The sequence below is a fragment of the Microtus oregoni genome, unplaced genomic scaffold (assembly GCF_018167655.1).
Source record: "Microtus oregoni isolate MIOR12 unplaced genomic scaffold, Mior012 000002F_ref0000024, whole genome shotgun sequence".
Classification (NCBI taxonomy): domain Eukaryota; kingdom Metazoa; phylum Chordata; class Mammalia; order Rodentia; family Cricetidae; genus Microtus; species Microtus oregoni.
In genome coordinates, this window is record NW_024543061.1 from 36,378,030 (window position 1) to 36,865,616 (window position 487,587).

The 487,587-nt window shown below is 41.6% G+C and overlaps 1 protein-coding gene across 1 annotated transcript; it reads right to left on the minus strand.

Moving 5' to 3' along the window:
- Positions 1-229,960: 229,960 nt before the first annotated feature.
- Suclg2 (succinate-CoA ligase GDP-forming subunit beta) lies at positions 229,961-486,886 on the minus strand. Its single transcript, XM_041639888.1, has 11 exons — positions 486,754-486,886; positions 425,928-426,069; positions 359,601-359,700; positions 358,499-358,589; positions 349,426-349,578; positions 347,584-347,673; positions 340,751-340,847; positions 330,985-331,146; positions 327,772-327,914; positions 252,154-252,274; positions 229,961-230,997 (listed from the first exon to the last, which is right to left on the minus strand). Exons 1-11 carry the CDS (start codon positions 486,841-486,843, stop codon positions 230,882-230,884), a joined length of 1,305 nt encoding a protein of 434 aa, XP_041495822.1. The 5' UTR covers positions 486,844-486,886; the 3' UTR covers positions 229,961-230,881.
- Between the last annotated feature and the right edge of the window lie 701 nt (positions 486,887-487,587).

Consider the following 487,587-nt stretch of genomic DNA (forward strand, 5'->3'; position numbering starts at 1 on the left):
ATTTAGGTCTATTAACAGTTGAGACATTTTAGGTCTATTAACGGTTGAGACATTTTATATAACTCATGTTTCTGTACAATAAAACCTCTTCACATTATCTTAGAGTAGGTTGTCACAACATTTAATGACAGATAATTTAGCAATGTGGTTATAGGATTGAAGACTTTTAAAATACAAAGTTCTAATCATAAATGTACAAAACCTGGAAAAATTTTGCACCCAAATAATTAAAAAGTTTTTATTCTCTTTAGTTTGTCAATTTCTTATGACACACACACAGAACATTTTCCAAAATATTGCCAATTTACACACCCATGAGCCATCAAACAAATTACATTAATAATGAAGACAGGCTTGTACAAAGCATCATAAATGACGGTATGTCTCAATGATTGAGCTATTCATTTACAGAAGCAGAGGCAAAAATGCCATTGTTAATTGTCTAGCTAGGTTTGCTGTTGTTTTCGCTGATGGTAGTATAATATATATATATATATGTATATATATATATATATACATATATATATATATATATTACATACACACAAGACTTCTAAGAAAGTCAGGTCTTCAGAGGGATTACTTTTTGAATATATGCTGGGTAAGTGTTCCACCACCAAGCAGCACCTGCCCCAGGAGACTTCTGATTATGCAAAGGTAAAAGCTCATTGCTGATTGGGGATTGAACTGAAAATTGAGGGAGCTTGTCTGCTGTGATGAGTGCAGTACACTGTGTTGAGCTGCCCTTGGGTTCTTCTTAGCTGAGACATGAGAACAGAATCAGGGAGATGGTGAGAGGGCGCTGGCTTTCTCTTTCTCCCTTGACTGAACCAGGGATGGCAGAACCGTTGCCTTGGAGACTGAGGACTCTTAGATTTCACATATGCTGAGCAGACTTAGGGGTGTTACAAGTGAAACAAATGATCAGAAAATCTTGGCCTTTCAAGTTCCTGGAGCTTTGGATCTGCTTTGAAATTTAAGACAGACTAACTGCAAACAAGGTAAGCTATGCTCCTTGTCAACAAATATTAGGGAGCTAAGATTGCAGAGGCCTGATGACAAAAACATCACTTGGAGGATTAAAATTTATTTAGAATTCACTTTGATTTAAAGGGCAGTGTAGAAACTGTTTGAATGTCAGCTGACAGAGTTTCCCAGACTAGCATGCATTTCTCTTTGATAAAAAGCAAACCCAAAACCAAAAAGCTACGGAGAAACCCTGTCTCAAAAAAAAAAAAAAACCCAAATAATAGTGTCCAAAGCATTGGAACATGTTACAACATGGGATAGCAAGGTAGCCTTTGACTGTTGTTGGGGTTTCTGTCCTGCCTGGTCCCCACAGTCTTTATGTCCCAAAGAAATTACACAGGGTCTACATTAGTTATAAACTGATTGGCCCATTAGCTCAGGCTTCTTACTAACTCTTAACAACTTATATTAGCCCATTATTCTTATCTGTGTTAGCGACATGGCTTGGTACCTTATTCGACAGGGCAGTCATATCTTCTGTGGATGGGTCACAACTGCAAACAGAACTTCCTCTTCCCAGAATTCTCTGTTCTCATTGACCTGCCTCTACTTCCTGTCTGGTTGTCCCACCTATACTTCCTGCCTGGCTACTGGCCAATCAGCGTTTATTTAAAATATAATTGACAGAATATTGACATTTGTCTCATATCACTTGACCTTAGCTTTTCTAACAACTATGCAGAGACCTAATCTGCTCTTTCTAATTCTGCCTACCATGACAGATAGGAATTTTGTTCTATAGTGCCAAATCACAACACTGTATTTGCATTCAAAGGCAGAATGAAAAGGAAGAGATAGGTGCGGTTGATGTGTTTAGAGAAAAAGCAAACAGTCCTACATAGGCCTCCCCTATGAAAACATAATAACTAGCCATAACATTTTATATTCTCTCTCTCTCTCCCTCGTGTGTGTGTGTGTGTGTGTGTGTGTGTGTGTGTGTGTACACAGAAAAAGACTATGCCATGCCTCAAACCTTTTGTTGTTGGTACTCAGGTATGATACTGCCCTCCTGACTGGAGAATGTGTGGTTTTCCATGAATACTACCAGAGGATGGATAAAAGCTAGGACTTGAGAAGGCATTCTGAAGCAACCCTTGAAGAATAAAAACAACTTCATATGGAGAAAAAGAAAGAAAAGCACCAGGTATTCTGAGAGTGTGGGGGATGAAGATGGGGAGGCAGGAGACTGTTATGAACCTCAGTGAATGAAGAAGAGGGCAGCAGAAATGGAGTCACAAGAGTGTAGAATGGAGAGACACGGTCCTCCCAACACCATTTCCCTGGTTGTCCTAGAGCACACTGCAGTCACAGAGGATACATGCTACCAAATGGCAAATTCCAGCAGGAGGATACAATTATGGAGCTATAGTGGTTGGTATAAGGAAGGATACTCCACTCAACCGGTTTTCCATCTTTTTTTTTTTTTTACTTCTCAAAGGTTAAAGTAAGTCTACCCAAACAAGCTTTATGAGTTCAAGTAAGAATTCCACTAGGTTCCTACCATAAAAAACAGCCTAAGTCACATGGATCGACAATGACTGGATAGACACCCAGCATGTCACATGACTGGGGATGTAGCTCAGCTGGTAGAACACTTGTCCAGTACTCATTAAGCCCTGAGTTCAACCTTCATCCCTGTCTAAACCAGGGGTTAAGGTCCACACCTGCCATCGCAGCACTCAGAGGTGAGGGCAGGAGGATTAGAAGCCCAAGGCCATCCTCTGCTACAGAGTTCAAGGCAAACCTGAAATCTCAAAAGAAAGGAAAGAAAAAAGAAAGTAGGAACCCTACAAGTATAATAAAAAAAATGATTGAGTCAGGGAAAGATTGTGGAAATAATCAAAAGGCACCTTTCTCCATGGTGAATTCTGCTGCATAGAAAAACACCGAGGAACTTCGGCATGGATACAAGCTGCTTTGGGCTTTGCTTTTCCCCCATAATGTTCATAATTAATTTTGTTGACATAAATCCACAAGAGTGTACAGAGGAATGGCACTGTGCTGGTGAGAAGACAAACTCATGCTTGCCTAATCCCCGGGAGAAATACACCCAGATCACTCACCCATGTGAGAACAGTGCTTCTGTGCCTCAAGGTCAACAGAACTTCTGGTTAAAATCAAACGAGAAGCCAGTGCAAGATGCAAATACAGGAAGGTCACATTATGCATTCAGTTCGACCAGCACCGCAGACAAAAATCACATTTAAAAAATAGATGTGAAACTCAAAGAACTCTTTCTTGTGCTCTCTCTAGTTAGAACTACTTCATCCTCTGGAGAAAGTCCAGCTTTGAGAAAAGTGCATAATTTTCTTTGTACACACACACACGCACACACACACACTGGAAAGATGAGATGATTTCAAGAGGTACATTTTAAAATCCAAAGCTAGAGGGCTTGAGAGATAACTCAGTGGTTTAGAGCACTGACTGTCCTTTAAGAGGCCCTGAGTTCAAGTTCAGAACATCATGTTGGGTGGCTTACAAATGCCTGTGAATTCAGCTTCTGATGTCCTCTACTGGATTCTGAGAGTACTGTACTACACACACACACACACACACACACACACACACACACACACATACACACTAAAATTATGTTTTGAAAGCTATCTACATTTTGGGAATCCACAAATTAACACATTACAAATAGATTTTGTCTTTGTAATAAAAGCCCAATAAGTCAAAAAAGAGGACATTTTGGCCAATATTTCCATTGAAATTTTGACTCTTTTTTTTTCTCTTTATTTATTCTCTTTTTTTCCTCCCATTTCCCTCCCCCTCCTCCCACCCTTCTCCCGCTCCTCCCATCCTTCTCCCCCTCCTCCCACCCTTCTCCCCCTCCTCCCATTCCTCTCCCCCTCCCTCTCCAGTCCAAAGAGCAGTCAGGGTTCCCTGCCCTGTGGTAAGTCCTAGGTCCTCCCCCCTCTGTCCATATCTAGGAAGGTGAACATCCAAACTGGCTAGGCTCCCACAAAGCCCTCCCAGGAACCCAAGCCGAGGTCCTCAGTTAGTTCCTTGGGAAGATGAGGATAGGGAACCGGAAATGACCCTAGCCTATAGCAATACTGACGAATATCTTGCATATCATCATAGAACCTTCATCTGGTGATGGATGGAGATAGAGACAGAGACCCACACTGGAGCACTGGACTGAGCTCCCAAGGTCCCAATGAGGAGCAGAAGGAGGGAGAACATGAGCAAAGAAGTCGGGACCACGAGGGGTGCACCCACCCATTGAGACAGTGGAGCTGATCTACTGGGAGCTCACCAAGGCCAGCTGGACTGTGACTGAAAAAGCATGGGTTAAAACTGGACTCTCTGAACATGGCGAACAATGAGGGCTGATGAGAAGCCAAGGACAATGGCACGGGGTTTTGATCCTACGTAATGTGCGGGCTTTGTGAAATTTTGACTCTTTTAAAAGAAATTCTGAGATGATTTTATGGGATCAGTTCTTTTTTACTTGTTCTAGGAAAGTCTTCTATGTAAGGACATCATTACTCAAAGCCCAGTGGCCCCAGCCCCACCTTATTAAATAGACCATGGATACTAATTGAAAGACATGTAGTATCTTTGTACGATATGAACAGAAGTCAAGATATGTAGATACAGGGAAGTCAAATTTCCTCTGAGGGGATTCCCTGAATTTGTTCTGGGATCTAGGAGTTCATCCGAATAAAAGGCTCCCATAGTGAAGCGGGTGGACTCTGAATGAAGCCTGCAGGCCAGTTAACAGTAAGATATCAGTGTATCTTCTTTCTGATGAATGTACCTTGGCTATATGAGACATTTCCACTGTAAAGGAAATGACGAACAATGTGTGGGAGTCACTGTCTCTGTGCACAACTCTCCCTGCAAATCAAGCTAATCTCAGACAACAAGCTTACTTGAATATCTTCTCCCCAGTTCATTGATTTTTAGAGGATGTCTGGGCCATGACCTTGACAGAATGCATGTGTCACCATCCTACTGGGGTTATCAGGGAGACTTTTTTTGTTAGCATTTAATCAGTGCTCGCTGAATTCGATTCTAGGACAAGCACAACACAGGTACCCTGGTTGGAAATCTTGTGATTTGATTTGTTGCTGCTGAGATTTTTAGTAAGGTGCTTGGCCTGTCAGTGTGTGTCTCTCTCTTTATCTCTACTTCAAAGCCTCCTTGGAAGGGGACACCATCTTGATCATCTCTAGTGTTTACACTGGGACATCCAAAGGGAGCCTGGGAGGAGTGAGTGTGTCTGGGCAAGGGTTTGATGCTGCCTGATCTCAGCCTCTTTATCTACAGAAAGACCTGTGGGATGGTTAAAAGGGGAAAGTGTTGTAGCACATCTCAGGGCATCAGCACAAGCTGGGGGCTTAGCCTGCATTTTCTTTAAGCACATCTCACATGATTTTGTGTTTAATTTCAGCCTTGAAATACTTTCTAAATACTTATCATATATAATACCCAATTCTAGACATTTCTCAGTAGTAACTCATTGAATTACCAGGACTCAATTAATTGCTACTGTTACCCCCATTTTACAAATGAGAAATAAAGATACAAATAATTTGCCAATTTGAAATAGCTACCAAGTGGAAGAACCTGGAATTTGTAGCCTTACGGTCCTGTGCAACAGTCTACAATCTAGTAACAAACTGTACAAGAGCAGAGACAATGCTTGCTGTGTCTACCGAGCTCTCCTGGGTGTATTTAGCACACAGAAGGTGCTCACTCACATTCTGATTGACTGAATATATGTAAATGGTATCCCTTTGTGGATATATGCTGGCTTGAATATCTGCTATGCGATCTCCCAGCAGCCCTGGCAATGCAGAAGGGAACTAGTATTCTCTAGAGTTTCCTGTGTTTTAGTTCCTGTGTTTGAAACTTTTGACTCTCATCTAAGCCTTCAAATCATCTTGTAAAGTGCACAGTGGCGTTTCCTTTCCCTAGAGTGGTCAAAACCCAGAGAGGATGCTTGGCTTTTCCAAATCACAGAACTGGCCACAAGTCCAGCAGAACCAGACTCCTGTTACCAGAGGTCAGAATTTCCCCCGAAATCTTTAGCGTTCTTCATGTGCTCAGTACTGGGAATGTACCAAAGAGGGTCTTTCTGCCTTGGACATGGGTCAACTCTTCCGAGTGCTCCTGTACTCTTGCACTATAGTCCCTGGCTAGCCTTTCCCACTATAGTCCCTGGCTAGCCTTTCCCACTATGTCCCTGGCTAGCCTTTTCTTCTGCCATAGTCTTTTTAGTGCATTAATCATTTTTGACATCATACTACACTTGACTGCTTGCTGACTGTGCATTCACCCAATTGGTAAGTTCTGTGGAGTCAGGGAATGTGTTTGCCTTGGCGGCCACTGTACTGCAGGTACCATCACAGATTAGCATTCTCATGACAGCACAGGTATTCAGAAAATCATTCCTGCATCAGTGAATGGGCATGCAGGACCTTCCAGGAATAGTTTAGTATTACCAACCTTATAATGTATGATGAATGATAATAGCCCCATAGGCATAGGCTTGAATTCTTGGTACTGTTTCGGAATGATTAGGAGGTGTGGCCTTGTTGGAAAAGGCACATCACTGGAAAGGCTTTAAGTTTTCATACACCCATACAATTCTGTTAGCTCTCCTTGACTGTGCTTGTGAATCAAGATGTAAGCTACTGCTATGATTTGATGCTTCCTTGACTTCTGCCATGCTTCCCGCCATGATGGCCATGGACTCAAACCCTCTGGGACCATGAGCCCCAAATTAAATACCCTTTATGAGTAGCCTTGGTCATAGCATTTTGTCACAGCAATAGAAAAGTAATCTATAAAACAATGGTTAGAAGTGTACTCTTTTATCAGCAGGGGGCTAGGCCCAAAGGTTTAGCTATTCAATAAGGTAACATGGTTAGGAAAACTGAACAAAAAAATGTTGGTTCCAGCTAGAGCAAAGCAGGACAGCCAAGGGTCAGCACCAGCCAGATACTTGGGATAAGAATGTCCTTCAAGTAGTCCAAATAGCACCACCATCGAAGGCTAAACAGAGCCCTGGTACTCACTCCTAAGTCTTCCACAAGCTTAGAAACATTCCCCTGCTCTTGATCACAGGCTGCCATAATTTACCTCTCATTTTTCTATCAGGAAACAATTGACCTTGATTTATTTTTATCACTTTATTTATACATCTCCTGCAAGACTGAAGCATTGATTTTCCTGGGAGTTAATGTTAATAGGATCAATAAACCAGAGCAAACATGCATCAAAGTGTTATTTCTTCACTCTAACCCAGGGCAGGCGGCACTGCCGGCAGACAGATTGGTGAAATCCACCTTGTGAGGCCAACTGGGGAGGTGGTAGGAAGCATCTCTCCTTGTAAATCATGAGTGAGCTTGAGCACACTGCTGACAGGGAAAACACACCAACCGCAGAACACTGAGGGCTTTGTAGAGTCAGATTTGAATGATGTCTGCTTCTTTTTGTCTACATATGTATACATGCAGGTATTGTATTGTATGTGTGTGTGTGTGTCTGTATGTGTGTGTGTGCATGCTCATGCATGAGGAGCAAGACTTGGTTAACCTTGAGTATCATCTCTAATCGCTTTCCACCTTATTTTTTGAGACAGGGTTTCTCACCTGCCTGGGACTCACCAATTCACTTAGGCTAGCTGAGTCCCAGAGATCCACAAGTCTCTGCCTTCCAGCACTGGGATTATAAGTGTGTGCCCCCATGAGGAGCTTTTTATGTGGATTCTGTGGTTTCAACCTCAATAAGGTCAAGTATTTACTTACTGAACCATCTCCCTTGTCCTGAAAATTATGTTGAATAAGAGCCACTAAGGCTGGAACACAGGACAAAAGCACACAGATGCACGTTATTGGCACAGAGATGCATGTCATTGGAAGAACTAACTCCTTCCTTTGTTGGAATCCTATTTTGAGTGATGGGGGAGAATTGGAACAAACCAACTCCCAGGTAGCCTCAGCTTTCATCTACTTTGGGAAGCTTCTGGTCCCAGTCTGACTGTCACAGGCAACCACAAGGGAACCAGAGAGTCCACCACCTAATGGCAAAGTGAAGTAGGTTTTGTAGACCCCTTCCAGTATAAATATGTTTCCTTTCTTCTTTTTTCTAGACTCAAGTGCTACCTAAGCTAGAAGATCGCTATAACAAAGACATGGAGCAAATCCTTCACACTGTTGATATTGGCAGAATCTCTATCTGACTACCTTAGGGAACTAAGTCCTTCAATCCCAAGGCAAACATCCTTAGAAGCACATAAGAAGGGCACATGTGCTAGAACAGAGGGCCACCTTCCCATGTGTTGTACAGCAGTTTCCTCTGAGACTAAAATCTTCCCTCTTGGAAGGAAACCTTTTAAGACATGGGATCTGAACAGAGAGGTGAAACAGCAGGATGTTCTAAGGGGATATGAAATGCTCCATCCCGCAGGGAAGAGTTCCTGAAATTAACCAGATTAACTAGGTCCCTCTCCCCAATAGCATCTAAACAGTAAGAACTGCTGAGAGTCACTCTCAGAAAATCCAATTTGCTGGAAAGACTCTCAGGTAAGCCCACCTGCCACAAAAAGGCTCAGAGCAACTGAGCTAGCAACTGGAAAATTCCAGACTCAATAATAGGAGAAAGAAGAACCTGACATGTAACTTTCCCTGCTTCTTGACTGTGGGCACAGAGTGGCCAGGCACTGCTCACTCCTGCCCCCATACTTCTTCCTCTGTAATGAACAATATCTGCTCAAACTGTAACTCAAAACATGCACTTCCTTCAGTTACTTTTTGCCTTGCATTTTTCTCTCAGTGATGAGGAAAGTAACACACTCATTAATGTACTCTGGGGTGGCTACTACTTGTGTGACAGATAAGTAGTGCTACTATGAACAGCGAAGCATGAATCCCTCTTTAAGACGCCAGTTTCAATTCTTTTTAGATATTATCCTGCTATAGTTTGGACTTGAAATTCCTCCAAATGTTTATGCATTTAAGGCTTGGTCCTTACTGGTGGCACTATTAAGAAGTGAGTGGAAAAAAAGCCGGGTGGTGATGGCACATACCTTTAATCCCAGCACTCTGGAGACAGAAGTGGGCAGATCTCTGTGAGTTTGAGGCCAGCCTGGTTTATAGAGCAAGTTCCAGGGCAGACACCAAAGCTACACAGGGAAACCCTGTCTCAAAAAAAAAAAAAAAAAAAAAAAAAAACCTAAAACAAAAAAGCTGAGCAGATTATGAGGACTCTGACAAGATCATTGGGTTGATTAGGTATTAAAATTTCAAGAGATTCGCAAAACATTACAGGTTATTGCTGCTGCCGTTGGCTTCCTTCAAGATCGGTTGTGATCCTACAGGGGCTATAGTGCCCAAACCGCCTCTCTATTTCTATCCCATTCAGCTTACATCCAGATCCCCACACCCCCTGTCTCCCTCCCTCTCTCCCTCCTTTGGGGCATAGCGCCTCCCTGCCCAGCCTGCTAGGACGCTGGGACTGATCCGGGAGGACAAAGGAGTGGCCGGTAGCTCCTTTGTTCCCATAGCCAGCCCGCAACGAGCGGGGTGGGCCCTTTGTTCGCGAGCTAACCAGGCAGCGCGGAGTTTCGATCTGGGCACCGAGTGAAACATCATTGTGGAGAAACATCTCTGGGGAGTGACATCACTGGGAAGGTACATCAGCGGGCAAGAAGACCTGATCCTGTAAAAGAAGATCCAAAAGGGAGTATTGGGAGGAAGAGATGGGCAGACGCCAATGCAGGAATTCTCCCAACAATCTGAAAAACAACACGAAACCACCAGAAGCCAGTGACCCCACAACAGGAGGACATGAACACCTTATTCAAGAAGAAGTAGAAAAAACTGACTTCATGAAAGTGATTGACACCCTTAAACAACATATAAAAAAGCCCTTATGGAAATGGATGAGAAGTATAATAGAAAGTTCGAGGAATTGAGTAAATCAGTGAATGATACCCTAGGAAACCAAGGAAAAACAATCAAGCAGATAAAGGAAACAGTTCATGACTTGAAAACTGAAATGGAGGCAAAGAAGAAAACACAAACAGAGGGCCGGCTGGACATGGAAAATCTAGGTAAACGAATAGAGACTACAGAATCAAGTATAACCAGCAGAATACAAGAGATAGAAGAAAGAATCTCAGATTCTGAGGATAACATAGAGAAAATAAACACTCTGATCAAAGAAAACAGCAAGTCCAACAAACTCTCATCACAAAACATTCAGGAAATCTGGGACACAATAAAAAGACCAAACCTAAGAATAATTGGAGTAGAAGAAGGAGAAGAAGTGCAGCTCAACGGTACAGAAAATATACTTAATAAAATTATAGAAGAAAACTTTCCCAACCTGAAGACAGATGTACCTATGAAGGTTCAAGAAGCATACAGAACACCAAATAGGCTGGATCAAAAGAAAACATCCCCTCGCCATATAATAATCAAAACATAAAATATACAGAATAAAGAAAGAATATTAAGAGCCGCAAAGGAAAAAGGCCAAGTTACTTATAAAGGTAAACCTATCAGACTTACACCTGACTTCTCTATGGAAACCATGAAAGCCAGAAGGTCCTGGATAGATGTTCTCCAAAAACTAAGAGACCACGGATGCAAGCCCAGACTACTATATCCAGCCAAACTTTCATTCACTATAAATGGAGAAAACAAAATTTTCCAGGATAAAAACAAATTCAAACAATACGTAGCCACAAATCCAGCCTTACAGAAAATAATAGAAGGAAAATCACTAATCAAGGAGTCCAACAATGACCACAATAACTCAGACATCTAGAGACTCATCACCAGCGCAAATCAAAGAAGGAAAACACACAAACCCTACTACTAAAAAAGTGACTGGAGTTAACAACCACTGGTCATTAATATCACTTAATATCAATGGGCTCAACTCACCTATAAAAAGGCACAGGCTAAGAGATTGGATAAGAAAACAGGATCCAACATTCTGCTGTTTACAAGAAACACACCTCAACCACAAAGACAGGCACCTACTCAGAGTAAAGGGCTGGGAAAAGGCTTATCAAGCAAATGGACCTAAGAAACAAGCAGGTGTGGCCATACTAATTTCTAACAAAGTTGACTTCAAACTTAAATCAATCAGAAGAAATGGAGAGGGACATTTTATACTCATAACAGGAACAATTCATCAGGAAGAAGTCTCAATCCTGAATATCTATGCCCCTAATATAAAAGCACCCACGTACGTAAAAGAAACATTACTAAAACTCAAGGCAGACATCAAACCGCACACACTAATAGTAGGAGACTTCAACACTCCTCTCTCACCAATGGACAGGTCAATCAGACAGAAACCTAACAGAGAAATTAGAGAATTAATGGAGGTAATGAAACAAATGGACTTAACAGACATCTATAGATTATTCCACCCAAAGAGGAAAGAATATACCTTCTTCTCTGCAGCTCATGGAACCTTCTCGAAAATTGACCATATACTTGGTAACAAAGCTAACTTACACAGTTACAAAAAAATATTAGTAACCACCTGTGTCTTATCAGATCACCATGGATTAAAGTTAGAATTCAACAACAATGCTACCCCCAGAAAGCCTACAAACTCATGGAAACTGAACAGTCAACTACTGAACCATACCTGGATTAAGGAAGAAATAAAGAAAGAAATTAAAGTCTTCCTTGAATTCAATGAAAATAAAGAAACAACATACTCGAACTTATGGGACACTATGAAAGCAGTCCTGAGAGGAAAGTTCATAGCACTAAGTGCCCACCTAAAGAAAACAGAGAAAGCACATACTGGAGACTTAACAGCCCACTTGAAAGCTCTAGAAAAAAAAGAAGCAGACTCACCTAGGAGGAGTAGAAGACTGGAAATAATCAAATTGAGGGCTGAAATCAACAAAATAGAAACACAGAAAACAATCCAAAGAATCAATGAAACAAAAAGCTGGTTCCTGGAGAAAATCAACAAGATTGATAAACCCCTATCCCAACTAATCAAACGACAGAGAGAGAATTTGGAAATTAATAAGATCAGAAATAAAAAGGGGGACATAACCACAGACACAGAGGAAATTCAGAGAGTCATTAGATCTTACTACAAAAGCCTGTATGCCACAAAACTGGAAAATGTAAAAGAAATGGACGCTTTTTTAGACAAATACCATCTACCAAAACTAAACCAGGACCAGGTGAACAATCTAAACAGACCTGTAAGTCGTGAAGAATTAGAAGCTGTTATCAAAAACCTCCCTACCAAAAAAAGCCCAGGACCAGATGGTTTCAATGCAGAATTCTACCAGAACTTCCAAGAAGACCTAATACCTATACTCCTTAATGTATTCCACAATATAGAAACAGAAGGGTCATTACCAAATTCCTTTTATGAAGCCACAATTACTCTGATACCAAAACCACTCAAAGACTCAACCAGGAAAGAGAACTACAGGCCAATCTCACTCATGAATATCGACGCAAAAATCCTCAACAAAATACTGGCAAATCGAATCCAAGAACACATCCGAAAAATTATCCATTATGATCAAGTAGGCTTCATTCCTCAGATGCAGGGCTGGTTCAACATACGAAAATCTATCAATGTAATCCAGCATATAAATAAACTGAAAGAAAAAAACCATATGATCATTTCATTAGATGCTGAAAAAGCATTTGACAAAATTCAACATCCATTTATGTTAAAAGTCTTGGAGAGATTAGGGATACAAGGGTCATACCTAAATATAATAAAAGCTATATACAGCAAGCCGACAGCTAACATCAAATTAAACGGAGAGAAACTCAAAGCCATCCCACTTAACTCAGGAACACGGCAAGGCTGTCCACTCTCCCCATACCTCTTCAATATAGTGCTTGAAGTTCTAGCAATAGCAATAAGACAACATAATGGGATCAAGGGGATTCGAATTGGAAAGGAAGAAGTTAAACTTTTGTTATTTGCAGATGATATGATAGTGTACATAAGCGACCCCCAAAACTCCACCAAAGAACTTATACAGCTGATAAACAGCTTTAGTAATGTGGCAGGATACAAGTTCAACTCCAAAAAATCAGTCGCCCTCTTATACACAAAGGATATGGAAGCAGAGAGGGAAATCAGAGAAGCTTCACCATTCACGATAGCCACAAACAGCATAAAATATCTTGGGGTAAATCTAACCAAGGAAGTGAAAGATTTATTTGACAAGAACTTTAAGGCATTGAAGAAAGAAATTGAAGAGGATACCAAAAAATGGATGGACCTCCCTTGCTCTTGGATTGGGAGGATCAACATAGTAAAAATGGCAATTCTACCAAAGGCAATTTATAGATTCAATGCAATCCCCATCAAGATCCCATCAAAATTCTTCACAGATCTGGAGAAGACAATAATCAACTTTATATGGAAAAACAAAAAACCCAGGATAGCCAAAACAATCCTATACAATAAAGGATCTTCTGGAGGCATTACCATCCCTGACTTCAAACTCTATTACAGAGCTACAGTAATGAAAACAGTGTGGTACTGGCATAAAAACAGAGAAGTCGACCAATGGAATCGTATAGAAGACCCGGATTTTATCCCACAAACCTATGAACACCTCATTTTTGATAAAGGAGCTAAAAGTATACAATGGAAGAAAGAAAGCATCTTCAACAAATGGTGCTGGCACAACTGGATGTCAACCTGTAGAAGAATGAAAATAGACCCATATCTCTCACCGTGCACAAAACTCAAGTCCAAATGGATTAAAGACCTCAATATCAGCCCGAACACACTGAACCTGATAGAAGAGAAAGTGGGAAATACCCTACAACAGATGGGCACAGGAGATCGCTTCTTTGTATAACCCCAGAAGCACAGACATTAAGGGCAACATTGAATAAATGGGACCTACTTAAACTGAGAAGCTTCTGTAAAGCAAAGGACATGGTCACTAAGACACAAAGGCAACCTACTGACTGGGAGAAGATTTTCACCAACCCCACAACAGACAAAGGTCTGATCTCCAAAATATATAGAGAACTCAAGAAACTAGACTTTAAAATGCTAATTAACTCAATTAAAAAATGGGGCACTGAACTGAACAGAGAATTCTCAACAGAAGAAGTTCAAATGGCCAAAAGACACTTAAGGTCGTGTTCAACTTCCTTAGCAATCAGGGAAATGCAAATCAAAACAACTTTGAGATATCATCTTACACCTGTCAGAATGGCTAAAGTCAAAAACACCAAGGATAACCTTTGCTGGAGAGGCTGTGGAGGAACGGGTACCCTCATCCATTGCTGGTGGGAATGCAATCTTGTGCAACCACTGTGGAAGTCAGTGTTTCGGTTTCTCAGGAAATTCGGGATCAACTTACCCCTGGACCCAGCAATACCACTCTTGGGAATATACCCAAGAGATGCTTTATCAAATGACAAAAGCATTTGTTCAACTATGTTCATAGCAGTATTATTTGTAATAGCCAGAACCTGGAAACAACCCAGATGCCCTTCAATGGAAGAATGGATGAAGAAAGTATGGAATATATACATGCTAGAGTACTACGCTGCGGTAAAAAACAATGACTTCTCGAATTTTGCATGCAAATGGATGGAAATAGAAAACACTATCCTGAGTGAGGTGTCCCAGACCCAAAAAAGACGAATATGGGATGTACTCACTCATAATTGGTTTCTAGCCATAAATAAGGACCACGGAGTCTACAAGAGGTGTACCTAAAGAAGCTAAGTAAGAAGGTGAACCCAAGGAAAAACATATAGTTGTCCTCTTGGCTAAGGGAAGTAGACAAAATTGCCGGGGAGAAAATGGGATCTTGGGGATGGGGTGGGATGGGGGTAAAGGGAGATGAGGAGAGAAAGGGTAGAAGGGAAGGAGGGGGGACCTGGGAAACAGGAGAATTGGGATAAAGGAAAGGTGGATAGGGGAGCACGGAACCCCAATTCTTAGTTAAGGGAGCCACTTTAGGGTGGGCAAGAGACTTGACCCTAGAGGGGCTCCCTAGTGCCCAAGATGAGGTTCCCAGTTAGTTCCTTGGGCAGCTGAGGATTGGGAACCTGAAATGACCCTATCCTAGAGCAATACTGACGAATATCTTGCATATCATCATAGAATCTTCATCTGGTGATGGATAGAGATAGAGACAGAGACCCACACAGGAGCACTGGACTGAGCTCCCAAGGTCCCAAGGAGGAGCAGAAGGAGTGAGAACATGAGCAAAGAATTCGGGACCACGAGGCGTGCATCCACCCACTGAGACAGTGGAGCTGATCTACTGGGAGCTCACCAAGGCCAGCTGGACTGTGACCGAAAAAGCATGGGATAAAACCGGACTCTCTGAACATGGCAAACAATGAGGGCTGATGAGACACCAAGGACAATGGCAGGGGGTTTTGATCCTACTTAATGTGCTGGCTTTGTGGGAGCCTAGCCAGTTTGGATGTTCACCTTCCTAGATATGGACGGAGGGGGGAGGACCTAGGACTTACCACAGGGCAGGGAACCCGGACTGCTCTGTGGACTGGAGAGGGAGGGGGGGGGAGAGGAGTGGGGGGAGGGGGAGAAGGGTGGGAGGAGGGGGAGAAGGGTGGGAGGAGGGGGAGAAGGGTGGGAGGAGGGGAAGGGAAATGGGAGGCTGGGAGGAAGTGGAAACTTGTTTTTTTGTTTATGTTTTTTTTTCTTCTTTTCGCAATAAAAAAAATTAAAAAAAAAGGGGGGGGATGAAAGGATAATAGATTTGTAATTCTGAGTTACTGTTTTTAGACAAATATATTGGTATAGATACTTGTATATTGATACAATTTACAATAAATATAAATTTTATTTACTATTGTATGCATGCATGTTTCTACCTCAGTTTAAAACATTTTTATGTATTGACATATATTGTATTGATATATATATATATTGTATATATTTACCATATTGTAGTGTACATTTCTACCTCTGATTAAGATACTTATATAATGTTTATGTATTGATATATATTTAACTACTGCAATAAATATTTGTACACTGTTAAAAAAAAAAGATCGGTTGTTATCAATCTTTCTGAAGCTACAAACCTTTCACACAGTTCCTCATGTTGTGTTTACTTCCAACCTTAAAATTATTTTCACTGGTACTTCATAACTGTAATTTTGCCACTGTTATGAATCATTATGTATATATCTGATATTCAGGGTATCTGATAACATAGATACATAGTCACAGACCATTGTGAAAAGCTTTTTGACCTCTTCTAAAGGGAGTCACGACCCACAGATTGAGAACCATTGTTCAAGAGGCTGACAATATTGTCAAAGATACCGCATTCTTCATGCACAGGACCTGGAGGAGCTGAGCTGGATCTGTTGTAAAAGTTTCCTCCCTTAGGGCTAGCTCTCATAGTACTAGAAGGTGCCATGCAAGTTCCCAAGGAAGGGAAGCAATCAGCCATCCTATGCAGCTCTGATGCTTATGGACTGCACAAACAAGCAGAATGACACACACACCTTGGCAGTAGCCAACAGGTCTCTAATTGGACTCAAGGTATGTGCACCAAGATGAAGCCATGTCTAGAGTTGGAAACCTAGCCAAACATCCAGGGCTAGTGTCATCATAGATCTTGAATGAGAATCTACAACATCCCCTTTATGAAGCCAGAATGATTGCCAAGTAAACTCTAAATATTTATCCTTATAACTACAGATAAGTATAGGTCTCAACTCTCAAAAAAAAAAAGAAACATGTATTTGCATTTTAGACCATTATAAGAAACCACAACTAACAAAATGCTGAGAACAGTGATTATGTTCTCAACTGACACAGCTACAATATAACACCTGCAACCTAAGGCTCAGGCATCATAACAGAAAATAGGCAGAAGAATTTTAAAATTCGGAGGAACAGAACATTTGCTGTGAGATTGTGACTCCTAAAAATGTCAGAGAAGCTATGTCCATAAATTTTCACCACCATGACTGTCTAAATAAGACCCGAACAAAGATGACCCTAATAATTATGTTAATATGGAATAGGTTAATTTCATAAGGCCCAACCCTAGACAAAGAATGATAGTCAACTAAGAAATGCTGAGAGCAGGGGAAATAATCTTCCCCAGGGAGGAGCACACCAATTGGTTATCAAATACCAAGTGACCATCATTGAAAACATTGACACATAAATAATATTATATAAACTGAGCAGGTTATATTAATATATTTAGGTATATACAACACATTTAAAGAAAAAGAGGTAATGAATTTGAAAGCTAGGGGGTACATAGGAAGGAGTAGGAGAAGAAAAGGTGTGATTTGAATAGGTATGGCCCCCATAGACTCATGTGTTTGAATTCTTGGCCTATAAGGAATGGCACTATTAGGAGGTATGTCCTTATTGGAGAAGGTATGTATGGCCTTGTTGGAGGAAGTGTGTCACTGGGGGTGAGCTTTCAGGTTTCAGATGCTCAAGTTGTGCCCAGTGTGGAAGTCTTTTCATGCTGCTTTTGGATCCAGATATAGAATTCTGAGGTCTTTCTCCAGTACCAAGTCTATCTGTACACCTCCATGTCCTGCCATGCTGATAATAAACTATATCTATGAAACTGTAAGCCACCCAGTTAAATGTTTTCATTTATAAGAGCAGCTGTGGTTATGCTGTCTCTTCACAGCAATAGGAACCCAAGACAGAAGTAAAGGAGAAGTGGCAGTAATATTTTAATTCCATTTTTTTTCAGTTTTGATGGCCTTATTGGGAGATAGTAGAAATTAGGAGATGGAATGTCATTAGAGGAGGTAGACCAGAGGGGGAGATACCTTTGGGCATGTCATGTTTCTAGACCCTTCTTACTATTTACTTTCTTCTTAGACACCATGAGGTAAGCAACTCAGCCCCACCACACTTTCGCCACCACAAGCCTCATGCCTTGTCATAGGCCAAGCAAGGCCTGAGAGCTTTGGCCTGAATGCCAAATAATTATTTTTTTCTTTAAGTTGATTTCCCAGATATTTTGGCATAGATGTAAAACTGATTCATACACAGAAGTTAAAGAACTGTCTAGTATGGTGGTATAGGAGGTTATTCTTTTTATGTGTTGCTTTCATTGGTTGAATAAAGAAACTGCCCTGGCCTAGTTAATAGGGTAGAACTCAGGTAGGAGGGGAAGACAGAACAGAATTCTGGGAGGAAGAAAGCAGAGACAGGCAGATGCCATGAATCTCTGGCCTGAGAGGGATGTAGGTTAGAATCTTGCTGATAAGCCACAGCCACAGGGTGATACACAGATTTAATATAAATGGGTTAATCAAGACATGAGAGTTAGCCAATAAGAGCCTAGAGCTAATGGGCCAGGCAGTAATTTAATTAATATAATTTCTGTGTGGTTATTTTTGGTGTAAGCTAGCTGGGCGGCCAGCACAAAAAGCAGGCCTGCTTCTCCTACTACAGTATGGTTGTTATTTTTAATTTTTTCCCAGGAACTAGTTTATTGTTTTCCACAGAAACTGTATCACTAAAACCCAAGAGTGTACAATGATATAAGAATGAATGAATACTTTACATTGGTATGAACTTTGGTTTATTGATGCAAATTTAAGGTAAATTTTATTATATGTATATTTATATTCTTGTTTAAGATATTATGTTTATATAGATCATTAAAATGTAATGTATAATTAGAAATTATAGACTAATAATAAGTCATCTATAACAGTTAAACTTGTTTTCATGTTAGTTAGCTTTTCTAAATATACAGAGATATATTTTAAATGGATAGGTATTCTTCAAACCTTTCAAATACCTACAGAATATGGTGTTTAAAATGTTTTAATAACTTAGACTTTTCTCAACAGTGAGACATGTCTGCTTCTGGCAGCATCAATTACTTCAGAGAGGTTGACGGACATTGAAAAAACTCATTATGGAATTTGCCTTCAATGTAACAAGGAGAGCCATTTAGGCTAAAAACTGCTCTTGCCTGAACTGCTTAATGGTATGATATGTGAACTGGATATGCAGGACCCACAGAAAAGTGACTGTTAAACTTTCTAAAAGATGGGATGGTTTTTCAGGGTTCCTGTTTCACAGAAGAAACTGCCAGACATTCTGCAGTACAAAGAAGAAAGCAACGGATGGACTTTGGTAGTACAAGGCAGAACAGATATTCAAATTTCCTGCTTCACTGAAAACTCTGCCATATTTATAGAGCTATAGGATGAAGATGGATTCTCCAATGTTAGAAAAGAACTTTGGGTAAATATCCAGGCAATGAGATGTCTCTATCATTTCTAGAACTTTGGAAGTTGCTTATAATACACTTTCTTCTTACTTAGGTAATATTATATCCTTCTGGGGTCTTTGATGGAGTTGAAGACTGGATATTTATAATTATAGTTTTCCTTATTATGATAAAAGATAAATTAGATATCACAAAGATAGGATAGATGATAGAATCTTTTCCTTAATTTACCAAATGTAAATGGACTAAATATTGTAACTATAATTCTTGCATAACTGTTTTGTCTATGTAATTTTCTTCCTTTATAATTAAATAGAAAAGGGAGATGATGTGGGATATTCTTCTGAATATGTGTTTCTTTATTGGTTGATGAATAAAGCTGTTTTGGCCAGTGGCTTTGCAGAGTAAAACCAGGTGAGTAATCTGAACAGAGATAAAGAGAGAGAGTAGGTGGAGTCAAGGACATGTCATGTAGTTGCTGAAGGAGAAAGAAAATACTGCTAGATTCTATTGGATAAACTAGATGGCTTTGTGTCTTTGCCTTGTTACTATTTGCTTCTCTGATTCCAACTTTCTAATCTGAAAAGGAAGGGGAAATCATAACTAATGCTTTGTTTGAGGAAACTGTTGAATGAAAATGCTTAGTGTCTGAAAGTTCATTGTAAAGCTCTGCAATGGGAAATCATTGCTTTTACTTATCAGCATCTACATTAAAATCCATGTATTTTCTGAAACAGCATATCAATGAACAAAAATAGTTTTAGGTATGGAGCCCATCACTGTTTGGGCTATGTGATCTTAAACTCTTCATCTTAGTCTACAACACAGATGACAACTGAGGTTTCCATCACCTATATCATGTGCATGATGATCACTTGAATGTTGCCTGTGATGACCACTCACTCTGATTGTGTGACTTTTGCACATCTTGACTGTGGACTCCCAGCAATGAACATCAATGAAATGACAACGATAAGATGTCCAGAGAATAGTTGCTCAAAATTGCCCAGTTTCTTCTGCCTGAGAATCTTTTCTAGCTTCTATTAGTATACCAATCCCTCCTTCTGTAGTCAACATGATCATTGTGGAGGAGTGAGAATGTTGTCTGCCCGTCACTGATGAGGACCAACTACTGAAATAAGACAGGAAGGTCAGATTTAGACTTAAGGTCAGAACCAGCCAGTGACCAAGCTAAAGAGTGGAGTCATGTGTGCTGTGCCTCTGAAGATCAAAAGGGCAATGTATATGCCTTTTCTGAGCAAGGACAGCCCTTTGCATGTATTGACTCAGTGTTTCTCAATTGGAGGGAGAAGTGACCTATTACCCATGCTATCTCTCTTTCCCTCAACATTAAGTAAATACTGTTTTCATTTTAATTGTAAACAAAACTTGGAAATATATCATCACTGTAAAAATTGAAATGTGTAGAAAGTGGCATATAGAAAGAGTGAAAACTCTCTTCACACATGTCTCTTTTTTGTTTTTGTTTTGTTTTGTTTTTTTGAGTTAGGGCTTCTCTGTGTGCCCCTGGATGTCCCGGAACTCACTCTACAGACCAGGCTGGCCTCAGACCCACAGAGATTCGCCTGCCTCTGCTTTCTGAGAGTTGGGATCAAAGGCCTATGCTACCACTGCCTGGCCTGCCTCCTGATTCTTAACCTACTCCACTCCCCACTCAAGTTACTACAAAGAAAACTTCATCATTCCTCATTGCACCTTTGAATTTATTCATATAAATATGGTTTTAATGCATAAAATATTCATACTATACTTTTGGTTCTCCAATTTACTTATTTTAGTATAATACTTAAAAAATAAGAAAGTAAACATCTTTCAGTCTCTGCACCTGAAGATCCTAGTTGCAGCCGATATGCAATGTCTACCATGTGCAAGGAAGATCAGTGCTTGATGTGAGTTAATTAGTCTAATGCTCAAAATAACTGATGGAATTGGCTATGAATGGTAGACTCAGCACCCACCCAAAACGTTCAGTGACTTGCTAGAGCTTGAAAGCTATTAAATAGCATCACTTGTGACTATAGTTGATTTGGGATGGCCTTGACCTTGGCAGTCCTTCATTGGTCACTATTATCCTTGCATCACTGATCCTGCAGATTATCTAATAATATACACTGGCATTATGCTCATTTCCAAATGGGGAGACTTACACATCTCCACACTTTAGAAACATCTTTTCTGACTGAGATAGGAGAGGTTCTTACTCAAATATTTACATTGTTGATGCAATATTCCCAAGATATTCTGGAACTTTTGCATGGGTTCATAAATAAATAATGCTGTTCAGCCCCCTTTTAAGCCTATTGTGTAACTCATTATCAGTTAAATTATGATGCCTGTTTTAGAAGATATTTAAGACCTTACTTTCTCATTGATGTGAACTCTTTCCTTCATATGCAAAACAGTGAATTTGTTGTTTCAAGAAATATAAAAATCAATGAGAAAGATTTAAAGGAGCAATTAATGAGATAATGTCTAGAAAGCAGTTTGAACCCCTGGGAAGAAATGTTTTACATCCATAGAGTGTTCTTACCCTTCTGTTTGCTCAGGAGCCATAAATATGGTTGAATTCTTCTGTGAAACAAGCATGTGGAGGTTGGAACAAAGGAAGAATGAATATTTGGTCTTCAGGTGTCATGGGATTGTTTGTTTGTATCCATTTGAATATTTATTTATAGTTACATTAGTCTGTTAGATTCTGTTAGAAAGTTGTTTGAGAATTCCTAGGTTTAAGGAAAATAGCTTCTAGCTGTCACCTTCTTTGTCATCCCTGAGACTGAAAACTTTCCTATTGTTCTAAAATTAGATCATCATATTTAGGTTGACTTTAAGTCATTTCTCAAGAGTTCTTTAGTTGTACCATACATTTCTTTATTGACTTTGTGATTTATTTAATGGGCACAGGATTTCTTTATGCCATCCATCCTCCTGTCTAGGGCACTGTCCCTAAGTTACAGACAGATGCAGCAAAACCAAACAAGACACAAAATTCAGAATCAACTTGCCTGTTGATTTATCTTTATTTATATCTATCTATTTATATTTAGCTATATTTATCCATTATTCTTCATCTGCCCCAAACAAAGCAAGGACAACAAAGAATTGTGTAATAGCACCCTTCTAACTGTGGAAAATTCTCTGTAGACAAACCCTAATGAGGGATAGGTTGAACTATAGTCAAGAGCAGGGATTCTCTGGTTTTAACGTTCAAGCCAGCCATTCGGGGGGCTCATGAAGCAGGTGAATGGCATTCAGTTTGTCAGGGTAGAACCGGGACTATAACATTTCTAACAATCTCTCAGGAGAAGCTAAAGCAGTGGATTCATATGGCAGACTTCAAAATGCAAGCATCTAGAAATGCGTAAAATGTTTAGATGAAAAACATCATTGTTTTAATTGAGTTTCATGGTTGGAGAAAGCAAAGGTGTCCAGATTATACAAAGTTCACCTCAGAAGTTAGGATGCGCACCAGAGGAACTTTCCAGAGTGTGGCACTTAGAGCAGATTGCTTGCCAGATCAGCCCTTGAGCATGCATGTGGCTGTGGAGCTTAGGTGACAGTGGAGGGAGAATTTTTGGCTGCAGAACTCAATGCAAAAATTTTAATGACCTTCACAGCCATTGTGAAGTGTATCATAGGCTTTTTAGGGAACAAAAGTAACTGCTGACTATGCAAGCATTTTGTAAACAATCTCCACCAATTCGTTGTTAATGCTGTTTTGAAAAAAGATTCCAGCACCTCCTTTTAGCAGGCAAAGGAATATTGAGATGTCTGAGGCACCCGGTTACAGTTCGAGGAATCTGAAACTTCTTGAGTTGAGGAGTATTTTGATTTGAACCTACCAATTAAGGAGTCTCACCCAGTAAAGACCGTGGATGAAGTCCATATTTCCAAAATCCTGAGACTTAAAACACTCTGGTCCTTAGCATTTTAGATAAGGGGTACTCAGCCTGTAACAAGGGATGTAAAAATAAATCAGAAAACATGGAAAATGAAAGAAGGAAAAATCATTCCTAATGAAAGGCACCTGTGCGATTGTTATTATATTGTTTATTTATTTTTTCTCACATAGCAGGTACTGCATACAATAATCCATTAAAATTGACAACTTTTTAAGGCTGGACCTTAAATAGTCTACATATTTTATAACTTTAGACCTTAAGTGTTCTTTACAACCAATATTATTTGAAAGTATTTGTAGCATCAGGGTAGTTTACAAAGAATTTTGAGTGTTCCTTTTGTTATAATGGCCACATTTTCTGAGCTGTCCTGCAGTTGTAGTTAAATGATCGACAGTTATAACCTTTGACATATATTGACAAATTGCTTTCCTAGAGGGCTGAACCAATTTTTATGTCACTAGCAGCATGTGACAGCACCAGTTTTAAACTCAAATGTCATTTTGCTGTGTTCTTTTAGGGGCCACTAAGCTAGCCCTCCCCACTCTCTCTCCACTACATACCACTTTAGGTCTTGAATGACTTGTATGGCATCTGAAATTATCTTACTTGATGTGTAAACTTGTGATATGTCTCTCTCTCCCCTTCTAGAAAGTTCTCTAGCAGAAACAGTATTGACTGACAGATATGCCCACTTCAGCGGGAGGGAGGTGTGCTTGATTCTTCCCATGTAATTTGTCTTAAATGCTTCTGTTAGTTACCCATCAGTTCCCTTTCCCCTTTGTGAACTGTTTAAGGTAAGGCAAATGCGAATCTTAGAGTAAACATGTAATATAACCCATACAAGCCTCACTGTCCTGTGAGACACTGACTTGGTATGTTCTTGATATGCAGTGTGCCTAGACATTGAAGACATGCCTGCCTACCAGGGAGACTAGGGGTCATGAAGAAAAATGGATAAAATGAGGAAGGTGGAAGAAGAGCTATGTTTATAAAGAGCTTGAAAAACTGGGCAGTGGTGGCACACTCCTTTAATCCCAGCCCTCTGGAGACAGGCAGGTGGATCTCTGTGAGTTCGAGGCCAGTCTGGTCTATAGAGCGAGTTCCAGGACAGCCAGGGATACACAGAGAAATCCTGTCTTAAAACACTAAAAAAATAATGTTAGATAGAAGTTGAACACATGAGTTGGTTAGGGGAAAGAAAGGCAGGTGATATTGTCTCTTGTGGAGCATTTGATCATGGTCAGCAGATACTTTTACTGGTAGAGAGAGGCTATTCATTAGGTAGAAGCCAGAGACAGTTCTCAACAACACACTCCTTTGGTCTAGAGTGGAACACAGGCTTCATATTGCAGATAAATTCCACATGTGGCTCATATAAAGTGCATTCATGATTAAGAACCACCAGAGCTTGTGAGAAATGATTCTTAAATAAACGTTGACTAAAAATCACTTGGAACATTTGAAAACATAGTCTTATTCTCTGATCCTTAAATTATACTCCCGACTACAATTTCTTCATTTGAATCCATTGAGCTGCTGAAGTTGGCACCATCAGTTAAGAGCATTAGTGATGGTGTGTGTGTGTGTGTCTGTGTGTGTGTGTGTGTGTGTGTCTGTGTGTGGTGAGACTACTCCTGGGGAGTGTGAACAAACATCTGCTTACTCCAGACAACGAACTGACCACAGGGCAAGGTACAGATACCACCAAAGTCCATCTTGGTGAACCAGTGAGTTGTTTTATTTCCAAAAACCTTTTTATTTATTATTTGTGGTTTACACATCATGCATTTTGATCTCTTGCATTTCCCTATTACTTCAGATCCACCCCTCTGCCATGCCCCCCCCCCATAAATAAGATTTAAGAGAAAAGAAAAAAATAGAGAAATGAAGAAAAAGAGAACTTTCATTGTGATAGCTGTAGTGTGACACATGAGCCACACCATACACTATTTAGTCCATTTCCCATTACATTCAAGTACTCATTGCAAAGAGTCACTGCTCTGGTTCGAGGTCTCTGGTTTATGCTACTCTATCAATACTGGACCCTCACTGGGACTCCTCTTGGATATTCTGTTGCTCCTGGCACCATGGAGAAGCTGCAGCTTTGGATCTGTGGGACCAATGCCTTCATTTGCTTTAGAAGATCATAGATGAGGTGACTTGGGGATGGACCAACTCATAGCCCTGGTTCTGGGCTGGGTGGTTGCAGGGTTGATCAGCCTGCCAGCTGTCCCCCATCCTCACACCATCTCTCCAGTACTGTCCCAGCTAGTTCATCCTATGCAACAGGAGCAAAGGGTAGGGCTAGTTCGCCTGCTTTCACATCCTCAGGGCCGACTCACCCACACTTACACCACCAGGGCCAGCTCTGCTCTGCTGTCCAGGCAAGAGGTTGGGGCTTCTTTCCCTAGCGCTGTTGCTGGTTAGGGGCAGGGACAGCTTTCCCATGCTCATGACCTCAGGGCCACTTCCCACCTGCCACAGGTGGTGAGGGGGCCTCTCCCTTGCCCATGCCACCTTATGGAAGTTGAGGGACAGAAACAGATTTCTCATACTTATATTCTCAGGGCAGACTCACCCTAGGAAGGCTTGTGGGTCTCCTTCTTCTGCTCAGCCTGGAATCAGTGAGTTTAATTGGGGTGACTTACAGGAACAGACATGACTCAAAAACAGCTGTATCATCAAAGCCTACCCACATGGCTTCACAAGGGCTAGGAACTAGGAGCAGACTGCACAGTCTGCAATAATAAAAGATTGCTCAGCATTCGACATTTAGCAAACAGTAGAACAAGGTAATTTGCTTGTTCCTGGTTTACATCAACTTTAAATAAATGTTCCTGAAGAAAGTGGAAGATTTTCAATATGAATTAGGTAGGAGATGATACTGTGGAATTATTATTAATTGTACAGAAGGGATAGGGGAAATTTAATTCTATTTTAGCATCTATAGGTTAGATGTATACAGTACAATTGGAAGCTGTAGAATGATGGATCTGGGATTTGTACATCCAAATTGGGTTTGGTAGCTAGGTCTATGAAGCAAGCATGTCAAAGTCTGGATGATGATGATGGAAATTTTAAAGATTATCTAGTATACGTACTGAGAATGAGTTAGAAGGGCTGGTTAGCTTTCCATGGCTGTGACAATATAACTGAGTTAATAACTGACGGTGAGGAAAGGTCAGTTTAAACGCATGCTTTCAGGGCCGTGTCGTGGTTAGCAGCCCCTTCATTGTGGACCCATGGTGAGCCAGAGCAGGACAGTGGAAACCACAGGCTGTGTTTTCTCTACAGAACCACTCAGTATGATAGATTAACCTCACACACTGTAGCTTGTGTTGTCCAGAGAATTCACTGAGGGGAGACTCCGAGAATTTGCTTTTTTAAGCAAGATTCATGAACTCTGAATTCTTTTTAGGCTTCCATAGAGAAAGAGATTCTTTTTTTTTATTAAATTTATTTATTTATTAAAGATTACTGTCTCTTCCCCACCACCGCCTCCCATTTTCCTCCCCCTCCCCCAATGAAGTCCCCCTCCCTCCTCAGCCCGAAGAGCAATCAGGGTTCCCTGCCCTGTGGGAAGTCCAAGGACCACCCACCTCCATCCAGGTCTAGTATCCAAACTGCCTAGGCTCCTACAAAGCCAGTACGTGCAGTAGGATCAGAAACCCATTGCCATTGTTCTTGAGTTCTCAGTAGTCCTCATTGTCTGCTATGTTCAGAGAGTCCGGTTTTATCCCAGGCTTTTTCAGACCCAGGCCAGCTGGCCTTGGTGAGTTCCCAATAGAACATCCCCATTGTCTCAGTGTGTGGGTGCACCCCTTGCGGTCCTGAGTTCCTTGTTTGTGCTCTCTCTCCTTCTGCTCCTGATTTGGACCTTGAGATTTCTGTCCGGTGCTCCAATGTGGGTCTCTGTCTCCTTTCAACGCCTGATGAAGGTTAATATTCAGGAGGATGCCTATATGTTTTTCTTTGGGTTCTCCTTATTTAGCTTCTCTAGGATCACTAATTATAGGCTAAATGTCCTTTGTTTATGGCTAGAAACCAAATATGAGTGAGTACATCCCATGTTCCTCTTTTTGTGTCTGGCTTACCTCACTCAGGATAGTGTTTTCTATTTCCATCCATTTGCATGCAAAATTCAAGAAGTCCTTGTTTTTTACTGCTGAGTAGTACTCTAATATGTATATATTCCTTGAGTCTACTTCATTAATTGTGGCATAATAGCTCCTCAGTTCCTTCAGAAGAAAATAGTAAGTGAGTGAGTGTGTGTGTGTGTGCCCCAAGTGGTTACAGGGGTAAAGGGACATGTGTACTAATTTAGACTAAATGAAATCAAATTAAGATTGTTTTTCTGATTAAAATTGGAAATGGCTGAAGAACTCATGCTAGTAATTGGAGGACAATCTCATTGAGCATGTTTATTGTCAGCATCATTACTTTTCATCTGTGAAGGGGAAACATGGAACTTTTCTCAATTAATAAAGAAGCTAAGTTTCTACAGGGAGGAATGTGGCTTTAGTGAAGTTCTTTCCCTAATATGTACTAATATTAATGGAATATTGCCTATTTAGTGATATTGGTCAGAAAAGTTAAATCACTCAAAACCTTTTTAGTTTCAATCTCTTAAAGACTTCAGTCCTTCAAAAGACAAAGTGCAAGGGACTGGGGAGATGGCTCATTGGGCAAAGCACTTATTGTGCAAGCCTGGGGATTGAAATTGAATCCATGGAGTCCACATAAAGAAAAGAGCTATGTATATATGTGCAATCCCAGTGCTTTTGTGATCATGGGCAAGAGAACACCCTTGGAAGTTCATAGCCCCCCTAGCTTAGTACATGTGGTGATGAACGACAAAAGAGAGATTATGTCTCATACTCGGTGAAAAATAATCAATGATACCCAAGATTGTCCTCTGGCCTCTGCATGTTACACATGTACACACACACACACACACACACACACACACACACACTGCATACACACACACACTGTACACATATACTGAACAAACATACATACTACACACACACACTGTGTGCATGTTCACACACACTGTTGTGGGATGATCTTTCTGTACCAGCGTAAATATATATGTGCTGTGAATATGTATTCTTCTTATCGAGGCAGGATAAGGTAAGTTGGAACAATTAAACTGAGAACTTGGATGAGGAGGGGTGGAGTCAGGGAGATGTCAACCAGCTGCCAGAGGAGCAAGACGTATTAGAGCATAGGTAAAGCCAGGAGACACGTTGCAAAACACAGATGAATAGAAATGGGTTAATTTGGAAGTAAAAGCTAGTTAGTAATAAACTTGAGCTGTTTGGCCAAGCATTTTGTAATTAATATTAAACCTCTGAGTGATCATTTAAAAGCAGCTGAGGAATGGAGTAGGACAGAGAAACCCCCATTTACACACACAATACACACACACACACACACACACACACACACATGAAAATATTTATACTCACAAATTTTAAACATGTACCTTCAAGTTTTATATAAGTCAGTTTTCTTGTTGATTTGACCAGGTATCAGACAAGCAATTTAAGAGAAGAAGGGGGTTATTTTGGCTCACAGTTCAATGGACTCAATCCATCCATCATGGAGGAGAAGGCATGTCAGCAGAGTGTGAGGCTGCTGGTTACAGTCAGGAATCAGAGAGTAGACAGGAAGCAGGTGGGCTTCTAAGTTTTTATTAAGGTAACTCACTTTCTTTGCAAGGCTCCATCTTCTAAAGGCTCCACAGCCTCCCCAACAGTACCGCCCACTGTGGACCAAGTGCTCCATGAGCCTATGGAGGACAATTTTCACTCAATCTACAAGTATTCAGTCATTCTGTCTCTGTGAGTATTTTGTTTTAGATTCTATTTGATTTTTGTATTTGTGCTTGATGTGTGCTCTGGTTTGAGTGTGACTTATCACATCAAAGTCCAAGCCGAGGTTAGTTCCTCAAGACTACAGTCATTTGGAAGAAAGTTCAGTAGGTGTTTGGGTCAAGAGAAAGGACTTAAACTTAAAACCTGATTTCTAGCCAGGCTGTGGTGGTGCATGTCTTTAATCTCAGCACTTGGGAGACAGAGGCAGGCAGAACTTTGGGAGTTTGAAGTCAAGCCTGGTGTACAAGAGTTAGTTTCAGGACAGCTAGGGCTGTTGTTATACAAAGAATCCTTGTCTCAAAACAAACAAACAAACTTTATTTCTAGAAAAAGTGCTCTCAGTACTGATTTGATCACCACACAGCATGCTATTAGAAAACAAGGCTGCTCCTCCACTCATGTCATGTTCTTTAGGGCATGACTGCTTGCCCTTTACATGTTTTCACTATGAATCTTTTCAGTATCTTGCAAAGATATGCCAGTATCAAGATCTTAGACTTTCTGACCTCCAGAACCACCTGGTCTCAAGCATTTTGTTACAGTAGCAGAGAATGTATGAAGATAATGTAATTGGTTTAAATTCCAGATTCTATTCCACATGAATGAAATAAGCATTTAACATTGACTATAACAATATTTAGACATATAAATAGAAAAATTGAGCTATGGTGCTCATTCTATTTTATTAATGAGAATAAAATTACCCATGCAATTTTAAAGCATTCAGGATTTATTTGCCATGATGTGGGATGTCGTTCTGTATATGTGTTCCTTTTATTGGTTAAGAATAAATCTCCTTTGGCCTATGATAGGGCAGAATCTAGGCATGCTACAAGGGATATAGAAAGAGAGTAGGCATAGTCAGAGGGGTGCTATATAGCTTCTGAAGGAGGAAGACACCACCACCAGAACCTTAACAGTAGGCCACAGCCTGGTGGTGATACACAGTTGAACATAAATAAGTTAATTTAAGATATAAGAGCTGAGAAACCTCTGAAGGATTGGACCCAAACCAGGGACTTCCCTGGGAGCATACCTAAGCCAGGGACATCTTCAGGAACAGGCCTAAGCCAGTGACCTCTGCAGGAGCAGGCCTGAGCCAGCAATCTCTGCCAGAGCAGGCCTGAGGCAGTGATCTCCCCAGGAGCAGGTATAAGGGAGCAACCTCTGAGGGAGAAGGCCCAAGTCAGAGACCTCTGCAGGACTGGGCATGAGTCAGGGACCTCCAAGTGAGCAGGCCCAAGACAGAGACTTCTGTCAGAGCAGGCCTGAGCCAGTAACCTCTGCTAGAGTAGGCCCCAGGTAGCAACCTCAGCATGAGCAGTCCCAAGCCTGCAGCTTCCATAGGAGCAGGCCTGAAGGACCTCTGGGATTGCAGAGCAAAACCTGGGAGTGCCAAGCAACCACCGGAAACACCCAGTAACCTCTGGGTGACTGGAACTGTGGCCCTAACTGCACCATGAGGAGTAGCCATCTAAATCTTGGATCCACTGGCACCTGGAAGATTGATCACCAGATACACAGTCCAAGCTACAACGGAGAAAAAAATGAATAGACAATGTAAAAATGCACTCAACACCACAAAGAATAACAAGATACCAATGAAAACTAGTGGCTCTACAACAGCAAGGTGATTTCTCAGAAATTAGGAAACAACCTATCTCAAGACATAGCAATATCACTTTTGATATATACCCAAAGGATGCTTAATCATACCAATAAGACATGTGCTCAACTATGTTCATAGCAACATTATTTGTCATAGCAGGAACCTGGAAATAACCTAAATGCTCTTTGACTGAAGAATGGTTAAGGAAAATGTGGTGTATTTACACAATAGAGTACTACACATCAGAAAAAAATAATGACATCTTGAAATTTGTAGGCAAATGGATGAATCTAGAAAACATCATTTTGAGTGAGGTAACTCAGACCTAGAAAGACAAACATCATAAGTGGCTTTTAGACATAAAGCAAAGAAAAACCATCCTACAATTCACAATCCCAGAGAACCTAGATAACAAAAAAAGAGCCTAAGAGAGATATACATGGATCTAATCTACAAGGAAAGTAGAAAAAGACAAGATATCCTAAGTAAATTGGGAGCATGTGGACCTTGGGAGAGGATAGAGGGGAGGCAAGAGGAAGGAAGCAGAGTGGAAAAAATATATAGCTAAATAAAAACAATTAATAAAAAATATATAAGAGCTAGCTAGAAAGACTCCTAAGCTGTTGGTTAAATAGTGATCTAATTAATATAGTTTTGGGTATGGGTGGTTGGAAAATGACTGATCTTTCTCCCCCAATTTCATCATGCTTAGCTAAACTTGTTAATGTGGTTACCCACTCTACTGCATATGGCCCTCCTCTCACAGGTGACAATCTTCCCTGAACTTTTACCCACCTGAGAATGGGGCAGTGTGCATGGCTCGCAGAGGTGCAAATGGTTCCACCATGCTGGACTGGGCAGACAAGCAGGAAGTAGCGTATATAACATACTAATGGCACAGCTTAAGTTTTAAGAAGCACTTAGCATTCCTCATTGTCCGCTATGTTCAGCTAGTCCGGATTTATCCCATGCTTTTTCAGACCTATGCCAGCTGGCCTTGGTGAGATCCCAATAGAACATCCCCATTGTCTTAGTGTGTGGGTGCACCCCTCGTGGTCCTGAGTTCCTTGCTCGTGCTCCGTCTCCTTCTGCTCCTGATTTGGACCATGGGATTTCTGTCCGGTGCTTCCATGTGGGTCTCTGTCTCTGTCTCCTTTCATCGCCTGATGAAGGTTAATATTCATGAGGATGCCTATGTGTTTGTCTTTGGATTCACCTTCTTATTTAGCTTCTCTAGGAACATGAATTAAAAGCTCAATGTCCTTTATTTATGGCTAGAAACCAAAGATTTTTTTCATATGAGACTTGTGCTTGCTTGATTAAGGTTTCCCCAAAATATTTTGTATCCTTTTTGGTATCATAAAGGGTGTTGCTTCCTTGATTTCTTTCTCAGTCTGTCATTTGTATTTATGAAAGCTATAGAAATTTTGAGTCAATCTCGTATCCAACCACATTGCTGAAGGTTGTTTATTAGCTGGTATAATTTTGACTGTTGCTCACATATATGATCATATTATCTGCAAATAATGAGATTTTAACCGCTTCCTTTCCAATTTATATGTCTTTGATCTCCTATAGTTGTCTTACTTCTGTAGCTAAAATTTCAAATAAACAATACTGACTAGACATAAAAAAAAGAAGCACTTAGCATTCTAAAAAGTGCTCCAGGCAGAGGCGGAGCGGCGCGGCGGCCAGACGCGGCAGAGCGGCGCGGCGGCCAGACGCGGCGGAGCAACACCACATACAGGAAGAGGCTTTCGGGGACCAGCACAGCGGCAGACCCAAGCGGCAGGGACAGGCGTGCAATAAGGAGAGCAGTTCGCCCTACTACAATTGAATCAAAGAGGTAGGCTTTTGGTTGGCCAGGTCACTGGCACAAGGGGAGCCTGGTCCTGTCCTGAAGATCCTTTGGAGGGGTGAGAGGGTTCTTGGCCTGCAGCAGGAACCACGAAAGAGAGTGAGGGCATTTTGTAAGCGGAGCCCTTGGCCAGCAGGGAAACCTGATCCGGTTTTTAAAGGACCCATTGGATAGGATCAATAGGAGGAAATGGGCAGGCGCCAAGGCAAGAATTCACCCAATAATCCGAAAAACAACATGAAAACATCAGAACCCAATGATCTTACAACAGAAGTATTTGAACAACCTAACACAGAAGAAGTGGAAAAAATCGACTTTATGAAGATAATAGAGTCCCTTAAACAACATGTAAAAAATGCCCTTATAGAAATGGATGAGAAGTATAACAAAAAGTTTGAAGAAATGAGTAAATACGTACATGATACCCTGGGAAACCAAGAAAAAACCATCAAGCAGGTAATGGAAACAGTTCAAGAATTGAAAACTGAAATGAAGGCAAAGAAGAAAATACAAACTGAGGACCAGCTGGATATGGAAAATCTAGGCCAACGAGCAGAGTCTACAGAAACAAGCATAATCAATAGAATACAAGAGCTAGAAGAAAGACTCTCAGATGCTGAGGACACCATAGAGAAAATAAACGAACAGATCAAAGAAAACAGCAAAGCCAACAAATTCTCAACACAAAACATTCAGGAACTATGGGACACAATAAAAAAACCAAACCTAAGAATAATAGGAATAGAAGAAGGAGAAGAGTCACAGCTCAAAGGCCCAGAAAATATTTTCAACAAAATTATGGAAGAAAACTTTCCCAACTTAAAGAAAGATATTCATTTAAATATTCAAGAAGCATACAGAACACCAAACAGACTGGATCAAAGAAAAACATCTCCTCGCCATATAATAATCAAAACACAAAATATACAGGTTAAAGAAAGAATATTAAGAGCTGCAAAAGAAAAAGGGCAAGTAACTTATAAAGGTAAACCGATCAGACTTACACCTGACTTCTCGATGGAAACTATGAAAGCCAGAAGGTCCTGGATAGAGGTTCTGCAGAAGCTAAGAGACCATGGATGCAAACCCAAACTACTATACCCAGCCAAGCTATCGTTCATTATCAATGGAGAAAACAAGACATTCCAGGATAAGAACAAATTTAAACAATACGTAGCCACAAATCCAGCACTACAGAAAGTAATAGAAGGAAAATCGCAACCCAAGGAATCCAACACTGCCAACACTGCCTACAATAACCCAGGCATCTAATGACCCTTCACGAGCACATCTCAAAGAAGGGAGACACACAATCTCTACTACCAAAAGCAATAAGAATAACCGGAGTAAACAACCACTGGTCATTAATATCACTTAATATTAATGGGCTCAATTCACCTATAAAAAGGCACAGGCTAAAAGATTGGATACGAAAACAGGATCCAACATTCTGCTGTTTGCAAGAAACACATCTCAACCACAAAGACAGGCACCTACTCAGAGTAAAGGGTTGGGAAAAGGTGTTTCAAGCAAATGGTCCTAAGAAAAAAGCAGGTGTGGCCATACTAATTTCTAACAAAACTGACTTCAAACTAAAATCAATCAGAAGAGACTGAGACGGTCACTTTATACTCATAACAGGAACAATTCATCAGGAGGACGTCTCAATCCTGAATATATACGCCCCCAATATAAAAGCACCTACTTATGTAAAAGAAATATTACTAGAACTCAAGGCAGACATCAAACCACACACACTAGTAGTAGGAGACTTCAACACACCTCTCTCTCCAAGGGACAGGTCAATCAGACAGAAACCTAATAGAGAATTAAGAGAATTATTGGAGGTAATGAAGCAAATGGACTTAACAGACATCTATAGAACATTCCACCCAAATAGGAAAGAATATACCTTCTTCTCTGCAGCTCATGGAACCTTCTCAAAAATTGACCACATACTCGGAAACAAAGGAAACCTCCACAGATACAAAAAAATATCAGTGTCCACCTGTGTCTTATCAGATCATCACGGATTAAAGTTAGAAGGCAACAACCACGCTGCACCCAAAAAACCGACAAACTCATGGAAACTGAACAGTCAACTGCTGAACCACACCTGGGTCAAGGAAGAAATCAAGAAAGAAATTAAAGTCTTCCTTGAATTTAATGAAAATAAAGGGACAACATACTCAAACCTATGGGACACAATGAAAGCAGTGCTAAGAGGAAAGTTCATAGCACTAAGTGCCCACTTAAAGAAAACGGAGAATGCATACATTGGGGACTTAAAAACACACCTGAAAGCTCTAGAAAAAAAAGAAGCAGACGCGCCCAGGAGAAGTAGAAGACTGGAAATAATAAAACTGAGGGCTGAAATCAACAAAATAGAAACACAGAAAACAGTCCAAAGAATCAATGAAACAAAAAGCTGGTTCTTGGAGAAAATCAACAAGATCGACAAACCCCTAGCCAAACTAATTAAACGACAGAGAGAGAACACGCAAATAAATAAGATCAGAAATGAAAAGGGGGACATAACCACAGACACAGAGGAAATTCAGAGAATCATTAGATCTTACTATAAAAGCCTGTATGCCACAAAACTGGAAAATACAAAAGAAATGGACATTTTTTTAAATAAGTATCATATACCAAAGCTAAACCAAGACCAGGTGAATGATTTAAATAGACCGGTTTCTCGCGAAGAATTAGAAATGGTTATCAAAAATCTCCCTTCAAAAAAAAGCCCAGGACCAGATGGTTTCAATGCAGAATTCTACCAGAACTTCCAAGAAGAACTAATACCTATACTCCTTAATGTATTTCACAATATAGAATCAGAAGAGTCATTGCCAAATTCCTTTTATGAAGCTACAGTTACCCTGATACCAAAACCACAAAAAGACCCAACCAAGAAAGAGAATTACAGACCGATCTCACTCATGAACATCGACGCAAAAATTTTCAATAAAATACTGGCAAACCGAATCCAAGAACACATAAGAAAAATTATCCATTATGATCAAGTAGGCTTCATCCCAGAGATGCAGGGCTGGTTCAACATACGCAAATCTATCAATGTAATCCACCATATAAATAAACTGAAAGAAAAAAACCATATGATCATTTCACTAGATGCTGAGAAAGCATTCGACAAAATTCAACACCCCTTTATGATAAAGGTCTTGGAGAGAATAGGGATACAAGGGTCCTACCTAAATATAATAAAAGCTATTTACAGCAAGCCAACAGCTAACATTAAATTAAACGGAGAAAAACTCAAAGCCATCCCACTAAAATCAGGAACACGACAAGGATGTCCACTCTCTCCATACCTCTTCAATATAGTGCTTGAAATTCTAGCAATAGCAATAAGACAACATAAGGAGATCAAGGGGATTCGTATTGGAAAGGAAGAAGTTAAGCTTTCATTATTTGCAGATGATATGATAGTGTACATAAGCGACCCCAAAAATTCTACCAAAGAACTCCTACAGCTGATAAACAGCTTTAGTAATGTGGCAGGATACAAGATCAACTCCAAAAAATCAGTTGCGTTCCTATACACTAAGGATAAGGAAGCAGAGAGGGAAATCAGAGAAGCATCACCTTTCACGATAGCCACAAATAGCATAAAATACCTTGGGGTAACCCTGACCAAGGAAGTGAAAGATCTACTTGACAAGAACTATAAGTCTTTGAAGAAAGAAATTGAAGAAGACACCAGAAAATGGAAAGACCTCCCTTGCTCTTGGATTGGGAGGATCAACATAGTAAAAATGGCAATTCTACCAAAAGCAATCTATAGATTCAATGCAATCCCCATCAAAATCCCATCAAAATTCTTCACAGATCTGGAGAAGACAATAATTAACTTTATATGGAAAAACAAAAAACCCAGGATAGCCAAAACAATCTTATACAATAAAGGATTGTCTGGAGGCATTACCATCCCTGACTTCAAACTCTATTACAGAGCTACAGTATTGAAAACAGCTTGGTATTGGCATAAAAACAGAGAAGTCGACCAATGGAATCGAATAGAAGACCCTGACATTAACCCACAAACCTATGAACACCTGATCTTCGATAAAGGAGCTAAAAGTATACAATGGAAAAAAGAGAGCATCTTCAACAAATGGTGCTGGCAAAACTGGATGTCAATCTGTAGACGAATGAAAATAGATCCATATCTATCACCATGCACAAAACTCAAATCCAAATGGATTAAAGACCTCAATATCAGTCCGAACACACTGAACCTGATAGAGGAGAAAGTGGGAAGTACTCTACAGCAAATGGGCACAGGAGACCACTTCCTATCTATAACCCCAGCAGCACAGACACTAAGGGCATCATTGAATAAATGGGACTTCCTGAGGCTGAGAAGCTTCTGTAAAGCAAAGGACACTGTCACTAAGACAAAAAGACAACCCACTGACTGGGAGAAGATCTTCACCAACCCTGCAACTGACAAAGGTTTGATCTCCAAAATATATAAAGAACTCAAGAAACTAGACCGTAAAAGGCTAATCAACCCAATTATAAAATGGGGCACTGAGCTGAACAGAGAATTCTCAACAGAAGAAGTTCAAATGGCCAAAAGACACTTAAGGTCATGCTCAACTTCCTTAGCGATCAGGGAAATGCAAATCAAGACAACTTTAAGATACCACCTTACACCTGTCAGAATGGCTAAAATAAAAAACACCAATGATAGCCTTTGCTGGAGAGGTTGTGGAGAAAGGGGTACACTCACCCATTGCTGGTGGGAATGCAAACTTGTGCAACCACTCTGGAAAGCAGTGTTTCGGTTTCTCAGGAAATTCGGGATCAACCTACCCCTGGATCCAGCAATACCACTCTTGGGAATATACCCAAGAGAGGCCCTATCATACAACAAAAGTATATGCTCAACTATGTTCATGGCAGCATTGTTTGTAATAGCCAGAACCTGGAAACAACCTAGATGCCCTTCAACGGAAGAATGGATGAAGAAAGTATGGAATATATACATATTAGAGTATTACTCAGCAGTAAAAAACAAGGACTTCTTGAATTTTGCATACAAATGGATGGAAATAGAAAACACTATCCTGAGTGAGGTAAGCCAGACCCAAAAAGAGGAACATGGGATGTACTCACTCATATTTGGTTTCTAGCCATAAATAAAGGACATTGAGCTTATAATTCATGTTCCTAGAGAAGCTAAATAAGGCGAATCCAAAGACAAACACATAGGCATCCTCAGGAATATTAACCTTCATCAGGCGATGAAAGGAGACAGAGACAGAGACCCACACGGGAGCACCGGACAGAAATCTCAACGTCCAAATCAGGAGCAGAAGGAGACGGAGCACGAGCAAGGAACTCAGGACCACAAGGGGTGCACCCACACACTAAGACAATGGGGATGTTCTATTGGGATCTCACCAAGGCCAGCTGGCCTAGGTCTGAAAAAGCATGGGATAAATCCGGACTAGCTGAACATAGCGGACAATGAGGAATACTGAGAATTCAAGAACAATTGCAGTGGGTTTTTGATCCTACTGCACGTACTGGCTTTGTGGGAGCCTAGGCAGTTTGAATGCTCAGCTTACGAGACCTGGATAGAGGTGGGCAGTCCTTGGGCTTCCCACAGGTCAGGGAACCCTGATTGCTCTTCGAGCAGATGAGGGAGGGGGACTTGATCGGGGGGAGGGGGAGGGAAATGGGAAGCGGTTGTGGGGACGAGGCAGAAATCCTTAATAAATAAATAAATTTAAAAAAAAAAGTGCTCCAGGACAATAAAGAATTATAGATAAGCAATAAAGACAAATCCAGATGTGTCTTAGTGTTGGATAAATGTACATAGGCTTGGAAGAAGAAGAAAAAGGGTATAGAGAGTCATAAAATAAAGTTAATGCTTAAAAAGAGTAAAGTCTTTAAAGAGACAAATTACAGATAATCATAGATTAAAAGAAGTAAAGAAAAATAAGCCACATAAAAAGTGAAAATTCATAGAGAGTCTGGATTATGTTTATTATTGTGTTATCTTTGAATTTTTTGACTATGAAAGGAGCTAAGTACAGAGAGACATTTTATTGTATGGGCTGCTAAGCTAAACCAGCATGCATATTATAAATATATCTTGACTTCAGAATTTGGGTCTAAGGATATGTTGATTTGGAAATGAGATTCTTCTTTCATTTCCACAGAGGATGAGAACCTGTGGATTGCTTCCAGACAAATATGATTTGATGCACTGAGACCCTCTGAAAGGTTGCTATGAATACACCCCCAAAAATACTTCACCCAATAAACAGCAGGAAGAAGTTTGGAGGATAACTACTCCAATATTCCCAAATATTGCCTATAAATGTTTGTCTACATTTAAAGGAGGGCATGCTATAGAGATTTTCATTGGTATGGATCTTGGTTTATTGTAACAAATTTAAGATCAATTTTGTTATACTGTGTATATGTATTTCTGATCTTGATTAAGGTACTGTGTTTGTGCAGCTCATTTAGAAATGTAATGCATAACTTAAAAATATAGGTTAATAGATAATCATCTATAATAGTCAAGCTTGTAATCATGTTAGTTAAATTTTTTAGATGTACAGAGGTATATATTTCAGGTAGATAGGCATTCTTCAAACCTTTCAATGACTACAGAATATGGCATTTAAAAATGTTTAAGAATTTAGCACTTTTCATGACAGTGAGACACATCTGCTCCTGGCAGCACCAAGCTACTTCAAGAGCAAGATGGGCACCCAAGAGGCTCCCTTTGGAGTTGGTTAGCCATTTGGGCAAAAAATAGCAATTGCCTTAACTGCTTTGTGAACTGGACATGCAGGACCCACAGAGAAATGACTGCTGAGTTTGCCTAAAGGTGAGATGATCTTTCAGGGTTCCTATTTCATGAAAGAGTCAGCTAGATATTCTGCAGGAAACAGAAGAAAGTAATTGACAAACTGCCAATATAGGTGGAACTGTCTTTGAAATTTCCTGCTTTTGGAAAAGACTGCCACATACTTTGGGCCTGTAGGCTGAATATGGATTCCCCAATGATACAGAAGAACTTTGGGTGAGATGTTTCTGTCAATTCTAGTTTTCAAAGTTACTTACAATATACTTCCTGTTTACTTAGGTAACATTATATCCTTCTGGAGTCTTTGATGGAGTTAAAGAATTTATAGTTATATTTTTCCTTAGTTACAATAAAAGATAAAGTAGATATAAATATTGTAACTGTAATTCTTTCTTGATAACTGTTTTTTTATATGTAATTTTACTATGTTAAAGTTAAAGCCTTCCTTTTTGTTTAAACGGAAAAGGGAAAATGGTGTGAGAGGTCCTTCTGTCTATGTGTTGCTTTTATTGGTTAATAAATAAAGAAATGGCTTGGCCAGTTATAGCATGGGAAGAGGAAGGCAGAGTTAGGGAGACACCATGGAGCCGCCTCCAAAGAAAGATGTGCTTAAATTTTGCTGATAAGCCACGACCTCATGTGATATACAGATTAATAGAAATGTGTTAAATTAATATGTAAGAGTTAGCCAATAAGAAGCTAGAGCTAATGGGCCAAGCAGTGATTTAAATAATACAGTTTCTGTGTGTTATTTCAGGTCTAAGCTAGCTGGGCAACCAGGAACCAACAAGTGGCCTCCCTTCTCCAACACAAATTCTAAACAACCATCTATTGCAATTCAGACGCACCCCCTACAAAATCCTCTTGGACTTCCTCAGCCCAGTGTTTCTTCCCTCTGATCAATTATAAAGACATATACCCCCATCGTGAATTCCCTGTCACTGAGCTGATATCACCTTAGGCTGTTAATGATGTCAGAAAGCATGGCCAGTCCTGAGTTCATCCTCAGGATCTAGCATATGGGTAACAAATTACAGTGACTAATTAGCTTTTGGTTAGAAGTACAGATAGATGGACAATTAAGTCATCCACTTCACTAGACTGAGAGCGGCTTGATAGGAAGGGTCAGGTAGAGAATGAAGTTGTATTTGAGCTTAACACTTATTACCTGACAGATGCTTCTAAATATGATATTAAGACATGTACACAAAGATCTCAAAAAATTCCAACTAAAACCTCAGATTTAGAAAATCTATAGGTTAGCAGTTAATATTATAGAATAAGAAATTTAGATGATAGTTAATGCAATGTATTATATTGATTATACACCAGAATATGATCAATTAAAAATCTTTAAGGAGGGGGTTTGGGGAGAAGCACAAAGACCTGAGTTCAAATCCCTATGAAATCAGTCTTTGCTGAGTGCCTATAACCGTAGGCTTAGAAGATAAAAACAAGCAGATCCTAGGAGTTCATTGGACAGTTAGCCTACACAGAAAGGTGAACTTCCACAGACACTACCTCAAGACAGTAGGTAGGGAATAGTAGAAGATACCCAAACCCAAGACCCTGTTATGCCCTCTACGTATATTTCAAGTGATCCATGCACTCACGTGCATGTACCCACCTACCCCTACATTCCACAAAAACCACATACCAGGGAACCACCTGAGAGAGACAGACAGAGAGAGAGAGAGAGAGAGAGAGAGAGAGAGAGAGAGACTAAGAAGGTAGGCTGCTGGCACATGCCTGTTATTAGTGCATCCTATAATTCCAGCTACTTGGGAATTTGAGGCAGGAAGAGAGGGCTACAAATTTGACGTAGCGATGTAAGTCTTCCCTCTTCCACCTCAACATTTGTCACTGCCGAATCTGGTGGCAGCTGTGGGGAACCATATCAGTAAAGATCTGTAAAGACCACATTATGTAAAAAAAAAAAAAAATTCTTTTCTCAATTAACTTTGTTACCAACGCTATTCTTGTTTGTTTGTTGCAATGCTGGAAACTGAACCCAGAGTTCTTGAAATGAACTGTTTATTAGTTAAAATGATGAGAACATTTTGAGTCCATCTCTATTTTGCATTCTTCATTGAAATGGATTGCAGAATTGAGAAATAAGTTTCACCCTAACCAAATGGTGATGGAGCACACCTTTAATCCTAGTACTCTGGATGCAGAGGTAAACAGATTTCTGTGAATTTGAGGCCAGTCTAGTCTACATTATGAGTTGCAAGATAGCCAGAGCTGTTACACAGAGAAACCCTGTTTCAAAACAAAAACAAAAACAAGTAAACAAACAAAAGATTTCATTTTGTAGGATCATAATCCTTCATGTACTGATTTTTTTAACTGAACTTTTCAATAAATAAACATACAATTACAATGTGATCTACTATATGCCTGTGTGTGGCTATTAACTTCACAACCTTCGTTCATCCATTCATTCATTCATAGTGTACCTTCTGTGCTGCAAAAAATGATACATCAAAACAAAGGCAGATAAAGCTTTTAATTCACAGACAAGAAGACATCTAGTTTGATTTCATTTTTTTAAAAAAACAAACAAACAAACAGGGTTTCTTGGTATATTTGAAGACTGTCCTGGAACTAGCTCTTGTAGATCAGGCTGGCCTCAAACCCAAAGAGATCTACCTATCTCTGCCTCCAGAGTGTTGGGATTAAAGATATGCACCACCATTGCCCAGCTAAAATGTGTAGCCCAGGTTGACCTTGAACTCGTGATCCTCCTGCCTCTGCCTCCTTCAGTAAATCCTACTGGTATGTATCAACACAACTGGCTTGCTTTTCAAAGGACGTACGATACAGCTAAAATCATACGCTCTTGTTTTCAGAAAAACATAAATGTCACAGCATCCTGAGTAGAGAATGTAGGAAGGGGTAGAAATACACTATCAGGAGCACTGGTATTCTGTGTCAAGACATTCTCCTCTGACAATGCAGGGTGGATCCAATGGAAGTCATGGAATTTAGAAGCATTATGTATTTCTCCAACACAATGACCTTCTCACCAGAGAGCCCAGAAGGGAGGGCATACCAGCCTAGAGAAGAAGAATAAGGTGAGCCCAAGAAGGATGCGTTGGCCTGGTGATAATGAATAATATAATAGTTTAAACATGTTCCCCAGAGCTGAGCACCTGACAGGCAGCCATGCTCCGTCAGCGCAGAAGCAGGTATGAGCCAAGAAAGACATTCTGAGGAGTTGGCAGAGTCCCCCTGGGGAAAATCTGATCAAAGGAATGATTAAAGGGACTGCCAAGGGTCAAACTTTTAAAAATCACCCAATTCAGACATTTTTGTACAAGGAAATGTTAGCAATTAAATATGTATTTGCCTAGCTCAGTAGGAATAATTCCCTCTTAACCTTCTACACTCAGCGTTCAGGCTGTTTGAAGTCATAGGATGTCACTAAGAATAAACTTCATGGAGGTCTCATGAGCAAGCCTCCCCTCCCATCACGTACTGCAGCATTTGGGACAGAAACGAGGCAGAGTACAGTTTCACAGCCGCTGTACACATCTGTGCTCAGCACTCGTGCAAGAAAGCAAAGCTGACCTGAGCATAGCAGTCACATCATTTGGCCTAGTGCCCTGCATTTTCAAGCAGGAAATTTGAGGGCAAGAAGCCAATCATCTTATCCCAGTTTCTAGGGTAAAGCTCTAGCAACCTCAACAGGCTAGACTTGGCCACCTGTCTCCCTGTGTCAATTATACAAATAGGGACAAAGAGCAGAGAAAGAGAATCATTCTACGTAATAACACTGAGAAGGTGAGCAGATAAAGGGGTCCAGCCACTTTCAAGCCCATCTCCAGGAGTTTATGCTTAAGTAAAGGCAAAAGGCATGCATATCTGAGCAGTTCTGGTCAATGTGTGGTTCTGCCCAATGTCTACTCATCACTGACTCAGTCCAGTCTCTCCTGCAAGAGTCAACATATCTGATATGGTGATATGTTGTTGGAAGTGTGTGGCATCCCTTGGGAGGCAAGTTCCTCTGAGGCACAAAATTTTAGCTTTTCCCTTCCACCCAGCATGGAATTCCCAAGGAAATTTTAATTTTTTTGGTCTCTACGATTTCCCTTTCCCTGTGGGCACTGGTTTCTCACCACATCTTACCTTTCCCAAATCAAGATCAGAACCTGAGGACTATTAACTAAAGATTCATGCAGCTCTTAAAGCCCTGTCTTGAACCCCAAGGGGCCACCCTGCCTTCCTAGCTGACTGACCTTGTTTGAGCTCCTTCAATCTCAGAACATTTCCAGTACTAGAGAAAGTATTAGATTCTCTTATCATTAGCTTCACTTTGTGAGTGCCCGGATCATAACAATGCATGGGTTCAGATCATGAGGTTGTGTTTTGTTCGTCATTCTTCTCCTATTGCAGTGCTAACCCTGGATGCAGTATGGAAGGCAGATGGATACGGAAGTTACTGCTGGGTAAGACAAGACCTTCTTGTCTGGTGACAGCCGGAAGGAGGCCAGGCTCTGCTGGGAACTCCATCCTGCTCACACTGACCACAGAGGATGGGGCAAGGATTAAGGCAGGCAAAGTAAGAAGGACTAGATACATGCCATGCCAAAATATTGGAATTTTTCTTTTTCAGTAATGTGAAGCCACTGATTGCATTGCATTCACATGAGGATAAGAGGTGGCACCACATTTCTCCCAAAGGCAGAGGTAGCTAGTTTCTCTCAGAAAAGAGAACTCCATAGCTCATCAGCTTGGTGAATCAGACAAGGACGAGGCTTGATTATGAGAGCTCTGCAATCCATGCTTCCGTCATACCAGCCACCAAGAGGTGCTGCACAATGATTCTCAAGAAGCTGTCCCCGCTGGCCCTGGCGCGTAATCACAATGATTACAGTCCATCAGTTGCTCAAGGACAAGCCTAGTAACCTTGAGTTACGGGGTTTCTACACCAGAGCCCAGCTGGCATCTGAAGAGAAGTAACTGTCAAGGACAGAAACACAATCCTAATACAAGCCACCTCTTGGTGAATGCTGACCAGGTCCAATGAAACAGGCTTAACATTTTTTCAGAAATTAGCACATGCGAACCTCAAGGAGTTCTTAGGAGACAGAGCCAAAACTGTTCTAGTTTAGATGGTAGGCAAGTGAGATTTGGGGACCTTAAGTATTTTGCCCCAGGTCACAGAGCTAGTAAGGGAGCGAATGGAAACTGGAATCCACTGCCAGCTGCCTTTCTTCAAAGCCTGTGAGTACAGGCTGGTCTCAGCAAAATATGGAGCCTTCATTTGGACAGCATGCAGACACTCACCTTGAGCCTTAGTATTATTTTCCCAGCCCAGAAGTGACCCCGAGATGGGGAAGACCTGGGATGTGGATAGTCTTCAGCAAGCTAAGATTTGTGTTGGAAAATATCATGAGACTTTAGTCAGAGGTGGGTTAGTGGTTGAGATGTTGTCTCCCCAAGTCTCCTGTGGTGAAAGTCATGTCTCTGGGTGACAGTGTTGTGTGGGACTTAGAATTTAAACTGAAGCCACACTCTCCAAAGGGATTCAGATGTTCCTTATGGGAGCCTAGTAAGCACTTAAGAAGATGATTTAAGAAAAAAAAAACTGAGCTTGCCCCTCTACTCAAGCCTCATATTTCTTTATTCATGATTCACTTCCTCTGATTTTTCCTCCACACACCCTCCCATAAGATATTCACCAGAGCCGTGCAGGTGTCAGTGCCATCCACGCCTTTGGGCCTCCAGAATTATGAATCAAATAAACTTCTCTTCATCATAAATACCATGTCTCAGGTAATTTGTTTCCAGAACAAAAACCAGACAAAGAAAACAGTTTGTTCAACTCAGTTTTGTAACTTTCTGGCTAGACGTCCCTAAAGAGTGATTAGCATCTTCTGGACCTCAATTCTCTCACTTCCAGAATGGAAAGAAGGCAGTGTCTGCCCCAAGGAGTGGCTGAGCAACACAATCCATGCGCCAACCCCAATTCTCAGCCATATACTATATGCTAGATTTTAGTAGCAATGTCCTCAGTCAACGAGTGATAACTCTGAGGTCAGAATGACTTAGCTTCAATTCAGTTCTATCGAACTCAATTTATTTTAGCTGCTGATTCTTAGGTATCCAATATGCTACACATTCTAAGGACGTTTAGATAAACTCAACAACTTGTGCATTTTTCATTAAACTCCCTAACTTACCCATCACTGAAACCCACTGTCTTTCATGGAGGCAAACAGCTGATAGCACCAACATCCTACTTATCCCTTGGTGACATCTACAGTCCCCCCAAAATCCTTTTTCCTTGTTGCAGTTTCTCTTCACCAGCATCCTCCTCGTGAGCAATGCCCCACTTCCCATTCCTCCTCTTTCTATCTTTGGAATCACACCCAGGATGCCACAGCTGTCTAGGAGAGCCTTTCATAGCCCTGGTACAAAACCCCTTGAACTAGAAATCAGTGACCCTTGTGATTCTCATTCCAAGGAGTGCAGCCTTTTGAAAGCTCGAAGATGGAAGAGCTGGGACTATGGCTGTCCACGAGGGATTGGGAGTAGATGGCAGCTAAAAATGAGTCTGAGCATTGCTGGACACTCTCACTCTCGGCCCTGATAACTCAGGACAACGTGTGCTGTGAAACATCCCCCAGAGACCGGTAGCAGAGTTGTTCACTGGGCTCTCTAGCTAAAAGCCTTCCACTTGAGTGCTTTGGTTTGTCCAAGTTTGTTTAAGATGCATAATTCATAAAGGGTACATAGCACTACCCTTGAATAACTTTTCATTCTCCACCTGCTCAGAGGATTAGCTGGAGGGACTGAAAGTCACAATAAGATCACTCTGGAAAGCTGGCATTAGCACATTTATGGTCTCCACAGGGCCCCCGGCTGCTCATCTCTGCATTGTCTTGGCTTCCTGGGATCCCCAATAGACACTTTTAAATGTGTATATTCTCTGGCAGTTAATGTTCTTTATTCCTTGCACATAGCTTAAAAGAGCCTAAGACAACAAGGACAGCTCAGGATCCATGACTTGTTCACAGCTCGGGACTCATGGCTTGTTATCAAACTGACTCTTCTTGCAGGGGCACAGAAACTAACTCCCTGCAATGCTCTCATTTTTTGTGAAAGAGGCAAGGGCTTCTAAAGATAGGACATCAATTCAGCACTGCTCATAAGTACCTCTATATGGGTTGACACAAGCAAGAAAACTTTCTGCTTAGAATCCATGAGGTTAGCCTAGGTTATTTGTCATCCCCATGCCCATGATGACATAATAGTCAATTTACAGTGATTTGTGGTGCTCCTGGTAGGACTGGTAAGGAATAGCAGCACAGTGGGGTGACGGGGGCAAAGCACTCTCGATGCTCTAACGTGCCCCAAACATCCTTCCCTTGGTACACATTGGTGATTTTTCCCAGTGTGACAATAATAGCCCTCTTAGAACAATCCATCAACTGCACCTAGAAGATGAACATGAATTCCTGCCTTGTAAACCTTTATATCCTCCTCAGCCACTGGCTCTTTCTACTGCCCAACTGTGGTAGTTTTTGTACTTGCTCATTTTATTTAACATAGAATGGAGTCCTGGTCTTCATACCCTGGTCAAACATTCAAAAATGTAATTGGCAATGATGAAAAGGTAGCATTACGTCGTTTATGATCACCTACTATGTGTGTGTCTGTTGACTGAAAGAGCTGAATGCAGTATCCATCTAGAAGTTTCCTAAGACAACTCTGTGACTAGGCACCACTGCCACCATCATCATGGCCACTGTCATCATCATCGCAGTCTTTCAGACAAGGAAATTAAAGATTTGGGGAGGATAAATAATATACAAAAAACTGGTAAAGTGCAGAAAGAATTTGCTACAGATTTGACACCCCATCAATCCAAGCCAGACCTTCAGCAGGTCTGACACCTCATCTATGCAAACTAGACCCTCATCCACCTAGAGGGCTCTTAAGAAAAAAAAAAAAAGAAATCTTAACCAAAATGCAAGTGGCAGAAAACATTTCAAAGGAGACACCTTGCAGTGGAGGTTTTAGTTACTGACCAGCGACAAGTCACCAAATGGCTTGGACACCAGTAGCTTCTTATTTGACACTAATCTCTACAATCTAAGCAACTTCTGGTCAACAGATGCAGCCTGCAAGGATTTATGTTAATAGTGGCTTTACCTCCATCAATGCCTGACTTGTGCTGGGCCCCAGTCTTAAAGGAACACACACAAGGAGTTATTTTGCCTCTTATTAACCAAGTAGAGACTCTCTCTCTCTCTCTCTCTCTCTCTCTCTCCTTCTTTCTGTATATGTGTATGTGTTTGTTTGCCTGTTTTCTGTTGGACTACGTTTTCCCCAATTGCTCTGAGTTGCTTTTCTTCCTGCACAGCTGCCACTTACCATGTCCTTGCTCGTTGACAGGCTGTCTGCACTTAGAAACACTCTGTATATCTTGTCTTATTTGATCCTTAAGGCATCCCTGAGAGACATATTCCCTTATTGCTACTGCTTTTGCACTTTTCAGGAACCTGTGTTCATTTTTCCAAGATTTGTTTTTCAAATCTGATAAATTCTAAACGTGTGCTTACTTGTGTAAGCTGAGCAGTGACCTCCCATCTCCCACAGCTCCCACAGGGAGCAAAGTGAGAGGAGAATCAGCTAAGAACAAACCTTTGTGGTCCCACGGATCTTTAGGCTGGCTTCACCGAACTTCATCATGTAGAAAAAGATTACAAACTCTCAGATTCTATTTCTATTTGGGAGTATGTGCTCAGTCTAAATTGACCCAAGTATAGCCTCATCCATTTTTTTTTTTAATATTTTGGGAACACAGTGATCACAGGCTCTTACTTCAGTCAACAGACACTTTGCTCCTCCTCAGCATCTTGTCTTCAGCTTTCTCATCTGTGAAATGGGATTGTTCTGATGGCCATTGCAATAGTGCTGTGTATATATGTGCTTGTGTGTTACATATGTATGCACATTGGTAGAGGCCAGAGGTCAAGGTTGGGGATCCTCCTTAATCACTTACTGCCTTATTTTTGGACACAGGGTCTTTCATGAATCTGGAGTTCACCAATCTGGCTAGACTTGCTATCCAGTAATCCCTAAGGACCCTCTTGGGTCTGCCTTCCCAATCTGAGATTATAAACATGCACTGTACCCCACAAGCACACTTCCAACTGAGCTATTTTCTTTAGGCCCTGTTGAAATACTTGGAGTGCTTTTTCTGTGTTTCTTACTTGCTGTCCCTACTGAAATCCCACAAAGGTGATACCGTCAAAGCCTGTGTTCTGTAAATTAAGGAAGAAAGGGAAGTATGGTGGTTAGAGCTAGGGTCAGTCCAAACTGAAAATTGAGGGCCTGGGAGCCCAAAGTCCAGTCTTTTTTGTTCGTAACCTGAGTCCTACTCAGAATCACTTGGTATGCTGGTCCCAATGTATAAACTGACTCAATCCAAGATATTTATTATATATGTATGATTTCAATAAAGGTAAGGGCCTGTCACCAAGTTAGCAAGCCTCACAGAAACAAACACGAATTTAACTGAAGAAGCAGGCTGGCTAGTGTTCAAAGCTGTGGCTTTCCTAACGCACAGAAATGGGATTAAATGAGTGTCCCTCTTGCTACACCTTACAAGTAAACTAACTGAAATTCAGACTCATACATCTCTTAGTTTGGACCATTTCCTCCAAGCTTGGGAATCTGGCCTCTGCCTGATTGACGCTTTATGTTAAAAAAACAAAAAGCATAATTTTACCTTCAGGAAGAAATATGGATTTTTATACTGGGCCTCTCTGCTAATAACTGGTATTTAACATAATCCTATTGGGATAACTTTGCACTAAGATGAGCCTAGTGACACCATATGTGTGAATCACAAATATTTATGTGTTTTTCTGTAGGGACCACCCTCTCCTTGGTCTGGACTAGGTTGACTGGCAAGCAAGCTCGTGGGAAATGTGTTTCTCAGCCTCCCAGTGCTGGGATTATAAATGCATGACTCCACACCTGGCTTTTATATGTGGGTTCTAGGGGACTGAACTCGCGTCCTTATGCATACAGGGTTAGTAAGCACTTTACCTATTGATGCACCTCCACATCTTTGCCAAGCTGATCATTTTAATGAAAACCAGCACATAGCGGATTAGTAAGAACAACAATAATAGCTAATTTGAATCACACCCTGATTAAAAGCCTCCTTCAATATAGTAGGCAGTTTCTCAATATTTCATCAATTAATGACCTAATATCTCCTGGTAAAATATGGGAAAGCTGGCCCTCTACTTATTCATCCTTAAAGATAATACACACTAAAGCTAAATGTTCAAGGTCATCCAGAGTGGCCCAGCATTCCTGCCTGCTCCACAGAGGCAATATTCATCAGGAATGACAGGTAATAGTTAAAATTCATTTTTTTGCCCTTTCTTTGTTAAAGCATTTCACATGTGACCACTTTCCTTGACTGGTATTGGGTGGTGGCATTTATGTGCTGTAAATTATGTCTATTTGGAAACTGACTCCCCCACCCCCAGAAGCAGGCAGTATCATTTAAATGTACAAATTAGGCTCTATCCAAATGGGATGCTCTCAGGTCTTAGCAATCTTCTGTGAATCTCTCTCTCTCTCTCTCTCTCTCTCTCTCTCTCTCTCTCTCTCCCTTCCACCCCCTCTCTCAGTGTGTGTGTGTGTGTGTGTGTATGTGTGTGTATTTGAGAAAAATCAAGTGATCTGATAAAAGAATTATGGTGATGAGTTTTATAGTTTCCAATCCATGATTGTATGATTGCTTGGCCCCATGGCTTTGGAGTTGTGGCAGCACACAATAGCAAGAGAATGTGGTGAGACTAAGGGTTTACTTATTGTCTGACAAACAAGCAAAAGGATTAAGAAAGTATCATAGTGGGTACCACAATCCCATTTAAGGGCCTGGCACACTTGATGTATCTCAACCAGGCCCTATCACCCACTCCCAACAGCTCCATTCAGAAGCTCCAGTTCTCAGCACAAGGGCCCCTGAAGGACATGCAATAGGTGTGCAATCCTCTTTTTCAAGATCTGTTCCCTCTTAACTGAATTTTTATTAATTACAACTAGAAAAGCCTGAGTAATAAACAGTCTAGACAAATTCATGGACAATTAACACTAAATGAAAACAAGTAGAATTCCCCAAAATTTGCTGAAGGGAAAACAGATGCCTTGTTTTGTCTTTTACTTCAGATTTTAAATGTTTGATTGGAAACGAAATGCCATATTCTATAACATGAAAGGTCAACAAAGATTTTGGGTTTGTTGTCTTCCTCTAAGACAAAGTACTGAATACAATTTCCTTTGCTTGAGAGGTGACACGAGGATACATCAGTGAGAGCAGGAAGGAAGTGAGACAAGAAAGAGAAGGAAGCCAATGCAACATGTTCTACTGAACCACTTACCTTCAACAGGGAATTAAACACAGGGTTAGTGTAGACCTCATAGCTCAAAAACATCTCATGCAACAGGTGCAGGAGTTGGGCCCACCTGGACCGGGATGATACTTATGTTTTGTTGTGCCGGGTGTCTCTCCAGCAAGATCTCATTCATCCAGTTCCCCAGACCTTTAACCAGCTTGTGGTCCTTGGTGGCTCTTAATCTATGTGGTCATATACCATCTATCATGGATGCCTCCTATGTAGATTTTCCTATGTGTAGGCCTAGCCATTCTGTTAGACTGTGGTTAGTGTAGGGTCGGGTTGGAAGTAGTAGAAGTATACAGAAAAAATTAAAACAATTCAGTTATTTTATATATTTTTCACAGTTTTTGGCTTCATAGTCTATAAAATACTATGGTGTTCAAGCAAGACTTGGATGCCAGATCAATCCGAATCTTAACTAAATGTGTTTATAGCTTTAGGTTTATTTGTTGTTGGGAAGACTTTCTGGACCTAAGAGTTTGGTGTAGTTAGTATTCAGGAAATACTGAATGAATGAATGAATGAATGAATGAACGAACGAGAGAATAGATGAGAGGGGTAGACTAGGCTCTTCCTTACGTGTTGAGAGTTCAAGGAGCATGCTTAACCTTTAAAGTCTGGAGCCCAGGACAAGAATTCAGGTGACTGTGGCTCCATCCAACATTGTCAAAGTCTTGCATTGGTATACGGACTTCAGTCTGAACATCTATGCCCTGCCAACAGCAACCTCCAGTAGATAGCTTGGCCAAGTCTATGTCATCTTTGGGAAATAAATCTGGGGGTGGATGCTGTCAAACTGGGCCTGGAAGTGGGTTCCTTACCACTTGGGCAGAAGCGGTTTTCAAGTACTAGGAGAGGCTTGGGTATAGCGGGTGTATCTGTTCCGTAGCTTCCCTTCCTGAACAGAGGGTGCAATGGGAAGAGGGCCATGTAATGCCTCCAAAATCAGGTTCATTCACTTTGTGATTTCTTTCTAGGCAGCTCTCTGCTTTCATTTGTTCTGTATTCTGACAAAGGTTAAGCAGGAAGAAAGTAAAACAACCGGTAAATATTAACAGTTGGGGTATCCAGACAGTAGAGGTAAGAATATACCTGATAATTTGGTTTTTATTTTTGTTTTACCTTTTTGTAGGTAGGGTCTCACTATGCATCCCTGGTTGGCCTAGAACTTGCTATATAGACAAATTGTTCCTTAAACTCACAGAGATCCCCCTGCCTCTGCCTCACTAGTGCTGGAATGAAAGATGTCTGCTGCCACACCAGGCTAACTTTTTATTGGCCTATATTCATTGTGCATAATGAGGTGTTTCATAACAACAATTTATTAATAGTGTATCATATACTTTGACCAAATTCATCCTTGTACCTTCCTCTTTCTCTCCTCCCCTTCTTCACCTCTCCTGCCAGTGTTCCTTCTCCCCAAGTCTCCTATTTGCTTTTATATCATGTATTAATGTTTTATGAATCTACATAGTAAAAATAGTTATATTACCAAATGGTTTATTGATTCATTGCAACCCAAATACTAATTGGGATTGTCTAATGATACTCTTCACAGAAATAAAAAGAATTCTAAAATTCATAAGGAAGCACAAAAGGCCACAGATATCCAAAGCAGAAGGAGCAAAGCTGGTGGCATCACCATACCTGATTTCCAGTTATACTACAGAGCCATAGGAAAAAAAAAACTGGCATGGTACTCACACAAAAACAGACACACAGATCAATGAACAGTTGTAATGATAAACAATTGGAATGATTACAACAGTGGTAAGTGGTCTATGATCTCTGAGACCACAGATGTTACAACAAGAGAATATGTCCTAGAGAAAGGAAATGGTTGACTACCAAACCACTGGGAAACTTAGTGGGAATTAGTAAGAATGCCAGATGAGCAAATTCCCTGTGGTTTCATGGCTTGCAACTCTGTGGATGGCCACTTCATCAGCCATTGTAGGAACTAGAAGGAGATATGTTCCACCAAGAAGGTCCATGTCCAAACCAGGACCCTTGACTTAGTAAGAAGTGCAGTCCACATTCTCTTTAGGCAGCAGCCTTGTCTGAAAGGGGGAAGTAAGAAGTTGATGAAGGAGGAGGAGGAGAGAAGGAATTTTTCAGGCAGAGGGGTAAACCTCTTCCCCCATCCTGGGAGGAATGTGAGCATTAGAACATTACAACTAGGCAAGCCTGTTGTAACTTAAATACAAAGGACTAGAAGGTCTTTCTTTGTGCAGTCTAAGGCTGGAAAGAGAAGCAGGAGCATAAATAAAACACGTGAAATTAAATTCTACAATAATGCCTTGCAACATGCATGGTAAACCAGAAGCGCTATAAATTCCTAGTACACAGTCACACATGAAAGGCTAAGCTCTGCCACTGGCTAACTATGGCTTGGGGCTTAATCAGCCTAAACTTTCTTGCCTTCATCTCCATCAGGGAAATATTACCTCTGCAATTAAACCATTAGCTGCGATTTGTCGCATAAATATGTGGACCATGATATGTAATAAGATTACACTGCATTTATCATCATAGTTATTATTGTGCCCACCATTATTCTTCGCAGCATTTAGACATGTGGCACCATTTTTGTTGTTATAACACGACACAAACCACACTATGAGGTAGGTATTTATCTGAGTATTTTATCCACTAACTCGTTTGATTCTCATTACTGTACCCATTGTATCCATCATTGATGGGGAAGCTCAGCCAATCACATCTGGCTTGGGTGTGGCCACCTGGAGCCAGGTAGATAAACGGGAGTGGGGGATAGGTGCACGCCCTCTCTGCACGGTGCTGACCTGACCCGTTTGGACATCGAAACTTGTACTCCGGTCACGTGAGTTTCCCAGTTTTCAATTATTAAATTATATCTGTTGTTTTGAACTGGTCTGGTTATTTTAGAGTACCTATCGAATACGCCTTCACTTACAGATCATGGGACTGAAGATTGTTCAGTGTTTAGTCAACATCACACATTTAGAATATGGCTAAGCCATCATGTAAACCAGGCACCGAAATAACCAGACCAGAGTTTTCCATTTACAAACAGGGCAGGAAGGAAGAATGGGCAAATATAGAAGCCAGGAGCCTAAAGGATCTCTTGCACATCACAACAGCCCCCAGGCATAAGCTGTGGAAAGGAAGCATCATGGCAGTTACTCCGTTATGAGCATCGTTTGTGTGTATAAATCCCAGGGGCAAAAAAATTGCTTTGGATCTATCCTGCCCTAAAGCAAACCTGAGCTGAGAAAAAAAAATGAAATTAGCTCTTTGAGACCACAGCATCAATTTTTCACCAGCACCACTACTGAATGTCAGCATTGCAGAGCCTTGGGAAGTCCTGATCCATTGTGGGCTCTTTGGAGGACACAGGCTGTGGAATGAGCTCAGGGTTTCAGAGCATGAACCCATGTGAACTGATGGTTTCTCCTTACCAAGTTCTCCTCCTCGTCTTCTCCCCCCACCCTGCATTTCCTCAAGAACCCATTCAGCTGTACTGTATCCCCTTCCCTTTGAACTGCCTTCCAATGGACCCTTACTAGATTCTGAATACCGTGGGTACTCCAATTCAAACATGCATACCTGAAGATTTAAATCTAGTATCCAGCCACGTGTGAGGGAGAACAGGCAGCATTTGTCTTTCTAGGTCTGGGTTACCTCACAATGATTATTTCCAACTCCATCTATTTACCTGAAATGTTCATAATTTCATTTTTCTTTATAGCTAAATACTATTTCATTGATGTGTGCACCACATATTATCCATTCTGAAAATGGATATCTGGGCTCCTGCCATTACTATTGTGTCGAATGCTGCAATGGAAAGGGATGAGCAAGTATCTCTATAGTAGGATATAGAGAGATTTGGGACTACGCCCAGGAGAAAGATAGCTTGGTCATGGAGCAGATCTATTTCCACACTGATTTCCACAGTGGCTGCCCAGTTTTCATTCCCACCACCAAGGAATACACTTTCTGTTTCCCCCATACCTGAGCCAGCATTTGTTGTTTTAAAAATAACCTTAGCCATTCTAACTGGAATGAAAAATCTCTCAAGGGAGTCTTAGTTTGCTTCTTCCCAATGTTTAAGGAGGTGCACAATTTTTAAAGATACTTTTTCAGCCATTTGTAATTCTTTTCTAAGAACTCTGCTTAGTTCCATGCTCTAATTTTTAATTGGGTTGTTTGTTTTCTTGATTCTTTATATATTATAGACATTAACCCACTGTCAGATGCATAATTGGTAAAGATTTCTCTTCCACCCTGAAAGGTGCCTCTTCACTTTAATAATGTGGCCTTTGTCCTCAGAAGATGTTTAGCTTCCTGGGGTCCCATTTGTCAGTTGTAGATCTAACTCCTGCACTACCAGGGTCCTATTCAGAAAGCCCTTTCCTGTACTTATAATTTGTAAGTTGTAGATCTAACTCCTGCACTATCTTATAATTGGAAATGCAGCCCCTACTCTCTCTTCAAGGCTTGGTGTAGTTAGTATTAAAGAAATGTCTGGTGAATGAGTGAAGGCATAAAAGAATGAATGAGTGAAGTAGAATATGATGTCCCTTAAGTGTTGAGAAATTAAGAAACATGCTTACCTTTAATGTCTGGAACCCAGTGCACGATTCAGATGACTGTTATCTGTGACTCCATCCTATGATGTTGTCAGAGTCTTGCTTATATGAACCTCAGCCTGAATATCCATGCCCTACCAAATACCACCTCTGGGCCACAGTGATCGTCAGGCATGGGATAGCAGGGTCCTTTGGTAGATCTATTTCTAGGTTTGAAGGTCCTCCAGAGGCCCTTATGCTGGGGCCTGGACCTTCAGGATGGAGATGTTGGGAGTAGGTGCAGTCTTTAAGCGGTAGGGCCTGGCAGAGATCTTTATGCCGTGTGTGCCATGCCCTTAAAGGTGATTGTGGGACCTACAATGATACTTTCTTCATCCTTTGTTTCTTTACCAAAAGGGAAGATTCATCATTTCAGGTTTTACATTGAAGTCCTTGATCCCTCGGAATTTTGTGCAAGGTAAGTGTGGTAGTTTGAATGTAATTGGCCCCATAAGATCATAGGGTTGGCACTATTGGGAGGTGTGGCCTTGTGGAAGTAGGTGTGACCTCGGGGTAGAAAATGTGTTACTGTGGAGGCAGACTTTGAGGTCTCTTTTACTTAAACATTGCTCAGTGTCATGAGGAACTTCTTGTTGCCTTCTGATCAAGTTGTAGCCAGCACCATGTCTGCCCGTATACCGCCTTGCCCTCCGCCATGATGATAATGGACTGACCCTCTGAACTGTATACCAGCCACCCCAGTTAAGTGGTTTTTTTTTATGAGAGTTGCTGTAGGTCATGATCTTTTCACAGCAATATAAATCCTGACTAAGACAGTCATAGATAAACCATAGATATGGATTTAGTTTCATTCTTCTACATGTAGCTATCTAGTTTGACCAGCACCATTTGTTGAAGATTTTGCCTCTTCTTCAGTGTGTATTTTTGGTTTCTTTGCCAAAAATCAGGAGAGTATAGGTGAGTATACGTATATCTGGGTCTTCAATTTTATTCCATTGGTCACTGTATTTGTTCATAGTTTTGTAGTATGTGTTGAAATCCTATATGGTGATTCCTATAGTTTTTTCATTGTCCAAGATTTTGTATGTGGCTATAATCATTCTTTTGAATTCTTTGTCTTGTAACTCTTCTAGGTAATTCCTATTAGGGAGCATTATTATGTATGTAGGAGACATACTGTCTTGACTCCTTTGTTTCAGTGCTGGGGCTTGAACATCTAGAATTATTTGTTGATGCTTGAGGTTTTTTTTCCCCTCAAGTTGCCTTTCTTCTTTAGTGGAGGTGTTTATGATCAGGAGAGGACTAAGTTATAGCAGGGTCGAGATGCCATTTTCTTCAGTGAGGTTGGTACAGAAAGTTCTGGAGTGGAGCATCTAGCTCTGAGCAAGGGAATCTGGGGTCTTCTGTGTGCTGCAGGAGGTCAGGGGGATTTGGTGGAACAAGGTTTCTGGAAGTTATAGGAAAACCTGGTACAGGAGGCCATTGGCAACCTCCTGGGAGATGTAAGGTTGATCTTGATGGTCTACTTGGTAGGATTTACTATTACCATGGGAATGCACTACTAGGCTCATCTATAAAGGTGTTTCCACAAAGGTTTAACTGGGTGGGGAGAGGGGTATAGACCTGCCTTAAATGTGGGTCCCAGACTGAATAAAAAGTAGAGGTATGCTAAGGAAGCATTCATCTCTCCCTGCTTCCTGACTGCAGATGTCATGGGACCAACCACCTTAGGCTCCTGCTTCCATTCTTTCCTTACCATGATGAACTGTGTTCTTGAGCAGACCTTTCTTTCTCCAAGCTGTGTTTCAAAGGCATTTTGTTCCAGTGACAAGAAAAGTAACTAATACAATGGGCCTCCCAGAGAAGCAGCTTGCTATGGGGCACAGACTATAATGGTCTCTAGGCCTGGCATGCTGCCGTCATGTTCAAGAGGATGAACATTGCTCAGTATCATCTACGTGTAGATGGAAGTTTCTGTCCCTCCTGGTCCCACAGCCATTCAGTCCCAAAGAAACACACAGAGGCTTATATTAATTATAAATTGTTTGACCTATTAGTTCAGGTTTATTATTAATTAGTTCTTACAACTTAAATTAATTCATAATTCTTGTCTATGTTTAGGCGTGTGGTTTGGTACCTTCTTTCAGTGAGACATTCTCATATCGCTTACTCCGCACCTGGCTGGTGACTGTGTCTCTCCTTTCCTCTTCCCAGAATTCTTAGTCTGGTTGCCTCACCTATACTTCCTGCCTGACTATTGGCCAATCTGTGTTTTATTAAACCAATATGAGTCACAAATCTTTACGGAGTATAAAAGCATTATCCCGCAGCAGCTACAGTCATGTATGACCTGAGGATGCCTGGGAGTTGGGCTATCCAGGTTGCTCAGTCACCATGGAAGACTGAAACCCAGAATGGATCATCTTCTTACCTCCTCTCTATTTTTTCAGGATCATTCCAGTCCCATGCTTTGATAATATTTCATATTCTGCCAGACAGTTGGGAGAAATGTCTACAGGGTTCAGCAAGCATATCACAAGAGGCAGTGAGCAGAACTTATTGGAGCTGAGAAAAAATAAAGTGTTACATGTATCTGAAGCTTCTGGGTCATGCATAATATTTAGCACTGTGAGCCAGTGAGATGGTTCAGCTGATAAAAGTGATTGTTGGTTGTTATAAGCCTGGTGTCCAAAGCTTGATCTTCAGGTCCTAACTCAAGCAAATTGTCACCTGACCTCTACATAGTCATTGGGTGGCATGTATAGAACCACACACATACACATGATAAATAAATGTTAAAAATTAGCACTCTATGGCACTTATTTCTTTTGTGAATACCTCTGTTTATTCTGCCTTGTTTTTTTTTTTTTTAAGTAATAGATTTCCTGGTAGCTATGTGGATTGTGTGTTCATTCCTTCTTTCCCCTGGCACCATTGCACTTAAATCTTACAAGTGTATATGAGAGATGATGTATACAACTGATATTCAAGGAAAGAGCCCTATAAATTTCACAAAACAAAGAGTTTCGTTCAGTATATGTTCTGCCGGTACCATGCTTTATATACAGGAGACATTGCCAAATATCTAGTGAATGAGTGAAAGAATGAACCAATGAATCCTGCTTGGCTATGCTATGGGACATCCTGTTCTATGACAGTAAACAACTCTGGAAGCAACCCTGCTAGTTTGAAAACCACTGATTGTTAATACAAAGTGAGAAACTTGGCGCATCATGGGTTGAAAACCCCAGTGTAGTAGGAGCTGCGGGCTGTGTTCCTACCCAGCTCCTTCACGGCTAGCTTTACCCGAAATAATTACATGGAAACTGTATTCTTTTAAACACTGCTTGGCCCGTTAGTTTTAGCCTCTTACTGGCTAACTCTCACATCTTGCTTTAACCCATTTCTAATAATGTGTGTAGCCTACGAGGTGGCTTACCAGGGAAGATCTTAACCTGCATCTGTGTCGGGTGGCAGAATCATGGCGACTGCCTACTCTGCTTTCTTTCTCCCAGAATTCTGTTCTGTCTATTTCACCCACCTAAGGGCTGGCTTATCAAAGGCCAAGTCGTTTCTTTATTAATTAATCAATGAAAGCAACAGATAGATAACACTCCCACATCACCCCAGATTTATTACTTTCTAGAGATGAGACTAGATACCTCTGTCTTAGCCTGGCAAAGTGTCTCCTGGCTGGCTCAAAGGTTTCACACTCCTCTCTGCTTGGCATGAGCTAAGGCTTGGCTCCCCAAAGTTGTACCAATTTCCATATCGCAGATGTTCTCACAACTCTAGCCTCTGAATCTTTCTCCATCAAGGTGGCTCCTAAATTTTGCTTCCCAAGAAGTACTTTAATTAGGCAGTGTAACACTGGCATGAGCCAATGTGGATAGGCACAAAGAATAGGACTGAGAACCCAGAACTAGCATGTAAGTCATCAAATGATTTCAGGCAAAGATGGAGGGGAAAGTCCAAGCACAAGTTCAACCCATCACGATTCTCAGGTAGAGTTGAAAGTATAGAACTTTTATACGAAGACAAGAAAATCATTGCAGCTTTATGTTAGGCAAAGAGCTGTTAAATATAATGCCAAAAGCACAATCTACAAATGAAAATCAGGAGAAACAGGAATTTGTCAAAAATCCAAACACTTTGTGCTTCAGAGACTATCGCTGTGGAAATGGACAGAAAATGAGAGAACACCTGAAAGATAAATATCTGGCAAAAATATATCCAGAATACAAGAAGAACCCTTACACCCAAAAAGCACCAAGATAAGCAAAAGATATGAATAGATAGTTTACCATGTAAGATATATAAATGACTAATGGACACGTGAAAAATGTTCAACACCATTAGGCACTAGGGAGGTGACCATCTAAACACAACTACGAGGACAATAGTCACAAAAGTGGACCCCAGTGAGTGTTGATGGAGATAAGGAGGGGTTCTTCATGTGTGGCTGGTAGGAGGAGAACTTTCCATCCACTGTAGAAAACCATTTGGTGAGTTCTTAAAGAAAAGCACACTGCTGCCCTGAGACTCAGCAAATCCAGGCTTGGACAGAATGCATGCATGAGGAAAGGCTTCTATGTGAATACTTAAAAGTCAGTAGTGGATGGACAGATGAGAGTAACACAGACCCAACAGAATCCATCAAAAATACAGTTGAATTAATAAAGTACTAATGCATGCTGCAACATGGATGAAATCCCCAAAATATTGTAAGTTAAAAAGACAGTCAGCCATGAAAACAACATAGTTGTATGATTGCACTTCTCTGTAGTGTCCAGAAAAGGGAATCTGTAGAGAAATAATGTCAGTAACTACCTGAACTTGAGGAAGGGAACAAAGATTAGTTACAAAATAAGTGCAAGGGATGTGGAACAACAGAAACATTTTAAGAGAGGACTATGTTGTAGTGATGGTGTGGATACAATAAAATCATTTGATTGTTCAAATGTTCACTTACCTTTACTTCTCTAGTAGTTTCTCTGAGGAGTAGGGGAAGCCTAGGTCCTGATAATATCAGACCTGGGGCCCAATGCAGGTCCCCTGAAGTGCTGTCTCACAATCTAACTTTGTTGTATTAATGAGCGGCAGGGCTGCATCCCACCACCCAGCTAGCTTTACACCCGAAATAATTACATGGAAACTGTATTCTTTTAAACACTGCCTGGCCCATTAGTTCCAGCCTCTTATTGGCTAGCTCTTACATATTGATCTAACCCATTTCTTTTTTTTAATTAATTAATTTATTTAGTATACAATATTCTGTCTGTGTGCATGTCTGCAGGCCAGAAGAGGGTACCAGACTTCTTTACAGATGGTTGTGAGCCACCATGTGGTTGCTGGAAATTGAACTCAGGACCTTTGGAAAAGCAGGCAATGCTCTTAACCACTGAGCCATCTCTCCAGCCCAATCTAACCCATTTCTAATAATCTGTGTAGCCCACGAGGTGTCTTACCAGGTAAGATCTTAACAAGCGGCTGTGTCAGGTGGGAGAATCATGGCGACTCACTGACTCAGCTTCTTTCTCTCAGCATTCTCTTCTGTTTACTCCGCCTACCTAATTTTCTGTCCTATTAAAGGGCTAAGGCAGTTTCTTTATTTAACCAATGAAATCAACACAAAACAGAAGACTCTCCCCCATCATTTCCCCTTTTTCTGTTTAAACAAAAAAGAAAGGCTTTAACTTTAACATAGTAAAATTACATATAACAAAACAGTCATCAAGCAAGAATTACAGTTACAATATTTATATCTACTTTATCTTTTATCATAACTAAGGAAAACTATAACTATCCATTCTTCAACTCCATCAAAGACTCCAGAAGGATATAATACTACCTAAGTAAACAAGAAATAAGAAAACTCTAGAAATAACAGAGACATCTCACTGACTGGACAGTCACCCAAAGTTCCTCTGTACCATTGGGGGATCCATCTTCGGCCTTCAGGCCCATAGTATCCAGTAGACTTTTCCATGAAGCAGGAAATTTCAAAGACAGTTCAGTCATTTTTCTGCTGAGTCCTGCAGAATGTCTTGCAGACTCGTTCATGAGTCAGGAATCCCGAAAAAATCATCTCACCTTTAGGCAAGTTCAGCAGTCCTCTTTCTGCAGGTTCTTTGTGTCCAGTTTATGCAACAGTCCAGGCAAGAGCAGTTTCTTGCCCAAATGGCTATCAAACTCCATAAGGAGCCTCTTTGATTCCCGTCTTCCTCTTGAAGTAGATTGGTGCTGCCAGGAGCAGACATATCTCATTGTCCTGAAAAACCCTAACTCATTAAAACTTTTAAAATGCCATATTCTGCAGTCTTTGAAAGATACGAAGAATGCCTATTTAACTGAAATATATCTCTATATATCTAGAAAATCTAACTAACATGACTACAAGCTTGACTATTATTGATGATTATCCATTAGTAACCTATATTTCCTAATTATACATTACATTTTTAAATGAACTACCAATTACAATAGCTTAATCAAGATCAGAAATACATATAACAAAACTGACCTTAATATCCATACGAATGCAAATTATTCATATCTATATCATATCCCCCTTTAAATGTAAAAGAACATTTATAAACAATATTTGGGAATATGGGCGCAGTTATTTCTCTCCAAACTGCTTCCTGCTGAATGGGGGCGCTGTTAATCAGATCATTTAGGGTGTAACCTGTGTGCCAGGTTTATCTTAGTTGGCAGTTGAGAGAAGTAATTTTTTGAAGGTGTTCACAGCAACCTTTCAGGAGGTCGTGGTCTATCATACCATATTGGGATAGAATCAATCCACAGGGTCTGGTCCTCTGTGAAAACAAAAGAAGGACTTTTCCAAAGCATCATAACCTTAGATCCAAATTCTGAAGTCAAGATACATTTAGAACATATGTGCAGGTTCAGCTTAGCAGCCCATATAATGAAATGTCTCTCTGTATTTAGCTCCTTCACAGTCAAAAATTTTAAAGAAAACACAATGTACATAATCCAGACTCTCTGTGAATTTTCCATTTTTACGTGGCTTATTTTTCCTTATTTCTTTTAATCTATAACTATCTGTACTCTGTCTCTTTAAAGACTTTACCCTTTTTTTAGGGCATTAACTTTATTCTCTCTCTATTTTTTTTTCTCTCTCAAGCCTACGTACACTCATCCAACATTGTGATCCATTTAGTTGCCTGAATCTTTCCTATTGTGAATCTGTAATTTCTTTACTATCCAGGAGCATTTCTTAAAATGTTAAGCACTTCTTAAAAACTTAAGTTGCACCATGTAGGGGTAATACGGTACCGCCTGTGTCCTGCCCAGCCTAAACCTTAACTGCGCTGTCATTATGGTAATTATGGTAGTTCCTGCCTGAGACCAGCACAGTTCAGCATGGTGGAGCTGAGCTGCTCTGCCTCAGAGCCATTTGGTGCCCCTGAGCCACACAGAGTTCCAGGCACACAGCAGTCCACATTGCCATCAAGCAAGCCATAGCACTTTACTCCAAATGCTCCATTCAAAAGCTCTGTCTCCCTCAAGAGCCAGACAGAGATTGCGATGGCAGCACAGCCTGGAAAGCCAGCATTTTAAAACAGCCAGTTTTTTTCCGGCTGCTGAGTCAGGACAATTTCTCTCTGCAGCACGCCACCCACAAACAGCAAAAAGCTATCTTTTCCTTATTTTTAAGCCTTCTCAGGTTTTTAAATGGATTTAGTCCATCACATCGGGCGCCACTCTGTTGTATTAATGAGCCCCGCCACCCAGATAGCTTTACACCCGAAATAATTACACACTGAAACTGTATTCTTTTAAGCACTGCCTGGCTCATTAGTTCCAGCCTCTTATTGGCTAGCCCTTACATATTGATCTAACCCATTTCTAATAATCTGTGTAGCCCACGAGGTGTCTTACCAGGGAAGATCTTAACCTGCGGCTGTGTCAGGTGGGAGAGTCATGGTGACTCACTGACTCAGCTTCTTTCTCCCAGCATTCTGTTCTGTTTACTCTGCCTACCTAATTTTCTGTCGTATTAAAGGGCTAAGGCAGTTTCTTTATTTAACCAATGAAATCAACACAAAACAGAAGACTCTCCCCCATCATAACTTGCTACCCATCCTGCTGAGTGGGGTCTGATTTCATTCGGGTAACACTCTAGCAGATGCAGAGAGCATCTGTCTATTGAAAATGGTTCCTATCTTTTACCCATTGAAATGTTCTCAGGTCTGATACCACTGTGGACAACAGGAGCTTACTCCACTATGAGCTTGTGTTCACTTATGAGTACTTGTGTGTACTTATGTGTACTATGTACAGAACAAGATTCAGAGAATTGTACCTATGTGGGGCAAAGAAACTAGCATTTTCTACTGGTCTCCTGCCTTTCTCTGGCTGAAGGCTGCTTTTGGATCCATTAACCCACAGGACTTGTTGTTGTCAAGTATTGTCCTTTAATTGGGCAGGAGATAGAAAGGGGCAGAGAATTGCTCGTATTTCAGATTGAGCAACTTTCCATAGAAAGGTGGGAAAATGAGCGTTGGCTTACCTGGACACAGGACTGTCCTTCTTAGGGGGTCAATGAAGCTTGGAAGACTGAGAAGTTCTTATCCAGAGAGGTTCTGGTAAATCAGAAAAAAACAAATTTGCTTCCAAGAGGCCAGGTCAGTAGCTGAAGACCCGGAGAGACAGAAAATTGAATTAAATGGAAATGACATTTCATTTGCCTGGCCATCTACTCTGATGGCCACCTACTAGAGTTCTAAAAAAGTTTCTTAGTGAACCAGACGCAAACCTTAGCTAATAAATAATGTTGCAATTTAGCAGATGTGGCCAGAATCCTTATTTCAGGAATGTGCTTGTGGATGTGGCATAGCATATGGGGGTGGAGAGGTGAAGCAATCCACTTTGAGGCTATACGGGGAACCAGGACCCAGTCTGCTGAGAGCCAGTTACTGCCCAGATCGAAATCAGCCGAGCTATCCTATCATTTCAATGTGGCAGTCTTCCAGTTAAGGTCTTTGGTGGCAAATCAAATATTCTATTGCGTTATTTTCCAATTTCAGGCATTTCCCCAGCTGGGCTCTCAAGAGGTATATTTTCCAAAGTTCAGTATCATTGTCTGACTCACCATCTGCCTCGATGGCCTGACATATTGGACACTGACATGAGCACCAGCATATATGTGGCCCAAGGACACCATCCAGCCATTGGCTGATGGCACCTCAGGGACAGAGAAAACACAGAAGTCTCAACCCAGATGAACACCCCCACCCCAGGATCCATGAGAATGGCCTCTCCAGAATTGCTGGTGTTTCTTCAGTATTTGCTAGGTGAATGCAAATGACATTCACCTGAGAAATTTCACTGTCTCCCATTCTCCGATGAGTAATAAGACAATTTGGCCTTTTCCAATCTGGCTCTGCAGCATCTATAAGGTACTGAAGGCACTTACATACGGCATTTTAGTACCATTCAATCTGATTAGCTGTGCTGTCAATGATTGGGCCTTGAATCCTAAGCAGGCGGTTTGTTTCCTGTTCTAGCTGCCTCCCTAGCTCTCTTGTGAATCATTACCTAAATTTTAGGGAGTCAAATTTAAGAATAATTTATGTTCCTTAAAAGGTGCAACAAGGAAGGGACACAGCTGGAGCCAGACTTTTGCAGCTCTCTTAGGAGCTAGCCTGAAATAGCTGAAATGTAATTGAGCCAAATATTCTGCACCCATTAGCCAGGGTGATGGAATGTGATTAGCACTTAGCAAAACCATGACAACCTTCAAATTCTAGTAAGTCCCTGATCCCAGCTCCCCGTGAACTTACTCAGTTCCAGCTTCTCTCAACAACTCATGTCACTAGTTGGCGACACAATCCATCTCCATCAGATACTGCACCCTGTTCTTGCAGTTCCTTGATTGGTTCCTGGAGAGGTAGATCTGGGTGTGCAGCAGAGAAAGGAGAAAGAAAAGGGGAGGTAAGATGAAGATGTAGCTCAGCTCATCACCTTGGGAGATACAAGATGGGTTTCAGAGTATACTCAGTGTCATTTGGACCTGCATAGTCCAAAGAAGTGGGGATTAGCCCAGTTGAAAGAAAGTATTTGGGATTGGTAGAAACCAGCCATTGTTGGAGAAGCTGTTTGTTCATTCCTGGCTGTGCAGATTTCCAAAATAATCACACAGAAATCTATTAATTGCAATACTGTTTAGCCAATAGCTTAAGTGTATTTCTGGCTAAGTCTTATATCTTAAATTAACTCATTTCTATTAATCTTTGTATTGCCACATGGCTGGGGTTTTCCAGCAAGGTTCTGACTGGCGGCTCACATCTTTCTCCTCTGGCACCTACATGGCTTCTCCTTGACTCTGCTTTCTTTCTCCTGGCATTCAGTTTATTTTTCACACCTAGCAGTATTCTGCTAAGCCATTGGTTGAAACAACTTTATTTATTAGCAACACATCTACAGAAGGACTTCCCAAACAGTTTTCCCTTTTCTGTTTAAATAAAAGGGATTTTTTTAACCAATAAAAGTAACACATCTACAGAAGGACTTCCCACACCAGGCCATCAGTGTAATTCTGGTGAAGAGATGTGGTTAGGCACTGTCTCACACCATCCTAGAACTAAAGGCTGGAGAGCTGACCTGGTACATTTCTCCTCTCAGCCTAGAGCTATCTCTCCATTTCGGGACAGAAATCTGGTTCTGCTGTGTTGTAATAGGAGCGGCAGGGCTGCGTCCCTGGCACCCGGCCGCCCGCACGGCTAGCTCAACATTGCAAACGAGACTTTGGGTGATTGCCCGGGTAGTCAGTTGTCTCTGTCATTTGTTGCACATTTTGGATATCTCTCATTTGTTAAGTAATATTTATTCCCTTCTCAGATCTTTGATGGAGTTGAAGATTATTAAATTGTAGTTACTCTCTACATTATTTAGACTCCTTGAGATAGAATGTCTAGCAAAACTTTCATTCTCAATATTGTTTGTTATATTTATCATTTGTTATTATTGTTTATAGTTATATTTGATTTAGTTCTGTCTTATTTAGACAAAAGGGGGAGATGTAGGGTTAAGCCAGCCCCTTTAGGGGGCGGGTTTGCCTCGGGCGAGTGTATACTGATAAATCGGGCGTGCAGGAGGCAGCTCGTCCCTTTTCCTGCCTCCTGTGCTACGCAGGAACCTCGGTTCTGTAAGTTTATTTAACCATTAAAGCTGTATATATTCTTTAATATCTGCCTTGCATTTATTTACGCTGATACATTGCTGCTTCTTTAAGCAAAGGTGTTATGTTCAACCACTGTAAAGGGCAGGAAGTCAGTGGTTCCTGAAACAGAATGTCTGAAACAGAAGATAGTTGGGGCCGACGAAAACCAAGGTGTAAACCCCCAGCTTTGTAGCTCCAGTTGTGTGTGTGTGTGTGTGTGTATGTATGTAAATTAAGCTTTAATAACAAGAATCCAAAGAGTACGGAATGGATGAACCATCCCCATCTCTGTGAAAGCTCCTAGAGCTACCAGTTTGCAGTCCTGGTTCACATGATGGTAGGTCACCCTGCACTATTGATCCCATTCATTTATTTCTGTAAATATTTATGTATTTATTTTTCTTTTTCCCCTTTTATTGAAAATAGATTTTTTTCTCACACAATATATTTTTATTACAGCTTCCTCTCCCTCTACTACTCCAGTTCCTCCCCACATGCCCTTCTCATCTGGATCCACCCCCATTTCTGTCTTTCATTAAAAAACAAATAGGCTTTTAAGGGAAAATAAAATAAAACAAAAATAAACACATAAGAGTAGGACAAAACAAATGAATGGAAGGGAAAGAGTCAAAGGAAAGGCACAAGAAATAGACTCAGATACACACTTGTTTGTACGCTGAGAAATCCCATAAAAACAGTAAGCTGGGAACCATCTTATATATGCAAAGGTCCTGTAAGGTAAAAGGAGAGAATGTGTGTGTGTGTGTGTGTGTGTGTGTGTGTGTGTGTGTGTGTGTATTAAAATAAAAAATAAGTTTCTTTTTTAAAAAGGGAAAATCCATGACATGACGTTATGAGACAAAGAACCTCCGAAGATGCCACTGAGTTCATTTTTTGTTGACCATCTATGGCCTACCCTTGCCCACCCTTAAGAGTAGTTTGTTTGCCCAGTGAGACCCCCTTGGAGAAAAATAAGTTTTCATTTGCAAGTGGTTCTGGACTAGAGATGGAGGCATGTGTCTACTTCTTTCAGCTCTAGGACCCCCCTAGTGTAGACCCAGGCAGGCCCTGTGCATGCTGCCTCAGTCTCTGTGAGTTCATGTGTTCATCAGTCCTGTTGTTTCAGAGGCCTTATAGCCTTGGTGTCCTCCATCACCTCTGGCTTACACTCTTTGTGCCTCCTCTCCTGAAGGGTTTCCTGAACCCTGCAAGAGGGATTTGATGGAGACATCCTTTTTAGGGCTGAGTGTTGGCTCTCTGCATAGAGCCTGACTGTGAGCCCTGGACTCTCCCCTGCATAGTGCCTGACTGTGGGTCCTGGACTCTCCCCTGCTTCAGCAGGAAGCTTCTCTGATGATGCCTGAGCAAGGCTCTGATTTGCTTCCCTCGCTGGAGTCCATATTTATTTATTTTACAAACTTCAGCCATTTGAATTAAGGGCCCACTATGCCCATTGTGCTCTTCTCAAGAGGGGACAAGAGCAATCCTTTGGGAGGAGCCAGAGACAACTTTCCTTGCAGACAGCTCATTTTATCTATTACAGGACAAGACCGCTGTCTGTACCCCAGAGTCTCCTCTGTGAGGATTAAACAGTTCCATTCTCTCCCTGCAAAAAGTCAGGGCCTTCCTTTTTTTTTTTTTTTTTTTGTTTTCAGTTCATTAATGTCCCTCTTTAAAATGTGGTAAGACAAGTATAAACTATAAGTTATGAAGCCCAATTCTGAACATGTTCCAATTCATAAATTCTGTCAAATAATTTGCTGAGCATATGTAAACGCACCACTGTTCAGTATATCTGCTGCCTTTTATGGTTTATCTGGGTTTCGGTGGAGACATACATCTTCATTGCTTAGGATCCCAGGAAATAAAGAGCTTCGCAGAAATCTCTGCACAGAGCAAGTACAATTTATTTTCATACTCTTCGTCATTTAATGAAGCACCGTAGCTGCACAGCCGGGCTTCTTTGCTGCTCTTGGGCATGCATCTCCAAAGGTCACCGATTCCACGTGAAGGGCTACATGATAGAGGTCTTGCCAGCAGCCCTTGAGGAAAATAACATTAATTGCCTGAGACTTTAATTGGCGATATGACAGTAGTCAGGCTAGTGGCTGGGAAAAAGACACTCCAGCTGTCAAATAGACAACCTAGCAGGATGGTATCAAATGCCAACAGCCCTTCCCACCCAGAGCTGATATTTGAGAGGCACACAGACCCAGAGATCAGAAAAATCTCCCTCCACCTAGTGATATTTCAAATCTGCTTGATTTTCACTGGTGCATGCAAAACGTGTAGCTTTAGCTAGGACAGGACACAGCTGTGTTTGGAGTAGCCACACCCCCGAACTGGCAGTCAGTAAGTGAGAGTTTAGGAATGTGCCCACTGATTAGGACACAATTATATTATCTGTTTTGTAATTAGGGACAATTTGGCGAGGACCAAGTGAAAACCAACAACCTCCATCTGCCAAGAACACTAAGCCATGATGCTGCGGTCCTGGAGAGAGGGCCCTGGTTTTCCCTTTCTGAATAGTCAGTCATCCATAATTGGGCCCCAGTTCTGTCTGCTGTACTTCTTGTTTATAAGAGACGAAACCACGCAGGCCTGCGAGGACTACAAACAGCAGCGGCTAGTCATTACTGCTGACGGTTTGTGGAGATAAAGAAGAAGCAAGTGGAGAACTGGCAGTTAGGAGTCTGCTCTGGGACGGTATTGCTTGGTATTGGCAAGTCATCGACCCATCAATCAACATGATCTGCAGGAAAAAGTCAGGAACGTGTAAACAAGTAGGGAAAAAAATACAAAGCCCTGTGCCAAGCGTTGAAGAGCTGTCGCTGTAGTTCTATTTCCCAGAAGCCTTCACTCTAAGACCAAAAACAGTTACAGCCTGTCTCCCATGGTTCTCCTCTGCCTAGAACTCCAGGACCAATTATCCGCAGCCAGTTTGAGCTGTTCCCATTTCTTCACTGTTCCACAGGTGCTCAGTGTAGATCATTGGGGCAGACGACCCTACACAGCTGTTTTATTTGGCATGCAACGTTTTTCTTGGTTTGTTTTGTTTTGCTTTTTTAACTTCCCTTGCTTGTCAATATTTTAAACAGGAGCCGTTTCATGTAAGTACTTCCATACCAAATCCAGATCCCCTCAAAAAAATGAGAGGACCTGGCAGTCGTGGCTCGATCAGTCACAGCTGCAGTTGCTGGAGCCGAGGAGCAGCTGCCGGGAGCACACACTCTCTCCGCCCACTCCCGACCCTGTGCCCACCTGGTCTGGCTCTCCCAGTGCAGTTTCTGACAAAACCCACAGACATTTGGATTTCAATTCTAGTGTGTTCTTTTCTTCTCTTCTACAGAGAAAGCACTCTGAACTATGAGACAGGAGGGACGCCAAGAACACTGACGAGGCTCAAGAGACTGAACAGCCTGCGTGCTGGACATTTGGAAATAGAAGTTACTAGGAGAAGCAGTGGGGCAGAATTGTCAAAAGCATAAAAGAAACATGATGCTGTAGGCAGTCATGGCTCCAGCCTTTACTCATCTAGACGATTTTGAGCTCTCTGGGCCACTGTTTCTTCATTCAGAATATACGTTTAGTGGCTGGTGGTAGAACTTATTAAGTAAGCATTTTTAAACAACCACCGTGCCTCAGAGACGCTTGTGAACACTGGCGATAGAACAACAATCCAAACAAAGCCTGAACTTGTGTGGCTTATACGAAGCGACACCTTGTCAAACAGGACAATGTCTGATACACAATAAAACTCAATACATGGCAGCTATTATTATTCATAATCTGTTTTCTCTTCAGAAGTGACTACTTGTTGAAAGTCATAAATCTGTGTAAGCTTGTGTTTTACTTCCTGGTAGTGTGGACAGAACGTCAGCATTCAGAATGATCCCGAGGCTTGTTCAGACTTAGCAGAGAGGAACATGGTGACCAGTTATTGATATATGCACAATCTTGCGTTATGTGCACAGCACTATATCTGGAGGATTGGCCCAAACTGTTTAGAAGATGCTTTTATTTCTGGAAAATATACAGAATATGTCCTTCATTTTGAAAAATATCTAGAATATGCCCTTGTGAATATTCTTAATCTTTCTGAGCTTTGTAGTTCTGGGTAGAACAAAAACCACCATGCCCCAGATTGTTCCTTTTAGCAAACAACTCAGAAAGGCAAAGTCATGTTCTATAGTTTGGGCACCAGCAGAAGCCCAAAACCTAGAACCTAGGAAGGTCTGCGACCTAGACAGGTTTGAGAGAATGTCCCAGCAGCTAGCTGTAGAGGTGACCCTTGAAGAACTGCAAATACAACTCAACAGCCCCAAAATGCTTGCCAGCGATGACTAAATAGCTCAAAGAAAAACACCACAGCTCCAACAAAAGCATGTAAGCCCAGAGATCACTGTAATGCTGTCTCTTTAAGAGATAAGCCATGCCCACTCCCTGCAGCCTCTCTCCCTTCTCTCCATCTTGGCTGTCTCTCTCGGTCTCCCTCTTTCTCTTCTCTTTCTTTCTCTCTCTCTCCCCCCTTCTCCCCTTTTTCTCCTCCTCCATGACCCAACTAATAAATATTCAATTCTATTCTGTATGATGTGCCTGTCTGTGTGCCTTCCACCCACCGCCTGCCCACACTGCTCGCTAGGGACCAGCCACCTTGGTTTGTGGACCTGCTGCGTGGTCTCGACCCCACAGCAGGTGACTGGGGACCTGAAGCAAATCTATAACAATCACCCCAGGTAAGTTCTGAGGCTGGAATTCTTTCTACCAGTGTCTATCCACCTGGGTATCTCCCAGCCCCTGCTTCTCCTTGCTTGCCTCATCCCATAGGTCTTTGGTTTGTTCACAATTCTAGGCCTGACAGGAGTGGAAAGGCCCCACATGTTTTCTTCTTCAAAGATGCAAGTTGCTCAGGAGCTGATGTGAAATTAAACCCTTCCCAGCAATGTTAAATGGAAGTTTCCACCTGCAGCTCCAGGCTGGGGCCTTCTCCATTGGCATCATGTGTGGTCACTCATGGGGAAACAAAATTCACATCAGGCAGCTGTGGTAAAGACGGTCCTTCTGTGTTGGAAGAGAGGAAGCCTGCTGTAGCCTATACTTTACAGGTAGACAGGCAAGATGGCATGCTGTTATAAGAACTGCAGGTAGCTGTGCAGAGCCTGGGAGGTGGGCTGGTGTGCACCCATGCACCCTGGAGGCTGCATCTGGTATATTACCCTTTCCCTGCCTCCCATTCATGTATTGCCTTACATCCCAAGCTCCAAACTACTCTTTCCAGGCAAAACAAACCCTGAATTACACCAAAGCAGATGCCTTTCCTGAAAGATGTGAGGACACAAAGGTGCCTTGGTTTCCCACGTGACATGCTGGCATTTATTTCTTGCTGAGAGATCTCAGAAACCTGCCAGTCAGTCTCCCTGAACCAACCATTCGCACTTTGAGTAGACACAGACTGGATCCACTGGCCTTCACTCTGTCCCTGTGTTTTAGCTCAGAGTGCCATAAACTTTTCCAGATGGGCCAAATAACAAATGTATTTGTCTCTGTAGGCCACAAAACTTCTTGACCCTGCTGTTGCAATGGGAGAGTAGAGATTGCAAAGTGTAAACAAATGAGCTCAGCTGTGAGCCAATAGAATTTTATTTACAAAATAATGGGTTTGGCCTTGCTGGCTGATGATTGAAATGCCCCTAAGTAGCTATGAATGTCATCCAACATAGAATCACAGATGTAATTAAAATATTATGACATACTTTTGCAAATGTTTTTAATGATTGGATTGCTTGGTGCTCCATCATGAGCTTTGAAGATGACAACACTCCCTCTTGAGGTTGAAAGTCAGACATCCCCAGTCCCCCACATGGCTTGTTAGCCCTGATCTAGCCACTGCATCATTACCAAATCTACATTTAGAACAAAATAGAAAGGCTGAGTCTCAACAAGGACTGAAAGCAAAAAATGGTGTACCATGTTAGCAGCCAGGATGAGGTGCCCCAGGTGCAGAAGTGTGTGGGTACACATACCCTGCTTTTGGGCACAGACACTAAATCCAACAGTGGGAACCATGACATTTTTCAGAACTTTTGGTGTAGGAGGTCCTTCTCTCTATGTGTTGCTTTCATTGGTTAATAAAGAAACCTCCTTGGCCTTTTGATAGAGCAGAACTTAGGTAGGTGGGGAAAACTGGACTGAATGCTGGGAGAAAGAAGGGTAGAGGGAGGAGATGACATGGATCCGCTGGAGACAGACACTGGGAATTTTACCCGGTAAGTCACTGCCACATGGTGAAACACAGATTAATAGAAATGGGTTAAACTGAGATGTAAGACTTAGCCAACGAGAAGTTAGAAATAATGGGCCAAGCAGTGATTTAATTAATACAGTTTCTGTGTGGTTATTTTGGGGCTAAGCTAGCTGGGCAGCCGGAATGAACAAACACTCCCTGGGATTTCCCTAAAAATCCCAAGGAAAGTCAAAATTCCCACATGCCATGACCAGCTTTCCCAAGCTCCACTCCAGTGACAGATTTTATGTGGTCTTCTGGGGCATCCAATATGTACTTTTATTGTGTTCTGGTGAAATGCTGGTGAGTAGCCCCTAGTGCACTGGGAGACAGACACCAGAACCAAGTCTCACTTGCAAAGGAGATAGAACCTCTGACAATTTAAACTCCAAATTCAAAGCCAGCATTAGATGAAAAAGAAAATCTAGAAAAATTATCCTGTCTTGGATGTGCCCAATTTTCATTTTGTTCTAGGGAGTCCTGCCCAAATCCAAATGTTTATGAAACTCTTGAAACTGAGTTGAGTGGTCTTTGGCCTCTAACTGCACCATCAGACACCTTGCCCCCAAAGTGTATTAAGTAAGATTGCTTTGGGATACTTCATCTACAAAATTGCTGGGGGAAAAAAGAAGAAAGGCTCCCCATCACACTATTAGGCATCAAGCTTGAAAAATCAAATGAGACAACCAACGTGGCTGCTTACAAAATCAGCAAAAACTGTTTATGCAATTAATCTTCATCACAGTCCTTCAGTCATGACATTAATGGCAAACAAATGTGAAAATAAATGTAAATTGTAGGTGCAAATGAATTCACCCCGTGCATTCCACAGCAATTCCACTTGTCTACCTATACACACTCCTTGAGGCCTATGGTCTTCAGAAAGATGCAAGCTTGCAAACTGATCAGAGTTAAAAAGCAGTGACAAAATACCAATACCCAAACACCATCAGCATTAGGTAACGTTAACTGGGAAGGGGCCAGTCGGCAGTCCTCACCCTAGGGGAAATGGAAACCTGTCTACATGGCCTATCTCCCCTTTTTATTGCTCCTTGCCATCAAACTCTAACATTATGGGATGGGGCTCTTTGAGGGGGGGCCCAGTTTAAAAAAAAGAGTGCAGATTGGCTTATGATGCTAATTTCTCACTCCTTGGCACTGGAAATGTCTCCTGGGACATTTCATGTTGAGATGCACCTGCATGTGTGCAGTGCTCTGAGGACCTGGAAAAGTGAGAGTGACATCCGTGTGCATGTGTGTAATGTAGGTGCCTTTACCCGCATACTCATACTTCATGTCTGCCTTTCTGACTTGGCTCCGCTAGATGGAAGAAAAGGGCTGTTCGGCCTCTGACGAAAGCTTAAGTTTGGTCTCTGCTGCAAGTGGAGCTTGAATACGTGAGAAGGGTTGATCAGGCTCATCCTTTGGTCCTTCCTAGTCTCCCATGGGGACATCAACACTGGCTCTCTCCCAGTGTGGAACTCAAAGGATAATTCTTGTAGCCAGACCCTTGTGAGTAAAGTGTTCAGGGGAGTAGTGCTCTGAGTTCCCCCTCCTCTCCTCCCCTCCACTCCCATTTCTTTTTCTTTTTAAATTTACTTTTTGTATGTGTACGTGCATGTTTGAATGCAGGTGTCTTTGCATTTGTGTGGATGACATAAGTCAGCCTCAGGTGCTGTTCCTCAAGAACCACGCACCTTGTTTTTGGAGTCAGGGTCTTGGTGTTCATTGATTAAGCAAGGCTGACTGGCCAGTGAGCCCCCTGGGAGTCCCCCTGTTTCTGCCTCCTCAGAACTGGGATGACAGTTACAGTACCATCCTCAGGTTTTTATTTGTTTTGGGGGTTTGTTTATTTACTTGTTTGTTTCTCTAATAGGATCTGGGTATTGACCTGAAGTCCTATATTTGCACAGCAATCACTTTGCCTCCTCAGGTCCCTATGTTTTCTACAGAAGAGAGAGAAAGAGAGGGGGGGGGGGACCACATATGTATTAGGACTCAGATATGCAAAGGTAACGGAAAGAATCTCCTGTTGGCACTCATGATTGAACTCAGATTTAGATAAATGCAATCAAGACTGATTTGACTCTCCCTGGCTGGCAAAGTAAACTGAAAGCCGGGTGACTTCTTCCTATATGAAAATGGTTTGCAAAGGAAGAGAAACTGTTTTCAGAGTGTGATGGGACAGTACACTCTAGCTATGTGACCTAAGCAGAGACTCCGTGCCTCCTCATTTGCCATCTTGGACTAAGAGGTGACAATACTTGATGACTGTGATATGTGAGAGGAAATATTTCCCCTCCCCTCATCTGGGCTTTTCTTGTTGTTTTGTTAACTTTTTAGCCTAGAATATAAGTCATGATTGCTTTAGCTTGGTTATAAAGATGGTTGGTTTCACCAATCACTTTTTATAAAAGAATTAGGTAAACCTGACATCACATCTGTAAAGTCATCCCCCAAAAGATGCGCCAAGATTCCCTGTCACTTCAGTGCTGATCAGAGGCCCCAAAAGGGCCAGCAGGTGAGTCCAAGGAATTTAGGGTTAACACACAAACCGTTCTGCTTCTCTAGGTAACTTTAAGTCTAGGAAGTTGGGTTTTCCTGATTTCAAACACTATGTAAAGTTCAGATATGATACTGAAGAAGTCCCCATCATCTCTCTACATCAAGCACAGATTTCAAAGCTTCACTTTCATGGCTGCCACTGCTATTCATCTGTCCAGGAAACTCGGTCTTATCCCGGATATAGAAGAAGCAGTAAGGTCCGTTAGATGGCACGCTCCTGGCTTCATGCTTTTCAGTCCTCCACAAGTTTTGTCAGGAGCTTTCAAGCCTTGAAGGCCACTGTCTCCCTTGTCTTGTGCCTCATTCTCCTAAGTGAGTTTAATTATTAACATCTGCATTAATTAATCCCCTGCCTTGCACTTACACTCTTAGGAGAGGCGGATTGCAACTATCACAAAGAGATGGGTTTTTTTTCACATTTTAACTTGGAATCCGAGGGAAATCAAATATAATTTGTGAAATCAAATCTGATGGGACAATCTTGTTTGTGTCCTAGCTCTTTCCCTTACTGTTTACTCATGAAACAAGCTCAAATTTCTTAGTCTTCTCTTCTAACCTATAGTCGGGTAAACACCAGTAGTAGCTACAATGCCTACTACATAAGACTCATGAAAACTAAGTAGGATTCATGAAAACTTTTATCAGACTATAACATATTCACTATCATTAATTACCATAATATTTAATTCCCATTTATTGTTATCAGACCCAAGCTGTTGTTTGAATTCCGAAAGTCACATTGATAGCAGAAAATGTAGGTATGCTCACTACACAGCAGGTATTGTACTGAGCTTGTTAAGTGCAGTGACGTGTTTGAACCACCCAGCAACTCGAATGTATCGTTCCCATTATTTGGATGAGCAATATGAGACACAGAAAGGAAAGTGGATTTGCCTAGCAAATGAATTCAAACCCAAGTCCTCAGGGAAGGCTCTACCACTATGATACAAGTCTTAGGAGCACACTCTGCTTTGGGAGTACCAATGAAGGAATCCACCACCAAGTAATACCCAATTCAACTAAAAGAAGTAGGGCTTTTTTTGGTGGGCAGACTCCTCCCATGCTATGACTAGCACTGTGATTCTCCTATGAGGTTTGGTGGATGGCACCTCCAGGACCCAACTTATGAATACTTGTTTTACATGAATCATAAAGCAGAGTCGTATTCTAAAGAACTCATTTGGGAAAATGCTGCCATAGAAGGCATGATTTGAAATAGCAATATATCCTTGGAGGTAAAAAAGATAAATATAAAAACATACACTAACTTGATTCATGCACGATCTCTCGTTTGTGTTCTCCCAACCACATCAAGTTGTTACCCCAAAGTAAAAAGGTAGTGAGCCCACAGTCCTTTTTTCAAAAGGCGTGTGGAAAATAAGATGCTTTTGTTTTAAAGGAGCAGCAAGAGATGAGTTTTCCTCCCCCATCAAAGTAGTCTGACATTGGCATCTGGAGAAGAAAGGTCTCCAAAAAGAGCTGAGCACCAGTGAGATGCTGTAGATCACGGTAGGGCAGGGCAGGGTTGGAAGAACTGGAGGACCAGCTGTCTGCAAGTGATTAATGACAGCACCATGACCCGCTCACCTCTCCCAGGCACTTCTCCACCTGGGCATCTGGAATTATCTGCAGGACATATGGCAAGAGAAGGAGACAAGTTTCAAATCACCTAGGGCCAGTGGACACCTAACAGAGACACACACCCCCAAAGTCAATGAGTCCCTGCTTGTTGAATTCCCTCCTTTCTGTTAGGAACACCAATGTAGCCCCTCTCCAAACATCTCCCCATTGCACACACTGTTCCCAGGTGGGAAGGAATCACAGCCAAGCCATTGCTACTCCAGGTACTGTGAAGGCTTGAAGAAAAGGGATCTAATTGGCTTAACTGGTTATCACCAAGGGAATAGGTCGTGGAAAACACCAAATCAACCTACTTCTTAGAAACTCCAGACCTTTAAACACTGGCCGGGGTACACTAGGGTGTCAACTCTCCCTGGGACCATGACTAACATCCTCTTGTAAGTCACATGCCTGCTGTTGTATACATGGTGTAGCCACAGTAATGATAGGATATGGCTACCAGAGTAAGATTCCAAATTCTAAGTGTGGAGGCATGCATGAAATGGACCGTGGTATTTTGGACACATTAGGTCACTCCTCTGAGCAACGCAAATGATTTAAGGATTGATTCAGCTATTGTAATCTCTATTATTTTCTCTAATTATAGCAATTGACATGTTTATTGGCTTGGACGTAACTCACTCCATCTTGCCATTCATTCTCTGCCTCGGTTTATGAAACCTTCACTCACAGTCACAAGTGACAAAGGCACAGACAGAGTCCAAACTCTCAAATGCTTCCATTTGCAATCAGCCTGATGAAAATTCTGCTTCCCCTTGTGTGACCTCTCCTGGAACAGAGACAGATGGGCACCCTGTGGAATGGGCACCCTGTGGAGGTGGTGAGCTGTTTCCTTGAAATACTTTAGGAGATGGAGGTGGCACCTGTGTAGAAGACTGTTTTCAGTGGTACTGGGTTCAATCAGATAGGCACTATGGTAGCTGAAGAGTACTAGGCATTGGGTGCACTGACATTAGATGTTGACAGAGATTTCTGTCCCGTCCTCCCCCTTCCAGTCCCACAGCCAATCAGTCCCAAAGAAACACACAGAGGTCTACATTAATTATAAACTGGGTGGCCTATTAGCTCAGGCTTCTTATTAATTCTTATATCTTATATTAACCCATAATTCTTGTCTGTGTTAACCATGTGGCTTGTACCTTTTTTCAGTGAGGCATTCTCACCTTGTTTCCTCTGTCTCTAAGTGACGACTGCAGACTAAGTCTTTCCTCCTCCCAGAATTCTCCTGTTCTCTTTGCCCCACCTATACTTCCTGTCTGGCTACTAGCCAATCAGCATTTTATTAAACCAATACAAGTGGCAAATCCTTACAGGGTACACGACCATTGTCCCACAGCACCCAGGGATGAATCTATTAGGTCCATTGGTTCATAAGCTGAAATAAAATCGGATTCCTATGTTGAAACAAAATCTTCATCTTTAAAAGGTGTGTTTATTTTGTGTGTGGTTTTTGTGTGTGTGTGTGTGTGTGTGTGTGTGTGTGTGTGTGTGTGTGTGTGAGGGAGAGAGAGAGAGAGAGAGAGAGAGAGAGAGAGAGAGAGAGATGATGGGTGGGTAAATATTTGTTATGGAAGGGGCATGGAGGCCAGAGAGCAGTTTAATGGAGTCAGTTCCCTCCTTCAGCCTTTAGGTGGGCTCTGAATAGTAAAAATACATGCTCAAGCTTGCACGGCCAACACCGTACTGGAGGAATCTTCTCACCACCCAAAATTGTTCATCTTTATGGAAGGGTGACAGAAGCAGCCTGGAGAGGAAGTACAGAATGAGATCAGAATTGACATTTTCGGTTAAGTCTGTTATCTGTTTGCTCCTCTGGGAAGCATATGGTTAGCCTGGGTTAGAGGAACAGAAGCTGACCAGAAAGTAAGGTCTTTTTTTTTTCCATTCTTTTTTTAATTTTTTTATTGAAAAAATTCTGCCTCCTCCCTGCTTCCCATTTCCCTCTCCCTCCTCCCACTCCTCTTCCCCTCCTCCCATTCCTCTCCCCCTCCCCCCATTCCTCTCCCCCTTTCTCCCTCCCTCTCCAGTCTCAAGAGCAGTCCTGATTCCCTGCCCTGAGGGAAGTCCAAGGTCCTCCCCTCTCCATCCAGGTCTAGCCAGTTCATGCAGTAGGATCAAAACCCAGTGCCATTGTCCTTGGCTTCTCATCAGCCCTCGTTGTCCGCCATGTTCAGAGAGTCTGGTTTTATCCCATGCTTATTCAGTCCCAGTCCAGCTGGCCTTGGAAAGTAAGTTCTGACAGAGAAATGGGTGAAACTGAAGGTGGAGGAAGCAGATGTTGATGGGCCCTTCAGAAGACTCCTACATTTGGGCAGGAAGGTTAACCCATGACCACTATGTTGTTCAGTTGTTGAGTAGAGAAAGAGGGTGACCTTGACTAAAAGCTAGGGTGGCCCAGAAGGAGGTGACAGATGGAGACCATCACCTAACTATACATCACACCTTGCCACTTTTTTCAGAGAGATCTGAGCCTCACCAGGATGCCTGGACCCACAGTCTGCCCTCAGTTCCTCCCTCCTGGTGAAACAGATATGGGTTTGAGTTAATCCAGAAGAACCTCTAATGACAGGCTTTCAGCAGTGAAACCCTCACTCATGCAAATGGCCATAAATACAAACAGACATGCACACCATACCAACAACACATTAAGGATGGCCGCAAAGGTATTAGTGGTCTCCTGGAATTGCAAATAGAACTAAAAAAAAACAACTGTAGCTACTTGCCAGAAGAAGAGCTTTCTAGATATAGCCTATGGATTCTGAAAAATATTAATTCACTCTAAATCAATAATGTTGTAGGGTAAATTAACTGAAGCAATAACTGTCACCTTCGAAAACCAAGATCAGGAAATGGGATACGAGACGGGTAGGTTAGATCAATGAAGAAAGTCCTAAGGAAGAACGTGGTGAAGAACATCATCAGGAGACAGTTTTATCACCTTTCCTCTGGACACTAATAAATCAAGCTGACAAAATGATTAAAAGGAATAAAAGATCCAAGCATAATAATAAGTTTAACTTTTTTGTTTTTGTAGACACTACCCATAAAGAAGTACAAATACAGTAATCTGTGAATCTGTCACCATCTGGCCCCTGTGGTGGACATGTGCGCAGGTGTCCTCTCCTTCAGGCTTGTTCCAGATGTGTCACAGACCTTGCAGCCTATAGACCAGTCACACTCATGCACATGCCACACACAGGTATGTCACAGCAGCACTGCTGTGGTTGAGTAGCAGTGCCCTTACCCAAGTCACAGCTAGGACAGAGGACGCAGCTCACTTAGTATTCCTAAGTCTGACACTTCCATGTCTGATTACTTGAGTTCTGGGAGGCTCTGGGACACTTCTCTGTGTGCTTTTTCTCAAGTCCCGACCCATGTACATCAACCTCTGAATTTGACCAACTCCTTAGAACCCAACTGTCCACCATCCCCATTCTCCCTTCATAATAGATTATACTCTCTGTTGTTGGGGTCCAGGTCTGGGGTGGGGAGATGTATTTACAATTTCCAGTGTAGATCACTGCATCTCATGAGAGAATTTTTGTGTTCTAGGAACACTGGAAATTGAGGTTTCTTTAAGGATATCTCTTATCATGTCTGCTGGTAATTCTCATTTAGATTAATAAATAAAAACAAAGATTAATATAATCCATATAAAAATTTGTACTTCGCATCAAGACTATTGGTTGTTTTTAAACACTCAGGGATCATTTCTAAAGATGAACCATACTTCTAGATCACAAATCATAAAAATAATTTTTTTGAAAAACTCAAAGAAATAGTGCCCTACAGATCACATGCTCCTAATAATTGAAAAAGGTATCAATCATAAATGTTTAATTAAAATGTCCATACAGACACATTAGTAAGAATATTAGGCTCACAATGGGTAGAAGGTGGTTCATTTAAATCTGAATTATCTAAGAAAACTTCATTGGGAGACTCTTTATAAATTGTGGGCAGACATAGGAAGATCTCAAAGGGTAGTTTGACCCTCCGAGAATGGGTGTAGTTACTACTCCAAGACTTTGAGAAGCATGGTGAGGATGAGAAGAAAGGAGTCTTGTGGGAAAGGACCAAAGGACCAGGCTGAGGGTGCAGACCTTAAGCTCTAAAGAGTCAGTCACGTTGAATATTTCTGACCCATTGGCAGCCACTTCAGCAACTAAATCACAAACATGCAACGGAAAACCATGGCTCTTTGGAAGTCTAGAGGAAGGCTATCAGCTTCTTCTATTACCTCCTCAGTAGGTTTTGGCAGACAATGCGAATGTTAACTTTATTGTGTTCTCATCTCATCTCTCTCTCTTTTTCTCCCAGTTTCTCTCCCTTCCTTCCTTCCTTCCTTCCTTCCTTCCTCCCTTCCTCCCTCTTCTCTCCCTCCCTTCTTCCCTCCCTCCCTCTTCTTTCCAGCAAATGGAGGGGCATTTTTCTGACACCTGGAAAGTTTGATAAGGACAGGCTAAAATAATGGTTCTCACCCTGTAAGTTGTGAACCATTAAGATCACATATTGGATATTTACAGTACAATTCATAACAGTAGCAAAATTACAGCTATGACTTCAACAAAATAATTTGTGGTTGGGGATCACACCAAGGTGAGGGACCGTGTTAAAGGGTGGCAGCATTAGGAAGGGTGAGAACCAGGGTTCTAGGAGAACAAAGCTGCTACAGTTCTCTTGGCCAACTGCATCTAGGGCAGACACATGTTGGCATCTGGATTTAGGGTAAATACGTGGCTTTAGATTTCCCCTTCCAAGGTAAGATAGTCTGGATCATTTCTATTTTATCTTGAAGGAAAGTTCTCTTCCAGGCCTCTCCTACAAAACCCTGAACAGTCAAGTCAGACCATGAGACTCTTTTTTCTTGATCTTCAAACCTTCCACGCTTCCAGGTTCAGCTAAACACTGACTCCTAGGACAGCAGTAGCTTGGATATGCCACAGAGAACCTACATTCACATCCTACAAGGACAGAAGTTGCTATAAACTACAGTAGGGGGATGGGGAGGTGGCTCCGTCAATAAAGTGTTCCCATGCGAGCATTGGTCTGGATCCATAGTCCCCACATAAAAAGATGAGCATGGCAGCTCACCTGTAACCCCAGCAAGGAGGAGGCAGAGACCGGAGGATCCTTTGGGCTTGCTGGCCAGCCAACCTTGTCAACTGTTGAGTTTTGGCTTCAGTGAAAGACCCTCTCAAACAATAAAGTGGGAGTGATTTTTTTTTATTTTGTTTTTATTTTAGTGTATGGCTGTTTTGCCTGTGCGTATGTCCACCTGCCACATGTGTGCTTAGTGCCCAAGAAAGCCAGATGAGAGTGACTGTTTTAAACGTGCAAGTTTTAGCATTCATTTATAGCTTTGTCTCAGAGGTCTAACGAAAAACAAGAGAAACATTAAATCAAGAAAAAAGTTCTAGAGAAAATCAAGAAAAAATATTCCATCAGAAACAGATGTGAGAGAAACTCTCACTACTTTTGTTGCTTCAGATATCAAAAAGATCATGAAATTATGGGGGGAAAGGTTGTAGGATAGGGAGAGAGGCAGATTGAATTCCACTTCCTAGGTTTCAGGAGCAGAGAGAAAGCTGCCAGGAGTCTGACTCGGTCATGGTGGAAGAATTGCTGGAGTCAGACCTGACAGCTACTCAGGCCACCGCAGCAGCCTTAACAACAGGCACCCTCCTGAGGACCAGAGCCACCAGCTAACAGCCTTCGGGTGCCACGGTTGCTCACCTGGGGAAGTGAGTTTGACGTCGTCACAGAGGGTGTTGGTGGCTGCACATCCTGCTGCCCACCTCTTCTCTGCCTCTTGTCTAGGATTCTGAGAGCCTGGCTGCAGGTTTGTGCTGTGAAACTTCCCAAGCCTCTGTGGGTTGAAGAGCCAGCCAGCCAGGTGAGAAGTGTTTGCAGAAGACACAGAATATCAACCTCTGGCTTCCACACACACACACTCATGTGCATTTACACACACACACACACACACACACACACACACTCACACAAAAACACATAAACCCCTTGAACAAACAAAAAATAAAAACCCATAGTCAACTTTTCCATTGTTACTTCCAGGCATTCATAAAGCACCATTGTTTCCATTTCACCCAGCCACACTGACTCTCTGCAACTCCAGAAGCAGCCTCCCATCATTCCTAGTGCACAGCAGCTTGGAACATTCAGTACTAATTTTTTGCGTTAGTACTTAGCAGCAGAAAATCTTGACTCTTGGCAGCAAGAAGTAAATTATTCTTAGAGCACTATACTTAGATGCTTTGAGTTTAATTACCTTGTAAGTTTCAGGTCATGCTATTACCATGAAGTTGCATGACTTTGCAAATTTATTTACAGCCTATAAAAGGAAAATTACTTTGGAGATGAATGCTGCTAAATTGGTCCCTTGTAAGCAGCTTTTTAGTTGGAAAGAAAGGAAGAAAGGAAGGAAGGAAGGAAGGAAGGAAGGAAGGAAGAAATATTTTTCCAATAAGACAATGTGAGTTATTCAAATGCCCATGGTCTTAAAAGTTAAGAGTCAGAATAATCAAGTTAAATATGTGGCCCCCATCTTTATACAGTCAAGAAGACCAGCAGTATTCTAAAAAGAAGACATCTTTATTAAGGGACAAAGTCTGGATGTAAGAATGATGGTATATTAGAACTAGGAGTTCTGTAAAAATCTAACATATTGTTAATATTTAGGATCCAAAGACTATAAGTTGATACACAAAACTATCAAATTGTGTCTAATGTCAACTCCAAATGTGTGAGATGACTTGAACATTGTATTTGGATATTTATATTTGGTAGATGATTTTATTCTCTACACAGTGTGTTCAGAGAATGGAAGGACTGAGGTGAGACAATGTTGTTCTCTAGGATGAATCAAGATTGTTTTCCCCTTTCTTCACCTAACCTGATTCATAGTTCCTAGTATTGGTGCTGGTCCATCAGATTTTGGAGGGTAGCGTTTTCAGAGGGAGAAAGGTCATGGCTATGTGAGCATGGCTTCTTCCCTCTTTTCCTAGTTTCATCGGGAGATGGTAAGAGGCTAGCACTATTCCAAAGTTGTCTGGAGTCCCTGTGCTCTCTTAGATGTTCCTTCTCTTCTATGAGGTGGCTAGGGAAGGGATCAGACTAGGTAAGGATAGCCTTTTGCCTTTTTTCTGAGATACATGGAGCATCCCTTAGTTCATTGATGTAGAGGCTTACCTTGAGCAGTTCTGAAGCTAGGCCATCTCCACAACTTGCTGTATCTAAGGTTGATTTATCTTAACTGAATTTCAGTGGAGCAAAGTTCAAGAGGGACAGTCTATCTTATAAAAGCTCTTCCTTGGGGTTAGGTACAACCGCAGAAACCCCTAATCACCTAGACACTGATTACTGTCCCCAGAAATCTAGCTCTTGTGATGACTCATGGGAAAAAGGGTGGCTGTCCCAAGGAAGAATTAGTATAATTTTCCCCCATGGGACCAACATATACTATCTTATGTCCAATTGCCACTTGATGAGTGCCCAGCATATTCGTGGACTATCAATTTGTACAGATACATACCTTGTTTCTCTCCTAACTTCCAATTTTTCTTGGGAATCCCTTCCTCATAACCTTTGCCTTTAAATGCTGCTCTCCCCTTTCCCAATTATCCTTTCAATAGACTCTGCAGGGCCCTTCATGTACTAAGTTCCAGGCTCTGTTCACTGTCAACCAACCTGTCTCCCTTCCCCAGAGCAGCAGCAACAGCAGCTTATTCTAGCAGAACATCTTCCTGCCCATCTAACAGCCAAAAACCAGAATCTTAATCCACATTCAAAATGGCTTTACCATCAACCAGAACTTCACCATTCTCTGGCAAACTAAAAGGAATTCTGATGTTAAGAACGTTGGCATTTTTAAATTTTCCATAATCTTTTAAGAATGCAAACTCTATCTTTAATATACCACTGAGTATTGATAAAAGAGTTTTTAGGCATTTAAAAAATATTATGGAATCCAAATGTTGCCAGGTAGCAATTTAAAGCAAGCAAGTGTTTTGACAAACTGCTTTATTTACATTGTTCTGCAGTCTGGAAACTGCAGTCAGTCAGTCAGTCACTCAGTCCCCAGATTCAAGGCTGGAATCAAGCAGGCATGGCGTAGCTAACAGTTTAGTGTTTTACTAAAGCTCGTCCTGCTCGTGGGGGCTTGGTTAACTGAAGCTATACCTCAACTCGCTACAAAGTCTGCACACAGCTCTACAGCACTGGAGGCTAAAGAGCCATCCCGTGAATCCCCAGCTGTGAGCAGTGGTTATTAACTCTTGTTACCCTTCAGGCTAGAATTTCATTTGGGAGCTAAGTTTTACTCATGGCTGTTTATAGACTTTGCAATCTCTCTGCTTCTGAAAATGAACTGCCAATAAGACCAAGATTGTGTTTTACTTGACAAAAGGGTAAATTCTCTGAATGCACATTCATTTTGATAATTGATGTCCTCGGAGGTAGTGTGCCAAAGACAAGTGTGGACACTGAAGGAGAGGAGTTTTGAGTGGAGCCCCTGAGGACTGAAGAGGGAGCTTACCAGCAGCAAGGAGAGCTGTCCCAACTGTGAACGCCTTGTGGCCTGTTCTCTCACACTTAACCCCTTTAAAGAGAGCTATATGTGTAATTGTTCCGTTCAGACACTGAACCTTTTCACAATACACACTAGGCAACTACAAGTGCAAGCCACTTTTCCTAGGGAGCCTTGGGGGGGGTATGGCATTATCTGTTGTTAATGGTGAATGAAACACCTCACAGGATACGTAAGGTTTAGGTTGAGTCGTAAAGATTAGAGAGTGTCAGACGAAGAGAAACGACATGTTTATATCATGCACAAAACAAGGTAAAAAGGATATTTGTGAACAAAATTCATATTTTGAGGGTATTCTATTAAAAAAATAAATGACCCTTCCCAGGACAGGGTTCCTTTTAGATGATTTGCAATGAGACATAGCTTCTAAAGTGGCAAAACTGCACCTACTCCCTGCTCCATGTTTGCTGGCTGGATCAAGAATGAGTAACTGACCTACTGTTATTAATGAGCCAAAGAGATTGTCTTGAGGGACTTTGAACCGACAAACCAGAAGGGTCTTTGGCTGAATATTGGAGACCAGAGGGGCCACACTGAGCCATCTGTGGTGGCTGTGTTAGGTCATCCTCAGAATAACAAAACGCGAAACTGAACCAGGAATAAACAGGACCTTGCCAGATTCACTCCAAGGATCATGAAGAAAGAGACCACCTGCACTCTGTTGCCTGACAGGCTGTTGAATTAAACACAGTTCATCAAGATACACTGTATATGGGATGGTAAACTGTGGTCCAGGGGAGGATCCAGCCTGAGGCTGGTTGGTGCTCATCCTGAGTGAAGGATTATTCACACAAGCTTAAGAGTCACAGATGAGGAGGGCCAGAGACCCACACATCCTTCAAAGCTTTTACAGAGAGAGGGTGCCAAGGGCTGGCTGTAGTTACAGCTACCACTATTGTTGGTACTTTCCCCCGTTTCTTCATTATGGCATCAGATCTCAGGTTCAAGTTGAGTTGACTCAAAGTTCATGTTGAGTTGACTTTTGTGTATTATATAGAAGAAGGGCCCAATATCCTCCCCTACCAAGCACAGAGATGCCTACCCTTCCCCCAAGCACTTCAGTAAATCTCCTTTCCCTGTCCAACTATGTGTTCTTGAATCTTATGAAACTCTTCTTAATGTGACAGAACACCTGACTGAAGCACCACAGGGAGGCAAAGATGTCTGAGGGGAAGAGTCTATCGGAGCAGGAAGATGAATGCGGGTGGTCGCCTGGCTTTATCCTTCCTTGTTCAGTCTGGGACCACAGTTCACAAGATGGTGCCGCTCGCCATCAGGGTGGGTCTTCACTCCTCAGTCAAACTTCTTCGGAACTTCCTCAGACACCGGGGATGTGTCTCCTAGGTGACTCTAAACGGGGTGATAGTCATGAAGGCAGTTAGGCGCCACAGCAGCTCTGTCGCACAATGAGTGGTATGTTTATGTTATTTCTGGACGCTCCCTTCTGTCCTGGTGGTTCGCATGGGTCTTCAGGCCATTAGCGAAATGTTTCCACTCCTGAAGGTTTGAAAGAAGCTGTATTCCAGCTTTGTTTTTCCTATTCAAGATGGCTTTAGTTCAAGTTTCCATAGGAGTTTTCAGATGTTTCTATATCTGTTAAAAAAAAAACACCTCTGCAAATTAATATGCAAATTATAGGTACTAAAACAGAAACTAAGAAGTGGGACCACATTGAACTAAAGTTTTTGTGCAGCAGAGGAGGCAGTCAGCAAAATGAAAAAGCAAGCAATGAAATGATAAAAGGTAGTCATGGGTCATGTACCGGGTGAGGAGTAATCTTCAGAAAATCTGACGACCTTGTGCCATGCAGCAACCAAGTGACCACAGTGGGTAAGGCACCTTGCATAACCATTTCTTTCCTGGGAAGCCACACCATGACCATATGAAAACATGTGTACCTTGCAAGTCAAAACCACAAGGAGGGGTCACCTCACCCTTGCTGTGGTGACCATTATAGAAACATCAAGAAGAAACCAACTTCACTAAAAGCACAGAGGAAAGGGAACCCTGGTACTCTGTTGGCAGAACTGTAAACTGGTACTGCCATTATGGAAAGCCATATGGATGTTTCTCAAAAAGCTAAAAACAGAACCATCACATGCTCCAGCAATCTCATTCCTCAGTATAAACCCAAAGGGAATAAAGTCACCGTTTTGAAGAGGGATCTGTTGTCCCATGTTCTTAGCAGCACTATTCACAAGACCCAAGTTCTGAAGAGACCCGAGTGTCTGTTGGCAGACAGAGCAGCAGAGGAGTGTGATGTCGATGGAGAAGCAGACACACCCAGAGATGGGGAGGAGAGGGATAGATTTAACAAGAAGGCTTACATGGGAAATCCAAAGGAGGGTTGAACCCACAACAACAGGGGAATGGTGGTTACCTAGGGATAGGTTTGAAGTGCAGATGTTAGTCAAAGGTACAAACCTTTAGTTATAAGAGGGATAAGTCGTGGAGATGCAATCCAGAGACTAGTGGTGTTGGGTAAAGTGGTGTTCTATGGACCTGAAATTATGCATGAAATATACACAAACATGTACCACACATACACACACATCACACATATATCTCACATACACATACAGTACACACACACATATATATGTCCCACACACATGTATGCATATACTGCATGCACACACATATATACACACATGTTCATATGTACGCATACACACATATATATATATTTGCACAGTTAACTATGAGAATAATAAATACCTTAATTTGATTGAGGTAAAACTTTATAGCATGTAGGCATATATAAGAATACCATGTTGTGTACCCCGAATATAAAAAAAAATTGTTCATCAATCATACCTATATAAATCCCCAGGGTAAAGCAACTATGACTGAATCTTAGCAACTTATGGCTCACAGGGGAAAGGCTCCTGTGTCACCTGCCTCTCACCTTCAGGCTTTGCCTGCCTCCTCACCGAGGAGACTAAGAGCAGCCAGCTGCCATGCTAACACTGTCAGCCCTCGCCACAAGCAAAGATCTCCAGAAGGCCCTGCACCAGGAACAAGATGCAGCAGTTGACATTCATCATTGGAACTCTTCACACAGCCTGCCAACAGCACAGAGGGAAGACAGACCCACCAAGCCAGCAAGGCACAGGAGCCAACACACTTGGCAGACAAGGCTTAGTACCGAAAGACATGCTAAAAACCTGTGTCTGCGCTGACCAAACCCAAACAAGGTTCTGTTCCACAGAATTGCAAAAAGCTCTGAATGGAAGACTGTAGAAGAGGACTGGAAGAGAAGACTCGATTAAGCTTTGTTAAGATTTCCTGCTAAAGAGCTTCTTTTAGAAGTTTTAACACACTGCACCTGATAGGAAAACTGACTTCTATAGATTTTACCGGTGTCACACAACCAGACCAGCATTTAGTCTAGCTGCCACATGGACATGCAGACGGAAGACTTGTTGAATCAAGAATGTCCCAAAGTCAGGAGGTCAGTAAGAAAGCTACAGCAGAGGACAGGGTGTAAACTGTGCACTTAACATGAAGCGATGCTCTTTAAAATCAGCAAGCCAAGTTAGGTGCATGGAAAGTGCCTAAAGAGAATTCTCAGGAGTTGGTGTGAGAGAAAGTATGAGGCAAAGGAGGTAAGGAAAGCCTGTGATCGACAGTACAGCAGCCAAGTGACTGCTGAGATTTGTAAACTAGAGGGTAGAGGAGAAAGTGTGCCGTCTGGCATAACTCCTGGGTCAGCTTGTGATTGACAACCTGATGACATTCCTCCTAACCCAGAGAGAAATAAACATCATGTCCTTGTTTCCAGGTAGTCTTCCAGCCTTCGGAAGTGCTTCTGACATTGTTTTCCTATTCCAGGGGGATGTCGCTTCTAGATTTCCATGTTATAGGCTGCCATTTTGAAGTGGAGCAGAATTCCTGTCTGGCTTATTTCCTTCACTTGGGCTGGGGACTGGGGCCTGAATAGCTTGCCGTGATTTGAAGCATGTGAACATGGAAGTTTGCTCTGCCATAATTCCTCCCTGATTTCTCTCTGTACTAAATTTGATTTCCAAGAGTACATAATTAAATAAGTTAACAGAAAGAAATGTTCTTTATAGACTTAACACTTTCAAAAATATACCTTTTTAAAAACTTATTTATTTTTGTTTTATCTGTATGGGCATTTTGCCTGTCTATATGTCTGTGTACTGTTATGTATGGTTAGGGCATGAAAAAGACAGAAGCAAGCGCCAGATTCCCAGGAACTTTAGCTACAGATGGGTGTGAGCCACAATGTGGGCGGTGGAAATTGAACTTGGGTCCTCTGGAAAAGCAGCTAGTCTCTTAACCACTGAGAGACCTCTCTAGCTTAGCACACACACACACACACACTCATACACACAAACAGACACACACACACAAATACACACACACAGAGACATACATACAGGGACATTCATGCAGTGACAGTCAAATTTCTCAAAAGTTCTAAAGTTATTTGTCATCCCATATCCTCCGCACCGTCTGTGCCCTCCACACCCTCCATGCCCTCCAACAGTATCTAAAACAGTAGGGAAAGCTGGTGTGGCTTGGGCATCTGAAACATTGGTGCTTTCTATTGCAAGAGAAAAGGAAATGTAGAAATGGGTCACTTTTCCTAAAGCAGTCAACCCACTCACCTCCAACTTTCATGAAAAAGAAAGTGGAAATGGCAACCTAATCACCTAATCCATGCCATAGTTCATACCAACTTTTTCCTGAAACTCGCTCTGTAGACCACTTTGGCTTCAAACTCAGAGATCTGTCTGCCTCTACCTCCTAGTGCTGGGATTAAAACCACTGCCTATCGTGAAGTTCTCTCTCTCTCTCTCTCTCTCTCTCTCTCTCTCTCTCTCTTTCTGCTTAAATCTCAGTGAATTGAGTTTGTAAAACCAGATCTGCTCCTTTAATAAAGACATTGTTATGGAGGATTCTCATATAAAAATGTTTTTATAGACCCCCCCCACCACCACCACCCCACTGATCCTGTTAGCAGCCTGGGAGGTAGATAAAGGCAAACACTTACTTTGTTTCATCTTACATGAAGAAAACAAGGTTTCCAGTGTCTGGGAGACTTCTACAGAGCTACGTGGTCAGTGAGTGGCTCTAGCAACTCCTGGTACCTGGTACTTACTGTTGCTTTGATTGACAGATGCATTAAAATCACAGCTTGAAAACTCAGATACTTTGCTGACAGGACAAGAGAATAGATTCCAAGGAGCTCTGACAACTAGGTAAAGAAATAAGGTAAAAATGGAAGAGTTGCCCACAGTGGGATCTTTGATCTAAATGCATGCAAATCTCCTGGGTGTTAGTTACTCTTTTAAAGTCTAGACCTTTGGCTCTGAATTTCAAGGCCTGTGGCTCAACATCCTATAGTTTAACAAAGCACTTCATTTGAATAGATGGGTCAAGGACACCAAGCCTTCACAATTCTGCAGCAAGCTTTTATCTACTTAGGACTCGCTGGGAGTGGGCCACAGTTTTCTAACATAGCTTTGATAATATTACTATGGAATCGTACAACTATGCAGGAAGTCACATTGGATTCCCAAGACAGTAAGGTCAACTTTCAGACAGCTGCTTCTACTCCTGTTCTGCCTTCCCACTGGCTGGCTGTACTGAGACCTTTGAATTTAGCAAAGATGTTATTCTCCCCTCTTGAGGAAAAATAAAAGATTAAAACGAAACAGACGCCAGAGCCAGGCAACTTAACCCAGATTAGGTAATGCTTATTTTACAGTCCTACAAGAGGCATCAACAGATTGCTTCGACAGGATGCTGTTGACTTCCTGACTTAGAGCTCAATAATTTATTATCCATAACTGTCTCTCTTTTCTCGGTTTTGTGCTCATAAGAAGCATTCAAGTTCTCTCCTATCATAGGCTCAGTGTGAGGACATACAGATATGATGTGATATTTTGGCCATTTTTTTCTTGAGACTTTGTACAATGTCAAAAAGTGGGAGAGGACTTGGTTAGGGAGAGGCTGAACAGCCTGCTTAGGCCCTCTTGCCTTTCTTTTGAGCTATCCTACTCAGATTCACATTTTGTCCCCACTCTAGCCCAACTTCAAGCTCTTGTCCCTTCCTACTCTTGGCCTCAATGTTTTACAGGCTATGAATTATCTTTCTGTGGCTCTATAGAGGTGGGTTATCAGGAGGATATAATTGCAGGGACGCCAGAAGAGCTGAACAAAGGCAACGGAACAGGGAGATAACTGGAGAGTTAATGAGTATAAGATGCTATGATGCCTGACAGGTCTGCCAGGGCAGGAGAGGAGGCAGGGTCACACCTAGAAAGATCTTCAAGCCTAGAGGCAGATCTAGCCCAGAAGCCTGATGCTGTGACAGACAAGAGTTCTAGAGATAAGCTGCTCAGAAAGAGAGGGAGCTAAAGGAGCTATTGTCCAGAGGGAGCAAGGAAAGCAAGGATGTCGGAGTCCAGTAGCAGTAGAGACAATGCAAGAAACAAAGCCCCTGACACAGCTGCCTGGATAGGAGAGAGGAGCGAAGACCAGCCCCCAGGTGTTTCTTTCTGTAAGTTTCTTTTCAATGTCACCTCCCAATGGCTGAACTTAGCTAGAACCAGTTCACAAAGGAGCTGGGATTGTAGCACTCAGCTATACAGAGCAGAATGGGAAAAGTTAGTAATGGATCTGAGGGCAGCCAAGTAGCAAAAGGAAATAACTTCTGAACGACATCACAATGTTTATGGAGGAGGCAGAAATCTGGGAACAGAATATGCATAATCCTGGTTTGCAGATATGTCATTACTCTTAGACGTAAGTCCATTGAATATGTTCAGGACCTTGCCTCTGTTTAGTAGCTCAATGCCCTGTGGGAAGTGTCATGATAATTGTGAATGAATGGATTCCATCAGTCCTTGTACAGGCACCTGAAAAGTGTTGTTTACTATGATCTGAGACTCTGCTTTAATATTGCATACCATCAGTGTGTGTGTGTGTGTATGGAACAATAAAATGATGGAACAATAAAGGGGTATAGGTGAATGTCCGAACACTTAAGCGGTTCCTAAGATAGCCCTTTCCATACAGTGAACACACACAGTGAACTAGAAGGATGTGAGACCCTCCTCAACTAAAAAGGAGTGAGAGTAACTGAGAACTCGGTATTTCTTGCATTTATCCAGAGAGAGCAGCAAGCAAGCTTTATAACTACCTGCATGAACAATGGTCAAAGCCTATTTATTCAGCAGACTGTAGCCTGATTACATATTGTAAAGTCTTTGGTAATTCTGGAGTGAGGGGAAGTGGAAGACCCATATCAGGTTATATGGATGAGGCAAAGGGTCTGAATGCAGGCTTCAAGAGTTTGGCAGGTGTTTTTAGTATTAGCTTTTAAATTAGTTGATCTGTACTTATTTTACGTTTGGTAAAATAAGAGGTTTTTTGCTTTTTGTTTTTGTTTGTTTTATAGTACTAAAGACTGAAGCTTGGGTCTCACATGATAGACAAGTACTTCGGAGACAATACTTGCATAATATTACGTCTGATAAACGTCTTATATTCATACTATGCAAATAACTCAGAAGACTCAATAAGAAAACAAACAACTCAGTTTAAAAATGAGTGAAACAGTTAACTATATCCTGTCACTAAATACTGTACATGAATAGTGAGCAAATGAGAAAATCAGTATCAGACAGGATTAAGGATCTGTAATTTAAAGCGGCCATGAGATGTGACCACAACTTGACAAGAATGACAGAAAACCCTGACATGAGTCCCCATGGATGATGGGCACATCAGGGAAACCTGGCCATTGGCCATATGGATAGGGATGCAGGAGGTCACGAACACGTGGGATGACAGCCCAGCCATTTTTCTTTTAAATTCTACACAGTCTTAGCAAATCCCCCAGTTCTCACATCCCTGAAGTAAATGACTTCAAAACTTAGGGCAGAACAAAACTTAGACCTGGATGTTTATAGAATGTTCCCATGTCCAATCTTCAACTGCCAGCAACTGAAAAGAACTGGGAAGTCCTTCAGTCCGTGAATGGATACAGAAACTGTGGTAGGTCCACACAGCACAGCAATGTTCCTCGACAAAATAGGAAAGATATCAAGGCAAGCCCCCCAAAGATGTGGAGAGTTCTTAAGTTCATGTTACTGAGTGCAATGATTAACTTTATGGGTTAACCTGAATCTAGGCACGAAGTCCAGAGACTTCATTATTCTAGATATTTTTTTAGGTGCTACTTGAATGAAATTCACAGTTAGGTCAGTAGATTTTGGTTGAAGCAGGTTAATAAGAGTGGAGCCCATCTAAGCAGTGGAAGGACAGGAAAGATGGAGAACGGCCTTCTCTGAAGAAGAGGGAGTTTGCCAGCAGACTGCCTCTGTACTGGAAAAGCTCACCCGCCCCATCCACTCTCCAACAGGTCTCCAGCCTCTCAGGCTACCATGAATGACTGCTAATGAAAAGGGGGTCTAAAAAAAGAAAGACTACAGGCAGGAGAGCTATGAGAAACAGTAGAGATATCAGAAGCTGCCAGTTCTTTCAGGAGTGGGGCCAGGAATGACGAGATGAAGACAGGGTATTTTTAGGGTGATGAGAATAGTCTCTATTATGCTTTAATTGTGGATTCATGAATCCCAAAAAGTACATAGCACTGAACCTTAATGTAAAATCAGGACACAGGTTAACAGTGATGTGTCAGGAGTGGCTCACTGGCCACAGGCACACGGACACAGCCATTACTGAGAGGAGGGACAAGTGGGAAGAGGTTAGACAGGGCGTTTCTACTCAATTTTTTGTTAAACTAAAATTCCCCAAAGTCTTTTTTTTTTTGTCAAAAGAAAAAGAAAAAAAAATTATAGAACAATTATTACTTACTCTTGATCTTTTTTAATACACTACCTCTTGCGAAGGGTTACTTCTTGTGTGTTATGGGGCAAACGGGCTGGTGAGGTAAGAAAATGGTGAAGTCTCCTTCATGTTGAAAGAAAAAGACTTGCAATGTGGAAACTCTATCTGCCATTTGAATGGCTACAGATTCTTACATAGGTTAAGATCTAAGTTTATATTCTCTAGAAATACCAAAACAAGACTCTAAGGGTTGGTATGCAAATTAAATAAGAGACTGTGAGGAAGGTTCTAGTGGTTGAAAAAAGCCCAAATCAACCAAACAGCATGACAGATGAGTGTACAGGGATGGCTAAGAAGTGTGGCAGGGATAAACAAACAAGAGGAGGACACATGAGGGTTACAAAAGGAATATTGCAGACGTTTGCCATTCCAATTACTGTCATTGGAACCTCTACCTAACACTCTGGAGTCAAGCACAACCCTACAGGTTGGAAAAAGTGACAGCAAATTAAGCTGTGTTGGTGGGTGAAGCCTGTTGAAATCCCTCCCTTCTCATAACAAAGACAGAGGGAGGGGGGAAAAATCAAATCCCCACCTAAGCCGCCATTAAAAGGAAAAAATAAAATAAGGGGGGGGGGCATTGATGAGTGTCTCAGTTTCCAACTTCACTTTAAACAGCTCTAAAGAAGAGTTAAAGTCCAGCCCAAATTGGGTACTTTAGAAAGAATTACGATGTCAGCAAAGTTTCACTTGATTCTCTCACAGCTTATTTTCCTCCCCATGCTCAAACTCTGTCATACAGAAGCCGAGGAGCCAGGTAGATGGCCCAGTTTCCTCAACAAAGGCGAAGGCACTTTAATTGTCTTATGCGGAGTCTTGTGGCCCGGATCTACTGGCGGGCCTCTATTTTAAGCAGCTCTCCTTATTATTCTGTTGCAGAAACTTTTGCAAAGCTCTGATTTTGCCCAAATGCCAAACTATAGGAAGCCATATGACTGGGAGCTGAAGCTTCAGCATCAGGTTTTGTATTTAAAATGCTGCTGAAGACTTGGCATCTTCGTAGAGAAAACTTGGAACTGCATTACCTCATTTGACTTGGGGACAGAGGTGTTGTGATTTGCTCTGATCCTACTGGGACTATGTCCTACGGGAGAGTTTGAGCACTGACCCAGGTGACTTCAGACATTTCAGTTCTATTTTATTTTCTTTATTTTTTTAGAGAGAGCCATATGCATCAAACTTGGTAGGTAGTCAAGGATGTGTAGTTGGACCTTTCCATTGGGACTGCCAGCTCCCCAGTAACAACATAAAGATTTATTATTAATTATAAAAGATAGGTTGATAGCTGAGACTTGTTTTTTAATTAGCTCTTATAACTTAAATTAAGCCATATCTGTTCATTTACTTTCTGCCTCATGGCTTTATTGCCTTTACTTGGTATTTCCTTGCAACTCCACCCTTCTTTTCCCAACATTCTTTCTGCTCCCCAAACCCTGCCTAGCTATTGGCCATTTAGCATTTTATTAAACCAATCACAGTGAAACATCTCCACATAGTGTAAAGGAATATGCTACAGCAAGGTTGACCTTGAGCTTCTGATCTGCCTGACTCCACCTCCCAAACACTGAGCTGCCAGGCGTAACCACTTTGCTCTTCTAGTGATCTCACTCTGAGCCACCTCTCTCACTTTTGTGTTCTTGAATCTCAGTACCCCTGTAGTCCTATTACCAAGGTGAATCTGAGTCTAATGGAAAGAATTGACTTACAGGAAACCCCTTCTTGGTTCAAAACCATCGAGAGTACAGAAGAGTCTGAAATTTCCACACCCATCTACCTCCCACAACTTCCCAGTGGCCACTGTGAAGTGACATTTCCAGTGCTCCCTTCTCCCAGGATGAAGGACATCTGTCCGCCCACTTGGCTCAGCTGCACAAGCACGCATCTGTGGGCCTATATCTTTTCTCTTTCATTTTGACTTCTCTATTCCCACTCACCTCCTGGCCAAGTCTAGTCACCAAACTCCCTATGAAGGCTCAAAGAGCCAGTTTTGTGATATTAGGCATTTCTCATGCAGAAGGAAAGAAGCACTGAGCACTATTCAATCACAAATCAAATATCAGGATTCTGCCTTTTTCACACGGGAGCCAGCTCCCAAGTCAGGTGATCCATGTTGCTTCCTCTTTGATATCTCATGCACAGCTGACATCTGCTGCCCTGGGTCCTGCTTCAAGGGACAACCTTCTGCCTTAATGTATTTTGTGAGAGGGTTGTGGCCCCTCAGAAGTCTAGAAAACTCAGTTCCTAACAATGACCTCTGAGTTTCCACCAGCTACTATGTCAGGCTCAGCTTTCCAACCCACTGTGATGAAATACATCCCATCCCCATGGACTCTCCAAAGAGCACTGTTCCTCCAGCAGAAAGAGAGATACTCTCTCTCCACTTGAACCTGGCTGGACTTTCGTTGCTTCAACCAATAGAATATAGAAAGCAGAATTGACCTTGAAACGAGACCATGAAATTCCTGCAACTTTTTCCTTCCTAGTGGAGCCAGGTAGGATCTGGGGAATCCACAAGGAACTCCCATGCATCTCCATGAGAAGATGTGACACCCAAGCAGCTCTGGGAAGAGATTTGGAGACCCCAGCTGAGAACTGGCTTCATGTTGCTAGGCGAGTGAATGTGCCATTTTGGAAACAGAAATTTCCATGGCAGTCCAGTCTCTGGATAGCTATCCCCACCACCCCAACCCATACCATAACTCAGGACTGCAACTGCACACAATACCACCCACACCATAACCCAGGATGCAAATGTGAACAGCACACAAGGTCCCCTCTTCATTCCTTTAATAGAGAGAAGCAATATGTCACTATTGCTATTTTGAGTCAGTTAAGTTTGGGTGGATGGAAATCATCTGTAAACATCTATTCTTAAATCAGTCCCAGCATTGTGGGGGGGCCACCTCAATACTGTTGATGTGCCCTTGGGAAAGAAAGCAGTTCTGAAAGGTTAAGGTCAGAAGAGGGAGTGGGTTGTCTCATTGTCCCATTGGAAATGGCATTGGCAGCAAAAAAAAACTTCTTTAAAAACATGATTTCTGGGGACATCGCCCTGGGCACCTGGGAGCCACTCTAGGTTCAATTCTCTTGCCAACAATAAGGTGGCTCCCTTAACTAAGATATGTGCTTCCCTGCTCCCCTATCCAACCTTCCTTTATTCCAATCATCCCGTTTCCCCAAGTTTCCCCCCATCCTCCCCTTCTCACTTTTCTCTCCCCATCTCCCCTTACCCCCATCCCACCCCACCCCCAAGATCCCATTTTTTTTTTCAAGACAGGGTTTCTCTGTGGTTTTGGAGCCTGTCCTGGAACTAGCTCTTATAGACCAGGCTGGTCTCGAACTCACACAGATCCACCTGCCTCTGCCTCCCGAGTGCTGGGATTAAAGGCGTGCGCCACCACTGCCTGACTTTTGCCCGGCAATCTTGTCTACTTCCCATAGCCAGGCGGATAACTATATGTTTTTCTTTGGGTTCACCTTCTTATTTAGCTTCTTTAGGATCACAAATTATAGACTCAGTGACCTTTATTTATGGCTAGAAACCAATTATGAGTGAGTACATCCCATATTCATCTTTTTGGGTCTGGGTTACCTCACTCAGGATAGTGTTTTCTATTTCCATCCATTTGCATGCAAAATTCGAGAAGTCATTGTTTTTTACCGCAGAGTAGTACTCTAATCTGTAAATATTCCACACTTTCTTCATCCATTGTTCCATTGAAGGACATCTAGGTTGTCTCCAGGTTCTGGTTATTACAAATAATACTGCTCCCAGGTGCCCAGGGCGATGTCCCCAGTTAGTTCCTTGGGCAGCTGAGGATAGGGAACCTGAAATGACCCTATCCTATAGCCATACTGATGAATATCTTGCATATCACCATAGAACCTTCATCTGGTGATGGATGGAGATAGAGACCGAGACCCACACTGGAGCACTGGACTGAGCTCCCAAGGTCCCAATGAGGAGCAGAAGGAGGGAGAACATGAGCAAGGAAGTCAGGACCACGAGACAGTGGGGCTGATCTATTAGGGAGCTCACCAAGGCCAGCTGGACTATGACTGAAAAAGCATGGGATAAAATTGGACTCTCTGAACATGGCAGACAATGAGGGCTGATGAGAAGCCAAGGACAATGGCACGGGGTTTTGTTCCTACTTCATGTTCTGGCTTTGTGGGAGCCTAGGCAGTATGGGTGTTCACCTTCCTAGACCTGGATGGGCGGGGGGAGGACCTTGGACTTCCCACAGGGCAGGGAACCCTGACTGCTCTTCAGACTAGAGAGGGAGGGGGAGAGGAGTGGAAGGAGGGGGTGGGAAATAGGAGGCTGGGAGGAGGCAGAAATTTTCTTTTCAATAAAAAATAAAAAAAAATGATTTCTGAAAATACTTCTCAGTCCTGTCTAAGGGATTGTCTGAATTATCTAGGCTGTCATCAAATCTCCATCCTGTTGATCAAAAACGAAGGAGCAAAGAGGTTGATCATTGAGATATTTTTATTAGAGACCTGAATGGGTTTAGCATCAATCAGGAATTATGCCCATCCATACTCTATGAGTCCTTTCTGTATGGAAGAGGGATTGCCAAGCCCTTTGTAGTTGGGATTTTTTGGGGGACCACCAACCAGCTCCCCAATAAAGACACAGAGACTTATTACTAATTATCAATGCTCGGCCTTAACTTATCTTTGTCCTACTAGCTTTTTTAACTGAATTTAACCTGTTTCTTCTATTCATCTACATTTTGCCTTGGGGGAGTACTCTTCTTTTATTCTATATGTCCTACTTTCCCTCTTCTTCTATATCTGACTGGCTGACCTCTGGCATCTCCCTTGCATCCCTTTTTCTTTCTTCTCCCCCCACTCCACCCAACCTAAATTCCTCCTCCTACTTATTCTCCCTGCCCAGAAGTCCCACCTATACCTCCTCACTCTCTATTGGCTGTTCAGCTTTTCATAAGACCAATCAGATTCCTTAGGCAGGCAAGGTAAAACAGCAACATATCTTTACATAATGAAACAAATGCAACACATCTTTACATAGTTAAAGAAATATTCTATGACAGAAACAAATACAACGCATAATTAAACAAATGCAACATATTTTTTCATAGTTAAATTCACAACATCTCCTTTATTTGGAAGCAGAAAATATTTGTTTGGGCAAAGACTCATTTTGAAATATGTTTCTGGGCCAGTTTCATTCTTTTGTTTTCTTCCTGCCGTCAATGAAGGACCACCCAAGATTCCTTAAGCTATTGGTGGCTGTTACAAAAATCAATATGGAAATTAGTATGGTGGCTTAATAGGTACAGTTTGGGGTCTAGACTCAAAGATACAAGAACCATCACATGCCTTGATTTCCATTGAGTAAATCTTTAAAATTCATTCCTAGATGCTCATGACATGTGCTTCCTGTAAGATATAGCTCCCAGTGGTTAGCACATAGTTCTCACTTGCTACACACACACTTGTTGCCCTGGTGCTGGGTGGAGACATGTGATCCCTATCCCCTAATCCTAGTGACGAGCAGCCAGAACTGGTTCATAAGACTTTAACCCTCAACTTTAGGAGTCTGGCTTTTTAACAGAAATGTGCCCAGAATGGCTGATGAGAGTGTTCAATCTGTCCCAGATACCAGTGCTTAGAGATTGACTCAACTACAGAAAAGCTGAAAATAATAATTAAACTCCAAACCTACTTCTTGTTATTGCCCTGCCTTGGGGAATTGCTCCTGCTTCCCTTTTTGATGAGTGCTGTCATTGGAGCAATCAAATGCTATGAGGCTTGCTTTAGAAGGCATATTCACTTAACTCTCTCTTGCCACAGAAGGATCTCAACTTTTTGTTCATGAACAGCCTTATAACCTGTTATCATGAGAAAAAAATGGAAACTAAGTCTGACTTTGTGGGGTGACAGTCTGCTTGGTGCCAGTAATCTTCACTAGGCTTGTTACATGGAGCTTTCCAGTAGGCTGCCCTACTCTTGCCTAGAAAGTAGGGGGCAGGTCTCTCTCTGACTTGCCTTGCTGGTAACTCATCCGGAAGGAACTTCACTGAAGTAGGAGGCTGGTGTAACAGCTAGAGTAAAGGTTATCCTATGCAATAGAATTTCAATCTGTCGAGCACTTTTAAGGAGGGTAACTTAAGGAAGAGGAATGAGTCCTGCTGGAATGGCCCAGTAGATGGACTCTCTGAAATGCCTTTCCTTGTGGTTCTGGCAAGTTCAATAAGACCATGCCAGGTCAGTATCCAGAGTCAAATTCCCAAATGGTGCCTTGCTAAGAAAACTCCCTGACTGAAAAGGAAGACTGAATATAAACAGCCTTCAGAGGGTGCCTAAAAAGATAACAAAAGGGCTAAGTGACTTTGGTGTTGAAGGATACCTATTTCATAGATTAAGGCTTATTACCTTAAAGAATCAGTAAACAAAGGGGACAATAGGAACTAAAAGGAAGGGATGCTTTATAAAATGTGGTACACGAACCCACTATCAGTAGCTTCAACTGGGAACTTGTTCACAGTAATCTTTGCTGTTTTAATCAAAGGAGAAATTGGTGCTGTTATTACAGCAGCATCCTAGACAACACTGACAGATTTAAGGAGTCAAGATGAGATCAAAACCAGAGCTGGCAGGAAGTTCATGGCATGTGGTGTTCATGTAAGAAAATGAGAGATGCTTGGCTATCTAGGAACTAAACAAATAACTGAAGGAATTAGTAAACAAACAAGCAAAACAGAACACTGCAGACAAATTCAAAGAAAGGGCATTTCAAACGAAGTAAAACCAAAACAACGACAATGAAAAAAAAATGGCAGGAAAATAGAAATGATCTATGAGGCCAAAAGTCTGGCCTCTAAAAGGATGAGTAAGGACAGGGAAGATGGCTCAGGGGGTAAAATGCTCCCTGTGAAACACATGGACCAGACTTTGATCCTCAGAACTCATGGGAAAAGCCATGGTAAACTATCACGTGTATTCTGAGTCCTGAGAAGACAGGGAGAGACAGCTCTCCCGGCCTACTGCCCAGCCAGTCTCGCTGAATTGGTCAGTTCTAGATTCAGTGAGACACCATGTTTCAAAAGTTATTGTGAAGAACGAACTGAAGAAGACACCTGACATTAACCTCTGGCCTCCACATCTATGTATTTACATGTATACATACCTGAACACACACACCCACACCCACACACACATGCGGGAGAATTGTCTGTATTCTGTCTATCATATTTTAAATAAACGCTGATTGGCCAGGTAGGAAATATAGGTGGGAAAACCAGACAGGAAGTAAAAATGATGTAATGAGAACAGGAGAATTCTGGGAAGGAGGAAGTTGATTCCTCCCACTCCTGCCCAAACCAGCAAAGCAGCAGGATGTGATCTGCCCCACTGAAAAAAGGTACTGAGCCACATGGCTAACATAGATCAGAAAAATGGGTTAATCAAGATGTGAGAGTTAGCCAGTGAGAGGCTAGAGCTAATGGGCTGATCAGCTTATAATTTATGGAGACCTATGTGTGATTTTCTTTGGGGCTAAACAGCTGTGATGTACCGGGCAGGACAAAAACACCAACAAACAGGACCCCCTTCATGTTACACACACACACACAGACACACACACACACACACACACACACTATCAATCTATCTCTATTTCTGCAAATCCAGAGAAGAAAGGGGGATGCAAAAATATGGAGGGTAAAAATCATTTGGAATAGAAAAAGCCTGTGCTGATAAAGCTAACACAAACTAGATGCTCAAAAAAACCCAACTCATAGTGGCCTCAGAATGTGCTGTGACAATCTAGTCAAGGCCAGTTAACTCTAGCTTGGCTTGGAACTTTGTATTCCCACCCTAACTTCTAGCCAACTCACTTACAGATCAGAGATCATCATTTCATTTACCTGGGAAGAAAAATCATTTGCCTTTTATGAGTAGAAATGTTTGGGGTCACCAGCACTGATTGTAATGGGGAGGTGTTGCAGTCATGAAAAATAAAATTCACAGAAGCATTCATAACATACTATTATATAGATTAAAGGCAATAAAAATGAATATGCTATTTACATTTACACAAGAGAACAATGATATTTTGTGAATCGTGGGGAATAATAAATTTAAAAAATTCAGAGTAGATAACTCTAAGGCCATATGGAGATGAATTCAAGGGCCTTTGTATCCTATAGGGTTTTTTATTGTTTTCCTTCCTCAGGCTTATTTGTTTACATAGCATAGGACACAAAGCCAAGCATATGGCAGTCATGGAGTCACACTGGCCTTTGGTCCTTATGCTGGCCTGCAGAAGTCTTTCCAGTGGGGCACTCGCTGCTGCCTGGCTGCATTTGGAAGTTCAAGCTAGCGATAGAGCTGAATCTGTAGTTGTGCCCAATCTCTCACACTTTGCACCTATGAAGTGGGAATTAGAAGATAAATTCTACCTACTCGTTAAGAGAGTACAAAGGATGTTAGAACCAGAATCCCCCTCCCTACCACTACCCAAAGGTCCCTTCTGCACCCAGTCGGATTTCCCTCCTGCTGCTTCTGTGAGTCTCCTTGACCATCTGTAGCCAAACCTTCTCCCCAGTCTACCAGATTCAGCCTGGGTCCCACATCCAGTGTCCCGGTGTAATCTGCCCCCCACCCACCTACCCCTATGATTCTGCCAGGACCCTCCCTAATGGCCACCACCCACAGATTTCTTCTGTGTTGCACAAACCTCAATAGATCTCCCACATCCTTGTCCAGGGTCTATTCTGGGAAGACTCCTTAATCCTTCTTCTTCTCGTGTACTTCTGGATCCAGAGGGGTTGCATAAAGATGGGGACAGACGACCAAAGTCTAATAAACCAGAAGCAAACTTTATTCCAGGAAAAAAATTAAAAGTTAAAAAAATAAGTCTCCATGGGGCACAAGAAGCTTATCAGCCATCTGAGACCACAGCCAGAGATGGATTTGTAAGGCTGTGGCAAAGGACCAGCTTTCAAACCCCACATTTAATTCGGCAATAACAAAGGAACTTTTACAATCTTTTATTTATTTATTTATTAAAAATTTCCACATCCCTCCCTCCTCCCATTTCCCTTCCACTCCCCCCACTCTCCCTCCCTCTCTAGTCCTAAGAGCAGTCAGGGTTCCCTGCCCTGTGGGAAGTCCAAGGTCCTCCCCCCCTTCATCCATGTCTAGGAAGGTGAGCTTCCAAACAGACTAGGCTCCCATAAGGCCAGTCAATGCAGTAGAATCAAAACCCAGTGCCATTGTTCTTGGCTTCTCAGCAGCCCTCATTGTCCACCATGTTCAGAGAGTCCGGTTTTATCCCATGCTTTTTCATTCCCAGTCCAGCTGGCCATGGTGAGCTCCCATTAGATCAGCCCCACCGTCTCAGTGGATTGGCACACCCCTTGTGGTCCTGACTTCCTTGCTCATTCCTTCTGCTCCTCATTTGGACCTTGGGAGCTCAGTCCAGTGCTCCAATGTGGGTCTCTGTGAACTTTTACAATCTTGAGGTAAAACTTAGACACAAATTGCACTTCTTTGCAATTTTTAGTGATGGGGTTGTTCAGTTAAACTAGTGTTTGTATTTAGTCCATTGTTTGTTTCCTAGCATTCCTTGACAGTGTTTATCAAGGCTCTGCACCTCCCCTGACACTGCCAGTTTCACATGGCAGGGAAGGGTATGTGAAAAATGCACAACCAAAAGGTCAAAAGTCACATTCTTTATATCATTCATTCTCCAGAGGGAGGGGGAATGGAGTTGGGGAGGAGGGGGAGAGGGGGATGGGAGTGGGGGGTGGGAGCGATATGTGACAGGACGGGGAGGGAAATGGGAAATTTTTTTTGCAACAACTAAAAAAAAAATAAAATAAACAAAAAAAAAAGAAATCACAGGAGAAAAAAAAATAATTTCCTGTAGATTTTAACATAATCCTAAATTTCATTTGATCATAGAAATCTACATCTCTCTACAGGATCTTTCCTAAGTTATCAAAGATAAACAGAAGTTATAACTAATCTTTATAAGGAGCAACTAAATTGTTTCTGTTCTTTTCATAGGTAATTTTACAAAAATTTCATGTAAAGACCCAAAGCAAAACATGAATTTGTATGAATATACATATTCTGAGATGTCCTTGAAATGTTTGTTATAAAGTTGATATTTAGAAATCATCTTTTAACTTATCACTTTAGAAGTTGTAAAATAAGTTATTTGACTCTCTTTTAATTCACCCCAACTAAAATTAAATAACATGTTTCTAAAAAAAAAGAAAAGAAAATCGTATTAATATCAAACTGTTTTAAATTCATCGGAAAATAAAAAATAAGTTAACTCAGCTCACATCAATTGCTGGTCATGAATGAGCGTGTATCTAAAAGCTGATCCTCAGTTTGCAGAGTGACCCTCAGTTTGCAGAGGGCCACTTCAGCCTCACAAATAGAGCTATGGGTTGTAAAGCAGAGTAACCCCACTGTTAACAGTTAATCCTTAAGCTACTGAGAAAGCTGCAGACAGTCTGCTCTCATTCTCCTAGGCTTACAACTTTATATTTATTTATTTCTACATTCTTATTTCTGGAATCTACATTTTTTATTTTTATTCTTCGATTCCTCAGTACCATTCCCAACCCATGAGATCTAGCCTGGGTCCCACATCCAGTGCCCCAGCCTAGTTTAGTCAACCCTGCTTGAACTGCACCCAATCTCCAAGCCTTTGCCTGGACCAACACTACCTATCACCAGTCCACCAGCCCCTCCCACAACACATCCAACCTCCTACCCTGCTAGATCCATCCCCATGTTTGAGGTTTGAATCTAGAGGAACATCCTGGACACTGGTTCATTCCACTAAAGTCACTTCCAATGTCTAGGTCCGAGCTTTGAGAGCATTCTCTCTTCTGCCCAACCTGCTCTGTCCATATCAGAACTAACATAGATTCACAGATGTAATGACAGAATGAAAGATCCAGCCTGAATCCTGGTATTGTTTTAACAGCCTCGTGTTGCTCACAGGGTTGGACTCAGGCTTAAGATGGAGTCCTCGGCCACTGCACAGGCCTGGTTGACACACGCCTGTTGTCTGAAGGATCATGAGTTTGGGGCTAGCCTGGGCTATGTAGCAAAAGCCTGTTGGAGAGAAATGAAGGAGAGGAGGGAGAAAAGGTTCCAGTTTCCTGGTGTCTCTGAAGACACAGACTCAGGAGTGTAGAGAGAGAGCCCAAGATCATTGGTTGCCTTCTTGGCTAGCTAGCTAACCCTCTGAAGGACCTCACACAGTTTAGACTTTCCATCCTCGTTAGGAGCCCCTGCTGAAGCTGTAACACCCTGGGCATTGCTATTGTAACAAATCATTATGGGAGTTTCCCATCATCATGTAGGAAGGGCCAGTAGGGACAAAAGAACAAAGAGAAGAAACAGGAAAAATCAGGGTGTGAGCGGAGTGGCACCTGCTAGGTTTATTTCCTTCCAGGACTTCAGAGCCACAACGCAGTTCACTTTCCAACTGACTTGCCCATCCCAGAACTCATCAGCAGTTTTCTTAAGCAACAAGCAGGTCCTTCTTTGTAACGACATGAAGTCATTAACTTGTGCCCCAAGACCACTTTCCCCACTCCAAAGATACACTCTGGGAGTCCCAGGGAAAGAAATTACTTTTCTATATTAACACACGAACCAGGAAAAAACCCCAGTGTCTAGTTTCCTGTTAATTCTAGCCAGGAGAGACAATGAGCAATAAGAGTTTTATGGGGCTTTAGCTTTTGGAGCAATATTATTCATCTGGAACAGGCGATGAGATGTAAGCGCTGAAACGAAAGGCAACGCGGAATGGGCAAAACAAACAGAGAGGCAGCCAGCCCAGCTGAGGGGAGCTTTGGAAGGAAGTCAGAAAATGCACCCCAAATGCCTGAGAAGACAATGACCCAAAGGAAAGGGGCCCATGCAAGCAGTCTGCTCTCTGAGACTTCCAGGGCGAAGCAGTCAGTGGTAATAATTAAGAAAGCCGGCACTTGTTTTTTTCTATAATAAATATTTCATGATATGTCATCTGCTTCCGAGAGGAGCCATAACACGACATAGCCACTGCATACTTAGCAGCTGTGGGATGACAAAAACTGGGCTAATTATGCTAAGATAATACAAATTTAGCCACAAAGGCAGTGGAGTCTGACAGGCGGTGTCAAGGGCTATGAATTTGGGTTATCCTCAGAACTCCAGGAGGCAGCAGTGTCAGCTCCTTCTGCTCCAGCTTCCTGCGCTGGGGCAGCTCCCTGAGAGTTCTGAGAAACTAGGGGTTTTTTGTTTAGCTTTGTTTTTGTTTTTGGCGAGAACAGCACTTCAGAGGCAGTGTCTGAGCCCCTCTTTCTCTATCTCACAAATATTAACCTTGGACTGTCAATAGGCCTGCCTGCTTTGACCTCTTGAAGAGAGGGCAATTTCTCTATCTCTGAGGGTAGAGTTACTTATTCATTAATTCCAAATATTATATAGAGCACCTACTAAGTGTCAGGCACTGTACTTATGACAATGGCGCTGTGAATATAACCGACTGACAGCTCTTGGAGGTCAACTGCAGGGGATGATAGGTAAGTCAGACCTGTAGTAGTGTAGGCCAGTGATGTACTCTGAGGAAAGAAAAACTGGGGGTGGGAGGAGCAGAGGTGTTGTGTGTTGGTATTTTATCTTATTTTTATTTTATATGTGCATTGTGTAGTGATGAGCTGTGGGCAGCGGGCTGTGTCCCTGCCACCTGGCTCCTGGCCGCCTGGCTAGCTTATGCCCCGAAATAACAATACACAAATTGTATTCTTTTAAACACTGCCTGGCCCGTTAGTTTCAGCCTCTTTTTGGCTAATTCTCACATCTTGCTTTAACCCATATTTATTAATGTGTGTAGCACCATGAGGTGGTGGCTTACCTGGAAAGATACTAACCTGCGTCCATCTCGGGTCAGAGAATCATGGCGACTGCCTCACTTTCCTTCTTCCCAGCATTCTGTTCTGTCTACTCTGCCCACCTAATTTTCTGCCCTATCAAAAGGCCAAGGCAGTCTCTTTATTAACCAATGAAAGTAACACATAGACAGATGACCCTCCTCCATCAGCACTGTGTATGTGTGTGTGCATGCATGGGGGTGTGTGCATGTGTGCAGTTGTGTATATGGTGTTGTATGCCAGAGGCCAACCTTAGGTGTCTTCTTCAGTTACTGTTCACCTTAGTTTTTTAGATGGGGGTCTTTCTCACTGATTTGGAGTTTACTGATTTGCTAGATTGGTGGGCTAGCAAACCCCAATATCCTCTTGTCTCTCCCCCAGAACTGACCTTATAAGAGCTCACTAAAGATGTTTAAATTCAGACAGCAGAAAGTGAGGTGTGAACCTCTGGGAGCTGAAACTTCAAGGCAGAGAGAAGTTCTGCATCTGGTGTAGTGGAAGAAAGAGCCAGGATGAAAGAAGGCTGGAGAAGAGTCAGGAAGGGTGAGATTCATAAGAGAGGAGCCCAACAGGGCCATGTTATCCAGTAGATCACAGACTTCACTATGAAGAGAGGGACATCCATGGGGGGTGCTGGGGCATCATCCGACAATCTTCCCAATGCCCCTTGGCTGTCTGTTGAGAACAGACAGCAGAAGCCAGAAGCAGGGAGAGCCCAGTTAGAAGGCTCCTGCAGTAGTCCCAGGGAGACGTAACATTGGCATTCCCTAGAGATGGTTCCAGATGGCCACACGGAAGCACCTTGGAGGTGGGGTTAACACAGGACTTTGCCATGGTTATAGTGACCTCAAAGACTCTGACCTGAGCAATTTCAAAGATTCAAAGTTCATACACACTAAGTAGACAATAACGAGGACAGGGCACATTTGGGGAGGAATAGCAGGGCCTCAGCTAAGGGCATGCTCAGATGGCTGACCAGATTTAGGTGCTGAGGGAGCAGTTAAACGTGAGTATCTGAAGTTCAGGGGAGAGTCTGGGCTCCACATAGTAAGTTAAAGTTGCTGGGGTCATAGATCTGTTGGTAGAGCCCTTGCCTACCATTTATGAAGCCCTGAGTGTGACCCGCAGCACCACATAAACCAGGCATAGTAGTGTGTGCCTGTGTTCCCAGCACTCTGTCTGTAGAGGGAGGAGGAACAGAAGTTTAAGGTCATCTTCAGCTTCATAGTAAATTAAGAGCCAGTCTAGTCTTCCTGAGACCTTTTCTTAAAGAAGCAGTTAAGTTATCTTAAAGAAGCATTGGCATCTCAAAGGTATTTAAGGTCGTGAAGCCAAATGGCCTTAGCACGGAGTGAGTTTAGATAGAAAAAGAACAGAAAACAAGCAAGGGTTTCCATGGGTATCATGACACCCATAACATTTCAATACACACTGTGTAAAACATCAAAAGATGCCCTCTGCAAAGCAGAGGTGGTGGGACCCTACCTTGCCAGACTTTGGTAGGGAAGACAGGCAGAACACTAAGCCCATACGGCCCAGCACTCAGGGCAACACTAGGTACATTCAAGCCAATACAAACCATCCTGCTGAAGGCTATAGTAATTCTCATTAACCTAAGGTTAAAATGTGATTCTTAACCCTAGGAGCCTCTTGCCTGATGCTAAGCTGGTGAGTTTTGCAGATGAAATCAGAACCAGGTTTTCTAGCTCCATGTCAAAGTTTCCGTGTGTATTTGCTACATGCCTTATTGCTAACGATGGGGTCACAGGTCTCTATTAATGAACTTACTTCTTAGTGGTAGGAGAGAAAGAGCAGAGACTTATAAATCCTAAAATTTAAGTAGGACTCCATAATGGGGGACTTGTAGACACAGTGTGCTGGCAGTCTTGGCTGTGGGAAGCTGAGGTGCCCTCTTCATGATAGGACTGTGGACTGGGCTCCAGGCAATGCTGCTCTCTTGGTGTGGACCTCAAGGTAACTCATGGAGAGATTTCCCTTCCCAGTTTCTAGCACCTGGGAACCAACTCGGGCATGGCTCACCACGTTAGCCTAGCTTTTACCATGTGATCAATGTGCCCACATACAACCGCTACTTAGCCACCCCCTGCTTTAGGCAAGTTGAAAACCCTTCTCTTTTGTGAACAGAGAATCCCTTGGAACCCTAGTATGGAAAAGAGTACAGAGGAAAACTTTTCTCTTTCTTCTAGGGACAGAATTATTCTGACTTCAGGTGAGTAAAGTTGGTTAAAACAGCTTGCATTACTTGCTTAATTCATTGCTGTAATCAATAGCCCACCAAACCAACGTAAGGAAAGAAAGCATTTTGTTGTTGTTTTGTTTTGCTTTTGACCATAGAGCAAGGAGATATAGTCCAGCATGATGGCAGGAGTGTGAAGTAGCTGGACACACTGTGTCCACCATCAGGAAACAATCAGAAATGCATGCCAATACTAGCTCACTTTCTCCTTTTATTTAGTCTGGTTCTCCAGTCCATGGAATGGTGCTACCCATACTTAATATGGCTCTTCCTACCTCAATTAATCAGCCTATAAATTAATTAATATTAATTTATTAATATGAATCTATTAATTTGCCTCTCAGACAGACCCAGGAGTTTGTCTCCTAGTTCAATCCAGACCTTGTGAAGCTGGCAATATTAACTCAGTCCATGAACAAACAACCATTTCTCAGTTCTTACAACTTCTCCCATCCCAGGGAAATCACATAATAATGTCAATTTGGGTGGTAGAGGTTGTAGGATGGGAATTTATTTAGTCTCTTTCATTTCATGGAAGAAAAAAACTATAATTGAGAAATACTCTGTGAGTCACCACTTTCCCTAGTAGCTAGGAAATCATGGGGCCAGAATCTGGACCCAGACTTTGAGATCTTACATGACAATTTTGTACTGCAGTGATGTGAAATTGCTTTCAGTTAGCAAAATAATAAACCAACTTCTGATCCTACTTTGCCAGTATAATGATTCAGGGACATAAACTCACTCAGGATGAAGACATCTTTACTAAGGGCTTTTCTGCTCCAACTTAAATGCACAAAACAAACTATTTGAAGCTATGATCAACATAAGTAAGAGCATGTGTGTAATGGTCTGTCCTGTCCCTTTAAGAGACAAGCCCTGCCCACTCTCCCATCCGCTGAGGCAAGCAGATCTTCCTTCCCCTTCCAGACTGAGTTCCTTTCCTTTCCATGTCCCTCTTTCCTGAAGAGGCAGCTTCTGCCTCTCCCTTCTCCCTACTTCTCCCCTTCCCCCTTCTCTGTTTCTCTTTCTCTCTCTTCCTCTCTCTGCTCTTCCCTTTTCTCTCCTTACCCCCTTTCCCCTTCCCTTCCATAACCCACTAAATAAATACACACTTTCTCTGCATGGTACATCTCTGTCTCTCACCCACCCTGGGGCTCCCTGTCTGGGACCCGGCTGCCTTCGTGGCCCACCATGGTCTCGTGCCCGCTGTCCACTGCCACCACTCGGGTACCTGCATCATTTTACTTTTACCATAACAATGTGACATCTGTGTTCCTGAGCCTGTGTTACTTCACCCAGTATGACCTTCTCCAGTTTCACACATTACCTGTAGCTTCACTATTTCATTCTTGTTTGCAGCTGAGTAATATTCCATTGGGTATGCATACCACATGTACTCTATCCATTCATCCACTGATTGACATCTGGATTGTTTCCATTTTCTGGCTCTTATTAAAGAGCAGCAATGAATGTGGGCGGGAAATATTTGTGGGGTAGGATGTGAAGTCATTTGAGTGGACACCCAGGGGTCATAGATCTGGGGGTTCATGTAACTGTTCTAGTTCCAGTTTAAAGCACAGAGACCTCCAGACAGTCCTCCATTGACTGGACTGGTTTCTAACTGACAGTGTTTTTCCTGCACAGAAGCTCTTCAGTTTCATGAGATGCCATTCACCAAGCGTTCGTCATGATTCTTGCATTCCTTCCAGTGCCTTTCTCAGTTCCTTTCCCCAGTCTCAAGTTTTCACTGTGGGACTCTTTCATTTTCTTGCTAAGGTTTATGCCCAGGAATCTTATTTTGTGTGTTTCTTATTGTGAATGGGATTGTTTCCTGGATTTCTTTTTCAGCACATTTGTGTCAATATATAATAAAGCTACTCATTTTTGTGTGTTGATTTTATATCCCATTACTTTGCTAACTTTTTAAATCAGCTTTAAGGGTACTTTTTTTCTTTGTTTGTTTTGTTATGGTAGAGTTGCATTTCTCTCCCCCCGTCCCCCCATCTATGCTGTCATTTTGACTGGTGTGATTTTGTGCAGGTACCCACTGCTGCTGGGAGTCCGTGAGTGCAATAAGCACATCACGATCACGGGATGGCATTTCATAGCTCTCCTCCCCACCACAGTGAATCAGGTGTTGGTTTGTCCCACACATCTAATTTCTACATCTACAATTCAGCTCCGATGAAAGTTCTCAAATGTCAGCGGTCGCCTACGTGCTATTCAAATCCCCAATATACACTGATCCCACACTTTCGTGACTGCCTCCCACCCATGTCAGCATTCATTGTTTTCTAAATGTCCTTGTTAGAGAAGTCAAAAATAGGCAGCCACTCACAGCATCCCACTCGCATAAAATTTTCCTTTCAGCTTGGCTTCCACATAGGTATTTAAGGATTTGGGACCAAGCAATTTGTTTTCACTTGTTTTTCTGCTTCCAGATGTAACCATCACTCTAATGACTGGGGCATGATTGTTTAGGGTATTCCAAGTTGGGTTTGTTCTGTGGATTACCTCTATGGAAGTCGATTTGGGGGGGAGGGATAGGAATTGATGAAGGATTTGTAGCATGTTGTCAATCCCCATACCCTGCAAGTTACCCTGTGCTTTATAAATATTCTGAGGACAGGTGGGACAAACAGCATCCCCTAGTTATTTCTTCCCTGGCAACACTCCAGTGCTCTACAAATGGGTCAGAAAGCATCTTGGAGCTGATAATGTTGAAGCCCTACAAAGACACTGCAGGGTTATTCAATGCCTGCCAACTAACCCCTGAGCCTCACTGCCACTCATCGAATGAGATGGAGAATAGCTTGGCCTTAGGATGCTTCTGGATTGTGGGTGAACAGACACACTGTCATTTGCAGTGGAGAAGACAAGACATTGTCAACCTCTCTAGAAGCTCTGGTGTGTAGGATGGTGGGTTTGAAGTCTACTTTCCCCTCTGTGCCACCACCTCAACAAGTCCAGCACCAAGGACCCAGCATGACCACCGTTGCTCACATCCCCCGGATTCTTTGTTCTGCCTCTCAGATTCCCTCCTCTCCTGGGCTTTCCACAGACTTAACAGTTGAACATTATCTAGCCATTAAAACTCCCATTGTATGATTCAAAGCATTTATTAATGAGATGGGAAAAATTCACAACATACCATTTGTAAAAATATGTTTTAAAACACTAAGTAATATGTAATTCAAATTTTATAGTGGCCAGGGAAGAATATGTAAAGACACATCAAAACATTACCTAGGTGATCTTTTCAGACCTCATGAAGTCATGAGTGATCATGCTTCTTTTTGCTTAACCACATCCATTTCCATTTTATAAAAGAAATATATGTTACTTAAATGTATATATTATTAGGCTACTACAGCAGATTTAACAAACACTGGTGGGTAGCTACTAGATATAGGACCTCACAGCATATAGTGAAACAATAACAACACACACACACACACACACACACACACACACACACACACCTTCCCTCCTTCCCTGATTTCAAAGAACCTATAGCTCTCTAGTTACCAAAAGAAAAACAATATGGAGATGACTAAAATGTTATGTTATGAAACACTTTTAGTTTTAAATAAAATGTTTAAATTTTAATATGCTTTTAGTTACTGTGAAGTTGAGTTGGGCTGTGTGGTACACACCTTTAATCCCAGAATTCAGGAGGCACAGGCAGGTAGGTGTAGGCAGACCTCTTTGAGTTTGAGGCCAGCCTGTTCTACAGAGTGAGTTCCAGCACCGTCAGAGCTACACTGAGCAAATTTGTCTCGAAAAACCAAACCAAACCAACCAAGAAACCAACAAAAGATACTGAGAAGTTGAAGTGGCGGTATCAAATTTTCCCACAGACTCAACACTCGGCTTCCCTACTAACTTTGAATTTATATGATCAGGATTGTTTGTAACAATTATTTTGCTAGTATTGATATAGTATTATTAATTAAACGCCATACCTTGCTTTACCTTGCTGTTGCCTGGTGTCTTTTCCTGCTCCAGGGTCCCATCAAAGACTCCATATCAGATTTAGTCATCTTGTCTCTCGAGGCTCCTCCAAGACATGACAGATTTTCTGACTTTCCTTGTGCTTGGTAACCTTGATAGTGCTACCGGGGAAGGCATTTACAGATGTCCTTAAAATGGGCATTTGTCTGAGGTTTCCAGATGATTATGGAGTTACAACTGAGAGAAAGATCACAGGGGCAAAGTGCCATTTTCTCCACATCACGTCGAGGCTATATGCTATCAACCTGATTTATCTTGTGCCTGCTAACCCCAACACCTGGCTGGCTGAGTTATTACTCACCAGGTGTTTCCAATGCAAGGTTACTATTTTTGCTGTGTCCCTGTCCTACTCCTTGGAAGAAGTCACTAAGCACAGCCTGAACTTAAGGAGTAGGGAGTTGTGTTCACCTCCTCAAAAGTAAATTATTTGGAATCCTGCATGGGAGATGCCTAACCCATCCCATTTGTTTAATCAATCATTAGTATACCGTATGTATTCAGGGCTATTTACTTCATACTTTGACTCATAAACTGTTGGACTCTAGCATCCAAACACCGAGGAGGAGTTGCCTCCAGAGACCACCTCTCACACCATAGCTGATGCAAAAGCATGAGGATTTTATTAATTTGTCATGACAGGGTCCCTCAGCATTCGGGAAGCCGAGAGACCTCAAATAGCTGGCACAGGCTACTTTTAAATGAGAAGGCCACAGAATCAAGGGGGGTTGTGATTGGCTAATTCAAAAGGGCTATTACCAATAATTGGCTGGAGAGCTGTTGCCAGAAAAGATGAGGTAAGAGGTCATTTTGACCCTGTTTCCCAGGGGACTGAATCAAAACATACGTATATGGGTAATTGTTCAGGAACTGAGTACGTGCGAGTGTAGTTGTTAGGTCCTTGGTTCCCAGGGGAGGAGGGGAAGCACTATGGCACGGAGGCTGAGAGGATTCAGAATTGTCAGAAATGGCTTCAGAATTGTCTTAAAGTCTTACAAAACTAATGCTACTTTCTTCTCTTGCTCACATTTTCTGAGCTCTAATGATAGAGAACTCTTTTAGGTCTCCTTTGACATAATTTCATTGTACTGGGGTTTTGTATGATATTATTTTTGAACCTTCTTTACTATGACAGTACATGGTGCTGTAGGCTCAGTTCCTGTATGTTCTTTCGTCATTCTAAAATCAGTTATTTCTCCAAAAGTCCCTGGCCTTTATTGGAAAAGCCTTTTAGAACTCAGGATCTGGCTCCAGGTATGATCATTGTTACTGGGGGAGGGGCTTTTTACTTCAGCTGCTGTCGAGCCCCCAAAAATGTGACCCTATTTCCACGTTGTTCAAAGGTCAGAGAGCTGAAACTTACCTCTGTTCCTTCGAGGTTATCGTGTTTCTACCACAAACAAATGCCCCACCTAGATTTAGACCAGAGAGTTCTGCTCTCTCCAGGTTATTGTTCATGGGTGTGGCTAGCCAGACCTTGTATTCAAAAATAGAGAAGTAGATACGTTTCTACCTCAAACAAAAGTCTAAGGATCCAACTAAGGTTCCAGTTCCTTTAAGGAGATAACATTGGAAGTAGGAAGGTTGCCTACAGGATGTTTTGGTCTAGGGTGTGAGGGTGACTTATTTTGTTCTAGCAATAGAATGTTTAACTATGGACGTAGCCCATGATATTCAACTGATCTGTTCATTTTTTTGTGCCGTGTTAATGCAGTTTTTTGTCTTACTCCTTACCTTTTGGGGTCAAGGGTATTTTAAGCAGTTAGAAATTAAATGCAGGTGATTTCAGTATTCACTGGAATGCCCTCCTGATACTATTCTATGTTTTTCTGTTTTATTATTTTCACACATCTTCATATTCTTTACTAATATTTCTTTCTTTCTTTCTTTCTTTCTTTCTTTCTTTCTTTTTTTTTGAGACAGGGTTTCTCTGTGGTTTTGGAGCCTGTCCTGGAACTAGCTCTTGTAGACCAGGCTGGTCTTGAACTCACAGAGATCCGCCTGCCTCTGCCTCCCAAGTGCTGGGATTAAAGGCGTGCGCCACCACTGCCTGGCTCTTTACTAATATTTCTAAGTTCCCATGCCCCTACCCTGGAAAGTGGTATTTTTGTCAAGGCTGATTTGCAACATATGGCACCCCAGTGTGGGGCTAACCGGTGAACCCTGAAATGCACAGAAGTGTGGCCAGGCATACAAGGGAGTATGTGAAGGACCCCATAAGTAAACCTCAGCACAGGTGGAGAGGTGAGTAATGAGAACTCAGAGATAGTAGTAGATAATAAAAAAGGAAAGAGAAAGGCGGGGCAGCAATCATGAGTAAAACCGTAAATATTTGTAAATGTGGAACAAGAAAATAGTATTCAATTATCTGTGCAGTTGCTTAGATGTATTTTGATAGTTAGAGGAGCTGAAACTAATACAGAGACTGTTATGATTTTAGCCAAGCAGCATGGCTGGCACTTCCGGGTTCCAGGATCGGGCACTGTGGACAAACTCTTGGGCAAAAATATCTAGCCGCCCCAGGGACCTTAAAAGGCCCCCCGTGTGCCCCACATGCTGCATGGTTGCATCACCTACGTATGATGCAGCCACATAAGCTCTTGTGCGCATGCATGAGCTCCATCATCTGGGTATGATGTAGCCATGTCAGCCCCCTGTGGGCATGCATTAGGCATCCTTTAAAAGCTGGAGGCACCATCTTCAGCCCTCTCTTTCTGTGCACCGACTTCACCAGGCCTGTACATATTGTTTTTTGTTTGTTTTTTTTTTTTTTAAAAATGCTGCAAGATCCCTGCGGCAGTAGGCAGCAGAAATGCTGTAGGTCCCAAATGGTGGTAGCAGGCCATGTGGTGGCAGGCAGTGGGCCCTGGGAGCAGCCAGTCCCAGGCAGAGACGGTTGCCAGTCCCAGAGCAGTGGCTGGTCCCAGGCAGGGAGACACATGGCAGGCGGTCAGAAGACAGAGACATGGATAGATACGACTTGCAGAGTGAGGTTGAATATTTATTCAGGGGGTTATGGAAGGGGAAGGGTGAAGGGGGGACAGAGAGAGAGAGAGAGAGAGAGAGAGAGAGAGAGAGAGAGAGAGGAAGAAGAAGAAGGAGGAGGAGGAGGAGGAAGAGGAGGAGGAGGAGGAGACAGAGAAGGGGGAAGCAGAGAAGTGGGGAGAGAGGCAGAAGCGAAGCTGCCTCTCTGAGAGGAAGATAGAAAAAGAGCAAGCTTAGGCCAGAAGCTGAAGATCAGTCTGCCTCAGTGGATGGGAAGGGGAGTGGGTGTGGCTTGTCTCTTAAAGAGACAGAAAACCATAACACACGTCTCCTCTAATAAACTCCTAAGTGGGTTTATTGCGCCTTTCATGCTTCCTTCTCACTTGTGGCAAATAATTTCAGAGACTTTTAGAGTTTGTAAATATTATATTCCTGCACTCGTGCTGGCAGCGCATCCACTGCCATCTTCAGGCTGCTGTGGGACTTGGAGAGGCCACAGTGCAGCCTTGCCTTTGCCTCTGCAAGTGGTGGTGCTGTGGTCGCCTAACAGCAGCCTCTGTTGCTGCTCAGTGGGTGGGAAGAATGGAGTATGGTGCATGTCCTGGCAATGGCCTGGATTACCACTGAGACTGTGGCAGTCCACGCACACATGCTGTAGCCAGCTGAGTCTGACCCACGCTATCCACCTGGAGCCAGGAAAGGCAGGAGACAAAAATGTTTAAGGGGTTATACCTCCCATAGTCAGTGCCGAGTTGGTCAATGGAAATGCCTAGAGGCTATATGGCCCATGAACCAAGGGTCATATAATGGATAAATCTATGGCTTCTACAGAGGAGAGGATTCAGGAATTCTCTTAATTTTGTGATTACAAGATTTAAAATAAAAAAAAAGCAAGGATAGTAAGAATAGGTGTGGCTATACCTGCCTAAGCTTGTGGTCTCTCCTGGCAGTCTAAGAATAAGTGTGGCTATACCTGCCTAAGCTCGTGGTCTCTCGTGGCAGTCTCAAAGCCGCTGCAATGGCAGAGACCTGAGAACATGAGCTAAATTTGTCAGCCACCTCTAGTACTAGTCTATGGCCACTGAAAATGGCCTGTGCCCAGGCACAGCAAGCAATGAGGGCCAGGCCTCCTGGTCCCAAGTCCCCAGCAGAACACTGCAAGTGGAGAGCGTGGCTTGTGTCCCTCCATGCAGCCCAGTTTCAGCTGCAAGCTGAGATTCTGGGTTCTGGCCTGACAGCCAAACTGCAAAAAAAGTAGCCTCAGAAAACTGCAGTTTCAGACCAGTCAAGAGTCTGTGAAAATGTAAATGAGCAAATTAAACCTATTAGCTAGGCAGACTTACTACTCAGATTATAAAGATAGCTTACAAACTTTTAATAAAAGATTCATCCAATGGCGACCAGCTGCCAAAACAGAGAAGTATATGAATATACTTATACTTATATATACATAATATATAATATATATGTCTATAAATACTGCTTTGTATGTGTATATATGTGTGTGTGTGAGAGAGAGAGTGTGTGTGTGTGTGATATGTACAGGTGCTTCTTACATGCCCTTGTATGTGCAGGCTCATATGTATGTATGTGTATACATACATGTATTTATGTACATGTGTGTATGTGAAGGTCAGAGGATTATTGTGAGTGCTGTTCCTCCACGGGCACCATCCACATGTTTTTCTGAGATGATCAGAGGCCCACCTGTTTACCTAGTCTGACTGGCTAGTGAATCCCAGGATGTGCCAGTCTCTCCTTCCTCAGAATTGGGATCAAAATATGTGTCACTTTGCCTGTATTTTTATGTAGTTTCCGGGGACTGAATTCAGTTCCTCATGCTTGCACACGCCCTTTATCAACCCAATATCTCCATCGCTCTCTCTATACATATTTCCATAGGAAGGGACACTAGCCACTTGAGCAGTCAGGCCTTATCCTTCTCCCCATTTCTCTGACTTTCTAAAAACAATTAGATTACATTCCTAAAGCTAGCCCCCAGGGTCTGTTCCCTTATTTGGCCAATCTTTCCTCTTGAGGCTGACTACCAAGGTTTAGCTATCAAAGTATTGAAGTCTGGCAATCAAAACCCCCCCCTTGGCTCACCTAATCAACATACTCAATTAAAATAAACACCTCATCTTAACACAAGATTTTCAATTGTTGATGTAGGAGGGTCTTCTATCTATCTGTTGTTTCATTGGTTAATAAAGAAACTGCCTTGGCCTTTTGATAGGGTAGAATTTAGATAGGTGGAGTAGACCAAACAGAATGAGGGGAGAAAGAAAGCAGAGTCAGGCAGACGCCATGCTTCTCTTACCCAAGACAGACGGTGGTTAAACTTATGCCAGTAAGCCACAGTCAAGTGGCAATACACGTTAATGAAATGGGTTAATCAAGATGTGAGAGTTAGCCAGTAAGAGGATAGAGCTAATGGGCCAGGCAGTGCTTGAATGAATATATTTGTGTGTTGTTATGTCGGGTGTAAAGCTAGCCATGCGGGAGCCGGGTGAGACAAAAAGCAGGCCTGCTCACCTAGTCACTACAAATTGTACCTTTATAAACTGCCATTTTCCTATGTAGCCTGGCTGTCTTCCCTGTAACCAGAGGCAGACCCCCCAACATGAATACTCTGTCCCCTTTCCCTTGATTTTTCCTCTTCTTCTTCTTCCTCTATCTCCCTTATCTCTTCCCTCTGTCCCTCTTGGGTAAATAGATCTCCCTTGTGCTAAGAACTTGACCTTGGGCATTCTGAGCCAATTCTTTTCCTTTCAGCATATACAACTATCTATAAAGTACCAGTGAAATCTCTGAGTCTGATTAGTTACCATGTAAATAGATCTTGTTCTTCTCTTCTGATTATTTGTAATTTCAAACAGTGGTATGCCAGTAAAATTAGAATCTTTGAGAACAGAACCAGAGCATTACGATATTTTAAAAGTCCTGGTTATTGCAGGGTGGATCACAGCCTTGGTCGAATTAAATCATCTCTTGTTCTGAACTCCTGGTGCCTCTTCTCCTGAAAGGTTGTTTGAAGTGATGCTGATATGCTGTGAGCATAGAACAAGGAGGAGGTGAAGTTGTGAGTGGAACCAGAAAGGCTGGGAGAGCAGAACAAGAGAAACTGAAGAATCTGGAGAAAAGAGAAGGATGAAGCCATGGGCAGGAAGCACATGAATGGAGGGTGTGGAAAGTCTTCTGTGAGGTTTCTCCCTGACTCAGAGGCAGAGGAGAGGAGACAGCAGGCGCTGCAGCAGGCATAGTTTGCCACAGAAAAACTTTATCCCCACCAAGATGTAAAAATAGAGAGCAGTCTGAGAAACAGAAGCCTGTGTGAATCCATTAATAATGCCGCAGACATTGCTGCTGAATTAGGTCAGCTGTGAAGTGTGCTTTGGAAAAGGAGTCAGGACTTTTGAGAGAGTTTCTCAGCCAGGAAGCAATCAGGAGTTCTCACAAGAGGGATTTATAAGAAGGGCTGGTCACACCAAATGCCTCACCTAGCCTCACTCATCCAGAGAATGGCTGTGAGCCCCACACTCTCATCCTATGTTCCCATGAGAATGTAGAGTGCTACCCAGGTTGGGAAGGGTCTCTTGAATGTCTGCCTTGGGAGCATAGTCTTGTGTTACACCTTTCAGCTCAAATCCACCCATGCTGATCTTCTCACCCTACAATTTGGGCCTAAATATCACTTTTTCAGAAAGCCCTCCCTGGCAACATTTCCTAGGTTATACTCTTTTGTCACCTGTCCTTCTAGATCTAGAAACATATTCCTATCCTGTCAGCATTTATATTAGCATATAGGCAGCTGTCAATTTTAGTCTCTGGTTCAGCTGAAAGATCTTCGACCCAATTGCAAAGGCATCATTCTTGCTATTTATTGGTGCATAACAGATGAGACCAAATTTACGGTCAGAATTACAACCACCATCCTTTTCTCACGAAACTTGGTTTAGGTGGAGATGGCGGGGGCAGCTCGTCTCTTTTCCACAGGGCATCTGCCCCAGTGGAGCTGGAGTGGCATGCGTGACGAGATGGCCTACACAGTGACTGGTAGGTGGCTTGGCTAACATTTTGTCTCTGTATGGTGACTACGATACTGGGTTTCGAGAGTAAGTTTCCCAAAATACTGATGTGGACATTGCGTGTCTTTAGCACAGGACTAGGAACTGACAACTTTTCATCACTTCTGCCAAATTTTATTGGTCATTCAGCTCAGAAGCCAGATCCAAAGAGAAGAAACAGAGCCCGCCTTTTCTTCAATGCAAGGAATATGGTCTTAAAATCCCACAGGCACACTTTCTGGCCTATAGTTCTTTCTCCTTGTTTCCTAAGAATCCAGCACACAGTCTGGATGGAAGAAACACAAGATAGAGCAGGCAACTACATGTGTGGCATGTTCTGTCAGTTAGGGAGCTTGGCCACAAGGTTTCTGAGCCCACAGCTCCGTGACTTTCTAAATATTGTCTTTTAAAACAAACGCAAACCTGGATACCATCTGCAAGTTAGTCAATCCTCTTCCTAGCTTCCCCAACTCCCTTTCTTTCAGTTGTAAGGGAAGACTGCAAACAAATCACTCTCTCAATTAGAAACTGTGGCAATTACAGACACCTGCCTGAAAACACAGTGTGCCTTAAACGGGGTATGCATGACTAAGGCAAGTGACATTCTCCCACGGCACACAATAAATACACCACCCACGGCAGATCTCACAGCCGTCATGGGAAGCCACGGAGGAGATCAGCTCTGCAGAAAGCTTGTTTGGGAAGAATCTACGAGGTAAAATATGAAATGAAACCTCATTCATTCATTCATTCTTCATTCCAACCTAGATCCCTCTGCTCACAGGCCAGGCAATAAACAGAAAACAATGTTTAGCATCTACCATTTAACAGTCTCTATTCTGGATGCTTTATGTGTGTTCATTTGCAGAATGCTCACAGCAGCCCGTATGTCTCTTCTATGATTAGCATTTCCTGTGAGCTGTGCAGACATGACAAGGGGCTTGAGATGTTCATTTTCTGGAGCCCAGGCCTTCATGTGATGGCCTCCACTCTGGTATGCACAGAACTTTCCAGCCACTTCTAGCCAGGAACCTATGATGGAAGTGTTGAGATAGGTGATCACAGCACAATGCTCACACTGCCAAAGTCTCCCTCCCCTTCTGGCTCTGAAGCTTCTGAGGCCCACAGTCAGTGCAACACAGCTCCTGCCAACAAACCGAGTGAGTTTAGAAGTGGATTCTTGCCCATTGGGCCCCCCAAAGAGAACCCACCTCAGTTATAGCCTAGCAGAGAACTGACCTACACTGCATCTGGGTTGCTGGCCCATAAGAACTGTGGCTTTAAGAATGCAGTATCCACTAGCCAATAAAGGTCGCAGTGTTCTGTCTTGCAGCAGCAGTCAACTCTGTTTTATAATGAGGATGGTGAGCATGCTGCTCAAGGCAATCCTGAAAATTGAAATTGGTCCCACTCTCATAATCATAGGTGATGTTTTTGAACATTGATGGCATGATAGGTATTGTACCAGGTGCTTCATCCATGGTGTGTGTGCGTGTGTGTGTGTGTGTGTGTGTGTGTGTGTGTGTGTGAAGAGAGGGGGTGTATGTTCATATTTGTGTGAGTACAGGTTTGTTCATGCCATGCTGTGTGTGGAGGTCAGAGGACAACCTCAGGTGTTGATCCTCACTTTCCACCTAGTTTGAGACAGTGTTTCTTTTTATTGATTACTGCAATGTGCACCAAGCAAGCCAGCATAATATTTCTGTAGATTTGCCTATCTCCATTTCCCACCTCACTATAGTGTGCATTAGTGATGCTTGATACTATGCCTGCTTTACATGGATTCTGGGGAACTTGAATTCAGGGGCTTTCTTCTTCTTCTTCTTCTTCTTCTTCTTCTTCTTCTTCTTCTTCTTCTTCTCCTCTTCTTCTTTTCCTCTTCCTCTTCCTCTTCTTCCTCTTTCTCTTCCTCTTCCTTCTCTTTTTTCAAGAGTTATTTATTTATTTATTATGTGCATGGTGTTCTGCCTGCACAGCAGAGAAGGGCACTAGATCAAATTATGGATGACTGTGAGCCACCATGTAGTTGCTGGGAATTGAACCCAGGACCTCTGGAAGAGCAAACAGTGCTCTTAGTCCAGACTGTTGGCTCTGGAACTCAAAATTGCTCCAATCCAGAATTCCATTGCTTCCTGGAATGATTGTGCAAAGCACCTGAAACCAAATCCTGACAAGATGGGAAAGCATAGATCTCTTCCCAGCCATAGATCACTACCAGAGCAAAAAAAAAAAAAAAAAAAAAAAAAAAAAAAAAAAAAAAAAAAGCAAAGAAATGGAATATAAAGTGCAAAATGTCACTCAAATTGCAGAACCTAGAAGAATTAAGATAATTCACAATGGTGAAGTCACAGAGAATAACACAACCTGATCCAGTGTCATCTGCAAAGACTGAGCGAGGCATGAACTTGGACGCAGCATCTTCATCAGGATGTGCACAGGTATGGTTGCTGAGAAAGGAAGTACCTGAGGCTTTTATCAGTACATGTGCATCTGTCTAGCTCCACATGCTCATCCTTGGAGCGTGAGTCTGTGTCCCATGGGCATGGTAGGCTTGTTTAGAAGTACTCAGTATCCTGTCCATCATAGACTTATAAAACAGACAGTGGGACACTAGACCACATTCTATACAACACCCTTAGACTAGGGTGGCCCAAGACCAGCTTGGAATCTGCCACATGACAGGAAAACAGGGGCCTATAGGTCAGATGGATGAATTATCTGGTCCTACCCCTCACTGAATGCTGCAATAAGAGAGCTGGCCCTGACCCTCATGAGAGAGCAGCCAGTTCCAAGCTCTCTGAACCCCACCCCCTGCACTTGAGAGAGATGGCCCCACCCCTCACCACAAGGGGGTAGAGAGCTAACCCTGTAGGTTTAGGGGAGCTGGCTCTGCCCCGCCCCCCCCCCCCCCCCTCTCTCTCTCTCTCTCTCTCTCTCTCTCTCTCTCTCTGTGTGTGTGTGTGTGTGTGTGTGTGTGTGTGTGTGTGTGTGTGTGTCCTGTTGGAGCTTGTGAAGGGACTGGTCCTATGTAATGATACCCACAGGGTCTCCATGAATCATAGTGAGGATCCAGTGGTGACGGTGTACCAGAGACCACACAGCTTGAACCAGATCAGTGACTCATTGCAATAAGTATTTTCAAGGAAAACTAATTGGGCAAAAGGGTATGCTGTGTGACACATTTGCTCCCAATGCCACCAGGACAAATGAGGAGGTGATGAAGGGGTGGGAAAGATGGAAGAGTGAAGAAGGTTTTTGTTTTGCTTCCTTCTTGTTCTTTTGTCTTTTTTCTTGTTTTTCTTTTAGTTTGTTTGCTTGCTTATTTTGTTTTGATTTTTTAATTTTATTTGCAGGTCACTGCATGTGGAAGGGGAAGATATGGACAGACTGTGAGGTGTCTGGAATTGGTGTGCATGACGTGAAATTCCCAAAGGTTCAATAAAGAAATCTTAAATATAAAGAAGGACGAGAAGGTGGCCAGGTGGAAAGGGCCTCTTGGGAATGGCCATATCTCTGTCTTGACTCTTAACTCTGCGTGTCTTAGCACTGTAACAGGCTCTTTCCCCAAACATGAACCCTCACTGCCCCCCAAAGACCAAAGAAGCTACATTCAGAAAACACATAGAGGACACAGAAGCAGAAAGCTGGTAGGCTAATTTAAGCTAGAGTGAGCCCACACGGAATTGATAGGAGAAGGAGTTCCAATAGCTCCACCAGTCTGGAGAACAGAAAAGATTAGACTTAATTTTTTACCCTGTTTCTCAGAAGACCCTAGGTGAAGAAGGGTACTAAACAGCAGTGTATGTAAGGAGTACAGGCCATATGCAGGTTGCTGTAAGATTGCTCTTGAGGTAAAATAAATACCAGGAATGTACAGCTGTAGACAAAATTTCTGTCCTGCCTGGTCCCATAGCCATTTAGCTCCAAATAAGCACACAGAGGATTATATTAATTATAAACTGTTTGGCCTATTGTTTAGGCTTATTACTTACTAATTATCTCTTATAACTTAAACTATAACTTAACCTATGATTAATTTAACCTATAATTCTTTTTAAAGATTTATTTATTATGTAAACATATATATGCCAGCGTGCCAGAAGAGGGCACCAAATATTATCAAAGATGATTGTGAGCCACCATGGGTGGTAGATCTTGAACTCAGGTTCTCTGGAAGAGCAAGCAGTCCTCTTCCCAGAATTCCCCTCATTTGGTTGCCCAGCCTATACTTCCTGCTGGCTATTAAACAAGTAAAAAAAAATTTTTTTTCTTTTTTTTTTTTCTTTTTTTGGTTTTCAAGACAGGGTTTCTCTGTTGTAGCTTTGGAGCCTGTTCTGGAACTAGGTCTTGTAGATCAGGCTGGCCTCAAACTCACAAAGATCCACCTGCCTCTGCCTCCCAAGTGCTGGGATTAAAGGAGTATGCCACCACCGCCTGGCACAAGTGAAAAATCTTTACAGCATACAAGAATGTTATCCCACAGCAGTCAACACTGCATACCCAGGATTTAACATCCAGGAATTAAACCAGCCTCAGACTGAAAGCATTGGAGTCAGGGGTGGGGGTGGGGTGTAACTGCATTTGTACTAAACATGCACAGTTGTTTTTTGTTTTTGTTTTTTTTTGTTGTTGTTGTTGTTGCCTCTTGTGGTTATTTCCTAAACAATACGACATAGCAACTGCTCACACAGCATTTGCACTGAGTAGGCCATCACGCCTAACCTAGAGTAGGGTCCACATAGACTGTGTGAAAAGAGCGTAACTTGTCCACATAAGAGACTGAGCATCCATGGATTCCGCACTTCTCAGGTGTATATTAGGATACCAGAGGGCTGAGAAGTCCTGCAGGAGAAACCCTACCTCACTCTGCCGCATCTGGGGCTTCCTGTGCCTTCTGTTTCAGAATTTTCTCAACAAATAAATACACATTTATGTGCCTTCAAACTATAGGCCATATTGTCACAGGGGACAAATAGCAATCTACTTTCTGGTAATGAAGACCTTTCTTAAGAGGTGGCACAAGTTCTTCGTTACTCTTACGCAGAAATAGAGAGCTGTTTGTGTTGTTGTTTCTCCTGTTTACTGAGTGAGTTTGGCCAAATGAAATGAACTGAGAATGTCTCTACCAGGCAGGTTATCAGCTGAGGAAATGCTCTAGTGCGTGTGCCTTTTCTGCTTCGAAGAGCTGAAACCGGCCAGTTTTCATGGTTGCCTTGCCCACTTACAGGTCCCGGTAGCCTTGTAGATACAAGCATCAAAGTGTTCCACACTAATTACCAGTTCCATTTGACAGCCTATGGTGGCTTTGCAGCCTAACGAGTGGGACTCGGACAGATCTGTAAAAGCACAAGGCCTGATATAAATCAGCCCAACACTGCCAGTGGCTCTTCAGTGGGACCAGGAGGGTGATTCAGTCATTGGATGATTCCTCGCCACTTCTTGCATATAAGCACGCTGTGCTGAGTGGATGGATTCTTTCCCATCTATTCTGGGCAGCATACCCAAAGATACAGCCCAGAAAGGGAGCATAATTTGGCTATAAAAATGTTGTAATAAGTGATTTTTATGTAACTGAAATGCCAGATCCTTTACTATCTCCTCCCACTCATTTTACAACCAGTTAATATTTTTCTGAACTTTTGTGTTGTATTCCACGCAGCCGCCTCTGCAATCTTTTTTGCCTATTTTTCTGCCAGAGTCACAAGAATAAAGCTGTCAGATGGTCTGCAAAGCCATTTTTCTTGTCTGGCAAATTGTCGAGAGGCAGCCACAACCGCCTACCTGCTCTGCTATATAACAGGGGGAGCCCGTCTTAACAAAACAGAATTTAAATATTCCTTCAATCTATGTTATCTACAGGCATTGGGGATGGAATAAGTGAAAATACGTTTCACTGATGTTGTTGACCTTGGTCCAAGGGGAATAGGTAGATACAGGGCTCATTCAGTCCTATTACACCCTTAGAAACGTTATAAAGCTCACCAGCAGGAATCTCTCTCAGTATTAGATCTACAGTCATGAATGTGGCTGCTCTGGGGGAGAAGGATCGAGCAAGAAAGTGACCCAAAAGAAGATTAAGAACAGATGAGAGCTAGTGGCTGATGGTGGTTCGGCTTTGAATATGATGAGGATTTATGGTTTCAATTAGTGCCGGAGAGCAATTTTCCAAAGCTATTAGCAGGCAACTGGCATTCTCCAGGATGGCTCATTTGTGTATTGTACAAGATTACCTGGGTCTTTTAGTTGTTTACAAACACACGGTAGCAGTAGCTTGTATTCAACTTTGGAAGTGGCTGTGACATTACATATTCAAAGCTCTTTAGCCCAGATGAAGGCTGGCCCTTGCGTTTGTTATTACTCCTATGGGGGCAAAGTGAAACTCAATCTTGTGATATTTCTTCAGTTTAAACACACACACACACACACACACACACACACACACAGAGAGAGAGAGAGAGAGAGAGAGAGAGAGAGAGAGAGAGAGCCCACATATTCTAAACGCTGATATATATTTCACATGGATAGCTTCCTTATCTATGACACTCCCTCATATTTAAAATTTTGAAATGCCCCAAATACTCAATGTTGTGTTGTCTAGAATACAAATTAATTTTTAAAATCTCCCTACTGGATTGTTCTGCACTGAAACTCATAAATATTTATGTCAGATTATGCATATTTTCCCTTTTAAATTCTTTGGGGGTATTATTCATATGGTGGAAACATCCTCAGGTAGGTTCAAACCCTGACTGTAGCATCTGCAAACGTAACAGAATAATACTCAGTCTCAGGCATTGACAGTACCCCTGTTTTTCTCCACATTGAAACCCAGGGAAGGGATTATATCACTTTGACCCTGCAGGCCTTGCTATTAGTATCTCATTAAACATGAATACAGAATTCCCTCATAGGGAATACAAGGGAGCAAGACCCTCTCCCAAAGCAATATTAGTATGTCTTTAGGATGCCAGGCTTGTGGTGCAGGGTATTGTGGTCTTTATAAGAGAACAGTAATGGCTGGAGAGATGACTCAGCAGTTAAGAGCACTGGCTGTTCTTCCAGAGGTCCTGAGTTCAATTCCTAGCAACCACATGGTTGCTACAACCATCTGTAATGAGATCTGGTGCCCCATGCAGGCAGAACACTGTATCCATAATAAAGAAATATTAAAAAAAAACAAAAGCAAAATAAATGGTGTGATTGGAGTGCCAAATTGCATCAGGAAAAAAAAAGAGAACAGTAACATTTTTAAGGAACTTGGCTCATGTGCCTATTTGGTGTGTAATGATCTGACTTCAATAGTAAAGTGATTAAGAAATATCTGTCACTAGGGTTTGCAGAGAATAGAGTTTAGAGTTCAGTTCCTAGCATCCACAGACACATGTGTAAGCAAAATACTCATACAATACTCAAAAAATAATAAATATTAAGAGAAAAACATTTCCTTATTTTACTAAGTTTTTCAAAACCAAAATTACTTTTCATTGAAAAGCATACATTTTAAATAAAAATATTTTTCCTCAAATCAGGTGAATGTGTCAAAGAATGAAGAATTCCTTTATTCTTTGGAATGACTTTTGTATGTGACCTGGACTCTGGGGTAGAGAGCAGATGCTACAGGATCGGCTCATGTTGACCAACCCATTCCACGGAGGACTCTTAAAGTAGAGCTTTCTTCTACTTCTTGGTCAAGAAAGATTATAGTGCCATTGTCCTCTTGTTTCATATTTTGCCAGTGCCTAAATAAATCCAATAAGCTTGCAAACAAGAGGATCTCAAAAGGAGTTTTGTCTTTAGTGCTGTGAAACTCCTAAGGCAGTGAGACACAAACGATCTGTCTCCATGAGATGGAGGAGAGGATGAGATGACCTAGGCATGGTAATACCACGAGACCTATCATGCCTCCAGACTGCCACAGATGTAGCTCCATCCTTTACCTTTTCATTACTACCTGGAAAGTGAATTCCTCCTGGTATTGCGTTTCCTGTCTGGTGCTAGCAACATCACCCAGAGCCTTGAGTACTCGAAGCACACTCTACCATTGAACTATAATCCTGGCCCCAATTTCTGTTAACTCTGATGATCTTGGGCCCTAGCTGAGCAGACAGGACTGTTCTCCCAGCACATGAGAGAAGACTGAGAATTATCAGGAACTGAGGACCTGATGTTGGTGGTAGTTACAGTCAGGTAGCTATAATGCCAACCCCAGCCTGAAGGATTGATTGCGTGGGAACCCACCAATCAGATGAGCATTCTTAAAATGAGTTTGGTTAGATATTATATTGCTATATTGGCAAATGCTACTAGGGTATTAGTTCTTGAATTGTATAAATGTGGGATGAATTTATTAAACTAGTTGGAATAATTATTGAGTCAGAAATGATACTAAAAAATTCCTCCCAGAGAAGAAATGCAAGCCCACACTGCTCCAAGGAGATTTACAAGGCAAGTTAACAGTCATCTTCAGAGGTGGAGATGTTTTCTTTCATAGTGGAACAGTCAGTAGGGACTCCATGTGCCTACAATTAATCCCTTACTCAGGGTCCTATAAGAAACCCTGATAAAATGCAAAGAGTTGTCAAAACAAAAATAAAACATGTATAAAGATATCATTATGAGCCGGGTGGTGATGGTACACGCCTTTAATCCCAGAACTCAAGGAGGCAGAGACAGGCAGATCTCTGTGAATTTGGCTAGCCTGGTCTACAAAATAAGTTCCAGGACAGCCAGAGATACACAGATAAAACCTATCTTGAAAAACCAATAATAAATAGATGAAAAAAGGAGAAAACCTCCCTGAAGTCAGAGATGTTTAAAATATATAAATATATAAAATTGTATGAAATATATATAATATATATATTTTTTGTTTCCATTCCAATATATATATAGGAATGCAAACAAAATATGCTTACAGATGTATAGGTAGACAGATGATAGATAGACAGACAGAGATATAAACATTAGTGTGCACACATACATCCACCCAGAAGTTAATAGTAAATAGTGGCTTGACATAATAAATACAAGTCCATGTTCCAGCAAACTGTCAACTATGAGAAGAAAAATCTAGGTTTTGATCCAGAAACTCAGGTCAGTTGTTGTAGAAAGGTTCTGAGTTTTCTGTACTTGCAGCCCCAGAAGGTGCCAGTTAAGTAGGGTACTCAGACCAGAGAAATCTCTAAGGTAGAGAGGTCATGGTAGCTTACAGCTGAAAACCTGTTGGCCCACTAGCATGGAGTGATGAGTGCACATGGGCTTTGGACAGCCAGTGTCATCAATGTCTGCTTCAGTCTATTAATGTCATTCAAGTGGGTGCCTGCGCCACCTGACACCAATCAAAGCACAAAAATAAGGCAGGGAACTGCGGTTCCTCTGGGGAACTCAGGAGTAGACAAGAATGAATGTGGGACCTGCTGGTGCCACAAAACATTACTTCATAACCACAAAGCTGAGATCCCTTGAGCACAGGACTGTACCTGAGCTCGTACAATACCAGTGCTGGGGCATGATTTGATTTAATCCTTTACGCGACACAATCTCCTCTTTGAGGCAGTGGTTGAAGATCTCAGAAGAAAGAAGATTAAGTAGGTGCCCAAGAGACAAACCATGATGTTAATCATCAGCCTGTGTTTCTTTTATACCTGAAAGAATTGAAATGGTCAGTGGGGAGCCATGGGTGGTCTGTATACAAGATTAACTCTATTATGTAGTGTTAATGTCACAGCGATTAGAAACCACATTACTCTGAGGGAATCTCAATAAGGAGAACAAGAACCAATGGCTGATAGCACTGGGGACATCCAAACCCATGTTACTGTATCCGCCTGATGTCTGACCAACCCCAGAATTGGTTGTTTTGTTTCATGTAAAGTTGTTATCCAGGAATGAGAGTGTATGCATGTAATAATGAAGCAAGAGAATTGTGAATTTGAGACTAGCTTTTTCTACGGAGTTCAAGTCTCTCCTGAGTTGTTCAATGAAGCTTTGTCTTAAACACAAAGATAGATAGATAGATAGATAGATAGATAGATAGATAGATAGATAGATAGACAGACATGAGCAAACAAATAAATGTGAGCACAAAGTTCAAATCATACAGCTTATATTTTTTGAGCTGAGGACCAAACTCAGGGCCTTGCAAGTTCTCTACCTCTGAGCTTAATCCTCAATCCCAACCTTAAATATTTTTGAATGCTAATTTTCTTATACAATAAAGAAAAACTGTTTTATCATCTCCTTTTTTTTTAACCACTTCTAAGAAAATAATTGGTGCTCAGAGACTCTCAATGTCAATTCCATAGTTGACCACATTAGTTCAATATGTGAGAATCAACTACAGTAGCAACTACCAGTTGCCTTGGAAGAGCTCCTCCCTGGTTGCAAAGGTTAGCATGTACTGATATCCCACCTTTGTGCTGTTCTGAACCTGTGACCTTTGCTGAGGTGTGGAAGGTAGAGAGCAGGAAAAATGTGCCTTGACCTAAAAATGTTTACATTTTCTTTATTCCATGTATCAAGTTCTGATAAGTTATGCTTCCTGTATCAGAGTTAGCTCTATAATTTATGAGATCTTGTACTTCCCTGTACATATGCAGAGAATACTAACTCATATACGTTTGCTACAGAATCTTCTGCCTAAGCTACTGTAATGTGTGGCGTGCATCCATAAAAGAACTAAAAAAGTTGAAATCTAATGTGTGCACTCTGAATTTCAACACACAGGCAAGAGCAGGCCATCTACCCAGAAAAATTAGCTTAAAAAAATCAAGCAGTTAATGTTCAGGCAAATAATACATTATTATAATAATTAATTTACTCCCTCCCAAAAAGAGCCAGTTATCAAGAATTTTTGTTGTTGTTGTTTTGATTTGGTTTGGTTTTTGGTTTTTCAAGACAACGTTTCTCTGTAGCTTTGGAGCCTGTCCTGGAACTAGCTCTTGTAGACCAGGCTGGCCTTGAACTGACAGATATCCACCTGCCTCTGCCTCCTGAGTGCTGGGATTAAAGGCATGTACCACCCCCCCCCCAAGAGGTTTAAGAAATAGTGGCTGGGCAATGGTGGTGCATGCCTTTAATCCCAACATCACAGGAGGTAGACACAGGCAGATTTCTGTGAGTTCCAGCTCAGCCTGGTCTACAAGAGCTAGTTCCTGAATAGCTAGGACTGTCTCCTCACAGAGAAACCCTGTCTCAAACAAACAAACAAAAAAAACCCAAAAAAACAAACAAACAAACAAAATACTGAATTAGTTGTTTTGTTGGATTCAACCTCAAATAAAAGCTTACTAATTATAACTAAACAAGGGATGGTGTAAGTTTTTAATAACATGTTTAATTATTCTGATAATAAATTCAAGAAACTGTTAATGACAAATCTGAAGCAATTGGCTTAAAAAAAATCAAGGTAAAGAAAAGATTCCAAAGAGAAGATGCAGATGACAATTAGGGAAAATTAGAAAAGAGAAATGGGAGGAGAAAAGATGACGAGGATATGAAAATTACCTTCCTGGATTCTTTGTAAGAGTTCTTTTCTATTATGTTATGATTGGTGTTGTAAAGAAGGAAAGAAGGATTTGACTAAGCAAGAGAAATTTAGTGAGAAATCTTTTTGGGTTTAAAATGTGTTTAAAGGAAGAGAATATCAGTAACCAAGAAAAGGGGTGAGATAGATGTCCCCAAATATGCTTCTAGATTCTTGTTGTATCCATCCAGAGACCTTCAGAGAATTCTATCTGTAATGGGCTGGCCTGTCCTTTTAAGAGGAAAGCCCTGCCCACTCCCCCCACTCTTCCCTTGTGCTGAGACAAGCTGATCTTTAGCTTCCAGCCTGACTTTCTTTACTATCTCTCTCCCAAAGAGGCAACTTCTGTCTCATTCCTTCTCCCCTTCCCCCTCTCTGTTTCCTCTCTCTCTGTTCTTCTCCCTTCTCCCCGTCCCCCTTTCCCCTCCATAACTCACTAAATAAATATCCAACCACACTCTGCATGGCATGCCTATCCATCTCAGTCTCTCACCTGCCAAGCGGCTCCCTGCCTGGGATCTGCTGGCCCTCATGCCAGGGCTCCCTGCCTAGGACTGGCTGCCTTCAAGGCCCACCATGGTCATGGGACCTGCTGCTCGCTGCAGCCACTCGGGGAACAGGACCATTTTTTCTTAACCCATAACTCTATCCTACTTTCTACTGTGCACAGAACTGATAATCTTGATAATCTCTAATGTCTCTTCAAGCTGATAGAGCGTGAGCCTATTCAACATATATCCATTTTAAAGTTAATGTGTTGGAGTTCCAACAGAAGTCCTAAATCAGAGATTAGTGTATAATGCATATTGAATTTCCTTCATATGACAGATAAAATCAAAATAGAACCATCCTTTAATGTTCTCTCAAGCTGGTTGCATATTCTCCAGCAGTCCACTGGGTGAGATACGTTACTGAATGGAAATGAAAAGGCAATAACAAACATCTCTAAGAGTCATGTTCTTTTTGTTGATAAATGTAAAGGGTGTTTAGAGACAAGACAGTAGTAACATTCCAACTTTATTTTCTTTTTTCCTTCTTCTAAAGTCTATTAAGCTTCCTTTGCCTGTTAGGGAAGCTAATGTAAACAGAAGCTGCATCTAATTCTCACATGGCCAGCCCCTTTGTATGTCATCTCTGTGAACGAAATGAAGTCATGACCACTCCAAGTACGGTGGAGGAGGTTTTACTGCAGATAGAAGGGGAGCGTGCATACAGTCAGAGGCATCTGGAAGAGTCTACAGCAGGGAGAGAAAGGAGCAGACTAAACATGACCAGTAGAATAAACTGGGATGTGAGAGGAAAGAGAGGGGTGGAGGGCAGGAGAGAAGGAGAAGAGAAGAGGGTGGAGGAAAGAGAACCAAGAGAGCACATGGCTGAAATGGCAGCGTTATGTAGGAGTGAAAAGCTGGGGGATGGGAAGCCCATGAGCAGGAGAAGATCAGGGTTGGGGCCGATGAAAAGAGCTGAGAGCAGGCAGGATGCCAGCACCAGGACAATGAAGCAGGTACATGCTGAGAAAGTCTAGAGACTGGCATGCATTTTGGTGTGCTAGTAGGCATTTAGCCATTTGTACCAGGTTTCTTTTGAACCTGACCCTGTTCCAGTTCCTTTTGTGTAGGCCTGTGGGTCAGGGAGAACCACCTATTTGTTGCCTCCAGGTGCCAAACAGATTCAGACTGAAGGAACTTTGTGGAAAAACATGAAGTCCTTTAAAACAACCTCAGCTTTTATTTTGTGTTTCCTTCTTCATAGACTTAAGGAAAATCTGGACTTAATTCCAAGTGTTTGTGAGTCCATATTAAGTGGAATGGAACCATTGAAAGTTAAAAACTGATGTTTGGGGTCCTGAATTGTTTAAATAAGAAGGGGTGCTATTTGTGACCTGAGAAATACTATAAACAACAACACAACCAAATACCCCGAATCAAGTGACAGATGAAGGATAGTGAGTTACTGAATTTGAACACTTTAAAGACAAATGGGGATGCCCCAAGGGTATAGGAATCTAGAGCAGAGACTGTTGAGACCACAGTTCAGGAGTCCTTGATGTATTTGTTCCCTGAGTGAGAAAGTGTCTTTTGGGAAACCTCCACACTGGTTTCCATGATGGCTGTACTAGTTTACACTTTACGGTTAGTGGACAAGGCATCCTCTTTCCCCATCCTCTCACCAGAATTCCTTAGCACTTGTTTTTCTCCACTGTGCCTATTCTGATTGTAGTGAAATAGAATCTCCGAGTAGCTTTCATTTGCATTTCCCTAATAGCTATGGTTATTTATCATTAGAGAGGAATATTTATTGGTAATTTGTGAATTTTCTTTAGAGAGTTGTCTCTTCACTTTTTAGGCCATTTATTGATTGGCAATTTTGTTTCTTTGATGTTAAGTTTTTGCTGCTCTTTATGTATTCAAGATATCAACCCCTTTCTAAGGTATACCTGGCAAAGATTTTCTGTCATGTCATAGGCTGTCTGTTCTTTCTAGAGATGGTTTCTTCTGCTGTGTAGCAGCTTTCCAATTTCACTTGTGACTCCTAAGCACATACCCAAAGGATTCTACATTCTACCACAGAGACACTTGCACATCCATGTTTATTGCTGCAATTATTCATAATAGCAAGAGAATACTGTTATCATTATGCTGGCCTGCCCTGTCACCTAGGTGCCCTGTCCCTTTAAGAAACAAGCTCTGCCCACTCCCAATCCCCCCCCCCTCTCTCTCTCTCTCTTTCCCATAATCCCTACCCTTATACCTCCCAATACCCACTAAATAAACTCTCCATACCCAAGCTCTCTCTTCACGGCATGGCATATCAGTCTGTCTGTCACCTGCAGTGGTCTCCTGCTCACTGTGGGATCTGCAAGGGTCACTTGCACTGTAAATCACAACAAATATAACCAACCTAGATGTCCACCAGCAAATGAATGGATAATAAAAATGTGCAGATAGATAGATAGATAGATAGATAGATAGATAGATAGATAGATCTGACATGGCTGGAAAAATGAATTTATAAGATCTGTAAAAAAGGAGTTGATTTGGAAAGTATTATATTAAGTAAGGTAAACCAGTCTCAGAATGACAAAACTGCATGTTTTCTCTCATACGTGGATCCTAAGACTTAATGTTTGTATTCGTGTAAATAAGGTGTGTGAGAGAGTGGGTCCAGACTATGAACCTGGATAGGAGAGCACAGATGAGAGTCTGTGCTGAGAAAGACAGGTGGGAGGCGCAACAGACAAAGGTCTGATCTCCAAAATATATAGAGAACTCAAGAAACTAGACTTTAAAATGCTAATTAACCCAATTAAAAAATGGGCACTGAACTGAACAGAGAATTCTCAACAGAAGAAGTTCAAATGGCTAAAAGACACTTAAGGTCATGCTCAACCTGCTTAGCAATCAGGGAAATGCAAATCAAAACAACTTTGAGATATTATCTTACACCTGTCAGAATGGCTAAAATCAAAAACACCAATGATAGCCTTTGCTGGAGAGGCTGTGGAGGAAGGGGTACACTCATCCATTGCTGGTGGGAATGCAATCTTGTGCAACCACTTTGGAAATCAGTGTTTCGGTTTCTCAGGAAATTCGGGATCAAACTACCCCTGGACCCAGCCATACCACTCTTGGGAATATAACCAAGAGATGCCCGATCATATGACAAAAGCATTTGTTCAACTATGTTCATAGCAGCATTATTTGTAATAGCCAGATCCTGGAAACAACCTAGATGCCCTTCAATGGAAGAATGGATGAAGAAAGTGTGGAATATCTACACATTAGAGTACTATGCTGCGGTAAAAAACAATGACTTCTCGAATTTTGCATGCAAATGGATGGAAATAGAAAACACTATCCTGAGTGAGGTATCCCAGACCCAAAAAGATGAACATGGGATGTACTCACTCATAATTGGTTTCTAGCCATAAATAAGGGTCACAGAGTCTACAATTGGTGAACCTAAAGAAGCTAAATAAGAAGGTGAACCCAAGGAAAAACATATAGTTATCCTTTTGCCTATGGGAAGTAGACAAAATTGCGGGGAGAATAGTGGGATCTTGGGGGTGGGGTGGGTTGGGGGTAAGGGGAGATGGGGAGAGAAAAGTGAGAAGGGGAGGATGGGTGGAACTTGGGGAAACAGGATCCTTGGGATAAAGGAAGGCTGGATAGGGGAGCACAGAAGCACAATTCTTAGTTAAGGGAGCCACCTTAGGGCTGGCAAGAGACTTGAACCTAGAATGTCTCCCAGGAGCCCAAGGCGATGTCCCCAGTTAGTTCCTTGGGCAGATGAGGATAGGGAACCTGAAACGACCCTATCCTATAGCAATACTGACGAATATCTTGCATATCACCATAGAACCTACATCTGGTGATGGATGGAGATAGAGACAGAGACCCACACTGGAGCACTGGACTGAGCTCCCAAGGTCCCAATGAGGAGCAGAAGGAGGGAGAACATGAGCAAGGAAGTCAGGACCACGAGGGGCACACCCACCCACTGAGACAGTGGGGCTAATCTATTGGGAGCTCACCAAGGCCAGCTGGACTATGACTGAAAAAGCATGGGATAAAACCGGACTCTCTGAACAAGGCGAACAATGAGGACTGATGAGAAGCCAAGGACAATGGCACGGGGTTTTGATCCTACTTCATGTTCTGGCTTTGTGGGAGCCTAGCCAGTTTGGATGTTCACCTTCCTAGACATGGACGGAGGGGGGAGGACCTAGGACTTCCCACAGGGCAGGGAACCCTGACTGCTCTTTGGACTGGAGAGGGAGGGGGAGAGGAGTGGGGGGAGGGGGAGAAGGGTGGGAGGAGGGGGAGGGAAATGGGAGGCTGGGAGGAGGGGGAAACTTTTTTGTCCTTTTCTCAATAAAAAAAGGAAGGAGAGAGAAGGAGAGAGAAGTTAGGTAGATTTGGAGATGGGGTGAATCTGGGAGGAGTTGTAAGAATGAATATAAATATTATCAAAATACATTGTATGAAGTTTTCAAAGTTTTTATGAAAATGTTATTTTAATAAAAAAGAAAAGGCCAAAGAAATCCAAAAAAAAAAAAAAAAGGACAGGTGCGAGGGACAAGGAATACATGTAGCAGGAAAATGGAAAGAAGGATACCAGGACAGGAATGCAAGCAGAGAGGGAGGGGGGGTAAGGAAAAGGGAAATGAAAAAAAAAAACAACAGTAAAATATGCTAAGAAATGCCATAATGAAACCTAATATGTGTGCTAATAAAAGGAGGAAGTAAATGGGTTTGCGTGTAAGAATCTGAGCAGAGGCACCATGTGCAGATCTCATCAACACTGGCCTCACCGACACCCTGCAGCCGTGAATTCCCATGGGTGAACTTTTCCAACTTCCTCTCACAGACAATGAAACTAGGGGTCAGTTGCTCCTCCCGATCTTCCTTTTCTTATGTTACTCTTTCCACTATGTTTTATTAACTCAAAAACTGTGCATGGCTAGTCCCTGTCCAGCCTCCATTCTAATGAGACCAGCTCTGGCTAAATGGAGGTGGGGATGGAGAATTTGCCTGTACTGCCTTAGAAGACTGTGGTTTCTACCCTGGAGGGTGGAAGCGATCAGCACCGAGATCAAACTGACGGGAAGGAAAGCTACAAGCTGCCCACCTGAGCAGTCAGCTAGACGGTAAGCAGAGGTGGATGTTTATATTATTATATCTCATCTGTATTGGAGTCTTGCCAGGCCAATAGTTTAATTTTCCTGCAATCCCTTTTCTATTCTTATCATTCCATTTTCATCAGGTGCCTGTAAATGGACCTCTCTGCCATCAGAATTCCAATATCTCATGTAATTTTCAAAACCGACTTGGGCATCAGCATACCCCACCATGCTTGGCCTTTTCCTTATTGACCTGTCTGGTTCTCTCCTTCCTGTCATGTCAGCCTTGACACTAAATGACTGGGATGCTGGAAGCCATTCAGGGACGTATACATGTACACAGCTATTCCTGGAAACGTGGCTGATGGAGTCTGAATTTATGGAGAAAGGAGCTTCTTGTAAGTCAGATAACTATAACAAATACCACAATAACCTGGGGCCTCTGTTAAAAGTTCCAAGACCCAGACGGTCCCCATGGAAACAGGGCTTGGCTGTTATAGCTAATTCAGAACTCTGTTTAGTAAATATTAGATAATTGCATATCCTTTATTTCCATTGTTCTTCCACTACAGTGAAACCTAAGTTTCAAAGAGGGAATTTAAAAAAGAGGTAATGCTATTGATCCTGAATGGTGGGCAAGATACCTCCCAGAGGCCCCAGACAGCAAGGAGAGAGGCTGTAAGGAGAAAGTAAGAAGTGAAGGCTTCGAAACAAACAAAAATAGAAAGACTGAAGTACCCTTCTCTGTGGGTTTGTAACTTGCTAGTGGAACTGCACTCTGACTCACTCATTATCTTCCGGGCATATTTCCTGTACCCTAGGTATCAAGATTTGATACTATTCAAGGCCTTAGTTGTTTAAGAGCTGGCCATGAGGATGGAGTCTTGAAGACAGAAAGTATAATATAAGGTCTTGAGTGCAGAATCAGGTACAGTAGTCTCCACCTCATACACGGGGTTGCTACCCTCCAAACCCAGGACCTGCCTGCAGCCATGGATAGTGTCATGTAATGCAGGTTTTCCTGCTGTACAAGCTCCATGATTCTTTCCTTTTAATTAGGCACTCGTCACTATGGTCGTAACGTTTGCAACTTAAGGTAGGACAGCAAACCTCTCACAGATTCGTGCTCTTGTTTTGTACTTTCGAGACAGTTGATCTGATAAGCTATGGGACTATGGAGTATTGCTTTGTCCAGCGAGTCCACCCAGTATGTGCTGCTAGACTGGATGGGATAGAGCAGACACAGTAGAGAATGATGAATTGTTTATTTCCACAGTTTACTCTCTTCTAGGTGACCCTGGGTTATGACAAGTGATACTTCGAGCTAACAATTACAATATCCTTTCCTGCTATCAAAGCCAGCACTTCTACCTGCCCATAGGAGCTCATTGTCAGAAACTTCTATTACCATATCCACAAAGCAAATGTCAATTCAAACAAGCAAACAACCCTCCTCCAAATCCTTCCAAATCCGTGGGTGACCTCCCAGTGCTTTGGGTTGATTGTCATCCAGAAAACCAATATCCAACTGTGCCCAAAGTCTGGAGCAGATATGAAAACCTGGCTGAATAATCGTTTTTTATAGTTGGAACTCATGCCAAAAATCATCCCTTTTATGAAGAAATCCTAACGGTAGAATATTCTGGAAAGAATCGATCTCCATGTTTGAATTAGATGTTGCCAAGACTTTTCTCATTTTCCAAATAGTTAGTTTGGATTGCTTGCTTTTGTTCTCTATGGGAAGTAAAAATTGCATTGCTTCTCAATGTTTGTGTAAAGAAACTTCCTCAGCTGGAGCTGATCTTTAATTCAGAAGTTTGAACTGCCTATCAAGTAACTATGGAAAGTTATCAATTGCTCCTTTTAAAGACACAAATCAGTCTATTTGTTTACCGTGTGTGTGTGTGTGTGTGTGTGTGTGTGTGTGTGTGTACAAGTGTATGGAGATGCTCATGTGCATGGGTACATGTGCTTTATTCTCTCCAAACAAAGTTTTTCACTGAGTTGGAGTTCACTGTTTTCAGCTAAGCTGGCAGCCAGTGAGCTCCACGGCTCCTCCTGTCTCCTCAGCACCAATCACTGGACAATAATAGGTGCACATGAACACACTCAGCTTGATGTGGAGGAGCAGCAAGCTTTCCTATTGACTGAGCAGTAACCCTGATCCTTCTTACTGACTGACTAAGCCACATTCCCAACCCATATGTGGGTATTCATTGCCACGTTTCTTCCTAAAACAAGTCTTTGGAACTTCTAGATGTCTGACTAGCTGGGCTTTGAGGTCACAGCAGACAACAATAATCAAAGTGCTTCTTTGACAATGGGCTGGGTATGTACCCTCACTTGTGTTTGAGTAGAGGAAGAACGCGCTGACGAACCATGGCACCTTAAATGGGCACCTAGAAACCTCGAGGTTTGCTGCTTCAACATCTGTTTAAAAATAGGAAGCCAGGGGGCTTTAGATCATCCCCCAGTCTAATCATCACTGATCATGACTGGGCACTGCTAGCAGGTGAATTTAATGGGTACCGCCATCAGGTTTCAGTGTTGCTGTGCACCAAGAGTGGTTAGTTACTCAGGCATCATTTGGGAGTTATTCTTCCACCTGGTGCTCTACCCCTAAGCCGTCTTGGTGAAAAGGCTGAGATTTCTGTCTAGAAAGTTGGCTTAGATGGTAAAACACTGGCCACGTAGACATAAGGAATTGAATTTAGGACTCTAGAACCCATGAAAAGCTAGATGCTGTTTGTGAATCCTGTCTACACCTGAAGGGCTCCTACTATGAGAGGGATAAAACAGCAATATCCCTGGGTGCTCGTGGGTCAGCGAGTCTGGTAAATGCACTGCCTAATGATAACAGGAGACCCTATTTCAAATCAGGTGTAGGGTGAGGACAGATGGCTGAGGTTATCGTCTGACCTGCCTGCATGCACGCACACACACACACACACACACACACACACACACACACACACACACACGTAAAACCTTGGACTTCATTAAAACTTCCTAGAATCTCCAGCTTCCCTCAGTAGCTGTACAGCGTTGATGAAAATGTGCAAGGGGCGGCAGTCCCACTGCTCATTCCCAGACCAGGGCAGACAGTTGAGGAAAAGCTAATGGAGGAAACGGGAAGCTATCAAGCACTCACTGAAAAACACAAATGACAATCCCCCAATGCTCGGAACAACTCTGCAAAACTCTCATTTCAAAACCTGAGTCAATCATTTGTACAGAAATGCTTTTGACTTGGCATGGCTCCAGATACTTCTAGACCTGTCATCTAAGTTGTGAAATTAGCACCCAGGACATGGGCACTATATTGGAAATTTCAATGGGTTGCAGCGATCGAGAACAGATTCCTCTTCCTAATGCCCACTATGCAGAATACCTATGGCATTCTGGAACGCCAGTGGAATAGGAAGCCCAGATGCTCATTCATAAGAAGTTGATCATTGATATGAATAGAGGCAGGGGTGAAATACACACATAACCTGAGCAAGGAATAAGCAACATAAATTTCCCAGCATCCCCTCCAATCTGCGTGATTCTGTTCTTGAAGCTGCCATTGCTGTCAGAAAAAAAAAAAGTCTTTTTGTTTGTTTACTGACAAATAAATCTGCCAGAAGAGCACAACTCTAAATTACTGTTGCATTTCTGATGGAAAGCTGCCACATAATTTAAATTCCAGCAGCTCCTCTGGTCCCCATATTTCTTATTTGTGACTTGCCGCCTCACAGGCCAAGTGCATTGTACTATCATTTTAATAAATAGTTTTTGAGTGAAGGCCATTTTTCTTTGTGTCCAAATGCCATCTGTTTATTTATTTATTCTCTCTCTTTACGGACACATCTTGAGATCCAATAAAGAGCTTTGAAAAGCCATTTTATTTCAATGGTAGCTGACATGTTGCAACAGTCAATAAACCAAATGACCAAATGGAATGATATCTTCCAAACACCTAGGAGGAGAGGAAAAGGTGATTCTGGTCTGTCTGTTCAGCTGAGAGAAATGGCATCACATATTACTCTTGCTTAGCCTCTTAGCTGTGGGTTAAAAAAAAATCTCTTTTCTTGAGTCTTCTCATCAGTCAAGTATTTCCCCTTAACGGTAGATAATTACCTAGTATATTTGGGCAAATGGAGCTCATCTTAGGACGGAGACGGTACTTAGCTACGGATTGAGGGCAATTGGATTCACCACCCAAGCTATGAAGAAATGGATACCATGCGACTTTTAATCTTGTATGAAACAAAAAGATTAAACTGTCAATATTATGATGAGCAGCCGTGACGAGCCCAATGATGGACCCTCACTCTCAGAGCCGCTTCTAATGATATGTATGCAAGGAATAGATTTTTCCCGATAACACACGTAATGAGAATACAGAACAAAATGTTCTCTTCAAATTCATGACATGCCCAAGTAATAAAGGAAGAGAGGACAAAGCCCTTGCTGTTTATTTGCATGAAAAAGCTTCATCTAGGATATACTTTAGAGAAATTAGTTTTTAATCTAAGTGACTAGATGAGATTCTGACCCTGAACTGTTTTGTTTTTTTAGTTGACCTGTGAAAATTTATGCAGAAGTAAGGCCATGATGCGTATAAAGCAGACAGGTATTGCTTTATTTTTTTCATTAATTCCTGAATGTCTCATATTGTCACAGAAAAATTGGTCCTTTGAAAAGCCCACCTTGTGAGAATTTGGTTTTATAAAACATAATCAGCAGGCGCTGAGGGGAATTTGGGGTAGAAGGCATTCTTTTTTAAATTCAGATGTTCACGAAGGTAGAGGTATTGATTTGGCAGGGATGGTTCTCTGCTGGCTTGTATGAAGCATAAGTCCACAGTGCTATATTGTGAATAATGGGAGAGCCCTCCTGCCTTCTGCTGCCAGCCTTTCAGAGTGGAAGATGGGCCACACAACGCAGACCTGAAAGTTTTATACCATGTCTCTGTTTATGTTTCCACAGCAAAGATTCCTTGTCACATCAACTGAGCATATGCAAAAAAAAAATGTTTAGAAAAGGTTATCTTTGCCTTCTTTAGAAAAAAAAAAAACCACAATTGCTGATATCAGCATTACCTACAAAGCAGATAGGGTTATGTAACATAGCAATCCATAGTCAAGATGCAGTAAGGGCTGGGGTGGCAGACAGCTTGTGTTTCAGCATCACTTGTAGTGTGATACACAGACATGGTATGTACAGATTAGCAAGAGGCCTCCTCATGGATGCTTACGCCAGGAACAGGAATCATCTTTGCTCCTCTTTGTCAGCTTCCATCCAATCAAACCACCAACTGTCAATCTGCTCTTCCAACAAATAACATGAAACTGTCACTCTTTCTAGCCCCACCCTAGCTCAGATCACCAACTATGAATGTCTCTTTCATTTTTATTCTTTCCTTCCTTCTTTCTCTTTCTTTTTTGCTACCAAAATCTTTTATTCTTTCTTTAAAAATATAACAAGATAAAATGAAAACTATCACATTGATTGTTGAACAGAACAAATGAAAAGAAGACGTAGGATCAGGGACACAAGTGTTATCACACTCAGGAGTCCTGCAAAAACACTAAACTGGAAGCCAAAATAAAAACGCAGAGGACCTGATGCAGGCCTGTGCAGGCCCTGCACTGTTGTGGGACAATTGTCTTTTACCCTGTGAAGATTTGTCACTTGTATTGCTTTAATAAAATACTGATTGGCCAGTAGCTAGGCAGGAAGCACAGGCAGGGCAACCAGAACAGGAGAATTCTGGGAACAGGAAAGGTTCCATCTGCAGTCATCACCTAGACACAGAGGAAGCAGATGAGACTGCCTCACTGATAAAGACACCAAGCCATGTGGCTAACAGACAAGAAGTATGGGTTAATGTAGGATGTAAGAGTTAATAAGAAGCCTGAACTAATAAGCCAACCAGTTTATAATTAATGTAGACTTCTGTGTGTTTCCTTGGGACTGAACGACTGGGGGACCCAGTGGTACAGAAACCTCTGTCAACAATGTGTGTGCTGTTTTAGTCTCTGTAAGTTCATATGAGCTTTGGTCATGTTAATTTAGAGGGCCTTTTTGGCTTAGACTCTTTCTGCCTCTTCCATGGGGTTCCCTGAGCTCTGAGGGAGGGGACTTGATGAGACATCCCACTTAGGGCTGAGCGTTCTAAGGGGTCTCACTCTTTGTGGAACTATCTAATCTATGTAGTCACAGGTTCTTTGTCCCTCAAGCAGTGTTGGGAATGCGTTCCATCTGGTCAAGTGGGCCTTAAGTGAAATCAGGTATTGGTTGGTTACTCCCACAAGCTTTGTGCCATTCTTGCACTAGCGTACCTTGCAGATGGTACACCACTGTAGACAGAGGTTTATGACTGCTTGGTGTTTGTGGTTCTCTTTTAATGGTGTACAGAGCACCTTCCTGTGCCAAAGATACTGTAATGTAGCGATGAAGGCTCTATGCACATGTCCTAGTTTCTCTCCCCACAATCAGTGTCTTTTAAGCTGTCTTCCACAACAAAAGGTGACAGCCCTGCAGGCTGATGCTATTAAAGTCTCTTATAAAAACAGGATAGCGCCGGGCGGTGGTGGCACACGCCTTTAATCCCAGCACTCGGGAGGCAGAGGCAGGTGGATCTCTGTGAGTTCGAGACCAGCCTGGTCTACAAGAGCTAGTTCCAGGACAGGCTCCAAAACCACAGAGAAACCCTGTCTCGAAAAACCAAAAAAAAAAAAAAAAGAAATAAAATAAAATAAAATAAAAAATAAAATCAGGATAGCTGCGACAATTATTTTAGATCAGTACCAGAAAGATAAGATTTCTCATGGTACAGGAACAATCAAATTACATTGATTTAATTTTGAAAATCCTCCTATGGTTTTACCATTACATTTAGAATAAATCCACGCACTGAAAATTAGCGCCACCCATCTCTGACCTGACTTCTGCTCCTGTCCTGTTTCATTTCTCCTGAGAGACACCAGCAGTAGCACAGATATATGCCACAGCAACCCTCAGTTTGTTTCCTATTCCACAGCCTGCTATTCCCTTTGGCTAGACCATCCTTTGCCTTACTGGTTTTCTCTGTAATAGGCTAAAATACCACACTGTCTTATCGATTGTAGTATCTAGGCTATTTCTCCCATTGCTTAGCCATATGCTTTGCTGTATCTAACAAAATCTACACTCAAAGACATCTTTTAAGATCCACAACAAATTGGTTCCAGGATCTCCTGGATACTGAATCTTAGAGATTTAAGTTTCTTCTACAAACGGATACATTTCCATAAAATCTTCACATATATTCTGATTATTTCTAGATGACTTATTTATAGTAATAGAATGTAAATTCTACGTGAATAGTCTAGAGAACAATCAGAAAGTCTGTATATATGTTCAGTTCCGACAGCACCTTCCTCTTGTCATATTTTCCATCCAGTGTGTTGACTCTGTAGACACGGAACCTCAATTTTGGGAGCGACTGTATTTTGTTTGTGTCACTTCTTAGGTCTTTGTCCATCTCTTTACAACAATGTCAGCATCCTCAAGGTGGGGATGGTATCTGCCTTGATCGCTGTTATATCTAATTTCTTTAAGTGGTCCACAAATATTTCTTAACTGAATATATAAGCATATTACAGTGTAGCTTTTATAGATAAAGGCTGTAAGAATTCAGAGATGAAGATGAGTTCCAGGGGAAAACTGATTCTTTTTCATGTTCCAGAAACATGGGCTTTCTTTTTCTTCACCTACAGATAGATAAATGCGTACTTATATTAAATATTCATAAGGGGAAGTGAAGCTAAGAGCTCTCTCCTACTGCAGTCATAAAGCTTGCTCCAACTGACTAGATATACATATTTTTAATTTGTGATTGAGTGAGGCAGGCTTTTTTCCCCCTCTGACAGTGAGTTAAACCTTTCTGAAAAGAGTGTTATTTCTTTGGGACTTCTTAGGTAACAGTGATAGTTGTCAATTCATCCCCAAGTGCTACATTCATTGCAGAAGAACATGCAGAATGATTCTATCCACTGTATCTATGTCAAAGAACAAGTCATAACAAGCTTGTCAATGGTGAAAGCCCTACAAGCTGATGCTGTTAAAGTCTCTTATAAAATCATGATAGCTGCAACAATTATTTATATCAGTACACCAAGAAAATAAGATTTCTCGTGGTCATTCATATTTTAAATGGACAAAACATTTTACCATGTTCTCCTGTTATAACTTTAAATACTACTTTCTTTTTGCTAATAATTGTCTAGAGAAAGTTCAGGAAGCAAATAAAAAGTGACCAGTGACCAAACTCCTATTGTCACTATCAAACTGACATAGATGCCTAACATATATATTATATTCCATGTAACTGAAAACTTAAGAATTTAGTAAGCATGAACATACGGGTGGATAGAATTCAAACTTTCAAATTCCAAAATAGCCAAGTTAGAAGAAATCTGTTGGACTCCAGTGGCTATAAGCACAGTCTTGTCTGGAATTATGAATGATTTAATAATATTTGTAAACATGACTAAAACAGAAGTAAAAGCCATTCTTTCCCTGAAAATGAGGGTCAAATATTGCTGAGCATAATTCTCCAAGTCAAGGAAACTAGTCTGTCCAGTTGGGCCAAGTCCCAGAGTGCTGTCCAGAAAGTCGTAGCTACACCTGCATTTCATAGGGTTTTTCCCAAGTTTTCTTTTGGTACTTTTGGCATTTCAGGTTTCAAATTGAGGGTTTTTTTTTCTTTTTTTTTTATCCTTTTGGAGTGAGTCATTGTGAAATGTGATAGATGGGGGTCTAATTTCATTCTGCATATGGACATCCAGTTTTCCTGGCACCATTTGTTGAAGATGCTTGTTGTCTTTTCTCCAGTGTATGTTTTTTGACTTCTTTGTCAAATATCAGAAGGTTGTAGTTATGTGTACTAATATTTGAGTCTGTTTTACTACATTGGTCTACATATCTTTTTTGAAAGAGCATCATATTGTTTTTCATTATTATAGTTCTATAATATATCTTGAAATCCAGAACAGCAATTATTCTTGTGTTACTATTTTTTTTTGCTCTAGATTATGTAAGTTATTTGTTTTAGGGGGTCCTTATGAATTTTAGGATTTTTTTCATAATTTTGTGAAGAATGTTGGGGGCGTTTTGATTGGGATTGAACTGAATCTGTAAATTTCTTTTAGTAGGATGGTCATTGTCACAGTATTAATTTTACCAATACAGTAACATGGATGTCTTTTCATTTTCTAGTGTCTTTCTCAATTTGTTTCTTCAGAAACTTGAAGTTTTCACTGTGTGAAAGAGGTATTTCACCTCCTTGGTTAGGTTATTCCAAGATATTTTATTGTCTTTGATGCTATATTGTAAATGGTGTTTGTGTTAATTTGAGAGTAAAGAAAGGTGTGGAAGAGGCTGGAGGGAGAGGATGAGGGAGAGGTTGGAGAGAGGAAAGGCAAGAGATGTGATTTTATTTTAATTAAAATGTATTTTTAAAAGATAAGCCAGGTATATTCTAGCTTACAGGATGTTACACATATAAAAACAAACAAACAAATACATCGTCAAGTCCCAGAGCTGGAAGCAGGGCCAAGGAGATAAGAGCACTTGCTGCTCTTCCAAAGGACCTGGGTTTGGTTTTTAGGACCCATAGTTTGAATCTTACAACCATCTATGACTCCAGCTTAAGGGTATCTAGTATCTTCTTCTGGTGTTCACAGATACTGAACATACATAGTACACTTCACACATTAAACATAAAAATAAGTAAGTCTTTATAAAAATACTTTAAATCTCAATGCCTATAGGGCATTTCACATTACACCACATCAGTATGGACAAAGCATTCTTGTAGGAAGTGATCAATCAACATTATAGATTTGACAAACCTAGGTATGGTTCTCATCATTGTGGGGAGAGCTCAGTAATTTCCTCTCATTATGCTACCTCTTCTGTAGGAATGGCTTTAGACTAATGACAACAAGTGGTGGCTCACACACTGAGTTACTTTACAAGCTTGTTTTGTTCATTAAGTATTTAAGATGGTTAAAGCCATCTCTGCATGAAGTGGTTCTCTATAAAAATACTACCTTAGCCTTCTTTTGAAAACTTAAAAATTGTGGCAATCCTGCACACATGGTCACAAAAGGAATCAACGGTTGGAGCTGAGATTACAGTGTGTGGAGATCCCTTCAGTACCCACTCCTTCAACTGGTTGCCTCTTCAGTGTATGTGTGAATGGGGGCTAGCTGGAGTTTTGTCAAAATACAGAGAATACTCAACAGAAGCAAGATGAGGCCTGAGAGTCAGCGTTTCTAAGAAATCCCCAAAGTTGTTTCTTCTGTGAAGCACAAACAGCCTTTGACTAGATAGCCAACCACTGCCCTACCCACAAAGAAGTTCCAATATAGCTGAGAAAAACATCAGATTTCCAGTTACATGTGGATTTAACACAGAGAGAATTGCCGAATTTGGGATAATACTAGAATTTTTGTTACTCTGATATTACAATGTATGGGCATCATGTGTTGTCTAAGTTAGGATTTCTACCATGACAATGACAACCCTTATAAAGAAGTATTTAATTGGGGATTGGCTTACAGTTCAGAGGTTTAGTAAATTATTGTCATGGTGGGAAGCAAGGTGGTACACAGGCAGACATGGTGTTGGAGAGGTAGCTGAGAGTTCTACATCCAGATCAGCAGGCAGAAGAAAGAAGGCAAGACTCTGGGCCTGTGAGACCTCCAGCAATGCCACACCTACTCCAAAAATGCCACACCTCTTAATAGTGACACTCTCTGTGACCCTATGGGGCCATTTTCATCCAAGCCACCGCGTGTATTTTAGCTGTAATCCTATTTTGCCATCAGTCCTGTGCTCAGAATGCAGTCCACTTGAGTGACAGCTCCACAAATCTGAATTGAGCAGCCCTGGGGCAGGGGTGCGGTAGTGTGCAAGTGACTGAGCTCTCAACAAAGTGAGAAAGAGTCAAAGCAAAAGGAAAGATGGGTGGCAAGGAACTCAGCCAAGGTCGTTGCCCCTTGGCCCCTAGCTGTCCCCTGGCTCCAGAAGGCACTTCAAAGTAAAAATGACAAAACAGCTTTGGGCCCATTTCACAGCAAAGGGATAGAACTTTTGCCATTTGTGTCAGACATTTGTTGTGGGCAGCTCCCACTACTGGGAGTGACCTTCCAGGCAAGGTTCACTTTCTTTGGTGAGATTTCTCTGAAGAAGTTAAATGTCATCTACCAACCCCATCACCCATAGCAAACAGGAAGTGAATGACTCGTCTAGGAATGGGTAACTTAACAGTAAAGTATCCAGCCCAGATCCTCCAGTATGAGGAAGCCATGTGGATGGGTCTGTCATCACGTCATATTCACCATCGCTGCATTTGTATGTGATTTGAACAGCTCGCCAAGGCAGTTCCTCAAGCTCAGTCCTGCAGAGGCTCCTGCAGTCTGGATTAATTATGTACCACAAACACAGCTCAGCCCTACCCTCTGTTGTACATTTCTTAATAATTTACACACAACCTTTGTCTGTGAGTCAATCCAATTAAATTGAGCAAGCACTTACTATGTGCACATCATCATAACACAACATAATGGATTGCTTGATCTTCTCAAGTATTCTGTGGGTCTGAGCAGATGAGACACCCTCATCTTCCCTTCTCACACAGCGGGTGCAAAAGCACAAAGTGCCAGCCCTGTAAATAGTCTGCAGAGCCATGTGGAGGTTAATGTATTTCCCCAGTCGCCAAGGTGAAATGTAGATGATACCACAAACCTCCTGATGCCTTTTCTCATTCTCAATAAGTATTCAACGCAAGTATTCACAAGTGGGCACTTACAGATAATAAGCAAGCCAAGTACAGGAGAAATTTTTTAAAAGCAAATTTCTCTAGCAAGTTTTTTTTTGAAATTTCTTATGTTAAAAGTAACTAGATTTTCAATAAATTGCACGAATACCATAGGGAGGTCTCTTCCTTCAGTGCCAGTGCACATAATTTTTGTGTGATAAAACAAAAAGAGAGAGATTGGGGAGACGTGTGAGCACAGTTCTGCACCATTTGTCACACGCATGGAGTTGTGTGCTCACTATCACCATAAAGACACCAAAATATTCCTAGGGCTCAAGATCCCCTATGGCACCCCTACTCACTCTCATCTCTCATCAACCCTATCACCATGAATACAAGCATATCCTCTCCATTTTGTGATCTTGTCACTTCCCGATCTTAGATAAATGGAGGTAGGACCTACCATTAGAAGAGGCTGTGTGTGTACAGGTGGTAATGACTGTGGATGCCCTACTTTTGAAGTGAACCCCTTTGCTGCTTTGCCCTGTTCGGTGATGAGGAGTAGTTCTCAGCAACTGACACATATTTGTTTGGTTCAGTGAGTTTTCAGCTCTTATTTTCAGCTTTATTAATTTCCAGCTTACTCTCTCTCTCTCTCTCTCTCTCTCTCTCTCTCTCTCGGAGGGGGAAGTAGAAACAGATTTTATGGGTGGACTGGGGGCAGGTGGGCATGAAAATGGGAGGATCAGGTGGAGAAAAGGAAGAAAGTTTAAGTAGAGGGAGGTATTGAGGGGAGAGACAGCTGGAACTGAGGGACATTTGAGGGATGTTATGGAAACATAGCTCAGTGGAATCTTCCTAAAATATATGAAGATGATCTTAATGAGGTTTCCTAATAATGGAGATATGGAATCTTAATTGGCCATCTCTTTCTACCAAATGAGACTTCCAGTATCAGGACTGGGTTGCATTCTATTGAGTTGTTGACCAAGGGGGGGTCACACGAAAATCCACAAGCAACCCAGATTGTTGTTCAGACAGTGGGTTTCTCTCTACATATTGACGATGGGACCCTGTTGCTGAGGATCACACCCATGCAACTCATTGAACATGGAAAAATCAAGCTGGGGCCTACATGGAGCCTTCATTCCTGTGTTTTAGTATCTTTGGTGGAGGAAGGTACTCTGCAGACTACAGAGAAACTAAACACTAACACAGCCATAAAATCTTTGACCTAATCTCTCCTGCCTGCAAGATATGCTAGGGTAATGGTGGCACAGAACTTGTTGGAGTGGCAAGCCATTGTCTGATTTGTATATAAATTATAATTTTCAGCTTAGTATTTTATGGGACTTCTGAGTGTGAGAATGAATGGGTCTTAGATTCTTGGGCCTTCTCTTGGGACTCTTTTCCTCCTATTAGGTTGCCTTGTCAAGCCTTGATGTGATGGTTTTTACTTTATCTCATTATATTTTATTTTGTCATGTTTTCTTGTTACCTCCTAGAAGCCTGTTCTTTTTTAATGAGAGACAAAAATATAGTGAATCTCAATGTGAGGGCAGGTAGGGAGGAACTGGGAGGAATATAAGGAAAGGAAACTATAGTCAAGATATATTGTATGAGAAAAGAACTATCCTCAGTAAAAGATAAAGAAAGAAGAAATAGGGGCTGGAGAGATGGCTCAGTGGTTAAGAGCACTGCCTGCTCTTCCAAAGGTCCTGAGTTCAATTCCCAGCAACCACATGGTGGCTCACAACCATCTCTAATGAGGTATGGTGACCTCTTCTGGCCTGCAGGCATATACACAGACAGAATATTGTATATATAATAAATCAATCAATCAATCAATAAATAAATAAATAAATATTTTTAAAAAAAGAAAGAAAGAAGAAATAAAGACCACAAAAAATTAGGTAAATCAAAACAGAGTTCTAAAATATGTTCAAGTAACCTATATAAATACAGAAAAAACTAAAGCAGAGACATCAAAAACAGAATTAAGCATTAATATAACAATATTTACAGTGAGCATAAATTATCTAAACATATTTATTAAATGATAGATACTTGAAGAGTAAACTAAATATATGACCTAAATACATTCAGTCTATAATAAACTCCTCCAAAATTATGATATAGAGGTAGTTAATGCACAGATTTTTTTTTTGCAAATGTCAATCATACTATGTTCTAAACCAGCTCAAATTTGAATATAACCATAAATGTAAAAGAAAAAAAGAGAGCCAGCTATAGTGGCACACAATTGTCATCACAGTACTTGGAAGGTTAAAGAAGGAGAGTCAGAAGTTCAAGGTCATCCTTGGTTATCTGGAAATTTCAAGGTCAGCCTGGACAAAGTGAGAACTGTCTCAACAATAAAAATAAAAATCAATCAATCAATCAATCAATCCTTGTGGCCTTGAGTTAGGCAATGGTTTCCAAGTATGACATCAAAAGCAAATACTAAGCAAAAGTATATAAATTAAAGTTACAGATTTTTTTTTGTATCCAGTCATTTTGCTGGAGGTATTTATCAGATATAGGAGTTCCCTGTTGAAATTTTTGGGGTCACTTAAGTATACTATCATGTCATCTGCAAAGAAAGATACTTTGATATCTTCCTTTTTAATTCGTATCCCTTTGATCTCTTTCAGTTGCCGTACTGATCTAAGACTTCAAATATTATATTGAATAGATATGGAGAGAGTAAACAACCTTGTCTTGCTCCTGATTTTAGTAGAATTGCTTTGACTTTCTCCACATTTAATTTAACATTGAATATAGGCTTGCTGTAACTGCCTTTATTATACTATATATATATATATTTATGTATGACCCTTCTATCCCTAATCTTTCAAGGACATTTATCATGAAAGGATGTTGAATTTTGGTAGAGACCTTTTTTTCTATCACTTTATTTATTTGGTAGATTACATTTATTGATTTTTAAAATGTATTGAAACATCCCTGCATCTCTAGGATGGTGTGTTCTTAGAATCAGTTTGCAAATATTTTATTGAGTATCTTTGCATCTATGTTCATAAGGTACATTGATCTGTAACTCTCTTCACTGTGTATGTATGTAGTTTGGATATCAGGGTAACTGGGGTCTCATAAAATGAATTAAGCAATGATCTTTCTGTTTTTATTTTGTGGAATAACTTGAGGAGTATTGGTGTTAACTCTTCTTTAAAAGTCTGGTAGAATTCCGCTCTAAAACCCTCTGGCCCTGAATTTCTTTTGGTTGGGAGACTTTTAATGACCACTTCTAGTTCATGAAGGGGTTATTGCAAGGAGGCCGCTTATTCATCCTGGTCACCCAGAACCAAAATAATCACACAGAAACTGTATTAATTAAATCACTGTTTGGTCCATTAGTCCTAGCTTCTTATTGGCTAACTCTTACATCTTAATTTAACCCACTTCTATTAATATGTATATCACCACGAGGTCGTGGCCTACCAGCAAAGTTTCAGCACATCTATCTCTGGTGGTGGATCCATGGCATCCCCTTTCTCCCAGCATTCTACCTACCTTTCCCTTCCTACTTAAGTTCTGCCTTGCTATAGGTCCAAAGCAGTTTTTTTGTTTAATTGTAATCATAGCACACAGAGGGATTCCCTCATCAAGGAGTTATAATCTGATATGGATTTAACTTTGGTAGGTGGTACCTATGGAAAAAATTATCTATTTCTTTTGATATTACAATTTTGTGGAATACAGGTTTTTGAAGTATGTCCTTATGATTTTCCTTGGTATCTCTTGTGTCCTTTTCATTTCTGATTTTGCTAATTTGGATATTCTCTCTGTATATTTTAGTTGGTTTAGATAAGGGTTTGTCTATCTTGTTGATTTTCTTAAAGAACCAACTTTGTGTTTCAGTCATTGATTTTTTGTATTCTTTTTTTCTATTTTATTGATTTCAGCCCTCAGTTTGATTATTTCTTGTTATCTAATTTTCTTGGGTATGAATAATTTTTTCTGTTCTAGAGCTTTCAGGTGTGCTGATAGGTTGCTATTATGAGATAACCACTTAGTATTATGAACTTTCCTCTTAGCACTGCTTTCACTGTGTTCCATATGTTTGGGCATGTTGTGTATTCATTTTCATTGAAATCTAGGAAGTCTTAAAATTTTTTTCATGTCTTGATCCATTTTTCAATCAGTAGAGAGTTACTCAGTTTCTATGAGTTTGTGAACTATTTGTTGTTTCTATTATCCAGCTTTAATCAATGGGGGTCTGATAGAATACAGGGAGTTACTTCACTTTTCTTGTATATGATGAGTCTTTCTTTATGTCTGAGTATGTGGTCAATTTTGGAGAAAGTTCCATGAGGTGCAGAGATGAAGGCATATTCTTTTGTGTTTGTGTGGAATGTTCTATAGCTATTTGTTATGTCCATTTGTTATATGACATCTGTTAGCTTCAGTATTTCTCTGTTTAGTTTTTGTCTTGATGACACATTAGTGGGGTATTGAAGTCTCCCACTACCTGTATGTGAGGAACAATGTGTGATTTAAGTTGTAGTAGTATTTGTTTTAAAAACTTAGGTGCCCTTGTGTTCGGAACATAGACGTTAAGAATTGATATGTTATCTTGGTAGATTTTTTGTTAGATGAGCAAGTAGTTTCCTATACCTTTTGATCTATTTTTGTTTCTGGTCTGCTTTGTTAGATATTAAGATGGCTACACTGTCTTGTTTCTTCCATCTATTTGCTTTCTAACCATTTTCCCTGAGGTAATATCTATCCTTGATGTTGAGGTGGGTTTCTTGGATGCAATGGAAGGATAGATCCTATTTTTGCATCTATTCTGTTAGTCAGTGTCTTTTTATTGGGGGAATTGAGACCATTAATATTGAGAGATATCAAAGACCAACGATTGTTGACTTCTGTTATATTATTGATGTTGGTAGCGTGGTGTGTGTGTTTGTGTGTGTGTGTGTTTGATTTTGCTGGTCTGAGATTATTTATTCCCTATGCTTTTATGAGCGTAGTTAACCCATAAATTTGGTTTCATCATGGAATATCATATTACCTCCATCTATGGGGACTGAAAGTTTATCTTCAGCATATCTGCCCAGGACCTTCTGGTTTTAAGAGTCTACTTTGAGATATCAGGTGTAATTGTAGTAGGTATACCATTATATGTTACTTGACCTTTTTCCCTTGTAGCTTTTAATTTTATTTATTTGTTTTGTATGTTAGTATTTTGATTATTATGTGCTGGGGACTTTCTTTTCTGGTCAAATCTATTTGGTGTTCTGTATGCTTCTTGTACCTTTATAGGCATCTCCTTCTTTAGATTAGGAAATTTTTTTATGATGTTTTGAAAATGTTTTCTGGGCCTTTAACCTGGATTTATTCTCCTTCTATTTTTATTATTCTTAGGTTTAGTCTTTTCCTGTTGTCCGAGATTTCCTGCATGTTTTGTGTCAGGAATATTTAGATTTAGCATTTTCTTTGACCAATGTATTCGTTTCTTCTATTATATCTTCAGTGCTTGATATTCTTTCTTCCACCTCTTGTATTCTGTTGGTGAAGCTTGCCTCTATGATTCCTGTTCAAATTCATAAATGTTTTTATTTCCAGAATTCCCTCATTTTGCTTATTTTGATTCTATTCCCTTTTCAAGTCTTGAATAAACAGTTTCCTTACACTTTTATTTGTGTTTTCTTGGATTTCTTTAAGGACTTTATTTATTTCCCGCAATTATTTCTTTGTGTTTTCCTGCATCTTTTTATTTATTTATTTGTTTATTAAGGATTTCTGCCTCCTCCCCGCAACCGCTTCCCATTTCCCTCCCTCTCCCCCGATCAAGTCCCCCTCCCTCATCTGCTCGAAGAGCAATCAGGGTTCCCTGACCTGTGGGAAGCCCAAGGACGGCCCACCTCTATCCAGGTCTCATAAGGTGAGCATCCAAACTGCCTAGGCTCCCCCAAAGCCAGTACGTGCAGTAGGATCAAAAACCCACTGCGATTGTTCTTGAGTTCTCAGTATTCCTCATCTTGGGAATATACCCAAGAGAGGCCTTATCATACAACAAAAGTATATGCTCAACTATGTTCATGGCAGCATTGTTTGTAATAGCCAGAACCTGGAAACAACCTAGATGCCCTTCAACGGAAGAATGGATGAAGAAAGTTTTCCTGCATCTTTAAGGAATTTGTTAATTTCATCTTTAAGAATCTCTATAGTTGCCTTTTAAGTTTTTTCTGTTGCTTCAGCTATGTTGGAATATTCAGATAGGATAGCTGGACTCTAGTGGAGACATATCGCCCTGGCTGTTATTGATTATGTGTTTATGCTGGCATTTAGGCATCTGAGTTTGGGATGATTATAGGTCTAGGTGATGATTTCTGATTTGTTTTCGTTGGGTGGGTGTTTTGTTCTTTGGTTTCTGTTTCCTCTCTGGATTTTCAGAGAGTAATGGTTATGTGTTGCCTGTTTTCCTGGCCTGCTCAGCTGGTGTGTTCAAGGGGAATGGCTGCTGGTGTTGAGACTAGGATACTGGGAGAAGTTGGGGGAAGAAAGGTTGGAAGAGAAGTTCTTAGTGATCTATTGGGAATGGGGTCAGACAGGAAATGGAGACCCCGGAAGGTTTTCTGCCACAGATCTGCGGGCATTGGATCTCAGGATCAGAAGGAGAGGTATGGTTCTGCCTTTAGTCTACTTGTCCTAGGAGGTGTCATGCTGCAGAGATGAGGATGAGCCTGGGGGATTGGATCTGGGGGAACAAAGGGAGAAGATAGGGTCTGCAGGCAGGCTTCCCTACATGGCCCTTTTAGCATGTCTTCTAGGCACTTCATTGTGTAAAAACACCTTGTCACAGTCTACCACCATCTTCTTACCTGTTTAATGAAGTATAGAGATTCCACCTCTCTTAGCACCTCACTGCCCTTCCTCACTTAAAATGCAATTGTCTTAAACAAGTCTCCCTTTTCCATATGTTCAGGTACACATCAGACATTTACTATAAGTTTGTTTCAGTTGTTAAACAGAATTTAGAAAACGCAAGAAGAAACTTATACTTGGCTTTTTATATTGTTCTTTCCCTTTACAACTGTCCAGATTAGCTCTGTAGTTTACTGTTTTATCAGAGAGTCTCCTTTACCCACTCTTTTTGTTGGGCCTACTCTCTTCTTTCCCAACAGGATATTTTTGGGTACTTTACATCATGTACTCTGATCATGCTCATTCCCAGTGCTCCTTGTTTGCCTCTCCCACCTTTGTGACATCCCCCAAAACAGCCCTAGAAGAAAAGAAGGAGGAAGGGGAAGAGGAAGAAGAAAGAGAAAAGGAAGAGGAGGGACAATTTACATTGCCCATATACTCAGTGAAGAATGGTCAAACTCCCAGTGGCTTTGTAACTTAGACTGGACTGTCACTCCAACCCTCTTTCCTCATCTCCCCAAGAACTGAGATTACCAGTGAACACCACCATGCCTGGCTCATCCTCTTCATTTTTGAAGGATAATACCACTGGATATTAGATCCTAGGTTGACATTTCTTTCAGCACCTGAGAAAGAATGTATCTCTACCTTTGCGCCTGATATCTTTTTATTGTTGTTGTTGAAGTCTGGTGTCATTTAAACTTTTTTTAAATGGTTAATCCATCAATTCTTTTCTGACTGCTTTAAAGATTTAATTTTTTTCTCACTGTTGTTCTCAAAGATTAGCTATGATGTGCTTTGACAAGAATTTCTTTGGGTTTAAGTGTAGCTCTGCCGGATTTGGGGAAAGTTTCAGTTATTATTTCTTAAAATACCTTGTTCTCGTTCTCTTTCCTTTTTCATGTTGGCCTTTAAGGTTAAATATGTTAGATATCTTTATTAAATCTATATCATATTAAAAACATATACATCAGTTCTATCCCATATATATGATAAATATACATACTGCATCCATATATATGCATAAATGTGTATGTGACATACATGATTATATAATATATACCTTAGTTATGTATAATAAAATGTGATAATATATAACATAATTATTTGACATTGTCTATTTTATGTTTGTATTCTATTTTCTTGTTGATCAAGTAAATTCTCTTCCTCTGCCTTCAAGTTCCTTGACTATCCCACATGTCCTCTCTCTTCTTTTGCTAACTCATTTATTTAAAGTGTTGTTTTTCTTCTGATATTCCCATTTGGTCCTTTCATTTCTGTGCTGAGACTTTCTTCTTCTCATGTGTCTCGAATTAGTTTCTAAATGCTCAGTGAAGTATTTTGTGAGAGCTGCTTTAAAACTATTGTTAAATAATTATTACATGTTTGTCAACTCAATTTTGACCAATGTGTCTTTTCATTAAAATTGGGACCTGGCTGGTGCTTAGATAAAAGGTGATCATTTTTCCTAAAAGTTTAGGATTTGGGATTTTATTTTGTGAGCTCTGATTCTTATCTAAAACTGCCCTTATAGAAAAAGAGGCAAGGAGGAAAGATGATACTAAGGATCTTAAAAAGACATAGGAAATCATATTATTTTATATTTATCTAAAATTATAACACATATAAGTGTATGTGCACACATATGCATATGTATATTTCTTTACCTAAATGAAGTTATGACACCTGGGGTGATAATGCTCTTGCCAAGACCCATAGACTACCTAACAGAAACTCAGTGCCAGGCATCAGAAACCTCCTTTGGAGCTGCTGGTCAGGGTAGTCCAAGGGAAGCCTCAAACAATATAGGCTATTACCGTTGGTTGTAAGCTTGTCTTGCTGGGAAGCTAAAGATAATTTTCTTTCTGAAGACAATATACTACAAACATAGGGCTTGAAGAATTTGAGCTCAGTATGACCTGAAAGCCTCCTTTCTGAGGACAAGTTTTCATAGTACCAAAAGGTGGTAAGATGTCATCACTATTTTTACCCAGATGTGATGCCTATGAACCACAAAGAACCCATGGCATGAGATCTCTAAAGATAAAAACAATAGTAGTATGTGTATATTGGGCATAAACAAGAGCTGTCTAATTGGACTTAAGTTCTTCTCAGCAGGGGGAAAATCATTCCTGGTACTGGGAAGCTAGCCAGCTACCCAGGGCTAGTGGTCATGGATCTTAGAATGAGCCTACTACAGCTACTTTCCTGAACCAGGCTAATTCTTAACTGCATTCTAAGTATTTACTTTCATACCCACTGGTAAATGCAACTCTAGCTACTCCACAAAGAAGATTCTTTTCTAGCAGGTAGAAGCAATTACAGAAAGCCACAGTTAGCTGATCAAAATTCAGAGAACAACTGACCATGGGGCATCCAGCCCCAATGGACACATCTGCAACACAGCTTTTACACCTAAGGCTCAGGGAACATTGCAAAAGGAGGGGAAGAAAGATTGTAAGAGTCAGAGGACCAAGAGGTCTCCTTCAACCATGTGTCTTCTAGATATAATAAGGAAGCTGCAGCCATGAATTCCAACCATATGACCGCCTAAACAAGACCTATGCAATGATAAGACTCAAAGCAGTTAGGAAAATCTCATGGGGTCCTAGTCCCAGATGAAGAGCTATAAGAAATTCATGACTGCTGAGAGGAGAATTGGTTTTCCCTAGCAGGGACACCTTGATTGTTTATTCAATACTAAGTGTTAAGTCCTAAAAACATATGTATTCAAGTAATACTAAGTGAACTTAGCGGATTGTTTTTATATATTTATTCATGTATTGTGTGTGTGTAAAATAAAAATAATTAAAGAAAAAGAGGCCGTGAATTTGAGTGGGAGGTGTTGGAAAGGAGAATTATATTATATTTTAATTAAAATTTATTTATTTAAGAAAAAGGAAAATGGGGGGTGGGGAGGAATCAGGACATAGCAGTCTGAACATCCTGACAACACAGTTTTCATCTTCTCCTCGGCTGTATTCTCTACAGTTTCCACCAACATGATCTACCATGGTCTGAAAATGCTGCTGTTATTCTTGACATTTTCGGGAGAGAGTTCACATCCACACAACTGTTACTATAGCATACTGTACCTAAATCTTTGGTAGTGTAGCAACCCACCCCCAGCCCTAGGACAATCAAAAGCAATGTGGCTCAGTCAGTACTAATACAGGCACAGGCAGCTGTATGGCATTCCTGTGTCTTTGTTGTCATAGCAACCTAATCTGAGTCCTGTAGCCAATGTCATCAACCCAGAGCCGTAAAAGTCTCAGTGAAAATGTATGTTACCATAGTAGGATGAGAGAAAATGCTAAAACTGTGTGTAAGCCAAGCCCCATGTGTTCGGGGCTGGGGCTCAGGTTTTGATGTGAATCCTCCGAGCCTGATCCAACATAAATAAAACTGCTTCCTAGCAAAAGAAAACAAAACTCTGCTCTGCATTGGAAGGAAGTTAAGGGTAGAATTTGGGATCACATCTACCTTTCTGCTGACTCCTGCTGGCAAGGGCTCCTCACCAATGGGGGGGGGGATATCTCTTTATCACCAAGTGAAGAAAAGAAGTGACATTTTTTTCTTTTCTTTTGGTTTTTCAATACAGGGTTTCTCTGGTTGTCCTAGAACTCACTGTGTAGACCAGACTGATCCTAAACTCAAAGATCCACCTGCTTGTGCCTTCCCAGTGCTGGGATTAATGTTGTGCATGACCATACCTGCTTCAGTGACATTATATTTTGTGTAAGAACTAATGTGTTTTCTGTCCAAATAATGCATACATTTGGTTTTCCTTGCACAGTTCTTTTCCTGCTTGTTTGGATGGGGAGAGGAGGATTGCTGTGTTTTGCTCAGTGGTCCTTCGAAGTTATTGGCTTCTTCATCTCCAAACTGGGCAAATTTGAGGCAAAAAAGAAAACTGAGAGCTCACAGCTGCATCAGTCCTGCCTCAAGTCCCCATCTGGTTTCCTTCCATCTGGTTCTTCCCATTACATTCTTTTTTTTTTTTTTTTTTTTTTTTTTAATTTATTTATTTATTAAGAATTTCTGCCTCGTCCCCACAACCGCTTCCCATTTCCCTCCCCCTCCCCCGATCAAGTCCCCCCCCCCCCTCATCTGCTCGAAGAGCAATCAGGGTTCCCTGACCTGTGGGAAGCCCAAGGACTGCCCACCTCTATCCAGGTCTCCTAAGGTGAGCATTCAAACTGCCTAGGCTCCCACAAAGCCAGTACGTGCAGTAGGATCAAAAACCCACTGCAATTGTTCTTGAGTTCTCAGTATTCCTCATTGTCCGCTATGTTCAGCTAGTCTGGATTTATCCCATGCTTTTTCAGACCTAGGCCAGCTGGCCTTGGTGAGATCCCAATAGAACATCCCCATTGTCTTAGTGTGTGGGTGCACCCCTCGTGGTCCTGAGTTCCTTGCTCGTGCTCCGTCTCCTTCTGCTCCTGATTTGGACCTTGAGATTTCTGTCCGGTGCTCCCGTGTGGGTCTCTGTCCCATTACATTCTTATTGTGTAATGCCCACAGCTTTTATCTGTTGGTGGAGGCTGCTCAGACTCTAAATATCACACAGAACTGTATCATTTGCAATACTTTTTGGCTAATAGCTTAAGCATATTTCTGGATAACTCTTATATCTAAATTAAGCCATTTATATCAATCTGTGTATCACCACATGGCTGTGGCTTACTGGCAAGATTCCGGCTGGCAGCTTGTGTCTTTCTCTTCTGGTGGCTACATGGCTTCTCCCTGACTCTGCCTACTCTCTATATATATCTTTTCCAGCCTGACTATATTCGGTTAAGCCATTGGCCGAAAGCAGCTTCTTTATTTATTAACAAATAAAAGCAAAACATATACAGAAGGACTTCCCACACCATTTATCTGTGTTTTAAGGAGGAATGGAGAAAAGTACATTTCTTTTATATTCCTGGACCCACAGGTTCTTGCCCATCAACTTTAAAAAATCCTGCCATTCAAATCTACAAATCTTGGCTAATTTAGATGAGACTCCATAATTTTTCAGGAACATCGTTGCAGTGTCTGATGTTTTTGCCCTGATCTCCTTGTCATTGGTTGAAGCCATTCCACAAGTGTGATGTCTTATGGAATGTGAAAATTCTTTTTGGAATGTTAGACAACCATTTATTGGTAATTTCTGCCAAAAGTATCAGTCAATTATCAATTTTTCATTCCTTCAAGCTTTTGTTTTATCTCTCACTTTATTATTAATCAATTTTCACAGTAGTAAAACTACACTAATCTCTCACAAAATATTTTTCTCATATAACAATATCCAATGCTATTATATACAAGGAATATACAATGTCTAGTAAGAAGGACCATGGACCTTTTACTGATGAGATGCTGTACAGTAAGTCCAAACAGGAAGAATAAAATTAAGATCAAATTTTAGGATAATTAATACATGTTTATTTTATAGAGACTACTTAACAAAGTCTATAGAAGGTGTCTATGTTCATTAAAGAAACTGATCTATAGTTTTCTTTTTGGTTGTTTCTTTTTTATTGATTTTTATTGAGCTCTACATTTTTCTCTCCTCCCCTCCCTACCTCTCCCCTCCTCCTTCAAACCTTCCCCAAGGTCCCCATGCTTCCAATTTATGCAGGAGATCTTGCCTTTTTCTACTTTCCATGTAGAGTAGATCTATGTAAGTCTCTCTTCGTGTCCTCATTGTTGTCTAAGTTCTCTGGGATTGTGGTTTGTTTGTTGTTTCTTTACTTGGGTTTAGTACTAGCTTCATAGAATGAATTTGATAGTACTCATTCACATTCTGTTTTACCAAACAAATTTAAAAGAATGGGCGAACCTTTAATACCAGTACTTGTGTTGTAAAAGAAGCAGTGGGCCGCTTCCTGCCACCCGGCTTCCAGCTGCCTGGCTAGCTTATACCCCAAAATAACGACACATAAATTGTACTCATTTAAACACTGCCTGTCCCATTATCTCCAGCCCCTTATTGGCTAACTCTCACATATTAGATTAACCCATCTCCATTAATGTGTATCGCCACTTGTGTCTTACCGGCACGAGTCTAAACAGCGTCCTTCCCGGAGAGGAGAGCCATGGAATCTGCCTGACTCTGCTTTCTTTTTCCCAGCATTCTGTTTGGTCTACTCTACCTATCTAAATTCTTCCCTATCAAAAAGCCAAGGCAGTTTCTTTATTTGACCAATGAAAGCAACACATAGAAAGAAGACCCTCCTACACACTCGGGAGGCAGAGGCAGGAGGATCTCTGTAAGTTCAAGGCCAGCCTGGTCCACAGAGTGAGTTCCAGGTCAGCCAGAGCTATTACACAGAGAAACCCTGTCTTGAAAAAACAAAACCAAAGCAAAACAACCAAAACAAAAGATGGGTGTGAGGCATCCCTTGAAAGTTTGATGGGGTTCAGCATGAATCCTGGTCCTGGGATTCTCTTTAAAAGAACTTTAAAAAACAGCTTCAATATCATTATTTGGAATGGGTCTGTTTAAGTTATTTGTATCTTCATGGTTCTTCCAGGTTATTCAGTTTTTCAGAGTATAAAGTTTCATAGTAGCTTCTAATGAGGTTTTGTATTTTATTGGAATCAATTGTAATAATACACTTTTAATCATTAATTTTATTGATTTTCATCCTCTCTCTCTTTCTCTCTCTTTGATGTGGGATTTCCCTCTGTATGCTGTGATTACCATTGATTAATAAAGAAACTACTTTTTACCTATAGTAAGACAAAACTTAGCCAGGCAGGGAAAACTAAGCTAAATGCTGAAAGGAAGAAGGTGGAGTCAGGAATAGCCATGGAGCTTCTTCCAGAGACAGACATGCCAAAACATTTCCGGTAAGCCACTGCCACTTGTTAATACACAGATGAATAGAAATGGGTTAAATTAATATGTAAGAGCTAGCCAATAGGAAGATAGAGCTAATATGCCAAGCAGTGATTTAATTAATATAGTTTCTGTGTGATTATTTCAGGGGTATGGTGGCTGGGAAACAAACAAGCAGCCTTCCTACAACATCTCTTTTTCTATCAGAGTGGCTAAGGGTTTGTCAGTCTTACTGAGTTTGTTAAAGAACTGAATTTTTGTTTTGTCAATTTTATGTGTTTGTTCTTTTAGACTCTGTTTCATTAATTTCTCCCTAATATTTATTATTTCTTGCTGTCTACTGGAAGAAACTACAAGCATTATTTCATAGACTTGTGACAATATGATGGTATATCAAATCAGCTTCACCAATAATTAATTAACTCTAATTAAACCATTTCATTTCCAGTGCTGGGTTTCCTCATCATTATAACTGTTTTCAGCAGGAAAAGACTGGTGATATTTCACTCTCATTTCCACTTATTCTAGTATTACATCCTATTTACTTTCCCTTTTAATTGGGATATGAATTGTGCAACTGAGTGCTTCCTATTAGGAAAACATATGCAGTTTTAACAACACATACTAGAGGAAATTCTTATGGTTTCCCATTGGTTGTGTTTCCTCTAATGGCAATTGGCTCATTTGGAGGGTAGAGGAACTAAACAAACCAATCTATAGTGTTTTCCATAACACTGAATCACAAATAAGAGAGTTATTGAGAGAATTCTCATGTTAGCTCTTATTTCTTTTCTCTTTCCTCTCCCATCTTCAGTGAATATTTAATGTATTATTAGCTTAGAAAATATCAATTCCTTATTTACTTAATAAAATGAAAAATGAATAGAAGAAAACCTAGCCATTTACCAAACAGAAATACCAGGGGAGAGACACCAAGTGATTTGGGACTAGGTCTAAACTGCAAAACAGGGCCCAGAGAGTGCTGTAATTTAAATATTGAAAATTAATATTTACTTAAGATTTCTACTAACAGAGAAAATATCAGTCTCTGAACAAAATAAAAATTAACTTTTTATATAAAGTTAATACTTTACAAGCTAATACAAAGGCACTATTGCATATAATTATCAACATTTCAATTTGAAGTTGATTGATAGCTACATGTTAATACAAGAAGGTGACTAAGGTAAAAACTTCTGAGTATACCAAGGATGGACTGAGTTGTGCACTATATTAATCCATCTACATTCCAAAATTATGTCAGAGATTCTTCAGTGATGCCTCTGACATCTTTGTTGGTATTTTATGTAGGTCTCGATATTCAAATACTTTTGAAACACTGGTGCAGGAGAATTGTCTGTAATATGTCAATCATGTTTTAAATAAATGCTGATTGGCCAGGCAAGAAGTATAGGTGGGAAAACCAGACAGGAAGTAGAAATGATGCAATGAGAAGAGGAGAATTCTGGGAAGGAGGAAGTTGATTCCTCCCACTCCTGCCCAGACCACCAAAGCAGAAGGATGTGATCTTCCCCACTGAAAAAGGTACTGAGCCACATGGCTAACATAGATCAGAATAATGGGTTAATATAAGCTAATATGTATCCTGAGCTAATGGGCCAATCAGCTTTAGAACTTATAGAGATCTTTGTGCAATTTTCTTTGGGGCTTGCCAGCTGTGGGATACTGGGCAGGACAGAAACCCCAACAAGCCAGCCCCTCATGTTACAAAACACTGTTCTAGTTTATAGATTACTATTTCAAAAATACCCATGAAATGTTACATATGGGAAGTATGACAAGGATAAAATAAAATAAAACTTGTTTATAATATTTCTCTTCATCCCTGCCTCCCCACTCCCATACCAATTTAACTCTTACTGTTCCATTATTACTGTTTAACCCTGTATATCACTATATTCAGAGTATAGGCAGTAATACAGGGATGGGAGATGAATAATACTAAAGTTTTTAAAAGTCATATGAAAGTTTATTATTGTAGAAGTTTTCATATACATGCATATGAGCATGCACACACACACAGTGGTGGTTTGAATGAGATGTCCCTCATAGTCTTGGGCATTTGAATACTTGATTCCCAAATAGTAATGCTGTTTGTGCAGGATTAGCAAGTGTGGTCTTCCTGATGAAGTATATCCCAGGAGGTAGGTTTGGAGGTGTAAAAGCTTCCCACTATACCCAGTGTGCTCTCTTTCTTTGCAGCATTCAGTTGGAGGTGTAGCTATAAGTTGTTCCTGGCATCATGCCTGCCACATTCCTGAGCCATAATGGTGATGGACTCTTATCCCTCTGCCACCATAAATTTAAAACAAATCCTTCTATAAGTTGCCTTGGCTGTGATGCTGTATCACAGTAACACACACACACACACACACTTCATACTTGTTGAGTTCATATATTAATGCACTGAAGGCAGTCCTCATCAGACAAGTTACTATTTGCATTATATAACGATTAACATGGGGAACCACAACTGATCAATGTATAGAAAATAAGAGACTACAGGATGCTCATCCCTAAATGAGGCATATGTATCATATCTGCTCCTGCCAAGACTCAGGGATCATTGTGGAAGAGGAGGTAAAAATATTGTATGAGACAGAGGTGTTACATGACTACAACGAATGGTGTTCTTCAAATATGGAGGACTTTGGTGTATAACTCACACCAATAGCGATGGTACACACAAGACCAATATAATCTCAAACCAGACAAATCTCTACATGGAGATGGAAGGTAAGCATAAAGTCCAAACTCTTGTTGTGGAGATGCTTACAGCTGTAGCTACTGGTAGAAGGAGAGTATTTTCTTTGAGTGTAGTCCCTGGCAAGGGGATCATTTGTCAGTCAGTGGAAGGCCATCAATTCGAGAATTCATGAAGAGCAAAATTGAATGCAATAGGTTTAAAAAAGAAAAACAGAAGAGGACACAAAATTGGGTGGGTAGAGAAGGAAGGATGGGTTTACAGGAAGTTAGAGGATAGATAGATAGGATTAAAACACATTGTGCCAAATTCTCAAAAAACTAGTACAAAAATGGGGTGAAGGGAAGTGTTCCTCTTTAAAGCAGCTTCTTCTATTTAAAAGGAAGACATTTCTTTTTTTCAGTAATTTGCTGGCAAGTTCAGAAAAAGAGAATCTATCATCAGTTTGTAAATCCCTTTTGGGAAAGCAGAACAAACATTTATAGAATTAATAAGACGACATGGTCAAAATGGCTCAGTTTGTAACAGCCTGAATACAAGGGGCTGGGTAGAGGAAAGCTCTCACCATATGTAGTCTTAGCTCAGCACATACTTCTTCATTTGGGAAGCATCACATATGACAAGTTGCCTTCCACATGTGACAGCAATGACCCAACCCTGGGAGAAAGACACACTATGTGAATGGCATTTAGCAGGACTGCTGTGGCCTGTTTTCTCATTCTGAGCAATGGCAGAATGGAAGATGAAGAACACAAAAAAGGCCTGGTGTGTTGAGGGTTTTCCAGTTTCTAACAGAGTGCTTACAGAATTTACCATGGAAATCAAACCAGTCCCTCCTCAGCAAGGCATTTCCAAAGGCTATGCAGCACAGTTACAAGAAAAAAACTGCTGTGTATATTCAGGGGGTGTGCACGGTGGCCTTGCTTGCTCCATGGGGTGATCGCTGCTTTCCTTGCTGTGTGAGGTCTTCACCTCATGTTCTGCTTAGCATCCAGTATGTAGGTAGAGTAGACCTCAAGGAACAGGTCCTGCCATGGCAAATAAAGCCCCTCAGAAACACAAAAAGTTTATTCCAATGCAACTTGTTTTCCAGAATGATTGTATGTTCATGAAAATAATTTGCCATTAAAAAACAATACTACTGATTTTAATTAATCCATTTTCTAGAATTAATCATTAAGAGGGACAAACCTGCCACTGTTTACAATTTTTGTGCTTGTGCTAAGGGCGTTTGACTACTCCATAGATCTTGTACTCGGCCTAAATGTTCCTTTAAATATTTTAATTTATTATAATTAAGTGTAAGCCAGGGTAGGCCATTAATTGATTACAAATAAGTCTGAGTTAACTCCAGACATTAATAACAATATTGGGAAAAAATGCCTTGGGTCCACATGGCAAACCAAGAGCTAGAACTCCCATGGGAAATGTTGAAGTGGGTGTCAGGACTTAAAACAGGCAACCCTGGTCTTAAATCAGTCTGCACAGTGTTTCCTTGTACCATATAGTATTTTAAAACAGACTGGAGCTAGTAATCAACATTTGAAACTAAGAATACATTCAGTCATGGTCAAAGATTGTAGAAGGAGCAGCAGGCCGCTTCCCACCTGGCTCCCGGGTGCCTGGCTAGCTTAGCCCCAGAAATAACAACACACATGTTGTATTCATTTAAACACTGCTTGGCCCATTAGCTCTAGTCTCTTACTGGCTAATTCGTATATCTTGCTTTAACCCATTTCTAATAATCTGTGTAGCACCATGAGGTGGTCTCTTACTGGGAAATATTCAGCATGTCTGACCTGTGTCCATCTTGGGCCAGAGCTTCATCACATCTGGCCTCACTTCCCTTCTTCCCAGCATTCTGTTCTGTCTACTCCACCCACCTAAGGGCTGGCCTATCAAATGGGCCAAGGCAGTTTCTTTATTAACCAATGAAATCAACACAAACAGAAGACCCTTCCACATCAAAAAATGCCCTTGATTTCAGATTTAAAAATCACATCCTGACAACATCAAACCAATCTGATTCAAGCACCTGATGTCTGTCCATTTGAGCAGGTGTGAACAGTCTAGTTTGTCCATTTTCTTACCCAAGTGCTTTCACTCATTCATTCTGACATGCTAAATTATGTGAAAATGTTGTGTGCATGTGTGCCTGTGTTGTGCATGGGTTCACATGCACGTGGAGGATGGAAGGAAATTTCCCATGGTCATCCTTCAGGTGCCTTCTAATCTTTCTAATTAATTACCCTTTCTAGAGTTGCAACCATTTTTGTTTGGTTTGGTTTTATTGTTTTGATTGAGCTATATATTTTGCTCTGCTCTCCTCCCATCCTTCCCCTCCCCTTTTACCCTTTCCTATCATCCCCATGCTCCTAGTTTACTCAGGAGATCTTGTCTTTTTCTACTTTCCATGTAGATTAGATCCGTGTATGTCTCTCTTGTGGTCCTCTTTGTTGTCTAGGTTCTCTGGGATTGTGAATTGTAGGCTGGTTTTTCTTTGCTTTATGTCTAAAAGCCACTTATGAGTAAGTATATATGATATTTGTCTTTCTGGACCTGTGTTACCTCACTCAATATGATGTTTTCTAGATCCATTCTTTTGCCCACAAATTTCAAGATGTCAATTTTTTTCTGCTGTGTAGTACTCTGTTGTGTAAATGTACCATATCTTCTTTATCCATTCTTTGGTCAAGAGGCATTTAGGCTGTTTCTGGGTTCTGGCTATGACAATGACACTGCTATGAACAATATGACAATATGAACAATATGAACAATATGACACATGTTCTTGTGGTACAATTGAGCATCCTTTGAGTACATACTCAAAAGTGGTTTTGCTGGGTCTTTAGGTAGGTTGTTTCCTAATTTTCAGAGAAACTGCTACACTGATTTCCAAATCAACTGTACCAGTTTGTACTACCACCAGCAATGGAGGAGCGTTTTCTTTAGTCCACTTTTTCTCCATCATAAGTTGTCATCAGTGTTTTTGATCTTAGCCACTCTTACAGATGTGAGATGGAATGTCAAAGTTGTTTTGATTTGCATTTCTCTGATGACTAAGGATGCTGAGCATTTCCTTAGGTGTCTTTCAGACATTTTAGATTCCTCTGTTGAAAGTTGTCTGTTTAGGTCTGTAGCCCATTTTTTGTTTTTTTGTTTTTTATTAGATTATTTGTTCTTTTGATGGCCAATTTCTTGAGGTCTTTGTATATTTAGGAGATCAGTCCTCTCTCCAATGGAGGGTTCATGAAGATCTTTTTCCATTCTGTAGGCTGCCACCTTGCTTTACAGAAGTTTCTCAGTTTCAGAAGTTCCCATTTATTAATTGTTATCTATGTCTTGTGCTACTGGCATTATATTTAGGAAATGGTCTCCTGTGCCCATGTGTTGTAGAGTACTTCCCAATTTCTCTTCTGTGAGGTTCAGTGTGGCTTTTTTTATGTTGAGGTCTTTGATCCATTTGGACTTGAGTTTTGTAGATGGTGATAGATATGGATCTATTTTCATTCTTCTACATGTTGATATCCAGTTATGCCAGCACTATTTGTTGTATATTCTTTCTTTTTTCATTTTATATTTTTTTTGCTTCTTTGTCAAAAATCAGGTGTTTGTAGGTGTGTAAATTGATATCTGAGTCTTCTGTTTGGTTCCATTGGTCCTACTGTCTGTTTTTATGCCAATACTAGGCTGTTTTCAGTACTGTAGCTCTGTAGGAGAGTTTGAAGCCAGGAAGTGTGATGCCTCCAGAAGGTCCTTTATTGTACAGGATTGTTTTGCCTAACCTGGTTTTTTGCTTTTCCATATGAAGTTGAGTATTGTTATTTTGAAGTCTGTGAAAAATCTTGATGGAATTTTGATGGGCATTGCATTAAATCCATAGATTGATTTTGATAAGATTGCCATTTTTGCTATGTTAATTCTACTTACCCAAGAGCATTGGAGATCTTTCCATTTTCTGGTGATTTCTTCAATTTCTTTCTTCAAAGATTTAAAGTTCTTGTCATATAGATCCTCCACTTGTTTGGTTAGAGTTACTCCAAGATATTTTGTTATTTTTGGCTATTTTGAAGGGTGATGTATCTCTTATTTCTTTCTTACCCCATTTATAATCTATATATCGGAGGGCACTGATTTTTTTTTGAGTTAAACTTGTATCCTGCTACATTATTGAAGGTGTTTTATGAGTTGTAGAAGTTCCTTGGTCGGATTTTTAAGGTCACTTATTTAAACTATCATATCTTCAGCAAATAGGGAGAGTTTGACTTCTTCTTTTCCAATTTGTATTCCCTTGATCTCTTTTCTGATTGATATCTCCTCTTAATTTAGTTTTTGTTGGTGGTGATGTTATTTTGTGTGTTTTTCCTTTCATTGGGATTTGGTGCTATGAGATCATCTATTATCTGTGTTTTTGTTGATGTAGCCAACTTCCTTGGGTTGGAATTTTCCTTCTAGTACTTTGTATAGAGCTGGATTTGTGGCTAGGTATTAGTTAAATCTGGTTTTATCATGAAATATCTTGTTTTGTCCATCTTTGGTATGGAAAGTTTTGCTGGGTATAGTAGTCTGGGCTGGCATCCATGGTCTCTTAATGTCTCCATAATATTTGACCAGGACCTTCTGGCTTCCATTGTTTCCACTGAGAAGTCAGGTATAATTCTGGCCTTTTTCCTTTGCAGTTCTTAATATTCTTTATTTATTCTGTATGTTTAGTGTTTTGATTATTATGTGGCAAGGAGATGATAATTATTAAAATTTTGGTGAATAGGAGCTTAGAGATGACTCAGTGTGTAGGAGCACTGGCTGTTCTTTCAGAGGATGCAGGATTGATTCCTAGCCTGGTGGCTTACAACAATCTGTGATGTGGGAGGGTCATCTGTCTATCTGTTGCTTTCATTGGTTAATTAATAAAGAAACTGCTTGGCCTGATAGGTCAGAACAAAGGTGGGTGGAGTAGATAGAATAGAATGCTGGGAAGAAGGGAAGTGAGGCAGACGCCATGGAGCCAGCTGCCAGGTCAGACATGCTGAATCTTTATCTGTAAGCCACCACCTCATGGTGCTACAAAGATTATTAGAAATGGGTTTATCAAGATGTGAGAATTAGCCAATAAGAGGCTAGAACTAATGGGACAAGCAGTGTTTAAAAGAAAACAGTTTCTGTGTAATTATTTTGTTAAAGCTAGCCCGTGGCCAGGAGCTGGGTGGCGGGAAGCAGCCCGCAGCTCCTTCTACATATCTGTAATTACAGTTTCATGACATGGGATCTTACATCCTGTCTTCCCTTCAAAGGCACCAGACATACAAATGATACACAGACACGCATATAGATAAAATATCCATATAAAATGAGCAACATATTATAAATCTAAAATCTTTGATAGAATAAAACTAAAAATAAATGTTAATAATTTAATGATACTGAAAATTGCACAGAGTCATAAGGAAAGTCCTTTTTGCTGCCCCGTATTTATTCCATAATGTCCTACCCAAGCCGCATCCTATGGACTGCCTCCAAGATGCCCTTGCACTGTCCAAGACTGCCTTCTGGTATGCTCAACTGATGAGAGGTACATGCAGAAGAACACAGGGCATTTGCTAAAGAGGATTCCTCCCCTCCAGACCATTAGCAACTGCTTATCTGTCACTTTCTCCAGTTTCTGTAACCTCCTTGCCCTTCAAGCTAGAGATGTGATGGTTTCCCACAGCTGCCCACATAAGGTTTCATCACTCATGGGCAGTTTCCCTTAGTCTTTCCCACACAGTTTCTGACCAGCTCCCTCATTAAATGCTCCCTGGCTTCCCTGGTTTGATTGTACTATTTGTTTTTCTGCAGGATACCTGGCTTCAGCCCAAATTATGACCATGAGTTGGAAAAAAGTCCAGTGTGGTACTATAGAAACTTCTAGCACTCAGGATGTTCAAGGTGAAGAGACAAAAGAAATGATAATGAAACTCATAATTTCCCACCCCAGAGCAAATACTGCAGCATCACTTTATCCTCTGTCTCACTTAGAGGAGCATCAAGAAAGCACGGAGAGCAAACATGTCTGTGATGGTTCTGGAAGACTACTGCATTGGATGTAGTTTGTCAGCACACACCTGTGAGGAACAGAGCCTCCCTCTTCCCTTCCAGGCTGGGGGTTTTGGTGACCTGAGTGCAGCTGTGGGGCTCTCTCAGCTATACTTTCATCAAGAAGGCTCTGTGATGCTCTGTGATCATCCTAACCTGCAGACATCCTAAGCTCATTCCGAGTGTGGGCATATGCCGGGCTGGGCTGAGAGTCTGTGTCAAGTGCCTTTCTCCATCAGTCCCCCCACCTCCCTTGCCCTTCACGGTGTTAATCCTGAGGACGCTCCCCATTAAACTTCACAAGCAGGCTAGCCTCTGTTTCAGAGTCTACTGCCTAAGGAACCTGACTTAACACAGGTTCAATTTCTTACAAAAATGTAAAATCTTTTATGTATCAGAATCTCAAGGTGAGACGTAATAATAAAAACTGAATTCTATAAAGTTCCATTCAGTGTTAATTCTCTCTTTTTTTTCCATTTTTTTTATTGAGAAAAGGAGAAAAAAAAGCAAGTTTCCACCTCCTCCCAGCCTCCCATTTCACTCCCCCTCCTCCCACCCTTCTCCCCCTTCTCCCACCCTTCTCACAATCCCCCCACTCCTCTCCCCCTCCCTCTTCAGTCCAAAGAGCAGTCAGGGTTCCCTGCCCTGTGGTAAGTCCTAGGTCCTCCCCTCTCCGTCCATTCCTAGGAAGGTGAACATCCAAACTGGCTAGGCTCCCACAAAGCCAGCACATTACATAGGTTCAAAACCCCGTGCCATTGTCCTTGGCTTCTCATCAGCCCTCATTGTTCGCCATGTTCAGAGAGTCCAGTTTTATCCCATGCTTTTTCAGTCACAGTCCAGCTGGCCTGGGTGAGCTCCCAATAGATGAGCTCCACTGTCTCAGTGGGTGGGTGCACCCCTCGTGGTCCCGACTTCTTTGCTCATGTTCTCCCTCATTCTGCTCCTCATTGGGACCTTGGGAGCTCAGTCCAGTGCTCCAGTGTGGGTCTCTGTCTCTATCTCCATCCATCACCAAATGAAGGTTCTATGATGATATGCAAGATATTCGTCAGTATTGCTATAGGATAGGGTCATTTCAGGTTCCCTATCCTCAGCTGCCCAAGGAACTAACTAGGGACCTCGGCTTCAGCATCTGGGAGCCACTCTAGGTTCAAGTCTCTTGCCAACTCTAAGGTGGCTCCCTTAATGAAGAATTGTGCTTCCGTGCTCCCCTATCTAATCTTCCTTTATCCCAATTCTCCTTTTTCCCCAAGTTCCCCCCATTCTCCACTTCTCCCTTTTCTCTCCCCATTTCCCCTTACCCCCATCCCACCCCACCCCCACGATCTCAATTTTCTCCCCGGTAATTTTGTCTACTTCCCATAGCCAAGAGGATAACTATATGTTTTTCCTTGGGTTCACTTTCTTATTTAGCTTCTTTACGTTCACCAATTGTAGACTCCGTGACCCTTGTTTATGACTAGAAACCAATTATGAGTGAGTACATCCCATATTCATCTTTTTGGGTCTGGGACACCTCACTCAGGATAGTGTTTTCTATTTCCATCCATTTGCATGCAAAATTTGAGAAGTCATTGTTTTTTACCACAGCGTAGTACTCTAATGTGTAGATATTCCACACTTTCTTCATCCTTTCTTCCATTGAAGGGCATCTAGGTTGTTTCCAGATTCTGGCTATTACAAATAATACTGCTATGAACATAGTTGAACAAATGCTCTTGTCATATGATAGGGCATCTCTTGGGTATATTCCCAGGAGTGGTATTGCTGGGTCCAGGGGTAGATTGATCCCGAATTTCCTGAGAAACCGAAACACCGATTTCCAAAGTGGTTGCACAAGATTGCATTCCCACCAGCAATGGATGAGGGTACCCCTTCCTCCACAGCCTCTCCAGCAAAGGCTATCATTGGAGTTTTTTATTTTAGCCATTCTGACAGGTGTAAGATGATATCTCAAAGTCGTTTTGATTTGCATTTCCCTGATCGCTAAGGAGGTTGAGCAGGACCTTAAGTGTCTTTTGGCCATTTGAACTTCCTCTGCATAGAATTCTCTATTCAGTTCAGTGCCCCATTTTTTAATTGGGTTAATTAGCATTTTAAAGTCTAGTTTTCTGAGTTCTCTATATATTTTGGAGATCAGACCTTTGTCAGTTGCGGGGTTGGTGAAGATCTTCTCCCAGTCAGTAGGTTGCCTTTTTGTCTTGGTGACAGTGTCCTTTGCTTTACAGAAGCTTCTCAGTTTTAGTAGGTCCCATTTATTCAATGTTGCCCTTAATGTCTGTGCTGTTGGGGTTACACATAGGAAGCGATCTCCTGTGCCCATCTCCTGTAGGGTACTTCCCACTTTCTCTCCTATCAGGTTCAATGTGTTGTGACTCATAGTGAGGTCTTTAATCCATTTGGACTTGAGTTTTGTGCATGGTGATAGATACGGGTTTATTTTCATTCTTCTACAGGTTGACATCCAGGTATGCCAGCATCATTTGTTGAAGATGCTTTCTTTCTTCCATTGTATACTATTGGCTCCTTTATCAAAAATGAGGTTTTCATAGGTTTGTGGGTCAAAATTCGGGTCTTCTATACGATTCCATTGGTCGACTTCTCTGTTTTTATGCCAGTACCACACTGTTTTCATCACTGTAGCTCTGTAATAGAGTTTGAAGTCAGGGATGGTAATGCCTCCAGACAATCCTTTATTGTATAAAATTCTTTTGGCTATCCTGGGTTTTTTGTTTTTCCATATAAAGTTGATTATTGTCCTCTCAAGATCTGTGAAGAATTTTGAAGCGATCTTGATGGGGATTGCATTGAATCTATAAATTGCCTTTGGTAGAATTGCCATTTTTACTATGTTGATCCTCCCAATCCAAGAGCAAGGGAGGTCCTTCCATTTTCTGGTATACTCCTCAGTTTCTTTCTTCAATGCCTTAAAGTTCTTGTCAAATAGATCTTTCACTTCCTTGGTTAGAGTTACCCCAAGATATTTTATGCTGTTTGTGGCTATCGTGAAAGGTGAAGCTTCTCTGATTTCCCTCTCTGCTTCCATATCCTTTGTGTATAAGAGGGCGACTGATTTTTTGGAATTGATCTTGTATCCTGCCACATTACTAAAGGTGTTTATCAGCTGTAAAAGTTCTTTGGTGGAGTTTTAGGGGTCGCTTATGTACACTATCATATCATCTGCAAATAATGAAAGTTTCACTTCTTCCTTTCCAATTCGAATCCCCTTGATCCCTTTATGTTGTCTTATTGCTATTGCTAGAACTTCAAGCACTATATTGAAGAGGTATGGCGAGAGTGGACAGCCTTGTCGTGTTCCTGAGTTTAGTGGGATGGCTTTGAGTTTCTCTCCATTTAATTTGATGTTAGCTGTCGGCTTGCTGTATATAGGTTTTATTATATTTAGTTATGACCCTTGTATCCCTAATCTCTCCAATACTTTTATCATAAAGGGATGTTGAATTTTTTCAAATGCTTTTTCAGCATCTAATGAAATGATCATATGGTTTTTTTCTTTCAGTTTATTTATATGCTGGATTACATTGATAGATTTTCATATGTTGAACCAGCCCTGCATCCCTGGGATGAAGCCTACTTGATCATAATGGATAATTTTTCTAATGTGTTCCTGGATACGGTTTGCCAGTATTTTGTTGAGGATTTTTGCATCGATGTTCATGAGTGAGATTGGTCTATAATTTTCTTTCTTGTTTGAGTCTTTGTGCGGTTTTGGTATCAGGGTAACTGTAGCTTCATAAAAGGAATTTGGCAATGCCTCTTCTGTTTCTATATTGTTAAATACATTAAGGAGTATAGGTATTAGTTCTTGGAAGTTCTGGAAGAATTCCGCATAGAAGCCAGCTGGTCCTGGGCTTTTTTTGGTAGGGAGGTTTTTGATAACCTCTTCTAATTCTGCGCGACTAACAGGTCTATTTAGGTTGTTCACCTGGTCCTGGTTTAACTTTGGTACATGGTATTTATCTAAAAAAGTGTCCATTTTTTTTTACATTTTCCAGTTTTGTGGCATATAGGCTTTTGTAGTAAGATCTAATGATTCTCTGAATTTCCTCTGTGTCTGTGGTTATGTCCCCCTTTTTATTTCTGATCTTATTTATTTGCGTGTTCTCTCTCTGCCGTTTGATTAGTTTGGATAGGGGTTTGTCAATCTTGTTAATTTTCTCCAGGAACCAGCTTTTTGTTTCATTGATTCTTTGTATTGTTTTCTGTGTTTCTATTTTGTTGATTTCAGCCCTCAGTTTGATTATTTCCAGTCTTCTCCTCCTCCTAGGTGAGTCTGCTTCTTTTTTTTCTAGAGCTTTCAGGTGGGCTGTTAAGTCTCCAATGTGAGCTTTCTCTGTTTTCTTTAAGTGGGCACTTAGTGCTATGAACTTTCCTCTTAGCACTGCTTTCATAGTGTCCCATAAGTTTAAGTATGTTGTTTCTTTATTTTCATTGAATTCCAGGAAGACTTTAATTTCTTTCTTAATTTCTCCCTTAATCCAGGTTCAGTAGTTGACTGTTCAGTTTCCATGAGTTTGTAGGCTTTCTGGGGGTAGCATTGTTGTTGAATTCTAACTTTAATCCATGGTGATCTGATAAGACACAGGTGGTTACTAATATTTTTTTGTAACTGTGGATGTTTGCTTTGTTACTTACTATGTGGTCGATTTTTGAGAAGGTTCCATGAGCTGCAGAGAAGAAGGTATATTCTCTCCTATTTGGGTGGAAAGTTCTATAGATGTCTGTTAAGTCCATTTGATTCATTACCTCCATTAATTCTCTTATTTCTCTGTTAGGTTTCTGTCTGATTGACCTGTCCATTGGTGAGAGAGGAGTGTTGAAGTCTCCTACTAATAGTGTGTGCGGTTTGATGGCTGCCTTGAGTTTTAGCAATGTTTCTTTTATGTACGCGGGTGCTTTTATATTAGGGGCATAGATGTTCAGGACTGAGACTTCATCCTGATGAACTGTTCCTGTTATGAGTATAAAATGCCCCTCTCCATCTCTTCTGATGGATTTAAGTTTGAAGTCTACTTTGTTAGAGATTAGTATGGCCACACCTGCTTGTTTCTTAGGTCCATTTGCTTGATAAGCCTTTTCCCAGCCCTTTACTCTGAGTAGGTGCCTGTCTTTGTGGTTGAGGTGTGTTTCTTGTAAACAGAAGAATGTTGGATCCTGTTTTCGCATCCAATCTCTTAGCCTGTGCCTTTTAATAGGTGAATTGAGTCCATTGACATTAAGTGATATTAATGACCAGTGGTTGTTAACGCCGGTCATTTTTTTAGTCGTAGAGTTTGTGTGTTTCCCTTCTTTGTTTTGTGTATGTGAAGGGTCTCTAGATGTCTGAGTTATTGTGGTCATTGTTGGACTCCTTGGTTAGTGATTTTCCTTCTATTACTTTCTGTAAGGCTGGATTTGTGCCTGCGTATTGTTTAAATTTGTTTTTATCCTGGAAAATTTTTTTTCTCCATTTATAGTGAATGAAAGCTTGGCTGGGTATAGTAATCTGGGCTTGCATCCACGGTCTCTCAGTTTCTGCAGTACATCTATCCAGGACCTTCTGGCTTTCATGGTTTCCATGGAGAAGTCAGGTGTAAGTCTGATAGGTTTACCTTTATAAGTAATTTGGCCTTTTTCCTTTGCAGCTCTTAATATTCTTTCCATATTCTGTATGCTTTGTGCTTTGATAATTATATGGCGAGGGGATTTTTTTTTTTGATCCAGCCAATCGGTGTTCTGTATGCTTCTTGAACCTTCATCGGTATATCTTTCTTTAGGTTGGGAAAGTTTTCTTCTATAATTTTATTAAATATATTTTCTGGACCATTGAGCTGCACTTCTTCTCCTTCTTCTACTCCTATTATTCTTAGGTTTGGTCTTTTTATTGTGTCCCATATTTCCTGAATATTTTGTGATGAGAGTTTGTTGGACTTGCTGTTTTCTTTGATCAGTGTGTTTATTTTCTCTATGGTATCTTCAGAATCTGAGATTCTTTCTTCTAACTCTTGTATTCTGTTGGTTATGCTTGTTTCTGTAGACTCTGTTTGTTTACTTAAATTTTCCATGTCCAGCCGGCCCTATGTTTGTGTTTTCTTCTTTGCCTCCATTTCAGTTTTCAAGTCTTGAACTGTTTCCATTATCTGCTTGATTGTTTTTCCTTGGTTTTCTAGGGTATCATTCACTGTTTTATTCAATTCTTCAAACTTTCTGTTATATTTCTCATCCATTTCTATAAGGGCGTTTTTTTACATGCTGTTTAAGAGCATCAATCACTTTCATGAAGTCAATCTTTTCTACTTCTTCTTGATTAAGGTGTTCATGTCCTCCCGTTGTGAGGTCGCTGGTTTCTGGTGGCTTCATGTTGCTTTTCAGCTTGTAGGGCGAATTCTTGCCTTGGCGTCTGCCCATCTCTTCTTCCAAATGCTCCCTTATGGTTCTTCTTTTACCGGATCAGGTCTCCTTACCTACCCAACGCTGGCTCTCCCCAACGTTGGCTCTCCTGGTGCCGAGGGATCAGGTCTCCGTGCTGGTTGGGCAGGTCGCAAACAAAGTGCCTACCCTGCTTGGTGCAGGCAGGCGATCGAAACAAAGGGACTCCCGCCCGCTTGGGTGCCCTAAGGATTCGGATCCAGTGCCCAGACAGGCTGGGCTGGTTGACTTTATGTGCCAAAAGAGCAGTGTTAATTCTCTTGCTGTGGGTTTCTGCATTAAGAAATGGGCACAGCTTACTTGTCTATTTATATAGGCGGCGCCTAATTAATTGTTCTGATCCCCAGTTAAAGGTACACTGGGTGCCTGGGAAGATATTGGCATTTTAAGGGCAAGTCTCCTTTTTGGAAATGTATCCCATTGGGATATACCTACACAATAGGCTGTGAGAGTGAGTCAGACTAAGGGTTGGGAATGAAAGCCCACACACACCACTCATATACTTAGCTATAATTCACCATGTGACCAGTGCTCTGTGCATATTGACTCATGTGATGCACACAGTGATCATTGAAGAGGATTTTTATTAGTCCCACAAGATTAATAAAAAAGCATGAAACCAAAAGCAGACAATGAGGGATCAAGGCACCAAACATGCCTGGTCATCAGCTCCCTCAGCAGAAATGGCGTGAGGGTCACTGAGAACAAGAGGCTACTATTGGGGTTCCATTTATGATCAAAGGAAAAGTACAAGTAGAGAAAACAGGTCAGTGGCTTTCTGTGGTGGCTTATGGGAAGAAAGACTGATTATATACAAATAGATAAGAAAGGACATTCTAGAGGATATAATCATTCAGCCACTTTATTATAATGGTTATTACAGAATTATATTTATGTAAGAACTCAGTGAAATGTACATTAAAGATTCAGTTTGGTTCTAGATGAGTTCCACTTATATAAGCCAGATTTAAAAAAAAAATATTAGCTAGTACCCATCTGTGGATGCACAAGACCCACACTAGACCAAGCCAGGCAAAATCCCAGTATGGATGAGGAAGAGGCTTTACCCGTAGAAGCTATTGGTTACTGATAGCCTGATGGGGTTGAAAGAGTCCCCGTTTTTTAATGCAGCCCCTGATAGGGGTCCATGTTTCAGTAGAAGCTACTGTATCCATGCACATATTTGCATCACTACCTGGATTCCTTGGTTTTATAAAAGATTACATGAATTTGGGAAGAAAAAGTGGTTTGGGGGTAAAGGAGAACCTGGGGGCAATGGCTGGGGTTAGCTTTGACTAGATGTTATATTTATATATAAAGATCTCAAACAATAAATTTAGTAATAAGCAGAAAATAGAAAGCTTTACCTTCCTTTCCTTTTATCTGAACTCAAAATATGTATAATTATGCCTTTTAAATTTGAACTCTAAACTAGCAAATGAAAATTATGTTTGCACATGCATGGTATTTTGAGGTATGCTGATAATGTCAAGGAGATAATTAGCATACATTACCACATATAATTATTGTTTCTTACAGAATTGATCTTTTACACAAATGTGATATAGCAGTTGACTGTCTTCTACAGTTGCTAGTAGTGTTCACTATTAATCACAGCATAAAACAAACCAGTAGTGAAAGGTAAGTGCCATTCTTGCTGAATGGAAAAAGAAAAGGGAATATCTATTTTGGGAAATTCTATAAAGGTACCAACTTGAAAATTATGTCAAGATGTCCCCATTTCTTCTTGAAGATAAACGAATTTCTTCTTGAAGAAGAAATACATTTAAAAATAAAAAGAAGAAAAACATTTACAACAGCTGACCAAGAAATAAAGAAACAGGGGGCTGTAAAGATGGCTCAATTGCTAAAACAGCTTTCTGCTCTTCTGTACAGCTAGAGTTTGGCCCCCAGCACTCATATAACTCTCCTTCAGGGAATTCTATGCCCTCTTCTGGCCTCTGCAGAAACTTGCACACATGTGACACACACACTCACACACACACACACACACACACACACACACACACATACACCCATGCATGCTCAAGTACACACACATACAGAAACATTTCTCTCTTTTTTAAACTTTAAAACTCATCAGTTTTTTAACTTAAGAAAGAATAAATGTTACAGTCACCGAAGTACCTAAAGGGTGCCAGAAAGAGTCGCTCCACCTTTGAGTCATTTGTGAAAATGTATGGGTAAGAAAGAGTTGCCATTCCCCCCTTCTCTGTCTCTTTCTCCTTTCTCTCTCTCTCTCTCTCTCTCTCTCTCTCCCTCTCTTTCTCTCCCTCTCTCTCTGTCCCCCCTTCACCCTTCCTCCTCCATAACCCCCTGAATAAACATTCAACCTCACCCTGCACATCGTGTCTATCCATGTTTCTGTAAAAAAAAAAAAAAAAAAAAAAGAAAAAAAGAAAGAGTTGCCAATGACTGGGTACGTACCCTAGGTCAGGCTCTGTGGGTTGTCTCATTAGACCTTCCTGACCCTGCATGAAGCAGGCACCGTTCCTGTTATCTCTGCTCACTAGTGAGAATACAAGCAGCTTGTCTGAGGAGTGTGCCTGTTCTAATGGCCAAATCCAGCTGGACTGGGTCTGAATGAACATGTGATCAAACCGGACTCTCTGATTGTGGCTGATAATGAGGGCTGACTGAGAAGCCATTGATAAAGGCACTGGGACTTGTTTGTATGGCATGTTCTGGCTTTTTGGGACCCTAGTCTATATGAATGCACAGCTTCCTAGATCTGGATGTAGGGGGGAGGGCCTTGGACTTTCCACAGGGCAGGGTTCCCTGACATCTCTCAAGCAGGGTGGGAGAGGGAGAAGAATGAGGGGGGGAGCGGGAGGGGATTGGGAGGAGGGGAGGAAGTGTCAATTTTTGAATGGAAAAATAAAAATAAATAAATAAATAAATAAGAAACATTTCTTTTTAAAGAAAGAAGGAACAGCATTAGTTGGAAAGAAACAAACTCTGAATATGAAGAATCAATTATTATTTATTCATTCATTAGAAATGTCACTGCTAGAATCTTCTCCTTATACAGAAAGGGAAGGTCAAGATACCAGAACTTCCTCCAGAGAGAACAGTGGGTGTGATGGGTGGAACAATTGTCAGTATAGCACACAGAAGTACTCACCGGGAATTACTAGATAAATGAAGTATTCGACCACAAAGCCACACTGTATTCCAAAGAAATTAACCTAAATTATCTGAATAAAAAAGATGAAGTGTATTACAAATAGATATAAACTAGAGCTCACATTTTAGTAAAAGGCAATTTATATAGTCACATAAATGATCCATCACATATGGAGAATGATTTAAATAGCATTCCTACAGGGAAATGATTCTTTATATTTGTAGAGAATGAAAAGCTATTCTGACATCTGAGAAAGTAGACATCAAACCAAAATTAGTCAAAGAGATACAGAAGGCCGCTACATACTAAGCAAGGTACCATTTAGTCAAAAATATACAATAAATTTAATCATGTAAGCATCAAATGTTGGCACTTCCAATCTTATTAAATAAACACTAATGGCAAAAAAGGTCAGTTAAACCCTAATACAATAATAGTGAGTGACTTCAGCATGTCATTGTCATCTTTAGATAGGTTACTCGAACCTAAAGCAACACAGCTGCAGAACTAAAGTAACCGTCAACCAAATGGACCTAACAGCTATCTACAGAATATCCCACCCACCAGGTATACAATCCAGATTACTCTCAGTGACCCACAGGTCTTTCTTTAAATAGACTATATTCTAGCTATAGAACAAATCTTAAAAAACAAATCAGTCTTAGGCGCCTCTCTGTTGTCTAGGTTTTCTGTGGTTGTGGATTGTAGGCTACCACCCACAACCCCGGAAAGCCTAGACAACAAAGAAGACCCTAAGAGAGACGTACATGGATCTAAATAGGAGGGAGAAAAAGACATGACTTCCTGAGTAAATTGGGAGTTTGGGGGTCATGGGAGAGGGTAGAAGGGGAGACATGAAGAAGGACAGGGAGCGAAGAAAAATGTATAGTGCAATAAAAAGAATAAAAAAGAAAAAATTAAAAAGAAAGAATAAGATAAACAACCAAAGTATTTCTTACATACCATCAGATCACAGTGGAATAAATTAGAAATCAACAACAGGAAGAAATATAGAAACTGTAAACACATGCACACTGAACAGTATACTCTAGTCACCAAGGAAATTAAGAAAGAAACTGAAAACTTCTCAAATATAAACAAAAGTGTAGGTGCCTGGCCCAACTCTCATCAAAGAGGCTTCCCCCAGCAGCTGATACAAACAGACGCAGAGACCCACAGACAAATATTAGGCAAAGATTGGTGAATCCTGTGGAAGAGAAGGAGGAAGAATTGCAGGACCCATCAGTGTCAGGAGCATCACAACAAAACCCACAGAAGCAACTGACCTGTGCTTAAGCAGCTCACAGAGAATGAACCATCAGTGAGGAAACCTTCATGGGACTGACCTAGACCCTCTGCATATATGTTACAGTTGTGGAATTTGGCCTTTGTCTGAGACTCCTAGCAGTGAGAGCAGGGGATATCTCTGACTCTGCTTTTGGGACCCATTCCTCCTAATGGATTACCTCATTCAGCCTTAAAAGAAGAGGAGGTGCCTAGCCTCACTGCAACTTGGCACACATAATTGGCTGATTTCCATGGGATGCCCACCTGTATCTGAAGAGAAACAGTGGAGCAGGAGAAGATGGGGCAAGGAGGGAAGGAGGTGGGGGAGAAGTGCTGGCAAGAGGGGATGGATAGGAAACTTTGGCTGGTATGTAATAGCAAAAAAAAAAGCGAAGAAGAGGTAAAATCCATGATCCATAAAATATATAAAAACTTCCAATATAAAACATTAAATCTTGTATCTACCAGAAAAGCAAAAACAGACAAAAGAACAAAATAAAATTACCAGATATGAGTATGTCTATTAAAGAGCCAGAGATATTTCAACTAAATGATCTAAAAATATAAATCTATAATATAAAACAAGAACAATCTAAACCCTAAGAACATTGGTTGAAAAGAAAAAATATCAGAGCATAAAATAATGAAGTGTAGACTCAAAGGCAAACACACAAAATTAATCAAACAAAGATTTGGTTCTTTGAAAATATAAATGTGATAAAAAGAGAGAAAATATAAATGTGATTAACAAACCTCTAGTCAGACTAATGTAAAGAAACAAATTAGTAAAGTTAGATATGAAGAGAACATGACAATAGAGTCCAGTGAAATACAGAAGGCTATTTTTGTATTTACAAAGGAGATATTTTGAAAGCAGATATTCCAAAAGTCTGGAAAATGTAGAGGACGTGGATAAGTTCCTAGCCAAATAGGCCTTCCTGACACTAAATCAAGAGAATACAAGCAGAAATATATACATAGCAAGGAGTGAGACGAAGACATAAAACAAGTCTCTCAACAAACAAAAGGCTGAGGCTGCACTGATTCACTACTGCCTTCTGCCCATGCCTTTAAGAAAGACACAACAACAGTATTTTTGAAATAGTTCCATAAATGTAAATGTATGGGACACTATCAGACTCATCCTATGAAGCCAACTTTACCAAAACTGAGTAGGGACACAGCAAAAGAAGAAAACTATAAGCCAATTTCCCAGATGAATATAGATGCAAACATTCTCAAAAATCATAGCAAACCAAATAAATTCAGGAGAAACATTAAGATCGTAGTCCATGGCCAAGCTAATTTGTGTCCAAGAATGCAAGTGTGATTCACTACAAGTAAATCAGCCAATACAACAAATCCAATAGGTAAACTTAAAGGCAGATAATCCCAATGGATGCAGAAAAGCATCCCTTTGTGATAGAAGCTATGAAGAAGCCAGAAAAAGAAAAAAACACACCTTAACATAATAATGATTATATGTAACAAACTTATATGCAGCATCATACTAAACTGGGAAAAGCTGAAGACATTCTTGTAAAATTAGGGTTCTATTCTCTCCTTTCCTACTTTATATTGCTTAAAGTCTTAGCTATAGAAGAGAGCTAGGACAAAAATAAATAAATAAATAAATAGGATTAAAAATAGGAAAGGAAGGAGTTAAAGTATTGTTATTTGAAAATGACATGATTCTGTACTAAAAGAACCCTAAAGATTCCACCAGAAATTGTTGTTTAGAGAAATATTGTCAGTAATATAGAAAACTATAAAAATCAACTAGAAATTAATATTTTCCAGCTATCAATAACTTACTGATAAATCAAGACAATAGTTCATTAACAATAGTTTCATTAAAATACATATGAATAAATCTAACTAAAGAGCTGAAAGAACTCTACAATGTAAATGAGTACTTCTCAGCAGAAAAAAAAAACAATGACATCTTAAAATTTGTATGCAAATGGATAGAACTAGAAAAAACCATCCTGAGTGAGGTAACCCAGACCCAGAAAGATGAACATGGTATGTCCTTACTCATAAGTGGATACTAGCTGTAAAGCAAAAGATATTGAGCCTATAGTTCATGATCCTAGAAAAGCTATGTAACAAGGTGAATCCTAAGTAAAACATATATAGATCAATCTGGAAAGGGGAAAGAGACAAGATTACCTGAAAAAAATTGGAAGCATGGGGGTTGGGGGAGAAGGGAGAGAGGAAGGGAAAGAGGAGGGGAGAAGGTAAGGGGGTAAGAGAACTTGAGGGAATGGGATAGATGTGATAGAGGAAGAACAGAGATGAGAGCAAGAAAAGAGACATTTTGATTGAGGGAGCCATTTATGGGGGGTAGCAAGAAACCTAGTACTGGAGAAATTCCCAGGAATCCACAAGGATGACCCCAGCTAAGACCCTAAACAATAAAGTATAGTGTGCCTGTATTGACCTTGCCCTGCAGTCAGACTGATGACTATCTTAAATATCCATACAACCTTCATCCAGTAACTGATGGAAACAAAAGCAGAGACCCATATCTGAGCACTGGACTGAGCTCCCAAAGTCCAGTTGAAGAGTGGGAGGAATGAGAATATGAGCAAAGGGGTCAAGACCACGATGGGGACGCCAACTGAACCAGTTCACCTAATTTAGTGGGAGCTCACCAACTCCAGCCGGACAGTGAAGGAACTAGCATAGGTCCAAAGTAGTCCCTCTGAACGAGGGTAACAGTTGTATGATCACTGGCAGTGATACCAGGATTTATCTCTACTGCTTATATTGGCTTTTGGGAACCCATTCTCTTTGGAGGGATACCTTTCTCAGCCTAGATATAGTAGGGAGGGCCTTGGTCCTTCCTCAAAGCAATGTGCCTTACCCTCTCCTAGGAGTGAATGGGGAGTGGGTGGGGAGAAAGGTGGAGGGAATAGGAAGAGGGGAGGGAGTGGAAACTGGGATTGGAATGTAAAATGAAAAAAATATAGTTTGTTTTCTTTGAAAAAGAAAAGAAAAGAAAACTTTTTAAAAGTTTAAGAGACTAAAGAGAAAAACTGAAGAAGACACTAGAAGATGGAATTAAAGGAGACAGAAAGCGATACTTTTATAAAAACATTTGCAGTTGCTTTTCTCCTCAGTATCTTAAAAGTAACAATTGGATTTTCAATGTCAAATTAAAAAAAATCAAGCCTTTTATTTGTAATTAGGAACTTCTTACAGTGAAATTTTGGACTTAATTTGTAGAACTTTCTATCATTGAAAGAAAAGTGTCTTCCATTGATTTTTACCGCAGCGTAGTACTCGAATTTTGCATGCAAATGGATGGAAATAGAAAACACTATTCTGAGTGAGAACCTTCATCTGGTGATGGATGGAGATAGAGACAGAGACCCACACTGGAGCACTGGACTGAGCTCCCAAGGTCCCAATGAGGAGCAGAAGGACGGAGAACATGAGCAAAGAAGTCGGGACCACGAGGGGTGCACCCACCCACTGAGACAGTGGAGATGATCTACTGGGAGCTCACCAAGGCCAGCTGGACTGTGACCGAAAAAGCATGGGATAAAACCGGACTCTCTGAACATGGCGAACAATGAGGGCTGATGAGAAGCCAAGGACAATGGCACGGGGTTTTGATCCTACCCAATGTGCTGGCTTTGTGGGAGCCTAGCCAGTTTGGATGTTCACCTTCCTAGATATGGACAGAGGGGGGAGGACCTAGGACTTACCACAGGGCAGGGAACCCTGACTGCTCTTTGGACTAGAGAGGGAGGGGGAAAGGAGTGGGAGGAGGGTGGGAGGAGGGGGAGGGAAATGGGAGGCTGGGAGGAGGGGGAAACTTTTTTTCTTTTTCTTCCTTTTCTCAATAATAAAAAAAAAATAATGAAAAAAAAAAAGAAAAAGAAAAGTGTCTTCCACCAAAACTCTGCTGAGCAGAGGAAGGAAGGAGCTATGCTTGAGTTCATTTTAAAGGACAGTTCTTCTTTTGAGACCAAAACTAAGTCCCATAAAGGGACCTTCCTGTTCCCAGGGCCTGGGCAGGAACTGAGCACTGTTAAAACACTCCGATGCTATAGCCAATGTTGATTTTGTGTTAGACTTTTCTTGAGTCTTTCCATAAGCTCGTGTGATACTTTTTTGTGAACACATGACATGAAGGTACTGATCGGTCCACTCAACAGACCCTTCCCCTAGGTACATGCCTCATCCTTGACTGGGGGATTGTTCAGAGACCCTCTCCCTGCGGCTGTAACAGGCACTATAACCAGGATTGTCAAAGACACGAGTTCTGCTTTGGGGGCCATTCTCCAGCCTAGCCTGCTCCAGTGCTAAAACATTCATTCACTCTGGGCATAACAAGCCTCTAATTCTTCTTTTATTGGTTTATTGAAGACAAAAGGCCAGATGCGATTTGGGGCACAGGGTGCGACCCCCAAGTTTGAACCTCCACAAGCTTCTGAATCTATAGGCCTTTGCCACTCAAGAACTCAGGGCTATCATTCTCTCACCTGAGGAAGGCAAAGGAATCTGGGTAGGCACTGGTAATAGAGACTGCAGGAAAAGTTAAACCCAAACCAACATTACCTGTGAGCATACATGCGTAAATTCTTTTCAAAATAGTGATGTTAAGTAAACATCACAGGGCAAGTTTCCCTGCGGCTTTCTCAAACATCCTTAGCGCTGTTTATACCTCCTACATCTCCCTCTGTATTGCCTTCCTTTTTTGTTCTGGTGAAATCTCATCCCTCATTTCTCTGTCATAGCATCTTGGTCATACTACAGCCTTTTCTACCTTAGCCCCTCTTCTGTCTTACCCATTCTATGTCCTCTTCCCCGCCCTACGCCATGATCCCTTTTTACTTTCCTGGGTTCTGTGGTTACTACAGGTTATTACATCTAAAGATTCAGAGTTAGAAACTCAAAATAAGATAGCATGCAGCCAGGCATGATGGTACCTGCCTTTATTTTTCACACTTGGAAGAGGCATGAAGATCTCCAAGAGTTTTAGGACAGCATGTTCTGGTCGGCATAGTGAGTTATAGGTAACCGAGGGTTATATAGAGAGGAGGGGGGAGGAAGAGAGAGACAGAGGAGAGAGGAGGAAGAGAGTGTATGTTTTATGAGATATTTGATTACACTGAATAAAGTTACGTCACTGTGATTGGTTTAATGGAAAGCTAAATGGCCAATAGCTAGTCAGAAGGTATAGGTGGGACTTCTGGACAGAGAGAGCTCTGGGAAGAAAAAATGGAAGTTGCCAACCAGACACAGGGGAAGCAGGACATGCTGGAGGAAAGGTAAAAGCCACAAGTCACAAGGCAACACGTAGTTTAATAGAAATGGGTTAATTTAAGTTATAAGAGCTAGTCAAAAACACACCTAAGCTAAAGATGAGCTCTCATAATTAATATAAGTGTCTGTCATTATTTGGCAGATGACTGGGTGGAACACAAAAAGACTAATTGAAAGAGAGAGAGAGAGAGAGAGAGAGAGAGAGAGAGAGAGACAGAGAGAGAGACAGAGAGAGAGAGAGAGAGAAGGAAAGAGAGAGAACATATGCAATATTGTCTTTCTGAGTCTGGGTTACCTTATTCAATATGTAGTTTCTAGTGCCACTTATTAACCTTCAGATTTTTCTTCATTTTCCCATTGAATATATATATGACATTTTCATTATCCATGCATCAGGTGCATTTAGGTTGTTTCTATTCCCCACCTATTGTGAATTTAATTTCAGTGAACATGGCTGATCAAGTTTCTTTGGAATAGGATGCTGAGTCCTCTGCGGAAAATGTCATGGTATAGTATAGCTTGGTCATATGGTAGATCTAGTTTTGACTTTTTGAGGATTCTCTTTACTGGTTTCCAGAGTGGCTATACCAGTTGCAATCCCAGTACAAGTGGATAAGAATATCCCTGTCTCCACATCCTCCCCATCAGCATCTGTCGTCATTTGTTTTCTTTTGTTTTTTAATTGAGAAAAAAAAATTTCAGCCTCCTCCCAGCCTCCCACTCCTCCCCTCCTCCCCCTACTCCTCTCCCCCTCCCCCCGCTCCTCTCCCCCTCCCTCTTAAGTCTGAAGAGCAGTCAGGGTTCCCTGCCCTGTGGAAAGTCCAAAGTCCTCCCCCCTCCATCCTGGTCTAGGAAGGTGAACATCCAAACTGGCTAGGCTCCCACAAAGCCAGAATAAGAAGGTGAACCCAAATTAAAACATATAGCTATCTTCCTGGGTAGGGGAAGTAGACAAGATTGCCAGGCAAAAAATCGGGATCTTAAGGGTGGGGTGGGAGGGGGGTAAGGGGAGATGGGGAGAGAAAAGTCATTTGTTTTCTTGATCTTAGATATTCTGACTGGAGTAACTGAATCTCAGGCTTGTTTTAATTACATTTCCCTAATTGCTAAACATATTGAACCATATTTGAGATATTTCTTAGTCATTTTTAACTTAACTCTCCGTTAAGAACAATACCCCAATTTTTTAATTGGATCAGTTTTTCTTGATTCTTTGTTTTTCGAGTTCTTTGTATATTCTGGATATTATTCCTCTACAAGATATATAGTTGACCTTTAGGTGCATGTACTCAATTAAAATAATAATAATTTAAATATATATAATTTAAAATAGTGAATTTATAAAATGGATAGAGTCATAACCCAGTGGAATTTAGTACAGTAAAAAAGGTTTGTGTAACTATTCAAAATCATATAAAAAGGCTAAGCATAAAGTCATGTGGTCTTATCAATGCACAGGAAATTATTTGATAAAACTGTATATTCAGTCACAAAAAGCATTCAGTAAACTAGACATCCAAAGGTGAGAGCTTCCTTAACTTAATAAAGCCTTCTATTAAAGAACCCATAGCAAAATATTGTGCACTGTCCTACTACTAAGAGTAGACACAGACTCTATTATGTGTCACCTAACTTGGTATTGTATTTCTCTGTAACTAACACTGTAAATCCCAAAAGGCAATAAAAGTATACAAGCTGAAAGGAAAAAGCAAACTCCTTATTCATGGATGACATGATTGTCTTAGAAGAAATTCCAAGCAACCTACACACATACCATAAGTACAAGTAGATGAAAAATGTGGAGAAAATAAAATAAAATCTCCATGGCTTTGGGTTAGTTAAAAATTTCCTATAGTATGAAAGCATACATAGTCAATAAAAACTTTGATAAATTGGACACCATCAAGAATAAAGTACTAAGACACAAAGTCACAAAAACAAGAAAAAGCTACAGCATGGGGGAAATATTTAGAAAGAAAATACTGAATAAAAATTTTCTTAGCAAGAACTTGCCAAACTTATATAATGCCTTAGTAGAGATAAGAACTTCAGTTCTAAAAAATTGTCCAAAGATACGGACATTTAACCAAAAATTAAGAAAATATAATGACCATTTTTTTCAATTGGAAACTGTTATGCATGGTCAGAGTGACAATACCAAGTGCTGACAAGGATATGGAGTAACTGAAATCTCTGTGTTCACTTGTGGGGATGCAAAGTTGCTCAGTTACTTTTGGAAAACTGGCAATATCACCTACAGTAAAATTCATAGCTTTCCCACGATCCTCTTTCAGGTATGTTGTCAGAATAAATAAAAACACATGCAAAAAATCATTTGCACATAAAGTATTGTATGTTAATGCAAATGCCAGGTATATTCATAGTAGTTAATATTTGCAGAGAAAAATATCTATCACCTAGATAATAAACAAATCAAAGCCTGTCCTCGCAACAGAATATCATCCAATAGCAAAAGGAGCTACAGATACTTCAGATGGTCTGGATTAATCTCAAGCATTATGCTAAGAAACAAGAGTGAAGCTGCTTCTGGGACAGGAGACATGCTGCATTATATGACAAACTTCAAAGATTTAGGATGATAGAAATAAGACATATTCTTCAACCATGATAAAATAAAAAGAAATAGCAAGGAGCCTTCAGATTTATGAAAATTAAATAACTATTTCAAAAATGATCAAAAAGCCAAAAAATGAATCAAAAGAATAGATATAAAATGCTTGAGTTAACATGAAGATATAGAAGACAAAACTGATGGGATAGTAATAAAGATAAAGGAAATTTATAGCTGTGAATTCCTGCTCTGTCAGAGGAAAGAGCTCATACCAATACCTTCAACATTAAAACCATTGAAAAAGAAAGTAATTAAATTAAGGCAAGCAGGAGAGAATAATAAAGTTTAAGGTAGCAATTGATTAAATACAGAAAAAAAGTAATAGGAAAAATACTACTAGAATTTGTTGCTTGTTTCCTGTTATTTGAGGGCTGGCAAGATGATTCAGGTGCCAAGTTGTAGGACCTGAGTTCAATGCTTCTGACTCACATGGTTGGAAGACACAATCAGCACCCACAAATTGTTCTCCAACCTTCATAGCTGTTCTCTCTCTCTCTCTCTCTCTCTCACACACACACACACACACACACACACACACATCAATGTAATAAAAATAGTTATTTAAGATTGGCAGTATTGGCAGGCGCGGGCTGTGGCACAGGCAGACTGGCACAGACACGGGTGGAGGCATGGCAGACACAAACTTATATTTTCTGATGGTCCAAGCTTGAAACAGTGAAGCCCACACTGAGAGCAGATCGTCCCACTACAACTAATTCAAGTAGGTGTTTTGGTGGCTGTCCTGCAAAGTGGGAGGTCCTTTGTTGGAGAGGTCCCTGGTGAATGGGGAGCCTGGACCTGTCCCTGAAGACCCTCCCAAGTGGTGAGAGTGTTCTTGACCCACAGCAGGACCCAGGAAATGGAGCAGGGGCATTCCCCGACCCCCTTGGCTCCCCGGTCAGCCTGCGAGGGCTGCTCCTCTTCTGCTATGACCTCTCTCTCCCTGGTCCATCCCAGCTTGCCCCCCCCAAGGCCTCCTTCCTTCTCCCTCCTTCCGTGGGGCCAAGGGATCACCCAGTGCAGCTTGTCTGGGCGCTGGGTCGGGTGCTCGGAGCAGAGGGCAGCGGGAGTGTCTTTGTTTTGGTGACTGGCCTACAGAGTGGAAGACCCTTTGTTGACGAGGTCCCTGGCAAACGGAGAGCCTGTTCCTGTTCCTGTAGACTCTCCTGAGTGGTGTGAGGGATCTTGGCCCGTGGTAGGACCCAGGAAACAGAGAGGGGGCATTTTGTAAGCAGGGCCCATGGCCAGCAGGGAAACCTGATCCTGTTTTAGAAGACCCACTAGATAGCATCAGAAGGAGGAGATGGGCAGGTGCCAAGGCAAGAATTCACCCAACAATATGAAAAACAACATGAAAACACCAGAAACCAATGATCTTACAACAGAAGGACTTGAACACCCTAGCACAGAAGAAGTGTAAAAAATTGACTTTATGAAAGCAATAGAGTCCTTCAAACAACATGTAAAAAATGCCCTTATAGAAATGCATGAGAAGTATAACAAAAAGATTGAAGAAATGAGTAAATATGTAAATGATATTCTGGGAAACAAAGAAAAACAATCAAACAGGTAATGGAAACAGTTCAAGAATTGAAAACTAAAATGGAAGCAAGGAAGAAAACACAAACTGAGGACTGGCTGGATACGGAAAATCTAGGTCAATGAGCAGAAACTACAGAAACAAGCATAATCAATAGAATACAAGAGATAGAAGAAAGAATCTCAGATTCTAAGGACACCATAGAGAAAATAAATGCACTGATCAAAGAAAACAGCAAAGCCAACAAATACTCATCACAAAACATTCAGGAAATATGGGACACAATAAAAAGACCAAACCTAAGAATAATAGGGATAGAAGAAGGAGAAGAATCACAGCTCAAAGGCCCAGAAAATATTTTTAACAAAATTAGGGAAGAAAACTTTCCCAACATAAAGAAAGATATTCCTTTGAATATTCAAGAAGCATACAGAACACCAAATAGACTGGATCAAAAAAAATCCCCTCACCATATAATAATCAAAACACAAAACATACAGATTAAAGAAAGAATATTAAGAGCTGCAAAGGAAAAAGGCCAAGTAACCTATAAAGGTAAACCGATCAGACTTACACCTGACTTCTTTATGGAAACCATGAAAGCCAGAAGGCCCTGGATAGAGGTACTACAGAAACCAAGAGACCATGGATGCAAGCCCAAGCTACTATACCCAGCAAAGTTATCATTCACTATCAATGGAGAAAACAAAACATTCCAGGATAAGAACAAATTCAAACAATTTGTAGCCACAAATCCAGCCTTACAGAAAGTAATAGAAGGAAAATCACAACCCAAGGAATCCAACATTGCCAACACTGCCTACAATAACTCAGGCATCTAGCGACCCTTAACCAGCACAATTCAAAGAAGGGAGACACACAAACTCTACTACCAAAAACAATAAGAATAACCGGAGTAAACAACTACTGGTCATTAATATCACTTAATATTAATGGACTCAATTCACCTATAAAAAGGCACAGGCTAAGAGATTGGATACGAAAACAGGATCCAACATTCTGCTGCTTACAAGAAACATATCTCAACCACAAAGACAGGCATCTACTCAGAGTAAAGGGCTGGGAAAAGATTTTTCAAGCAAACTGGCCTAAGAAACAAGCAGGAGTGGCCATACTAATTTCTAACAAAACTGACTTCAAACTAAATTCAATCAGAAGAGATCGAGATGGATATTTTATACTCAAAACAGGAACAATTTATCAGGATGAAGTCTCAATCCTGAATATCTATGACCATAATATAAAAGCACCCACTTATGTAAAAGAAATATTACTACAACTCAAGGCAGACATCAAACCACACACACTAGTAGTAGGAGACTTCAACACACCTCTGTCACCAATGGACAGGTCAATCAGACAGAAACCTAATAGAGAACTAAGAGAATTATTGGAGGTAATGAAGCAAATGGACTTAACAGACATCTATAGAACACTCCACCCAAATTGGAAAGAATATACCTTCCTCTCTGCAGCTCATGGAACCTTCTCGAAAATTGACCACATACTTGGTAACAAAGGAAACCTCCACAGATACAAAAAATATCAGTGTCCACATGTGTCTTATCAGATCACCACGAATTAAAGTTAGAAGGCAACAACAATGCTACCTCCAGAAAGCCAACAAACTCATGGAAACTGAACAGTCAACTACTGAACCACACCTGGGTCAAGGAAGAAATTAAGAAAGAAATTAAAGTCTTCCTTGAAATTAATGAAAATAAAGAGACAACATACTCAAACCTATGGGACACATTGAAAGCAGTGATAAGAGGAAAGTTCATAGCACTAAGTTCCCACTTAAAGAAAACAGAGAAAGCATACATTGGAGACTTAACAGCACACCTGAAGGCTCTAGAAAAAAAAAAGAAGCAGACTTGCCTAGGAAGAGTAGAAGACTGGAAATAATCAAACTCAGGGCTGAAATCAACAAAACAGAAACACATAAAACAATCCAAAGAATCAATGAAGCAAAAAAGTTGGTTCTTGGAGAAAATCAACAAGATCAACAAACCCCTATCCAAACTAATTAAATGACAGAGAGAAAACACACAAATAAATAAGATCAGAAATGAAAAGGGGGACATAACCACAGACACAGAGGAAATTCAGAGAATCATTAGATCTTACTACAAAAGCCTGTATGCCACAAAACTGGAAAATGCAAAAGAAATGGACATTTTTTTTAGGTAAGTACCATATACCAAAGTTAAACCAAGACCAGGTGAACAATCTAAATAGACCTGTTTGTCACGACGAATTAGAAGCTGTTATCAAAAGCCCCCCTACCAAAAAAAAGCCCAGGACCAGATGGTTTCAATGCAGAATTCTACCAGAACTTCCAAGAAGACCTAATACCTATACTCCTTAAGGTATTTCACAATATAGAAAAAGAAGAGTCATTGCCAAATTCCTTTTATTGAGATACAGTCACCCTGATACAAAAACCTCACAAAGTCTTAACCAAGAAAGAGAATTACAGGCCAATAGCACTCATGAACACTGACGCAAAAATTCTCAATAAAATACTGGCAAACCGAATCCAAGAACACATTAGAAAAATTATCCATTATGATCAAGTAGGCTTCATCCCAGAGATGCAGGGCTGGTTCGACATACACAAATCTATCAATGTAATCCATCATATAAATAAACTGAAAGAAAAAAACCATATGATCATTTAATTAGATGCTGAAAAAGCATTTGACAAAATTCAACACCCCTTTATGACAAAGGTCTTGGAGAGATTAGGGATACAGGGGTCATACCTAAATATAATAAAAGCTATTTACAGCAAGCCAACAGCTAACATTAAATTAAACGGAGAAAAACTCAAAGCCATCCCACTAAAATCAGAAACACGACAAGGCTGTCCACTCTCTTCATACCTCTTCAATATAGTGCTTGAAGTTCTAGCAATAGCAATAAGACAACATAAAGGGATCAAGGGGATTCGAATTGGAAAGGAAGAAGTTAAACTTTCATTATTTGCAGATGATATGATAGTATACATAAGCAACCCCAAAAACTCTATCAAAGAACTCCTACAGCTGATAAACTGCTTTAGTAATGTGGCAGGATACAAGATCAACTCCAAGAAATCAGTGGTCTTTCTACACACCAAGGATAAGGAAGCAGAGAGGGAAATCAGAGAAGCATCACCTTTCACAATAGCCACAAATAGCATAAAATATCTTGGTAACTCTGACCAAGGAAGTGAAAGATCTATTTGACAAGAACTTTAAGACTTTGAAGAAAAAAATTGAAGAGGATACCAGAAAATGGAAGGATCTCACTTGCTCATGGATGGAAGGATCAACATAGTAAAAATGGCAATTCTAGCCAAAAGCAATCTATAGATTCAATGCAATCCCCATCAAAATCCCATCAAAATTCTTCAGGGACCTTGAGAAGACAATAATCAACTTTATATGGAAAAACAAAAACCCAGGATAGCCAAAACAATTTTATACAATAAAGGATCATCTGGAGGCATTACCATCCCTGACTTCAAACTCTATTACAGAGCTACAGTATTGAAAACAGCTTGGTATTGGCATAAAAACAGAGAAGTTGACCAATGGAATCGAATAGAAGACCCCGACTTTAACCAACAAACCTATGAACCCACTGATTTTCGATAAAAAAGCTAAAAGTATACAATGGAAAAAAAAGAGAGCATCTTCAACAAATTGTGCAAAACTGGATGTCAATCTGTAGAAGAATGAAAATAGATCCATATCTATCACCATGCACAAAACTCAAGTCCAAATGGATTAAAGACCTCAATATCAGTCCGAACACACTGAACCTGATAGAAGACAAAGTCGGAAGTACTCTACAACACATGGGCACAGGAGACCACTTCCTACGTAAAACCCCGGCAGCACAGACATTAAGGTCCCACAGAATAAGTGGGACCTCCTGAGACTGAGAAGCTTCTGTAAAGCAAAGGACACTGTCACTAAGACAAAAAGGCAACCCACTGACTGGGAGAAGATCTTCACCAACAACACAACTGACAAAGGTCTGATCTCCAAAATATATAAGGAACTCAAGAAACTAGACCGTAAAAGGCTAATCAACCCAATTATAAAATGGGGCACCTAGCTGAACAAAGAATTCTCAACAGAAGAAGTTCAAATGGCCAAAAGACATTTAAGGTCATGCTCAACTTCCTTAGCAATCAGGGAAATGCAAATCAAGACAACTTTAAGATACCATCCTACACCTTTCAGGATGGCTAAAATAAAAATACATCAATGATTGCCTTTGCTGGAGAGGTTGTGGAGAAAGGGGTACACTCATCCATTGCTGGTGGGAATGCAAACTTGTGCAACCACTTTGGAAAGTAGTGTGGTGGTTTCTCAGAAATTCGAGATCAACCTACCCCTGGACCCAGCAATAACACTCTTGGGAATATACCCAAGACATGCCCTATCATACAACAAAAGTATATGCTCAACTATGTTCATAGCAGCATTGTTTGTAATAGCCAGAACCTGAAAACAACCTAGATGCCCTTCAATGGAAGAATGGATGAAGAAAGTATGGAATATATACATATTAGAGTACTACTCAGCAGTAAAAAACAATGACTTCTTGAATTTTGCATGCAAATGGACGGAAATAGAAAACACTATCCTTAGTGAGGTAAGCCAGACCCAAAAAGAGGAACATGGGATGTACTCACTCATATTTGGTTTCTATCCCTAAATAACGGACATTGAGCCTATAATTCTTGATCCTAGAGAAGCTAAATAAGAAAGTGAACCTAAAGAAAAACATATAGACATCCTCCTGGATATTAACCTTCATCAGACGATGAAAGGAGACAGAGACAGAGTCCCACATTGGAGCACCACACTACAACCCCAAGGTCCAAATCAGGAGCAGAAGAAGAGAGAGCACGAGCAAGGAACTCAGGACCGTGAGGGGAGCACCCACACACTGAGACATTGGGGATGTTCTTTGGCAACTCACCAAGGCCAGCTGGACTGGGTCTGAAAAAGCATGGGATAAAACTGGACTCGCTGAAAATAGCGGCGGACAATGAGGACTGCTGAGAAGTCAAGAACAATGGCAATGGGTTTTGATTCTACTACATGTACTGGCTTTGTTGGAGTCTAGGCTGTTGGATGTTCACCTTAATAGACCTGGGAGGTCCTTGGGAACCTGGTCTGCTCTTTGGGCTGATGAGAGAGGGGGAGTTGATTGGGGGGAGAGGGAGAGATATGGGAGGCGGTGGCGGGGAAGAGACAGAAATCTTTAATAAATAAATAAATAACAAAAAATTTAAAAAAAAAGATTGGCAGTATTGACAAATCTTTAGCTAGACTGACAAAGATAAAAAATAAGTCCTTCACAAACTCTTCCTAGAAACGTAAGAGGAGGAAACATGCTCCATATCATTGACGACGTCTGCGTAATGTAGGAGGCACCAACGTCAGTTAAAGACACCGCAAGAAAATTATAGACTATTATCTCTTATGAGCCTGGACACAAAATAATTTAAAACAAAGTAATAAACTGGAACCAAATACCATAAAAATAACTACATATCACAATGATATAGATTACATCCCGGTGATGCAAGGTTGGTTTGCTATGTAAAGATGAATACATCAGATCAATAGAATATCAAGAAATTATATTACTGTCTCAGTAAAACTTCTCAACAAATATGAACAGAAAGAAATGCCCTCTACCTGATGAAAGATGGCACTCTATGCTACATAGTGTATGTAGAGAACTACGGGCTCCCTGGTACAAAGATAGCCACTGTCACTATTAACATGGACTTGAGGGACAAGAAAAGTAAGCAATAGAAGGTGCCTGGGCTAGAAAAGAAGAAGCAAAACTGTCTCTCGTGTATATGATATAATCTGGTATATAAGCTATCTCAAGAAATCCAGCAAAATATTATGTTGACAGAGATTTCTGTCCTGCCCAGTCATGCAGTCATTCAGTCCCAAAGAAACACACAGAAATCTATATTAATTATAAACTGATCAGTCTATTATCTCAGGCTTCTTATTAACTCTTACAACTTATATTAGCCCATAATTCTTGTCTGTGTTAGCCACATGGCTTGGTACCTTTTTTGGCGAGGCAGTCACTTCTTACTTGCTCTGTGTCTGGCTTCCTCTGCAACTGGGTGACTACTGCAGACTGAAACTTCCTTCTTTCCAAAATTCTCGTTGCCCTGCCTCTACTTCTTGCTTGGTCACCTCACCTATACTTCCTGCCTGGTTACTGGCCAGTAAGTGTTTATTTAAAATACAAGTGACAAGGTACAAACCATTGTCCCACAGCAATATTATAAGTCATAAATTAATCAAGCTTACATTATACAAGATTAATACGTAAAAATCAATTTTTAAAAATTCACTCACAAAGAACAAACTTAAAACCAAAACAAGAGACTATATTTGTAATGATATTGCAAAGACTAAAATACCTGGCAATGAAGTTAATCAAAGCATGCAAAATGTAAATTATGAAAACTATAAAATATTATTGTAAGAAGTGTATTAAGATTGCAGTAATCTGGGCTATGGAAACAGATCAGTAGAAAACTACCTGCCAGTAAGTACAAGGTCCCGCGTTCAATTTCTCGTACAGAATCAGTCACAATAATTGAGAAGCACACATATTCAAGCTGAGAAGAATTTGGCATTATTAGGATGACAATTCCCAAACTTATCAACAGATCACACTCATGCCCCTTCATGATATCAGGTTGTCTTTTAATAGAAATTGAAAGCCTGATTTTAAATACATATGGACTTGAACAAGAAACAAAATAATGAAAATAGCTCATACAAAAAAAGTGCAAAGCAGAATGATTCATAACATCCCACTTCAATACCTATGACTGGGCACAGAAAAAAACATCATGGTACTGGAACAACAGGAGACTTGCAGATTGATAGGATAGAGCTGGGAACCCCACAGCTCCATTAAATGAGTTTAATTGAAATAATTCTAAAAGTTGATGCTTTAATTAAAGAATCACACATTTAAAAAATGAAGTTAGCCCTTTACCTTAAACCTCCCTTACACAAAAATTAACTTAAAATAGATTAAAGTCCTAAATGAATGGAAAGTACCAGTAAAATACTTAATAAAACATTAATTACCATGGGTTTAACACATGATCAAATTTTAAAAATTATTTTTTGTGCTTGGGTGATGTGGGATTCCCCTCTGTGTGCTGTGAATATGTTTTATTGCCATTGGTTAATAAAGAAGCTGCTTTCAGTCTGTGGCTTAACAGAGTAAAGCCAGGTGGGAAATTTGAACAAAGATGAAGAGAGAGAGAGAGAGAGAGAGAGAGAGAGAGAGAGAGAGAGGGGACTCAGAGAAATGCCATGTAGCAGCTGGAGGAGAAAGATGGGAGCCATCACCAGAATTTTTCCAGTAAACCATGAGCCTCGTGAATATAAAATAATAGGGAATGGTTAATTTAGCTAAAAACATACAAGCTATTGGCCAAACCATATTGCAATTAACATAGTTTCTGAGTGATCATTTCAGGTCTGGATGGCTGGGGAACAAACAAGCAGCCTCCGCCAATACTTGGGTGTTTTGCATGTCTTTGTACCACATGTGTGCCTGGTGCTTACAGAGACAGAAAGAAGGTGTTGGATCTCCTGGGACTGCAGTTACAGACAGATTATGAGCCATCATGTGAATGTGGGGATCAAACCTATGTCCCCTCGAAGAGCAGCCAGTGTCTCAACTGCTAAATTCCCTCCTCAGTCCTAGCAAAGGATTTTTAATAACAGCAAAATCATGAGCACAAAATGAAAATGGTTGTTTCAGTCAACACATTGAGAAAATTAAAAAAAAAACTAATGCACTAATGGGAGGGGAAAATGAAAATTCCCTATCCCATTTACACATATCTTATTTTTTGTTGTTCTGGAGATGGAGTCCAAAGCCTTTGCATGCTAGGAAAATGGTCTACCACCCTATCAACGTCTGATCTGTGTCTAGCTTCATGCAAGGGGCTGGGATACAACGTACATATAAAACTCATACAACTCAACAGTAAAATTACAAATAGTCTACTTATAAAACTGCCAAAGATCTACAGTTTTGACACAAGGAAGATACTTCCACAAGTGAAGAACAGAGAAAGCTGTTCTCATCATTACTCATCAGAGATGTTCAAGAGAACATCACCCACATGACTGCCTAGATTCAAAATGCCAGACCCAAAGTCTGCACTACTCAGTGAACTTCTGTACAGTTAGAACATGCATTCAAAATAGAAGCTGTGAAACATTTTATACTTTCTAAATCAAATACATAATATTCACTTATCTACCACCCAAACCAGAATATCCATGACAGAATTAGAACTAGAAATCAATAAGCTTTATGCCCTCTTTTTTAACCTGGGTCCATTACCTGCATTCAGTCTTCCCTCACACCCTTATCTCCAGCCTTTCTTCTTCATTGAGTTGTACAGACTTTGGGTCTCTGATGTTTTTATTTATTCAGAAGCATAAGGTATTTTTATAGTAAATGTTGGAAAATTAAATTTAAAAATACAAAAAAATCTCAAGGCAATAACAGGTGCCAGTAAATAAGTAGAGAAATCTGAATTTCATGAACCTCAGACTGAAATGTATACTGGAATGGACACCTTGCAAAAACGTCAGTCAGTTTCTCCAACAACTAAACACAAATTATTATGCACTCCAGAATTACACTCCACAGAGGAGAAATGCAAACATCTGTCCACAAATGAAGGTTCCAGCTCTATATTCATAATAACCAACTCATGTGCCCATAAAACAATAAATGTATAACTCAAATATGGCATATCCAGATAATGGTATAAACAGTCCCAGAAATAAAGGAAGTATAGACACAGATTACAACATGAAACACTATGATAAAAGTGAAAAATCAGTCACTAAAGACCATAGACCTGTTGAGAAGAACTATCCAGAATATGAACATACATCTACATAGACAGAAAGTAGGGTAGCATCTGAGGGAATCGAGGAGAAGCAAAAGAGTGATGTTTAAAGGGAGGAGGCTGATGTTCATGATGGAAATGTTCTGACATGGTGACCATGTCATATACTTAGGCAAGTTAAAGTGTGTTGCTTTCATGCTCCTAACAGACTGTGTTATATGGTATTACATCACAGCTCAATAAAACTGTTAAGATTTCTAGGGGATCTACAGCTTCCATTCCTATGAGTTCCAGAAAAGGCAATGCTACAGTAATAATACAAGGAGGCTCTCTTCCCTAAGGTAGCTGTTTAGAAAACTTAAGACTTTGGATATTTTCAATGCAGGATACTTATTCAAATGCTCTATTTTAAACCGCCCAAGATTGGTCTTTTCACAAATGAAGAAAAGGAAACTCCACAGTCCTTTTCTCTAGATGAATGATTCCAATATGGCAAGACTATCAAGAAGTCTTTAAAAACAAGATCTAGAACTAGTTACATTGTGGAGATCAGGAATAGAAATTAGATGGTGAGGGATTTCATTTAGATGTGTGTCTCAAAATAGAAACACAAAGAAAGCTGCATGGGGTTAGTTTTCACGGTTCAGTGTTTGGAGCCCAAGCTAAGTGATCAAAGATGTCTGTTTTGTTGGGCAAATGCTGTCATGGGTTAAGCTTCTCTCCCTGGTTCTCTCTTTACTCCAGAGACTCAGAAGTCAGATGGACACACCCAAACTAAGCAGGAATTGACCTCCACTGTGGTCCTCTGATGTGGGACCAAGACACGAGCCTATCAGAACTGTGCTTACCTTCGCTAAAAGTGGGCATTCAGTTTTCAACGGGGACATTTCGAAGGGTGAAAAACAGACCTGTAACTCCCCAGTGGTGGTGGTGGGGGGGTAACTATTACTGTTAGCTCATGGCAATTTAGTGGGGATGATTTTACATTCTTAAGGAATTCCCCTATTGTGTCTCTCGCTTCCTCTTAAGATCCCAAGGACAAGCCAGTGAACTTATACTGGGATTACTTACAGAGAATGAGAAGGAGGTCACTGGCAAGAGCATGGGTGACCCCAAAACAGCTACAGAGGAAAATCTTTATCTACCCAGCATTGATAATAGCTTCCCCATAATCACCTGGATCAATGGTTTTCAACCTGTGGGTTGTGACCCCTTTGTAGGTCAACACAGTGGTCATATATCACATATCTTGCATATTATATTTTTAATTATGAATAACTAGCAAAATTATAGTTATGAAATAGCAACAAAATAATTTTATGGTTGGGTCACAACAACATGAGGAACTGTATTAAAGGGTCCCAGCATTAGGAAGGTGAAGAACCCCTGACCTAGATAAAGCCCTTTCCAAGTAGCTCTACACAGCCTATATCTTCCTTAGATCCTAAAGTCAAAGTTTGACCCCTGAGTTTGATCCCTAGACCTGTATAAAATGTATATGGTGGTACATTTGCCTGTACGATGAGCATGGGGGATGTGGAAGCAAGAGGATCAGGAGTTCAAGTTGATCTTTGGCTACAAAGCAAGTTAGAAGTGGGCCTGGGTTACATGAGACCCTGCCACTAAAGAAAATTGAAAATCACTTGTAATGGTTGTCATAGTCAGTTTGGGCTGTTATAACAGAATGTCAAAATTGAGTGACATTCATTTCTTATAGCTCTGGAAGCTGAAAGTCTAAGACCATATAGTGGCATGATTACATTATTGGTGGGAGTCTCTTCTGGTTTGGTAAATGATCAAATTCTTGTTATAGCCTCAGGGTAGAGAGAAAGGGGACTCTCGTATCCACACCCCTTTATAAGGACAGTAATCCTAAACATTTTGGCTCCATCATCAGTTCTTATAATTAGTGACCTCCCAGCCCTGTGATATTATCATCCTAAGGACTGGACTTCAACATAGGAATTTGAGCAATACAAACATTTAGTCCTTAGCAATGAGCATTTGGGAACTTGGTTCCCTAAAGTATTAGTCTATCCTGCATGATGCATTGATATATTAGGTGATCCTCTGGATTCCCCACTGATCCATGCTAGTTTCAATTACTTCACTTTTAATTTTGATGGGTTTTGTTGAATAGATTCAGAGTCATTCTAGTCCTAGGGGCTTAGGTGAGTGTTTTCTAAATGGAATATATGGAGATTAATTAGAAGATTCTCCAGTCTCATACACTGGTACATAGTGTAAAAGAAAACATACAATAATAAAATGGCAGGTCACTGGGAAAGATAGTTTTGTAATATTCTGAATGACGGTAGATAACATCATAAGCCAAGGTATCACGGCCACTTGCAGAAGAAACACTAGCAATTGGGCACATGTCCCTTCTACATGGTTTATTTCTATCTCTTTTACTTACATAAGCCAATACCAGATTCAAGTGTAGACTGGGAATATGGAGAAATCATTGAAAAACAATCTTATTTGTTATTTGACATGAAAGATAATAACTACACCACATTTCACACTCAGAAGTTGGAATTCGAAGGATCACAATGGTTAGAATCTTGTCAGTCTATCTTTTACTCTAGAAAGTACATCTGCTTTTAGGGTTTTAGTTTGGGGATGGATGTTCAATCACATTCAATCGCATCCCAGTGATTTCTTCCTGAGTTGTAGGGCAGGCAACCAACATTTGGAATAAATTCAACTTGTAAAGACAGAGGCACCACTATTCATTCTAAAGAAATCCTGATGTCTTTCGCCAACAATAAAAGTGAAATGACAGTATTTCCCTGAAGTGCTGAGTGCAGCGTTCAAGGCCCTGCCTGAACAAATCACCGGAATATTCTGCTTGAGAAAACTATGAGAAATAAGTCCCGTCACTCATCTTTAAAGTTCATTTAGGTATCCTTTTCCTTAGTAGCACTATAGAAAAGTTCAAAGTCAGAACCACTCCACATTCCTTTGAACAGCAGTCTGTAAGGAATTCAAATCAATTTAATTCCAATGATTTAATGATACTCAAATGTCTCACCACTTCTCTAAAACTAAATAAAGATCCAGAGACATGTAGCTTCTTCATACTTTGCAAATAGCAAATTGATAAGTCACCATGATCCCTTTAATTTAAAAAGTTCTCGTCATTTCTAATAGTGTTGGCCCTCTCCACTATCCCTTATCACATATGTTTTCTATCCTACTTCATTGGTTTCCAGTGATCAGCACAGAAGCTGTTTCACGATGCTCAATAATGAAACAGGCCATCAGCTCTTCTGCCTGTTTGGATCATGTGCCGAGACACTGTATCGTGCTACCCAATTGTCAGGCAGAGGACCTGCAGACTCACACACAGTGCTTTCTATTCCCCAGTGCATGCCACCTGCTTGAGAAATGGCTGCTGGTGTCACTGTTTTGGGGTGTTGCTGGGCTTTCTCCCTGCGTGTCTCCTCACCTCTGCCAGCTTTGCCATGAGAATGCAGCTCAGTGGGCTTCAGGGACATTTTGCCCTCATGTGCAGAAGTCATCAGTTTTGTAGGAAACTATTATGATCCGGTTCACAGTCACAAGTTTCTGAAAATTTTGTTTTATTCTTTGACAATTTCATACGTGTGTATGGTGAGTTGGGTCTTTTCACACACACCCATTACCCTCTCTTATTTCCCTTCTCTTCCTCTAACACTCTTCTCATGAATTTCCTCTTACTTTGATCTGCCTCACTTTTTAACTGATAGGTACTCATGAGGGTCGGAGTCTCATGAGTCTCTCCCCATGTGACAAAATGCTGATGAGGATATCCTTGTGCAAGTTTTGTGCAAGTAACCACACCTGCAGTGAATTCATGAGTGTGTCATCTCTAAGGACACTTTTTCAGCACATCCCAACCTCTGGGTCATGCATTGTTTCCATTTTCTCTTTAGTGATGCTCCCTAAGATTTGCGGGGATTGGAGAGATATGCTATAGATGCCCTATTTAGAATTGTGTGGTCATGAGACACTTATTCTCTACACTTTGACCAGCTGGGACTGTATGAACCACTGCTCACGACAAAAAGAAGTTTCTTCTTATAGAGGTTGAGTACTGCACTAATATATGGGTACAAAGTATTTAGAAGGCAGTTTGACAACATGTCAATTTATAGACAAAACAAAACAATAGGTTCTCCTCTAGGGCCCATGACCTCCCCTGCCACAGCTTCTTAACCAGATTTATAGTGCCAGGAATGAGTTTCCTCCTCTGTAGTGGGTCTCAAGTTCAATCAGAAAAGGGATTTGGTTGCCCTCCATAATAGCCATGCCACAACCACATTGGTAGGCATATTTTGTCAGGCAGGTTCACAGGTTGTCCAGTGGGGCAGGATTTTTCTCCTCCAGAACCTTGGCTAGCACCTTCAAATACTCTGAACAGTTTCCATCAGGAAGAAACTTGTAGCTCAGAGCCATTTTGATTCTCAGTGCTTGCAACTCAATGCTTGCATGGTGTGTGCAGTGATAGGGTGCAGCATTTTCATTCTGATGGGTAACCAAGAACATTGACAATATTTCCAGTTATAATTTGAAACAGTATAAAGTAGTTTATCATGTTATTATATTGAGAAGTCATGAAAACACTGGACATTGGAAATTCAGCTTATCCACGATCACCTTTGTGCTGTTTAAATGTATTTGCTGCCGAAGAAACTGGAGCAGTTTCCTTATACTCCGTTTATTCATGAGCAGATTCAGATTCTGTATTCACTTTTCATGTAGTAACTAGTAAAAAGTAAGCACTTTTTCCACCACCAAATTCAGCTTGAACAGTTCCCAGTTATTTGTTCATTTTAGTGAAGCGTGAGTCTAAAGCAGCAGAGTAAACCACACAGATGTAAATTCAATAAACATAAACAAATGTTATCAAATTACTTTAGCTGAGATTAACTGCAAGCAGATATCTACTTGGAAAAACCTGCTTCTGCGAGGCTATTACACAGGGCAAAGCCATGGCTTGATTTCTATAGTGGAGTCATTGTTTAGTATTCTCATGTACGTTTTCATTTTCCTAACTCAGATATCCTTTAGACAGCCACACAGGGGACAATCATTCAGCTTCACACTGATATTATTGGAATCATTATTAATATTTTGAGGCAGGGTCTCCTAATCAATGACTTTGAGCGCTTAATAGATGTTCTACGTGTTACCACTTACAGTTTCTGCATAGAGGCAATTCTATAAAAGGAAAGAATCACAAAGGATGAATATTGCTTGCTCTACACTGAAGAAAACCAAATGCACTGCTCTTAAGAAAGAAAATAAACCAGTGTTGGCAAATATCCTGATCAAAGGGCTCAAAGCCTTTAGCTGGGATGGGTGCTGATCCTGGGGGCTCTTGGGGGCTCTTGTATCAGCCATTCACTTCCTTTCCACTTCTTAAGATTTTTAAGATCTCCTATCAAGATTTGAATGCTCGAATGTGAATGCACAAATATTTAGGTGCTAATTCTACCTTTTATGACCTTGGCAAAGCCACTGGATGTCACTATGCACCAGTTTTTCCATGGATAAAATTCTTTGATTCAGTGCTGGGGATTCAACCAGGGTCTCACAAGTCTACCATACTCTACACTGACTGACTCCCAGCTGAGAAAAATGGTATTAGTGATACCTGCTCAAGGAGTCACAGAGAGGATTAAGTGAGGCAACGCATGCACACTGTCCAGGGGATTCTGGGAAAATTGTCAGCCCCTTGGATTTAAGCATCAGCAGTTTCAGTTTTACACAAAGAATAGACAGGGGATGAAAGGAGTAAAGGGGTGAGATACAGTGAAGCTCACGAATAAGATAAATGTATTTTGAGCCCAAAACAGAACAGAAATAGAAAGTAATAAAAGCAGCCACAACTCTGGACCTGCCGAACTCTGAGTCTGAAATAAACAGTGGACCCAAGAACAGGCAAGCTTCTGTCATTAATAAAGGGCACAGAGATGCTTAGGAGAGAGGTGGCTGGAGGCTGCTCACTGCTTCTAGGAAGGGACAGCATGGCTAGGAAACAGCATCCGTCCACCACTTTCCTTTTCAACTACAAAGCTACAACCTTGCTCCAAATGATTCCATCTCGAATCTCCAGTGTTCTGAGGACAGAGAAAAAAAACTCAAACTCGCTTTACCCTCTGTATGCTTACATCACCAGCTACTTCTGTGACTCGCAAGGGGACAAAGACTTCTCTCCACTACCAAGCAAGTCGTTTTGCACTGGACATTGGCTGGCTGGCTGTCCTCTACGATGACTTAGTCCTGACACTCAATCCCTGGGCATGATGCCAGATGCCACAGGCTTGGGTCCCATGGAAAAGCCATTTTACCTGTGCTTCTGCCCAAGCATTCTTAGTTGGCATTCCAACTCCTCCATTAAATGCATCATATCCTTAAGTGACTCACAGGACCCAGGGAAACATGTCTACTGGTTTCCTGTAAAGGGTAGAGACAAAGATATAACCAGGTGAAGAATGTGGGAAAGGATGAGAGGCATCTGTGCTCTGTCTGGGAACCTCATACCCAAGGATCTCTTCACATCTATCTCTCTCAAAGCTTTTAGACTCTGGGATTTTTTTTATTTTTAGGGTTACTCCTTTCAAAAATCACAGTTGTTAATAAACTAGTTGAGTGTGTTCAAATTTTTCTTGGTTTGTCTATGCAACTTTCTTCTCAACAGGGAATGGGGCAGGATCCAGGAAATCTGGAATGACCTAGTAGCTAACAAAGATAGGTCAGACTTGAAAGCCAGAAACTGGAATAAACAAACAGACAGACAAACAAACAAACAAGAACAGAAAATTTAAAAACATCTATCATAACCTCACAGCTGTGCTCATGATGTAGTTTTTACTTCCTCTTCTGTATCACTAGACTTTGTACTGAAAATGCGCTTCGCATTCCCAAATCCAGTGACTTATAGTCTCATATCCCTGTGGAGCAAGTCTCAGAGTGACATCATGAGCATCTGGGGGCCCAACTGTTGAATGTAGACAAATGGGAGAGGGAGCTAGGTGAGGGAAAAGAGGGGAGGAAGGGGAAGAAGCAAGAAAAACCAACACGATAATTAAGATACTGACTTGCTATTTACAGCAAAGTCATTCCTGAAGGAATTTAATTTATACAAGAGAATGACAATGACTTTCAAATAAATGTTTTGCTATTTAAAGACAAAAATGACTGAAACCTATTAGCATAAAAGATTGAGGCACACAGACCCAGAGGAGAACAAATAATGATGAGTAAAGAAAGTGCTTAACAATGTCAGCAGATTTAATTAAGAATGAACTATTTTGGGGTGTCTGTTAACAATGTGTTTATACAAAAACAAGGTGGGTGAAGTGGGAAGTTTGGTTCATAACTATCAGATGGTTGGGGATGTAGCGCAGTTGGAAGAGTACTCAACTAGCATGAATGAGACTTTGTGTTTGCTCCCTAGCACCACATAAAACAGGAAATCCTAGGACTTGGGTAGAGGCAGATTATTCTGTCCTGCCAACCAGTTCCCAAATAATAATACAGAGACATATTATTAATTGTGAAAGCTCAGCCAATAGCTATGCTTATTTATAACTAGCTCTTATAACTTAAATGATCCCATTTCTATTAATTAATGTACTTTACGTGGCTCGGTGACCTTTACTTGTAAAGCCCATGTTGCTTGCTTTGCATCTCTGGCATCTCTCAGCAACTCTGCCCTTCTTGCCAGCATTCTTTCTGCCCCACAAATTCTGCCTAGCTATTGGATGTTCAGCTTTTATTAAACCAATTTGAGTGACACATTCACAATGTACACAAAGATTATTCCACAGCCTTTGGGAGGTAGACAAAGGAAATTTGTGTTTAAGGTCACTCTTGACAATATAGTGAATTCAATGCTAACTTGGGCTACATGAGATCCAAAGCATAGACATGATTAAAAATATTGGACTTGATTAAAAATTTTAAGTAAATACAAAGAAAATTTAATATTGTCACTAAAAGAGTTATATATGCCATGTATATTTGTTTTCTATTGCTATATATCAACTGATACCACTTGTGCCCCCATCTGGAGACAGCCAGGGAGAGGTCCATTCCACCTTCCTCAGCACTTGCAGAATTGCTGCCTTTATAACTGTGTGACCCAAACCCCAGAATTTCTGCTAATTCTCAGTCATAAGACTCGAAGCGCCCATGGGTTCCTCTGTTGGTACTTTAGTACATGAATGCCCACCCACTCCAGGTGAGAAGAGGCTCCTATACTTGGGTTTTTGATCTCCATCTTCATTTGAGGGCTTTCTACAATTACATCATCCCCAATCAGGAATATTTCCCTCTTGATTTAGTTTAAGGTCAACTTATTAGAGACTGTGAGAGATGCCTGAGAAATTCCTTCACCTCCACTCTACAGCGTCATTAAGTTCCTCGATGCTGCAGCCACATGTCCTGCTCAGACTCCAGGGAGAGGAAGGAGACAGGATTGGTAATCCTTATCCTGGAATCTTAGGGGCCATCGTGTCTGCCACAGTATGTCCTGTGACCCAAAATGGCTCATACCCCTCCCAATGCAGCATTCATTCACCCTTCCCACAACTCTACCCATAAGAAAGCCAGCTTATGGGCCAACAATAGAACATGTGCACACATACATGCACATCTGGATGTGTATAACTACATATATGCTGAAAATATGAAATAGTAACAAACAACAAAAGATGATAAACAAGATTTCAAGAAAAATAAACAGTTATCACAAAAAGAAGGAAATTAAGCTTAGTTTTCAAAAGGTCTAGTTTCAAAATGGGTAGACATAAAATTCAGCCACCCCTTTTCTCTCAAAGGACAAATTAAAACCAAATTCAAAGCAATAAAAACAAGAAAATGTAAAAAGGTATTCCATATGCCAGTTAAATGGTAACTTCCAAACACCCAGGTTTTAATCTAATGCCAGATAAAAAACAGCTCTTAAGTACAAAGCACTGCTGGTTTACGTGGTGACGGTATGCAAGGATTCGCTCTGAAAGATGCCACAGACTTCAGGTCATACACATGTCACCACAGACATTCACATATGTACACTTATGCATGAAGACAGCCTGAGAAGAGAAACATAATGCAGCTTTATTAAAGTGGATAGATAAACTAGCAAATATTCAAATGAGAGGCTGGAGAGAGGGCGTGGCTGTTAAGAGTGATCACTGCTCTTGCTCAGGACTGCAGTTCCGTCCCCAGCACCCATGTCAGGCAGCTCACAACCACAGCTTGAGGGGATCCTTCTTCTGACCTCCACATGTACCCTCATGCGAACACATACACAGAGACACTTACACATAAAACCTCTTAATCATCAATCTTAATCATCAATCTTTAAATACATTTAAGACAGCAGACTCTTTGCAGAGCCTGATCAATTTGTTTGATTTGATAGTGATGCACTGGGAGGGAGCTACACCTGAACATTCTATGTTTTCAGTACAAGGTGACGCTTTCATTATATCCAATGAACTACCAACAACTTTCTAAGTTTCAGTACCATATTGTCGATTGTGATGAAGCTATACACAAACCAAGAACACAAAGCCAGCTTAAAAACTCAGTATTTTTTAGAACTTTGGACTATATAGGTATAAACATGGCACGAAACTGAGGGGGAGACTACAGCGCCAGAATTATAACATATTTACATGAAAGGTGGCATCAGAAAACAGGTGGAATGTAAACAAAACATGTTTGAATGGGAATTCTCAACAGCAAGAAGTAAACAGAAGTGCCTTGAGAATTTAAATTAAGAAACAGACAAAGATTCTCGAGAAAGCGAATGCAAAGGAATAGAAGAAAGAGCATCCAGAAAGAAAGGAAAACGCAAGTCTGCCCCAAGGAGAGTGAGTGCAACTGTGATCTGATTCTTTAAAAAAACAGATTAAAATAAACCAAAGCCAAAATCAGACATGTATCTAGTAACGCTAGGGAGAAAAAAAAAACATGAAGACAATGACATCAGCCATAGATATGCAGTGTAGTCATTAAAATGCATGACTATGAAGATAAGTAATGAACAGAGCAAGGAGACAAAAGGAAAGGTCACCACAGGTCTCCCAGGAAAGCCTCCTTGGCTTCCAGGAAGGGTCACAGCACATGACCCTACCACTTTATATCGGGACATTGTCAGGAGATGTGATGCGTGGCTCTGTGGCAGCCATAGCGCATCGCGAGGAGCCAGAGAAAAAATGGCAATGACATTACTGAACACCTGAGTAACAAACGGCGGAGGAACTGTCACACTTTCTGGAGCTGAGAAGATTTTGTGAAAATGCCTGTTGACTCCCACAGACTGAACTTTTGCCAGACCCCACAGCAGAGTAAATAATACCCTCTGAGGTGATTTAAGACCATGTATTTAACCTGCTGTGTATTCAGGCTGTTTCTGTTTAACCTGATTTTAAGAGAAGGCACAGCGGCAGGAGGGGGGCGGGGCTGGGCACGTTTGGTCACTGTCAGCAAGCAGAGGGAGATGAATGTTGGTGCTGAGTTCACCTTTCCTTCACTATTATCTTTTATTTTTAATGTTTATTTATTTATTTACTTATTCTTCATGTTTTTTAGTTTTTTTGCACAGTGGATCTAAATTTCATCAAGTTGGTGCTGGAAGCTAACCATCATGTCTTCCATTTTCCAATTACATTAGTAGGCAGTTTAAGTCAAAAAATTAATTTTATGACATAATACTCATTAATTTTCAAGAACAATTTCAGCAGAAACAGTATCCTACAGAAATCAGCTATAACACAATAATACATCAGTGAAACACTTTGGTAGGCCACACAGTCTTGGGTAGCAGTTATATTCTTTTTTATTGGTTAAACTTTACTTATTTTTATTTTATGTGTGTGAATGTTTTGTCATCATATATGTTATGTGAGTATTTATGTGCATCATGTACATGTCTGGTGCCCATGAAAGTCAGACGAGGCAGTAGAGCCCCAGAAGTGGAGTTACAGATGGTGGTGAGCTGTCATGTGGACGCTGGGAGCCAAAACCTGGTCCCCTGTAAGAGCAGGATGTGTTCTTAAGAGCTGAACCAGCATTTTGGAGTTTCCTATTTCTCACTAGACTAACTTCTTTTCATGTGGGATTCCCCTCTGTGTGCTGTGATTACCATTAATGAATAAAGAAACTGCTTTGGACCTATAGCAAGGCAGAACTTAGGTAGGCAGAGAAAGCTAGACTGAATGCTGGGAGGAAGAAGAGTGAAGTCAGGGAGACGCCATGGAGCCCAGCCAAGAGATAGAAGTGCTGAAACTTTGCTGGTAGGCCACAACCTCATGGTGATATACAGATGAATAGAAATGGGCTGAATTAATATGTAAGTGTCAGCAAGTAAGAAGTTAGAGCTATTGGGCCAAGCAGGGATTTAATTTATACAGTTTCTGTGTGACTATTTCGGGTCTGAGCTAGCTGGGTGGCCGGGAACCAATAAGCGGCCTTCTCCAACATTCCTTGTTTGTCGTAGGGGCACCTGGGGTTGGAGTCAGAGTTATATAACGATATTTTTCATGTTTTACATTGAGACAAGACTTCGGAGCCCCTGAGGTTTTGACAGTCCTAGAAAATAATACCTACCTCTTGTTGGGTCTCCCTGTAGGGGCATTTGCTATGAGGCTATCTCCATCTCCATGGACATCTCCTTGTCCCTGTTCCTGTATTTGCCCCTGTCCCTCTCCCTCTCTACCCCATCTCCATGGCCCCCTCGGTATTTTCTGAGAAGGCAGCAGGAAGCAGGCAAACAGCCCTGTCCCCAGACAGAACAGGAAGTGCACACAAGATGTTCTTTCAGAACAGAACAAGACAGCAACAGAGCCAAAGTTAGAACTCTGAGGCCTGATTGTTCAGACTTAGACTTGTTCTGAGGAAGAAGAAATCACCAAAGGGTCTTTCAGAGCCTTTCTATGTGGCTCCTGCATGCGGCACTTAGACGTTTTTTATGCTGAGGTTCTGCCATCGACTGTGATACAGAGCGATCTCAGTGGAGCTGGAGACAGCCTGGTTAATGTGTGCAGTGTAAATCACTTCGAATTTCTCACAGGAATGCAAAATGTACATTAAATACCAAGTCTAGCAGTATGGAAAGGAAATAGAAACTGAAACACGTACACAGCACTTAGATGTCTGAAGCGGCAGGTTATGTGCCCCCAAGCCGCAGCTGGGCGAAGGAAAACAGGGCTGCTGAGGGGCTGTGCCATGCTCTGTGGCAGGACTCAGAGGATGAATGAGGTGAACTGCTATCCTGCAGCTCAAGCTGGGACCCTGGACCTTGGCAATGACGGAACATCGTAGGTGCTCCAGAATGATCCAGAACCCTCTGGCTTCTGCTCAACTCTTTTTCATCATGACATTAATGGCTTAACTCCACATACTGCATATAGTCACGCCTTCACCATGGGATTTGAAGCAGCTACTATCAAGAGGTAGGAAGTATTTATGGGAACCTAATTCTTCCTGTGTTCATGTGACTTGATTTAGCCAGTAAGGTTGTTTATGTTTGGGACACCAATAGGTGGCTAAAAATGCTTGCATTCTTTCCCCTGGTTGTGAGGCCATGCCCTGGCTGGGCTGCTGTGAGGAGCAGGGAGCAGAGACAAGTAATCCAGAGTGCCAGTCAAAGGCAGCCTAGATCAACCACCAACCATAGCTAAGTTGGACCAGCAAGAATGCTCACCCAGCTGAGCCACTGAAAACCACTCACTAGTACTCAAGTGCCTAACAGATGCCAGATGCATTAAACCAAGCTCCTGAGCATCATAGAGCTTGCCATAGAGCACCTTTTGTGGCAACCAACTTGATATGCTTCCCACCACGTCTCTGGAACTCACATAACAAGATAGATGCAGCTGTGTGCATCTGCATTACCAGTACAGATACCAGAAGCAAAGAGGAAGCTGGGAGACAAGAGAACTGTATAAAAGTAAAATTCAATGGCAGAAACAAAAGAGACAGACTTTCCCTCAAAACAAGGTGGGAGAAGAGAACGAACTCTCAAAATGTTGGTTTCTGACCTCCAAAGGTGTGATGTGGCATGTGTATTCCTGTGCATGTGCACATGAGCACACACACATACATGCAATTTTAAAATTATATTTAACACTTTTTAATTATTGCTGTTAAGACTGTCTCAACCACCAGATTTCCAAGTTCATGAGTTTAGAAAACGTGACTGTTTTCTGTACCCTGGTGAGGATGATTACAGGACGCTAGAGACACGACGCTTAATACTGTGGCGCCAGTGTTGATTGAATAAAGATAACGTGTATGATGCTCACTACTCGTTATGTCCCATGAGTGATGACAGCTGACTCTGTCCTTCTGCAAGGACAAGCCTTTGATGCCAGGAGCTGCTTCCTTCACCAACACCTGACAGGAGCTAATGAGCCCTCTCTTGCGGAGGCTACCTATATCCATGATGGAACGTGGAGTCACTGGGGCTCTTGAGGACAGAATTTCCATGGTACAGTTCATGTCTAGAGTGCTCCCGGGGGTGAAGCCTGGACTAGACGCTGAGACCAGCTACTTCTGTGCTTCGTTCCTCTCCCAACACTAACTCACTCCCTCACCTTCCATATGCTTCTCCTGAGAGCTTGACCTCAGTAAATCACTTGTATAAGGTTTCCTCTTTCAGATTCTGCTTCCAGCCCACCCCAGCCATGAACGTGAATTCAATTTGAACATTTCTTGCTCAGCCAAGAAAGAAAACAACTAATTTAGAACCTGAAATAATATCTACTGTGATCAATCTTTGCATAGAGGAAATAAGAACTCAGGTTTCTCAAAGGGCCCATGCATTCACAGATACCTAATAATTTGGGGTTGGTTAGAGTCTCACTGGTTATTAATACTAAGCCTTTCAAATATACAGAATTTTTAGTGAGTAAATAAAATGTACAAGCATATGTCAAGGTTTCACTGAAATATTTGTTCACATAAATATTTGTTCACATAATTGTACCACTGTACAACCAGGTATTTCTCTACAGAACCTTCCAGGTGGAGAGCAGTTGCCATCTGACTCCACAGATCTTCCCATCATCCCCCTGTAAGCTGCTGCTCAGAGAAGACAATTAGTGAAGAAAAGACAGTTCCTAGGCCAATGCCACCAAAGTGAGGGTAGAAGAAAACTGAGGTCTGGGAGCTGGCAAAGCACTTTCCTCTCAACCATGAGGGTCCATGTTCATCCCCAGAACCTTCTTTATAGAGCTGGGTGTGGCGGAAACCACCTGGAACCAATCACTGCAGACCCCTGGCCAGCCAAACTATTTAGGTCAGCAAACAAGGCAGATGGCATGGCACTAGACAATGGTCTCTGACCTTTACACGCATGTGTGCGTGCACACTCACATATACACAGAGAGAGAGACAGGCAGTGAGACAGACAGACACAACACACACACACACACACACACACACACACAATCAACACAGTGACATACAGTGCAATTCTAAGGAGCAGAAACTACCCTACTCACCCACCCAGCCAGCACTGAGTAATGTAGGAAATCAAGCAAAGATGCTGTGCTGGTTAGTTTATGTCAACTTGACAAGTTGGAGTCATCAGAGAGGAGGGAGTTTCAGTAGAGACAATGCCTTTGTAAGATCCAACTGTAGGCAAGGCAAGCCTGTAGGGCATTTTCTTAGTGATGGATGGGGAGGAGGAGGGCTCACTCCATTGTGGGCGGTTCCATCTCTAGGGTGGTGGCCCTGGGTTCTATAAAAAACAAAAGTAGACTGAGCAAGCCATAGAGCAAGACAGTAAGCTGCACTCCTCCGTGGCCTTTGCATCAGCTCTTGCCTCCAGGATCCTGTCCCGACTTCCTTCAGTAAAGTGTGATGTGGAAGCATAAGCTGAATAAACCCTTTTCTCCCCAAGATGGTGCTTGATCACAGCAGTAGAAACCGTAATGAGGACAGGTGGGAGCCACTGCAGAAAAGCTGAAAATTTTCTTATTAATTATTTAAATTAAAAACAAACAATAAAATCATTACTGTAGATTTGAAGAAATGCTTTAAAGAAACAAGTAAATGACAACAATATCATAAAAAATAATGACATGTCTCTTCTCTTGAGTTCTGAAGTCCAAAAAGGGACTCCCTCTTTCGGTAAGAAGACACAGATGGGCTTTCTCATCGTCTCAGACAATGGTCATACTGCTCTGAAGGCTGAGGAAGCCCTTCCAGAATCCAGAAAGCAGCAAGGTGGCAAGTTTCCTGAGCTTTCCTTTTGTGTCTCACAAGCCTGGTCAGGAAGTACCAATGGACAAGAACAAGAAAAACCTCAACAAAGCTTATGTCTAAGCAAGGGAAGAGGAACGGTGCAGCCTACCAAGGCAGAATGCATCAACCCCACTACTCTTCCTTCATCAAAACCCCACTGAAATCACCCATGACTCCACTACTACAAATTCAGCAGGCACAGAGTGCAGAGCTTAGATTTTTTTCCTTTACCAGCCTGTGGAAGGACAGTCGGGGACACTAAGTGGGAAGCAAGACTTTTAGCCCTGCTAGGCACGAACAAGACCCATTCTTTCCAAACTGTTGTCAGGAATCTGAAGTAATAAGGGCGGCAGGGCTGCGTTCTCAGCACCCCTGGCCGCCTGCCCGGCTAGCTTATGCCCAAAATAATTACACAGACACTGTATTCTTTTAAGCACTGCTTGGCCCTTCTGCCCTAGCCCTTACTGGCTAATTCTGATATCCCGATCAACCCATCTCTAATAATCGGTGAGCACCGGTCTTACCGGGAAGATTCTAGCCTAGTCCATCCTGGGTCGAGCTTCATCCCGGGAGCGGGGCATGGCGTCTCTCTCAGGCGTCTGCTGCTGAGAGAGCTGTGGAGTCTCTGACCTCACTTCCTCTTCCTCCCAGCGTTCTGTCCTGTTTTCTCCTCCCACCTATCCTCTAACCAATAAAATGGGCCAAGGTGGTTCCTTTATTAGCCAATGACCTTTCTCCATCAGGAATCATCTGCTAATATCAGGGATCCTAGGTCCCCTGTTGTCAGGGGTTATCTGCTAATAACAGAGATGCTAGGTTCTCACACAGACATAGCAGAAATGAAGCCTCCTTCCCTTGCTCTGTCTTAAGGTCTGAGGAGCCCAAGCAGAATGGAGACTTCTACCACCACCTTGTGGTAAGGAGGCCATAATCTGCTTCAGCTTCAGGGTGGTAGTGGGACTCCTGAATGACCAGGAAGTTTCTTATCTTCAAGCCAGGGACCAGAGATGCAACAGAAAATCAGAAGGCCCATGCTTCTCCTTACTTGCACTCAGGAAACAGACACCAAGGTCGAGATTACAGGGATAATAGAATTACGTGGCAGATGTTTACTTATTTATAGATAGAGTCTCATATAGCCCAAGCTGGCCTCAAACTCACTGAGCAACGAAAATAATCCTGAGCTTCTGGTGCTCCTTCCTCTGCCTCCCAAGTGTTGGTATTAGAGGTGAGCACCACCATGCATGGGTTGGGCATGGCACTCTACCAGTGGAGCCACATCCCCAGTGTCTTCTCAGATGTTTAAAACACTATCATAAAGATACTGTCACCGACTTTACTGTGGCAAAACTCACTTACAAAGGAAAGCCGTAGTAATCAGACCCCCTGGAGCTGGAATTACAGGTGGTCATGAGCTGGTAGATGTGGGTACTGGGAACCAAGGCCTGTTTTCCTCTCCCAGAGTGATGCATCCTCTTAATGTATCATCTTCCTGTCTCTTCAGGATCCCAAATGGAAATCTGAGAACTGAAAAAGCCAGAAATTAAAATAAAAAGGAAACACAGATGAACAACAAAATCGATGGTGTGCAGAAAACCCCTCACGAACTGGTAGGCAGAACAAAAATAATCTCCCATTCCAAGCAACGCAGAGGAAACAGCAGCAACAACCAACCAACCAATCAACCAACCAACCAACCAACCAACCAACCAACAAAAAACAAAACAAAACAAAACAAAACAAACAAACAAACGATGAACAGACCCTCAAAGGAGCTGTGGGTTCTAAGCAAAGGTCTCATACTTAGATTCATAGAATGAGGGAAGAGAAAAGGTGGAGATGAAAAAGGAATGGAAGCTATAACAGTTGAAAACTTAAGTTTTCTAAGGGACATACGCCTCAAGAATGAAGAAGGTAGATCAAACTCAAGGTTCCCAGAACAGAGCTGTAAGGACTCGGAGCCACTGAGTCACCAGGCCATGAGGCTTTGTTGGCTCTCCTGGAGGATTCGGGTGACGTCCATTTGTCAATAGCAAGGAAAATAATGATTGAAAATAGTGCTGGGGCCCATAATATCAAGCTATTATGACTTCAGCTAGCTAAGGATGAGTCAGAACAAAGCACAGACTTGTTGAAGACACTCAATGCCCAGTAGTTTTGTACGTACTTTGTGTAAAAAAAAGGAAAGTTTAGATTGACAAGTTCTTCTTGCATTTCAAAACTAATGTGTGAGTGAACCCTTGACCAAAATGTGGGACTGTAACAGAAATCTTACAAAGTGTACAAACAGCAAAACAGTGAAGATCATTGAGCGATTTCTTACCTTTACATTTATCAGATTTCTGAGAATCAGTGAATGGGATGACCGATCAGACACTCTGAAGCCCTTAGAAGGCAATGTAATATACTGTATGGGAGGTTTCAGTGCGGAATGGAGGCTCAGGAAGTCTGAGATCATAAATCAAAGGCTGCTTGTGAGTGACTCGTCAGGAACAGGATAGAGTTAGAAGATCCATAAGTTGAGGAAGGCAGATTTAATTGTAATTTAATCAATTATTCACTTTTAAACCAATTTAAGTATCTGAAATATATAGTTTCTAAAAATCAGACCCCAAAGATGTAAAATTATTGCCAGGAAGTGATGGTGACCACTTTAATCCTAGAACTCAGGAGGAGGATCTCTGAGTTCAAGGCCAGCCTAGTCTACAGAGTGAGCCAAAAACCAAAATCAAGAAAAAAAAAAAGATATAAAATTGCAAACATTGACACACAACACACAAGTACACGGTACGTCTATTTCTGATGGGAAGCTGTTGTAGAGTTTCCTGAATTCCATTTCTGCCACTTCTCCAAGTCCTGCCAAGTGCCACTGGGTCGCTCTGAGCATGTCTGGATCTTCCCTGCCATGGGTGGAAGGTCTGTCTTTATTGAATATGTTTTTGTCCTGCAGCTGCCATATTGCCAGGGGAGAGCAGATGTTAGGCAAACATTTGTTTGAATTAAACTTAATTGGCTATGTTTTCTACCCCCTATTTTTAAATGGCATATTCTGGGAAGGGATCCCAAAGTGGTTTGGCTTCAGAGGATGAAAAAGCTCAGAAAAAGCTAGAATTTACCAGTCCTATTTTCAGTCTGAGATGATGGCAACGCCGAGCAGGACTGAGTCCCTCCAGCTCAGGGTGGCAGTTCCGCAAGAAAAGACAACCGCTCCTACCATATTATTTTGTATTCTCCCAGCAAAGTTCTGCCCTGCTGCATCTAGCCAGTAAGTTAAAGAGGGGCGGGATTGGCCTTATATCCTGCCTCATCGCCAGCAGCAGGTTTTCCTCTCACTAAACACGTCAGCCACCATCCATGGCTGACGTCTACCAGAGCAAGACAAAGTGGGAAGCTTCTACAAGTGAGAATCTCAGATGTCACATCAAAGACGGCAGAAATAAAACAACCTCAAAAATATCACCAGCAACTGTGCTGCATGGGAAAAAGATCTAGATAGCGAAGAAATTTAAACACATAAATAAACAAACTGAGAACCAGTAATTGACTCTTCCACTTAAAGACATAAAACTGACACGGACATGCATTTTGACATAGCAAAATTAGAAGTAAATGGGCAGTTCACTCATTACTTGGGTAGTCTGGTGTGAAAGCAAAGCGATGTGAGTTTGTACATATCTATTTCTTTCTTAGAATATAATATTTATCCAAAATGGAATATTAGCATATCAATTTTTATTATAACAAAATGGTTGCAAATTAATTTAAGACCTTAAAAGGGGGAAATGTATAAATGAATACATATTTTTTAAAGTTTAATACATTAATCTAATAACCTCTTTTCTAACTGCCTTTTTCTCTAGGACCTTCCACTTGGGGGCATCAGTTCATTACACAGTAATCGCTAGTTACCACGGTGACTTAGTGACTACCACCAGGGCAGCCCTTCACAGACTCACAATGAGCATGCGGGCTTTGCAGTTCTTTGAGGAGGGGCTGTCTATACACATGTACTTATCAGAAGCGAAGAGTAGCCCCACAGTTTTGAAACGTGAAAATGTCTCAGGCATTGACAAATATCCCAGTGAGAATAAAACTGGCCTCAAGTGAGAACCAGCAAGCTAAATATGAAGAAAGAAAACCCACCTGTTTCTAACACTCTTGATTTTATTTTATACTCTTGTTACCACATTTTGCTTTTTTGTATGTCTACTTTATCACTTTTAACTACTATGTATGATTCTACTCTTTATATAAGATATAAGTTATTCAATTTTCTAGAACGGTATGTTGATATTGTTCCCAATGTTTCTCTCTTTGAGGAAATAATGGGACAAAAGCTCTCGTGTGGCTGGAAATTTTTGGCAACTCTTTTATTAAGAATTTTGTAAGGGAAGGAAGAGTCCATTGTGATGGCTTTCTTGTATTTTCTCATTTGCATGTTCAGCTGGACTTGACATAGAGAGGTTGTTTTAAAGCTAAGAACCTTTCTCTTAAGTAAAATAGCAACTTACTGATACTTCCTGGAATACACTATTCTCTTCCCTAGGTAAATCTCCACTTCTCTGTCAAAGGACACTTTTTATTGTGCTTTTAAACTAACTTTTTCCAGGTTTTTTTTTCCGTTTCCAGGATGCCCACAGTTCTCCTGTCCCACCATCTCCATCCAAGCTCCAGGTGCTCTGTTCCTGATTCCTTTAACTTCCTTTTGCTGTGGGCTTCTTCATGTCACTACCTAGCTTTTGCTTTCGAGTTGAGTTTTATAAGAAGTCACAGCTTTTGTTTCTTAACCTTGACATGATTGACACTTGAAGCTGGAGAACTGTTGGCTGCTGGAGGGAGCCCTCCTGTGCGGTGTATATTTAGGGCCTTTGCTCTTTTGCAATTCATTGATGAGTTCTTCCGTGCTGATGTTTTTCCTGGGTTTCAGCTACTTTGCTTAGCTGCTGCTGCTTCTCCTTCTTCTCTTCCTCTTCTTTCCTCTTCCTCCTTTTCTTCTTTCCTTCTCTTTGTATGTTAGTCTTTGGTCACCTTCTGCTTTGCTAAAATTAACATTTTTATTAAGTCCTATACCACAAAGCTCTTCAAAACCTCCTTTAGGACTTGAGCTGTTTGCTGTCCACTTGCAAGGGAGCCTGCTCAGCAGAAGGGAAATCACACCTGGTTCTGTAAACTACCCATATACTTGGACGAGTCAGGTCACGGATTTTAGAAGAGAATCTGCTATTGCTACTTTATCAATCCAGTATAATTCCTGACTGCGTTCTAAGTACTTATCCTCGTATCCACAGTTAAGTGTAGCTTTAACCCTTCATCAAAGAAACGTTTCTTCATAACAGATGGAGACCATCACAGAAAGCTGTGGCTGGTCAAAATGCAGAGAACAGCTGGTTGTGGGAAGCTCAGCTCCAGCTGATACATCTACAACACAACTCCTGTTCGTAAGAAATGAGGGACACAAAAAGATGAACATGGGATGTACTCACTCATAATTGGTTTCTAGCCATAAATAAGGGTCATGGAGTCTACAATAGGTGAATCTAAAGAAGCTAAGTAAGAAGGGGAACCCAAGGAAAAACATATAGTTATCCTCTTGGCTAAGGGAAGTAGACAAAATTGCCGGGGAGAAAATTGGGATCTTGGGGGTGGGGTGGGATGGGGGTAAGGGGAGATGGGGAGAGAAAAGTTAGAAGGGAAGGAGGTCGGGCCTTGGGAAAACAGGAGGATTGGGATAAAGGAAGGTTGGACAGGGGAGCACGGAACCACAATTCTTAGTTAAGGGAGCCACTTTAGGGTTGGCAAGAGACCTGACCCTAGAGGGGCTCCCAGGTGCCCAAGCCGAGGTCCCCTGTTAGTTCCTTGGGCAGTTGAGGATAGGGAACCTGAAATGACCCTATCCTAGAGCAATACTGACGAATATCTTGCATATCATCATAGAACCTTCATCTGGTGATGGATGGAGATAGAGACAGAGACCCACACTGGAGCACTGGACTGAGCTCCCAAGGTCCCAATGAGGAGCAGAAAGAGGGAGAACATGAGCAAAGAAGTCGGGACCACGAGGGATGCACCCACCCATTGAGACAGTGGAGCTGATCTATTGGGAGCTCACCAAGACCAGCTGGACTGAAAAAGCATGTGATAAAACTGGACTCTCTGAACATGGCAAACAATGAGGGCTGATGAGACACCAAGGACAATGGCACGGGGTTTTGATCCTACGTAATGTGATGGCTTTGTGGGAGCCTAGCCAGTTTGGATATTCACCTTCCTAGATATGGACGGAGGGGGGAGGTCCTAGGTCTTACCACAGGGCAGAAAACCCTGACTGCTCTTTGGACTGGAGAGGGAGGGGGAAAGGAGTGGTGGAGGGGGAGAGGGGTGGGAGGAGAGGGTGTAGGGTGGGAGGAGGGGGAGGGAAATGGTTGGCTGGGAGGAGGTGGAAACTTGTTTTGTTTTGTTTTGTTTTTCTCCTTTTCTCAATAAAAAAAAAAGAAGTGAGGGACATCACAGAAGATGGAGAAGAGAGATGGTAAGAGCCAAAGGACCGGAAAACCTGCTGTGAGACGGCATCTCCTGAGAAGGAGTCTTCCCTGATGATAGCTCAACAATATGACTACCTAAACAAGACCTGGAAAAGTATAACCCTAACATACTCCTATGGGAGGGGAGGATCTCATGGGGCCACAGCCCTAGACAAAGAACTACAAGCAACTATAAAGTGGAAGAAATAGTCTTCCACAGAGATGAGTCTCTTAATGGTTATAAAATAATGAATAGTTAGCCTTGAAATCATGTACATATAAGTAGCATTAAATCTGTATTTAGGTCTGCACACTGTGATGGTTTGAAAGAAAATGGCCACCAAAGGCAGCAGCACTATTAGGAGGTGTGGCTTGGTTGGAGTGGGTGTGTCCTTGTTGGAGGAAGTCTGTCACTGTGGAGGCTGGCTTTGAGGTCTCATATAAGCTCAAGCCACACCCAGTGTCTCAGTTCACTTTCTGTTGCCTTTGGATCAAGATGTAGAATTCTCCAGCACCATGCCTGCATGGTGCCTACATGCTGCCTTATGCCCAGCCGTCATGCTCCCTGCCATGATGATAGTAAACTAAACCTCTGAAACTGTAAGCCACCACCTCAGATGTTTTCCCTTAAAAGAGTGCTGTGGTGGGGGCCAGAGAGATGGCTCAGTGGTTAAGAGCACTGGCTGTTCTTCTTGAGGATCCGGATTCAATTCTTAGCACTCACATGGCAGTTCACAGCTGTCTGTAACTCCAGTTCCAGGGGATCTGACACCTTCATACAGACAAATACATGCAGTCAAAACACCAATGAACATAACGTAAGAGTAAATAAATCATTAAAAAAATAGAGTGCCATAGCTATGGTGTCTTTTCTCAGCAATAGGAACCATAACTATCACACACACACACACACACACACACACACACGTATATAAATCTATCTAACCACTTACATATATATGTCACAATAACGAAACCATAATTTTGATTTCCAGAGGAAGCAAGAAGGGGCATAGGAGGGAATGTTGGGAGGAAAGGAAAGGGAATAATTATGTAATTATATTTTAATTAAAAAATTATAGAGTTGTATGTGAATTGGTAAGAGCTGTCTGCTATGTGGGTGCTTCACTTTATGTCCCTTCTTCCCTTTCCACAGAGCATGGACATCATGTTGTTTCTTTATTCTCATGAATGATGAGCAGTGCTCTACCTTCTCTTTGTCCTGACATGTGTGTACAACATTTTGATTCTATAGCTGAGAGCTGTCTACCTTTCTGATAGTGAGGACCTACAGGTTCCACCTCCCTTCTTTGGCTGTAGGCTACGAATGGGGATTTTATTCTTCTCCTCATGACTTTCTGCCTTCTGTCTTGGGTGGCCATGGGCGTTTTGATGTTTGAGAAAGGCCCTTGAAGTTATTTCTTTAGATATCACTGCCTTTTTGCAGGTCTGGGATGGGTCATCCACACTGTGGTTCATACAATCTGCCCAATTGTATTGGCTGATCTTGCAGCCTTCAAATTTTGTTTCCTCGTGTGAAATACATGACAGGTGACACATTTGAATCTTCATGACCACAAATGTCACAGGCATAGGGTCCTTATAGGTTTATACAGTGCTGTATTTCACAGAAGATCCAGTCCTGAGTATCCACACATTCATCTGTTCCTGACCATGTTACTGAACATCCCTAAAATACACTTCTCTTGGGACTGGCCAGATGGCTCAGTGGTTAAGAGCATTGTCTGTCCTTCCAGAGGACCTAGGTTTGCTTCCCAGCACTCAAGTGGTGGCTGACAACCATCTGTTGCTCTGGTTACAAGGGATATGATGCTCTCTTCTGGCCTTCACAGGCAACAGGCGTGCATGTGTGCATAGATATACATGTAGGCAAAACACTAGTTAAAATAAAATTAAAAAGATAAAACCACAATGCTATTACCTGTAAAAATGATGGATTCAAAGAGTACTTAAGAGGATTAATTAAGGTTACACAGTAAGGGGCCTGACACGCAGTAGTACTTGATCAATGTGGGCTCCTCTGAAATAAATGCAATGCATCTTAATAATTATGAGATTTAAACGAGTTGTGACCTATAATATACAGCCATCAGCCACATGTGGCGATTAATTACCATATTTAATGATTTAGCCCTCTGAAATGTGAATGAAGCCTGAGTGTCCTTACATGAGGGTGTGGACACACCCCCACACCTCCACACACACATACACGCTGATGCACACTTACGGAAGTCATAAGACATAGGCGTTAGTCCTCTATCTTGTTGGAGACAGGGTCTCTTCTCCACTTGGTAAGCTAGGCGTGGTGGCCTGAAAGTTGGTGGGGCTCTTCCTGTCCCTCATATTTCCTATAGACACATGGGAACTACAGACACGTAGGCCACTGCTCTTCTGTGTGTCCTCGGGGTCCAAGCCCAGTCATCAGGCTTGTGTGGCAAGTGCTTTAACCACTGAGATAGCTTCACAGCCCTAACCTCAGTTCCTTGTCATTGTCAGTCACATGGCTAATGGCTAGGTCAGGGACAGTACCAGGACTTGCCTTTGCCACCAGCACAGAGCATCCTGTTAGACAACAGAAATGCTGGATAGAGACATACAACCCCAAACTATTGGCCTAACACTGTGCAAGTGAAACGCTAACAGGGCAGTCTGATTGCATTTTGTCACAATTTCTAAGAGAGCCTTTGCTGGGGTGGGGGTGGGGGTCACAGCACCAAGCCATTTGCCCTTTGCTTTATTGTTCTACGAGTCCCATGATTCGGCCCTGAAAACAGTTACTAAAAAGGATGGCTTCAAGCATGACTTGATGGATGCAACCTGTCTTAGTTAGGGTTTCTATTGCCGTGAAGAGACGCCAGGACCACGGCAACTCTTACAAAGGAAAACATTTTATCATGGCTGGCATACAGTTCAGAGGTTTAGTCTATTATTGTCATCGTGGGAAGCAAGGCAGCATGAAGGCAGACATGGCGCTGGAGAGGTAGATGAGTGAGAGCTCTAGATCTTGATCAGCAGGCAACAGGAAGTGAACTGTCCCTCACACAGAGCATAGCTTGAGCATAGGACACCTCAAAGCCCACCCCCATAGTGACACACTTCCTCTGATAAGGCCACACCTACCTCAACAAGGCCAAACTTCCTAATAGTGCCACTCCCCACATGTCAAGCATTCAAACATGAGTCTATGGGGTTATACATGTACAAACCACCATATACTTCTTGGGTAGTTTAGTACAGGTACCTGGTAGTGATATTTTGTTTGTGATCTAACAAATAAGCTTGCCTGGAGATCAGAGTGTGGAACTAAGCCACTAGTTAGCCACAGAGGTCAGGTAGTGGAGGCACACACCTTTAATTCCAGCACCTAGGAGGCAGAGGCTAATGGATCTCTGTGAGTTCAAGGCCACCCTGGGGTGATGGGGAACCTCAGCCAATCACATTCTGTTTTGGGCGTGTTCCCCTTGGGCCAAAGCAAACATATAAAACATCCCTGTGCATTTGTCTCCTCCTCTGTTTTCCTGCGCTCCTGAATCACTGGAACCCTGGTTTTTTCCACTTCTTCCCTTTATTAAAGCTGAATATTTTATATCAAAGCTAGTCTGGTTAATTCTAACTGCTGATCGATCACGCCCCTTCACTGGGGTACATGAGATTCATCAGTCTAAAAAAGAAACAGACCCATGGGAGTGATTTCTTATTAATAAAGAAACTGCCTAGACCCATTTGATAGGCCAGCCCTTAGGTAGGCGGAGTAAACAGAACGGAATGCTGGGAGAAAGAAGCTGAGTCAGGGAGTCGCCATGATTCTCCCACTCCAGACAGACGCAGGTTAAGATCATTCCTGGTAAGCCAGCTCGTGGGCTACACAGATTAATAGAAATGGGTTAGATCAATATGTAAGAGCTAGCCAATAAGAAACTGAAACTAATGGGTCAGGCAGTGTTTAAAAGAATACAGTTTCTGTATAATTATTTCGGGTAAAGCTAGCCATGCGGGCGGCCTCGTGCCAGGGACGCAGCCCTGCCGCTCGTAACACAACAGACCCATGCAGTGATGTCACACACCTTTAATCCCAGCACTAGGACAATGGAAACACAAAGGGATATGGCTGGGTGAAGAGAGGAATATAAGGTGGGAGGAGAAAGTAGCTCAAGGCATTTGGTCTGAGGACTTGTAGAGACAGGATACCCCATTCAGTCTGAGGATTTCATAGAAGTAAGAACTAGTGGCTGGCTGCTCTGCTTCTCTGATCTTTCAGCTTTCACCCCCTAATATCTGACTCTGGGTTTTTGTTATTAAGACCAACTAGAACTCACGCTACATCACCTATGATCTGATGTGGTTCCAACACACCTGTAAGAATGAACTCAGAACTACAATGTGCAGATAGATCTTAATTATGACGAAAAGACTAACACAACTGGATAGGTTTCCATCAGCAAGGGTAGCCTTTTGTAGACTAGCTAGTTCTCACAGGGTCAAAAACAGGAAAACGTATTCTCTACCTTTTCCAGTTTGTAAACAGTAATATCACACTTAAAAAAAATCAAGAGCAGAAGTTGTCGTCCCTTTTCTGTGATGGACCAGAGATGAATATTTTAGGGTCATGAGGTTTCTATGACAACTATGTGTGCTACTGAAACACAAACATTGCCACAAGACACACAGAAACTTAATTTACTCTAACAGGTCCTGTGACCTTAGCTTGCAAACTTCAGGTCCCACATTCTATGTAATAACCCAGCCTGCCCCACCCCTCCAATATTTATCTTCTGTTGCTCTCATACATCTTCTCACCTATTGTAGTTTTGAATATATTGGATCCTGCCAAGGACCTCATTAGATTTATAAATGTTTAACTTAGAAATGTCAAAAATAATTTTTATTCTCATTTTTATTAAAGTTTCCAATTTAAAAACAAACATAATTCTGCACAATGATTTTCTTTTCCTCGGGCAGCGAGTACGGTAAAGACACAGGCACACATCATGCAAGGACTCATTAAACGCAATTCCCAGGTCTAGTTAGGTCACTGGAACAATTACCCTGCTATTTTCCTAATTTATGAATGGAGACACAACTCTAGTGGAAAAGCTCTATTTCAAGTGCAGTGGTCTAAGCAAGTCAAAAAAGAAATGGATGTTAATCAGAGGGAGGTCAGAGATGAATCTCTAAATGCGGTACTTGTTCTAGGGGACTGTGGCGGTCATCAGTATAACGCCAGTCAAATCCCTGAACAGAAAGGCATTCAGGCATCATGCTTAGACTGTGACTTCCTTTCATGAACATTTTACACTTAAAAAAAAATATACTGAAAAGGGGAGCTGGGAAGGCAGCTTACTGTGTAAGAGTATTGTGCGAGCATGAGGGCCTGAGTTACAATCCCCTGCATCAACAGACAATGCAGGGCCAGGTATATGCACCTGTAACCTCACTCTGTAAGAGACAGCAGGATCACTTGTACTTGCTGGTTGTGAGCCTAGCTCCAGGGAGACTCTGCCTCAAGTGAATTAAGGCAGAGAGTGACAGCTGGATATACAGCATCCTCGTCTGGCCTCTGCGCGCGCACACACACACACACACACACATGTTCATACACTGTATACACACACACACACACACACACACAATTGACAAGATTGAAAGGTAACTATTTTGACATTTTTATACAATACAGGCTGCTAGGAGACTGAAAACAAAGGACACACTGGAAGAGGGCATATGGGGACTCAGGAGCCAACAGCACAGCTGTGGCAGGTTCTCCATGAGTCTTGCAGAGTTCACACCACACATACTTACAGGATACAGGCATGTACAGCATCAACCAGAGACACATGGCATTATGGATACTGGTGTAGCAGCAGGGATCTGAGCAACTCAAATACACAAAATTAGCACTTCCAAGTGGGGGAAAAAGCTTAACTGCTCATTTGAAGAGAAAAATTATTTGTCTATTCTTAACTCTTCTATAAAATAACTACATATGGTTTCATTCCTTTCCATCTCCAAACAGAAATGTTAATATATAAGACAGACACAGGTCTTTTCCAAAGAACAAAACTCTTACTACTGATTGTTAGTTAGTTGGCAAAATTCATGTTTACTTCTTGTTTCACTGTGTAAACTAGTTATTAAGGTATCAGAAACCAGGAGACTTAGAAAGACTTCTTAATACTTTTCCATTGGTGCAGTGATTGAGAAAAGACAGACCGCTCCATCTAGTCGATGGTTTAGTCTCCATGACACACAGATATAGAGAGACTTTTTACCCATTGCGAGATGTGTGAGAACCATGAAAAATGAAGGACAAAATAGTGTGGCCAGTTATGCACTGGAGTATGGGCGGGAAAGGTGGCCCCTGGAGTACACCACAGTGTTTTCACTGGACCAGGTCACCTTGTCCCACAACAGAGACGTATTTTCTGGGCTTGTGGCTAATGTGCAAATTTTAGCCGTTCACTGAGCCATTTGCCACAGAAATGGCCACATGACAAGGCAGAGTGGAGCTGGAACAATCCGGGTGAACTGTGGTCTCCTAGCTGGAGTCGGGACTCAGGCACAAAGGCTAGTGCCTTCACAAGGAAGGAATGGCGAGGCCATGAAAAACTGACAGAATCAAGAAATGCGCAGCTAACATAGCACTTAAAAACCATTTTATTTAAAATGTGTATCAGTACAAACTTATCAAAATTAAACAAAAGATCAAATTAGGAAAATTCCTGTCACAAAAAAAGGACATCATTAGAAAGGCCACGTCCTCTCCAATGACATTTCCCCATCTATGACAAGCTGCTAAGTGTGAAGTGCAGGGTTCGAGAGGGAGAAACCTCACCCCCAACACAGCTTGATCTTCAGTATTGTCTCTTAATGAAATGGCTTAATTAGACAGTTTCATAAAAATCAGCATTTACCAACTCTGACATGAAACAGAACCTTTCCTTTAAACTTGTAACTAAGGCTTCGGGTTGCAGTTTGGTGTGAGGCAGGCAGGACATTCAACACTAAGGCACAGGGTGAAATGTGTGCAGTGTACAAGTATCAGTGCGGGGCTCCCAGTGTGTACCACACTTTAGGGCGTTCCTGGGCTTGCTAGGTGTGTTATAACTATGAGCCTGTGGAACTGCTGTTCACAGATGCTCAGACGGCCTAGCTGCATCCTTCTGGAAGTCCCTATGTTAAATAGAATCCTGTCTGAACTTGTGAGTCCTGCAATTTTCTATTATAGAAGATTAAAGGTTCACAAAGTTCTTGTGGATGGACCTAGACCAGGCTTCAAATACTGTACCTATGCACATTATTTGGCCACACTGACTGTGGCAGAGCTGGTAGACCCTGCTACTGACGGCAAGGGAAGGTGTGAAACTGTGTGATGTGATTTGTTTTACAAGGACTACAGGGTAAAATCAGCTTTAGGCACTCTGGATAGCGCATTTGAGAAAGTTCAGACTTAAGAGTTTTCAGATAATGATTCTTGTGTGTGACCCCTTCCCAGTGACAACAATTGCTTTCACAGTGATGAGGGAAGTGCTCTTCTTCACAGGAACTCAGGGGAAGCCATCATTTCTTTGCCACACTGGCAACAGCTTTCTTGGCTGCATCCTCCAAGTCCACGGCTGACGTAATGGGGAGTCCACTGTTTTTGAGGATGTTCTGAGCCTCCTGGACATTAGTTCCTAGCAGGGGGAAAAAATAAAAATTGCTAAATTCAACTGCAAGTAGCACACCTGGTCACATTGGACAACTGAAATCCCTGGATACCTGGTTTCCCTTAATGCTAACAATTTAATTACAATGCACGTGGCTTTTTACTGTCAAGCTCTGGCTTTTCAGAGATACCCAGATGACACCTGCCACTTCCCCTCTCCTGCTTCTCACTTTCACGAGCTTGCATTAGTTGACACTGCCTGTATTTTTCTGGCGCTCCAACAATTAGAAATGAGCATTCCTGAAGATCATGGACACACAGGACGTTTCTCAGTAAGGAAGGAAACTTGGACTGGAGCTGTCTCTTCCCTGAGTCTGGGAGAATAGATCTGAAAGTGACTTAAGCATCTCACGAAACTGCTTTTGCATTCTTGTCCAGCTGCCAGGTGGCCTTCCCCTGTAACAAAGGCTCTGAAATACAGGCCATGGAGAACATGCCTTTCTGTGTGGGCACAGGTAGGAGCAGGCATTGGTCAGCATATCTCACAGTGACAACAGCCAGGAGAGTGGGTGTGAACACTGGGCCCTGTACCTCCTGTCAAGGGCCTCTTGATGGGCAATGACCAGGGGAAAGGATTAAAGCCCTCACCTCTGCCATGCATTTAGAGAATGGTGTTTAGTTAATCTCTTAACTTCCTTGAGTTTCAATTATTTAAAAAAAAAATGTTTTGTTTTATGAGTGTTTTGCCTGCATGCATGTCTGTTTCCCATGCACATGCCTGGTGCCTAAAAGGCCAGAAGAAGGCATCGGATCTCCTGGAACTGGAATTACAGATGGTTTTGAGCCACCTCATGAATTCTGGGAACGAAACCCAAGTCTTCTGGAAAAGCAGCAAGTGCTCTTAACAATGAGCCATCTCTCCAGCCCTGCGACTTCTTTAAATCTTTATTCATTGGCAGTTTCATACACTATATAATGAACCTTAGTTATTTTTACCCCATTACTCTCTCTCACATCCCTTCTGTCTTCTCAACAACTCCCTTCCTACTTTCAAGGCTTTTGTGTGTGACCTTGTGTGTTTCAATAAGGCTGTCTGTATGAGTGTAGGTGAGACAGCATTACTGGATCATGGGCACCGAAGAAAGTATCACCTGTTCTTACAGCCAATCATTGTCAGGAGTCCCTCTCGGAGGGGCGGAGCTTCAGTATCTATCTCCACACATAATTCTCTTCCTAGCAGCGAATATTTGCTATGTACTTACGCATAACAGGTATAATGCCAACCAACTAAAATGCAGCATATGATTTTCAACAAGAGTATTGAGTAGGAAGTCCACGGTACTGCTTTTATAGACAAAGCAAGGGAGTTTATTGGGGGGATAAGTGGCAGAGAGCAGCCTCACTTGCTCTATATAATAACATAATTCTGCATGTCCACACACGTCTTTGTAATATGAAGATAGCAACATAACGAGGAGAAGCATTTTGTGAATGGCAGCATCTCTGTGGCATTCATGGTGAGCTTTCCACAAAGATTCTTGCTTCCTTCTACAGTGTAGGGCTGGGAAGGAGCTGCCTGGGCTGTGACTATTTCCCAAGTGCTCCATCTGCTAAGTGGGATCGCAAGATAGGCCTACCCCACAGATCGTGAGTGGATTCAAACACATGCTTGTAACTACCTCTGTGTGACTTCCACGCTTTCTGTTTTACTCTCAGCGATGTTAGCAGTAAGGGTAACTGGGAGGCACCCTTTAAGGATGGCAATGACTTCTTCAGCCTAGACACTTGATTATGATGGGAGCACCTGACTCATTTGTCCACCCAGACCTGATGTGAATGAGAAAGAAATTTCTCGTTTACAAGACACCTTGTAAAACAACACAGGAAAGATCAAGTGATTAACTCTGCCTCCTGGCAACTGCGTGCTTGTGTAACCTCCCCTTTGTGTAAGACTCTAACAGGGATGGGATGTCACTTCTAAGGTGAGACACAAACGCCTGTGCTTTCTGTCTTGCCCGCTTTAACACTTCTCTCTTCACTCTGGCAAACTGACATGTTTCAAGCCACCCTATGGACAAAGTCCACTTTCCAAGTACACAAGCCTCTAGCCTATAGCTATGGAGGAATGAGGCACCCAGGGAACAGCATCCTATTGCCAACCATAGGAGGCAGCTTTAAAGTGAACTACCCCTTTTGCAAGCTGTGAGGTGTCTGCAGTTCTCCCTGACACACCTTTACCACAACCCGGTGAAGACAGAATATGAGGAACAGCTAAGTCACACACAGACATTCACAGCCCCTTTGTCACACTTTCAAATTTCAGAACAGCCTGCTACACACAGACAGACCCAAAGCTTTGTAACATCGTTAACGCAACCCCAGTGTGCATTCTGATTCATTTGGTAAGGTTTGAATCTGGGTTCCCAGAGACTGAGAAGCAAGACAGGGTTTAGACCACGGCATGTGTTAGGTTAGAGACTAAGGCGTTCAGATAGTCATATGTAGGTGTGGTCCTCATGGAGCAATGACAGAGTGAAACCAAGGCAAGGCCTGACCTAAAATTACATCTGCGGATCAGAAATTAGATGTGTAAATTTCTGTCTCCTTCCAAAGAGAAATGGCCTGGGATGTCCTCCCCAGGTATCCCTACCCCCAGTCTGCCAGAGACAAAAATCTAAGAAAAAGTGTAATAGCTTTTCCTTTTGAGCATTCTCTGGTTGCAACACCAGCTCCCCAGACCTCCACACAGCTGAGGAACATACTCTTCCTGGCTTCTTCTGCACCCCCCTCATGTGACTTTTGGGGTTAGCTCATTTTTCTCATGGTTTCATCCACTGAGAACTATTGACACAGAATTCTCTACTCACTATTACCTGTGCTCTCCTCCATGTCCAACGATGAAATAAATGCTGATTTTTTTAAACTCACTTAAGAAATTGCTTTTTCTTATGACCAACAACATAAATAATTCAGGTCCTTAATTAATATCATCTGCAGCATCTGGTTTAGCGGCAGTATTCTCAAGGGGAATGGAAAGGATGGATGGTAAAATTCACAAGTGTCGAGACAGGCCCCCATGGCCCTGCTGTCCTCTGCCCTGGATACCTACCCACTCAGTAGACGCTGTCTCTCACAGTCTCCTGGGCCACCTTCCCTGCTCCCATCTTCAACATCCCAACTACAGTAGGCCTGAAAAGGGCTGCCAGAGTCCTCCATGATCTCTACACTGCGACAGGGATGAGTGCCGAGGGGAGGGCATTGCCTACAGTCAGTGCGGGGCATTTCCACTTCAGGGTATCTGGTAGCATCAGTCATATGCTACACCTGAACTGGCGGACTAAGAACAGACACGGTCACACATGGTGATGCCTGAGGGGAGAGATGTGCGCAGGTCCTTTTCTGGTCATCTTGCAACTAAGGGGGTTCTCGAGGGGCTATGTTCTTGACTTTGTGTCCTGGGGCACTCTGTCTGCCCCGGGTGACTCTCCGGGACAGGCTCTGACCTGCTACCAGTGTCTCACCATGCAGCTCCGTTACCCTGGTCAGGGGAAGGGGTGAAGGGAGCGGCTCCCCACTCTTTCCTCCTGGCAGCACCTTCAGTGCCACACCAAAACACCTGACTGCTTCATAATTCCAGGATCTACTAAAGTGAATTTTAATTATATTCGCTGTTACACTTTAATTACAACCTTAATTATTGAGCAAACCCAGCAAGCTTGGAAGAAGCAGGGTGAGAAGGGGCTGTAGCATTCAAACAGCCAAGAAAAAAGTCAGTCTGTGATGGGAAATGGATCAAAAGAGAGGTGACATGACCAAACAGAAATCAGGAGGAGCTCATGGGGAGGACAACCAGAGACACAAGGGAAGAGAGAGTCCTGAGGCACGAGCTGGAGAATGATAGACGTGACGAGAGAAAGGCATGGCAAAAGGGCCTCCATACGGTGACGAAGCAGGGAGCTTGCCATGTGGCCTCTGCGCCTGCCATGTCCGTTCTCTTTGCTCCACCGCTTTGAAGTATTCTGGCTTTCCCCTGGATGTCTGGGCTTTGCCCACAGCCTAGCCCGACCAGCAATTAGTACCACTGGCTTACCCCTTCTGGTCGAGGAAGCAGCTGGCGGGGAAAGAAAAGAAAAGTCGAAAAAAAAAAGTGTAGCCGGTAAAAACCAGGTCACGGGAAGTAAGTACACCCTGGGCAAATGCCTGCGAGCTTCTAGATCCTTTGGCAAACGAACCGTATTATTGCAGTGTTTGAGACTTCTTTGGCTTTCTGACCTCCATGGCTGACATCAATCCCTCAGCCCCCTTTCTGACTTTATTTCTAAATAGAAACCATCACAGCTACTTTCGACTCTGACATGGAATTAAGCGTTCCAAACAGAGTTTTTATGCCTGTGCACACAATTACAATGGAAATTGATCACTTTCCACATTTAAAGGGTGCTGCTGACATGCTCTAATATTTATTAAATGCTGCTGTGCTTTTCAGTGAGGCTGCAGGACAACATGCTTCATGGCCACTTCAACACAGAACTGATCAACCCGCACGGCTCAGTCTCAATTCTGGCTTGCCAGTCGCTTGGCCATGTGGTTCTCTACCCACTTCCAGGCCTTGAAAATGACAACATGGAGGGAACCAAAGGGGGCACTGGCTCAAAACAGAATCTTTCTCTGCTGCTAGAGGACATGAGAAAAATCATAATCAGAATGTAAAAATGTCTCCATCACTTTCATAGTGGCTTCCTGCCACTGGGTGGAGGAAGAGAGCTTTAAACTGAGACGCAGGGGTAATTTATCAAAACATGCCCTGTGCTTCCTTCACAGGAGTGAAGGCAACACCAGAGCTGACAGGGTTTGGGTTACAGGCACAGCATCCCCCTCCCCCAACTCAGGCCCACCTTTCACCCCAGAAGCAAGAAGAAAATCACACTCCAGTACAGAAATCTTTTTAATTATTTAGTAAGAATTCACATATATATGCATGTGTGTATATATACACGTGTGTGTACACATGTGCCGGTGAAGGTCAGAGGTCAACGTTGGGTGTCTTCCTCAATCATTCTCCACCTTATGCTTTCATACAAGGCCTCCCAATGAACCTAGACTTCACCAGTTTGGCCAGATTGGCTGACCAGAAGCCAACACCTACTCATCTCCCCTTCACCGCCACCACCATCGCCACAGCACAGCTGTTACAGGTGTGAGCTGTGCACCCACCCTTAACACGGGCTCCAAGGATCTGAACCCAGGTCCTCATGTCTGTGCAGCAGCCACTATACTAACTGAGCCAACTCCCCAGCATAACAATTTTTTTAAGGAGAATACAATGAAATTACTAAATATAAACATTGACTACATGTTACCAGATCTTTAAAGAGAATATGATGGTAATATGGAAAACAGTACACACTTGCTGCCTATATGTGACTAAGGGTTCCTAAGCATCATAAAACCAAATTCTCAAAGCAAACCTAAAATCAACAGCATTTTAGCCCCATTTTACAAATCCTGGTAACCAAGGTACCAGGATATTTAGCAACTGACTCAATAACCCCAGCAAGTTGGAAGAGGAAGACCAGAGCTCAGATTTGTCTGACATCAAAACCATGTAACAGCCATGCACTGTGGAGCACCACGTGAACAAGAGTGCTAGCAATCTTTAGGCTCACCCTTCACTTGATCTCACTAGAGGAGGCTGAGCTAGGGAATTTACGTGGTCACTCAATCAGTGGGCTACCACAGGCCTGAGGCAGCCTCCTGTTATAAATCAGGGTGGTACACTACGGCTTTAGAGCTCAGTGCAGCCTACAACCTCTTCGTATGCTACTTATAAGTTAAGAATAGTTTTCATATTTTTAAAGAACTGGGTGAGAAATAAGAATAATATTTTGTGATACATGAAAATTACATGATATTCAAATTTCAATGCCCATAAATAGAATCTTGATGGAGCACAGCCAAACTGCTGTGTTCAACAATGGCAGAGCTAGGGCGGTGACACAGACAGATGGCTGTCTTAAGGAGGCCTCTTTGCTATCCCTGGGATGGAAACAGGACACATTCTATACAGCAGCAAACCCCTGACAGTCCAGAGTCCCTGTGCCCTCCCCCTCCACCTTGAGAGCCCATTGTTCCATGCCCTGTTCCTCCTCTCAAGTCATTAACATATAGAGAATGACTGTGGACAAATTTCCTTCCACAATAGCTCCAAAGAACATCAACATCTAGGAATAAATCCTAGCAGAGACAAAGGCTCTATACTGAACTTTAAATCTCTGAAGAAGGACACTGAGGAAGAGACTAGAAAATGGAAAGATCTCCCACATTCAAGGATCAGTAGAATTAATATTGGGAAAATGATCATTCTACCAAAAGCAATTTAGAGTCAATGCAATTCTAATCAAAATCCCCACAACATTCTTCACAGAAATAGAAGGAAAAAAATCTTCACCACTTTATTTTTACTGTGAAGAAGCACTATGTTCAAGGAGAACTGATAAAAGAAAGCATTTAATGGGGGCTTCCTTACAGTTCAGAGGGTGATTCCATGACCATGGGAGCAGGGAGCACAGCAGCAAGAAGGCAGTCATGGGGCTGGGGCAGGAGCTGAAAGCATATGTTCTGATCCAAGGCAGAGAGAAAAGTAACTGGAATGGCATGGGTGTTTGAAGTCTCAAAGTCCACCCCCTGTGACATACCTCTTCCAACAAGGTCCCACCTCCCAATCTGTACCAAACAGTTCCACCAACTGGTGACCAAACATTCAAAGATAGAAGCCTGTGGAAACCATTCACATTCAAATCACCATAAAAACATCTTAAAATTTACATGGAGCCACAAAAGGCCTTCAATAGCCAAAACTGCCTTTAGCAAAACAAAATAAAACAAGGCTGGAGGGATTGTCATTTCACATTTCAAGGTATATTATAAAGTTATAGCAATAAAAGCAGCCATAAGCAAGCACAAGAACAGACATGTTGACCAATGAAACAAAACAGAAAACCCAAATATGAGCACACAATTAAAATCATCTGATATTTGACACAGACACTGAAAACATAGTGCAGAAAAGACAACAAATGGTGCTCAGAACACGGGATGTCTACAGACAAAGGAAAGAAACTAGGCCTGTACCTAACTCCAAGTGGATAAAGCATCTCAATATTTTCATGGAAGCACTGAAACTGTTTGAAAAAAAAAAACATAGGCAGTACCTAAAAAGATACAGATGTAAGAAAGAACTTTCCGAGTGAGACTCCTTGACTAGGAATTAAGGCTCATAACTGTCAAGTGGGATTTCATAAAACTAAAAACTGCACAGCTAAGAAAACAATTAACAGAGTGGGAGAGAATGTCTGCCAGCTATCCACCTGACAGAGGACTAATGTCCAGGATATGTCTTTGAGATGACCCACGTCTAAGGCTGAACACTCTGCCTGGCAGCTGCTAATAACATCCTACAGAGGGTCTTCTTAGTGTTAATAACAAGAGCTCAGATGGTAAAAGTATAATTTACATTTACTCAGTGCAGGGCCACTTAGACTATTGGAGAACTCAACATTATGATGCTGTTACCTGTTTGTGTGTGGGGAAGGTGTACATATGTCAGTTTGTAGGTATGTATGTGCCCATGCATGTGCCCGTGGTGTATCTGAAGAGGGTATATTACTCTCCATATCATATTTTCTGAGACTGGGTCTCTCATAGGCCTGCAGCTCACCATTTGCTTTGAATGGCTAGGCAGCAAGCTACTGGGATCATGCTGTTTCCTTCCCAGTGTTAGATCACAGGCATGGACTGCTACAGTGGGCTTCTGATTGGGTGCTCAGGGTCCAGACTTGGATCCCCATGCTTGAATTGCAAATACTTTACCCACTGAGCCATCTCATCAGGTCAATCAACACTGTCAGACTTTAACGCCCATATTACAGATGAGAAAGTTGAGATTTCACACTTGGCTTTATCCCCAAGTAGCTGAATGCCTTGAGAAAGTCACTCACCATTTGAGGTTTGAGATTCTTTATTCTTGGGTGAGGATCGTATCAAAGCACCCTGAGTCTCCTACATTTAATGAAAAGTAAAGTTGATACAAGATGGCCTGTGGAGCTCTATCACAGCCATGGTAAGAACACACACAACGTGTGGACAGGATGTCTGTCTTCAGGACTGCTGGGGGAGGGACCAGCTTTAGTAGCAGAAGTCTCTGACCAAGGTGCATTCTTCTGATCACAAAAGCGAGGCTCAGGATCAAGTCTAATGTGTGTTCGCTGAGAGCTAATCCTAGGTGCATATGCTTTTGCTTTCAATTATGTTATCCCTCAAAAAAAGTAGCATAAATATTAATGCAAGCCATGTTCAACTGCAATATTAAATTAGAATGCAAAGAACCCTCTGGCAAGCAACACCATGCCGCAGCACTGTACCACTCAGATCATCCAGGACTAGGACAGACCTTTGTTATTTTTAAAAGTTTTATTCACTCTTTGAGAATTCATACAGTGTGTTTTGATCACACTCACCCCCTCACTCCGCCTCCCAACTCCTCTCACACCCTCCCCCTTCCGTCTACTTTTTTTCCACCCCAGTACAATGTGTGCTGCCTACATATTTATGGATATGGACTTCCATTTAGAAATACTGATTTTCCGGGCGCTACCCTCTGCAAAAAAAATCTTACTCTTCTTCTCCCAGCAGCTATCGGTTGCCAATAGGTCCTCAGCTAGGGGTGGGCTTCATGCTTCTCTGCCCTCTCTATGCTGGGATTTGCCTGTCGCGAGCTTGCTTAGGTCTTATGAATGCTGCAGGACGGATCTTCTGAAAGGACATCACAATCTGCAAGGCCTTTCCATTCACACCTCTAGCATCTTCCTCTAGTTTCCAATCCTTGAGACCCCTAATGTACGGATAATGTAAGGTAACTTTGACCATGCCAGGCATCAGTCTAGATGCCTGAAGTCCTTGTTCCTTTCTATGGTTTGGTTAGAGCAAGCACGGCCCCCTCAAAGATTCATGCGTTGTATGTTTGCTCTTCAGCATGGTAGCATTGAGTTGGCAGAAAGTTTAAGAAGTGGGTTCTAGTGGGAGGTAATTAATTATGTCATGAGGACTTACCCTTAAAAGACTAATTCAGGTTTCATGGGACTGGGTTAGTTTATCCTAAAATGCATTGCCACAGAAAGAGTGAGGCTGCTTTTGCTTTGGGCTCTTGTCTTTTTTTCTCATGTAGTCCAGGCTGGCCTCAAACTCTATGTAGCCAAGGTTGATCCTGCATTCCTAATCCTGTCTTCAGCTCCCAAGTGTGCGGTCACAGCTGTGCACAGGCATGCCTGCTCTTTTGTCCCCTGGCTTGCCAGATGATCTCTTCCAAACCCAACTCGGTCAAGTGTTACCATCCAGGCTCTCAGAGATGAGAGGTGCCAGCTCTTCACAAGTGGAGCTACAGAACCTCTTTTCTTGACTAAGTACCCTGGCCTAGGGACTTTGTTGCAGCAGCACAAAACATACACACAGAATGACTGAGAAGTGGCTCTGAAGGAAGAGAGGGACATGACTGAGTGTGGACTCCATTGCTAACATTTTCCTTGAGAGAAAACTGTATTTGAAGAGCTTGATATTGCTTGCCAAATTCTAACCTGACTCTCACGAGACATTTCCATGCTGAGCTGGGAGAGTATGAGGAGTTTCCAGAACTCTAGGCCCTGCTGCTGGGCTCTTTTCCACTTCAGAGGTCTGCAAACTATGGCTCACGAGCCAGGCCTGCTCTATGTCTGTTTTCATATTGAAGACTTATTAGGACTCAGGCATGACCATCTCTTCCTGTACTGTCCAGAGCTGCTCCAACACTATCACCAGGACCCGAGGAACTGCAGGAGGGATATACGGCTGCAAAGGCCAAGGGCTGTCTCCTCACAAGGAAGCTTACAATCCGATGCCTATCCGCAAGTCTGAAGGACTATGTGAGGCAAGAAGTGGCCTCATTTGGTTCTTGCCCTGTGTTCAGCTCCACTTTACTTCCTGTTCCTGTTAGAGTAGAAGGCTGTATTTCTAGGGAAGAAAATCCCCTGTATATTTGACATGCCAATGGCAAATGCTTGACTCAAAAGTCCCCACTATTCTTTTTGATATCTGTAATGCACCATCATGGCTGTGGGAACTTCTTCTGAGCTATGAAGTATCAGGACGTTATTGGCACAACACTCCCAGCAGCCATGGTCAATAAGCAGAAGGTGGTATGGGATGGAAGTTATCTGTCTTCCCTGCTCTAAAACAGTGTCATGGAGTCTATCTGGAGAACCCAAGAATAGTCTCCGGAACAGTCTTATTTCAGGTAAACCTGTTATGTATAAAACAAGGGACAGAATCTCCCTGCAGGTCTCCTCCCAATGACAAGGTGCCGATCAGTCTAACTTCCAGTGTTACATGAAGAAACAGAGGCATAAGACATGAATCGGCCAGTCACACAGATAATACCCAGAAAGCAGACAGTGAGTCTGCGTCAGATACAGCAGTCCTGGCGCCTACCACGCTCTAACCACTCTTCATTATAACTGTTCCACCCGGAGCTATGGCTCAGACAAATGGTGCCATGTGCTTGTTCTTGAAAAGACTGCCCACTACCCAAACAGACAAGCTCTGACAGAGCCAGCCACTCTAAGGGCAGAATGGTCTGAGATGTGCATTTAGGGACAGTATTGTTAGCATGTCACCCCTGTTTCTTCCTCACCCTCCAGTGTCTCTGCCGTGAGAAAGAGATGGTGGAGGGCATTTGACTGGAGCCTCCGGGGCAAGCCCAGGTCACCTACTGCTCCGCAGGCTTCTGCTCTAGAGGAGGCATGCCTGTTGAAGTCAAGCAGTATGTGAGTCTAGGGCTGACAACCTGACTAAAGCTGGAGTTCACAGTGAAGAAATTCACAATGAGGTGCAAGGTACATACTTAAATATCTTTTTGATTAGCAAATAAAGTAATATTTTGATCTGCTCAGTTTTGATCTTCTCACCAAGATGAGAACTCTGATGGGAAACAATCTGCTGGGTTCCCTCAAAGACTCCAGCACTTGGACCTGGTTAGATGGGTTCAGAACAACAAAACAGTAGTTCTCAGATAAGTCAAGCAGACTTGTACCCGTGGGATCCAGCTTCTTTGGAAGGCAAAGACACACTGGCCTTGTCAAGTGCTCCCTAGGGCAGAGGTACCAAGAAGAACACTAAAGATAAAGAGCACAAACATCCTGTTCAGAAGGCTTCTGGCCTCAGTATCATTAGACCAGCTGTCTGTCACGTCTACCTCCATCCATCAACCTTGCCTAGAGATGCAGGGTTATCTTCTTTAGAGAAGACTTAGCTTACAGTTATGACAAAGCTGCAGATACCCAAGTGGCAGAGATGCTATCTAGAGGTGAAATGAGTGAAACTTGAACTGCCTAAGGGAGTAGATTAATGCAGATTAAAAGTTTCGATCCACAGAAGCTCTCCCTATTTTGAGGAATGCTTCAGGCTAGCACCTGCGAAGCTGGTCTACAGATCAGGAGCAGCGCAGTTTAAATATTACAATCTGTTTATCCATCCAGACATGGTGAAGCAGCTGTAGGCGTGATTCCCTCCAGTGCCACATGTGGTCTAAACTGAGGAAGATGAAGTGAACAATAAGAAGGAGGGTCAGTGGGGGAAAAGGCAGGGTGCTAGTGATGAGAGGGAAGACAGGTGACGGATACATATCACTGCAGTGAAGCCAGGACCAGGCAGGACATGTCCACAAGGATGTTGAAGGAGGGGAGAGATGAAGAAGGAATGAGACTCTGGTGATGTGGAGAGCAATGCGAGATGGAGAGTACAGAGAAAACAGGAACCTGGAGAATGGCTTGGGAAGAATGAGACCCAAACACCGGGGGGGGGGGGGGGGATGCCTTTAAAAACCAAAGGAGGCAGCAGGAGGTGGAAGATACACTCAGGCGGGTGTGCGGATGACCCTTGCTAGGCACAGCACAAGAAGACAGGGCTTAAGGAAGAGAAAATGAAAATATAACTTGGTACCAAGCAAAAAATGAGAATAAGCACTCAAGAGGCCACTGAAACATGGAAAAGGGCAGAGGCCAGAGACATGGTCAGACGGAGCAGAGGACCCTGCCTCTGCCGTGCATCACTTTCACCCTGCTCAGCCAGTACTGTCCCATCGAGGGCTCGGTCCTATTTGTCCCAATATGAACAGAAAACGCAGGCTCTAACATTCTTAAGGAAACTCTTAAGTCAGTCATAGTCTGCCCAGTCCAGTTGTCCTGGTGGGAGGCAAAGGCGGAGTTACTTCCCTTATTTCTCCTGTGGCCATAAGCTTTGGCATGGCAACAGGCTTTTGAAGAGCTTTGGTAAAGAGAGAAAATGCTTATACTGTGCTGAAAACTGAATTTAAAGAACTGGCTAAGGGAAACTTTCTGGGCTTATAATGGTTATTATTAGTTGTCATTATTAATGAGCTCAACTCAGAATCATAATACACACCTGATAAAAGAGCAAATTCTTCCCCAGGCACCTAAGAGAGGTAGGAATGCAGGGCAGACTTACATGGAAGAATGCATTGTTAGAAAGACACTGAAGGTGTTACAAATGTGGACACCACAGAACTGTAGAAATGGACACAGAAGCTACAGCTTTGCTAGAACACACCTGTAACACCAGATACAATTGTCCATCATGTGTACACTTCTCAGCAGTACCACAGAGCATGCTGAACAGGTGAATTTTACAGGGTTCTGTGTACAGTCCAGGAAGGAAAGGCTTCATCCAGCAACCATGCTCCTGTTTACAAGGTTCAAGCTCTCCCTGGCACGTGGCTGTTACCCAGAAGTCTTTTAGATAAAATGACCCTGGGTCCTGGCTGGTTGAGAAACTGCAGACATTCATTTGCTCAGCAAGGCATGGAACTGTGATGGTATTGTTTCCAAAGGAGAGAAAGGCCGTTTGTAATCAGCATACAGCAGAGAACAAGGACTTGGCACACAAAATCCGGACGAAGGGAGCCAGGCTTGATGGACAAAAACTTCCCTTTTCAGGATGCCTCCAGTATGTCGTGTGTGGGCCAGAGTGGTCATGAGATGGATGGTGAAGGCGTGAGATTTAAACAGGGAGGCAGGGTTTTCCACACAAACAAAAAGCAAACAAGCAGGCTGTTCCATTATTTACAGGAAATAGACACTATTAACCTAGCAGGCCATGTGGCTTTGGAAACACTTGCACTCTTGATTATTAGAATTCTCACAGTTGTGTGGATCAGACATACAGGGGCTGGAGTGTCTCAGCCTTCAGGAGCTCTGAGTCAGGGCTAGTGCCAGCAGGGATTCATGTTTGTTCCAGTTCTGGTGGAACTGCTTGACCATACATCACTCTCCCATATCCCTAGTGAAATGATTTCCCATGTCATTCTTCCCTGATCTCTACCTGTTCTCTGGGCCATTGCCATGCCACTGGAATCCTGGTCTGCTATGGGACAATGGTTTCACCCTGTAAAGATTTGTTTCTTGCACTTGTTTAATAAAATGCTGATTGGCCAGTAGCCAGGTAGGAAGTATAGGTGGGACAACCAGGCAGGAAGTAGAGGTGGGGCAATGAGAACAGAATTCTGAAAAGAGGAAAGAGTCAGTCTGCAGTTGTCACCCAGATGCAGAGGAAGCAAGATGTGACTGCCTCGCTGTAAAAGGTACCAAGCCACGTGGCTAACATAGACAAGAAAAATGGGCTAATATAAGAAAGAGTTAATAAAAAGCCTAAGCTAATAGGCCAACCAGTTTATGATTAATGTAGACCTCTGTGTGTTTCTTTGGGACCGAATAGCTATGGGATCTCTGTCAACATTGGTCCTTAGACTTAAAGCTCGCAGGCTCCCTCTGTGTTCTCTCTCTCTCTCTCTCTCTCTCTCTCTCTCTCTCTCTCTCTGTATGTGTTTCTCCCTATTCTTCTGCCCTCCACTTTGTTCTCGACATGACAGCTCTGCCTGAGACTCTAGCCAGTGCTGAAGACTCTGGATAACAGCTTCATTCTTCACTCTGTTCTCTTACAGATTGGTGCAAAGCCCCCACTCTCTCCATGATGTCCTTATCACCTATCCACGGCCTGGGCTTCAGTTCCTACAGTGACACGAGCACAGTTCCAACTCCCAGGTATGAATTCTGACCTTCATCCAATAATTTTCTCTTCCTCCTTGTCAATAATTCAGATCTTATCCATCCAGATTCAATTTGGAAATTCCCCATTTGTAGTATTTATTTTATAGTATTTACTTGGGGCTGGGCATGACATGCATGCCTATAATTCTAGCCCTCTGGAGGTATAGGTAGGTAGAAAGATTAGGTGTTAAAGGTCACTGGCTACATAGCTAGTCCTCTCTCACACACACAAAAACAGTCTCAAAAGACAAAGCATAACAAAAAAACCAAAACACCACTGTTCGTAAGTATGAGATAAAACACTAAAAAAAAAAAAGTTACTTCTGTCATACTTTCTAATTACAGTAGTCAATAATGAGTAAAAAGGGGCCAATAGATAAACATGTATGCACGCGTGCCCATCCCCCATTATATGTATAGATGATAGACAGAAGACAGACAGACAGATACTAAAGACACATTCCAAAGTAAAACGGTGGGCACCATTAGCTGGAAGGGTACATAGAGATAGGGACAAGGCTAATTATTGGGTACTAATTGCATAAAGTAACTATGGATAACAATTAATATCTTTCATAAAGACAGAATAAAATGTTTCCACCATAAAGAATGATATAGTTGAGGTGCACATAGCTTCACTTGATTTAAACATTATACAATGTATACATGTTTTAGACATGCCATTCTACCTCATAAGTATGTATAGCTATTGTGTTTTTATATATTAGATTAAAAGTAAAATTAAAAATTAAATGAGGTGCATAATGATAAAAGAGAATGAGCCATAAGCACCCAGCTCAAGAATCACATGTTTTCTTCAACAAATGGTGCTGGAAAAACTGGTTATCAACACGTAGAAAAATAAAAATAGATCCATATATATCCCTATGCACAAAACTGAAGTCCAAATGTATTAAAGACCTCAATATATATTTGGCCACACTGAACCTAATAGAAGAGAAAATGGGAAGTAGCCTTTAATGCATGGGCATAGGAGACCACTTCCTAAATATAATACCAGTAGCACAGACACTGAGAACAACAACCAATAAAAAGGACCTCCTGAAACTGAGAAGCTTCTGTAAAGCAAAGGACATAGTCAATAATACAAAAAGGCAGTCTACTGAATGGGAAAACATCTTGACCAACTCTACATCAGACAGGAGACTGATCTCCAAAATATATGAAGACCTCAAGAAATTAGACCTCAAAATACCAAGTAATCCAATTAAAACTGGGGTACAGATCTAAACAGAATTCTCAACAGAAGAATCTCAAATTGCCAAAACACACTTAATGAAATGTTCAACACCTTAGCCATCAGGGAAATGCAAATCAAAATGACAATGAGAGCTCATCTTACACCTGCCAGAATGGCAAAGATCAAAAACACCAATGATAGCTCATGCTGGAAAGGATGCATTGCTGGTGGGAGTGCAAACTTGCACCACCATTCTGGAAATCAGTATGGTAGTATCGCAGAAAATTGGGTATCAACCTGCCTCAGGATCCAGCAATACCACTTTTGGGTATATACCCAAAGGATGTTCAATCACACCACAAGGACATTTGTTCAACTATGTTCATAACAGCATTGTTTGTAATAGTCAGAACCTGGAAACAACCTAGATGACCCTCAACCGAAGAATGGATGAAGAAAATGTAATACATTTACACAATGGAGTACTAAGCAGGAAAAAAACAATGAGATTTTGAAATTTGCATGCAAATGGATGGAACTAAAAAAAAAAAAACATCCTGAGTGACATAACCCAGAACCAAAAAGATGAACATGGTATGTACTCACTCATAAGTAGATACTAACTACAAAGCAAAAGATATTGAGTATCCACAACCCTAGAGAAGCTAAGAAACAAGGTGAACCCTAAGAGAAACTTATACAGATCCCCCTGGAAAGTCAAAATAGACAAGATCTTCTGACAAAATTGTGAACATGGGGGTTAGAGGGAGAAGGGAGAATGGAAGGGGAAGAAAAGGTGAGAAGGGGAGGGGGAGGAAAACTTGAAGGGAACAGGATAGCCAAGATTGGGGAAGGATAGAGAAGGAGAGCAAAGAAATAGATATTTTGATTGAGGGGAGCCATTACGGGACTTGCAAGAAACCTGGCACTACAGAAATTCCCAAGAATCCACAAAGATGACTCCAGCTAAGACCCTAAGCCACAGTAGAGAGGGTACCCGAAGTGGCCTTGCCCTTTAGTCAGATTGATGACTATCTTAAATGTCACCAAAGAACCTTCATCCAGCAACTGATGGAAACAGAGGCAGAGACCCATAGCAGAGCACTGGGCTGAGCTCGCAAAGTCCAGTTGAAGAGTAGGAGGAGTGAGAATACAAGCAAAGAGGTCAAGACCACGATGGAGAACCCCTGAAACAGCTTACCTGAGCTAATGGGAGCTCATTAACGCCAGTTGGACAGGGAAGGAAGCAGCACAGGACCAAACTAGACCCTCTGAGAGTTGTATAGCTGGGATAGACTGCTGGGCCACTGGCAGTGGCACCAGGCTTGTACTAGCTTTTTGAAACCCATTCTCTTTGGAGGCATACCTTGCTCAGCTTAGAAATAGTACAGTACAGAGGGCCTTGGTCCTTCCTCAAAGCAATGTGCCTTGCCCTCTCTGATGAGTGGATGGGGATAGGGGGGAAGGTGGAGGGAATGGGGGAATGGGAGGAGGGAAGAGAGTGGGAACTGGGATTGGTATGTAAAATGAAAAAAGATAGTTTGTTTTCTTATTTAAAAAATAAAATATAAAAGTGGAAAAAAGATTACATTCTGAGAGAGAGAGAGAGAGAGAGAGAGAGAGAGAGAGAGAGAGAGAGAGAGAGAGAGATGCTTCACAGGAATCTGTGTTTCCTTAGTTGACATAGCACTGGCCTGGTTCACTTTAGATTATTATGGGGCTGTCTTAGTTAGGGGTTTCTTTTATAGACGATAAAATAAGTTAGGGATGAAAGAGTTTATTCAGTCTACATATCCATATTGCTGTTCACCACTGAAGGAGATCAGGATATGAACTTAAGCAGGGCAGGATCATGGAGGCAGGAGCTGATGCAGAGGCCATAAAGGAGAGTTGCTTACTGGCTTGCTCAGCCTGATTTCTTATAGAACCCAGAACCACCAGCCCAGAGATGGCACCACTCACCATGGGCTGCTCCCCCCAATGATCACTAATTGAGAAAATGCCCTACAGTTGGATCTCAAGGAGGCATTTCCTTAATTGAGGCTCCTTCCTCTTTGATGACTCTAGCTTGTGTCAAGTTGATACACAAAACCAGCCAGTAGAGGGGCCTTTCTGGCTTGTACCTACTCCAAATTCTGCGTTTTGTTATCAATGGTCAGAGCTCAGGTCACAGTGAGTGAGAACTTCTTATGCACCTGTTTACTGTGAGTAACCATCAGTTTGGGAAGGGGCTTGTGGTATTGGGCTGGGTGAGATATTGCACGTGCTGTAGGTTCTGCTGTGTTGGTGTGAGAGCTTACATCTTTCCAAGAACACTGATCACACAAGATGCCAATTTGTATAGTGAAAGTAGAGAAAGCTTGCTAGAACTTCAGAAATTCCAAATTCACCTGCCTCTTCCCTCTCAGTATAAAGTGCTTATGACAGAGGAGAAACCAGAGTACAGTAAGGGTAGTGGAAACATCACCTCGGCCTCCATCAGTCTGGGGAGACAGTGTTTGCTCTAGGCTTGTCTTGAGTCATCTCTTCCAGTGTTCCAGGACACAGACATTATGATAACATTAGTGTTTCCAAATTTTCAGTGATCCAGGCTGTCTGGGGCCCCCAAGAACCTGCTAAAAAGGGGGGAGCAGGTTCTATGAGGGCAACCCCTTAGCAATGTTGAGTGCATTGCCTCGTTCTATCACTTTTCTGCTGCATTTCCCATGCTAACCTTTCGTATTTCTACTCATCTTCCTTAATAGCTAAAGCTCTATGACCTGTGCATGGCATTCTCAGGAGCTAATTAACTAATTAAAAAACACAGGCATAGACTTTAGAAGAATGCTTACTTAAAAGATGCAAATCTGATTGTCTAACAAGCTCAGAAATGTCAAAGCTTTTCTCTCTTATCTCAAACAGACTTCTAAACAAACACAAGACTGTTTAGGGAGATAATCTTGGGTGTGTTGTTGTGCATATGTCTACAAGTCTACCTCCCAGGTACCATGGATCACTGAATACTTCTGGAATACTAAGCGCAGTGTGAAAATAATCAAACTCGGGTTTGAAGGCATACTGACTGAGCTATTACCCCAGCCCATTTTCAATTTTTAAAGAAAACTAAAAGGAAGTAATTTATTTTCTGGAAATGTACAAATAATAATAATGTACATAATAATACTTATGGCCCAGCAAGGATAGCTGGGAAAAAGTAAGTCCACTGCAGGAATACTTCTAATTATTTCCAAGTGTCAGACACTAATATGATTTGCTTAGAGAGATCTACTCCCCCCATGAGCACAAGCTCAGAAGTTGGCTTTTACAACATGAGGGGCAAGGGTCACTTCAAATCTAAAAACAATTTGACATCAACGTTTTAATCAGAATTAGAACCAATGCTGATGACCTCATTAACTCCTTGGCCAGCTTTCGGCACTGGAGTGTCACCAATCATGGGCCTTTATTAGTTTTACAGAAATCAATTATGCTGTCTCTGAACTTCTACAGTGAGTGAATTCTGTAGAATGTTCTAGTGTCCGCAATGAGCTTTGCTGCCTGGAGTTTCTGCATCCTACTTCCCCCTGTGATCACTGTTTCTGTCAAGTCCCTGTTGTCCTGAACTTGGGTCACAGGTAGGCCGTTTCAGGAGAGGAAAAAGCTGTGCTGCGGAGAGAGAGGAGAGATAAAGTAGACAGACAAGCCGGCTGCAGTGCCTCTGGACTCTCCATCAGGGGATGGGATGCAAAGTGCTGTCAAATACAGATTTCATCTCTGCAGAACCCCAGCCCACGGCCTGAGGAACCTAGGCTTTCCCTAAGGTGATACTGAAGAATTCAACTCATAGGGGCTGCTGACTATTACAACCAGAATACAATGGCAATGTGGATGGCTTTCTGGAGTTTTCATACTAAAATGTTCCTCAAATATGGGAAGGTTCTCTATGCTAAATTGACTGTCACATAGTGGTACTAATGAATGACAGTAGAACTGGGTTGACATTGGTGCTGATGCAGTTACCATGACAGTTATGCGATGGTGGGTGAAGCTGCAGATACATTAGCATGGAAGGAAGGCAAAGGCTACAAAGAACTAGTGATTACTGATATTTTACCACACACTCACCATAAAAACCAGGTTTCAAGTGATGGATGGTAAAAAGAATATTAATTTTATTAAGCCTTGGCCCTTGAGCACTTTTTGATGTCCTACTCAATCAAACCGGACATTTACAGGAAGCACTTCTGCACCTGGGCATCAGGCTAAGCTACTTGATTAACTATGGTGGCTGTCTCTACGGAGATGTGCTCCTGCGCAGAAGCACAGGCCTGAGTGAGTCACATTCCCCAGAGACCAATCAACACACTGTGCTATTCAGGCTTGGTTATATTGAGATATTTTCTCAAATGAGTGAAGTGAGCCTGTCATTTAAAGGACAGCAACTATTTTATATTTTAAACTGAAATTTCAAGCTCTTGAAAATGGCTCTGCCACTGTGATCTTGACAGCTTCCCAATACTTCGAGAGCTGTCTTGATAGGAGTGTTGTTGACAGTAACAAACGCAGATTTGGTGGCATTGTATTTCAAAATGTGTCAACCTTTGGAATATATGCATAACTAAAATAAAAAAATTATCAGAGCATGAGGTTATGCCACGTGCATGGGTGAACTCAACGTAGCACAAGAAGCACTGAGCAACTGGAAATAGCAGGTATGAGAACTTCATTGAGACGCCTTCCTATTTCAGACCAGGGCACCTCAGTAAGGACACTGCCTGAGACTTTCACTACAGGATCAACAAAGAAATTCACAGCTACATGAAGAGATGATGATAAAAACACTTCAGCTGGATGTGGTGCTGTGCACCTGGAATCCTAGTCCTCAAGAGGCTGGAGCTGGGGGATTCTGAATACTAGATTAGACTGGGTCACACAGCAAGTTCAAGGCCAGCATGGACCACATAGTGTGATCCCATTTCAAACAAAACAAAAGCTTCCCCCAAACAAAACAACCCCCCCCCCAAACCAAGGCACTCCCCTCCTATGTCCAAATGCATGTGTCTTAGGCTAGACCTTCTTCTTAAGACAGAGTCGTACAGGAGTTAATACAGAAGAACACATTAACATAGGTAGGAAAGGGAGCTGTAAAATACCACCACTGGTCTTATTAAAGATGTAAAAGCTATGTGTACAAAGATATTCTATATACAGATATACACACATACAAATAATCTCCCTTGATCTTTGGTTTCCCTTTCCACAGTATCAGTTTCTTGCAATTTTACAATCATGAAAAATATTACTTTCCTTGACTCTTAAGAGAAAGAAACTGAAGTCACTTAATCTCCACTCTCCCTGCCCCGAGATACGGTTCCTCTGTGTAGTTCTGGCTGTCGTGGAACTCACTTTGTACACCAGGCTGACCTCGAATTCAAGCGATCTGCCTGCCTCTGTCTCCTGGCCTAATTCACTTAATTTTAATTGCACTATAATGTTGCAGTTTTCTATTTTACATCTAGCTACTGTGGCTTTCTTACTGGGCCTACATTATAGACTAGTTATACCTGGGACTGAATGTTTGAGACAAGAGAGCACATATGCTGGGTATCAGACTGGCCTCTGCAATACAAGGGCTTTGCTGTAGAATTGCTAATCTGGACTGACCTAAGTCCACTGTGAGCGTCTGAGGAGCTGCAGCTGCACTCACCTGCTGGAGGCCCAGAGAAGTCCTGAAATACTGAGTCTGCTGCACCTCATTAAGCCCAGTTTCCTGTCACCTCAGGCAGTTTGTGAGCCTAGAGCATGCTGGGCACATGCCAACGCAAGGGTCTAGTGCTGGGATCCTGGGACTCACCTTCAAGCCGGACCACCAGGGGCACCTTGAGTTCTAGCTCCCGGCAGGCTTTGGTGATCCCATTGGCAATGATGGCACAGTTGACAATTCCACCAAAGATATTGACGAGGATAGCTTCCACCTAAAATGCCAAACAGGAAAGTCTCATCAGAATTCGGGCAGAGCAGTCTCAAACGAACTGGTTAAGTAACAGTTGAAATAGTTAAGTAAGGCTTCTTAATTTCTGTTACTTTTTACACAGAGCAAGAAGTACTGAAAATATGCAAGAATGTCACAGGGCTGAAGCTTCAGTGACGAATAAGTAACGGCAGGCAAACAACATTATTAACCCACATTACCACCCAGTCTCATGAACCGATACAGATCCCAAAATGAGTCCAGTTCCTGCTCCGTTCTCTATTTATAATATGCTGCCCTCTAGGTTTCTTAAACATGGTTACTTGGAACTGGTTTATTATTTTATTTTCAAATGAAAGCATCATTTAAAAATTTTGTACTTATTTTTCTATTCTTTATGATGTGTCATTAAATTTTGTTCTTGTGCCTAATATAAGAACTTAAGCCAGGCGGTGGTGGCGCACACCTTTAATCCCAGCACTTGGGAGGCTGAGACAGGCGGATCTCTGTGAGTTCAAGGCCAGCCTGGTCTACAAGAGCTAGTTCCAGGACAGGCTCCAAAACCACAGAGAAACCCTGTCTTGAAAAACCAAAAAAAAAAAAAAAAAAAAAAGAGCTTAAAACTTGGAACTTAGTATGGGTTGTCTGCATAAACAGGTAAAGACTCCGACCTTGCCACGCTTCTTAACAGCCTTCTAATATGCTGGCGGCACATTCTCAGAATCCAGACAGATTTAAAAAAGAGAGAGAGATATAACCATTATAAAGAGTCAAGTTGCTAACAGGAATTTTCACAAAATGTAAATTTAACCCCATCATGTTCACTTGTTTGTGCAGAGTCCACATTCAGAGGCACACAGGTAAAAAGAATATCGTACTTGTAATAACTTGATAAGTAGGTGATGTGGGAGTGTCATATATCAATCTGTTGATTTCATTGGTTAAGCAATAAAGAAACTGCTTGGCCCTCATAGGTTAAAACATAGGTGGGAGGAGTAAACAGAACAGAAGGCTGGGAGAAAGAAGCTGAGTTAGGGAGTCACCATGATTCTCCCACTCCAGGCAGATGCAGGTTAAGATCATTCCTGGTAAGCCAGCTCGTGGGCTACACAGATTATAAGAAATGGGCTAGTCCAGGTGCGAGAGTTAGCCGAGAAAAGGCTAGATATAATGGGCCAAGCGGTGTTTAAAAGAATACAGTTTCCGTGTAATTATTTTGGGGCATAAGCTAGAGCTAGCCATGTGGGCGGCCGGGTGCCGGGGATGCAGCCCCGCCACTCGTACTACTACAAGTAGGTATAAGAAAAATCCTGTATAATTAACACAAAGAATGAGATAATGAAGATAATTCATTACGTAGAGTAATTAATAATACCCACGGAAAATAGTTATTCATCAAGCTTGAGGCATCAAAACTCCAACAATGCAGTGGCAATTACACCATGCAACACTAATTGCAAAGCATGTATCTACACGTTGCATGCCAGTTTAGATCCTATGGGCTCTGCATGATAAATAAATTGCAGACAACAAAGGAGAAAAGAATACATCACATTTCTATAGCACTTAACTCTAGAATGTGTCATACAGGAATTCTTAGCTTTCTGTTCTGATAGCCCCAGAACCCTGCCCATTAGTACAGTGCGGTTGACCATCTGGACTTGAAGGTAACAAAGCCAATACATTGCAGTGCCCAGCTCACAATCTACTGGTTGTTCATCCATGCTGGCCACTGAGGCTACAACCTGGTAAAGCTACATAACTTCTCCCGAATATGGCTTCCTCATCTGTGGGATGAGAGTAACAGTCCCTGGACCATATAAGACTAGGGGAAGGGCGTCAATGTGATGGTACCTGTGCACTACTAATACAGTTGCTCTCAGCGTACACGGTTAATGATATTTATACATGATTTCTCCAACAGGCAATGACACTATTAGACGACTATCCAGACTATGGACAGGAAACCTTTTCCAACAATATAATAGGAGCACAGTGACTTTATTAAACTTTAATAAAAAGGCGACGGCTTAGTAATAAAATAAATAAGCAATATTTTCAAGCCAGTTAGGGACTGGGGCCACTCCCAAGAAAGAAACCTCCCATTTCCACTCACAGCAGGCTAACTGGTAAGCAGAAGCTTGCTTTCTAATAACAACTACTAAATGCTGCTAGCACTGATGCTGAGTAGTCATTTCCAAATAACTGTGGGATGGAGGGGAACTTGCCAGAGGAACAGGAGAAAAGCACTCATGAGCAACGATGCCTCTATGGGGTCTGAGACAGCTGTAGAGGCGCTCACTAGCATTTATGAGGAAAGAGTCTGGCATTCCAATACAGCACACTGGTACCTGTGACCTCTACACTGTAAGGGCAAGTTCATGTGTCAGCATCTCACCGAGTTACGGGGAGTCAATGTGTTTAATCTGAAACTACATGACTGTTCTATATGGTTCATGCGAACTTAGTGAATTCATCGAACCAGGCAGCCGTGGAAGGCGTGAGAGAGAGATGATGTCTGTGACCCTGTGACAAGTCCACTTAGTGGGTGAATGCCCTGGAGTGAGTGTCAAACACAAGCTGTGACTGTCTCAGCGGGTGTCAAGTCCCATGAGCCTCTGACATAACAGTGTCTCACTGTGCTCAGCAGGAGTCCAACATTAAACACAGGTTCTCCTCACAGAACAGCCTGTCTCTGAAAGGAAAGCAACACAATTGGCTAGTGTTCAGCCCCAGGACAGAGGCAGAGATGGCACCCAATGCAACTTCTGGAGAAACAGCCTCACCTGGGAGGTAACCTGAGGCAATGCAGGAGAATGTGGCCTGAATGAGGGCCAGGGCCAAGAGTGCGGCTTCTTTGGCCTACTCCTCCCATTTTCAGAGCTGAACAGCAGCGAGGTTTGACAGCAGCTTCCATGGGAAGCATCTCTATAGGAAAAGCGAGAGCAGATATACACAGGTGGCCTGGCTTAGGACAGGGGTCTGCTCAGGACACAGAGGGTCCCATGGAGCCTGGCAGAGACAGGTGCCTGCTGGGTCAGGAGACCCCTCCTAGCAGACTCTGCACCTCGCAGCTTCCTTCCCACTATCGAGTAATTTACTGCACTCATGCACTCTAATGGAAATCTGATTTAAGGGTTCACTCTGGGCCACTTTCTATAATTAACTACTGTAATCTGCTAGCTCAAACTGAGAATGAAATTAAGACAGTTTAAAAATGAAAGCCTTGTGACATCATTATTATTATTTAGCATTTATAAAGCATGTCACATTTTCAATGGTGCTTCACAGATTCATTCATTTTACAACCACAAGCTGCTGTTCTATGATAATAGCAAAAGCAGCTTTTAACTTCTTACTGTCTGTCTGATTTTTGGCATGAAGAATTTAAAACAACAGCAACAATGATGATGACAATGACAACAACAAGAACACACCTCCCCAACCTGTGCTATAGCTCGCTAGAAATCTTCAGAGCTGCTCCTAGCAGATTCTGAAGTGTTTAGATGGACAGGGGCATTTCCAACTTTTGGGTGAGAATCCTCAGAGTTGCTATTTACTGTTGAACAAAGTAAAGATCAACGAAGAAGGCAGTGAAGGTGCCAGATAGAGCCCAAGTCCCCAGGTCCCAGGCAGTTGCCCCCACAGCAGAGTTCAGGACAACAGCTGGCAGCTGTGCAGGTGGCTGGGCCACCCAGACATAAGCCCTCTAATGTCCCTGTGGGTTTGGTTTTGAAAACACATTAAAAAGAATGAACTTCAAAAGTCGAAGCTATTGCCATTTGTTAAGCTCCCCTCAACACCAAAATAAACAAAAACAAAACCCAACAATGAACCCCTCTGCTGCAGTTGATGAACATTAGGCATTCTTACCAGATGAATTCCTACACGAGTGTTTGCAATGTTCCAGAAGTTCTGAAGCTATTGCTCCAGCAGAACATGCCCTTAATGCAGAGTGATAACAACAGGACCCATGTGCACGTACGATAGTGGGGGTCGCAAGGGAGCTGTGAACTTAACTACCAAGGAGATTCTTACCATAGCTTGCACGTGTCTGGGAAGCCCATATTGAAGAATGAATATATGAAGTTTCACAAACAAAACTTCTCTATTTACTAGAAGATGGCAGGCTCACTACGTTACTTGACTGACAGATTAGTATCACACAGGCAGGTATAATTTTCACCCCCAACTTATAGATAAGGGAACTGAGAGTAGTGAAAACCATTGGCGCTATAGCCTAATGGTTAGCAAGCGTTCTTTAATACTAGCAAAATAATAAGACTCCGAGACATGTAAGGTTTAATACTGTTTTTTTAATATGTTAATCCAGCTATCAATATAGTCGGCACACAATATTCATTTTATTTCACAGATGAAAGCAGTTGAGACTCACAGAGGTGAAGAAACATGAGGTTAGATTATGTAAATTATGTTGAACCAAAAACATACTTCTTTTTCTTAGTAGTACCAGCAGTCTCTTTCATTAAATGCCAGTGTGTCACTGCTCAAAAGAAAACAGGCTATCTATTTAATAGATATCCTTGAGGGTCCGCTTGGAGCTAGGCACTCCTATAACCATCTGGCTTGGCGGGAAAATAATTACAAATCAGACAAAAGTGGTCTTTATCTGCATCTGAAATTGCAAACTCTGCTAGGTTACGGAGCGAAGAAGCACAGCCACCGAGAGAACCAGAGGGAAACACATTTGAGTGGACAGGCCTCTCCGCCATGTAAGCAAGGGCTACAGACAGAAAAGGGAGGTGGATCAAGAGCAGGGAAAGAGGACCAGAGGATGCACACCTGGGAAAGGCTTAGGGGCTGCCCCCAGCATCATGCCATGAAGGCTCATGGGGTTCACTGTTAGGTGAGTGCTGAGAAGAAGCCTGTGCATTTCAGTGAGACCGGGAGGGGAACTCACGTGTATCCAGCATCCACAATACAGTTATATTAAACTCACAAGACAAGCTGCATTACTTCCATTTTTGGTCAAACTGAGGCTCGGGGAGAAACTAAACACTACTCACAGCTGTCACAGCTCATGCCAGTGAGTCTGTTTCCATACATGTGCCACATTCTGGGCCGTCTGCAAGAACTGGCAGTCTTGGTTCAGCCGGCAGGGTGCATCAGGAGTTAGTCACTTTCCATTAGGTATGAATTAGTAACCCTTCTGGGCTCGGGGAGCCAGGTTCTTCCTCAATGACAGCCTGGTCATTGCAGCAACAGTCAGGGATACTACATAAGTGAAAAAGTGTGTGTGTTCCAATAAACTTTCTTAACACAAGTAGTGGGGGCTGGTTTTGACTGTAAGTTGACTAACTCCTGGTTTGCTTCATTCAGTTCTTCTCAAACCCACTGCAAGGGTGCCATCACCCCTCTTCCTGCCTTCACCCCCTTTTCCTTGAATCCTCTGCGATTTCTCCGACAGCACTCTTCAGATTTTAAGGTGACCATGTTGCATTATTTTCTGGCCATCACTGACAACCACAGGTACCCAGGCTATCTAAGAAGACCAAAACAGAGGTACGTCCATTTCAACTCCACTACTAGTCATTGAAATGAAACAAAACAAGAACAAAAACTATACCATTCACAAATCCACAAATGGAACCTCTGCTATCTTTATTCTCTTCCCATTCTGACCAGTGATCGCAGTGAGCGAAAGAAGGTTCTCTGAGTCATGGCCATTTTGCGATGGCTGCTACAAATGATTAAGTACTATGCTCTATTAAAAAGATAATACAGCAGGCTGGGGGAGGCTCTGTTACTATGCGGCATCCAAAATATACTATAGCAGGCTGGGGGATGGTTCTCTTACTACACTTCATTTAAAACATGCTACAGCAGGCTGGGGGTGGGAGGTAGGGCTTGGTGGGTAACGTGCTTGCTGTATAAGCATGGAGATCTGAATTTGGCATGGCAGCATGAACATGAACCTGTAAGCCTGATGCTGAAAGGGCAGAGTCAGGAGAATCCTGGGGCTCAATGTCACCCAGCCTAGCCGAAACAGTAAGCTCTAGGTTAAGTGAAAGACCACCATAGACAGACAGACAGACAGACAGACAGACAGATGAGGTGGAGGGTAAGAGAAGAAACCAAAGTTGGCTTTTGATCTCCACAAGTGTATGCACAGGTTAGCACACCTGCACATGTACATATATGGATATAGAAACACACATAACAATGCAGTATCTCTCTCTCCATATCTATCTACAATAAAGCTTTGTGTTAAACACAAAGATAGATAGATAGATAGATAGATAGATAGATAGATAGATAGATAGATATGGAGCACAGCAAATCGGCTACAGCTTTATTTCTGTCCATTATAATTTGGCATGCTAATTTAGTGCCACTGCACTGGGCATCAGGCTGATAAAACTCAAGCAAGCATGTTTATATTGGGTGAGATAAGGACCCCTTTTAAAAACATGCTTATTTAATTCTGAACACTGTTGTTCCTGTCTAAGCATCAATTTTTTCAAGAGTTGGTTTCTCATTTTTGTTGATATTTTCCTGCTGAATTCTAATCATGTCTTCTAATCCACTGGCAACCAATGAAGGAACACAAATGGCGAAGGAAATTAGATGCAGCTTAGATAATTGATGTTTGTGCGCCTGGCTCTAATAAAAATACTCTGCTAAATTAGAGGGGAGTCTAAATGGATTCAGTCAACAAGGAAGTATTCAGGTGAGGAATCCAATCTCAGGCTTTGTTGTAATCTTACAAACAAACCAACAGATAACTTCAACTGGGACAGGATTTGCTTGGGTTGACATCTGGGAGGGCAAGTCAGGTCTGCTCTGCAGCTGGTGCTTCCTTCTCAGAGTCAACGCGAGCTCCTCTTGATTCCACAGGCACCTGTTCCAGGACTCCCCCTCCCCAACGCTGCAGAAGGAGGAAAGCTGCACATGTTGGAACTCTTTGTGTGAAATGACATATCTGCATATCACCTCTCAGTGTCCTCACATGTTCTTTAAAGCATCTGTAGGCCATTAATAATACAGCATCCAACGCAAATGCCAGGCAAATACACACTATACTTTATCTCTTCAGTGTATGGCAAGAAAAAGCAGGAAAAATTTAGTACACACTTTCCCCCCCCAAAGATTTCATTCTGATGTTGGTTTAATACTGAGGGGTGGACTCTCACTGTGGGCTGACTGCACTTTCTTTAAGTGAAAGCATTCACGCACAAACAATTACAAAAAAATTCCAGTATGTTCTGAAAAACAGCATTCCTATCTCCCTCTGCTCCTTTAATTTAAGGAAAAAAGAAATTCTTTCAATATGTTCATAATACATCCTAAAAATCTCAGCCTGAAAGAAAATGCCCTCTATATCCCCCTCCATAGCAAGCAATATTTGGGTATTTTAAATTCACCAATCAAAGTAAAAACAACCATTTTCTTCAGCCTCTGTAAACATGAGCACAGCTGGGCCATCTGATGGGGACACCATTTAGGAACAGAGTTCTAACAGAAGGCCAAGTTCCCATTCAGTCTGACTTCTGGGAACAGCTGGAAGAAACCAGGAAGCAGGACTCACCAGTTCTGCATTTGCTTATTCTCCCTGGGAATTCTTTTTTCCTGGGTGACACTGCCCCATGAGAACAAGTAACACTCCACGGAGGATTAATGTAATAAAGTGCCAACTCTCCTCAGTGCCAGGAGAAACCTGCTACGTACATGGAAACTTAGATTTAAAAACCATGTTTCAGTGGGTAATGGAATAAGCTTTGATCCAAGCCAGTCTTCCTGTAACCCTGTGTTTGTCCCATCCTCTCTGCTGTCTTTATCACTGGTGACTCCTGTGATTAGGCAGGAGCCCCTACTCTATTTTAGCCCCACTACCAAGTTTCAAGTCCTATTTCCAGGTATCTAAATATTGCTTTTCAATTTCATTGTTCAATTAAAACTAAGATGTTCTAATAATTTTCAAAAATAATTACATTTCTCCCTTCCCTTTCTTTTTCCCAAGCCCTTCCCTATGTCACTCCTTACTCTCCTTCAAATCCAGGGCCTCGTTGTAGCAGTAACTGTTGTAGCATGCATGATACATACATCTATATTCCTAACTAGAACCTAAGCTTTAGTCTGTTAGTACCTACCCCCAGCGGCCTTTACCAACAAAATACCAAGCAATAAGGAGATCCAATTCACACCCCCAATAAACAGCAACAATCTCATTAATATTTATGATCAGGTACAGATAAACAAAATAAACATGGACTACCAGAACTACACAGGCCCAGGCAACCTTCCAGTATGAATGTTAGTTTAGCAGGTAGAAAACAATGTGGAATATTGTACCACACAAATTCTAAACTCATATTTTTTCTACCCAAGTACACATTTCCTTAAGTATAAGTTTTCAAAAGTGCATTCTGTAATGCACTAGGCATAAGCTATATTCCCCGAACAAAAACATCTTCTGGTCAGATAATTTGGATACTCAATCCAAGAGCTTTAGCAAACCCTTTGTGTTATAACTACAACACCCCAATTTAATCACTTTCTGAATAATTAATGTGTTGGAAATCCGATCACTAGAGAGTTCTCAAGAAAAGTGTCCAAGACCTGGGATATTTGTCTTTATGTGGGACAAAGACCTCGGCCTCCTTCCTCTACAGAGATGCCCATTCTTTCTCTATCTGTGCTAAATTGATTGTATCCGAAGAAAGCTTTCATCGAGGAAGAGCAGCCACAAGCCCCTGAGCCGGCCAGCATGGAATGCGGCTGATTCCCTAGTGACCAGCGAACACAGAAGCAGTGGATGAGTCAAGTACTTACAGGATTTCAAGGGCAGGAAAACTCCCTGAAGATAGATATGTTGCTTAGGCTTGGGTTAAAGAACTGAAGAACACAGAGAATTCAGGAGAACAACTCAGATGTGTTTGTATCTTCTACAGAGACATTTCCTATGTTCTTTGGAACTAGAATCAGAGCTAGTGCCATGATTATAAAAACCACTTGGCTCAAATATGAGACACCAAATATGAGTGAGTACATCCCATGTTCCTCTTTTTGGGTCTGGCTTACCTCACTCAGAATAGTGTTTTCTATTTCCGTCCATTTACATGCAAAATTCAAGAAGTCATTGTTTTTTACTGCTAAGTAGTACTCTAATATGCATATATTCCATACTTTCTTCATCCATTCTTCCATTGAAGGGGCATCTAGGTTGTTTCCAGGTCCTGGCTATTACAAACAATGCTGCTATGAACATAGATGAGCATATACTTTTGTTGTATGATAGGGCATTTCTTGGGTATATTCCCAAGAGTGGTATTGCTGGGTCCAGGGGTAGGTTGATCCCGAATTTCCTGAGAAACCGCCACACTGCTTGCCAAAGTGGTTGCACAAGGTTGCATTCCCACCAGCAATGGATGAGTGAGCCTATAATTCGTGATCCTAGAGAAGCTAAATAAGAAGGAGAACCCAAAGAAAAACATATAGGCATCCTCCTGAATATTAACCTTCATCAGGGAAGGAAATGAGACAGAGACAGAGACCCACATTGGAGCACCGGACAGAAATCTCAAGGTCCAAATCAGGAGCAGAAGGAGAGAGAGCACGAGCAAGGAACTCAGGACTGCGAGGGGTGCACCCACACACTGAGACAATGGGGATGTTCTATCGGGAACTCACCAAGGCCAGCTGGCCTGGGTCTGAAAAAGCATGGGATAAAACCGGACTTGCTGAACATAGCGGACAATGAGGACTACTGAGAACTCAAGAACAATGGCAATGGGTTTTTGATCCTACTGCACGTACTGGCTTTGTGGGAGCCTAGGCAGTTTGGATGCTCACCTTACTAGACCTGGATTGAGGTGGGTGGTCCTTGGACTTCCCACAGGTCAGGGAACCCTGATTGCTCTTTGGCTGACGAGGGAGGGGGAGTTGATTCGGGGAGGGGGAGGGAAATGGGAGGCGGTGGCGAGGAGGAGGCAGAAATCTTTAATAAATAAATAAATAGAAAAAAAAAGCATGTACTACCACTACCCGGGACCCAAACTGTATTAAGCAATTCTGGCATTCAGAGAATTATTGCCCTTCCTGCTGTGAACTTTATATAACAAGTAAATATCAATTAAAATTCACTAGAGCGGTAATCAAAAAAAAAAAATAAAATGTCCACTTGTACATTCAGAATGGCATGTTGGGCTCCTTTGTGGAGTGTCTGCAATAGCTCCTATAGGAGTTACCACCATGTAGAATTTGGCCACAGAGTCATCTAAGCTTAAAAAGATGAAGGAAGAAATGTTACAACTTTTATATTGTTAGGTCACTTTTTTTTTTAAATAAAGACAGACATATAAGCTTCACTTAAGAAATGAGCATTAAAGTGGTATTTTAGTTGACTTTCTATTGCTGTGATAAAGCACAATGACCCAAAACAACCTGGGGAGGAAAGGGCTTATTTCGGCTCACAGTTCCACATCACAGGAACTTGAGGCAGGAACCTGGAGGCAGAAACTGAAGCAAAGGGCACATAGGACAGCTGTTCCCTGGCTTGCTCCTCGTGTCCTGGATAGCCTGCTTTCCTTATACTGTTCAGTACCATCTGTCCAGGGATGGCATCACAGAGTGGTGGTGGTGGGGCTTCCACATCAAAAACAACCTAATAGACTTGTTTACAGGACAATCTTTTGAAGGTATTTTCTTAATTAAGATTCATGCTTCCCAGATATATCTATGTTTCTGTCAAATTGACAAAACCCAACCAGCACAAATGGGACTTTTAAGAAATGAGAGCTCAGTAGGTATTAAAAAACCCATGAACCTGAGTTCAAGATCTAGAATTCATGCAAAAAGCTAGATGTGGTGGCATATCTGTAATTTCTACATTCCTATGGCAAGAGGTAGAGACAGGAAGATTAACTGGAACCTTTTGGATCAGTTAGCCTGGAGTGCACAACACAGTGACAGAAACAAGAGAGATCCTGCCTTATAACAAGGTAGAAGGGAAAAACTGATTTCTAGAAATTGTCCTGTGACCTTCACATATTCACAGGCATAAATGTGTCTCTCCCACCAAAACAAGAAGCAATACTTTGGTGCTGTGGGACAATGGTCTGTACCCTGTCACTTGTATTTTAATAAAACACTGACTGGCCAGCAGCCAGGCAGGAAGTAGAGGTGTAGCAACGAGAACAGGAGAATTCTGGGAAGAGGAAAGGTGCAACCTGCAGTTGTTACCTAGACAGAGAGGAAGCAAGATGTGACTGCCTTGCCAAAAAAGGTACCAAGCCACGTGGCTAACACAGACTAGAATTATGGGCTAATATAAGTTTTAAGAGTTATAAGAAGCCTGGGCTAATAGGCCAACCAGTTTATAGTTAAGGTAGACCTCTGTGTTTGTTTGGGACTGAACAGCTGCAGAACTGGGCGGGAAAGAAATCTCTGTCAACACTTGGGTATGAAAAATGCCTCGCAAACTCAAAATATACTTGGTATTAATGAATAACACTCATTACTCACAAAGTAGCATTTGTATATGATGGTCAGTTTTAATCTTCAATTTGGCACAATCTGAAGTCTCAAGAAAGGACTGTCTACATTGGGATGACCAACTGGCATGTCTGTGAGGGACTGTCTTAATTAACTTAATTGATGTGGGAAGACCCAGACCACTGTGGGCAGAACCATTCCCTAGGCAATGGGTCATGAACTTTATGAATGGAGAAATAGAGCTGAATAAGCAAGCAGAATGTTCACATTCATTTCTCTCTGCCCTTGACTGTGGATGTGACATGATTAGCTGTTCGGAGTTCCTGCCTTGACTTCCCCATAAGAATGAGTGATAACCTAACATTATAAGGTGAAAAACTCTTTCCTCTAAGTTCCTTTTTGTCAGGCATTTTATCACGACAACAGAAATTAAACCAGAACACTATATTTTATTTGTATGAGAGCCGAGCTACACTAGTACAGATTAAGAATATTTATTGGCTCATTCTTTGTGAGCAGTATTGTCCAATCATCTAAGACTTATGTCATCTTGATGAATGTGAGCATGTGTACTCCTTCACCATTAGCTGGGGAATTGATATAGAGAACACCCATAGAACTAGAAACTTGGTGAGGGATCCATTTATTAATCTATAAACAGGCAGTCTGTCTATTCTTCCAACATAATGGCCTCCACAGGCTATCTGTTCCTAAGAAAAGAAAAACAATTACTTCTATGGGTAATTTCTTCTCCTTTATTCATGACTGACTTCAATTAAAAAAAAAATCTAGCTAAGCAGGCAGAGCCAAAACTTAGGCCTGCACAGATTCACATTTCACACCACAGAGAAATGAAGATAAATTTAGTTAATAGCAAAACCCACTGTTTCTGTAAATAACAAGTCTAATGCAAGATGAAGGTGGGCTATGACGACTGTGGCTATTCATACATCTGCTCAGATAAACCAAGTGGATGGTTTAGATCTCTAGAAAAACAATGGCTCGGTAGAAACTTCTATCAAAGCCTGGGCAGATAAATACCTGACAGGGAAGAGTGAAAAAAACGTCTACTTTAAACCTCATTCACTTACAGACTACGTCTAGATTAGAGTTTCTATGTATGTATGTATGGTAGGTAAGATATACATGGATGCACATGTGGTGGGTACTGGGCACCATGAACATGCATGTAGAGGCCAGAGGAGGACATGGGAACTTCCTCTATTGTCCTCTGCTGTGTGTGTGTGTGTGTGCGCGCGGGGGTGCATATGTGAGCGTTTGTGCTTACCTGCCTGTGGAAGTCCGAAGACAACTTTAGGGAGTCAGTGCTTTCCTTCCACCACATGGATCCTGGATGTTGAACTCAGGTTGTTATGCTTGGCAGCAAGCGCCTTTAACCAATGAACCATCTCTCTAGCCCCTATTATTGTATTTATAATAAGTCTCACAAGTATTTTTGTGAAGTTTAGTTTCCTGAGAAATCTCTTAGTAACAACCAGTCTCCTGTGCAATCCCTAAAATCACTGCTAATTTCACTGCTCATGAAAATAATTTCTTATACCACACCAAGGCCAGGGTCTTGAACTAAAAACCTGCTACTGATGTTAATATTCTTTAGGATCCTCAGCTTAAATCAATTAACAGAAAATGGAAGAAACAACAGTAGTTATGGAAGTCAGTATTTCATTTGAATTGGGGGTCCCCTGAAATGCTCAGGCAGGGCTCACACCTGCTAGCAACACCAGGAGGAAAAGAAACCATAGAGCTCGGGCCACTCTCTCAGCATCAAATGCCACTGTCACCAAATGACATCCTCTGCCGAAAACAACATTCTGAAATTACTGCTATCACTGTCGACTCTGCTGTAACCTGTTGTGTGCAAGCCTGATCTATTTACTAAGCTGTTCAGCAAATGTCAGCATAGCTTATCTGGAACAAATTATGCTGGCGAAATAGTCTCCATGCTCGCTCCAAACCGAACCCTACTCTCTCCATCTCAGGGTCAAATGTAAACAGTTACATCTTCTTCCACCAATGGTCAACTTCTGTGGCCTTTGGTAAAATTATCCAGCTGTCAGATGGCCTTTTCCAACAGTGTAGGGCACAGAGAAAGTGCTGAGTGAATGAAGTCCTGAGTGAATGTGTATTTGGGCATGAGCAAAGCCATGACAAGGATCAAGGCCTTGGAGCCACAGGAAATTGGCAAAACCTTTCCCATACAGGTCAGGTTTGAAACTAGCAAAGCCTTCTTCTTTGAGTATTTACTGATGATTATAGTATTTACTGACGATTGAACAATAAGAACAAAAACTAGCAACCACAGCTTCCTTCTGGATGTTTACAGCCAGGAATGATGGCCTACAGAGAAACCCCAGGAGGCTAGCTGACTCCTCCCACATGCACCACACAGTAAACATGCCTAGACTGGGCTTGTGGTACAGTAGATATGGATCTATCAGTGAAGACCGCCCATCTGACCCAGATGTTTTTGTTGTATGTGTCTGTTGTTTCCATAGTGTCTGTTCTGTCCTTTCTTCATTCCCTCACCGCCCCAGTCAGGTAACCATTTCTTCTCTCCATTTCATTTCTGATTTCAGGAAGGGAGAGAGCCCAAGATGCTGGTGCCAGGTTCCTGAACCCCAAAGCACACCATCATTATCAATTCATTCTTAAGTAAAGTCTCTTTTATATACCCCGAGTTAAGTGAACCATTACTTCACTGGCCCCTGAACTTAGGGAAAATTCCTGCATTGTGAAGGCTAAACCCTTTAGAACTGGATGTTGCCCAAGCCTTAGGTGAAGGAGCTGTGTTGCTGTGTTACAGATGTACCAATTGTGGCTGGGTACAATGTTCTCTACATTTTGATCAGTTGTGGTTTTCTGTTATTCTGACTCTAAGTTTTTTGTTTGTTTGTTTTGTTTTGACACAGGGCTTCTCTGTGCAGCCTTGGCCTTAACTCACAGAGATCTGCCTGCCCTAACCTCCTGAGTGCTGGAATTAAAGGCATGCACCATGACTACCTGGCTCCAACAAGTAATTTTTAATTGTTATTCTACTTTTATTCAACTTTATAAAAGTTGAAATATACTGGATTGACAGGGATATTGTGATCAATGTCCTGAATTGCCTCCTTTCTTTGCAAGATGACCATGAAAGTAACATCTAAGTTCTCACTTCAGACAGAACTAGTTGAGGGTATCTCCCTGGTCTTACTTGTTTTGCCTAGCTCATGTCTTCTTTAATGTCAGTGTCTGTCACACAGTATGGTCAGTAGAGTGTTCTTTCACACTGTGTCATCTAAATGCATTGCAAAATTCTTGCCAGCTGGGTGGAAGACAGTGACTTCTGCCCAGGCTGATTGAGATTAGGAACTGTTCCGTTTCATGCTATTCTTTAAAAAGACAGTCTTTATAGATGTGCAGGGTGCCCCGAAGTCGCAGGCAACTTCTGAGGGCACCAAAGGACTGACTAAATTACAGATTGCTGATTCTCAGGTTAAAGAACAGGTTCCAAATGCTGAAGGGCCAGGCAAATGAATAAATAACTAATCGAGTCATGGACTAAGACAACAGAAGGAGAGGACAAATCAGAGAAGGCATGGCAGTTTTAAAAATGGCTTTTTACATAATCCATCTGGGAGGGTTGAATGAGAGTGACCCCATCGGTTCACATACTTGAATGCCTGGGTAGAACTGTGGGCGGGATCAGGAAGTGTGGCCTTTTCAGAGGTATGTCAACTGGAGTGGGTTTCAAAGTTTCAAATGTCCATGGCATCCACACTTTGCTTGTGCATGCTCTCTCTTTCTCTCTTTGTGTCTCCGTGTCTCCCCGCAAGCCCATCTTCTGCCTCCTGCTGTCAATCAGATGTACTGCACTGCCATGCCTGCTACCACCATGTTCCTCACCATGATGGTCATGGACTCACCCCAATAAACTCTTTCTTCTGGAAGATGCCCTGGTCATGGTGTCCTTTCAATGGAATAGAAAACTTACTAGGACACCACACAAATGTTACATGGGAATAAAGGCCTTGATTTTTCCAATTTTCAAAACCAGAAATCTACCCTAAAAACAGAGTTTACTAAAGAAAACATCGCTAAGAACTACATCTACCTTCAGGGTTTCATATGTGTAAGCTTCACCTCAGGCAGAGGCACTGGCATTCTAGGGGTGCATTCCATACATACACGCATACACTTCTTTCCTCACGCTGGTACCACTCTCCTCAGGCTTCAGATTTTTACCTCCGTCTCAAGGATTATCTTAGGTTAAGAAGAAGGGCTAAGGAGTTACAAGCACAAATTCACATATGACAAAAGTAATTCTAATGTTAAAGGAAGTAGTAACACTCTCTGGTCAGTAAATAGATAATAATCACTTTTAAAGTGCTTTTTGGTATTGTTTTGAATATTAACTTAAATCTTACCACAGTCCTATAAGAAAAACAATCAGTTTATATTTTGTACAGAGATATCAGGTGACCAAGGTCATACCCGTGCCTGGTTGCAAAGCTATGACATCCGGTTACTTTGCCCCATGTTTTTACCGTAATACCTAGAGTTAGCCCACTAGTCTGATTTGGCTCAAGTCCTTGGCCTAAATGGTGCTTTCTATATATTCAGACACAATGGTTAACCTTGAGATAACTATGACAGTTTCGAATAGGTCCACACATTCTCAGTGACCCTCCCTTAGAGGAGTGAACTTTTCTTCTCTAGCAGAAGCACAGTCGAGACTTACTTACGAGGTGCTTCTCAGGAGCAGAAAGGGTGGAGGTGGCGCCACAACAGTTTTAGCACCAGGTGTTAAAGATTCTGAGTTGAAACCACTCACATTGAGGAAAACAATGTCATGCCTTCAGGGTGCTGGACAGAGTTCTACTTAGCAAAGGAGCTTCTCTTCCCATCAGCTATCAGTGAGTCATCTTGGAAGCAGACCCTCCCAGCTCCAAGCACAAGTTTTCAATGAGAGGAAGTCTGGCTAGCTTCTTACTCAACCTCCTAAGAGACCCGGAAGCAGCAACAACAAACAATTCAAGGTTAAGCTGTTGTTTGGGTGGCCAGAGTAGTCTCTTAAGTGAGAGATTAGTAGTTCTTTCAATAGAACACAGATAGGACTTCATTTTATGATGCATGGTCAACAAACAGAAGTGCATTACCACGTAGGGATGCATCTGAGTTGAAACTGGTCCTGTGTTGTGTTGATGTGCACTCAGCTGCACATGCCAGGGTCGGCGGGGAGCCATCATTTTGTAACAATGATTTTCTTAAATTTACACAGGGAAACTCCACTGTAATGCTGCTTTGGTTCATATTAGTCACTTATTTCATCTGCTCTTCTGTCTAAATGGAATCATGAATGAGGAATGGAAGGGAGTTTGCTCTTAATGTCTCATCGTGTCTCTGAAGAGCCAGTCATTAGAATGCTTTCTGAAGAGATTGGTACACACGCCTTGCCTTTTCAAGTATAAATCTATTATTAACTGCAGAATTCTATTTTTATTTCTTTAAAAAAGACTTATTTACGTGTGTGTGTGTGTGTGTGTGTGTGTGTGTGTGTGTGTGAGCTTGCACGAATTCATGTATATCATATGAGTGAAGGAGTCTGTGGAGGCCAGAAGAGGGCACTAACTGGGTCCCCTGGAAGTGGAGTTACAGCAGCAGAAGGTGCCATATTGGTGCTAAGAACTGAGCCTGCACACTGCGAGCCATCTCTCCAGCTCTCCCATTTTTAAAGACTGTAATCTAAGGATAATCTAAGTTTGTTAAGTGTGTTGATAGTCCGGAACTACTCACACTGTTCAATTACACTCATGATGATATCCATTTCAACCCCTCAGAAATCCTAATTCTATTGCTCTATATAAATGCTCCCAAATCATTAAATCATCTTACAATGAAACCCAATCAACATAGAATCTAATTGTGACAGGCATCCACTAGAGGCCAGTGTAATTCAGTGCAAAAGAGAAATTCACTACCAGTTCCTGTGGGAGAACCAACATCATTTCTTCTATTTAAAGTTGAGTCCATGTGAATAGGAAGGGGAAAAATAATGAAGAAAGCTTTTTTTATTCTCTGGAGAGAAAGTTTCAAAGAATAAAAAAGATGAGCTAAGAAAGGATGAGTCATGAAACAGAGAAGAAAATTCTTGTCTTAAAAAAAGGAGTACAGCCTTAACTGTTTGATGCTGCACCAGCGAAGGCATAGATTTTCAGGATACTTAGTGCATTTGTTAAATTCCCATAGTGTTTTGGTTGACAACACTATAGAAATAATTAGAGAACAAATTCTAGAAGATACCACAATGATCTCATTTCAGAGCAGGTACTGCTGAGCCCTGTCTGACAAGGACAAGGACTTTGAAAAGCGAGAGGAAAGAGAAGAAAGAGAGAGGAAAATCTTGCGATTTTCTCCCCTTAGACAATTTATTCCTAACAAGTACCAAATGTTTGCCTCGAACACAGAATAATGCTTATAAATTCACCCAGCAGCACGTGCGTTGTAAAGCACATTCCTAATAATTCTAATAATGGTGGAGCTCAGTGCTCGCAATTCTCTAGAACAAGGAACTGAACAAGTCTCTCAAAACTAAAAATAGGAAAAGAGATGAAAATCTAATTTCCCCTCCATAATAGTTGTTAGGATTCTGAGTAGATTTACTCTGTAAGAGCAGAAGGCTGAGCAGTTTAACATAAAACTCACAGATGTGTACGCTTCCCTCCTCCTCTGCAAAGAAAGGCACAGCACATGGTGTGGGGATGCCAAGGAGACTCAGGAACAAGGCAACCTTAGCACTACACAGGACCTGGGAGGTCAGACAGTTAAAGTTTGAAACCTGCCTCCTTTGCGAACATCCCATTCCACTGTTCAGACTGAGCACTCAGACATTTGCCCTTTATCTTCATACTAAGAATCCTCTTGCAATATACAACAAAATACCTGGTCAAAAGGAAGAGGCGGCTACAGAGATTCATAACTCAGGAACCTACCTTTGAGATCTATAAAATTCTACTCATACAGTACGTTGATTTTGACCTTTGAACTGAAATGGTGATTGTGCCACTCATTAGAAGCATGAAATAATTAATTTTTTTTTGTCCTCAATTCCCACAGCCTTTAATTAGGGAGAAGAGCAATATGCACTCTGCAAGACTGCTTCCACAGTAGAGTCCAGTGAGGCCAGGCAGCCTTTAGCCACCAGCCATTATTGCTACAGCGTTTGCTTCAGAAGTCACCTGTTCCTTGCCAAACTCCTCTGAGCTCTATTAATTTTTATTGGTAAGATTGGGCACAGAGGTAAAGCAGACCATAAGGCCCAGCGGCTAATTAATGGTCAAAGAGGGCACATAGTGAACTATCCTGTCCACAGGAAAGTGATGGCATTCAGTGAGAGCTACGGTGTATCCCTAACTTTTTCTCTCACAGGAATAGACAGAAATGTAGTTAGTGGAAAGCTAACTACAAGATTCTTTCCTTCAAAGCTATGGAAAAAAACTGGGGATGTAGCCCCACTTAGGAGACAGAAGGAGGAGAATCGGGAGTTCAAGGCAACTCTTGGCTACAAGGATGGTAAGCCTGTTCTACAAGAGGCCCTGTCACAAACAAACAAACACCAAACAAACAAACAAACAAACAACTAAAGCCATGGGAAAGCATGGGTCCTGGAGTTGGAGTAGACTTCTATAACTAGAAGCCCATCTATCTGTCCCAGAAGCCACCTTTTCTGGTGTGGTAGCCTCTGTTATGTGGTGCCCACATTAGGGGGATAAACTGCAGCCTCGAGAGATGGGACAGTCATTTACAAATTTCTCCTCACAGGACAGGAACACACAACCCGAACTCACTGTAGAACTCATGCGTATAAAAGACAGTGAGAAAAAGCAATCGTGTCGGGAAGACTGGAAGGAGAAACGTGTTCACTGTCACACTGGGAACAGCTGTGCACTGTCAAACAAGTCATGGATTAAAAGTCTCCATACCGACAGCAGGGATAGAATAGTACCGCATGCCACTTAAGGATGCCTTTTGGGTGGCTGCTGTCCTACTTTGTAAAAGTATATGTGAATCATAACTGTCCCCAGCTCCAAGGATTAACTGTATGTCAAGTCACTAACATGGTGCCGGCACTGGAAATGTCATGCAGGGAACAGGACGGCCTTTTTATATTATGTAAGTTTACCACGGATCTGACATTCTGCTAACTGTTTAGAAGAACACATTAGAACAACTTTAGAGCTCTTATCCCCAATTTCCCTGAGTTATCCACACCACATAGCAACTTGGAAGACCAGGCCAGAGTGTTCTCCTGATGGAAAGGTTTTCTATGTAGAATTCCCTCTTGAGCGGACCACTTCTGCTTGCTCATTAGGCAGGAACAGGACATGGTGTCCAGGAGACATGAGACTCTGCCGTTGATGCTGGGACACCAAGCTCAGACCATGTGACATATAAGTAAACAACTCAGTGCTCCCTGATCTGGAAAAGTCTGACGGTAGATATACTTTAACATAGCTAATGAGGTCATCAGAAACAAATGATTGCAACTCAAATCTCAATGTATTTACCTGAGGTTGTACAATTCTGTGTCAAATGTTAATGAGACAACAGTGTTGTCTGGATGTGGACAGGAAACAGCAGGAAAAGAAAATAAACTTAGATTAACTACCATAATGGGGAACTATAGGTACAGAGACCAAGGCTGTAGATATCTGGAGCTACTATTGCAGCCATCCAGAAACCAACGTGTTTGAAAGGCACAGGTACTTAACTTGAGGTCTTAATACTGATACATGAGAAGGGGAATCGCGAGGGTTCTACCCTGGCTACTACTGATCTAAGAGATGGGCACAAGCTAGGGTCCTTCTCCTGTTTCAATCAGGAATCCTGTTTGGGCACAAGATTGTTAAAAAAGCAGCAAAGCTTGCACATACACTGCATATGCATATGCAGTGCACTCATACATGTATTCCCAAACCTAAAGACAGTGCTTCTGAGAGCTCCAAACAGAGCTGACAAGAGCTACACAGATCAGGTCTCCTCCACTGCAGTAATCCTGGCCTTACCCCAGGCACATATGTCAACTGCGACTCAGGTAACTTCTAAGAACACGGAGGGCATCACTTTGTGGCAGGTATTATGTCAAGCCCGCTATTGGTATTCTAGCCTTACAGGAAGTTCAATGTCAACGCCAGAGGGCACTGAGGTGAGACAGTTGCCCACTGTCCTACAGCTGCCTTTTGCCCAATTAGGACTGTCAATCTACGATGACGGGACCACTTAGTCCAAACTCCTATCCACCTCAGGACAACTTTTATCACACTTAGAGACCTACCACTTTGGTATATTAAGAGAACCTCAGATAAACTGGTGAACAAAAACAGGATTACAAATGCTTATCACATTGTATTTCACACACACACACACACACACACACACACACACGCTCATGCACGCAGGAAAATAAAGAAGTACATCAAACAATTTACCAGTAGTCAGGTGGGGGCCTTGGGTCCTCATCTCCCTATCCCTCACCCGTGTTTCTGAGAGTTGCCCTGAGGTTTCACATAATCAGACATGCACTGTCCTACTGAGCGACACTCTCAGCCCTACGCAGCAGTCTCCCACGTGTCCTGGACATAGCTCCTCATCTCTGATGCCCCCATCTACAGTCCCCATAGGAAATCCTGGGAAATGGGTCTTGTAGACACACGAAACGCACAGTCATAGGAGGTGTGTCAAGCATGGTGAAGACCGACAGCAGTGACTGATGCTTTTATTTTGCTGCCAAACTTTTTATTATCATGAAAAGGAAAGATGGTGAAGTAGTGCTAACTGGAAAAACAGAATTTAGAAACTCAGTTTTGTCGTCTATCTAGATCAACACTAGCTTTTAGAATAAATGAAGATGGAGAATAAAAATTACCAATTGAAATGGCTTAATTCAGAGGTTCTCAACCTGGGGATCGAACAACCCTTTCAAATGGGGTCCCCCTCAGACCATCAGAAAACACAGATATTATGATTCATAGCAAAATTAGAATTATGAAGTAACAATGAAAATAATTTTATGGTTAGTGGTCACCACAATATGAGGAACTATAGTAAAGGGCTACAGAATAGGAAGGGTGAGAGTCAATGCTTTAATTAGAGTATCAGGGGCTATCAGGAGAAATGAATTGCTTTTTTTTTTTTAAAAAAAACACACAACCTAGACTTGAGAAATAATTAAAATAATCTATTTAAAAAACTATTTTTGAATATACTGAGGAGCCAGATAATTCCACGAGAAGACGCACTCTCTATTCTTAGGATAAAAATCAATAAAGATTTGCACATTCCCCAGCCTACTTGGACTTCAAAGTTGGGAATACATTTCCTCATGTGAAAGAAGTAAATGCAAACCAGGAATGTGTGGCTGTCAGCTCTACCCAGCCCTCAGAGGCCAAGCTTTCAGACATCCTACAGCTTTGGGGACAACTACATATGTCAGAAGTATTGAAGGAACAAGTGTTCAACACAAGTTCACTAAATGTACTGATCACTGTGTTGCTACGGGGGGACAAGACAGTTGAGGACCTAAAAGTCACAGTCAATGACTTTACAAACTTACAGCCCAGTTATGAACTCAATTTAGTGAACAATACAAAAAGTTCCAAAGGACAGCACACAGTAAAACTGCAGGAACAAACAAGATTCCATGGTTTGTTTTTGACCTTTAAGAACTGGTTCAGTAATAAGGCAAATGAGCATTCATTTATAAAACAGCCAGCTGTAAGACTTTAAGACAATCCTGAAGCCATTTTTGACAATTCTGAATCCTCTCAGCCTCTGTGCCATAGTGCTTCCCCTCCTCCCCTGGGAACCAAGGACCTAACAGCTACACTCGCACGTACTCAGTTCCTGAACAATTACCCATATACGTATGTTTTGATTCAGTCCCCTGGGAAACAGGGTCAAAATGACCTCTTACCTCATCTGTTCTGGCAACAGCTCTCCAGTCAATTATTGGTAATAGTCCTTTCAAATAAGCCAATCAGAATAGTCAAAGAACAACCCCCTTTGCTTCTGTGGCCCCTTTAAAAGTAGACCGTACCCGCTATTTGAGGTCCCTCGGCTTCCCGAATGCTGGGGGACCCTGTCATGACAGAATTAATAAAATTCTCATGCTGTGGTGTTTGAGATGGTCTCTGAGGGCGACTCCTTCTCAGTGTTTGGACGCTAGAGTCCAACACAGCCAACCAATGAATGCCCGCTTAGGAACTCCCTGTCACTGGTAGAAAGTGAACCACAAATCTGGGAATAATCTTCTAGTTTACAGAAACATTTCTCCATAATCCTGCATCTTTATAATATGCAGCAGGGAGAGAAGCCACTCCACTGAGGCTGGAGAAAACCAGCAGGGTTGGAGTGGAGATAAAGCCCAACTTCTCTTTCTCAAACAAGCCTGTTTATCATCTTGATGTCTCCATTTCTTCTCACATGGTCTCAAGGATTCCATGTCATTTCCATTATCCCCCTGGGGATGCACTCTGGTTATCACTGTCCCTCTCAAATGCAGGATGTCTTGAAACTGCTGCTTTCTGCAGCCATTCCCTGCACTAAGCTATTACAAATGTTCTGGGATGTAGAATGAGGTTTAAAATGCCCTGGTTTGACATACAGGCTTTACTGCACACTTGCTGTATGGCTGTAGGTAAGTACTGAGTGTCGAATCTGCCCCCCTTTCTTGGCTGTGAAATAAATAATAACAGTACCTTAATGTGCACTCATCCATAGAAGTGTAAGAGCTGGCATATAATCAAAGCTCAGCAACTGCTGACCATTACATGTCCCTGTCAACACCATCACTGCTATTGCTGTCTGACGGAAGACTCTAGAGGAGACGCTTCAGGAAAGAATGGTTATAGAAGGGAAATAGTTTTCTTGACTTCCATGATTTAGCTACTTCACACCCAGTGGGATATCTTGGTTCTCAAGCCATTTTTCTCCAATCTAAACAATCTTTTCAGTGCTCTTCCACACTAGACCACCAGTCAAAGGCTTTAGTCCTCCCTTCCACCCAATATATCTCTTGCCTTCAGGTCTCTCTGCTCAGTGTATCCCCAGGCAAGGTCTTGACCCACAATTAGCCTCTTCCCTCACTTTAGCCAGAGAATCATTAACTCATTAAAGGATCTTCTGGCTTCAAACTCCCTGTTATAAGATTACTATGATGCATGGCTTTCTAACAAGCTCATGAATTTATTTTATCTTTCTAATTATAGAGTTTACTATTGCTATTTGATACTGTCATCTTGTATTTAGCACCATTCTGGGAACATAAAACATGATCTAGTTCATATCAGTGGACCCACTTAATCTTGTTAATTATCCCAAGAGTTAATGACCTTTGTTAAATGTGATAGTTAATTTTATGTGTTAACTTGACTGACAGAGAGATGTTCATTTATGTGGTACATTTTCAAGGCATGTGTGAGGGTCCTTCTTCAGGAGATTAGCATCTTTGCCAGCCAATGTAAAACTGATCACCCAAACTGATTTTCATCGGGATCAGCCGACCCTGTGAGGACAGGAGAAGGACAAAAAGGGAGAAGTATGAAGATTGTTCTCTGTCTGACTGCTCACCAGGATCTGCCTCTTATGTTCCTGCCACCTCTTATGCAAGCCCTGCCAAGGCTCTGCTCACAGGCCCTCACACTGGACCAACAGAACTCGCTGTCCCCGGCTTGCAGACAGGGGACTTCTCAGCTTTCATAATTATGGGAGCTAATACTTTATAAACAATCTTTTTTTTTTTATTGACCACCGATGGATACTGTTTCTCCAGAGAACCCCAATTAATATGAAAAGTACCATAAATCTTTACTGAGTATCATGGTACTTCTTTACCAACCGCAAGGAAAAGTAGTTTGCACCTAAGACCTGCAAAATATTAATAATCTTAGTTAATTTTCTTGGATAACCTGATGCGCACCCACAAAAAGGGAAATAAAAATAAAATAATTTAAGGATGAATGGGTTTATTTTGGCGCACAGGACAGTCCTTCATTGCAGGGGAGTTATGACAGCAGGGACTTAAGGGAGCAAGCCATATGAGATACACAATCAGGAAGCAGGGACAAGGATCCCTTGTGCTCAGCTTACTCTCCATTGTTTACCTAGTTCAGGATCCCAGCCCAGCAAATTCACGTTATCCCACAGTCATATCTCAGGTGGCTCTAGACCTCATCAGCTGATACATGACCACCATAAGCTCAAGGGAGGTTTGATATCTAGCAGAGGAATTTTTACTGCCTTGAAACAATACACAACATGGCACACTAACCAACTGTCTGCCTTAAAATACACAAGGAACAACAGCTGGGAAGGATTCCATTTCAGAATAGTCCAGACGTCAGGAGTTCTACTTCAGCAGGGCAGTGAATGAGGGAGAAAGGGGCAGAGGGTGGTGCCCGTATAAATCCTTACATATCAACACAACAAGACAACCAGTTCTAAAAACCAGTTAGAAACAACCCCTTTGGGATGATGAAAACATGCTGATGCCACCAGACACCAGACCACTGGGGAAGAACCTCCAGCTCACTGTGATACTGAAACACACACCCTTAGGTGGGTACTCAGGATGCTGAGAAACATGGCGCAAGAAGCTGTATGTAGGACCACATGTAACCGATGATCATGCCCCAAAAAACCCATCCTGAGAAAATGAACCATAAATCCTAACCAAATGACAGCATCTTTTATGTTGTAGGCCACCAGCTGCTAACCTTTCTCCTAATTGCCCACTCTCTCCCTTGGGAACCTATTCTTTACTAATAAATTCTCTTCCTTTGTTTGCTACTACTTATCTTTTTAATTCTTTATTCTAAAATACAAGGACCCGGAACCCTAGAGCGGTGCCCTCTGAACCGCAACATCAGTAGACATCAACAGAAACATAAGAATAAATGACTGTCAAGATTTACTATTTTCAAGTTTGAAAATGTAAATGTATCATGGTCATGGGGCATACATTCACTCATGTAGTGAAGTTAGTTCTCTCTCTGCACCTTTCAATGGATTTCTGAGATTGAATGCAGATCAATACATTCTGCAGAGAGCACTTCTACCTACCATGAGATCTAGCTGGCCCCAAGTCTATTCTTTAAAGGAAAGACAAACATGGTATGGACTCACTCATGGGTGGTTATTAGGAGTAAAGTACAGGATAACCAACCTACAATCCACAGTCCTAGAGAGGCTAGATAACAAGGAGGGCCCAAAAGGGATGCATGGATTTCCCTGGGCAGGGGAAGTAGAAAAGATCTGCAAGGGTAAACTGGGGGCAAGGGTTGGGGAAATGGAGGGATGGGAGCTAGAGGGAGCAGGTTGGGCAGGCTGGGTGCAGGAGGGTTAGAGGCAGGATGGGGTATGCATTTCTTGGTTAGGGAGAAATGTGGTGCCAGGGAAACCCCTAGAAACTCACAAGGATAACACCAACAAAGACTCCTAGCAATAGTAGAGAGGGTACCTGAACTGGCCATCTACTGTAAGCAGATTGATGACTTTCATAATTGCCATCAGAGATACTCTATCCAGTAACTGATGGAAGCAGAGGCAGATATCCACAGACAAACACTGCGCTGAGCTCCTAGAGTCCCGTAGAAGAAAGGGAGGAGGGATTGTACCAGCCAGGGGGTTATTGGGGGAACCCACAGAGACAGCTGACTGGAGCTTGTGGGAGTTCATGGATACTGGACCAGCTGTCTGCGAGCCTGCATGGGACCCATGTAGGCCCTCTGCATATGACAACAGCCCCCTGCATGACCAGAAAAAGCGTCTGGTAGCCAGAAATGGAGTCTGAAGCAAGAGAGGGAGCATGTGGCTGCCACTGCTTTTTCAAGTCAGAGAGACCACGCCCAAGTGGTCTGATATTTTTAAAGGCTAATGGCTGAAGGAGCAGAAGGAGCTCCCACAGCTTGTGACAACCATGTTGCTTGGTCTCTAATAAGGCTTCTAAAAGTAAGAGTAAGACCTCTCCCTGGTGCTTAGCTGACTTTTGACAATTGTTCTCCACGCTGGATTACCTGATCCCACCTCAGCATAAGGGGAGGAGCTCGGTCCTGCCTCAACTTGATGTGCCATGCTTTGTGCAAGCCCAAGGGAGGCCTGCCCCTTTCTTAATGGAGATGGAGGAGAAGTGGATAGGGAGGGGGTAGATGGGAAAGGGGAGAGGACAGAGGAAAAAGGGAGGGGTAACTAGTTGGTATGTTAGATAAATGAAAAATAAAAACTATTTAAATTGAAAAAAAAAACAAAGGAAAGGTGGAAGGTGGTAGAGGACATTTGACCTTCACACACAAGCACACACATGCGCATATACCCAAACCAACATACACGCATACCACACAAGTACAGACACAAAACAACTAAAGTAAAAATACTATTTTAAGGTAAAAAAGCTGGCTAATGAACAATACAGAGTCCCACAATTCCCATTATCCTTCTGCTCATGCGCCTGTGCTGCCTCAGCACCCAGGGTCATTACACTTCAGTTGCAAGACTTCCAGAGCATATTTGACAGCAAATACACATACAAGGAAGGACACGCCGGCCGAAAAACTGCCCTGATTAGCTCTCAAAACACTAATAATGTGTGCACAAAGAAATGACACTCCTCAGTTTGAAACCTTTTGTTCAGATTGTGCATAAGGACTAATCTGAAATTCGTGTCTGTTATATCTAAGAAGGAAATGCTGAGTAAAAAAGGACTAGGAGTGTGAAGAATGCACTTAAGAAACACATTTTCCTTCAACTTTGAAACATTTCTATTATGAAAACCTGACTCCTTAACCACAGACATTCCTCTCTGTTAATTAGACTAGGTGGCAAAAGACATCTTGACCATGTGTCCTCAGCTTACTTTAAATGCACAAAAATAATAAAGTGACACGAAGAACAACTCATGAATGCTGCTTTTTTCACTCTCTGGCCTCATTACAGGACTGAACAATAGATTTTATGTTTTACCAGTCAGACAGGACAGCTGGTCTCTAATAATGTTCTGATTGTTAGCAATGGTTCCAGTCACCTATAGCAATCATGGATGCATGCTCTATGCTATGATTGCACTTTTTGTTTTAGCAGAACTAACTTTCCTTAAAAGTAGCCCACCAATTCTCACATGATGGATGCAGAGTCTATTGTTGTAAAACCAGATTTTAAAATAACTTCATGGACAGCCCCTTCACAAGAGGGCTAACAAAAGAAACCAGGTCACCAGCATAAGACTCAGACGTCTTACTGTTCTGAGATTCTTGGCTATAGAGGGATATGGGGGATCAAGGGCGACAGTGAAGTCTTCCTTAGAGGACCAAGTGCTAGTTTTGATAGTGTGTGCAGAAAATTTCCACCATAGTTGCCCCCCACCAGCTATTCATGGCACGAAAGCTGCCCCCCATGGAGAGAAACTAAAGCTGTTCTCTTGATCCAGTTGTACACCACAAATCGCACTTCCTTGTTTGTCTGCATGTAATAGACTCATCTCCTTGTTCAGCTGCAGGTAACCCTGTTCAATTCTATATAATAAACACCCAAGGTTCTGGAGCCTATTTCACCTGATTCCAACATTTCTGTGTGTCCATGTCTTGTCTGTCTGTCATTTCTTCACTCCACTGCAGATGTGTCCATCCCTGGTGCCCCGGTACCATGCTGGACATGGCAAAGATGCATACACAAAGGGTATACCACAGCCTCTCAGCTTCTAAATTCCTGAGAGCAGAGCGAGAAGCTCTCCATGCAGACCAGACACCAACGCTATAGTTTTAAAAGGAATAGGAGATCCTGTGGCAGAGCCCAGGGCAGTGAGGCTAAGGGGCTGGAGTCTAGGTCCAGTGCAGAAACCTACATAAGATATTTTTTAAAAAGGAGCAGGGCTGCATAAATATTTACTGACTTGAACGACATCGAGAGATGAGTGAAGTCTCCTGAGGTTTCTGTATTAAGATCACCTGAGTAACCAAGACATAAAACCGAGACAGCAGCTTGTTTATACTAAAGTAACTCACCCTGTCTGTCCGTCCAGCTGTCCTCCACACTGTATTGGAGGTCAGGTGTACTTCTGGCTATTTCCTCTAGTGAAAGATCAAAATAGCTCTGCTATAAAAGCACACATAAACATCACTCCTCACCATATTAATACTCTGAAAGTTAACCTCCAGAAAAGCCACTTCACCAGGCTGCCCTAAGCCTGCTCAGTGAGCTTTGAAATATTTAGCTGTTACTTAAAGTTTCTGTTCTCATTTCAACTACCCGTGGTGACAGGTGGCTGCAAAAAAAGATATTCTGGTAAGAATCCAGACAGGAGGAATAGACCCCAAGGGAGCAAATGTAGGGGAGGCTGAGGCTCACAGAGGAAGAGAAGGGAGAGGGCTGAGTGACCTCCTCTTAAAAGCTGCTGTGTGGGGAAGGAAGGCTACTTCTTAAGATAACTAAGAGCTATGGTGAAAATGAGTGTGTGTGCGTGGGAGGGGGGGGGGGGGCAGGCGGCTACAGCATAATCTAAGCAAACCTTCAAATAGCCAGAAGACCAGCAGATCCTGAGGAGTGGCAATGACCCCAGGGAACTTACTTTGCATGCAGATATGTAGTTAGTTCAGCCCTCCTGAGGATATCTATACATGATGGCTTAGTAACTTAACTAAGTGTAAAGGCTTCTTGTATCTTTGGGCATTGTGGGAAATAACCCACAAGGGCAAATCCAAGATGTCACCACACAGACTAGACGCTGACAAAGTCCTTGGGAAGAAAGGAGCTGTGGGATACTGATCCTGCAAGCCCATGCCATTCAAGTTTGAATAATTGCTGTACAGGTAAATTGAGCAAAGGAAATAATCAGTAAAAATCTCTTGAAAAGCTAATGAGCATGCATTTACACAGAAATCTATGGAAGAGAATCATCACTACTGTCTCATAGTATCAAAGACGGCCCAGCTGAGAGAAGCATCTGAGTGTGATGGTACAAATCTAACTCTGGCTCATGGGAGTCTGAGGCAGGAGGACAAATGAGGGTTCTAGGCTAGCCTAGGGCAGACAGCTAGACTGCTGTGCATGCAAGTACTCCCCCTCCCCCACTGCATACAGGGGTACCAAATAAAATGAGAATTTAAATTACCTCTTAACATCTGGGATAGGAGAGGGAGGATGCATTTTACCCTGGCTGGGGGAGCGGGATAAATGGTAATCAAATCTAGACATAAAGGAAAGGCTTAACAGAATTCACTCCTCTTACTTCTATTAAGTTTTGTATATATGTGGTGTGCATGCCAAATACAGGATGAGAGAAAAAGAATTCATTTCCACACCCAGGAGAAGCTGGGTGAAATCCAAGTTCATGTCACATCAGCTGTGGATGTGTACTTGTCCAACAGTTACTGGGTGAGTCCGTCACAAAGAGTGGACAAGAGCTTAATAATAAATACTGGCTAGATACAGTGGAGCTACCTACGTGTTCCCAGTACACAGAGGATGGACAAAGATGATCACAAGGTCAAGGCCAGGCTGGGTTGCATAGAGAAACTCTCTCAAAAGAAAACACAAACAAAAATCTGTAAATAATGTATTGTGCTTCTCAACGAAGGAGGAAAAACTTGACTTCAATACAACAGTTCTCCTCTCGCTTGCTGGGGAGGAACACTCAGCACCACCTCTTATCACTGGATGGAGAAGCTACAGAAGACAGTCCAGGCCCACTGTGCTGACCTGGGGTAAACTTCATACACACAGGGGTGCTATGTCCCATTTTGTAATGTTCACAGAGATACTGACAGAGTGATTCCAACATCTTTTAATCATTTTCATTTTGAGAAAAACAGAATACACTTAAAAGTCAAGAGACCCCAATCTTCTGATTCACATGCAGGCTGTTTTAGTATGAAGCAGAAAACCATGCATTAGTAACATGACCGGTCACCAATGGTGGTAATGAACACATATTGCAAACAGAAGTAATTTTTTTTTAAAGCAACTGGTAGCCTTTAGTTACACACATCAGCTAAGTCAGAGAAAGTGAAAGTACAAAAAGAGCTTAAGATGCAGCAGCTCTTAGGACCCAATGGGGAGAATGTGTATGCATTGCCTTACAGATTAAAAGAACACACATTTCAGCCTTATCTCACGTCCACACATATGTGGCTCTAGAGCTGCAGGGATGTGGAAGCTAGTAAATACTCTTTTATAATGTGACTTGATCTTTTCAAAAAAAACGGAGGAAGGGATTATGAAGATAGTGTTTTTGAAATAACAAGTACTGACAAAATACTAAAAGCTATTCTCAGTCACAACTACTGCATTTGTGTGAGTGTTTTTCCTAGGGGTATGTACAAGCAGATATGTGTAGTGCCTGCAGAGGCCAGAAGAGGGCAGTGAAGAGGGACTGGGGTTTCAAGCCATGTGAGTGCTGGGAACTGGTACTCTACAAGAGCAATAAGAGCTGTCTCTCCAGTCCCAACTTCTTCACTTAAAACAACCGCATTCAGGGACAGACACACAAACCGTCAAGTGGCATTTGCAATTAATTCCATTTACTAGAGTCCACTGTCCTTTTCCTCTTTTGTTTTAGACTACCAGGCTGGGCTTCCACTGTTTCTGTGACACACGTGTATGAAAAACAGTGTTTCCTAAATGCAGTCTCTTGTACTCTGTTTTCGGATTGTCTACATCTTTTCCCTTTTACCTTAAAACGTGATCCTTGAAACTGTATTTGATGCAAAGAGAGCAAGAAAGTGTAATCACATATTGTATACTTAGGAAAATACCTTACCTGGCTTGATCATAAAAGAATAAAAAACCCAGTAAGCTATAAAAAATGAAGCATGGTTGTCAGCACTATAAAAAGACATGCAACAGGCTAAAGTCTCAGCAAGGTGCATTCAGTGATTTTATAAACAGGGGACTCCAAAGAGTGCTCTATTTTCTAGCTGCAGTGTGACTGCTATTGACAAATGGACACACACACAAAAGGAAACCTTGCTTTAGTCCCATTGCTGGGGGGGGGGGGAGGGGGGACCACGTGATGTCAAAGAACTGAAAGCAATGTGAATGCTCCTGCTTGCCAGCATTTTAGTGGACATCCAGGTTACAGTGCACCAGTGGGAGACTCACAAGGACATGGGGCAGCAGTCAGGTGGAGCACCACCACACACGTGAATGGGAGACTCACAAGGACATGGGGCAGCAGTCAGGTGGAGCACCACCACACACGTGATGGGATGAAGAGCAAAGTTAGCTCAGCAGGAAGACTACAGAAAAGTTACTCTCGTGCATGAAAGTCCCATCACCAGGCCCACAATGCAAAAATCTTTACTAGCTACAACATTCAGTCTTGGAAATAACCCTCCGAGAGGGCTCGCAACCCTGCTGCCAGCCTCCTAGAGGACTTACAGGCCCACCATTAAATCACTGTCAGTAATGTTAGTGTGCATCCATGGGTGCTTTTCACCTGCAAGAGCCACATGAAAGTTGACCACTGGCTCTCATTAAACATGTCAATTTTCTTAATTTTAAGTGATATGTGGCCACTCTATGCATTTTAAATATTGTAAAAGCCAGAATCAAAATCCTACACTTGTCTTGTACTGAACTACAAATGTGCAATCTTTTCTCAATAAATACTGCTTCTCAATGGTATAAGAACTGAAATATATGACTGTGAATATTTTATTTGTTCTGCTTCCTGTTAAGCATTTCTCCATTGGAAGGTAAGATACTATCCCAACTGAGAAGCGACAGACAGAAGGAGAACACATTATATTAGTGTAAGACCATGTGCAAAGGCATAGCTGCCATTACTTTGTGTAGTTCCTCCTAGTATGTATCTGGAGACAGAGAGGCTTTTCCAAGTGTATAAACCAATCAACTAAACAAGAAGAACTTAATATGTTACAGGGGAGCAGACCGCCCACATGACAGAGCTTCAATCTTTTTAGGAAAAAATATTTACTCTTGGCATGTTACAAGTGAGTCATCAGGCACAGTCCAAATGCAAGGACAGGGGTTTACAACAATGTGAACATCAGAAGATGGGGTCAGTCGTAAAGGGCGTCTGAGAGACGGCCGGCTGCAAATGCTATCCCATTCAAGTATTTTGTGCTTCAGAAATGCTGGTATTGTTTTGCTTCAATAAGAAATGAATAATTTTAAAAATTAGTTTTATTTCATGTGTATGTGTGTTTTGCTTGAACACATGTATTGTATAAATGTGTATCTAATACATGAGGAGCCAGAAGAAGGCAAGAGATGCCCTGTAATGGGTTAAAGACAGTTATGAGCACCATATGGGTGCTGGGGATCAAACTGGGGTCCTTGCAAGAGCAGCCAGTTCTTAACTGATCAGCTGTCTCTCTAGCCTCTGAATGATAATGTCTAAGGAACTTGAGAGAATGCTCATCCTTGAATAAACTGTACGTGGTGGTAAAATTGCTAAACACTACTGAACATATCATAGTAATAGCAGATTTAATTTTTTACTCCTACAGAATCAATTCTCTTGATGTTACATTTTCACAACTAAAAAAAGAAAGATATTTTTATGAGGTGAACATTTTATAAAATACAAACTAGGTATGGAGAGAAGGGTCATGCAGCAGGAAATTTTGTTAAATGTATATAGATCTTAAGAAGAATGTGGCCATCCTGATGAAAGATTAAATAATCACCAAAACCTAATAGCCACTATTATTAAGGCTTCTCAAAGATCAATTAACCATTTCACAGAAGAAACGGATGTTCATATAGTGACGGCCTTGAGAATTTGTTGATAGATCCGTTGATACTACTTTCAAGATATACAACTTCATTTCCTATATCTTACAAAGAAGGCATAGGGCCAGGAGTATAATCCTAGCACTCTGGAGGCAGAGGCAGGAGGATCAGAAGTTATAAACCTGCATTGGCTAAGTAGTCAATTTGAGGCTGCAAGAGACTATATGTCAAACACAAAACAAAACAAAAACAAAAAACAAAAACCAAGAACAAGAACTCCCCCCCCCCAGTGGGCTTGGTTCACTTCTAATAAAGAAAATATGTATAAATAATGCACGGTCCCTTCGATTATTAGGTTACAGAAATGTAGGAGTCTGCAAATGGAAGTTTCCAGGAACAAAGCAACAAGTTTTGAAAGATTCTGGTGGAATAATTAATTAAATAATAATTAATTATTAATAATAATTAATAAATAATTAATTAAAACTTCCTACATGTGCAGAGTTACAATCCAGAGGTAAAATCGTCTTGGGCTATTCTTGGTCCCTTGACAGGCATTCACTGACCACCTATATTTCTGACCTAACTTCCTCTCCAACATCAGGTAAATAAATCAGTTGGGATATATTAACTTATCAGACTACCAGTTACCACCATCCCCAAAGCTAAGAATACCAATGAGTAACATCTCAAAGCTAAGAGAGTGATTTCACTGCTTTGCTATGATTTGCCTATATCATGGATTTATGATTTTTGGTCTGTGACTATGAAAGTCTGAGCAATTATTTTTATGGCCATGTCATTCGGGGCAGCATGAATTCACTGTCTTGGGCTATGGCCATTCATATTTAGCTCACAATAAACTACCTCTTACCACCTCTGAGGTAAGAATTGTTTTTTTATGTGGAAACTTTTGGTGGCCAATGTGGGGACCCAAGGAGGATGTACTTTCTCACTGGAGAAAACAAGATAACTGTGCTTGCATTTCTGACCCCCAGAAACTCTGTTAGGCTGCTATATGTTAAGGTATTGTTACAAAGTAAGAGATACCTAATATATAAGTTACCTAACCACACTGACACAAGGAGATGTAGGAGAATGCAAGACAGGATGGGCATGAAAAATACCAAGAAAACAACCTTAAGGATGGCTTCCCTGCTCCCCATGAAGAGAGACAGAACGGGCCAACCTGTGGTTTCACCATCTCTTCTCGACCTGCCAGCTCTCTCCTATTTTAGACATTTTCCTCACAACAGAACAGTGTCACAAAATATTTAACATGAAGATTCCCCCCTTAAAAGGTTGGACTTAACAAAAAGAAAACTGAACTGAACATAAAACTGTGAGGTAAAGACCAATCAAGTTGCCTAGTCTCCTGTCACAACTGAATAGCACAGTACTGTGCCTCCTGAGTCTGGTACCCGGACGAGAAACATCTTACATTAGCCTGGAGCCGGTGAGAAATGCACATTTTAAGACTGTTTCATAAACTCCTGGATCAAACACAGTCTGGTAAAGTGAGACTCAGAAACCCATGCTCTGGCAGATTTTACGCACAGTGCTCTAGACTTCAGACTCAGGTGAAAATGACAAGGGCTTACCCATAGCTTTGTGCGTATTGACTTCACAAAGTGCTTTCTGGATGAGAGGAAGGCATTGGGTGGCCTGAAGCCTAATTAAAATGTTTAAAGAGATTTAATTACTAAATGCCAACTCATACAATGTAAAGATCTCTCCCACAGAGACTCTGAGATGAATTAGATGCATTTTTTAATCAACTGCTTGGCAAGCAGTATGGGTTTTCCCATTTATAAACATCTATACCAAAGCTAAACATAGTTATTCACCACTTGACAAGAAATAATGCCTTTTCATTAATCATTTCTCAGTCCTAATCCAGACAAAATAAAAACACAAACCCAGACTGTAGATTCCTTCCCATTATAATTGCCACTCATATAAATAATAAATAATGTGGGGACATATATGTGCAGGTTTGTAAGATGGTACCTACACAGCATGTTGGTCATCGGGATATTCCACTTAAAATAGTCAAGTACATTATATTTAAAGCAAAACTCATTTGAAATATATTCAAATATAAATTTTTAATCCAAGATATCTATGAATTACATACTTCCATCAATGGAAAAATGTATATAATTATCTATATCTGACTAAATGTGAAAACCAAGTCTTCACGGAGGGTTGTAGAATCTGCTTTGGCTACAAAGCTTCAAATCCACTTGAGTCCACAAAGTCATTGACAGTGGGATGAAAGCCTGCAATCTCTCGCTGCAATTTGCACCTGTACTTTGGCTAAATATACAGAGATAAACCAATGTTCTTCTCCATTCTTCTTGAGCCACCTTCATTTCAGGGGTAGCGAAGTCCAACTGGACAGACACTGCACTTTACCTATTTACCTGGCCAAGAAGGCAAGGATACTAATGGGTGAGACTGACCCTAGTGATCAATGAATTAGCAGCTTAACAACTGGAGAACCTACCAAAACATGAGCTGAGACAATGATGGGGTAGGACTACATCTCCTTAATCATTGCCTGCCTCTTGCCCTCTTTTCAAACCTAAATCTCATGTGAGTACCAGGAAGATGGATCTGGGGTCACCAGAGCCCTGTCTTTGCTTCAATTCTCAATCTCCTTTGTCCGCTGTATATCATTATGAGGTGTGTATGGTGTGTGTTTGTGCATGTGTGCATGTAGTTAGTGTTATGTTCTTACACACAAGAAAGTGTATGGTATATATGCATGTAAGCAGTTGTAGGAACATGTGCCTGAGTGTGCATATATGGAGGCCAGAGGTTGCCCTTGGGTATCTTTCTTTAGTACTTTCCACATTAGTCTTGAGACAGTATCTCATTGAACCTGGAGCTCATGCTGTAGCAGACTGGCTTGCCAAGCAGCCCCTGGGATTCTCCTGTCTTTGCCTTCCTAGCATAGGGGTTACAGGTCACCATCATCAAGCCCAGATTTTTATGCAGTTGGGGATCCAAACTCAAGGACTCATCCTGGCAAAGCAAACCCTTTACCCACAGAGCCACCTCCGCAGCTCCACTAGTGTCCTTCACTGGTGCACTGGGATGGGTAACAGAATCCAGACTGCTGAGATACTGGAAGTAGGGTCTTTACCCCCAAAACTCTATTAATAGGCTAAATATGAATTTTTAAAAACAGGTTAAAAATCATCACTAGTAATTAGTTACTGAAAATGCATTGTTCTCTGGTTGGCTAGTTTTATTTAGTGTGTATTCTCCAGATGTGGATGCTAACATCAAGTACTCTCAACTGCGTGCTAAAGCGCAGGGTCGATAAACCTGAGTTAATTTTTTAAAAAAAATCATTTTACTTACTTGCCTGTAGGATTTCTACCTCATTTCCCAAATGCAATAATACTACAAGTGCCATAAAATACCACAATTAAATGCAAAATTCACTTCAAAGTGAATCCCAACAATGAGAGTAAACGTTATTAAGTCATTACAAAAAGCAACTGGTTGAATGAATATAAAAATATAATTTTGTAAGTGCATGGGAGTAGAGGTTTGTTTTCCTCTACCATCTTTTTGATATTCATTGAGCAATCACTGGAGATGAAGTTTGCTACAAAAATCTTATACCTCTGGCTTGAATATGTGCTTACAGCCTGGACATGAGCAAGTGAGAAGAACTGTGCGTGGTGGGAAAAGAAACTGCAAGGCAACGCACAGAGAACAAATGGACCAAGGTAATGTCTGGGGAAACCGACGCAGGAAGGCATAGGAATCATTAATGAGCTACATTCCAAATCAATATATTCGTGAATGGAAAACAAAGCTCATCAAACTTTATATAATTTGTGTAAATTATTTTCTTCTATTAGCTTATCAGAAAGACATGCCATTAATGATGTTTAGTGAAAAACAACCCACAAAACAAGAACCTGACACCCAACTAGATGGGATCTGGTAAGACAGCATTTACTTTGTGAGTGCTATATCTTCTATAAAAAAGAATGACATATTCTCAGATATATTAACGCAAACATATTTTTAATCTCTGTAATGGTAAAAGGCGAGTCACTGAGGCAGACAGATGAGAATACTGACTTAGAGCAAGGATTAGAAGATGTGTACATCACATGTGTGAGTTTATAAATACATCAAAAGGTGGCAGGCGTGATGCCAGATCTAGTGGCATATCTCTGTAGCCCACCATCAAGGAGGCTACAGCAGAATTGCCGTTAGTCCCAATCCAATCTGGACTACACAGCAAGAACTTGCCAGAAAACGAATGAAAATAAAGAAGGAGGTAAGATGTATGTTTGTTATCAATTCTAAATGATATTGAGAAAGAATAAGTAACTATCCCTTTGTATCAGAGGAAGATCAGTTCCCAACTCCACAGAGCACTGGACTCCATGGGGGATCAGGACCATGGTAAGAAATATAACCAAGCCCATTCTCCCAAGTGTCCAATCATCTCTAGATTACCTATACCTAACATAAATTTTATGCAAATGCTTGCTCTGTAATATTCAGAGAACAACAACATCAACAATGTCTGTACATGTTTAGTGCAGAACCAAGTTTTACCATAAGCTGACTGAATCCAGACATGGATCTTCCGACAGGAGAACCGACTTATAGATTGTTTAAACTATGCCTAAGAATGCAGCATTCTTACACAATACATTTCAGTATACTCTATTCCCTGTTTGTTTATTTTTACTAATTCTAGTAGTAGATAAAAATTTAAAAATAAGCCCCAAACAAAACCACATAAAATTCCATTGGGTATATAGTGATCCTGTCATACAACGGAGAAACTCTGTTTAACATGGATATTTTGTTTTTTTGTATTTACAGAAATGTATTGTACATTTGTTTTATGGAAGTGATAGTAGATTGTGGTGTTCTCTAAATACTGTTGAGAAAATTCTACAAAGAAAAAGTAAACATGAAACATCAAAATCCACACCACCGCCTGTTTGGGCAGCTCATTCTGATTACATTTCTTTGTTCAGTTTATCTGCGGAATGTGCATCTGCTTCCCCCAATATGTTCTTCAAAGCCAACTGAACAAGGCTACACACATCAGACTCTGCAAGACTAGCATGCTTTACTTTGGACCTTGACTTTCCCGCACTTTGGGAATATATATAATAAAATGTTTAATTTAAGAGAGAGGGTGCTCACTCACATGTGGAGCTCAACTGTAGCCAGAAGAGACCCCAAGGCCCAGCCTGATATTCACTGTGCAGAGCATGACTCATCTAATTTGTGGGGTGTGGGGGGATTATCAGATCCATTGTCCTATAGCAGCTGGACGAATCCTCTTATACTACCTAATCTCATTCTTTACTCTTTACACTTTAAATACATTATTTGAAATGAGGAAAATATTACCATGAACAAGAAGAAATATATTAATTCCTATAATTGAAGATAACAGTAGACTAACTAGAAAAAGTTTAGGAGTATTATTAAATTCTATCAAGACAGATTTTATCACTGGGAGTGAGCCAAATGATTGTGAAAGCCCTATCTATCAGCAACAAAAAATTTTGTTGAAATTTTCAAGAACTGAAAAAATTGAAGAGGGAATGAACCTTCTCAAATATCTCATTATACTGTAACTAATTTTAAACATAAGGGAGGTTGAATACATGGGCAGAGAGCACTCATCTGGCCAGGACAGAAGCTCCAGCTCATGAAATTCGCACACTTGTTCTATGCCATATCAGCATTTTTAGGCACTCTGTATTTGGGCACCACAGTTGCACTGTATGTAATCAGCCAGGGCATTCAGCAATCATCACCATATCCCACCTCATATATGGTGATTACATATATGTTTGCATATCCCCAAATACAACCTGCTCAGTCTGAACAATGTTACTTGTATGGTAGCTTTCAGGACTGATCATTTGGCATTGGATAACCACGGTGTCTTCTTCCCTGGGAAAGATTATTTTTTCCCAGGCAGCATTCCATAGTTGCCTGTAGTTTTTGTGTAGGGTTGAGGCTTGGGGATTTGCCCATGTACTTTGGCATGTTCATTGTTCTTGTCTTCGTTCATCTCATCTTCAGGCAGTCATGTTAGTGAGATGTTAGTGAACGGACTTCACAATTGTGCATTTTGATTGGTTGTGGTTTTCTGTAATGCTCTCCATGTATTGCAAGGAGAAGTGCTGTTGATGTGGAGTGAAGACTACACTTACCTATAGGTGTCAAAGCAAATACTTGGAGTATGGTTAGGAAAAATGCTGCTTTAGGAAAGTGGTGGCTGTAGGTTCTCCTCCAAGATCCATGACTTCACTAGCCCTAAGTAGTTGGGCTGGGCTCACAGTACCAGGAATGGTTTCTGTCTTGTTGAGTAAGTCCAATAGAAAGCTATTGGTTAAGGCCAAAGGTTATACGTGCCACTACTGCATCCTTAAGTCTATCGTGTCATTCTGGTCCTTTTTGTAGTTCATATGCATCAAAACTGGGTAGGGCTCCTTTTGGAACTCTGCATGACACCTTTGGGTACCATAAAAGTTAGTCCTTTAAAAGGAGGCATTCAGGAGCCAGTGGGATCCGTGTCTAAAGTGCAGTGGTGTTTTCAGCACTAGGGACGTAACTTTCACCCCTTGGGGAAGGACTTAGAGCAGAAGCAATTACCTGAATGTTTTGAGACTATCTTGGACAACACTGACCAACAACTGAAATGGGGGCTTCCCATGCTTGGGTTTTTGTTAGATGATATTTGACTCATGGAGAGAACATTGTCAGGCCAGAGAAAAGTTCACTTAAGCTATATAGATTTATATACATACTCATAGTATAGGGTTTTTGTTGTTACTGTTTTTAAAGGCAAACAGTTAATACCATGATTCCTTATGACTTTTTCAGACATCCTTACTATTATTTAATTCCCCCATCCTTCTTATGAGCCAGTTTTGAAAGCAAAAGGCACTCCTAAGTCCCATGTTTAGAATTGTCTGCTCATCTCCAATAAAGTATCCAAAGGGCTCTACAAGGACTGGCTTCCTATTGGTCCCAATTTACAAAGGAAAACAACGAAGGCAGAGAGGATTCCACACTGGTCTTTAGCTGTCTGGTGTAGGAGTTTCTAACTGGCCTGCACAATCATACAAACAGTGCTGTTTATTTAGTTCATCTATTCTTTATCTTCTAAAATATTTCAATTTACCATCTTGCATGTTTAAATACTTTTAAAGAATATTTCTTTTATTCAAACTATATTTATTTAAATTTAGTTCAAATATCATATCTCCCAACATGTGCTCAAATATTTCAATAAATGAGAGTTAAATAAGTGAACTAATAAATCCTTAGGATTATTCAACTTACATTTTTCTATGTATTACAATGAAACAGAGTATAAACAATGAATGGAAATTGTACTTTCAATATGAATTATAACCTTTGTCTGGGTTAGCATGAAATAGTGGACAGGTAAGAGCCATAGTTCTCTCGTCACAAACACCCAGGGCAACACCTGCTATTCTGTGGTGGGCTATGCTGCTGAGCTAGGATGCTTGGTTGGTGACGCATGCTGAAGACGCTTTGATCACTCAGTATTTTCAACATGCAATCTAAGTTTTAGGACATAACTGCAGGTTTTTTAAACTTTTTTGGGGGCCAGCCATCCAGCTCCCAAATAAATACATAGAGACTTATTCTTATTTATGAATGCCCAGCCTTAACTTGACTTATTTTTAGCCAGATTTGCTTAATTTAAATGATGTTGTATACCTCTTGCCTCTTGACTTTTACCTTTCTCTATTCTACATGTCTTTCTTTCCTTTTTACTCCATGGCTGGCTGTGTGACCGTGTGACGGGGAAGCTGGCCCCAGGTGTCCTCCTCTCCTCCTTTTCTTGCTCCTCCCTTTTCTCTTTTCCCTTCTATTTATTCTCTTTGCCTGGTAGTCCCACCTGTCCCTCTCTTGCCTAGTTATTGACCGTTTAGCCTAGTTATTGACCGTTTAGCCCAATATTATACTAACAGGTGTTTTAGACAGGCAAAGTAACCTAGCTTTATAGAGCTAAACAAATGCAACATAAAAGAATGCAACACATCTTTGCATAATTAAACAAATATTCCACAGCATAAAAGAATGTAACACACTTTTAACTAATATTCCACAACATATAGCCCCACCATAAGTCAAGGTGTACTTACAAGACTAAAATACATATAGTGAAACATAAAACCTTAACTTTTGTAAGCACCTCTGAAGATAACAGCCATGTAAAGGGTTCTCTTGCCACAGTTATTTGAGAGGATGGCAGAATGATCTCTACCAGACCTAACTACTTCTCACGGAACTTCTTCAGCTACAGAGAACATCTTCAAGTCTTTAGGCTCAGTATTTGCAACTCTGAATCATTCTTTCTTAGCAGACAGTTACCTTTGATTGTTCTTAAAATTTTCAGTTCAAACAACAGGAGGACCTTCTCCTAAAAGAATTAATTTGATAAGTACATATTTCTCTCTCTCTGTCGCCTTCTCCCCACCCCTCCCTTCCTTCCTTTGTTACCTGGATACCAATTAGAAAGGAAATCAATCTTGCAACAGAGCTGTTCCAGGTAGTGGGAAACTGATCCCCATGATGAGGAGGCACTGAAATGCCATAGCTTCAGAGAAGGCGCTGCTTCAGAGAACTGTGTGTGAGGGCCACAAGCACATTGTGATGCCTTACTGCAAACATGACGCTAGAAGTATCTGTGGGAAACCTATGTAGATATATCCAGAGGTGCACGATGAACAAAGTCTCTCTGTGGGAAACCTATCTAGATAAATCCAGGGCCACAAGCACATTGTGATGCCTTACTGCAAACATGACGCTAGAAGTATCTGTGGGAAACCTATGTAGATATATCCAGAGGTGCACGATGAACAAAGTCTCTCTGTGGGAAACCTATCTAGATAAATCCAGAGGTACACGATGAATAATGTCTCTCTGTGGGAAACCTATCTAGATATATCCAGAGGTGTATGATGAACAAATCCTCTCTGTGGGAAACCTATCTAGATATATCCAGAGATGTATGATAAACAAAGCCTCTCTGTGGGAAACATACCTAGATATATCCAGAGGTGTATGATGAACAAAGCCTCTCTGTGGGAAACCTATCTAGATATATCCAGAGGTACACAATGAACAAAATCCAAGGTTGTTACTGTCAGGCATTTTCACTGTGCAAATGCTTTACAGTTTATCTACTAAGGCACAGGTGCTTACACAAAGCCTAGAGAATGAGGTGTCAAAGCACTGACCAACAACAGTCTTAGATTAGCACATACCACTTATGGCATTCCCAGGCCTAGGCAGATGGATGTTTTTATCTTTATATAAGATTTTACACAAATTACAAACAATATACAAGAAAGGTAATAAATCATGAACTCTTTAAATGCAGGTACACTTATTTTCCTCATCTATACACCCGAGTATCTGTAAACCTATATGTAGTGGGCACTCAAGAAATTTCAATAAATTGGGGAGGAGGCAGAAATCTTTAATAAATAAATTTTAAAAAAAGGAAAAAAAAACACCAAAAAAAAAAAAAAGAAATTTCAATAAATTGTCAGCTTGAGATTAGGGAAGAATGTGAGTGACAGGATTGTGGGCAAGCTGGTAGCTGCAAAGCAGTATTTATCATATTTTGAACTACAACAAAAAAATCAAATATACAGAAAAATAAAGAGAAGTTAAACTACTTGTGTAGATAGCCCATATGTTCTCCATGTGTCTTTAACTATTTAATATTTCCCCATATTTGTGATACTCTGTCTATACACATACACATTATATAGTTATATTTCATTTGTATTTTAATAAATAATGCTTGCCTGAAGATCAGAGAGTAAAAGAAAACAGTCAGCCACTGTCTCTTACCTCTACCTTAGTCCAAACTGGTGATACTGTCTCCAGAAACCCTCAGAATGGGATTGTGTCTGAGAATGGTCTCTTCTCATTTTATATTCCTCTCTAGGGTTGGGATTACGGGCGTGCACCACTACCGCCTGGTTTCTATGGCAAACTAGTGTGGCTGCTGGGATTAAAGGTGTGTGCCACCACTGCCTGGTCTGTAAGGCTGACAGGTGGAGCTGGTCTACTCTCTAATTAGATACAGTTCTCATTCTGAGGATTCCTGGAGGCAGTATCATCATTTCAGACTGCAGCAGAGGTAAGAGCCAGTGGCTGGCTGTTTTGCTTTTCTGACCTGCAGGAAAGCTTTATTATTAAAATATGAATGAATATCACTACACACATACATTTTTACTGTTGAGTGACTTAAAGTAAGTTGCTTATATCATGACACTTTACTCCCACATTTTTGGACATACACTTCTAAAAATAAAGACAGGTCTTCCATAATCAAATGCTATTTGGAAAAATACGCATGCCCCTAACATCATTATGCTGTTCATAGTCACAATTTCCCCCTACTCAAGAATGCTGTGCAAATAAACATACCCGCACTAGCCCCACCTAGAGTCTGTATGGCGCCCATGGTTTGTCAGATTTACTTCATCATGTTTAATCTTTAGGATTTACTTACTTTATATTTTCCTTTTCTGCATTTCATAATTTGTTTGTAAGCGGTAGAAGGCATTTTTACACTTGAACCTGAGTCTCATGGATTCAGGATTCTGAAGGCAGACCTGGCTTGCCTTCTGCACCCTCTGTCTGAGCAGAGGTCATCTGGCCTATCCCCCTGCAGGTCAGGCACTCACTCCCGGCAACACATGGGTCCAGGCTCACAAATAACTCTAAGCGTCCTTCATGTTTATCCAACCAACTGAGTTTAAATCCCCTATCTGGAAAAGGAGACTGATTTCCAAAACTGAATAGGGAGTTTAATTTCTTCTTGCTCCTAAAAACACGATGCCTGGACGTGACACACATTGGCAGTGGAATATGTTTCTGATGGGAGGGAAGGAGGAGATGAACTTTCTGACTTGAACAATTTTGGGTTTATCAATTAGTGTTAGGATATCCAGGATGATTAGAATATATTGCATTTTATTCCAGGTACTGGGTGGAGAAAAACCATTAAGTAAAAATCGTATTTGGGAGTTGGGCTGAGAAAACAGAAAAGGTACATGGTTGGTTCCTGGAAGGGTGGTCCTTCCTTCCATTTTTGTTGCTACCCCTGTCCTGGTAATTCCTATGAGCAGTTCCTGTTGTCATCATCCTTCAAAGACCACCACTGCTGTCTTATTGAAGGAAATAAGACTGTGATCTGAAGTGAAGCTTTCAAAACATACTGCTTGGTACCCATGCCAAAGCAACAGGCTAGCCAGCACTTGGACCTCTTTCCCTCAGAGATAGCACCCAGCAGCCCATTTGTTCTGGTATATTTTAGCATCTTTTCACCCTAGAATGATGTAACTGTTGTCTGGCTAGTAAGACAGAATACTGTAAACTTGATAGTAATATTGTAAACTTTATTACCAACCAAATCAGCAGTGGACTAGAGTGAAGACATTATGGCCTGATACAAGAAAGGGCTGCAACACAGGCAGGCCTACAGAAGTCTAAGGGAGAGAGGTCCTCTACAGAGGAAATGAATGTTCCTTAACTGTGACAGAACAAAAGGTTTGTACACAAGTGCAGCATCATGCCTCACCCAGACAGAGGCTAGCAGGAGCACTGAGCTGATCATCGGGCTGAAGATGTGGCAGATAAGGGGAGCAGAGTCACTGTGCTGTCATGGTCTTCAAGGGCAGAGAAACAAACTGGACGCACAAGGGGACATGATAATTTCAGGCTTCGCTAGAAACACAAAGAGGTGATTTCAACTGAAAGCTAGACAGAAAAGAATCACACCGAGTAAAGAAATAATTTTTAAATTTCAGACTTCTTGGGAGAAACTATAAATAATGCTAAGTTGAAAACATTAGCAAGAATACATCATGGTGTCTCTCTCAAGTAAAACAGCTAAACTTGAAAGATTCGTGAAGACAGCCAGTTCTGAATATTCAAAAGCAAAAGTGCTTATTTGCCAGGGAGGAACAAACTTATAGGGAAAAACCGTTCAAATGAACTCTCCGGGCTGTTAGGCACCATGATATTAACGTGGACAAGAAAGATCTGGGCTCTGTCCCTTTTCTGCATGCTTTCCTGTAGTGAAGAGTGGACCACTGTAAACACATGATTTACATAATGAAGGACAAAGAGCTTTCACGAGATGAAAAATGTTCAAGTCGCCACACAATATCCCTATACAATATCCCCACACAGCATCTCCACACAATTTCCCCACACAGCATCCCCACACAATATCCCCATACAATTTCCCAGACAGAGAAAGCTCATCACTTCCCAGACCTTCCCAGTGCCTTGCTTTTAATGCAGCAGTGATGCTGGCTACCTCAAGCGCTCCATCTTGGGAATGCGACTAATGGCCATCCATGATTGTGGGCTTTGAAGTACAGGCTAGAACCTCACTGAAGTATTGCTCTCCACAGAAACAGCACTAAATTTACCTAGTATAAGTCTGAACTCAGCTTGGAGGGCAAAAGATCTGTAAAGTTCGTTCTCCCCAAAATAGCCTTTTGTAAAGTGAAGGCACTGGAGGTGTAAACACTTTTCAGTGGGGGAAGAGATGCTGGAATCCAGTCTAACTTGAACAATTCTCATTACATGATTCTCAATTTTATGCTGTTTTTTTTTTTGAGACACAAAATTGCTTGGATTGGATAATTGGGGAATTGCTAAATTAGAGATTCTATTTAACACTCTATTTATAGCAGATGTCCCGTGAATGCAGACAGTAGTGTAATTTAAACTAAGATATAGCAAAATAAGATTAAGTTCTCAAAGTTTCTGTCAAGTGTTTTATATCCATGTCTTCTTTGCTATAGAAGGACAATAAAACCAGTAACTAGTACTAATCTAATCCTATTATCAAAAAGAGCAATTGACATTCACTGGGCCTACAGGGACATCTGACATAGTAACATTTCCACAGGATAATGTCAGGCTGATGTCAACATTTGAACCCTATCCCTTCAGCCCTTCCTACTCAGACTGCCTTAGTCTCTAGAAGATGCGCTGTACCTGATCCATGCCAAGCCTTCAGGAAAGCCTCTTGAAAGCCTTAGTGTTGGGTGAGAAGTCCTACTCTAGTGGAAAGGCCATGCCTGGGGACCCTGTTGAGAGAGCAGAGAGGAAGGAATGCAGCTAGCCAGCCTGCCAGCTGATGCCCTGAGCAATGCAAGTGCAAGTGACCTGGGACAGAGACAGCAGAAGAACACACAGGCAAGCATACAGACAGCAGCCACTATTTTACTGTCACTGTGTTTTGGGGGTGATTTGCAAGACAGAAGGAATATTAAAATGTTGCTTTATAGACACGCCTCATTTCAATTTCATAACACCCCCAAGAAGCAGACATTATTAGCCTCCTCTTCCTACATGGGGGCCTGTGACATTCATGCAGCCACGGGCCACAAGGACAGTGGCCACAGCTTGACTATATATGAACAGCTTTGCACACAAGCCAACACGTTTCTGCTCAGGGCAATGAGGGCAGGGCATTTCTTACTACTGGTCTGGCGTCTCCTCGCCACTGTGACTAATTCACGAGTGTGTAATTCACAATTGTAGCTCCTCAGCATTGTGTCTCCTCACCTTTGTGTCTCATGTAGCACTGTCTCCTCCCCACTGTGTCTGACTCACCACTGTGCCCGCACCACTGTGTCTGACTCCCCACTGTCTCCTCCCCACTGTGTCTGACTCCCCACTGTGTCTGACTCCCCACTGTCTCCTCACCACTGTGTCTCGCTCACCACTGTCTCCTCCCCACTGTGTCTGACTCCCCACTGTCTCCTCCCCACTGTGTCTGACTCCCCACTGTCTCCTCCCCACTGTGTCTGACTCCCCACTGTCTCCTCACCACTGTGTCTGACTCCCCACTGTCTCCTCACCACTGTGTCTGACTCCCCACTGTCTCCTCACCACTGTGTCTGACTCCCCACTGTCTCCTCACCACTGTGTCTGACTCCCCACTGTCTCCTCACCACTGTGTCTGACTCCCCACTGTCTCCTCACCACTGTGTCTGACTCCCCACTGTCTCCTCACCATGGTGTCTGACTCCCCACTGTCTCGCTCACCACTGTGTCTGACTCCCCACTGTGTCTGACTCCCCACTGTGTCTGACTCCCCACTGTGTCTGACTCCCCACTGTCTCCTCCCCACTGTGTCTGACTCCCCACTGTGTCTGACACCCCACTGTCTCCTCCCCACTGTGTCTGACTCCCCACTGTCTCCTCCCCACTGTGTCTGACTCCCCAGTGTCTCCTCCCCACTGTGTCTGACTCCCCACTGTGTCTGACTCCCCACTGTGTCTAACTCCCTACTGTCTCCTCCCCACTGTGTCTGACTCCCCACTGTCTCCTCCCCACTGTCTCCTCCCCACTGTGTCCCCACTGTCTCCTCCCCACTGTGTCTGACTCACGGGTCTGTCTCTCTCCCCAGCACTGGAGCATGGTCTTCAGGATAGAACAGTTTCACACAAGCTTATATCTGAGATCAGAAGGGCAGAGGGAAGCTGGGAAACCTTCTATCTCAACAGCCCAAATTATCCCAACAGAGAACCATCCCTCAGATCAGAGAGGCCTTGGCACAGCAGCAGGCACTGGGCCACCGCTCTTCTGGAACGGCTCCCAACAACTCAGTGTGTCTCACAGTCCTCCAAGACCTTTAACTGAAAAAGCAACAGCACATGTAACTTTTTCCATCCTTTCTGTCATCAGATGATTTGTGTTGAGGAAACTCCTCCAACAAGAAAAACACATGGTTAATCACCTCAGAGACTCAATATTACAAAGTAGCCTAGAAAGAGAAAAGTATTTTTTTATGATTTAAATTGTTAGTCGGTCAATCAAATCTAATTCTAATTCTAATTTATTCACATAGAAAGTCAATTATTCAAATGCTCTTAATTCCACCGATCCTGGCGGCCAGTGAACCGTTCAGAGGGCGGCTGTGCGGAGTAGCATGTTCTAGCATGAATTAGCTGTCACATTTTTACAGTTTCCTCTTGTTCTGTTGGCTAAGCTACCAAGACTGAAGGAAGGACACGTGACTAGTAAGGAAACCATTCAGCATTCTCTGTGTTCTGGGATTCAGACATATGCTTTGCAGCCTTTCTTTAGTCAATGGGTATGAAAAACCCACCGGATTTAAGCTACCACCATCTGTTTGAAGGAAAATAGGACAAACGCTCTAAGGAAATATTGGTACCACCTTCAGGGGAACCCCACACTGAATAGTAAACTTTCCAGCCTGCATATTGTCACTACAATAGCACAGTCATGGGCAGAGCAACAGGACAGAACCCGCATAGGCTGGTGCAGGCAGGACACCCACCGCAAAGGCCGATTATGCTTTCTCAGGTGTCCTCTCTAAAGTCACCTCACATAGGAACAATTTACACCAGTCCTCATCAGGAAAGCTTCTGCTTGTGGAGTTGCTCAAGTCTAGGTTAAACGTCAGTCTATCTATCTATACACCACAGGGGAGAGGAGTCTGACTATGGAAAAATAAAAACACTGAAAGAATTCCATTATAAATGAAAGAAAGCTTGGCCATCTTAGTAACAAAGGTGACAGTCAAAGACTGTATACAGACGTTACCTGCAGAGAAATAAATCAGGACTGGTGGTACCTCCCAGGGCTGGAAGAGACATTCTCAGCTCATTCAAGAACTCAGGTCAACTTCCTCTATGATAAAGTATACCACTGCAATGTTGGCTCTTGGCCAGAAGGACTGCTTGAGGCCTTGCTTAACACAAGCATCCTAGGCCACAGGGGAGAGTACAGAGAAGACAGAAGGGCGCCATCTTAGTTGCTTCAACTTCTTAAAAACAGCCTTCTGACAAGTCCACATGAGGCTTTTGATCATCTCTCCTTGCCCAGAAGGAAGTCACAGGAGTCAAACCAGCTAAAAGGGTAGTAAAGTATCACAGAATTGGCATTCTACTGACAGCCAGCCAGTAAGGAAGAGATAAAGAATTGATGGTGGATTTCCCAATAGGCCTTTTCTTGCTCCCAAATCAATGCCTCCAATAGTAAAAATTCAAGGCATTCATATCTACTGGCAGAATAACAAGTAACAGTGGTGACAACTTGTTAACCTTGAAGGAATCTGGAGTACAAATCACAGTTTGGTTTAACACAGTCACAGAACAGTGCTGATAATGAATGTGACAGCAAAAGTTGGTATGGATGTCTATTGTTCACTGAATGCCTTAATATCATACATAATCAATCTACACATCAATTTTGCAGGGCTTTTCAGTCCAGGCCATGAACATAGTATTAGCTTTAGAGATGGGAGGGCTTTCCTAAAGCTGCTTACTGCAATCCTGGCAAAGCCCCTGTCACCTGGGGGGGGGGGGGTCCCCATCTCCAATGAGATCATGGGTATTCTCATTTCACAGTAAAGAGAACTCAAGTTCAAAGAGCTGGAGAGAGTTAATTGGCACAACTACAGTTGACTACAATGCTGACCCAATGGTTGGGTTTGTTTTCAAAACTGCTACTTTAACAACTGGAAATTAAGAGGTTCAGAGAAGGTGTTAAGACAGTTGGCATCTCACCCTGGCTCTACACCTCAGTGATGCTGACTGAATTGTAAGAACAACCTACAGCCACTTGGGAAGAAACAGTGAAAAAGACAGGAAGAAGCACAGAAACAGCCCACGCGGCCTCAGCTGAAGGGGAATCAGTGGGCAGGAAGGTAGCCGTGAGCAGGATCTGCGAGTTTTCACTGAGGCTGGGCATGGAGGGAGATGGCTCAGTACCAAAGCTCTTGCTGCATAAGCAGGAGGACCAGTCTGAGACCCAGAGTTGAGAAAACAAAAACAGCCCCACACCAAAAACCAAAAGCCAAGCAACAACAAACAAAACCAAACCAAAACCTAGGCAAGGTAGCTTGTGTTTACAAACCAAATGCTGGAGAGGTAGAGACAGGTGGATCCCTGGCCAGCTGGCCAACCAGCCCTGCCAAGTCAGCAAATTCCAGGCCAATGACAGACCCGCTCACAAAATGAGGCAGATGAAATGACAGGGTCCCTGAAGGAATGAGAGCTGACCTGCACAAAAATACCCAAAGCCACCCCACCCCAAAAGATTTATGTCTGGGAAGAGAGGAAAATCAAGAGAGGGCTGAGCAATTTGATGCCTCTGAACTTGACAATGGGGTCTGGCTTGCTTTACTGAAGTCCCGAACTATCCTGATTTGGGTTCTTTCCTGCTGAAAGATGTCCCATAGACACACAGGACTGAAGACTTTAAGACAAAGACACTGCCCTTTGTTTTAGTAGACTTTTGACAGAATGTCTTTTTATGTTTCTTTCCCAAGCGCTGAGATTCATGAAGGGAACTAAAATATGACCATTAACAAATTACTCACATGGCACATAAGTTTAACACCCCAAACAAGACGTAAGACTTTGATCATGGGAGTGATCTCGGTTCATTTTCTTCTGCCAACTCTATAAATCTGTTTGAATCTTAAGTGGAGATTATATATTTAAGTAACTTTGGAATTCTGGCAAGGATAAAACATAAAATATAATTAGGTCCTATATAGCTATAACAGAAGCAGCACAAAGAAAGATGTATTATGAGGAAGAAGGGGCTTGCACAACCCATCTCCATATATTTTGGAAAATCATGCAGTATGCAGCACTGGAACACAGAGATCAGTCAGCGAAGGTCCTTCTAGCAGGGGGCTCTGGGCCCTCAGCAGCTCTGCCACTCTGGGCTGAGAATCCCTGACCTAGGAGCTGTGTTCTCACCAGATAGCAGCAACTCACTCATCTCAATCTGACAAACAGATCTCTAGACATCAACAAGTATCACCAGAGGGCCACATAGTCTCCATTTGAGAAGCATGGATCTGACATATCCTCTTTACTGTGCAGAACCCAGGGAGACTTCCAGGTAAACAGTGAGGATGAAGGCAGGCCAAGTGTGTGGAAAAGGATTCTGAGCCTTCAGACAGAGGAACTGATGATTACAATGGAAAGCAAGGTGGTGTTTGGCAGACAATCCATGCTTCTCAGTCTCTAAATGTAAGAGTTTTAGGCTCATCTGAAGATTGGCATGGTGGTGCACACCTAAATTCTAAGCACTCAAGAGGCTGAGGCAGGGGGATGAAGAATCTGAAGCTAGCCTCTGCTACATAACAACAAACAGCTGATCGCAAGGGGGAATAAAACAAATAAATAAGAATAAAATCTGCAAAAAATGGAGGAGCAACTGACTTGTAAGTAACAACAAATTAAGTTTATAGAGGCAAATCTAAGAGGAAGGCTTGTGGGCCACAGCTGGGGGAGTCAAGATTCTGATTGTTTTAATTAAAGACAAACAGGGTGAAGGCATTTTAACCCTTCTTTGTGCATAGCTACTTAGGAAATCAGGTCAACAGCGTTGAACACTGACTGACTTTTAGAAGATAAATGCTTTAAGATTCAGGAGCTATTCTGTACAGTAGTTAACTCTAGAGCAGACCCATCGGTGCTAATTCTGTCCTGCCATCACTATTCCTGCAAGCTCATCAAAAGAGGGCAGGGTCCTGATAACCAGCATTACATTTCTCAGATTTGCCCCCAAAGAAAGCCTGACGGCAAAGAAATATTAGTATCTGAACACACACATTAAAAATAATTCTTCTCTATTTACTTATTTTGTGTATGAGCATTGGTACACAAGCCACAGAACATGTGTAGCAAACAGAGGACAACTTTTGAGAGTTTGGTGCTCTCCTTCCACCATGGGAGATCTGGGAATAGAACTTAGGACATCAGACTTGGGGGCAAGTACCTTTAATTGGAGTCATCTTGCTGGGTCTAAAGTTTATCTTTCAAAAAGGAAGCAGTGAACCAGGTGGGGGTGGCGCATGCCTTTAAATTTAGCATTTGGGAGGCTGAGGCAGGTGGATCTCTGTGCGTCTGAGGCCAGCCTGGTCTACAGAGTGAGTTCCAGGAAAGTCAGGGCTACACAGAAACTCTGTCTTGAAAAACCAAACAGTAAACAGTACGGTGAGAGAGCTCTGAGGGTAAAGGTGCTAACTACCAAACCTGAAGACCCAAGTTCAATCCCCGGGATCTACACCGTGGAAGAAATGGCTCCCCAAGAGTTGTTCTCTGATCCCCACACAATCACCCCTGTACATAAATAAATGTAAGAAATGGAAGTGTTGATAACAAAGGATGTAGAATAGGACAGATTTTTTCCCAAGCATATGCTCACATTCCCTAACTTATTTTCCTATAAAATAAAGAGAAGCAGAAATAAATTAAATTAGTCTTCTCTCATAGCAATTGTTTAAGAAATGTTAACTTTCTTCCTGACTTGCCTCTTGAGGTCAGACTGGGTCCCAGTCATACTTTCCTTTCTGAGACCCTATCAGTGCTGCCAGGACCAGGCCATGACAAAAACAATGTTACCCTACAAAGGTCAAGGACAAAGCTACTTGCCCAGATTCCTGGAAACACTGCTTCTTTCAGGCCAGTGACAGAGAGTAAACTAGTCTCAGAGAGGAATTAACACAGCATGGGAGCCAGAGAAATACCTTGGAGATCCAGACACCCAGGTCATTGATTAGGACCTGGGGGGCCATCCCTTTCTGCGTGTCCGAGGCAATTTTCTCCCATGACACACTATGTTTTGTTCTTGAACATTTAACCTCGGGACTTAGACAGTAGAGACCTTGCCCTGGCCTATTCCTTTAGGAGTGCTTGAATGGTTACTGCAAAGTGACACTTTTCTAATTATTCTGTCAAGCATCAATCGCTGAAGTTCCGAGTTTCTACATGCTCTGAGTGACAGGCAATCAGTGTGTTACTTACAGGAGGCACACTAGCCCCACCTAGACAGTCAGGGCTTGCTAGTTCCCAAGGACAAGAAATGAAGGGCTAGAAGGACAGAAGTCCGTGTGTGTTTGTGTGTGTGTGTGTGTGTGTGTGTGTGTGTGTAGGGGGGGGGAAGAGGGGAACCCCAAGTGGTTGTACATACTCTCCTCCTCCAGAACAAGCACTTCTGCATCTGAGAGCCCTTTGAAATGAAGACAGCCTCAATGCCAAGGGTCAAATTTGTAAATTTTAACCCTTTTGTCTAGAATTTTATTCACTGTGCAGCTAAAACCTCATCCAAACAGCACAGCACAAGAACCATCTCAGCGCCTTCTCTAGCTCAAAGTAGAAATGGTGGAAGTGAGACAGTACCTAAGCTGGAACTTGTGCTCCTGCCTTCTTTAATGCTGGGTGGTAGGCACATGTGTATATGTGTGTGCTGGTATATGTGCACTTGTGTTCATGCCCAGATGCCAGGGGTTGACATGAGGTGTCTTCCGCAGTTACTCCACACACCTGGAATTCACAACTGGCTCGACTGGCTGGCTAGTGACCTCTATGAACTAACTTTAGTCCCTCAGAGCTGGGGTTAAGATTTACACTGTGATAACTGGCCTTTTACATGGATGTCGGGATCTGCATTCAGGTCCTCATGCAGACATGGGCAGATCTTTACCAGCTGAGTCATCACACCAGCTCCATTTGCTGGTTACTTAAGACAATTGGACAGAATTATAATATATGAAAAGTAAAAGAAGTAACCTGCTTTTCTGGCAGTTATAAAAACTATTGCCTATGTAAACAGTCATGTCTGAAAGACTCCTGATCTATGTGAAGTCTAAGAGACAAAGGTTTAACTGTGTGAGTCCTCGGGGAGAATTGGATTTTCACCTGTAATAATCATGTAAAGGATACGGAAAACATGTTGTTTTTACTTGTATTCATTGTAATCATCCACTTAAAAACTAGAGTGCAACCACATTATAATTTTCATATTGCTTGAAAGATTATGCTGGGGTATACAAGCTGTAAGAGAAAACTAAAGAAGAGAGAAGGAAGTCATCAGAAAGTAGTGAGAAGGAAGTCATCAGGAAGTAGTGAGAAGAAAGATATCAGGAAGTAGTAAGAAGGAAGATACCAGGAAGTAGTGAGAAGGAAGATATTAGGAAGTAGTAAGAAGGAAGTCATCAGGAAGTAGTGAGAAGGAAGTCATCAGGAAGTAGTGAGAAGGAAGTCATCAGGAAAGAGAAGGGAAACATTAGGGTAGAACAGAAAAGAAAAAGAATAAAATAGAACAAGCTACTAAAAGAATAATAAAAAGAGAAGCTTTATTCCTCCAAGAAGTTGGTGTGATTTTTCTCTCCAACTCTGCATCTCATTTCCAGCCTCTCTGACCCACAGAAGACTTGCCCCTGTGCAACACCTCAAGGGTGGTGATTTGAAAGAAAATGGGCACCTATAGGGAGTGGCACAATTAGGAGGTACGGCTTTTTGGAGTAGGTATGGCCATGATGTAAAATGTGTGTTACTGTAGGGGTGGGCGTTGAGGTCTCCTATGCTCAAGCTACACCCAGTGATACAGTACACTTCCTGTTACCTGCTAATCAAGATGTAAGAAGTCTCAGCTCCTTTGCCAGTATGATGTCTACCTGCATGCTACTATGTCATGTCATGTCATGTCATCATTATAGTGGACTAAACCTCTGAAATTGAAAGCCACCCAATTAAATGTTTTCCTTTGTAAGAGTTCCCGTGGTCATGGTGTCTCTCCATAGCAACAGAAATCCTAACTAATCATCAAGAGATAGTTTGCCAGCTGAAGCCAAGCTTAGACTGTGATTTCCATGCTTAAAAGAATACTGGGCAAGTGAAATCCTAGGAGACATGGGTCTCTTTTGGTTGCTTCAAGACCAAGGAACACTGACAATTTGCCAACACCTTCCTCTGCCTGCTGGGTCAGAATGCTTCACCTTCATGCCCTTTTTCCTTCCTTCTGGATCGGATCTGCATGGCTGTCTGAGGGTTGAGCGAGTCTCTCCCAACCCCTTCCAAATTTTTCCTAATATTTGTTCACTTAATCTTGTCTTGTTTGAGTCTAAGTCTATGACATATACATTCATTCTTGTCCAATTCTGGTGAAGAAAATTATCCGGAGTGGCACCCAGAAGTGTGTGCTATGCACTGCTCTTGGGGTGGTTCTCAGGCATGCTGGAGTTTGAGAAACAAGGCCATAATGTTATCATGCTAATTGCAGTCAGAGGAAGAATGGAGGCTGAGCCTTCTGAACACTGAATTTCATGCCCCATCTCTGTTGAAACACTCTGCTCTAAAAACCAAAACTTATTCATGTTAGTTTTTTACGTGCACCTAAAACAATAAAAAAAGCAGATTGTATACAATGGGTATTAGTGCAGCAGGTAAATGGAAAGACTTTCTGGAGAGCTGGCATGATCGTGGCTGACGGCCTTCATGTATCTAACTGGTTTTGCAGCTTTTAAGGAAGGAAAAAATAAACTTCTCAATTTATAGCTCTCTCTTGTGAGGGAAGCAAAATCTGATGTTCTGCCATTACTAACTTGGAAAGCAGCCACACTATCAAGATGGCATCTGACAGGATAAAGTGGCACTGGCCTTGTTGCTATTGATTTCCACATGGCAAAACCTGGGCCCGGGTAAACTCTCTTTTCCTTTTAGAAGACGCACGCTGGTCTCCAGAGAGAAATGATCCAGCCTTTGACTCCACTTATCAATGCCCACTAAATGTTTTTATGAACCAAACACATCCTGGATGTGCATCTACCTTGTAGCTGCTGAAGATGAGGAAAAACTGAAATACAAAGAACTTGTTTCTGCAGAGGTCACGACACGGAAAAGAGATACACACAGATACACACACATAAGCATATAGATAAAAAGAAATCTCTTCACCAGTATGTGATGTGTGTGAGTGTGTGCATGTGAAGGCCAGAGGCTGAGCTCAGGAATCTCTCTAGAGTTCTTCTACCCATTCTTTAAGGCAGAGTCCCTCAATCAAACCCAGAAGTTTCCAATATGGCTAGACTAGGCAGCCAGCTTGCTCTGGAGGTTCCGCAGTCCAGTTTCTGTCTTCTGAAGCTAGAGTGAGAAGAAGGCCATCTTACCTGTCTAGCATCTATGTGGGTTCTGGGCATCTACATTTGGGTCCTCTTGCTTGTATAGCAAGCATTTTAAGTGGTGAGCCATCTCCCCAGCCAAAAATAATATTTTAAAACAAACAAAATCTTCACAAACTTTTCTGGTATATGTTCACAGTGTCAGACAGACTGTGTTGAAATACATTTAGAGTGAGCAACAGGAGGTGCAAAGCCTTCAGGAGTAGATGGGGCACTCTTTATTTCAGTGTGAGTACTGTGTCAGTGTTGACCAAGCTTCATTTTAACATCAAGCTGTGTATGGGAAAGACATGGCTGCTCTCTGCAAACCATTTCTAAGTATCAGCAGTCTCAGTCATGAATTCCTAAAGACTTGGCAAAAGCAAAGATGAAGACAGGAATAGAGTGTAATAAAACCAACCACTTTAAATGACAGTCACCCCTTCAAGTGAGGGCTTTTTCCTAGAGGCTGGAGTCCTTAGACATGGAAAATGGGTACACTGTAACCGATTAAAGTCGTCCAGACATTATGTATCTAGTAAATAATTACTGCTAAAGTCCCCCAGTGATGCTGCCATGCTAACTGAATGCCATTCCCGTTTGCGGGGATGAGCTTGGTTTAACTGAGGCTAAAATGGACCTGGCCCTGTTTCAGAAGAACTTGCCAAGTCTTCCTGTATTTGCCCAAATTTAACTTGCCTTAGGATGCTGCTTTCTTTCTGATTTTGAAGCTTTCGCTCAGTTCCAAATCTATAGCACAGAAAAATTTTAAAACAGTTTTTAAAGGCTCTTCACTTAAAGTTAGATTTAGACACATACTTGATGGCTGAATGTAGCCCTCCTCTGGAGTTTTTACTGAAGTTTGTAATATTTGGGCTTTGTTTGGTTTCCAAGGCCCATGGGCATATCCAGATCATTTATAACTTGCAGGTCTTTGGAGCTCTCGAGCTTCCTTACTCCACAAAGCTTCTTTCTGGGCTTAAGAGGGGGAAGAACACTACCTATGGTGCCTCCACCCATTCTGTGGACTTAATGGTCCTTAGAAACCAGATAGAACCAGCGTCCATCTTTGCCATCTCTGCAATCCATGCTCCATGTCCTGGTCTGAAAAGGTAAAATAAAGTTACACTACCCAGCAGTGAATAAAAACCAGCACAGAGCCTCAAATGTCCACTGGTGCCTCGTAAGAAGATGGTAGGAATGGCCAACCAAATGTCACCAGGATCCAAGTAACCTACTACTCCTGATGTGATAGAGGTGTACAAATAATTCTACATTTTAGCAAAACAGAGAAACACGAATTACATAAACTCTAGCTAAAAGGAACAAGATATCAAGGACTCACCAATAAAAATTTCATTCTTAAATTTGTGAGAAAATTGAATATATCTCTTCCTTGGCAGTAACAATGGTAGAAAATGTCCTCTGGCTTCCTCTTCATCAGGTTGCAGCCCAGGGAACACATCCTTAAAACAGTCCCTAGAGATGGCCTTCAGGGACGGGTGGGAGCTAGAAATCTCCAAGGGTCTGTAAATTGCCTGCCCTAAGCTGTCCTATTATGTGTGTACAATGCAGAGAGGAGCATTCGTTCAGAGCCTTTAAGTCATGTGATTCACTACACAGGAACCAATCCGGTTCCCCACCCACAACAACATACTGACTTGCTATATGCATTTCTTCTCTCTTCCTTCAGTGTAAAGAGGATGCTTTTCCTTGTTTTTACTTTGAAAATCTATGCTGTCATAAAACTGAAGCCCATCATGGAAGGATAACGTCATCAGTGTATGATATAGGAAGACTCCCTTTAAACCGATGCACTTGAATAGTCCCACCTTTTTCTTTTGTCTCTCCTAAAAATCTAAATCTAATTAATAAAATTTTAGCCAAATCCAATCTAATTCACAGGTATCCAATTTTAATGAGTTTACATATTGATCTGTAAAACCAAGAGTAAGACAAACTAGGGAGCATTGTGCCTCAAAGCATTCTGGTCACAGTGCAGCTCTCCAGGTGGGACACTCACCATGCCTAGTAGTGTCAGGCCACAGCAACTGAGTCCAAGGGCTTGTGTGTGCTCCACAGTGCAATGTGCACTACATGCTTGACTCACAGACATTATGAGTCCCACTATATGGCCATGGCAAGTGAACAAGGGAGAGAGCAAGAGCCCAAGTGAATGAGGAAAACTGAGTAGGGACTTTACTGCTATTCCCTTCAAGGACAAGAATTCCTGAAGGAGAGGTGAAGGTCCATCACTCACAGGGTCAGAACCTCACATTCTAAAGTGTACCTTAGGGATTTTCAAAGCTACACAAAGCCCTGTGCAAACTTGCTAATTATAATCTGTAAAAGAAGCATGACCATTAGGTCAACATTAAATTGCATTTTTAAAAAAATGGTTATTTTTTATTTTTCCCATACCTAAATCAGCAAAGACCTCTGCAACACAGCATTAGATATCAAATTTCTTGATCAAACATAGAAGAGGATTCAATATCTCATCTTAAAACTGCCTATTATCATGACATTTGTCAAATACAGAAAGGTCTGACCATTTCCCTTTCCCCAAAGAGGAAAAGAGACCAGACAGCAAATGAAGGCTGTATGCTGTAACAAGAAAAAGGTGATAGACAGAATCACAGCAAAACACTTACAAATCAAGAGGGAAGAAGAAAAGTGCTGAGATTAAATGCACGGAGAACATAATAGCAAAGAAGTCTCCGGAGAAGAGCGGCAGCTGATGGTGACTTAACAGAGACAAAAGTGAATAAAAGCCACTTCAGCGACTGTACTCAAGACGTGGTAATTTCATAAAGTTTATAGAAAGTCACTTGAGAATGACACAACCCGTTATTGTGGTCTACCTCTACAGACAAGGAAAATACAAGTTCTCTGTGAGCAAACTGATGAGGAAGCGCATCTCCAAACCTCAATGAACTGTATTAACTGGAAGATTACCCTCAGTTCTCATTTGGATAGAAAGGCTCTTTAGAATGGTAATTTCCTCTGAATTTCAAAGATACAAATGACACAGAAATAGAAAAGAATAAAACAGAAGGGGGTGTCACAGCACATTGGGAAGAGAACAGGTAAGTGTTAATGAAGTTGAGCCTGGAGCTATGCGGAAGAGGATGGCAGGGTGAGTTATGCTGGGTGAGCTGGTACTCGCAGGTAGGACTTGCTGTGACATCAGTGATAGGGCTTTTCACTCAAACTCATGTCAGGGACATCAGTGACAGAGCTGAGGCTGCCACTCAAATTAAAGCCACCATGAGCATCCTCTGAAGGAGCTGTTAGAACTATTGGGCCCTGCCTCAAGATCAGAGGCTCAGTGGGTCTAGTTAGATCACAGATACATGTAAAGGAGATTACAGCTAATGGAGACATGGCTGGGAGAGAGGCACACATCTAAGAACATGTAGCCACACGATGAGTGGACATGAGTGAGGTTCCATCAGAAAACTTCTGTGTTGGATCTTACACAGATTTTGCCAGTTGTCTAGAAGTGCAGTCTCTTGGGCCCTATTTCTCAAGTTCACGATCCCAACGCAGGTGGTCCTATTCCCGAGCTTCAAGAGGAAACTGTTACAGGGACCTCTGTGACTAGACTGAAGGGCTTGAGGCCAAAACCTTAAAAACAACCTGTGATAGCAGGGAAACATTACATCATTCTGTCTGGCTTGAGCACACTTGGGCTGTACATTTATTTGCAAAGTGGGGGAATGTCCAAATGGGGAGAAAACACCAAAGTGACAGGGAATGAGAGAAGTAATCTCAAAAAAACAAGAGTCAGGAGAAAGCACAACGGGCAGAGGGCAAATAAAAAATATAATTATCACAGCCTTTAATCAAGATCTGCTCTACTGCCTTGCATACTCCTATCATTCATGTACACACATAGTGCAGTGTTGCTCAAATAACCTGTGATGAAAGATCAGCTTTTACCAAGTTCACTAACAGTGACAGGCTAATATTCTTAGAAGGGGCAACATATAAATTACAGGGAAATTCATCTTGCATTTGGATGTCACGACAATGGTACTTTATAGTAAAAGTCTCTAACTGCTTGTTGTCAGTTTCTGTGCTTATCACACACCTAAAACAATTCACAGAATCCACTGGTTTACAAGTTGATGCCAGGCCCCACCACTCTTGGAGTGTTTCTTAGATCTCATGGAGTGGGAGGTCACTGACATCGGTCAATACAGTAAGAAAATGATGAACAAAGCTACATCCCAACAGAATGCTATTTCAAAATCAAGGAGCTGCATGGGCATGGACTGGCGTTCTGGACAGCACTTTGCAAATGGATGCATGCAGAAACATCTCAAGCACCCTGAGAAAACAGCCTGCATTTCAACAGCTTTCTCATTAAGGGGTCCCCTCCAGTAGTACATAGCCCACACTGGTTTATAAGGTTCCATGGAAGCTTCCCTGATATTCCCGAGCCAGACAGTGAGATGTGACTTCAAGAACAACATATGATTTGGGCTGGGATTTTTGTGAGCTTTTGAAAGAACGCAGGAAAATCTGTTGTTACTCCTTCCACTGCTTTAAAAAGATGATGGCAATAACAAACCCAATAAGCAAGGCTCCGTGGGAACCCAGAGCATCAGATCATGGGTAGTCTTCTACTTCGCGGTGATCCTCTAGAGCCTGGCATATCACAGGTGATACATAGCTACCATTATGACTGTCAGATGGATACAGGAGCTCCATGTGACGTGGGAAAGTGCACATGCATCTAGTATGGTGATGGCCATTACTTTCTTTCCTGGGACCTTGCTCGGCTAAAGCATTTGACATTGTTTGTCAAACTGTCACAACTTTCTGTGTGTATATATATGTTCATGTATGAGTACATGTATGTGTCAGGGGGAATGCATGCGTATATATACATGTAGGCGAAGGCCAAAAGTTCTTGTCAGGTGTCTTCCTCAATTGCTCTAGGTTTTATTTTTGGAAACAGGGTTTGTCAATATCTACTGCTCATGTTTGAGCTAGATGGCTGGCCTACAAGCAGCAGGAATCCTCCTCTGTCCTCCTCAGAGCTGGAAGGCCGAGTATATGCTGCTGCATCTGGCTTGTTTTCTCCTTTTCCATCTGGGGACTAGGGACTCAAATGCAGGCCCTCATAGTCGCTCAACCAGTGCTCAATGTCAGCACCATCTTCTCAGGCCCTGCAACCCCCAATACACATTGCTGAACAGAAAACCAGAATCATAGATTCTGATCCCACGATCTAAGTTCACACAATTCTTTACTTGCATTTTTTCATGTCTTTCTTTCACCGTCCTCAGGTGATTATAAAGGAATTCTTCTGTCGGAATCTGATTAGCATCATCAGCATTTGGGTTAACTGCTTTGACTTTTAATAGGAAATTCACTCCATACAGCCACTGAAGATAGGTTACCACATGAAGAAAAGTATCAAATACTGTCCTAAACCTGCTTCCTTGGGTCACGAAGATGCACTTAAGTTCCTAAATCACTTTTGTTTTGGTCTCAAGCAAGATAAATCTAGAAAGTCAAGGGTTAAAACTCCAGTATTACTGTTTCATTGTTTCTGATCCTAAGTCCTCTGAGCATTAAAATAGTTACCTAAGTGTTTGCTCAAGAAAACTCTCCTGAGTTCTAATTGCAAAAAAGGGATGTGTTGAAAATACTTACATGTAACGATTAATGAAAGAAACTATAGATAAGCAGGAAGAAAAATAATTAACTAGGATTTATGCCAACTGACCCTTGGGAATGCTAACATGTACACTCGATGTGCTCCAAGTCATAAGACCTTAAAGAGGGTAAAAAAGCAGCCTCAGGAGAGGGTCCCAAAAAAGCAGATAAAATAATGAGGCATACTGAAAAATGTTCACTAACTGCAAGACAGGAGCCACCCAAATTAGAATGAAAATTGCAGTGTCAACTATTCCCCTCTCTGGTTTGTTTTTTTCAAAGGTCTGCAATACAGCAAGCCCTGTTGTCCAGGATGAGCAGGAAAGGAGGGGTAGCTCCCAGTAGGACATGGCGGGAAGAGTCACTGGTAGCTCCAGTCCTACCAGGGCATCTACCAGAGAGGGCTTTCTATGGAGATAACAGGCTCCATCATCATTTTTACACTTGATCATTTTGGCCACTCTATTTGGTTCTGTTTCCCATTAGGTATTTGTTTGCTCATTAGCTTTTTTGTCCTTCTTTCCTTTCTACAGTGGCAGCTTGAGGGAATAGGTTTCTCTTCCTTCACTACCCTCAGTGCCCAGCAGAGAGACTGACATACCTATATAGTTCACAGATCCTGTTGTAAGGGCCAAAGTTACATTTTAAGTTTTAGTTACTATGCCTAAGAAATCATGAAACAAAAATGCCTCTGATCAACAAGCCCCTTGACCAAGGACAGTTCTTGAAATGCTTGAGGCTGTTGTTTATGGGAGACAATCCACAAGTTTTTCACTCCTCTAAACACGTTTGTTTGACCCATATGCACCTGAAGTGCTTGACCACATGTGGGCAGGAGGTTCACAGTCAGGAAATACATCAGGATGTACACTTGCCCCTGATTGGACTTGACGGAAAATACAATGAATAAGGATTTTCCTTCTTAAGCCCTTGTCATACTTGATTCTGGGCCATTTCCCAGAAACTTGAGTGTGGATCTGGCCAAAGCCCATCCACCTGGCCAGTCTTTAATTAAAGATTGCTTCAAATGTGGCTTTAAACTGTGGTAGTAGCCTTATTCCTGATCGCTGGGATTACACTGTTTATGCTTACAGCTCGGAGTGGCTTCTTATTCCTTTGGGTGTTCGGGGAATTGGAGGACTATTTCTGATGGACATTGGGGCTCTTGTCCTTTGGTTGTTCTGGGGTTTGGAGGGCTATTTCTGATGGACATTGGGGTTCTTGAATGTAACTGTCCTGATAGGAATGAAAATATTTTAAAGGGAAATTTGCACCCCTCCTTTTGGCTATCAGACTGTTGAGGCAATGGATCCCAAGGAATTGGATTTCCTTAGGAGTCTCATTTCAAGAGGAAGGAAAGGCTGGGATCCTGATATCAGCAGAGTGTTAGCTTGTCTCCTGGAAAGAGATTTTACATATTTCTGACAATCTGACAGATCACCCTGCAGAAGAGACTGGAGTAAAGACAATGATGAATCAGTGGTGGGAAAAACCACATCTTTACCAGGACAGCTCAGTTATGCACATTCCTGGCTCCCTATTTAAACCACATCCTTATGTCACTACTCCCACAATACCTAGAGAGCTGAGATCACTGGATCTCTGTTCTTTTCCCAATGTGGCCACACTGAATAAATCTCCCTTTTCTGTTTATATTATTACTTTGTTTCTGTAACTGAACCACCAAGGAAAGGAGGCAGAACCGAGGGCATTAAGACTGCCAGGGCCCAAGCTCTGGCCCTAACAACTCTGATAACATGAGGTCCTGCTCTCTAACATGCTTGGGAATAATTACCCTCTCCCCAGTTAAGTGTTTCTGAGTATGGGATGACCCCTGACTCATCGGTATCCAACTTGCACCCATGGCTGAGTTCCTTCTTTAATACGTGGTATCTTTTTGGAGCCTGTTTCTCTAGAACCAAATTTTCTATTTGCTTCAATTTTGAGGCCTACAGTACAGACTGGAGGTTGTGGTGTTGGCTGCCTGTTCAGATCACCCCTAATCATGCCTGGGATTCCTTCCAATGCTTACATGCTTGTCTTCTACCATCCTCCACCATTCTGTGCCACATCCACGGCTGTCTCACCTGTGTGACAAAATGCCTCTCAGGTAGTGGCCGTCTCAAAATGAGGGGCTCGTGCTTCCTGGAGCTTGGCCCCCAGCGGTTCCCTGGCAGTCTGCTCGAGTTGAGGTGCCTGATTAGCCTCAACGTCCTCGTTCACTTTGTTCCTGGCTATGGTTTCTTGCATTGGCTCTGCTATCTTTTCTTCTGTTCTACTTTTCTCTTGACAAAAACTTAATCTGTTCAAGGAACCAGGAAACATTCCCAATGGCTCCTTGAATATGGAGGAACTGATGCATCAGTTCCCTCCCTTGATTCAGACCATTAATGTTATGATTAAGACTCTGGCTCGCTCTCTGGGGGAATTTACAGATACCCTAGAACAGAAAGAGCTCATGATAGGAGATTTGGTAGAAGATGGGTGAATTATGAAGGAAAATGTTTGGAATGGCATGAGTTACCATTTATGGAGAGGCTAGCCAGAATGAGAAACCCCTGGTACATTTTCGATAGGAAAGAAAGGCAAGCTCTTCTTGATAACATGAAGTCAGACATTCAATATTGAAACAAACTCTGGGGGTGGAATCCTGAAGAATGGTGTTTGGGTTACCTTGGTTACCTTGAGGACAGATATGATTTAGGGCCATGAGAAAGCGCAGTTGGTTAGTGGTGTGAGACAAATTTCAAAGAAAAGCTCTGCCCACCTGGCCCTGACCACAAGACTTGCTGAGAATAATCAACTGCCTGTAATCATTTTTCTATGGAAACTTTTATGTCTGCCAACTTCCTTCTGTAATCTCTTAAAAGTGATGCTAGAACTTTAGTAAAATTGCAGCAGATTCAAATCTCATTAGAGTCGTGTCTGTCTGTCATTCGCCGAATCCTGGGTTCTCCTAAGCCTTCACCCTTGTTCTCCCTCGGACTTCGATCTCCAAAAGAGTCAGTCCGTGGCAATTCTGCCTCCACCAATCTGCCCCTGCAGATTCCACAGTCCCCCCCTGAACACTTGTCATACATGGTCTCTGGTTACTAGACAGGAGGTCATCCCATCCTCTCTGTAAAGACATCTTCCCACCCTTAACTCTGCTGGGCTGAGTCTAGTTCTAGACTTGTGGCCCACACTAGCCTTTCCATTGTGCTGACAACAGTTAGCTAGATGACTGATTTGGCAATACGGAAATGAGATCTGACAATACCAATGGTTCTGAAAAGACCTTTTGGGGAATTTACCATGTTCCATGTATGCGTACAGGAGCAGGAGATACTAGGATACATAAATATGACTGAACAAAGTGAAAGAAAAGAGAGGAAAATTCAGGGAAGAACTTGACAGCACATGGAGCCAAGGAAAGTCCACTGAAAAAAACAGCTGGAGAGGTCAACTAAAAAGGAAAGTGAGTGCACAGGAGATAATTGAGTGGGGAGAACTGGGAATCATCAGCATCAGTGGGAAAGAGAGAGGCACAAATAAACATCAGATGACAGTCACTGCGGGCTACAGAGAGTAAAGACAGCTACTTAGAAGTTCACCTGGGATGAGTGGTGAAAATGCATAAAGAAACTCCCTGACTCTTGTCAGCAAAAATGTCATTTCAAAGCCTAGCAAGAAAGCGGTAAGAGTGAAGGGGACTCTCTTTCCACCTCCCCTCTTTGCACTGAAATGAAGGCTCTGAGGAGATAGATACAAGGACCATGGCAAGCTAGAAGGCAGGCAGGGGCTGCAGCAGGATCAGGAGTTCTTGGGCAATTAACTCATAGTGACTAGACTACAACTACAAATAAGCCACCATTAGCCCCAAGCTCACTGAGGAAGCTAAGCTAGGAGTCCATTTTGAGTCATAAACACATAAAATACGAGAGTGGCCCCGGCTATGTTTACTTCCACTGTTATTTAATCAGAAATATCAACAGCACAACTTACAGCACCTCACTTGGTTAACTTTACTGCCCTCTTCCTGAGAAGCTTTCTGATATCAAGCCTCTTTAAATATCTTCTAAATAACAGTCCTTCAATACTAGTCAGAATGCATTAATGTTAACGGAAGTTGACAGTCAAGAAGACCAACAAAGAACCTGAGGGGTGCTTACTATGTAACAAATACACCAGGAGAAAACTCAACCAAGGAGTAGCTGGCTGTGTAATGTGAATCAAGTCAAGGACATTCTTCAAATCGTATATATTTAATAGGAAATGTAAATTTATAAAAAGTTAGTGATGTGATAGATAGATATATATATATATATATATATATATATATAAAATCAATGAGGCCCTGATCACAATATGTCAACTGGTCAGTCCAAATTAGTTTTAGATGTGATTTATTTAAAGTCACTTTTATTAACAGGTGTATTGTTGATTCAAGTACTGAACTTATGTTAAAGTGGGGGACTCTACACCCCACTTTAACATGATATTTGGAGGTCAACATTAGCTCCTACAAACATGAAGAAAAAAACAGCTAAAAGGCTGGGGCCAGCACAGTAGTAAAGTTATTATGGGCACGTGCATAACCCTGGGTTCAATCTCCAGTACAAAAAAAAAGAAAGAGAACAAACCATTAGCATGGCACTACACTAACTATGAAAAGGACATTGTGTATGGCGTTTAGAAAAAGGCAAGAAAGCAGAGGCAGGTCTGCTTTGACGTTGGTTGGAAAGTTAGCATCAGTGACTAGCATTCTGACTGCTCTATATACTTCTATATAATTTTGAAGGTGTTGTGGAATTATACATAACTACCACCCTTATAAATTTAGCATCAGACCCGTTCCAAATGTGGAATCACATGCACTGAAGGTAACTACGCTGGGAACAGCGTTCCCATTGCACTGCCCGGCACAGGAACCCCTTCATTGGTTACAAGATCTTTCTTGGAAATAAGGAGAGCATTATTAAAGCTAGAGGGTCATGCCACTTTAATTCACAATGTAGAAGGAACAGCGGGCCACGTTCCTGCCACCTGGCTCCCGGCCACCTGGCTAGCTTATGCCCCGAAATAACAACACACAAATTATATTCTTTTAAACACTGCCTGGCCCATTATATCTAGCCTCTTACTGGCTAACTCTCACATTTTGATTGACCCATTTCTATTAATCCGTGTAGCACCACGAGGTGGTGGCTTCCTGGGAAAGATTCAGCATGTCTGACCTGGCTCCATTGCATCTGTCTCACTTCCCTTCTTCCCAGCATTCTGTTCTGTTTACTCCGCCTACCTAATTTTCTGTCCTATCAAAGGGTCAAGGCAGTTTCTTTATTAACCAATGAAAGTAACAAATAGACAGATGACCTCCTCCATCATCATAACACTCATACAGTTCAGAGATTTGTCAACTTATTGAGAGAAGAGAGTGGGAGAGCATCATATTTCAACTTCACAAATTTAAACCCTTAATAAAATCTTTGTGTTAAAAAACAAGAGACAGGAAGAGAAAAACGTCTCAACATGCATGCAAGGGCCCATTCTATTAATCTCAATATATACCCTTGTATTAAAAATTGTTGTGTAGAGCGGTGACTTAACAATGAGTTCCCTTATGCATAAACAGTAAAAACCACAAACAAGTGCATCACAGACAAGGCAAATACTGAATAAAAGAAAATCACGTTAGTTAAGAACCATAGTAGTAATGGCCAATATGAGGAGAAATGGGCCATCCTTTTGTTGGTAGTAGGCCCCAGAGTCTATCAACTAAGATGAACATAATTCAACAGTAAGTGTAAAATTATTGAATATATATATATATATATATATATTCATTCTTGTCTTCAACCTTATAGGAATTCATCAGTAATCAGAGCTGTATGTATACTTATGCATGTAAAGAAGGTCGAAGCATCCAGAATGCCAACTAAAGGACAAACTAAATAAACTTTTATATTTACACAGATACCAGTTAGCTACTAAAAATATTGACAACTATCGGACAAATAAAAACATAAAAAACTGAAAAGCAACAGACTGTATAATAGTGACAACTGTAGTACTACATGTATATCAAAAATATTACGTATTTTTTAAAAAGTCTATATACATGTATATATGTATTTAATTTTAAGACAGGAACTCCTGTAAGCCAGGTTGGCGTTGAACTTGCCATGTTGCTAAGGCTAGCCATGAACTTTTTATATTCTTGACTCTCCCTCTGAAGTACTAGGATTACAGGTGGATGCCACCATGCCCAGATACCACTTTTATGCTTTCCTGTGCTTTTCCAACTTACTAATTATGGAAAAGATACACTGTGTGTGGGACATCCTAAACAGAGACATGACTACTCAGAACGCTGATGAGCCTGGCCATTTTTTAGGAAGAACTATTCAGACGTGCTGCTCCCTCACAAGACGATCTTCCCTGGCAGTAGTCAGGGGAAGTGTTGAGAAGGAAGGAAGGGGCTGTTGAGTAATCTCGCTTTCCACATTGTCGGGGATCATCTCACCAGATTATAACATCTATCCAGAGCTGCTTTTCCGAAATTATTTTCTTAAGACTGCTTTTCACATTTAGTGATTCATCTATCAAGCTTCTTAGACTCTAGACTAATACCTTACAATAACGGTGACACTTCTAGATTCCCTGTCATATGAGATTATTATTATTGTTATTATTCTGAAGAGTCAAGCAGTCTTGACACCACTCCTGGCCATTATTTGATTGTTGTTGCACTCAACAAGTCTCTTGGTGCAAGGGGCGGGGGGCGGGGACAAAAAAAAACCTTAGCTCTTCTAATAATTATACATTTCCAATCTATTTGACATAATAATTTCATTAACGGTCTATTTTCTGTGCAACAGCGTAAAGGCTTCTACATACAAGGTGAGTAATTACTGAGCATGCTGGGACTAATGACAAGATTTCAAAAGGTATGCCTGAGTCGGCGAGGCAGTATAAGCATGTAACATAAAATATGAACTATAAGAAGCATAGAGGACAGGACAGCCTTCTCTTTAGCAAGAAACACAGAAAAAGACAATGCCCCATTAAGAATGGCCTGCAATGGCAGTGCTAACAGACACCCCTGAAAAGTACATCAGGTAATATAGAATGAGCCTGAGGCGGTGTGGAGGGAGGGGTCTGTTCAGAAACTTGATTTGGTCAGGAAAAGAAATGTAAAATAAACATAAAGGCATTCAAGACAGCAGAAAAGTCAGTGTCAGCAAGGGACAGAGAAGAGAATCCAGGGCAGAATGTTTTCCATTTTTGGAAAAAAAAATGATTCAATAAAACAAACTATTCTATGCAGTATTCCTTACATACTGCATGTGTGGACTGAACAGTCAAATACCTATAAATAGATATAATTTCTATGTTTCAGTTAAAAGTGAAAATTGGCTTGCACTTATTTTTTATTTTAATGTGTATAGGTATTTTGTCTCCATGCATGTCTATGCACCATGTATTTGCCTGGTGCTTACAGAGGCCAGAAAAGGGTATCAGATCCCCTGGAACTGGAGTTACAAAGGGTTGTAAGGTAATATGTTGGTGTGTAAAATCAAACCTAGGTCATCTGGGAGAGCAGCTTGTCCTTTTAACCACTGAGCTATCTTTCCAGTCCCTACAATTATACTTTAATAAGTGGATTATCTAAGTACAAAGAAGAGGAGAGTAGATAATGGGCGTTAGATTGAGAAGCACACGAGCATCTTTCCTAGACTAAATGCTCAGGCAGACTATCAAATAAAGAATGGCTGCCTGACTCTGGGAACCTGTGATGAACAAAGCCACTTACCATCCTTCCAGTAACACTCTTCGCTATATTCCGGAAGGACTCTAACTCAGCATATCATGGGGATATTTGCACACTCACGCCTCCTACAGTACTGTGTAAAATAGCCAAGGCAAGGAAGTAGCAGAGCTGTTCATTGACAGACGACTGTATGAATACATGGTGTAAACAATAGAACTTTATCATCTAAAGACTCAAATTTTAGGTAATTTGCAGGAAAAGGAAAATGGATAGAAATTATCATGTTATGAATGGTAAGTCACACTCTGAAAGAAAAATAAAACTTTTTCTCTCATACGTGGAATCCCTACCTAATTAAAAAAAAAGTCTTGAAAATAGAGGGCTATCTGGGAAGATAAGGAGAAAAGTGGGAGGACAGATGGCAGCTGATAAATAAGGGTACATAAGATCAAAGCACAGGATACGTACACAGGAGAATGTCACCCACAAACCCATCATTTATACAGGGAATACACAGAAGAAAAAAGTTTGTGTAAAAGTTAAAAATAAACAAAGAAAAACGAAAGACTGCCTATACTTTAACCTTTTCAGTCCACGTGAAAACACTGTTTCCAAACAGTTCTTAAGGAAGAGTACGGGGCCCCTGTTATGGGTACTACCCAAGAAAACAAACTCCTGCAAGAATTTCAGTGACCTAAGGAAGAAATGCTCACTTGTAGACAGGCAATCTGTCTACAATGGCCTGCAAGTAAATGATTACTTATAATACTGACTTACAGGCAGGCAGCCAAATCACTTTGCTGTATTTTCTGAGTTGCCCTCAGAAAGCCTGACCCTCAGAATCCTCATGGCATGGCAGTCCCAGGACCAAGCCAGCTGCCAGATTTGGGATTCCTTTTTGTCCTACTAAAGCTTTAAAATTTTATTTTATTTTATTTGCCTTTTAACAAACTCCCTCCCTCTGATTGAAAGATGAATTAAGAAAAAACTATAGTATCGCTTTGTCTTTAAATATACTCTAAAAGTACCACACTTTAAAATGTTTTATTTAGCAGATAGTAATCCAAAAGTCATTCGGGTACGTCATGGGAAAAGGGCATGTGGTTTTACTTCTCTGGTCTCCAATTCTGGAGAACTTGAAGCACACACCGCAGCACTCATAGAGATAACCTCTTCACAATTCTATAGCAAACAGTATTAGATGATTCTTTCAATCATGAACGTAATCTTCTTTTATTAAACTGTTGTCTTGGATGTCCAATTAGAGAATCACTGCATTTCTACCCACTGTCCAATCACGGTCAGAGGCATGAGATTCTGAGAGCATGTGAGAAAACTCCAAGAAAGCAAGGAAAGAGTCTTGTGACTTCAGTTTCTTTAAAACATGGAATTTGGTCATGGAATGTGTTTTCATGCTCCTTCCAGGAACAGTTGGTGGGAATGAGTTGACTTCAGATTACTTATTATTGCTTGCTGATGATATTCAACTATATGTTTAAAATATCCTTTATATATGTCTATGGAAAATCATGTTTTTGCCATGTGTGTCTTGTCCTTGTGTCCATATTTTACTTAGGTGACTCTACTTAACCCTCAGAGTATAAATTGTCTACATCTCTGAATAAAGTTGGCTATTGCATGAGACTTTAGTTTGCCTCATTTTTAGGCCCCACTCTCCCAGGTCCATACTGCCAATCAGAGTGGTGAACATACTATCAGTTTCAAAACAGCACATGCAGCAAGCCTGGGCACGAAAGAACCTGTTCAGGGGGCTCTCAGTTCTACATTAAAGACATTCAGTCTAAATCGAAGGTTATAAAATGAGAGAACTGAACATTTAAAACAATGACCCAAGTTCCCACTGAGCTTTACAAATGAACTGAACTAATGTGCCGTTGTCACAGCTTCTTTATAGATACAGTGATTTAAACAGTTGGAAGATATCCCAATGACCAACAAATACATGAAATGTGTTCAAACTCAACGATCACTTATAAACCAACAGGGTATTGCGGCACACATGCTAGGGTTTTTGAAACGGAAAAAAAAAAACTTGTCAGTAGCCCCACAGAAGACACAGGAACGATGGAGAACAGGGGCACACAGCATAAGATACACTGAGTTCAAAACCAGGCATCACAAACCTGTATTAGTACATAGGAAGGCAGTGGTTGCCTTTCGGGAAAAGGTAAGGTTAGAAGGATTTGGGGGTAGTATACATGGGAGGGAGCAGAGGGATATATCTTGACTTGGTTGGCAGTTTCCTAGGTATACTCAGTGATAACTCTTCCAACTATATGTTTAAAACTTGTGTTATTCAGCAAAAACAAATGTTGAGGTTAAAATGGTGAATTTAGAGGCACGGTGAAGATAAACAAGAAGGCTTCCTAGAAAGCCCCTCCCTGAGGAGCACATGCAAGGCAGAATTACCTCTTCCCAAGGAGGTGGCTATACTTATCCTTCCTTAAATATCTTAAAACATACCAACAAATAAGAAGTCCCATTCAAAAGAGAATGATGTACGTACTTCAATTCTTATAACCAGCAACCCTCTTTAGTGAGCGCATTCTACAAGAGAAGAAACTAAGGCACAGCAAAGTTGAATAAAATGCCCAAGTTTCCAGAGCAATAAAGATGGGTTAAGCACTGGCAGCCTGGCTGCTGAGCCCCAGAAGGAAAGCTCTCTCCTCACACAAGGCTTTGGCTTCCGGGCAGCACATTTCCTTCTGGCAGCTGAAGGCTCCGGAAGAGGTGCTCTTAAGCTGGTACCAAACCAGGAAGCACGGTCCAGTCAAGCCAGGTGCTTCAGAAATGCCGTTCACTTACTCTGGCTTCTCAGAAGAAGGCCCCAGAGGGCAACAGACTCTGTTAATGCAGGCTAGCCAAGGATTATTGATGAAACTGTGCCAACCAGCCTTTGCTTTATTCATTTACACCAGATACTTCACATGGGCCAGATGTTGTATTTGGAATTCTAAACTCAAGAAAAGAAATATAAGCCAAAGCACAATTTACAAAAACAAAAACCCAAGGACAGCATTCTATATAGCACTTTTCTTTGAAATGTGTCCAAATTCTTAACAGATTACAACAAAGCTCCACTTTCTATTATATGTCCTCCTGGATTTACAAAAGCTGTTCAGAGCTCTGAAAGTCAAAATGAAGATGAGACTGGGACCTTCCAGCCTTTCTTTCCACATGGGCCCTGATGAAAAATACAGGAATAATAAAATACTGATAATAAATTTCATGTGAGGTCAAATGAATAGGTGAGCTATCTTGAAGACTTTTGGTTTAGACAGGTCAGTAGAGGAATTTTGTCTCATATACTATAAACAAATATGTCAATTTGTTATGCAGATGTTTACACATGAAAAACAATCATTTGGGCTTCCTAGGCGAGCCAGAAAAAAAAGTAAAGTTCAGAGCTATGGCTAACATTGTGAATAAAAACATGGGAATCTGTCCTATTTTCTTGAATGATGCCGTAATTATTACTTTACCAATAAAGTTACGTTATTACAACAAATACACAGGTGTTAAGACTGTGGGTTTGGTTTAACACTAATAAGCCATTTGTAATTCTGAGTTTCTGTGAATGTAACTGATTAATTCTTGTATCTAACAAGACAATCCTTTGAAGTAATTACCTGTGGGCCCTTGAAAGCACTACTTTAGGCAGATAGACAGGGCTCTATTAGAAATAATCACTGCCAAACTACAAGCTGTTTCTTTGCTGAATCAAATCAGCTCTGTGTCTCCGTGTGCAGTGTTCTGTTGGATTCGCCATTCTCTGACTTGCACGAACCAAAGCCAGGATTGGAATCATCTGTTACATTTCCATGCTTTTGAACCAGCTTAGGAATTTCAAGGTTTGGAAAAACGTCCTGGGAGATGAGCTATGCATTCATTTTCCTGATATAGTGTGAGGAAAATAAAATACCTCCCACATCCCTTTATCCATCCCAGGATGACAGCCAATCTCAAAAAAAGTTGAAACGCTCCAAGCACTTAAAAATATTCCATAAGGTAAAGTTAAATTTTTTGAAGAGATTATTTAAACAAAAAAGGCTTTGCAAGTCATTTTTTTTTTAAATTCCAGTACTTTTATGAAGTTAAAATTCAAGAGCAGCTACTAAGAAAAGATATTTCATCAGGGCAGTGTGGTGCACGCCTTTAATCCCAGCACTCAGGAAGCAGAGGCAGGTGGACTTCTGTGAGTTCAAGGCCAGTCTGGTCTACATAGTGAGTTTCAGGACAGCCAGGACAACATAGTGAAACCCTGTCCCAGGAAAAATAAAATTAAAAATAAATAAAAAGTTCCAAAGAAGAGTCCTGATATTTGTCCAGGTAGATTTAACCCTTGGCTACTCTCTATCCTTAGTATAAGTGAATTTCACAGATGCTACTAATCAGTGTTTTATCCCAACCATTGCCCTTTGATACCTGTGGGTCACGAAGCCAGGTGCTATGTGTCACAAGTTAGTGGGACCTACAGAGTGCACTTCATGTGGGGATCTCTAGGAAGAAAATAATTCTTCCCTCAGAAGGAAGTATGAAGGCAAGTGCGAGACAACAGAGGATGCAAGAGCCTCTGGTGACCCCCAAATAGCTTTGATGGATGAGTGGCTTAGATTGCATTGCTTTGCTATTCCTGGACAACATTGACGAACCGAGTACATCTTATAGCTAATGACATATTAACATTTGTTTAGTGAATGGGAAGAAAAGAGTTACAAGGTAAACCATGCTTGGAAAACAATCAGGCACAGGAAATACTGACAAGCATACCGCACACATGGAACCAAACTGCACAAGCCAAACAGACTACTACCAGTACACTGCTTAATGAGAGGCATCCGCATGAAGCGAGCTGTAATGCTGGTCTTGGTGGAGGTGGGAGATAACTCTGGTTTTGTTCTCATTATTTTTTCTGAGTGATGATCTAAATTTTCAAGTTTTGAAATAATTTAGTAACCAACAAAATATATTAAATACTCTAACAAGATTGAGATAACACTACTTGAATGAGGTCTAATACAAATGATTATGGAATATAGAGTTAGCGCCAAGCCCAGTTAAGAGAATGAAAAACTATGAGAAGTATAACTTTAAAAAAAACTAAGGCATCCTATGTCAGAAGTGAACCTTGTCAAAGTTGTCCCTCGATAACCAAGAAAGCACAATAACAGCAAAGCAATGAACTGACCAAGAATTCATTAAATGCCTGCAATACCCTAGCTGGACTACATTCCAGTCCACTACACTCAAATTAAAAAGAAAAGATTTACACAAATCAACAACAGAATCTAGAAAGCTACATTCAGTCATTTACTATTTAATCTGTATGTTACAAACTGTCATAATAAAGGATTGAGATTAAACCACATGCAGAAACAGTAAGGCTATTATTTCTTCCATACATTATATACTGTGATGTGTGATCGTATAATTCAACAAATTTCTAGTACTCTGGTAATATCTTCAAGATCATTACAAAGGAATGCGAGGCTGAGTCCTACATCACGTAAACAGAGGACTAATTAATGGTTTGGTGTCAATTACCCAAATGCACACCAATCAACAGCACATCGTTGCTTGACACACTGCCTTTTGTGTTCTGTTCCACTTCCCATGACTTTTAGACATAGTTTCTAAAAAAAGATCCAGGAGCTTCTTATAACTCGTTAACCAAACAAAAGACAAATTATCGTGCACTGCAGTGAACAGACAGCACAATTTGTACCTGAGGCTGCAAAATACATGCTGGTTTCTTCATGCTTAGCAGCAAGTGCCAAGCTGCATCACCTGGAGGCCAAAGGTCAAATACTGTACCATACACCTGCTAAAGAGGAGTTACCTTGGGATCAGACGTGAGCAGTTTGAATGCCTGATAGACTTGGGCTTCTTTTACACCACCTCCAAGGTCCAAGAAGTTAGCTGGCTTCCCTCCATTCAGGAAAATGATGTCACAAGTAGCCATAGCTAATCCAGCCCCATTCACTGAAATGCAAATAGCACATGATGTAGGATAGACCAATCAGCATGGAGAATGGTGTGCAACACTCAGAGCCAATTGAGAGCCCTATCATTTCCAGGCCTATCCGTGCCTTGATTGCAGCTCATAAACTCATACTCATTTATGGTGAACAATCAAAATGCATGTAGTCAAAGAATAAGTAAGAAAATAGGAATGAAGAGGATGAATCAACAATTCAAATCAAAGAAACAATTAATTGGAGGAACCAATTTGGCTGTGGGTTTTGGAAAGCTCCTTGTAAGAGAATAGGCAAAAAGAATAAAAGCTGTGAGGAGCTATTCAAATGTATTAAGTCAAGTGTGACACTTAGCTTGTCCCTATGGAGATGCTCTTTGAATGTGCATGGACCGTTTTGTGATTAACCCAACTACTCAGGATTCTGCCTTTTCTTCACTTGCTGTAGGCATGCATCTTTAGATGATTTCATCGACATTTACTCAAAGGAGCAACAACAAAGTCAAAGCCAGCATCCCTTGATGCTTCTTCAGAAAACAGTGTAAGAAGCAGTGGCATGGTGGCACATAATGGGAATCCTGGAACTCAGAGAGCTAAAGCAGGCCACACATGAATTCAAGCCAGCCCAAGCTACACAGAAGTACCAGGACAACATGGGCACATAGTTCAACCCTGTCTCAAAAGCAAAAGTAAGGGGTTTGGAGAGGTGGCTCAGTGGTTAAGAGTATGCACTGCCCATCCAGAGGATCTAAACTTAGTTCCCAGCATCTAGGTTCACAACCACCTGAAACTGAAGCTCCAAGGGATCTAATACCCTCTTCTGAACCCTGGGGAGCATTTGCCATTGTGTGTGTATGCACGCACACACACATAAAATTAAAAATCATTTTAAAAAGAAAAACAAAACAAAACTTAGTACAAGATGTTAACTACTAACACAGTACTAAAACTAGAATTAAGGTAGGACAACTTCTGGGCCTTTTCAGAACTGAAGTGGCATTTTAGCACTGATTTTCTGCTTTCCAGAGCTAACTCTTATTGATCAATTCAATTTCTTTTGCTTCTTATGTTTAATTATAGAGAATTACTGTCTTTGAGTAGCAAGGATTGGGGATGTCACAACTCAGCAAACCACTCAAGGTAAAACACCCTTTACCTTTTCTGACCCTTCAATGGTCCCAGGAAGCCCCGTGAATTGAGATTACCTTAATCAAAGTCGAGGGCACTAAATAAAAATAGGGAGTGGGGACCTGTATCCTGGGGTGGGTTAATGTGTACCAAGGCCCAAGCTCAGCAAATTAAGCATGCCTTGTTCATCATAAAAAGAATGTATGTGTAATAAGAGTTTCAAGAATTGTGAAGTGTTTTACTGAGAGTCTGTGAGACACATTCATACAGAAACGTCTGTATTTAATTTGTTGTAAACACACCCCTACATTGTTCCCCTTTCCAAATGTCTACAGATGTTGGAGCACATTAGTTTATTGTGGCCAGAAGGGTGTGAATGATCGGCATCATTCAGAGAGCCTCCCATACAAAACAGAAGCTTTAGGTATCAATTGTAATCAGATGCATTTCCCATTGTATTGAACAGTGAACTGTTGAAGTCTCTTCACTTCTTAATATAATGATGCTGTTGTTTAATGAGCAACAAATCTTTTTTATTTTAATTCCATTAAAATGAAGACCTCAGTTTCTAGTGCAATGAATTGTTTCTAGCAGAAACACAGTCGTGCGCAATTAAGCTGGAAGCAAATAAATCACAGCACTAGAAGCCGTGGACAATAACTGAAATTGTATTGCCTCTATAGACCCATTATAATCTCAGCTGCATAAGCCATTTTCACTAAATTAGATGACGATGATGGAGCCCGTTGTTTGATTAATAAACTGGCATAATGAATTAAGCATTTTGGCAAGTAGTCACCATTTCATCTGAAATGTTAGCGAAATGATTAGAATTTATGTCCTTTGCTCCTTCCTCTGTGCCCTAGTTAACTTTAACTGTCAACTTGACACAACCTATAGTCGCCTGAGAAAAGAGTCTAAACTGAGGGATTGTCCAGGTCAGATTGGCTGGTGGGCAAGCGTGTGACTGATGAGTTAGGAGGGTCCACCTTGGGTGGCACCGTTCCCTGAACAGGTGGCCCTGGCCTGTATAAGGGAGTAATGAGCTAGCAACTGAGCTTGCAAATATGGTTTCTGCCTCAAGTTCCTGCTCTCTCTTTCTTCAATGATGGACTGTGGTCTCTATGCTAAATAAACTGTCTACCCCTAAGTTTCTTTAGTCAGACTGTTTCATCACAGACACAGAAAGCACAGGAGAATACTCTGAAAGAATAGCTTCGCCCAGAGCCCAGCTCTCTACAGTTCCTGGCATATGATGTTGAATGTTTAGAGAAAGCTGGGAGTTTTATTAAACAAAGTTGAGATCCATGGTTCTTTTAGTATGTATATATACATGGGCATGTGTACATGTGTTTGGAGGCCAGAGGTTGCTACTGGGTGTGTTGCTCTGCTGATTGCCCATTTCATTTTTTAAGACAGGTCTCTCAGTAAATCTAGAGGCCACCAATAGGCCAGACTTGCAGGACCAAGTCCCCTCAATCCAACTATCTTCTACCTCTATAGAACTGAAAATATCACCATATCAACATGCTCAGTTTTTAGGTGGTGCCATGGATCCAAGCTCAGATTTCATGTTTGCACAGCAGGCACTTACCAGGTAGCCATCTCTCCAGCCACTTAGCAGTTCTATTTTGTAGTTCTGCTGTACACATAGACACCTGGAAACATCTGGGCACTTTCCTTGTTTCTTTCTTTTTCACAACTTTAACGATCTCTAGAGGAGAGGAACACTATTGAACCTCATATCCTATCTAGATCCCTAAGAACAAAAGAGTATCCAGTCCAAAAGCTCAGCAGTGCTAGGGCTGAGAAACTGCTTTAAACCAGGAACCGCCATTCAAAGTGGATTTGGAGAGCCGACTCTGCTTTCACCTGACAATATAAGAAAACACCTATTTTCACAGCATTTCAGAAATCCTATAAAATTCCAGACTTGGCATCAGTACTTACCGAAGCAGGCAATGTTCCCGTCTAGTCCTATGTACTTAAGATCGTATCTGGCAGCTTCATTTTCAATGGGCTCATTTTCTGATTTGTCATCCATAGCAAATATGTCCTTTTGTCGGAATTCAGCATTGTCATCAAAGTTTATCTTGGCATCAAAACAGACAACTGCATAAAGAGAAAAGAGGCCACACCTGAGTCTCAGTAGTCTATAACCTGAGTTCTGTCCAGCAGGCACAGAAGAGAAGAAGGCAGGCATTCTAATTCTCTCACACTATAACCAGGGAAGCCGCCATTGCTTCCTTGGCCTTTAGGACAAAAGGACAGGGCCCCTGTTCTGAGAGGACTTGCATTCTAGCGATGGCAACAGTAATCCACACCAGTCAATGTCTACTCAGTAATACAACAACAAAGGTCACCAGCACCCACTTAAAGCTACAAGCTGATACACCTCTACCCTGAAGTCACGGTTATAACTGCATCACTTGTAGTTAGTTGGCAGGTGAGCATTACCTTTTCCTTTTACACAAAAACAAAACACAGTAATTATACCAATTCTTTTTTGTCCTTTGTCCCCTGACATCCTATGTAAAATTTGTATTTTAGCAGTACCCTCTTACTACTCTCTCTTCGCACTTCTGGCCTTAATGAAAGATAATGTTGAGTTGCATATATACTATAGTATTTGATTCCTAACCTTCCACCTCTCAATATTAATTAGAATTAAAAATATTTAAGGTATACAACATGATGTATTGACATGCAAATGCATTTTAAAATGACAACTGTAGGAAACAAATTTACCTATCTGTCCCTTGACAGACGCTTTCTTTCTTTCCTTTTAGCTTTTTTGGGGTGAGACAACTTGAAATCTGTACCTTGAACCACTTCAAGCAGACATTACTAACTCTGTACCCTTGTTAACATGGCCTCAATTCATCATGGCCTTTGGTTTCCTCACTTGTAAAGAATAGGGAAAGCAATCTCCAGTCTATAGCCTTACTTAACCATGTCTTTTATGGCATAGTGGGTCTGCCAACACTAAGACACCAGACATCTCCGGCACTACCGTCTCCATCCTCTGCTAGAGGCGAACCTCCACGTAGTACCTCCAAGCAGTGTGTGCCCAGCAAAAGCCACAGAGCATCTTTGATTACAAGGACTACAAACAGGACACTTAGGGGGTGACTTTGGGAAAGAGGACAGCATCTGTGGTATCTGGACTCAGCATGTTTACTCCCTTGCATCAGAAACTTTTGTGTTCTGTGCCACTGTGCCATGGTGGCATTCTCCAGTTGCATCTGAGATATTAACAAGCAGATGTCTTTGGTCAAACATTTAAGATGTTGTGCCGTTTCCTTGAGTTTTATTGAGTACTTCACTTGTGAAATGGGAGTCATCATTTCCCAGTACTTCTCAGAAAAGCAACGGCCTTGGCCAGCTAACTCTACTTGCTTCCTAAAAAAAGAAAACTGATGCGTTATGGCACCCTGAACTCATAGGCACCAGGGAGATTTCTTGTAGGTTCTCTGGCACATGATGTAAGCACTTGGAGCAGGTCCATGCAGAACTGGTAGATTTACATTCAGGAAGACTTGGAAGAAAAATGAACAGGTCAAAATTGACATAAACGAGTACTGACTGACAAAATAAAATCTTACATGAAAGCTGACACCTGTTTAGGTCCCTAGTTTTGACACAAATGTCCAGCCACTGCCCACACACAATAAATACATGAAGTGAATGAGTAATTACTTTCCACAATAGTGTGCTGTAATGAAGGAATCCTGTAATTACAAAGGAACTGGCCACTGTTCTGTGGTCCCTGCACAGGCGCTTTCTCAGCAGCTAATGACCAGTATAATAATCAATAGACAAGCAACTTCATTCTTGGCTTTCCACTGGGTTTATAAATACATTCTAATTAATTTATTAGTAATTTTAGCTCCCCCATTACTCACTGGCGAGATTACTTGTAAGTGACACCTTCAAAATGAATGGGCAAAGGCTATCAAATTGACTTTCTAAGTGAAGACTTGCAAAATAAAAGAATTCTTGGTCAAGATCAATAAACCAGTAAATCAAAATAGTTCCAAGCTAAACTTTGCCCCTTAATTCAAAGAATACAGTTGCAAGCTGCTCCAGAGAAAAGATAATTAATGGAGATGCATGTAAAGTTCAGAAGGCAGTCCCAACCAAATGCCTGCAAAGCCAGATTTTCAGAAGGTCTTATTTTATGAGGCACATACCAAGTGCAGAAAGGGGCTTGCTGTTCGATGACCAGCTTGAAAACCCAACATGGAACCCAGGGCTTGAAAAGAAGGACTGTGGGACCACAGAGCAGCACCCACAGTGGCCCTTGGCCAGTTGCTCCCTGTCTGGTAACAGATCAATGCGTGTAGATCCAAGAGCTTTGAGAAGCTAAAAATACTGCTCAACTGTAAAGTTAAGTAAGCACAGTTAGCTAAAAAGGCATACCTGTAGGTAGGCCTGGTGGGACACACTAAACTCAGCTCTTAGGCCGAGTTAGCAGGATTTCAAGTTCAAGGCCAGTGCGGCCTACCCATGTACAACATAAAGGTCTCAGTGCCTCAGTCTCTCTCTTGTCTGTCTGTCTCATATACTTTGGTCTGTTCAGTTAGTTCTATATGACTATGACAATATGCTTAATGCAAGTAACTTGAAAAAGGAAGGAGGTATTTTTCTGGTGATGTCTGGCCATCCTTGGGGTAAGGTGTGGTTGACCAGTTGGTTGTGCTGTGGCAGTGATTCTTCACACCAAGTTAGACAAGGAAGCAGGCAGGAAAACTGCTGTGGATAAAGCCTTCAAATATCCTACGGAACTATTCTGTCAGTTATGCTCCGTGTCCCCAGAGTCAGAACCTTTAAAAGCTTCACAATATAGATGGTGATCCAGCGTTATAAAGTGTGTGTGTGTGTGTGTGTGTGTGTGTGTGTGTGTGTGTAGGGTTCAAATAGAAAAGATAGCTGTTTTCAAACCCCATTTCTGGCACAGAGGTACTAAAACCCTTGTAAACTTTCTATGCAATGGAGCTATTGGGTGCATCTTCTGATTCTAATACTTGGCCTTTGGCTCTGTCTCCTGATACAGAACTCTACCCTTCTGGGAATATCCTGAAAATAGTTTAGCATTTTCTTTGTATCTGACAACAGTAGAAAGTGTTTCCCAGAATGTAATGAGACATTGTAACAAATGACCAGAACTGAAAAGCAGGTTGTGAGAACACTGCAGTAAATTGGCTGGTCAAAATGTCCAAAATAAGGCCAGGTGGTGGTGGTGCAAGCCTTTAATCCTAGCACTCGGGAGGCATAAGCAGACAGATCTCTGTGAGTTCGAGGTCAGCCTGTTCTACAAGAGCCAGTTCCAGGACAGGCTCCAAAACTACAGCGAAACCCTGTCTCAAAAAAAAACAAAAAAAACAAAAAAAAAAAAAACAAAAAAACCAAAACCAAACAAACAAACAAAAAAAAAAAAACTCACAAAAAAACAAAAACAAAAAAAAAAAAGGTGTCCAAAATAGACTTGTGACTGACATCAACGGAGGGCATCAGTCTTGTGAGATAGAACTCTTAATATGTGACTCTGATTTCACTATAGGCATAGTGTCAGAACTAAACTGAATTACAGGATACCTAGCTGGTGCCAGAGAAATGGTCACAGAAGTGGTCTGTGCTGAAGTCTAGTAATAGAAAAACAAGGACACAGATATAGTGCTGAATTGCCCAAGCAGCTAGTTCTGGTTACATGATTTCTCTGAAGCTCAGAGCCCTCGTCTATAAACAGGATCAGAGTTGTTGGTACTGTTTGGTGTTGGCTGGAGAAACCATGCATGACAGCCATCCTCACAGGGAATGCAATCACCAATGTAGACTGCTGCATGCCTACAACTTCCCATTATTGTAGTTCAGTTTAGAGAACTCTCTTCTTATCTCTAGAAATTACTATAGCCTGTCTCATTCCTTTAATAGCCCTACACTTCTATTTAGAGTAGACATAAGTGAAAGTCTCCTGGAGGTGAAGTGAGTACAGGCTCCCTGCTGTACACTCATCTGGACACAGAACAACTGTCTCAAAGCAAGCTTCTTAATGACTAGCATTTTTAACAGTGTAACTGTCATGGCATGCAAGTTTTAGCTGAAGGACTTGAGGCTTTTGATGACCCTCAAATTATAAATTTTTGCATATGGTGGCTAAAGATGCTTAGAGTTTCATATGAGGATCTGCATCAGGGGTGGCAAATGTCTCTAAAGCCAGCTCATCACCTGTTCATTTTGTATGATTTGTATGTACATATATACATACACTTACATATTGTCCAAGGCTTCTTCACAGGACAAAAGCCAAAGTGGCAACTGCAGTACAGACCACAAGGTCCACAAAGCCCCATAGGTTTACTGACTTTATAGCAATCCCTACTTAAATACACCTCTCAGCACAACTATATCTTGCTTCAACAGACTAGAAAATGCCTACATCCGTAATATTCTTACACAGTCAAAAACATACTTAGCTTAAGTATGTATTACTATCAAGAAGAAAGAAAAAGAACGAACACAATAAAAACTGCACATAAAGACGAGATTAAGCCCTGGGTACTGATGGACTCTTACGTGATGACTTCCCTGCTGATGCTCTTCCAAGTGTACATGCAGAGCTGCTGTGTGACAGGTGGGTGCATGTCTATGGCAACAGCAGACCCATAAAATCAACTTGCCCTGCTTGCTCAATCCTTAGCTTTCTCGCTTAATAAGACAACAAACAACTATGATAAAATGTGTTTGTAGAGGTATGGAGTTAGGCTCAGACATTAAGAATTTCAGTGTCACATACGCAAAACCTCAATTCTATAGAAAATTCATCTTGGAAAAAAAGTCAGTCTGTGTACAAAGAAGGAGAAAAAAACATACCTATTAATATTTATAAAACAATTTCCACCATCAAAGACATATTGTTACATGGTTGATAGATTATACAAATGAATTTTCCTTCTGAACAAATATCAAAGAAAGCCAAGGTACTTATATTCATAGGGTGTTTGTGCTGTTTTGTTGAGTGCTGTGAGATTTTGCAAGCTGCTAATTCAGCCACGTTGATGGAGAGCATGACTGGCAGTGAGAGGCCTCTGACCCCAGAGTTTCAACAGAACAATGTGTCACTGACTTAAACAAAAGAAAAAAACGCATTTCAGAAGGGAGACATACACATAAAAGGAACAGAAAAACAGCAGGACGTACGACTGTCATAATTAGTTTGGAAAATAATCTGTCTTGAAGCAATGTGCTGTGGTTGATTTGTGATAAATAACCACAATGTGCTATTCAAATGTGCCTTGCCAAGCCACCTTTAAAATGCTGATGCTTTAAAAGGAGCCCTGCTTTCCATTAAATATTGATGCTATGAGAGTTGTATACTTTTTAGAACTTTTCTCCAGTTGCTATGAAGAGAAAATAGCTAGGAGGCAAGATGGGGTGAGGGGAGTGTAGAACCGGAAAGGATCATGAAAAGAGAGTCTTGTGTAAAATGAGAGAAACAGAAGATACCCACTAACAACATGGGCACTTGTTAGCAGGAAGAATTCTCAAGGAATCTGGACCACACAGTCACAGTTCTAAGGGGTTCTCACTTCCTTAGTTCAGTCAGTGGAGGCAACTCCAGATGGAGCTGACTGGCAGCATATTGGTGGAGACCATGCCATGCACCGTAGAATGGCTAACCAACCTCCCTACACTTACCAAGCAGGTGTCAAAATCAACATTGCCAAGCTGTGACAACTTTCTGACAAACATCTGCTGGCAAGAGATATGGTTGTCTTGTTGAAGGACCCCCAAACAGTAACTGCTGTGTGATCATAGATGGTGGTGGTGGTGGGGGGGGGGGGGGAGGCATAAAACATGATGCAGAATCCCAGAGTGACTTTGTAAAATGAAAGAAATGGAGAGACAGCCAGTTACATAAATCTGTAAGAAAAAATTGTTCTCATGTGGCTACAGATTTACTGAATTAATTTGGTACTACAATTAAATCAGGGAAGAAAGAAGTTGATTTAACTACAGAAGCAACAATTTAATTTTGTTTCAATAAAGGCTGAGCCATTCCCGTAGAGGTGTTTTCACCTTATTGTTCTGTTTTTCAAAAGAAACTGAATGACCTTTCTCCTAAACCATGTGAGCACTGACCAGTGACTGGCCTAGGCTGGACCTGTGACTAAACAAGGCTAATGAGAACCAGGTGAAGGGTTTTCTATGGCTGCTGGCAGGACAGAGTAAACACTGGGCATCATCTTTGCTGCCAGCACAGAGAGTCTGGCTGAGTTAGAACAACTCAGAGAAAGCATGGCTATTTGATTCCTCCAGCTAGGTGAATGAATTTGGGCTCCGTGGATAATAAAAGAAGCCTCATTCTTTGCGGAGCACAAGCCAATCCACACTTTCAAGTCCCCTGCTAAGTGAGTAAAAGTAACCCATGCAGGAGCTGGTAAAGAACAACTAAGCCAAGGTTAAAAGGTTTTTGTAGGTCACTAGAAACCATTCTATTCCTAGCAAAGAGTCATTAAAGCTCGGGAAACTCAGTGTCCCAGCACCCTCTGAAGGAGACTGTTAAGCACACTGGACTGAATTGTTCTTAGACTAATTCCTCCATGTCAAACTTTCCCAGGGCAACTCAGCAGCTTTGATGTTAATGACACCAGTGCTTTTCATACAACAGGATGTTGTGGAAAGATATGAACAATAAAGTGAATTTAAAAAAAAAATGTTCCTTAGCAAGCAATAGGACAAGAAGGAAAGTCTCCAACACAGAGATAGTCCAAGTGTCCATGTGATACATAGCTTTTTTTTTCCTTTTCTTTTTTTTTTTTTGGTGGTACACACCTTTATTTTTTTATAAATATTATCAACATTGCTAAGATCTCAATGACTGCACATATAGCTCCTACATAGAGGACTGTTGTGAGGGACTGTGATAATGATGAAGACCCAACTTACATAGTCAGTCATTAATCACCATTTCCTAATTGGGTTTAATTTGACTACTGCTCATTAGAGTTATAAACCAACACTCTCACTTAATTGTGATTATATTTCAATAGCCAATCTTTTATGGTACAATGAACAAATTAATAGCTAAAGATAATTCTGGTCTTAAAAATATCATGTAAGAGACTTTGTGCTTTAATGAATGGTACATACAAAATGTGGTTTGTGATGATTCCTTAAAAACATTCATGGATTTTTTTTCGCTCTTATTAATTAAAAAGCAAACTTTAGCTTTCATAAAGTTTGTGAACGCCTTCCAAGGGAAGGTCCCCGGGTAGTCCCCTCCCCCTACAGCCAGATCATAAGGGTGAATATAATAGTCTGAAAGCAAAGCGGTCATCCTATTCCACAGGAAGTTTTCCTTCCTCCCTTTCTGCATTCTGTTTTAAGATTATTTATCTGTATACACAAGATAGCACATACTGTAGAGGCCAGAGACAACCGCAGGCTTTATTCCTTAGGTACCTTCCAGTTACTTTTTGAGCCAGAGACTCTCGCAAACCCTGGAAATCACCAAGTAGTCAGTGAGCTTCAGAAATGCCCAGTCCCAGCCTCCCCGATGCTGGATCGCAAGAACACCACCACACCCAACTTTTTCTTTACTGTGAGTTCTAGGAAACAAACTGAGATCTTCCTGCTTGCAAAGAAAGCACTTTCCTGATGGGTCCATCTGGCCCTTGCTTCAGTCTTTTCTTAGACAAGGTCATGCTTTGTAGCCTAGGACGCTCTGGAAGTCAAGACTCTCCGAGGCTGGGTTTACTGACCTGCACAGCCACGCTTGGCTCAATGTATACGTTTAAGAGTCTTTATAATGAATTCCCTTACTTGAGTATCAGCCTTCAATTCTGAATTGCATGCATTTCAGTCACATTCAGCATGCATGTGACTGGTGTTCTCAAAACGTGGGACTATTTCTGGGTCATTATCTAATAAGCAAAATGCTAGTTTAAAAGAGAACAACCAACAACAACACCACCACCATAGGTAGCTTGCTCTAGTTAGTCTGGCATGGCAGGACAACCATGCATACTGGACTGAGAGGCAAGGGTTTCCATCCCATCTTGCAGTCCTAGCTGTCCATCAAGACTCATGCTTAAAGTTGAGAATAATGACTCTTACTTTTACAGGGATGTCTGTGAAAATCTATCACAGTACCTGGCACATAGGTTAAAAAGCAGTTGCAACTCTTCCTCCTATTATTTATATAAAATAGTGATGATTTTATAGCCTCGGCAATTAAAAAATTAATTTTGAGGAGCTGGATAGATGGCTTAGTGGTTAAGAACACATGCTGCCCTTGCAGCAAGGAACCCAGGGATGGTTTCCTGGCACCCACATGAGGTAGTTCACAAATGCCTCTAACTCCAATTCCAGAGGAACCAATAGGCTCTTTTTTTAGCCTCTACAGGCACTTGCAGGCAAGTGATGCACATATATTAGTTCAGGCAAATAAATATTAATTTAAAATAAATCTTAAAAAGCAAGCTTAAGTAAACATAACTTGCACATACACAACTTAGCACAGATTCAATCTGGTGATTATCCATGCAATACCATATCCATGTAATACCAACTTCCTTAAACAAGAACTTGCCATCAGCTGGACACTGGGTTTCCTGAAAATTTCTAATATTGGCCAAGCAGAGGATATTCTTTTGTATGAAATGTGGGGGATGGACCTATTCTGTGTCTCACTCTGGATGTATAACCCAGCTCATCAGTCTATAATACAGGTATGATTTTTACCACTTTAATTAATATAAGATTTTCTTCTTTATAAATTTGAATCTTGGCCAGCAAAGTGTGCAGATTTGTAGTCAGAATATGATGGATGGAGAATATACATTTGTCCTGAGGTCTTTCTGGGTTCCAAAAACAAAGTATTTAAAGTTTTCTGAATGTGACTCCAAAACCTCTTCTTAGGAAAAACACCATGGTCCTCACGATGGTGTCAACACATACAGTTTCAACCCCTTGTACCTGTTCAGCTGCAACATCCTGTTTAGCCAGTGTTCACAATGCATGGAAAAAGGCAGTTTGTGGCACTTATATTCTGGCTTGAGCTATTCTATCTACCACCCTACTCCTGAAAACTGCTCCACGAAGTTCAAAGCCTTTGCTATGAATGCATCTCTAGTAAAGACATCCTGCATTGGTGGTATTTGTGAGGCATAAAACAGTAAACAGTGGTACAAGTCACTGTAGAAGAGAAATCATCCCCCCAACATCTCCTTTACCTAAAGCAAATAAGGCAAGTGTGTTTAACTGCAGAATAGGGGCTTCTCCAAGATGGTGGAAATCCCATTTAGGACATGAGGTTAAAGTTTGCAAAATTCAAGAGCATCAAACAGTTCAGAAAAAATTAGGAGTAAGTTATTAAACCCAAGTAAAGTGATGCAAACCCACACCCAAATTCTATCAGCAGCAACTGCTGAAAAATGAGGGTTCTGTGTCTGCATGCAAGAACTGAAGGTGGTTAAAGTCAGGCAGGAAATAGCTCCCAAGAAGGCTTGGCATTTGCCTCCAGCAAACCCAAATGCTCAAACACTGAGCACCATCATGGGAGCATTTGAAAGGCGCTGAAATTAAATTACTGAAAGAAATGAAGGCAACACTACTGCTGCTGTTGCAGACTTTTTTCTTGCATGTTAATTTACAGTTTATATGCATGATTATAAAAGTTCATTTGTGTTTCTCCCTTTATGCTGTTTGTTACCTTGTCCTTCTGGAGTTTCACCGAAGGGGTTCACTTCCACCTGAGTGGCATCAATCTTCAGGAAGAGATGATACAGCTTTTTAATCTGGTCAGCCGCCTAAGTGATCAAGTGAGATGGAATTACACCCAAGCAATACAAGAAAGTTTATTTTGCTCCATTAACAGAATCTTAAAATTAGAAAATTATGTCTTTACTTTCAGTTATATTTTCTGAAGGGAAAAATTGAAGAACATAATTATTTTAATTTCCACTGCTATTCATTAGAAGAGATTGCTCAACTTTCCTCCAGACACTAAGAGAGACCATTATTAAGAAAACAAAATATTTTCTGTGTAGCCTAAAAGCACCATTAATCCTTTTGTGAATTATCATGTCCCTGTTAGTCATGTTAGACTGCTGTATAAGCTACAATCACTAATACAAACAGGCTCCATTTAAGTAAAAAGGTAAACAGGCATTTGAGAGTTTATAATGACAAGGTTTTCCTTATTATGCTGGAATAAACGGTTATTATGTTCATCAATCCAAGCCCATAATCTGCAAAGCAATGCCTGAGCGTCTGATGGAAACCGTGAAGCAGAAAGATGAAAGTCTCAAAGAGAGCAGCCACAGAAGCGTGCAGCTCCCACTTGACTCAGCGGGTCCTGGAGGCAAAGACCACAGAGAGCGTGCATACACAAGCCCTCTAATATTACCATGGCTCCACTTTATCACTCGTTCCCCTCAGCCCACCTGTCCTCACTGCTTGCGTCAGGGCAGGCTGGGCCGTATCCGTGCTGGAGCGTGGGGCAGCACATGTGTGAGTCATCACGACTCCTGAAGCATGCACACTGACAGCAAAGGCGGTAAGCCTGTGCAGCTAAGGTTGCATACAGGGTGGCAGTCATTCTTGACTCTGTTTTACTTCCCATCTACCAAGCCAGCCCTGCAGTGTGTACCATCAGAGTCACGTCGACCTGCTCCTTACTGGCATAACAGAGCACCTGACACCTGTAGGGCTAGCTTCCAGGTAGCTGGGCAGCGAGCAGCTGTCCTGCCAAGGGGTCTTTCTATTCCTTCAGTCCTAACTCTCCCAGTTCTGACAATACCTACGAATGAAATCCCTAAATATAAATTCATACTAGCATCAATAATGAAAGCTGGCCCAGGTTTGACTAGAGCATTTCTATGGATCTTATACTAACTATCTAAATTTTAACTATTTCAGGTCTATGTGAAAATTTTCTAAAATCCTGGTTGAAATCTGATATACATAAATAAAGGAATGAATGATTCCAATGTGTAAGGCTAAAAACTCATTTTTTTTTTCAGCCAGGGATTCAAGATGGTTCCCTGACTAAACCCCAACTTACTCACGGCCTTTCTGTTTCGCCTGCCCAAGGCAGTGGGGATGCCAGCATTTGCTAGTATACCGGTCCAAGTCAGAATCTTTTTACTAGAAACATTTTTATGAGTAGGTAACAGATATAAACTTTATAAAGCTCCTCAGTATATCAAGGTTTCTCATGATTCTATTTCCCAAGCATAGCTTTCCAGGTCCTTTAAGGCAGACACCAATAGCATCTGTTTTGTCTGAGATACATTCTATGCACATACTAAGATGCACACTTTCCATCTTTACAAAACAAACGCTGCTATCCTTATTAATAGAAGCCTTCACTGCCAGGATAAACAGGACATTATTTTAATTGTCGGATCATATTTAATTGTGTAGCTCTACTACCATTCATTATATTTATCACTTAAATAATGACCATATGGATTGGTTCTCATAGCTTCATTTAGTTGAAATGTCACCTCTCTTGTCTCTGTAATACATGTGATGGGTAAATCCCCACAGCAGAGCAGAATGGATGGACACACTGTATTTATTATTTGTTGTATATGTGTATGATTATGTGCATGTGTCTGCATGTTTGTGGCTGTATGCAAATGTGTTTGTACATGAAAAATGTGTTATGTATATGAATGGCATGTAAAGGCCTTGGGAATTGTTCCTCTAAACTATGCATTTTGGTTTTGTTTTTTTGTTTGTTTGTGACAGGCTCTCTGGTTGGCCTAGAGACTCACCAAGTTGTCTAGACTGGGTAGTCAACAAGACCCACGGATCAACCTGTCTCTACCTCCCCAGCATTTGGATGACAAGTGTATAAAACAATGCCCAGCTGTTTCTCAGGATTGAACTCAGTGCCTTGTGCTTAAGCACTGAAGTCTCCCCACACCCGGAGAGCATTTTAAATCTGAATGGTTCTATTATAGTGCTCAGGGAACTTCTCTGCACTCCCATAAGCCAGTCCAGAAAGACCTTTCACTCACAGCACCATCCAGCATCTGCATCACACTGGGCATGGCATGTGGGAGCAGGTATTGTGTGTGGAGCTTTAATGAAAATCTCATATTGTCAATGAGTCTGAGCATCATTATAGCTCCTAAGACAATTTGAATTTCTTTTTCCTATGGATTTTGTATATTTTCCTGTTGAGATTTAGGATTTTTAATCATTAACTTAAAGGAAGTGTTTTTATGTGAATAAAATTTGTTCTTTATTCCATATAAATTACAAATGTGTTTCTCCTTTGCCATTCATCTTTCAACCAGGTTTATGTTACTCCTGCCATATGGAAATCCAAGGACAATCATATCACTCATGTCTCAATGCTTCCGGCCTTTTGCCAACCTTTCAAAAGGTCAATTTCATTATGGAAGTAGTTTAAAGATCTCACAATTTATTCTCATTTATTTTATTGTTTCCTAGTTTCAACGTTGATACTTTTTGAAGCTCACTAAACTATATTAAGCTATAAAGCCAGTCAACTACAAATTGTGGAATGTGGGGAAGGGCAGAAACCCCAAGAACATGGCAGAGACATGTCAAGGACTGCAGTGCCTCATACCCATGCGAGTTGGCAAAGCCCTCCCTTGGTCTGTGTGCTAATGTTGCCAGAGTGTACACGGAGCATCACCCATCCCTTCCTCCAGCATCACAACTTCCTCAGGAATGTTTATAGCCAGAGAATGTCCCTTACAGTGGACTCTTACATCAGAGGCTGGATATAAAATCAACTGGAGAGTTTCTGGCTTGTTGCTGTATCTTTTGCTTAGTTGGTGTCACTCTATCAGAGTAAGCACAGCCCATCCAACCCTGGTTTTCTATGTGTGTCTGAGTGAGGACCAAGCTGTGCAAGATGTGGCAAGTGAGTATCTTTCTGGGCTTGGGCTTTGTTTTTGAAATTGGATCCTCTTATGTTACTGGTGTTGGTCTCACAACCACAATCTCAGAGGATTAGGACATAGCCTCTCAGGTAGTTGGTAATATATACATGTGACTCCATGTCTAAGTTTTGTTTTGTCACTTAGACAGCTGCAGTATATATGCATCTGGGAGAGTCCTACTTACCCTACCGGCTAACACTTAAATGATTTAATGAGTAATACATAAATAAGACAAAGTACATAGTAGAAATAACTTTAGGAACACAAATAAGATCTAATGCAACAATTAAAAAAAAAACCAACAACCTGTCCTAAGCTATGCAGAATACAGATTTAACCAAGGCAACCATTGACAGATGTACACGCAGTCCCTTTGCATTGGATCATCTCTTCATGCCAGGACCAGTGACCTAAGACTGTACAAATACTTGCTTTACTAACATGTCTTCTCTGCTTATGGCACCCTTGCACCAATGCTCATGCCTTAGAGCAGCATCCGGAAAGAGACTCCTGTTTTTACACATGCTACAATCAGCTTTGCTGAGCACATGGGCCATCCATCCTTCCTACTGTGCAAACAAACTGGGTATCCCTCAATAAATTCCAAGCCATCCACACCTCATTTGTTCTCATTCTTTTTGTTCCTCCCTACCCAATTCGTGTATTCTAGGGCTGCAGAATGACCTCCACTAGTCCATCAGTCCCTAGAGAACAGTGGCTACCTTTTAGTACTTTGGACATAGCCAAGGAAAGTAAGTAACATGCAATCAGTGCTCGCTCAGTGAGCAAATAAAGAGTCAAACCTAAGAAGATGTCAGCCAGCCAGTGACCATAAGACCCTGTCTTAAAGTTTTTATTTTTTCTTTCCTTTTCTTGATAAATTAACTTAAAAATATCTTGGCAATTTGGCTATTTTATGACCCCGAGAGGCTGCATATTCATCTTTGCTTTTCTGCACAGCACATATGGAAACAGTGTTTGGACACCAGGGACACATTTATGCCATTTAAAAGCTATAAATAACCCTTAATTTTCTCTTTACATATGGAGGTGGCAAGGGTGTCTTAGGATATATTTAATAATATTATCATTTGAGGAGTTCTCTACTATGTTCATATACTGAGCAATCGAACAATGGGTGGGCAGCTTTTACCCCATTTAGGTTTATTCCGCTCCTACCTTCTGACACCTATCATTGATACCCTAGAAACATTCAACGTACATAGCCTAGACATCTGATTTCACTTAATCTTACACAAGCCAAAATGCTTCAGAATTACACGATATACATGTGTAGTGTACTGTGCAGTGAGTGGTGATAGCACAGCACTGAGCAACATACCTACTGTGATCAGGAATAGGATCTAGCAAAGAGACTATAGAACAAAGGAGAAACACACATATGTAGACACAGAGGATGCACACAGGTGACCAAATACACTTGGAATCAAATAACTGCAACACCATGACTTCCTAAGAGACTGGCTTTCAGGGACCAACATCTCTACATAAGCAGCCATTATATATATATTTTCAAGTGGCAAGTGTAGTTAAAAGCATCATTCTAACAACATGAAACTAATCAGTACAGCACAGAGCCCAAGATTCGCCCAGCATTTTCCTGTGAGCAGACAGCCTCCACAGCACCTCGCAATACTGTTCTCTAGTTGTCTTTTGAAGGCTGGCTGTTTTAGTGCAGGGAGGCCTGCCTTTCTTCTACCATCTTTACTTTCACTCCCATCTTCTAGTGAGTGTGGTCTTCCCTTCCTTACACACTTCTCAAGTCTTGTTCCACTTTATCCTTCTTTGACTTCTTTACTGTAACGATCACACTTTCAGAGATTTAAAATTAAAATCAGAAAGCTGAAGGCAGGAAGAAGTCAGTGAAAAAGCCCTGTTCCCATGCTAAATACAAGTTTTATGTCTCAAAAGATTCAACTAACCACAGCTAGAACTAAGATAGGGCTGGCCAGGTGACACGGTGACAAGGATTCTTCCTGCCAAACTTCATGACTGGAGATCAATCCACAGAGCCCACATGCTGGAGAGAGGGAAAAGACTCTGCAAGTAGTCCCATGACGACACACAGCATGACACATGCATTACATACGTACAAATAAATAAAATACTAAAGAAAATATTCTAAATGAATACTGAATCTTCTCTGATCACTGGGTCTTTTTTCTTGCTATTATTCCCCAAACAATAAAATAAAACAACTGTTAACAGAGCAGTGATATTTGTAGGGGTATAGGATGCCTGGGTGAGATTGTGTGTCAGTTATAAGCCAAACACTATGTCATTTTCCAACAGGAACTTGAAAATAAATTAGATTTCTGTATTCTCAGGGGCTACAAAATACTAGCAATTAGTCAAGTAATGTGTATTGTTAATAAACACAATGATAATCTTGATTACTTGTGGAGCTGAGGAGAAAATTCAGAGTCTTACATGTGTGAGGCAAGCATTCTACCACCAAGCTGCAAACCCAGCAGAGAATTCTTCTTTAATGGAGTACTGTCAACAACTGCTCTCACACAGTATTGAACTCAATCAATGCAATATACTTCTCAGATAGTACATTATTCCTATTATACAGATGCTGGAAATAAATTTCCGACAGAATAAACATGTATGTGTATGTGTATATATATCAAACAGCATCAGTAATGTTGTAAGAAAATTTAAAAATTTTAAAATTTTAAAAAAAATTACAAAAAAAGTCTGGGGCCGTAGTTTACTGAGCAGAATGTTTGCCTACCATGCACAAAGCCCCTAGTTAGATTGCTAGCATCACGTCTACCAGGTATAGTGGTGCATGCCTATAATCCTAGGGCTCAGGAAGTGAGACCATGAGGCTCAGAAGTTCAAGACCAGCCTGAGATATATGAGACCCTGTCTCAAAACCACAGTAACAAGTATCAACAAACAGCATGAAGTTTATGTACCAGCTTGGAGCACACATACAAACCTCTATCAAATGCATATATCTGTTTCTATAAATATCATAAGTTTATAGAACACACCTGCATCATATATTTGTATACACATATACAATCATATATACACATACATATATAAGTATGTATACATATTATAAAACTGCACACACACCTGTACTATACATACATACATACCCCCTCATAGATATGTATGCATATATACCTCTAACACACAAATGTATGCATGCAGACACATTATATGCATATATCCATAAACAAATATACATCATAAAATTACAGACATACACTATCATTTACACACATGTACACATATGTATATATCTAGATACGTCTATCATATACACAGATACATACATATATCTCTATCATATATATGTACATATATATGCCTCTACCACATACACATTCATACATACATCTTTCTACCCTACACACACACACACACACACATCTCTTATCAGATACATTCACATACATCATAAACATCACCTCTTAAAACATCAGGAAATATTTTCTTGATCTTAAACAATTTGGGGAAAGATTCAAACACAATCACCTTGTTTTCTGTCAGTCACAAACATCAGCAGCAATTAAACAAGCTACTGCAATATTTTCTGAAATGAGGCATACATACTGTTGCTCAATGCCTTATGTACCTGATTTTTCAAAGGCCCGAGGAAGCCCAGATTTTCTGCCATCCGCTGGGCCTGGTTATCCTTTATCCCTTCAAAAATGTCAATCGGCTCCTAGTAAAAATGTATCAAATGAACAAAATTCAGAAGTCAAGTAAGAAGATTTAAACCTCAAAGCGAACGTTTAGTATTTACTGGCAAATGAGTAATTAAAGTATGGCACCCTTCCATAAAGCTCTGAGCGAGGCTACTGTTGCTGCCTATAGGCTACGTTTTAATTAGCAGGCCAGCTACAGAACAGCCCTTCCAAAACTACATAATTCTTCAAGGTGGCATGCTGACAAGATGATCTGAAGCCAGTTTTCACTTTTAATTACTACACAGATGGCATTGATGAATATTTAGTCAGTTAATTTTTCTGACATCTTTTGGAAGGCATCCAAAGAAAGGCTTTCCTGCCTAATACTGCTGTTAAGTCTGGAGTTGTCATACACAGGTTAAATATTATCTTATGACTTGAGCACTTTATTCATATGAAAATTATTAATAATACTTTCAGTCTACAAAGAGCAGTTCTGTCGAAAACAATGAATGCTCTTCATGTGCATTAGTTCATGCATTATGTTAGCAAATGGGATTGTTTTAGATAATGGGAGTTTTGAAAATGGCTAGACATTATAAGTAAGCCTGTGTATAAAGCTTCAATTAAACTTCCAAAGCAGTTCATTTATCTATGTAATACTGATGAGAATATTTTTAAAACAATTACTGAAGTGTGGGTACAGTATATAGAAAAGCCAATCCAGAGAATAGTATTCTTCCCCTATTTAAGGCGGAAAAAACAATTTCTAAGGAAATAATATTTCTTGTAGAAAATGTTAATGGAATTAGACATTAAGAGCCCATATTAAAAACTCGGTTCATAGTTTCAAAAGTTCAGTAGCTAAGAATTAGCACTCCAATTAATCCTCAGGATGCTAGTGCAGAAACCACTGCATCATCATGACTTACTTTCAAAACTGAGGTTAAAGGCTTGTGACAGACTGACTTCCTACTTGAATCTGAGTACAGATCTCTAAAACCAGTCTTTTCAAGGACTGAAAACAATTGGGCAGGATATGGACCTCTGAAAGCCTATTTCAATGTGGACAGTCTGAAAAGTTTAATATCTTTTGTCTACTTGATGGGGTCTAGATTACAAAAGAAGTCTCTGCACAGGCTTGTGAGGGTGTCCCTAGGCTAAACAAACTGAGGAGCAAAGACCCACTCTGAATGTAGCAGGTACCATTTCATGGGTCAGGGTTGGGAGCCAGGAAAGGAGACAGAGAGCTGAGCACCAGCATTCATCCCCTCTGCTTCCTGACTGTGGAGCAGTGAGACCTGCTGCCTCCTTCCGCACCATGGCGGACAGCGTTCTCAAACTATGGGCCCCAATGAACCGTCCCTTAAGTCACTTTGTCAAGATTTTGTCACAGAAAAAAAGTAACTAATATAGAGACTCACCCACATCCAGTTACACAAGAGACAGTGTCTAGGCCATACCCAGGGTTAAAGGCAGGGAGGCAACCTGGCAGAAACGAGGACACAACAGTGTTCTCCTGTTGTTAATTCATGGGTCAGGTTGGACAGAAGGAAATGATATATAAGGAAAAGGCAGGGAGGAACGAGAAGGCAGAGAGGGGAAAGGGAAGGAGAAAAAGCTTTTGGATACTGGACACTTAAATTCTGCCTGACTTCCAGTCAGTTTCCACTTAGACTCAACACCTCTTGCCTCAGGTCCATTGTTCCCTGCCTTCGACTCCACATTAGACGCTGAGCAGTTACTACCCTAACAATCAGTTAACGTGGCCAGCTAATCAAACATACCTTAAAGATGAGTTCTGGACTGGAAGCTGCCACTTCTTCAATATCAACGCCCCCCTGGGGGCTGCCCACTATCACAGGACCATTGTGGGACCGGTCCATCAGAATGGCCAAGTAGGTCTCTCTAGAAATGTTCAGGGCCTCAGCAACCATCACCTAGCACAAGAATGAAAAGTTCAGTTAACTTGGCATCAAACAGATTGGAAATCCATGCCCCTCAACACAAAAAGCAAACAGCATTGTTTCTAGGCTCTTGTGCAGAGGCAGCGTCCAGAGGTCTGAGGATTCTATGTAAGTGCACAGGGTCTCCTGTCACCTCCTCAACTGATCTTGTCACAGTGCTCCAATGGCAGGTATCTGGTTTGCCTCAGGAAGCCTTCCCACTCTCGCCTTAGTTTTTCTTTCTGGTGACTCTCATTTGAAGAAAGCTCCAGGGACACAGCTATTCTAATCTGACACACTAATAGTACATATATATTATCACACTGGCTATTCTCTGATGCCAATGGTAGAAAGCCAAGCTTGATTATCAAAGAAGAGATTTTTTTACAGTATACTGACGTTGAATATATTTATAAATTTCTGTGTCTTAGATGGATACATTTTATTTCATTTTGTATTCTCTATAAACATAATATTTATTCATTTAAAATGATGCAGTCGCTGGACTTTTTTTTGGGGGGGGGGATTTTTCGAGACAGGGTTTCTCCATAGCTTTTGGTTCCTGTCCTGGAACTAGCTCTTGTAGACCAGGCTAGCCTCGAACTCACAGAGATCCGCCTTTCTCTGCCTCCCGAGTGCTGGGATTAAAGGCATGCGCCACCACCGCCCGGCTCAGTCGCTGGACTTGATGGCACAGGCCTATAATTAGAACTTGGAGGAGGCTGAGGCAGGAAGATAAGAAAGTGTGATCTGTTTAGGCTACAGACTGAAGGTGAGGCTAGTCCAGGCAGCTGTGACCATGTTTAAAAAAAAAATGGGGGAAGGGGATTGGTGCTCAATGGTAGAGGGCTTGCCTATCACGAAGAGTTCAATCCTCAGTGCCAAAGTAGGAATAGAAAAAAGCAAGAGCCAAGGCACAGGTCAGCTACAGAGGACCTGTTTAGCATTTATAAGGTTCCGGGATCAAACTTCAGCAATAGTAATAATGGTAAAACAAAACAAAAACAACACTAAGTATATAAATTGAATACTGAATGCAGCCTACTGCAGCACAGCCCCCTCATATCCAGATGCCTTGGCCACAACTGTCAAAATGGTACTCTGGTCACGTGAACCTCTGTAGTACTTAGGAAAAGATGACCCTTCCACTGGGAGAATATGGCATCAGGGGGCAAGTCGAGTGGAGAGAACTGAATCCCTGATCACTTCACCAATAATCTTTTTGTTCTAAACAATTCCAACAAACATCAAATCAACTCTCATGAGCTTAGTTTCTTTCATTTTTACCTGTAAGCACTGCAGTAGCGGAATCATTTCTCACATGGGGTTACATCACACACATTATAATGCCTTGCTTTTGTTTTTGAAATTATTTTTATTTTTGAGACCTTACTACATAACCAACGATGACCTAGAACTTCTGATCTTCCTGCCTCTACTTCCCAAGTACTGAGATTATAGGCATGTGTCAGTATGATCAGCTTTCGCAGTGTTGGGGATCAAAGCCACAGCTCCACGTATGCCAGGCAAGCTCTCTACCAACTAAGCTACAGACCCTGTTTTAAAACTTTTAACCCCACAATATGGATGCCTTCGTAAGATTTTTCCCTTTCCATCATGACTATACAACATTTAAATGTTAATATTTATTTAATCATATGCATGTGGCTATTTATATGGACATCAATTTTCACAGTTGAAATGCTGCCCTAGTCATTATTTTGAATATTTATCTCTCCTCATTTGTTTTATTCCCTGTGAAAGTAAAATGGCTTGGTCTTGCATGGAATATTTAAGATTTCAATTAGTATTGTCAAGTTGCACTTGAGAGAGAGGTTATCTCAACTTACAGAAATCCAACCAAAATGGCGGAAATATCTTGGCTGAAGTTTTAAAGACCACAAAATATACATAAATAATCAAGTATACACTTGAAAATAATTTTAAAAAACAAAATAACACCACCTTTCCTAAAAGTAGTTAAGTACTAGATTTTATTTTTAAAGTTATATACAAAAAGGCATTATATTTTAGCAATCCAGAACCACTAAAAGCTGTTTTATTAATACAATAAAAACTTTAAAAAGCTCTAACAGAAAGATATGAAGCTTCTTTTTAAGCTTTTATTGAATCTAATATCAATTAAAAACAAAATATTGGGACAAGAAATGTGGCTCAGTTGTATAGCACATACTCAACACATGAGGTCTTTCATATAACTCCCAAGACCCATCAGCTTTTCCTAATTCCCACAAATGAACCTTCTCTTGGATAATGCTAATGTCAGAACTGTTACAGACCTAGCCTGATTTCAAGTTGCTTGTTCTTTAAATGACAAAAAGTCCAGCCACTTATCAACGGCTCTCCTGGCCTTCGGGATGACAAACACCATCAGCTCCTGACCACTGCAAACTCCAGTCCTTCCTTTTCAATATGGCAATGTGTAGCTTTCAGAAAATAATATGAAATTCACCTTTATAAGCATCAACACACCTTAAGAAATTAAAACAATCATGTCTTCTAAAGATTTCTTTAGAAGGAAAGAGAGATGTTTAAAGATATTTGGTAGGGACAAAATACAGATGAAGGTAGGAATTTGAAACTTTAGGTGCAGTAATATAACTCTGTGTGTGTGAGGATAACAACATGATTGCACAAGCCAATGAGGATGTTTGTGTCCTGTTCTATTGCTCTCGGACTTACTTCTTGGAAAAAGAGTGTCTAGCTGAGTGTGGCACTAGGCTGGGAGGCAGTAAGCTCTAGCAATCCTCTGTTCTAACTCCTATAATGCAGAGACTACAAACAAGCATAGCTTTTTTACTTGGGTGTAGAGATTTGAACTCAGGTCCTCATGCTTGCAGAGCAAGAGATCTCACCCACCTAGCCCTTCTGTCATCCCTCAAGCTTAGTCTAATACGAAGTTCGTATAGTGAGATAATCATTGTCAGTATTCTTAGAAGCCATACAACATTCTAATTCTTCAGGACAAGTGTCATTCAAGAGCCTTGTTCTTCATCTTTTGAAACACTAACTGATGTGTTCTGCATTCCTTCACACTTCAGTTTGGAAAGACGGGCTGCTTTCTCCAACAGTTTCTACTTGGTAGAAATAATGTCTTATTCTTTAAAAAAAAAAACAGGAAAATTATGCTTAGTAATAGATAATTCAAGACAGTCCACACAAAGACCCAGTATATTCTTGTGTTATGAAACCATGTGTGACCCCCAACGCTGAAGTATCTGGGGATTGTTACAGACAACTATGAAGGACTTCATAACACACGTATCCTGGGGGAAAGGAGCTGAATTTCAAAAGAGCTTCATTTGAGTTCTACACAGATTATCCTGTGGGATCCCTTGGATTTCAAAATGTCTTTATACTCTTTGATCAGCATATCGCTCCTCCTTCTCACCCTCATACCCTGCTACTCAAACTGGAAGTCTGAGATGAATACCAACGGGTAAAATATTCATAATGTAACTGCAGAGAGTTTAAGATTACTATGAAATTATCTAATATTACGTTTCCTACAAAGTAGCAACTATTACTGGTGACAGTGATCAGAAATCCCAAGAGAAGTACTGCATCGCACTCCATTCCTGCACCAAGCAACATGTAACCCAATTGCACAGAGTCAAACAAAAATGCCTGGTAGATACCAACATGTACATTTGTGTATGTATATGTGCATTAAACAGCACCATGAATAAACTTAGATTAAAGGTTCCTATATGTCTGTAGCTTCAGCTTGAGGATGTGGAGTTGACTATAACTTTTTTCCCCTTTTTGGCTTACTCCTCCACTGCATTCAGATAAAACTTTACATATGAGAAAACAGGAAGAATTAGATTACAAAGAAGAAAGCAGTGTGCTTAGGAAGCCTTAGGTCTAAGAGAGCATTCAGGGCTGAGTTCCACCTCATAAGTTAGATGTTAGAGGAACTGGTTACCCAGGAAGGCCCAGGAGCACAAAGGCACCCCTGGGCCGCAGGAAGGCCCAGGAGCACAAAGGCACCCCTGGGCCGCAGGGTTTCTCTGCAGACATCTATCAAACATTAGCAGGCAGGAATCTCATCAGCAAGAACACAGTGAACATAAATGAGCATGTGAGATTCAAAGTCAAATCCCATGAATAATTGCTACTAATAAAAAGGAAGAAACATTAGGTGCAAATCTAATTTTTTTTTTTAAAAAAGCATCCCAAGCCTATATTCTAAGTTCTATGTAACTGTGCGAGCAGAATTAAGGCAGAGGTAAGAAGTGTTGTCTTATGGACTGAGGTTTAACAAAGCAAACACTGATTCTCCCCAAACTAATAGAGCGATTTAACACAATTCCTATTGAAAGCTCAGCAGGAGTTTGTTTGTTTTTTTTTTCTATCAAAGAAGGCAAGATTATCTAAGAAGTGCATGCTAAGGAACAAGAACAGGATAAAATGTACTAAGAAATAAAAATAAAGTGATAAGACCCAGTACCCAGAACGAAAGAACTTACTACATTGGTATAGCAGATCAGTAGTAGACACAGGGGGCGTATGAAACATGGGCAGCTAATTTTTGACAAAGGTACAAAAGCAATACAATAAAGGGGTACAAATACAAGTGAACACCTACAGGCAAAAGCAATAGCAAAACAAAACCCACCAGCCTTAGTCTGTCACCATAATCAAAAGCAGCTGACCAAAACATGCACACACAGACAAACAAACACACACACACACACACACACACACACACACACACACACCACAAAAATAAAAGACATTAGGAAGTTAACAAAGAACCTTGTTCTTAGACTATATACCAAGAGTTCTGTCCATAAATGAGCATGGATAGTTTGGACTGCATCAAAACTCAGTATTTTTGTTCCACAAAAGTCTCTGCTCAGATGAGTATGTGAAGCACAGACCCTGCTAACTCCCAGCACATACACGACAAGCCAGACTGAGCCCTCTAGCCTTGCCATGGAAGGCACTTAGACTTAGAGTCTGCTGGAGCCCACACTATGATTCATTGTCCCTTTAATGCTATGACAGTGAGCACAGCTTCAAGGAGAGCCTACAAAGGACAAAGGAACAAACGAGAAGGTGCCTAACATATGTAGAAACAGGGCATATACAATTTTAAAACATGATGAAATAAAACTACACATTTACAAAAATGGCTAAAATTGTAAATGCTGGCCAGAAATAAGAGAACCCTGGACATCTGTATGCTACAGACAGCAATGTGGTGCCATCAATTTGCCAAAAATTCGGCAGTTTCTAAAATAAAGCAAAACAAAATCAACTGAACAAAGAACTACCACACAACTCAAAATCTATCCCCCAAATAAAGATTCTATCTCTACAAAAATATGTTCATAAATGTACAGAATACCTCTATTTGTAGCAGCCCAACCTGAAATAATCAAGGTACTGATTAATAGATGCCAACTTAAGCCGCTGTGGTATGTGCATACTACAGACTGCTACAGAGCAATGAAAAAGACAGTCTCCACGAATCTCCAGAAAATTATGACAAATGGAGGCTAAAAGCTCATTTCAAAGGTTTCATTTCTACAACATTCTACAACAGTTTGTGTCCTATCAACATTCATGTGCTTACCTCATCTCCACTGAGATGCTGTTTAGAGGCAGGTCTTTGAGAGGGCAACAGATCATGAGAGAAAAGCCCTCAAAGATGGGGTTTGTTCTCTTTTAAATGTTAACTCAGAGTTCCCTCACCCTCCCAACTATGTAGGAACACAACAAAAATCTGACCCTCTTCTCACCAGGCACTAAAGCTGATGGAGACTTTATTTAGACTTTCCATTCTCCAGATGGTGAGAAAAGAATTTTACTTATGCACAGCCCAGTCAGGGTATAGTAGATTTTTACACCTACCTTTGTGGCCAGAGACACAAACATGCAATGTTCTGTTAGCTAAGACTTTAGGCATGTAGTAGCTTATTTAAATCATAACACTCAAACAGCATGCTAATACTATGAGACTGACAGACAGTGGTGACATATGTCTTTAATCCCAGCCTGAGGAAAGCAGAAGCAGGTGGATCTCTTTAAGTTTGAGCCCAGCTTGGTCTATAGAGCAAGTTCCAAGACAGCCAGGCTACATGAAGAAGCCTTGTCTCAAACAAACAAACAAAGAAACAAACAAACACAAAAAGAAAAAAAGAAAAGAAAAAGACAGGACAGGACAAGAAAGGACAGGGAAGGGAAAGGAAAAAGTGAGTCCTAACTAGAAATTGCTGGAATATCACTAAGCACAAGGGAGAAAATATGCAGGGAACTTTATGGCTGATAAACTGGAACTCAACACCAAGTGTGGAGCCTGGGCATCTCAGTCACCACAATCAAGGCTCAAACTTAGGAAGATGCAACTTGAGCTTCTGCTGGCTCTCTCCAAGGTCCTTACTGCATGATGACTTTAATCCCTGAACTCAGCTCTGCTGAAGAGGGAGGCAGCAGGCACCACATACCCTGGAAAGGGAGAGACCATCTATGGACTCTCTCCAGATGCCTGCCTTGAAAATTAAAGGCACAGTCAGCTGTGAAGCACACAGCCTTCCCAGAACATTCTGAATCTCACTGCCACACCGTCTATAAAACACTCAAAACAAATGTCCGTCGTTAATGTGCTGGTTAACACAAATTGCCCTCACTGACTGAAGACTATGTTTCCAGCAAAAAAGAAGAGACAGAATCGCATGTTCTGACTTGGGGAAAAGCCTAGCACCCCACAGTCACTTGTCCAGCAAGATTTGGAGAATCAGAAGTACTGGTCACTTTCTGCTGCATAGCACATTTGAGACTCTAGCATAAGCTACAGAAGAAAAACATGTTTCCCAAACAAAGGAAGCAGGCCAATAACATCAATTCTTATATGTCATTACAGAAATGTGACAACATACCATGCATATCAGAAAAGGACAAAAGAATAAATGACAACTCTTTCTAGGTGGTAAGAGAAAAAATTGTTACTTTCTGACTTTTATTCTTTTGGAATTTTTATTAAGCTAAGGAATAAAAATTCTGAAAAAATAACCATTTCTCTGGTGGTTTTCTGGCGATGCTTCAATTCTCAAGAACATGCTTATCTCCACCACGTCAGGGACCTAGCTACAAGGCACTTTGCTGTAGAATTCTATTACTAGGCGGTGCAAATCTGCTTCACGTGGACATTTTTATATGCCTTTGAAAAGTTTCACAAGTTCTAATCTAAAATCCCATGTGTCCATATGAAACAACAATCCCCACAAGGAAAAGTACTAATTACGCTCTCTGCGAACAAACTATGAAGATATGCAGGTAAAGGTTTCTAATCAGATTTGAAAGGGAAATAAAGTAGAGTTGCAGTCTAAACAAGAACAAACCAACCTCAGTTGGCGGTCCCTGCCCCACCTGAGGGGCGGTGCAAGAGGAAAAATTCACAGTCAGCTTTGGGGCTTGCTCCAATAGGTTTTAGATGACTTGTCTCAGTAGATGAAGCTGTCTGGTCAGTATGCCAGTGTCCTGCTGTTACTGGAACTGTCTTATGTGAGAGCCTGGGTATTAGCCTTCCTAAGCAGCTTGGCTCTGCACTGAGGCTCAACAGTGCACTTAAACAGACAATAGTGAAAAGCAGAGAAGGACATTCATTGAATGTGTCACACCCCGAAGAGGAAGAGATCCAGTGATCCCCATCCCCACACTCATATTTTGGGTACTGATATGAGTTAAGAGCAAGAGGGGTGAGTAACGACGAAAGCCAGGAGCTGTTTCCAGCCTCGTCTGTAAGGTGCTCCGGCAGGTTGCTGGGCTGTGTGAAATACGCAGGGAAGACCAGTACCTTGCCAGGTCAGCACCAAGCTTCACCCTCTCCCTTCTCCCTCATTCTCAAGGGTATCCCTAATTCTTGGGGCGCACTGTCCCAACAGTCAGAGAGGCACATGGAAGGACATAAATGTTTCCTTAGGAGATTGTTTGCTATCCACTGCCCCTATCATGGTTTAACAAGGACAAGCCAGTGACATCTTCCTAAAGCTGTACCAAGATATTTTTCTAAAGTTCTATGAAAACTAACTGTACAATGTACAACTCAGTGTGCCCACCAACACCAAGTATAGCACAATGATATAGGCTACAAGTCACCAATGCTATGGCAACAGGACAGGATCAAAGAGTGGGACCCAATTTACTGTTAGATGGATGGGTCTTTCTAGCCATAGCTGTCTTCAGGGTTGCCACACATGACACCCGAGGGGCTCTGCTCATGAATTCACATTCTGCAATACAATCTTTCCTGTGCACTGGGGTGTGCACAACAGACAGCTTCTGCTGTTTTACACATAAAGAGAGGGAAAATAGGCTGAAAACGGCAGCAAGGAGAAGCAGGTTCTGTACCTGGCTCCGGCATTCCTAACTGCACAGCAGAGGCAGGCCATTTGTGTGTGTATATATGTCTATGTGTCATGCGCATGCTTGCACATGGAAGCACATGCTACACATACTTACTGGTAGCAGTCTCCACTAATAATAGATTCCTAATAGCAAGTGGCTTAAAATGGTAGTACATCAAAGTATAGCATGAGGTAATCTTAAGGAGGACGACTGCAGCAGGCATTCTAACAGCGGGGCAGCATGGGAACAGGAAGGGCCCACTGACTACTAGGCTGCCCTGCCAAGCCTTGTCAGCTTCAAGCAGGATGTATCTGTGCTCTGAATGGAAAACCTCTGCTTTGGTCATTCGCCTCACTGGCTTTTGGTGAATGCCAATGTCCACAGCCTTACAGGTCTTTCTTCAAAGACACAGCAGTCCTAAAAAAACAAACAGTTCACTGCCAAAGAACAGTGCATCGTGAGATCTGTCAGAGCCAAGTCTAGCTCTCTGTTCTTTTGTTTAAAGCACATACAAAATGACCAAGAGCATTCTTATTACCTTGTTAACTTTCACACCTTCTTTTGGAGTTTGTTTCGTTGTTAGATTATAACCAATCATCTGCTTGGCCAGCTGTCCCACCACATTCGGGCTAAGAAAGACAAAAAAGGAAAGAATGACAAGGAAAAGACAATCAGCGTATATTGTGAATCACTATATAGCAGGGTTCACAGTATCCAGGGCTATCTCACCACAACCCCTCTTCACATCCATACAGCCCAGGACCACCAACCAAACTTCTCACAATGCACACTGCCCAGGGCCTACGTCCACCACCCCACCTGCTCCCAGTTACACTGCCCAGGGCCTACATCTACCACCCCACCCCCTCAAGCCACACTGCCCAGGGCCTACCTCCACCACCTCACCTCCTCCCAGCCACACTGCCCAGGGCCCACCTCTAGCTGATATCTTCACATTCACATTATCCATGAAATGAATGTGTTTCCATTTACACTCTGTATCAAGTGTTGTCACAAAGGCTCAGAGGGCCAAATACAAATGAACGAATGAAGGAATGAGGGAATGAGGGAGGGGATGCTGAATTCTGCTACCTTCTCCCCTAAACAGATTAATAAAGAAACAATACTATATGCATAACATTTAGATAGAAGGGGAGTGGAACAGTGATATTGGATGGTCTGGGAAACAGCAAACAATGAGAGGAAAAACAAGGACCACAATCAACAAAAAGACTGTGATGGGAAGAGTCACAGCTTGCTGGGGCAGGATGCTACAAAATGCTCAGACGAAGGGAGGCATGGACTACCAGAGGCCACAAAGACACCACTGGTCACAGAGGACCACAGAACATTTTTCATGGGAATATCATGATGGAAATGGTATCTATCTCAGTTATCAGTGATTTTGTTTCAAACTCTTAAAGATGCAGCTCAGATTGTCTGGAAGAGAGCAAGTAGAGTCTTCCTCAGTGAGGGATACAAAGCCCTCTATTGGGAGAAGGAAGCCTTGGTGCACAGCCAGCGCGTTGCCGATGCCTTTACTTACCTCTCGCCGTGCTGCACCCCACCCCACCCTAGCCCTCCTGCTCAGGAACCCTTCAGTCATGCACAGGATGGGGACCTACACCCTCCAGACTTACTCTTTGGTTAAATGAACACCTCCTTTCAAACCGCTATTGAAGACACCTTTTCCTCTTCCTCCAGCTAAGATCTGGGCTTTCAGAACAATTTCTTTAGCATCTGAAAGAGAAAAACCCAGAGAGCAGTTGTTTTAAATTCTTTCCTTTCTTCATCTCATCTATAAAAGAGAAGAAAAACAAAAACAAAACCAATAATGGTATAGGACCTCCGTGTGGACTTTGGAAAAGCACTCCTAAATGAGCTTTGAAAACTTGAGAAATTATAAATTAAAAAAGGAGAAGCTTGTTCACTGAGGACGATCAAATACACTCCAGCAATGTAAGTACCTAATGCTCTCACATACAGGAAAGCCAGACTCCTGTTACCTTGCCCTTCGGAGTGTGCTAGAAGAGACTAAATAAAGCCAGGGCGGCCGTATGAACTTTACTGTGTAATGATACTCCCATGTGGCCGACAATCTGACTGCCTGTCAGCCTTTGCGAAGTCAGAGGGAGACTGGACTAGGTACAGAAAGGGCTTACAGACAAGACACAAGGCTGCCTTTAATAACAGTATTCTTGGACACCAATAGTTTTCTGAGCAGTTGTTCTATATATTGACAGGGATAGCCAAGAAAGAAGGAAATGAATTAAAACTAAAAGCAAGCAATATTTTTTTTGGAAAAAAAAATATATATTGGCAAAATGAAAAAAAAATCTCCAGCGGGGAAGGGGGTTGGGAATATTTTTTTCTCAGTTCACGTAAAAAAGAATAAACTCTGTTCCTGACCTTTTAGACCAGAGTTATAAACTCAAATATATCTGTAGGCCTGGCAGGGAAGTGGGGTGAGAGGTCACCAAGCGGTAAATGGGGCTGTTAGCAAGCTAAAGAGTTCTATTTCCCTATTTGGGGGGAAGGGGCATGCTCTAAATCAAATGAGTTTACAAACCACCCAGCACACATCTCAGTCCATAGCTGGCATGGTGTGTGTGCATCCTCTTTACGTTGGAGAACTAAATCATTTTCATTAGGCTGCCATGGTTTTCTGGTTCAGGACCTGAGAGTTTCTATCTTGGTTCCAGGCTTCAACTGTTCATCACTCGCTACGCAGTGTTAACCACAGGCCTCGGGGACTCAGTTTACTATGTGAAACACTCATGAGAATTGTTTCAAACGTTAGTGTAGAGCTGGGAAGGAGGTGGCTCAGTGGGTAAAGCGTCTGCTCTGTAAGCATGAGGACCCGTATAAGCCAGGTAACAGCACAAGCCTGAACCACAGTGCTGGGGAGGAAAGACAGGCAAGCGCAGCAGTCGGCCAGCCGTGCTACATCATGAGCTCCAGGCTCACCAAGAAACCTGTCTCAAAAAATAAGACGGAGAATGACTGAGGCAGACCCCGGCATGAACCTCTGCTCCACTCATATGCACAAATTAAATGGATAGAATTTTAAAAATAACTGCCGTAATTCATGCTGAGTTCTATCTGTAAGTCGTTACCAAGGCCGTTGCTATTCGGCCAATCAGACAGAGGTCTAAAGCGAGAAATCCACAAAGGTTTATGGGGAGCTATAAAAGGACGGCACACTCTGAAGGCAAGGGTCAGGCAGAGACCAGGAAGGCTGCAGCTGGAAGGCGTGTCTGTTGCTCCCACTGCTGGACTCCATCTCTCACGTGAGCTCATCCTCCCAGGGCCAGGGTTCAGCACCTTGTCAGAAGATCTTCTTAGAATGCAGCCCTTCCCCACCTTTGACTCTTAACTCCACCCAACATGAACCATCCTGTCAGCAGTCAAACCTGACTTAGAACAAGCTGCGTGAAAACAAGCTATGGTCACTGTTCACTCTCAGGACTCAAGAGGAAAGTAATCAAGACAAATGAACTCAGTGTCCACTCAGGCTACTGCACAGAACAGCAGCAATGATACTGGATTGAAAGAAACCAGGACTAAAACGTCCTGCTTAGGGCTAGGGGTTTATGTGGCTCAGCCTGGGTTCTACCCTCAGTGCTATAAGACAACGAGCAAACAAAACTCTTGCTGAAAGGACACAAAGGGTGAGAGAAGATGCCTGTCTGAAACGAGGGCACACAGTGCTATCTCAGCATGAAGGAAAAACACGATACAGCAGCTGAAATGCTGATCTCAATGGCTGGTGCATTCAGGAGACAAGGGATGAAGGCTAACAACCATTATGATAATTCCCAGTGACTGCCCAAGAAAATGGTTCACAGAAAGGCATTTCCTACTTGTCTTCTGAAGACATCAAGTGGAAAAAGTACTTTTTGCTGTCCACTCAAAGGTTTAATTACATTCATTTCAAATTCTTTAAGAGGCTCGGGGCATTCCACTGTCGTTATCCTCTCCCATGCCCTTGTCGTCCAGGAGAGAAATACTTCCCCTCCTACCCTTTCAGCAGCACAACTGGAATGCCAGGCAGCACCCCTAACTGGCCACTGGTAAGTGACACCGCAAAGGCTAATTAAGCCAACTCTAGTCACCAACCACCAAGATCCAGAAAAGGTTGTAGCCTTGATACATTTTATCAATTAGTCTGTCACCATCTACCCTCAAGTCAAAGGATTCTGTGCCACCCTGATGGTAAGCCAAGCAACCATTTGGGTGACTGAAGTCATATATCGGGACACTGATATTTTGTTTTGTAGTGCTGAGGACTGAACCTGGGGACTGACCTTCGCCCATACTAAGGACGTGCTCTGCCTCTGAATCATACAACCAGCCCCCCAAGTCAGTGCAAACAGAAAAATGGGGAAGGGGAGCAATCAATTTGTTATCTTCCATAACTTGTACTCCAGTCAAAAAAAAGCTTACTAAAATAATTAAGTGCTAACTAAATATGTTAAGTCAGCAGTCTCCAGTATAGAAGTTTTCCTTCTTGACAAAGATTCAAGAAGTGGTTTAACTCAACTAGCATTTACTTAAATGTACAGAAATGAGGAAAATTCTACTCAAAGTTATTTACCAAGTTCATTCCACTCAATGTCACTGTTTTCATTTAAAGATCAGAATTCCAAAACTAAAAGCTCAAACAAATCTGGCTTTTTGAATATTACCTCCTGCCTGTATCAACCAGAATTAGAAAATAGCCCACACATACAGCTCAAGTTGTCTGAATAATTTTATTTAACCATAGCAAAACAAGATAGAAGAAGGGAAATATGGTGGGTTGTCTAGAGAAATAGATTGCATACATACATGAATAGCCATATTAATAGACTGCAGTTGGCCTAAGTGTGCCATTTCTTGCTCCTGAATTTTATGTGTGGTGACCTTAACAGGTAAGGTGTTTACTGTATTTTATTCCTTTATTAATGAGTTTCTGATCTTGAAAATCAGCTTGATAGAAATCACTTTATTATAATTTTTGTATTTAGATGGAACAAAAAGCCATAACAGACATAGTTGTTAAACCTACAAAGACATATAAAATTCTCAAATACCCTATAACCTTAGAGAACATATGTAGAGTTTCTTAGGAAACCCCATCGTATGGTTTTGCTTTCCCTGATGGCTGCAAATGTTACTTCCTTCTTGACTGCAAGTGTTATTCTGATTATAATATAGTTTTGTACCACATTTATGGTCCCCCAAGTCTCATTCTGGACAATGAACGCTCTTGGAAGCACTGTTAAATATAAATGAAAAATGTTAAAATCATTAAGGAAAACACACTCAAAATAAATAAGACATGTTTTAATTAGAAAATTTTTATAAAAATGATTCACTTTGTTCTTCACAGGTGGCATTTTGGGAACATATTTATAGAAAACAATGTGCATGAGACATAGCTCACAACTACAATAAAATGTTTGTCAAGAATGTCTGAGTGTCAGGCATACTAGTGGAAAACTTTAATCCCAGCACTCAGAAAGCAGAGGCAAGCATATTTCTGAGAATTCTAGGCGAGCCTGGTCTACATAGTAAGTTCCAGGACAACCAGAGTTACATAGTAAGACTCTGTCTAGAAAACACACACACACGAATGTCTGTGAATATGCTATCTTCAGCCATTTTTTAACAGTTTGTCAACAATGAGAACTTGCACTACCAAGCTGGGTTTTATTCCAGGTTTCCTTCTTTCCAAGCACAACCCTGCCCCAAATGCAGAGCACAAGGTGTCTCCAGCACCCCTTGAATCAGTCCGTAGCACTGGGCCTGTTGAGGGAATTCTAATTTACATGGTTCACCAACTGGAGCAAAATGCAAACGGCCAGATTTCGACATAAGGGTGCTATCTAGGTTTGTGTGGTGGTTACCTTTCAGGAGGCTTCACAGAATCCAACTGTTAAGATCTAACTCAGCACTGCAGATCTCCCTATGACCAGAAGAACAATGGACAGCAGAAGGCAAGAAGAGTGGAACGGTATTATGAAAAGACGGACTTTTTATTAAGAACCTAAAATGAGAGGGAATTAAGTTTGAGGCCTAAGTATCAAGTTACCAAAGGAGCTGAGCTTCTTTCCTTAGGTCTGAGGGTTCCAAATTTTAAAACTGAGAGTTATCAATCTGCAGTCATCACTGTAATATAATGTACCTTATACCTACTTCTACAAGCTGTAAGAAGGTCACGTGAAGAACAAGACCCTGCAGTGACACTATCTGATGCCCAATGGCATCCTTATTCCAGCTTTAATCATGCCTGACATGGGCCATCAACAGTGAGCCAAGACTAGAACCAACCACCTCAGCACTGTCCATACCACTTGACTGAGCTGGAGTGGGTTACTGGCGTCACAACAAACAGCTAACCTTCAGACTTAAACCACGCATCCCTAAGATAGCAAGTTTAAATATAAGTAAGAGGTAGACATGGGATGGTCTGTAACACAGGTTCTGTTACAGCTATAAATATAAGTAAGAGGTAGACATGGGATGGTCTGTAACACAGGTTCTGTTACAGCTGTAAATGTACACTGTTGCTAGTGGATTATAAATGATTCAAAGCAATGGGTTTACTGTGATAAATCATGCAGATGTATGATGCATTTTAATTATGTTCTCCATCCCTTTCCTCTTCCCTTATAATTCCCCTTCTCCTTCTGCATTACCTTCTTTTCCAAAGATTTCATTTATGAGAGAAAACATATGGCACCTGTCTTCCTAAGCCTGTCTCATTTGGTCTAACACAGTCATCTCCATTTCTAGCTTCATTTGGTCTAACACAATCACCTCCCTTTCTAGTCATCTTCCCAAAACTTAAATGATTTTGCCTTCTTCATGGCTACACAATACTCCATATGCACAACACACTGGCTTTATCCATTTGACAGATGGACCTGGCCTGCCCTGCGGCTTGGCTGCTATGACTAATGCCCGGACAATATGGAATGCAGCTATCTCTATGGTGTACTGCCTTTATTTCCAGGACAGAATTGTGAGACTCAAATAGGAAGCTGCTCAAGGTGCACTTTTAGAAATACTTTTATTAATAAGACGGCTTTTATCCAACTTTTAAATATGGGGCATAATAACCAATTTATTAGACATTATGAAAAACAATCCCTTCACTCAAATGTTATGGGGCATGATAAAACTAGTTTGAGCAATTTATTGATCATAAAAAAGTCGTAACATACTGTATTAACGCAAAACATGCTTATGTTTTTGAGGGAATAATTTTTATTTTGGTCCCTAAAAAACTCCTGAAATTGGTTTCTTAAATCACTTTTTTCTCATACTGATATAGTTTAATATATGTATATATTTACTACTATGCTATAGCCCTCATCCAAATTACTGTGGTCAGTTCATCTACTCTTTTATACTTAGCTCTGGCATTATTTATCCCTTGCATAACCATTAATACCTCACTGATGATAAAAAAATTATTTCACTAAATAAAAATCATCTCTAGAAAGAGTCCATTCATTACAATATCTTATAAGCCTAGAAATAGATAAAATCTTACTCTTTTATATAAATTAATACAGTAATCTTAGGGTTTTTTGGGGGGGGGGGTTCGAGACAGGGTTTCTCTGTAGCTTTGGTGCCTGCCCCAGAACTAGCTCTTGTAGACCAGGCTGGCCTCGAACTCCCAGAGATCTGCCTGCCTCTGCCTCCCGAGTGCTGGGATTAAAGGTGTGCGCCACCACTGCCCGGCCTTAGGTTTGTTAAAATAAACTAAAAGCTGCTGTTTTGAGAGTAAAATTTAAAGATACAGTCTACTACCATGAGGCCCCAAATCCCTGTGACATTACTGACACACCCAAGGCTTATCTGAGACTATGTAACACTGCAGGACTACAGACTTGGTCACCAATCTTCTACACACAAAGGATGAAGGTACTTGAAGAAAGAGCATAAGCTCTTCAGAAGAAACCTCCACTATATCTTATACAAATTATAGGGTAGATCACAAATCAGTAGAAAATATGACTATGACATTCAAATCCTCGGCAGGGACCAGAAGTACTCATGGAAAATAAAAAGCATTAACACCCAAATCATTCTCATGGTATTTTAAGGAGATTTAAAAGAAGAAAAGTAAGACTAGAAATAGACCCTACCCCAGCTGCTCTCCCACAACAACTGACAACTCTGGCCCCAGAGCTGATGTCCTTAAGCCCACCTGCAGCCCCTTCCAAGCCTTTTGTCTCCCAGCATGATTTGGGACAGTTGGCATAATGCATGCCCTAAAAGAGTTTCCCAGGATACCTGTCCAAAAGCTATAGACAACCCTCTAAAAGTAGGTACCCCATCCTTCCACAAAGGGATCCAACTTTACAAACGAGGGTTTAAAAATTCCTGTCACCTCCCCACTTTTTTGAAAGCCCTTCAGTGATGACACACCAACAGGGTCAACAGGTGAGGGCTGGGGAGGAGAGGCCTAAGTCTCACCTAATGAAGCCACTCTCCAGCTCTGCTTGATTCTTGCCTCACCCCTCCAGTGTGGAGTCTCTAACTTAAGGGTTCACACAGCATCAAGCAGGGTAAGATTGCCTGACTAGTCCCCCCTCCCCCCCCCCACCGGCCAAATAGCCAAAAAAGAATGTCTGGCCCGGAGAGGACCCTCTTTCCAAGGCCGGATTCATGATCACTAAGTCCTATGCAGTGTGATGTCACACTCACAGATGCATTGGTCGCTTTCTAGTTGCTCAACAAAACACCTAACAAAAGGGATTATTTCCAATCATAATTTGAGGGTTCAGTCCATCACAGTGAGGGGAGCTGAGTGGCACGAGTACCTCACTGCATCCCATCAACAGCGGAGAGGATTGCTGGTACTCAGCTAGTTTCCCCCTTTTCACTCAGCACATGCAACTGTGCCACTCATATTTTAGCTGGGTTTTACCAGCTTAATTAACCTAATTTAGAAACTCCCTGACAGACGTCCCAGAAGTCTGTCTCCTAGGTGATTCCAGAACATGTCAAGTTGACAGCATTAAACATCACCACTCCATTCCTTTTCAACTTAACACCAATAACATTATTAGGGACCCTGGGAATAAGATGTGCATTAGATACATGCACTGTCTCCATTTACTCCTGAAGTAGCCCAGCTCTAGTTGAGTTTCCCATAGTCAGGCAGCTAACCACCAGTAAATAATCTCTATACAACAAAGATCACTCAGAATTGTGCATGAACCCATTCCCACAGAATCTCACAACTCGGATCCCCCCCCCCCCCCAGCCAACGCTTCATTTCAAATTTCTAGCTGCACAGACAGCTGAACGGCTACTGTGAGAATTACCTACACCCTCACCACCAAGGGTCTACAACAGCCCACTCCTGCTCTATGTCTTTTATGACACATCTCTCCATCTATCGTAGCACATTTTTTCCTCACATATTTTAAGTAAATTGAAAAATCAGGACATTTGTTCTTAAACTCTTCAATAAGACATCAGTTATCAAAGTTCAATATCTGTTTCTTTTTGAAGTGAGGAAAAATTTAAATACAGTGCAACACTCAGTTCTGAGATGTTACCATTCTATGCCATACTGTGAGCCTACCTCCTTATCAGTCTGAGATGTTACCATTCTATGCCATGCTGAGCCTATGTCCTTATCAGTCTGAGGTGTTACCATTCTATGCCATGCTGAGCCTATGTCCTTATCAGTCTGAGGTGTTACCATTCTATGCCATGCTGTGAGCCAACGCCCTTACCAATCTGAGGTGTTACCATTCAATGTCATGCTGTGAGCCTACACTCTGACCCAGAAGGGTATTCTATTCCTGAGAACTCATTATGAAGGTAGCCTTAGGATAAAGTATTTAAAAGGCAGACAGTGAGGGGCTCAGTGTGTAAAGACACTTGCCACAAAAGCCTGGAGACTTGTTACCCAGAATTCATATAAAGGTGGAAGGAGAGAACTCCAAATGTAGTCCTATGACAGTCATATGTGCTCCCTAACCCAGTAATAATAAACTTAATTTAAATTTTTAAATATATAAAAAGAATAGCAGTGGTAGTCTTGCATGGTAGTTCATGTAATCTAAGCACTTGGGAGTTGGAGACAAGAAGATCAGGAGTTCAAAGTCATCCTTGGCCATAGAGTAAATTCTAGATCAGTGTAGACTACATGAGATTTTGTCTTAAAGGAGAGAAGGAAAGATGGAGGGAAGGACGGTGAGAGAGATGGGGGCATGGAGGTAGGGAGGGAATAAACAAAAGCACTCAGAGTCCCAGGCATCTTAGCCCTCTTTGTGAGTCTGTGCTGTCATGGAAATATGAAAAGCTCTCACCTCACCTCAATGGCTAATGACTGCCCTAGATGTTATTTCCTAATAGGTAGTCATGAATCCAGGGGTGCCTCTTTGCCATGACTTTTAAACAGAATCCTGCTTGAAACTTAAGCCAGTCCAAAGAAGGAAGGGAGGGAGGGAAGAGGGAGGGAGGAAGGGAACTATGAACATATACTACTTTTACAATATAGAGGGAATCAATCACTTTAAACATGGCCTTTTCTGGCAGTGTTGTTTTGTAAACTTATGAATCTAAGCTGACCCTGAGTGTTTTCTTGAGTCTTGTCTATCCAGGTACTCTCACATGCTGTGCCACTTTGATGAGGAATGAATTCTCCCAGGAAAACTTGTTCAAAAAAGTTGGAACAACGCCTACAGCTATGCCTGATGCTTATATGATGGAGTGACAAGAATGACTGTATGCAAGGTTTTCTCTGCCGTCAGTGTCACTGTCACTTGTCCCAAACCCAAGCTACCTTAGGACTCCAGACTTTCTATAATCCTACAGGGTTTTTGAAAGAAAACTACCAGACAGTATTTAGGAGATAAAACGCAGAGAATATTTGCATTGCAAACTAGACTGTATTACTGTCCCACAAACCTTAGAAAAACTATTGTAAATACCCCCAAAAGCTCAAATGACAGAAAACACACAGCAACAGGATTACCCGGCATTCAAGTCACTTTTACTTCTTTACAGTTGTGATAGGACCTGCATTCTAATTACTATTTAAAATCAGAGAAAAAACTCCAGTTTTAAAAGAAAGCTGGAAAGAGGAAAAGGTGTGATGTGGGATTTCCCTCTGTATGCTGTGAATACCACTGGTGAATAAAGAAACTGCCTTGGCCTTTTGATAGGGCAGAACTTAGGAAGGCAGAGAAAATTAAACAGAATGCTGGGAGAAAGAAGGGCAGAGTCAGAGAGACACCAAGTACCACCACCAGAGACCAGATGCCAGAACTTTAGCCGGTAAGACACAGTCATGTGGCAATACACAGATTAACAGAGGTTAATAGAAATGGGTTAAATTAAGATATAAGAGTTAGCCAATAAGAAGCTAGAGCTAATGGGCCAAGCAGTGATTTAATTAATACAGTTTCTATGTGATTATTTTGGGGCTAAGCAGCCGGAACCAACAAGCGGCCTCCTTACTACAAAAGTGTGTGTTGGTTACAGACACAGATCATTAAACACAGATACACATGTGTGTATATGTATACTGAAGGTGAATATTAGCTCTAGTGTGTGGCAGAAGATAGTTGTTACATACACACACTCCCATACTCCCACCACCCCACCAAACACAGTGAAAATTTGCTGCAAATCTGTAAATAAAGGAGAAATGGTATTTTTTAAAATTATCCACTGGATCAAATCGGGTACCTGAGAAGTAAAAAGAAGCATAGAGGTGGACTTAGGACCACTTCTTCATGTCACAGGAGGTATTGAAGAACACAGAACAACAAGAATAAAACATTACCGCTTTGCAATTCAACAGTCAGTTTCCTGGTTCAAGGCCAAGGGAACATCCTTGGTCTAGGTAACAAGTATCTGCACTGGTAAAAGTCAGCTGGTCATGTGGGTAATGTGAGGTTGTGCCCTTGTGAGCACCTTGCCTGAAGCCATCTGATTCCTTATGTGTGACAAAAAGGAGTGGCATGACCTCATGAGATGGTGTCCAACACCAGTGCAATGCAAATGTTCTTGGCCATGGGACCCACAGCTTTGGGCCAAAACTGAGTTTCTTATCTTTGTGAGGGACTCTGGCCAGGAATCAGAGCCTCAACTTTAGAATCTACAACATAAAGTATATCTATATGGCACTCACACACCAGAGGGGGAATGCATGAGCAATATTTCCCACAAAGCTTATACAGACTCTAGCTTATCTTTTATATCATATAAATGATAAAAGATAGTAATGATGATGAACATAACATTCACTGGACAATTTTTATAATAAATCAAACTATAACTATATTATATAATAATAATCTGACTTGTGCAAGAATATGCTGGATACCTATGTGCTCTATTTCCTTCTGTCATTCAAAAAGGACAGAAGATCAAGACTGATCAGCATATATGTATTCTCATAAAGTTGGGGACAGAGCTGCCATCAAGAGCAGGCTGAATGACAGACATTCTGCGCTACCTAATACTACCTCCCAAGTGGACTGACCTTTCACTACCTATAAATGAAGACAGAATTCTCTTGTCACTAACACACAGTGTGTTTCTATTTGTGATGGACACTCCATTTAGTTGCAGGGCCTGTGTGTCCTTACTGCTTGTCAGTTTCCATTCTGACACCTATGGTCATCATCTAGCACCAGTGGCCTTGGCCCATGTGCCATGTGTTCTGGCAGAGAACAAATCCCTCCACTCTATGGATCTCATGAGCAGATTGAAGCTTGTATCAGTACAGCATTTCTTCCCCCAGCATTGGTGCTGGGAGGTCTCCAGCTCTGTAGGGGCCTCCAGGGAAGGGAACATGGTCAGGGCAGCAAACTAGATGCTGACGCATGCTGGCATGTAATACAGCCAAATTAGGGCAGCTGGCTATCTGTCCTTTCGTGTCGGCACTCCTGGCTTGTTACACATCACACCACATAGTCACACTGACTGACCACATATCAAGAGCTCTCTTAAGGACTCTACATCAATCTTCTGCAGTAGATACTATTCTTTGAGATCAGCACATCAAAACTCAAAGAAATACTGTAACATATAAAAGACCACAGAACTATAAACTCCTGAACAAAGGATACCTCTTCGAAAGTGGCTGCAAGGAACAATGGAGAAAAGACATGTTACTGTGGATATTGCATGGATATGCAAGTATCGCCGTGGTATGCTGACTTAGACATAGACTCCTGCAGCAGTAGAGCTGGTTCATCAGTACGTCTACTTTTAGATTTTTAAGAATTTCCATACCGATTTCTATATGGCTGTAGCAGTTTACAGTCCCATCCTCTTTCCCCATATCTTCACTGGCATCTGTTCCTTTTTTTGACAACAGCCATACTGACTGGACTGACATGGAATCTCATAATAGTTTTAACGTACATTTCCTCAATGGTTAAAGTTGTTGAACATTCTTCCAAATCCTTACTGGCCATTTATATCCCTTCCTTTGAGAATAGACTATCTGGTTCTTTAGTCCATTGACTGATCGATTTGCTTAGATGGATAAGGAAAATGTGGTAATATACACAATAGAATTCTATTCAGCTATAAAGAAAAAAAATGAATGAAACAAAGTCATTCTATGTAAAGTAAGTCAGACTCAGAAAGGCGAATATCTTATGTTTTATCTCATAAGCACAATGTAGATTTGCACTGATGTGTAGAAAATAGATAGGCAGACAGATAAAGACAGACACAGGACATGAAAGTAGAAAGGGTTTAACAAAAAGAGATGGAAGGGGGAGGTTTAGAGAGACTACAAGGGGAAACAAGTGAGTCCTGGGATGTATGTTCTAGGAGGGACTGTTTGAGAGTGAGGGACAATTAAAAACTAGAAGGATGTACAGATATGAGGATGTCAAGATGACAACTATTACTTTGTAGGGAAAAAAGATGCTAACTTAGGGATCAATAGCATCATCCACAAAAATCTCTCATTTTGAGCCCCACACAAAGCTGTACCCGTCCCTCCAACGTGGAATCCCCAGATATTAACAGTTCAGGTCAGACAATTCCCTATACTATCTGCATGGCTATATTGGTCAGTTTTGTCAACTTAAGACATCTAGAACGACCTGAGAGAGAACAGCAATTAGAGTTTGTGCAGATCACATTTGCTAAAGGTATCTCTGGTCAATTATCTTGATAACATTGGGATGAGAAAACCTACCCGCTGGCACCATTCCCAAGGAATGAGCTGCTGACTGTGTAAGTGAAGAAAGCAACTTACTAGACCTGGATGGAGGTGGGCGGTCCTTGGACTTCCCACAGGGCAGGGAACCCTGATTGCTCTTTGAGCTGATGAGGGAGGGGGACTTGATGGGGGGGGGGGGGAAATGGGAGGCAGTGGCGGGGAGGAGGCAGAAATTCTTAATAAATAAATAAATTTAAAAAAAAAAGAAAGCAAGGTACTTAGTGCTCCTGAATGGCACATTCCAGATCTCTTGACTCCCTGCGGTGAAGGACTGCAACATGGAACTGGGAGCAAAATTAAACCCTTTATCTCCCAACGTGCTTATTTATATGGGGATATCTTATCTAAGGAATTGTTAAGAAGCTAAGACAAAGGCCAAATGCATTGTGAATTAATATACTCAATCACATTAGAACAACATAAAGCCCTAAGACTGGAGATAGACTCAACAGGTAAGAACTCTTCCTGCTCTTGCAGTGGTCCAGTTTGTTCTCAACATTCACACTGGGTGGCTTACAACTGCCTATAACTCCAGTTCCAAGGGATCTGACACCTTCTGGTTTCCTCAAGTAGCTGAATGTATGTAGTGCGTACACCCGCCCGCTCCCCCTCCACGTATGTAACTCCTCAGGTACACACAGAGAGACACGCTTTTTTAAAAGAAGAAAGCTCAGTCCATTGCTATATTTACCCACTATTTTACTATGTATGCAAAGTAAAAAAGATAGCAGTCAACAGACGGAGTACAGAACTCAGACAGCAACTTTACAGTCAAAGGCGCTGCCTTCTCTGCAGCAGATGCTGCAGAGACCAGCACAGGTGGGTGAGAGCATGAGCTTCTGTCCACCAGTCTTGCATCCCACTGGGCAGATACACACTCCAGTTTGAGCTGGAGAAGCTATCAAAGCCCCTGAACCTCTGTTCCTTTCTCTGTAAAGGGGAGGAACTAATAGTGAGTCTCAGGTACTTGGAAATGTCCTACAAAGCAAACAAATGAAGATCCACTACTCTAGGTTTTAGGCCTCAATCCCCTCTCTGGCCCAGACATTCCCTATGCCACCACTCAGCCTCTCCCTCCTCAACAAAACGCCCTCCTCAACAAATCGCCATTTTTGTCACCTGAGCTTGCATTGGATTTCTAAACCTCGTAATAACCACATAACTCAGAAACTGCTAAACCCAGTTCACTAGAAAGACACTGAAAATCCTGTTGAGTTGGTGGCCCCCAATCTTTTTGATATAGTTCCCACACAACCAAGGTCTGACATGAATCTGCCTGGCTTCCCAGGAGAGCAACTCATGAATGAAGACTGAGAAGCCCCATCTTGCCTTGTGAGACCAGAAATCACGTTAGCTATGCAGATTGACAGGCCTGGAACCTCTCCCACCACACATCCACCCTCGCAACACTGCAGCCAGGGCAGGTTCTGCACCCTGTGTGTGTGGATCCTAGGGTTGCTCTGCTTCAAAGTAAAACTTACTCATGGCTTTCAAGTAACCTTCCTTTAGAAACGTAATAATACATAAAAATCCATCCGCCCCCCCATAAAATTGCAAATCTTAGTGTCCTACTTCTAAGTTTAAACTTTTAATTCACTTTCAAGGGGGCCTTTGATTAAGGTTCAATCAACCTAAGTTGGACACTAAACTTCCTTCAGTAATCAGTACCACTTATGGATTTAATTTCCCTTAAACATCTCAAACGGCATTTATAAATCTAGTTTATCCATTTTCTTATAAGTGCTTCAAATGTCTGACCCCAGAAGCAAAACCTTCTCAAGTACTAAATTGCAAGGGCAAATTCCCTAGTAAACTGAAAAGATTCTGTGAACTTTTGAAGCAATGTAATATTATTTACAATCACTGTCAAAAACTTTATCCTTAGACATAAAAATTACAAAGTAATGTCAATTACTCAACAAAACACACAGAGCAGAACTGATGTCTACCTGATTACTGGCTGAAGTCCCAAGCTCTCTCCGTGCAAACACATGAGGGAACCAGTGGAGAACATGACTGACCACTTCTAAGTATTCTAAGTTCACAAAATTCCAGATTGTCCCAGGGCCAAGGTTGTGAGGAAACACTTTCAAATGCTGTGTTCCAGCAAAGGTCACAATGCCAACATCCTCCTCTCAGCCAGGCGGGGGAGGGATGTTCTGAGTTCCTGCAGAATCCTGATAAAAAGATCTGGGGGAGGACGACTAGGCACAGTGATCTACCTTGGGTGTCCATCTTCTCTGTCTTTTGGGATTAGCAGACTCTATTAGGATGGCTGCCATTGAGTCCTAAGGATCCAGATCCCCAGCACTGGCTTACAAGCGCATGGCTGCCACTGCCAGCTTTTCAGGGATTCTAAGAATTGCGCTCAGGCGCTCACACTTGTGTGGCAAGCAATTTACCAACTAAACCATCACCTTCACCCCCAAAATTATTTTTGTTAATTGCTTTTATTGAGCTATATATTTTTCTCCACTCCCCTCCCTTTCTCTCCCCTCCCCTTCTATCCTCTCCGAGGTCCCCATGCTCCCCATTTACTCAGGAGATCTTGTCTTTTTCTACTTCCCATGTAGATTAGATCCATGTATGTCTCTCTTAGAGTTCTCATTGTTGTCTAGGTTCTCTGGGATTGTATATTGTAGGCTGGTTTTCTCTGCTAAAATATATTTGTCTTGCAGGGTTTGGGTTATCTTACTCAATATGATGTTTTCTAGATCCATCCATTTGCCCACAAATTTCAAGATGTCATTTTTTCTGCTATGTAGTACTCCATTGTGTAAATGTATCCATTCTTCAGTCGAGGGGCATTTAGGTTGTTTCCAGGTTCTGGCTAAGACAAACAATGCTACTATGAACATAGCTGAGCACATGTCCTTGTGGTACAATTGAGCATCTGTTGGATATATACCCAAAAGTGGTATTGCTGGGTCCTGAGGTAGGTTGTTTCCTAATTTTCTGAAAAATTCACATACTGATATCCAAAGGGGCTGTACCAGTTTGCACTCCCACCAGCAATGGAGGTCGGTGGTTTCCATGGCTCATGCTTGCACAATACCACAATCCCAATGTTTCTGCAGCTATAACTGTTGAGTACTGCACAGTAATAAATCAGAATTCCAAGACTCAGGAACTCAGTTCCATGTTTTTGAAGAATCACATCGTGAGTTTCCATGTACACCTAAGTTTGGTTATCTCTAACTTTAAAAATTGTTTCCAGTTCCATGAAGAGTGATCTCAGCTCACTGCACCAGTTTGTAAAATAAAACCAGTCCTTTTGCTATGCAATTCAAAAGAATGCTGATCAATCCATTTAAATATGAGAAAATTCTTCTCTATTCCCTACGTCTGTGGATAGTGAGGAAAGGCGATGCTTGCTGTGGCATCCATGACTGATGTTCTTCCTTGCAAGCCTGTCCCTTTGACCTCTGTTTATCCAGGCCTGTCTCCTATGTGAGCTTATAACTACTTGTTATTATGTGCAATTACACCATGCTGAGTGAGAGGACACCCCACAAGCTGTTAGCTATATTAACTTAATAATAGATTTCAGGGTGTGATTTCCAATTAATTTCATTTTCCGTATGCACATGTAGCTCCATGGGATGCCAAAATTATAGTGTAGCCATATGGTGCCTCATAAGTAACAATTAAAACTAATTTTCTATTCTTTCACACCATACACACACATATACAGAAATCATACAGTTTAAATGCCAGGGAGAAAATTGAAACTTCAACGGCATCTGCATCTCTCTAGAAAGAGGATGCCCCACTTTCCACGTCTATGGCATGGGTACAGGACGCCTGGCTTGGCAGGGTAATATCTACTGTTCCAGATTTTAGCACATTGGCTCTCTACTGTTCTAACCCTGGGGAGTATCTGAAGGACAGCTTTGAGAAAATGGTGAGCCTTGCACCTTGTATCATTGATTGGGCTGAAAAAGCAGACTTTTGTTTCCTTGGAAAACAGGTGGTTTCCTATAGCCCACTGCTATGGCAGGATCTGGTACAGGAGCCTGTCTGGACAGGTGATGCTGTTCCAGCAACAGCTATACTTGCTCTGAGTTGAGGAAGAGCTGCTCCCTTTGGAAGCAGCCTGTGGAGAATAGAAGGTGTCCTTCTATCAGTCCTCATGGCTCCAATTCTGGTAAATGTATCAAGGAGGGTGCAAACAAAAAACTTAAGACCCCATCCATGATAAGCACTGTGACAGCTAATAAATAAATAAATGAGGAAAAAGCTTTGGTTGTATTAGTGTCTCAGTTACTAACTCTAAACCTGTTTTTGTGTGGAAGCAAATACATCACAGTGTGGCTGTGTTTTAAGGAGCGTCCTAACTACCTGCTCTGCTGAGACAGGACTACTGAGAATTCTCCTTCCCAGGTAACGGAAGTGAACTGCAGCTGTGAAGGAATCTGAGGAGGCAGTCCAGAAGGACAGAGGTCCCTCCACTCTGGTGTGAAGAGAAGAGAAACCATCCTCATGTCTTCCCACAAAGAACAGTAAGAGAAGAATCACCCGAGGTACAGACCTGACAGGCAACAGCAGAGCATCCATGCGGACAATCAGAGGGAGCTGGAGTCTGGAGGACTGACCCTGAGCTCATGCCAGTCTGGGCTAAGGAACAAATCACAGCCTCACAACTCAGAAGGGGTGAGGGAGCACACACAAAGGTAAATAAATAATGGTAGAGAAGTTTTTTTCTTGCATGTTTTGTATAGGGGTGATGATTGATGGCATTTGTGCAGAAGTCAGAGATCTGAAAATTGGTTCTTTCCTCCTACCATGTCGTTCTCTGAAACCAGGGTCATGCCATTAGATTTTGAGACACCCACATTTACCCACTGAGGCATCCTGTAGACCTACAAATGGTTTTATTTTAATCATAACAAAACTTCTATAAATATTACCATTTTGGATAAGTAACAGTGCACTTTTGTCCAAACCCTTAGAACATAGAGCAGCAAGATTAACCTCATGCAAACTGCAGACATGGGTGACACTGCTGTGCCAATGTGGGGACATCACCCAACACAAATGTGCCATTCTTGTGGGAACACCAATGTGGGGACATCACCCATCACAAATGTGCCATTCTTGTGGGAACACCAATGTGGTGACATCACCCATCACAAATGTGCGATTCTTGTGGGAACACCAATGTGGGGACTACACCCATCACAAATGTGCCATTCTTGTGGGAACACCATCAGTGGGAAGATTGCCCTGTCACAACAAGGGTATATAGTAACTCTCTCTACTTCCCCTTTAACTTAAAATTTAACACACACATACACATACACACACACACAGAAACAGCCACAAAAAAGCAGACTATTGCCCCCCAAATGTTGGTCTACTGAACCAACAACCTCTGAACACTGTAAATGTGCACTACTCTAATTGTTAATAAAAAATATCTGATTCGCAGATAGCTGCACAGGAAGAGATTGGGCTAGGCAACCTGACACAGAGAGAATTCTGGGAGGAAGAAGGGTGGAGTCAGAGGAGCCAGACAAAGAGTAAGCAGGAAATGAATGAATGTCATACTAATAAAAGTACCACCACATGACAGAGCATAAATAAGGAATATGGGTTAATTTAAGTGTAAGGGTAAGCTAGTAAAAAGCCTGATGTATTGACCGAGCATTTATAATTAATATTAAGCTTCTGAGTCAATTATTTGGGAAGTGGCTGCCAAGTATTTGGGAACAGGCTGGCAGGAGAGAACAGCTGGTTACAGTTCACACCTCTAATCCCAGTATTCAAGTGGCAAAACCAGAAAGATTACAAACTCAGGGCCAATCCTGGGTTATACAATGTCCCAGGCCAGCCAGAGCTAAGTCACAAAGAAACAAAAGCTGAGTGTTGGGATTAAACACATGCATCACTACCACCCAGCAACGTTCCCCTGATTTTAGTGAGTCCTGCAGATTTCATCAAGCACAACCATCCTGAGCTCTGTACCTACTGGTTACATAAGATGTCAGGGTTTAGGTATGAAATATCCCTCAAGGTTTATGAGTTAAGTTTGGTCCTCAGTTGATGGTGCTGAGAGGTGTTTAGACAGGAAGGCACTAACTTCATTAGCAGAATTAGTCACTGATGAATTCATACGTGAACAGACTATGAGCGCTCTTGCAGTAAAAGAGGTCACAGGATGGGGACAGGGGTACCCTGTAGGGTTTATCCTTCCTCTGTCTGTCCCTGTGCTTCCTGTCATCCATGAGATGAGCCATTTTGTTCACTACATGCTTCCTGCCATGGTGTTTGTCCCACCACAAAAAAAAAGCCCAGAAATGGTGTAGTCGGCTGACCATGGACAGAAATCACCAAAACATGAGCCAAAAGAACCCTTCTCCCTTGAGTAATCCTCTCTGGAATTCTGCCACAACAAAGAAGAGCTACTAAATGTTAAGCATCATATTTTTTTAGTATATTATTCTTTCATGTATATGTGCATGATGTGTTTGCAGTGGAGGGGGATCTGTGCCTAAGTGACTGTGGAGGTTACAGAACAGCTCTAAAGGTGATTCTTTCCTTCCACTTTGTGTGGTTTCTGAGGGTAGAACTGAGGCTGCCAGCTTGTTCAGCACACTGCTTTCCCAAAGAGCCCTCTCCCTGTCCGCAACACTACTACTCTCTTTCCTGGGCACATGAATGTGTGTGTGCACATTCCTGTATGTGTAATGGATATGAAGGCCACAGGACAGCCTTGGGTTGGGTGGTCTCTCAGACACCATGTAGCTTGTTTATTCAGACAAGATGTCTCACTAGCCTGGAACTCACCAAGGAGTCCAAGGCTCTGCCTTGTCCTGTCTTTTAGCCCAGGTAGCATTACAATTGCATGATCACTACAGGGGTTTATTTGTACTGGTCCTAGAGATCAAACCCAGGTTCTCATTCTTATAACACAGGCACTTGGCCAACTGAGCCTCCAAGCACCACAGTAACTTCCATACAGGTAATCTCTCTGAACAACAAAAACATAAAGAAAAAAAGGAATTTCTTTGTTGCTGTTTTGCTTTTTTACACTGATATTTCAATTAAATGTTGCCAACATTCAGAAAATACTCTATGTGTCATCCTAGAGAAAGCAAATATTCAAGTCTTCAACAAATAGAAAAGAAAACATACTTTTGTCTGGCAAAGAAGACAGTGACAACATCTTTCCTGTCTTGCTACATAACCAGGTAAACAATAATGGGCTGGCAGATTAAGTATATTTTCATCTCTAGCAAAACTAAACACCTGCTCCAACACCCCTCAAAACATCCAGCCATTTCTTTACTTGATCATTCTGCCAATTCCTTCTTCTCCCATCTCTGAATTCGTCTTCAGTTAAAAACCACTAAAGTTTTTGAAGGTTTCACTTTTCAGTGGGTCATACTCAAAATTCAGAGATAATTAAATACAAAATTAAAATAGAAAATTAAAAATTAAATAAATTAAAATTGAATAGATCTAATCATATTTATTCTAGATTTTTGTATTTCCAGTTTTTAAGAGTATATAATGGGGACTAGAGAGATGACTCTGTAGTTAGGAGAGCAAGTAGCAGAGGTTCTCAAGATCCATGTTGGGCAGCTCACAACTACCCTCATCTGGCCTCCAGATGCATACACACACACACACACACACACACACACACACACACGGGGGAGACAGGGAAAAATAAAAATAAACCTTTTTGTTTAATGCAAACAGATTGATGATGCACATCCATACGAAGGACTCGATATGTGCCGTGTGAATATGTGCCATGTGCAGTCCCTGCTTTAATATCTGCTTTCATAATCTTCACATGTTGAACTATTCCTTTATGCTCAGTCTTCAAATGCACTTTAAGTCACTGTTCTTGAACTTAGGTACTATTGTGCCAAGCACTTCCCCAGTTTTCTGGAATAAAAGAGGTGCTCTGCCATCTCAACAGGTTGCTCTGGCTAAGAGTCACTTCAACATTTGGTTTCCATCTGGGACAGCCCTCCTCTTACACTCCTACCTCCTTTTCCCTCATCGCTAAAATGATAACAACAATACTAATTATATTTACTTATTTGTATATTTTGTGTGTGTGTAGACATGCAATACTCTGTGTGAAGTAGTCAGAAAATAATTTGTGGTAATCAGTTCTGCCCTTCCACCATGTTTGGCGGCAAGCTCCTTTCCCACTGAGCCATCTCACAGGTCCTCCCTTAGCATCTGTATTGGGGTACAGTCAATGAGAGCCAGAAGCACCACAACAAATATTTTAAGTCACTTTCTGAGACCTGGGTCCTAGTAAATTCTCTGTAACTCCTCTACCTGAGCAGAATCTTCAGTCACTGTAGGGCTGCTCCAAGCTTACTGTGTTAATGCACCCTCAGAGGCCTGGCTCCTCAATTTAGAAAATATTTGCTAAAACACTGCTCCAATTTCCACGCCCCCAAAAAAGTGAGCATTACAGTTAATGGCTAAGAGCATGGCAAGCTTCATCCATCTCTCAATATCAATTTCCCCATCTGTAAGAAGGGAACAACATCTATCACCTCATATGGCTGCAGAAGAATTATAATGACTTGAGCTTTATAACTGCCTGATGGTCAGTTGAGGTGGTTCCCTACTACTAAGGATAAAGAGTCACGCAAAAGGTGAGTGGATTTGTTATATGCGGATAAACACTTATGAAAATTTTAATATTGCAATTTCTAAAACATAATTACAAAACATACTTTACTTACGTTAATGAAATGGCTGTGTTTATTGTAACTTAAGTGATAATCAACTGGTTTGTTATATTCTATTATTTATAATCAGTTTATTTTATATCATGAATTTTATTAGATATGCTTTCTAAAACTTTTGTAATATAAAAAATGACTAGAAAGGCTTGTGCTACCCATCCAGTTGAGTAAGCCTGGCTTTAGAGAAGGGGTTGGAACTGTGACTGAGTGGGGCCACAGAGGTGGTGTGTTCAGAACCAGGCCACCATCCTGGATGAGCAGGGTCCTGACCTATGGAAAGCTGCATCCCCCTCCTCATTACAGATTTGGAGAGCTCAGGCAGGACAGGAGGAGTCTTCTTTGGGCTTTTTAACAAGAATTGAGGTGAATGAGGCCTGCCGGGTGTTTACATAAAGAGAACTAGAATATATTAAGCTGTGTGAAAAGAATGAAGATGCCCTTGTGTTCTGACCTCTAGGATATGGTCCATGAGGAAGGGACAGTACAGAGAGAAGTTACAGCCAAGCTGACCAGGACTCCCTGAAGCATCTTAACCTTAAGCAGAATTAAACTAAGAAATGTCTGGATGCCCAAAGTTCTCCCTCACCAACTTAATATCCTGAAAGGAACAGAGTAGACAAATAAAAACCTCAGGAGAATTATACTCTTTCATTCAACAGAAGTCAAATGTATCTGCAATAGAAATTACAGTTTGATCCAATCAAACACACTCTGGTTTTTATAAACAAAGCAGGCTGCTCTCAACATTCATAGAGTTCCCCTTGTAGCATTATCCCCAACGTAATGGATCAACACTGTAGGGATGGTGTAGGTTTTCTTCCCTTTTGGGAGCCCATTACAAACTGGTTCATAGTTGATCTTAATTTCTAATTTTGGCAACCTAAAACACAGTCTTCTCATGGAAGGAAGGACACTGACATGAATAGCAAAACGACGAACTCCAACTACCACACTACACAAACTTGCTGAATGAAATTCTTTACTGAGGGAACGTGGCATCTGTGTCTTACAAGCTAGGGCTTGGAATCCTAGTATTTCAGCAGAAAGATAAGGATGATATGATAGTGTAGACAGAGTAATAATAAGCAATACAAAGCAGGCCCTGCTATCTGAGGTCTTAGAAGTCTTTTCCATTTCATAAAAAGACAAAACCTAACTGGTATACTCGTGCTGTTCTTCTTAATGCTCTACTGCTGTTAACAGTATATATCAGGCTGTCAAACTGCGGCACTTGAGAAGAGAAGTAATGAGTAAGTCCTTGGGCCTAAAGAAATCAGACAAAGCTTGAACAGAATGCTGTGTGGCTATACTTATCAAACACAACACCATATGCCAGTCACACGTCAGGTGCTGAGGATACAGAAGAAAAATAAAATAAGCCAATCTGTGTTCTCACTAGGCTTATGTGTAGAGGAAATACCACCCACAGGTAATTCCATAACCTGCTAGCTGCAAAGTCCTACACTCTATAGCTCGTGACTTACAAAGGTACTGTAGAAAGAACTCTATGGAACATAGTAGTTTTCTTAGTAGATGCTCAGGATGCCTTAGACATGTCCCAGAAAAACAAGTTATCTTATTTGAGTCACCTAGTATTGGCTGCTATAATACAAATATGCCACGATAAAAAAAAAAAAGAACATATCCCTCTGATCACTGACTAATGTCCAAATTATCATAGAATAACTTCCATCAGCATGAGAAATGCCACTTCCAAAGAAACCTTCCAGACTCTCTAGCCCAAGTCTGTGGCCCCTTACTGCTAAATAATTCACCAAAATGTCTACTACTGTGTTACAGCATCACGCTGAATAACACACTTGGTAACCTGTGAGTCCTTGTGCACAGGAACATGCCACAGCCACAGTATGATCCAGAGTGCCTGGCACACTGCAGTCACCTAACACTCCTACCACCAAGGTGTCATCCCAAGCAGCCCAGGTGCCACACATGGCACACACACCTCTTAATCTAGAAAAGTCCTACAATCCTGGGTCACGTCCCCTGTCCACCATACGTGCGGTTCATTCCGTCTGTTTCTCATCTTTGATTTACTACATTATATTCAGGATTGTGGGGTCAATCAGACAGAGAGGAGAGAGCACAGTGCAGCAAATAGCACATTCCTGTCCACACAAGACAGAATTTTCTATTCAAGGAGAAAGGTTTGCTGCAAGATGCTCAAGCAGCAAGCAGATGATGAACCCTTTGTTCTCTGGACACAGGGAATACGCCACTGTGTTTCTCAGCTTATGAAGATAAGTCTGCTGTAGACACAAAGAAAACACCCAAAACTCTTACATAGGAAAAAGATGAGATAAATATGAATTCACCAAATGACAGACTTTAGTATAATCCTCAAGACAATATTGGACAAAATATCCAACTCCATGGAAAACAGTTAATATAGTCTGTTAGTGTAAAATCTGAGACCACAGCTTTACACAAAAATTTTAATTTGGGATAAAAATGTATATAAAAATACTTGTACATACACAAATATTTATATATAGACAATATAAAAAATTTATTTTTAAGCCGGGCGGTGGTGGCGCACGCCTGTAATCCCAGCACTTGGGAGGCAGAGACAGGCGGATCTCTGTGAGTTCGAGGCCAGCCTGGTCTACCAAGGGAGTTCCAGGACAGACTCCAAAGCTACAGAGAAACCCTGTCTCGAAAAACCAAAAAAAAAAATTTTATTTTTAAAGTCCCTCTGATATAATATTTTCTATTTTGATTGTGTATTATGTATAGAAATTCTGGCAAAAAAGTATGCTTTTAGTAAGAAAAATACGTTTTATCGACAGACCCCATGGTATATTCAGAAATAAACATATCTTCCAGTTCCTACAGTTTTTCCCAATAAAAAACCTTTCTTATTTTTAAATTATATCTTATTTATTAATAATACACATATCAAAGATTAAAATGAGCCATTATGCCTCTTTCTACAGTAAACAAAATGAACTTTTAATAAATTTAATAAAGGATATTAAAACTTGTTATTGGTTTTTTGGTTTGGCTTTATTTTATTTTATTTTATTTTATTTTATTTTTAGAGACCGGATGTTGGGAGCTGCAGATCCCTTACTCCTTGATTTTCTTTGCCTGCTTCAGATTCTTTGCCTGCTGGAGTGAACTGATCATGAAACCCTGCCTGTAGCTGCTCCGAGCAGGAGTCCTTCATGGCAGGCTGGTGGGCCTGCAGCTGAAATATTCCGAGAGCTGGGTGTGGCTAAGGAACCTTATATAAGCTACCCCTGAGCACAGTGAAGTTTGGCATTCGGCAAGTCTCTCTCTCTCTCTCTCTCTCTCTCTCTCTCTCTCTCTCTCTCCCTCTCTCTTTCTCTCTCTGTGTGTGTGTGTGTGTGTGCGCGCGCGCGCGTGTGGTGCTCGCGTGCATGTGATTTTAAGTCTCTAGTCTTGGTTTCTGGTTTGCATAAGGGAGCTCTGAGACCATGGGGATTTTACAGGACCATTCAGGGTTTTTACAACCGGGTTTCTCTGTAGCTTTGGAGCCTGTCCTGTCTCCAACTCACAGAGATCCACCTGTCTCTGCCTCCCAAGTGCTGGGATTGAAGACGAGTGCCACCTTTGCCAGGCAAGTTACTGTTATATTTAGGCATTTTTTTTCTATTGTGGGTTTTTATGATTCCTGAGTGCAATGTGTTTAGCTAACCTTCTTTAGAAAAGAAGGACTGTATCAATGGAATTTAGTAAAACACTTTTCAACATAAGGCAAAAAGTAAATACTGCATTTAATTATTTCAGAGCTCTATTCCATAAACTGCCCAGGGAGGGAAGCAATTGACAGTCCTACCCAGCAGTGACACCTTTGAACCACAACAACAACTGCCTTGGCAAGATATCCATAAAAGCACAATCGTGGCACTCTCAAGTTGGTAAGAACCAACAGCTAATTGTACGTATAACTCACTCAACATGAGGGAAACCATGCCTGGTCCCAGAAACCTGGTGAACTACCTGGGGTAACAAGGTCAAGGATCTTAGAATCAATTTCCAACACTTTTCTAGACCACTATATTTCTAAACACATTCTAAATCTTATCCTAGTAGCCACAAAGAAATATAGTTATTGTCCCTCATAAAAGAAGCTTCTCTTTACATCAAACATAGGGGACCACTTCAGAAAACGGCAACTGGCTACAATGCAGGGATCAGAGTGTAGAAGTCCAGCCCCATGAATACATATGCAGCACAGATCTGCATCTCCAGCTCAGGGAACATTATGGAAGACAGGAGAGAAGGTCCACACACCAGAATACCAGGAAGTTTGCTAGGAGATTATCTCTCTTAGAAATGGATGCATAAACAAGACCTGAGCAATGACAGTGTCAAAGAACATGCTCACAAAGAAGGGAATCCGCGTGGGACCCTACCACTAGACAGCGAACTATACACAACTAACGAGTGCTGAGAAAAAAGAAGACGCCTCTCCCAGGAATGAGCCCATAGCTGGTCATCAAATACAAAGTGGTCATCTCTGAAACCATATCCATATGAGAAAAAGGATTAGAAAGTTGTATTTATAGATCTGTGCTTATATGTTTGTGCATGTCTAACAATGCCAACTAAAGGAAAAAGCCTATCCATCTGAGTTGGGGAACATGGACAGGGTTAGAGGAAGGGCACATAGGAGGGTTCAGAGAAAGGATAGAGAAAAGAGTAAACATTTAATAATATTTTAATTTAAATGTATCAAAATGAGCAAATGCAAAATAAATAAATAAGGAAGAACTCTTTCAGGAGTTTTAAAAAAATGCATTTGACAACCTGTATTTGTGAGTCATTCTTTCAACTTTCAAAGAAGTGAACTTCTATGTCCTATAATTCACTCTATTTGGGAAGAGATGACTTAAATACACAGGAGAAACGGCCCCAGTCAAAGGACACACCTTGCCCCGTGAAAACATAAACTTTTCCCTTTGATCTTTCTTGCATTTGAAGAACCTAATATTGATTTTTCCCAGTTGAGTCCAAGGAGAAGAGACAATGTTTTATTTAAAGAGCCTTCCATCTCCAGCATAAACTGACTTCTTTATTTATATACAAAGAAAATCTGTCTTTTTGTTCCTGTGAATATGTTTTCAAAACTGTCATTCTGGAAAGTTAATTCAACAGCACTTAACTTGAAACTACAAAAATTAAGAAAATAAAATAAAGATGCTGGTGACAATATTATTAGGAACCCAGGCAAAAGATAAAGACTTGTTCTACTCAATTCTGATGATCAGCTCTCTCAGGAACAGATGAAATTTCACCAAAATGTAAAACCAAGGTACCCTGGAGACCCATCTTTTCTGACTTTTGCTGTGTGCCAGGAAGGGGCTAAAACAGCAAAAAGGTTTGCAGCATTAAGTCAAAAAGATACCGTGAAAAGCACCGTTGAGCTTAAATAAACTGAAGATAAGGATATTCATGACACCAAATGATGGAGGAAGGTCATTGGTTAAAAAAATAAAGAAACTGCTTGGCTGCCCCTCATAGGTTAGAACACAGGTGGGTGGAGAAAACAGAATAGACTGCTGGGAGGAAGAGGAAGTGAGCTCAGAGACCTCATGCTCCCCTCTCCCGGATAGACTGACAGCTCTACTCTCTGGAGAGAGACGCCATCCTCTCCTCTCCTGGGCAGACACACGCGATGAAGCTCTGACCCAGGATGGACCTAGGCTAGAATCTTCCCGGTAAGGCACCTCGGTGCTACACATTATTAGAAATGGGCTAGTTCAGGTGCGAGAGTTAGCTGAGAAGAGGCTAGATATGATGGGCCAAGCAGTGTTTAAAAGAATACGGTTTCCATGTAATTATTTCTGGTAAAGCTAGCCATGCAGGCGGCCGGGGTGCTGGGGACGCAGCCCCGCCGCTCATATTACTACAACCAAAAGCCATGAGAACAGGAGATGCAAAGTTGAGTCCTAAAGACAGCTTTGAGAAGATGAGGGGACATGGGTTAGACCAGATAGATAGATCCACTAACTAGTGGGAAGAGAAAATCTCTCAGAGACTTTCAGTGGCAAGGTGAGGAAAGGTGAAACAAAAGATACTTAAACTATGGTAGAGTCCCTGCCCTTACACAAGCCTGTGGATCCACGTAACAGACCAATGAGAGAAAAACACAAGTACAAGAATGCTTGCCAGTCTTCGAACTTCAGCTAAGTTTTTAATGAAAAGCTACAACTAGATTTTGAACATAAATGCTGAATCATTAAATTTACCTTTACTCATTCTTCCTCAATAATCGAGTTTTTAAAAAGTGAATACTGAAAGCATCAGGAACAAATTTAGCACTATATGGGAAATAATTCGTAAATGAGACCTAAGCATACCACAATTAAACTCTATCAGGAACCTAGTTAAGGAAAATATCAGACAGTTGAGCTGTGCAATTATGCCTCCTTCAACGCCTTCTCTTTTGGATTTCTGAATCTCAAGCAAGCTCATTACAACTCTCATTTCGTGATTCATTAATCTAATCATTTCTTATAAGATATGAAACTAACAAAACTCTCAAAATATCCCTGAGGATATTCCAAGTAAAGATTGCTAAACTCTCAGACCATAATCCTTGTAACATTCACAAACTGACTATTAGCTTGTTATAATAACTTCTGTATGTGATTCTCCATAAGCAGACCCAATTCTAAAAACAAGAATCCATCAAGCAGGACTCCAATTCCTTGTTCTAATAAACAGATTATACACATACACACACACACACACACACACACACACACACACACACACACACACAATTTCCTCCCACTAAGCTTTCCTGAGGCAGGCTGCCACCAAGTCCTCAAGAACACATGTTTCCCAGCGGCCACAGAAGACTGGACTTAGGTTTCAGGGCAGCAGATCATCAAGGAAACACAAAGGCTTACTCCTGAGCTGAAAAATCTCGGAATGTGCCATCTGCTAGGTTCACAACTCCCTCACACCCACACTCTCCTACTTCCTCCTGGCTTCTCCCTTTAGGAATGGTAATGAGACTCTATGCTGCCTCTGGCTTCACAGGTTAGAAGTCAAAGAGGACTAAATTATACATCTTCTCATGCCTTGCCAATAAGAAATTTTGGACTTGGGTTTCAAAAGCAGTTGGGAAGGGGTGTATACAGCTATCTCTATGTTATACACTAGAAGAATATAAAATGAGGGGTGGCACAAAGGGAGGAATGCTATAAATTAAATAGTATATCCATCTCCATACTCATATATTCAAAATATAAGTATTGAGCAACATATTCAGTTAGCAGTGTCAAGTATCCCAGAATGAATCCATATTTAGAGCTAAGGTCTTGTATACCGGGCCTGGTAGCATGTTACAGCAGTGCCTACTGGGGAGGCTGAAGCAGGAAGATTGCTTGAGATCAGCAATTCAAGGCCAGCATGGGAAACGTAACAATAACATTTAAGAAAAATAAAAAGTAGTGATCAAGTCTTCAAAAAGGTGACCACTTTAAAATGAGGCCAAAAGAGTAGGAATGCAACCCAATACAAATGACATCTTTGTCAGAAGACAGACACACAGTTACAGGTGTATATAAGAGAAAGACCATGTGGGGCCACATGAGGAGGACAGGCGTAGGCAACTCAAGGAGAAACGTCTGCTATCACAACACTAAGAAATAAATTTCTGTTATTTCAACACTCCACCTGGGGCATTTAGTTATGCAAGCTCTTAGTAAATAATATTCCTGCAATTTGTAGTCCCTGAACTGAGACACACACTTACCTCCACCACAAATGCACATCTATTCCTTTTCTTGGGGATTGTGAAGCAAAGACTAGTTTGGTCATTGCTAGTCCTATCTTCTGGATATAACTATGTTATACATGTCTTTAAGGCTAAAACCGTTACAATGAGGTCAATCATATCCAAGAATCTTATGGTTAGGGGCTAGTCATAAACAAGAGATCAAAATTTTGGGTAAGGGCTTCAGAGAACACAGAGGCTGAGATAAGTTGTATAAACAATCAAACACCCAGCAAGTCTACATAGTAGAACTCCAACAAAAACAGTGAACACCAGGGCTCAGACAAGCATTCCTTGCTAGAACACTCAAGAGGCACTGTCAAACATCAGTACAAGGTACAGAAGGCAGGACATCAGGGCAAGCAACTGAATATAACTACCTGGCAAATATAAGCGACCACTTAAGTAACTCCCTCCCACATGACATTCTTCCAGAAAACTACACATTGCCCCACAACAGGGACCATCAACATCACCAGAACTAACAAGGCTTGCTTTGTATATCTGCATCTGGCTTCTATCATTACCAACTGGAACAACTTTCCCCTCTCAGAACCCAAAACCTATCACATCACCCAGTGAAATGTGTGTTAATTTGACTTTGTGGATGGAAGGGAGAACAGATGAACAGATGGCTAAATGAACATAAAACCTAAGAGTGAAGACACAAAAAAGAACAAATAATTTTCTGAGAGCCGGAGGCCCTGACTAGCTCCTTGAGGCTACAGAAAGTGCTATGAAGTAGGTTCTTTCTCTGGATTCTAAGCAGGATACCAAGTTTTGTTTGAAACTAAATAAAAATAATACATTGGTATTCCCACAATAATACATGAAGACATAACTGTTCAACAGAAGAAAGCAAATAACAGCCATACATGGTGAAGGAAATATAATCCTCTCCCAAGCTTAATGAATCCCACTCCTCAGCAAGAACAGGTTAGATTCTCAGGGAATCTTCTCTGAAAAGGTCTGATTAGAACGGCCAGGAATACAGTGCACATGACACTGAATGGAGAAGGAATTAACATTCTTCCCCTACAAAGACAAAGTAAAGAAATGCACTTCTACCATTCCCACTCAGCAGAGCGCTCCAAGTCCGTGTCTGTGAAAGCAGGCAAAAGGGAGACTGGAGGCAGAAGCCTTGAAAATTGAGATGAGATGCTGAGAAGTAATATGATTTATTCATAGTCTCTGTCTGATCTTCCATATTAAGAGGGGACGGGGCTTAAATATTTAAAATAACTAGAACAAACAAATGCAGCAATGTCATAGATTTAAAAGATAAAGACTGCAAAAATATCAATAACTTTCAAAAGTAACAAATTGCTAGAATATAACTCCATTCTCAATAAATAGTAACAGAGAATAAAATACTTAGAAATAAATTTATCCCCCAAAATAAAACCCTAAATGCCTTAAAATTAAAAAATACTGCAGAAAAAAAAATGAAAGAAGAGTAAAACCAATGGGAAGATATCCCATGTTCATGGACTGGCAGATGCAATACTATCAAAATAGCAATATGACCTATGGAGACTCTCACCCAAATTTCAATCAGATAATTTTCAGAAATGGACAAGCGGATCACAAAATGTAAATGGAAAAGCAAAATATCAAGAATTGCTAAGTGCCGGGCTGTGGTGGCACACGCCTTTAATCCCAGCACTCAGAAGGCAGAGGCAGGCGGACCTCTGTGAGTTCAAGGCCAGCCTGATCTAGAAGAGCTAGTTCCAGGACAGGAACCAAAAAGCTACAGAGAAACCCTGTCTCGAAAATAAAAAAAAAAATTAAAAAAAAAAAAAAAGAATTACTAAGTGATCTTTAAAACAGAGAAATGGGAGAGCTTTTACTTTGAAATTTCAAAACTTAGCAAATACATACATGTATGTGCATGTATACACACACAGATATAATTTCACTAATGCTTAGAGTAGGAATCCAGTAGTGGAAAGTCTCTGTCTCTGATGACTTTGTCAAATCAGAACAGAATAGGAAGACTTTACTTATCAATGGCACAACTATAAAGGAACATCCACACAGCACTAGTGAATCTACACACACACACACACACACACACACACACACACACACAGACCTGTGCTAGTGCGAGATGTTTAAGACACACTTTGTCAACTGATTCTGTGTTACAGTACATCCGTTCTTTGTTCACCCAAAGAACCAAGGACCAAGGCAGTGAAAGAAGTCTTCCTTATAGGTTTTCCTAAGAACAACAGAAGAAAGAAAACAGTCAAATATGTAATTCAAAAATACCTTGCAGCAGCTAAAAGGAACTGGTGAGAGTAGCTGGAGTTTGGGGACAGTTAGTCAAAACAGTGCTGACTTTTCAAGCTTCCCTTGTCTCCTTAGCTTCTAGCTCTGCCTTGGTCAACTAACATTTAAATTCCTACAAATTCACAGGTCTGTTATTTTGCTTTGTTATTTGTTTATTTGTTTGTTCTGCTAAGATGATTTATTATATGATGTGTAATGGATAAGCACCATAAATTCATTACATACTAAATATACAGTAATCTATGTATCATATGTAACATGAAAGGATATTTATGTACATTGCGAAGTACTAAATATACAATAATCTATGTATCATATGTAACATGAAAGGATATTTGTGTACATTGCGAAGAAAAGAAATGGTGGCATCTAATCACGAATAAGTTGATACAAAAAAAAATCTAGTAACCCAAAATAAGAATTTAAACAAAATAATGATGGGAATCTATCTCACAATATCTAGTATTTTCTTTCCTAAAGACCAAAAGCGTCCAACAAATGTGCATGATCGGGGAATTCTAAGGAAGCAAGTGAGGAGTCAGGACATGAGGTCTCAGAAGAAGGAGTGAAATGCATCCTGTTAGTTGCCATGGTGACCAGGAAGCACCAGCCAGCAGAACTGGTTGCTTGGTTATGAAAGATGGAGCTTTCCAGTTATAAACTCTGTGTTTGGGGCAATCCTCAGAGGAGGAAGTGCAGAAAGGACAGGGTGACCAGACAACACAGGAACTTATCTATAGCCTTCTCCTATTAGCTCCTAATATCTGCCAAAAACCAGGGGGAATGGCCTGAAATTCAGTCTGTGCAGTTTAGCTTTGTCCTCAACAGAGACAAGGGAGCCCACCCAAACCACCAATGTGGGATAAATCCGAGAGGGCTACGGCAGACTTGGCACAACATGCTCGAACCCGGTGACAGCATCGAGGAGCAGCTAGCATGGCCTCAAGTGAGTTTCACATAATGAGTTTCTAAAATATCGCATTTCTAAAGGATAGCATTTATATCAGTAAATCCTAAAATTTGTTTAAAAATGAAGAATTAGAAGTTCTAGTATGTCATTGGGAAGATGGTGAATAGTCGAATTTATCATTAAAACATGGGTGGGAATAAAACTGTTTCATCCTTAAATGAAAATGTTTTCCGTCCTCATTAATAGATCCATTTACAACTGTGTTTTCAGTAGGTTACAGGGTCTAAGTTCACAATGTATAAATCATGGCAAATGAGGCAATTATGAGTTTGAGGGCAGAAGAATTTAGAATGTCAAGTGGCATTAATTTAAGTGAGAAATAACTTTTTTACATCTAATTTAATGAATACCAAGAGTGGGTGGAACTTTGTTTTGCAAAGACGACGCTTGGAGTTGGCTGCAGTGTGCCAATTCCAATCAGTCGGGTGTGCAGCCTTTCAGAACCACAAATCTAACTCTCTCTCTCTCACCATTCTTAAAATGGATCAGTTACATGGTACACATTATAAAACTGGGAGGAAAAGTGCAAACATATTTTACTGAGCTTTAACGCCATTAAATCACAAGCCACAAGAATCTCAAAGGAGAGCTCTCTAACCTGACTTATCTTTCTATCTGACAGCAGAGGTTATTCTGGTTGCATGGTGAAAGCTGAACCCTAACTACTTTCAGCATGACACCTCAAGAATTTCGAACCAGTCAAGGTAGTATTAGCAATGCATACACACACAAACACACACACACACACACACACACACACACACATACACAAATGTATGCTCATACACACATATATACAAACAAACAGACAATTTTTTGAATAGGATAATATTGCCAAACTACCCAGGTAAATATCAGCTCGATGGTGTGTTTATATTTTTATTTGTTTTTATTTTATATGTATGCGTGTTTTGCCTGAATTTAGCCCAGAAAAGGGTGTCAGATCTACTGGACCTGGAGTTGCAGATGGTGGTGTCAGGTGTCATGTGGGTACTGGGAACTGAGTATGGGTCCTCTGGGAAAGCAGCCAGTGCTCTTAAATTGAGGCTGGAGAGGTAGCTAAGAGATTAAAAATGCAAGTGTACAATCATGAAGCGCCAAGTTAGAATCTCAGCCACTACTAACAAACAAGGCATCTTGCACATGCCTGGGATCCCAGGTCTGCAGCAGATGGAGACAGGAAGATAAATGGCGCTCACTGGTTTCCAACTAGTCCAGAATACAGGGTGCCCTGGTTCAGGGAAAGATCCATCCCCAAAGGAATAGGGGAAGAGCGATAAAGGAGAGCATGTGCTGTCCCCTCCTGGTCTTTGTACATGAACACTCAGACACATGCATCAGCAAACACTTCTGAACATACCTCATACAGACGCATACATACACACACACTTAATATAAATTAATAAATAAATACAAAATAACCCCCTAAAATCTAAGGCAGGCATGGTGGTACGGACCTGTAACCCCGGCTTTTGAGAGACAGTGGAAAGAAGACTCAAGTTTGAGGCGGGGCTGGCCTATATATAAAGAGCTTGTCACACAGAAAGTAAGAATTAGAGTTAAAAATGGAGCTGGAGAGGGATCCTGTCTTGGATCTTCATGATTGTACACCAGCAGTTACTACCTGTGAGCCACCTCTCCAGCCTCAGTTTAAAACACTAGCTGCTTTTCCAGAGGACCCAGGTTCAGTGAACAAGATAGCACTTGTCCAGCACTCAAAGGTCCTGGATCCGATCTTCACCATTGCAAAGTTAATTAATTTAATCACATAAATAAAAAAACTATTGTTATTAAGTTTCAAAGTAAAATGGTGCTTATGATTGCAAGGCAGATACAGGCAATCACAGAAGATTGAGGTCACAGGTGTCAGTCAGGACAACTCTACCAGATTTTAAGACCAGGGAGACAGCTCAAAGTGAAAAGGGCGGGGTATAAGGAAAACCCACTTAGGATATACTATAGTAAGCCTGACCATATTGATAGTTAATATTTTCCACCTTTACACATTTTACATTTATTTCTTTTCATGTGAATGTTTTGTCTGAGTGTATATATGCACCACATGTAGTACCTATGAAGGCCACAGAAAGGCATCAAATGACCTTCTGTCACATGGATATGTGTCACATGGAGCTGTCATCACAAGAATGCTGAGAACTGAACCCTGGTCCTCTGAAAGAGAAGGAAAAGTTCCTAACTTTGAGGCTCCTTTCTAGTCTCCTGGCTTTATATTTTAATTTTATAAATGTATCCTAATATTTAAGTCATACTTGATGAAGAATGTAGTTAAAACATCCATTATTTTTTTCTCTTTCCACATTTAAAATGAACAGCACATAAAAGCAAACACACCATCATTTGCCTTGATATGTATTGGTTGACAGAGGAAGGAAAGCTGATCCTGGACTGTATGCCAAGCCTTTCCCAGAGGATTATGGTCTTATTCTGCCGACTGCACTACTTAAGTTCAAGGGCTTTGGCATCAAAGAGGACAACTTTACATTCTATTAAAATTACCAGATGTGAGGTCTGAGAGAATTTCTCTGTTTCCCCATTTGTAACATGGATGCTGAAGAATGTATATCCAAGTCCCTGCTAACCACGCATGGTGGTGCCCACATGTAAGCCTAGCACTTGGGAAACTATGGATGGTCACAGCACAGAGGGGAATCCCACATCAAAGGTGAGCAGTTTGTAAGTCACCAACGTGAACTACAAGGTAAGTAAGTTCCAGGCCAGCCTGCCTGCGCCTGCAAAACTGTCTCAAAAACGTCTAAAATAACCAACAGAAAACAGCACTATGCTTTCAAATAAAAAGTATGGTCTCCTTTCAGGAATGTTCTAGTTACCCCTCTGTTGCTGCAACAAATGTCATAACCAAAAGCAATTCAGGGCAAGAAGAATTTATTTGGCTTATATTTCCAAGTAAAAAAATCCATCACTTAGGGAAGTCAGGGCAGGAACTCAAGGCAAGATCCTGAAACAGAAACTATGAAGCTGGCTCACAGGCTCACGCTTGGCTAGGTTTCTTATGCATTGAAGGACACCTGACCAGTGTATGGTGCTGCCCACATTGGACTGGGCCTTCCTACATCAATGAAGACAACCAAAATAATTCTCCATCGGCATGTCTACAGGGCCAATCAGATCTAGGTTAATTTATCAATCAGGATGATGAGGCTATGTCAAGTTAACAATAAAAGCTGAGTAGGACAAGGAGTGTACACAGATCTGTGTTATTACCTAAAGAAAGCCTTACTTACCAAGTCTGTGCATTATCAGGCCATAGAATTGTCGTCACTATCTGCACTGGGTTGAGCTGTGGCTCTCCAAAACATGTCTACCCAGAGCCTGTGCATGTGATTGCAATTGTGTAGTGATGAGTTGAGCAGGCCTCCTTTTCACATCCTGCCCAGCTCCCACACGGCTAGCTTTACACCCGAAATAATTACACAGAAACTGTATTCTTTTAAACACTGCCTGGACCATTATATCTAGCCTCTTCTTGGCTAACTCTCATATCTTGACTAACCCATTTCTAATAATCTGTATAGCACCACAAGATGGTGTCTTACCGGGAAAGTTTCTTGTGTACGTCCATCTTGAGTTGGAGCTTCATCACGTCTGACCAGAGAGGAGAGGCATGGTGTTTGGCTCACTTCCCTTCTTCCCAGCATTCTGTTCTGTCTACTCTACCCACCTAAGGGCTGGCCTATCAAATGGGCCAAGGCAGTTTCTTTACTAACCAATGAAATCAACACAAACAGAAGACTCTTCGACATCACACTTCAAAGACGGTCTTTGTACTAAGTTAACTACTTCCATGTGAGATCCCACTAGACCACCTGAACTCTGACATGTGTTCTTCTATGTGTGTCCTCATAAGAAAACGAACGGGGAGACCCAAGACCCTGAAAAACAGGAGTAACAAGGACGCTGAAGTAAAATAAGGTTAAAAAAAAATTACTAGATTCTTCTTTGTTGATTTATTTAGCGACTTAAGAGAAGAATTACCTGCACTGCCTATTTACCAAGCATGACTTTACTTGCTAACTGAACAGAAAGACCTGAAGAAATAGCTGGAACAATGGGTCGTTGCCCATAACAACCTGCTGACTATCACAGACGCTTATGTAATATCTTGCTTGCTTGCCACTCACCTTGTCATTTTAGGGTGCAAAAGGAGACTGCCTACTGGATCTGGGACTGAGACCTTTCAAAAACTATGCTGACTTCAGTCCACAAGTGAATACATCTCCTCTTTTCTACTCTCATTGGTGTCAGAGTATGTATTCCAGAAAGATTCCCACAACACAAAAACAGAAGCAGAGACAGGAGTTACACACCTACATATCAAGGACATCATGACCGGCTGGCAGTCCTCAGATACCAGGAACTAATTTTCTCCCAGTTTCCATAAAAGACCAAGCTACCAATGCATCAGCATCAGACTTCTGTCTAGAACCAATAGTAAAGGGGTTACTAGCTTATCGTTACTATATGTATGCTACTCACTTTAATGCTAACATGTTACAACAGTCCTAGACACTCTACCAAGATACCTATCTCTAAAGTATGTCACACTCAAACTGCATGAATGTGAAGTTACATTCATGAAGATATTCAAGATGATGTCTGCCACTTCAGGGTCAATTTCCGGAGTAACAGTGAGTTTTCCCTCTACTGCCACTTACCCTCAGTCCAGCCCCATACTGCAATGTCCAGATCCCAAACCATCGACTGAACCAAAGACCAGTCGCTTCCCAAGAAGCAAACACATAGTGTTTCCCTAGCACTGGTAAACAGACCGAGCCTTTCCCCTACCCAGAAGCTCACCTTGCCACCTTTGGGGACTCACCCTTGCTTCATCATTCCACAGACTTCCCCAGTGCTCACTGACAGAGACCTAGCTCTCTCCTCTTAACCTGCTCTTTGTAACATCCACCTCCTGGATCTCTGTATTCCAACAGCTTCATTGATTCTTTTTTTTTTGTCTGTTTTGCTTGTTTTTCCTAAAAGAAAATTAAACTTTGTTTCTCTGCTACCGTATAACTTTTAAAGAGGTTTTGAAATCATGAAACTTCACTCCATTATCACACACTAAGAATCTTGTAGAGGATTTTATGTTACCTATGATAAACAGCTTCAGGAGGAAATAAGTCTTTCCCATATCACAAAGTACAAAAAGAGGCAGAGATAGGGTAAAAACATCAGTCCTAGCTGGGAAGTGGTGGTGCACACCATTAATCCCAGCACTCAGGAGGCAGAGGCAGACGGATCTCTGTGAGTTCAAGGCCAGCCTGGTCTACAAGAGCTAGTTCCAGGACAGACTCCAAAGCTACAGAGAAATTCTGCCTTCAAAAACAAAACAAGTCAAAACAAAACAAAAATCAGTCCTGCGCCTATGTTTTATTTCATTTTCTGTTGTGTTCAGGTACACTGCACAAACTGCAATATAACCACCAACTTCTGAAATAAAACTCAACAGGTACTTGGTGTTAATTAAAGACCTATAGATTCTCAAAGGTTAAAAGTCTTAGGAAGAATGAATTCTCCAGAACAACATAAAAATATCCTACCTGATGATAGAAGATGAAGCACACTTGAATACATAAAAGATATTTGGCTGAAATGTCAAGCATAAAACATGAGAAAGCAAGCAGAACAATGTAGAAAAATTATGATATTTATATAATTGTTTGTTTATTTATAAAAAAGGAGGCAAGGAGGAGTAGGGCCCACTTAACTAGATATATGAACCCTATAGAAACCCACTATTTCGTAAGCTAATTATCAAGTGCAGGTTTTTTAGAAGTAAAAACACAGGCCAATGCTTCCCCCAGAAGAAATCAAAATGCCAAATGTGGGGAACTTCCTATGAGTTATTGGTCAAAGAGGCCCCAGAGGACCCCTAAACAAAACAGGCTGTTGCCACTGCTTTTGGTTGCCCACTATGACTAGATGGTAAAATCCTACTGCCGAAGACACAACATGCTGGTTACAAAACATAGAAAAATCATCTGGAACTTATCTACAAACTCCTTTTCTGATAGCTAGCTTTTTTATAGTGCCAGAAGGTGCTATGTAGACTGATGGAGGAGAGAAGTCATCAGTAACATGCAGTGGTGAACCCTGAACACCAACCTGACAGACTATCCACTGGCACAACAGTGGCACAAAGGTTATAGGGTAAACAATCACCTTCTGATGAGACATGAAGCTTGCTCCATAGAAAGGAATCTATGCCTGGCACTGTAGTCCTGGTAAAAAGTCCATGAACTGGGATTGTGGGCCCCAGAGGGGAAACCTGCTGTTTTACTGTTTTGCTATCTGGAAGGCTGTCCAACTGCCCTCTAAGTAGTCATATTTATACTCAGGGGTTAGTGCTGTCCTCACCCGTGGTCAGAGAAGCATCTTTCTTTAGTGGACAACACTTAGTACAACGATTCCTAACTAGACAAAGTGCTCAGGACACGGGACTGATAAATTCTCAACCATTACAGCTACATCTGCACCAAGGATCAGGGCAGATCTCAGGAGAGGGAAAGGAAGGAATGTAAGAGCCAGAGCACACGGAGGAATGCTACGAAATGCCATGTTCTGAACACGGCATGACCATTGCTCCCTGAACTCACTGCAGCTGTGCTTACCTGCGCAAGATCAATGCAGCAAAACCATTTAACATTCCAGCAGGCAGCTCTAACTCGATTCAGTAGATTGAAAAGAGGAGGAGGATGTGAAAGAAAGGAGGGGAGGAAGGAAAGGCTAATACATGAAGAAAGGAAGATGGGAGGGGTCATGTCAGAAGGTGTCCTAGGAAGTGAGAAAGAAAAATTAGAGGTGGACAGGATAGTAGAGACATACTTTATACATGTATGAAATTATCCAAGAGTCTATAAAACAACAGCAACAAAAGAAGCACTTGGGAAAATGCCCATATATAGGAATTGGGGACATTTACAAGCAAAACAAACTGAAATTTCCTCCACTAAAAAAGCCACTGGACTTTTGTTTACAGTCTCATACCAATTGCTTTAGGTAACAGGTTCGATATAAGGAAAGCTGCCCAAGTCCTTGAGGAGCTTACAGAATGAACTTAGAGATACAAGAAGGGTTAAAATAAAACAGTAGTCTGGGTCTGAAAGAATGTAATGTAAACTCTATGACAGGGCTGGAGTATAGCTCAGTAACCAAGTGTACGTTGAATATGAGGAAGATGTAGAGTGCAATATTCAGCTCCAAAATAAATAATAGTTAAAAAAATCTATAAAGGTCTATAATAGAGTGTTTCTCAACCTCCCTAATGCTGTGACCCTTTAATACAGTTCCTCATGTTGTGGTGACCCCTGATCATACAATTATCTCCACTGATAGATACTTCTTAACTGCAATTTTGCTAGTGTTAAGAATTGTAATATATCTGATATGTGACCCCTATGAAAGGGTCATTCAATTCCCCCAGGGTCATGACCCACAGGTTGAGAATCACTACCAAAATAGAACGTAGCATGGATTAGTAGTATTCTTGACAATGAAATGGCTATTTGGGTTAAAAACTCCAGATCTCCGAAACACAACTTTGTATAGGAAAACAGGCTAAGTCACTAACGTTCGGAGTCACTGAGTCATTTGCTATGATTATGAACATGCACTGCTACAGTCTTCAAGGGATGGAAGAATCAAACGGCTTTCCATTCAGGCACTCAGCAGCCAGCATGTCACTCCTGTAGCACTACCACTGTCTAAGTTAGGGTTCCTATTGCTGTGACGAAACACCATGACCAAAAGCAACCTGGGGAGGAAAGAGTTTATTTCCCTCACAGATCCATATAGCAGTTCATCATCAAAAGCAGTGAGAGCAGGAACTGATATAGGGCAAGAACCTGAAGGCGGGAACAGATGCAGAGGCCAGGCAGAAAGAGTGCTGCTTTCTGCCTTGCTTCCCATAGCATGCCCAGTCTGCCTTCTTACAGAACCCAGAAAAACAGCCTAGGGATGGCACCACCCACAACAGACCAAGTATCTTACACCATTGACTAAATAAGGTCAGGTGTAACTGATAACAACTTTGCATATGTTTATATGTGTGTATGTGCACACACACACACACACACACACACACACACACACAATGAATAATAAAGAGAGCCCCAGTAGGTACATTATGAGTATATTATGTAGCTCTCTGTAAGTACTTTTACATTCAAAGGCAAATTTGAAGGTTACAAAACTAAAAAGGTTGACTGTGTTCTGAATTAGATTCCAGCTGACCTTTCCTATACTTATTTTTGAGAAAAATCTCCAACCAATTTGATTGTTTGGATGTGTATGTGTGTGTGTTTCTTTCTGTCTGTCTGTCTGTGTGTGTGAAGTGGCTGCAGGTGGTTTACCATGCTGAGGACCTCCTCACTCAGGAGTACAGACAGGCCATAGTTGTGCTGAGACCCAGAGCTTGAGACCCCAGTTGACCAGAGACCATCTTTTGTTTAACCTCTCCTCCTGGGTAAGACTGTTTTGTTATCTATGGATCACAGAAATGGGAGGTGGCTCTTCCTCCAATACCACTGCCTGATTCTGAAGCAAGTTGAGCTTAACATTATAGTAGTGTCAATCATAGCTTCACAACTGAGTTGTCAGAAAGAAAAAAAAGTCTACTTTGCTCGGAAATGTCAAGTATGACCCAATAAATGTCAAATAAAATTGAACTGTTTGCAAGAACTTCTGGGAAGCCTGAGCAAGACCCTCTCTAACTATGACCTGTATATTTGCTTGAGTTTGAGAAGCTGAAAACAAGGCTTTCCTCACCTTCATGGTTCCTTGCACATACAGCCAAATAACTTCTGAAGGGAATTTTATCCTCTATACCCTTGGATATGCAGTGAACACGCATCCCTGTGTATGAACGCAGCAGGGGTTGTTGGCAGGTGGGGGTGAGAGCGGTGTTGTGTTACTAAGGCATAAAAATGCTGGATAACACCTTCTTCAGATGTTCCCATGGTACTCATTTCTCAAGAGCAAATTTCAGGAATGTAGCCAAGAAGGCACAAGGCCAAACGTGCTTTACACATAGCTGCGTCTTTATCCTGAAAACAGTGCTAACCAAAAGTGACCACACATCTGTGTGTAACAAAATGAAGTCCCTTCAGCCAGGTTTTGTAAAAAGGGTGAGAAAACCTGCCAATAAGGAAGTGACTTTCTCCGGACACAAGAAACTTTTTCAAGAAAGCATTTTCTAAAAGAGGAGGGGTAACAGCAGTGCCCCTTTGATTTAACCCAATGAACATTTGCTAAGCATTTCTCCATGACAAGTTCTTTATATTAAAGAAGCAGTGCAGAGCCTCAATCTTCTGAAGTTCAAACAGCAGTTAGGAAAGCAGAAGAAAGGTAGACAAAGATAAAAGTCATGAATGTGAACTGACCACACAGCAGCATCTCAAAAAGATACCCAACTCAAACACAGAATGACAGAGAGGCTTCATGGAGCAGTATCTAATGAGGGAATGTGCGCACTAACGAACCAGAGGAGAGAACAATGACCATAAAGATCCAGAGGTATTGGGAAGCTTTCTAGTAGGTTTCAAATGGCAAGAATAAAGTATACCAATATAGAACAGTTAGGCTTTTAGATGTAGAAATGGATGGAAGTGGTGGCCCATGCCTTTAATACCAGCATCAGGAGACAGGGACAAAATGATCGTGAGCTCGGGGCCAGCCTGAGCTACATAGGGAGCTCTAGATCAGCCTGAGCTACATAGTAAGACTAACTGTTGCTGATTTTTCCTTTACTCAAGCTCCATGTTAGAATGCTAAAATCTTGATGGTTGTTTTTTTGACTCTACTTTTTTGCCTTTGTTCTTTAGCTCTTTTGGAGGCCCTACACGTAGCTCAGCCCCCCCCCCCCAAAAAAAATCACACATGGAAGCTTGTTCTTAATTATAAATGTCTGGCCTTTTCTTGGCTCCTTTGTTGCCAGAATTTCTTAACTTACATTATCCCTTCTACCTTTTGTCTCTGGGCTTTTTCCTTTGTCTACATCTGTAAACCTTTTTTTACTTCTTTATCATTGGCTGGCTGTATAGCCGTGTGGCTGGCTCCTGATGTCCTCCTCTCCTTGTTTTCTTGCTCCTCCTTCCCCTTGTTTCTCCTTCTATTTATATTCCCTGCCTGCCAGCCCCACCTATCCTTTCTCCTGCCTCACCATTGGCTGTTCAGCTCCTTGTGGCCTCTAAGAGCAACAAACGTCTTACATGCAGAGCCATCCCTCCAGCCCCTGACGTACTACATTATAACGTGTAATACTCAAATCAGAAAGGTCAAATATAGGGGTGCACACCTGTGGGCCTAGAACTGGGGATGTAGAGGCAGGTGGATCAAGAGTTCAGGGCAAGTCTTTGCTACATATTAAGATGTTAACTAAAAAAGGATGGATATTAAGGACTACTGCTATTTCTCACATCATCAACCAAATCTGTTCGTGGGTCATTTGGAAGCTTTATGTTCAGAAAGTACTAAAGAAAGTTTACAGAAAGCATCACATACATGTACACCTCATTTTTAACACATTTACATAGAGTGCCATTCCTTGCCCCTCCCTAAACCCCACCTTCGATTTTCCCACAAAGCCACTCTGAGTCTATTCATTTATGATTAGTTCCTTCTGTCATATTCCCACAAACTCTCACTAGTGGTTAGATTGTCTCTGCAGGTTAATTATATGCACTGATAAAGCAGAAAATACCATACAGTCTCTACCTTTCATCCCTGAAGTCAATTACAAACCTCTTCTTCAGCTTCCACCTAAAGCCCACCGGTTTGGGTTATGCATTTACCAATGGCTCTTATACACGACCATCACTATCCACCATGCCGCCTGCTGCCATGTCACTGACCACCACGCCACATCTCTCCTGTCCTGACTGCACCCTGGTCAGGACATCACTACCTGGCAAGCCTTGCCCACTGCTCTCCCTGCTTCTGCTCTGGCTCCTCACAGGCTGGTTGGAACACAACCAAGTAGGTCTGAAATGTTAGCTTTCTACTCAAATTAGTGCAAGGTTTCTACAAGTGCAAATTTATCACTACTCCCCGAAGAGTCTGTCTGAACTTTTCACTTTTGCTGCTATAACAAATGACCTGAAGCTGTACGGCTTAAAACTGCACTAAAACTCACAATGGGCAAAGGTCAGAAGTTAGGCACAAAGTGGGGGGATATTTTGCTTGACAGTCTGCACAGGCTAAATCAAGCTATGAGCTAGGACTTTAATTCTCATTTGGGATTCACAGTCCTCTTTCCAGCTCACAAGTACTGAAAGTATTGTGTTCCTCCGACTGTGGGACTGGGGTCTCCATGTGCTGAAGTCAGCGTGGACACCACACTCTACTCTGGGAACTGGGGTCTCCATGTGCTGAAGTCAGCGTGGCACACCACACTCTACTCTGGGGACTGGGGTCTCCATGTGCTGAAGTCAGCGTGGCACACCACACTCTACTCTGGAGACTGGGGTCTCCATGTCCTGAAGTCAGCGTGGCACACCACACTCTACTCTGGGGACTGGGGTCTCCATGTCCTGAAGTCAGCATGGCACACTGCACTCTACTCTTGCTCTCCTCCTTTACGATTTCTACACGTCCCTGAATTCCTCATCTGCTCCTGAAATCACACTGGTTCCCCTTAGTTAGTCCAGGGTAATCTTCCAAGCTCAAGGCCAACCGATTAGTAACCTCTGCAAAGTTACATCTATACCAAAACTACATCTGCAAAGTTCTTTTCAATATACAATAGTACATATTCACAGGTACTATCAACACAGGTATCAGCAACAATAGTCTTGAGAGCGAAATTTTGCCTATCACAATACCCAAAAGAAATAAAAGTATATCCTGAATAACAACTCAGGACTGAAAAGATAGCACGGCAATTAAGAGCATGTACTGCTCTTCCAGACAGTAGTTCAATTCCCAGCACCCACCTAGGGCAGCTGCCTATGACTCCAGCACAAAGGGATCTGACACACTCTTCTGCCTATCTGGGCAACTGCACACACATACTCAAACTGAAACACAGAAACACACAATTTAAAAAATAATGTTACAGTAATTTTTCTTTTATAAATCTCAAGCATATACCTTCATAGCAGCATTAATCATAAACACTGAAAATTCAGAAAACCATAAATATCCACCAAATGGGAGATGGATAAAAATGTATTCTGTCAATACAACCAAAGACTATACTTTCAGGGATCATTTCTATAGTTTGTCAATACAACCATGTGCCATTCAACAACATAAAGAACTGACTGATACATTCAACAACATGAATCTCAATAGCATCACATTAGGAGAAAGACCCAGACACAGGGCCACAGGTTATACGACACTGGGCGAAAGCTTGGCCTACGTAATAAACAGTACACAGTACACTGCCCCATTTGGAAGGTAAAAGCATAAAGACAGATCTGAGTCAGCTACGAGACCCTGTCTCAAAAAGCAGGAGTGGAAAGAAGAGGGAAAAAAATGAGGAACGGGGGGAGGGCACGGAGAGTGGAGAAGGAAAAAAACACACCAATAAGGACAGAAAGCTCATCTTAGTCTGGGACAAGGCAATAGCAAGATTAGCAGTAAGCAGTCAGGAGGGATTTTCCTGGAGTACACTACTCTAAAACAGGACAATGGTGAGGATGGAATAACATGGCATTTATTGCAGGTCACAGAAATGTACATCGGATGGGGGTAAGTTTGTGACATATAAACATAACTTAGCTTCTTCAAATTAGAAAACAAATATCATGTCTGCAATATGTTTTCCCTTTTCACGTTAACTTATGGCCTATATATTTGCACAGAGTGCATACAAAGCCCTACCCAATTTTTGTTCCCCAGGCCCCAACCTGACTTCACTCCACCCTCTTGCCCAGTAGCCTATTCCTGCTATACTGACCTAAATGTCACCTGACTACACAAGGCACATGCCTGCCTGGAGTCTTCCAATAGATCCCTTAGGATTAGGCTCACACTGCTGGGAGCTGGCTCTCTCTTGAGCTAGCTCTGATCTAACCTGGCCTTGCCCATGGAAGAGATAAGATCAAAGCAGCCAACACTCCTCTCAGTTCCTTTTTCTCCACTATGGAGAAAAAGAATAATTAACAAAAAATGGTCACATGGTAAAAGGATCCAAGCTGATAACATTTAGAGATCAGGCAAGGGGCATTTTTCAGAACGGGAATACTCCATCATCTGTCTTTAGCTGCTAGCAGGTGACAATAAGCTGAGGAAGTCTAAGAACTAAGTGCACAGACAACCACCACGATGAAACGCCTTCTCCCTGAGTCGCTCCTACCACTACGAGCACCGCCTTATAACAATTATTTCTATGACAGATTTCCCTCAATATTTGCAAAACTATGCCAACTTCAACCAATCCTTACCTAAATTAGAAAAAATTAGCATATATTATCATAACAACAGAAGCAGCTAAATAAATTGCATTGAGTTACCAAAAGAAATTTATGATTTCTATTTCTTAAGCCAGTTTTTGTTTGTTGTTTTTTTTTTTCTATAAAGAAGAAAAACATTCTTCTTGCTTGTAATTCTCGATGACTTCCACAGAGGTTTAAGCTACTGAACCAAATCTCCCAGCCGATATCCACAGGACAGAAGCAAGAACACCACTGTCAAGACCCGGCAACCACGGAAAGGCACTGGATACCCACTAAACTCTAAAGCCTACATGTAACAGAATTCTCTTTGCAATGAAATATTTTAAAGAGAAGACAAGGAGGAGGTAAAGAGGGCTAGCCTGGTTCAGATAGCTACAGACAAGAGACCCAGCCTCAAATAAAGTAAAAGGCAAAGACTAACACCCAAGATTGTCTTCTGACTTCCATGCACACAGGCATATGTGTGCTCATACTTATACACATGAACACACACACACAAGAAAAAAGAAAAGAAAGGAGAGAGGGGGGAAAGGGAAGAAGGGAGGGAGGGGGAAGGAAGGGGGTTGAAGAGGGGGGGAAGAGAAAAGAAAGAACAGGAATGGGAGAGAGATTGATGAGATTTATTGATTTTGAGCAATCGGAAATAAGCAAGTTTTGCAGTAAAAGTCAATACACAAATTCAGTCCTCAGGCAGCCAATTAAAGTGCTGTTCTCAATGTCTGGGGTGCTCCTGATCCCGTGGGAAGCCTCTTTAAGACATTAAGGGTGTCTATGGCTTTTCCTGCTTTTATATGCTCCATTGATTGAGCTTCTCAAATGTTCAACATTCTAGAACATACTCTGGCTATTTTAGTTTTGTCTGGTAGATGGGGAAGAAGCTCAGACAGGCTTAGGTTCAAATGCAAAATCTGACATTAACTAGTTTCAAAGACATAAGTAACTTGACAAGGTGGTGGGAACAGGATTTGATCCAAGGCAGCCTGACTCCCAGATCTAGGAGCAGTTATTCCCTCACGGGAGGGGCTTCCCATTTTCTTTGGTCACCACCCATAACTGGCACCTTCCCAAAAATAAGCAGTCTCAGCACACTGGAGATAATAATTCAATGTGTTTCTAATTTATTAAGTCTTGACCTCTGAAAAGTCACAATCAGCAAGAGCCTTCCAATAAAACATACAGAATTCATTCATTCTACTGCTACTCCAGTGAACAAGAGAAGAAAATGCTATAATCCTTATCTTACAGATTGGGGACGCAGCTAGAAATGATGAAGCCTCCGAGTAGCGCCTGGTGACTGAGAGGCAGAGAAAAGTGATGACACTCCACTCTCTTTACTCAGCACGATCACTCATCTTAAGAACATTTAAGCTTCCCAAATGAATACAGGTAGCGCTATTTCCAACCATCTGATCTACCTGGAGAGAAGCAAGGCCAAGCTGCCTTGCAAGGAACACAGGTATAAATAAAGTATTAAGACATGAGTAAGGGCCTATCATAGCGAATTCCCACAGTGTATCTGCAGTCAGCATAATAACATGGCATTTCTTTCCGTTCTGCATTCTGCCTGCGTAATTCAGTAGAGCCTTAAAAGTGAAAAATGAATGTGCAAAAAGGCTGACATCTCTTCCAAGTGTGAGGAGATGCCAGGAGGACCCAGGAAAGTGCAATGACAGCTGGACTGAAGGAGGAGAGAGTTTGAGAGGAGTTCCATGCTTATTTGGTATGCTTAACTTTTATATTAAAAAGGCAACCAAAAACTAGCATGGTGGCACAGGCCTGAAGTCCCAGCTACTAGGGAGGCTAAAGTAGAAATATCACAAGTTCAAGATTTATATGGCTTCCATAGTCATTTTGAGAACAACAAAGACAACTTAGTAAGTCCCTATGTCAATAGACAGACAGACAACAAAAACCAAGGAAAGACAACAGAAAAAACTTGAAGTGATAAAAAAATATAAAAAATTAAGTAAATTACTTCTTACTTATATACCTAATATTACTAAATCTGGCCCAAAACAAAAGGAATGACTTTCAAAGGTGTCACTAATGCATACACTTCAGTATCCTGCCTTGGAAGCACCTTTGTCCATTTAAAATATGAAAGAAAAAAGAGGATGGATGGGAGGGGTATGTTTGCTTGTTTTTTTTTAAGATACTGTCCCATACAGGCAAGGACAGCCTCAACACACCTGATATATAGCCAGTGCTGGCCATGAACCCCAGCTCTCCCTAGGTCCAACTCCCAATACAGGGATTATAGGTGATGCTGGGCATCCAACTCAGGTCTCTGCAAACTAGGCAAGTACTCTACCAACACCACCACATGCTGAGATAGGATCTTAAGGCATGCAGGCTAGCTGCAAAGCTGCTTAAGTAAAGAAATACAACCTTGTATTCCCCTGTTTCCATCTCCCAAGGACATGGAGCACAGCAAAGCACCACTACTCCCAGCTTAAAATATAAACTCTGAGATCAAGGGGGATACAAATCAGAAAAGAAGAAGTCAAACAACAGTCAGTGGTGGCACAGGCTTCTAATCCCAGCACTTGGGAGGCAGAGGCCAGTAGATCTCTGTGTGTCTGAGGCCAGCCTGGTCTACAAAACAGGCACCAAAGCTACAAAGAAACCTTGTCTCAAAAAAAAAAAAAAAAAAAAAAAAAACAAAGAAGGAGGAAGAGAAGGAGGAGGAGGAGGAGGAAGAGGAAGTGTAACATAAAGAGCAGGCTGCGTCTGGCTTACACCAAGGCCAGTGGGCTGCTTGTCATCCTGGCCACCTGGCTAGCTTATGACCGAAATAATCACACGGATATCTGTATTAATTAAATCACTGCCTGGCCCATTAGTTCTAGCCTCTTATTGGCTAACTCTTATATCTTGATTCAACCCATTTCTAATAATCTGTATTGCCACTTGACTGTGGCTTATCAGGATGAGTCTAACCAGTGTCCGTCTTGGGCAGGAGAAGCATGGCATCTGTCACGCTTCCCTTCTTCCCAGCATTCTGTTCTGTCTTCTCCACCCACCTAAGGCTGCCCTATCAAAAGGCCAAGGCAGCTTCTTTATTCAACCAATGAAATCAACACAAATAGGGAAGGACAGAAGGACAGAAGGACAGAAGGAAAGAAGAAGAAGAAGAAGAAGAAGAAGAAGAAGAAGAAGAAGAAACAGAAGCAGAAGAAGAAGTTGTCAAATTCATACTATTTGCTGATGATATGAAAGCTTGCATAAGTGACCCCAAAAGTTCTACCATGGAATTTCTACAACTCATAAACACCTTCAATAATGTAGCAGGACACAAGATACACTCAAAAGAAAAAAACAGCAGCTGTCCTTTACACAGATGATAAATGTGGAAAAAAAAATAAAACAGAGAAACATCATCTGTCACAATAGTCACAAATAGCATAAAATAACTCAGAGTAACTCGAAAACATACAAGTGGAAGACCTGTATGACAAGAACTTTCAATCTTTGAAGAAAGAAATTAAAGAAGATGCAAGAAAATGGAAAGATCTTCCATGTTCTTGGGTAGGTAGAATTAACATAGTAAAGATGACAATCTTACCAAAAGCAATCTACAGATTCAGCGCAATTACACCGATCAAAATCCCAGCAAAATTCTTCACAGACCTCGAAAGAGCAATAATCAACTTCATATTGAAAAGCAAAAAGTCTAGGATAGCCAAAACAATCTTGTACAATAAAAGAACTTCTAGAAGCATCACAATCCCTGACTTCAAACATGACTACAAAGCTGCAGTACTGAAAACAGCCTGGTATTGGCATAAAAACAGACAGGAGGACCAGTGGAACTGAATCAAAGACCCAGATATCAATTCACACATCTATGAACGCCTGAATTTTGACAAAAAAGCAAAAAATGTAAAATGGAAAAAAGAAAGCATATTCAACAGATAGTGCTGGCATAACTGGATATCAACATGTAGAAGAATAAAAATAGATCCATATCTATCACCATGCACAAAACTCAAGTCCAAATAGATCAAAGACCTCAACATAAAGCCAGCCACACTGAACCTTATAGAAGAGAAAGTGGAAAGTTCACTTGAACGCTTTGGCATAGGAGACCACTTCTTAAATATAACCCCAGCAGCACAGACACTGAGAGAAGCAATTAATAAATGGGACCTCCTGAAACTGAAAAGCTTCTGTAAAGCAAAGGTCAACAAGACAAAACGGCAGCCTACAGAATCGAAAAAAAATTTCACCAACCCCACATCAAACAGAGGGCTGATCTCCAAAATGTACAAAGAACTCAAGAAATTTGTCATCAAAACAACAAATAATCCAATAAAAAATGGGGTACAGACCTAAACAGAGAACTCTTAACAGAGGAATCTAAAATGGCTAAAAAAAAATGTTCAACATTCTTAGCCATCAGAGAAATGCAAATCAAAATAACTCTGAGATTCCATCTTACACCTGTAAGAATGGCCAAGATCTAAAAGACTGAGGACAACTTAAACTGGAGAGGATGCGGGGTAAAGGGAACACTCCTGCATTGCTGGTGGGAATGCAAGCTGATACAACCCCTTTGGATGTCAGTGTGTCGATTTCTCAGAAAATTAGGAAACAACCTTCTTCAAGATCCAGTAATACCACTTTTGGGTATATACCCAAAAGATATACAATCGTACCACAAGAACATGTTTTCAGCTATGTTCACAGCAGCATTGTTTGTCATAGCCAGAACCTGGAAACAACCTAAATTCCCCTCAACCAAAGAATGGATAAGGAAAATGTGGTACATTTACACAATGGAGCACTACACAGCATAAATAAATAACAATTTGAAATTTGCCGGCAAATGGATAGACCTAGAAAATATCATATTGAGTGAGGTAAGCCAGACCCAGAAAGACAAATACCATATGTACTCACTTATAAGTGGCTTTTAGAGATAAAGCAAAGAAAGCCAGCCTACAATTCACAATCCCAGAGAACCTAAACAACAAAGAGGACCCTAAGAGAGACATACACGGATCTAATCTACATGGGAAGTAGAAAAAGACAAAATCTCCTGAGTAAATTGGGAACATGGGGACCATGGCAGAGGGTAGAAGGGGAGGACAGAGTAAGGGAGGGAAGTGAAGAAAACTTTATAGCTCAATTAAAGAAAAAGAGGGGAACCCCATAAACTCTTAAAGATGCTATCTTCCCTTCGATGGCTAGGAGAATATAAAAGCTTCGCATCACTGTCCAAAAATGGATGCCTCTTACACTGTTACCAAGAGCAAGAGCTCACTAAAACAAACCTCTTAAAATTAATAAGTTACCTGTCAAACCTTTCAAAACAGATGGTCACTGGGAGACAGCAGATGATGTTATCATTCTGTTCCACACAGCTGTTCAGACCAGGGAAAGGCCATTTCAATTTCCATAACATGCAATACACTTTGTCTAAGATTTCCAATATGGTGCATAAAAATGAAAATTTCATGCAACCACTTCTGTTACACATCTGGTTATTATTGAGCAAATGCCTTTAATAGTAAAAAAAAAATCATAACAATAAATATAAACCAAAATTGGCCTCTGTGTTTTCTTTTAAGCATCACAACACTTGAAGCTCTCTGCTACCCACAAAATGCAAACTGCTGAGCATTCTCTATGGAGGCAGTCTGCTATAGCATCTAACACAATTAACAACTTCTAGCGAATTCCTGCTAGAGGAAAAGGACAGAAGCTGATATCTGATGCCTCAGTGTTCCTTCCTGTTACTCGCTTCAAGAAAGTGTTTCAGTAATATGATCAGAAATCTAACACATGAAACAATAAGTCAACACAGCATTAGTGTCACACATCTGAAATGAGATTTTGATTTGTTAGTCTCCAACACATTACTCACATTCCTATAAATCGTGTGAAGGTGAAGGCACGTGGAACCTAAGAACAGTTCTGAAATAACCCACAGCAAGAGCAGCCTCTATTTATGCTCAGAGTGCTCTTGGTCGTATATTTTCAGCAGAAGACAAGACGCCTGATAGTTAAATACATGGCCAACTCTTTCACAGTACTTGGGAGGAGCACCTATGCGTAGAAACCTTTAAAAAGACCGCAAAAGGACTGTAAGAGAGGGAGGACATACATTTCAGGAGGATTCACTGAACATTGGTAAAATGACGGAGGCTTGAATAAGCTACTGTTAAGTGATTCTAGCAGGAATGTAACATTCTTCCATTACAAGTGATAAGAGCAAAACCTGCACCCCTTTACAGGATCTAGTAACCTAGACTTCACCTGTCTCTACAACCTGAACTCGTTCTACTACCTGACCAACCACAATCCTACCTTTCAAGACCACCGTCCTGTCCCTTGAAGCCACCAAGCATTCTGTCTTCTTACAAATATCCCAGAGTCCTATGTCACCTCACAGGCTCCCTCAGCATCCACTCTACCCCTCCCTCCCTTCACTATCTCACCACTCTTTTGATTTCCTCATAGCTTTGATATTGCTTTATAACTGTTCACATATTCATTTTCTATCCTTTCTTATGTTAATTTATAGCCCCTCCCAGAACAATGTGGGTTTTCCTTCTGTATACTGTAAATATCCTTTATTACTATTGGTTAATAAAGAAGCCGCTTTGGCCTATGGCAGGACAGAATAAAGCCAGTCAGGAAATCCAAAGAGATAGAGATAGAGATAGAGATAGAGATAGAGATAGAGATAGAGATAGAGATAGAGATAGAGATAGAAAAGCAGGAAGAGTCAAGGACATACCATGTATACGTCATGTAGCTGCCAAAGGAGACAAACAAACGCTGGAACTTACTGGTAGGCCACAGCCTCATGGTGATACACAAATTAATAGTTAATTTAAGATGGAAGAGCTAGGTAGAAATAGGCCTAAGCTATAGGCTAAGCAGTGTTGTAATTAATATAGTTTCTGTGTGATTATTCAGATTTGGGCAGCCAGGAACGAAAGAACAGTCTCCATCTACACCAAGATATACTCCAGTTACATCATCCAGCACCAAATGCCTACACAGAGTAAGTGCATGCTGGCTGAAGAAATAAACTATTTACACTAACCAGAATACTGTAATTACAGCAGAAAAAAAACAAATAAATCTATTTATATTTGTTCTAGTTTCAGTCTATTGCTATGACAAACACCATGACCAAAAGCAAACTGGGGAAGGAGAGCTTTTATGTGGCTTAGAGTTGACAGTCCCTTTACTGAGGGAAGTCAGGTAAGAAATTCAAGCAGGAACTTAAGAGGGACCTTGAAGCTGCTCACTGCCTCACTTGCACATCCACGCTTAACTTTATTATAAACCTAAGGGCTGGGACTGGATGGAGAGATGAATCGGTAATTAAGAGCATTAACTGTTCTAAAGGACCCAGGTTTGATTCCTAACATATAGATGAAAACCCATAATTATCTGGAACTCCAGTTCCAAGGGATCCAGTACCATCCTGTGTGCCTTCTGTTCTCTTTGGGCACCAAGCATTCAAATGGTGCACACATGGACATGCAGGCAAAATACCCATACACATAAATAAATAAATGCAAAATAAAGACTTTCTTCTCAGGAGATTGTAGGTTGTGTCAAATTGACAGTTAAAGCTAATTGGAACAATATTCAATTTGTATCTTTGATACCTCACTACTGGCCTCACAATCTGACTCAATTCCACAATGGAGTGAGAAACCTAAAGGATGAGGGGATTATATATGCCCTACCACACACATTCATTTCCTGTTAATATTTTTATCATTATGAAATTTTCCACTGAAAGACTCGTGTGTTGAAGGTTTGGTCCCCATTTAACGATCCAATCACTGAAAGGTGTAAATGGATCATGAACACTCTGGCCTAATCAGTTGACGTGTCCACCGGTATCATCATTTAATGGTATTATTGGGAGATGGTGGGAACTTCCCAAGGTAATCAAGCATGTGTCATTGGAAGTGATACTATGGCCCTGACCGCCTTCCTGTCTTTCCCTCTACTTCCTGGCCACCATAAAATAAGGAACTTTGCTCTTACAGCCTTTTGCCATGATACTCTGCTCCCATGGCCCAGAAATGACAGAGTCACCTAGCTTTGGGCTGAAAGTTCTAACACCCTGAGCTAAAGCTAATTTTTCCTCCTTTTAACTTCTCTCCATGAAAAGTCTTCCACCTCAGGACTTACGGTGTTAGGCCTAGTCTGCTACTGTGATATGTTAACCAATTTAAGCTCACTACATCTATTTCCTCATTTGCAAAACAAAAGTAATTCCTTTCCTGTCAATGGCAGTTATGTGAAGAATATAAATATATATAAATATTATATATATATATATGTTATATATAAATATATTATATATATGAATATATATTATATATGTTATATATAAATATATTTTATATATATATATATAGCATAATTTGAAAAGATGTCTTTCTCACATACCTCCTAAATTAACTGAGCCCTGGGCAGTGCCTACGGCCTGTCTCTAGGCTTCTGAGTCACACAGGACAAGGCTTTCATTGCACTGTCTTCACAGAGTTCAAATACTTTTGAAACTGTTTCTCCATGGTTCAACGTTTCACATCAAAAATTACTTCACGGCCCATGATTTCAGATATTAAAAAAATAAATAAATTCTGAGTTTTGTTGTTGTTGTTGTTGTTGTTGTTGTTGTTGTTTTGTGTGTGTATGGTTTGTCTGTCTGGTTGTCTACAGTGCATGAATTGAATCCAGGGTGTACTACGTGAGTGATATATTCAGTATGAATGTTCTTTAAACAAATAATAATAATAATAAAAGGAAAGAATTTATAGAAAGTATTTGCAACTACAGAGACCTGCCTACTGGGAAAAAAAGCCTTCTCTGCTCTTCAGCCATTGAACACAGGCCACTTTTCCAGGAAGGATGCAGAGTACACTCAGCGCTGCCTGTTTATTGATCCTTTGTCAGTCTCGGTGGTAGAGAACAAGAAGTACCCCCAAGGGGCTGTTTAGCTCTCCCAGTCTGTCTGTCCAGAGCCTTTCTTCCCATCTCAGAGAAAGGATGATCTCAGAGTTTGAATAAATCAAGAGCACAGGAACAGAATACAGGAAGCTGAAGCACACAAGGAAGCCAAGGACTTGAGAGAGGAGAGGGCAACAGACGGAAGGCCGTCACAGAGACAGCAGACTCTGACAGTGCACAACAAGTGGAAACTGAGTCAGATCTTATTTTTAATGGACTTGAACTTGAAAAGCAATTGCATTTCAGATTATCAAAAGTTCTTTTCAAGTACTTATCAAGCAGAGGTTAATATCTATGTAGATTATTCTAATAAATGTAGATTATTCTAATAAACCATAAAAGCTAAGTAATGGACCTGAATCATAGGTGACCCTTCAGAGTCAGTTTACCAGGACAGTGACTTCCTGTTCTCCGCATAACTCAATACTCAGTCCTGCAAATCAAGGGAGTACAGCAGAAAATCTGCATCTAAATAACAACAGAAATAAAAACAGAACATCCGACATCCAGTGAGGAAAGGGATAGAGTCTCGGGTCCTCAACACTGGTCTAACTGTGCTAACAGAAGATGCAGACATTCAAGTCTCCAAACACACACATCAGTCCTAGTTACTTACGCAGATAGAAAAACCAGGGCATGGAATTTAAGACACTTGCCTGAGACCTCAGCCTGGTAAGTAGCAGGACGAATGTCTGCAGAAACAGACCAGTTTTACCAGTTATACCTTCCACGGGTATATGCTTCTCAGTAGCAAGTACCATGAGCTGCAAAACACAGCACATGACAGAAATGAAGGCGGTGTGAGTGCAGGCCTAGAAACTTAAATGTCCTACTGCAGAAGGGAAGGGAACGTACTGCTCAGAACTCAAAAGACAGCTTCATTTCAATCTCTCCTATACTTACTTATAATATACCCACTTTGTTAGTCCCCATTTCAGAAAGAAATCTTAGCCAAAAATATTATCTTAGGGTTTCTGCTGCTGAGATGAAACACCATTAACAAAAAGCAAGTTGGGGAGAGAAACGTTTATTTCACTTACACTTCCATACCACTGTTCATTACTGAAGGAAGTCAGGACAGGAAGTCAAACAGGGCAGGAATCTGGAGCCACGAACTGGTGCAGAAGTCACGGAAGAGTGCTGCTTACTGGCCTGCTCCCTATGGCTCACTTAACCTGATTCCTTATAAAACCCAGAAATGATATTACACACAATAGGTTGGGCTTTCCCCCACCAATCACTAATTGATAAGATGCTTTATAGCTGATCTTATGGAGGCACTTTCTCAGCTGAGGTTCCTTCAGTTCATATAACTCTAGCTTGTGTGAAGGTGACATAAGCCTAGCCAATACATATACCAAGTGTATTATTAAAGGTACCAAGAGTGTTGTGTAGCATTGCCTACATAAAGAGATGGGATTACCTCACTAATAAGGGGACCTCAGTGAACAGGACCTCCATGTTATTCACCCAACATCCCCAAATGATCTGGGGAGTCGGACCTTGATGCACACACCCTCTGTGTTAGTCAACGAGAAATGAGACTGATAATACGCAGAGTCTAAAAAGGCCATTCCTTCCCCCCAAAAGAACATGAAAACGTTCAAAATCAAAGTAGCAGTTCAAATGCAGACCTAAATCTGTAGTAAGGAGGTCGCTTGTTCATCCTGGCCACCCAGACTCCCAAAATGAACACACAGAAACTGTATTAAATCACTACTTAGCCCATTAGTTTACACCTTACTTAACACATTTTTATTAATCTGTTATTGCCACGTGGCTGTGGCTCACCTTTTGTCTAAATAAGAGAGTTCTAAACCAGATACAAAGTTATATACAATAAGAACAAACATCAGACTCCAATAAGAGATGAGCTGTTTTTATCTAAGCAGGATCAATTGTTCTAACAACTGCTACATTTTGGCCAAGGCTATTTAGTGTGATGTGATGTGAGGACCAGCATGAGGAGATCCTCTGAAGCACAGCCCACCAGGGCTAGCAGCAACCCACAGCACTGCCATGGTATCTCCCACCATTGTCCTAAGGATGCTGCTCCCTTAGTTTTGCCTTCCCCATTAAACAAAGGTTAAGTATATACCCAAGTGCATAAAAGAAACAGCACTGTGTGTACATTAGAGGAGTCACACACTTCAACTTTTAACTGCAGATGCAGGGCTGTATGGTTTGCTCTTTTACTGAAGTTTTCAATCATTCATCACCTTTGAACCTTGTATGACAGTCAAGGTACCTGGAATGGAAAGTGGGCCATCCCAGCACTCAGGAGTCAGAGGCAAGAGGATCACTACAAGTTCAAGGTCAGCCAAGACTATTGGTAAAGTTCTGTCTCGAAGAAAAAGGGTGGGAATGGCTTCAACCCTGGAAGAAAGGAAGCCTTGAACTAGCCATCTGTCTGCAAACTCAGGTCCAACACTAGGTCCTAGCCGACGTGAAGCATGCCTTTAATCCCAGCACTCCAGAGGCAGGGGCAGGCAGATCTCTGTGACTTCAAGGACACCTGGTCTACAGAGTGAGTTCCAGGATAGGCTCCAAAGCAACACAGAGAAACCCTGCCTCAAAAAACAAACAATAAACAAACAAAAAGAGCTATCATATTCCTTCCTAAGGAGAACTAGCTGAGACTCCATAGTTGAGTGTGGAGATATATACCTCTAATGTCAGCACTCAGGAGGTAGAGGCAGGAGGATAACAGAGTCAAGGCAACCTTAGGAAGGATGGAGAAACTGTCTCAGAACAGAAGGCAGGCCCAATGCCAAGGTTAGCCTCAATGTATAAGAAATCACACTAGTCATACAAGTGGTCTATCTCATGAGCGGGTTAAAGTCAGATCAGGTATCGGTCAGTTACTCCCACACCTGTGTCACCAGAGCACTAGCGTATCCTGCAGGTAGGACACCACGGTAGATCAAAGATTTTGTGCTTGTGTTGGTGTTTACGCTTCTCAATAAGAAGGGGGAGAAGTCACACTGTAGAGAAAAAAAAAAAACATTAACAAAGACGACAAGAACACAGCTGTAAACACGCAGTGAGCATCACACAAAGTACAAAGGGTGATGAGTTGGGAAAGGCAACCTCTGTCATGCTGTGCACAGTGTCCACCCAGTATACCACAGTGGTTGACACAGGAAGACAAAAGGAAGTCTGAACAACAGTGTCCTACTAGACCTTTTACCTGTTTATGGCACTAATCGACAAATATCTTATTAAGAAGAGATGCATTTATCTGCAGCTGCTTCTTCAACCCATGCAGCAGCTGAAGTCACTGAAAAGTCTCGCTTTGCATATTGAGTACTTCGAGTGTTATTTTCCCGTTAGCTATGCCCCATCTGTGTTTCTTTTTCCTCATATAGAAGTGACTATTACATTCACTCAAATAAAAGGCTAAAGACAAAAGAAAAATCCAATACTAGGTTCACATTTAATTTGAGAAAAATAACAGTCTCCCAAGCATCTTAGTTTGTTCCACACTGAAGAAAAAAAAATACATAATCGAGGCAGGCTGTTTACACGTCAATTTTCATTCTGAGGCAGATAAAGTGGCATCGTTCTTTTATAGCTTCTCATTTATTTCCCGAGTTTCTATTTTTGTAAGATAACCTAGGAAACTGAGGTGGAGAGTTAGTGCTATTCAAGAGCATGTTAAACACTGTCAGTGTCTCTAATAACCACCTTGGAGAATAGCAGAGCATCTTAAAAGCATAATTCTTCAGGAAATATTTATTCTGTAGCAATGCAAAGGCAAGGACAATTTTCATTTTCTTTCCAAATTATGCAGCTTTGGACTTCATATACCACCATCTTCCTAGAAACTACCAACAATATATATGAGTAATAGTAAGTTCAATATCAAGTCATCTAAGAAAGTAAATAAGAGTTTAACACTTAGCTATTATCACAAAAGCACTGAGAAATCTTTTTCTTATTTTGCATTGGTGTTGTTAGTAGCTATTATATTCCTCTGATGAAAGCTCAAAACACTGGTTTGGCTCAGTCTAAAAAGGAAGAAAAAGGAAAGGAATTTTGTCAGTCCCTCATTGATGTGAGGCATGCACTCACTTTTCTTATTCCTTAATCTCAAGCATCCTTCAAGTACATATTATCACTCTCAATTTTATACCCAAGTAAACTGTGTGTGGAAATAACCAGGAAAGTAGAGGGAGATGAGCACCCTGACTATGTGGCCCAGTATCACATTCAGCCTCAAATCAAAGAGGGAAATACTCTTTCATGAGTCTAAAAACCAGACCAAGGAGGTCAGGGTGCTTGTCTATAAGCCTGATGATCTATGTTTGACCCCCAGAGCCCAAACAATGAAAGAAGAGCTCGTTCCTATAAGTTGTTCTCCATCCACCACATAAGTGTCCTGGTGTGTGCATGCGCAGGCGCACACACACACACACACACACACACACACACACTCAGACAAATAAACAAATGCAAAATGAAGAAGGAAGAGGAGAAAAAGAAAAAAGAAAAATTTAAGTCTAAATACTGGGCCAGCTGTGGTGGAGCACACCTTTAATCCCAGCATTTGGGGGGCAGAGGAAGGAAGATATTTTTGCCTTCAAGGCCAACCTGGTCTACATGGAGCCCTAGGCCGGCAAGGGTTGAACTGTGAGACATTATCTCGCAGCTAGGACCATAAGACTAGTCTTGGACAATGGAATTAGGTGAAAGTGAGGTATGCAGTTCGAGCAAATCTTTACTTCCAGCTCTACATGCCTCTTCCCTCTGAGTGGCTGTCATGGCAAGTTTCCCGGGTCATCTCTGGAAGCCACTTGATGAAGATGGCAGAGTGAAAAGATGAAGACAGTATATTTTGCTGGGGCAGCACAAGATCACATGGGGACTCTGCAAAGGAACCATTTTACTATCCTGAGCTACTAAAACTGGGCAGTATATGTGCTAAAGAAACGATCGTTCCTTGATATGCAAACACTGAAACGAAAAAACACAATGGGAAATAGCATACTCAACCTAGAGATTATTATGTACTGGTGGGAATAATATTTTTAAGAAAAAAACAAATTATTTGGGTGATAATCATATTATAACACAGATTTTTAAAAACTATTTGTGCTTCCTAACCTTATAAGCAAATTCATCACATTGCAATTACATTATTTAAGCATATAGGTAAAACAAAATACTGAAGAAAGCAATAAATAAATAAGAAAAAGTAAAAGAATTGTTAATAGTAATACAAGTTTCCTTTAAATAATTGGAATAAAAAGATTTTCAGTTTTTCACTTTTCTCTATTTTCCAAGATTAACAATAAACATAGCCCTTTGAAAATTATTAAATATTTATGTATCTAAAGTTTTTTTAAAAGTCAGAACAATCAGAAGAATCCTAAACGAGCCCCTGTGCCATTTAATCCAAGCAAAGTTTTCATTATTTTCAACTATATCAGATATTCTATGAATACTCAAAACTACAGTTCACAAATGAAGTAATTTGACCCAAGGAAATAATGGCTGCTGAGGTTCTGGAGATAAGGCCACATGGAACATAGTTTCCTATTCATTGCCAATGAGGAAGTTTTAAAAACAAAGTTAATACCTAACTCCATCAAAGGCACACTAGTGGCAGAGACACACTGAAGGGTAAACAGAAATCTCCTGATACTTTTCCTTTGGTTTAAATGAGTATTACATGAAAGAAGGGATTCAAATAGTTGACAGGAAGACAGGCACATAGTGAAGACGAGGAGCTGACCTTCCTGCTCCTATTTTTGTTGTTTCAAATGTGTTGCTTTCATGCATTGCCAAACTGAAGCTGAAGCTATGGCTTTCAAAGCAGTGTTCCCATTGGTTTCTAAGGAGCCTCAAAGGAAGCTCCATGTCCACTCTCCTAGGCCTGCCTCCTCAAAGCCTGTCCGATCCAGCCAGGGCTCTGCAGCTCTCCTGCTGCTTCTGTTCAGGGGCAAAAGACGGTTACTGAAAAAGACATTCCTACCCTGAAGTATTCCAAAGAAAATACCATCTACAGTTGAAGATTCGGGAAAAGAGAACATTTTAGAAAAGAGAATTCTTTGCAAAAATACATATAATGGGAAATGTTATTAAAGGAATGATGAATAGAAGTGTTTCCATAAACATCAATTAGGGCCAACCATTAATCTCAACTCAGGGACTCTTTTAGGGTACACAGACAATTAAGATTTAGCAAGTGAAAATTGCCTGCACCACAACAATGTCTCTGGTGCTTAGGACCTATGATGAACACTTTGTACCTGGATGAGTCAGGATTACTAGCAGCAAGCAAGAGAAGTTGACTCTATGGGCTGGGGATATAGGTGAATAACTACAATGCTGACCTAGCATTTATGCAAGCCCAGGTTTGAGCCTAAACACTACATTAAAAAAAAAAAAAAAAAAAAAAAAAAAAAGAGCGGAGGGAAGAAAGAAGTAGAAGGAAGGGAGAACCAGGTGTAGAAATTGTGAAAACATCAAGGGGGCCACTAGCTGCCAGAAAGACAACTGAATCAGCACAGAAACCCCCATTATGTTCCCAGCACGGTGAGTCCTAGAAAGCAGACCAGCATGAGCTTTGGTGTAACACATAGAACATGGAACTGAAAGGGCATCTTTGCATTGCTGATTCATGGGTCAAAATAATGGAGAGGGATTTACTTCACAGAAATCAAAGCTCTCCTTGACTATCACTGTAAGTAAAAAGATCGTCTCAATATAAAGAAAGATGTTAATCACACACCATCACATGGCAAAGCCTCAACAGTCCAGGAGGCTGCTGTATTTAACTGTCTACAGGATTAACAGTAGCTGTCAATCAGTGTTGATGGGTAGCAGCCCCCTTAAGATAAGAAGCAGAATTTCTTAATGGTGTAAGTAATGTGCCAGGCTTCAGGAAGGAATCATATAAAACCAAGAGTTAAGTTCTCATATTGATGAATGGAAACAGGCTATAGCTGAAAGCAGCCCAAGCTATCCAATTCCAGTGAGAGCTCCATCTGCATCTTAGGAGGGAATGTCAGTACCTCACAGAAGATTAATCTGTCCATTTATATTTCAATCCTCTTTCCTGATTTAAAAAAAAACTGGAGTTTTTTAAAATATACTTTTTCCTGCTTATTGAAATGTTGAGAGTTTCTGTCCATGCGATGGACATAATTAACAAATTGTAGATAATCCCAAAATGGAAAGGTAGTCCAAGAAGTTTCATCTGTGTTTATATTCAAGTACTTCTGAGTTATACTGACAGTCCTGGGTGGACCTTAAAGAGAACTGAAAGGCAATACACAGATCCGTTCTGTACATAATAGATGTTCTCTTGCAATCTGTGGGTTGCATTTATGAAATTTACTTCATATTAAAAGAAGGCGTGCAGCAACACGCCTGATTAGGACACCTGAAGATGTTTATTGTGTGTGTGTGGTGGGGGAGGATTACGAGCAGAGGACAGAGGACAATGTGAGGGAGTCAGTTCTCTACTTCTAACATGTGAGTCCTAGGGTCCTCAGCTCACCAGACTTGAATGAACCTGTCATCAACGGAGCTGTTTCTCAGCCTAATCTTCCTTCTTTAAAGCATACTTAGACACTATAAACTGCTTCGTGAGAACCATCCATATACTAAAATCTTCATTTGCCAAACTACATTTATTCTCTCAATCAGATATAAATCTATTTTAGTGCAAGAAAATGAGGATCTCATTCAATCGATCTCTTATCATTATAAACTGCACTTCAGACACAATAGCTATGCATTGCCCATTTTAACAAATGTTCAAGTTGACAAGCTATCCACAACTAGACAGCAAAATGTTGTGCCCAAAGAAATACAATGAAATGAATCATTAAGAAAGTATTTCCAAATTACAGGTTTTATAAACTGTATCTAAGAACCTGCCATATCAAGTTAATACAACCTTCTAATTTTATTTATATTCGCTTTCAATTTTAAACATGCTGACCCACACAAACCATTCCCTAGACTGCTGCCATCAAGCCAGCAAAGAGGGAATGCACTATTAAATCTTTTAGAGCTGGGGGCAAACCACATCTCTGCTGATTCTTAGCCCGACAATGTTGGCCACGCTTTTAACCTTATCTTGTCGTTTCCTTGTCAATAAAGTAAAAATGCTACACTCAATACTGACAGGCTTTGGCTACTGACTAAATATGAAAGATAGGAGAGGCGTGACAGAGGACAAGGACAATAAGAAAATCTGGGGCAGTTGAGAGGTAACATACTCCGTTTGGTCCAGGAGAGTTACAAACATAGCTGATCTGATCCACAGATGGCCAAGACTAAGGGTTCCGATACCCAATCTGTTCAGAAAGAAAACAGATGGTAGGGTAGGGATTCATTAGAACACGGGTACACCTAATATCAAGGAACATTTTTAAAAAGTTTTCGTAATACATCATTTTATTTCAAAATATCCACTGTAGCTAAAATGTAAAATACCACCCACAGACTCATATTCTAAGCCCCCAATTGATGGGGCTATTTTGGAAAGTTGTGCTTCTTATGGAGGCAGAGGCTCAGAAGAGGAAGGAGACCTCTTGAGGTTTTATAGCCCGACCTCACTTCCCACCTGTTCTCTGCATCCTGTCCTGTGAAAATTAAACTCTTTCCCCATAAGCCACCTGCTGCCATGCCTCCCATCACAACAGAATGTATTCTTTCAAACTTTGAGCCAAAATAAACACTGGCTCCCTTCAGTAGCTTCTGGTCAGGTATCTGGTCACAGCACTGAGAAACGTAAGCTAACACAGCATCTGAATCTAAGAAAAGTAAATAGACCTTTGCAAACATTATACATTAATATATGAATTCTAATATCACAAGAGTGACACGACACTACTTATAGACATTGGATCTGTGCACAAATTTACATTACGACTGGAATTAGATGTAGTAAGTCTCTTGAAATTAGATGTCCCTGATAATGATGATGATAAAATACAAACCCATAAAATGCTTTCTATATGTCAGTATATTAATATTTATATAATTTCTTTCCATAATATATGTATATAAATGGGAGATCCCAGCACAGTCAAGGAGACACATAATCCAGTTTTAATCTTGCCCTCAGATATATTTGGTGAAAGTGTGTCTGTGGTTCCTTGTCAATCTTGTAGTGGCAAGAACCCGAACACTATGGTGTTCCACCAGATTCTTTGGCTGGGCTCTCTGCAGGCAGTCACAGTAACAGTGACTCCTACACTTCCTTTTTCTTACTATTAGCTTGTTTTCCTGTAAACCTTCTAGAACTGGTAGCATCTCCTTTCACAAAGTCATCAGCTTGCTCTCAGATCAACAAAACTTAACGTCAGGAACTAGATGAGACATTGCTTGTAAGACAGTTCCTCACCGAGTGTGACTCTTGGTTCAGTCACGGGGTGAACTGCTGATGCCCTTCTCCCTCTTTGTCCTGTGGGCTTTAGGGAATTGAACTCAGGTCCTAATGCTTTCAAGGTAAATACTCTACAGACTGACTGAGCTGTCTTCCCGGCACCAAATGAGCTTGTGATTAATTCTCTGAATTTTCATTTAGCAACAAGCAGGACCAGTGAAGACATCACAGGTCCTCACAGGGAAACAGTACTCGTGTGCACAGCAGCGCTGTGTTCATTGTCATCATCGTGTCTGGTTTTCTTAATCCCTTTCCTATTCTCAGTTCCTTCATACATGATGAATTTCTTGAAAACCCTCAAAAATAAAGTTCAATTTTTTAAAAAGTTTATTTTCATTATTTAATTTTTATTTTCTGTTAAACTCGCTCTATTGTCCATTTTCTCCCTTCTTGTAAACATAAGTACATGGTCAATTTCCCAAGAGCAAAAATTATCATAAAAGCATAGTTTAGAATCTCCAACCGTGAAATAATGGCCAAATAAACTTTTCCTAAAAGATAAGCCCAAGAGTAGGAGGCTAGATGGTTCACTAAGTTCCTAACTTCACGAAGACCTGAAAGCCATGCTGTCACTTAGCTATGCTGTGTCTAAGCTGGTTAGAGACACGGAAGCCATCAGTGGCTTCCAGCGTGGCCTCAACACTAGTACACAGGCCTGCATTGAAGAAATAAAGGGAAAATCAAAAGCAAAAGCTAACTTGACTTTACTACAATTTTTGTTTCTCGTTTTTCAATCCCTAAAACAAAAATCATCCCCTCCAGGAAAAATACTCATCCCTTATCCAGTCTGTCCCCAAGGTCATTGAGGGGGTGGGGGTCTCCTCCAGGCCTAGCAGGAAAAAAACTGTTCCCCAAGGTTATTGGCACTTGCAACTCCCTCCCTGCAGTGTCCAGAACCACACTGTCCTATATAGCTGTCACAGTGTCTGAGCCTCTGACATGAGACTCTTATGAAATGGAATACTCACCTACCATGACATACAAGGCTCTGGATTTGAGTCCTAGACCATATGAGCCAGGGAAAATGAAGCATGCCTATAATCTTACCAGCCTGGAGGCAGAGACAGGCAAGGAGTTCAAGGTCATCCTCAGCAATAGGATTATTTTAAGGCCAGCCTGGGCTACAGGAAACTTTATCTTAGAAAAGAAATAAAGAGAAGGAAAAACAAGAGAAAGGAAAGGAAAAAAACCTAATATTCATTAATATTAGTCTTATGATAAAATGCTGCTAGCTGGATATATTAAATATAATGTATCATCAAAGTTAATTTTACCTATCACCTTTTTTTTTTCCTTTTTAAAGACAATTAGAAATTTTAAATATTCTATGTGGCTCCCATTTTATTAATACTGGTTATTAAAACCCAAATGCCAATCAGAGACTCTTTATGCCACCACACAGAATCGTCAGTGGAAAGAAGATAGCAGGACCTGATTCTTCTCCATCCACAGCTAGAGACATGGATGAATGAGGCCCTGGAGATGACAGTGATGGCAGAAAGCACAGCTTTGCTCTACAGCTGAGGAACCAGAGGCACAGAAAGGAGAAGGACCTCCTAAGCAGTCAGAGCTGGTAACAGGAGGGCAAAATAGTTGGGCTTTAAAACTGTGCCCTTAGCCAGGCTCTGCCAGAACATCTGTGATGTCAGCACTTGCTCTCAGGAGGAGGATCACAAGTTCAAGAGAATGACAGACCAATCGGAAACTGCTGCCTGCCTCCCCTTGTTCTCCAATCACTCACCCCATCTTTTAAGAGGCTTCTAGATGGATGTCTCTCTCATGCCTCATCTGAGCCCTATTTCTTCCCACCTCAAAGCCACAGTTGATAGAAGAGGGTGCAAAGGAACACTTAAGAGAAATTCCCACAACGTGACCCCCATGTCCTGCTATCTCAAAAGAAAAATCAAGTTTTCCTGTTCAAGTGTTCTTCTGCTTTAGCAATTCACTATTCTCACCCAGACAGTGCAACCTGGGGCAATGGCACAGAAGGGGGAAACCCTGTCCTGAGCTCTCACTGATAGCGTGTAACCTGTAGCAAAGGCACAGACGTGGGAAGCCCCATCCTGAGCTCTCACTGATAGCGTGTAACCTGTAGCAAAGGCACAGATGTGGGAAGCCCCATCCTGAGCTCTCACTGATGGCCAATACTCATCCACTGGACCAGCTTACTCAGTCTCTTCGCTGCCTCCAGAGCCTCATTAGCAGTGCTGGCGACAAAGAACCTCTGGACTCTCACTCCATGCTCGGACATGAGCTTCTTGCTCTGGTATTCCTGCAGGTTCAGCCATCTTCTGGAGGTTAAGTGACCGGCCTAGGGAGAGGTGGAAGGATATTTAATAAGAACAGAAAAAAGAACACTTGTTCTAGATAGCCAGTCTTACAGGTACTATCAACCAGAACTGAGAAACGCTGAGCTTAAGACACAAATCTAAGTAAATCCTCCACAATGCCTTTTTAATCGAAAACGTCAAAAAAGTTATATACACAAAATAAATGCAGATTTTTTTAAAAAAAATGGTAAAAGTACAGCTACGATTACTTGCACAAGGTTGGGCAAATCACAAATCACCTTTTTGTCATGTGAGGAAGGGGCTAATCAGGCTTCATCCCACCCTAAGGACTAGGCATTTAATAATTGTTTGCGACAGATCAACATTTTCATAGGTGATATCACCATTCTAAGTAACCCTGATTAAACTCATTGGGTCACTGGGTCACGGACTTGCATTCTCTCTTATCTCTCTCTTTCTCTCTCTCTTTCTCTCTTTCTCTCTGTGTGTGTGTGTGTGTGTGTGTGTGTGTGAGTGTGTGTGTCTGTAGGGGAAAGAGGGAGAGAATTAGGTAGAAAGATGCATGGAAGATGAAGAAGAAGTCAGTATTGGCTGGGAAGATGAAGGGAAGGGGAGAAGAGAGGGTAATAAAGGGTAAAGATCAAAATATATTATACATATGAATTTTAAAAGTCATAAAGTGATCAGGAAATTTTTATAATTTTGATAATAGTATCAGCCTGAAAAAAAAGTAATACATATAAATATATACATATATATGTGTGTATATGTATGTATGTATGTGTGTGTGTATATATATACACACACACCTATATAGTTTAAAAGAAACTCATCTGGTTTGATGATGCTCCTTCTAAAAGCCAAAGACCATCTAACAAAACCTTTACACTAGGCATAAGAAAGCCTTTTGAGTTGTTAGTCAGGGTTGACCAAGAGACTCCCAAAACATTGCAGGCCATGGCTATTACCCTTGTTTGGCCCCAGAGGTGGAAGATAAGTCTGTATTGCTGAAGACACCATGCATTTCAGATATAGGGACCTGGGGCCCCTGAGGTGGAACTGACCCGAAGGCCTCCTCCCTGAGGACTAGCTTTCATGGTACCACAAAATATACAACACAAGGTTTCAAAGGAAGGAAGCATCCAAGAGTCCTCCCTAAGTATGATGCCATGCCTATAAACCACAGCAACAAACAGGACAGGGTAACACTAAGGGTGTAGTAGTAACACGCATGCTTCAGCGGCAGCCATCAGCCGTCTAATTATAAGACTCACTCAACAAGAGGGAAAATCTTAACTATCCAGGGCTGCTGAAACCATGAATCTCAGAGGAGAATCTACAACCACCACTGCACTAAAGCACCATAATTCCTAACTACATTCTAAATATTTATCCTTACATCCAGAGAGAAGTGCAGTCTTCATCCCTCATCAAGGAAACTTCTTTTTGTGAGAAGACCTCTTCAGAAAAACCACAAATAACTAAAATGAATTGCAGAGTCCAGTCCCAATAAATATATTTACAGATCAACTCCCTCACCTACAGCTTAGGGATCAGTGTAGAAGACAGTAAAAGCCACAGGATAAAGGAATTTGCTACAATATGGTGTCTCCTAACAATGTCAGAAGCTGCAGCCATCCATAAATTCTCACTAACACAACTGCCTAAACAAGAAGTGAACAAGGATAGCAACAATAGACAGGCTAATGTGGAGAGGAGAAAGCCCAAGAGGTCACATTGTTCCCAAAGAACTCCTGGCAATTAAGAAATGCTGAGCATTGGAGAGATAGTCTTCCCAAATGGTCAGTCCTTAAGACGTATATATATGTAACATTATCCAAACTAAGCAGGCTGTGTTTAGGACTATATATGCATATGTGTATATAAAAACAATTAATGGAGGAAAACACCATGAGTTAAGAGCAAAAGCTGGGCAGCGGTGGCTCACACCTTTAATCCCAGCACTCAGGAGACAGAAGCAGTAGGATCTCTGTGAGGTCAAGGCTAGCCTGGTCTGCAGAGCAAGTTCCAGGACAGCTAGGGCTGTTACACAGAGAAACCCTGTCTCAAAAAACCAAGAAAAGAAAGACAGACAGACAGACAGAGAAGGAGAGAAAGTGAGAACGGTTTATGAGAAAGTTTATAGAGAGGAAAGGGAAGGGGAAAATGATGTAATTATAATCTCAAAATTTGACTGTCATAGTGAAACTCTTAACAGATGCTATTTTAAAAAAGTGTTTTTTTTTTTAAAAAAAAAGTTCAATAGCTTAGGTATAGAAAGACATCTGTGCGAATTTCTGGTTTTAGCGTTGTTCTAGAATTACATCGGATGTCAACATTAGAGGAAGTAGGCAGGCAAAGGACGCACAGCACTGCTACTGGGGTTTCATTTTGTTTTGCTGTAGCGTCCTGTGAGCTGGCAATTCCTCTCAGACAGAAGTTATTTTAGAAAAACATTAAAGGTCCACCCGTACCGCTATGCCTCCACTCTCTCACCTGGCTCAAGTAGGGAAAGTTCAAAGCATTATCTTAATGGCTAATACGCACTATTAATCACACTCAAAAAGATCTTAGGGAAATTGTTTTAACTCTATAAGGTCATGAAGCAGCACTTCTTTGCTTTTCTTTATAAAGATTTTTTCTAAATGTGTATGTGTGCCTGTATGGGTGAGTTTCAGTGCAGCACGTGCATGCAGGTGCACATGGGAGCCAAAGGGTGTCAGATACACCAAAGTTACAGGGCTTCGTGAGTCACCTGATGGGGATGCTGGGAACTGAACACAGGTCATCTGCCAGAGCAGTGCGCACTCTTAATGGATGAGCAATCTTCGCAGTTCCCTGCAGCACTTCTTTAGTTTTTGATTGACAGATATTTTGAAGGGTAAGGTTTTACTCAAGAACCAACACTGACTACAGAGTCTTCATTATGAGACCCCTGCTCAGCTGCAGTTGGATATGATGTAATCTTGCTTTAAAATTCAGTAGAAGTGAGGTTTTTTTTCCGAAATACACTATCAATTACTTTGTAATTCATATCAAAAGATTACAAAGAACAAGATGACCCTCAGGTAAATTACTTTGTATTTTAGCCAACAATCTTAACAGCCAAAACCATCAATCTTATTTTCAATGAACACAGGAATATATTTAGTTATGTTTACATCCATGAGTCATAGTGTTAAGGAACTTATAGGAGATAACTGTCCATTAACGCAAATTAAAAAGTTTAATCATATGTGGATTTCAAAGTGGCAGAGTGTGAAAAATCACCTGATAAATGACCCCTGCCAGCTTCTACCCTGGTCTCCATGAATGTCCAAGACAATGTCAGCCTGACCACATTGCTGGGGCCTAAGGAATGTGGACAGAAACTTAATTTGCTTTCAGAAGCTCTGAAATGTCCTTAAAATGTCATTTCCTATAGCCTCCAAACTAGGAAGTACTCATGAGCTCTTTCAAACAGGTGACCCAACAAAGCTCATAGATACGTCTGACCTGAGACCTGCTGACCACATGTTCCCCGGGACAGCTATGAACATGGCCCAAAACATCTGTGGATCACAATGTGACACCACAGAGTCACAAGGCCGGACACCCCTCTAGACCCTCACTGACAGATGAGATTCTGCTCTAAGGCAGTGTGTTCTAAACCTTCTGACATTCTTGGGAGAATATCTTACTTGTCAAATGGAAAATACCAAAATAAATCATCAAGATGACCAAGGGAATAAACCCTGCCCTTTGCCCCCAGTACAAAGAATGTGCCACTCTCAGAAGCTGACTACTTCTAAACTAGAAAAATAAAAGTCATCTCATGGAATGTGAAATAAACAAAAAAAATCCATGCATACTTGTAAAGTATTTAAGCTTTGACATGGATCAAGCCTAAAGATCACTCCTCCCATCAGATGGATTAATATTATATATACATATATTATATGTATGTATATATACATATAATTATATATACATACATAGATATATATACATAGATATTGTTTACAACATTAATATTGAAATTGACTATAATTACTCTTTAAAAATTAATAATACTTAAATAAAACTCAATAGAGGGACAAACAATGCTCACACCATCTAATTTTAGTACTTCTTAATCTTACTTCTGACTTTCTAGGTCTTAATGAAACAATAGAAGTTGAAAAGACATAAATTTGATAAATGAACACACTCAAGGGCTTAATAGTCTGTTGCATTCCACACAAGATTCCAAGAAAAACACGAGTTTAAGGTATTTAGGAAAAGCCACCTAATGAAAGAAAACATTAAATGTTACACGCATGTCATTATCAGGGATTGCTTTTAAAAGGCAAATGGGAAGAATCAATAGATTAGGCCTATGTTGACATATCAATTTAAAGCCATTAACCGAAGAAGAAAAAAAATATAGTTTGAAAAGCACATTTGAGAGAAACTAAAAACACCCACCGTGTGGTCATGGTCAATTCCTTTTCATTAGACCACTGGCTCTATTAATTTCAGATATGTTAATGCAATCTGCTGCAAACTAATTGCAATTGATCCAGAGACCAGCATCAAAGACATATAATACATATTGACTGCTTTTACATTGACCCAAATGAATGCCAGCTTAAAGTCACTTGCTCTTAAATGAAAACCAAGACAGTGAGCAGACTTGCAAGGCCTGTGCTAATGCCCAGCCTTGTCACCTCACAAAATAATCCTCTTACAGAAGTGTCAGCTGACTGTGCTCAACCAAAACCTTGAAAGAGCAGGGTCACCGACTAGGTCTAAACTTCATTAAGCCATCTCCGTTTCTTAAGAATTTGTGCTGTGTTAAGGAGATGGCTCAGTTGGCAAAATGCTTGCTGTACAAGAATGAGAACCGGAGTTCAATCCCAGAGCCCACATAAAGCTAGGCATGGTAGCATGTGCTTATAATCCTAGAGTTAGGGAGGTAGAGATGGGTGGAAACCATGGCTGCTAGTCATCTAGTCTAGCCTACTTCGCAAGTTCCAGACCAGACCAATGGGAGAGAGAGCCTGTCTCATCCAACCTAGACTACTTGGCAAGTTCCAGATGAAAGAGAAAGCCCATCTCAAAACAAAAAAAGTATCTAAAGATTGTCCTGTGGCCTACATGCCTACATCTACATATATATGCACAGCCACGCGTCCACCAACACACACGTTGCATACACACATGTGTACATTCATGTATATACGTATCCATCAGTGTGCGTGTATGAATTTCTGCTAAATCCTTTCAAGACCCACTACCTCCTGCATTTTTAAGGGGAATAAGAAAAAAAATGCTAAACAAGTGGATAGTGAACAGTATGGTTAAAACCATTGGCTATTCATAATAATTTTCCTGCTATCATTGAGCACTGGTGCTGTATTAGACATTTCACTGTGTGCTCATGTAATCTAATGACTGAAGGAGTCATGAAGTCAAGTAATACTCTCTACATGTGTAACTATCATTAGTGCAAACCCACAAATACTCTCAAACTTCTTCCTTTGATTGAAATTAGAAGAGGCCATGTCACTAACTCCAGCCAGTAAATCCATGAGTGTATATTATACGGGACATAACCAAGAAACATTAGATTACCACCCCCCACCTCAACTTAGTTCTCCCCACACCTCTTCAAGAGGAACAACAATAGAAAACAATCTATCAGCCTGCAGTGTGAAAGAAACTCATGCCAGAGGTGGCTCACAATAAACATGCAGTGAAGATTAAACCCCTGTGGACATGCAGTAATGTCTGTGGACATTAGACACCGTGATTCTGGGGTTATTACTATTGTAGACTGCTGTGGACTATTACTTTAACTATGCAAAGATGTGTTACATTTGCTTATATTGCAGAATACTACTTTAACTATGTAAAAGTATGCTGCATTTATTTAACTGAATAAAGATTTGTTACATCTGTTTCGCTTTCCTTGCCTAAGGCACCTCACTGGTCTAATAAAAAGCTGAACATCCAATAGCTAGGCAATAGAAGGCTAGGTGGGGCTGGCCAGCACAGAGAATAAGTAGGAGGAGGAATCTACGCTTGAGAGAGAAGAGAATGAGAAAGAAAAAGAGGGAAATGCCTGTGGCCAGCCAGCCAGGGAGCCACCAGCCAGCCAGACATGGAAGAAGCAGAAAAGTAGGCCATACAGAATGAAAGTAAGGTAAAAAGTTCTGAAGCAAAATGCAGACGAAGAAAAACAGGGTAAAGTAAGTTATAAGAGCTAGTAGGACAAACAAGATAAGTCCAAGCATTCATAGAGCTTGCTACAGTAGACGCAACTTACCGAGAACACAACCTGTGAAAGCTGTGTTTTATAGAACCATCTTGCAGATAAGAAAACCCAATGGTAAGTCACTAGGCTAAGATCACGGGCAAGAGTAAACAGGAAAAAGGCCTCTGTGACCACAGCTATTGCTCGACTAACATGGTTGGTTCCCTGTGTTTGTATTCCGTTCCTATTTTCCCAGGGGTTCCTTGGTGATACAGAGTCGGGTAGAGATGAGCAAAATGCTGTACTCTTCAAAAGACCAAAAGTCTACTGTAAACAGAACCTGCATGAAATGTTCGGACATCACATGAGAGGAAAAATGCAGCTGCTGCAGGCTGGGAGGAGGGAGATGGAGAATCAAGCACTGTCCTGAGAAATACAAGAATACTATAAAAAGTGCTACAGACTACAACAGTATCTTCAGTGTAGAAGTTAGCAAGGTTCTAAAGTGTCCGCCAACTCTGGAATGCAAATGACAAAGGAAGTTTACAAACCCAGGGCCATCTCTTATTTCTGCCAGTTATCATGGAGCCTCCCCTTATCCACAAGGAAAGCTGTCTAGAGGATATGGTTTGAGATTTTGGAGGCTTCCTGAATATTTTTGCTTTCCTATCTACACTAAAATTTAATTTACAGGGATGAAAATAAACTAGAATTATAACATGCTAAAAATCAGTTAGTTAAACCTTGTGAATTATTTCTAGTTCCCTGTTTAGTATTTTGGACCATTAACTACAAAAAAAAAAAAATAAAATAAAATGGGTACCAGGCAGTAGTGTCAAGTGCCTTTTAATCCCAGCACTTGCAAAGCAGAGCCAGGCAAAACTCTCTGAATTCGAGGCCAGCCTGCTCTATGGAGTTTCAGGTCATCCAGGGATACATACAGAAACTCAAGTCTTGAGGGGGGAAAAACAGAAGAAAAGAAAGAAGAATGAGAAAGAACTCTTCTTGCTTGCCCTCAGATCCTTTCTTCATGCTTCTCTGCTAATCGGTTTCTGCATACCTTTGAGATTCTGCTTGGGGATCAACCCGTGGGAAGAAGATGCCAGACCTTGCTTAAGTGTCCCAGAGTGGCAGTGTTTCCAGCAGAGCTGACTCTTCAGGAAGCTCTAGGATCCTCTGGCTACCCTTTTCCCATCATCTTCCCCCATCTCCCCTGTCATGACATGCTGGTCCAGACTCTCTCCTCTCTAAGCACTCAGCATGCTCAGTAGCCCCAGCCCCTCTGCCTTCCAACACTTCTAATAACCTTCAGAACTGAGTTTTGTCCTTGTCAACAGTAAATGATCTGATGGACTGTGCGCTGTGTTGTGGGGCCCTGACTGACATGGACCTTCCAGAGTAAAGAAGAAAAGTGTGGCACTGACTCAAGACAAGAGGAGCTGTCTTGACCCTGTGCTGAGGAATTGTCCAGTGTTATATCTCACATTGAGGTCCCAAGGTACAAAGGATCCTCAGGGATCCATCTTCCTCCTCTATAATCAGAAACCTTGAGAAGGAGAAGTTACTTGCCCAGGATCACATATAGTACCAGGGGTAGGCTAAAATCTGGGCTAATTCTTATTTTCTGCCCCATTTCCCAACCCCCTGGGGTAAGCAGTCACCCAGGTGGAGTGGGACTTTCACAATGGCCTTCCCATTTCTCCATCCCCTTCTGCCTTCCTCTGACAGAGAAGGCATGTCTACGCTCAGAGGGAAAGAGGAAATAAAACTTAAAAGAAAAGTAACACAAAGATTTCAGGGCCGATGGGAACATGGGAGCAGAGATGGAAGAAAAATGAAAATGAGAAAAAGGACAAAGAGAACCAAGAGAAGACAATGACTAAGCAGGCAAAAATTCACAGGAAAATTCAAAGCACAAAATTAGACAGCTACATAGAAAAAAGAAAAAATGACACGACCGAGAAATCATCTTCGCCCTGGGGTTTCAAAATTAGAGGTGTAGAGACTACTGAAATAGCACCACAGAGGAAAAGGAAAAAATCAATAGGGGAGAACAAAAAAGCATGTCATTGAGCCAGGCGCCCCCCAGAGTCAGAATCTGTGAGCTACAAACCCTCATGGAATAGAAAACCATCTTGGCTTTGCCCAGACGTCTGCCCTACTCTGGAATACCGCATAAGAGAATATTAGAAAGAGCCTGCACATGCCATAAAGCTAGAAAACTAGAAATCTAACACATAGGAAAAGCCTCCCAAGGAATGAAGATGTCATTCGAGGGGCACAGGCTGAGTTGTCGCTGCTTAAGTCAAAGTGAGTGCGTTTTTGTACTCTTTTCTTATTAAAATACTGAGTTCATTTCACATGTATTTTTTGTCTCCCTACCATTTCCACATCTGACCACCACTATTACCATATTCTATCATAACATTCCATACATACTCAAAACCAAGTAAAGGGTGGAGCTCCATCCTTGAAAACTAAACGGGCATTTTAGACAACACATTCTTGGCAATGGAATCTGGACAACATTTATCAAACACAGTAGGGAAATTTCTCACTTTGTATTATAAAAAGGAGAGTACTCTTACCCTCTTACCATCTACACAAAATTGGGGTAAAAACCTTCAAGGACAGCTTAACAGCATTCCTAGTGGTACTTGTCTGGAATCCCAGCACCTGAGAGGCTAAGGCTGGAGGGCCTCGGGTCTAAAGTTAACTTTGGCAACACAGAGAGGTACGTCTCAAAAACACATTTAATTACATTTCTGAATCATTTAATTACATGTTTGAAAACTGGAATACCTATATTCTCTCCCTGGCATGTATGTGTTTCATGTCTATACTAATACAACATGTATCTGAGATACACACACGATACTTCTGAGTACTGTTCTTCATAATAAAAGGGGGGCAGAAAATGATCTAAATGACCACCAAATAGGAGTGACTACAGCAGTTATAATATGACCAAAAGGCAGCTGGTCCCAACTCGCAATGGCTTCTCACCTGACTCTCCATCAAATGTGTAGCAGTGGGAGTATGCCCCCAAAACCATTCTAACTTCCCCTTTGTGAATAGTAGTCAATAAACTAAGTGAGTTACTCAGTACATTATTATGAAATGGGCTTTGCTATAGGCAGATTTGCCCACCTGTAAAATGAAAAGCACTCTAAGAGTGAGCTTCCCTAGGCTAGGGATCTTGGTTTACATGTGTTCATATGGGTACACGTGTGTGCCTTCAGAAATCTGAGTGGCATAATTCAGGAGCAGTCCACCTCATTTGGGAACTCCACTGGCCTAAAGCTCATCCACAACACTAGGTTAGCTATCAGGGAGTCTGCTGTCACTACTGCACTAGGCTTACACGTGTGCACTACCACACGCATGTTTTTTACATGGGTTCAAAAGATCAGACTCAGGTCCTCAGACTTGTGTGGTAAGAACCTTAGCAGCTACGCTACCTTTTCAGCTCTGATTTTCAATTTATCATAAGTGTACTGGTATGAAATGACACCGCAATAGAAGAAACACCTGCTCCAGAAGCATGTAAAATATCTGTGCCTGCACAGGACTCCCCTGGCCTGTGACAAATGTGCCAACACTTTTAAAGACTATGCATGACACTCCAGAACTCCTGGAAGCCACAAACAGAGTTAATAAAATGGAAGAGTAAAAGCAACCTGGACTGAGTTACTCCAAGGGAAATCCTGTCCTTGGGTTTACTGCGGCTAAAAGTCACACAGATGATAAATAAATCTTTGATGTATTAGCCACTGAGCATTTGAGAATAATATAGTCTATTATATATGAACATACTAACACAGATTATTCTCCATGGCACATTGCAAAGAGAAACTGCCAGAACTAAAGAAGACCAGTAATACAGAAAAATAGATTCTGACTAACTGGGCACACTCAAGGTGGTAAGACCATAGACCAGAACAATGCACTCACTGGGATATCACTTTGATTTCAGACATGTACACATATGAAGCAGTGCACTGTATAAATAAATAAATATACAAGACAGAAATCATAAATAGGAAATCACAAATCAGTTTCCTCAGTATTGGGCCAGGTTGTTCAATGCCATGGCCCATTCATGAGCTAGGACAAACTCAGATGTGTATGGAGTTCTGAGAACTAGAGATGTGTAGCTCCAAGCTCTAATTTCCAGAGAACCTAACAGCTCCGGGTACTTGGGCCAGAGGCCTATTGCTCTGGGCCCTGACTCTGAATGACCCTTCATCCAGCGAACAGAAAGGCAGAGTAGAGCGCCCAGCAGCAGCCAGCATCACCAGCTGCAGATGACAGCAGTATTATAATTCTCAAGGCCAGGATGCGAAGACCCTCAGCTAACACCAGCTTGTATTAAGACCTTGAATCTTAAGTATCAGGGTCTATAGCACCTAGGGCTCAGCAGGTCCCTGGGACCCTTCTGGTGGCCAGGACACTCACTCTCTCACCTTCTGAAACATTTCCTTCTACAGTCTTGGCACCACGCCTCTCACCTTTCCCAGCTGTGGTCTCGGCTGCCTCGGCTCCTCACAGTTACTGCTCCCAGTTGCTTATTGGAACCCAGTGTTGTCTACTATGCATATCATGGCTTCCCTATCATCAGCTCAGTCTACTCTGCCCATAAAAAATGTTCACAAGTAGGCAAATGAAGTTTTTTATTAGCCCTAATGCTGCAACATAGGGAAGCAGTGTTAAGCTAATCAAAAAGCGTTAGGAAGAGCCTGATTTAGTCAACTAAGAGATGGCAAAGTCGGTGTGTTAGGTTCTTTTCCATCGCTGGAACAAAACACCATGATCAAGGCAACTTGGAAAAGAAAGTGTTGAATTGAGCTTACAGTTTCAGAGGGTTGAAGTCCATGATCACACAGCAGAGCAAAGGCGCAGCACTAGGAACATCTGAGAGCTCACATCTCAACCCACAAACAAGAAGCAGATACACAGCACAATGAGCATGGCAGTGGTCTTTGAAAACCTCAAAGCCCACACCCAGTGAAACATTTCTATCAACAAGGCCACACGTGATAATCCTTCCCAAACAGTTCCACCAACTGACAAACAAGTATTCAAATATATGAGCTTATGGGGGTCATTCTCACTGAAGTAGCAATGAAAATAATTTTAAGGTTGGGGGTCACCACAACATCAGGGACTGTATTAAAGGGTGTCTTAGGGAGGTTGAGAACCACTGCTCTAAAGAGAATGTCTATTCTGATTTGGACCTAACTGAAGACAGTTTCTGCAAGGTCTGATGCAACCAGAGGCATGACTCTCTACAGTAGCTACCCATGGTGCTTACCCCAAATTCACCAAGGCCTTTTGATCCTGAAATGGGGGGTTCCTGAACTGTTGTAGGCTGTGACTAGAACATGCCCTCTTGTTCAGCAACCATGGTTACAGTGTCCCTTGTAACTGAGTGCAGCTGCCTCTGGGCCGTTTCCTGCTCCAGGCTGCCTGGCACAAGGGAAGAGTCTGTCAAGCAGCCTCCTCCTAAGAGATTCATTCAGTCATAGAAAAACATCAAAGGAAACTTGCAGAAAAGGACCCAATACTTTACAGTGTTTAACAATGTGTAATGCTTGCCCTGGTATCCTAGGAAGGGCTGGGGCCAAGCTAACAAGGTCCATGAACTCAGCGAGGGGAAACCAGGAAAGCAGTGGTGACAAAAGTTACAAGACAATCTATACTTTCAGTGTTTTAAGGAATGCATTCATTTACGTTTTGTACAATGAAAATCAATTTATTTTAACAAGAAGCATGGGAGGGAATAAACAAATCCAGGCATTGACTCAACTAAGTTGGGTCTAACTTGCTGGAAAAATAAAGAGCTTGAGTCCTCTAACCCTAAGAGAACTCTGCACTCGGGATGAAACGGAGGTGGGAAGCTGCCTTTTTTTTGTTCCCTGCACATAAGCTCCTGCTGTTAGATATGAAGAGGCTCTTAAACCTCATTTCCAGCTCTCAACAGCAACGACAGCAGTGGAATAGCAACAAGGAATTAGCTGTAAACTCCAGGAAAATATATTTCCCTCTCATTACAGGCCCAGTGACGAAGGCAGATGCTAAGTGGGCTGTGGCAAGCCAAAAGTTAGTGTCTGTGATATTTTAGTTTTGCCAATGTTGTTCTGGATGCAAATGAGTCCTCATAAATCTACCTTGGTCACATTACTTTGGACATACTGAGCTCAAATAAATGTGGTGGTGTCAATGAAAAGACAGATATAACGCAATGTGTCTCAATATGAGTGTTGTAAAATAAAAGGCTGGCTCGCTTAAAACAGGCTCTAATGAAGCAGCCTCTTTAACTGCACCGGCTCATAAAGAGATTGAGTGGAATCCTAATTGTAAAAGGAATAAGAAGATGACCTATCCATGTGGACTCAATGCGACAGTGGAGACATGCCACCTCCTGCAGCCTGAGAACATGTCAGATCAGGAGAAAAGCAGTGGTGACAATGAGCAGGACACAAGTGAATGGAAAGGAGCACAGAGGGATGGCAACAACAATGGGAAGTTCAGGGTCTTCATTTGGAATTACCTTTGAAAACAAACCAGCCTCTGGCCAGTCTCCATTGAGTGTCCCTGCTTTGCATGCTATAAGGAAATTAATTAGCCAGTTAATTAGCCCCTGTGGCTAAGTTCTTAAACTCTAAACAGAATTGAGGGATCTTCCTGAACCCCATCAAATGAGAAGATGGCAGCTGAGCCAACGTTCCTCATTTATAAGATGAAGACTACCAGGCCCAAGCTCTTGCCTGTTGTTGATTAGATGGGTTAATATATGCAAGTTAATCAGAACAATGCTCAAGATAAGTGCTCAGAAATGTTGGCTGTTATTATTTAATGCAAAACATAACGAAGGAGAAGTGATGCACGGAGATACCCTAGCAGCCACTGAGTAAAATCCTAGGTGATCATATAAAGGACAGGAAATTGCCCACGGGGCCCTGCTGCTCTTGCTTTAAAAGCATTTGGGAAGGTATTTCTAAACTCTAACTGTAGAATCCTTGGGCCTGAATTTCTCAACAATCACAGAAAGATCAGTAATTTACAACTTTACAATGGGAAGAATCATAAGTCTCTTTTGGTAAGTATCTTACAATGAAGCGAGTAAACTCACGGTGCACTCCACTTGATCTAGGACTTTCATCCCACAGACAAGGAACACTGAAAGTCAGAGACTAACCTAACCTGTATAGGGTCACTATAATGGTTAAGCAATAGTCAAGATTTCAATCCAAGTCCCTGCCTAAAAATTTTTGGCCTTTTTATTATACAGGAAAAAAATGCGCAAACTAATATGTGTATACATGTGCATGCATGTATACATATGTATATGTGTAATATATATTTTCTGTGTATACATATGTATACATACACACATACATATATATCAACTAGTCCATACCAATAGCATTGGAGAAATGTCTGTGAATTCCATGGTAATAAAAAAGATCCAGCATTAGGGCTGGAGAGATGGCTCAGCAGTTAAGACTGCTTACTGCTTTGCAGAGAACCTAGGACCAGCACCCACATCATGACTCACAACAACCTATATAGCTCTAGTTGGGCTTGAGCTTCTTTGGCTTCTTCAGGCAAATGAACACACATGGTACCCATAAATATATACAGACACACATACAGATGAATTATAAGAAAATAAATAAATTCTTTTAAAAAATAATACACCACAGGTAATGGCTCTGGTAGACTCTATCACTCGACAGTTACAAGAAGAGAACACAAAAAACAGTGACTTACAACAGAAAAAAATCTACCCAATATTTTATTCCATCTTAAAGAACAGACTATGGAGATGCTGACAAATCAGAAACAATAACCTTGATGCTGTGGGACCCGAGAAACCAGCACTGATGGCACATGAAACTTAATTAGAACAGATGTTCTTCACGGTTCCCTGACGCGAGAACACACAGAAGGACAGCCTAGGGTTGCACTCAGAGCCTCAGGCCAGCTTTGCTCCACTCACTACGCACATGGTACATGCATCTCTGACACATCAAGCCTGTGGCCCAAGGTCCAGCAGTAAGACGGACAGCATCTACAATCTGTCCGATGAGAAAAAGGTTGAGAGTTGAGCTTTTTGGCCACTCAAAAGCTTTGTTGCTCCTTGCTCGTGCTCTCTCCTGCTCCTGATTTGGACCTTGAGATTTCTGTCCAGTGCTCCAACGTGGGTCTCTGTCTCTGTCTCCTTTCATCGCCTGATGAAGGTTAATATTCAGGAGGATGCCTGTATGTTTTTCTTTGGGTTCACCTTCTTATTTAGCTTCTCTAGGATCACGAATTATAGGCTCAATGTCCTTTATTTATGGCTAGAAACCAAATATGAGTGAGTACATCCCATGTTCCTCTTTTTGGGTCTGGCTTACCTCACTCAGAATAGTGTTTTCTATTTCCGTCCATTTGCATGCAAAATTCAAGAAGTCCTTGTTTTTTACTGCTGAGTAGTACTCTAATATGTATGTATTCCATACTTTCTTCATCCATTCTTCCATTGAAGGGCATCTAGGTTGTTTCCAGGTTCTGGCTATTACAAACAATGCTGCTATGAACATACTTGAGCATATACTTTTGTTGTATGATAGGGCGTCTCTTGGGTATATTCCCAAAGGACCGCGAGGGGCACACCCACACACTGAGACAATGGGGATGTTCTATCAGGAACACACCAAGGCCAGCTGGCCTGGGTCTGAAAAAGCATGGGATAAAACCGGACTTGCTGAACATAGCGGACAATGAGGACTACTGAGAACTCAAGAACAATGGCAATGGGTTTTTGATCCTACTGCACGTACTGGCTTTGGGGGAGCCTAGGCAGTTTGGATGCTCAGCTTCCTAGAACTGGATGGAGGTGGGTGGTCCTTGGACTTCCCACAGGGCAGGGAACCCTGATTGCTCTTTGGGCTGACAAGGGAGGGGGAGTTGATTGGGAGAGGGGGAGGGAAATGGGAGGCGGTGGCGGGGAGGAGGCAGAAATCTTTAATAAATAAATAAATTAGTTAAAAAAAAAACAAAAAAAAAAGCCTTGTTGTGCCAGATTCCTATTTCTAATTCATTTGTCTTGGGGTTCCTTTACAACGTCTTAATATTTTGTTTTCTGGATTATTTTGCTTTAGTGTTTGTTTCATTTCTGAGACAGGGTCAAATGTATTCCTGGAATCCCTATGGAGTCAAGGCTCTCCTCCAACTTTGAGCACATACCAGGATTAGAGGACTACATCATCACACATCTGGTTTATTTGATGCTGGGCTCCACCTGGACCTTCCTGTAAACAGAGGACTTCTATCTGCAGCACACCACTACCTGAGCCACATCCCTGGCCAGGATTACAGCTTTAAACCAAATTGAATACTGTGGACATCTGATTACCATGAGGTTCCTGAAGCTTCTATATCCACTTCAACATTACTTCATTTAATTCACCTAGCAAGGACTGCCAGAAATCCATTCCATAGGAGGGCAAATGAAGGAAGGCTCAGAGAGACAAAAAGCTGAGAATGAGGATGCTGCCAGGAGGAAGAACCATACTCCAAACCCAAGTGTGTGACTATAGAGCCTTTGATCGTCAGCTGCCGAAACTGGAGATGGCACAAGTGGTTCCTGAGCCACGAAACTAGCTAGGGCAAGGGGAAGAGAGGCTGGGGAGAGGTGGAAAGGTTTGGAGGCATGGTCTGTGGTGAACACATGGTTCAGTGGGAAAACCTGGAGCCCAGGGTGAAAAGGGGTTGCTGGATGGGCTTAAATAAGTCAAAAGACTTAAGATTAAAAAAGATACTGACTCTTTGTATCCTGGGTTCAGCGGAAAGTAGCGTAGTGTCTTAAACAGCAGAGAATCGTGAAAACTCTTTGCAGGAAAGACAAATGCCCAAAGGAGGGTCCCTCCCTAATTCTGCACAGCTCCTCTGCCAGCAGCAAAGAGAGGAGGCAAACATGTGACCTTGATAAACACTGGCATATTAGCACAACAGCAAAAACAAATGTGGAAAGGGCTCTAAAATATCCTGAGCCGCATCCTTTCCAAATGCCTGCCTGTCCCTGGCCAGAGAACGTGCCAGCTGATGCCGGGCCGAAGAAAAGCACCTTCATTTTGCACTGTGAGTAGAAGTTGGCAAGACTGATTTGTAGATAAACAAATGAAAGCAGCAGAAACATATCCTGGCACTGAACTCTGTTGTGCTTTCGACGTCCACAGCAAAACTCAGGTCGGAGTTTAATCCTTATGGTTAAGTATTAAGAGGCGGGACCTTTAAAAGTGATTAATTACTAAATGGATTAATCTGTTTGTGGATTAGCAGATTAAAGGCTTATCTGAAGTAGGTCTACTATAAAGCCAGTTTGGCCCTATCTCTTGGATATACTCCTCTCACCACAGGGAACCAGTAAGAAGGCTCTCAACAAGCAAGATGCAGGCCCTGGCCTTGAACTCTCCAGCCTCTCAAACAGTAGGAAATGAATGTGCTTTCTTCATAAATTACCTATAATCCCATTATAGCAACAGAAAATGAAGGCAAAGCCTGCTCAAGGAAACCTCCAGAAACTGTATGTGTTCATGTACATAACAGTTTCCACTGATCACCTAGAATGTGGTGGCTGCTGAATCTGACATTCCAAAGTGTCAGTAAACAGACAAGTTCTCTGCTATCACAGTCACTGTCCCAGGACAAGGTAGAAGGAAGGGGACACACAAATGCCGAATGTAATTAGATAGAGTGGGAAGTGCTATTGAGGAAATAAAGCATGCATGGTGAGCTATATGCGCCAATTATAGACTGTCACTGCCCCCAAGGAAATGGCATTTATGTGGGGACCTGAGGCTAGAAAAGGGGTAGATATGTGAACAGACTCCAAGAAGCACAGGAGGCTGGCAGGCCTCAGTGTTCCACGGCTCTGAGGAGAGAAAAGGCTAGGATACAGAGAAACTAGCTAAGGATGCTGAGAAATGGGAAAAATGAGAGAGCGCCAGGCCATGCAGGTAAGTCTAGGAGGCTGCTGTTCAAGCCAAACTGGAAGCAGGGTAACAAGATCAAAGTCATAGGCTGGGCATGGTGGCCCACACCTTTAATCTCAGCAGAGGGGAACTTGAGAGGCATGTGGATCTTTGAGAATCAGAAGCCAACACTGTCTATATATAAGAAACTCCAGGACAGCCAGACCCTGTGAGACCCTGTCTCAAACAAACAAACAAATAAACTATCAACACCAGAGTTTGGAAAAGTCACTCTGTCTTCTTCATAGAAAATAAAACCAGTTAAGTGACTGCTGCAATAAATAAACCAGGGTCAGCAAATTTAGAAGCAAGGCCCAGAATATAAGAACAGTAGATGTTCTCTGCAGTAACTAACCATTCCTGCCTCTACAGCCCAAAGTAGCTACAGGTTAACAAACGAAGGGCCATGTTCTAATAAAGTTTTATTTACAAATAGGAGGGTTTGCTGCCCTCTCAGCTACACTGCAGAGCACAGGCTGAAGTGAAAGGACTCTAGAGGGAATAACCTGCAGAAGCAAATGCTCACCGAAGTGATCAGACGGACAGACGCTGAGGAGGAAGGAAACCTAGAATGAGACATGTACCTAGTAATGTTGCTGCAAATGAATGTGGTGAATTTAAGAATTTTTCAGCCATTTTTAACAGATTTCTTTAGAAACAAAACCTGGAATTTGGCTCAAACTGGCCTTTGTAATCCACTTAATTATTAACATCCCTGTACACCACTCCACCACATCAGAGCTGCCTGGTCTTTGATCTTGCATCTTTCTTCCATTATTTCATATTAATCCTTGTGGCTGATGGTGAACTACTTGCTGTGGCCACAGCCTGCTACAACAGATGGCCTGAGCTTCTCCCCAAGGAGAAAGCACAACTCTGATCACAATTTGTAAAAATAACTGAAAAGAAATGAGTAAGGATCGATGCCATGTGGTGACACAGGCACTTGGGCAGCGTGGGAAGAGATCAGGAGTTCAAGGCCACCTTCAGCTGCATAGCAGGTAGAGGATAGCTGATGCTACCAGGGGCCTTATCTAAGACAGAGAGAGTTAAATATGAGATAGCATATGCAAAGGAAGACTGAAAATGTTTCAAGTTCATGAAACAGTTCTTGAAATGCATTGATGCAGGCAGGTATTTTCCAAAGCATAACAGAAAAACAAGCAACCAGGAGAGGGAGAGCCATATACAACACTTACACATACTTGAACATGAAGGGCATAGAAAAGCTTCCTATGAAAACATCTACGCTGATGTATCAAAGGAATCTGGAAACGGAAGGTTTAGGACAGCGGTAGCTCCCGCGAGAGGGTTCTGAGACAAGTCACCAAGACACTTCACCATTATGTTACACTTTACGCTTTTAATTGTCCAGTGATCCAAACCTGAACTACTGCACACATAGGTAACTATGGGATTAACCTCTACTTTCTCCACCTTTCTGAATAAAAATATTTACATGCTAAATGTAATAACCACATTTGACTCCATGAAGACTTGATTCATTAATCAAAAAGAAAGAAACCTAAAAAAGGTAATTTTTCTAATTACCTCTAATAAGTAATAATTTCCAATTATATTTCCCATTGATTTTCTTTTCTTTCCTTTTTTTTAGTTTTTAATTACTTTTAAAAGACTAATGAGATCTGAAGGAAATCTCAGATCACAGCACGCCAACAGTTCATGCTATCAATGAGCAACTGAGGTGTAAAGGTGGGACACACCTCCTTCACGCTGATACTTCTCAGCAAGCCAGTGTGAGCATCCAGCCCTGGGGTGGGCACTGCCCTTGCATCAGTACGATACATTTATGGGACAGGTGAGCCCACACAGAAGGGAGGATCATGACAGTCATGCCATCTTGACAACTGACTTGATGGAACTCAGAATCATCAGGAAAACAAACCTCTGGTATTTGGGGAAAGGGATTCCTTTTTTTTTAATTATTTATTTATTTATTTATTATGTATAGAGTGTTCTACCTGCATGTATCCCTGCAGGCCAGAAGAGGGCACTAAATCTCATTATAGATGGTTGTGAGCCACCATGTGGTTGCTGGGAATTGAACTCAGGACCTCTGGAAGAGGAGGCAGAGCTCTTAACCACTGAGCCATCTCTCCAGCCCCGGGAAGGGATTCCTAATGTGAATTAACTGAAGTGGGAAGATGCCCTAACAGTGGGCTATATATACCATTCTCTGACCCAGAGTCCCAGACTGAATAAAAATGAGAAAGCAGGCTTCACCCCTGCCTCATAACTGAGGATGCAAGGTAAGCAGCCACTTCCCATTTCTCCCACCATGCCTTCCCCACCATGATGACTGTATCCCTCACACTGTGAGCCAAAACAGACCTCTTCTTTCTCAAGGTTCCGGGTACTCTGACACAATGAGACATGGTCTGACATGTTGTTTAAAATGTGAGTTTCTTCTCACCTAGGGTATGAATGAATAACTCTAGAAGTAATTTCCTGAAAATCAGCGAACTGCTTCATACGGTTTTTATAAATTGTGTGTGAATGGGTGTGGGTGAGTGTCTATGTGTGGGTGAGTGGGTGTGGGTGTCTATGTGTGGGTGAGTGGGTGTGGGTGAGTGTCTACGTGTAGGTGAGTGTCTACGTGTGTGTGAGTGGGTGTGGGTGTCTAAGTGTGCGTGAGTGGGTGTGGGTGTCTATGTGTGGGTGAGTGGTTGTGGGTGAGTGTCTATGTGTGGGTGAGTGGGTGTGGGTGAGTGTCTATGTGTGTGTGAGTGGGTGTGGGTGAGTGTCTATGTGTGGGTGAGTGTCTATGTGTGGGTGAGTGGGTGTGGGTGTCTAAGTGTGCGTGAGTGGGTGTGGGTGTCTATGTGTGGGTGAGTGGGTGTGGGTGAGTATCTATGTGTGGGTGAGTGGGTGTGGGTGTCTATGTGTGGGTGAGTGGGTGTGGGTGAGTGTCTATGTGTGGGTGAGTGGGTGTGGGTGAGTGTCTATGTGTGGGTGAGTGGGTGTGATGAATGTCTAAGTGTGCGTGAGTGGGTGTGGGTATCTATGTGCTCATTCACATTACTTCTGGCACTCACTGAAGTGAGTTGCTAGTGGCAAAAGGAGGTTCGGCTTTCAAAGATCATAGCCAAGTAAAGAGGTTCTCTGAAAGCAAAGTCAGTATATTATAGTAACACAATGGCCATGGGTGAATTCCTCCCAAATTCCAATGGATAACATTTTTATTCTTGGTCCATTGGTTCCTCAGCTAACCACACTAGTTTTATACATTTACACATGGCATCAGAGATCACATCAAATATACAGGAAGGAAAAATACTATAACATTTTATTCCAACTGACCTGCGCAAACACATCCACTCTGACACTAAGTAAAGCAGATACGTTAGTTCAAAACCACTCTCCAGCTGCTGCTAAAAGGACAAAATTCACACATCTGCAGCACCACAGTACCTGAGACATGTCTGCATCACATGACCCTGGTCAAGACTGTAATCTCCACATCACATAGGCCCTTCAGAGCCCAGCTCCCTTCCTCAATCACCCTCAGCTCCCAGTTTTTAATCTTCCCTAAGTGACACCCACACCCCATCGTCTGTTCCAATAAATTCTGTTAGGAACTTGCAAGGTGCAGACTTTATTTCAACCAACTCACTCCTGCTCCTTCCAATAATCTAATACTGCTTAACAATTTAGGGTACATTTGAGTTTGATAAGATTTACCAGATAGCAATAGACTTCTCATGGCTTCTTTATAGCCACAGTTTCAAGCAACCTGGCTAACTCAATCTCACAGGCTCACCTGTCATACTAGAAGCTGAAGCAATAATTTGGAGGGGAGTAAATGAGCAACCTTTGCTGGAGAAATTCCTGAGATTACCTTTCTGACATTTTGAACATTCTCTCTGCAGAATGCTAGTTGGTGTCAGGGAGGTCTGCAGTCCACTATTTGTATTGAGAAAGGCATTTGTTGTGTGTTTGGGAAGACATTTTGCTGTTGTTGATGAACCCAACATTACTACAACGTAAAATCCACTTTTAAGTTTGACAGATTTTTCTTAAGCAAAATTACAATCTGCAGAATTACATGCCACTGCACTCATTCCCCAATATATTCCACATAAAATGTCTTAGCTATGCAAGAAAGCCCCATAAACTATCTATTCTTGTGCAGTGATAGGGGAGAAAATTACCTCAATCCTTGTGTGTGTGTGTGTGTGTGTGTGTGTGTGTGTGTGTGTGTGTAGCACATGTGTGAGAGGTGTGTGCATGCTAAGGATACATGAAAAAGCCAGAGAAGAATTTCAGGTATCTTTCTCTATTATATGCCACCTTATTTCCTTGCAGCTGTGTTCTCACATGGAACCTGGACTGGAAACGTCAGGCACCCTCCACACACAGCACTGGCGTTCTGGCCCTGACTCCTTACATGGGTGCAGGGGATCACACTCAAGCCTGTGCAGGAAGCACTCTCCCTCGCTGAGCCATCTCCCTGGAAAAGCCTTGCCTTTATCCAAATGTGTATTCGGTATCAGAAAACTATGGGATGTATTCTGCAGTGCAGAACGCCTGCCACACACTGTCCTCCAGGGAATTGTGGGAAGAAAAGCTGCCGTTCATCTGATAGGCCAGTGTGAGCATCGGGGACTCAGAAAAGCATCTGCAGACGGGAGTGCCTGGCAAAGCCGACAATCTGATACCTCAAAGTGAGCAGTGAGGAAATGCAGCTTTAGTCCAACTACACCCTTGTAAAGTTGAGGGACTTAAAGGACCTAAGAAATACCAAGAATATCTAATCCAGGTGAAGCTTACTTCAGCTTTGGTGAGACTCTAATATTATCACATTTCAACACATGGTCCAAAGTAAAAAAGAATGAGCTGCAGATCAGCCATGCTGTGCCTGCTTGGATGTCATAGTGACAGAGAGAATGAAAACATAAGCAGGCTTCACAGTCTGGGTACAGTTTGCTACCTTGAAACTCACTGTGAAATACAACTAACTATCACTGTGGTCATGTTGGGAAGTGGTCTGTGTCATTCAGGGAAGTGAAGGCTTCTCCATGACAGTGGGTTCATTGCCCCCCACACAGTACATGATAAAGTGAGTCTGCTCTTTATGTTCTCTTCCCATGTATCCATCAGCCTTTCTGCTTCACCACAGCTTGATGCTGCAAGAGAGCCCTCACAAGACACTGGAACTATGCTCTCAGGCTTCCCGGTCTCCAGAACTATGAGAAATAAGGCACATTTTCTTCATTATAAATTACTAAGTAGCAAATACTTCCTTATAGCAACAGAAAATGGCCTCAGGGATAAAGCTAAAAGCCTATGGAATCATTTTCATCCAGACACAAATTAGCAGACAACCTATTCCTTTCTTTTTTTTTTCTTTTTTTTCTTTTTTTTTTTTTTTTTGGTTTTTCGAGGCAGGGTTTCTCTGTGGTTTTGGAGCCTGTCCTGGAACTAGCTCTTGTAAACCAGGCTAGTCTCAAACTCACAGAGATCCGCCTGCCTCTGCCTCCCGGATGCTGGGATTAAAGGCGTGCATCACCAAACCTATTCCTTTCTTAAGTGAAAAAAAAAAAAGAGTATCATCTATTGCAGAATATTTGCTTACACTGTAAAGATATGTCTCTAAGGTGTCTTCTGATTGGCTTAATAAAGAGCTAAATGGCCAATAGCAAGGCAAGAGAGGATAGGCAGGACTTCCAAGAAGAGAGAGAAAAACTGGGAGGAAGAACCTAGGTGTAGACTCGGAGCAAGTTGGATATAACATAGTAAAAGACAACCAAGCCATGTGGCAGAACATATACTAAAAAAATGTGGATAATTAAGTTATAAGGCATATTTAACAAATGGTGCGGGCATAACTGGATATCAACATATAGAAGAATGAAAATAGATCCATATCTACCATGCACAAAATTCAAGTCCAAATGGATCAAAGACGTCAACATAAATCCAGACACACTGAACCTCATAGAAGAGAAAATAATAAGTACACATGAACGCATTATCACAGGAGACCACAGGAGGGGAGAGGCAGAGAGGGGAGCAGAGAAAATGCAGAACTCAATAAAAATCAAGAAAAAAGAAAAGAAAACATCTAAGCTAAGACCAAGCTTTCACAGACAATAATAAGTCTACATGTCATTATTTGCAGGCTGGTGGTCCAAAATTAGTCTAAGAAAGCTTGAATATTTGATGCCCAACATCCAGCCACATATATCCATATAAGGCCTGAGAAAACTTTCTAGCAACCATGGTCTCATGGGTAAGCTTAGTGCTAGAGGCCTACAGAGGTACAGCTCTTTAAAGAGGCCCTTCTACTGAGCAACTGAATGGGGTTTTTAAGTGGTACACTACTCAGTGGCAGACGACCAGGCAGAAGCACCTTCCAGAATTGGGGCCGGAGAACATGAGATTCCATTCACACCAACCTAAAGAGGGCAGAGCCAGCTGCCAGGCCATGTGCTAAGCAGAGCCATGCAGCAGAGGATCAAGCTGCACCTTAACAGTTTAAGGTTTGGCTCACACAGTCAAAGGAGGCTGCAGGTGCTTAGTAAAGTCAGGTCCAGACCAAGAAAACCTCTAACCAAATACAGTATGTTTAAAAACATACTTAGATGCTAAAGAAAGAAACTGGGAATAGATAGTCACAGAGAAAAATTGTCTAAAAATAATAAAGTGAAATCTTTAAAGATATAGTGAAGTAATATAAAAGAAAAAAGTCATGTACAGACAAGAAATACATAGGGTGTCGGGATCCTAACGGTGCTCTGTTGACTTGGAATTTTAAAAATGCTATTGAACACACACACAAAAAAAAGATACCTGCTGAGAGACACTGAATTATGGAAACTGCTAAGTTAAACCAAGCTATATATTTTAAGAATGTCTTAATTTCAGAATGGAAATAAGAAATATGTTGCATTGGGGGAAAGGTTTTGCTTTTGTTTCGATGGGAAATAAAAAGCTATGAATTCCTTCAAAATTAATAAAGATCCTATTTGTTCAGGGAAAACCTCCTGAAAATCTTGACTATAGATAAAAAGAAAAAAGCAAAAGAAAAACTAAAAGGTGATTTATATGCTGATCCCCCTACATGGAAATAGATCTGAGACTGGATGAGAAATGATAAATCTTGTAAGCTAGAGTTCTCATGATTTATTATTACATGCCATCCTTTTATATGACATGGATAGAGATTATATTACACTTTGGTAATATAGTCCAAACAGATTTATAAAACTGAAAGATGCCTTTAGTTGACTTGAGCACATCTCACATTCCATACTTGAATTAATACAGATATATGTGTTACCTTTAAAAGTATGTGTTTTCAGCCGGGTAGTAGGGCTCCACACCTTTAATCCCCGCACTTGGGAGGCAGAGGCAGAGGCAGGCGGATCTCTGTGAGTTTGAAGCCAGCCTGGTCTATAACAGCTAGTTCCAGGATAGGCTCCAAAGCTACAGAGAAACCCTATCTCAAAAAACAAAAACAACAAACAACAAAACAAAAAAGTTGTGTTTTCAGAAAGTAAAACAGGGACCAAACACCAATGAAGACAAGTAGCCCAGGTATTGTAGCCTCTCAGAATGCCTCTTTTGCCATCTCCTCAAAATTATGCACCTAAAACTACGTCAAAGCTGCTATCTGAGATGGTCCAGCCTCAAAGACTACATCAAATAACTTCTGCACTTTCCAACCACAGAGAGATTAAACAACAACAACAAAAATGCAGCTAGCTCTCCCAGAACTGTCAATTTTCTCAGGGTCCTTAAACAACAGAAGCAGTCTATAGAACATGATACCCCTAATTCCAAGAGGTGGGGAGGATGGTTTTTGGTCATTCAATGGATTACAGATGTTTATCGTCATGTAGAGGGTTGGTTGAGAGCTGCTGTTGGATATGGTCAGGGAGACACTAAGCAAAGGAAATTAGATGTAAGGATCTCTTTCTAAAGGGGAAAAGGGGGAGATACAGTATAGAAATGACAGGAAAAGGAGTAGATTATTGAATCTACTTTTAAGTTAAAAGGCAACTACTAGTCTTAAATATTTTACATTGGTATGGATTTTTGTATATTAATACAAATTTAAGGTTATTTTCGTTATACTGTATATATGTTTCTGCTCTCACTTAAGGTTTTGTACTTATGCAGTTCATTTAACAATGTAATGTAAATTTCAAGTCCCTGAAAGTTATTATTACAAACTATTTAGGATAATTAAGAATTACAGGTTAGTAGTTAGTCACCTAACAATCAAATTTGTAGTCATGTTAGATATGTTTTCAAGGTCAAACAGACATATTTTAGATCGAAACATGGTTTTCAAACACTTCAGAGACCTACAGAATATAGCACTTTAAAGGTTTTAATAATATAACGGCAATGAGACTTGTCAAGAGCCCGCTTGTTGGTTCCCGGCTGCTCAGCCCCAAGATAATCACACAGAAACTATATATTTATTAAATCACTGCTTCGCCCATTAGTTGTAGCTTCTTATTGGCTAACTCTTACGTATTAATTTAACACATCTCCATTAATCTGTGTATCCAATACACACACACATACACAGACACACACACACACACACGCACACACACACACACACACACGGAAAGAAGGCCCATCTGATGACATTCAGTTATCTCCAAACTAATTCTTACTTGGCATCTACTTTGAATACCATGGAACTAGACCCTCCTTTGATAAATGCCATACACTGCAAAAACGCAAGTACACACACACACAGAGGGAACTGGCACTAACTCTTGAATAAAAGGACCTTTGTGTATCCATGTCTCAGGCTTTTCTTTTCATCTGATCACACTTCCTGGATGCAGTGCACTAGAACACAGGCAGGCCTTGGCAGTGATGTCAATGAAATGGCATCTCAGTTTTAGGTGCTCACTGCCCAGTGGAAAATTACTTTCTCCTCTGTCATCTGACTTCCCATTATTGTCTGCCAACATGGGGAACCACATGAAGGCTAAGAATCTGGTGACAGAAATGGCATCTGTGGAGCCCCAGCTCTGAAGGACCCCACACCAAGTCCCAGAGTTCTTGAAGAAGCTCCCTGCTCCTCATTCCAGGAGCAGCAGCTGCTGTCTAAAGTCAAAGCCTGTTTCAGAATCCTACCACTTTGGTTTTCCTTAACCTACATATTTCTTTGATCTACTCTTCGTGTTAAATTTTCTCCAGAGCAATAACTCATATGGCTTCTACATTTCTAACTGGGCTCAGGGGACAAAAGCAGAAATGGATATGAAAGTGTGGCTATAGTTAAACCTATAGTTTCTTTCCATTTCATACATTTTTTACTTATAACCACACTTTAATATTTATAGGGTTTAGAACACCAGCTTTTTGGGACAAATATAATTGCTTTGTTTGTTGCCCAGGACTGAGCAGATGCAGCACAGAACACACACAGCAGTACTCGGTTTCACTTGATGAAGGCATGTGTGAAAGACAAGTAAAGGTGGGACAGCACCCAAATTTCCTCACTACTATAACAAAACATCTGACAAAAGGAGGAAGGACCCATTCTGCTCCATTTCTGAAGTTTGTCTAGAGTGAAAGGGAGGGTGTGTGTAGTGAGCCGGACAGGATCGCCATTACAAGATGGCGCCGACATCCTGTCTTGTTGGAAATAAACAACTGCATATTTGGCTCTGCCTTGGAAGCTGCGTATCCCCCGCTTCCGGCATGCGCTGTGGTTTAGAGTCCTTGGGCCTATCCCGATGCAGTCTGATGTCAGCTGATGGTGGCAGCCAATCACAGGGTGACCTGTGTGCCAATTCCCTATATAAGCAGCTGCTTTAGGGCTCTCTCTCGCTTCCTGCCTCTTGTTTCCTGCCCCTCGCTTTCTGGCCCCTTCGCTTCATGCTCTCTCTCAACCAAGGGCACTCCAGTAAAGTGTGATCTAAGAAGAATCCTCGTGTAGTGGTTGTTCATTCTCGCTGGTCGAGAAGTCCGCCGCAGATGTGGAGCGGCATACACAGCCAGTCACATCATCAGTCAGGAGGCCAAGAGACCACGGAGACATGGGTTTGACAGGGGAAGAATTCACTTAATGTTGCCTGGCTCTCCCCATATCCCACCATATTCCACCCTGAACCCATGGGATAGAGCATCCCACCTTCAGAGTCTTCTCCTCTAGGCTAATACTCTCTGGGAAGGCTCTCAAAGACACAGGTAGAGGTGTGCTCCACAATCTCCCAGGCTCTTCTAAAGCCAATCACACTGAGGATCAAGATTAACACTTACAGTCTATGCTGATAAGTTATGTGGGGTAATTAGAAGATGGACCAGAAGGACTTGGCATGTTAAACAATCATAGAAGACCACCAAATTCCCACCAGAGAGAAAGGAGCTTAGCTGAAAGGCTTCTTAATATGTAGCTATGTAAAACATGGAGGAAGGGTATCTGGTCATGTAAGAACCTTCTCAGCAGGGACTGGATAAGGAGCCACAAACAATGAACACCCCTGAGATTTGCTGTTGAGGGATGGGGTACATCTTCCCATTTCCCTGGAAACCTTCTGCATTGCCTATTTAGTGGCACTCTGTAGGAGAGTGATTCTCAACCTTCCTGATGCCGCAACCCATTAAAACAGTTCCTCATGCTGTGGTGACCCCAATCATTAAATTATATTCATTCATGTAAAATTACTTCATAATTGCAATTTTGCTACTGTTAAAAATCATAATGTAGATATCTGATATGCAGGATATCTGATATACGACCTCCCACAAAGGGGTCACAATCCACAGGTTGAAAACCACTGCTGTAGAGGAATGTTCTTTCCGATAAATAACTGTCGAGGCCTACATTGAGTTACATATCAGCAAGAGATATACTGTGTAGTGTTTTCTGACACTAAATCCATATTATTTTCCAACAATTTTCAAACTCTCTTATCCCAACCACGTGCCTCACAATTCTGATTTGCCAGCTGTGACCGAATTCAATCTCCAAACTTTCTCCCCAGGAAACAGGCAGAGTGTTCCAACCAATCCTGTAGGCATGGCAGATTCCCACCTCCCATATACCATCTCAAGGTCCTTCAAAGGGTTGCCTCATCAAAACAAACAAAAGTAAGTCTGAAATGGGGAATTATAAACATAAAGGTTATCCTATGGAAAGAAATTCTTAGGGTTATGTAAGGTCTGGCTAGGAACCTGGACACACACGCATATATACGTATATGCAAAATATAGATAAATAGACAAATAAACCATGAAGTATATACATTGTGCTTGTAAGAAAGGGATTCAAGGGCATACATTTGAAGTAGATAAGTTCTATAATCTATTTACTATGAAGACATGAAACCGATCTTATAAGCAGGAATAAAAAAAACAGTCCTAGATTAAGCATTTTATACTTCAAAAGAAATATAAAATGCTAATTGCATCATATTGCTTATACTATTTGAAAGACACGTGAAGTTCTTAATCACAAATACCTTAAGGGCAGAATGAAAGAAAATGATTTAAACCTTGACGTTGGGGGTTCTATTACACAGAAAGGTAAATTATTGATAGTAAAATATTAAATATAGAAAGCAACAAATTTCTTTTCTGTACAAAAACCATTAAAATAAACAAATATTTACGTTAACGCTACAAGCATTTAGCAAGCGCTCTCTGTGTAGTATAAATAGATTATAGGTGGTTTGGTAAAACAGCATCAAGCTAAACATCCATTCATTTGCAAACCTTACTCATTTTTAATTCAGATGTGGGAATGGAGCTAGAAATTGAACGTGGGTCCTATTCAAGTGCAGCACATGATCCCCTGCTGAGCCATCACTCCAGCTCCTCATAAAACTTTCTTTAATTATTTTTTAAAGTAGCTGATAAATAAATGGCCCAATCACTGCTCACAAGGTACTCTTAACCCTAACAGCAAAGATAAACAAACAAACAACAACAAAAATAGCATATATGCTGGTATTCCCAAAAGCTAACCCTGACTGACATCACCAGTCAGTTACCTCCTCCCCCACCCTGCCCTGAGAATGGTCAGCCTCAGTTTCTTTTTTTTTTTTATTTTTTAATTTATTTATTTATTAAAGATTTCTGTCTCTTCCCCGCCACCGCCTCCCATTTCCCTCCCCCTCCCTACACAGTGTTCCATCAACAAGAGTTGGGACCCAAGGCAAGTCTACCTGCCTAACAGAGTACCTCTTAATCAATTCTTCTGAGCCCTGTATCAGCCAGTGTTTGTTATAGCACAACCAAAGCTGCCTGTTAACTGTGTGTGGCTGTTCTCCATTACTGCTGCAGAGCTGCCAGTGCAACACTGCGTGTGGCTGTTCTCCATTACTGCTGCAGGGCTGAGTGATGTCAACAGAGATGCCTGTCACAAGCATAAAGTATCTATGGACAGGTCCTCCAACCTTGCAGACCTCCAGGGATATAGAACATAAAGTGATAAATGGAAACGCTTGAGAGTCCATGGGAACAAACAGCTGCTAGCACTCATGAGCAGGGAACAACAAAGTCCCATGGGTACACTCTACTCACAGTACAAGAACTCTCTACCTCAAGTACAAGTAAAGGCAGACAAGCTATAGAACTCCTCGTGAATGTATACAAAAAATTTTTTTTCATTAAAACAAACAAGCTCATGGATTGTGACCAGGATCCAATTTTTACCAGAAAAGCATGTGATGGCTGGTTTTATGTCAACTTGACACAAACTAGAGTCATTTGAAAGAGATCTTAATGAAGAAAACGCCTCCATCAGATTGGCCTTGTAGCCAACTCTGTAGAGCACTTTCATGATTAATGATTGATGTGGAAGGACCCCAACTACTCAGTGGGCAGGTAGTGGACAGTGTAATAACACAGGCTCGGCAAGCCATAACAAGTCAGCAAGCAGTCTGCCTCCATGGTCTCTGCTTCAGCTCCTGCCTCCAAATTCCTGTCCTGATGTCCTATGGTAATGAACTGTGATGTGAAACTTTAAGCTGAAATAAACCCTTTCCTCAAGTTCCTTTTGGTCATAGTGTTTTGGCACAGCAATAGGTATCCTAACTAAGGTACCAAGTGTCTTAACTACTAGCATTAACAACCAACTAGATGCAGTCTGGTGTCATCTTCAATTAAGGAACTGTCTAGATCAGACTAACCTGTGGACATGTCTATAAGGGATTGCCTTGACTGTGCCTTTGACCACAGCACTGGGAGGTTGAGAAACCATTTATTGAAACTTCTAGGTACTGTTTACAAAATAAACTCTTCATGTAGGAGAGTGACCCACACCAGCAAGCATGCTCCACTCTAAGCAAGCGCATATGGCTGTGAGAACATTCCCTTTTCCTAAAAGTAAGCATTATCACTTGCATTCAATAAATCATCTTTCCAAATAAAGAATTTTCACTAGAAAAACCTTCCCATTACTCTAAATCATAGTCCGCAAATGGCAACCTGTGTGCTTCATTCAATCACTTGCCTATTTTTACACATAAAAGTTTTATTGGAACAGTTGCACCCATTCATTTATACACCATCAAGAGCTGCTTTCATGTTGCAATGACCGAATAAAGGAGTTGCAGCAGTAAACATAAGGTGCACGAGTCTAAAATATGTGCTCTTTCAGCAGAGATTGGATGAACCATCATTTCTGCTTAAACAGTTCTCACTGTACCATTTACATACATGTGTTTATATGATATGTCAATACCTATGATGTGTTGCATGCACCTTTGAATAGTTCCAAAGACACAAGCCATATCTAATTCATTCTCAAATGCATTCTCTATACCCAGGATTGTCATCAAGCAGACAGTGGATGGTAATTAAATACACAGATTACTGATAAAAGGATCTTCCATCTAAAACCTAGAGACGCTAGCCTGCCTTCACAGAGGCAAATAACAAAGGCTCTAGTGAGAGTGGACAAGGCCAGGTGGTTCCCCACTAACAGTTCTCTCGCCCCATGTCAATACGACCATCTCCTATCTCAAAGACTTCAAAGCTGAGATGTGTCCTCCCTGCACTCAACTATTACATTCCAATACCAAACAATCAAGTTAAAATCCAAACCCACAGAGAAGATGCACCTAAGATTTCTGGATGAGTACCTCACTATGCATAGGTCCGGCAGAAGGTTGAACATGCAGTAAAATGGCTAAGGTCATGAGTAGTAACGATAGAAAGCTGCCTTTGAGTCTCTGCCCCACAAAAGACAATGGCCACAATCCTGTAGCATGCTATGACCTGGGACACTGGCACTGTGATGGTCATTTTTTTTTTTGCCTGCATGTACCACATGTGTGCAGTACAGTGCCCATGGAGGCCAGAAGAGGGCATCAGATCTCCAAGAAGAGTTACAGGTGGCTCTCAGATAACCGAACTAAGGTCCTCTGGAGGGGCAGCCGGTGCTCTTAACTCTCAGTCATCTCTCCAGCTCCACTAGTGTCTGATTTTGAATGAAGTGAGGTGGATAGATACAGGATGATCTCCAGGTGCAGAGGGGAAACTGAGGCACAGAACGGTTATGACATTTTTCCTACATCACAAGGATTATAATTACCATTCTGGGCCGATTACCTTGATCAGTCCACTGTTGGTTACCATTTGCAATCACTGCAGTCCTGTCTTTGGAGCAAGCATCACTGTACCTAACACAAAGCAGACACTCAACAATGCTTCCATTTCCCTAACTATTATTGCACCATAATCATCAAGGCTGTCAAGCAGGCAATGCATCTGATCTCACAGATTCCACTAATGTGTGCAAAGAAAAAAAATTCCCATAGTCCTTCATACTGAAATAGAAACTTGAGCTTCTCCTATTTTGCTTTTCACACACAGTCAAAGATAGATCCACAGATGTGTACGGATGAATGTATGGCAACTGCATGTTTCAAATGAATGTGCTTTACCCAGAAAGCTAAAGCAAAGCAAATAAATAATGAAAGCAAAAATGTTTTTAGGATTATCAGAAGGACATGATTATGTTTTCTGGCCGTTTCATCGATGGTTTCAAATAATATTTCTCTAATTTCATGTCAGATGAAGTATTTACCAGAAAATGTTAAATATTTATCATATCAATATTCATAATGTAGTATTAGAGACAGTTTCTATATCAAAGTCATTTACAGAGGTCAAGCTTTCAAAAACCGAAAAAGCAAATCAAATCCTCTATATTTAAAAACTGAAATTCTAAACCATAAGACACACACACATGAAGCACAATTAATAAAAGCTCAGACCAAAAAAGCAGAAAAAAAGCCAGTCATTGACTCTTAGCTTAACTTCAGTCCTATATAGTGGTCCTGCATCCAGGAAATCTCAGAATGAGATTGTGTGTGAGAGTTGTCTCCTCCCATCTTATATTCCTCTCTAGTGCTAGGATTAAAGGCGCACACCACTACCTCCAGGTTTCTATAGCAAAGTAGTGTGGCTACTGGGATTAAAGGTGTGTGTCACCACTGCCTGGTCTGTAAGGCTGACCAGTGCAGCTGTTTAAATCTCTGATCTTCAGGCAAGCTTTATTTATTAAAATACAGAAGAAATGTCACTACACACACACACAAACACACTCACAAACACACAGAAACAGGCACACACACAGCCACGCACACACTCACTGTATAGCTGACTCCTGCATTCCAAACCTGATTCCCATGTGTTCTGGAACTCATAAAAAAATGAAACAGGTAAAAGTCCAATATTTGCTCTCCAAGATGGCATGAAATTAAATCATTATCCCAAAATGAAGTTCCAGGGAAATACCTGGTTATAGCAAATATCAGCTAGAGAGCAGCATTTTCTATTATTGTCTTGCTCAGGGAGCTTGCCCAGTGGTAATAAACCACATTTTTATTAAATAACAAAGGAAAGAAACATTAGTTGGTGCTACATGCCTGTAATTCTAGCACTAAAGAGGTAGAGTCAGAAGGATCAGGAGTTAAGGGCCAACCTGGGTTACATGGAAAACAGTCTCCTGAAAACAAAAATAATTAAATAAAAGGAAGACACCATTTGTAATGGAAAGCTGTTTAGGAAGACCCCAAAGAAAAAGAACAGTAAACACAGCCTGCTTATCCTCAGCTCCCTTCAAGGGTGGAACCAAGTTTGTACCTTATAAGACTTATGCTTTAAAACCTTCAAATATTTTGATATTTTTATACTACTTGCCGTATTTTATCGAGAATCTACCACTGTGTCCTACAAGCTACTCCAGAGATGGCCACAGTACCTGGTTTATAGTCATGGTGTTCAGAAAAGGCTTATTTGCAGATATAGTCTGTAGACTTGTCTCCTTCATAGACACCCTCATCCTACCAGTTAAGTCTCCTTCTGTAGCCACCCAGATCCTGCAGCCACTGCTTCACAAGCATCACCTTGCAAGGCTCATGGTACCACTGGAGTTCCTTGGCGTCCCAACAGGCACAGCTTCCCTGCCTCACCAAGTCCTGTATAGGACTACTACCATCATCACACACACTATCCAAGCCCAAGGAATCTCTGAGCAGACTTCAAGATATCCAAAGCAAACAACTATTCCCTTATTTTAAAGGAAGAAGAAGGAGGGGGAGGAGGAGGAGGAGGAGGAGAAGGAAAAGAAGAAGAAGAAGAAGAAGAAGAAGAAGAAGAAGAAGAGGAGGAGGAGGAGGAGGAGGAGGAGGAGGAGGAGGAGGAGGAGGAGGAAGAGGAGGAGGAGGAGGAGGAGAAGGAGAAGAAGAAGAAGAAGAAGAAGAAGAAGAAGAAGAAGAAGAAGAAGAAGAAGAAGAAACAATAACAACAACGTGGCAGTGGTGATAAGGCCTTTAATCCCAGCACTCAAAGAGGCAGGTAGAACTGAGTTCAAGGCCAGCCTGGCCTAGAGAGAGTTCAATCACAACATTCAGGGGGCAGAGACAGGCAGATCTCTATGCATTTGAGGCCAGCCTGGTCTACAAGAGTTCCAGGACAGGCTCCATAGCTACAGAAAAACCCTGTCTCAAAAAAAAAAAAAAAAGAACAAAACAAATAAACAAACAAACCATGCATCGCATTCATCTTTTTAGCCTAACTACACCCAGTGATTTGTTCTTAGCATGAGTAATACTTGTAAGGGCATTTTAGCCAAAAGAGCCATCATCTGACTATATAGCATCTAGCACTTAGAAGATAATATAATAAATCACTCATGACTTATCCCTTCAACCAAAGGTCTATCCAGCCATCCAGTCTCACACTGGTATTTCTCGTGGTCTGTGTATCTGTTTTGTGTGTGGACATGTGTCTGTGGGGATGGAAGCACAGGTATATAAAATAAAAGCCAGAGGAAGACTTGTGGGATCCACTTCTCTCCTTCACCATAAATAGGTCCTGTGGATCAAATTCAGGGTCTCAGAGATGGCAGCAAGTGCCTTTAGCCACTGAACCATCTTAACAGCCTTAACTACTGTTCTTTAACTTTTCTGTTGCCAAATCACAGATAACAAATATGGTAAGAAGAACAGTAGAAAAACAGGGTTTTCCAAATGTTCCTATCTCAGGAATCTGACAGAACTAAGCCCAAATAATATCTGAGGTGAACCTTGTGTTTGAGACACTCCTACGGGCACATGTTATACTAACCACCTCCCTGAAACTATTGGTCCCTGGCTCCATCACTAAGCAGGTAAACAGCAACCTCTTTATCTCCTAAACTTTAAAACAGATGAAAAGTAGGAGTATTATAAGAATAATATTATACATAAAGAGTTTAGAATAGTATTTACATACAGCATTGAATTTATTATTTATTAACAATTTCTAGTAAGATTCTTGCAATACTCAACAATGCTTTCAAAGTCAACTGAGATAGCCCTTGGTACACAGCCTAATGCGCTTATATGCATCAGGCACATCTTCATAGCACACTCACGGCTGCAGAAGGAGAAGTGGAGAAGAACCATCCAGCTTTGCTCTCAGCTCCGATCAGAACTGAGGCCTGAGACTTTCTCAGACCTCCTGCCTACCTTTCTAAGCCTCCAACTGTGAACTGAACATAGGAAACTGAGACAGGCAGCTGAGCAGTGGGAAAGAGTGTGTTTACATCATGCTATCAGACAGCAGCGGAAAGCTGACATCTCAGCAGAGTGATTCATGAGTGACACATGCAGACTCCAGCTCTGCCTTTTAGGCAGCAGCTCAAAGCTGCATTTTCACGTTAGCTATGCCAGTGTCAGCTTCACGCAAGCACAGTTCCGGGCACACCTTCCCATCTGGAAGACATGTGCACACAATACCAGACCCCATCCTTCCAACTTCCTACTTCCCTAGCACTTCCCACTCTGTCCTCCAGTTCATAAGGATATGATCAATGGTTGCTTTTTCTTTTGGTCATTTTTTGTTTGCTTGTTTGTTTTTTATCTTGTTTGAGAGAGGGGATCTCACAGTGCAGTCCTGTCTGGCCTTGAACAGACACTCCAGAAGGCTGGGATTAAAGGTATGCACCACCATACCCAACCAGTTTGGTTTTTAATTAGTTCATGTCACTAAGATCAAATCTTAAAGTAAAAACCAGAACTTGAGAACATGCCTGTGTCTTCTAATTCAACTCCTCTCCCTCACCTCTTGCTTTTGTTCATTTTCTAGGCCAGCAAGTCACTGTTTTATGAGTTTTTCTAGAACAGTGCTTATTGAAAGCCCAGTCAGCCTGTGGCATAAGACCCAGAGGAAGTGAGAAAGGTTTTGCTCCATTCAGACACCCAGCGAACACAAAGTCATCAACAATGAGAGTGTTTTAAGAGTTCATCAAATTGAATGAGCAAAGTCCTCCCTTTAAGGGAAGTCATTTTTAAGTAGACATTCCATATAGGCAGGTAAGACTGACCACCAGATAAGTTGAGATGCAGACAACATGCAGCCTGACAAACTCAGAAACATCTGTAACAGTAACACAGGGGTCTATGAAGGTAGAAGCTCTTTATCCAAAAACAGAGAAAGAGTCCAAACTAAAGAGTAAAAACACAGCACTCAGGAGTCAGAGGTAGATGGATCCCTTAAGTGTACACAAAAACTTCTAGGACAGATAGGGCTACACACACACTTGAGGGTGGGAGAAATGGCAAACGTGGGCTAGCTCTGATCAAATGGGAATGGAGGCTCACAGTGCTTCATGAAGTAAGTGCAGAAGGCTTTGTCTAGACTCACCAGAATAAAAAAAATCATGATTGGTTATTGATGTTTGCCACAAGAAGACACGGAGTCGCAAATATTCACACGCCAGAATCAAAATAAAGTTATGTGACTTGGGAAAATGAGACGAGACAGACTCGTCAACATCATCGTTATTAATAATACTGAGTATCTTCAATATGCCCAGATGATGTTTAGAGTAATTCAAATTTAAGTGAAATTAAAAAGGGATATCAGACAGGCTGAAATAAAAAAGTGCCTTGAATCTTAATAAGCCCATAGTACATGAACTGCCTCTAATTAGATTCAGGAATATGACTCCGTTTGAAACAAACCAAGAGAAAACACTTATTCAGAAGACTTCAATAAAGAAATTGATAAGCACTTGCTTCCACTTTATCATGCACAGAACTCAACCGTGGATTTTAAAAAATGAAAGTACAATCTATTTTGGAGAAATTATACCTGTGAGTCCTTCAAATGCTAAGACATTTTAATCAATAAGGTATAAGGGCAACTTCCTGACTTACATAAATGAACGAAACACTTGCTACTAGAAACGAGTGAGTCTGCAATGAAGTCAGTAAAGGTTTATATAACCCCAGCACTAAATCTGCAACAAAACTCCAGCAAGGCAGTCCTCCCCCTGCTCCTCACGCTGCGGGAACAGACACTTTACATGAGCTGGGTACCATTTCACAAGGGATTTTGAAAGAAAGGTGAATTCAGTGTAGTAGGAGCACATCCACACCTCTGGTTCCTGTCCTCAGTTTCCACCTGCACCAGCTCTACCCATGTCCTGCTGCTGTGACAAAACCCAAACAAGAGCAGAGTACGTGAGAAAGGCTTTTCCTGTCTTACAGTCCCAAAGATGTTTCCTGTCCTGGCGGGGAGGCATGGAGTCGGGGAAGGCATGGAGGCTGAATGCTCACAATGTATCTGTACTCGGGAAGCAGGGAGTGAACAGAAAATGGAGCCTGGCTGTAAACCCTCAGTGCCCAGAGCCACTTCCTCCAGAAAGGCTCTACCTCATAAAAGATCTATAGCATTCCCAAATAACACCCCAGCTGGGGACTATGTGTTCAAACACATGCGCCTACAGGAGACATTCAAACCATACCACCAATCTATCACTCACTAGAAAACTAAACGGGGTAAGTTAATTATACAACTCAAGCTTGTTGTGCTGATTCCAGCCTGTTTGTAATCTCAGCACTTGGGAGGCTGAGGCAGGACTGTCAGTTCACACTACAAGTTAAACTACCTATCTGTATTATGCTGGGATTTAGTATTACGGTATACTGCACAATTTTAGGAAACTTTCTATAAAGTGGCAAGCTTCAGTTCCCATAACCCGGACGTCAGGGAACCTCTCCAGGCTCTGCTTTAGCACTCTGCAATGGGAAGCAGATAGAGAACAGGCCAAGCAGAGGCACATGCACACATAGCCCATAGGACATCACGCTAGGCAGTTTCGCTTCTGCCAAGAGTACACAGCTGTTCACACCGCTGCATGCAAAGCCCGTCCTGCTGCTTCCACTGGAGACTCTGAGGACCAGATGATGCATTCAACTCAGAAAGCCAGGTAGGCATGGTTCATCAAGGCAGCTAGCAAAGAGCAGTTGAGCATAAGCTGGGGTAACTGGACATCAAAGTCTAAATCCACTATTGGAATCCCATGCCGGTCTTTGTGGCAAGCACACAGGTCTTTATAGGAACCACACAGGTGACGCCATCTGACAGGCGGTGGTAGAGAGCACAGGTCTAACTGCCACTCACTAGCAGTGAACTTGTACGGACCCTGTGAGTGAGAGCCATTTTCCTCCCTACTCACTCAGCTCGGGCACTGATGGGCATTTCCACCTCTCTTCTGGTGACTGGGTCAGCAAAGAGCATGTGACCTAATTCTCACTGTGACCTAGGAAACAAAGCCTGATGGGAGGGGCATGAAGAATTTCTCAAGGAGAAAATTAAGGGGAAAAAAAGGTTTTTTTGGTATCTATTCTGTTTCTAAGAAACAAGTCTGTGCTTTTTTTTTTCAAACATACTCTCAAAATTTACTCTCCAAAATATAATAAAATAATTCTCTTATTGAAAAATTCAAGCAGGTTCCAGGACAGCCAGGGCTACATAGAGAAACCATCTGGGGGGTAAGAAAAAAAAAAATCACATGGGCCCAAATGTTTGAGTGTGCCCACCCCCCATAAACTAAGTGAAAATGGGCCATGGTGATCGCCACTTGGGTCAATAACGAATGCGCATAGTGGAGACTTCTCTGGGGGCTTGTTAGAAGAATTCAGCCTGGGCTCCAACCATGCCTCACACCTAAGGGACCCTAAGTGTCAGCACTTTGCAAATTCCCAGGATATCATGGTGTCAGTGGTCCAGAATCACACTGAGGACTTTCCACAGGAGCTTCCTAACAGCTCCTAACCACACTCTCACCCCCTCTACGTCTGCCTGTCTGTCTCTTCTTACGGTAATCCACTTGTCTCCTGAATCTGGAATCTAGGAGCACCATCTCTGCTTCATCCTTCTGCTGGCAACATCCAATTAAAATACTTAACTGAGCAACATTATGTGGAATAAACTCCAACTCTCCCCAATTCCAATTATTTATAATAGAGTAATGCCCTGAGATACACCCATCAGGTTATAAGAATGCAAGTTAATGAGGAGTTTCATTTAACAAACCGTGCTGGCCTCGCATGGCACCTATTTACATTTACAAGGATAGATGCCTTGGGTACCTCATGCCTTGTGAGCAGCTGAAGGCTGGGAATGAAGCTCCCTGCACTGACTTGCCATGTGTGCACACAACATGAGCTGCTTGTGGTCTGCCAGCTGGTGACAGATTAGTCTACATACCATTTGCATTGTTTCCATTGATTTCCCTTCTACCCTGTATTTTTCTTAAATAAGGTTTGTATTAAAGTTTCAATTAACAAATACTGAATATCAAACAAATTATTGGTAACTAGAATATTAAGTGCAGTATGTATAAAGTCAAGGGGAAAGGTGAAGGAACAGGGATAGCAAGCACACCAAGGAGTCAATAATGGAAGGACAAGGTATTGTTACATCACCTCAAAATAACTCTGTCCATTTTATCAACATGTCATGGTATCCAGAATAACTGATCTTAGTGCTGGAGTTCAGCCAGGCATTCAAAGATACCCTGTTGAAATCAACAATGCTATTTTTCACTTACAAGATTTGAGAATTTGCCCCAGTGAACTTTCCCTAATATTTCTGTCTAAAGGAGAAAAAGATAACGATGTCTGCTGTCTGGGAGATGAAGGAAGTACAATCTTTGCAGTACCACAGCAACACGATTTGAAATAACGAGAAGCTATTTCACACAAAATGAACTAGAAACACTTTTAATTACTACATTTGATGTTGGTCAGGGTACTAGTCACAGACAGCACATCAATTTCCTAATCTCTCAAAGAAAAGGCTAATGTTTTGTGAGAAATGAGTTAATCTACACAAAACGCTGAGCATCAGCATTGTTAATAAGCAGTGGTCATTATCATGATTATTGTACAGATTTTCCATAGGAAAATTTGACAGAATTCATTTGATGAGTAAGCATTAAACAGTAGGATATTTCAAGACAGCGTTAATGCCCACTAAGAAGTTAATGACAAACTTACTCCAGAAAATCTCCCCAGAAACACATAACTGATCAAAGTGACACCAACACTTGGCCATGATGTGAATGAAACACCTGCATTTCCCCCTCAGAGGCGTCTCTGAAGAAGAGGCGGAAAGAACGCAAGAGCGAGAGGTCAAACAGAGGGAGGCAGTGCACTGTCTTTTACCTTCAGAGAATGGCAATACTGCCCTCTAGGCACCACAGCTATTGTATTTACTATGCTACCAACACAAAACTTACACAAAATTAATCCTCCCAACATCCAGCCACGAGTGGTGAAGCGCCCATCTGGCCCCGTCTCTCCCCAAGGATTTAACAGACCAATAAGGGTAGCTCATGAAGTCCCACCCCTTCTCAAGATCTACAGCTAAGGTCCCTGGGGAAGGAAGAGACACTCCCGGCCCCGCACCCTCCACCTTGCATGTGGGCGCTCTCTCTCTCTCTCTCTCTCTCTCTCTCTCTCTCTCTCTCTTTCACACACACACACACACACAAACTGAAGGTGCAGTAGTGGTACATATACCTTGGTAGTAATGAACAGTTCTCTAATTAGACTTAAACCACTCAACAAAAGGGTAATCATGTCGGGTACTGAAAACCTAATCAACTATCCAGGGCTAGTAAAGTCATAGATCTTAAAAGAGAGCCTATAACCCTCATTTTACTGGGCAATCACAATCTCTAACTATGTTCTACATATTTGCCCTTATATCCATAAGTAAGTATAGTCCTCACCTCTCATCAAGGATACTTCTCTTTGCAACAGGTGACCATTACACAAAGCTACAACCACTCAAAATGCAGAGCTGTGGAGCCCAGTCTCATGAGACACATCTACAACACTGGCAACTAAGGCTCAGGGATCACTGCAGAACAGGGGTCAGAAAGGAACAAGGGGATTGCAGTGAAACTGTGTCCCCTATGAATGTCAGAAACTATGCCCATAAAGGATCACAAACATGACTTCCTGAACATGAGATGAACAAGGACAACAGAAATAAACATGATATCATAGATGGGGGAAGGAGCTCCTGCAGCTTTAGCGCTACACAAAGAACTACAAGCAACTGAAGAATTTTGAGAAGAAGAGAAATTGTGTTCTTTAGAAAAGAACACACCAATTTATTATCCAATACCAAATAATCAGTCCTGAAAACATACATACAAGCAACATTATAAAGATGGGGCAGGCTGTACTTATATATTTAGGAATACACACATACACACCACGTACAAATACATACATGTAACAACAATTTTAAAAAAAGAAATCATGAGTTAGAAAGAGAACAAGAAAGAGGTATATGGGAGGATTTGGAGGGAAGAAAGGCAAGGAGGACACTATGTAACTAAATACATAATTGCAAAAAATTTAAAATAAAAAATTAAAATTCTAAACACATACACACAAAAATTAAAAAGAACTTAGCCAGGAAATGAAGGAGATCTGCAGGAGTGGGGAGAGAACCAGAGGGCAACAGTGTGAAGATGATAACCATATACCGTATGAAAGTGTCACAAGGAAACGCATTATCGTGTACAATTAACACATGCAAATGACATTAAATAAAGAAAACATAAATAAATTAAATAAAATAAACAAAACAAATAAAAAATGAATGGTTGCAGCTATGTGGGCACAGTCTTCACTTCCTCTGAATTCTTTGGCATCAAAATTAATATTTCCATCAATTCTTATTGAGTAGGCAAGTACTCCTGATCTAATTAGTATGACTGTAAGTCTGATTACAAGAAGTTACAAACACACAGTGTGTCTGTGCACAGCATAACAGGTCTGTGTAGTAGTGTGGAGCGGCAGGCTGTGTCCCGCTGCCCGGCTAGCTTATATCCCGAAATAACAACACACAAATTATATTCATTTAAACACTGCTGGCCCATTAGTTCTAACCTCTTATTGGCCAATTCTTACATAATTGTTTAATCCATCTCCATTAATGTGTATCACCACTTGACTGTGGCTTATTGCTGGCATGGGTCTAATCAGTGTCCATCTCAGAGTGGAGAGCCATGGCGTCTGCCACACTGCCTTCTTCCTCCCAGAATCTAAGGGCTGCCCTATCAAAAGGCCAAGGCAGCTTTCTTTATTCAACCAATGAAAGCAACACATAGAAAGAAGACACTCCTACACCAGGTCTGTGCTAGGCTCGTAATGGCATTATCAAGGGCAGAGGTGAGTAAAGTAACCATTACAGTCTTTTAATGATTTCCTGGACTTTCTCAATTTTTTGTAATGATGATCAGCTAAGTTTTTCAAATCAAATTAAAATCAGGAAAGTGTATCATTTCTTCGCAGTCAGACCCAGACTTCCCCACAGCTGTCCCTGTCCTAGCAAGCTGCTCACAGTGGCAGACTGTTCTCTCAAGGGCCCATCTACACAAAGGCACTTTTAGGTCTTCTCAGGCTCCTGTGAGAACTGAAGTTTCAGTACAGTCAAGGCAATTGCTACTGTCAAACTAGAAGATATATCCCATTTGTAGGTGATTACTAAAACCTGAGGTTAGTAATCAGGGAAAAGCCAAAGGGGCATTAAAAAAAAAATTCTAATGACAAAATAAGGCTATTTTTTTTTAACCAAAGGAGTTTCCTTTAAATAATTCTATTTCATACACAGATGAACTCATAACTGACTCACTCATTCCTTCATTTCATACCATAAGTTATATCTCAAGTAAAATTAGAAAGTAACTACAGGAGAAACAGCACAGGGATGCAGAAGGGATGTGGGGAATGGGGGGGTTGGGGGTCCAGGACTTGGAATGTCCCTTGGTGGAAGAGAGTTTGCCCAACACACATGAAGGCTTATGTTCAGTACCTGCATTCAAGAAGTGGGAAGAAAACCTAAATATTCTGGTAGCTAACCTTGCATCATACATTGGAACCAAAAGCTTCCCCAACTATGCCTGTGTTTATTTTCAACATTGCCATTTGGTTAATAACTTCCTACACTGAAAACTATGCCAACAAGACATTATGTAAACAATACCCATACTGTGCTGAAAGTTACACACAGCAGAAGCTTTTCCAGCCTGAAAACCAAGAGCCATCAAACCTAAACTTACTCCTCACATTCTATTCCAAACTCACTGATTAAAGAGCTTCTCAAGAAAAAGGGTAAGTAATTGGTTTTTCATGGGGGGGGAGGGTAATGTTAGAAGCAATATCTGATTATCTTTTCAATTAAATTTTTATCACTTATTCATGGACTTTTTTTTCATTAAATGAGAAATAAAATTATTCTCTCTGTTTTGTGAGTTGTAGTGATGTCATCCAGCTGCCCACACTTTCTTATGAGTAACTGGAAGTTATTTTTTTCATTAACGACAAACTTAACTGTATGCCTGTTAGCCAGCAAGCAGACATCTTAATCCTATATAATCGTTATATTCAATACAGTAAAGACACAAAGATGAAGGGGGCTCAACTAGTGTCCACAGAGGATGGATCCAGAATACATAAAGAAACAAAGGACATTTCACTGAATACCATTTGGTATAAATCCTATTTCCAATATGGCAAATAATGCAGAAACACACAAGGACATCCAGACCAAGACAAAGGGAACTTCACAGCTCAGTGTAACAACACCATGTGGGTGGACTACGCATGTACATCTACAGGCAGTAGGAAGGAAAAAAAGAGGGCCAGCAGGTTGGAGGAAGACTGGAAAAGGTCTACATGCCCAATGTGGTACTGAGAACTCTTTAAAAACCCTTGTGATAGGGACAGGACTGGGAACAGGACTCAAGGGTACCTGGTATTCAAGAGGCCCTGGATTCGATTAGAAGCACTGAATAAGTAAACAAACTCAGGTTCCTATGTTAAAAAAGCATACCATAGAAGCTAGAGATGCTCAGAGATTAAGAGTGCTTCCAGCTCTTTCCCGGGGTCAGAGTTCAGTTCCTAGAGCCTATATTGCAACTCCAGCTCCAAGAGATCTGACACCCTCTTCTGGTCTCCACAGGTACCCACACAAATATATCCTACCCCTACCCCAACACGCATACATGCAAAAAAATAAATCTTTTTAAAATAAAAAAAGAAAGCATACCAACTTTATATACAACTTTATAGACTGCCCATGGATTAAGCAATATATTAAGAAAAATATATTAAGCTGGGTGTGGTAGGTCATGCCTGTAATCCAAATAATTGGAAGGTCGAGGCAGGAGGACCACCAGGAGTGCCAGGCCTATAGAGACTGCATTATAATTTCTAGCCCAGAGTTACAAAGTGAGACCTTGTCTTAACTGTCTGGAAAAAAAATATTTATGTATGTATTACATTTTTTAATGGAAGTGAGCAAATAACCATGCAAGAGAAAAGAATTGTTAAAAATCGTGGCAGAAAATGAAAGAAAAATATTCAGTTAATCTATTACACAGAGAAACAAAATTTATCAGCATCAACAAATAGCAAGTGTGACTAACAGTGTCCTCACCATCACTGGCTGGGCCTTCTACCTGCACACATGATCTTCAGCTCTTGAGGCCACCCTGGCACATCACGTTTTCTTGGATTCCCTGAGCAGGTAGTGATATGACCTGACTAAGAACACAGACCCAGCAGGGTCAGGACAGGGACGAGGGCCAGGAGTCTGCCTTGACAGCCTGTGATTACAGAAACTGTTTGCAAAACAGAATGAGAACAGGGGCTCTGGCACAGCAGTGGGAGTCTGGGTAAGAGCCAGACTTTCATGAAAAATGAAGCAGGTTTCTAGGCCCTATAAGCACAGCGTCGTCTTCACTGCCCATATAAAACAGGGCTGGCTTCTGTGTTGGGACTGAATCATCTCCAAAGTTACTTACAGTCCTAAAATACTAAAACCATCCCACAGAAGTATAATTTCAACGCACGTGTGTGGCTCTGAAGGAACATTTGAGCTTCTGTCAGCTTCCTTCCTAGGAGACAGAATGAAAAGAAGCTGAGAGAAACAAGGCCCCTACTGGCCACCGGGACCCATTTCAGCAGTTTTATTTGACCGACCTGTTATAAATGTGACTGCTATCACTGGTGGTTTTGCTGTCTGTATTCCTGTGGCCCCCTACACATCAAAATAGTAAAAAGAAAGCTTCTAGGCAGAGACAATATAAACTGATTTCACCAAAATACCGGTACAGTTTTAAGAGCAGTATCTGTTTGAATGTACACTGGGGCAAGAGCTTCATGTGCCTTTAACAGTCCAGAGTCCACAAGAACAACAAACCGAATGTCAAAGATGCCTTTCTCGAATCTCACATGGTCCCCGACTCAAAACATGTAACACATGAATCTGATGAAAATGGTAGAACAACAGAGACAGAGTTCATATCCAGAACAGAATAAATCAGAAGACCCAAACTAGAAGCAAGCAGGAAGGTAGAATGGCAGCACTGGCTCCCAGGCTTTAGTGTCTCAGAAACATAGATGTTTCATCATGAAGGATGATAGCAGAGTTGCCTAGTGGTTTAAAGTATAAGAATTCCACCAGAAGAATAATGCCCTTTCCAGCAACATCCATTCACAGAGGTGCCAGTCTTTCAAACAAACAGTGCTGAAACAACAGGATGTGCAGCTACAAACAAACAAATAAATAAATAGAAAAACACCACCTTAATCCTACAGTGTATATATAAATTCACTCAAAGTAAATCTGAAATGCATATTTAAAACTATTTTTTAAAGAAGGGAGGGAGGGAAGGAGCAAATGAGGGAGGGAGGGAGGGAGGGAGGGAGGGAGGGAGGGAGGGAGGAAGGAAGGAAGGAAGGAAGGAAGGATTAGTTAAGCTAGAGAAAAATCATCTTTTAACAGGGTGGGGTGGCTCACATCTCCCAGGACTCTGGAGGCTGAAGGCTGAGGATCACTATGAGTTTGAGGTCAGGCCCTTAAGATACAAGGTGAGTTCAAGGCCACCCTGGGTTATACAGACTTTGTCTATAAATCAATCAATCAATAAAAATGTTTCAAAAGATAACATGGCAGGTACCTTTCAGCTCTAGAGCTTAATGAATAGTTCTTAGACATGATTTTAAAATCAAGATCTATTGGGAAAAAGTAGATAATCTGGAGTAGATTAAGGTTCAAAATGTTTTTTTCTCTGGCAGAATGAAAAGACAAGCCACAGCCTGGGGGGGAGGGGATATTTACACTCCACGTATCTGGCAAAGGACTGCTATGTAGAGTACATAAAGAACTTTCAAAATTGAACATTTTAAAAATCAAAACAGCCAGGCAATGGTGGCATACACCTTTAATCCCAGCAGGAGGCAAAGGCAGGCGGATCTCTGAATCAAAGCCAACCTGGTCTACAGAGCAAGTTCCAAGACAGCCAAGTCTACAGAGAAACCCTGTCTCAGGGGGAGAAGGGGATCAAAAGAGAAAATGGACAGAAGACACTGAGAGACATTTCAATGATGATATGCAGATAGCAATAGCAAATAAAAAAATACTCCACATAACCGGCCATAGGAAACACAAATAAAAGTCAGAATGACATAAAACTATCTACGTGCCAGAAGAGGTTTGGTTTCTAAAGGCTGACAAAGATGCAGAACCCAGTTACCTTACACTATGCTACTGAGAATGAAAACTGAACTGGAAACATCAGGTTTGTCAACACAGCTAGACTACTCAATCATCCCCACAGCCCAGTTTAACATTTAGAATGTGACCAATGTACTTCATCATGTGAATGTAACCTGGGAGACACAAATATGTTCAAATAAAAACTGAAACAGGTCTATTTATAGATGATTACTTGTGATGGACAAAACTGAAAACAAGCAAACTGTCTCTCAGCAGGTGCGTACTTAAACTATAACATCTGTACCACCTGAAGTCTGGGATAAACCCTGAAAACATATACACTTTCATATTATGTTGTCTATTGTACAATGGTGTGTGCTCCGGGAATATAAACTTTACACATATAACTTGGATGTATCCACTGCCTTCTCATAATATTCTGGATTGCCTGTCATTTGTTCCTTATCAAACACATTGAGCACAGGACCCCATATCAAGGCCTCTGCACTTGCTATTCCTTTGTCTGAGATTACCCTTTGCCCAGATAACTATACAAACTCCACAGTTCACAGCCCTGGGCTCCTTCAGAGATTTGCTCAGGTTTAACCTTCTGATGGCTACTTCCTCGACAACCCTAACAATAGGCATCACCTTTCCTAATCTGTTTTTCAAAATAGCGGATATCAAGCCAGGTGAGGAAGGGGTGTGGTATGCATCTGCAGTCCTAGCTACAAGGAAGCAGGAAGAAGAGACCACTTGAGGGGACCAGAAGCTGAAGACTGGCCTAGGCAACAGGGTGAGGCCTTATCTCAAAAAGGAGGACAGCACCATGCTGGAACATGGCCCAAGAATGGAGTTGTGTGAGAATTCTCAGTGCTTGTGAGAAAGCAAGAGTTGTGGCCTCCGTTTCTTAACTTCCGGAATATAAACTGTCAGATGCTCTGAATAAAGCTGGCTAGTTTACGAGCCTTTCATCTGCCTCATTTATCGCTCCACTCACAGCTCCCACCACCTCTAGAGCAGCGAACAGTGTGCATCATCTGACTACAGCAGTGGCTGGGATTTGATGCTACTTCCCAGACTTCTAGATTAATCTTGGGAACCAGCTGTACAGCCACTGTACAAAGTTACACACAGATCCAGCAACAAGAAAGAGTCTGGACCGATAACAGGTGTAGTAAACATTAAACAGTTTAGTAAGGGGTGGAGGCTCAGAGGCTGAAAACCACACAACCAATCGATAGGGCACAAAGACACAAACCTGTTTTCCGGCCTTCCACCAACACTAGAACAGAGACCTAACTCAGTCCTAAAACCCAGTGAGTTTTTCTACATTACTTCATCTCCAACGTTGAATGTCACGGTTGCAAAGTTTAAGTCTCCTCCATGCCCCTTCTCCCCGCTGTCTCCCAGACTGCAGCACGTTCTGGGAGCATCGCTGCTTGCTGATCTTTACCCACCGTCTATCAGGCAGGCCACCACACCATCTTCTCGGCACTCTTCTTCAAGGACTGCCACTGCACCTTTTCCTTCCTTTCATTACAGAGGGTTCGCTTTTATGCTCATTATTGTTCATGTATAATCAGCTTTTGATTGCGAGCTGATTATTCTTAAATTTCAACTTTATAGTACTGAAGAACCCAGTGCCTGGCATAATGCTTCTGATTAAAAAAAAAAATCAGCTGGATTAAGTTATGTTTAATGGGCATTAAAACACTGGGGGTTTGTTTAACCTTGGGTGAGATGCCTGAACAAAGAGAAAGGCTTTTGGGATGCCAGGTGAAAAATAATAATAATAATACTGAGGTTTGCTGCTTTCTTATTTCAGGACAAAGTGAAAAGCACAGACTGACATCAGAATAAAGGTCCACATGTTTCCCAGCCTCACCACTGTCTCAAACATTTCTGGGCCTCTCTTTGGAATGCAGCACCAAAGCCTGCTCCTGTGCCTGCCAATATTCTCTATTGTAACTTCTTTCCTAAGCAGAGTTTCTTTAATCTAGCACTAGCGGGTAAGTGAACAGGGAACTATTTCGGTTCAAAAACAAAGCTTAAAGAATATCAAGTGTAGGTCTCGGTTCCTGAGCTAACTCTCTGCAAGCACTAGGGACAGGACGCTACCCTTAGGACAACAAACCCAGAGAGTAAAGCAATGTGCAAACAGAGGCTCACCTCACCTTGCCACCTGAGGAACATGTGACCCAAACACCATCCATGCCTGCTTCTTCTCCACACAGAGCATCACTGTGGGTCTCAGTAATCAAAACTAGCTTCCCAATAATGCCAGGGTGGCACCTTACTCTTCATAAAGCACAAAGAATAAATTGTTCGCTGATATTAGGAATGATGGCACATACCATGGACCACATACCGTGTGGCTTAGAGAGAAGGCAGGCTGAGAGAAGAGGAAAGGGAGGAGGAGGATCCTTTCACTGATGAGACTAAGGCAAGAGGTCTATCTCAAGTTCCAGGCCAGGCTGGAATACACAGTCAGACTCTTTTTCAAGGGGAGGGGAGGGGGCATTTTCAGTCACACTTCTGCGGGCTAAAAGTCCAAAATGAAAGGGCTGCATCGTAAGACTCTATTCCATACCTCACTGCTAGCTCTGGTGACTGCAGGCCACTTGGTTTTCCTGGCCACTGCCTTCACGCTTCTCACTGCAGATGTGCACCTGAGTCTGCAGTGCCCCATTTTATAAGGACTTCCGACATCCTGGCTTAAAGTCCATGCTAATGGCCTCTGTTTGTTTGTTTGTTTATTTATTTATTTATTTATTTATTTATTTGAGACAGGGTTTCTCTGTGTAGCCCCAGTTGTCCTGAAACGAGTTCTGTAGACCAGGCTGGACTCAAACTCAGAGATCCACCTGCCTCTGCCTCCTGAATGCTCAGATTAAAGGTGTGCACCACCAAGCTTGGCTCTGTGACCTTGTTTTAACTAGAGCTCCTCTGTGAAGTCCCTATTTTCACAAAGGTAAGGAGGTAAGGACTTCACAGACATAACTCAATCCATAAAGGGCACAATTCAATACGCCATTGTGAGTGACAGCCTGAGGGACAACAGCAAGGACAATAAGGAAGTTGTTTCATGTCTCTGAGTCACAGTGTATTCCTTTTCAAAATGGGTTAGACAACGACAATAAAAATACCTACAACACAGAGTATCCAAGAGGACTCAGGTAGTTCCCTCCAGAGGGCACACTGCTGAAATGACCTTGACAAATGTCAGCTGCCTGTTTGCACAGAAGCTTGGCTTCAGCTCCCCAAGCATTATTAATAGCCACTGTGTAGGTGAGCCAGCTTGATGCCCAGGGACATGTCTCAACAGCAAACATTTTCACTGTCTATGAGTACAACTAGACTTGAGGTTCTTTAGAGGCCGCAACAGTCTCTGTCCCCAAGCTTCCTTCCAAAACACCACCTCAGAGTACACCTTTGTCACACTGAGCCAAGATGTTGAAAGCAAATATGAATATAAATATTTTATAGACTATCATGAAGAAAAATGTTTCTAGTAGACATTTAATTACACATGAGAAGTCAAAATTATAGCTCAAGCTACACATTGAATATTTCTAGAAAGATGAATATTAACATCGACTTTCATGTATGTATATCAATGTTCAGAACAGCCCCAAGTATTCACTGAAAGATGGAAAATAAATAAAATTGTATGTGTGCATATGTATATACACACATATAATGAATATATATAGACATATACCCCTAGATAAAATACATCATGAATATATTCTGGAGACATGCTAAATGAAATAACCCAGCTAAGAAAGAACAGACAGTATATGATCCCACTCAGCATGCCACATCATGGAAGCTGAATGGAGCCCTATGGTGCCCTGCGGGTGCAGTATGTTTAATGGCATAGAGTTTTGGTTGGGAAGATGAGGAAGTTCAGTAAATGTGGGCAATGGGTATACAAGAAAGGAAATGAATGTGTGTGCAATACTATACAACAGCTTGAAGCTTAAAATGGTCAGCTTTATTATTACATATAGTTTACCACAATAAAAGCAGCAAACACAAAAATAAGCATTTCTATTTTGAAACCTTTAGAATCTTTGAGAAACATAAATAAGATGTTAAGAGTCATTACAACATGTGCTAGTCCAAGTTTCTAGTCAAAAGAGCAGTTTTGCCTAGCAGGTGCAGGGCCCAGGGTTCTGGTCACACCACAGTTCCTTTCTTATCTCCCCAAATGTACCCAAATGTGAATACCCAAAATTTTTGTGTGTTAATAATTAAACGACAACCCTGATGCTTATTTTAAACTTCAGAGTTCTAGACAAGAGACTATCTAAGCCAGAAATGGATTCCTTCAAGAAAGGAATGCTGAGGGGCTGCGGATCTGCTCAGTGGGAGAGCGCTTGCCTAGCAGGCAAAGGCCCTGGGTGCGTCCCAGCACCACGTAAACAGAGCACAGTGACAACACTATAATCCCAGCACTGGGAGGTGACTGCAGGAGGATTAAAATCTTAAATCATCGAGGTTACATACTGAGTCTGAGGCCATCCACATGAGACGTGATCTACACAAGAAAGGAACACTACACACATGGTTATTGTGAGTGATTACATGTCAACATGAAGATAAGGGAATGTCACCACTAAATATTCCAACCTGGGGTCCTTTAATACAAAAGGAGATTTAGTAGTTTTCTCATCTTTATATAATGTTTAACTCAGTAAATTTTTCTCCATATTAAATTACATTTTATATAAACTATAGTCATAAAATCCATTTTATAACACTCATAAATGCCACCATGTAAACCAGCATCAAACAGAAAGGATCAGAAGGAGGACACTCAGGCCCTGCTCTAGTGGGGCTGGGATCCAACATTGATCCTGCAGTCACAGGGCACAACCCCGCCCCCCCAAGGGGCAGTCACAGCCTCCTGCCTCAGTTCCATGCACTCAGTGAAGCCTGAGGCCAGCTGCTCCTCCCTCAACACCAGCTTTGCACCATGGAGACCAACTGTCTTCACCTCTGTCTCTGTACCCTTATCTAATTAACAAAAGATCGCCTTGATTTTTTTCCACTGTTCATTATTTTAAAAAGTCAGTAAAAAATTCATTTTGTTGTCCTTGTGTTGCTGGCTTTTCAATTTTAATGATACTTCACTTTAAAGGCGCTCTAAATCTCAACAAAGAAGCACCCATCATTAATAGTTTATTCCCTTAATCAAAAATAATAAGTCTCAACTTTCTTTGTATTACTTATTAAAGGCCTGTATATACCCTCAGGCTGGAATGAGAGTGTATATTAAATGTGGTTTATCTGTTTCCTTGCAAAGGAAGTTAACCCAAATAAGTCCTTCAAAATCTAAGGCTGCATCCAAGCCAATACAGCAGATGATGCTGGGGGGGAAGGCAGGATGGGTTTCTTAGGGAAACATGAAAAGAGCTCCATCCTTAAGAAGAAACTATTAGCATGGACTTTCAGCTGAAATGCTGATCTCCAGTTCCAAGCAATGGTGGGGGTCCAGGATTCTGCCACAGATCACAGGGCAAGACCCCCACAGAGAGCCTCTGCCCCTTAACGTCACTTCAGCCTGATTCTTCCAGGCCCCTAGTTCCTGCTCATGTTCCATCCGAGTCATGAGTCTAAAGGACTAGAGGAAATGCCAGGACTGCATCAAAGCAGCTCTTCCATGGAAGTAAAGCTGCCTGGATAGATATTCTCTTCGCTGAAAACCACACCTAAACCAATAGGCAATGTTTAGTGATCATTTAGGGTCCAGAGCTAGGACTCATGTCCACCAGCTCAGTTCAATTCCAGGAAGCTATGGTAGAAACTCTGCCCATATTGCAGATAAGGAAGTAAACTAAAAATTAAACTAATCCACCAGATCTAAGGCACCAAGGCCAGGTACAGGGTACATGCCTGCAACCCATCCTTGGCAAGATGGCAGCAGGATCACTGTGAGCTGGAGGCCAGCTTGGTCTACACAGTGAGAGCCTATCTAAAACCACAGTGAACAACAAAGACAAAACAAAGTAAAAACAAATCAAGACTAGCACGTAGTTGTGTGATGCAATGCTTGCCTGGGGTACAAAAAGCCCTGGCTTCAATTCTCAGCACCATAACAACAACTATATCAATAAGCCAACAGTTACACAGGGTATCTTTTAATGTACCATGTGGGTGAAAAAAACTCACCAGGATACAAAGTGCAAAAGACATCTGCATTTTAGAGGCATTGTAAGATGAGAAAGTCAGTCTTACAATATAATATATAACTCTCCAAAACCATAAATATACTAAGCCTTGAAAGCAAGACTGGAGCCTAAGCAGGGTGATTCCAGTTCTGGTTATCACAAAATCCTGGCATGATTACCTTATAAACAGGGTTCCCATGTGTTCTCAAACATACCACAGTTTTAGGAATAAAATGTACGAGCGTCTTACTAACAGTTTGTGTGTAAGAAACCCTATACCTCACCTCAGAGCGGATACAGGGCTGATGGGACAACCACCTGCTGCTGTCGTGACCTAAGAGAAGCTCAGCCCAATGGGGAACCTTTTACTGACCATCACACCTCCCACGAATCCTCCTCCCGGAGAGCAGGAAGTGGTTGGGTGTCTCAGGGCACAGTGAGCTCAGGGAAAGCCAGGGATGCATTCCTGCCCAGGGTGAAGACCCTTGTCTTAGTGTGGAAAAGCTGGTTTGCCCATGTGGATGATATTACAAAGAAATACTCTGCAAAGTAAGGCTCAGAGATCCAACACCCCCCCCCCTTCAATACTACAAGCCATTTTTCCCAAGACAAGCCCAAGAAAGTCTCTCCTTTTTTATATACCAAAGAAAACCATAGGAGGACCTACAGCCTACAGCCAAGAATGAAAGCAGAGAAAGGAACAGCTACACCAAGCTGCCCCATTCCAAAGGCCTGGGCTGCTGCTGGAACTAGGTAAGACAGGCATGCCCCTGGAGAGGGCTGTGCTGTGCTTCATGTGGGGTTTTTTGTTTTGCTTTTTACATTTTTATAATCTATCTTGTTTCGTGTATGTGTTTGGGTCAGGAAATGTGGCCATCCTCTAAGTGGACAACTTGTGGGCCCTCATTATCCCTTCTCCAGGTGGGCCCAGGAAGCTTTGCTGGACCATGCATCCTGGACTGAGCTTAGCAAGCCAGCATATTTCTCCTCTTTGCTGTTTCTCTTCTTTTATGAGCCTGTTTCTTTACTGAGGTCCTAACATACCCAGCAAATACCCAGGCACGGGGACAAAGTACACAGTTCTGGGCAGGCATGTCGGGGATGTATATATACATACACATGCACACCTCCTCTGCCCAGGAACAGCAAGCAGCCCTTGGTCACTGTCATCTGGCTCAGGGCAGGAAGAGGGGCTAACAATGGAAACAATGGAAATCCCAGGCCTATCTAGTCTCTAGCTCTTCCTTCTCCCGCCCTCCCTTATTCCTTCCTCTCCTTCCTCCTTTCCTCCTTCCTTTATTCCCTTCCTTCTGAAAAGAGTCTCACTTATCTCAGACTTGCTTTGAACTCACTGGTAGCTAAGAATGACCTTGAATTTTTTTATCTCCTGCCTCCACCTCTCAAGGGCTGGGATTACAGGGCTGTGCCTTCAAGTCAAATTTAGAAGGGGCTGTGAATAAAATCAGGAATTTGGACCAAAGCCTCAAGTCAGGAAGTGCCTACCTCATTTTTCCTGAACTCCTATGCCAGCACTTCCGGTACCCATTATATCTCAGGTCTCTTCTCAGATATTCCCCCACCTCCAACATTCAACTCACCCAAGTCCAGATACCTTTGCTCCTAACCCTACCCGAGTTCTGCAAACATATCGGAGAACATCAACAGTTAGGAGAGTGCAGCTGAGCCCCCGAATCCCGGCTCTGGGATACCGAAAACTCCTAAGGCCATGAAGGGAAGCCTCCATCTACTTCCTCAGCCTCAAGTTCTCCACATATGAACCTAGGAAAACCATGCCTGTCTTACACGGCTATTCAGTGAAATCAGGCCTAAGGAAGCATGAATCAGTGTTTGATTCTGAGGTGACAGTAGATGATAAATGTTATGAAACCTAGGAAAGAATGGCTACTACAGATTAGTAAATTCTTTTTAAAAAGGCAAGTCACTTTAGCTTCCAATTCACTGCAGCAGAAATAATCACAGCAGGCCTGTGATCTAATCATGATGTCAAATGTTTAATAAATCATACTGAATCATTATAGCCACCTGTGAGAACTAACACCTTTCCACAGAAGAGTCAAGTTCAACCATCCGTTCCCAGATTCGACCACAGAATGTATGCCATATCCCTGTAGCAAGTCTGAGTGCATACATCATATGAAAAAGTTTCAATGAAGCCTATTTTCTGTGTAATTAATATTCAATAATAAAATTAATTTTTAAAAATAATCATTTGCTCCAGGTTACACAGCAGGCGACTTGGGGGAATCTAGTGAATTCTGCTGAATGAAACGCAGAACTCATGTCTTCTGCTACTGTTTCCTAGATCCCAGAGGAAAAAAAGGAGAAGGGAATCAGAGTTTGGAGAGGTGTGCAGTTCCAGCAGGCTGAGCCAACCCAAATCTAAACAACTAAAGGTTGAGGTGCAGGGCAGGTAAGCACCAAGTTCAACTGAATGGTTCAGCCCAATGGACCTCCTGGTGATAGAGCTTAATTATTCAACAGCTAAGGTATTTACTGGCAGTACTGGCAGGAGGCAGGTGACTTCCCGGCACCGAGATTTGCAGCCAGTTATTATCCGACCTCCCTATGCCTGGATCCTTTACATGCAGCATGGAGACGGCACCACCAACCCCTGCCATGATATTGTAAGGTTTAAAGCAGTAACTAGCAATAAACGCTGCCCAGTCTGCCTCATACGAAATGCTCAACAATTAGTCCCTTTGCTGATTATCAGCTCATCCCTTCCTCTCTAATCTATATCAAAGCTCTCAGCTTGTTACCTGCCCTCCCGTGTCTGTGAACTCCACTAATTCATTAGACCAATGATGCTTACAGAACACCGAGCTAGGTCATCTGGGGAAAGAGCAATGTGTAAGAAGGTCTGCTCTCATGAAGCTCACGTTGTTAGAGTTGTGAGAGGAAATGGAAGACAGAGAACAAACCAGAAAGATGGGGCGTGTGCTACAAACTGCAGTGAGGCAGAAGAGACATAGACAGCAAACACGGGTAGAGAAGGAGCCCGTCAAATGATCTGGGAAGGGTCTTTAACACTGAATCTGAGAGCTGAAGGTAGCACACGAGAGGGGTCAGAGGGAACCCCGCTTCCAGAGGAGATCAGCATGTGGCCCCATGAAGGTCAGGCTCAACAAGTGGAAAAAGGAAGCCTATGAGTGTGAGGAGGGGTGACGGGCAAAACTCCAGTGACGCGTGTCCTTTCTTTCCGTCCTCTCAGTGGACATATTTCAGTGACTTTCTGGGCTCAGTGCCTGCAGAACCTAGCCAGGCAACCAGGGTGACAAAGCTCGGGCTACCATGGGCCTGTGCACTTAATCGTGTTCCCATAAAAGCAGTGCCTCCTTCACAGTCAACAAAGGCAATCTGGGGCAGGAGCTGTCACTCACAGGACTTCCACAAGCAGAAGGTCAAAAGTTTAGCATCTGAATTATGTGCAATCTAGCATCTTCTTTAACTGTAAGTATTGTGGCTGTCCCTTGTTTTTTTTTTGTTTTTTTGTTTTTTTGTTTTGTTTTGTTTTTGTGAGGGGGCTGTTTGTTTGGTTGTTGTTGTTTTAAAAACTAGGAATAGGGAAAAACTAAGACATTAATTCCCCAGGGCAACAGGCAGACACAGGTAAGCCACAGCTTGCAGCAGTCTCCTGGCTTCGTTTAGCTGGTAAAAACTTGTACAGGCCCTTCAGCCCTTCACTTCTAAAACTCATGCATAGCTGGGTTTGGTGGCATACACCTTTCTTCCCAGCATCTGGGTGGCAGAAGCAGGCGGATCTCTGAATTCAAGGCCAGCCTGATCTACAGAGTGAGTTTTGGGGCTCATAGAGAGACTCTGTTTCAAACAAACAAAACCAAAAAGCATACATCCGTCTCCATGTTCCAGAAGGAGCAGAGCACTGAGCTGCAGTCCATTCTCCTGAAGTAGCTAACAGCAGAGGCATGGGTATGAGCGGTTTCTTTTGACAGTGTATAATCCCCTGGGCTTCACAGAGAAGTACACATCAGTAACCCCAAATTCGGACCTGAAATCTGGGCATCCCTTAGAACACAAGCTTCCCTGGTCTTCACACAGGCATCATGAGACAAAAATACTTTTAAGTATCGTTGCTACCTGGCCTGAGATTACAGCTATTGGAACAGTGCCTTACCATGCACAATGGTGGCTGTGACTATCTCTAGTGAGTGACCCAGCTGCGTTCACATTGTACAAACTTACCAAGCTGTTGACAGTTAATACATCACCTTGACAGAGCTAGAATCACCTAGGAGACCAATCTCTGGGCACACCTGTGAGGGCATTGCTAGATTAACTGAGGTCGGAAGGGCCACTCTGAATGCAGGGGGCACCCTTCCCTGGGTTGTTCCCAAACTGCAAAGAAAGGAGCACAGCATTCATCTCTCTCTGCTTCCTGACTGTGGATACAATGGGACCCATTGCCACATGCACCTGTGGCCTTTCCTCCCCCAGGATGGACTACACACCCAGACTGTGAGCCCGAGTGAGGCCTGCCTTCTTTAGCTGCCTTTTCGGGCATTCTGCTCCAGCAAACACAAGGGTGTGCATTACGTCTTAGTTTCCAACCTAAGAATTAAACAAAGACCAGGAATGGCAGCACACGCCTTTAATACCAGTACTCGGAAGTCAGATGAAAGCAGACCCCTGAGTTCTAGGATAGCCTAGTCAACATAGGCCAGCCAGAGCTACATAATGAGACCCAGTCTCAAAAAAAGAAAAAAAATAAATAAACCTAAATAAAGCCACCTTATGGAATAGCTTGTCTGGGCTTTCGTGTGCCTGCCTGCAAAGCTATTTACTCCCAATCACGTGGCCCTGCTTGGTTTCATTATGGATTCGTCAGTCCTGGAAATCATCTGTCTTACTATAGTATCTGTAGTCTCTCACCTTCCTGCCCCCAACAAAGTAAAGTACTGTGTAGTTAAGGGTTCTGTCTGCTTTGCTCATAACCAAGTCTAGGGCCTGGAGCAGACCTCCCTGCTAGTGTAGAGATGGCCAAAGACAGTCCTACAAAGGACATAGTATCAACCCAAAGTCAAAACAGTCGAAGTCAAGGGCATAAGTAAAAAATAATCAATGACAATAAGCATCAAAAATGTTAACCCCAGAGAGGGATGTTATTCTATGGGTAATTTTATGAAATCAGTTAGAGTTGTAGAAAGTGAGTCTTTTATCTTGGTCCACCCACCCGTTTGTTTGCTTGTTTGTTCGTTTGTTTTTTGTTTTTTCACAAGGCCTGGTACAAAAGAGATCTGGGCCGAGAGTGCCAACAGATTTGCAATACTTGGTAAAGATTCTTTTTTTTTTTTAGTTTTTCGAGGCAGGGTTTCTCTGTAGCTTTGGAGCCTGTCCTGGAACTAGCTCTGTAGACCAGGCTGGCCTCGAACTCACAGAGATCCGCTTGCCTCTGCCTCCCGAGTGCTGTGATTAAAGGCGTGCGCCACCACCACCCGGCTTGGTAAAGATTCTTAAATTTGGTGGGGGAAAAAAATGAACCATCTTTAATTGTAGCATCTGCTATGATCCAGGAAATGGATAGGTCTGTATCAAATCAGAATGGCACAGAGCAAGAACTAAGAAAACAGACCCTTAAAGCCACGGGCTATGTGCACCTATTTCCACATCAATTCCAAATGTTCCTTTAAGAACTGTGTCCGTAGGTAGCACCAATGACTTGCAGCTTCTACTGCTGTGCAGGTTAATTTATATGGGAAATGGGCACTCGCCAGGCTCTCCCCAGTGTAACGAGGGCGTGCCTCATTGAAATTCTCAGGACTGGACTTTTCTACATAAGACCACTCGTCAATGCTCATTTCCAGGTCTTGGACGCTGTATATAATTTGGACCACTAAAGAAAACCAACAGGGGCTAAAAGAAAGAAAGAGCTGGCTCAGCAGTTGGAAGCACTTATTGCTCTTGCAGAGGACCCAGGTTCAGTCCTAGTAGATGGTTTAGATCATAACCATCAACAGTTCCAGCTCCAAGAGATAGCAGACACCCTCTTCTGACCTCCGCGGGCCCCACATGCTCTTGGTGCACATACATTTGTGCAGGCCAAACACACAGACAATTTTTTTTAATCTTTTTAAATCTTTTAATTGTGACACCTAACTTTAATCCTAGCCTTCAGCCTTCAGGAGGCAGAGGCAGGCAATTTCTGAGTTCAAGGTCGTTTAGTGTCCATAGTAGGTTCCAGGCCAGCCAGGGCTATAGTGAAACCCAAACAACAGAAACTAATCAAGAGAGAGAGAGAGAGAACTGTAAGCTGCACTCAGAGGCCAGAGCAGGCTGCCCTGGAAATGACCCATCTTTGCCTTACTCAAGCACTCTCCGCCTAGTCCCCTGAGACAAGGTCTCTCACTGAAGTGGAACCTCAGCATTGCAGGCAGGCTGGCCAACAAGTTCTTGGGACCCAGGTGTCTTCCTCCCAGTCCTGGGGTCACAAGTTCACACTGTCATGCCTGGCTTTTTACATGGGTGCTGGGAATTCGAACTCGAGACACTCGTGCTTGGGGAGCAAGTGTCCTTCCCCCTGAGTCATCTCCCAGCCCTACTGTCATCTTCTAAGCCTGAATGATAAATAATAATAAGTACATAAAGTATATGATTACCCAGTACAGGTAACAGGTCTTCTCACCCAGTCGGCTGGCCAGCCAGTCTCTCCCAAGGATTCCAAGGTTTCCATTTTGGATAGGGAAGATGACAACACACTTCAGCTAAATGTTCTATGTTTTGGGCTCCTCTGAACAATCATTTCCTAGTCTTCGTATTTCACTGCCCTAGGCTCCGTGCTTCTCATCAATTCACATCTACTGAAACAGCACCACAGGTCTTGTTTTCTATAACAAATAATGAATAAGTCGTGGATCACCTCGCCTCACCCTACTGTAGCAGGTATGGGCGATCTTAATTAGACAAACCGCCATCTCTGTCATTTACCCACCATACTGTCAAGTGCCTATTAAGGATATTACAGTAATAAGTATTAGCACCTCCTAAATTCCCATTAACAATAACAGAGAAACGGAATGTCAGGTAATGAAAAGGGGAAAAAAAACGTTCACTGGTGTCATAATTAGCCAAACCTTAGAATAACTCAAAAGATCATTATTAGTAACTTTTCTTCCAGTTTTCTTAGTGTCCCTATGCCTGCCTTGGTTAAAATATGACAATTTGCCTCTCATTGAACAAGGAACTTTTTTCCCTCTGGGGAAAGGACAATCTAGAGAAAGTAGACCAGCAGTTGCATGACTTCTCTAAGCATCAAGGCCAACTCAGTGTCCCCGCCATCCACCAAGAACTCCGGCTACTGAGAAACTTGCCACCTGTAGAAGGTAAACCGGGTCAACGTGGCGCTGTTCAGAGTCCAGCACTGATAACTCAAGTCTCCATGTGAGGTGAACAGAGTAGGCAGGGTCTGAGGAGTTTTGACACAGGCCATTCACAGGAGAGAGATGAGGAACCCACTCCCACTTTTTCCTCCTGGACCCCTGCATTTCCCCACAAAGGAGCACACAGCGGCTGTGCAAGCAACAACCTGCAGAGTTCACTCTGGCAGGTGAGCAGCCCCGGGAGCCGCCGGTTTTCTGGCCTGTGGAGCACGTGCTTGGCCTGGCGACCTTCAAGCTTAGAGAGGTCCCCAAGGCTGAGTCAGGAAAGAACTGGAAAAGCTCTGGATTCCAACAGTTCGAGCAACTTTCGCAACCCGGTACCAGCGCGGGGTTCCAGCGCCCACGCGGCCCGGGGCCGCGGAGGGGACCCGGTCGTCGTGGGATGTGCACTCTGGCCCCCGCGGTCTCCGCGACCTCCCGTGGGGAGTGGACCGGGTCCTGCTACACCAGGGAGCAGCGGCGCCGCGGGGAGCACGGGGGTCGCGAGGGGTCGCACGGGGCGAAGAAGCCGCCGAGCAGAGGAACCACAGCGGGTGGCTCGCGTCGTCCCAGCCACGCTCACCTGGGACCTGACCGCCAGGAGCCGCGGCCGCAGCGCTTGCTCTCGCAGAAGCTTGCCGGCCTGTACCGCGAAGGCCACCGGGGACGCCATCTTAACCAGGAACCTGTGGACAGGCCGCGAGGGGGGAGGGAGGGGGTGGGGAGAGGGAGGGAGTGAGGTCTGGCGGAGGCCACAGGCGGAGGCGGGTCGAGGAGGGGAGGGGAGGGGCGGGCCGAGGAAGGGAGGGGCGGGGCGGGCTAGGGAAGGAGGAGGAAGGAGGAGGTCTGAGGGAGCGGGGTGAGGGAATTGCGGAGGGGAAGGATTGAAAGTGGCTGGAGGGTAGAGGAACCCACTCACGTCCTCCCACCACCACCACCACCACCCCACTGGAGGCCGTGGAGCTTCCCAGAGCTTACAACATCTTGCCTGACTTCCAGGCAAAAACTGATCTCAGCCCCAGGGACACTGACTTTTAAACTGGCCCTGGGAATGACAGATTAGAGATTGTTTCTGGGCAGTGAGGGCCCCTAGGTCTGGCCCTAGGAACTGGTACTATTATCAAAGGACACCTCCTGGAGAAAGGAATGTTCCAAGGGAAGGAATTTAGGACCGGTGCTGCCCATGGGCCCTCTAGGGCAGATGAAGCTGCTGAAGTTTGGGGGAAGGTAGGTAATTTGTTGTTTTAGGTGATAGTGACTTGTTTAGTTTTGGTTTTTGAGATAGGGTTTCAAATACTTTTCTTTTACCAGAAATTCACCTAGAACTCCTAACCCTGCCTCTACTTCCCAAATGTGGTGACTATGGAGAGGCACCACCCTGTCGTTCTTGTGAAAGTAATGGAGGTTTCCAGGCCTG

What these genes read in the sequence shown, in the direction of transcription:
- Suclg2 (XM_041639888.1), bottom strand. Translation starts at nt 486,843, where the DNA reads ATGGCGTCCCCGGTGGCCTTCGCGGTACAGGCCGGCAAGCTTCTGCGA. An exon ending in GGAGGCAGCGAAGAGACTGA is followed by an intron (nt 359,701 to 425,927) that starts GTAAGCTGGTCC and finishes TTTCTCTTTCAG; the next exon opens with ATGCTAAAGAAATTGTTCTG. An exon ending in TGAAACTCCAGAAGGACAAG is followed by an intron (nt 331,147 to 340,750) that starts GTAACAAACAGC and finishes CTCTTTATGCAG; the next exon opens with TTGTCTGTTTTGATGCCAAG.